The sequence below is a fragment of the Canis lupus genome, chromosome 15, assembly GCF_003254725.2.
Source record: "Canis lupus dingo isolate Sandy chromosome 15, ASM325472v2, whole genome shotgun sequence".
Lineage (NCBI taxonomy): Eukaryota > Metazoa > Chordata > Mammalia > Carnivora > Canidae > Canis > Canis lupus.
Genome location: NC_064257.1, coordinates 50,057,387 through 50,623,954, shown reverse-complemented (window position 1 = coordinate 50,623,954; position 566,568 = coordinate 50,057,387). Strand labels below are relative to the sequence as shown.

The following is a 566,568-nucleotide window of genomic DNA, read 5'->3' as shown; positions in this document are numbered from 1 at the left end:
TGGGAAGATACAGCTCAGTTGAGGCTCAAGGACCGGAAGGAGCCTCAGGAGCATCATTTGTGTCTGTTGGTTCAAGTGAGACTTAAAAGTAGAGGGCAGATGTGAAGAGGCCATTGAACTGTGCTCACTCCCAGGCAGCAAGTGAGAGCAAAGCCTTTGGGACATGATGAAAAGATGAAGGTTCAGGGGAAGAGCCAATGTTCCTAAGGGGGCTGTTAATGGTGCTCAGTGGTATATAAGGGATTTATGTATATTTTCACATGTGAAAGTTTACATAAACGAATTTTATATATTGTAATTACATAGTATGTAATCATATGTAATTAACATATATTACACACTTTCTATAAATTTCTTTATATGTGTAATTATATTGTGCATATATATAATTTCCTAAGGATATATATAAAGGAATTCATACATATGTCTAATTTCATAATTAGATTATGTCAAATATCATAATATCATAATTACATGTAATAGCTAAAGGAATTTGTATATAATACAATTACATGTAATATGTAATCATATGTATATTTTAAATATATAATTAATATCATATTATGTAATATACTAGCTATATTGTTACATATAATATACAAAACATAAAATTATATATAATACATTTTTTAGGAATTCATATATATAGATATTATCATTACATAAAATAAAGGAATTTATGTATAATTATTCTATACATAAATTCCTTTATATGTGTATGAGCTTATGTATTATATGTAATAATACGTTAATATAGATCCCTTTATACATTATTTATGTATTCTATATACATTTCCTTAAGTTACCTTCTTATAGCCTTCTTTGTTTCTTCTCTGCCCTCACCTTCTTAAGAAACATTACTACAAAGCATGGTCTATCTACCTAATCTCAGGTTATGATTGATAACCACTGATACAGACATTTAAGATTTATGATGGGAGGACCTTGGGAGGTGAAGGGAGCTGAAGGACACACTGGGGACATGAATCCGCAGGTCCTATTCACAGAGTGGGTAAGGGCAGGTAGGCAATAAGGCATGCAGAGGAGAAAGAATCTGTCTGTAGAGACATGTAAGTCAAGGAAATGGCTCAAGACCAGTGGCCTGGATTCTGGTCCTTTAATGTTCAGGACTCCAGAAACCTTTCTCCAAGCCAATGGGAAGTGACTTATAAGCCCTGTAGGCACTGGTGATTCAGTAAAGAGTCAGTGGAATGGGCCATGGGCCCCTGGAGTCCACTGCATTAGATTAAGAGATAAGTGATCATGCATGTCAGGGAGAGGATGAAAATGGGCCAGGAAGGAAAACTCGCTAAAACACATGACCAAGATTGAAAAAAAAAGGGTTGCCCATTCTTGGTGAGAAAGCAAAGTAGCAGATGAGCATAGGTAGGGTCACTTTTGAAGGGAGTGCTTGGCTGAGTTATTGACCACCATGGTTTGCTTTTAATGGCCATGCCCAGCCTCTGTGGGGCCCATGCTGTGGCATCCAAAGCAGCTGCCCTGCTCTGACAGCACGGGGAGGTTGCTGGCGAGCCAGGGAACCAGCCCTGGCTGGAAGTGAGGAAGGACCTTGTGTTCCCAGCGGGTGTTTAGAAAACACAAGACATCAGTCAAGGATTTCAGCCTTGGCCTATGCTTTCCCATGCTGGGTGGTTTTATTTGAGGGTTAGATGTATGTCAGTAGGGTAGGTATATGTAAACTTACTAGAGAAAAGAAATGAGCTGCTCACATGTTGGCTTCATTTTTTCCTATTCTCAGCCAGGCTGTGTGGGATATGAGCAGCAAATGTGAGGAGGTGAAGGGAGCCACAAAGTGTAAGTGGCCCCTCTGACCTTCAGCTCTTAACCCAGAGCCGCTAAACCAGTGGTTCAAAGCTGTGGTTGTACACAGTAGAATCACCTGCGGATTTCTTAAAAATACAAATGCCAGGCCCCCACCTTTAGGGATTCCGGCTTATTTGGTTTATTTAAGACAGCCACATTATTGAAATATTCTCCAGGTTATTCTGAAGTGTACCTGGGGTGACAACCACTGACTTTGCCTTTGGTGAGGCAACCAAATAGGTGGTCAGTCAGGAGAGGAAGAGGGACGGGGTGGGGAGTAAAGAGGCTCAGAGGACCTGTTTGCCCAGCACAAGGGTGGTAACCTTGGAATTGGTCCAGGCACTGGTTTCTGTTTTGCCCTTTTTGCCTATCGATTTTTAAAGTTTTGCAAGTCTTAATGGGTTAAGATATCTATTTTCCTTTTGGATCCTCAAATTTTTTTGTAAGATTTTATTTATTTGTTCACGCGACAGAGAGAGACAGAGAGAGAGAGAGAGAGAGAGAGAGAGAGAGGCAGAGGGAGAAGCAGGCTCCCTTCAGGGAGCCTGAAGTGGGACTCCATCCCGGGATCCCAGGATCACGCCCTGGGCTAAAGGCAGGCGCTAAACTGCTGAGCCACCCGGGCATCCCTGGATCCTCAAATTTTAGCCACATCAGAATCACCAGGAAAACTTGTTAAAACAGAATGCTGGGCCCCACTCCCAGAATTTGTGATTCAGGAGCTTGGAGGTGGGGCCCGATTTTTTGCGTCTCTGACAATTCCCCAGGGTTACACTGGTGCTGCCTCTCCAAGAACCACACTTGGAGAACTGCTGGTCTGATTTTGTCATTTCATCCTTTTTGTATTTTAGTTCTCTGGATTTAGTATTTCAGTTAGATCTTGATTTTCCTCAGCTGTTGTTTTCTTCTTCCCATTAAACTATGCTATATTTTTTCTTAATTTATAGGTATTTTTAAATGATTTTATTTATTCATTTGAGAGAGAGAGAGAGAGTGTGTGTGTGTGTGTGTGTGTGTGTACAAGTGAGGCAAGGGGCAGAGGGACAAGCAGACCAGGCTCCCCATTGAGCACAGAGCCCGGGTACTGGCCAGATACAGGATCTGAGCCAAAGTCATATCTTTGACTGGGCCCCTCAGGTGCCCCTTAGTTTATAGTTTATCTAGATTTTTCTTACTACCTTTGATGCTAATTTATACTCCATTTTATTTTATCAATATTTTAAAATTTTGTCCTCTTGGCCCATGTAACGGACTGTTAGTTGCCCATTCAAGGGTCATTTTATTTATTTTTATTTATTTTTTATTTTTTTATTTTCAAGGGTCATTTTATATCCCCCTTTCCTGTTAACCAGCATCCAATATTGTTTAAAAGTGAGTAGTCATGGGATCCCTGGGTGGCGCAGCGGTTTGGCGCCTGCCTTTGGCCCAGGGCGTGATCCCGGAGACCCGGGATCGAATCCCACATCGGGCTCCCGGTGCATGGAGCCTGCTTCTCCCTCTGCCTGTGTCTCTGCCTCCCTCTCTCTCTCTGTAACTATCATAAATAAAAAAAAAAAAAAAAAAAAAAGTGAGTAGTCATGTGCCTCATGAGAGCCTCTAAAGTCTCAGGGGTGATCTTTTTTTCAGCTTTATTGAGATGTATTTGGCAAACGATATTGTAAGATACTTGAGTGTGCATCATGATGCGTTGATGTACGTGTGCGCTGTGAAAGGGTTCCTCCCGTCAGGTTAATTAACACATCCATCAGCTCACAAGTTTATCTTTTGTGTGTGAGAACCTTTAAGTTCTACCCTCTTAGCGAATTTCAGTTATACCATACAGTGTCATCAGGGGTAACTTTTAATTAGACTAAACTAATAAAGATAATTCCACTTCCTTGTCGGCAACTAGCATAAAAACGGAAATGTGAAGGGAAGTCAGCTGGTGGTCCCTGGGAAAGTTTTTCTTAGAACAGGAATCAAGAACATTCTGCGTACCAGGCTTCAGACTGTTGCGTGCAGGTTTGATTCTGAGAGAAGAAATAGCCATCTGGCATCTATGAGGGATCAAGCCTCAGGAGCAAAGTCAATCCCCTGAAGATGGCAGAGCAGAAAGGTGGAAGGAAACCAGGTCCTTGATGATGTCCTTGAGCCACTGAGCTAACAAACCCTGGACCCACTTTATTTCCAGACTTTTGGTTATGTGAGATTCTCTTTTTTAAGGCATTTTAAGTTAAGTCTTCTGTTTCTTGGAGCCAAAAGCATCCTAAATGGTATGTTATTTTAGCCATCTGAAGATTATTATATTTTTCTTTGTCTGCAGATATTTGTGTATGGATCTTAAATTTCTTGAGATCAGGAATCACGATTTTTTTTTTGTATTTAAAAAATTGCTTCATTTTTTTTTTTAAGATTTCCTTTTTAAGTGATCCTTAACACCCAAGGTGGGGCTCAAACCCACAACCTCGAGATCAAGAGTTGCATGCTCCTCCTGACTGAACCAGCCATGTGCTCCAAAATGCATTTTTTTAAAGAGTAATTTTAGACTCACAGCAAAATTAAGACAATACAGAGATTAACCGTATAATCCTTGCCCCCACATATATATAGCCTTCCCCATTAAAACTTCTTCCACTCAAGTGGTGCATTTGTGGCAATTGAGGAATCTACACTGATATCTAAAAGACTGTAGTTTACATTAGGGTTCCCTTTTGGTGTTGTGTGGAGGGATGTATAATAACATAAATTCACCATGGCGGTATCGTACAAAGTAATTTCACTGCCCTAAAAAATCCTCTATGCACTGCCTATTCATCCCTCCACCACCCAACCCCTGGCAACTACTAATCTTTTTACTGTTTTGCCTTTTCCAGAATGGAAAATCTGTAGCCTTCTCAGATTGACTTCTTTCAGTTAGTAATATGCACTTAAGTTTCCTCCACGTCTTTTCATGGCTTAATAGCTCATTTCTTTTTAGCATTGAATACTATTCCATTGTCTGGGGGCACTATTGTTCATTTATTTATCTACTCATCTATATTGAAAGACATCTTGATTGCTTCCAAGTTTTGGCAATTATGAGCAAAGCTGCTATCAACATTTGTGTGCAGGAAGTTTCTGTGCGGACATTAATTTTCAATTTTGGAGGTTAAATACCAAGGATCATGTTTGCTAGATCATATGGTAAGATATTATTTCATTTTCTAAGAAATGGCCAAACTGTCTTCAAAAATGACTATCATTTTGCATTCCCATCAGCAATAAGTAAAAATTTCTATTGTTCCAAATCCTCACCAGTGTTTGGGGTTGTCAAATGGTCCAGATTTGTGCCATTCTAATAGGTATGTAGTAGTATCTCACTGTTGTTTTATTATTTTTTTTAAGATTTATTTATTTATTTATTCAGAGAGAGAGAGAGAGAGAGAGAGAGGCAGAGACACAGGCAGAGGGAGAAGCAGGCTCCATGCAGGCAGCCCGACGTGGGACTCGATCCTGGGTCTCCAGGATCACACCCCGGGCTGCAGGAGGCGCTAAACCGCTGCGTCACAGGGGCTGCCCCTCACTGTTGTTTTAACATGCATTTCCCTGATGACAAATGATGTGGAGCCTCTTTTCACATTCCTGTTCCATCTGGATATCTTCTTTGGTGAGGGTCTGTTAAGGTCTTTGGTCCATCGTTCGAACAGGTTGTTTTCTTGTTGTTGATTTTGTGAGTCCTTTATATATTTTGGATAATAGTCCTTTTTCAGATGTGTCTTTTGCAAATATTTTCTCCCGGTCTTCCAACTCTCTTAGTATTGTCTGTTGTATTCATGACATTTTATGCAGAACTTTTCCACAGTCTCAAATACAACATAGTTTGAGAGAACAAATTAATTATTTCATTGCCATAATTATTTCTTTTCCATAGATTTAAAGATTTACTTTGTCTCAAGCTTATGGTCATCACTTGGAACACTAAAATGAAAATATGCACATACAGCTTTTGGTTATTTAAAACAAACACGGGACATCTGACCACCTTTAGAGACAGAGGAGTTATTGTGAGGATGTGTGTGGATGGACCTCTCACATCTCAGAGTCCTGAGCCTGTCCTCTCCCTGCCTCTGGCTTATCAGACCCACATGGGCCTCTCCTTTTATTTTTGTGAGTTCTAGCCTTCTCTCTCCACCAACCGACTGGCCACAGGGGCAACAATTCTTTCAGGTTTCAGAGGGACAAGTTTATCTTATACTAGTATATTATCATCTTTACGGGAAAAAGCTCTCAGGCCCAGTACTTCATGATCACTGGACCGCTTTGGGTCAAGTACCATCTCTGGTCAGCCAATGACTACCTCAAGACAATAACATACTCTGATGTACCCGAACTCTAAGAGGAAGAGAGGAATGAAAAGTACCATTATTAGCATGTTTAAAGGGTTTAAAAGGCTTATTTAGAAAACAACTCCAGAACTAGTATCCTTAGTCGCTGCTGCAATGCCTTCACTGTGCTAGCTGTTTGCCATGTCGTGGAGTGCTTTTAATGATCTCTACCTCCTCAGATCGAAAGAATGGAGTAAAACAGAATCTATATCTCTTTTTTAAAATTAACAATGATTATTGGGATGCCTGTGTGGCTCAGTCAGTTAAGTGTCAGACTCTTGATTTGGGCTCAGGTCATGATCTCAGAGGCGTAGGATTGAGCGTCACACTGGACTTTGCACTCAGAGGGGAGTCTGCTTGGGATTCTCTTCCTCTGCCCCTCCTCCCCATTCATGTGTGGCTCTCTCTCTCTCTCAAATAAAGAAATCTTTTTTTAAAAGATTTTATTTATTTATTCATGAGAGATACACAGAGAGAGGCAGAGACATAGGCAGAGGGAGAAGCAGGCTCCCTGGGGGAAGCCTAATGCAGGACTTGATCCCAGGACCATGGGATCTTGACCTGAGCCAAAGGTCAGGTCAACCACCTGGACACTCAACCACTGAGCCACCAGGTGCCCCAAATAAAGAAATCTTAAAAAAAAATTAGTAACGATTTTTTTTTAAAGATTTTATTTATTTATTCATGAGAGACACACAGAGAGAGAGAGAGAGGCAGAGACATAGGCAGAGGGAGAAGCAGGCTCACCTCAGGGAGCCCGATGTGGGACTTGATCCCTGAACTCCAGGATCACGCCCTGATCATGAAAACAGAGCTTAACCGCTGAGCCATCCAGGCGTCACAGTAATGATTCTTAACTTGTTTTGGGGAAAGTATATGGAAACTAAGTTATCAGGGCTAAAAAAAAATGTGCTCTGTTGAAACAAACCATCAGTCCACAGTGTCATAATTTCTGAAAGACTAACAATATTTAGAAATATTAAAATAGCTTGTTAGGATAAAAGACAGTATATGAGGCACTGTTGGAGTTGCTTTTCCTGACAGCCAAATATTATTGTACATGTAATTATATTCCCAGAGCAAGAGGTTATCATACTGGCATCAACTTCACCAAGAATAAAAAAGAGTTACCTGGTGGATAGATAAGGTTCCTGGACTTAAATGGAAAAAACACATTTTTTTTTAATGATGTGTTTATTTTTATTTTAGTGAGACAGGGCTTGAGCAGGGGAAGGGACAGAGGGAGAGAGAGAATCCTCAAGCAGACTCCCTGCTGAGCATGGAGCCCCACTCAGAGCTTGATCCCAGGACCCTGAGATCATCGTCTGAGCTGAAATCAGAGTTGGCCACTTAACTGACTGAGCCACCCAGGCACTGATGAAATGGAAAATTTCTATTTTTACTTGTTTTCATTTTATTTAAATTACAGTTAACATGCAGTGTAATATTAGGTTCAGATGGTAGAATTTAGCAATTCATCACTTCCTTACAGCACCTTGTTTTCATTATAACAAGTGCCCTCCTTAGTCCCATCACCCATCCTGCCCATCCCACTGCCCACCTCCCCTCCAGCAACCCTGTTTGTTCTCTGTAGTTAATAAGCTGTTTTATGGTATGTTTCTCTCTTCTCTTCCCCCTCCTCCACCATGTTCATCCGTTTGTCTTAAATTTCACATGAGTGAAATCATATGGTATTTGTCTCTGACTGATATGTCACTTAATACACCCTATCTCCATAATACACCCTATCTCCATCCACATTGTTGCAAATAGCAAGATTTTATTCTTTTTGAGGCTGAGTGATATTCCATTATATTTATACTACATCTTCCTTATACACTCATTAGTTGATGGACATTTGAGCTCTTTCCATAATTTGGCTATTGTTGACAATGCTGGTATAAACATCAGGATGCATGTGTTCCTTCAAATTAGTATTTTTATATCCTTTGGGTAAATATCTAGTAGTGCAATTGCAGGATTGTAGGATAGTTCTATTTCTAGCTTTTTGAGGAACCTCCAGACTGTTTTCCAGGATATTTAAAAATTTGTAAATAGAAAAACACAAGTGTGATTTCAGAATTATTCTTTGAAAAAAAAGATAATTTTTCATTATTAATTTGAAAAAACTCTGGAAAGAAATAGTGGGTAATGCTTTTATTTTCTGCCATCTATTGATATGCATTTTCTAATGTTTCTACAGTGACCATATATCACTTCAAAAATATTAAAATGTTGGGGCTCTTGTGTGCTCAGCTGTTAAGCATCTGCCTTTGGCTCAGGTCATGATCCCAGGGTCCTGGGTTCGAGCCCCACATCGTGCTCCCTGCTCAGTGGGGAATCTCCTTCTTCCTCTCCCTCTGCTCTTCCTCTTGTTCGTGTTTTCTTTTTCTCTCTCAAATGAATAAGTAAAATCCTTAAAATATATATATTAAAATGTTACATTAATGTATAAACTGTAACTAAGTAAGAGGAAAATAAAGGAATTTATTTGGTATAGTGCCCAGTGTGGTGCCATGAGTAAATAAGTGCTTTCTTTTCTAATGCTTTTGAAGGTGATTAGCTCCATTCCAGAGTTAGCACATGTAAATGACACTAGATACCTTGGGAACACACTGTAGCCTATTTTGATTCATTTGGATTTAGAATTGTGGTAATAAACCATTTGGGTAAGCGTCAGATGATGGCTACTTCTGAGTATTTGTGCTATGACTTCACTTGCTGTGTATTTAGATTGCACCCAAAAGGACAGCTGTGCACGATGCTATTTTTATCTGCCTCCAATTCGTCCCTAACTTGTTTATCCAAATTGTAGCAAACCACCCAGTCTTCAGTGAAAACCCACCAAGATCAAATGCAATGCTTTTAAAAGCAACCTATTTTGGAACATGGGCAGGGGAATAAATGTTATTTAAAAGAAAATGTTCTTCATGGGGTGGGCACAACTAGAATGCCAGTCCAACCATATTGCTACTGCATTGGTGATGGAATCCAGTTCCATTCCTCTAGAACCTTGTCCTTGCCTTCCTTTCCAACCTTACACTCCACTTTCCAACCGCATGAGCAAGCCAGTCACCTTCAGATCAGCCCGAGCAAAGCTCCAGGAATCACCATGTGAACACTTTCAGATATTCGTATCCAAACCCCCAAAGAGTAAAATCTCCATTCTATTGTGCTTGATTTATTAAAAAAAAAAAAAAGAGGCAATGTGTTTTGCAAACAAAACAAAACAAAACAAAACCCTGAAGATGGAGGACAGACAGTTTAATGCAATGGGAAAAACAACTACACCAGACGAGGAAAATTTAGGCAGGGTATGCACTGGGGAGTATATGTTTTCCCTCGCAAAGGTTCTGTGAATCTAAACTCCTGTGGGGAACAGAATTATTTTGTTTCTGATTTGGTAACCTGTGACCATTTATAAAGGCAATAAAGAGATTTTTAAAAATCCCATTTAAATAAGGGCTGTTTTTAGAATCTTTAATTCCTTTGTTCATTCAACATGTATTAATTGGTTTTAGGCTCTCTTGTGGCACAGAGCTTTGAGTTAGAGGAAGTCTTAAAGTTAACTCAGACATGATTCCTGCTTTCCAGAAGCCCCCGGTCAATTAGGACAGAAAGAGATTGTCTAAATTATAAAATCTAAATCTGTTGTGATAAAGGTCATGAGTGAGCTAAAAGGCTGCAGGTGCTGTCACTATACTTCCTCTCCACTAATCACTGCCACGAACAGTGTTTCTAGCACAACTGTTCAGGAACTCAGAGATCCAGGCATATTAGGAATGGTAACATAGCATGATTCAGGCATATATGTTTGCTGGCTCTGGACTGAGCAGTGGCCCTTGCAGTGGGAGGGAAGAAGAGGACAGTGGCGAGTTAAGTGCGAACAGCCCTATCTTTACAAGCCTTATCTCATTACTGTCTACAGTCTGGTGTGACAGCCGCATTATGCAAAACCTCATAGCTTTGCCAAAAACAGCTCTATTTTCTTCTCTGATTTTCTCCATTCGGGTTTGCAACTTGTGAATGAAGAATCTTAAGGGATGCATGAGTCAGCTATAGCTGCGCTAACGCTATATAAAAAACAGTCCTAAATCTCTCCATACCTTATAATCATAAGCCTTCATGTTCATGCCCTTGGGTCTTTAAGTCAGCTGAGGTTTGGCTGAGCTGGGCTGGATTCCAGGCTTCTGACCTTCTTGAGGCCTGCTTCACATTATGGGGCTCATGATCTCAGATCACAGAAATGCAAGATCACAGAAATGCAGGAAGGCAAGCTAGATTATGCGATGGCTCTTAAAGAATTTGCTTGTACCTGGCATCCTACCTCTTCCCTCTCAATATCTCCTTGGTCAGAGCAAGGGATACGTGGCCTGGCCCAACATCACTAAGGCAGGGAAATAATCTCTGCCTATTTCAGCAGACAGAACTGCCAAGAAGGGCATGGATATAATTTTTTTAAAGATTTTATTTATTTCTTCATGAGAGACACACAGAGAGAGGCAGAGACAGGCAGAGGGAGAAGCAGGCTCCCTGCAGGGAACCCAATGCAGGACTCGATCCCAGGACCCAGGGATCACGCCCTGAGCCGAAGGCAGACGCTCAACCACAGAGCCACCCAGGCATCCCGGGCATGATGTAATTGATGTAATTCAGAGAAAGCATAGAGCTCTGGGAACCGCGATCCAAACTGTTATAAGGCATTGCTGTTTTTCACAAAGAGAGACCCTAACAATGAGTTACACAAGCAAGTGACCTCTTCCTGGCAGTGGAGCTGTCGCTGACCTTTGGGTACTGGCACGTGGTATTGACACCCGTGCCCTGTGCTCCTGTGTGGTTGGAGCTGAAATCATCATAGCCGCAGGCTTTGAGGGCTTTTGTCCCCAGCCTCGAATAAGCTTTGAGCCTGCTGCTTCACGCCCGGTGAAGGAGACCCATCCTGTCTTAGCGCCCTCACTGGCTTGTTCCTGTCCCCCCGCCCCCTGGCACAACTGTCATGCCTCTCCAAGCCACCCTGTTTCTAGCTGCCCTGTCGCCCTCAGTGACACTCAGTTGTTGGGATTCCTGCCGGTCCCCTGCCCTCCATCCAGCCCAGCCCTGCTACGTGGCTGTACCTCGGTGGTGAAGGAAGGTCTCGAGAACTGGGCTGGGCTGTTGGTCAGCAGGTGCTGTCTCTGGAATCAGAGGTCCAGCTCTCCTCTGAAAATACTTCTGTGAGCCTGCCTGCCTCCAAAGGAATCCGTAGCCTCCTAGACTATGAGAGCTGGGACTTGAGAGGGCATCTAGTCAACTCTACTGTTTTAGAGATGAAGCAAATGAGGCCCAGAGAGTCCATTTAGCGAAGGAACTAAGACTGGCGTCTCAGACCTTTTATTCTCAATCCAGGGGCCCCACAGTGTTTCACCACTTCCATCTTTCCCTGTGGGACTTAGTTGCATTCTTAAGAAAATTATCACAAGCATGTGTGGCAGGTAGTAGATGAAACTCTATAAATACAAGGATCTGGGGGTCCTGGTATATGCTCATCTACAGCTCCCCAAACTAACAAATTAGACTATTTGGTCTAGGAAAGGGAAGTCTCAGCTAAAATGCAAAGATAACTATGAAGAGATAATTCTTCGCTTCTGATCTTCTAAAGGCCCGAGGACCAGAACTGCATTTTAGAGACAACCCTCCCTACCAACTCTGGCATTCCCAGGGCAATCTCAGAGAAAACTAAGGATATGGAAGGACCCTAAAATAACCGGTTTATCCCAAATAAATGGGAAATAAACTAAACTGACTGGCTGTATTTGCAAGTGACTATATTCCTCTTACCACCACCAGAATTGAAATTCAGAACTGATATTATAATGGAAAAATAGAGTAACTTACTGTTTTTCCAGACCTGAGTTTGTGACTGTGCATTTGAACCTACAGTCTGTTGGCAGGATAGTAGTACCAGCTGCTGGTACTGGCAATGAAAGTAGGAGTAACCCTGTTAGCTAATATGTATGGAAAAAGATCTGCAACAATTTAAACATGGAATGATTTTGTTTTGCTTATATGCATTTAAACTTTTCCACAATAAACATTGTACTACTTTTGTAATAAGAAAAATATTTTATTTTATTTGAAAAACAAACACCTCCTGTCCTCCACTACTCATTCCTACCTGATACAAATCCTCTCCATTTTTACTTATTTTTGGCACTACCCACATACTTCGGCATGGGAGTTGCTTCTCTTTACATCTTTCATATTCTAATTTGCAATTTCCCCTGAAAGCTTTGCGCCTTTGTATTTTCTAGTTTCATTGGTGTTGAGGATTTAGTTGGCCAGGCCATCAGCTGAATCTCAGAAGTCAAATTAAATAGAAAAATCAATAAAAGAAAAAGCATTGAGAGCACTAATCTGCATTTATCATTCTGAAGTGGATTTTGGAACAGATACTATGGATTTAATAATGTTGTATATCCTGCTTAAAAACTACTTGAAGACTTAGGGGAAAAAAAAGTTATCAAGATAAGATTTGATCAAAAACGAAACAGCAGTGGAAGGAAATTGAGTTTCTTTTAACATGCGTGGGAAGCCCCGATGAGTAAGAGGGGCAGTCAGATGGGGAAGACTTGCCGGTTCTCCTCTGCCCAGCTATGCGGGGGCTGAGATGTGGAAGGGCAAGAGGCAAGGGAGGTGGGAGGCTTCTGGGAGGGCTTCATGGTGGAGGTGTGTCTCGAACTAGGTCCTGAAAGATAAGTTGAATTAGGTGAGGAAAGAAATGTTCCTAGAAGTGGTAAGGGAACTGGGGCTAAGGAGAGGTATACAACCAAGCTTTACCCTTGGTCCCAGGCTTCCTGGCAAATAAGGCAAAAAGGGGAAATATAATGTACTCCTTATCTTTTACTATTTGAGAGAACAGTACGAGAAATAGTAAGGGAAATAGTAAGAATAGTAAGGGAAATACCTTTCTAGGGGCTAAAAATGAAACTCCAGACCAGTGATTCTCAAGTATTAGCACGTATAAAAATCCCCTGGAACATCATGAAACATGCAGATTTCTGGACCCCAGCTCCAGAGATTTTGACTCAGTAGTTCTGGGGTTGGGTTCAGAACTCTGAGATAAACAAGCTCACCCAAATTATTCCAACGTAGGTTCCTCTTTCCACCCACTTAAAAAAACACCACTGTAAAGGCATTTTTAAAAAAAATCCACTTTGCATTCATTTGTTCATTCAAAAAAATATATATTAAGTGCTATCCTCAGTGCTGGGGATACAGCAGCAGAGAACAAGACAGAGTGGCCCTCTGCCCTCAGGGAGACTGGGGGGCAGAGGAGGGCCACAGGGTCTCTCGGCCAGCCAGCCTCTTCCCCTCACGCTCACCACAGGCCCCTCCAGCCAGACACTTGCACCTTATCCCATGTGCTAATTGCAACTTCTGCCCCGACCACAATCTTTCTCACTTTCAGTTTTGGTGATGAGGCCGTCCACCAGGGCCCTGGAGACTCTGTCATGGAGGAGGTGCTCATGGAAGCCCCCTGGATCCTCCAAATGCTGCAGCAGCTTCTTTGAGTGATCAGTTGAAGAGCGTGGCCCCGGAGTTGGCAGGTGATGCAGAGGCAGAGACCACTGAGGGTCCGAACAAGTGCAGAGGGGCCCGTCAGGACGGGCCTAGATGCATGGCTGCAGCTTCAGAGACGGTGTGCCGTAGACTGAACATTTGTGTCCCATTCCCCAGTTCAGATGTTAGGGCCCTAACCCTCAGTATGAAGGTATTTGGAGATGGGGACCTTGGAAGGTGTTAGGGTTTGATGGGCTTTTTAGGGCAAGGCCCTCGCAGTGAAAATCATGCTCTTCTAAGATGAGACACCAAAGAGCTTGCTCTGTTCAGGCCCGGTGAGGACACAGCGGGAAGGCAGTGATCCATAAACCAGGAAGCTGCTCTCCTGAGAACATGAGCACGTGGACTTCCTGATCTTAGAATTCTAGTTACCAGAACTGTAAAAAAATACAGTCGACGGTTTGACAACATGGGTTTGAATTGAGGAGTCCACATAGACGTAGATTTTCTTTGATACAGTACAGTACAGTCAATGTATTCTCTCTTCCTTAGGATTTTTTTCTTGATTGATTTAAAAAAATTTTTATTTAAATTCAATTTAGTTAACATAAAATGTATTATTAGTTTCAGGGGTAGAATTTAGTGATTCTTCAGTTGCACACAACACCCAGTGCTCATTCCAGCAAGTACCCTCCTTAATGCCCACACCCAGTTGCCCCATCCCCCCAACCCCACCCCTCCAGCAACCCTCAGTTTGTTTCCTATAGTTAAGAGTTTCTATGGTTTGCCTTCCTCCCTGTTTTTATCTTATTTTCTTTTTCCTTCCCTTCCCCTATGTTCCTGTTTTGTTTCTTAGATTCTACATATGTGTGAAACCATATGATGACTGTCTTTCTCTGACTGACTTATTTTGCTTAGCATAACACCCTCTAGTTCCATCCATGTTGTTGCAAATGGCAAGATTTCATTTTTTTTGTGGCTGAGTAATATTCCATTATCTATCTATCTATCTATCTATCTATCTATCTATCTATCTATCTATCTCACATATTTTATCCATTCATCTGTTGACGGATATTTGGGCTTCTTAATAGTTTGGCTATTGGGGACATTGCTGCTATAAACTTTGGGGTGCATGTGCCTCTTGGAATCACTATGTTTGTATCCTTTGGATAAATACCTAGAAGTGCCATTGCTGGGCCATAGGGTAGTTTTTTGAGAAACTTTTGAGGAACCTCCATGCTGTTTCCCAGAGTGGCTGTACCAGCTTGCATTCTTGCCACCAGTTTAAGGGGGTTCCCCTTTCTCCACATCCTTGCCAACATCCATTATTTCCTGACTTGTTAATTTTAGCCATTCTGACTGATGTGAGGTGATATCTCAATATGGTTTCGAACTGTATCTCCCTGATGCCAAATGATGTTGAGCATTTTTTCATGTGTCAGCCATTTATATGTCTCCTTTGGAGAAATGCCTGTTGATGTCTTCTGCCCATTTCTTGACTGGATTTTTTGTTTTCTGGCTATTGGCTTTGGTTAAGTTCTTTTATCTGATATGTCATTTGAAAATATCTACTCCCATTCTGTAGGTTGCCTTTTAGTTTTATTGACTGTTTCTTTCCTGTGCAGAAGCTTTTTATCCAGATGAAGTCTCAATAATTCATTTTTACCTTTGTTTCCCTTGCCTTTGGAGATGTGTCTAGGAAGAAGTTGCTGCCTGTTTTCTCCTCTAGGATTTTGATGGATTCCTCTTTCACATTTAGGTCTTTCATCCATTTTGAGTTTATTTTTGCGTATGGTGTAAGGAAGCGGTTCCGTTTTATTCTGCATGTGGCTGTCCAATTTTCCTAACACAATTTGTTGAAGAGACTGTCTTTTTTCCAGTGGATAGTCTTTTCTGCTTCGTCGAAGATTAGTTGACCATAGAGTTGAGGGTCCATTTCTGGGTTCTCTATTCTGTTCCATTGATCTCTGTGTCTGTTCTTGTGCCAGGACCACACTGTCTTGATGAGCACAGCTTTGTAATATAGTGTGAAGTCTGGAATTATGATGCCTCCCGCTTTGGTTTTCTTTTTCAGTATTACTTTGGCTATTCAGGGTCTTTTCTGGTTTCATACTTCCTCATGATTTTCTTAATAATATTTTTCTTTTCTCCAGCTTACTTTAATGTAAGAATATGGTATATAGTATACATACAAAATTTATCTTAATGGATTATTTGTGTTATCCATAAGGCAGGCTATTAGTAGTCACTTTTGGGGGGAGCCAAAAATTATATATGGATTTTTGATTGGGGGGTCGATGCCCCTAAGCCCTGCATTGCACAAAGGTCAACTGTAAAAGTCTGTTGTTTCAGCCACACAATCTAAGGCATTTTGTATGGCAGCCCGAGCTAACCAAGACACAGCAGGATTCCTGTTAGTCCCTCACCTGGTTGTAGTCTCTCTGCACATTCTGGGGTTCAGTTTAATCCTTTTGTCCCAGCCTTGCCATGCCCACTTATCTATATGGGCACTCGCACTCCTTTCAGAGCTTGGGACCTTAACCCGCTCCCTACACCCTCTCAATTAGCTTCAGAATGATTTACAGACCGCCCCCCCCCCCCTGCTCTTGCTACTACCATGTCTGCGGGTTGGCCTTCTTATTAAGCAAGCACTGCAGACCATCAGCTACCACCACCTAGCATGTGGACAAAGAAAGAAGCCCCAGAAAGTATGTGCATGTGTCTCAGTGTGGGTGGAGTTTTTGTGTGAGCATGCATGTGGGTGTGTGTTGAGAGACGATATATAAACAAAGGCCAGACCATAGAGGTAATAATAAAACTGTAACCCATGGTCTGTAGCAGACAACTCAGGAACTACGAGCCCTATTTCTCATAACTGGTCCAGGAAGCCAAATAATCCCTGTGACAATGGCCCCTACTTTTATTCCTTTTTTTACAAATTGAGAGAAGCCAAATACACACCCTCAACCAGTCACTAGAAGCAATAATTAGAACTTGCTTCTAGTTCCTCATGCCAACAGCCTCCTATCAGAGCATACTTGAAACCTTCTCTTTTTTTCCACTATAAAGTTTTTCGCACTCCTCTGCTTGCCTTTGGGTCTCTGCCAAAATGCAAGTGATGGTGGCTGACTCCTTTGCTATAGAAAGCTTGGAACCGACAGTCTTTGCTTGTTCTCATTTGGATGATCTTCATGTATTTCCACAGTGTGCAGGAGTGACGAAGCATGTGTACCGGAGTATGTGCATGTGTGAGGGAGCTGTGTGTGTGTGTGTGTGTGTGTGTGTGTGTGTGTCTTGCATGTGTTGGGAATGAAAGGTTGTGGGGTAAGGGAAAGCCTGCACTCACTGTGAGATCTCATCACTTTTGGGTTGGTTCCCCTGATATCTCTCTTTCTTTAGGGCTGATACGAAGGAGGGTTGGGCAGGGAGGAAGCAGGAGGGGAGGGAGGAGGATTTGGATGAGAGTCACTTCTGTGATACAGATAGCTGATTATAAATGCCAGACTTTTGTGTGAAGTAACAGAGTCCCTGGAACCTGTAACCAGAGCGTCTCCCAGCCACCATACTTCATTACCTCCCTTTTTCCTTTCATTGTTGAAAGCCAATGGCAGGCACCAGGACCAGGTTACACCTCCCCACCCCCCTGGCCTTTGTGCCTGCCTTTCCCTCCAGAGCCTCCCCTCCCTCCCCCGGTGTCTCACGGTCTGTGACTGGCCGGTACAGGTGTATCAGGATTTAATCCGAGGCCAGGCAGCCACTTGCCAAAATTAACGGTTGGTAAAAGGAGAACAAACAGAGGTAAACAGCCCTTACCTAGCACAGAGTCTCCCTGTGATTTTTCACTGCAGCAAAGAGACCAGTGAGGTGCTACACTTTTCTGATTAGGGACGGTAATTTTCACCCCCTTAAGATAAATTTCATCACACTAAGGGTCTTAGGGAACGCAGGACTCAAAAGAAAATTGCGTGGTCGTGCAGGATTTCTCCAAGACCTCCTTTTAGGATGCACACCGTGCTAGCTGCTGTGGTGCTGTGCTGCTTGGGCCAAGGCGTGCACACCCGGGGAACCTGGGAGCCGTGGGGCTCCGCGGAGGCCTGCAGAAGAGTGTGCGGTGGGCCACAGGTACCAGGTCCCCGACTCTGCAAAGCCCCCCCCAGCTAGAGTTTTAAGATTGAAGAAACTGAGGCCTAGTACCCCGCCCTCGCGAAACGGGCCCCTGGAGCCTGGCATCAGCCATAGTCCTATCGGGGTGTGAGTGGCAGCATGACAGCACCCCAGGCTGGGCCTGGTCTCCCACATGTGGGGGTCCCAGCTGGGGTGCCCGCTAGGCGGGGAGGCCGGGGTCCCACCAGGCCATCCCCCCCGCTTCTCCTCGGGGACAGTTCTTTCCCTGTTGTTTTCAAATCCAGCAGCCAGTTTTGAGCTCGTCTAGTTTCTTCAGCTGTTTGCTCTGTATTGTCACCTAAGCTGCAAAGCGTGTTTTATCAGTTGACTTAAGCCGGTTTAAAACATTAAAATGGATATTGCAGATCCATTATCAAACTGAACATTTCATGAATCACCAACCCATTTCTTGTGCATAAGAACAGAGATAAACAATGACTAATGGGGGCGCCTGGATGGCTCAGTGGTTGAGCGTCTGTCTTTGGCTCAGGTTGTGATCCCAGGGTCCTGGGATTGAGTCCCGCATGGGGCTCCCTGCTCAGTGGGGAGCCTGTTTCTCCCTCTGCCTATGTCTCTGCCTCTCTCTGTGTGTCTCTCATGAATGAATAAATAAAATCTTTAAAAAAAAAAGCAAAATTCAAAACATAAGAGACACCTAACGCTGGGAAACAAACAAGGGGTAGTGGAAAGGGAGGTGGGCGGGGGGTTGGGGTGACTGGGTGATGGGCACTGAGGGGGGCACTTGACGGGATGAGCACTGGGTGTTATGCTATATGTTGGCAAATTGAACTCCAATAAAAAAAATTAAAAAAAAAGCAAAAAACAAAACAGTGACTAATGTCACTGAAAAGCAACAATGCACTAACTTCAAAACTGATGGCCGTGTCAGGGCTGAGGAATTCCAGTTGCCTCCAGTGTTCACACCAACGAGAGCACCAGAGATGAACTGACTGGAGGGGGTGACTCATTGTCCCTGCAGGCAGGGAGCTGGAGACAGGGTGGGTGTCTGATGCGCCTCTCTCTCTCTCTGCCTTTCTTGGCACTACCACAAACATGATTATGAAATGTTATCCTGTGGTGCTTAGGCCCTAAACCTGAACCAGAGGAAGGACTTTGACTAGAACACAAAACCTAACACACTTTACTCTCCCCTGCTTGCTGGTCTAAACAGACACCTCTTTCCTGCATTGTTTCCACTGGGCAGGACTTCCACCCCCATTCTAAACCAAGTCAGTCCTATTTTGTTTGTTAACAACCTCTGAGAAATGTATTCCTCTGTAAGAAGGAAGGAAAGTGAAATGCAGATTCCCCACCCACCCCCCCCCTCCCCCGAACATATTCTACTTCAGAAATGGGCCCTTTAAAAGATCACCTCTTTCTTTACCATAGATCCAGCAATCAAGCCCTTTGGTATTTTCCCAAAGGAGTTGAACACTTATGTCTGCACAAATGCTTGCACGCAGATGTTTCTGGCAGCTTTATTTATAATTGCCAAAACTTGGAAGCAACCAAGACGTCTTTGAATTAATAACTGAGATACACTCAGACAATGGAATGTTATTTCGCACCAAAAAGAAATGAGCTATCGTGCCATGAAAAGACACTGAGGAATCTTAAATGCGCATTACTAAGTGAAGGAAGCCTACACAGTAATCTGAAAGACTCCACGCTGCATAATTCTAACTATATGCCATTTGGGGAAAGGTAAAACTAGGGAGGCAGTAAAAAGATCAGTGAGTGCCTGGAGTTAGGGTGGAAGGAGGGATGAATGGGTGGAGCATGCTGTATTTTTAGGGCCCAGATATTATTCAGGAGGATACCATCACGGTGGATTTATGTCATTATACATTTTCCAACTCGTAGAATGTGCAACACATGAGAGAATCCTAATGTAAACTATGGACTTGGGTGATTACGATGTATCCGCGTGCATTCCTCCATTGTAACAGGTTGTACCACTTTTGGAGGATGCTGATAATGGGAGGCTGTGCATGTGTGGGGAGGGGGAGTATATGGGAACTCTGTGGACCTTCCTCTTATACTGTGAGCCTAAAACTGCTCTAAAAAAAAAAAAAAAAAAACAAAACAAAACAAACCAGGCTTTATAAAGAAAAAATAAAAGTAAAAATAATAGAAATCATTTCTCTGTGGGGAAGCAAAGCACATTCGGGCATGTGTATGGCATGTCTCATACCTTCCCACGAGGGAGGTGGCATTTAGGGCCTGGGGACAGTGATGAGCCTGGCCGGGGAGAACTGGCCTGGCATTTTCTGGTGGTACAGGTGCCCCTGCTCTCTAGGCCTCAGCTGTCCAACACAGCAGCTGCGAGCCACACGGGGTTATTTTAATTTACGTTAATAAAAATACAACTACAAATTCATTTTGAACTGGTCTCACTTCGAGGGCCCAGTGTCCTACGCAGCTAAGGGTATTGTACTGGACAGATTCCGGACATTTCCATCATCTCAGAAAGTTCTAGTGGAGAGCGCCGCTCTGGTCTCTGGGCAGCCCCAGAGACTCACCTGGGGTGGAGCAACATCACGAATGGAGAATGCCTGCGGTCCAGGATCCTCAGTGCCCCGGATCCCGGATTCCGAAGCACAAGGGGGCCCTGGGCGCCGTTTCCAGGAGACAGTTTCCGCAGCAAAGGGCTGGAGAGACCTTGCTCCCTGCATCCGCGCTTGCAGAGCCACTTCTCTTTTGCAATCCTTGCTGGTCTGACAGGCTCCTGCAGAATTACATCACTTCCTAAAAAACAGGCAAACACTTCTCCTTCAAGTTAGCACCGACCCAAACAAGCAGGAAACAGGAAATGTTGGGGTTTCAGGGAGGCTGAAGCCCGGCGCCGCACGATGCCGGGCGCGCGGAGCGGAGGGCTCGGGGGGCTGCCCTCGTGTGCGCGCTGCTGACCGCGCTGCTGCCCCGCAGCCCCGCCCAGGGTAAGCCGCGGCCCGGGGGGCGGGGGGCGGGGGTGGGGGCGGGGGTACCGGGGCCGGGGAGGGGGGGCTGCGCAGCTCGGCCGGGAGGGACACAGCCCGCGCCCGCACCCCCGGCCCTTCCGCGAAAGGAGGGGAGGACATCGGAATTGCGGTGGGGGGTGCGGTGGGGGGTGCGGGGGCGGGGGCGGGGGCTCCCCCCAGCAGCTGTCACTCCCCGTAACTCCCCGCAGCATTGCTCTCCTAGCAAGTTGGGGTCCCTGTAGCTGACCGGCTTTAGCAGGCGCGTTTGGAGAACCACAAACTTGTTGGCAGTCGGTGTAAAAAGAACATTTCAATCAGAAGTGAGGAGGAGTTTGCGTTTAAGAATGCGGGGCTGGGACATCAGCAGTTCCAAAGCCTCCTGGAAAAACTGGGGTATGGAAATGTACACCTGGAAAGTGTACTAAATACTGTAAAAAAAAAAAAAAAAAAAAAAAAAAAAAAAAAACCAAAACAGTAAACAGGAAATTATCGGAGGAGTTACCCGGCATCCATTCTAACTTAATCAAGAGGCGTCTTTCATCTGTTTTTCTTTGATCTTGTTACTTCGGGGCATATGTTCTTTGCATGGATTGTTGTTACTAACGAACCTTTATTTCAGAAAGTGATGCGATTGTGGCAAATCAAAGGTATTGGAGAAGACAAAATATTAAATATCATGGTTTTGAGCTAAGAGCAGCAATTGATTTATACCCCGGGCAGTTGCTACAAGCGGCACAATCACCCTGGATGGCCTGATTGCCTCCTGTAGCGTTGTTGACATGCCCTTGGGTAAATAAACTCCGGCAACAGTTTCTACCTGCCTCTAGCTTAGGTCAGTATTTCAAGCAAAAGGAAAGTTCTCAAGCTACAGTTCTTTAAGGAGGACCGGGGAGGGGGGCTTGCGGGCACCCGCACTGACCCAGCCACAGTGTGGCAATTTCCTGGAGATTCACCGTGAGTGCCCAACCCACATTGCCCCACCGATCTCTTGCCCTGGGTGCTCTCCACGTGGCCTTGCCAGGCATCGGAGGTGGAAAATGAAAAGTGAAAGGCGAACCATTCCATCTGGAAAGATGTCTGATTGAAATGGGAGGTGGTGATGAAGACGAGCAGGGGGGTGGGGTGGGGGGCAATGTGTAGTCTTAGGCACAGTTTTGGGGCTGGGAGCCGAGCATGAAGACGACACAGCTCAAGCTGCCCTGTGGCACAGGTGCAGAAGCTGGGGCAGGGGGAGATCAGATGTCCAAGCCCCAGGACCGGTCAGCTGGCCGGCCTGGGACCCCGGGGTTCCCTCCTCTGCCCCAGTGAGAGTCCTCTGGGCCACACTCCTTTCCCTGCAGGGTGTCCTTGGCATCTCAGGAAGCAGAGCCCAGCCATCCCACTTCCACCTCTTATGAGTCTCAAGGCTAGCACAGGTGCCTCAAACAGGTCCTGAAAGTAATGTGTAAGCTTGCCTGAGTATTTTCTTGAGCTTCTCACTATTTTCTTGACGTTTCTGAGTCAAAGTGTCTGCCATCTGGGAGATGCAAAAGGATCATCTGAAGACTCAGTAAAAATTTTCTTTATAATACCGATATCTGATCAGTGGCTCTTCCCCAGTAAGACCTTTGGCTCCGCCTCATTTATGCCCCTTAGACTCTGGTCAACCTCCTTCCCATGACATCTCCTCCATGTGCCCTCCCGCTCCCAGCCAGTCATACCGAATGGAGCGTGTGCTCCAGGCCTCTGTGGTTCTTGTCAAAAGTGAACAAGTTCTCTTTTTTAGAACCCTGAAGCCCCAGACCCCAACTCCTCCTTGACGTCTCTTCTCATCTCTCCTCGGATGGTCACTTTACCTGTGTCATATCCACATCAAACTAGGCTTCTGTAAACACAGCCCATCATGTTGAATCCTAATTGTGCGTGTCTCCCTGTCTCCCACCAGGCTGTAAGCGCTGCCAGGAAGGTTCCTCGGTAGCTCATCCTTGACTTCCCAAAACCCAGTTGGGATCAGCATAAATAAAGACCTCCATAATTCCTGATAAATGCTAAAATCATTCTAGAATGGATTTGAGGCTGATCGCTAAAAATCAATGAGCTCCTGAAAGCAGATAGTGCTAGAATGGCAGAGAAGTCAGAGATGAGAAGCTGGGTTTATCTAGACAATCCAGCATACTTATTGGGCCCTGTCTGGATTTCTAATGTCAGAAAGTGCTCCCCAAATGCCCATTCATAAAAAGCTATATAATCAAAGCTAAGGGGTGATCTCTTATAAATGAAAGATTATGTATTTTTATTTAAAAATAATTTTATTTATTTCTTCATGAGAGACACAGAGAGAGAGGCAGAGACACAGGCAGAGGGAGAAGCAGGCTCCCTGCGGGGAGCCCGATGTGGGAATCGATCCTGGGACTCCAGGATCATACTCTGAGCGGATGGCAGACGCTCAACCACTGAGCCACCCAGGCGTCCCTGATTATATATTTTTAAATTAATTTAAAATTTAATTAAAATTCAAATTAATTTAAAATGAGCTAATGATGTCTAAGACTTCAGGGTATGAGTTAGTTGATAGTTGTCAAACCCCTATTTCCGGGATCCCTGGGTGGCGCAGCAGTTTAGCGCCTGCCTTTGGCCCAGGGCGTGATCCTGGAGACCCGGGATCGAATCCCACGTCGGGCTCCCGGTGCATGGGGCCTGCTTCTCCCTCTGCCTGTGTCTCTGCCTCTCTCTCTCTCTGTCTGTGACTATCATAAATAAATAATTAAAAAAAAAAAACTCCTATTTCCTTGAATTTTTCAAAAAATATCTTGGAGATGTTTGGTAGTAGAATCCATCCTACTGACTGTATGAAAAAATGGAGGCACAGACTTACTCAGGTCACAGTGCTAACTAGTAGATCTAAGCAAGATTCAGCCACAGGAATCCATGCTCCAACATATACTATAATGCCTCTGGGTTTCTGGGCTCTGCTGAAGTATGTGTCTAGTTTCAGGTTTAGAAAAATATGTCTCGGGCAGCCCCGGTGGCTCAGCGGTTTAGCGCTGCCTTCGGCTCAGGACCTGATCCTGGAGTCCTGGGATCGTGTCCCACGTCAGGCTCCTGCATGGAGCCTGCTCCTCCCTCTGCCTGTGTCTCTGCCTCTCTCTCTCTCTCTCTCTCTCTCTCTATCTGTATCTCTCATGAAGAAATAAATAAAATCTTAAAAAAAAAAAAAAAGAAAAGAAAAATATGTCTCTGGTACCCTTCCAACTATAGATGTATCCCATGCATTCTTAGTTGGGGTCTAAGGTCTAAGGTTATTGCATATTAATAAAGGAGCTGTATCTGGTCGGGTCAGAGACTGGCCTACAGGAAAAGGGTTGGAGAGAGCTGGGGTTAACTCTGGCCTTTAGGGGGAAAGGGAAAGGCTGCAAGGTGCAGAGTGAGCAACAGGGCATCTGGGGATTAGCACAGTTAAGACCAGAAGCAGGAAAAGCGGAATGATGAAGTCATAGGTAAGAGACTTCAGGGTGTGGGAACCAGGGAGAGAAAGCACAGCCTTGTGTCATTCTTTATGGGAGAGTCCTGCGGAGAACTGACCCCAAGGACCAAATAGCCTTCAGAAACCAAACAACAACAACAACAAAAACAGGCAGAAAGGGATTTATTGGGGTTTAAAGTCCCTCCGCGTCTGAAAGCCTGATCCAAGAAACCAGAAGACAGCTGGGTCTTGGCTGGGATGGGCCCAACCGGGCAAGGAAACAATACGACATGCAATTTGCCTACCTGTGTATAGTTTGCACCGCCCTCTGATGTTGGCAAAGATGAGGAGAAATAGGAACTCTGCACCACTGGTGGGAGGGTTGGTGCAGTCCCTAGACCATCCTGCTGCTTAACCCATTCATTGGGCTTTTAACTTCAGTCATATTTTTCACTCTAGAAAAATTTTTTCATTTCCAGAATAAAAAATGTAGTGTCTTGCTTTTATTTTTTCTTGTTAGTTATTCCTTCTTTTATGTTTTTCTTTTACACATAGTATTTTCTGATAACTTTGATCTGCCATGTATGTAGATCTAATCTTGTTGCTCATTGTATCTATTGATTCCCATTTGTGAAAGAAATCTTGGGGGCTCTGAGGACCCAATCTGGCACCCAGAAGGTGACTTCACTCCATTTGACCGAAACCCAGATTCTCTGATTCCAGCACCAGGTTACTGTAAACACTTTCCAAATACCATCTAGTCCTGTCACCGCAGAATAGTATTTGGAAGATATGGAGGCAGGGATGGGCCAGGCTCGAGGAAAGCCAGTGCTTGGACCTCAGGCTTACAGCCCTGCCTTGGGATGGAGAGGGGACAGGCTGAGCAGGCCTCAGGGGTCAGACTGCAAGAGTTGTATGAGCAGGTGCCAAAACCTCATGAAAGGTACAAGCCAACAAAGCAGAGTCTGCTGTGGGGGCATCAACCAGCAGCAGGTCAACAAGAAAGCCAAAGTTATTGCCAAGGAGAAAGAAGTAGAGAAAATCAAGTTGAAAATCAGAAGGGGGGCCAGGGTCCATGGCATCAGGATGATGGTGAGATCAGCCTGGGGGGGGGGGGCACACCTGACTCTGACTAGAACTTTGTCAAAATCATTGCTCCCTCCTTTCCTTCCTCTCTTCCTTCCTTCTTTTCTTTTCTTTCCTTCCTCTCTTTTCTTTTTTATTTTCTTCTCTCTCTCTTCTTTTTTATTTTCTTCTCTCTCTCTTCTTTCCTTCCTTCCTTCCTTCCTTCCTTCCTTCCTTCCTTCCTTCCTTCCTTCCTTCCTTCCTTCCTTCCTTCTCTTTCTCCCATGGCCTAGTGGTTTTTTTTTTATTGGTGTTCAATTTGCCAACATATAGAATAACACCCAGTGCTCATCCCATCAAGTGCCCCCCTCAGAGCCTATCACCCAGTCACCCCCACCCCCCGCCCACCTCCCTTTCCACCACCCCTAGTTCGTTTCCCAGAGTTAAGAGTTTCTCATGTTCTGTCTCCCTTTCTGATATTTCCCACTCATTTTTTTCCTTTCCCCTTTATTCCCTTTCACTATTTTTTATATTCCCCAAAAGAATGAGACCATATAATGTTTGTCCTTCTCCGATTGACTTATTTCACTCGGCATAATACCCTCCAGTTCCATCCACGTCGAAGCAAATGGTGGGTATTTGTCATTTCTAATGGCTGAGTAATATCCCACTGTATACATAGACCACATCTTCTTTATCCACTCATGTTTCAATGGACACCGAGGCTCCTACCACAGTCTGGCTATTGTGGCCATTGCTGCTATAAACATTGGGGTGCAGGTGTCCCGGCGTTTCACTGCATCTTTGTCTTTGGGGTAAATCCCCAGCAGTGCAATTGCTGGGTCGTAGGGCAGGTCTATGTTTATCTCTTTGAGGAACCTCCACGCAGTTTTCCAGAGTGGCTGCACCAGTTCACATTCCCACCAATAGTGTAAGAGGGTTCTCCTTTCTCCGCATCCTCTCCAACATTTGTTGTTTCCTGCCTTGTTAATGTTCCCCATTCTCACTGGGGTGAGGTGGTATCTCACTGTGGTTTTGACTTGTATTTCCCTGATGGCAAGTGATGCGGAGCATGTTCTCATGTGCTTGTTGGCCATTTGTATGTTTTCTTTGGAGAAATGTCTGTTCATGTCTTTTGCCCATTTCATGATTGGATTGTTTGTTTCTTTGCTGTTGAGTTTAATAAGTTCTTTGTAGATCTTGGATACTAGTCCTTTATCTGATACGTCATTTGCAAATATCTTCTCCCATCCTGTAGGTTGTCTTTTAGTTTTGTTGACTGTTTCTTTTGCTGTGCAGAAGCTTCTTATCTTGATGAAGTCCCAATAGTTCATTTTTGCTTTTGTTTCTCTTGCCTTCCCATGGCCTAGTGTTTTAGCTTTGACATTTAGCCTAAGAGATGGACAGGAGCCCCCTGAGAGCATTATATAGCCTCCTATGTCCCTACAGGCCCAAACCTCTGTTCTAGGAAATCCTCATAGGTATATTTGTCTCTGAGTTTAAATTTCTTGTACTATCTTTTGCTTTCCTTCCTTTTTTTTTTTTTAAATAAACATTTTATGTCCTTGGGATTTCCTTGCTTTTTTGAGATTTCTTTATCAATGTAAAAAGTTGCCTCTTACACTTCATTCAGTAGCTCTAGGTATTGTATATTGGGAGAATTTTTCAGGTTACCAACTATACCAGATTACTCGAAAAGGAAATTTTTCTATATAATCAGTCTGGAGAACAATTTGGAAATACTTAGTCAGCTGGATATGTTTATACCCTACAATCCCAATAATTTAATCCTAGGTATATACCCCAGATCAAAAACAAGTGTGCAGCAGAGTCATGGCCAAGAATGTTAATTTTAGCAGTGTTTGTAAAGATGGAAAAAATAGACGCAACTTAAATGAGCAGAAGAAAAATACATGAATTTTAATATACTCCCAAGATGAGATATCATACAACAGGTAAAATTAAGGAACTAGATAGACCCAAATGTATGAAGATGATTCAATCTCAAATGTAGTTGGCCAAGAGAGCCAATTGAAGATTATCCACGGAATGATTACATTTATTTGAAGTTTTTAGAAACATTCCAAATTATGCTAATATTGCTTAGGGATATAGGCATATTTGAAAATTTGCGACTGATACAAGTTAACTTTAGGATACCAGTTACCTTTAGAGAGGGAGGGAGGGGAATGAGACTGGGAGGAGTACAAGGAGGGCTTTAATTTCATCTGTGATGTGTTTCTTTCAGGAGAAAACATGCTGGTCCTGGAATCAACAAATGAAGACCTACTGGCCCAATTTTGTGAGTGTCTTTTTTTTTTTCTGATCTATGAGCTTGGAATGGTTTTTATATATTTCAGTGGTTAAATAAACGCTTGTATAATAGCCTGTGTTTTGCCTTTTGGATCTAAAATATTTATTCTCTGCTCTTTAAGAAAAGGTTTACCAACCCATCTTCTGGCCAATATGGAAAAGTGTAAGATAATTGGTAGATATTCAGTTATCTGCTACGTTACTCTATTCTTTTAGGTAGGTAGACATTCATGATGAAAAATTATGAGAGTGCCTCTGAGTTCTCAAGCTTTCCTCCACATTTCCCTTCTATAATTCCCAATCTCTTTGAAAGACAGTCAAGATGCCTTCATCTCAACCCACTGCGGTCCGGCTACTGTATCAAGCACAGGACTCAAATGACTCCATCCGGGCCACCAGTGCCTTCTAATTGCTAAGCCCAAGGGACCCATTTCTGTCCATATGACATGTTTTCCTCTGCATCGCTTAATATAATTAATCAATTATAGAAACGCTTTTCTTCCTCGGGTCTTTTAGTGCCATTTCCTCCTTGATCTCCTACGACACTGATTGTTCCCTTCCCGTCTTTGATGAGGAGTCTTTCTCTTCCACCTGCTCATTTCACAGTAACATCCATCTGTTATTTCTTATTCCTTACACCATTCCTGGGCCACGGCATCCATGCCGATTCCCAAAAAACCACCTCCCTCCAGGCCCAGCTGCCCAGCTCTAGACCTGTATTCTCACCGCCAGCTCTCCTTGGCCATGCAGGAGGGGGCCTTAAGCTCAGCATGTCCAGGAGGGAGCTCCTCAGCCCCCGCGAGTGTAGGCCCTTGTTAGCTCTCACCTAGTTACTTCATTGACTTCTTGACCCATCTCCCTGCCTTTAGTCTCCTCTCCAACCCAATTTCATGTAACATCCAGAGCACTAGCCCTATAACCAAAAGTAATCATTTCCCCCTGCAGTGGAAATCCCCCTTCAGTGGGATTTTGTTTCCTTGAGGTAGATGGACAAACCCCTTGACATCATTACAAGGCCCCTTGTGAGAAGTCCTGAGGTCCTTTCCTGCTTCACCCTTCCCGCCACATGCCCAATGGTACAACTGCCTGAATGTGCCAAGCTCTGAGGCTTTCTATGTGCTTCGACTATAATGTCTTTCCCTGATACCTTTGCTTGATGAACTCCTGAGATTCAATTTAAAAATCTCCTCCTCTGTGAAAATTTCCTGAATCTTCCACCCCCAGGTAAATGAATGCCTTCCTCTCCCATGTCATGTCCTTGTACACAAACAAATGGCTCCTAGTAAACTCTATTATAGTTTCTGATTTATGTGCCATTGTCCCTACTTGCCAGTGTCTTCCCAGGGAGACATACACCTGGTCTCGTTCACCTGTATATCCCAGGACCTAGAATAGTGCCTGGTACATAATAGGCACACGACTCAATGACTGAAGAATGACATGAAATTTATCCAAGATTTACATGTATTTGTGACAAAATCATAATCATTCAAATAATAAAATGAAACTGTGGTAATACTTGGATAATATGATTTTTTTTAGTTAACGCTGTTTTATCTTATTCCAAAATGTTAACTATCTTGAATCTTTTTATGTATAAATAGTTTATTTCTGTCTTCTGGAACTGAAACAGACAACAGTTATTGCTTCCCTTCCTGTGGAGAATACTATGTAGCCACATCTATGAGTAGTCTTGAGAAAGAATTCTTTTTTTTTTTTTAGGCTTTTCTTTATTTATTCATGAGACACTCAGAGAGAGACAGAGATATAGGCAGAGGGAGAAGCAGGCTCCCTGAGGGGAGCCTGATGTGCACATGATCCCAGGATCCCAGATCACGACCTGGGCCAAAGGCAGACACTCAACCATTGAGCCACCCAGGTGCCCCACTGAGAAAGTTTTCTTATCTATCTTCCTCTCAAACTAGGGATGGAGTTCAGACTCAGAAAATATGCATTGAGCAGCATGACAATTTGCAGAAAGTCCAGGTAGTCACAAACATTTTAGGGAGACTTTTGAAAGGAAGACAAAAGGAATACAAATTCCATAGAAGATAAATTTCAAGCCAGTAAGAGCGGATTTGAAAACTCAAAAAAGAGATAAAATTTCTGTAACGTGAAGTGAATAGAAAAATCTGCCTGGGGGGTGGGAGTGGGGGAGGACAACACAGAAGCCTTTCCTGATTAATTAAAGAAGATGGTTTGAAAGGAGAGTTATCTACTGGAGCAGGGTCCAGTTGGTGGTGGTGTTTTTGGTTTCTTTTTCTTGAACAAAACCATCCAATCTAGTTTGTTTTTGAAATTTGAATTTTTCTTCTATGTGTTTTTGTTGTATATGAATAAAACCACCTTTATTATTTCCTGCCTCCCTACTCCATTGTAGTTTTCAGAAATAGGAGCCCCAGTGGTTACTCGGGTTTCCTGACATGTGTTTTTGTCTTCCAGTGACAAAAATATTAATTTAAAAATTCATGTATTTTTTTAAGCATTATGTTTATTTCTGGTTAAGATGACTAGATTTAGCAGATAAAAATATCCAGTTAAATGTAAGTTTCAAACAAACACTTTTTTTTTTTTTAGTGAAAGTACCTCTCATACAATTCAATGTAAATAGAGGCCACACAAATATTGCATGGGACACATTTATACTAAAAATTATTTGTTGTTTATCTGGTATTCAAATTTAACTGGGCATCCTGGACTTTAGTAACTGTGTGAATACGATTATCTCTTATCAAGCAAAGATCATCCCTATGTTGGTGTATCACTAAGACCACAGGCATATTGGCTATGTAGTCAGTTAACAGATATTAGAAGAAAATTTAGGCTGAGTCCTAGATCAAACATTCAAATAACAAGGAAATAAAATTTTTAAAAATTTTTAAAAATTTTTATTTATTTATGATAGTCACACACACAGAGAGAGAGAGGCAGAGACACAGGCAGAGGGAGAAGCAGGCTCCATGCACCGGGAGCCTGACGTGGGATTCGATCCAGGGTCTCCCGGATCGCGCCCTGGGCCAAAGGCAGGCACCAAACCACTGCACCACCCAGGGATCCCAACAAGGAAATAAATTGTGCTGGAAAAAAAAAAAAAAAAAAACCACGAGATAGACAAAACAAAACCAAAAACACCCCAATGCTTACATAGATTGAAACCAGGAATCCAAGAGTGGATCAACTTTAGAGAATCTACTAATGTAATCCACCACGTTAAAAACTAGATAAGAAAAAAAGTGCAGGATTATATTAATAAGGGCAGAAGGGAGGTTGGCAAGAGGTTGGGACTGCCCAGCACCAGCAGCTCAAGCAGCGACAATTCTCAGTGCTTGAACCCTGTTAGATTGTCCAGGATGGAGGGGGCAGGATTGAGTCTCTTTCAAGGTAAAATAAGATCAGGAGCAAGCAGGGCTTAGGAGACCTAGTAAGGGACTTTGCTGACCCCAGAAAATCCAACCCACAATTTGTTCCCTTCAGACACCACTTCAGAGACCTCAGGAGATTACCTCCTTCCTTGGCCTCCTGTCATAAGAACAGTTCCCCAAAATAAAACAAACTCTTGCTCTCTGCTCCCCCATAGGCTGGTGATGGTAACTTCTGATTATACTCCCTCCCCCTTCCTCCTGCTGCTCACAGTGAAGGTACATTAGCCCCTGGGATACCAGCCCACATCTCTTTCCCCTGCTCTCTGCCCTCTAATTTATCACAAACATACATCTCCACTCATGTTTTGGCTTGTCCCTGTCTTTTCAGGGGCCTTCTCTGGCAGCTCTGAGCCTGTGCTGACCTGAGGGCACACAAGAGCCCACCTTGTCTCCCTTCCCTACTCAGAGTGGGGCTGATAGCGGGCCAGGGAGAGGGCAAGGGCGTGGCCAAGAACTTTTGTTTTCAACTTACCTTCTGAAGTTGAATTTTTGAAACTGGCTATTCAAAAGCGAGATAGAAGTATAATAAAAACGGAAAAGGATTCAGATTAGTAATGACAATAACTATCATTTTAATAAAATCCTTTTTTTCCCCATTTGCGAGCACTCGTGTGTCTATTATCCCACTAATGGTAGAGAGAGTTGTGGTTTTTAAAATCTGATTCATTTACTTGAGAGAGTGTGTGTGTGCAAGTGGGGTGAGGGGCAGAGGGAGAAGCAGACTCCCCGCTGAGCAGGGAGCCCTACGTGGCGCTTGATCCCCAGACATTTAGAACCCTCGGGATCCCTGGGATCCCCAGACCCTGGGATCATGACCTGAGCTGAAGGCAGATGCTTAACTGACTGAGCCTCCTAGGCGCCCAGTAGAGAGAGTTTTTTTTTTTTAATATTTTATTTATTTATTCATGAGAGACAGAGGCAGAGACACAGGCAGAGGGAGCAGCAGGCTCCATGCAGGGAGCCCGACGTGGGACTCGATCCCGGGACTCCAGGATCATGCCCTGGGCCCAGGGCAGGCGCTAAACCGCTGAGCCACCCAGGGATCCCGAGGGTTCTAAATGTCAAAAGTGTATATATATTGCGTCCCATAAAATACACACATTCTTCTCATGCGTCCCATAAAAATACACACATTCTTCTCAAGCCGCCAGGTGCCCGCAGGCCAGAATAGGTCTGCAGTGTGCAAAACGGTAGTCAGATGGTCAGAACCGCAGCTCCCCCAGGTGAGCAACTTTAAATCGAGACGGCCTCAGGGTCTGGGCAAATCTGAATAAACAGGAGTAAACCTTCTTTTTAAAAGGCATTAAAAAAAAAAAAAGACATCAAAATAAAACGTTTAAAACGCAACAGACATCAGAGCGTCGCGGGCCCCCTTGGTGGGCCACGTTTTCATCTGACAGTAAATTGCAATCGCAGGTGTGCTTCCCAAGGCAACGGGGTAGAAATGCGAGCAAGCCTCACAAGCGAATGTCTTACCCCATGACCCGCCTCAAAACAAGCACAAGACACTTTGTCAACCTTCTTTCAACGTGAGGCATTGTCACCTCCAGGCATCGGCTGGCTGCGGAGAAAGGTACAGGGGCACAGGCAGCTCTAGCCCAAGGCCCCTAGAGACTCAGGCCCTGCCCTTGCCCCTCGGGCCTTTGCCCCCCGCCGATGAGCCCACTTCTTCCCACCCCATCCTCTTCAGCTAAGCCAGCCCGGAAAATACACCACACAGTCCAGCCGACATCGTAGACTACGTAGGGCAGCAGAGCTCACGATGGAAACGCCAACCGGGGGACCCAGGGGGGCTCGGCTGCCTTCAGCTCAGGTGTGACCCCAGGGTCCTGGGCTCCCTTCTCCCCGGGGAGCCTGCTTCCCCCTCTTCCCCTGCCTCTCCCTGGGCTTCTGCTCGCTCTTTCCTTCTCTTTCTCTCTGGCAAATAAATAAAATCTTTAAAAAACAACTATCCGTCCAGTTCCCTAATCCTGCCTCCAGAGAATCAGGTCACTTGTGGGAAACTATGGGGAACCCCGGATTCCCCCCTCCCCCACCGCTACCCAAACAAACCAGAAACAGAACCAGAAACATGAAATTTCATCACTCAGGATTCTTAACTCGGCATTAAGCAGTTCCTCTCTTTCTCCAGTGTTTTCTTTACAACTCAGAGAACTGAGGAAACCACCTTAGGTCCCTATTTCTTTGTGACCAAGAATGGACTGTGTGTTTCCTTGGAGGGTGGACAGAGGGAGGAGGACAGGATGTGTATATATATATATATATTTTTTTTTGAGATTGTATTTATTTATTTTTAAAGATTTTATTTTACTTATTCATGAGAGATGAGAGACAGAGACACAGGCAGAGAGAGAAGCAGGCTCCATGCAGGGACCCCGACATGGGACTCGATCCCGGGACTCCAGGATCACACCCTGGGCTGAAGGCAGGCGCTAAACTGCTGAGCCATCCAGGGATCCCCAAGATTGTATTTATTTATTAGAGAGAGAGAGAGCAAGCATGGAGGGGTGGAGGTGGGGGGAGAGAGAGAGAGACAGAGAGCAAGGATGAGCCAGAGGGAGAGGGAGAAGCAGGCTCTTTGCTCAGTGGGAAGCCCGACATGAGAATCGATCCCAGGACCCCAGGATCATGTCCTGGGCCGAAAGCAGACGCTTCACTGTCTGAGCCACCCAGTCCTTCCTCCCCCAGCGATGTTCTTGATAAAAAGGTGAGAGATGCCCTAACATCGTCTCTCAGACAAGCCTGGCCCACTTCTATTTCCTGAACAACGCATACCCAGTGGCTACTGAGCAGCAGACAGGGTTCCAGGTGTTAGGGGTAGATACAGAGCCAAACGGTGGAGGCATCGGGTGACAAACAGGTACCTGAATGAAATGCTCTCAGAACCAAGCAAACCAGAGAAAGGGCGGGACACTTCAGAAGCCCATGCGTGGTCCATGCAGGTCGGTGTCCCAACCCCAAGGAGCCCGTGTCCATTTACTTGGTGTTGGCATCTCCCTGCATCAAACACAATTATACTCCCACAGACAGGCTGGGGCCTCATGAGTCTGCTAAGTCAGTGGTTCCCATTTTCCCCAGGCCCATCACAGCCAGATTTCACAGATGCTGAACAACTGCTCTTCAAAAGATACCAGAACCGAAGAGATAGACCATTTATCTGACGGATGCATACACCTGTTAATTTTGCTTTCAGAGGCTTCTTTCTGTGTAGGGTTCTCCAATCATCTTTAAAGCTAGTCAGGACTATCTTCATGAATAGCAACAAATTAAAATAAAGCCAACTGAATTACAGTCTAACTCAGTAACTCTCGGGACGCCTGGGTGGCTCAGTAGTTGAGTATATGCCTTTGGCTCAGGGTGTGATCTGGGGGTCCTGGGATTGAGTCCCACGTCGGGTTCCCTGCATGGAGCCTGCTTCTCCCTCTGCCTGTGTCTCTGCCTCTGTCTCTTTGTCTCTCATGAATAAATAAAATTCTTAAACAAAACAAAACAAACAAAACAAAAAGTTTAACTCAGTAACTCTCAACCCAGCATACTTACTTACTAAGCTCACTGGGGGAGCTTTTAAAACATATTGTTGCCCACGTGCAGCCACAGATACCCTCACATAACTGCTTTGGGTGGAGCTTAAAACCCACTAGGTGATGTGGGTGCACAGTAAGTGTTGAGAACAAGAGGTGTTATTAATAATTAAACACAACTAAATGAGGTTGTTTGTGCAACTTAAACCAATGGCTGTCAAAGTATGGCCTCCAGAGCAGCAGCAGCAGCAGCAGCAGCCTTTTTTTTTTTTTTTTTTTTTTTTTTTTTAGAAATGAAGATTCTTAAAAAAAAAAAAAAAAAGAAAGAAAGAAACAAATGAAGATTCTTGGAGCACCTGGCTGGCTCAGTCAGTAGAGCGTGTGGTTCTTGATTTTGGGGTTGTGGGTTTCAGCCCCATGTTGAGTGGAGAGAATACTTAAAAATAAAATTTATTTTTAAAAGCCTTAGGGACACCTGGGTGGCTCAGTGGTTGAGCGTCTGCCTTTGGCTCGGGGTGTGATCCCGGGGTCCTGGGATTGCGTCCCACATCAGGCTCTCCTTGGGGAGCCTGCTTCTCCCTCTGCCTATGTCTCTGCCTCTCTCTGTGTGTCTCTCATGAATAAATAAATAAAATATATTTTTTAAAAAGCCTTACAATTCTTGGCCTCATCCCAGACTTACTAAAGCAGTAACTCTGGGAGCAGGGGCCAGCACTCTGTTTGGGAAGCCCTCCAGGTGACTCCGATGCTAAAGTCTGAGGACCCGTGGTGTAACGCTCCCAGCTGTTCTATCAGCAGTGACCTTTGCTGGAGAAGAGGGTTTTACACTCCAGCACACCCTCTCATAGTCAGACTTCCCCTGGACGACATGCCTGTCACAGTTCTCTCTCAGCCTCGCCTGGCCAGTCTCCCAGGGGCTCCAGGCTTCAGTGATGATTTTTAAGCGGTTGCATTCTGGTGATCGAGTTGGCAGCTGCCGGGCAAGCCTTTGGCATCCAACTCCCTGACCTCTGATTCTTCTCCAGTTCACCAAGGAGAAGCAGTGAGAACAGGAGGGCAGAGTGCTGGGGTGGCCCAGGGCAAGACAGGAAGTGGGTAGGGTGGGGGCCTCGGATTCACCCTGAGAACTGCAAAAAATACTGAGGCCTCCGTTCACTGCAGATATTATGAGGTGAAGCTTTAGGCCTCAGGTGTACGAGAAGGTGCCCAGGTGATTCCTCTGTGCGGCCAAGGCCGAGAACCACCGGAGAGCTTCTTGGCTTGGTTTTGTCTCACCCTTCGAACACTGGCTGGCTCTCTGCCGTGTGCGGACGTGCAGGGGGATGGGACGTAGGCAGACTTTGGTGCCTTGAATATCTTGAGATCCATATCCTCCAGGTACTCCTCAGAGCAGGGCTGAGTTTGAAGGCCTGACACCAGACTTGCGTCTTCTTTCGTTTCATTATCTGAATTATAAAATTGTTTAAAAAATCAGAAAATAAGCGGAAATAAAATAGTTGACACAATTTGTGCCCGGAGTCGACGTAACAGGTGAAAGAACGGGTCCTCCGACTGAGGCCCGACACACCTGATGCGATCCTGAGCTTAGTGCCCTTCTCTCAGCCTTGCTCCCTTTTACGTTATAACAGCAGCGTGGCGTTCTTGCAGTTGGAGGTGATCCTTGTTGTTCTCTTTTTAACTTAAAAAACTGGAGCTTGCTTGCCTCTTTGTCCCATTCTCGAAAAAGAAGTTGGCTGGTTTGCTTTACCGGGAAGCAGAGTCATTTCCACTTAGTGACGGGCTTTGGAGCAGTGATGGGGCCACGTGTCCGCTCACCTGCTGGGGCTGCCAGGCTCACCTCAAGCATTGCCCCCAGTTTTCCACAGATGAGGATGTGCCCCCCAGAGTCCCTGCCACACGTGTGGAATGTGCATCCCAGATGTGTTTGCATGGCTGTCGTCAATAATCATTTGTAAGTGACTCCGGGACTGTGCAGTTGATTATTTGGCAATTTGAGGACTTGAGGGTTAAAAGCCAAGTGAAGTAGTGCAGCTTGGGGTCATCCTTCACGCGACCCCTCCCATTATCTGTTGGTAAGGCAGAGGGAGAGGGATGGTGGGAGCGAGAATGCGGCGGGAGGGGGCTGGCCTGCGCTGGGGCCACTTGGGAGGGAGACCGAGCTTTTGCCAGAGCAGCCACCTGCAGCCCTTGCTGCCGTGGTTCCTCGGGCAGGTCACTGCGGGCTCCAGGGCCACGCACCCGGTGGCCCTCACACGGCCTGTCTGCTTACCACGTGTTGTCCCTGCTCTTTCTTCTTTTCTGTACTTTTGCTGGCCAATGCGGCTCCCTTTTCGCTCTTCTGCTTGATCCTCTTGGTTTCTGCAGCTTTTTCAGTTTTACCGACCCCCCCCCCCCCCGGGGCCATACATCTTTTACCCTGAAATATGTCCAAATTTGGGCAAGAAGACACAACAAGAAAAATGAAGACATTATACAGGCAGTTAGTCCCCTGGGAGCAGCAGAGACCCTGGTGAGCCTAGGGGTGGGGGAGGGGGGCACAAAGAGGTGGCGAGTCTCCCAACGCCTGGCATGAGTGGGTGCTCCACAGGCCACCCGGCAGCTCAGGCTCGCCACTCCCTTTGCTCTTCATACGAACACGGTGGGGTGGGCAGGACAAGGGCCTCCTTCTCTGGCCTCTAGGAAAGAGAGGGGTGAACCCCTGGGGGGCTTTCTTGGGCCCTGCTGGTGGGAGCCCCCATCCTGCCCTCCACGATGCCGTGGAGATACCCGCAAATTCCATGAGCCGCACAGGACGTGCCCTGCACATTCTGTTCCACACACGGCTCCAGGCCCACTCCCTGAGAGAGAGTTCTGGGTTCTCCCATAGTAATGCTGACCCAAGAAGGGTCTGTAGGATGTCGCTTTTACCCAAGAGTCCAAGATGGTTCCTGTGGGAAATTGCCATTGGCTCTTATGGGCATGAGCGAGTGTTGCTTGGAAAGGCTGGGGTCGGGCACCATGATGGCTCAGTGGTTGAGCGTCTGCCTTCGGCTCAGGTCATGGCCCCGGGGTCCTGGGGTCCTGGGATCAAGTCCTGCGTCAGGCCCCCCGCAGGGAGCCTGCTTTTCCCTCTGCCTCTGCCTCTCGCTCTCTGTCTCTTAAGAGTAAATAATAAAATCTTAAAAAAAAAAAAAAAAGAAAGAAATGGCTAGTATCTAAAGATGTGTCTGAGCTTGAGTGGTTTCAGGGGGCCCTGTGTCCATTGGGGTAAGAGTTGTTGTTGCCCCCAGGCCACAGGAGGAACCTCCCCAGTGCTCTGGGGAAAAGTCCCTTGAGTTGCCCTCTGCACCCCCCCTGTCTGCTCTTGTGACCCCCTGGCTCCCCTGCGGGGCCCACCTTGGGTTCATCCACCTCTGGTTTCCTTACCTGACTCTTACTCTGTCCCCATGCTTGGTTACTGATTCGATTCAATGGCCCACCCTGGTTTTCCAGCTTTCCTTTTGGTGATGTGTAATGCTCCTGGCACAAATTCTTGGGGCTGATCCCCACAATTTGTCAACTTCCCCCCTTCCCGTCCAGCACCCCCTACACACCCAGCACTTTCCTGACTTCGTTTCTGCCGGTTCTCGTTGTGTGAGGCCTGGACTGGAGCGATCTTGGACAAGTCGTGAGGACAGACCACCCAGAGAAGTTTGGTGCTGTCCCCTCTCCTCCTGCACCCAACACCCTCACTCCTGCTCTCCCACACTCGAGACGAAATACAGACAGGACGTGCACGTGTGCCAGCTGAAGGACGCGCAGGGGTGCTTATTGTAGCATCGTTCAATGCACAAGAAACAACCTAAATCTCTATCAATAGGAAGAGGTTATGATACATCCTGGTAATAGGGGAAAAAACAACTCTCTGTGTATAGATATAAAGTAATCTTGAAGACCAATTTTGAAGTGCAAAAAGCAAGAGACAGAACGTATATAAATTTTGTTATCTTTTGTGTTAAAAAAAAGCAAACAGGAAACGATATTTATATATGCATGGAGTTTTTCTGGAAGGCAACAGAAACAGTGGCTGCCTCTGGGGAGGGAACGTGAGTGACTGGAGGAAGTGGTGATAGTGACATTTCCTTTCTGAGAGCTTAGTACCACGTGTCTAGTGCCAACTCAAAAATTCTAATTAGAAGCAAGATGAGCACCCGAATGTGTGGAAATGTGGAAATAGATGGGGTGCTGGGGATCACCGCTTAGTTGTGCAGATTAGGACATTAAGCCACAAGGGTAAATAATTTGTTCAAATTCCCAGAACGACGAAGCGACAGGAGCTGTGACTAGAACCTTTACTGTTATTTGGCATTTATGCTCTAGGAAGCACAGCTTCCAGACCCTATGTAGCAGAACTTAGAAATGACAGGCCTGTACCCCAGGCCAAGACGTTCGAGAATCAGCTTCCTCATCTGTAAAATGTGTACAGTACAGTTGTTGTGAAGATGAAATTAAGTAGTGCCTGTGTCCTAGTTCCTAGCACATACCAAGCATCTGATAAATGCCAGTTACTGTTATTTATTATTTTTGGCTACGATAATGTTGGTTGGGGCAGAGAGGACTGGGAGGAAGGTTATCAGAGAAGTATCTGGAGATGAAGGTGTGTAGGGTGAAAAGAAAAATAAAACAGAGAAGGAAAGAGAGAGAGAGAGGCCACCCCCTTGGCTCTTATTTATGTAGATAGTCACTGGAGATTCTGAGGGAGTCAATGATGCAAAACGTATGTTAGGATGTATGTGAGAGGGATATTGGGGAGAGAAATCCCAGCCCATTTTACTGCAGATTGTCACTAAAGGCCACCTGTGATCAGCACTGCTCCTTATGCTAAAAATAAAAGTATAACCCAGGACCATCTGGTGTGCTTTCTTTCCGTTTCTCTTTTGTTCCTGATTACCCAAATGCCCTTGTTATTCCTGCCACCTTATTCCTTTTTCTATTTTCTCTCCTGGGGCCCTGGGTCAAGTGTTGATTCAAAGCCTCTCTTGGAGGGGCACCTGGTTGAGCATCCAACTCCTGGTTTTGGCTCAGGTCGTGATCGCAGGGTTGTGGGATCGAGCTCTGCTCTGGGCTCTGTGCTCAGGGCATGTCTGGTTGTGATTCTCTCTCCCCTTCTCTCTGCTCCTTCTCCCACGAGCTCTCTCTCTCAAATAAATAAATTAAAAACATAAAATAAATAAATCTTAAAAAAGAAAAGCCTTCCTTGGAGAGGTGCTGAACACACCCTGCTGTTCTGGGCAGCTTTGCTTACAGCACATGTGGGCTGAGTCGCTTAGCAGGAGCCCTACAAAGCCAAGGTTTCTGGGACTCAACCCCCGTCCTTCCCCTTTGTGCCAGGAAGCCACCTCCTTATAGGCAGAGGGGCAAGGACATGGGGTTCCATCTCTTGTTCACCCCGTGATGACTAGTAACCATTCTATTCCTGTCTTATTAGGAAGATACCATGTGAGTGAGGTTTAAAGCTCAGGTTCAGTGACTAGCCTTCGTGGGTTCAAATCCTCCTCCATGATTGCTCTGTGACCACAGGCCAGTTGTGTAACCCCTTTCCCCAGTTTCCATCTGGAAAAATGGTGAAGACAAAATGAGATAATCTGGGTAAAAGGCAGAGCACAAGACTTGGCTTAGTAAATTCTCTATAAAGGTTAGCCTGATACAGTGGCAGCAGCCTCAGCTCTGCACAGCCTCAGCTGTAGTAGAAATAAGCAAAAGAAATAAAAGGCAAGTCTGGGTATTTGAAGAAGGTCCATAAGCACTGACCTCAGGGAAAGGGGTCAGGATCACCAAGTGCACCTGAACCTGTGCCACTCCCCTGCCACCACCACCCCCATATATGTCCAGTTGTCACTGGCTGGATTATCAGTGAAGAATACTATTTGATCCCAGTAGTTCTGCAAGAAGGGTGATGCTAAGGAGGAGATTTCTCTAGTGGACAAATATCTTTTCCTGGTTCAGGGTGATATATGATGCATCGAAGCCTTTGACGTATGTGTCATTATTATTAATTTATTACCTTATTTCAAAGACATAAATATAAAATAAAGCCACTTAACCCAGACAGAGGTCAATAAATAGTAGATATTTTTTTAAAAAATCCTGCTTTTGGCAAAAACAGATGAAGAACACCAGTTCGTTAGACTCTGCAGTTTGTAATTGATTCTGGTGGTTTGGGGTGGCATTTACCAATGGGATTATCAAATGGATTCCCTGGTCTTGGAGGAAATGGAAATGTTCATATGTATAACCAAAAAAAAAAATTAGACAGTGATCAAACAAGCATTTTTATAAATTAAATCAGAGGAATCCATTGTCCTTTGGTCATGCAGGTTGATAAGGTGGGGAATTGGCTCTGCAGGGGCCAGTCTGTCATTGTGTGCAGGGTAGCCTAACCTCTGCTTGAAGCAGCTGACTTTTCTGTTTACATAGCAACTCACACTTTAGAGAGAACTTTCACATAAGTTATTTGATAAGTCTTCTGTGGCCTAAACTCATAGGCCCTTTGCCTCGGTGGGCCCCCTTTGAACCACAGGCAATGTTGTACCCCGGTAGGACAGTAACCCCCCGCTTACTAACTGTGCTCACTACCTAGCCCAGACAAGGAAAGATTTCTCAGGTAATCATCAGGCTAATGGTCCTTCCCTGCCCTGTGATGGTTTTCCAACACAATCTGACATTCAAACAGAATGAACTCGCTTAGGCTTCTATATAGGGAAAGTTCTAAAGATGCTTTTTTCTTAAAAACATTTAAATATTGGTGCAGTTTCCTTAGTCTCTAAGAGAATCTCCTTCTTGAGAATTTTGCCTCACAAATGAGATCTGCACTGTGTTTTTATTTAGAATCCAGGAGGATTTCTGTCAGATTTTCTCAGAGAGACTCAGTTCTCCGCAGAATGTGCGACCTGACACTGAGACCCCAGATCAGTCACCCCAGTTTCCAAGAAAGAATTCTTGGAAATAGGTAAACTTTTATTAAAAATTAGGACAGTGTGGGACACCTGGGTGGCTCAGTTAGTTAAGCTTCCGACTCTTGGACTCTTAGTTTCAGCTCAGGTCGTGATTGTAGGGTTGTGGGATCGAGCTTACTGTCAGGCTCTGCACTCAGCCAGAGTCTGCTCCAGATTCTCTCCCTCTCCTTCTGCCCCTCTCCCTCTGCTCCTGCCCTTGCTCACACGAGCATACGTGCGCTCTCTCTAAAGCAAGTAAATAAATAAATAAAATTCTAGAAAAATTCAGGACAGTGTGCCTTCCCTTCTACCCAAGTGTTATGTGGCAAGTAGTTAACTGTTAGTAAATATGGATTTAGATTTATCCAGAAATGTTATTGAAATAGCCTGATACCCTATAAGAGATGTTCTGGAATATCACCCTTGACATAGTAAAGCTTCTCAATGCCAGATACATTTATCTGGTCAAGACTAAACTGCCTGCATTTGTGGAAGTTTATCTCTAGGCTCTGATTCCATGTTCAATATACTCTCAGCTTGAGCTCTATTTACGTTAAATCAATACTCTGTCACACAGAACGAGAAGACCAAATGCAGTGGATCAAGTTTACCACTTGATGCATGTAGGATATATTTAAAAATCATTGAAAACATAACATAGTAGCTTTGTCTCCATGGCAATCTCAATTTTGTGTGTGTCCCTACAGATTTATCTGAGGAACCAGAACAGTCAGCGGATATGCCCTTGGAAGTGTATGGAAGAGAAGATTTTAATACTAATGCTACGTTTCCCACGGTGACCACAGAAACATTACCTGCAAATACAAGTTTTATCGACTTTGACGATGATGCAGATCAGTTAGAATTTATATTAATGGTGTTGATCCCACTGATTTTATTTGCCCTCCTATTTTTATCAGTGATAATCCTTGTAACACGCTATAGGAGAAAAAGAGCCAAACAAGGTAACCATTTCGTATGTTCCCATTTCCAGACAATTGCTTCGTGTGTTAATGAACAGTCAGTTAACAAAATACTTCTTGCTTCTACACAGAGCCGTATAGCCCAGGATCTCAGAGTGCCTTACAGACATGTGAGTATGATCCTGACGCCTGTCTGGAGTTGGGGATGGGGAAGGAAAGAACCAAGGGTTTTTTAAGTTGAGCAACAAAGACTACATAATGTAGTAAGTGATGAATATTCCCTTATATTTCAAAAAGAGAATAGCTTCAGCCTCAATTGAGATTTAAAACACACAGCTGCTGTCTCTGTACCTTATCCAGACGAGGGCCCTGTCTAATACCAGCCAAGAGGTCCATGCAACATTCCATAAGGTGTAGGAAACCAGGAAGATGGCAAAGCGGTGGGTCAGATTGGGGCTGGGGATGAGACCTGGGCTCGTCTCCACCAGAAGAGCATTCTTCTGTGTATATTTCTGTCAAAGATACGGTTTTCTCCTCCATGCCACATCCCAATTTGATTGTGCAAAGGCTGGAGTAAAGCATTGTTCTTATTCTGATTAAAGCCATGATAACTTTTGTATGAAATTCCCAATTGGCTGCAGATTACCATCAACAATCTGAAACCAATCCAATAGGGAGTTCCCTAGCTCAGAGATACCCCCGCGAGTATTCAGTTCCAAATCTAGAAGCAATGAACACTGGGTGTCAGGGTGCTTCTAAGTCCACAGTAGACGTGAGTATTTTTGGCTTGTTCTGCTAAAAGTGACTCCAATTAGATTTTTTAAAAATATATTTTATTTATTTATTTGAGAGAGAGAGAGAGTGAGTGCACATGAACCAGGGGTAGATGCAGAGAGAGAAGCAGGTTCCCCACTGAGCAGGGAGCTCGTGGGACTTGATCCCAGGACCATGAGATCATGACCTGAGCCAAGGGCAGATGCTCAACCAACTGAGCCACTCAGGTGTCCCTCCAATTATATTTTTATAAGTTGAAGCCTTTGGTTATTCCAAAAAATCACTCGAGGGCTGAGACCATCTCTAGTAAGCTACGTATTGATACGTGCATACAAAACTCACTCAACATCCCTCCCACTCACTACTAAGGACCCCCTGGCTTCGAGATCATGCCCTTGGCCTGCAGGCCCGGCTCACTATCCTTGCACCAGGAGAGCCTTTAAGTTCTCAGCAGGAGCTATCAATGATCATTTTCCATTAGGCCAGCAGGTATGGTAAGTAGGAGCTAGGGAAGAAGCACTAATGTGCATTACCTTTCTTGGCAGGAACCAATATAATAGATTCCAAGGGAGTACAAAATGCACATGCCTCTCCACTGCTTGAAATTTCAGGGTCACATGGGCGCTCCTTTGTAAGCTAAAGAAAAACATAAAGCAAACAGGGCTATCTGTACCCCTATTTTTTTAACCTCAGGGAAAGTAAGAATTTCCTGCTTAAGCCATAACCTGAGCCAGTTTTACCTAATGATGTCACCGGACTTGGGGGGGAGGATGGGGGTGCCCATTCAAATGTGTGTGCTTTTAAACTCTAAATCCAGGAAAGGATTTTTCACTGACCTTCATTGTGAGAATCTCAAAGTTCAAAAGCCATTCATAATCAAGAACTGGCCTCATTCTCAGATGGCTCGTGCATCCTACACTGGAGCCACACTCGAAGTATTTGCTGTTCCCAGAGCCAGGCTTACACATTCATGATGCTTTCAGGCCTGGTTGACACTATTCTTCTGTTTGGGGTTTCCTTCTTGTCTGCTTGGCAAACTGCCACCCTGTTCCTCAATGCCCAGTTCTGAAGTTTTTATGAAGCCTTGAGTAATCACTCCCCGGGCAAAATTAATCACCGCCTCTTGCTTTTACAGATGATGTTGACACTTACCTGCACTGTATTTATGTATTTATGTTGGGATAAATTGGTGACTTTTCTTTCTTTTTTTTTTTTTTTTTTTTGGTCTCTCTTACTACATTATGTTCTCTCTATGGTCCAAGAGAACCAAGAGCTTGTCTTATTTATCTCGTTTAACAGTGTGGTGTGGAGGTTAGAGTACAGGTTCTGGAACCACACTGCCTGGTTGACTTTTTCCCAGCTATGAATTCTCAGACTCCGTTTCTTTATTCTGTGAAATGGGTAAATCCAACACTTGGCTTACAGAGCTGTTGTAACAATTAAGTAGATTCATCTAAGTACGCCACTGAGGAAAAAGAGTAGCTGACATATTGTTAGCTGCTGCTTCTTATTATTACTGACCCTTGGCCTAACGTCGTGTCTAGCCCTACACATATATTAGCTGCTCAGTAAATGCCGTTGAATGAATGAGTTAATCAAACAGTGTTAGAACTTTTTTTTTAAGAACACCTCCCTATTCTCAGAGGAAAAAACAAATTTGCAACTCATTCTTAACACAAATTTGCACATTCTCTTTGGTTTGAATATGCCTCACTTTGAGAGAACACAACACAGAAATCTTAAAATTTCAAAACAATTCCTTATCGCAAGTTTGGAGAGAGAGAGCTTTATCTGAATATTTTCTTTAAGATATACACAGCTGGTTAATTGCTTAACACACAGATATCTCTTCAGACTAAATGCTGAAAAGTTAACAACTACTGTCTGCTAAAGTCCACCCGTTTATATTTTACATTATAACACAAGTCAGTAAAAGGAGAGGAACACCTGGGTGGCTCAGTCTGTTAAGCATCTGACTCTTGATTTCGGCTCAGATCATGATCTCAGGGTTGTGAGATGGAGCCCCAGGGCCAGGCTCCATGCTCAGCAGGGAGTCTGCTTAGGATTCTCTCTCTCCTTCTCCCTCTGCCTCTACCTCCACCTTGCCCACTCACTCTCTAAAAAAAAAAAACAAAAACCAAACAAACAAAAACAAATAAATAAATCTTCAAAAATAAATAAAAGGAGAACATTACAATTAACAAAATTTGATTTAAATATTCTTTCCAGGAAAAAATAAAACTGTCACACTGGGTCAGACCAGCAATTTTCTTGGAAAGACTCCAAAACAATGTTTTGTGGGAGGGCATGGATGATGTCCGCCCAGAGAGTTAGAATTAGACATATTGGTTCCCTCCACATGAGCAGAGCCTGGTGTGCTCTTCTGCCCCAGGAGGTGAGCCTGTACCTTTGATGACTAGGGAGGGCCTGGCCCACACATTCAGAAAGAACCCTTCTTCCGACTGGCAATCATGTTTTTCCTTTGGGCCTGTTTCAAGTCCAGGAAAAAGGGAGGTGCTGGGCAGTAATGCCAAGTTCCATCGCCCCTCTTCCTAGGCCTCCAGGCGGTAGAGCATTTGCGGTTGTTATTATTTACCATTTATTAAGGGTCTTGGTGTGCCCAGTCCTTCTGAGAGAGCTGCAGGGAGAAGAGCTGGCAATAAGCCATTGCTCTAAATAGGCTGTGGCTACATGACACCTGGCTCAGCTCAGGACATCTCCAGAAAGAGACTCTCTCTCTCTTGCTCAGTGTTCCGCCTGGAAAGAGAGAAGCGAGCCCATCCCCTGCGGGGCTCCTGCTCCCATTGCCTGCCCAGCAAGCGCCCCACCGCCCCACCGCCCCACCGCCCCACCGGAGGGGCACAGGGGAGAGTAGCTGACGGTGGGGGCGGCGGCAGGCTCAGGGGGTGTAACTGGGAACTGCAGGCAGAGGACGAAGTGGGTCGAATAGTAGGAAATGGAGGGACTGTGGGAGGGGAGGTGGAATCAAGCGCAGGTGGGGGGCTGCGGAGGCTACATTTGCCCTCTGGTTGCAGAGGGAGTAGATGGCTTTTAATAAAGAGATCCAGGCCAGGTGGAGTGGAGAGGGCAGGGCCTGATTGCTGGGGACGCGTAATTGGTCTCCCTCCTGGTTTAATGCTCTGCTCTAGTGAGCTCTCCCAGATGTTTTCCTGTTGCCATGGTGGCTGGGGCAGGGCTAATGGTCTCGGAGCGGGGGAGACAGGCCACAGAAGGCTTTTTGCTCTGTTTTTTTTTTTTTTTTTTTTTTTTTTTTTTTTTTTTTTTGCTCTGTTTGAATACTGATTACAGGAGCTTCGCATTTGGTGCATCTGGAGCACTTTTGTAATGGGTTTTTAAACTTTTCCATCATCTGCATGCAGGGTTAGGTTTTGCTCACCACAAAGCCTGCAGGCACTCAAATAATACAGATAAATCCATACCCTCGTCAGTGGGGCTGTGGGGCCACTTGTTCTCTGAGAAATTAGAGTGTGTGTGTGTGTGTGTGTGTGTGTGTGTGTGTGTGTGTGTGTTGGGAGGAGGTTACTAAGCAGGAAAAGAGGGGAAGGGAAAGGCAAAACAGGGGGATCTTTAGGGGTCACATCTAGGGGAGGTTCAATTGTGCAGGGACTTTATTTATAGTAAAATCCCTTAAGGAAATAGCATATCAATTTTAGATTAAAAGTATTAATATAGAAATATAAGATGAACGTACACCCGTTTCCCCAGTCCAAGTGTCTGAGGATCAGGTGCCTGCAGGGAGCTTCAGGTTCCTACCAGGGGCAGAAAGACATAGCCCAGAGCCCTTGGAAGGTGAGTGGTGATGGCACAAGGCTTCCCTCTGTGCCCAGCTGTCCTGGATCAGCGATGCCGTGAGAGCTTGCCAACCCACAGGAAATTACGGCGGCTCTCGGCTGCCAGGAGCTCAGTTCCAGGTGCCTGCTGGTTCTGTTTCCTCGATGGGGACCTGCATTTCTGCAGGCCCGGCGAAAAGAGACCTCTGATTGCCAAGGATCAGGAACATCTGGCTCTTCGGCCGACCTCTATGAAGTGGTTCGCTTCTCAATGCCTCTCCCGTCACAAGAGGTGCCGTGGGCCTATGCTATGCACTCACTTGACATCGCTGCCTCATTTCTCTGGAGGCAAAACAAAACAGAGCTTGAGCTGGGGCACTGGGCTCTTGACTCCTGCCACACATTCATCTGAAGTCTGATGGGCATTTGACAAACAGTTAGCTGGTTCTCACCTCAACTGCAGCAACAAACAGCGGGTTTGCTCAAAGCTTCACTTTTATGATATGACTAAGTCCAAAACATTGGGCATGAATTTAACCCGTGTTGGACCATCCAGATCAAGACCTGCTCATTTATTCAATACATGTTTACTGGATGTTTGCCAGGTACTGTGACAGCTAGACGGGAGGTGAGGGGACATCAGGACGGACAGGACAGGCATGATCTCTGTCCTTTTGGAACTATGTTTTAGTGGGCGGGACAGACAAAATTAAGCAGGTGGATTGACCAATGGCAAATTGTGCCAAGGGCTGTAAAGGAGTAAGCAAGGTGCTGAGCTGGGAAACAACTGGAAGGGTGAGCCCTGCTTCAGCAAGAGGGTGCTCCTTGAGTATAAACTGAGACCAGAAGGGCATGAGAGCAGAGTTCCAAGGAGAGACCTTGATGGAATACACCACAGCCTGTCCCGGGACAAAGAGACAGTCACAGTGTTGGGCTTGTTGGGTCACAAGGAGATACAACAGTGATATTTTGAACTGGGACGTTTTGGGGTAGGGGACCAAGGAACAGTCCTTCTTGTCTGACTCTTCCTTGCTTTCTCTCACCATGAAGGTTTTCTCCTTCATATGGATTAAAAATAAATAAATAAAAAGGAATAAACATGTGATTTGAGGTAATAAACACTCTCAGAGGGCCATCATATCTTGAAAAAAACAAACAAGCAGATTCCATATGGATTAGGACCTCATTTCAATACGGCACATGTTTGACTCAGAGGCTAATTGTTGCTCCCTTAAAAATGCTATTGACTTAAAGTCCCCTCTTGTCTCTGTGGAGATTTCAGCTGTTGGTGAAATAAAAAGTTGTTATAAGACAATGAAAGCTAACATAACTTTTATATATTTTTTTTCTCTTTAGATGAACTGGGAAGTGAAAACATCAAAGTGTAAGTCTCCGCTGCCTCCAACCCAGCTCAGTGTAGACAAGGGTATCAGAGAGAAGGGCAGAGTAGAGAGCCACCTGCTTTTTTAAGAATCGTTGTTCTGATACCCTTGGGGGGCCTCTTGCTTCCTGGGCCCCAGGAGAGGGCCCTTAGCAGGCTGCAGGGGGAGGGGGGGTGCACTCTAGTCCCCCAACCTCCATTCAGTAGAGGGTCTGGGTGTTGAACAGGGTCCTCTTCCAAAAACCATCTTGTCTGACTGCTATCAGTTCCAGATGCATTGTAGTTAAATATTCCGACCCTGGGTGTATTTGACAGACATCGGTTTGTTTATTCTGATTAAAAATGTTATCACCAGGAAAGCTAATGTTCACTGGTATTAAAGCAGGAGAGCCTTGGTAGAAGCATAAAGTTCATGCAGCAGAGCCACATTAGGGTGGGAGAGAGAAGAGGAATGGAGGGGGAGAGGAAGGAAAGAAGGAGAGAGATTGAGAGAGAGAGAGAGAGAGAGAGAGAGAGAGAGAGACTGGAAAAGAGGGAAAGAGAAAACAAGATTCCACCAGAAGAGTGCTCTGGGGCAATGTCACCACCTCCTCCCCCACTCTCTCCCCAGCAACTTTGCCTGTTTAGACACTTTGCTCACTTCCTCTGCACAGGGTCACGCCCATGCTGTGGTTCAGAGTGGGTGGTCCTCCACCCCAGCCCCATTTACATTAACCAGGGGCTTCTTTCCCATGACCGTGTGCTCTGAGCCCCAGTAAGGGAAGGCAGTGGGTTTCTGAAAGCAATGGTTCCATGTCTCCACCATGGAAAAGCCTGGGAGTTGACAGGAGAGGTGATCAAAGTAGCCTGTTCTCAGTGGCCACTTGACCTGGGGCACAGGTCAGAAACCTCAAGAAAAGGGAAGTGAAATTAAGCAAGGCCCCAATGCTATACAGGGCAGCTCCCCTGAGGATGGTCGTGGTGGAAGCCTGGCAGCTCAACTTTGTACCTTCTGGGGAGCAGAGTCTCCTGGGCTCCCTTTCAGCCTGAGAGCTAGACTGTGTGGCCTCCGTCTTTGGATCAGTGATGGATGAAGGCCTATCTGAGTTCTAGCCTTTCCTTCTTTGAGAATTTGGGACATGCGAATGGGGCAAACCCCCAGTCTGCCCTGGAGTGTCACATGAGAAACCAGGTTCATCTTTCTCCCATTCAACAGCCCAGGCTCTTCCCAAATGAACTGGGCACACCAGTGGATTTTTGTTTCAACACTGTTTTTGCTCTTCCTCTAGGCCCATTTTTGAGGAAGACACACCCTCTGTTATGGAAATCGAAATGGAAGAGCTTGACAAATGGATGAACAGCATGAATAGAAATGGTACAGTAACTTAGAGTCGCTTTTTCTGTCTTCTGTCGTATGAGAAGGTGCAAGAGTTTTAGAAACACCCAGTGAATGCTGGAGTGGATGGCGTGAGCCCAATCCACATGAGATCTGCGCATGTAGATAATAAACCTGGGTCAGACCATCCTTAAAGACTCGGTTTGATTAGGGCACCACTTAGTGCCATTTGTTTTTATTTTTGTACAAGCTTTTGACGTGGCCTCTTTGAAGAAGCAAATGGTCTTTTTTCAAACAAGGAACTCTCTAGGTCCAAATTATCTGGAAGAAATTAGCATCTGGCATTACCTTATATGCTGTAGTATTTAGAGATCTACAATTTTAATCTGTATGTGGTTATAAAACTTCACCACATGTAGTTTACATAGTTCAGTGCTGTCCAGTGCAATAGACACTAGCTATATTTAAATTTATTTAAATTAAAATTTTAAAAATGAAATAAAGTAAAAAATTTTGTTCTTCAGTCACTCTGGCCACATTTTGAGTGCTCAGCAGACTATATTAAACAGTGCAAATCTAGAACATTTCTGTTGCTATAGGAAGTTCTATTAGATAACACTAATATATGTAGTATAATAAAAATTCTCATGAACTTATTTTCCATTTGATATCTGGCAGTAGTTCTGTATGTTCCCTGCTTTTTTAAGTCAGTATTTGAATTTAAAAATGATGGCAACTTGGGGCACCTGGGTGGCTCGGTTGGTTAAGCATCTGCCTTCGGCTCAGGTCAAGATCCTGGGGTCCTGGGATCAAGCCATAGAGGCGCTCTGCTTCTCCTTCTCCCTCTGCTGCTCCTCCCACTTGTGCTCTCTCTATCTCTCTTTGTCAAATAAATACATTTTTAAAAATCCTTAAAAAAATGATGTTACCTATTTTTTCTCCTTTTAAAATTCCTTTAAAAGGTCAATAAATTATTTTTCATGCTCAAATTAACAAACTCCACCATTTTTATTGTCATATAATTTGTATTTTTTAACATTCATCTTTTAAAAATACCCTGGGGGTTGGTCAGATTCAACAATAACGAAGTCCAAATCCAGAGACCTGTTATCAGAATTATTGCGCCAGACTGCTTATCAACATAAGCTTTCCAGAAGATTAAAACCATTCAATGAACTTGTACAATTTTGAACAGAACAGTTTTTTTAAAAGATTTTATTTACTTATTCATGAGAGACACAGAGAGAGGCAGAGACATAGGCAGAGGGAGAAGCGGGCTCCTTGCAGGGAGCCCGATGTGGGACTCGATTCCAGGACCTTGGGATCACAACCCGAGCAGATGCTCAACCACTGAGCCACCCAGGCATCCCAACAGAACAGTTTTTCATAGCCCATTACTGAGGAAAGAATGGCTCCATAAAGCATTGAAGGTTAGGGGCAGGCCACTGAGATAATGCTTAAGGTAGTTTCATTTTGTTGTTTTTAGTTTATAAAATATACATTTCATAATTTGGAAAATGCAAAAAAAAAAAAAGTAGAAAGAAGAAAAACATCACACCACCCAGAGATAACCTCTTTGAATAACTTGACATATTTCCTTTTGTGCCTAAGATAATGTAATACAAAATCAGGACCCTGTTACACTCATTAAATCAGAAACTCGGAACAAGGCCTTTCTATTTAACGACTACAGCAGAGAGTTATTTTGACACATTAGTGATGGAGCCGATGGATTTTGTTTTTCCTTAAAAAATCACTGGCCCTAATAGGAGAGAACTCTGACAGCTTTAAGAAGGTTAGTTATTCCTCACTTTCCCTGCTGCTTTTGGAGTATGCGTCCTGCCTGAAGTCATGCTGCAGGCATGTCAGGACCTCCGGTAAAGCTATTTTATTCCAGTGTTTAACCTGAAACATGCAGATTCTAGCTTTTGGAGCAACAGTGGGGTTCTTCAGGGACTGAATAACCAAGCAGTGATGAATTGTGCCCTTTCCAACAGGGGCAGAGGCATGTTGAAGTCTTGTATCTGTGCTTCTAATGCTTTTTCCATTTCAAGAGCCTTGCCATCATTAATCTTTTAACCTCTGGAACTCCCTAGTGAGGCCATTTCTGCACAAGTAACTGGACAGATCAGGGACATGCAATGCTCAAATATAGGGGTTTTGTGGATAGAAAAATAAAATTTTGGTGACTAACCATGAGTTTGCTTTTTTTCCATCCTAGCAGACGGCGAATGTTTACCTACTTTAAAGGAAGAGAAGGAATCAAACCACAACCCAAGGTACTTCTAATTTCTACCATTGATTATATGTATGTGGGGGAGGGAATTGGAGACCAGGGTAGAGCACTTTTGCTTACCGTCTCTGTGCCTGTACATTTTATGTGACAATTCACATATGTGCGTAGTGTGGGGAAAAGAAAGCATGGCAAATAGAAAAATATAAAGTAAATATCCTTGTTATATATAGATACAGTCTTTAGAAGTAAATTAGGACTGGCATTTTCTTGCCCTTCTAAAGAGACACCGTTGAAGCGGCTTCTGTTTTAGTCATAAAACTTGACGATTATATCAAACTATAGTTTTGTTTCGCTTGGGTGAATAGATGTTTGGTAAGGAAAACAGATGGGAAGTGGCAGTCTTAAGGGGGATAATTGTGAATAAGAGCGGACAAAATGAACATCTAAAAACCAAAACAAAAGAACACCCCACCAGGCTTGGATTGTTAGGAGAGAAATTAAATGAGAATTTACTAAGCACATTCCATTCTACCACTAGGTGGCTCTGCCTGATAGAAAATTTTAGTGTCTAGGGCTTGGGTGTTTTTCCGCACACCATGATCTTGTTTAAATTTTGTTATCTTTTATGAGGATAAAAATGTGCATGTTTGGGGTGGTTTTGATCGGAGAATTATTTGGTCAGGACATGGGAAGTGTCATAGGAGAAAGGATTGGTGATTCAGCATTCCAGGGACCTGTTCCACACAATAGCACTGTGATTTGGGGGGCACCAAGTTGTTGGTAGGGGTGACTCAGAGGTGATCAGTGAGCAGAGAACTTGACAGAGTCTGTGACTGACACTTTATAATAAACTGGGCGCCTGGGTGGCTCAGTCAGTTGAGCATCTGCCTTCGGCTCAGGTCACGATCTCAGGGTCCTGGGATCGAGGCCCACATTGGAGTCCCTGCTCGGTGGTGGCGGAGCCTGCTTCTCCTCTCCCTTTGCCCCACCCCTGCCCCTGCTCTCTCTCAAATAAACAAATAAAAATTTAAAAAAATTAGAATAAACTTTCAGAGCAGGATTCTATCTTCTCTCCCTCCATGTTAACCAAAGGCTGTGCCAGTCATCTTAAATGCTTCCAGAGTGCAGTCACTGGTCACTGGGCAGTCCAAACGCTGGAGCGTCCCAGGGGAAGATTGAGAGTAGAATGTGGTTGGGGCAGTCAGACGTTTGTCTTCTGGACTCTTCTTCTGCACCTTCCCCAAAACCTTATCGGAGAGGTGGTCACCCCACATCTCACACATCAGGCCCTCACAGTCCTTTTTTTTTTTTTTAAGATTTTATTTATTTATTCATGAGAGACACAGAGAGAGAGGGAGGCAGAGACACAGGCAGAGGGAGAAGCAGGCTCCATGCAGGAAGCCTGATGTGGGACTTGATCGTGGGACTCCAGGGCCGAAGGCAGGCGCTAAACCACTGAGCCACCCAGGGATCCCAGGCCCTCACAGTCCTAATGAGCCAAGCCTAGGCTCTGACGTGGAAGTCCACTTTGTATTGAAGATATCAGGCATTATTTCTCTTAAAGTTGCATCACTGGCTCAGGAAAGATTCTATCCTATTTAAGTGAGATACCAGATATTAACAAGCAGATGAAAGAGAAAAATTCTAGGGGGAGTATCACAAAGGAAATCACAGAGCAGTATTTTCTCTGCAGTTTAGTCTTAACCTAAAGATGAGTCACTGTGTATTTCTGTGTAGGGTTCACTCACATCACCACCAAAACCCTATAAATATCTTATTACCATAACTCTGACGAATACCCTCCAATGATGCGAAACATAGGGGGTTTTATAGACCTGCCTCCTGATCTCTGAAATTATTGGCAACATGGAAGAGACCTAATGTTAGAGAATTACATGGTTATGACAGCATCTTAGAAATCACGTTTCTGAAATACTGAAAGGTTGGTCTTTAAAATAAGCTGTAGCTCATTTCTGCCTATAAGACAAAAAGCCTTAACTGATTTGGGGGGCTGCTTTATGCTAAACTATTATTTTTTCAGGTGAATGTCCACATTCTTCTGTTGGTCCAGAACTATCTGGCTTTGATTCAGAGGACACTGGTCAGGCCTTACCCGCTCAGCGATGTCAGAACCAGGGCTATTCTACCAGCAATGGCAAATCCCAGGGCCTTGGTGCTATAAGGACGTTCTGATTACTCAAAGAGCAGTACAATACTATAAAGCAAATCTAATTTTTAGTCACCAAAAACTCCGAAAGATACAAAGCACTTAGAACAAAGCCTGCCACAAAGCAAACTCTCAATAAATATTGATATTATTATTAAAATTCATAGACATAAATTCACTGCACTTTGGGCTAATAAGCCTGTGTCCAAAGGCCCAGGCACATCCACGTTAGTGGTTGGGGCATTTTTTTTTTTAAAGCTTTCTATTTTAGTTTTAGGTGTATAGCAAAATGAGCAGGAAATGACAGGTCCCATCTGCTCCCTACCCCTATACACACACAGCCTCCCTGACTATTGGTGTTCCACGCCAGAGTGGTACATTTGTCGCAATAAGTTAACCTACTTTGACACATCAGTACTCCCAAAGTTCCCCATTGGCTTTAATGTCTGAGACTCATCCTTCCTCTGCCATTTAAGCAGTGAACAGGTGACTGTACTGCTTCAGAAAGTATGTAACAGTCACTGTAGATTGAACTTAGTAGAAAACATACTTCTCCATCCTCTTGCTAAATTAAGACTTCCAGAATGCATTTAAAGAATTCAATTCATCTTGATGCTAGAAAGACACCCTGACACAGAACCTCTGTTATATGTAAAGTCTTTGTACTTCTGGAAAAAGGGGTCAATCTGGTCACCACCCTACACTTAATGCACTATGTGGGGTGTAAAGACTTTTCTCATCAGGATCCATAGTCTCGAGTCTTTTAGAACTCTTCCCACATATCCCATTGACCAGCCATTGTTCATTACTTTGCCCTGTCCTCATTGAATGGACATTTTCTTTTATGTTGTGGAATCTAAAGTTTAGCACAGGATTTTATTAAGGGCCAGAGAACACAAAGCAGTATGGGAAGTTTATACTATGGTTTTCATGTCTTTTGAAAATCAATAAGAAGAGACAACAAAGGAATTGTGTACAAGGGGGAGTTTTATATTCATATTTCCTACCTTAGCATTTCTCCCATAATTCATATCTGTTATGTGTGAGACATTGTAAGTGGAATGCTGTTTAAGGGTTGCGGCAGGGCAGAGGGAGAGGTCTGCCCTAGAGTCGAAGAGAATTTCATCACTGGCATTGTTAAGCTTTGCCAGCACTCAGTGATAACAGAGAGCAGATCTATTGAGTTGGTTATATTATTGTTTAAATTCTCTGTAAAGAATGCACTGCCTTATTGTCTGCCCCTCCCAGCACCTTCCTGAATGCTGCTAGATAGTAGTAACCACAAAGATAGACTCCCTTTCATCATAGTGCTTACGGTCTAGCCAGCCTGTCCCTTCTTCCCGAGGCCTTTATAGTTAGACAATTTCCTGCAAGCGTAGTGTTTCTGTCTCTGCAAGCTTAGGTGACGAACCACAGAAAAGGAATGGCAAATATTAGCCGAGTGTCCATCTTCTTTCCCTTATGCCAATTGGCCACAGTGATGAGTTTATATTGAGTAATAGCATTGGGAAAGACTAGGGAAAAAATTGATTTGGTTCCATCCAAGTGGATTTATAATTTTGAAAGCACATTAATAACAAAAAATAATAAGACATTTATATAGCATTTTATACATACTGGATGCCTGGGTACTATCACGTAGGAAGTTGAGCAGTCAGAGAGGGTAAATAACAGCATACCTGTTCTGGTTTTGTGATAATTCTATTGTTTATTTTATGATTCACGTCTGAGCTCAATGACATAAAAATGGATCACTTCAGTATTTCTCGGGAAAATCTAGGTTAGTTTAATAAAGAATTTCATGAATTTCTTCCTGTCTCTGCTCTTTGTCTTTTTTTTTTTTAGAAAATTATGATGATGTAATTTTACAAAATATATTTACTGAACAACCCAATATGTGCCTGGCATTGTCTACATCACATCAGTTCAACCAGCTAAAAATGAAATAAACTGTATGAGTAAACCTGGAGCTTGGAGCGGTTCAATGATTTGTCTAATTTACACAGCAGGTTTATGATAAAACTCAATGTTTCTTTTAAAACTACATTTTCGAGACGCCTGGGTGGCTCTGCGGTTGAGCGTCTACCTTTGGCCCAAGGCGTGATCCTGGAGTCTCGGGATCCCCCTGCAGGGAGCCTACTTCTCCTTCTGCCTGTGTTTCTGCCTCTCTCTCTGTCTCTCATGAATAAATAAACAAAATCTTTATAAAAAAAACCCCAAAATTACATTTTCATTTTCTTTTATTAATTAGTTAAGAGATATTCCACAAATTAGAGATCAAAAAAATAGAAGGAACACTCAGCAGCAAAAAAGGCAGCCACCATGAGGCTAATGCATGAAAGTATTTGGTGAATGATGTATCCATCACCTCATGTATTCATGGATGAGACTGAACCATTAATTGCAAGAAAACAGCAGTTTTGGTGAACTGTGTTGGCCTCTCGGCTCAAGTAAATCTCTGTGGCCCCTTCCAGTTATTTTCTCTATGAGTTTCTTTCCTCTTTTCCTTTCTAGTCTCTCAAAAGTCCTTTTAAAACTCAGTAAGTATTAAATAAGAAGTATATTGAGTGCCAACTGGTTTCCCTCAAATCTGAGCTCTGTATTTTGAGGGATACAAAATAACTGCTTATTAAAAAAAAAAAAAAAAAAAAGGAACCGCTTATAATCCTGCAGGATGATACCTTCAAATAACATTGTTAAAATGCAAGTGTGTATGTGTATGTGCACGTGCGTGTGCATGTGGTGGGTGAGGCAAGATGTATTAAATTTAATAAACCACAGCATTGCTTGAATAGTGGCCCAGATTATGTCTGCTGTGGGCATGATCTATGTGTGTTGGATGAATGTTAGGCCTGGGTGTGATGTTAGCCAGATGTGTGACCTCTATAATTCTCTCCCTACCCATCCCACCTCCCTCCCACCCCTTCCCTGCCCCAGGGCCAGGGCCAGGGCTACTTCGGGAAGGAGAAGGGATGTTGTATTGCTGAAGAGAAAGGGAGCATGATCTAACTGTGAGGTGACTTTGTGCTGTGCTGAGCTCTGTACTCCCCCCACACCAAGTTAGGAAGCATCATCACACAAGAAAGGTTTAGTGCAGGTTTATTGCCATCTTTGGAGCGAGGAAACATTAGCTGTGGTCACGAAGAGGAAGCGTGAGAAGATAAACTGGTCAGGAGAACAAAGATGGCTGCGCCCCGGGGGCACTCGGGAAGGAGGCCTTCAGAGCTGTCCTCATTTCACTGTTAGCTTCCCAATTTAATGCTTTCTTAAAAATCATAAGATGACGCTTTGTCATCAGTTCAATTTGTTTTTACAGTTTGTGGGCCTGTTACTATAAAGGCTTTTGTGAAAGCTGTCCCACATTCTTAAAATATCTGCATAACACTCAGAAAACGTACTCTCTGATGCCGCTAACACTGCGGAATTAACACTGAGGCAAGCAATAGAAGTTTGAGGCAGGATCACTTATTGTATCTGGTGCAATTGTGTGGCAGTGGGCCAAGATATTTTTAACAGGGAACTCTAGGATCTGCCAGAGTTGGAAACGCCTGGGCTTATTTGATCATTTCACAGAGATGATAAGTAGCCACAGGGACAGCAGGGAACACGTCTAACTCGACAGAGGAATGAGCGGGCGAGCGAGAATGCCTCCGGGCGCAGGTCGTGGGCCGGAGCCCAGGTTGCTGACTCTCACACAGGCCTGACGGCCACTGCGCCACCGCCAGTGAACATTTGCGTGTGAGAGTTGCAACACTAGGAATGACCTGATGTCCCACGGCTGAGGCAATTGGTATCCACTTTGGGACAGTCTTGTGTGGCAGGCCCTGTCACACTGCTCGCAGGCCACAGAGCCGAGCAGAGAGTGCCAGGTGTGAGCTCTGGGCTCCTTGGTGCTTGAAGTAAACAAGTTCTGGTTGGTGACGGTGCCACCAGCTAAGCCCTCAAATGCTTGTAGAGCGTTTTAAACAAACCACATTTAAGTACATTCTCCTCAGAAATGGAAAGTTTGGAGGCGCCAAACTTTGGCTCGGTCTGTTAAGCATCTGCTTTCAGCCCAGGTCATGATCCCAGGGTCCTGGGATTGAGCCCCACATCGGGCTCCCTGCTCAGTGGGGAGCCTGCTTCTCCCTCTGTCTCTGCTGTTCCCCACCCCCCATGTATTCTCTCTCTCTCTCTTTCAAATAAATAAATAAAATCTTAAAAAAAAAAGAGAAAGAAATGGAAAGTTTGTTTTGGAAGATTCTTTCTTAAAGACTTTGCATTTTGAAGCAGTCAGTGTTCAAGCTTGTGTTTAACCAAAAAACATTTGCTAGCATAGAATCTGCAAAATAAGAATAACATACATTTGTGTGTTTGTGTCAGGCCGCTAGTATAGTGCCTTACGGAGATTTGCTCACCTATCCTTTACAACAACCCTGTAAGATACATGGTATTATTATGTGTGTTTTGCAGATGAGATAAACACAGAAAACTGAGCCTAAAACAAGGTCAATTTGCCCAAGATCACACAGCCAGGAAGTGGCTGAGCCTTGATTCAAGCTCTGGCTGTCTGACCCTGTGCTCTTATCTACTACGCTGAAAGAGCCACTGTTAGCACATACTAACCTTAGTACTGCCATAAAAACAACACGAGGTGTGAAATACCTAGGCATAAACTTAACCAAAAAATGCATGGCATAATATAAAAAGAAATGGTTCAATTTTATTGAGGGACATAAAAAATTTTTTTAAATAGAGAGACACATACTGTGCTCCTGAAAGACTCCACAATGCAATAAAAATTAAAATTTAGAGCTCTGTCTCATGCCATAGATTAAAATAGACGCCAAATAAGATTAAATGCTAAGAAAAGAAAAAAGTACAGAAAAAATATAAATATTATTATAACTTTGAGGTAGGGACTAGTTGAAAGCATGACACACGAATCAAAAACCATATCAAAAAAGCATAGATTTAGAGGTGCCTGGGTGGCACAGTCCGTTGAGCATCCAACTCTTGGTTTTGGCTCAGGTTATGATCTCAGGGTTCTGTGATCCAGGCTCACATGGGACTATATGCTCAGCAGGGAGTCTGCTTGGGATTCTCTCCCTCTCCGTCTTCCCTCCCCCCTGCTCTCTCTCTCAAATAAATAGATAAATATTTTTAAAAAGAAAGAAAAGCATAGTTTTAAACTACATTAAAAGCTCTAAATTTCTTTACTTCAAAAAACACAATAAATAGAATGAGGAGGAAAAGGAAAACTGGGGAAAAGTATTGGCAATATATGTATAATGAACAAAAATGATTAATACACAAACCAATAAAAAGATAGTCCCATTCTATTTATTTATTTATTTTTAAAGATTTTATTTATTTATTCATGACAGACACAGAGAGAGAGAGGCAGAGACACAGGCAGAGAGAGAAGCAGGCTCCATGCAGGGAGCCCGACGCGGGACTCGATCCTGGTCTCCAGGATCATACCCCGGGCTGAAGGCGGTGTTAAACCGCTGGGCCACTGGGCCTGTCCAGTAGTCCCATTTTAAATGAGTAAAAATTATCAATATTAGCAATTTAGCAAAAGAAAAAAATCAAAATTACCAATAGACCTTTAAAAAATGTTTCTTTTTCTTAGAAATCATAAAAAGTAAAGGTAAATATGACGATATTTTCACCTATTGGATCAATAAAAAATGAGAATAATAATATCCAGGATTGAAAAGGAAATCTCCCTAAAGAGAATGTGGGGAGGAAAAAAATCTAGGGAAGGGGTAATTTGACAAAGGGCTATTTAAGCTTTAATATGAGATACATTTTAGCCTGGCAATTTCTCTTCTAGGTATGTTTATGCAAAGGTAACAACTGGGAGTGTGCAAAGATTTTTTTTATACTAAATAAAAACTGAAAATCAGAAGTAGTCTACAGGTTTAACAATAAGGACGTAGTTTAAAAAATGGTTTTTGGTCTGATGAGACACTAGAATGCTCTGTAGCCACTAAAAAGATACTGTATTTTTATTAGCAAGGAATGATGTCTGTATGTGAATGACAGTGAGAAAAGCAGATCACAGCGTGATATGCATAATATGATTCCATTTTTGTACCAAAGAATGTATATCATGATCAGAGGAAGGAAGTTTGGAAGAGTACAGACCAAAATGTTAACTGTGGTAAGATTGTTAGTATTTTTCGTTTTGCTTATTTGTTTTTGTTTTTGTTTTTGTTTTTTCGTTTTGCTTATTTGTATTCATTTTTTCAACAAAGAGTATGGATTGGTGTTTGTTTGGTTTTTGTTTTTTAGATTTTGTTTTATTTATTTGTTCATGAGAGACACACAGAGAGAGGCAGAGACACAGGCAGAGAGGGAGAAGCAGGCTCCCTGCAGGGAGCCTGATGCAGGACACGATCCCAGGACCCCAAGATCATGACCTGAGCCAAAGGCAGATGCTCAACCACTGAGCCACCCAGGCATCCCAGTTAAAAAGTTTCTTAATCTTCCATCAGCTTTCCATTTCAAATAAGTTTTGCTGTAGAAGTTGTCTTTTGCTCACAACTGCCCGCCTCCTCCTTTCCCATCGATGGTCCGACCTTATCACAGCTTCTTCACAGCACAAACACCAACACATAACCATACACACATTATCTCCCCTCTCCTTCCATGGATAGATCTATTTATCTATCAAATTGCTTCAGTCTTTTTAGAAACACATGCTGGTTCCCTGAGCAGGAGAGCTCTGAAGCAGGCGTCAGGAGAACCTAGCTGTTGCAGACTGTACACACCTGTGAGCTAAGGAGTTGTGAGGTTCTGTTGATTATTATCATCCAGGCACTTTCTTGGAGACAAAGGTCACTTCAAGTAGGGATGTTCTGGAATTGGAGCGAAGGGACACAAAACTGAAGAAAGAAGTGGGAGGAGAGGTAGAGTGGCCTGCTTTCCAGGAGATGTGGGTGGAGGCATGGTCTCAGTGGGAAAAGCTGCAGAGCCAGATATGTGGCCAAGATAGCCAAGTCAGAAACAAAAGCACAAATGAGCCAGCACAGTCATGTCCGAATACCACGTCCCTAATTTATGTCGACTCACACCCCAAGATGCATTAGGCATCATTAGGATTGAATTCTAAATGACACCGAGAAGGCATCTCTAGATCCTTTGTGGATGTGAACAAAATGGGCTTTTGAAAACACGCCAGGACCACGAACTCCTGAGAAAAAAACAATGCATGGAAATTTTTTAAAAAAGGAAGGGGGGAAAAAAAGCAATTTGGCATGTATTCATAGGAGAATGGGATTAGATCTATTTAAAGGGGGGGGACCCCCAACTCCATCTGGTTCTCTCCACATCAGCACAAGGGAGGGATCTTAGAGCAAGAGCTAGGGATTATTTCTTGGCCTTCATGGATTTCCTCCTCAGGGATCAAATATAAAATCCAAACCAACCTTTGTTTCAGAAATTGTAAGCTGGACCCTGTTGGCTTCCTGATCGTGTACGCTCTCTGGAGTCCCCTCCGTAGTGCAGTGACCAGCTCTCGGTAGCTTCTTGGAAACATACCATGGTTCTGTTTTTTTACAGTGACAGTGAATCCTGAGACTGAATGGTGCTAAGGTTTTCCAAGAGAAGCAGCCCCGGAGGGAGCCTGCCGAGCCTGCCAACAGAGGATGAAGAGGATGCGAATTTAATTAATTTCAAATCAACATAGACACAAGAACCTTTTGCTGTTTCTCCCAACGCCCACTCTTCCTAATGATGGCATCACCTGTACTTGGAAGAATGCACGATTGAGAAGCGCGAGGGAAGAGGCTTGGCTGCCGTCCTGGGCCTCTGAGGGAGGAGGACCCAAGCGGGCTCTCGCCCCCGGGAGCACCTCTTCTCTCCTCCAGGCCTACCCCTGGCTGCCCGGTCCTCTGGGCCATGCTCTCTAGGTCTTTGTTACCTTTCTGCTTCGTTCCTCAAAGTTTAAATCAGGAAGCTGTTTTATATATGGCTTCCTTCTGGGTCACCTTATTACCTAATTAGCGCTGGATAATTTCCTCTGATTAGTCAAGTCCTCTGATAGGTCATGTGCATTCGGCAGCAGCTTTCCTCAAGGCGAGTTACATCATGGAAAAGACAGAAAACAAAGCGAGCGTTTCACTGTGTGCATCATCCCAGGGGCTTGGTAAGCTCATCTGCCTGCCAAGAAGACAGAGTGGGAGAGGCCGCCGTCCGGAGGAGACGCTCTTTGGGGCCTTGGGGACTCGAGTTGGCCAGAGCCCTTGGGACCTTCTTGGAGGAAAAGGGATCTTCAGTGACAGAGCAAAGTGATTTCCTTCTCAGCTACAATCACCGGCTTGTTCACATTTCCCCAAAGCTCATTCTTACTCTCGCCACACCTCCCCCGCCTGTGGTCTGGGACTAGGACATGGGCACAGGGTGGGTCATCTGTCAGCCTTCTATGTTTTCAAGATCTTTAAGGTCATTTGAGACAGACAGAATAGGAATAGGAAATACCTGTGCCTGTGGCACATATCACTCGTCGCACTCTCCTGTCAGGCTGGGGCAAGCCTGGTGTCCTCCTCGACACGGCTCTCCGGGAGGCCACTATCAGCCCATCAGAGATGACATTCAACACGGTCTCTGTTGACACCCTCGCACGAGTAGCAGCAGTGCACCGTGCAGGAGGGCCTGCTTATCATTCCCACTCACGTAAAATCAATCCTCCTTTAATCCTTAATTTTCTAATTCTGACCTTTAAAGCAATCTAGCAAATCGGAGTCCTCAGGTCTTCTACGACACTTGGTATTTTATTCCAGGGAAGAAGAATGAAAACTTTATTTATTTTACTGTCCTCATATCAACTGCAGGGAGATGAGGCTCACCAAACTCTTGCTGTTGAATGGGGGGGCTTGTGTCTGGAAGGCCGCCTTGAGGCGTAGCAGAAACGGGCCTTCTCCACCCTCTAGCTGGCATCCGCCTTCTGACCTGGGCTCCTCGTTTTGAAGGCAGGGTTCCAAGCCAGGGAAATCTTTCCACACAATAAAAGAAAACTATCTGCTTGTGTTTAACCACTGCTATTATGCTAGCTTGAGACTTCACAGGGCCTTGGCGAAGGACAGTCTTCACGGTATAGAATTTCAACAGATTGATCTGTCATATTCTCGTTAGCACATCCTAATAGGGCATTTTTGTTTTCACCCCTGTTCTGCATATTCATACTCAACCTGCAGTCCACGGTGACTCTCAGATATTTCTGCCAAAATTGCCATTTTCTGAATCACCGAATCTATTTTGTTACTTTGTTTCTTCTCAACATTTTGACTCTCAGAAGAGTCTCAGATCGCTTCCTTCTCTCTCTAGGTATCCAAGATTTTTGATGAACTCTGAGGCCTGTACATTTTATCCAAGTCTATCAAATAATGGAGACTTGAGAAGTTCAGAGAACTATAAGGGGTCTTGGAATCTCGTTTTGATGAAGCAATATTTTATGATACGATAAAGATATTCTCGTTCAGTATTTAAAATCACTTCAAATTCCAGCAAGAGAAACTTCAGCAACACGCCATTCAATTTATGTCTGAAAAATGTACCGGTGTCTATAAGTGCACAGTACACAAGGCATTTGTTTTAAAGGTAGTTTATTCTTGGCCAGGTGTATTAACCAAAGCTGTGAAGGGTCAATCCTAGCGCCCTCTTTTTATTACTGTTCAATTAATAGGTATCATATATTGAGGATAATTTCAAGAATTGCTTTTAAACCCAAAGTTAATTTTATGTTTCAGATTATTGTTAGTAAAAATTTAACTAATTGGCCTTAATTACATAGCCGATCAGAACAAAATCTGGCTTCAGAATATTTTAAAGATATGTAAGTTTCACTGCATTTTTGTACATTTTAAGCAGACTAAGTTAACAATATTGTCAAGTCGAACTCCTCAGGAAACTTATTTAAATGAATGTGTAAGAATATCAATCTGTTACTCTTAACTCAGTGATGTGACTCCTCTTTCTGAGGAGCTCGTTGTTACCCAAACACATACAGCACGGATCCAACTTCTTATCCATTGGGGGAACAAATGCTTCTATCAGTGTAAATGGATGCTTTAAAAAATGCTTTTGTCTATTTTTAAATTTTATCAATTTGTACCATCTCTGGAAGAAGGCTCCTATGATGAGTAAACATAAAATATAGACTTTAGTTCCAATATCTGTCAGAATTAACACAAATTCGGAATGTAGTGGAGTGATAAGACACCGTTTTATACTAAGAAGACACTGCTGAAATTCTCACTGTGGGGAAAACATTGAAATTTTATACTGAATTAAATTTACACATGTTATGTTTTCACTCTCAGGAGATACTCAAGGTAAATCTTGGGGTTCCATTTAATATGTACAACAGGCAGACCAGGGTAGCTTCACTCATAGATTACATTTCCTCGATCTTAAAGTAACCAGAAGAGTCACTGTATAACAGTGTGGAGTGAAATTATTCAAATTGGTTATTAATAATTGCATAATCCAAACAATGAATTGCCTAGATTTGTTTATTTGTTTGAGCAGCTCTGTGACATTACCTTGGTACTGTCCCATCTGGTACTAAAATTTTATTTTCCTCCTAGTCCTTTTGGGGGTGGCTATTTGTAGATACTTGGTGGGGTTTTTTTGGTTTGTTTTTTGCCCTATTACCTTTTCTAAATAACATGTTATATTCATGAGATACCAATCCATGCAAATATATATGAAACTAAAACTTTTTAAAATCAATTCTATAGATACTCTAAGCTCTTCTTGAAATACTTTAAAAAGTTAAATTTATAAACCAAAGTACATCCAATAATGTGAAGACTTTAATTCCAGTGCCATACAAGTTTAGAAATACAACACTGAAGCATTTAAGACAACCAAAGGTGAATGGATTCGCTTCCATTAGACTTCAGGTGTAGAGGGCTCAGGTAATTATACTCCTCATTTCCCATCACAGTATCATCACTGGCCTTTGGTGCTTTATAAATAAGGAATTGGACCTTTTACAGAAAGCATATTCTTCATATTTTTCACCTCTTTGGTCTGCATGTCAAGAATTCAATGAAAGATATGTAGAAACTACAAATAGTAAGCAACATTTTTTCTAGTGTGAAGATCAGTGGAGAGTGATCACTAGATTACTCTGACTTAGGTGAAACCCCTGAAATTATAAATAACATCAAGAACATGGGAAAACTCTGCATGTTTAATAAATGTCAGACTTCAGAAAGGGCGGAGATTGTAGTTTTCCAACAAGTTAAAAAATAATCTGCTAGATCATTAGTAACTTAGCATGTATACATCTTGTTTTTAAAAGTAAGTGAAAATAGTGTAAAAAATGTATTAGACTCTCTCATTTTTCAAGCAGTAAAGTACTTCCTCAGAAGGTCACTGAGATCATCAGACGTTGTATTTACCACTTGGCTTCAATGTATAAATCCTACCTTGTAAGCCCCTTGTAAGAAATGGTCCCATCACTATTGGTTAGAACTGATTTGCAAAACTACTAAAGTTGTTTGTTTGTTTCAGAGAGGGAGGAGGTTAGGGACAGAGGGACTGGGAGAGATGGAATCCCAGTGTGGAGCCCAGCATGGGGTTTGATCTCACAACCCTGAGATCATGACCTGAACTGAAATCAAGAGTCAGACGCTTAACCAACTGAGCCACCCAAGTGCCCCCAAACTATTCTAGTTTTAAGACTGATGAAAGGCTTTAGGGTTTTTTTTCTCCTGCCTTGTATGCTGAGAATAATATATGTAATAATATTTTTCCTTTACAGCTTATGGCTTTAGATTTGTCAGATATACATGTATATATGTGTAAACTGCTCTCTTCTCAGCTGCATGATTTTTTTTTAGAAAAAATGAATAAATCCGTACATGCTTGTATGCTAACTTATTTACTCCACAGTGATAGACTTAAAAGCATTTCTAAATTTAACTGAAAAATAAAGCACTCTAAGATAGGAGTAAAGAATATTTTTGACATTAGTTTCTATGTAATTAACGTATACCAAGATTTAAAGTAAATGTTTATTTGAAGGTGAGGTATTTGTTTACTAAAATGTTGCTGACTAAGGGTAGAGGAGTGACTTAAATATCTTTTTAAAGGAAATTCCTTTAACTTAACTTCTGTGACTTTGAAAAAGAAGGATTGTTACCTTTGATGATTATGCTCTCTTGATCTGTATACCTCTTTAAATAAATGAAACAATACCAATTTTAAAAGTTCTTGTAGAATTGAACCTGCCTTATACAAAATTATCTACCCTAAAAATTAATTAGATTTTCTACATATCTAAAAGATATTATAACACATTCTTGTCTTTTCTCTTTGCAAAATATTTTTAAATTGAGAAATGCGATTTTAATTGTCAATGGAATGTAATTTTTAAAATTATTTTTAATAAAAATAGAAACAGCTCAGAGCTAAAGCCTTCTCTTTTGCCTGATTTCTCACTTTCCTTCATGTCTTTGAGTCTAATTTCATTTTCTACACGTTGGCATTATGATAGCTAGAGCAGGACTGACGAGCAAGTTCATAACACATAGGCCATACGAAGACGTCTTTGAATGAGGATGCATTCTTGCAGGGCAAAAAAACTAGTCAGCACATTGACAGAGAGCAGAAGGATAAAAGGCCCCAGCAAAAATAAAACCTGGTCAGTGATGGCAGCATTGTACCCCTAGAATCTGTGGCAGGGTGTGCTTCCATCCTCTCCTAACCAGAACAACTAAGGGACCGAATGTGGGACAGACCCGCCTGGAGATGGCTTGGACCCAAAGAGCGACAGTCCTCTGGCATTAGAGAAATGAGACTAAGAGAAAACAATAATGTTAACTGTAACTAGCATTTATTGTGTGTATCAGTTCAGGAATTAAGTTTAGCTTCTAAGAGTAGACACACAGAACACAATTGTTTTAAGCAAGATCTTTTCTTCTCACGCATCAGAGTACAGAGGTAAGCTGTGGTGGTAACTGCATGGTCACCTGGGTTCCTTCTAATTCTCCCCCCTCCATCAGTGCGGAGCTCCCATCCTCAGGGTGGCTGTATGATGCATATGCTCTAGCATATGGTGGACGAGGGGATCCATTTATTTCCCACCTCCATGAATCTGTACAGAAATTCCTCCATCTTGTCCCATGTGGTGACTCCTGACTTTCACCTCATGTGAATGTGCCTCTCTGTTTATAACCTGTCCCTGTCCCATTCTGGGTGGACCTCCATTTTTCCTCTTTGCTTATACTGCCCAACACTCTGCCTTCAGAGACCTGGAATAGATATATCTGGAGAAGGAGCCCAGTGAATTCATGTCAGGAGTTGTGTTCTGAGTGGGGCTGGAGAAGGGAGTGAGGAGTATGTGAGGAAAAGCTCTTGGGGGGGTTCTCTGGTTCAACAGATGAAACCAAGATTGGTTGTGAAGACCAAAGGGGCAGGATAGAAATCAAAACCTGGGACACAAGTCTGAGCAGGAGGTAGACAGAAGCAGACCACAAAGTGTTGGCAGTGAGGAGGGTGTGGAGGTGATTTCCACAATGGAGCTGAGTTGTCCAGTCTGTTTTCATTGGCCACTGGATGCACAGGGAATGGTGGTCAGCCTGCCTTACTGGTGGAAGGGCAGAAAGGACACTAGGTAATAATACCTTCTCTATGGCAGAGCTGCCCCTCCTCCCTGTTAATTTGAGAAACTCAGTTCTAGAGAAACAGCATGAATATTAAACTCTGGGCTAGGATTTGTGCTCCCACAGCACTGGGACCCGTACCCTGACTCCTATCAGAGCTGTGAGAGTGGTGGGAGCCAACTGGATTGTCTGAGAAGGGCAGACCACCTACATCTCTGGTCCAGGCAGGCAACACAAGGTGAATAAATTTCTTTTGAATAAATACTTTCTTTTGAATAGATTTTTAAAATTTATCCTAAATAAATATACTTTTCCTAATTTTCTGCCCTTATGTGTAATGTTGGTGTGTTTGTTTAAACAAGACTCTTAATTCCATGAGAAAATTTCCAATTCAAACTACCTCAGACCAAAAGAAACTTAATGGGGGGCACCTGGGTGGCTCAGTGGTTGAGCATGTGGCTTCAGCTCAGGTCATGATCCCTGGTCCTGGGATTGAGTCCCGGATCTGGCTTTCTGCAGGGAGCTTGCTTTTCTCTCTGCCTGTGCCTCTCTGTGTGTCTCTCATGAATAAAATCTTAAAAAAAAAAAGAAAGAAAGAGGAAAGAAAGAAAGAAACAAACAAACAAACTTAGGGGCTCAGGTAACCAAGTTGGGCAAAGGCAAGAAGTTGCTGCTTTCAGAAACAAACAGAAGCAGATTAGGCTACAAGAAAGGGCAGCCGGACTAGGTACTCAAACACAAGGCTCCTTCGTATTTTTATCTTTCCTTCATTGTCTGAAAACTTTTTCCAAGGGGCCATAACTATTGCAGGTAGTAGCTTCAGGGAGCTTATCTTTCTGTCCTTACCACCAAGGTAGAAGGGAATCTCTTTCCTTTACCCAATGAAGAAAAGTCCCCGAAGGACTTCCATGCCTAACCGGGTGAAATGGTATTGGGACTGACTGGGGTTGACATTTCCCTGTACAACCACAGGTTGAAGTGTGTGTGCGTGTGTGGGTGTGGGTGTATCTGGTACACACATTGGTTGGTTGATGGGGTGGGTGGGTGATTAGTTCATCGGTTGGTTGGTTGAAGAGGATTCATGAGGAAGCAGTTTTTTTTTTTTTTTAAGATTTTATTTATTTAGTCATAGGCACACAGAGAGAGAGGCAGAGACACAGGCAGAGGGAGAAGCAGGCTCCATGCAGGGAGCTGGACATGGGACTCGATCCCAGGTCTCCAGGATCACACCCCAGGCTGCAGGCGGCGCCAAACCGCTGCGCCACCGGGGCTGCCGGAGGAAGCAGTTTTTAAAGGGAATCAGAGTGCTATGACCAGCAAGGCAATCTGTATTCTTAGGAGTGATATGGAGTCTCCACCAACTGTAAGAAAGGGAATGTGAGAAGAAGGCTGGGAGTGAACCGTGATGAGGGTGACATGGGGCCACTTCCTCAAGCAGCCTGGAGGGAGCAGCTTTCCTGAGAAGAGTGGGAGCACTTCCCAGCTGCTGTTCTGGGTTTCCAGGGGTCCATAGGAAAGGGAGCCAGTCAGAAACCCCAAAGAGAGAAAATACTAGAAGGCTTCCCTGAAGATGTCACCGGGATCCATTCATTTTGCAAACATTTATTACAAGCCTACTCTGTGCTGGGCCAAAGGGTACAGAGGGGAGGTGGGATGGCGTGGGAAAGGCCGTAGGCTCTGGAGCCTGACTGGCTGGGGTTAAATGCTGGCCCCATGCTTCTGGCCAGGTTACCCAACCCCTCTGTGCCCTACTTGCCTCATATGACTTTTGGAAAAAACCACGTGAGTCAATCCATGCGAGCGCTGTGAACAGGGAGTGTGTGGTAAGGATTGTATAGTGCTGGCTGTTGCTGTTGTCATCTCTGCCCTTAAGGAGATCACAGTCCAGAGGCTGCCATGACACAAACTGGAAGTCTATGGAACAAGATGAAAGACCTACCAGACTCCTTTGGTAAGATGCAGAGTTGCTGGGAGGCTCCCTGGCTGAACGGCTTGTAGGAAATCACGCTGCCCAGGACTCTGTCCCCAGGCACCATTTTGTAGGTAATTGGGTCACAGAAGGCACTGTCACCCAGTGAGCGCCATTCCAACTGGGAATGACAGTATGATGATGAAGACTTTTCTGGAGCACACACTCTGTGACAGACACTCTTCTGTGTGTTCATGTGAACTAAGTCGCTAAGGACTCTGGCCTGCCATCCTAGTGCTTGTGACTCCCTCTATTCCACCCCTGTGGAGGGAAGGGAGTGCCGGTTGTCGCTGTGTTTTTTGTTTTGTCTCAGTTGGGCAGGCATGGGATAGAGGGGGAGGGGCTCATCCACTCTCTCCAATACTCTCTTCCCCCAACTCCTCAAACTGTCTACCTAGTCCTCCCCTGTCCTCCACAGAGGGGAAGGAGCCACTGAGGATGTCCCAGCTCTAAGCCCACCTGGGAGCAATAGACCTCTGTTCCCCAGCTGACGTAAAAGGTCTTCATCTCCAATATCCCTTCTATCCCCTTCCTTATAGAAGGGAGGGGGGAAGCAGCCAGGATCCTCAGCTCTCTTTCACAGTTGGACACATGGAGGCTTTGGACCCGGGTGAGGCCAGGAGTAGGGTCCCATGGATCTGGGCCCAGCTCTGTGGCTTTGCTGCCTTTTTCTGTGGCCAGTTCCAGAAGTGTTAGCACCACCTTTCTCCCCATTCTTCCTTCTGGATTCTTAGTCCCCAGGTAAGTATATCATAATTACCCTCATTTTATTTATTTATTTATTTATTTATTTATTTATTTATTTATTTATTTATTTATAGAGAGGGCTGGGGGAAGGGCAGAGGGAAAGGGAGAGAGAATCTCAAATAGACTCTGTACTGAGCATGGAGCCAGATGTGGGGCAGCTCATGACCCTGAGATCGTAACGTGAGCCAGAACCAAGAGTTGGACGCTTAACCAGCTGAGCCATCCAGGTGCCCCCATGACACCCGTTAATAGGGAGGTGAGGCTGCTGGCTTATGGCCCACAGGTAGCGTGTGGTAGAGCTGGGGTTTGAACCCAACTAGTCTGTTTCCAAAAGCGGTCTGCTTGTTACCAGGCTCTCCATGCAGGTATACCACGTTCATCAACTGGGAAGGACTTGTGTGAAGGGTGACCCTGGATGGCATTCTGTCCGCTTATTTGAGTTTCATTCATTTGTTCCTTCAGTTAACATCTTTTGAGCCCCTTGCTCTAAGTAGAGCACAGTGGGTGCAGAAAAGAAGCCAGGATCCTCCCATCAAGCTGTTTCAAGAGATAAGGCCTCTGCCCCAATGCAGAGTGACAAGTTCATGGGGAGGAGCAGATGTAGGGCTCAGAGACACAGAGGAGGAAGGGTGATGGGCTGGGGACAGCAGGCAGGACCTGACAGAGAAAGTTGAATTGGAACAAGGTCTTGAGGGACAGAGGGTTGTGACAAATGGTCGTTTAAGAGAATGGCATTCTGGTTGCTAGGGGAGAGTATGAGGAAAGGCACGGAACCGGGAGCGCCGTACAGCACGGTTTGGCTAGAGCACGCCAGGCATGTGAGAGAGAGTGGCAGGTGAGGAGGGAGGGAAGCCAGGGCCTTGACCTCTGGCTTGGAGGTTGCATGTCGCTTAGCAGGAATGAGGAGCTCTTGAAGACCTTTGGGACTGAGCACAAATGCTCGGCACTGGGGTTTGGAAGAGTGATCCTCACAGGTGGAGGGTGAGTTTCAGGGAGAGATGCGAGTAACAGGAAGTGGGTGCAGCAGCGGAGAGAATTCGGAAAGAAGGAGAAAAGAAAGAGGAAGGACGCAGCAGATATGATCAGGTCACTGCCCCCACTCCTTTAGCTGCTTAAAAACCTTGAGGTGGCTTCCCACTGATGTTTAAATGGGCTCAAAGTCCTTAATACGGCCTGAACACCACCTTTGCCTCTTGCATACCTCATGTCTCCTAGTGTGTTAGCCAACAGCCTTCTCTTAACTCATGGACTATACCCTGCTCCTTCCTTCCTGGGACTTTCTCACGTGCTCTTTCCTCTGCCTGAAATGCACCCCACCACCTCGTACCCCACCCCATCCTTTGCCACAGTAGCTCCACCCAACCTTCGGATTTTAGCTTAGTCAAAGCCTTCCCTGGCCCCCACTGTGTGTTCTCAGTACCTTTCCTTTGTGGCACATGTGCCACCGTTGCAATTTTACATTTGTTTGCATGATTAGTCAACTAATGGCTGTCTTGGTCATAAGCTTTGCGAGAACAGATAAATCCCTGCCCTTGACTGCAAGCATCATGAGAAGCAATAAATATCTATTGACTTATTCTCATACCCCCGGCACCAATCATCTTTTGAGCTAGTATACACTCGAAATGTTAGATCAATGAATGGAGAATCTACAGGATTTGGTAACTGACTATTCAGAGGAATACAAACTAACACCAGGCTTTGAACACCAGTGGCAAGAAACGTGGTGTTGCCATTTGCTGCAACAGGGAACACACGAGGAACCATTTTACAGGTTATGTTTTCCAGATTATGAATCCAGCATCGAACAAATTGATTTGGAGGTGCCATCAGGTCGTCAATTTGTCTGGTAGGCCACAGCAAATTTAACACTACAATTTAAGGGAAATATCACAGCTAGAGAAAGAAAGAGGGACAAGTTTGGGGGATATATTAGTAAGAATTAGTTGCCTACATGTAGCAGAAAATCCAAAAGAAAAGAGGTGTTAAATTTGTAAGGATTTATTGTTGCCTCACCGAAAAGAAGCTTGGAGGTAGGAAGCCCAGGACTGGTATGGTAGGTCTGTGGTGGTCTGAGACCACGCTCTAGCTTTCTATGCCACTGTTCATGGTACGTGGCTGCTATCTCAAAGCTGCCTTTGGCCCCAGATAGCTGCTGGAGCTCTGGTCATCCAGCCTGTCTCGCTGGCAGGAGGGAAAAAGAGCGAGGTGACACGTGCTCCCCTAAAAGGCTGATGCGCTTACATCTCATTGGGCCAAACCACTAGAAAAGCAGGGCATCTAGCTTTAAGTAAAGCTGAGAATGTAGCCCTTTAGGTGGGTGCGTTGCTATCTTGAAGAAACTCAGGGGTTTTACTAAGAATAATGTATATTCGATGGGCAATGGCTTCCCACAGGAGCCACAGCCTCGATGAGATGTTCGAGGTCATGCGAGAAGTGCGCAGTTTCATAAATGTTCATCCAGCTGAGCGGAATGAGTGCCCCGTGACAGGTCCGTGGGATTTTAGAGGAGCAAGGAATTTCCATAATCACTTAGTGCAATCCCTGCATTTTGCGGACAAAGACCTGACCCATAGAGACAGAGAGCTTTGGCCAATGTCACAGCACATTGGGGCCAGAACCAGGTTCCCCACATCTAAGACTGTGCGGAGAGTTTGTAGCAGCCCCAGCTCATGCGCGAGTAAGGGCTCCCTTCATGGAGCATTGGAGCGACTCGAAGGAGGGGCGGGCATGGAACAGTCTTGGGTTTAAATCCCAGCTGTGTGAGCCTGGGCAAGTTACCCAGCTTCTCGGAGCCTCAGCTCCTCTTCGATGTAATGGGGCGATGGCACGGAATAGGCACTTTATCACTGGTAGTCATTATTATCATTATTATTAAAAAGAAATGTTTTAGAATAACTCAGTGAATCAGTGAACAAACCAAATGTGACAACAGACAGCTATCGGTCATCGCCACTGTCGTTGTTTGTTGGCTGAGAGCTTTAGAGCTGGATAGCTCGTGTCTTCTATGCCCTTGTATGGAATTCTATTGCTCTAGCTTTCTGCGTGTGCCCTACTAGCATCTGTGCTTCCTTGGACTCACGCTGGCCTGCCTGCCAGCCCATGCCATTCCCCACCCCACCCCCGCCCGTGACACCTGTGCCACTTCTAAACACACCGACTCTATGGAAGACGAACTAGACACAGACTTCCTCCACTCCTTGATTTCAGTTTCCTTTTCCCACCTTCACATATCCCCTCTCACAATTTCACCTGCCCCCCAACTCCCCTCCCATCCAACAGGCAGCACATTTTGAGTGTTGACACAAGACTGAGCTTAGTGCTTCAGGAGAGTAAAAAGAAGACAATAGTCGTAGACTCTGGCCTTGAATTGTTTTCAGTATGATGACAAATGTGTGAGCCATAATGACATTTTCTAAGGCATCATTACTTTGAGGTATGATGCAGACAGCTGTGCCGGAGCCGTGTTTTCCCCACCTTCCCCCTTTATTGCTGACATTTCCCCAATGCTGTCATTATCGACTCTTTGATACTTTACATAGTTTTGGGTTATTAATTTGTGTGGAATTTTAAAGGCTGGGAAATAGTTATATTAATGATCTCTTCTTTCCTATCTTAAAAAAAAACACTTCATCAATTCAGTATCAACGCTCAAGGTAAAATAGCATTAAGTTACCAAATGAAACATGCGAAATCTATAAACACTATGTGAGATCCTCGTTAAAATTAATTTATTCTCTTTGGGCAGATACCGGGTTCTAGTTTGATTTGGAAATGCAGAATTTATGTCTGTTGTAAAATATGGCAATAAGTCCCATATTGCTGTGGCCAGGACGAGATGCCAGCTGGAGAGGAAACAGTTCAGAATTTGCCTGTCTGGGAGGGTTTCACATCCAGAGAGCCTGAATCCCTCTCTGCAGTCAGAACACTCCTGAATTTCCTCTCCTACCATGAACTAGCTGGGTGACTTGGGAAAGCTGCTTCGCTTCCCTGGGACTCAGTTTCCCCATCTGCAAAACAAAGCAGCTAGATTAAATCATTTCAAGTCAACAGTTCTCACACCAAAGTGTGCACAAAAAGCATCTCTCTGAGCAGCTTCTTAAAAAATTGAAGTCCTGGGTCACCAGGCCAAAGGGGGTTTGACCCATGAGCCAGCAGTTTTAAAGAGCATGTCAGATCATTCAGAAGCAGGGAACCTGTGGACCTCACAGAAATCTGCCACAAGCCCTTATTCAGCCCCCATATGCTGTATCTTCCTCTGAAATATATTGCAAGTAAATTCTCAAAGAAGAAGGGGCACCTGGGTGGCTCAGCGGTTGAGCATCTGCCTTTGGCTCAGGTCATGATCCTGGGGTCTCAGGATCAAGTCCCACGTCGGGCTGCCTGCATGGGGCCTGCTTCTCCCTCTGCCTGTGTCTCTGCCACTCTTTCTGTGTCTTTTGTGAATAAATAACTAAAATCTTATAAAGAATTCTCAAAGAAGTAGAAGATGGAGAAGAAGAAAGAAAAAGAATAATCAAGAACCCTATTATTATTCCTGGGGGCAGAGGTTTGAAGGCCAAGCCCCGTGGTCCTCAGGGCCGAGCTGCTGGCCCTGGCCCCTCTCTGCCCTGAGCTCCCGAGCCCTCGCAGCTCCCCGTGCACGGGAAGGCCCAGCAGCGGCTGCCTTTCCCACTAGCTTACTGCTCCCTGGGAATGAATGTCTCATCTGTTTCCAAGTTCAAGACCTCTGGCAGCAGGGTCTGCTTTGACTTACTGGGCATTTTTAGCAGCCCCTCCTCAGTGTCAGGTGAGAGCCCCCCAAGACTCAATGAGATAGCAACACAAAGGAGGCCTACCTAGCTTTGAGCGCTGTAAGAGCAGGTCTGTCGTGGTTTTCCACCCGTGGGGAAGTTCGAGCATGGCCCTCTCAGAACCCGGGTGCAGTACTTCCAAAGACCAGCTGCCTGACATATGGCTCTGAGAGGGAGAGGAGGAGGGGCTTCATTTTCCCTGACGAGGTCTTCCTATTGCTAGTGTAGGGTGATGGGCAGAACTGAGCACTTTTTGACATTTATTTTTATTTTTTTAAAGATTTTATTTATTTATTTATTCATGAGAGACACACAGAGAGAGGCAGAGACACAGGCAGAGGGAGAAGCAGGCTCCCTTCGGGGGAGCCCGATGTGGGACTCGATCCCAGGACCCCGGGATCATTCCTTGAGCCAAAGGCAGACACTCAACTACTGAGCCACCCAGGTGCCCCACTTTTTGGCATTTAGATTAGGGACTCCTTAGGACAGGAAGTTGAAACACTGACGACAGTGGCTAAAACTTACTCTGTGCTAGGCAACATCCTAAGTAAGCACCTGTACTAACTCAGTTAAGCCCCTCCACAAACCTGTGAGAGGGGTGTCGTGCATGTATTCAATTTCCAGAAACCGAGGCGTGAAGAGGTTGGATAACTTGCTGAGGGCCACCATCTAGGAAGCAGGAGACCCAGGATTCCGAGCAGGGCAGCCTGACTCCGCAGCTCAACTGCCTCCCTTATGTTCTGGGGAGTCTCAGCTCTCCCTCAGCTGTGGCCTGAGACCACAAAGAGCTCCTTACCCATTCCTTTCTTATTTTTTTCCGTTTACATCATCGGTGTGCAGGCGGGCTGTGTGGAGAGGGGGCCGGGCAGAGAGGGATAATGCTCTTGGGATAATGGAAGGCAGCCTCGATGCCTTCCTTCACAGTAAACACCCAGAAATCTGGGAAAAGCTGATAGCTTTGGTAAGCAGAGAACATACTGGAACTGCTCAGCAGCGATGATCGGACCCTTTGGGACCCTGCTGCAAACAGACCTGCAAATGCAAGTGAGAAGCTGGAGCAGCTGTAAGCCCCTCTCCACCCGCTCCAATAACTTTCAAGGCAAAGGTCCAGTGCATCTTCCTTTGAGGGTTGTCCTTTTTTTCTTTATGCCCGAGTAAGCATGCTCCTCTTAGTCTTCAGGTGATTAGATAGAAAGATAAAATGCCTTGCACATATACAGCTTCCTCCTGCAGGAAGTGAGCGGATGGGAGAGAGTCACTGTAATGATGAGTCACCACCTGGATTTGAAACAAACACACCTACCAAGAGACGCAGGGTGTAGACTCAGTAAATAACCAGCCGACTGGCACTTCTGAAACCCATTGCTGCCACGGATTCGTTTTCCTAATTTTTTTTTCTCTCTTCATTATTCACTGCTTGGGGGCTGTCCTAGGCAGCAGCCTGTTCATTGTCTCCATTAAAATGCAGAGCTATCCTTCGCCCTCTACCTTCAGAGTCCTGGGAGCCAGGTTCAGTAGGAGGGGAGAAATGAGGGCAGGGCTAAAGAGGGACATATAAAAAATTAATGAGCCATTCATAAAAATGAATATTATTACCAAAAGGAGCCGTCTGCCAACATCTCCATATATATTTTCTCTCAGCTGCTGGGCTCTGGAACAGCGCGGAATGAAGCCAATGCATCATCTTTTTAGTGGTTGCTCAGTTGATCTACTATTAACTTTAAACAACCAATTGTGAAATGAGCACTTCGCTATGCCGTGATGATGATGGGCCTTGCCCGGCACTATTTTTTTTTTATCATGTAAGCTTGAAAATTGGTAAAATAAATTCAGCTGTGCTTAGCACAGTCCCGGAGCCCTACAGAACCAGATTTTCAGGTGTGTGTGTGGGGGGGGGGGGGGAACGGCTCCACTCCTCCGGCTTCGTGAAGTCATTTTTTTTTTTTGAAGATTTTATTTATTTATTCATGGGAGACACATAGAGAGAGAGAGAGAGGCAGAGACACAGGCAGAGGGAGAAGCAGGCTCCACGCAGGGAGCCCGACGTGGGACTCGATCCCGGGTCTCCAGGGTCAGGCTCTGGGCCAAAGGCAGCGCTGAACCGCTGAGCCACCCAGGGATTCCCCCTCCGTGCATAAATTCTAGAAACTGCCTTTATTTTTCTCCGCCTTAGCATCTCTTTCCCTGAAAATCCCAAATGCCAAGATGTTGGGCTTTTTGCTGTCTCCACGAGCGATTGCAGACGGCTTCCCTTTCTTCCCACGGACACACTTGCACGTGGGATGCCTGTCCTTCCCCCGAGGCCCGGTTGGTCCGGTGACCTTTGGACCCCCCCCCCCCCCCCCCCCCCCCGCCGGACCGACCAGCACCTGCTGCTCCAGGAGCACCTGCTGCTCCGCCCGCTGGCGCTCCGCTGGGTGGCCCGAGGCTTTCTGTCCTTTGCTTCTGGGGGTTGTCGTGCCGGCCGGCTGTGGGCTGTGACCCTGCAGAACAGCCCCGGTGCCCCCCGGGCTGTGGCCCAGCATCGCTACTGGCGGCCGCAGCACCCCCGCAGGCCCCAGGCTGCAGGCGCGGCCGCGCTCCAGGACAGTCCCCGCGAGCACCACGCGCCCCGCAGGGCCGAGGATGGCCACCCCCGACCGCCCTCCGCGGGGGACCCAGGCGCCGCCCCGCCTCCCGCGGGAGGGCAGCGCAAACAGACGGGTATGGTTGGTTGGGTTTTTTCTTTTTTTCTTTTTCTTTTTTTTTTTTTTAAGATTTTATCTATTTATTCACGAGAGACACAGAGAGAGGCAGAGACACGGGCAGAGGGAGAAGCAGGCTCCCTGCAGGGAGCCCCAGGCGGGACTCGATCCCGGGACCTGGCATCACGCCCTGGGCCAAAGGCAGACGCTCAACCACAAGCCACCGGCGCCCCGCGGATATGGGTCTTCTGCAGCCCCCTCCCTCCAGCGGTTGCCCCAGGGCTAGTCCATGCAAAGCCTAATCCTGCCATAGACTTAGCACCCTGCGTCAGGGTGCAGGGGTGGGGTGAGGGCGGCTCTGCAGGTCCCCATCCGCAGCTGGACACTCTGCGGGGGTCATCGAGCTCATCTTGAACCTTGACTGTTGCCTTCACATGGAATCAACCCTGACCACCCCTCAATTTGGGACGTCAGGCCTCCTGTGAGGAGATGCGTTTCTTTTCTTTCATGCCACTCCATGCGGTGATGTGTTAGGGCGGCTCTAGGGAACGAATTCATTGGGGGTACCAGCGCACCCCAGGCGGCTGAGAAGACACCAGGTGAAGGCCAAACAGTCTCCCCTTAGAACTAAGAGCTCATTAGCTCGTTTGTGTGAAGTTTTGACACCAAATATCCTTAGAGTTCGTGCTTCAGGTCGCTGTATTGTAAAATACAGAAAGTTTTTATTTCATGGGGTGGGGGGTGTTGAATCCACTCTTGTTGTTACCATCAAAGGAGTCCTGAGTCCAAGCTGGAAGCTCACCTCTGTCCTTTCCCCACAGGGCGGAAACAAGGACGCTGTGACAGCTTCCCCTGGAGGTGACAGTTCAGGGTGTCCTTTGTAACTATTTCACAGTCATCTCCATGTGGTAGCCACGTCATCCTTCTCTCTGATCTTCTTCCCATCCTTCCTTTTACCTTGGCCTTGCCTCATGCAGCTGCATACCCATTTTGTGGGTATGATCCTAAGAATTCTGATGGAAGGAAATCCAACAGTATCCTTTTTTTTTTTAGATTTCATTTATTTATTCATGAGACACAGAGAGAGAGAGAGAGAGGCAGAGACACAGGCAGGGGGAGAAGCAGGCTCCATGCAGGGAGCCCGACATGGGACTCGATCCCGGGACCCCAGATCACGCCCTTGGCTGAAGGCAGACGCTTGACCACTGCACCACCCAGGCGTCCCTCCAACTGTATCTTTAACCTAAAAATGAAAGGGGACACTTAGGTAGCATTTACGCATTTAAGAACTTATTTAATTCTCACAACCAGCTTGCTACTATCCTTTTACAGACAATAAAATTGAGGCCCAGAGAGGCAAACTTGCCAAAAGTCAACAACCACTAAGTAACAGGACTGAGACAGGAACCCACAAAGTCTGGCTCAAGAGCCCTAACATGTAACTGCAGTGCAAACTGCTTCCAAGGTTAGCTACAGACAAAAAGGCCCTACTGGGGCTGGCAGCCACATGCCATCTTCTGCTTCCCAGCGTTCGCCTTCCGTTTGGGACTAACCCACTTGTGACTGAAGCTCCCCCAGAGAACACACCGATCCAGGCAAAGACTCACAGCTCCACCTGTAATTCCTCAGCATCCCCACCACTGAGCTGAAATGGTCAAAGCAAGCCTCAATCGTAACACAGAGGGCAGCATGCCCCAGCTCCTGGCCCTCAGGATGCGCCTTGCCACCTTGCTCCCAGGCTTGCTCTACCATGGAGGCCCTCTTATTCTCTTCCCCAGAGGTGAGGTTGGAAAATTATGTCTACATTCAGGCCCAAAGGCAGGGGGAGGCTGTCAGGAGAAGGGGTTGCTCTTCCGGCCTCCTGCTCCTGGCTCCCTGCTAAGGTCCAGCTCCTTCCCTGGGAATGACCACACACATATCCTACTGGAAAAATCCCCCCCTTTACCCGAGTGGTTGTGGTCCTCTCCCCTCATCTCAACAGGACCTCTACATCCTAATACAACACAATAAATCTGGGATCGCACCCTGAGGCCTGCAGTTCCAGGAGCAAGGGGAGGGAACACCCATTATATCCTCTGCGCTGGAGAGGACAGTCTCTGGTCAGAATAGTCATCCCATCCCCCTATAACTTGTCGACAGACTCATTCTTAGCTCTCTTAGCCATTTCCTCACCGCTCTAATCAAAAAGACATTCCATTAAAGAAGTGAATAAGAAAAAAGGAACTGAATTTAGTGAGTGTGAGAAACATTTGTTTCTTTTGTTTCACACAGTCATTGCAATGTGAAGGCGATGTGACCACAGCTGACTCACAGTGTTAATCAATTAGCCCACAACACGTAGAAGACAAATGTGACAATGACACAGCAGTAGAAGTTCGCACCTGGCTTCCAGGAAGCTGTCCTGAGCCTACAAGCTTTGTTTTATCTGCTCCCCGCTGCCCCAAACATTAGGGCTTTGCAGGCACTGACTTCTGATTCTGTCCCTACAGAGGCTCCAACAGTTAGCTCAAAGCTAGGGCGTGGTGAGTTAGAAAACCATCTCAAATTTATGGACATTTCAGGCCTGAGCAAAGGCCGCATACAGCGTGGAAGCAGAAGGATGGTTTTTGCTTTTGGGACAATCTGCAGCAGGCTTTCTTAAACCGCTGCCTGATGAGAAGGAGATGGAACCCCCACCCCCAGGAGAACCCCATTTCTGATTTTGAATTAAACAAAAGTTGTACATTATGTGCCGACAATGAAGTCATCTATGCAAAAAAGAAAACATTTCTGATTCAAAACAGCAACTTACTATAGTGATTATGACAGCGGTTTAGGGTAAAGTTCTTCAAAAGATAAATAAGATCATCTCAAATGTAATTACGTCGAAATATTAAACATTCAAAGCTCAACTTACCAACAGTTCATAGTCTGGACTATTATGAAAGCACTTGAGTCAACCATAGAGTAGCTTCCAGCAGAATCTAGAAAGATGCTTAGAAAATAAAGATTATTGATTTTTTTTCTTTAGTTAAGCAGCAGAAAGAAACCAGTGATTTAGCTTCTTATCTTAAAGATGAGAGGGAAAAGGACATTTGTAACTAAGTTTGAACGAATTTATCAGCCCCAGAAGGGAGGCTTTTTAGGGCTCACATCTGGCATCTGAGTGGCCTGTGCTGTGCACAGAGCTGCGGGGTATTTCTAGTGGCTGACCTGAGCTGAAAGCCACCATGAACCAGACAAGGGCCTTGTCGTCATTTTTAACACCTCCCTTGTGCTTAGCTCCTGGCCGGCTCACTGAAGGTTGGGATATTTCACTTTTTTTTTTTTTTTTGCAAAATTTTTTCTTTTTTTTTTTAACATCAGAGCTGACTGGTTGCATTAACCATGGTGACCACATTCCTTGTTTTGTTTTGTTTTAAAGATTTTATTTATTTGTTCATGAGAGATACACAGAGAGGCAGAAGGAGAAGCAGGCTCCCTCAGGGATCCCAATGTGGGACTCGATCCCAGGACCCTGGGATCATGACCTGAGCTGAAGGCAGACTCTCAACCACTGAGCCTCCCAGGTGCCCCAGTGAACACACTCCTGCTCAGTCTCCCCAGTGGTGGGGAAAGTCTGGTGTTTGTAGCAGCAGCTCTTATTTGTGTGCTTTCTCTCTCTTTTTGGTTTTTGTTTATTTTATTGCTAACGAAATTCCTCCTAATGTTCTGACTGGCTGTGTTTTGGCTAATCTACCAAGCTAAAACCCAGGAGGCCTGGGGTGAAACTTAATCCCCCTCTTATATAGTCTGCTGGATTTAGGCCCGTCCTTTAATGTCCTCTGTACCTCACTTCCTCATTTGTAATGTAGAATTGATGAACCAAACAATCTTGAATTTGATGAGATCTTAGATGCCTTTTAGTATAGCAAAAATAGGGACACCTGGGTGGCTCAGTGGTTGAGCGTTTGCCTTGGGCTCAGGGTGTGATCCTGGAGTCCAGGATCAAGTCCTGCATCGGGTTCCCTGCATGGAGCCTACTTCTCCCTCTGCCTATGTGTCTGCCTCTCTCTCTCTCTGTCTCTCATGAATGAATAAATAAATAAATCTTTAAAAAAATTTTTTTAAAGTATAGCAAAAATATTTCCTTTCTCTTTTTTTCAGATGAAGACATGGAAGATTAGGGAAGCTTAATGAATTGCCTAGAACTACTACTCCATAGGATTGAGAATAAAAATAAGGTAATAAGCAAAGGATATAGTAACTTACTGAATACTCCAAATTCACAGTTGTCTTTGGCAAAATACTGAGGTAGATAAAGACTGTTTTCTTGCCTTTCAGCTCCCTACATCTCTCTGGGTACCAATCTTTGGAGCCATTGTCTGCCAAGAGGGACTGGTAATGCAATCATAGCCCGTCTACTGTAGGTTTTGCTATTACGCTTAAGGACAGTGTTTGTATACCTCAGAAAATAGACTACAGAAAGTACTGGTAATTAAGTAAGCTTTAGAAATATGAAGGTAGCACGCTAGTAGCTTCTCAGTGTTAGCCTTTTGCTACTACTACAGAATCTTGAACATAAAAAATTAGTGCACAATGGAGGAAGATGGACAAGATGTTGGCAGTTTATTTTTTTATTTTATTTTATTTTTTTTGTTGTTGGCAGTTTAGAAGACAATCTCTGAGGTAAACATCATTCTCTGTTCTTCCTTCCTAAACTTGATCATTTGGAAGGTCACCCAATAGGAAACAAAGTTAACTTAGTGAATAAAATGTGATTACTTTTCAGATACCTTCATTTCAATATATTTTGGCTATTTTAATGCAAAAATGTTGACCTAAATTCTTTTTTTGTTGTTGTTTTTCTTTTTTGTTTTAATAGATAATGCCTCTGCTTATCTATTTATTTATTTTAAGTAATCTCTATGCCCAATGTGGGGCTCGAACTCACAACCCAAAGATCAAACATCGTGCACTCCACTCTGAGCCAGCCAGACACCCCAAAAAATGTTCAACTAAATTCTTCTTCTTCTTCTTCTTTTTTTTAAGATTTTATTTTTTTATTATTATTATTATTTTTTTAGATTTTATTTGTTTATTCATGAGCGACACACACAGAGAGAGGCAGAGACACAGGCAGAGGGAGAAGCAGGCTCCATGTAGGGAGCCCGATGTGGGACTTGATCCGGGTACTCCAGGATCATGCCCTGAACCAAAGAGAGACACTCAACCGCTGAGCCACCCAGGCATCCCTCAACTATACTTAAAGCAGATCTAGAACTACATCTTGGTTCAGAGCTATAAACAAGAGCCCAGCGTCAGGGGTTCATGCTTGACTTGGACCAACAGCATTAGAGTCATGGGGAAACTTTTTTAAGATGAAGATTTTCTAGGTGAATATTTTGAATCAATTGAAGTAGAGTGGGGCCTGGGCATGCGTATTATTTTACATTTCCAGATGTTTGTTAGTATCTATCGGTGGGATGCGTCAGCCATATGCCCAGGTACTCTCTGAGAGGTACTCTGTTGTTTCAGATCTGTAGAGGGGACAGTTCAGTACAGTTCAGTGCAAGTCAGAATCCTGGCAGGGAATAGATGGCACACTCAAACTGGGTAATTTGAAGAAAGTTCAACAAAGAGGAGAATTACAAAGGCATGGGTAGGGTGTAGGGAAATCCACAAGGGATGGTATAGCACCCTGAGACTAGCAACATAGGGATCACTACCACTCTAGGCCTAAAAAGCCAAAGATCAAACATCGTGCACTCCGCTCTGAGCCAGCCAGACACCCCAAAAAATGTTCAACTAAATTCTTCTTCTTTTTTTTTTTTTAAGATTTTATTTGTTTATTCATGAGAGACACACACAGAGAGAGGCAGAGACACAGGCAGAGGGAGAAGCAGGCTCCATGTAGGGAGCCCGATGTGGGACTCGATCCAGGTACTCCAGGATCAAGCCCTGAACCAAAGGCGTGGTTATTGAAACAGACGGTAGCCATATGGAGAGGACCACCAGACAGACAGAATTTGTGGTCCTGTAAAAGGATGCAGCCATTGTATGTCATTGTTCATAGCAGCGTTATTTACAATAGCCAAAAAGTGGAAACAATCCAAATGTCCATCAACAGAAGAATGGATAAACAAAATATGGTATGCTGTGAAATACTGTTCAGCCTTCAAAAAATAAAATAAAATTCTGACACAGCTACAACGTGGATCATGCTTGAACACATTTTGCTAAGTGACACAAGCCACACACAAAAGGACAAATATTGTATGATTTCCCCCTATACGAGGTTCCTAGAATAGGCAAATTCATGGACACAGAAAGTAGAATAGAGGTTTCAAAGAGCTAAGGGGAAGGAGTAATAGTTGTTAAATGGGTATGGAATTTCTGTTTGGGATGATGAAACAATTCTTGAAATGGATTAGTAGTGATGACTGCACTTAACACCACTGAATTGTACACCTAAGAATGGTTAAATTGGTAAATGCTATGTTATGTGTATTTTACAACAATTTTTTAAAGTGCAGATAGGAAAAAAGAAAAAAAAAAAACAGGATGCAGCCAACCCACAGCTATTCCTCAGGGATCAGGTCCAGTTTCTTTGTTCTTCCAACCCCCCAATCCTTACTGGTTGGACCCAACCGGAATGCACAGAGCAAGGGGACCCACTGATGTAGTTCGTGAAGATCAGCCATGCAGGGCACAAAACAGGATGGAGAAGAGAAGATCTGAAGAGACAAAAGACAGCTGGATAGCGTGGGTCCCATCCCTCAGTCATCTGCTCTCTAGGGGAAGCATCAAACCTACCACCAGAACAACATCAAAAAAAAAGCCTTGGAATGAGAAAAGCTAGTGGCAGGTGTTTTCCCCTTGCCCAGAAACAACCATACACAACCAGTAAACACAGCGGTATGTTTTCAAATTAACCCAGATAATTTTTGTTTAAATGCCGTGCTATTCACATCCTCTGATCTAGAAATCCCACTTCCAGGAAACTACCTTATGGAAATAATCAGGAACACAGAGTAAATTACACACGAGGAAAAAAAAAAATTACAAACGAGGAGATTTACTGAAACAGTATTTATAATCACAAAAGAGAAACAACGAAACATCTCGCATGCACAATATATTAAGTGGGAAAGCAGGCAGCAGCCTGAGTATACGTGTGATGCCGATTGTGGAAGAGGCTGTAAACTATGTTAACACGTTAGAGAGGTTACCTTTGAATGATTGGATTAAGAATGATTTTTTCCCCCTTTTCAAGCTTTTCTATTTTTCAGCATTTCTGTGTTGTTGAATGTGATTTACTTTGATAACCAAGAAAAAACAACACATGTTATTTTTTTAAAGCCTCATGTCTGCCTCACAGATAAATATTCCCAATACGGTGACCTACAGAGTCTTCTCTGCCATCCTCTGTAAAAGGCATTGATTACCTGCTGGCTGCCTATTAATTTGAAGGGAAGCAGCCAGGGGAGGGCAGCCACCTCCTCCAAAATAGACAGCGTGTGTGGCTGAGGGTGCAGCTTCCTTTGATGAAATATTGCTAAATGATGAAAAAAAAAAAAAAAAAAAAAAAAAAAAAAAAAAAAAAAAAAAAGAAATATTGCTAAATGATGAAATTCTATCTCCTGCAAGAAATTATTTCTGCTGGCTGTGCAAACGTCAGGCTGGAGCCTGCCCTTGGAGAGGCGGCTGTATTACTATGTATTTGTAAAATCAGCAGAGCCTATGCATGAACGGTCACAGTGGTTGATTTTACAAGCTACTCACGATGGGCATCTGCACAGAGAAAGCCATAGCTCAGAGAAGATTTAACCTATTGCGATTCCTTCTGATTTCCTGCTTTGCCATTTTCAAAGGGTGTCGTTTTACCCAAGAGAAAATGCTCTTCGGTAAAATGACTATAGAGGCGCATGAGACTACAATATATTAACCTAAACTTGGTACAATCTGGCCTTTTCTACGTTCTTTAACCACTTCTCTGCCTTGTACCACCCACACTCTGGGGTAATGACTGGCTCATCAGCAATGCCAGCTGTGTGCAGGAATGTGTGTTTCCAGATAGAATTGAGTGCTGCTTAGGATTCAGCTTTGGAAGGCCTGCTCCATGGATGCTCAGCACAGTTTTCTGCAAGACTTCAAGGGTCCTTCCCAGGAAAAGGGGACACTGACACAGGCCAGGGACCCTGCTGGGTCTGCTCGGTGCTGGGCCTCTGCACTTCAGATGACCTATTGGCCATAATGGCCAGGTCAGTATTGGTGGCAGTGGAGCAACTCTGTGCTGCTGGCTTGATACCAAGTCATTCATCAAGTCAGCTCATGGTAAGAGTTTTTAACCCACACAGACTGTGCTTTATTCAGACTGCGACTTGGTGAAGTCCCCCAAATTTTTATCCTATCTGCCCTCCCCCAAGTATCATTTGCTGTTAACTTTACCTTTCAAATCACCCTCTGGGGTTGTGATGTTTTAACTGGGGAAATTAACTTTGCCATCAGTGAAACCAATAAAACAATATAAAAAATTATAGAAGTGCTTCCATGTTTAAAAAATTAGAATGCAAGGGCAGCCCTGGTGGCTTAGCAGTTTAGCATCACCTTCAGCCCAGGGCGTGATCCTAGAGACCTGGGATTGAGTCCCACGTCAGTCTCCCTGCATTGAGCCTGCTTCTCCCTCTCTCTCTCTCGCTCTCTCTCTCTCTCTGTGTCTAATAAATAATCTTTAAAAAATTAGAATGCAAGAACAAATCATTCTTAATTGAATGGTTTGAGAGAAATCATTCTTAATTAGGGTAGACACGACAAAAACTTATGAAGCCTTTTCAAATGTTGATTGGATCATATCCCCAGAGACTAACCTGGTAGGTCCTGGGTGGAGAAGGCACACAGGCATACTGAAAATGCTTCACTTAAGAGAGACTGCATTAGAAGAATTACTGGAAGAAATGAGGCAGTTCTAACAGCATTTATTGTCAGTAGAGTATTTTCTGAACGACGGTATATTATTTTCTTTTATATTTGGTTACATCTAGACAAGAAGATGTTTACCCCCTGCTTATTCTTGCCCCAGACTCCTGATTTAAGATTTGCATGAGATCTGAGGAGACATCTTACCTGGAAGTGGAAGGAGTCTCTTCTGTTAATAATGTCTTTCCTAACTGAGCAGTTCATTTTCCCTACAATTCTCCAAGTTAGGCTGAGTTCCTGATCTCAAGCCAGAGCAAGAGGGAATTCATATTTGTTAATGACTATTATGGCATTATTTCTAGAAAAAAATTAAGTGTGAGCATAAATAACTTGGCCAAGGGTACAAAGGATGTAGGCAGACAATCTGCCCAGAGATGCAGAACATAATAGTGTGGATGCATCTGACTCTAACTACTCATCTGTTCACAGAGAGGAAGATAGAATGTTGTTGTTGTTTTTTTATCAGCATTGGGTGAGAACATAATTCTTTCTCCCCTCCCCCCTCCATCTAACATAAATGCAACACAGAATTGAGGTTACCAAAACAGTATCAGACAAGGCTAGAAAGGGAGGCAAGGCTGCCTGGGTTTTTTTGACATATGACCAGAGTTCTGAAAAAGTTGTCAAACTACCATGTCAGGTAGTAAACGTTCAGTTAACACAAGGGAAAGTGTTGCAATCAAAGGATCATTTCTTTATTAGCTTAGACATACAGAGTGGTAATTGTATGTTACTATTACTTCATGGCCAATGATTCCATCTCTCTGGGTTGAGCCCTCAGAGAAGGTCTTGATAGCACCTGCTGGGAAGGAAAGGACTCAGATTCATTTTCAAGGAAAGGACACAGATTCATTTTCAAGCGGCAGTGCTTTCAAAACAATGATGCTTTGTGGGCTCTCTGCAGATACAAAGTGATTCATACAGACAAAGTTGGTGACTTCCACCCCCAGAAAGAGATATTACCAACTTGAATGAACCCTTCAAAACTTCCCAGGTGGTTTAGGATTTCTGTCCCCTATCTTATTAGGGATAGGTTAGAAGGCCAGACTTCCAAACAATGTCTGGGATGAAATAATCGTAACGGCTGGACAAGAAACTCCCTTGAAGACGAGATCAACGGAGACTGATTTTGCAAATGAAGCTACCCCGTGGCTCTGATTCTCAGGACTTCCCTCTAAACTTGCCCCTGTTATCTGGGAGTTTATGTCCAGAGCTTTGCAGCATCTGTCCTAGATCTTTCCAGAAAAAGGATTGCTAGGCAGGAGCAGAATGATCACATCATTCACACTTGAGCTCCATGCGATGAGCACATTTGTTTGTCCTCATTAAGTGCAGAGTAGCAGGCGCTCCCCGACAAGCAGAGGCACAGAGGCAGCGAGCTGGGGCAGGGCCAGGGAGCCAGGCGCTGGGCGCTGCCTGCAGCCTGGGGAGGTTACCGCTTCTCTGAGCGCTCGGGGAACTTGTCAAGAAGAAGAGGCATTCAGGCAGGTGTTTTCCAGAAGCTCCCGAGGTCCCAAGGAAATGCCCAAGACCACCCCAGGGGTCTGGAGGAAAGCCAAACAGCGTCTATACTCACAGGTCTTTGGTCCCATTTCAAACTTGGAGCCTTCATGCATATATATATCGAGGTGTAAGCAAGATTGATTTTAAAGGTGTAAAAACCACGAGACTATCTAGCCTTCACGTTCTTTGCTTACAAAAAGGCAAAGCGAGGAGCCTGTTCGTCTCTTTTCATGGTCAAACACGATGGGGGCTGGAGCAGGGATTCTGGAGCCAGCTCGCCTGGGTTCGACCCTCTCTGCTTCGGTCCAGAGCTGCGTGACCTTCGGCAAGTTTCTCACCTTCCCTTTGACTCAGTTTCCTCCTCTGTAGCATGAGTGCAATGGCAGGCCTTGCTGCGTAGGATTCTGGCGAGGACTGGATGCGGCAATAATCGATAGGAAAGCCTCGGCAGCGCGCCGGGCACACAAACCAGTGTTTCCCACTATGATCGCCCATAAAGCCACGAAGGGAAATGCAGCGGAGCTCACTCACTCCACGTGAAGGCGCTCGGGGGCATAATTGGATTTGCTGAAAGTGGCTGTTTATTATTATTTTTTAAATATTTTATTTATTAATGAGAGATACAGAGAGAGGGGCAGAGACACAGGCGGAGGGAGAAGCAGGCTCCTTGCCAGGAGCCCGACGCGGGACTCGATCCCGGGACCCCAGGATCACGCCCTGGGCCGCAGGCAGCGCTAACCGCTGAGCCACCCGGGATCCCCTGAAAGTGCCTGTTTAAACGGTACTGTTCGTTTCTGATTCACATTTGGGAAGAAGAGCAGAACAGAAGGTGATAGACGCCTTTACGGGGGAGCCTGGCAGGCCAGGCATGCGCCGGGGAGTTACCCACCGGGAAGGGGGCGGCCCCGCCCCGCCCCCCCCCCACTGCCTCCCTGGGGTTCCGCGAGGCCCTCCCCCCCTCCTCCTCCCCCCTCGGGGCTGCAGCCGCTGCCTGAGCCCAGGCAGCCAGGACTCAGCGCAGAGCTCCCAGCTCCTGCGGTCCCCGGGGGGCCCCCAGGCCGCCCGCCCCCCGCCCCCCCAACTCCTGCGGTCCCCGGGGGGGCCCCCAGGCCGCCAGCCCCCCGACCCCCCCCCACGGGGTCGCGCGTGAATCCGGGGCATCGCCGCCTGCTGTGCCCACCGTGGCCTCCGTTGCTGCTGTCCCCTGTACAAGGGCTGGAGCAGAAGTGACCCCAGAAGTTCCTTACATAAGGCTCATTTTTCTAGCCCTGCTGGCTCGCATCTCTCTGGGGAGTGGGCTCCCGTGGTCAGCCCTGCCTCTAATCCAGGGAGCTCGGGGTGACAGACCCCCAGGGATCACCACATTTAAGATGCAGAATTTAAGATCGCAGAATGTATCATTAAGAAAGGAATACCTACTAATTAAAGTCTAACACAAGCTTTTAAAAAAAAATGTTTGAAAATACTCCTTCGGACTTACTAAACCGATTTTTTAAAATCACACCTCACTATTACAGAAATATGTATATACATAAGAAGGAAAATATCAGGGTAGGGTATTCCTAAAACTTTGACATGCCTAGTCTGAGCCTTCCGAATCACTTTTTTTTTAAGACCTTCGGTCAAAATATCCGTGTCCCTTCGGGTGGTGTCATTCCCTGTGTTGTCAGAGGCAATGGGTATGTAGAATGTCAATGTCAAATCATAGTGTAAATTTCTGAAGACATTGGAGATGGCCTGGGGACTCAGCACAGGTGGTGACAACCATGCCACATCTCAACTGAAATGCTCTACATACAGCTAGGACAGGTTTGTGCCTGAACCAGAAATGACAACTCTTTCATGACTGCCACCAGACCAGCAGCAACTGTGAGATGCGTCCCAAATGAAAGAGCATTCACATGTGGAAAAAAAAAAAATGTGTATCTTAGAATCCATGAATTGGTAATAAAGGTTTACACTTGTTTTTTAAGAGGATGGGTTTAATCCTCAGATGACTTTTTAAAGATTGTTGAAAAATGGTACCTCATCCTGTTAGTCAGAAGATAAGCAGCAAAGGTGTGGCCTTTTCCAAGAACTTGACAATTCCTCCCATCAGGGTATGCTGGAGGATCGGAAGTTTCCAGAGACAAGAGCCAGACTCCGGAGAGGACAGCTGCTCCTGCGGTGTGTTTTACATTCTCCCAAAGTGTTGTCCCCTTGAATGAGTCATTTATTTGTGTGATGGCATTGTTATTCTCTGTTAAAATACAAATGCCCTTAAAAAGGTCATTCAGTGTCACTGGCTGATTAATGATTTCTCCCTTTCAGATTGGATTTTGCCAGAGGTTTATTTAAAGGAGCCAAACTTTTAAACTACAACATATTTTAAAGTAATCTTTATGCCCAAAATGGGTCTCAAACTCATGACCCCAAGATCAAGAGTCGTATGCTATACCAGCTGAACCAGCCAGGTGCCCCTCTAAAGGAGCCAACCTTTTAAAAAGAAGAATCTCTGAATGTTTCAATAGCATAAAGCTTAGATCAGAAAGGACCACATATTGTATGATTCCATTTACATAAAAATGTCCAAAATGGGCAAATATCTAGAGAAAAGAAAGTAGATTAGTAGTTGCCAGGGGCTGAGGGGAGGAGGATGGGAGTGACTGGTATTGGGTCCAGGGTTTCTTTTTGGAGAAGCAAAACTGTTCTAAAATTAGATTGTGGTGACAGTTGCACAAGCCTGTGCATATACTAAAAACATTGAGTTGTGTACTCTAAGTGGGTGAATTGTATGATATGTGAATTATATCTCAACAAGGGGAGTTTTTTTTTTAAATAAAACACTTGTCAGAGTGTGTTGTGTGTGTATGAAATAGCCCAACCAGAAATTCTTTTACACTTATCCCCATGATATTTATTTAATAAAAATTTTGCATTATTTTGTTCAAAGCAACCCAACAGACTCAACAAAGCAGAATGCTAGGGGCTGTAGCAAAGAAGAGCTGATCTCTTCTCAGAGGAACCCATAGTCAAGGAGGGGTAGGAGGGAGATAGATGCATAAATAACTCTGGGGGGCAGGGGAAATATTCTGAGAGGACTTGAGGATATTCCTTGGTGAATTCAGGATCTCGCCTGGCCTCAAAGGGATTGGACTTTGATAGATAGGTATGGGGGGATGGGATGGGGGCACAGGTGGAGAAGTGTCTTAGATCCTCTGCAAGCTGAGAGAGGATCTACCTCTCTCAAGAAGCCCAAGTGCAGGTGAGTTTATTGGTCCAAACCATTGAGAGCTTCTCCAGGAAGAGCTGAGGAATCGATGAGCCATGGAGTGAGGGTAGATGGAGTCGAGGAAGAGAAGGTTCTGGGACTGAGGGGGAGAATGTTGTCAACAATGAGAAAGGAGCAGGAGCATTGAGCAGGGTCACTCAGCCCGCTGCTGGTACAGGTTCTGTTCTTGAATTCAGTTTTCCTAGCTTTCAGCCCTGTCATCCCTCCCCTGGAATGACTGTCATAACACGTTCTGTGCTACTCCTGGCACTGGCCACCAGTGGTCTTGGAAGACTGTAGCCTAGTGAACAAACACCAGCTTTGTTCAACCTCTCATCACAGGATCCGAAGCACTCATATTCCAGTAACATCCGTTCCTGCCCCTCATACCCCTGTTCCCTAAGGGGCATGGTGCTGACCCCTGTCTGCCCGTTCTGGAACCTTAACAGCAACCAGCAGGTGGATTTATGAAGGACAGCTTTCTTCCTTTAACCAAACCCCTAGATTGTCTTTTAATTTGGGAACTTATAAAAAAAATAAATAAATTGAGATTGATTGAATCCCTACTCTATAGAGTTAACCAAATAGTTGACCCAATCAAAATTTATATATATAGGGACGCGTGGGTGGCTCAGCGGTTGAGAGTCTGTCCTCGGCTCAGGGCGTGATCCTGGAGACTCGGGATCGAGTCCGGTATCGGGCTCCCTGGATGGAGCCTGCTTCTCCCTCTGCCTGTGTCTCTGCCTCTCTCTCTCTTTCTCTGTGTCTCTCATGAATAAATAAATAAAATCTTTAAAAAGTTATATATATAAAAATACATGGAACAGTTCTGGTGTTAACTTTTATTCCTTCCTCACTGAGCATTTAATGTGATTCTTAACCAGATTTCACTGAGGTCACCATATCTGTGTTGGCCGGTCAGGAGCTTTTCCTTTTCTGTCCCTGGATATTTTTATTAAGTAATTCCCTACTTGGCTTCGTGCTTTTCCTCATCCATGCTTGTCATCATCATAATGGTTATTTCCTTGCATGAAGGCTTTTCGGTTTCTTTCTCCAGCTGCAGTGGCCCAAAGTGCTCCTTTTAAGAAGAGAATCTTCGTCCCCTGTGTTTCTGTCAGAGGCCAGCTATGAACGCATGCAGAGCAGAAGGCAAGTGTTTGCTCCACCAGGGCCTGCGGTGGCCACCTGTTATCCGGGAAATTCTCCCCCGCCCCTCCTCTCAATTGATTCTTTGCTCTGTGTCGAGCTGTTCCTGTGAGCTCTCAGAGAAGTAAAGAGGATGTTTATAGCTTCTTGTTTTAGTATTAACTCAAAAAAAAATCTCTATCCGGCTCAGAAGTCATTGGCTGATACAAACACCCTGGTTTTGCTGTTCACCCTTCTCTGTGTAGTCGCTGCTGGGCCTCTGCTATGGCTGTAAGCTTGCATGCACGTACAGACACAGGCACACATGCCACTTGGGCTGAGGGGGTCACAGCATTTAAAGGAAAGGCTGGGAGGTCTTGGGAAGCCTCACCTGGCCTCTCATCTGCATTCTCCTTAGTCCTGACTTTGCATCTGAATGGTTCCTTCCTTGATCAATAGATGCATGCTAATAGAATACTAAAGCCATAGTTGTCTAATTAATTCAAGCAATAAATATTTCTTTCCATCTGTAAGGCCGTGGTGTGGATAACCAAAAATTGGCATATTTACTTTTATTAAAGAAAAGTATAAAAATATCTTGCTTTTTAAGTCCATAATATCACTCACTGCAGATTCCTTTCGTTCAAAATATTTGAATAGATTGGCCAATTCTCACTATGTGATATTTTAAACTGTTTACCAAATTGGAAGAAGTCCAAACCAGAAGCTTTTAAAAAATACATTCTTTGTAAACCAGGAAAAGATCCTAAACTCTGAGAGAATCCCAGATGTTTGACCATTTGATCTGAACTGTGATGATAAAACCCTCTTGCTACTCATTTGTCAGATCAAATGACTTCTTTATTGCGACTGTTAATTGCACAAGAGCAGCCTTGGCTAATTCCATAATTAACATTAATTTTCCCATAAACACCAGTAGAGGAAAAATCTGAATTACTAAGAATGGGCATGCTCTTTGCTCTCGCATGCTTATTTCTACCAACCTCTTCAGTCTTCAGCTCTATATTCCCAACAAATATACAAATACTGCCCCCCCCTTTTTTTTTGCTTCTAGGCCAGTTTACGAAGAGCATTGTTACTTAAAATTATTTTATTGGCAGTTATATCTCAAATGATTATAAACCTGAAGTCTTCCAAGCAAAGGAAATATTTTAAAAAAATTTTTTTTTAGGTTTAAATAGTTTCCTCGCGCAGCCCAGGTGGCTTAGCAGTTTAGTGCCTGCCTTCGGCCCAGGGCGTGATCCTGGAGATCCAGGATCGAGTCCCACGTCGGGCTCCCTGCATGGAGCCTGCTTCTCCCTCTGCCTGTGTCTCTGCCTCTCTCTCTCTCTCTCTCTCTCAAGAATAAATAAATAAAATCTTTAAAAAAAAAAAGTTTTCTCCCCTTTTTAAAGGCCAACTATTTTGTGTTCACATTTGGTAAATTATTCATTCAACAAATATTCATATGCTATTAACTACTGAAAAGATAAGTGGCAGAAGCAGTTAATGGTGAATAAGCAAAAGGAAAATGCATAATTAAATTTGTGATAAATGTTATAAATGAAAAGATGCAGTGGGATATTACCGGTGTGTGCATGGAGGTGCGTGTTTGTGTGTGTGTAGTTAGGTAGAGAGAGGCCTCTTGGGAGAGGTCACACTTAAGCCAAGGCCTAAAAACAGGCAGTAGACAAGCAAAGAGAAGGGGAGCAGGGCCCCAACTAGGAGGAACAGTAAGTACAAGGCCTCAAGGGAGAAAAGATGTTGGTATATTCAGTTGGAGAAAGGATTTCAGTGTGGCCAAGATGTGCAGAGCAAGGGTACAGGTGGGACAAAATAGGAAAAGGGGAAGAGGCCAGAGCATGTAGGCCAGGAAAGAAGTTTAGATTTTATGGGGAAGCACAATCTGTTTGAGGTTGTCAAACAGTGGTGGATCAGGATGCAACTCATATTTAAAAATAACCCTGGCTATCTTTTGCTGGGAACAGGGAAGTCAGACCGCTACTGCAATGATCTGGGGAAGAGTAGAGAATGGCTTACAGCTGGACAGAAACTGTTGGAAGATGAAAAATATTCAAGGAAATAGAAAAGGCAAGATTTATGGAAAGTAAGAGAAAAGAAAGAGGGAGGAACCCAGTATGACAGGGCCTTTTGGATTTAGCAGCTGGATAGAAGACGGTACCATTCAATAAGATGGAAGACAACTCATGATGGGAATGATCTGGGGTAGGGATTGGGTTGGATCAAGAGTTTTGCTAAGGGGACATTGACTTTGAGGTACCTGTTAGGAAAGTTCTGCATTCTTAAGGACGGTCATGCTTTAAGATGCTCCGGTGATTATTTCCATCACCGTCTTCAAACCTCAGTTAAGCTGGGGAAATGGCAGAGGCAGTTTGATAAGTCAACTGAATATATGGTGTATAGGAGCTTAAAGGAGAGGCTTGGGGAGGTATTTAAAAGCATGGGTGTATAATGAACTGCCCTGGGAAGAGGATATTTGAGAGAAGAAATTAGGCCTCAAGATTGAACCTCGACAACTCCAACATTTAAAGATGGTGTCGAGGAAGACAAGTCAGCAAAGAAGCCCAAGGCGTGGTTGAAGAAGTAGGAGGGGTGCTAGAAGCGTGTAGAGTCAGGCGGGCAGGAGAGTGATTTCCATAGATGGAAGTGATCCCTCATGTCAGGAGGACAAATTTCAATAGCACAGCAGAAGCTAAAGCCATATGGAAGCTCGGAAGGACCCAAAGGTCGTGGTGGTTTTAAATGCCTGTTTAGTCCAACTGTATAAAGTTTTTGTTTACAAACTAAAATCCCACTGATGGTGCACATCCAAAAGTCAAGCAAAATGTCAAATGTCCTGCAGGATCCTTCGTTCCTGGAAAGAAAGGGAAATAACAAAGCTTATGCAGAACTTGTCACATAAAAGATTTGGCAATGTGTATAGTAAATTTCAGTAAACAAATCAAAGGACAGGGTTTTGTTGTTGTTGTTGTTATTCAAGTGAGTGGATTTATTTACTATTAAATAGTCCTCCATAAAATGTATGTACACTACGAGTGCAACTATATTTGAACCGTGCATGTGAGAGGTAACAGGCAAAAATGAAGTTTTGTTAGTTATGATGTTGACATGATTTCAGAAAATAATATTTATATTGCTACTATATCATCTTTTTCTAAAAGAAGGAAGACAATTTTTCTCCCATGACACGAAAAGTAAGGAACTGAGGTTTCTACAGTTTCTGCTCAACAGGTGTACATTTTTTGGCTGGCAGACACTTTCCAGACCAGGCAGGTAAGAAACGACCCCAGACCACGCAGTGAGGCGGTGTGGGAGGAACTCTAACAGGTCTCCCTCATCGGTGTGCATATTGCTTTTTCCACTGTTCCTTTGGTATTACAAAACGACCAACCCCTAAAACTCTAAAATCTACTTTTCATCTTATTCCCTAACTTCTTATTTGTGACAAGACTGCAGTTGGCTCTCAAAGCACCATTGTTTATCTGCGTAATTTCCCATTTTGATTTGTACACCTAAACATGATTCTGGGGGTTTGTTTCTCCGGATGGTCGGAGGGGCTGGACCACCATGGCTTCCCTGGCTGCCGTCCAGGCCCCAGCTGTACTGACTGCAGGCAGAAATCAAGGATGGGGACAGGGTAGGGGCCGGGGAAGCAGTTGCCTTAATGTTATTAGCTAATACTTTGCTACTTAATTATTGGCATCTTCCCACCATGAACCACTAGAAAGAATCTTGACTTAGTTCCTGAGGTCAAAGGTGGGGCTGGGCAAGAGAAGCAAGAAGCAAAAGCAATATGGATTGATCTTCACCAGCCTCTCAGCCCGGTGCTTGCTGAGGTCAATCTTAGCATCAGTCTTTACTTACTAAGCGTTTATGGAGTGCTTTGGCTGGTCACCGTGTTTGCTGCTGCCCAGATTCTTTAAAGCACCTCACCGTGATGATCAATTATGAGAGGCAAAACAATATCGGGATGTGTGTCCTTTTGAAATGCAAATAGCTCTGAGAAAAGTAATAAAAATTGCCACTGCTTTTGTAAAAATCAGAGAACTCAGACCCTGCTCCTCTGAGCCCCATTTAACACCTTTTGCACACTCTACCCACTCAATTAGAGGAAACTGGTGAGATGAAAGGCATAGAGCTTGCAGATTAAAATATATCTCAAGAACCCTTTCCATGTTCCAAGGTAGAAATTATTCATAGAATTATAGATGAACAAATCTCTCTCTTTCAAATTAAAAAAAAAACTGTCTAGAATACTTTAAAAAAAAAACAAACTACGAATTATTATTTCTTCTTCCTCAGTTTAAATGTTTTATTTTAGGATCAGCTCCTTCTTGTCTCAGTTACTGTGACATCTGTATATATTTGAAAGAATATAACCAAATATCAGGCAGTGGTGATGTTATTTGAAAGATTGATCATTTACTCGCATGGAGAAAAGACAAATTTTTTAAATGGCCCATTCAAAACGTATATAAACATCTTTAAGGAGCTGCTCCAAGATGACATTACACATTTTCTTTTGGAATAATCTGATTTGGAAGCTCACTCCTCTTCCGTGACTGTTATGTTTATTTTTTGTTTTTTAAAGAGGGAGAGAAGGTGGGTGGAGGGGCAGAGGGAGACAGAGAGAGAGAAACTTAGGCAGGCTCCATACCCAAAGGAGCCCAACTTGGGGCTCAATGCAGGGTTCCACTGGGGGTTTGATCTCACCACCCTGAGATCATGACCTGAGCCAAAATCAAGAGTCAGACATGCAGCTGACTGAGCCACCTACGCACCCCTTTCCATGACATTCTTAATGTTCTCTTTGCACAAAAGATTCTCAGAGGGAGAGTCCACTTTTTAAAAAGGATAACAAGATGCTTCATAAGAGGATAGAATAAAGGCAAAATGGCATGGAATTCAGAGACCTAGATTAAGGCTTTCTGAGCCTCAGTTTCCTCTTCTGTATAATGGGGAATAATAATAGCACCCACCTCCTGGAGTTACTGTGAGCTGTGCAAGGATGGCAGCTGTTATTATAAGGAAGTACATTTGGGATTGGATGCTTATGTGTTTATTTTGCAGGGGGAATATAAACCAAGGGGAGCCCAAAATGATTCAAACCTATAAGGCTGTACATGTATTTTTTGAGTCAGTGACAAATTTATACTCAGTATTCTAGTTTATAAGACACGAGAGAAAGTTTAAAGCGTTTGTGGAAAAAGAAATCTTGCTGATGTCTTTGTAAAGGAAACATTCATTTATTCACTCAACAAATAGTTACTGAAACCTCCTATATCCCGAGCATTGTGCTAGGTGCTAGGGGGTGAGCTAAGTAGTTTCTTACCTCACTGAACTTGGATCTAATGGAGAGGAGATTGTGATTGACCAAATAACCACAAATAATTAGTGCAGTCTATAAGAAAAGCTATGAAGAAAAATTCTGACTTTTTTTAAATCTTGGAAAATAGAACAAACATTCGAAAAAATACTTGAGAAGTAGAGTTTTGCCATTTCTCAATCTCATAATGGATAGTTATGATGTTAGTGCTTGGGTTCACTTGTTTGTGTGTGGCGCTCTTTGTTAGGATAAACTGTACCAAATTTGTTTCTCAAATTTTCAAGATTGGATTAAAGCATGGACTCACTAAAACAGAAAACTGATGAATCTCTGAAGCTACAACTTTGTATCATGAACATGATACATTTTGAAGGTGCAAGAAACTCTGGACAAGAAGCCTGGGGAGTGGAGGACTAAGGACTAGTCATGGAGCCCAGAAAGCAAGTCTCTGAGGTGGCCCACTTGTTTGTTTTATTCAAAGAATGTATTCAGGGGCTCCAGGGTGGCTCAGTCAGTTAAGCATCTGTCTTTGGCTCAAGTCATAATCCTGGGGTCCTGGGATGGAGCCCTGCATGGGGCTTCTGGCTGGGCATGGAGCCTGCTTCTCCCTCTCCACCTACCCGCACCCCCCAGCCCCCCACTTATGTGTGCTCTCTCTCTGCTTTCTCTCTTTCTCTAGAAAGAAAGAAAATTATCCAGAAGGTCTCTGAGAAGTATTTTTCAAACAGTAAGTTATGACCCATTCTTGGGTCACAAAATAAATTTGGTGAGTACTCACTGACATTTTTTATTGAAATAGAAAAAATTAAAATAGAAAATGTCAATGTGCACTGTCTGCAGCAGGGCTGAGGTTGTGTTTGGGGATGTATGTGTGCACTAAGTGGCCTCTGGGGCCCAGAGCCTGTTCAGCGGTGGGAATTCCTGAGGAATACCTTTTCTCAGGATATGGTCTTTTAAAGTTAAAACTGTCTCCCAAGCAAATTGGGTAGGGGCACGAGTTGCAGAGCAGAGCTCCTACCCAAGCCAAAGCCCAAGGATCCATCTTAACTAAAGATGGTGTCTGGATGTGGGGGTTGGCCTGCAAAGGTACAATCTAGAAGGGTCATCCCTTGAAAATGAACGAAACAAAGATCAAGTACTGGACAAGAGCATTACCTTCCTTCTACGGGAAGGAAATATATAGGTCAAAATCTCTGATATTTGGCCATTTTTTTAACCTGCAAAACGCCAACCTCCTCTATTGAAACTAAGAGGTGGGTTGGCTTGGCGTTGGAGAGGTCCCACCTCTCTACTGCCAAGTTGGAGACTCGTTTAGGACTTGACCTGTTAGTGGGAAAGTTGCTGATAACAGAAGAAATGGTGGTGGGATTAAACCAAGGGTTTACATCCATATTTTCTTTGCTAGGTTCTTTGCCCTTGAGCAAACTGCTCTGGGCACCCATCAGCTGTCTGTAATAACTGAGGCCATTGTGTTTTAAACAAGGTATGCTTGGAGGGAGCTTCCGTCTCTTCTTAGCACCTTTATGACTAAGACTGCTTTCCAAATACTGTCAATGTTTTGAGTTATATTTCCCCCATCTGATAAGATACTTCTTTTACTGTGGTTAAAAAATTAATTTATATATAAAAACTCTTTTTTTGGAAGGCTCAAGAGATTGATCATTTTATTTGCAGATTTCATTTCTAACCTCAGATCTTCCCACATTGATTTTGGATGACAGAGAGAATTCTAAAGGAAAGAGGAATGGATAGCTAGTCTTCCATGGAGTCCTTAGGGCATTCCAGAAAGGACTCCTTCAGGATCAACAGGGAGAAGGGCTGAGGGGAGGGGAGTACTTTGTACAGGTTTGGCAAACCGCGGAGTCCTTTTTTGCTGAGAGTTAAGTTGGTAGAGAGGGAGTAAGAGGATAGGCTCTGAGCTGGGGATCCAAATAGATAAATTGTGGGGGAAGAAAGACTAGTTAGCAGTGATGGGAGACACCAACTTTCACCCTGGTGAGGGGCGGGGCTTCTCTGCAAAGGCGGAGAAAGAGTCGAAGTCCAGGGGACCCAGAATGAGGCATAAACTGTCAAGAAAGATGCCAGATCTCCAGGGTAACCATTGATTTCTTCCAAATGACCCACCCTGTAGTTGCAACTTCAGCCTAGGTGTCTGATCTAGAGACTTCGAGTTCTTCCAAAAGCTTTTCTTAGGGCCAAAGGGCTCTTTATTTCATAGGTGGAGAGAAATCTTTCTTTAAAATTCTTACCTAAAACTTCCATGTTGTGGAAAAAGCATGTGCTTAAGAAAAGGCACAGACCTGAGTAGCATTTTTTTAAATGCTCACCACAGACTAGCTGTGAGCCCTTGGGTAAGACAGTTAACGAGTTAAGAATCTCAAAGAACGGCAGTCTCTTAACCTGAAAATTGGGAAAATAATACCTCTTTCATAGGGTTGTTGTGAGAATTACATAAGACAAAGTTTATAAAAGTGCAAGGCCATTGCTGGGAAGGCAATAAATGAAGTTAGTATGTATGTTATGATCTTTCTGGTCCAACAAGCAGTTAAAGGACAACCAAAACAGAATTTGCAACTTTTTTAGAACAGCAGTGTTGAATGTAACATGAACATTTGGAGCAGATTTACAGAATTTATAATTCAAGATAGGGGTCTTTTTAAAAGCTTTTTTTTAAAGGTTTTATTTATTTTGGGGATCCCTGGGTGGCTTAGCAGTTTAGCTCCTGCCTTTGACTTGGCCTTATCCCAGATTCTGGGATCGAGTCCCACATTGGGCTCCCTGAATGGAGCCTGCTTCTCCTCCCTCTGCCTGTGTCTCTGCTTCTCTCTCCCTCTTCCTGTGTGTCTCCCATGAATAAATAAATAAAATCTTTTAAAAATTATTTATTTATTTATTTATTTATTTATTTATTTATTTATTTGAGACACAGAGAGGCAGACACACAGGCAGAGGGAGGAGACGCAGGCTCTATGCAAAGAGCCCCACGTGGGACTCGATCCCGGGATCCGGGATCAGGCCCTGAGCCGAAGGCAGACACTCAAACACTGAGCCACCCAGGTGTCCCTAAAAGCTTTTATGAAAGTGTTTCATGAAGCTGCTCAGACAGTTAAGTGAAAATTCTGTGTCAAGATCAAAGGAAATGTATCTAGTTTTAATTCTTGAGGGAGGATCAAGTCTAAAAATCATTCAAGCACTTTGGTTTTCTTTCTTTCTACTTTTGCTGTTTAACCTCCTCTGTTTTACTTAATTTTGTCTATTATGGTTAATGTGAGTAAGATTTGGAACAAAGGCTTAAAAATCATAGACAGTTTAGACTTAGAGCTAAAACATACCTTAGGGATTATCCAGTCTAGCATATTCTAGATGTGACCCATGCAAAAATAACATGTCACTATTTTGTCATAATCCTATATCATTTACTTAATTTTTCTTTAGGTCAATTGTGTTAAAAAAGAGAATTATTCCGAGCAGTAATATTCATCAATGTCACAGGTTTGATAGGCTAGTAAAATAAGTACATAATTTAAAGCAATTGTCCACATCCCAACTAAAATCATCTCATGTACTTCATACGAGTGGTATCAGGAGGATCGCACACTTGGGTAAACACTGATCAAATATGCCCCTCTATTTTATGAGGACACTGAGACTCAAGGAATTGACGTGATTTGCCCATAGCCTGTGATTACAACTCTAATAAAAGTCTTAATATGAGAATTTGGTAATTAACCATCTAAGGGGGTGCCTGGGTACTCAGTTGGTTAAGCATCCGACTCTTGATTTTGGCTCAGGTCATGATCTCAAGGTTGTGAGATGGAACCCTGCATGCAGCTTCAAACTCTCTCTCTCAAATAAATGTATAAATCAAAAAAACAAAAAAACAAAAACCAAACCATCTAGGTATTTCAATAGTACCAATTCTTCCTTTTCATGTTTCCCATATACTCCATAGAATCCAAGAGAATAGACAAAATAAGGATTGGCCTTAGTGAATGAGAGAACACTATATACCATATATAGCCCCTTCAAAAAAATATGGAGATGCATCAAAGGACAGAAGACTAGATTTTGTAATTTTTTTCTCCCTTAGAACAATTTTAATAATCATCTGAACACAGCCCAAAGCTGAATCATTTACCTCTGCTCATACCCGTTTATGGAGTTTATTTTTACTGACCAGATTAAGGTCAGCAATATTGGCCTTCTGACCCTGAATGCCTTATCCGTTGAAATTCGAGTGTTAGTTCCTGTTTGCACCATTGTACCTTGTTAGAGAAGGTATTTCTATTCTCCAAAGAGTGAACAATAAGCCACTGTATGTTTGGTCTCTTGAGTTCATTTCTTCATGTTTTCATTAGTTTTATTCATAAGATTCTATTAGAGTCAATTGTTAAATTGCTGGAAACATCCCCAACAAAGGACAAAAAGGTTCTTCTATAAAACAAGAACAGCCCATCCCCTGCCCAGACTTGAAGGACCATAAATTGGTGTAATAAATTGCAGAATATAAGCAAGTAACTTTTCTTCCTACTCTCCTAAGGGGCCTGTGATTTGTGAGTCCACATCTGAAAGTAGGTCAGCAGCATAGTAAAAAAAAAATTCTACTAAATAAAAGTTGGAGTTCACCACTTTGAAAAACTGTGGTCCCATCTAGTTAAATCCGAGTCCATTATGTTCATTTTGATGGACTCAGTTATCATACATAAACTGGAGTAATTGAAATAATTGTTATAATTAATAATACCTTATTTGAGATATTTATTTTTTTTAAAAATTCTCTTTTTACTTCCAAAATTAATAGTTAGAAAAGCATTCCTCAGTTTATCCTAGAGGTTTCATTTGACTCAATTCCATTGTGGAGCCACATCTCCCTAGTGTCTTAAAGATCCTAGAAAGAGAAAGATCCCTTTATCTCTATTTTGAACTCAGGGAAACAGTTTAATACAAATCTGTTTTGATCCATTAGTACAAAAGCACATTACCCAAAAAGGTGCACAGTTTGAGACTATGCATAGTCATGTAATTTCTAGCCAAGAACATAAAAGCACATACATCACTTAATATTTATTAAGAATTAAGTACCCAAAGGGGGCTAGTTACTAACAAAGACAAAAGCACATGCAATTTTATGTCAAATGAGAAATTTGGGCATATTCTTTGGAACAAGCATTAATCTTTTATGAATTGTACAATTTTAAATAAGGGAACATGGAGGAAATTACAATAGAGTGAAGAAATGAGGCAATTTGGGGGAATTATAATGCATTGAAAACACATGCCAAACACTTCCTTCAATACTGATGAATGGGATCGAGCTATATTCCGAGCTTCCCATTGTTTTCCCATCCTACATTCTAGCAAAATCTGAAAACAGCAGCGCAAGGAGTCAGGGATGGAAATGTTGCAAAAATATTTGTTTTACAGTACAATGGATGCTTATCTTATTTTAAATTAAATGTTCCCTAACAGACAGCTGCTTAATGGTGCTCATGAGCTCCCCTTCCCCCTCTCTTGTATAATTTGCCCACAGCATTCCCTCAAAAACTACTAGAGAGAGGCTTTTGATATTCTTTAATTTAATAACAAAACAAAACAAAACAATAGCCAACCATCTCTCTAACACACTGGTAGAATGTTCCCAGAACAGTTAAAAGCTCCTTTATTACATATTAGTGCCTTGTTCACTCCATGAACTCCAAGACAATTTCCCAACTATTTATTTCCTTTTAGCACTTTTCCCTGCAAACTCAGAAACCAGCTGCCATTCCCTTTATACCCTTAAAATTAGGTGGGAATGTGTCAAACAATGGGAATATGGGAAAGAGCTCCTAACTTTCCCATTGTACCTATGGGAGAGCTCCTTCAGGACAGATGGATCCTCCAGGGGACCCTGCCCCCCTGCCTGGGCTGCCCTCCAGCCAGTGGCACCTGCAGAATGCCATCTCACTGTGGACGAGAACACACCTGCCAGGTAATGCCAACCCTTGTCACTTGCATTTAAAAATAAAATAGAGGATGAGACTTCTGATTTCTAATCAAGAATCATGTTTTGACATGACCTTTGTAAATGGTACCATTTTAAACAAGCAGGATGGGAACATTGCAAGAGAATGAAGAATAAAAGGCAATTTGGGGGAATTAGAATCTATTGAAAACACATGGCAAATGCTGCTCTCCATGTATGGAGCCAAGCCTCTCTGGTTATCCTTCTGGCACCTTATGCTGAACATATTTTTCATCCACTTTCAGACCCTCTATCTGGACACTTGGGCTCCAGGCTTATCTTGCCTTCTTGCCCACTCAGGACCCTTGGTTTCCACAGCTAGTCTGCCTTGCTCAGAGGCCATACTTTGTCATTCGCCCTGGGTCAGTGAGCTGCCTCCCATCTCATGCTGGCTGACACCTCACTCCCTTCCCTCCTGTGTGTGGCTTTTGCCCATCAGCCAGGACAATGCTGACCTGGGACATCCTGGGTCCTGGTTCCCTCTAGCCTATCCACCTCCCCACCCCCAGTTTCCTGCAGTCTTGTACTGACTCCTATCCAGTTCCCAAATTCATGAATTAAGGAATCCGAAGATACATTGAAATTCTGACCTCAGCCAAATAAGAACAATGTAGGGATCCCTGGGTGGCGCAGCGGTTTGGCGCCTGCCTTTGGCCCAGGGCGCGATCCTGGAGACCCGGGATCGAATCCCACATCGGGCTCCCGGTGCATGGAGCCTGCTTCTCCCTCTGCCTGTGTCTCTGCCTCTCTCTCTCTCTCTGTAACTATCATAAATAAATAAAAAAAAAAAATTAAAAAAAAAAAGAACAATGTAATGGTGACAAATGGGGCTCCTGAGTGGCTCAGTGGTTGAGCGTCTCTCTCTCTCTCTCATCTTCTCTCTCTCTCTGTGTCTCTCATGCTTAAAGAAAATCTTTTTTTTTTAAAAGGGTGACAAATGCAAAGTATTCATGTAATCAATATTATTGAAAGTTATCATTTACTCCGAGGAATTAATAGCCTAAGTGGTGGGTATTTTTCAGCACTGTATGCTGGAAGGACATCGTTTGGATCTTCAGTCTAAGGGGAGAAAGGAGACAGAGGGTGGCAAGGGCCAGAAAAATGTGAAAAGTTTTGGAAAATGGAACTGACAGGAAAGATGAAAGGATGTGGGGCATTTTGTGTGTGTGTGTGTGTGTGTGTGTGTGTGTGTGTGTGTGTGTGTGAAGGAATTAATTTGCAAGTTAATAACTCCCTTTAAGAATGTGATGTTGGGGGATCCCTGGGTGGCGCAGCGGTTTGGCGCCTGCCTTTGGCCCAGGGCGCGATCCTGGAGACCCGGGATCGAATCCCACGTTGGGCTCTCGGTGCATGGGGCCTGCTTCTCTCTGCCTGTGTCTCTGCCTCTCTCTCTCCCTCTGTTACTATCATAAATAAATAAATTAAAAAAAAAAAAAAGAATGTGATGTTGGGACGCCTGGGTGGCTCAGTGGTTGAGCATCTGCCTTTGGCTCAGGGCGTGATGCCGGGATCTGGGATCAAGTCCCACATCAGGCTCCCTGCATGGAGCCTGCTCTCTGCCTCTCTCTCTGTGTCTCTCATGAATAAATAAATAAAATCTTTAAAAAAAAAAAAAGAATATGATGCTATGAAGCACCTGGGTGGCTCAGTGGTTGAGCGTCTGCCTTTGACTCAGGTTGTGATCCCAGGTCCCAGGATCGAGTCCCACGGTGGGCTCCCTGCATGGAGCCTGCTTCTCCCTCTGCCTGTGTCTCTGCCTCTCTCTGTCTCTCATGAATAAATTAAAAAAAAATGTGATATTACTTCATGAGCATTGGATTTTCTTGCCCTTTCATAGCTTCTGTTCAAAATATACTACCAAAGGGACAAAAGATAAAAAGCAGAAGGAGTGTGAAGAGAGTGTGTTCATTTTGGTGCTTTCTGAAGGTGGAACAGGCAATGACTTAAACGGCATATCATGGAGATAAGGAAGAGTCTCTTGAGAGTTGCCAGACCAGTATTTCCCAACACCCTTATTTCCTCTCCTGTCGTCAGCCTGGCCCAGTTCACATTGTCTTAGGATAAGTCATGAACTGTTCCTACTCTGAGACCCACTAATTCCCCTTTGAAACATACTCTAAGGACAAAGAAGAAACATAACTTCCACAAACTTGTTCATTGTGGCATCATTCAAATTGTAGTGACGTCTTTTAGGGGTCACCCCAGCCTGTGAGCTGGCCCCACTTTTGTAGGAACTCCTCCCTTCCACCCCCTGGAGATGGCATCCATGTCTGTAGTGGGTAATCCCCCTCATGATCTACAACTCAACCAGGGCTGGATCTAATATAATAATGCAAGCCAGGATGTGGAACTGGGAGGGAAAATTGCAGGTTAATCTCTGCATGTGGTCAGAGTGATACAATAAACTATGAGGTAACTCTATTCCCCTGAAAGGAGAGACAATCAGGGTAAAGGAAAGAAGAATGAAGCAGATTCACCAAGAAAAACAGAGATAAACAAAGAATGGACTGTCAATTTTCTGGCTCCTTCCAGATGCCCAAACTGCATTTCTACCCTTTGATTCTGTGACACACCTCTCTATCTTTGTAATAAATTACTCTTTCAACTTAAAGTAACTTGAATCACTTTTTGTTGTTTATAACCAAAGGCTTAACTAACACACAGTAACAAAAAGTCAGAAGCAACGTGACCCAAAATAAGAAAATAAGTAAATTATGGTATGTTAGCATGATTAAATATCTTTTAAAGTGATTATCTGCATGGAAAGATGCAGGCCAGAGAGCAGAATGAACATATTGCTTCTAACTTTTAAATTGTAGACTTAGTCAACAAGGACTAGAAGGGTATTCAAAGTAATGTAAACAGTTACAAAGGGCACGGGAGTTTTGGGAACATTGTTTATACATTATCTTTGAAATTTAGGCCTCTGGCATTTTGAAGCAGTGATTTAATATCCCACTTCAAATCTTTCTCAGAATGTTCATTATTCTGATTTTGATAACCGCCATCAGTCTTCACCCAAAACTTGGAAGTTGTTCTCGAGTCTGTCTTTTCTCTTATTGGGACGTGGTATTTAGGAGTTACAATTCTGGGTGCAATTTTAAAGTCATCCTTACTTTTAAATGGAGAACGGAATATAAGCAAGCTGAGTGTAATTTGAGAAATGGACTGGAAGATGGTGAGATGGTCAATCGGGACTACCAATAAGAGGAGTCAGGGCTCCTTGAAGAGTAAATCGGTTACAGGTCTGGGGCAAGAAATGTGAAAGACTAGCCTGGCATATCTTGCCATACCAGAGAGAAGTGAAGCAATCCAAGACATGTCAGAAGGACTCAGGGATCAACCTGCAGAGACTTCCACTGGCCCCATATGAGATGATTATGTATTGATAAAAATAATCACAAGAGATTGACACAGATTAAGGCATTTAGATCCATAAATTCATGATATCATGAATTCATAGCATTATACGCACACACATATGTAAAACCTTTGAAGGATACTAAGTCATTATCTACTTCAAAAATCCCGAAGAATCATTTAAAAAAGAATCCTAGAACTAATCAGTGACTGTAGCAAGATTGCAGGACAAAAAGTTAATATACAAAAGCCAATTGCTTTCTTATATAGCAGCAATGAATTTGAAATCAAAACACAATGCCATTTACATTAACACCAAGAGAAACACTTAGGTGTAAGTCTAACAAAATATGTTCAGGTTCTACATAGGTAAAACTATAAAAATCTGCTGAAAAAATGAAAAATCTAAATAAATGGAGAGCTATTTCATGATCATGGACAGGTAGCCTCAATATTGTCAAGGCGTCAGTTCTTAATCTGATCTATAGATTCAACACAATCCAAATCAAAATCTCAGCCAGTTATTTTATGAATATCAATGTCAATTGTAAAGTTTCTATCTGTTCAATACTGAGGAACTCACTTATTATTTTGAAAACCAGTAAATAAAGGGGAAGAATAAGCCAAGAATAAAAGTAAATTGAATGTCACTTTTCAGATTAAAACCTTTCAATTGTTTTAAATCTCATTTTAAATAAAAGCCAATCTGGAAGGCCATGCTTGATCTGGCATCTTCTGAACACATTCATCTTATTTCATGGCACTTAACCCCTTGCTTATGATGTTTCAGCCATTTTAACCTTTAAGTAAACTTGCTTTTCTCTTCCCCAGGAGGACTCCTCTTCATGCTTCAGATCTCAATCTACCTTTCCAGGGGGACCTTTCCTAACCATTTTAGGAATAAATCCTATTTATTTCCTCCCTAGAACCTAACCAATTTCGTAATTTTTTTTTGTTTGTTTGTTTACTTGTTTTTCCCAATACACTGTAAAAGGGGAAGAATGCCTTATTTCCACCCAGGAGCTACCACCTAAAGGCACTTTGTAACTATTCATGGGAACAGTCGAAGTTATCCATCATGTTGTGACTAAACAGTTGAAAAGCAGGTGAGACTCAAATAAACTGGTGAGGGTGATTGTGGGATCTCTAGAAGGGCAGACACACTAAGATCTATGTGTACCAAAGAGCCAGGAAAAGCTGGGAATAAAAAGAAATGTGATTTCGAGGAGAAGATCATTGTGAAGATTGAGAAACAGATGTGATCACCTTAGGCTTTGGGAATACTTTTATGGAGGGCTACATTTTAAAAAATTGTAAATACCACTTTAAAAATAAAAATTGTAGGGGATCCCTGGGTGGCGCAGCGGTTTGGTGCCTGCCTTTGGCCCAGGGCGCGATCCTGGAGACCCGGGATCGAGTCCCACGTCGGGCTCCCGGTGCATGGAGCCTGCTTCTCCCTCTGCCTGTGTCTCTGCCTCTCTCTCTCTCTGTGTGACTATCATAAATAAATAAACATTTAAAAAAATTAAAAAAATAAAAATAAAAATAAAAATTGTAGCGTTCCTGGACCTTAGCCTATTTATTCTCAATTAACTACTCCCATGTTACAGATAATAAATAAAGGACCCTTTTCATTATGTACTTGGCTATGGCATGGGGACAAATAATTTTAACAACCTTTAGTATTATATTTGATCTTTGATATGTCTTGAATGTGAGCTTATGTGGATGTGTAGAAAACCCATCATGGTTATATTTTGTGCTTGGCATCTTTCACAATGACTCAATGCAAATGTATCTCTTATAATTAGGAGCACTGTCATGCCCAACACTCCTTTTTTTTTTTAAAGATTTTTAAAAAAATTTATTCATAGAGGCAGAGACACAGGCAGAGGGAGAAGCAGGCATCATACCATCATACAGAGAGCCTGATGTGGGACTCGATCCCGGGTCTCCAGGATCACGCCCTGGGCTGCAGGCGGCGCTAAACCACTGCGCCACTGGGGCTGCCCCCCAACACTCCTTTTAATTTCATTCTCTTTTCACCAAGAGATTTTCTGAGGCTAGCTGTTAGCAGAACCTATCATTATAGTTCCTGAAAATTAAGATTAGGGTAACTGAAATTCTTCATAAAAAGTCTAGGCGAGCACCTGGGTGGCTCAGTTGGTTACGCTCAGGTCATGATCTCAGGGTCCTGGGATCGGGCCCTATGTTGGGCTCCCTGCTCAGTGGGGAGTTTGCTTCTCCTTCTCTTTCTCCCACTCCCCCTGCTCACTCTCACTCTCTCTCTCAAATAAATAAAATCTTTAAACAAAACAAAACAAAACAAAATCATTAAAAAAAAAAAAATGCTAGGAAGCCTGTGGGTCCTGAAGAGCACATGACTTTTTTCTAGCTGTGTCTTAATTAATCCAACAACATAACTACATTACAGAAAATTTGGGAGATAAGAAAAAAGATGAAAGAAATCAAACATAATCAATCTCCATGACCCTCATGTTACAAATCATGTATATTTTCTCATCTGCTTATTGTTTTCTAGTTGCAATTTCAGTGTGTATGTTTTTTATCCTAAATCTTTCATTCTAAAACAGAAGGCAAAAAAATTAGATAATTTAAAATGGATGTAGTTAAGGGAAAGTAAATGAAGGAGACAGATGTAGAAGGAGTGGTCAGGAAAGGTCTCACAAAAGTGTCATTCGAGATAGAACCTGATGGACAAGAAAGAATCAGCCTTGTGAACTGTCTGAGCCAGATCCTTCTCACACGTGAGGGAGCAAAGACAGGGAAACAGAACAGGAATGAACTCTGAGGAATAGCAAAGTGGCCAATGTGGACAGAGGAGATGAGCAAGAGGAGCATGCATGGACAATGATGGGTTGGGGGAAGGAAAGGAAGGTGTGTGTGTGTGTGTGTGTGTGTGTGTGTGTGTGTGTGTGTAAGAGAGAGGAAGAGAGGATCCTGTGGGACCTCAGAAAGCATGGTAGAGATTATTTCCTCATCTAAGAGTGATGTGAAGCTATTGTAAGATTTTACACAGAGCAGCAACATGTCTGACCTACATTTTTAAGAGTACTCTAGTCATCAAAGATACTATATGGAAATTATTTCTGTATGAGTAAGGACACAAATGCTAAGAACCAAATCCCAACTCAAATCACCTTAACCATTTCAAACTGCTTGTCAGGAATGCTCATGTATAGTGGGAAGTACAGGAAGTTTAGGTAGGGCTATTCCCAGGGGTCCAGGGGATGTCCTCAGATCTTTCTTTTCTGTCTCATTAATTTTTCTTCCCACCCTCTCCTTTGCAACTCTTGAACCCAGCCAACAAGGAGTATAGCTACCAGTAACCTGAGGTCCTCCAAATGGAAGATAGCTTCTATCTACTATTTGGAAAAATCTGGGAGAAGACTCAAATTAGTCAGGCAAGCAGAGTATGTCTTTTCTTTGACCAATTACCATATACAGGGGGATGTTACATTGTCACTGGTCCAGCCTGCATCATATACTCACTTACCACTTGACAGAGATGAGGTTGGGCTACCATGACATACATCCCCACAAGGATCACACAAAATTGGGAAGGAGTCTCCAAAGGAAAGAGATATTGCTACCAGGATATTCATAACCATGCTGGGCAGAGTAGGGAGGAAAAAAAGAAACAATCAATAGGTGTACTGCATGGTCATTCAATTTACATAATGATCTTTCTTTCTTTCTTTCTTTCTTTCTTTCTTTCTTTCTTTCTTTCCTTCTTTCTTTTTGCTAAGTAATATTTCACTATTTGTATATTTTATTCATTTAATGTTTTTGTTCAAATGACCATTGCCAAGTTCTATACCTTACTGAAACAATTCCTGGTTGTTCCATAATTTGGTTGTTTCCAATCTTTTATAATCATAAACAATATTCTATGTCCTAGTGCATGTGACTTTTTCTATACCTTTTGTTTTCTTCATCTCCAGAAAAGGGACCCTGGATAAAAAGGCATGAGATCTTCTTTTCTTGTTCATACATTTTGTCAAATATATTACTTTCTATTTTTTTAAAAATATATTACTTTCTAAAAAGATTTGTCCATGAGAAATGTCAGTAGGAGTTTGTAAAGCATATACATTTTTCTGTCCCCTCTACATTAGTGAGTACGATCCCTTTTTCATTTTACCAGTTTAAAAGGTGAAAATGACATACATTTGTTTCGTTCATTGCTTTGTAAAATCACAACTGCTGGTGAAATTTTTTATTTAAGTTGTAATAGCTCTTCTGTAAATGTTCTGTACATGCTCTTTGCTGATTTATTTATTAGAATCTCAATAATCTTTGTATCTCTTTATCTGAACTCTAAAGTTATTAGTCCCTTCCCATCAGTTGATTATGTTTTCCAGTTTGCAGTTTACTTTTTTTTTTTTTTTTTAAAGATTTTATGTATTTACTCATGAGAAGCACAGAGAGAGAGTCAGAGACATAGGCAGAAAGAGAAGCAGGCTTCCCGCCAGGAGCCGGATACGGGCCTTGATCCCGGGACTCTGGGATCATGCCCCGAGCTGAAGGTAGACGTTAAACCGCTGAGGCACCCAGGCATCCCTGCAGTTTACTTTTTTATCTTAAATTTCAGAATTCTATTTGTTTTTATGTTGTCAATTTTTTATTTCATCTATTGTTTTCAGGCTTAGAAATTCATATTTTTCCAGAGGATTCAAAAATATTTACTACTATTGTATTTTAGCTCATCTAAAGTTTGATTTTTCTTTTTCATTTTTCTACATATCCCCAATTTTTTATTTATAGCATGAGATGAAGATATGAGCTGATTTTTCTCTCAAATGCTAGCTATTCAACCCATTACAATTTATGAACTGATCTTTCCTTCCCAGTTGATTTGTGATACAACATTTAATGTATTTTATGCATGCTAGAACCCATTTATATCCTACTATGTTCCATTGAGAGATTTGTCAATTCAATCCTTATCCCAGCACCACAAAGTTTTAGTTCTAATTGCTTTATGTTTTAGTATTTGGTAGGGCTAGCTCTCCACTTCATTTCTCTTTAGAATATCCATGATATCCATGTTACTTTTTTTTTTTTTTTCCATGTTATTTTCATTTGGTCATTCTTCCGGATGAAAGTTAGGATAACTTCCAAAGTAAAAATAAATAAATAAATAAATAAATAAATAAATAAATAAATAAATAAATAAATAAATAAAAAATAAAAAAATAAAAGACTCTGTTTAGCTATTCATTGGAACTGCATAAAATTAGAGAGAAAACTTCTGGATAGTATCCATGCTAGGATCAGAGTTTCCTCTCATCAAGTAGATCAGGGTTCTGATATGTTGTTCTCCTCTGTCCAGTTGCTCTTTTTTGTGGGGAGCAAAATTCATCTACATACAGAAGAAATTTCTGATTTTTGTGGAATTTTTATTTAAAATTTGTATTTTAGAAAATACTTCTTTTGTAGTTGACCTCAGAACTGAAGGTGGGACTTAAATTCTATCAGTAGGTTTTGGACTAAAATTCCTATATGTTTTCTCTCTTTAATTTCAGTATTTGAATAGGTCTTTTAGCACCTAACAAAAAGACTTAGAGTTTCAGGGTGATCATCCCATTCATTCGTTAAATTTATTGTACTTTTCAAAGTTAGTTGAAAATATGAAGGTCATGTGCCACTTGTTTGGAGACCTGGTTTCTGGTTTGCTTAATTATTTATGAGTATATTACAGAGAGTGAGATCTGCAATCTTCCCCCAGTAATCCTTAATTTATAGCTTCAAATCCTGTATGGCCATATGCTACAGCCTTGGTGATAACAGTCTGTTGAATTTGAAAGCAGTCTATTTATTTCCTTCCAAAATCCCACCAAGGGTTGAATTATACCCTAAAGTCATTAGGTACTTTCCTGAGTACCTCTTGGACAATCTCTTTTTCCAGGAGGGAAGGAATAATGATGACAATGATGATGGTAGTGTACCAATAACTTTTCTCTCATTATCTCATGTTACCTTCATTGTAACTGTCTGTTGTGAAAGACAAGGGCTTTTAAACCTCTGTATTAGAGATGTGGAAAATGAGGTTCAGACTATATGACCTTCCAGGCTAGTAGGTAGTAGGACTGAGCCTTCTGACCACAAAAGCCAACCTCCAGGTCACCTACTCCTTTAGGAATATTGAAAGAATGCTTCCAATTAGATGTGATCTGAATCTTTATAACTTTTTTCAAATATTTTATTTATTTATTTATTTATTTATTTATTTATTTATTTATTTATTTATTATTTGAGTGAGTCAGCAGGGGGAAAGGGCAGAGGGAGAGGGAGAGAGAATCCCAAGGAGACGCTGTGCTGGGCATGGAGCCCAGCGTGGGACTTGATCCCAGGACCCTGAGATCTGAGCTGAAACCAAGAGTCGGCTGCCCAACTGACTGAGCCACCCAGGCAGCCCTGTGGTCCAACCGTTTAAGATGCTTGTCCAGTGTCTGGAATCTTGGGCAATTGCATGTGTGTGTATGTGTGTGTGTTTACATCTATCTTGAGAAGGCTGTAGTTCCCAAAAGCTATGTTCAAGCTGGAGCTCTCCTGTGTGGAGTAGGATTTAGGGAAAACCCTATTGCTTTCCTTTTATCACTTTTCTTTACCACTTGATATATTGTGACTGGTGTACAGGCAAAACCATCTTAAAATATACACCCATACCAGATTTGAAGAATGAAGGAAGTCATAAAAGCTCAGCCAGAGGGTTGGGTATGGAATCAAGAAGGGGCAGTACTACTTCTCTATCTTTGGTGATGAGAAAGATGTCCTAATTGTACGAGCCTCTGTTTTGCATTGTTTTGTGGAAGCATCAGACTAGATAACTCCTTCTCCTCTACCTTCCATAGCTGCATTCAACTGGCTATGATTTGGAGATCCTTAGAAAGAGTATAGCTTGTGTGTGTGTATGTGTGTGTGTGTGCGTATGTGTGTCTATGTGATTATAGCATATCTGCAATGACTTACAAAACTATATACAAGCTTTCTGTTTCCGGAGATCATAATTCTTATATCCATTTATATGCAACATGGATTGTTTCAACTTCAGTTTTACTGGGTTCTTTTTCCTGTCTTTACACATTTACCTAGTCTTTGAATCTTTTTGTTCCAACTTCATTTCAATTTCATTGAAATTCCCATTTAACGGTCACATTCCCTAAAGTTTTTATTTTTTCTCCTTTCTCTCCTGCAGAATCTTGTGGCCAAGAGAACAAAAAGCTCTTCTTTGTAGTTTGCAAAATAAGGAGCAGTTTCTTTTCTTTCTATACTGTACACTGCCTAGTGCTGGTTTGGTTGGCACTCAGTAGGTATTTATTTACTTAAAATGGATTCTAAAGACTATTAAACACATTCATTCATTCATCTAGTTTTTTTTTTTTTAGGATTTACTTATTTATTCATGAGACACACACACAGAGAGAGAGAGAGAGAGACAGAGAGAGAGAGAGAGAGACAAAGACAGAGGCAGAGACATAGGCAGAGAGAGAAGCAGGTTCCCTGCAGGAAGCCTGATGTGAGACTTGATCCCAGGACACTGGGATCACGTCCTGAACCAAAGGCAGACGCTCAATCACTGAGCCACCCAGGCGTCCTCATTCATCTAGTTTCTGGTAGCTTCTTTTATATTGTCCTGGAGTGGAAGTAAAAAGCATGATAAAGTTTTAAAGATTCTTTTTTTTAATTAATAGATTTTATTTTTTAGGGCAGTTTTAGATTTACAGAAAATGAGCAGAAAGTAAAAAGAGTTCCCAATTTACTTCCTTCCCTTTTCCCCAGTTTCCCTTATTATTAACACCTTGTGTCACTGTGATGCATTTGATATAATTGATGAGCCAATATCAATACATTGTTATTACCTAAGGTCCATTACATTATACTACATTAGGGTCAATCTTTGTATTGTACATTCCATGGGTTTTGGCAAATATATAATGACATGTATCCACTATTAGGGTACCCCACAGAATAGTTTCACTGCCCTAATAATTCTGTGTGTCCTACCTATTCATCTCTCCCTCCTTGCAGAACCCCTGGCAACAATTGATCTTTTACTGTCTCTGTGGTTTCCCTTTGCCAGAATGTCATATAGTTGGAATTATGGCCTCTTTCACTTAGAAATATGCATTTAAGTGTCCCTTGTGCATTTTCAAGCCTATAGACTTTTAAAAATTCATCAACAGGGGTGTCTGGGTGGTTCAGTCTGTTAAGCACCTGCCATTGGCTGAGGTCATGATCCCAGGGTCCTGGGATCGAGCCCCACATTGGGCTCCCTGCTCTGTGGGGAGTCTGCTTCACCCTTTCCCTCTGCCTGCTGCTACCTCTGCTTGTGCTCTCTCGCACTCTTGCTTTGATAAATAAATAAATAAATAAATAAATAAATAAATAAATAAATAAATAAAATGTAAGAATCTTTAAAAAAATTAAAAATAAGAAAACCAAAAATTCATCAACAATATGTATTAAATACCTTCTATGTGCTAGCACAGTGATAGGTGCTGAATATATTGCAGCAGACAAGACAGGCAAGGTTGCTGCCCCTGATTTAATCTTAGTCAGATAGTCTGCCCTCAACACAGCAACAAGTACTCTACCTGTTGTTTTGAAGGTCTTCTTGTTCTTCCCTGAGGAAATCAATTTGCTTACATCATCAACTTGAGGAGATCAATGGTATCCACAAGTGATTTACCATGTTCCTAACTCACCAATTCCCTCCTTAGTGTGACAGGAGTCCTTTGGATAGATAGTCCCTCAGATAGATCCCTATCTAATTCTTGACTATGAAATTCAATGAAGCAAGAGGAAACCAACTGTCCCAAAAGGTGGTTTCTGCCTGTTTTCTCAGCTTGGAGCATATCTAGATCTTCCTCCCTACCTAACGACTAACATACAGAAATTTATTTCTGCCTATAATCAGTAATGAAATCTAAATTTGTACCTGAAATCTAAAATTGTACCTGTAATTTCAAAAGATAACTTAGGAGTCACCAATAATGTAGTTGCACATGAAAATATAAGGCATCCTACAACTTTCATTGATTTCTTTCCCCTAAATTAGCAAGATTCACCTTATATATACTATATTTGATTAGATGAACAAAATGAGGAATATAGTCCTAATCTTAAATCAGGTCTATTTCATTTAAAAATATTTCACATTTTCAGGGACTTTTTTTGGCTTATTATTGTTCACTCTTAATGTGGAACTAAAGTGATGGACTTTCATGATAGTTAATAGTAGTTTTAAGTTTTCCATGAATGTAGGGTATAATCTACTCTAATTTAAGGTATTTATATTCTGATAAGACCAATGTTTGAAATAGGATATATTGCCAAACAAAGCAGTATTACATATATAATTAGAAACAATACTGCTAAAAACATGAAATTGTACAGCAGATCGGTAAAGTACATTAGGGTTCCCCCCCCTTTATGCCTTGAGGTTTTCTGTCCTATATGGTGTATTTACAGTCATGAGAACCAAACTAGTTTTAACCAGATTAGGAAAGGGACTACATATGATGATATCATGATGCCTGAAGAAATGAATAATTAAATCTGTGATTAATATACGAACACAATGGGAATACTGAGATACTCTACTTGTCAGCAAATACTTTCACAGATTTTATTTTGCAGTCTTAGCCCCACAAAAGAGGACTGTCAAAATGGTTATTAAATCACAAATATTGTTGACACCCATGAACAGACGATTCTTTTCAACCCTACTGCAAGAAAGACATCTACAACTGAAAGATAAAAACTGGAAAGAGACTTAATTTTTTTTTACTTTATTAGTTTTGTATTAAGAATATGCATCTGTTTATGACAAAAAGTTCTATATTGAGGATAAGAAGGGGGCATGGTGATTTGAATTATTCAGGATGGTTATGGTTGGTATAAAAAAAGAGCATTTTAAAATGAGAAATATTTAAGGTAATAGCTTGTTTTCCCCTTGTGGTCTATATTCAAGACACGCAGGGTGCAGCTGAAGTTCTTTGTCTTGGAGACAATCTGTATTGTCTTAGAGTACAAACCTGTTAGCATTTCTTTTTCCTTCATTAGTTTTCTACCCTTAGACATGTCATTGCAGCTGCTGTTTTCTTTCCTTCCTCGATGAGGTAAGTTTTATATGCGAGAAGCAGAAAATTGTGGTCCGGTGAATGGGTGTGCAGGACCTGCCAGGCCTTGGCATGGGAGCTGCAGGGGATACAGGATGAGTCAGTCCTTTCATGCAGGCAGTGTGGGATTGAGCCAGGGCCCCTTGGAGCCATATTAGAGCCTGAGGCTCTGGAAAAATCAGTCATCCTGATCCTGTCTTTATCTAAAATTTCTATATCATCAACTATCATCTATATTTTGCATTACTTTAAAAAATGTTATATATACTATAAATATTATAAAAATGTTTTAGTATCACATGAATATATAATACAAATATTACAAAATGTACTAGATATGTACAGGTATATCCCATAAGATACATTTTTTAGAAGGTGGTGAAAATATTCTAGATTAAAAAATACTGAATAAATAACAACCAAATGCAAAGAGTAAAACTTGATTAGGTGCTGACTGGAAAGTACTTGCTTGCTGAGTTTTTTGCTGCTCCCTTAAAATTTGTATCTTGGATGGGTGTCTCGCTGGCCTCATTCTGGCCCCAGGGCTGGCAAGGACACATGGGGAAGTGTAAACTGCTGTGGTCCAAGGTGGAGGAAGGCACGTTGGGTTAGAGTGAGAATCAGCCATTTCCTTAAGAAGCCTTAAAGAATAAGGAGTATTTCTGCTTGTCAGAGACAGTTGAAGGAAGAGGAGGAGAGCACCCGGGAAATGCAGAAAGAACAATGTGGCCAAGGGCATGAGCAGTGCAGGCATGAGGTCTGCAAGTAGCACACAAGCCTATCAATCTGGGGATGGAATACATATAGGTAGTAATGGAAGCAGAAGCTGAAGTGAGAGATTTAGATCCTTCTGTGAACTGCCTCTGTTTAATTCAGGAGGCAATGGGGGGCTACTGAAAATTTTTTGTTTTTTAAATTAAAATGCATTTTCGATGTTTTCTTTATTTATTTTCAAGCACTTACATAGAGGTAGTTTAAAACTTAAACCGTATTTTTGCTATATATTATTCTTCTAAATCCACTGTAAAGTGATATGAGTAAAAATAGGATATTGGAGAGAAATTCAAGAGCAAGTTAGATGAAGACTTGGTGACTGATAATAAGCACAATTCCTATAGAGTCTAGATTTTCCAGGACAGTCTCAATTTAAAATTTTCTGTCCTATTATTTTCATTTGTACATTTAGCCCCTCCCCAACTTTTTGCAGCTTTGTTAAGTTGTAACTGATGAATAAATGGTACATTTAAAATGTACACTTTATCAGTTTTGACATATGTTGTCAACTGTGAAACCATCACTGCAATCAAATAATGCACATATCATCACCCCAAGAGTTTGCTCAGGTCCTTTGCAATTTACTTTCTCACCTTCTGTCCCCATCCCCAGGTGAACATCAACTGCTTTCTGTCACCATAGATTAGTTTTCATTTTTCAGAATTTTATATAATTGGAATTACACAATACGTCCTGAATATAGTACATTCTACAAGACACGGTTTTTAAAAAAATATTTTATTTATTTATTCATAAGAGACAAGACTGAGAGAGTGAGAGAGAGAGAGAGAGGCAGAGGGAGAGGCATGCCCAGGGATCATGACCTTAGCCAAAGATAAACGCTTAACTGATTGAACCACCCAGGTGTCCCTCAAGACATGTTTTAAAAGAGTAGAGGAATTCTAGATTTAGAAAGATGAAAGAGCCATAACAATCAAATGCAATAGGTGAAACTTGGTTGGATGCTGGTTTGAAAACACTAGAGAGCACACTGGGTATAATCTGAATAGGATTGGATACCACATGACAATAGGGAATAATTATTAATTCTCTTGGATGTGAACATGCTAATCATATTTTATGTAAAAGAATATCCTAAGTATGTTGAAGTGTTAGGTCTAAGTGTCTTGGTTTCAGCAATTTACATTCAAATGGCTCAGAAATATAATTAAATAAAGCAATGGAAACACTTTAACAACTACTGAATCTACATGCTGGGTATAAGGGTATTTATAAAAGTTGTTCTCAACTTCTCTGTATGTTTGAACTTTTTTAATAATAAAAGCTAGGGGAAGGGGAAAGGACAGAAAATGAAAAATCAAGACTCTCCTGAAAAATCTAGGCTATAGTCAGTCATCATCTTTTATCTACTTCTAAATCTCTCGTTGAATCCTCTCTATATACAATTTTATCACCCCACATCTGATTTAGAATAAGCACATATTTTAACCAAGAGCAACAATGAATATCAAACTTCACTTCAGATCATATATAAAAACTAACTTAAATTTGATCATAGACCTAATTGTAAGAGCTAAAACTATAAAATTTATATAAGAAAACAGAGAAGAAAATTGTAGGAACCTTGGGTTTGGCACAGATCTCTCAAACACATGCAAAAATGCATAAATATAAAAAAATAAATCGAATTTCACAAAAATTAAAGTTTAAATTAAAATCACAATGAGATACCATTATACAGCTGCTAGAATGGGTAAAATTAAAAAGATTAATGATAACAAGTGTTTGGGAGAATGCGGAGTACTAGAACTCTCATGTACTATTAGTGGGAATGCTAAATGATATAACCACTTTGGACAACAGCTGAATCAGTTCTTTAAAGTTCAATGTATACCAACAAAAATGACCCATCATTCAACCCTTAGATATTGACCTAAGAGAAATGAAACAGCTCAAGTATCCAGCAACAGGTAAATACATAAATTGCAATATGCCCACACAATAGAACTCAGCAATGAAAAAGAATAAAGTATTGATATAGGGGGGAAAAAGTTCTCAGAATAATAATAGTGGAGAAAACCCGCATAACCTTGCCTATGGTGACGACTTTTTAGATATAACACCAAAGGCACAATCGATGAAAAAAATAATTCAGAAGCTGGACTTCATCAAAATGAAAAACTGCTTTGTGAAAGACAATGTCAAAAGAATGAGAAGACAAGCCATGAGTTGGGAGAAAATATTTGCGAAAGAGCTTATCCTTCATGGCTCTGTTCAATAAGCCCCTCTTCTAAGACTCTGACCTCCTTTTTGCTGTTTTTAAGCTATATTGAAAATATTACTTCTTTTCATTCATTCACTCAAAAATATTTACTGTGAGCATGCCATGTTTTAGGCATTGTTCTAAGCACAGAGCGCATATCAGTGAATAAATCAGATGAAGTCTTTGGCTTATACTCTAGTAAATGTTTATGTGGTGGGGGGATACTATAAATAAATATAAGGGAATTCCAGGTAGAAATATTACTGTGAATAATTAAAAAAAATAGAAGAGTAAAGGGTGATGATGTGGTGTGTATTATTTTATTTTATTTATTTACTTATTTTGAAGGGTAGTTGACATATAATGTATTAGTTTCAGGTATCAAAATAGTGCTTTGACATTTATATACATTACGAAAGAATAAATCTGGGTATCATCTGTCACCAAAGTTGTTACAATATTATTAACTACATTCTCTATGCTGTACATTTTATCCCCATGACTTTATTTTAAAACTGGAAGTTTGTACCTTTTAATCCCCTGCCCCTGTATTGCTCATTCTCCCATCTCCTTGTGGCAACCTCCAGATTGTTCTCTGTATCTATGAATCTGTTTCTGTTTTGTTTTGTTTGCTCATTCGTTTTGTTTTTTCAGATTCCACATATAAGTGAAATCATATGGTATTTGTCTTTCCCTGTCTGACTAATCTCACTCAGGATAATACCCTCTAGGTCCGAACATGTCACAAATGGTAAGATTTCATTCTTTTTTTTTTTTTTTTAGAGATTTTATCTATTCATAAGAGACACAGAGAGAGACAGAAATATAGGCAGAGGAAGAAGCAGGTTCCTTACAGGGAGGCGGATGTGGGGCTCCACCCTAGGATCCCAGGATCATGATCTGAGCCAAAGAGATGCTCAACCATTGAGCCACCCAGGTGCCCCAGTTTCATTCTTTTTTATGGCTGAGTAATATTCTATCGTTGGGGTGTGTGTTATTTTAGAAAGGAAGTTGGAGAAGGTGTAGCTGACAGCCACTGGTGCCTCACCCAATTCTCCAAGGTACTCTGGAATGATCTAGTACAAGCCAACCTCACTGGAAGCAGTTGTGATTCTCTGCCTATGGCTTTTCTTTATCTGAATGTGGGGGCAGGCCTATGCTCAGGGAAGAGACCTCAGCCAATGGCAATGGGAGATGAAGGACAAATATCCTAGCTTCCCTGCCTCCTTGGGTGGGACCACTCTGATATGTATTCCACATGTTTCCTAGGGATGCCCTACGGTATTGATCCCCAGTTGCCCTCAGCAGTATCCTGCTCATTAAAGTGTTCTGTACTGTTTCTTTCCCTTTCAGTATTACTTCATTCCTCTGCCAATACTTCCTGATGTCACATTTTCCCTTTCAAACATGCTACTTGTACTCAGATCCTTAGTTTTGGAGAAACCCAGCCTAAGTCAGTGGGTCTGAGAAGTGATGCAAAGAAGGAGACAATCAGAATAAGGTTTTAGAACTGGATCACTTGGTGGTCAGATGGCAATGAAGACTCAATTGCTGTTGATAATCTCTGGCATACTCTTGCATCATTATTACTAAAAGTCTCACCTGTGATGAATTGGGATCATGTACAAGCATGAGTTAGAAAAATGCACTGGCCTATAGAATAGTTCTTGAACTGCAATATATGAGAATTTTGCATTATTAGAATTTTGAAGTTGGTTTATTGTTAGCTTTTGGAGGAGCCACGAAGGAAGAAAATAACAGGCTCTGATCAGATAACCATTAATTTAGAACATAGTTTGAAAGAAGGCCAGAGATCTTCCCTGGCATCTTTTAAAGGGAGTCTCATCTCCTGTAGACAGAGAACACTAAGTTGAAAAACAAGACCCCAAATTTGATCTTCAGTACGGCAGAAGGAAGTTGAATTCACTGTCCAGAAGATTTCTTATGCTAAAGTCAGGGACTTGAAAGGAAAGAACAGGAGCCCTGAGACTCCTGATGGGAATGGTTGGGTGAATGGGATTAAAGACTTAACTCCCCAGATTCCTCTGGATACTCTGGGCCAGAATTCTCTGGAGCCCTTCCTCTTGCTAGAGGAAACCAGTCTCCGATTGGGTGGAGATTGTGCAAAGACTTTACCTAGGGCAGATACCTTGCAAGATGATGCCTGTCTGTAAGATCTTTCCTTGTCTCTCTTTATTGCTTCTAGACCAGTAATTAGAAGTCTTATTATGAGCCAAGCAGAGAAAGACTGCTATATGAAGAAAGGGATTATTCACCAAAAGCACTGCAGAACCTGGCAAATATGTACCAGCAGGAACTAGGAGAATTTGCCTGGAAATGGAATTTAAAGGTGCTGGATCAGGGAGGACAGACTATAAGGCTAGATAGGAGAGAGTTTATTAATAAGGGAGCACTATCCAGTGACTCAAGACGTTATGTTCTGGAAGAATGCCTATAACTGTACCTAGTATGTTGCAAAAGTGGCTCCTTGAAACTTGAAAACTATGATGAGATAGAGGTACTGGAATTTCTTAGAAGAAAGATGAGGTAGGGGTAAAAAAAATTCAAATAGATTAGAATTAGGATAACATTTATTATTTAATACTAGCGAACCCGCCAGCTAGCAACATTCCCTGGGAAGGCTCAAAAGACACTCCCTTCACTAAAGTGATAAGTATTGTACAAGTACATTTTGAGAAGCTCAGAATTGCTTGTCCTCTAGATCAAGATTGATAAGAGATGCTTCAGAGTCAATGGACATAACAGGATTCTAGAGGCCAGGTTGGCAGCACTAAGCCATTAGAGGCAACAGGGATGTAATTATGGTCATGTACATCAACATGAATTCATTTTAGGGACTTAATGTTGACAGGGGGTGGGTTCCAGAAGAACACATGAATTGTTTGGATTTTAAAAACATGCAAAATGAAAATGTAAATGTATGTGTGTGTGACAGATTAGTAAACACAAAACTAGAATAGGGGCGACTGAGTGGCTCAATCAGTTAAGTGTCTGACTCTTGATTTCAGTTCAGGTCATGATCTCTGGGTTGCGAAATCTGCCCTGAGTTGGGCTCTATGCTCAGTGGGGAGTCTGCTCAAGATTCTCTCTTTCTGGGCAGCCCTGGTGGCTTAGCGGTTTAGCGCTGCCTTCAGTGATCCTGGAGACCCAGGATTGAGTCCCACGTCAGGCTCCCTACATGGAGCATGCTTCTCCCTCTGCCTTTCTCTGCCTCTCTCTCTATGTCTCTCATGAATAAATAAATAAAATCTTAAAAAAAAAAAGATTCTTTCCTTCTACCTCTCTTCCTCCCATGCCACCTAAAATAATAGAGGAAAAAAAACTTAAAAAGAAACTAGAATAATGGTTCTGGAAGGAAGAGAGAAAAGAATAGGGATGAAGGGAGATGTATAACAGTACTTCTAAGGAATTGGTAATATTTCCTATCTCAAGTCAGGTTGTAAGTACACAGGTATTCTTTTTATCATTATTCTCTATACACATAAATGATACTTTTTGAATATATTCAATATTTAACAAAAAATGTTTAAAGAAATAAAGCCTAACCGTGATTCCTTTCAGTTGTGACTCACAGTAGAGAGTAGAGGCATTGGATAGATCCAAATTCAAGTTAGGTTGGCTGTACAACCTTAGGGAAGTTACTAATAGGTTTCTCACCAGGAAAATGATTTTTAAAAAACATTTTATTTCTTTATTCATGAGACACACACACACACACACACACACACACACACACACACACAGAGGCAGAGACATAGGTAGAGGGAGAAGCAGGCTCCTCAAAGGGAGCCTGATGTGGGACTTGATCCCTGGACCTGGGATCATAACCTGAGCCAAAGGCAGACGCTCAACTGCTAAGCCACCCAGGCGTCTGGAAAATGATTTTGATAATGTCTTTCCAGCAGGGTAGAAGTAAGGATTAAATGAGACAATTTATATAAATCTTATAATCAGTGCCTGGCACATATCAGGGCTATTCAATAAATTTGTCCACACTTGCCTTTTCTTCCTTTTTAGAAAATTTCCATCTTCTTCACTTAATTCCACTTTAATTATTTCCTGTAAGCAAAGAATTATGCCGGATGGGGTCTGCCTTCATTTAAAAAAATAATTTAGTTTCAAAAGGGCATCTATCTCATTTGATCCTCTCATTCAGTCCTCATTGCCTAGCACAGGATGGAACATGAAGGAACCCCAATAGATCTCAGCAAATGAGTGAATGTAGAAAGTAGGTATAATGGACTGAATTGTGTTTCCTCAAAGTTTACATGTGGAAATCCCAATCTCCAGAACCACAGATGTAACTATTTTTGGGGATAGGGTCTTTAAAGAGGTGATTAAATTAAAATGAGACCATTGGGGTAGGGCCCCAATCCCTAGTATCCTCATAAGAAGAGGAAGAGCCCCTAAAGATGAACTCCCTGAGAGGAAAGGCCATTTGAGGTTACAGCAAGGAGGGGTTATTTACAAGACAAGGAGAGAGGCTTCAAGAAAAACCAACCCAGCCAAGCCCTTGATCATGGACTTTCAGCCTCCAGAACTGCGGGAGGGGGGGTTGGGGTGGGTGCGGGTGGGTGGGGGTGGGGGGGATGGGGGAATGGGTGGAGGAAAACTTGTTTAAGCTACTTGGTCTGCAGTATTTTGTTATGGCAAGCTTTATAAACTAAGACAGTAGGGCAAGTATTATTTTCCCCAAGTCATAAATGTATAACTGAGTCTCAAGGCTTAAGACTTTCACAGATTTGCATAAGCAATAAAAGGGCAGAATTATCCATGAACCTAGATATCAAATTCTGGTCCTTTCCACTATAGCCTGCTTCTTTTCAAATTGTGCTACATTAAGATATTTTAATCTGTACAAAATTTTTAAATTAAATTTTAATTTTTATCAAAGTAATTTAAGGGCTCATAAAGAACAGTCACAGAAATAAACAGTGGGGCACCTGGGTGGCTCAGTTGGTTAAGTGTCTGCCTTTGGCTCAGGTCAGGATCTCAGGGTCTTGGGATCCAGCCCTGCATCAGGCTCCCTGCTCAGCAGGGAGTCTACTTCTCCCTCTCTCTCTCTGAAACTCTTCCCTGCTTGTGCTCTCTCTCCCAAATAAATAAATAATATTAAAAAAAAATCAAGGGCACCTGCATTTCCTCTCAACTAATATGAATTCTTTAGAGGCAACTACTTTCAACTCTTCCAGTGCTGCTTTTTCCTTTCAGTATTTGTGTCTAAATCATATGCTGATACAGGTAGGTCATGATTTTTCAAGCCAAGATGTCACCTATTAAGTTCCTATTATTAAAGATGAGTCTTTCATTATCTCAACATACACAGACACACAGTTATCCCATTCCCATTAGTCTTTAAAAAGTTTTATCACTGTCTTTGATACTTTTCCTCTTCTGTATTATCTCAGTTTCCTCCAAGTTAATTTTACTTTTGTATTAGACTTCCCTCATGTTTGGTGGTCGTTGGCTTTCCATTATATTTAAGAAAAAGCCTGTTTTCTGCTTTACCCTGCATTTATGCCTTCAGAGGCAACTAGTGATTTTAATTTTGCCATTTTCTTGGGTTCCATATCAGGAATTGGCTGGTTATTGCAGGACACTCTGCTGCAGAGACTTAGATTCTAGCTTCCTTTTCTTGAAGTTAGTTGCTCCTGTCCACCTACTATCTTCTAGAATTTCCTGACATCTCTTTTCTCCTATTATCTTATTTCCTGTTCTCTATGTACTTTTTATAGCTTTTTATTCCTTTACTATTATTTTAGGGGGTTTTGAGAGGAAATAGAGAACAGACATATGTTTTTAAACAGTCTACATTTCTAATTTTGACTTTTCTCAGAATTTTACTATTAGTTAATAAATAATGGTTAGTATCAGCTCAATGCAAATGAATACAAATATCTATGAGTAACTATTTTTCCAGGTGCCTCTGTCAAAGTCTCTTTTATACTGAAAACTTCAGCTTGTGTTATGAGTGATGAATAATATGATATTTCATACTTATGGATCGCTTACTGTTTTTATTAAAGATTTTTATTTATTCATGAGAGATAGAGAGGGAGGCAGAGACAAAGGCAGAGGGAGAAGCAAGCTCCATGCAAAGAGCCCAATATGGGACTTGATCCTGGTACTCCTGGTACTCCTTTGCCCTGAGGTGAAGGCAGACACCCAACCGTTGAGCCACCCAGGCATCCCAAAGATCACTTATTTTAAAGACTTTTATGCTTAGAGCCAGGTGAGGAGGGTGAGCACACAGGGAGGACCAGTGTGGAGCTGGATTCTGAGCAGGCCGAGGCATGGGGTAGCAAAGACTGAACAGGGGGAGGAGAAGATCCAGGCAGAGGGGTGGCATGTCGTCAGAAGCAGCAGTGGGGGGTGGGGCAGATCCCGAGCAAGGTGAAGAGGGCATCCATACTGTGGGGTGGCCAGTGGTGAGGTCAGAGCCCAGGTCTGTTGAAGAGGGTGTTTGTGGGGATAGCCTGGCACAGGGGTCCTAGCACAATCAGTTGAGGAGGGCAAGGGAGCAGTGGTAATGGTGTGAGTTTGGTTATATACCAAGGGACTGATCAAATAAGTATGTGTATGAAGGATAATACAAGCGAGGGTTTTTTCTCTAGGAGACTGAAGTCATAAATATGGAAAAGGAAAAAGCCAGAATAACTCCCAGGTGTGGGATTGGAATCAGACACCATCAATGTGAATTTATGGATTACACTGTATACATATTTATATGTCATCAATATAGATATATAAATACAGATGTAAATGTATATGTGTGTGTGTGTGTTCCTTAGCTCAAGAGAGTCTGAGAGCTGTGAACTCAAATTGCAACCAGCAGACCCACCCAGATTGTGGCTTCTAAATACCATTCACCTTTTAAAGGAACCAAGGTACGGTGCCACATTTATCATATAAAAATATAGCACATATTTAGTAAATAAGAAATTATTGAATGGGACATACCTATGCCAAAATAAACTGAAGTTCAGTTTAACTGATTAACTTTTATTTTATTTGGTAACTCCTATTCCTTGGAGAAAGGGACACTTTCAACACTGGGTCTGGAACATTTTGTTGGGCTAGAAAAAAAAAGTACTAAAAGAATGATGGGACAAAATGACACAGAAGCCAATCTGGAGGAGTTCCCACTAGTCAAATATAGGACAATTTAAGCATCAAAATAAATAACAATAGTAACAGATTTTAACTCATTAAACAAGAGAGAAAACCATGAGCCCATGCTGATATAAATGAAAAAGTGAAAATTTGATAAGGAACGAGATATTTATTTAGATCTAAAGTATCTCCTCACAAAATTAAAACTTATTAATTCCAAGTGGAAAAAACAGTAATTTATTTTGGAGTTACCTAGTTGTGGAGAAGCCTGGCAGACATCATTTTAATTGGGTGATTAAACTGGACATCATCAGTAGTAGGACAAATTGAGCGGCACCTAATGAGATATAATAAGAATAGCACTACTTTGGTAATATTCATGCTAAATACAAACACACTCAAGTTGAGGGATAGTCTCCACAAGAACTAACCATAATCTTCAGAAGTATCAAAGTTGTGGAAGCCAAAGAAAGACTAAGGAAACATTTCAGATTTAAGGAGATTAAAGAGATGTGATAATTGAACTCAACACACATTCCAAAGTGTACCCTTTATTTTGCTATCAAGGTTATTACTGGGACAAGGGATGAAATTTAATGGAAGCCTCAGGATTAGATGGTAGAAATCATCAACTTGATATGCTGATTTTGATGGTTACACTGTGATTATATAGGAGAATGTCCTGTATATATCGGCTTAAGTATTTGGGGGTGATAGGACATCAGGTTGGCAATGAACTCCCAAATGGCTCAAGACAAAAAAGTTCTTTAAACTGTACTTTCCACTTTTCTGTGAGTTTGATTGTTTGAAAATAAGTAGAATGGTTATTTTTGGTTTTAATAGGGAAATGAAAATTTAATCATTCTTAGACACAGGTCTAAAAAAAGAGCTTAAAAATGCCACTGATATGTCTTTTGCAATGATGATGTAAGAGACTAAAAGCCAACCATCTGGAGATCACAAATTCATTTATTTAAAAGTGCTCTTGAAATCGAATTGCTAGAATTTTTAAGCTACAAGAAGCAAAAAAGATTCAACAGGAAGGAAAATTGCTATTTAAAATAAAAACATTTAGGGACGCCTGGGTGGCTCAGTGGTCGAGGGTCTGCCTTTGGCTCAGGGCGTGATCCTGGAGTACTGGGACAGAGTTCCACATTGGGCTTCCTGCATGGAGCCTGCTTCTCCCTCTGCCTGTGTCTCTGCCTCTTCTCTCTCCGTGTCTCTCATGAATAAATAAATAAAATGTTAAAAATAAATATATAATATAAAAACATTTAAATACCATTTAAAATAAAAATGGTAGCTATTTCTGGGATTAGAAAGTGGTATTTCATCTCTGGGGTACATGGTTCTTCTAAGAAAAACATCTCTAAGGGTGTTATGGACTGAATGTTCACAGGTTGGTATCTTATTACTGCCCCCTGCCCCATTCCTACACAACCGTGGGATAGTACTATCAGGCGGGGCCTTTGGGAGTAATTAGGAGTAGACGAGGTCATGAGGATGTAGGCCTCATGAATGGGATTCATACCCTTATAAAAGTTAGGAGAGTGGTTGATGTTCTCTGTTCTCCATCATGTGAGGCTGCAAAAAAGTTGACTTGTAAGAGGGTCTCTCACCTGACCATGATCGCACCCTGATCACAAACTTCCAGCTTCTAGAACTGTACATTTCTGTTGTTTATGAGCCACCCAACCGCTGGTTCCTTCTTATAGCAGTCAGGACTAAGACAAGTGTGTCATCAAACACTGCTAATTTCCTACTCCTTATCTGTTTTTCCCACTTTTCTTATTAATGGAATTCCGACCTCACTTTGGGCCATAATGCCCAGTAAAAAGACTTCTCAGCCTTCTTTAGATCTAGGCATGGACCCAAGATACATTCTATCAGCCAGACCTAAACAGGAGTGTGCTGGAAACATCAAGGAAAGAATCAGCATTTCCTCCTACAGGCACCACCCTTTCCTCTTCCTTCTAGTCTGCAATTTAAATGTGACTCCTGAGGAATGGCTGCTGATGTGTGACTCATGATGATAAAAGTCCGTGTGGTGTGGATGGCAATAGGATGGCAAAGAAAGAAAAGTAGCCCGGGTAACTGATTGTATTCTGAGCTACTATGCCAATCTTGAATTCCAGACTAGAGGATTTTACACTGAGAGAAACAATGAATCCTCTAAATCTTTATGCCAGTTGGGTTTTCTGTTATTTACATCTGTGAATGTTATTGATAACGAGCTTGATGGGCTTTTTAAAAAAGATTTTTATTTAGTTGAGATAGAGAGCTATCATGTACGTGAGAGCACAAGCAGGGGGGAGGGGCAGAAGGAGAGGCTCTCTGCTGAACAGGGAGCCCAAAGCTGGGCTCAACCCCAGAACCCCCTGATCATGACCTGAGCTGAAGGCAGATGAGCCCTAATGGGGCACCCTAATGGGCTTTTCCATGAGAGGTTGAAACCCAAGAGAGTTGAATGGCTTGCTCAATAAAATAAAAGGAATCTTGTACTTAAAGAGATTGCTTTGGAGGGATGTGAGGAGAATGTGGGGGTTAGAGTAGCAAATATAGGGTGATGGGAAGAGACTTAAGGAAAGATACAATCAGTAAAAGAAATCCTTCAGGTTGTAATTGGCCAATAGTTTTAGGGAAAGTTTTATTTGACATTGATTTTTGGAAGTTGTATCCTGTACTCTAAGTTGGCTCTTATACTATAATAACCAGTTGTTACTCCTCAATCTAAAAGTCCACTACATAGAACACTCTCATGTTGATGAATTAAATAGTAGTGTTCCATGCAGGGCACAGCATTGAAATAATTTGAGTAAGCCAGCTATAGTGGAGAGAACTGGCTCTGAACTTTTCATAGCATGTAAGATGGTAGGTCATAACATTCTTTTTGGTTATTAAAAGAAATGTCAACCTTGAAATAAAAGGCTGGAAAACCTGAGGATTTCTTCATCTTTGAAATGGCAGCATATTTGTTGAAAAGGCAGCCTTAAACAAATACCTCAAGAGTACTGGTGTTCTAATGTGTGGTACTTCTTTCACAGAAAAATCAATCCCTAGAGTTTTTGTTTCCTTTTCTCTGAAAGTTCTTTTATAGTTTGGACTGGAACTCAGAACTCACGTTTCTATAAAAACAGTTTAACAAGGGGGATCGCATTTTGACGTCAGGTCACAAAAGCTTATGTAACCTAACTTCACTAGACTACAAACACAATGACTTGCTATTCTTTATGTGTCTAAATGCAAACTTGGTAATAAACTCAGAAACTTAATACAACTTTACATTCTGCTCAGTTCACTGTCTGTTGCTTCAGCAACTAAAGAATCTGAACTCTTGTGATACACATAATCCAGTATCTTAACATCCTTTGCTTTTAAGCATTGTCGACAACGGAGAAGTCACAAGCTGATTGTTTCACAGGAGACTTTAGAGTCAAGCTTGGGAACCAGGCCCATTACTTTTGCCCATAGCTCCTGGCCAGACCAATTACATTGCCCCAGACTAATAGCAAGGGAAACTGGGAAACAGTCTTCTCATGTGCTCAAGGAGAGGAAAAAGGAATGTGGGTATCTTGCACCTAGTTTGCAGGGTTTCGTGAAGATTGAATAACTGCGCATTCTAGGTTCTTGAAGATGTCATGCCTTTTCTTTCCTTCAGGGTGGTGGATTCTGATGCAAAGGACTTCTAGTGAAAGGGTTTTGGTAAAGGAAATCAGTGCAGATGCCCATAGAGCTAAGAAGAGGTTGTGGTAGCCTGAAAGGTGTGTAGAGAATAAGAGATTTAAGAACTGTGTAGTTAGATGCTATTGGAAAGGGTTTCTAGGAAGTTAAGACAAATTCAGGGAGTGGGAAAAGAGCTAATAAGGGTTTTAGGTGGGAGAAAAATCAGAGCTTTCTAGGAAAAGCACAGTGGGGTGAAAGGAGAAGAAAGCAGCGTCTAAGAAAATGTATAGGTAATTTTCAGAAAATAGGGGAATGCTCAATATCTCAGAGAATGAGTTCCCCACTTATTAAAGCTTCACTGTGATGTTGAAGGTGAGTGAAAAGCTACTTACTAACGGGAGACCATCCTCTATTAAAAATACATAATACTCTTAGACTTAAAATGTAACATTGTTAAAGAGAAAAAGGATATATTGTAAAAACAATTATTTCCAAATATTATCAGAGTCCAGTTTTTAGTTTCTCTAAAAATATTTACATTTAAATACGATTGAAGAGGGATCCCTGGGTGGCGCAGTGGTTTGGCGCCTGCCTTTGGCCCAGGGCGTGATCCTGGAGACCCTGGATCGAATCCCACGTCGGGCTCCCGGTGCATGGAGCCTGCTTCTCCCTCTGCCTATGTCTCTGCCTCTCTCTCTCTCTCTCACTGTGTGCCTATCATAAATAAATTAAAAAAAAAATAAATACGATTGAAGAATGCAATGTGTGAAACATGATTGGATCCAGGTTGGGGGATAGCACAGCTATCAAAAATTTATACCCGACATTGGCTAAGAGAGATCTGAAATATTTAATGTCATACACACAAAAAGGTAACTATGTTAGGTGATGGATGTGTTAACTAACCTTATTGTGGTAATCACTGTATGTATATCAAATCATCACGTTGTATACCTTAACCTTTTACAGTGTTGTCATTTATATCCCAATAAAACTGGAAAAACTCCTTGGGACAACTAGGGAAATCTAAATATGAACTATATATTTAGATATAGATTTTTGTTAACGTTTTAGATCAGGTTAAAGATTGAAGTTAGGTATATCCTTTTGCTTAGGTTGGAGTGAAGCCACACGAGGCCTGCAACTTAGTTTCAAATGGTTCAGGAAAAAGTGCTTAAAGCAAATACAGCAAAATGAATTGAGGGGACTTTTCAGTGTTTCTGTATTTTAAAAACAAAGTCATAATGAGATTCTGAAAAATGACAATAGGATTGAAGGTTTCTAGCATGTGATCATTTATTTGCTTACTAAGAGAATAAAAGCAGTCACTCATTTACTTATAGATCATTGGATGGTATATAGATCAAATCGTTTTAGATGGTAGTGACTGGAGTCAAATGTCAAACCCGGCACATACTAAGGAGTAGACTGTAAGCTCCATGAAGCTAGGGATTAGGCTTGTTTCATCATTAGATGTTCAGCACTCAGTTAAGTGCTGGGAAATATTAGGTGATAAATTTTTGTTCAGTGAATTGTGAATTAAATGTGAAAAGTCTACACTTATGATAGATATTCTAACACCTTTATATTTTCTGTATACCACTGCATTTTGGAAGTTATGGTAAAAATAGTTAATATTTTTGTATCTGGTACCTTTGGCAACTCCCTACTGTTAATTCAGTAATTCAACTTTTAATTTCAAGCCAGTACATTTTAAAGCCTTTGGTCTTCAGGGTTAAATTACAACCAATCCTACCTTGGAAGGATTTTATTAGATAAAAATACTTTGTGACTATTAAGGACAAAACCAAAGGAAGGATTTTTCTGAAACTCTGAGGTTAAATTATCAGATTACAAGAGATTTATTTATTTTCTATTAATACTAGTTTAGTGTTCATTAATAATTCATTTTTATAGTCAGTCTTTTTTGAAATCCAGTTGATGGTAAAGGCAACAGAGGGGCAATATCATCAAGCAGTTGCTAGGTTTTCTAGGTTGATTTGTTCTCAGACTTACAAAATGTCATTAAGTTCTGATATTCATTTTTTTTTTCTTTTTAAAGGTTTTGTTTATTCGTTTGAGAGAGAGAGAGAGAGAGAGAGAGCGCACAAGCAGAGGGAGTGGCAGGCAGGAGGAGAGGGAGCAGGGAGCCCAATGAGGGACTAGATTCCAGGACCCTGGGATCATGACCTGAGCTGAAAGTAGACGCTTAAACAGATGCTCAACTGACTGAGCCACTCAGGCACCCTGTGACATTCAACATTTTTAACAGCCATTACAAAAGTATTAGGGAACTGATCACCAAATCCAAGGGCCTTTCCTGAATTATCTGACACTACTAACCATTGCTTTCCTTTGTGCAATTATTTTCTCAGATATTAAGGAAACATGGTGGTTCTCTGAAGATGTAATGGGTTTATTTGAGGAAAGAGTGGAGAAACCTTATTTTTTTAAAACAAGCTTCCATGTGGAACACCTGGGTGGCTCAGTGGTTGGGCGCCTGCCTTCAGCTCAGGTCATGATCCTGGGATCCAGGATCGAGTCTTGCATTGGCCCCCTGAGGGGAGCCTGCTTCTCCCTCTGCCTGTGTCTCTGCCTCTCTCTCTCCCTCTCTATCTGTGTCTCTCATGAATAAATAAATAAATCTTAAAAAAAAAAAGTTTTCATGTAATCCCCTTTTAAAAGTTATTTATAATAATCATTAAAATTGTATTTATTTATTTTTATTTATATAGGCCTTAATCTGATCCTAGAGCTATTGGAGCAAAATGAAACAATCTTATTTAATGATAGAATACAAGGTTTGCCATCTGGAAGTAAACAATCTTCTATAGACCACTGGAATTAATTTATCTTACTGGTCCAGAAGACTGAGTCAGTGTGATATAATGGCAAACAAACTTATTGGAAGACTTGGGGTGGAATCCAGGCATTCTATTTACTTGCTTTTTTGACCCTAGGTAAAATAATTTCCCTGGGTCTCATCTTCTTCCAGCTTTAAAATGTCACTGATTCTACACAAAGAACTGACAGATATGAAAATGATAAAGACGACCAAAGAGAAATTTGCCAGGTACAGGACATGTATGGTATAGTATTTGATATTACTGAGTGAAATTAAACAAACAAACAAACCCCAACAAACCATGTATTTTAGCTGGGACTTCAGAAGAAAGAAAAAGGGGGTGCCTGGGTGGCTCAGTTGGTTAAGCGTCTGCCTTTGGCTCAGGTCATGATCCTGGCTGGAGTCCCTTGGATGGAGTCCCGCATCAGGCTCCTTGCTCAGTGGAAGTCTTGCTTCTCTCTCTGCCCTTCACCCTTGCTCATGATCTCTCTCTCTCTCTCAAGTAAATAAAATCTTAAAAAAAAAAAAAAAAAAGAAATGAAAAAAGTCACTGTGACTTTTATAAAATGAATGAAACTGGGAAATGAAAAAAACCCCTGTGCTGGGAAAATAATTTGTTACAGAGTTGCCTATAACATACAAAGTAACGGAACAGAATTCAGTTACATAGATTGGAGAGAATAAAAATCACCTTTTATATACTTGAGGGAAACTAAATTACAACAAAACCCCAAACCACCAGGAGAAATTCCAGCAATGGAAGATGAAAGCATGGGATTATTCTGGAAGGTAAAAATCAAAATATAAAATAATCTTTTCCTATTTTTAAGATGCTTGTAATCAAATTCATAGAAGATAATTAGGTAAGCTATAATTGTATTTTGGAAAGATCTTGTCCCAAATCTGGTAACTCATCTGGTAGCATTACCTTACCTGAAATACATTGTTCAAATGTGGACTATAGAAGGATATTGGAAAATCAGGCATCTCAAATACTGGGAATGAAAAAAGTAACAACATTTCATAAGAGGAAATCTGAATGGCTAGTCAATATATGAAAAGGAACTCAATAACATCACCAATAAGAGAAATTCAAAAAACCATAATGACATACTAATACACATCCACCAGACTGGCAAAAAGATTGACAACACTCAGTGGGTTGAGGGGGTGGAGGAATGGGACTCACCTAAAATGGCTCTTATAACACTCTAGAAGCAGCTCCCAGGTATATGCCATACGGAAACTGATATAAATGTGATGGACTACACATACGAAGAATGTTCACAGCAGCGTTTTTAACAGTTCCACACTGGAAACAATCCAGATGTCCATCAACAATAGAATGGCTAGATAAATTATGGCATATTGCTACAATGGAACACTGCAATTAACTGAACAAATTACAATTATATGAACAACCTGAACAACATATGGATTAAAAATGATGTGTGAAAGCAACAAGCAAACAAATTACATCCTATGTTGTCCCGTTTAATAAAGTTCAACAGAAAGGGCAAAACTAAACATATTGTTTAGGGATGCTTGCTTGTGAAAAAACAATAGAGAAAAACAAGGAGATGATTATCAGAAAAGTTCGAATAATGGCTACCTCTAAAAGAGAGGGAGAGTTGTGCTCAGGAAGGTCACCAGGGGGGCTTCTAGGATGCTGGCAATGTTCCATTTCTTGACCTGGCTGGTCACAGGGAGGTTTCTTTTATAACTACTTATTATAACAAATAACTGCTTTATGCGTTTTAATGTGTATTCACAATAAAAATGCTCAAAGTAATTGAAGACTCTGGATGGCATTTCTACAAATTTTACCAGATAATTTAGCTTTATGAAATCTCTGACAGTAAAAACCACTGATGTGGGATAATAAAACGCTGATTAAAATAGTTTCTCATAAGAGCTCACTTTCAAGTGCAGGAGAAAAGAACCCTATACAAACATTCCTTTGTTATATTTTAACATTGTACGCAGATCTTTATCACAAACTGATGAAGCAGGAAAAGAACTGTTACCTGAAATTTCAGATTTTTTGGAATTTTGGAACAAACTAGCTGTTTCCTCCTCTGGATTAATAAGTAAAAGAACTAAAGAGATGCAGACCAAGTTGGAAATTCATGAACTTCCTCCTCTCCACTTGCCAGTTCCATCTGTTTCCTCCAGTTACTGTACTGGGTGGTGAGGAGTGTGGATTTTGCCCAGTAAGTTTAGTGCTTCTATTTCTTCATAAGTAGCTGGATGAGGGCTGTCCTGAGTGCTTTTCTGTCTCTCAGTACTAAGGTTCTAAGGTGGAGCCACTTACAATGAAAACACATCAGGCTGCTGAAAAACCCCATGTGGTACAGTACACACTTTTCTGGAGGTGTCCCCTGCTGGGTTGCAGAGCTCTCATGTTTTCCCTTTTTATCCAGTGTCCAAAGGGCTTAAAATCTGAGGTGCTCAGCTTCACAAAAATCTCTTAAATTTGTGCATTTAACTCATTCAATTTCTGCCAGGAAATTAGGGAGAGGCAAAACCATGTGGGGCTATCACTTGGGGATCAGATTCTCTGTGAGTCTTAACTTGGAAGGACATGGTAAAGCAGCGATCATGACAACGCAGTAAAATCCACAGTAGCTTAAACAGGATAGTTAGCCTGGCTCTTGGAACTTCGCATCAAGGACACCTGGGCAAGTTCTGCTTTGTGAGTCTCTTCTTGCTTCTGCAACACCCACTTCCCCACTCCTATCACTCTTTCTGCATCATTTTAATAAAAATGAGCCCTTGGGTTCGCCCAGTTAGAACCTTCTTTGGTCTACTGTTTGCATATGATGCTGGTAGAAACCCTGAGCTTCCAAAATCTGCCTATAAAAACTCGCTCCTTAGTTCCCAAAGCGGAAAGACTTGTAACATCCATTCATGCTGCTTCGGGAGCAGGTGGGGTGTGCCAGGGTCCGGCGGCGGAACTCTGGAATCTGCGTCCTTCCATCCTTGCTGCTGCTTTCTCATCTCAGTCTCCACGCTATTCACCCGGACAGGTTCCAGGCAGATTCCGAGGATTCTGACACTTTCATCTCAAAATTTCCTTTCCTGGAGAACTAACTACACTTTACAACTTGGTGAGTTTTACTTGAATTTACTTTCCAGGGTAACATCTGTAGGAGAAGCTGCGTAAGAGTAACAATATTTATTTGAGAAAGGAAATAGCCTTTGGATTAGACCTGAAACGCAGGCCAACGTTTTCTCGATGACGGTTGTGGACACTTACCTAACGACCAGAATCAGCTCTCCAAAAGCTTCACAACAAGCAAGAATGATTCCTAAAATGGAGACACTACTAACATCTCCTCCTGAAAAAAGTCAAAAATCTCTCCACAGTCTCCGGGAGGATGGTCCCCTTCCCTCGTCCCGGCCAGTCGCCCCCGCCCCCCCCCCCCCCCCCCTTTTGGAGCATAAGGCTCAGATGGTGACTCGGGACTCAAACCACAGCCCTACGTCCCCCCGCGGGGTGGGGGTGGGGGTGGGGGCGGAGAAGGGCTGTCTGGCCGCTCTGGTCTCTCCGACGCTACGCAGCTTCCGGAGCGCTCGCGCCCCATCGAGTACTCTGCGCTCCGCGGGTGCCCGGGGGGAGGCGTCCATTCATCCCCGAGCATGTGCTCGGCCCGACCGCACGCTGCCGGGTGTCGGGGGCCGGGCCTCGCCCCGCGCCCGCGCCCCGCGCAGGGGGAGGGGGCGCTCGCTCCCCGGAGCAGGTGCAGCGGGTCAGGCGGCGGGGCAGCCCGCGCTCAGTCCGGCTTCCCGAGGCCCGTCGGGGCTGGATGCCTCACCTTCGGGTGGTGCGCGCCCGAGCATGGCCGCGCGGGCCGGGCCTTCCTCCTCGCTCCCAAAGGAGCAGCCACCGCCTGCCCCGAAGGAGACCGCTGCGGAGCGAGCTCTCCCCGCCGCCGCCGCCGGGTCAGGGGTAAGATCAGGCGGCAGCTTAGGCTCCCCTCGGCTCCTCCCCTTCCTCTCCTCGGTTCTGACGCGGCCGCAGAGGCGGCGGCGGCGGCGGCGGCAGGTCCCGCGGCCCGAGGCGCACCCACCCGCTCGCGGAGCCCCGACTTCCTCTTCCCTTCCCGCGTCATCAGAGCGCGCCGCAGTCACCCAGGGCGGGGTGCCTAGAACCGGGGGAAAAAAAAAAAGGCCCGCGGAGGAAACGTCCCGGCGGAAAGAAAAGGGCGGGGGTGAGGGGAGCGGTTGCTAGGTGACTTGCGTCATCCGGCCGCGCCGCTTTCCTCCCGCCCCTCTCTGGAGTGAGGCGAGAGCCCCGCACAGAGCGAGCGAGACAGCGAGCGGAGCTCCGGGCGCCGCCGCCGCCGCCGCGGAGAGCGTGAGAGCGAGCGAGCGTCCGCGGGACCCGGCCCCCGGGCACCGGCCGCCGCCGAGACCTCCGTCCTGACCCGGACCGGCGGGAGCCGCGGCCGCCCCTCTTCTCCCCCCCTCGCCTTCCCGGCCGGCAGCCGCGGCTGCACACGCCGGAGCCCGAGCCCGAGCCCGAGCCCGAGCCCGAGCCGGAGCCGGAGCCGGCGGCTGGGGGGCAGGGAGGCGGCTACCTCGGGCCGGGACTCGTCAGCCGCTCCGCGCTGCGAAGACGCCGAGGACGGGCCGGAGCTTCCGTCTCGTCCCGGGCCGCGGGGCGAGGGACCCCCGACGTGTAGGGAGGGGGTCCCGGCCGCAGCGACACATGCGGGAGCCGGGAGCGGGGGCGGCGCCGAGCGGAGCCGGCCGGGTCCCCCCCCTCGCCGCCGCCTCGGCCGCCCGCCCGGGGCCGTAGCATCTGGCCCCGGAGTGTATGAGCCGGGGGCCCGAGCTCAGCAGCCACCCCCCGGCCGGGGGGGCGGGGACCCCGATGTGAGGCGGCGGCCCGGGCGCGGCGGGGAGAGCGGGAGCGGCGCCGCCGTCCTTCCCTCGCCTTCCCCCCGTCCTCAGCCCCCTCGCGGGGGGGTCCTCTCCCTCGGCCAGCCGCCGGCCCCCCGGCTCCTCGGCAGGACTCCGGGAGGAGTTCCCAGAGCCCCCTCCCCCGCCCCAGCCCCGAGGGCGGCGGGGCCGGGGGGGACCCGGGGGGCCGGCCGCAGCCTCAGCGCAACAGGAAAACTTGGGAAGAGCAGAATCTGGAGCCTCGCCGACGGGACTGTCCCGGGAGACGCGGCCCGGGGCGGGCAGGAGACGCAGCCTGAAGACACCCAGGAAGAGGGCGGCAGGAGGGAAGCGGGGCGGCCGCCGCCTCCCGGGCCCCGGCAGCGCGGAAGAGCCCGGCTGGCCGCCCGGCTTGGCGCGAGCACCGCTCCGCCCTCACAGCGCCGGAGCCTTCCGCGGCCGCCGCCTCCCCGACGGAGGACGGGCGCCGGCCCGGTTCGCAGCGCCGCGGCTCTCCCGCGAAGTGTGAGTGGCCCGGGGAGAGGGCGCCGGGGCGGGGGCGGGGGGCGGGGGGGGGCGGGTTGGCGCTGCCGGAGTGGGGCGCGCGTTCGCGGGGTGCGGGTGCGGGTGCGGGTGCGGGTGCGCGTGTGGATGAGGCGCGGTGCATCTGTATCTTTACCGCGGGGGAGAAGGTTTGGGCCGTCCTGGGTCTCGGGACGCTTCACCTCTTTGTACGGGTAACGCGCAAGCTTACAGGTCCCTGTCTCAGGGGAGTTCTGTCTTTGTCCAGAGCGGACACTTGCACCTTTCTGGCCAGAAATCGGCGAAAGGAAATTGAGGAAGCCAAAGCATATGTGCACACAAAGGACATCTCTGTAATACACCTTTTCCTGGTGCACCGGGTGTGAAACAGCGCTGTGGTTTTTGTTTCGGGCAACTCTTAGGGTTCTTGGGAGGGAACCTTTTACCCTGTGAACCCCTGAATTTTACTTTCGGTAAAATTCCTTTCTTGTTTTTGCAGTCTTCCTTGAGAGATTTTCATTTCAGTACCTATTGGTACAGGAGTTGTTTTTTTTTTTTTTTCTTCTTCTTCTTCTTCTTCTTTTTTTTTTCTTTCTTTCTTTATTTCTTTTTTAACCTTCTCATTTCCTGGGTCCAACTCCTGCGTGTCAGGATACTGTAAGAGATTTCAGGTACTCAGGAAGTTGACTCTTACCAATCATGACTTACTTGGGGGAAGAGCATCTAGTACTTCAAGCAGTTTATAAAAGTTGTTACCTTTTTCCCCCTACCCAAATGCCTTTTCTTTTCTTTTCTTTCCTTTTTTTAATTTTTGAGTAGCCTATCTTAATTGCCAGCACTTTTTTTTTTTTTTTAATTTGGCAGGATGACTTGAAACTTTGCTTGTTTGAGTTATCCTTACTTTGCTACCAAACAGGGAGAAACTTTTTGATATTTGATTATTTGAAGAGTGATTCTTTTCTCTTCCCTTCCATTATTAGAAGGTGAGGTTTAGGTATCCCGTCAAAGTGCCCAGGCGAGGTGCAGGAAAGTAAGGACCATTCCATGTATTTAAATAGACCTTAAGTGTTAAGCATAGGGTGGAATTTTATTTAACAGAACATAGGCAGTACCATACTGAGAATTGTGACTCCTCCAGACAACAGTGTAGGCTCACTACCTGTGAAGCTGCTGCTGAGAGAAGCTTTGTGGGAATGAATGAAAGGCTGGGATTGTCTGTGCTAACTTCTCCATTCAGGATCTTGATTTTACATATATTTAAAACTTTCTCAAATAGGGTTTTCTTTTGTACTTTTTCGAGGTAGTGGGTTATACAAGTGTACTAGCCCCTGAAATATTTGACATTTCATTTATTTATCCCAAACCTGTCTCTCTAAAGTCCCAAGGCACCTCCAGCGTTTTTGTTTTGAGAATGCTAGGACAGGCTAGAGTTCATCTTTTCCTGGTTTTTTAGATTTCGATTGTTCCTCTTTATTTACCATCATCATGCCTAGTTTTCTGTGTCAGTCTTAGAATGATTTCTTTGATCCCTTGATCGTTTTGCCTCTCCTGGAACTTTTCCAGCTGTTTTGTTTCTCTTTATATATTTGTGCTTGGGATGCTTTTGTAAGGAACCTTAAGTTCTATCTATTTTAAATGGGTAATGACATGAAAATTCTGATGAGTAGATGTAACGTTAGATGTTGAATCAAAAGCAAATGTCTCTGGATCTGTTATCTTATTTTGAGACCTTGAGGAAGTCCTGTATCCCATGTTTCACAAAAGATGGGAGGAAGAGAAATCTAGTCTGGGCATAGGCTGTTTTTTGGGGAGGAAGGGAAGCCATACCTAGCAAACTATAACTTGAGTGTAGATTTGTACTCTGTCGAAGTTGCTTACTAACTTTAAGACTTCTTTTTTATTGCTTTGACTGGAGATTGGTTAAAAAGCACGGTAATGTTTTATTGTATGTTTGGGTAGCAAAGAAACAGCAAAGTATTTGGGGTCCCTGCCTTTGAGATGCTTTTACTTATGGCATAGGCTATGAAACATAAATTCTACAAAATTGTAGGAAAAGGGGGGAATGAGCCAATATTTATTTACAATCATTATATGTCATACTACTCTGGTGCCTTATAGGTATAAATGTATTTGTATATTTTCCATTAGCAAAATGTTGGTGTTGGACTATACAAACCCAATTGGAACGTCTGAACCAAATCTGGGAAAGAAGGTCTCTCTTAGGAAGAAAGATACAGGTGGAGGTAGTGTTTAAGACTTTTGGAATTGGGGGGTGTGAGGGACAAATGTAATCAGGAAGTTAGCTTGATGGGAATATGGATGGAGGTTGTTAAGTGGGCTTAGAGTCAGTTTGTGTTTGTGCAGTTACATGTATACAGCCCAAAGGAGCAATTGAGAACAATGTTCCGAGAGGGTAGTTTTAGGTGATTGAGGAGAAATTGTATTTTTAGTTCAAGAGGCATTATACCTGGAGTAGTTTTGTTTTTCTAGTGAACCAACATTTTAAACCATGGTCATCAAAGAGCTCTACAACTGGAGGAGTGAAAAAGGAGATGTTCTAGTTTGGTGCTAGTGGTTTCTTATAGAAAATAATTCAGAAATAGGGCAATGGACTTTGTTTTTGACATTACATTTTAGGGCAAAAAGTTGGTGCTGATGCAATCTGAAGACAGAAAAATAGTTAAACTAATGAGTGATATGCTGAAAATGTAAAGTTAGGAGTCATTTTCACAGTATTAAGGTTTCTCAGGAGAGCTGAGAAGAGAATAGAGAGCCAAAAAACCCGTGTATTTTTACTTTGGCGGGGAAGGGAATCTGTTTAAAGTTAGCAAAGATATAGTAAGAACAGAGAATGGATGAGACTCTCCCGAAACACATATTTTAGAAGTGTGTAAGATTTGAAGTTCAAAAGGGAGGAACAGGCTTTAAACATGGCTACCACTTCAGTGTTTGGACATGTGAGTCTATATTTGTGAAGTAGCTAACAAGCTTTCTGTAGAGTATATAGGTCCCTTGAGATTAAGTTCAGAAGAGTATATAGGATTTCACAGTTAAGGAACTTCTATATAAAAGGACAGGTTTGTTTTCATAAAATTCATGCTTTTAAAGTTTGCCCAGCATTATTATCCTAAGTTTGGTCTTTAACATGACGAGTGAAGTAGGGCTAAAAATAGCTGGCAGAGAAGGCTGCTTCCCCTGCTTGCAGTTGATGTGTCTTTGTGTCCCATACAATGGAGGGGATATCCCTGTGTTGGCACAGCAGTGCTGAAAATGCCTTTTTTTTTTTTTAAACCTTTTTATTAAAAAACAAACAGAAACAACTTGGCATCGACAAAATTCATCTGTCTTTGAAGCATGAGACACTGGAAGATTTTTTGTGTGTGTGTGGTGAAACCTGCAGCTAATGGGCCTTGTTTTTAGTGTTGACTCTAACAAAGAGTAAGGATTGTAAGGTCAGTAATATATACGCATCCACACTTTTTGTATTCTTTAATTCATTCAGTTTGTCACCTTCCTACTAGCTTCTTTGGTCTCTTCTTAAGAGTTTAATTCAAATGGCAGAACCCTCTGGGGAAGAGATGTATTTAGGTAGGGAGCCAGATCTCAATTGATCCTAAGATGAAGGTACAGGACTGAAATATGTGCCATATGGGTGCCTTCTCCACCCCTCTATTTTCCGCAACATATTTTATGCAGGTGAAACCATGTTTAGATTAACTTTAAGGACAGCATTTTCAGGTTGACATGATTTACTAGTAAAGATAGTGGGAAAGGTGTGACTCTGGTAGGAGGGAGTGGTAACCTCATTGTGCTTTGCCTTGGCCCCTTTGGGGTTGATACTGGATGATTAAAGAGGCTTGGGTCTACATTTGTGTTTTAGCATCAGATGATCTAAAAACCTACACCGAGGCTGAGAGCAGCTCAATTCACTTACTTTAGAGATGGTGCTTGGAGACATTATGTGTTGCCTCTAACATCTCATTGTGTGGAGAAGACGTTTTAGGGGTTGGTAAGCTTTTTTTTTTTTTTTTTTTGCAAAGGGCCAGTCAGTAAATATTTTAGATTTTGTGGACCACATCTGGTGCAACAAATGAGTTCTGCTCTTGTGGTGTGAAAGTAGCCATAGATAGTATATAAGCAAATGAGTGTGATTGTGTGTTCCAGTAAACAGCGGACCCTCAAACAATGCAAGGGTTTGGGGTACCAGCCTCCTGGGCAGCTGAAAATTTGTGTAGGCCTTTGACTCACTCCAGATGTAACTATTGATAGCCTACTGTTGCCTTGAAGCTTTACTGATAACATAGTCTAATACATATTTTGTAGGTTATATGTATCATACACCACATTCTTACAATAAATTAAGCTAGAGAAAAAATGTTATTAAGAACATTACAAAGAAGAGGAAATATATTGACAATTCTGTACTGTATTTATTGAAAAAAATTCATGTGTAAGTGGATCAGTGCAGTTCAAACTCTTGTTCTTCAAGGGTCAACTATACATAAAAACAGGAGGTAGGTTGGGTTTGACCTGTAGTTTATGGAACGCTAGAGTAGACAACTGCCAAATCTGCCAACAATACAGTATGAGCTTCATTCCATTACAACACTTGGATTGGCTGTTTTAGGTGTTGTCTGCTTTTCTTTTCTTTTCTTTTCTTTTCTTTTCTTTTCTTTTCTTTTCTTTTCTTTTCTTTTCTTTTCTTCTTTCTTTCTTTCTTTCTCTCTCTCTCTCTTTCTCTCCTCTCTTTCTTTCTTTTTTTAAAGATTTTATTTATTTATTCATGAGAGACAGAGAGAGGCAAAGACATAGGCAGAGGGGAGAAGCAGGCTCCTCACAGGGAGCCTGATACAGGACTTCATCCCAGGACCCTGGGATCACGACCTGAGTCAAAGGCAGACACTCAACCACTGAGCCACCCAGGTGTCTCTCTGTTTTCTAAATGAGATATATTCCTTGGGTGCTGTCTTAAAATGATTGTGTGTAAAGTTGGCTGTTCAAACTACTTTTGCCTCCAGAGTGATGAAAACTATGAGTTGAAGAACAGGGACAGTGCTGCTTATAGCAGCTAAAAAGTAGGGACTACTTGCATTTTTTGATCAAAGATAAATAATTTGCATATAGTGATCTACTGGCTAGGTGTCATAGCCAAAAGTATCTTTGAAGAAACTTAAGGGTGTAATTTTGAGTGGTACTGAAAATAAATTATAAAGCATTTACCTTAGGTGTACAATTATAAGTATTTATGGTTGTTTTGAATCAGGTGAAGATATTAGCCAAATTATAAGAATATTAAGACTTGGTACTTCTGTTTCTTTAAAGTCTTAATGTCTTACAATGACCAGTTCAGTGTGTAGAATTATTGGGTGCACAATTTTTGTTAAGTATTTTTTGTAACAAATCCTCTAGATTATTTATTAATTTTTTAAAAGATTTTATTTATTTATTCATGAGAGACACACATGGGGGGAGAGAGAGAGAGAGGTAGAGACAAAAGCAGAGGGAGAAGCAGGCTCCACGCAGAGAGCCTGATGCGGGACTCGATTCTGGGTCTCCAGGATCATGCCCTGGGCTGAAGGTGGTGCTAAACCACTGGGCCACCCAGGCTGCACCCTCTAGATAATTTAAATGTGTACTTAAAAAAAAAAAAATCATTGCTGTATTCTTAAGGGTAAATGTAGCATGGATTAATTTATTTATTAGGTGAATTTATCTCAAATATATTGTTTAGAAAGAATAATTCACTTTGTGAATTTTACATTATAGCTAATATCAAAACATTTGTAGGTCAACAGATACCTACATGTATTGGGTGGTGGTGTATTCCTTTCCTTTCCCTTTCCCTTCCCTTTCCCTTCCCTTTCCCTTCCCTTTCCCTTTCCTTTCCCTTTCCTTTCCCTTTCCTTTCCCTTCCTTTCCCTTTCCTTTCCCTTTCCTTTCCCTTTCCTTTCCCTTTCCCTTCCCTTCCCTTTCCTTTCCCTTTCCCTTTCCCTTTCCCTTTCCCTTTCCCTTTCCCTTTCCTTTCCTTTCCTTTCCTTTCCTTTCCTTTCCTTTCCGATTGTAAATACTTTAGGTTGTGTGGACCACATCTATTTATTTGAGAGAGAGCAGGGGAAGGGGCAGAGGGAGAGAAGCAGACTCCCTGCTGAGTGTGGAGCCTGACCCTGGGCTTGATCTCAGGTCCTGAGATCATGACTGAGCCAAAATCAAGAGTTGGATACTTAACTGACCGGGCCCCTCGGGGACCCCTATAAGAGCAGGTTTTGATCACCCGTCTGTCTTATGTCTTCATGTACTTTTAGATTTTTGATACTTTCTCTTTAGACCTCATTGTTACTTTCTCATGATAACCTTGTATAATATATTTAGAGTGTATTTTTCTAAATGTATATGACATTTCCTGAACACTATGGGATATAAATTTTCTAATAATTCTATTACTACACATAAGTATATTTAAAATTTCTCTCATTCCACCTTCAGAATTGTGAATTATTTGAGGGAATGTATGTACTTGATCAGGATTTGAATGACTAATATGTAACAATTTCTCTAAAATATTCCTTTAAAATTTTTGAGTAACATTGGATTTCTCGGAAACAGTAAGCTAGTACGAGAAAAGATGAGAGCCAGTATATGTTGTATTATCCTGAAAGGCAGGTAGTTGAAAAATAATAATCAAAAATGCACAAGAGTATCTTTTGCCCTTTCTCCATCACCTAAGGGATAACTAGTGGATTGGATATTGTGCAGTTTCTGTTGATGTGCTGCATTGCGTCTGCCCTTTCTTTACAGCTGGAGGATAGCTACTAGAAATCTGGGTGGCTTTAGGAAGGAGGTAGCATGTATTGTGTGTGTGTGTGTCTCGGTGTGCATGTACCTTAGTGTATTGTGTTAGGTGCACCTTTCTGCATGACTGCTCTTGGATTTAGGAAATATGAAAGAGATAGTGCAAAATATTTTTTTTAAAAAAGATTTTATTAGTCTATTCATGAGAGACACACAGAGAGAGGCAGAGACATAGGCAGAGAGAGAAGCAGGCCCGCTGCGGGAGCTGGATGCGGAACTCGATCCTGGAATCCCGGGATCATGACCTGAGCTGAAGGCAAACACTCAACCGCTGAGCCACCCAGGTTCCCAGTACAAAATATTTTAATGTCATTTAGCCTTTCCTCTGAGAGGATCAGATCATTGGATAAGATACTATGTTTCCTTCTGGCTTTTTCATCCTACAGCATCTTGAGTGAACCCATTAAAGTATGTTAGTGCCAATTGTGAAGTCTTAAGGCAAATTGCTGGTTTGTTTTGGGAAGAATGTTTGTATCAGACTTTTTAGGGTGGCTGACATATAGGAACGTGATCCATCCCTTTTTTGCTTATTGAGTTAAAGATCTTTTAAAGTGTCATGTAGACAGAGGGCTAAAGTTAGGTTAGGCCTTATGTTGTCCAGCATTTAAATTCAGCCCTTGAGTTTGACAAATAATCCTGAAGTAATTCTGCAGTGTTTTCAAAAGTATCTGAACTAGTGTATGATTCATGAACATTTTATTTAAAAAATCTTAAAAACTAGAGAAATGATGGACTGCTGTGCTTATTATTTATAGGAAAGAAGGACCGATTTGAACATAACTAGAATTTGAAATCATCTCCAAAGACCTCAGAAGTACTTGGATCAGAAAGGACTCTTTGAATAATTCATTGATTATCTATGAAAGTGAATGTGGTTTAAATTGTTTACTTAGAAATATCAGGATGTAATTCAGTTACCAAGTCTCTTAATTGTCCATCTCTTTAGTGCTTAGGAACAAAATGCTTTAAAAAATTATGATGTTTAACAAGTTTTATCTGTATCATTTAATACACCTCAAATTGATTGAAGGGATTTTATTTATATGATTCAATTTTAACTAAATTTTAGTTTTCTCCCTTTCTTAAAATGATTGGTATGTATGTTTGATATTCTGTTTTCATGCTTTTGTTTATTAAGTACAAACCAATTTTCAGAAATAACTTTTCCTTCAAGTTTGGCATAATCAGTGTTCTATTGGCCAGTATAAAACAAATGCTTCTTGATTGTTTTTATATTTGGAAAGTATTTCTATTTTGAGAACAATTTGGCTATGCCTTCATAATCTGTTTATTTAATAGAATTGTATATTTAAGATAAGTATATGAAAAAAAATCCAAAGGCACAAAGAACATATTGAGATATGTTTCTTAGTAATGATTGTCTTGCCAACTCTTGTCCTCGTTCTCTTCTTTTAAGGCAAGTTTGCTTTAGATTTTACTTGTAAATGCAGAAGTTAGATTGGCTTATAAATTAATGGATCTGTTATGTGGTTAATTTAATGACTATTCTAGTTTAAAAAAAATCAGGTATTTTAAATATTTTCCTGTGTTGGTAGCAGTTATGCTTCTTTCCATTTCAGAGATATTTCAAAGAAGGATTTTATGATTATGACTAGGCTACTGGGTAGATGGGAGAACATAGTCTCTCTGGTGACTTTAACTTATTCCTGTCCATTTATTGTGCATGTAATACCAGAAGGTAAATGAATGTATGGATTATCGGTGTTCTTTTGCATGATTGGTGGTCTCTCTCTTTTTTTTTTTTTTGAAGATTTCATTTATTTATTCATGAGAGACACACAGAGAGAGAGGCAGAGACACAGGCAGAGGCAGAAGCAGGCTCCACTCAGGGAGCCCGACGTGGGACTCTATCCTGGATCTTCAGGATCACACCCTGGGCTGAAGGCGGCGCTATACCGCTGAGCCACCCGGGCTACCCCGATTGGTGGTCTCTTAATTGACTACCATGTGAATTTGAGACTGCCAACTGTGGAATGCTGCTATGAGTGTTAGGGAGCCTTTTTCTACGGAATATTACATAGGCAGATTTCTTTTCATAAAAGAAATATAAAAATTTTAATTTATTAGATTAGAAATTTATTTATTTATTTATTTTTTAATTTTTTTTAAATTTATTTATGATAGGCACACAGTGAGAGAGAGAGAGGCAGAGACACAGGCAGAGGGAGAAGCAGGCTCCATGCACTGGGAGCCCGACGTGGGATTCGATCCCGGGTCTCCAGGATCGTGCCCTGGGCCAAAGGCAGGCGCTAAACCGCTGCGCCACCCAGGGATCCCAGATTAGAAATTTAGAGCAGGAAACAAAACTTCAAATTTTTTGTAAAGGCCAGGCATTTAGTAGAAGAGGTGGGATGTACAAAGTGGGAGAGACATAGAGCAAAGGAGGGAGGGAAGGGCAGATACCAGGGAGAATGGCACTGGAATTTTTTTTTTTTTTTTTTTAAAGATTTTATTTACTTATTTACGAGAGACACAGAGAGCAAGAGAGGCAGAGACACAGGCAGAGGGAGAAGCAGGCTCCATGCAGGGAGCCTGACGTGGGACTCGATCCCAGGACTCCAGGATCATGCTCTGGGCCAAAAGCAGGTGCTAAACCCGCTGAGCCACTCACCGATCCCAGCACTGGAAGTTTTGAGGTCAGTCTTAGTCAGAGGTCACACCCTGTTATTTCTTTGGGTTGTGGACATGGGGTGTTACCACATGTTATCTACCATCCTTTGAAATGTTGATTAGATTAGTCCCTAGCTTTTCAACATCTGGATTCTTTAAGCCATTGAAGTTTTAATCTGTCTGGGATAATCAATGTATCGTAGGGTGGGAAAATTACTGTAGTACTTGCTTGGAGAAGGGACAAAGGGTCTTCACCTGCACTGGAATTTCTTTTTTTGTTTTTCCCCACCTGCTCTTTGGCCACATTTCCATAGCTTTGCCTAACAGGGATGCTTGTATTTCTGTATATGTGACATAGTAGTTGAAAGGCAAGCTTTGGAGATGAGAGCCCCAGGTTCCAGCTGTATTGCTTTGTGACCTTGGGCAAGTTATCTATTCCCTGTGTGTTCTTTGTAAAACTGGGAATATGAATATTCCCAGGTAGTACCTACCTCTCTCATAGGGTAGTCAAGAGGATTATATAAATTAATGTTTCACGAGGTCTGGCTCAGAGTTAGTGACCAGTAAATGTTAGTTGTTGCATTAATAGTATTGATATTATGTTAAGTTTTTGTTGTTTCTGTGAGGTTGCTGGTTTTTGGAATGCTAAAGGTATTTGTGATCTTCTGAATAGGTCAGGATTTTGAATACTGCCTTTTTTTAGTGGCAGGTATTTACTGAACACCTGTTGTGTCAGGCATTGATCTAAGTGAGCAAGACATGAAAATCCCTGCCTTCTTGAAACTTCTGTTTAAGGAAACAAACTGCACAAAGCAAAATAGATGACCCATCACTCATCTTATTGAAATTTGGTATTCGACTTTGTATATTGAAGCCCGTGTTAAGCAGTCCTATCAGTCTTCACCATTAGATCTTTTTTTGTTTCTCTTGCTGTGCTTCAGAATGTTTGGTGCCAGGAGCACCTTAAAAGCATGGAACTAGTTTCTTTGTTTCCATCTATGGCTCAGTCTTATTATAAGGCAGTCTTACACTCCTCTTATTTCCTTGACTTACTACTTAAATTGGCTGTTACAAACTTCCCTTTTGATCCTCAAATTTCATTTCATTTCATTTCTTTTTTTCTTTTTTTTAAAGATTTTATTTATTTATTCATGAGAGACATAGGCAGGGAGAAGCAGGCTCCCTGTGAGAAGCCTGATGGAGTACTAGATCCCAGGCTCCCATCCCAGGGCTTCGGGATCATGACCTGAGCCAAAGGCAGATGCCTAACCATTGAGCCACCCAGGTGCCCACCGTCCCTAAGTTTCTGCTCTGCATTGTTTACAGAAGGGATGCTCCTCTCCAGTTCATTACTTGTTGCTCAACCATATCACCTCTTAAGAGAAGGGATGTTAGAAACCTTTTAAAAGAAATAGTCCCTGACTAATCTAACTATACTTTTCCTTCATCTCTTCTGTATTTTCCACCTTCTATGTATTGTTACCTGAGACATTTAACTAGTTTATTTTCTGCCTTTAAAAACAATATATTTTTCTTGGGCAGCCCCCGTGGCTTAGGTTTAGTGTTGCCTTCAGCCCAGGGCGTGATCCTGGAGACCTGGGATAGAATTCCATGTAAGCTCCCTGCATGGAGCCTGCTTCTCCCTCTGCCTGTGTCTCTGCCTCTCTCTCTCTCTGTGTCTCTCATGAATAAATAAATAAAATCTTAAAACACAAAAGACAAAACACAAAAAAATAAAAAAAAAGATTTTTCTTGTCTCTTGAGTTAAATTGTAAGCTTTTCCAGCTTAGGGACTACTTTTCTATTCTGAGACTTAGCTTCCTCACTTGAAAAAGAGATATCTATCTCACAGGGAAGTTATGAGATTTTAGAGAGCTAATGTGTGAAAAAGGTCCTGAGCTAAATCCTTAATAAAGGGTAGTTTCTTTTTCTTCGAACCACTCTAGTTCTTCAAGTTGATATTGTGCATTTAGTCAGTGTTTAAAAAATACTTAAGTTATTCTGAATTGAGGTTGGGAGTCTTTTGATTTAACTTCCACTTGTGTGGATAATTTTAGTTTTTACTCCAGATGAGATTCAAAATATCACTTTTCAAGTATCAGATAATAAAGGCTGAGACATTAATATGAGATGGCAAAACAATGACTAGGAGCAGGGCCTCAAGCCATCAGCATGCGGATTCAAATCAGACTACCACACTTATTGGTTGTGTGAATTTTGGCAAGTTGCTTAATTCTGTTGGCTTCAGTTTCTTTATTTGGAAGATGGGGAAAATAATAACCAACTTGTGGTTACTGTGTTGTTAGATTAAATGAGATAATAAATGGAAGCACAGAACAGTGGGCCCCAGGGAACATTTGGCAATATCTGGAGGTGTTTTTAATGGTTGCAGCTAGGGAAGATAGGTATGTGTATCTAGTGGGTAGAGGCTAGGTATAAACAATGTACAGCCTAGCACTCCACAACAGAGGATTATTTGGTCCAAAATATCAGTTATGCCGAAGTTGGATAATCCTACTTTATAAAAAGTCCTGTTTCTCATTTGGATGTTTTCTTTTTAGGGTACTCTGCTAGTTAGATTCCGTATAAATACAGATTATTGATAAAGATAAGTCACAGAAAACACAGATATAAAGGAAAATTAATAGATTTAAGTTTTTTTTAAGATTATAGGGCACTTACTCCAAAAGTAATCTAAATGTGCTTCCATTTATTATTCAGACACTAGGAAAGATTTTCAGGTGGATTTTACTGATTTGTGTTTTTTTTTTTTTTTTTTTTAAATGGCAAACTATTCATGTAAAACTGAATATCAAGAGTATGAAGAGTAGAGGGGCCTATGGGCTCCCTGGATGGCTCAGTCCCTTAAGCTCCTGCTCTTGGTTTCAGTTTAGGTTGTAATCCTAGGGTCCTGAGATCAAGCCCCATGTGGGGCTCCGTGCTCAGTGGGAAGTCTACTTGAGATCATTTTCTTTTTCTTTTTCTCCCACCTCCTGCTCGGGTGCTCACATGTGTTCTTTCTCTAAAATAAATGGATAGATTTCTTAAAAAAAAAAAAAAAAGTGTAGGAGGCTTATGAGATATGAGATATGAATGCCATATGTGTAAAATAGTCATAGAATCAAATATATACTAATGGAAAAAGCAAGTATCAAAGTTCATCATTGGGAGAACCTTGGATCACATCTAAATTTCTTCTTTCTTTTATTACTTACTAAGTTGAGGGCTCTCTAACTTAGGACTACTCTCTCTCTCTCTCTCTCTTTTTCCTATCTAAAATTGCACGCTTACCATTCCCTATTTCAGGAGCTTCTAAATTGATTTCTTTGCCACTGTCCTTTAGATTCCTGACCGAATTGACCCTGATTAAGGGAGAGCCTTTCTAGTCTGGATTCAGTCTACCATTCACATGTCCCAGCACCATCCCTTTATTTCTAGGAGAGAATTAAGTGCTAATGCCCTATGGCTGGAACTGGAATGAACTAACTTTTCTTCTTCTTCTTCTTCTTTTTTTTTTTTTTTTTTTGAAAGACTTTTATTTATTTATTCATAAGAGACATAGAGAGAAAGAGAAGCAGAGACATAGGCTGAGGGAGAAGCAGGCTCCCTGGAAGGAGCCTGATGTGGGCCAAAGGCAGATGCTCAACCGCTGAGCCACCCAGGTGTCCGTAACTTTTCTTCTATATAGTTGTGTATCATCTTTGGGAGTCACATCAGTTTCTGTATTTTTTAGTTCTGTGACTTCCCTCACTTGTATCTAAACACTGATTATATATCTATATACACACATACAGTACTGTTTAATGCATATTTGTGTGTATGTGTATACTTTCGTGTATATTTGTCTCTGTGCCTTGCTATTTCCTCAGCCTGTACAATATTTATCTCTTCAGACTCTACTGAAATATCATCTTTTCTAGAAAAACCTGTCCTCATTAATGTAAGTGGAGATTGTTGATTTTTCTCCTTGTTATCCACAGTTTCTGTGTGGCTTTTATAGCACTTAAAAAGTTGTATTTTTTTCTTCTACTGGTCTGTCAATTCTTTGAGGGCAAGTGTCATGTGTTATTCATCTTTCCGTTAATCTCTCTTACCCCCAAGTGCCTAATATTTCCTGCTTACTTAGTAGGCATGTAATTTGCTAATGAATGAAAGAGGAAAAAAAGATTAGAAAGATTTTTTAATAGGCTCTGTAAGAGGAGGACATTATCATGTCATCTTTGGTGTTCAACAAATATTTATTTTAAAGATCTTATTTTATTCATGAGAGACAGAGACAGAGAGAGAGAGGGAGAGACAGAGACAGAGCGAGAGAGGCAGAGACGCAGGCAGAGGGAGAAGCAGGTTGCATGTAGGGAGCCCAACGTGGGACTCGATGCCAGTCTTTAGGATCACACCTTGGGCTGAATGTGGCGCTAAACCGCTGAGCCACCAGGGTCTGCCCTCAACAAATATTTATTGAATGGCTTAGAAAGCCAGGTGCAATAGTTGATGGAGATTTTGTGTCAACTTTTTTGTTCTGCAATTCTGGAAGCACATCCTAAAAGTGAAATGGCCTACGTATTTGATACATATGATGCATTAAGTTGACCTTTCTTTTCCTGACTCAGTAATGAAACTTTTGATCCAACAAATACTTTTAGTTGATTTCTATTTCACCTGTGGGGTCATTCTAGTGCTGAGCTTGTTGAAAAGGTAAATGTGTGCTATTAGTGCTACATCATGGATGAGGTATCTTTAAGTAAAAGGCCTCTGTTCTCCTCTGTACATTTAGGCCCAGACAGAGTGATTATGTATTTTCTGTTGAGTATGGATAATGACTCAGGCATGAAAGAGAAAAAAGGTGATTGGATGTGTGGAAGTTGCCTACTAGGTCTCTTTTTCTTTTGATGATGATTGATTTTAGCCTCAGAGCTGCTTCCATTTATTTATAAAGAATTAGCTAGAAGGGAGATGGGTGTGAATCTAGAGGATAAGATACAGATTTGATAATTTGATAAATAAGTAATTTGATAATTATTATATTGATAACCCTTATTACCACTTACTGAATGTTTACTATACGTCAGACATTATGCTAAGGATTTTTGTGTTAACTAGTTAACTCACACCAGTCCCTATGAAATAGGTATTAATAAGCCTATCTTATGACAGAAGAAATAGATTCAGAGGGTTTTCTAAGAACATATAGATAGGAACTTGAACTCACAACTGGGATTCAAATCAAGATCCATATTATCTATGGTCTGTTTTAATCACCATGCATGCTGCCTCTTAAATTTCAGTGGAAGAGTTTTCTATTGAAAATGGAAGTCATCAGCTGTACTGATAGGGGGGAAAGTAATAGGATTTCATTCTGTGTGTGTTTGTCAGAAGGAAGACGATTAACAGACTCCTGGAGAAGCAATTCCCAGGTTTATGGCCTTATACAATATAATTGTGAAATTTAAGCCTGTAATTTGAATTGACTTGCACTAAACCTGCATTTGTCATTAAATTTAGTCTTGTTCTTGCTATGGCTATCAGGACCCAGATGCGTCTTCAGCAGTAGAAGAAATTGGTCTAGGCCAAATCTGTCTGAAAGATTATGGAGCACAGTGATTTTTATAATTTTTTTCTGTGTACAAAATGTGTTTTGCAGTTACAGTGAACTCTTTTTGGAAGAGATTCTTTGGAGGATGAGCCACAAAAATCTATTATTTAGGATTTGAAAATGTGTAATATGGCATGCTTGGAAGGAATAGCAAAAAATTTAAGAATCAGCACTTGGTAGTCTCTAAGGTGTAAATTGTTCAAGTCAATGAGTATCTGTTGCATGTTTCCATTATGTGATTTCTTAAGCTATTTTTATTTGTCATTTAAAAAAATTCTTTTGGGTACTGGGGTGGCTCAGTGGTTGAGTGTCTGCCTTTGGCTCAGGTCCAGAGGGATCCTGGAATCGAGTCCGGTATCTCCCTCTGCTTAGTCTCTGCCTCTCTCCGTGTCTGTCATGAATAAATAAATAAATAAAATCTTAAATTCTTTTTCCTGCTTTTTCATACTTTGTACAGGAGTATTCCTTACCGAGTTATTCATAGGTGTTATATATATATGTGTAATACATGCATAAATATATGTGTATATAGAGATATATATTAAAGATTTTATTTTAAAATAAAATAAGCCAAAGGCAGACGTTCAACTACTGAGCCACCGAGGTGCCCAGGTGTTTTATATTTAATAAATATAGTGAGAGCATATTATTTTTATTGTTCATAGGAGATTTAAATAGTTTTCACAATTTTATTTTGTTACCTAAATCTAAAATGCTCCTTAAAGGATTTCCTCTTTCCTCTTGATCTTATTTTATTTTTAAAAATATTTTATTTATTTGTGAGAGACACAGAGAGTGGGCAGGGAGAGAGAGAGAGAGAGAGATAGTCAGAGAGAAGCAGGCTCCATGCAGAAGCCCGATGTGGGACTTGATCCTGGGACTCCAGGATCATGCCCTGGACCGAAGGCAGGGGCTAAACCGCTGAGCCACCCAGGGATCTCCCCCTTGATTGCATTTTAAATACTGTATTGTAACTTTAGTTATATACATTTGAATTTTGCCCTTTTCAGAATTTAAATTCTGTGGTTTTAAAAAATTTTCTTCTTTAAAGATTTTTATTTATTCATGAGAGACACACAGAGAGAAAGGCAGAGACACAGGCAGAGAGAGAAGCAGACTCCATGTAGGGAGCTTGATGTGGGACCCGATCTTGGTACTCCACTCCGGGATCACACCCTGAGCCAAAGGCAGACGCTCAACCGCTGAGCCACCCAGGTGTCCCTAATTCTATGTTTTTGTAAAATTTTATAAAAGTTACTTGCAAACATTAAGAGCAGTGGACTGAATGGTGTTCTAGTAAAGATTAAAATTTCTAAATAAAATTGAATTTTGGTAGATAAAGAATTTAGGAGTTGGGTCACAGGGAATTAGATAATCTTATTAATATTTTAGGGTTCTAAAACTTGGCTTATTAGTGTTCTTTTATGTTATCTACCATAGATTGCCTTTCTTTGAAATGAATATTAATATGACACTTATAAAAATAATATTGATATCAACATTTGAGTGCTTAATGTGTGCCAGGCACTCTTCTGTATCCTTTGTATTAACTTTTTAAAATTTTCACCATAGCTCTCTGAGGTAAGTATTGTTAATGTCCCTATTTTGTAGTTGAAAATTTGGTACAGAGAAGTTAAACATGCTCAGGACCTCACCTTTAGTTAGTGGTGGAACTGGAATTGTATTCAGGTAGTCTGGTTCTAGACCCTGGGACCTTGATCACTGTTCTATGTACTATACTTATCATCTATAAATTTATTTCTTACCTCGTAGTTACTGAACAGTGCCTGACACATAGTAAGGTCTGTAGATGTACAAGCTATTTTCAATGGCATTTAATTAAGTACTCTATAAGGCTGGCAAAGTGTACATTATTATCCATTTATTTTTATTTTTTAAAAGATTTATTTATTTATTCATGGGAAACACACACACACACAGAGAGAGAGAGAGAGAGAGAGGCAGAGACACAGGCAGAGGGAGAAGCAGGCTCCATGCAGGGAGCCCGATGGGGGACTTGATCCTGGGTCCCCAGGACCATGTCCTGGGCCAAAGGCAGGCACCAAACCGCCAAGCCACCCAGGGATCCCCTATTATCCATTTATATATGTATGTATTTTTTCTTTTTCTTTCTTTCTTCTTTCTTTCTTTCTTTCTTTCTTTCTTTCTTTCTTTCTTTCTTTCTTTTTTTAAGATTTATAAGAAAGAGAGAGAGAGAGTGAGAGATGGAGAGAGAGAAAGCGAGCATGAGCAGGGGTAGAGGGAGAAGCCCCAATGTGGGGTTTGATCCCAGGACCCCGGGATCATGACCTGAGCTGAAGGCAGATGCTTAACCGATGAGGCACCCAGCTGCCCCTGTATTTTTTCTTCTATTAATTAGACTCCAGATTTAATTCAGTTTTTTTATTTCCTTTTTTAAAGATAGCTGAGTTCCCTGAGGTTCTTAGAAACTAGATTGTCAAAAGTATATGGCCATGTTAGATCTCAAAATTAGCTTTTCTCACCACACATTCAATTTTACTTTCATTCCATTAGAAATGGATAAGGACTGAGGTTGATGTATTTATTTTTGTATGTCGTTGATTTTGAAAGGTGGAAGCGAATATACTAATTTTATAGCAGTGTATTCATGCTCAGTTGATGGAAGAAATAAACTTTCAGGCATTATAAAGCTTTTTTTACCTGTAAAGTTTTGAGAGTAGTAATATCTTATCCTGCTGACTTGTGAAATTGAATCTTCTCACTCATAATAATGTGAAGTATTAGATATTGTTTTGACGAGAGCATAAACATTAACAGGCTTTGAGAGAAATAATATAAGCCATATTTCCTCAAATCAAAGGAGGCATCTATATTAGCTTTCCATTGCTGCATTGCAGATTACCACAATTTTAGCAGCCAATCTCAGTTTCCGTAGGTCAGGAATCTGGGCATGGTTTAGCTGGGTCCTGTCCTCAGAGTCTTAGAGGCTGAAATCAAGGTGGCAGCCAGGGCTGCAGTTTCATCTGAGGTTCAGAATCCTCTTCCAGGCACACTGTTGGTTGGCACAATTTAATTCCTTGTGTTTGTAGGAATGGCTTTCCTTTTTCTTGTTTGCCATCAGTCAGGGACCACTCCTTGAGTCTTCTACCAAGGAGTGGTTGATTAGGTGGTTCTCTCTTTGGGCAGTTCACAGCACAGTTATTGAAAAAGATGCTGGGAGAATTTCTCTCCCTTGGAATCTCTGCCTTTTAAGAACTGATCTCTTAAAAAAAAAAAAAAAAAGAAAAAAAAGAAAAAAAAAAAAAGAACTGATCTCTTTAGGTCAGGCCTCACCAAGAATAACTCTAATTTAAGTCAACTGATTAGGGATTTTAATTATGGATGTATTATTTCTTCATAGAGCACTTAGATTAATATTTGATTATATAACTTTGAGAAGATGTGTATACTAAGGTGTGGAATCTTGGGGCCATCTTAGAATTCTGCTTACCACATGATCAATTATAAGATAAGTTATTTTGTGTATCATTGAGGAAGAAAAATGGTATATTAAAGTATGATACAATGCATTATTGGTACTGGTATGTTGCCTTCTGAAAAAAAAAAATGGAATTGTAGTCATTCTTCCAAGCACAGATATTTGCTTCATGAGTATCAGATTTATTCCCCACTACTGTGTTGATCTAGTTTTTTGCAAGCATAATTTTTTGTTTCAATAATGAATCATAGTGTAATCTTTTCTTTTTTAAGTTAATTTATTTAAGTAATCTCTGCTGTGTGGGCTCAAACCTGTGACCCTGAGATCAGGAACCATGTTCTTCTGAGTCAGCCAGGTGCCCCCATGGTGTAATCTTTTAGAGGATATCTAAAATTGAGAAGTAAACATGACGTGTGTGCCAGAAGTACATATAATTCAGTAAAAGTTATGGTGATATAAACGATCATGACTAAATTCACAGACACACGGGGAATGGCAGCTATATTTTGACTGCCACAGGACAAATGGATTGCTTTTTTGCTTTTTTTGTTTCCTCTTTATTTTTAATTAGCTTTATTGAGATACAGTATATACAGTAAACTACATCCATTTAAAGTATATGATTTGATGAGCTTTGATAAGTGTTTATACTTATGAAACCGCTACCACAATCAGGACATTACCCCTCACTCTCAGAAGATTCCTTGTGATCTTGGCAGTCAGTCCTTTAGCCCCAGGCAGTCACTGATATAATTTTTGTTAATGTAGATTAACTACCATTTTCTGGTATTTTTAAACAGTGAGGAAAAAAAGGATATGGAGACAGGATATTCTTAATTTTTGTGTTTTCTTCAGATCTTATTCTTGGAGAAATACCACTTTCTCTATTAGGTCTCAGGTTTATTCTTTCACTGTGGGGGTGAAATGATCCTCCTTGAGGTTTTCTGAACACAATTTTGGGAACACAAACCTCTACTTTGCCTAGATATTTTTTCTCACCCTACTCAGATTTGATTGTCCTAAATCGTGTATATGCTTGCATTTTTTCCCCATCCACTTTTCCACTTATTGTCTTTGTTGGGCCAAAAACAGAAGTAATTTTCAACTAGGAATTCCAAGCTCCTAAAAAATTTTACATTGTTATTATCTGAGGTTTTTCACTTGTTAAAATAGTCATAACACCCCAGGAGAATCTCAAAGTGTACTCATTTCAATTCTTTTTTGTTAAAATTTGTAGTACAGTTTGAATTTTAGGAAACAAAGGATTTCTCTCATAGTAGTTCTAATGGTTATTGCGTGTTTCATGTTGCTTAGTGTGTGCAGCGTTTTCCAGTGCAGGAAACACTCTGGATAAAAGTCTTACTTCCTGGAGCATAAGGAAAAAGGAACTGAGGGAGAACTCAAGTGAAGCTCTCAAAAGGTCATTTAGCTGCCATCTAACACAACATTGTCCAATAGAAATGTAGTGCAAGCTAGATATCCAAATTTATTTTTTTCTATATTTAAATTATCTAGTAGCTATATTAAAAAAGCTAAAAAGAAACAGGTGACAATTTTAATAGTTTTATTTAGCATAATATATCCAACTACTATTATTTCTATATGTAATCAATATGAAAACTATGAGAACTTATTAATGGTATATTTTGGATTCCTATTTTAGTACTAACTCTTTGAGATCTGGTGTATGTTTTATACTTACAGCACATGTTAATGAGGATTTAGCCACATTTCAAGAGCTCACTAGGTAATGGCTACCATATGGGACAATGCAGATGTAGATTATGAAGGTTTTTGTTTTTTCTATTTGAAGCAAAAGCATGTGGATTCCACAAGAAATTGGCTTTAGTAATGTTTAGTAAGTTAGGGGTTTCATGTTTCAGGATGGCTTCTATGGTTGAGATACAGAAGGTTTTGTTTATAAAGATAAAAATGTTTTTTATACATTTTCCTCATTATACAAGTAATGTCATTGTTGAAAATTTGGAGAAGTCTGGATAGGAGACTACAAATTGCCCTTTGTTCTTCAATTTAAAAATTACAAATGTTAAAACTTTTAAAATTTCCTCTTTGTGAATGTCTCATTTTAAATCAAAGAGAAAATATATTCCTTTTATGTCTTAATTCTTTTCTCTTATTAAGTATTATTGACAGTCCTTTTGCCTCAAATTTATTCATTCTATTTCTCAGGCAATATCCTATTAAGGGTTCTCTGTGAGTTAGTGTTCTCTGAAACACAGTAATGTGAAGTGTTCTCTGGATTGGAGTTAACAATAGAAATCCTGATGGTTTTTCTGTACTCATTTCTAAACCAGTGTAGTTGCTTTCTGTTTTTCCTGACTGCAGTCTTTTATATATACCCTCAACTTTTTTGTTGAAATATAATTCACATACCAAAAAATTTACCCTTTTTTTAAAAAAAAATATTTATTCATGAGAGACAGAGAGAGAGAGAGCGAGGCAGAGACACAGGCAAAGGGAGAAGCAGGCTCCATGCAGGGAGCCTGACGTGGGACTCGATCCCGGGATTCCAGGATCAAGCCCTGGCGCTAAACCGCTGAGCCACCTGGGCTGCCCCCAAATTTACCCTTTTTAAGAAAGCATGCAATTTAGTGGGCTTTAGTGTATTTACAAAGCTTTGGATCCATCTCTCTTGTCTAATTCTGTTGCATTTTCATCATCCCAAAAGAAACCCCATGCCTATTACAGTTAACTTTACATTTCCCCTTCCCTCAGCTCCCTGGCAACCAGGAATCTACTTTCTGTCTCTATGGATTTGCCTGTCTTGGACATATCATAAATAGAATCATATGATTTACAGCCTTCTTTATATTTAGCATCATGTTTTCAAGGTTCTTCCATGTTGTAGCATGTATCAGTACTTTATTCTTTTTTATGGCTGAATAGTATTCCATTGCATGGAGCTATATAACATGTATTTTTGTTTATCATTCATCAGTTGATGGACATTTGCATTTCTAGTTTTGGCTATTTTAAGTAAATCACCCTAGCTTTTGAGATCACGTTTGTTCTCCAAGAACATTACTTTCTTCACTTGATCCCTCATTCTTCACTTGACTTTCAGTGGCTTCCTATTGCTTATGTAATACAACATAAAATATTTGAAAGTCTTACGTAGTGTGACCTTAAGTTGTGTTCCTTTACATTCTTCTTTTCCATTGTGGTGGTATTCTTTACTATTTCTAAATATTGTATTATGTATGAATGATAGATTATGTAGACACTATTGATTTACCTGTCAATTGAATTCATTAAAAAATTACTTAAATTTTTTAAGAATGAAAATTTACATTAAAAAACCAAGCACCACACATATATATATGTATGCACATATATATATGTGTATATATATGTATGTACATATATATATGTGTATATATGTATATGGTTGAGAATTTTAGAAAGGCAAATGCTAGAATAGAATAAAAAGAAAAAAGAAAAATAATAGTAAAGAAATATTTTTTCCTGTATTTGTCCATAATGTCAAACAGAGACATATTCATCTTCTATTATATGAAAAAACACCTCATTTGAATCAGCCTTTCATACATGGAACTCATTCAAATTAGTTGTTTACTGGTTAACACTATTAGCAGCTTGTTTTTTCTGGGGCCCCAGTTTTTCTTTTTTGTTTTTTCCCTTATTCAGATAGAGTCCATTTTTTTTTCTCCCTTTGACATTTCTGAAATAGTAAAAATGAAATATTTTTACATAAACTTAAAAATATTTCTGTGATGTCTTTACACATACATACACACAATGACCACACAAATACACATAGTGGTTTTCTCTCCCATTTTACTGAAAGAGAACATAGTGTGGGATGCCCTTCCACCTGGACATCAGGAGTGGGGAGGAAGCATTCTTCTCCTCTCTCCTCTCCTCTCCTCTCCTCTCCCCTCCCCTCCCCTCCTCTCCTCTCCTCTCCTCTCCTCTCCTCTCCTCTCCTCTCCTCTCCTCTCCTCTCCTCTCTCGCCCTCCCCTCCCCTCCCCTCCCCTCCCCTCCCCTCCCCTCCCCTCCCTCTCCTCTCCTCTCCTCTCCTCCCCTCCCCCCTCCTCCCCTCCCCCCTCCTCCCCTCTCCCCTCCCCTCCCTCCCCTCCCCTCCCCTCCCCTCCCCTCCTCTCCTCTCCTCTCCTCTCCTCTCCTCTCCTCTCCTCTCCTCTCCTCTCCCCTCCCCTCCCCTCCCCTCCCCTCCCCTCCCCTCCCCTCCCCTCCCCTCCCCTCCCCTCCCCTCCCCTCCCCTCCCCTCCCCTCCCCTCCCCCCTCCCCCTCCCCTCCCCTCCCCTCCCCTCCCCTCCCCTCCCCTCCCCTCCCCTCCCCTCCCCTCCCCTCCCCTCCCCTCCCCTCCCCTCCCCTCCCCTCCCCTCCCCTCCCCTCCCCTCCCCTCCTCTCCTCTCCTCTCCTCTCCTCTTTCTTCCTTTAAGAGGAGGTTGGGTGGGGCAGAGCGAGAGAGACAGTCTTAAGCACTCTCCACACCTAGCACGCAGCCAACTCCATCTCAGGACTCTGAGATCATGACCTGAGCTGAAATCAAGAATCTGATACTTAACTAACTGAGCCACCCAGGTGTCCCTCCCACTTTCTTTTTTTTTATTTCACAGTATATCTTAGAGATCTTTTCATAATAGAACATTGAGAACTTCATCATTTTTTTTCCTGCAGAATAATTCCTCCGAAGTGAAATTACTGAGTCAGAAGGTATATATCCACATGAAATTATGTTACCTGTACTTTTAAGCATAGAAAAAAGGTAAGGAAATACAAATAGGAAAATGGAAACTGTCGATTTTTTTTTTTGGACTTTGTTTATAGATGAAAAAATGTAGGATCAAAATTTTAAGTAATTGGTGTCATGGTCATGCAACCAGTGTAGGGATCAGGATGCTAATCCAGGTGTTTCAGATTTTAAATAAGCTCCTGTTCTTTGTGTTATATCCATGTTGCATTCAATGAGCAAAAGGAGAAAGAAGTCAAGCTAGCATCTTTTTGGGGAGATAAAATAGAATTCTAGACTTTATTTTCTGGGTCAGCACTTTAAGAAGCTTTGCATTCTGAAGCCTCTGTGTGCCTTGCAATTTTCAAAAGAGCCATTTCTGATATTAAAAAAATATAACAAAATGACAGTAAATAAAAACTCCAGGATGAATTTGAATAAAGTGCTTAGAAAGAGATCTCAATTATATAACTGTTTATCTCTCATCACATTGGTGGGAGAAAAATGGGTGATTTGCATTATGTTGCAACAACTTTCTAATCATTTGGAAAATAAATGAGCTGTTCATCGCTTTATTTTTTTATGCAAAAGATGATTTAAAGAGTAAAATAAAAGATACTATAAAAGAACTTTGTAAGGTTAGCTTTTTTATTAAATGGACTGAACTCTGAGTACAGTCATGAAAGTTCTATTTTATTTTTTTCCCCAGCCATTGTATTTTGAAGTTTCCTAATTGTCCCTTAACATCATCTTGGGTCAGTCTCCTAGTGTTCCCAATATTTCTTTAGTTGCAGAAAGTCTAGTTCTGCCCTTAATAAGGGCTTGACTTGTGGCTGGAGGGATCTATAGTACTCTTTCACAGTCTTTACTCCTTGTTGTTAGGAATATAAATTTATGCGGCCTTTTTGGAGAGCATTTTGACACTATCTATGAAAATAAAGTGCATATGCCTTTTGAATCAGCAGTTTTACTTACAGGGGTTTAGTATTGCAGATACACAATTTTACATGAAAGGTGAGTCCTTTAGAGATGAAAGTTCTTTGTTCTGATAGAAATTCAGTAAAGCTTGTACTCTTTATTTGTACTTTTTAAAGATTTATTTATTTATTTTAGGGAGTGAGTGTGGGTGCACGGGGAGGGGCAGAGGGAAAGAATCTCAAGCAGACTACCCACTGAGCTTAGGGCCCCATGCTTGATTCCTTTTCCTGTGACCAGAGCTGAAACCAAGAGTTGACTTTCAACCAAGTGAGCCACCCAAGTGCTCCAGTTTAAGCTCTTTTTATAATTTAGTGTTTATTAACAGGAGAGCTGTAAAACTTATTACAAGTCTTCCAGCAAAATGGTGAGATATGTTATAATTTAACTACTAGGTGTTTAAGTTGTTCTCAGTTGTTTTGTAAGTATTCAAAAAAATGCTGCCATGAGCATCTTCGTGTATATGCTACCCATTTCATGAGTGTTGAGAATGTTTCTGTGGCTCTGTTTTGGACAGTCCTCTGCTTTACTTTTTTTTTCTCCTCTCATACTTCAAGGAGTGCAGGAGACCTTAGTTGAAATCACAGCTAATTGCCTGAATGGCTTAAAACAGACCTTTTAACCTTCCTGAACTGGAGGTTCTATAGATCAGGGCCTCACAGACTGACATTTTATAGTAGTAACAAATGTTGACCACTGTCACTTTCTTCAGCATTTTGGAAGGAGTGTTTGTCAGTAAGGGTGCTCTTGGTATTTTGGATAAGGTAACCCATTGGTTAAATGGTCTTATGCTCTCCTGGTCCCCTCCTCCATTGTGATGTCATTGTGTTACAATTGTGTATAACTACGAATTCAGAAAGCAACTTCCAACACTTTTTAAGGGTTATAGTATGCTCCCAATTGAAAACTGCTGTTGTAAAAAATATTGGCAAATTATTTGTGATTTTTGTTGGCTTCTCCTTATATCTTAATTCTTTATCAGCAGGGAACAATGGTATGTTAAGTTACTTAACCTAAATATCTACTCTAGGACACGTCATTTTATTATCCCTGTGAAAGTTTGGGTAAAGCAGTAATTTCTTCAAAGATACATTAATAATTTGATATGATACAAAAACAAGACTGTATTTGGACCTACCAGCTTTGTTTAATTGGCAGTTTTACTGGTTTCTTTTTTTTTTTTCAAACTCAGGAAAAAGTTGTACAAATATTACAAAGAATTCCCATATGTTCTTCATCCAGGTTCCCCAAATGTTAGCCTCTTAAAAACAGTGACCATGCAGTTATCTAAATCAGGAAATTAACATTGATACAATACTGTTATCTGATCTCCAGGTTTTATTCTGATTTCACCAGTTGTCTCACTAGTGTTCTTACTCTGGTCTAGGAGTCAGTGCAGGATCACATGTTGCATTTTAGTTATCATGGACTCTTTAGTTTTCTTTAATTTGAAACAATTCTGTGATCTTTCTTTGTCTTTTATGACTATTATGGTTTGAAGAGTACTAGTCATTAATTTTGTAGAATGTCCCAAATTTGGCTTTGTGTGGTTTCCTCATGATTCAATTAATGTTAGGAATTTTTAGTTAATTTAGTTAGGAATTTTCTGTCCTGGAAACAGAATTTTTAGTCATGGAAGTGATACCATGAATCTTATTAAGAGACACATGATACTGATTTGTATGAACTCTTACCAGTGATAAAAATACATACTTTCTTTACTTGGTTAGGGTGATATTAGTTGGGCATATCTGCTATCGTTGTGCTTTTTCTTTGTAATTAGTAAGTATCCTGTAGGGAGATACTTTGTGTCCAGGTGATTACTTTCATTGATGATTGTTACCTGAAATTATTATCATTAGGGTGTCTGCCAAATGGTGATTCTCTGTCTTTGTCATTCTTTTTTTTTTTTTTTTTTTAAGATTTTATTTATTTATTCATAGAGACAGAGAGAGAGGCAGAGACACAGGCAGAGGGAGAAGCAGGCATCATACAGAGAGCCTGACATGGGACTCGATCCAGGGTCTCCAGGATCACGCCCTGGGCTGCAGGCGGCGCTAAACCACTGCACCACCGGGGCTGCCCCTGTCTTTGTCATTCTTTCTGCATTTATTGCTTGGAGTTTTCCTATAGGGAAAAGGTTTCTCCCCTTATGTATGTATTTACTTTTTTATTTATATTAGAATAGATTTGCGGATTTTAATTTTACTTACATAAAATGGATTCATTGATTCTTATTCTATGGATTTAATCTATCACTATCATTACTCATCTTGCGTTCTGATTATCTCAAATTTGGCCCTTGGGAGGCTCCTGGTGCATCATTTTTGATGACTGACTGATTTTCTAGCAGCATATTTCATGCTCATCTTGTACTTTTCTTGCCCTAGCCCTGGAATCAGCAATTTCACCAAGAAATATTCTTTTATTTGAGATTGGGATTCTTCCATGCTTTTCCCCCAATAGTTGTATCTCAGCATCTTTTAAAAATCTTTCTGGCTTAAAATTATCACTTTGGATGATCTGGATATATAACCCCACTGTACAGAAATTAGTTTACGTTCAGTAATTCTCTTTGTAGCAGACTGTTTAGTTCCCAGGAGACTCATTTTGTACTAATTAAAACCAGAGGATTTCTTCATACATTGTACCAAATTCATGGAAACAGGATTGAAAAATTTCTTTGGTTTTGCTAGGTATCTGATAGTAACAATAAACTTTTCTTCTTTACAATACTTATGGTACAGAAGTGTTTATGTCACTCACTCACTCATTCATTCATTCATTCATTCATTTTTTTTTAATTTTTTTTTTTAAATTTTATTTATTTATGATAGTCACAGAGAGAGAGAGAGAGGCAGAGACACAGGCAGAGGGAGAAGCAGGCTCCATGCACCGGGAGCCTGATGTGGGATTCGATCCCGGGTCTCCAGATCGCGCCCTGGGCCAAAGGCAGGCGCCAAACCACTGCGCCACCCAGGGATCCCCCATTCATTCATTCATTTTATTTATTGTAGTGGTTTCAGAATTTTTTCTTAAGAAAAATCCTGACTTTGCCTGAAGTACTCTGTTGGCTCACTTCCAAATGGGAGATGGGTTGGCCATCTATCCAGAGTACATTTTTGATTAGGCTTTATAGAGTCTACAAAAGATTTCAGTCTTCTCTGCCCATTTAATTTCTAAAACATGTATTTGCTCTTAGTGAATATAATATACAGCACATTCCCGTCGCAGATTTTAACTTCAAATTTGTAGTCTCTGGAAGGTTAGAAAAGGGAAAAATTGTGAAGCATTATTTACAGGCCGTGAGTTCCTACATATTTGAGCTTTTACACTGTGACATGATGACCCCATGTTCTTAGACTATGCTGTTTTATCACCACATAATTCATCCTACTGACCGATACTTATCTTGATATTATCTTGAATTGGTAAATTACGTTTACCGGCAGTTCTCAAAGTGTGGTTCCCTACCAGCAGTAGTTATCAGTCTTACCTTGAAACTGGTTAGAAATATAAACTTCTCAGGACCCACCCAGAGGAAGCTGACCCTTTTAATAAGCCCTCCAGGTGATTCTGATGTACTTATTTGAGAAACATTGCTGTATACATTTCCTGTAAATTGTTTGTTTGTTGGTGGAGGTAGGGAATAAGAGTGCCACTTTATCTGCTGTGTTATATTACCTCTTTAACCTAGTCTTAGGGATATTGAGATATTTTGAAGAAATGTGTTTGTAAATTAAGCTCTGTAAATAATTTGCTGTCATATAAAGTATTTTATACCATCTTACTGGACATAATACTTTAATGTTAGTTGATTTTGAATTTGAAAAAAAGTTGACATATTAGGCTGTTTGTCAAAATAACTTTTGGTAGCCATATATTAAATATACAAAATTCGCTGCATTAATAATATTCACAATATTGTGTGACCATCACCACTATTTATTTCCAAAATTTTTCCATTCCCAAGGCGAACTCTGTACCATTATGCAATGACTCTATTCTCTTCTCCCCTAGCTGCTGATACCTCTTACTTTCTGTCTCTATGAATTTGTTCATTCTACATATTTCCTGTAGGTGAAACCATATAATATTTGTCCTTTTGTTTCTGACTTATTTCACTTAACATGTTTTCAGGGTCCATCCATGTTGTAGCATGTGTCAGAACTTCATTCCTTTTTATGGCTGAATAATAGTCCATTGTTTGTGTATACCATAGTTTATTTGTTCATTTGCTGATGACTACCTGAATTACTTTCATCTTTTAACTATTGTGAATAAGGCTGCAGTGAACATTGGTGTATCAGTCTGTTTGAGTCTCTTTTTTCTTTTCTTATTTTTTTTTTTTTTTGAGTCTCTTTTTTCAACTCTTTTGTGTTCATACTTAGGGATGGGATTATTGCAGGGTCATATGGTAATTTTATGTTTAGCTCTTTGAGCATCTGTCAAAATATTTTCTACAGTGGCTGCATTATTATACATTCCCACCAACAATGTATGAAGGTTACAGTTTCTGTACATCCTTGCCAGTACTTATTATTTTTATTTAAAAAATCTTTTACTTAAATATTAAAAAATTATAGCCATTCCAGTAATTGTGAAGTGGTATCTTGTTATGGTTTTGATTTTCATTTGCCTAATGACTAAATGTAGAGTACTTTTTTATATACTTATTGGCTGGCCTTTGTATATATTCTCTGGAGGAATGTCCATTCAAGTCCTTTGCCCATTTTTATTTTTTTTATTTATTTATTTATTTATTTTTAATTTTTATTTATTTATGATAGGCACACAGTGAGAGAGAGAGAGAGAGAGGCAGAGAGACACAGGCAGAGGGAGAAGCAGGCTCCATGCACCGGGAGCCCGACGTGGGATTCGATCCCGGGTCTCCAGGATTGCGCCCTGGGCCAAAGGCAGGCGCCAAACCGCTGCGCCACCCAGGGATCCCCTTTGCCCATTTTTAAATTAGGTTATTTCTCTTTTTGTCATTATGTTTTAGATATTAAACCCTTACCAGATATGTGTTTTACAGATATTTTCACTTGTATAGTGGATTGCCTTTTAAATTTGTTGATAGTATATTTTGAAACACAAGTTTTTTTTTTAAATTGGAGTTCAATTTGCCAACATATAGCATAACACCCAGTGCTCATCCCATCAAGTGCCTCCTTCAGTGCCCGTCACCCAGTCACCACCACCCCCCACCCACCTCCCTTTCTGCCACCACTGAAACACAAAAGTTTTAAATTTTGAAATCCAATTTGTTTTTTCTTGTGTTGCTCATACCTTGATGTCATATCTAAGACTCCATTACCATGACCATGGCAATCTAAGATCATGAACTTTTATCTCAGTATTTTTGTGTGTTTTGTGATTTTTAACTCTTAGGTTTAGGTAGTTGATCTATTTTTAGTTAACTTTTGGTATGAGCCAGGGATCAACTTCATTCTTCTGCTTGTGGAAATCCAGTTGTCCCAGCACTATTTGTTGAGGAGACCAACCATTGTTTTTCTATTGAATGGGTTTGGTACTCTTTTTGAAAATCAATTGGCCATAGATGTATGGTTTGATGTCTGGGCTCTCAATTATGTTCTATTGATGTATATGTTCTATTGGTGTATATATATTTGTTCTAATATACTATGGTGTTTAATATTAATTTCTCATGCTGATTTTTTTCAAAAATAAAATTTCTTTAGGCAGTGTAAGTGCATTTCTTTTCCTTCTTAAGAAACTAAAATTATGAGTGACTTTGAACTTTTAAAATACTTGGAAAATTCTAAAGGGAGAAATTTAGTATCATGTGATGGATATTCTTATAGGCCTCTGTGGAAAACATGAGAAGGCATGACTTGTTCTTTACCAGCTTAAAATTAAATTTGCTAACTTAAAAAGTACTATACTTTTGCTTTGCCGTTCTGTTTTTGTGTGAGCCTATTATGATGTCCTCAGGAAGTATATATAGAATATGAGATGCCTATCCATGTTAGCAATAAAATTGGAATGTTTAGGTATGATAGTATTCCCTTTTTTGCTTTTGTATTGTTCATGTCCTTACTTTTAATAAGCATCCAATTTTAATATTCTCCTTATCTTTGTATAATTTGCTGTTATATTCTGTAACTAGTTTCCTAGAGAATGAGTCTCTCCTGTCTTAGTTTTTATCAAACACTTTTTAAGCTATTGTAACTCTGAAGCTTACCTCTTTTATATTATCTCCTGTTTATTACCCATCCATCTGTAAATGCTTAAAAACATAGTGTATCACTAAATTTTCCTTGGGTAAATTTATATTCTGATGCTGAGACTTGTTTACTCTGTGTTCTGCATATAGTGTGATGGGCTATTGTAACATGAACTTTCAGGATGATGTTTCAGGTGATTGAGAGTGATGTTCTAAACATTCTCTTTGGGGCACCTGGGGTGGCTCAGTTGGTTAAGCATCTGACTCTTGAATTCAGCTCAAGTTGTGATTTTGGGGGTTGTGAGATCCAACCTGCTTGGGCTCTGTGGCTTGGGGGGTGGTGGTTGAAGCCTGCTTAAGGTTCTCTCTCTCTCTCTCTCTCTCTCTCTCTCTCTCCCCCTCCCCCCCCTCTGCCCTGCCCCCCAAAAAAGAAAAGAAAAAAAAATATTCTTTTCTTGCAAGAACTTAATTATGTTTATATTTAGTTAATTTTATATTTAGTTAATTTTGTCCAGAGTGGCTCAGTGTGATAGAATTATAGTTTGAATCACATATAATTTGAAAATTTCTGGGGATCCCTGGGTGGCTCAGCTGTTTAGTGCCTGCCTTCAGCCCGGGGCGTGATCCTGGAGTGCCGGGATTGAGTCCCACATCAGGCTCCCTGCATGGAGCCTGCTTCTCCCTCTCCCTGTGTCTCTGCCTCTCTCTCTCTGTGTCTCTCATGAATAAATAAATAAAATCTTAAAAAAAAAAAGTTTTTGAAAATTTCTGGTAGCCTCATTAAGAAAACTGTACAAAAAAAGAGCCTAAATTAGTTTTACTTAATCTGATATATCTAATGTATCATCTTAGCATATAGTCAATTAAAAAATATTGAGATATTTTACATTTCTTTTTTGTACAAATTATTCAAAACCTGGTCAGGTACTTTACACCTCAATTTAGTCACTAAAATTTCTTCAGAAATATTTAATCTTCATTTAGATTTCATAAAATTTATGGGTGAAGAAGTAGATTCAGACACCTAAGTTGTTCCAAATATACTTAATGTTTTTCAATGTCTGAGTTAAGTACCAAAAAATAATTTTCTTTTAATATCTGCATCCAAATTGATAAATTGGTTCATATACTTTATCTGCTTCAAAACTACTACTCAAATTAAGCAAATTCACCTACTCTTGAGTTAAACCCAGTACTATTAACATAAAATTCCAAAGGGTATTGTATAAGTTGAAAAGCAGCTCTAAATTTAATCAGCATCAACAAAGTATTCAACTATTTCTTGTCATTTTTGCAGCCAGTTTTCATAACATTGTACACTGTAATTAAAATCTTCTGTATATTGATTCATATTAGGGAAGAGTAGAAAATCTTTATTATTGATTTGTATTATGAAAACTTGCAGTTTTAACATAAATTTCCACATCTGTATAGCTAGGTCATAAATGTTTCCCTTCTTTGATTCTTCAGATTAGGCTTGTGTATATGTAGCTGGGTACTGGTGTATTTTCGTAAAGTATATTGCCATTTTTGTCTTTGATTATTGAATATTGAAAAGCAATCCTTCCTTGAATGAGAGTTAACAGTACAGTAAATCTTCGTGAAATTCTTCCTCTACTCACCAATGAGCAAAGAACACAAGATTATTAAATATATTGTCTTTTGCTTTTTTCCAATCATTTCATAAACTGGCTAGTATACATACCATTTGCATGTACATACTTACTGATTTTAACAATTTAATCCCTGGCACCTTTCAAGTCTGCTCTAGAAAACTGAGCACAGATATTTTCAATGTGTATCATACAGTGGAATAAAACAATAAAGAGAAACATCAGTTTCTTGTTTTAAAGAGAGTAAGTATGGGTTACTTACTTATGGCCAAACATAGTTGGAGTTGCCTATTGTGATAGAAACTACTTTTAAATATATAGGTGAAATTCTTTGAAAGATGTAAAAATTGAAAAATATGCCACAGTTTTGATTTTTTTTAAAGCCACATATTGACTTTTTTTTTTTCTTAAATTTGGAAGTTTTTTCAAACAAAATGTGCCTAAGGTTTTAATTTGTCAGTGTGTTTATTTCTCAAATTTTGAATCTATTGATTTTTTTTTTTAAGATTTTTTTTATGTGTGTGTGTGTGAGAGAGAGAGGGAGAGAGAGGCAAAGACAGGCAGAGGGAGAAGCAGTCTCCCTGGGGGGAGCATGATGCAGGACTGAATCCCAGGACTCAGGATCACGACCTGAGCAGACATTCAACCATTGAACCACCTAGGCACCACGAATTTATTGATTTCTGGTATTTAGAAAGGTCTTCCATATGATGGGCAATTGTTTGATGGTTCATTTTAAGAACTTCATTTCTTACAAAATATCCTCCTTACTATTCCTCATAATTTTCTAGCAATTTCTATAATTGAAATTTCTTTATCATCTCTCCATCTAAATATGGTTCCTTTTTTTTTTTTTCTTTGATGCAGGAATTTAAGGCTTTTTATACCTGGCCAGAGTGATCTCTTAAAAATCATTTATTTATATTTTATTTTATTTTATTTTAAAATATTTTATTTATTCATGACAGAGAGAGGCAGAGACACAGTCAGAGGGAGAAGCAAGCCCCATGCAAAAAGCCTGATGTGGGACTTGATCCCAGTACTTTGGGGCCGTGCGCTGAGCCGAAGGCAGATGCTCAACTGCTGAGCCAACCAGGTGTCCCTTCAAAAGCATTTAAAAACGTTTGTTAGACATTTAATTGTTATCAGGTGACTAATTTTGTAGCTTCTCTTTTGATTATAGAGAGGAAACTTTTTATAAAATTCATAATATATCTTAATGTCCACTTTTTTATTTGAAGGTAATTTTTTTTTTTAACATAAGGAACAGGTTTTTTATTTTGCTCTGCCACAGCTGATTTTAATTGTTATTCATAGTAAACTTTGTGGAGTACCTTCTAGTCTCACTGTTTTGGTGGTAGTACTAGCTTCTGTGTCATCACTTAATTTTGCATTCCTTTTTTTTTTTAACTTAAAAATTTTGTTCATACCTTGCTCTCCCCTTTTTGTTCATTTGTTTTTAAAGAAAGTAACTATATTCAAAATATGTTAAATAATAAAATTACGGTAAAAATGAAAACATATCTCCATTTAGTTACCATTATGATTTAAATAGGCATCACTGCAATTTGTGTTATTTCCAAAAATATTTAAGTAAATGCATTACACTGTTATTACATGATATGTGTAAAAAATCATTCCAGCTTTTTGAAATCATTACAGCTTAATAGTTAATTGTTGCTGTCTAGATCAATTTTATATGTAACTAGAAATGACTTATTATAGTGCTCAGTATAATACACAGTGCAGCGGTTACAATGCAATGTAGTACTATCAAGACAATAACATTCTCTTTAGTAGAAAGACATTTTACACTGCTTTTAAATTTAGATAAAATTAATTATAATTAATAAGAATTTAATTCCTTGGTAATACTAGTCACATTTTAATATATTTAATATATATTTTATTATTATTTTAATACTGGTCACATGCCACTAATGGCCAATATATTGGAAATTAAGCCTTTGATAGTTTTATATTCTAGTTTCAGGTCTGGAAATTAAAACTTTGAGAGTTGGTCATATGCTTGCTTCAAGTATTTTGGCAGTTTGAGACTAGGGGTTAAAGATATTTTTTTTCATAATGCTAATATCTGAATCAAGAATCTTGGAAACAACTGCTTAGAAGGACATGCATTTTCTTTGTGGCATGCATCATAGTTCATGATGGATTAAAAAAACATTTCAAACATTGTTATAGATAAAAGATTATTTAATATTCAAAAAAGTATTTGGAAGGTGGGTGAAATAGATCAAAGGTATTATAGAGTAGGTTACCTTGATGAACACTCAGTGGTGTATAGGGTTGTTGAATCATTACATTGTACACTTGTACCAAATGTAACACTGTGTTAACTAGACTGGACTTAAAGTTAAAAATTATTTGGCTACACATATTTTATTTGAAACCTGGCTCACTCCCCTATCGATAGAGTACTTGAAGAGTGGAACAATATCTGTTTTCTAAAAATGATTTCATCATTTTGGTGAAAGGCCAAAATTAAACAAATAATTTTGTTTGAATATTCTTTTGCAAAGAAAAAGATAAGAATATTTCATCTATAGAGATTTATAGAGGGTCTCATCAGGTTTATAGCACATCTTCAGGTTAGGAAACTCCATTTCTGTTGATATGGATTATGGGAAGATTATTAATGGAGCTCAAATATTTAATATTCTGAGTTTGGATAAATATGAAAATTTTTCATTAAGTATATTTCAACTCATTTTGTGGTTTTTAAAGCTAGAAGGGGACATAGCTCAAGTAGTTATAGCACCAGTCTTTTATTTTATTTTATTTTATTTTATTTTATTATTTTATTATTTTTTATTTATTTTATTTTATTTATTTTAAATTAAATTAAATTAAATTAAATTAAATTTTTTTAGCACCAGTCTTAAATTTTTTTCCCCCATTGTCCTTTGAGCAAGCCCAGCACTAAGCTATTCTTTTTGATTTCCACAAAAATGCTGTTGCCAGTCTTTATTCCATTCTCAGTCATGATTTGTGAAAATAGGGAGACATCTAGAAACTTATTTTAAAAGTCAGAAGAGTTAGTTTATGCATAAAGAAGGAAGTGAAACTTGTCTTGAGCGAATTTGTCTACAAGATTGTTTCCAAAGTGCTTTCTGTAGAAGTAGTCACTAGAGGTGGCTATTGAATAAAGATTTCTGCAATTAATAAGTTCAGAGAAACACCATATACCATAATGATGACTTTTTGAAGATTTATGTTAATATATTAGAGACTTTGAGACAACTTACAAGAAAGAAACTTGATAAATTTTGTTTATCCTGCATTTCTTAAATTCTTTGGACAATTAAATTCCTTTTTAAAGTCAAACTTATGTATCCTATGAGAAATGCTGCCCTCTAGAGGCATAAATTCTATTGCTCTTGAATTTGAGTACATAATGCTCCTTTATTAGTATGTAGAAGTTGTAACAATTAATACTAAATACATAATAGAATAGCCAATTAGAATAATCTTATATTATTTCAAGAAGATTTTGGATATGAAATAGCAATGTAGTAAATATCTTCCCCCCCTTTATTTGGAGATATGACAGATTTATGGCTGCTAATAATCTTTCAAATAAATTTTCCTTATATGAGGAATTATGGACACATAGTACGTTAAGTCTCCAAATGTCATTAAGTCTCTCATGCTGGCAGAAGCTGTCTTTCTGTGTGTTATTTGAGGACCTTTAACAATCTAGTTTATGATGGTTATCATTTAAGGGGAAGCCAGTTTTGTTATACCCCTTCCACAATCCTCATTGTTTTCAGATCCGTAACTGGAGTAGATTATAGCATGCTATACCTTTGCATAGTCAAAATGGGAAGAAAAGGATTATATATTAACATTCTGATAAAAAGATTTTTGCTAACATACCACAAAGCTTCAGTAATATGTTTAGAAATGGATGCTGATGATGAGAGAAACATGCTTTTGCATTTGGCTCAGTGTATTGGCATGTTGTTGCAATTACTAGAGATTCTATAGTCAGGATTCTAGCTCAAGCAACTAGAAGATGTTGTAATTACTCCTTTCATTGATCTCAGCATTGGCCTATACTAAATGAAGTTGAATGCCTACAAATTTGTGGTGTAATATAGAGGAAGAAGTTGGAAGATTAAGGGACATAATAGGACTGATGGAGTGGATGTTTCATTGCAACCATTCAACCATCTCATTTCATCTTCACCATTATCCATTAAGAGGCCTAGAAGATACTTCATTCCCCAGGTAATGAGAAATACTTTGAGGACCGTGCCAGCATCTGTGATTATTTTGCATTATAATTGCTATTGTCTGTAGGTAGGAGTAGATAGTACCATTGAAATGTTTTTCTGATTTCAGGTGGTAAGATTCTTGTGTGGCTCTAACTTTCATAGGTGGGCATTATTTGCATAAGTTAGCATGACAGGCATGATGATCAGAGATGCACTGACCTGATTGCTTCTTTGTGGCTGTAGCTAAATGATAATGGGATCCCGAGGTCTAAAATAGATGGGTAGCCCATTAAGGTCTTACTTGATCTATATGACAAAAATTTTAGGACTCACAAGTGAAGGTCTGACTTGATCTATTATAAGAGTGAGTTGTAGTTCTTCACATGGTTCCTAGAATTGACTTAGGTCTGTAAAACCTAAGTTTTCCTTCTTTGTTTATATATTTAAAAAAATATTTTCACTTGATTTTCCATTTCTATTCCCCTTTTTAGTTTAGTCCATGGGTTGTAGAAGAAACCAGAAGGGAAGGAGCATCAGCCAGAGATTCTGATGTTTGGAGCTGTGTGCAACAACTAATAAGAGTCTGGTTTTTATCTCCCTTTGAGGAACAGAAAGAGTTTTATTCGTGCAATGTTTAGTTATAATCTATCCGGCTTGAGAACCTTGTTTGGAGCTTGAAGTTTGGAATCAATGTGTATGTTGTTTGATAGCCAAGGCTTGGTCTGTATTTGGTCTCATTTCAAATAACTTCTTAGTGTTGGAGAAATTTTTATGTTAGGAGCCCTATAGAAGGCAAAACTAAAATTTTCTAGCATCCCTTACAGCTAGGACACAGGCATGTGACCTAGCTTCTTTTCATCGGAAGCAACTGTGTAAGACATGAATTCAGAAGAGAGAATTGCAAGGTAACAGCTCTTACTTGGAATTGCTTGCTAATGTGGATGTTAGAAGGTAGGAGATTAAGCTTTTAGAGGCAGCAGTGGGAGACATCCTAGTGAGCCCTTTGTTTGAGGCTCCACTTTCATGGTAGGAGGGCTCAAAGGTGGGAATAGTTTGGTGGGGAGACTTAGGTATTTTTCCTGGCTGTATACCTCCAACCTGATTCTTGGGCTTTTTGGGGGGAGTTCTTTGAATCACCTAATATATTTTAATAAATGCCTTTTTTGTTGAAATTTCCTGAAATAGGTTCTGTTGTTTGCAACCAAGAACCTTGATTAATCTAATTTACAGATTGCTTATTGTTAGAGTGTTTTATTTTTCTTAAGATTTATATACTTATTTTAGAGAGCGAGAGAGTGCATGTGTGCACAAGTAGGGGAGGGATAGAGGAAGAGGGAGAGAAGCAGACTTTCCTCTGAGCATGGAGCCTCCTATGGGGCCTAATCCCATGACCCTGAGATCACCTGAGCTGAAATCATGATTTGGATGCTCAGCCAACTGAGCCACCCAGGAGGCCCAGAGTATTTTACTTTTCTAATTAAGATCCAAAAGTTTCCAAGCATTTACACTTTATATTTTTGTCCTCAGAATCTACATTTCTTTGCCACTTTTTTTTTTCTACCTAGAATGCTAATTTTTATACCATTTGAATTGCTTCCTGTTCTTCAGTACTCAGCTTTAGTTTCACTGCTGTAGGTGAAGCCTTTCGTGTACATCCCAGCAACCTGATGGATTCTTTTCTTCCTTTGAGTTCTAGTAGCACTTGTTCAAGTGTTAAGTGCTAGGGCTTTTTTTTTCTTTTCTTTATGTACAGATAGATCTTAGCTCGCACACTAAATGATAAGTTTCCCGAGAACTGGTAATATATCTCTTTCAGTTCCTTGTATTATTTAAAAAAAAATTTTTTATTTATTCATGAGCGACGTAGAGAGAGGGAGAAACATAGGTAGAGGGAGAAGCAGGCTCCCCACAGGGAGCCCAATGTGGGACTTAATCCGGGATCCTGGGATCATGCCCTGAGCTAAAGGCAGATGCTTGATTCCTGAGCCACCCAGGCGTCCCATCAGTTGCTTGTATTATGTAGCAGAATGCCTTGCACCTATTAGACTCAGTTTAGTACATTTTCATAATGCATAGTGATCAGAATTGATGAGAATCACAATGATGCCAGGCCAAGTGAGCTGAGATAATAAACTAATTGGATTTACTTTATTTTGGTGCTGTTGAGACAAAATCGTCTGGCCAGGAGGCCCAATTTCTGTTTTCCTCAAGAAGTCTGAGACTTGTTTCTCATCCCGTTTTTCGTCAGCAGGTGCACTATCTTCTGAATCATCTTCATAACATTTTCTAATTTTTTACCTTAACGAAAGTCTTTTTTTCCCCTTTCTAGTTATTTCAGTTGTACTCTAGAATTGCTGTTCATAATCAGCAAGCTTACTATTTTCAATTTCTTTTAAAAATTTGTGTAAATTATGAAATAGTTTGAAAAAAAACCCAAAAACTTACTGAAAGCAATGCAATAAACACCTTTGTACCCAGACTGAAGGTCAAATAGATGTTAACTTTTTGCCTCCTTTGCTTTTTCTCTACTTTTAAAATTCTACCCCCCCCCCCCCCGCCGCCCGCAACCTTTCCTCCCTCCTTCAGAGGTACTCATTATCCTGAAGTTCTTGTGCATCATGTCTCTGTTCTTTTGTACATATAAAACATTTACATAAAAGATGACTTGAAAAATTGTCATACATTGTTTTCTAGATGTATTCTTATTGACACATGTAGGTTTAGTTCATTCTTTTTAACTGCTGTTTGGTATTCTGTGTTGAATAAAACTCAGTTTTATACTAAGGTAAGGCCTACCTTTGGCAAATAATACTGTAATGAATAGCTTTGTAAGTAAGTGCCTAGTCAACGTGTAACTTTATCTAGGACAGACACACAAGAGTAGAATTGCTGGATCACAAGGTGTAGGTGCTACTTCATTTTACTGAATATGCCAAGTTCAGTCCAAAGTAGAAGTAGTACTCTACCTCTGGTGGGCATGTTGTGCCCACCAGCATGTTTCCCCATTCATTAATGAAGATTTTGTTTTATCCAGCCACTGATTTTTACCTCTCTGAGAGATAAACTCTTTTCATTACTTTGATTACTGGTGAAGTTGAACATCTTTGTGTGGGTCTTGTTCATTCTCGTCTCCTATTTTGTGAATCTTTTCTCTGTGTCCTTTGCTAATTTTTTTCCTGCCAGGTATTGGCTTTTATATTGATTTATGGCAATTCTTTTTATAATCTGGATATTAATGTTTTTGGTATTAGCATTATAGGTATTTTTTCTATTTGTGGGTTTTTAAAATTTATTTTTTAAATTTTAATTTCAGTATAGTTACCATACAGTGTTTATTAGTTTCAAGTGTATAAAATAGCAGTTCAGCAATTCTGTACATTACCCACTGCTCATCATGACAAGTGAACTCTTTAATTTTCATCTCCCATTTCACTCATCCCCTCACATACTTCCCGTTTCTTGGCATGTCTTTTTTTCTCCCCCTTTGTTTGCTTGTTCTGTTTTTTAAATTCCTATTGTGAGTGAAATCATAAGATATTTGTCTTTCTCTGATTTATTTCACTTAGCATTGTACCCTCTAGCTCCATCCATGTCATTGGAAATGGCAAGATTTCAGTCTTTTTTATGGACCCTTGGCGGCTTCCATAATTTGGTTGTTGTAAATAATGCTGCTGTAAACATAGGGAGAGATATATATATATCTTTTTGGATTAGTGTTTTTGTATTTTTGGGGGGTAAATACCCAGTAGCGTGATTACGGGGTCATAGGGCAATTCTATTTTTAACTTTTTTAGGAACCTCCATACTGTCTTCCATAGTGGCCGCACCAGTTTGCATTCCCACCAACAGTGCATGAAAATTCCTTTTCCTCCAGAAACTCATCAGCACTTGTTGTTTCTTCTGTGGGTTATTTTAAATTTTGTTAAAAAGTTTTATATTTACTACATGAGTTCATTTCTAGAGTCTATTCTATACCATAGTCTTACTTGATTTGCCTGCTTTCATGTCGTTATCGTATTGTATTAATTATAACAGTTTTGATGTATCTTAAAGTTTGATAATGTAAATCTTCGCTCTTAATGAATTTTAAGCCAGCTTGTCAAATTCTATCCCCATCTCAAAGAAAATCCAGTAAACCATGTTGGGATTGGAATTGAAATTTCATTGAGTTTATAAGCTACGGTGGGGATAATTGTCTTATTGGAGTCCTATGATATATATTTCTGGTTAAGTATTCTTTAATGTTCTGCAAGGCAGTTATATTGTTCTCACAAATCTTTTGTTAGATTTATTCTTAGGTTCTTTATGATTTTTGTTTTTGTGAATGAAAAATTTTTATACAAATACATTTTGTAGCCACCAGTAACCAATTAGTATGGGAAACAAATTGCTGTTTGTATATTGTACTTGTATATTGTTCAGCAACTTTACTGAACTCGCATTTTAACGATAGATTGTTTTGGATGCCCTATGTAGTTCATCATATAATCAGGGAGTAATAATTGTTTTGTTACTTTCTAAGCCTAAGTCTCTTTACTTTTCTTGTTTTACTGAGCTGTCTAGGTCCCTTTTGCTAAAATTATAGCCCTTCCTGGGTTTTGGCTTTATTTGTATATTACAATGTGATGGAGAAAGAGGGATCTCAGTTCTAAAGTCTCACCAAAGGGGACTCCTGGGTAGCTCATCACTGGTTGAATATCTGCCTTTGGCTTAGGTTGTGATCCTGGGGTCCTGGGATCCAGTCCTGCACTGGGCTCCCTATAGGGAACCTCCCTCTCCCTCTCCTTCTGTCTCTGCCTTTCTCTGGGCCTCTCATGAATAATCTTAAAAAAAAAAAAAAAAAAAGAAAAGTCTTTTTAACAATCTTAAAAAAATAGAAAAAGTCTCACCAAGGTCCAAAAGGCTCATATGAGTTAAAGGCAAAGGTATAGCTTAAGACTAGTAACCCATTTTAGGGCAGAAGCAGTGTCAACTTTCAATCCTAATTATTTTTTTCTGTGTTACTGGCACTTGAAGATTTTTTTTTCAGGTAGTTAAAAAGTTCATTTTAAAAATGATTTTGATTTATCTTTTCTGGATGAAATTTCTTTGGGAAGGCTTTTCAGGTGATCTGATCTATTATTGGGACTGGAAGTATAGCCTATACTGTATAATTTTCCTTAATTGGAATTTCACTCTATTTAGGGATTCTTGCGCCCCAGTCATGCTAGTTTTTGATGTCTTATAGCATCGTCTAGCATAGTTGTTTAAGAGAGTAAACTTGATTAAATCTCTTAAAACTTCTCTTAGTTTGCTTCTATATTAGTAGTAGTAGTATCATTTCTTACCTCAGATTATTTGTGAGCATTAAATTCATACATATAAATCTACAACAGTGTCAGTTATTCTTCTAGATTCATTTTAGCTGTTATCTACTGCATTCCTGATAGATTCTCCTTATTCTTGCAAGATAATGACACATTGCTTATAATCCTCTTGTATGTTTCAGGTCTTACAATGATCTTCGATGATTTCAATATCTATAAGGATGATGCACCAACATCTTGATTCTCATTTCACTGACCTCTCCAAATCCTGTCACTTTGTCCTCCAGTCTACCCTATTACTCATCCCCATGGGAATTATTAGTAATTAATTATTCTACCTAATAAATTATTAATAAGTACCTTGTGTCCTTCATGGTTGTTTGAGTAGTTATATAATTGTTGATTAACCATCATAACTTTACTACCAACTCATTTATACTCCAGTCTTTTGGTTTTTCATTCTTCCAGTCATCAGCCTTCATTTTTCACATCTCTTTTTAACTGAGGGTCTGTTGTGTACTTCTTGTCCATACCGTAAATTCCTCTTGTATGGATTTGTCCTGTTTGATGAAATCCCAATTCTGAATTAACCCAGTGATGTACTTCCTCTATTTCTATACCACATGAATGCTACGGTAGACAATCACCTAGAAGGACATATTTTTCTTTCATTATAAATTCATGATCAAGTGGACCCTGCTACTACTAAGAAATCTATTGCTTTCCTCTTGTCACCTGGTTTCCTCATCTCTACCATCACTGTTTCAGTTAACCACTCTCCTCAGACCTCCAATATGACCCTTCTCTTTCTAGAGAAGGCTTTTCCTATCAATTTCTAGTGAAATAGGAGTACCAGATGGTAACCCTTAGTTGCCCATTATCTTTACTATTTTTTCTTCCTCCTTAATGTGAAAAGCAGTAAATAGTGCTCTTTATCTAAGGCTCTCTTGCCTTCTCTCCCTCTTGGGTACACTATTGATTATCACTTCTTTGTCTTGTATTTTCAGTTTCTTTCTTTACACTGGGTTCTTCTCATCAGTATTTAAACATACCAATTGTCACTATTTAAAAAAACAGTAAGGCATTATGAGCACAACATTACTGATCTTTTGTTCTCTTTTTTAGAGAAATGCTTGAGATCATTATTTTATGTTTGTTTCCATTTCTCACCTTTGTCTCATCTCTCAATTTATTCACTCCACCAAACAGTATTTGCTAATGATACCAGTGACCTCTGTTTTCAATAAATTAAGTGGATATTTTTAGACTTGCTTTTATTTGACCTCTGTATTAGTTTGCTAGGGCTGTCGTAATGAAATACCACAAACTGGATGGCTTAAGCAACAAAAGTGTATTTTCTCACAATTCTACAGTCTAGAAGTCATGGTTTCTGCAGATTTGGTTTCTTTTGGGACATCTCTTGTTGGCTTGCAGATAACCATCTTCTTGCTTGTGTCCACAGTCTTTGTGGGTGTACATCCCTGGTGTCTTTGTGTTCACATTTCCTCTTATAAGGACACCAGGCAGATTGGTTTAGGACCTTGATGGTAACATAATCACCCCTTTAAAGGCTATATTCCCAATTACAGTCATGTTCTGAGGTGTGCTGGAGGTTAGAACTTCAACACTGGAACTGTAAGGGAACACAGTTTAACATAGAACAACCTCTTAGCTTTTAGCATTGTTGAAAACTCCTTCATCCTTCAAACCCTTTGGTATATTATTCTTCAGCCTCTTTCATAGGCTTCTTTTCTTTTTGGTCATTTAAATTGTAATTTCTTGAGTCTTGGTCCTAGGATGCTTTCTCTTGCCTCCTTTTTTTTTTTTTTTTTTTTTCACCATTCAGTCTCAGCACTTTGAATTCCACTTATGGAGGGAATTACATATCTGTTACTCTAGCCCTTACTTATCTGAGTTCCAATCTTATTTCATAATTCTACTTAGCAATCTCAGAGGAGTCTAAATCTGAATTTAGGATAATCTCCATCCATGTGATTTGACTATGTATATGGCCTTATCTCATGCAATTTCCTTTTTATTCCTTGCTCTAGCCACACTGGCCTCTTGGTCTAAATATGCTATATCGATTCCTTCAGAGCATTTGCTCTTGTTATTTCCTATGTCAGTATGCTCCTCTCCTTAAAAAAAAGCAAAACAAAAAACAATTTTTAATATGTATCAAAGTCATAAACATTAGTTATTGGGTAAATGCAAATTGAAACCATGAGATAACTATACAGACCAACTATATGGACTAAAATTAAAAATACTGCAACTATACGGACTAAAATAAAAAAGACTGCAATAGCAAATTGCAGTAAGACTGCTAGAACTCCCATAAATTGCTGGTATATGTATAAACTGGTAAAACCACTTTGGAAAACCATTTGGGATTTTTATATAAGTTCAAGCATACACCTACCTTTGGATCCAGCAGTTCTCCTGAGTATTTTCCCAAGAGAGATGAAAACATGTTTACAAAAAGCCTTTTTCAAGAATTTTTATAGTAGATTTATTTATAATAGCTAACCACTGGGAACATCCTGTCAGTTCCTAGGATGGATAATTGATTGAAATGTTCTGGTATATTCTACTCAGTAATAAAAAAGAAAGAGCATATGTAAAATGACCTGGAGGAATCTCACAAAACACTTGAGAAAGATGCTGGACACCCTGCAGTATGATTTCATTTATTAAGTTCTAGTAGAACAGGCAAACCTAGTCTTTGGTGAAAGAATTCAAAATATTGAACAGTGGTCCTAGTCTTTGGGTTGTGGGAAGTACCAGTGCTCAGCTGGGAAGGGGCGTAAGTGTTTCCTGAAGTGATGCAAATGTTCATTAGAGCTGTGGGTCATACAAGCTTATCTATTTGTCAGAGTTGGATAGATGAGTATATATTTCAGCCTATGTAAATTTTACCTAAAAAATATAAAAGTAACAATTGAGTTGAGTGGCAGGAAGTGGAGGGTATAGATGAAACGAGTGGCAGGATTATGATGGATGTTGAAGTTGGGTAATAGATACATAGGAATCTATTAGAGTATTTTGTGTATGTTTAAAATTTTCCACATGAAAAGATTTTTTTGTTTTGTTTTGGAAATCTGGAAGTTATGAATACATGCAAGCATCTATAGTCTCACTACTGATTTACTAAATAAAGATCTTACCAATGTAATTCTTTTCCCTTGTGAACCACACCCTGATTCCACGTCCGCTTCCGCCACCAACCACTATCCTGAATCCCTCTTCGTTTTTAAACATTCTGCAAATATCAATCTAAAAGTCACTTCTTTAGGGGAAAAGTCTTCCTGACTGAAATACTCACTAGGTTAAGTGCCCCTGCTATGTGCTTTCATGGCTTATACCATAATTGTGATTTGTTTGATTACTTCATATGAACCTCTCCAGTAGACTGTTTCCAGAGGGCAGGATATATCTATTCTTGTCCTCGTCCCTTGCATAATGAACTTATCTAATGATTGTGTTGGTGTAGTTTTTTTCTTTTTTTAAATTAAAGATATAAAAATTGAAGAGCTGTTCTGTTATTCCATACTGTGATTGTTATATCGTATGTTAAAAAAAGGTTATGGATATGAACAAATGCTTGATAGGTGGTAATTCTTTCTTATTTTATTGGCATCTGATTAAAAAAAAAAAAGGAGCAATAATAATACTATGTTTTTACATTTGGAACCATGTCCAAAAGGCCTGCCACTTGGTTCCCAAAATACTCTTTCTTGAGCTTTATTATGTTGGATTTTCTAATTTGGAAGCATGTGGCTAAAAAGACTCCTTTCCTGTTTACAACGATTATTCTAAATACCTCTTCTTTTCTCTGATGTGCTTTCTCCTTTGCCTATCAGGGAGGATGATCTTTAAGGGCTTGGTTTTAAATTTTTTATGCTGTAGGTATATATTTTAAACCTTGATATGGTTCAACAAATGAAGGTATAAACTAAAAATAAATAATAAAGATTATTGATAAAAATGTTATGGGAATAGTTATACCATTAAACGTTATTTTTTTTAAAAACATGTTATCTTTAATGCAAATATATGATAAAAGTTTTGAAGGGGAGGGATTGTATTTTTATTTTTGCTATTTTGTATTTCCATGGAATACTTAATGAAATAGCTAAATTTCTGCTCTGATTGTTTTTTTTAACTTTTGCTGTTTGGGAGGCAGCATATTATATGGTTAAGAGTGTGAACTCTGAAGAATCGGATTACCAGGGTATGAGTCCTGGTTTCACTATTTCCTACCTGTGTGACTTTAAGCAAGTGACTTAACTTCTGTGCCTCGGTTTCAATATCATTAAAACAGAGGTAATAGTAGTACATGAGAGTGTTGTGGAGATTGAATGAGTAGTGTGTACAGTGTCTGATACATAGTAAATGTTAGATATTTATTACTATTTGGATTCTCCAGAGTCTAATGACCTTCTTTTTCTCTAAGGGTTTTTTTTTTAATTGTCATAGAATGCACATAATATAAAATTTAGCAGAGTATACAATTCAGTGGAATTAAGTACTTTCATAGTGTTGTGTAGGTGGTCATCACTATCCATTTCCAGAAGTCTTTCATCATCCCAAACAGAACCTATGCCCATTAAACAGTAACTCGTCATCTTCCTCTCCCCACGGCCCCTGGTAGCCTCTCTGTTTCTGTGAATGTGACTATTCAGGGTACCACATATAAGAGGATTCATATAGTATTTGTCCTTTTATGACTGGCTTATTTCAGATGGCATAATTGGTTTCAAGGTTCATTTGTGTTGTAGCATGCATTGTACAACTTTCGATTTTTATCTTCATTCTCTTGTAATTGGAGGAGATACTTTGTAAGATATTAGTCTCTGAATTTTTTGAGTTGTTTGTGGCCTAACATCAGGTCTTTCTGGGAGAATGTTTCAGCAGGATTTGAGAAGAACATGTATGCTGTTGCTTTTGGATGGAGCGTTTTATAGCTGTTACATCACTTCAGGTTGATGTGAAGAGACACGGGTGTCCTAGAGCTGTTCTCCAAGACTATTCATTTTCACTTTTTTCTTTCTATTTGTCAGACTGGTTAATTATGGATGAGGTGTTTTCAAATTTGCTGATTATTTCTTCTCCGTACTCAGTTCTGCTATGGAACCCCTCTAGTGAGTTTTTCATTTCAGCTACTGTGTTTTTCAATATTATAATTTTTTTTTTTTAATTTTCTCCTTATTGATCTTCTCTATTTGGTGAGACACCATTATCTTCCCTTTAGTTCTTTGTTATGGTTTCTTTTTGTTTTTTGAACGTAATGAAAATAGCTCATTTAATGTCTGTCTAGTAAGTCCATTGTCTGGGCTTCCTCAAAGATGTTTTTTATTGATTGCTTTTTTCCCCTGTATGTGACCTATACTTTCATATTTCTTTGTAAGTCTTCTAATTTATTTGTTGGAAACTAGACATTTTAAATTACACAGTATGGACAGTTTAAATTTCATAATACAGATCCCCCCCCCATTTGTTTTTATTGTTACTATTTAGTTTTTAAGTGATTTTTCTCAATTAATTTTGTAAAATCTGACAAATTCTTTAATTTTGTCTAAACTCTTTATCATATAAGTCCATTAAAGTCTCTGCTCAGCTTTGTTATCAGCTGATGATTGAATAGGGATTTCCTTGAATTCATGAAAGCTGGTAGTTTACTGGAGACATTGATATAAAGTAATCAAACGAATAAATCGCAATTATGATAAAAGCCATGAAAGCACATAGCAGGGCCATTTAACCTAGTGAGTGTTTGAGTTGGGAAAGACTTTTCTCCCAAGGAAGTGACCTTTAGATTGATATTTGGAGAATGTTTAAAAGTGGAAAGGGATTCAGGGTAGTGGTTGTTGGGGGCATTGGTGTGTGGAATTAGGATATGGTTCACAAAGGTAAGGAATTATATTGGTAAGATTTTATTTATTAAGCCAATGGTGAGAACATTGGTACTTTTTATATGTCTTCATAACTTTCTGATTTAAAAAGCCTTTTCATGTCAAAAATTTTAAACATATATAAAATAGAATCATATAATAAGGTTTTTTTTCTTCATGTTTTTCAGTGCAGACTGGCTCTTTTCATATGATATAAAACTTGTGTAAAGAGTCAGTCACAATTTCTTTTTTTAAAAATTAGTTTTTATTTATTTATTTACTTTTTAAAGTAATTTCTCTGCCCAATGTAGGGCTTAACTCACAACTCCGAGATTAAGAGTTGCATGCTCTGCCGACTGAGCCAGCCAGTCACCCTAGAATTTATCAGCCTCTGGAGAGATTCTGGTTAATTTTTGAGTCCTAAGTTAAAGCATTAATAAGACTCTCTAGTGTGGCTGGATCTAATTGGATTGGTTCACTCTAGCCCAGGGTCACATGGGCATTGAGTTCCCAAGGTAGCTCCTGAGAGGAGGGTAGGGTAGTAGGCATAAGAGATAGTACTTGGAAGAAAGCAAAGGTTCAAGGGAGAGAGTACTGTGGATGTTTATAGTAAGGATTATAGTGAGATAAGTCTTATAATTTATTCTCTAAATTCTAACTGCAGTCTCTTTATCTGAAACTCTTAAAATTGATCAGTAATATGACTTAACAGTTCATGAAACCTAATGTTTTTCTAGTATTTTGAAGGGGTTTAAAATGCCAATTACTGGAATCAATATTTTGCTTATTGACTGATACTTCTCTTTCATTAGCAATTACTTAGACAATGCTAAAAGTTAATTGGGAGCACATAATAAATAGATACATAACTATCAGGCATGAATCACATATGAAAATATAGTATTGTGTACTCCTGAGGCGTCCAGTGCCCAAAAGCTTCTGTTTTCAATAATTTCATAATATATAAAGCTTTTAGGCATTCAGGGTACCTCAGGAATGACCTTTCTTTAAAAAAAAAAAATCTGAATACCATCTAGCTTTTCTTATAATCCTTTAATGTCTGCCCATTGCATGGAAAAAAGTCCAAATCCAAAAGTACTTCAAGAACATGTCCTACTAATTCTTCAGATTCATGATACATTCTAGCCTTACTAAGTTGATTAAAAATTTCCACATTTACCATGTTTTATGTGCCTCATTTTGCATATAAGCTATTTAAGCCTAAAATATATATTTTTTATTTCGCCTCAAAAGTCTCCTCATTGAAGACTTTTTATCTCGTCTCATCTCAATTAATTATATCCTTCATGGCGTTACATTTAGTAGTTAATATTATTGTAAGCTACCTTATAGTAATTTTTCTAGATGCTTGTTTTATTTCTTAAATTCAGTTGCTTGAGGACAGGGATTGTATATTAATCTTTGTAGTATCTTTCATGTGTTGCTTACTGTAGTTGACTGATTAATACTTATTGTGTAAAGGAACATTTTTGTTTTTCATTTTTGAGAAAATTACAGGGGTTGTTCCTTAAGGTATTTATTAGAAGATGGCACAGATTTCTACAAAGATCGGCTCTATGGGAAAATAGAAGAGAATAATTAAATATAAGTAGTTTCATTTAGGAACAGTTTTCTGAAGCTCGAACTAATATGTTATTAAATTACCTAGAGTGGAAAGTCAGATTTCTAGATGATTATGTCTTAGTTGTTAAAATAAATGGCTTATAAGAGAACTTTTAAGTTCATATGGTAAAGAGGGAAAAATTGCAAAGTTAGAATCTCTGAGGTTTCTGATGTTTCATAGACTAACAAAAGGTTGCTTTATTAGCAGCATTAATGAACGAATCGCTTTATTGGCTTAGGCATACTGGTAGCTTTGTCGGTCCAAAGAGCTAAGAGTTCTTATTTCAATTCATGATTATGTTAGAGTAGTGAAGTGAAAGCCATTGACCTTCTCTTAAACAGAAAATAGAAAGTTTTTACGAATGGATTAAAGCATTATAAGGAATGTGATGAAGAACTCACTTATCAAGTCACTTAAAATTTTTGAGTTAATTTTTTTTCTGCACCAATTTTACAACAGTAGATTTTTAAAAAATAGACTTAATCGATTGGTATTTAACATAATTTTAATAGGATGGTTTTGTAGAGGTAGGCCAAATGATTGAAAAAAAATGTGAATTATTAGAATGGATAGACTTTTCAGTTCTCCAAATGTTGATATATATTGAGAGCCATATGAGTTAGGTGGTATTAAACTTCATACCACTTAGATGGCATACCTTCCAAGTTTTCTTTTATTTAAGTAAATGAAATGCATTTTGCTTATTAGGACCGCTTGCGAGTGCTGATTTGCTCCTATTAGTTTACATCAGAGATTAAAGTAGAAAGAGTTTGAGGTGGGGAGGCTGCTTCTAAGTCGAAGTTGTTCGAAACAATAGTTTTAAACACCAGGAATCACAGAACTAAGCATTGTATAGCTATATAGAACTAAGATTTGTATAACAGCAATTCGCTTGCAGTTTGAAATTTCTAAATTATGAGATAACTTAAAAATATAAAAAATATAGGGAGGAATTTAAAATGCTCATGTATCCAAACTGTCAAAATTGACAAATATTAACATTTTGCTATAATTGCTTTAGAACTTCTTAAATAAAAATACAATTGAAGATTACTGATCTTATTCTTTTGTCTTTCTTGTAAGAGGTAATTACTACTCTGAAGTTACCTATTGTTAATGTACACATTTGCATAAAAATACTAATATTGATTTAGTTTTAAAATGTAATTATTTAATACTTTGCTTTTTCACTTTGCTTGTATCAAGATTATCTATTGTTGATATATGTATGTACTTAAAGTTTGCTTATTTTAACTTCTGCATTACTAGTTCCATTATTTGTGACCTTAAACTGGATTATTTGGGTTAGCTAAAGCTGCCAGATTTCTCCCTTGTAAAGGTATCTTTTTCTTTTTGGTAATTAGTCCGTGCCTGGAGGCTGAATAAATATTGTTTCTTGAGAACCTTTTACTCAATGATTTTAACATTCATTGTTGATTTTTGCTTGAATCATTGATTACATTGATGCTTGCAAAATGATTTTTTAATTCTATTCTTCCCACATTTATTAGCTGCCATTCTTCTGTAAAGAAGTTTCTACTCTCCTTTTTACATTATTGTGGTGGGGTCATGAATTCTATTCAGTGAATTAAAATCATTATTGTTATATTTCTTTTGAAGATTCAAATTATTAAAATTTAGCCAATGGGACTGATTCAGTCTAGTTTTTGTGTCTCTGTGATATGTCCCATTACTTTTAGAGCACTTATTTGCTTTCTGGCACAACAAAATGTTCCATTCTTAACCTTTATGTGTTTCTTACCATAAACCTGGAAATAGATGGCTGTTTCTCTGTGGACCTCGTTCCTCTTAGTGGCTATTTACAAGTTACATTGTGGGCACTGGATATGTTCTGTATTACTGTGTATCATTGTTTTAAGGAACTCTTAATTTGACAGAGCAGATGGGGTTTAAAAGGACAGTAATATTTGGGGACACCTGGGTGGCTGTCTGCCTTTGCCTCAGGATGTGATCCCAGTACCGGGATCGAGTCCCATTTCGGACTCTCTGTGTGGAGCCTGCTTCTCCCCTCTGCCCTTGTCTCTGCCTCTCTCTCTGTGTCTCTCATGAATAAATAAATAAAATCTTAAAAAAAAAAAAAAGACACTAATATTTGTAACTCCAATCTAGTACTGTCAGATTTTTCTCCTGTTCTATGTTTGGATGTCTCTTCTCCCGCTGTGAGGATCCTGGGTAACAATAGCATCAATATACGTTTGTTCACTTTTCTGTCCTACAGTATATACATAATACAGTTTTTTGTTTGTATAATATGTCCCAGTGAGGGTGCTATGCTTATAAGTTATTTTAAATAATTATGTTTATGTCAGTTTGATAAACATTTCATCTGTTTTTGTTTGTATTCAGTTTTAGTCTCCATTAATGGTTTTTATTTATTGTTTTGAGTATAGTAAAAGATTAACATGGCTAAAAGTCCAAACTACATAAAGAAACATTCTCAAATGTCTTAACTTCCTTCTCAGTCACTTCCATTTTCACTCGTTTTGTAGCTAACCCATTTCATTAATTTCTGGTTTATCCTTGTTTCTTTTTATAAAAATAAGCCTGTTTTGAGTGTACATGTATTTAGGTTTGTACATACTATTCATATTCTTTTTTATACAAACAGAAAAATACTGTATGTACATATCCTTTATGAATGAATTTGCTGGTATTTTTATGAATAATGTTGTTACTCATTAACTTTGGGAAATCAACATTATTAAAAAAAGATTTATTTATTTATTTATGATAGAGAGAGAGAGAGAGGCAGAGACACAGGAGGAGGGAGAAGCAGAATCCATGCCTGACTTGGGGGACTCCAGGATGGTGCCCTGGGCCAAAGGCAGGCGCTAACCTGTTGAGCCACCCAGGGATTCCTGGAAATCAACATCTTTATAAGAAGTCACCTTTGCAAGAGAATAGGGGGTGTCTATTTGTTCAAGTTTACCTTTGTATGGTTCAGAAGTATTTTAAAGTTTTCCTTTTACACATTAAAGTTTGTTCCTGAATATTTTTATCTTTTATGTTGCTTTCATAAATACTGTTTTCTCTTCAGCCAAATAAGCAATTTGAATTTTTTTCCTTTCATTGGAGAGCTAAGCTAACCTTATTTACATATCTTGATATGATGAGTGTTTTTCTAATTTGTGTGTTGTATTTACTGCTGCTCTGTTATTCCTTTCATAGGGGCTGTTTCTCTAATTTTTGAGAAATATTTTCTTATTTAAGGAAGGTTGGTATTATTTTTTGAATTTTTTAAAAGATTTATTTATTTATGATAGAGAGAGAGAGAGAGAGAGAGAGAGAGAGGCAGAGACACAGGAGGAGGGAGAAGCAGGCTCCATGCCAGGAGCCTGACGTGGGACTCGATCCTGGGACTCCAGGATCGGGCCCTGGGCCAAAGGCAGGCGCTAAACCGCTGAGCCATCCAGGGATCCCGGTATTTTTTTTCTTAATGACTAACTTTAAGCAGTGGACTTAGACTGCTGATAATTGGTTTGTCTACATTACATGAATATCCTTTGACATTTATTTATTACCTATTTAATACCAATGAGCTGATTCTTTTTTTTTAATCTTTTATTTCATGTTAAAATTCCATTATAATTTGTACAAATATTTAAATATCATTCTTCTGTTCTTGCTCATGCCTTTGTTTTAGTAATACATCTAAGTTTTTTTTCTTCTGGGTTTTTATTTAAATTCTAGTTCGTTAACATATAGTGTAGTATTAGTTTCAGGAGTAGAATTTAATGATTCATCACTTACTTATAGCCCCCAGTGCTAATCACCCAAGTGACCTCCTTAATATCCATCACCTATTTAGCCCATCACCCTAACTACTTCCCCTCGAGCAATCCTTAGTTTGTTCGCTCTAGTTAAGAGTCTCTTATGGTTTGCTTCCTTCTCTGTTTTTATTGTGATATATCTGAAATTAAATGTATTCACTATTTATCCCATTTTTAGTAAAGTTTTTGTCTAGGTTTCATCTTTTGTAGATTATTTATTTATTTATTTATGATTTCATTTATTTACTCATAAGAGAGAGAGGCAGAGACACAGGCAGAGGGAGAAGCAGGCTCCACGCAGGGAGCCCGATATGGGACTTGATCCCGGGTCTCCAGGATCAGGCCCTGGGCCGAAGGTGGCGCCAAATCGCTGAGCCACCGGGCTGCCCTGTAGATTGCTTATAATGGGCTATGCATAATATATTCCTGAGTTCTTGCATGTTTAAATCTGTATTTCTGTAATAGCCTTGATAAGAAAAGGATACCTGACTGGATGTGATATCCTTGGATTACGTTTTGCTTCCCTTTTTCCTTTTCCTTTTCCTTTTCCTTTTCCTTTTCTCCTTTTCCTTTTCCTTAGCATGTGCGCTTGGGGAGGAGGGGAGGAGTAGAGGGAAAGGGAGAGAATCCCAGGCAGACTCCCTGCTGAATTCAGAGCCCCATGCTGGGCTGGATCTCATCACTCTGAGTTCATGACCTGAATGGAAATCAAGAGTCAGAAGCTCAACCTACTGAACCACAGGCACCCCTGCTTCCTTGGATTTCCTGAAAAAAGGTGCTATAGTGTTGACTCACTTTGAATGTTGCTATTTAGAAATGCCAGCCTTACTTTCTGTCTTTTAAGAGACATATTACTATTTTTATCTGAAGGTCCAAAAGATTTTTTTCCCCCCTATTTACCAGTTAGTTTAGGAGGCTATGTTTTAGAATCTATTATTCTGGAATAGTTTCTCTAAGTATATGGTAGATTTTTTTTTTGTCAAAATTCATGTATCTTATATTTCTTCCTGTTTATATATATATTTGTTTTTGGAAATACTTTTTAAATTATAGTTTTAAATTTTCCTTTATTTTGCTTTTGTTCCTCAAAGTTATCTTTTTTTAAAAAAAATTTTATTTATTCATGAGAGACACAGAGAGAGAGAGAGAGAGGCACAGACACAGGCAGAGGGAGAAGCAGGCTCCATTCCATGCAGGGAGCCTGACGTGGGACTCGATCCCTAGTCTCCAGGACCACAGCCTGGACCCAAGGTGGCGCTAAGCCACTGAGCCACCCAGGTTGCCCTCCTCAAAGTTATCAGTTATGCATGTTATAGCTTTACAGATCTGTGTTTTTTTCTTTGATAATTTTTTTCCTTTATTTTTATTGACTGCTTCCTCCTTATTTTCCCTTTTGTTTTTATTTGAATCTAATCTTTTTATTACTTAAGAAAAAATGATTTGACTTTTTCTTCTTTTTTTTTAATCCCCTGGAGTGGGATCAATTCTTATTTCATATCTTTTGTGTTTTGTGCACTACTATTCTGGGTTTTTGAGTTTTGTTTATATACACACATTATATACACACATATACACATACGGATAATGTATCTTGGAGTATTTATAGTTTTGTGAATTTTTTGTGGTGAGAATTTTCATTAGACATTTTGGACTTGGAATTTCTGTGTTCTTATAGTAGCTTTGTTATGTTTGTCTACTAGTTTTGTTCATTTTTTGGCTCAGCATTACCAGTTGAATGTAGACAGGGATGAGGGATTTGCTTAGTTTATAATGTTTCTTGTTTGAGAACTCTCCCTTTTGTTGGTATAATGAAGTGTAATTAATTTATAGGTTGGTTTGTTTTGTTCTCAAAGGGGGAGGGGTTGGTATATTGTATACCTTTTGAGATTCTTTTTTGTAGAACAGCCCTTCCTTTCTATTCTTCGGTAGGCAGTGCTCTGATGTACCCTGAGACACCTTTTCTGAGTATTTTCCTGTGTTAGCCTTTCACTTTCTGGAGATTATTTTATGAATTCTACCTACTCTAGGCTCTAGTTTCCTTCTGTTTTCCATGCAGTCTGCTTGATTCTTCAGCATTTGCTTTGCTAAAATTTACTCCCTTCCACAATTTATATCTAATTTGGACTCTGTATTAGTCTGCTACTTAAGCTGATGATATGGTTTGTGGGTGGTTTTTTTTGCTTTCTGGGTTGATGTCTTTTTTTTTTTTTTGAGGGGTATATGGAAAGATTGGATTTACATGGGGCTGCTGTTGTCCTATGAGAACCTGGAATTAATATGGTCATTTGACTTTTAACTTTGTTGTACCCCTTTTAATACAGAAATTTAAATTTAAAGTTTTGATGACAAATATTTCAATATTTTTTGTTTCTTTTTGTCTGTTTAAAATAACAAGTTCTGTCTTCAAATCTTGTGTAGTAATCCTGTTGTAATCCTGTTGTAATTTAATCTTTTTTCCCCACTTACTGTAATACTACCTTTGTTATGTATCAGATTTCTGTATATACACAGATTTTAATTTGGGCTCTGTGTTCTGTTTCATTGGCTTCTTCGAACTGATAACTGGTTTTTACCAATATAGATATATAGTAAATCTTCAGATCCGGTTGGTAAGATTCTTGTTATCCTAAAATTTTTGTGCTAATCTTAGTCCCATATAAACTTTGAGAGAATTATTTGGTCTTGTTTTTGGCTGTGAACTACAGTAATAGCAACAATTATTTGGATTTACTGAAACAAGGGATAAACTTAGATTTTATCATCTACTATGTGCATATATTATCTTATTTAATCTTAAGCAATTGTAACATGTAGGTATTACTCTGTCTTACTTTGAAGAAACTGAAGCTTAGAAAAGTTAAATAATTTTATTAAATAAATATTAGTGCCTACTGTATGTACTACTCCCATGTGCTAGAGCTGGAGTGGTAAATAAAACTGGTACTAATATGAAAAATTTTAAAAAGACATGTAATGATCCTTGATAGCTATCAAATGTAGAATTGCTTGGTTGTTTTGTTTGTTACATGTATTTTAAATGGTAAAGAAACATTAACTAGAATTGTAAGGTAGACAAAAGGTTAGAAGTCACCTGCATAATTGATTCTCCCTTCTATAAAATATTTTAAATTCGTATCTATGCTCTTCATAGTTTTATGGCATATAATATTTATTACTATATGTTTATTTAATATTTCAATCACGTGTGTATGACACATGATAGTTCCTTTTATATACCTAACAAAATCATATTTAGTTGGGTGTGCCATATTTTTAAGCAGATCTTTTTAAGATATCACTTGACTGTGTTTTAGTAAATAGTTTATTAAAAGTGAACCTTTTTGGATAAGTCTTAGTGATATTGCATGTATATCAAAATAATATTTGTAGTCTTGATTAGAGAAAAATGATCTTCTAACTTTGCTCTGAAATGATATGTGATGGCCTACTGTGGGCCTGGTTTCCACTAACATAATATATCCTAGTTTAGGTATCTACTCTAAGGAAAAGACTTATGATGCTGTTGCTGCTGCTGCTGCTGCTAAGCTTGGAGTGCATATGCAGATTTCTTTTTTGTAAAATAATTCACTTATACTTGGAAGCTTGATTATGTAATTTGGGTTATTTGCTGTGTTAAATGCTTATTTGCAGTGCCTTTTTGAAAGAGATAGGCGAGACCTGAATGTTAATTGAGTATTTTCCACATGGAAGTAATTGAAGATAGGAGATTTGGGAATGGAGACTCAGAACTCTTTCAGTACATAGATGACCAGCCAAATTTTGTTTTTTCTGGCCATATTTTCAAGTATTTACATTTGGAGAACTTTCCAGTCACCTAGTAGAGTTATTTAATTAGAAAGCTTGGAATATGCTATATATTTTCTTAAATACATAAACTTATGCCAAGGTTATGTATATTAGTGTATATTATTTCTTCTCATTGCTAGATAGTTTGTTAGAATCAAGTTTTGGCACTAGAGAAAATACATGTTTCCAGATTTTACTCGTTTATAAAGATTATTCTTAGAATAGAAGACCGGGATCTTGATATTCAAAACTTTTGTAAAATGGCCATAAAGATGAATTAAGGGCAGCCTGGGTGGCTCAGTGGTTTAGTACCGCCTTCAGCCCAGGGCCTGATCCTGGAGACCCGGGATCGAGTTCCCATGTCAGGCTCCCTGCATGGAGCTTGCTTCTCCCTCTGCCTTTGTCTTTGCCTCTCTCTCTCTCTCTCTCTCGCTCTCGCTCTCGCTCTCTCTATGTCTCTCATGAGTAAATAAATAAGATCTTTAAAAAAGATAAAGATGAATTAAATGATAGGTTTAAAAGATCATTGTTACAGTTTATTCAGTTATGAATGAAAACTATGTAATTAATAGTTATCACAAATATCCATTGTGGTCATATTTAATATTTATATTTAAAGAAAGACTGAACACTAGTTTTAGTTAGTTCCTAGATTAAAAGCTATTATTTTGACAAATTTTGTCAAAAGTGTTAGAAATACATGTTTGTATACATTTATTTCATGTCATTATTAACATCTGTTTTCTGTCATTATGATCTTTTTTGAAAAGAAACACCTTACTGTTGTTTCTTCAATTTTAAAAGAAATTTCTGTGTCCTACTTTTATACTTGATTAAAATAGGAAATTTATATATTTGGCTTTTCAAAGTGTTTGTGCATCAGGGTATATGTTACTGTCTATTTTGTTTGTATTCCCTTGTTCTTGATTTTGTAAGGTCTTGATTTTTATGTATACTTCCCTAGTGTTTTTTGGTGTGGTCCAGTATGGTCTGGCCTATGTATAGGGAGAGTGGTGCACTCATAGGATGAACACTTATATGTCAGAGCATCAATTTTACGTAAAGATTTGGAGAAGAGAAAAATTGAGCTAACTGTACTTATTAAGGTGAGCACTGCATAACATGTAGAATTGTTGGATCACTATGTTGTACAGCAAAAGCTAATATAACATTGTCTATCAGCTATACTTTAATAATAATAATAATAACCGAATCCTGAAAAAATGTTAAGCAATTTAACTGTTTGATAACTGGAAGATTATTTATATAATGAATTCACAAATAATACAAAGTTGAATACAGAATATGTGTTAATTTTTAATATAAGACAAGCATTCCAAATATTTTGGCCTTCAGTAGATTATTTTAGTCTGTACTCTGCATTGTCATAGGTTCGATGGAGCTAAGGATAGGATGAGATGAGAGAGTTCTATGTTGATTACTTTCACCTTTGGTGGTATTTTGCTAGGGACACTAAACTGGAACATTGTGAGAAGTATTATTTTAAGATATTTATCCTTGACTCTTCAGGTGACTTTGGATACCTTCTTGGTGGCTAGGGATACCTTCCTAGGAAATTATTTTGACAGAATCTGCTTATCATGTACAAGGTTTCTTTATGGGTTGGTAGTTTAATACCTAACGGCTTCCTGTCATGAGGTATATCATCAGGACAACTTTGTCTTCTTTTCTCTAGATCTTTAGAATTTTGATCTTAGGTCTTGATTTTAGTCTTTTTGGTGTTTTGTTATTATTGTTTAATTTTATTAACTGTATTCACATTTTCTTTTCTTCCATTTAGTTGGGCTTTATATATTTCTTTGCATAAATCTTGTGTCCTGAGGAAATTTGCATCTGAGCATTTAATAATTAAATTAATTATTGTGAGTGGATTTATTTTATATGAATAGTGTGTCACAAGTAAATTGTATTATGGTTGACTTCCTTTTGTGGTGCTTTTACAGTGTTGCCAGTATTTTTATTTGCCTTCCCCATATGTATAGGCAAGTAATTATAAAAAAAGTGGCTCTTTGCCAAAGGAGGGCATCCTTGTTTTAGCTCTCTTTTAAAGGCAGAGATTGATGGTTATTTTTTCTTTAGTGGGAATCTTGATTTTTTTTTTGTTTTATGTTTTTAACATTTATCATTTTAAGAATGATAAATACTCCATCCAAATTTATTTTTATTTTTATTTTTTTAAAAATATTTTATTTATTTATTATAGTCACAGACAGAGAGAGAGGCAGAGACACAGGCAGAGAGAGAAGCAGGCTCCATGCACCGGGAGCCCGATGTGGGATTCGATCCCGGGTCTCCAGGATTGCGCCCTGGGCCAAAGGCAGGCGCCAAACCGCTGCGCCACCCAGGGATCCCTCCATCCAAATTTATTTCAGAAATTTATGCAGAATACATGTTAGAACCCATTCACAAAATCATAACACCATATGTGGGAATAAATTTAATAAGAATGAACAGGATTTGTATGAAGGAAATAACATTTTATTCTAGGGCCAAATAGACGTACTGTTTTTCAGAATGAAAAACCCCATACTGTAAAATGTAGACTTTTTCAAAGTTTTATCCATAAAACTAATGCAATTCCAATCAAAGCCACAACTTATTTTTTCTTTTTGAAAAGTGGGCTACACTTGATAACTTGACTCTCAAATATATAGAGTATATGAATGGTAATATCCAATAGAAATTTTAAAAATAAAAATTTGACAGCTCTTTTATGATATTGCTTGCTCTGCTATAGAGCTGTAGTAATTAGAACATTGATAGTGATGCATGAAGAGCCAGAAAGAGTCCAAACAAGTGAAAAAATAAGGAAATTGTACACACACACATACATAAAGCACAAAGTTTTTTTAAAAAATATCAAAATGTGATGAACCAAAAATTTGAAAACAGATTTGGTTCCATTAAGATGGAACAGACTTCTCTAAGAAAAGATATTATAACAAGATCAGACCAGTCTAGTAGAAAATATTTGCAACCTGTAGTAAAGTTTTAACAAACATAACAAAGAGCTTCTAAGATTAACAAAATTTAGAAAAATGGGTTATGAGTAAGGGGAAATAATTCAAAGAATATACATGAATTGTTTTGAAAGTATGCATAAAGATATATATACAAATGTGTTAATTATAGCATTATTTGTAGTAGCAAAATGTTGGAAACAATCTTAATGTCTACCAGTAAGGAAATGGCCACATAAATTGTGGTACATCCATATTTTGAATATTAATAGATAGACTAAACAGATTAAAATCTATGTCATGATATAGCAAAATCTCTAAGACATTACTAATATATAAAATGATTTATATAGTATGGTCTCATTTACTTGGTAGAACAATATTGTTTATGATAATCTTGAAACCACAAATATCTTTTTCTTTTTCTTTTTTTTTTTAAGATTTATTTGTTCATGAGAGAGAGAGAGAGAGAGAGAGAGAGGCAGAGATGTAGGCAGAGGAAGAAGCAGGCTCCACGCAGGGAGCCCGATATGGGATTTGATCCAGGGACTCCAGGATCACGCCCTGGGCAGATGGGAGTTGCCCAACCACTGAGCCACCCAGGTGTCCCCAGTCACAAATATCTTATAGGCAGTCATTTAAGTTGATCTATTAACATTATTAGGAACCATAAGTTTAACTTTAAGGGAGTATAGAAAATCTCTCATTATCAATTAAACAGAAATATCGATATGGATCTATGATTATACACATATATTGCTCCTTCCTATCAGAAGAGCTTAGAAGCATCAGCAATTGCAGTCGCAGTAATTACTCTTAGCATTGATAACATGGTCTCTAAATATTTTCCTACTGAAAAGAATCCAGGGCTTCTGTGAAAAATTGCAGATCCTAGTTTTGGGCAGAGAAAACACACAGCCAGAAAACAAAAAAGTACTCAAAAGCTGTTGGATCATATCAGCAGAACCCCAACACAAAGGAATTTCTGCGGGCTAAATCTGGAACTATATGAGCATTAGTGAAAGAATGCTTGTAAATAATTATAAAATCTTAAAGTGAAAAATAATTTATGAATCTAGAGTGATAAGGAGAGACAAGGGATAAGTGATAAGGGAAAAGGGAAGCCTTATTTAGAGAAGAGAGAAGTTAACAAACACATTTGAAACAGTGTTAGAACTAGAAAATTGTCATAATTAAAACTCCAGTGAAAACAGTTTAGTCCAGACATATCATTAAGTGCCAAAACCTTTGGGGAAGGACTGCTGGGAACAGGATATATGTATGATACCAAGTTATTATCCCATACATCACTTATTATTACAAAAGGGAAAATGTGTCTTTACAAATAGGAAGATCTGTAAGTCGCCATTTGAATAAAGCTGTTCAAACAAAGGATATATTTCTTGCTGTGATCTATAATACAGAATACTTAAACCTTCTGAGTCTAACTGCCTAGTAGGTTTATTCTGTATCCAATCAGGTCCCCATATCCCATGAATTGTTAAAATCTTTTGTTAGTTGTAGGAGCTTTTCTTTGTAGATCGTCATACATACAAACAAAGACCATTTTACATTTCTTCATTTCCAGTCTGTATGCCTTTATTCTTATTTTTTCCTAACTGCACTTGCTAGGACTTCATTAACGATGCTGAATAGAACTAATGTCTTTGCCTTGTTCCTGGTCCTTGATTAATTGTTTTTAGATTCAGAAGTGGCTGTAGGTTTATTTAGAAGGCCTTTCTTTAGTAGTTGAAGGAAATTCTTTTATTCCTACTTCACTCTATTTTATTTTTTTCTTTTTAATGAGAAAAGGATGCTGGATTTTCTCTAACTCCTCTTCTTTAGCTATTGAAATGATCATGTGGTTTTTCTTGCCTACTTCATCAATATAATCTGTTTCTGGGACGCCTAAATGGCTCAGCTGTTGAGTGTCTGCCTTTGGCTCAGGTCCTGATCCCGAGATCAGGGACTGAGTCCCAGCATTGCGCTCCCCATGAGGAGCCTGCTTTTCCCTCTGCCTGTGTGTCTGCCTCTCTTCTCTCTCTCTCTCTCATGAATAAATAAAATCTTAAAAAGATGTGTATATATAATATTTCCTTGTTTGATTTTCAGATATTGAGTCAGCTTTGTATTCTTGTTGTAAACCCTACTTACTTATGAGCTATTGTAAGCTATTATTTTATTTTATTATTGCTGTTATTCATTTTATATTGCCTGGTGAAGGATGTTGTTTCTGCTGTTTTCTTACAATATCTTTGTCTTGATTTTGTATTTTGAGTTGGGAAGTATTGCCGCCACTTCTATTTTCTGGATTAAATTGTGTTTAATTGACATTGTTTTTCCTCTATGTTTTGTATATTTGTTATGAAACCATCAGAGCATGTGTTTTATTTTTTGGAAGAATTTTAACTACAAATTTGTTTTCTTTAGTACATGTCATAAAATTCAGGTTACCTGCTTTTTCTTGAATGAGCTTTGGCAGTTTTCCTCTTTCAGGATGAAACGATCTATTTTAACATGGTTGCTGAATTTGTAGACATCAATTTGTATTCCCTAATTATAAGTATTCTGTAATTATTCCTTTAATGTGTAAAGTCTTTAGTGAGAATCCCTGCTTTCAGTCCTTGTGATGGTAATTTGTATTATAGTTCTCTTTTTTCCTTTGGTTAGTCTAGGTAGAGGTTTATTAATTTTATTGAACTTGTTAAAGAACTAGCTTTTTTGTACCCATTTCTTTTTCTCTGTTTTTCTGTTTTCAATTCCATTGAAATCCATTGATTTCTGCTATTTTTACCTTCCTACTACTTGCTTTGAGTTTATCTTGCTCTTTTTTGTCCATTTTCTTAAGGTGGAATCTTACCAATTTAATACTTTTCTTCTTTTTCATTTCTAGTGTAGGCATTTAATGCCACACATTTCCTTTTAAGAACTATGTTGATTGTGTCATACTAATTTTGATATGCTGTATTTTTATTTTCTTTTAGTTCAAAATATTTTCTAATTTCTTTTGAGCTTTCTTTAATCCATTGGTTATTTAGATGTGTTGTTGAATTTTTAGGGATTTTAAAAAATATTTTTCTGTTACTTATTTCTAGCTTAGTTCCATTTAGGTGATACATTTTGTATTTTATCTCTTTTAATTCTTTTAATTTTGTTAAGGCTTGTTTTATTTTGGTGAATATTTCATTGTACACTTGAAAAGACTGTATATTCCCCTTTAGGTGATTGGAATAATTTATTTTGAATGGAAAGGGAAAATGTTTTAACTTTTAAAATAAGATTAGACCTTAAATCCTAATTACTTTGAAGCCAGTGGGGTAAGAGAGAAGGATATTGATCCTTTTGCTTTTGTTTTCTGTTTGTTAAATAGTATTGATATATTTGATTTTGTGAAATTATTTTCTTTAAAATAGTATGCATTAAGTATAGTGTCTTAAGGGTTAATATGTTTATTCTCTCTTCAGTTATTGTATCATTTTTTCCCTCATTTTTGGAAACTTAATTTAAATAGTGTAGCTTTAGGGATTATGTGAGATGTTAGGGCTCTGTAAAGTTTCAGTTTATTGTAGAATATGCAGATAGCAAGGGGGTTAGTATTTGTTTCTAGATGAAGTTCATTTTTTTGGAAGGGGTTTAGAATTTTCACAGTGTTTATATGTCACTACAATAAAATGATCAGTTGGGACTTGTGTTGATTTAAGGAGTATGAAGATGGTGGTGAAAGATATATCAAGCACAGGCTTCATTAGAAGAGCATTGTAAAAATTGGCAATTTACAAGGAATTGTGAGGATTTTATTTTATTTATTTTTTTTGGAATTGTGAGGATTTTAGAAATACTTTTAAAGTTTGTGAGAATGTTGAAGAAAATGTTGGGGGCTTAACTTTATAAAGGTGTATTTGTGTAGTGAAAAGGATTGTAAAAAAAATACAGATAAGTTGTATTGAAACATTTTATAGTGTTGTAACAGGTGGGGCTAATCAGATATTTCAAAGGTACCATGATATACGTTTTAGATTTGTTGGTAGCATCTATGATAATGTCATCAGACTATTGAGGGATTCCTTTCAAATTCTTTGTGGTATCGTATAAGCCTCTCTTTGCAGTTTTGAAGCAATCAGGCAAGATGCTTGAGAGGATAAATACTGAGTGTTATGCCTTCTTTGTTCAGGAAATAGAAATGCAACATGAGATTTTTAAAGTACAAATTTGCATATTGTGTAGAAAATGTGATGGTGTAAAGTTTTTTGAAGACGTTTAAAGGCTATACTAGGATTCACTTCTTATAAGGTGGAGATATACTTGATTTGTGTTGGGTTGATTTGTGAAATATTGTAATTAGACTAAATTGAATGGGTGATGGGAATTTGAGAAATGATTTCTAGTGCTTTGTTCCAGGTAATTCAAATCTGATATCTTTGTGACTACTTACAACTCTTGACTAGCTGAGGCCCTGCTTTTTGTCACTAATCTAGCTCTAGCTTTTCCACCTACAAAATTAAAATAGAAAACAATAAAAAAATAACAGTATCCTAGGGAAATATATCCCTGCTATTTAAAGGTGCTAGATTTTCTTTCTTTTTTTTATTAAAGATTTTATTTATTTATAAGACACAGACACAGGCAGCAGAAGCAGACCCCCTGCGAGGAGCCTGATGCGGGACTCCATCCTGTATCCTGGGATCATGCCCTGAGCCAAAGGCAGACGCTCAACTGCTGAGCCACCCAGGTGTCCCAAGATGCTAGATTTTCAAATATGAATATTATATGGTTATAGTTCATGAGCAGTCTTCATTTAATTTATTACTGAATGAACAGTGTGAGGTCACTGAATTCATTCTGCATCTTTTATTTTAGGGAAAGACTGTTCTGCTTATGTCCTATGGGATTTTTAGTATTAGAAATCATAAAGTTAAACAATTTTTCTAATAAACCCATCTGTGTCTAGTTCTGCAGGTTCTTTAGATGTCGGATGGGATCTTTGGTTCTCAGCTTCAAAGTAAAGCTTATCTGTAGTTCTTGTCCCCCTAGTACTCTTATTTTGCTGAGATGTGTGATCTCTAGAGAGATTCACTAAGTTGATCTTTCTTTTTTTAGGAAGATAAGGCAAACTTCTCTTGAGGGAAGGTTTTTCCCCCCTCTTTTAGTTCTTCTTTTTTTTTTAATTTTAAAGATTTTATTTATTTATTATGAGAGACACACACACAGAGAGGCAGAGACACAGGCAGAGGGAGAAGCAGGCTTCATGCAGGGAGCCCGATGTGGGACTCAATCCCAGACTCCAGGATCACGCCCTGAGCTGGAAGGCAAATGCTTAACCACTGAGCCACCCAGTTGTCCCTCCATCCCTTTTAGTTCTAAAGTCCTTCTTAAACTAATAGTTTTGTTCATATCAAAAGTTTCCCAAAATGCAAATGGTTAGTCTTATATTATTCTTAGTGAGTAACTTGGTAAATACTATTTAGAAAGATAAGTACTTGAATTAGAAGAAGTGGGTGTCTGGATTGGGGGCAGGGTTAATGGTTAGACTAATTAAAAAAAATCTGTTTTGTGAAACAGTTGCTTGTACATCTTATGTCTCAGAACTGCACCTGAGTAGTCAGCTACTTTCTAGTAGAAACCTGATGACAATTTCTAGCCAATCGGAAGCTTGGAAGAGTCTACAATGCCGGGTTTTTAGGGATAGAAGAACCCAAGACTGAGGAAAGTTATTGTAAGATTTTGATGAGTCGTCTGAAGTTAAGTTTGTCCAGAGGAAGAAGCTCTGCCTTTGGAAATCGTTCAGGGCACTGAACTTTTGGGAGCCTGTACCATTCTGTTCCTCTGAATGATGTCTTAGAGACTCATACAACAAAAAAGTCCAGCAGCTCGAGACAAATAGGTTGTTGTTGTAATAAGGTGGGTTTCCCTCAAGATAAAAGTTTTCAAGTATGAGTAATAATGATATTTAATTCAAAGAGAGGAATAGAAGTTGGTTAGAGTAAGTCATCGTTATTAGGTAAGTACAATGGAAAATAGGTAAGAGGAAAGACTGTACTTTGAATATGGAAGATATTATTGTAAATATCAACCTAAAATTTTTTAGTTATGTAGAAATATTTATTTGCAAGTCTTTTCTTCGAAATATTATTGACTCTAGAAAATAGTAAAGTTATTTCTTTATTCAAAAAAGTTTTAAGGGATCCCTGGGCCTTAGCGCCTGCCTTCGGCCCAGGGTGGGATCCTGGAGTCCTGGGATTGAGTCCCACATCAGGCTCCCTGCATGGAGCCTGCTTCTCCCTCTGTCTATGTCTCTGCCTCTCTCTCTCTCTCTCTCTCTGTGTCTCTCATGAATAAATAAATAAAATGTTAAAAAAAAGTTTTAAATAACCCTACATTTTATTTTTAAATTTTATTTTAAGTAAGCTCCTTGCCCTACATGGGGCTTGAACTTAACAACTCCCAAGATCAAGAGTTGCATGCTCTACCAACTGAGCCAGCTGATGCCCCCCCCAATTTTTTTATTTTTAATTGAAGTTAGCTGAGATATTATATTAGTTTCAGATGTACAAGACCATGATTTGACAATTATATACAATATGAAGTGTTCACCATGATAAGTGTTGTTATCCATCTTTCACTATAGAAAGTCATTATGGGGATCCCTGGGTGGCGCAGCGGTTTGGCGCCTGCCTTTGGCCCAGGGCGCGATCCTGGAGACCCAGGATCGAATCCCACATCAGGCTCCCGGTGCATGGAGCCTGCTTCTCCCTCTGCCTATGTCTCTGCCTCTCTCTCTCTCTCTGTGACTATCATAAAATAAATAAAAAATTAAAAAAAAAAAAAAAAAAGAAAGTCATTATGGTCTTATTGACTGACTTTATTCCCTCTGCTGTAGTTTTCATCTCTTTGACTTACTTTGTATAACTGGAAGTTTTTACCTCTTAATCCACTTTATCTATTTTAATAGTTCCCCTCCCCCATTGCTCGGCAACCACAAGTTTGTTCTCAGTACTTATGAGTGTTTCTGTTTTGTTGGTTTATCTGTTTTGTTTTTTAGATTCCACATAAAAGTGAAATCATATGGTATATGTCTTTCTCTGACTTATTTCAGAGAGCATAATATACTTTAGGTCCATTCATGTTGCAAAGAGCAAAATTTTATTCTTTTTTTATGGATGAGTAATATTCTAGTGTGTTTGTGTGTGTGTGTGTGTGTGTATAACTCTATCTATCTATCTATCTATCTATCCATCCACATCTTCTTTATCCAGTTCATCTTTCCATGGATACTTAGGTTGCTTCCATATCTACACTATCGTAAATAATGCTTCAATAAACAAAGGGATGTATGTATCTTTTTGAATTACTGTTTTGGGTGTTTTTTTGAGTATATACCCAGAGGTGGAATTGCTGGATCATATGATAGTTCTATTTTTAATTTTTTGAGAAACCTTCATACTGTTTCCATAGTGGTTGCATCAGTTTACATTTCCCCCAATAGTGTACCAGGGTTCCCTTTTCTCCACATCCTTGTGAACACTTGTTTTTTTCTTGTCCTTTTGATACTTGCTATTCTCACTGGTGTGAGGTGGTATCTCATTGTCATTTTGATTTGCATTTCCTTGAGGAAATGAGCCTCTTCGTGTGTTTGTTGGCCATCTGTATGTCGTCTTTGGAAAAATGTCTATTTGTGTTTTCTGCCCATTTATTATTATTTATTTATTATTATTATTTTATGGGGGGAGGGACATAAGGAGAAGAGTGAGAAACTTAAGCAGACTTCATGCCCAGGACCTGAGCTTGATGTGGATAGAGGGCTTGATCTCACAACCCTGAGACCGTGACCTGTGCTGAAATCACGAATCAGATGCTTCATTGACTGAGCACCCAGGCACCTCCTCTCCCCACTTTATAATTTGGATTATTTATTGTTTGATGTTAAATTATATGAGTTCTTTATATGTTTTGGATATTAACTCTGTATTTGATATGTCGTTTGCAAATTTTGTCTCCCAATCAGTAGGTTGTCTTTCCATTTTATTTATAGTTTCTTTCACTGTGCCAAAGCTTCTTAGTTTGATACAGTTCTAATTGTTTATTTTTGCTTTTGTTTTCCTTTCCTGGGGAGACTTATCCAGAAAAATATTGCTTAAGCCAGTGTCTGAGAGTTTACTGCCTATGTTTTCTTTTAGGAGTTTTATGGTTTCAGATCTTACTTTTAGGTCTTTAATACATTTGAATTTATTTTTGTGGTCCAGTTTTATTCTTTTGCATGTAGCTGCCCAGTTTTCTCAACAGCATTTAATGAAGAGTCTTTTCCAACCACTGTATATTTTTGCCTTCCTTGTCAAAAGTTATTGATTTTTTTTAATAGTTATTGATTTTAAAAGTCTTTTAAGATTGTTTAAGCAACAAGGCCAAGTAGTTTGCCTTAAAGTTTTTTTTTTAATAGTTTCAGTGTTTTTTTTTTTAATTTTTTTTTTTTTAAGATTTTATTTATTTATTCATGAGACACAGGCAGAGGGAAAAGCGGGCTCCATGCAGGGAGCCTGACGTGGGATTCAATCCCGGGACTCCAGGATCAGGCCCTGGGCCGCTGAGCCACCTGGGCTGCCCGCCTTAAAGTTATCATTAATGCTTGTCTTGGTCATCGGATTACTATTGAAATAAATTTCTAAGTTAGCTATTAATACTTGTAATATGCATACAAAATTACATATTTGTAAACCTAACTTGAGGCTGTGTAGAACAGCATTAGCAAGATTTTATGTAAAATTTTCTTTAGTATTAATAGAGAATCATAAGGAATCCTTTCCTGGCAAAATTTATATTTACATTGGAACTACTCTTTTTTTTTTTATAAGATTTTATTTATTTATTCATGAGAGATAGAGAGAGGCAGAGGGACACAGGCAGAGGGAGAAGCAGGCGCCATGCAGGGAGCCTGACATGGGACTCGAACCTGGGTCTCCAGGATCAGGCCCTGGGCTGAAGGTGGCGCTAAACCGCTGAGCCACTGGGGCTGCCCTGGAACTACTCTTAATACAAAATGACCAGACATATTTATCTTTATACAGTGAGTAGAAATAAATTGAAATACATTGTTAGATAATTCAGATTTTCAAATTAGTAAGTACCTATCATTAGTTATTTTACTGAAGTTCTAGAGAAGTAATTTTTGATCTATTTTTTAAAAATAAACTTTTAAGGGATGCCTGAATGGCTCAGTTGATTATGTGTCTGACTCTTGATTTCAGCTCAGATCATGATCTCAGGGTTGTGATATTGAGCCCTGCATCGGGCTCCATGCTGGGTGTGGAACCTGCTTAAGGTTCTTCTTCTCTCCTGCTCATATGTGCATGCTCTCTCTTTTCTCAAATAAATAAATAAATCTTAAAGAAATAAACTTTTAAAATAATTGAAGTACAATTTATATACAGAAAAGTATAGATTAACTTTTTTATATTGATAAACTTACAAAGTGGACACGTCTTTGTAGTTATAATAACCTAGATCAAGATACTAACTTCTCTGAAGCCTCTCTGTGTCCTGTCCTGATCAAATAACCCCTTCACTGCAAAGTTAACTACTCTTTTGACTTTGTGATCAGAGATTAGTTTGGCTTTTTTCTTTTAGTTTATTAAATTAAAAAAATATATATATACACACAAACCTTCACCCCCTGGCTTGTTTCACTCAGCATTATCTTTGTGAGATATATCTTGTTTTGTATATGACATTAGTTTTCTTGTTTTCGCTAAGGTTTAGGATTTCATGAATATGTATATACTACAGTTTATTTCCCCCCCCTTTGCCAATGGACAGTTTGGGTTATGAAGAGTTTGGGGCTCTTTCGTTAAAGCTGCTGTGATAAACTTTGTATGTAGCTTTTTGTGTGCATATGTACACATTCTATTGATTGTGTATCCAGGTATGGTATTACTTAGTCATTGGCTAAAGGTATTTTCACCTTTGGTAAATACTTCCAAATAGTTTTCCAAACTGGTTATAATAATTTACATTTCTCCCTGCAGTGTATGCGAATGCTAGTAGCTGTGCTTTCTCACTCACACTTGTTATTGTCTGGTTTTTAAATAAATATTACTCATTTTGTTTGGTAATAGTTTCTTATTGTGTTATCTGTATTTTCCTGATAGCAATATTGAGTACCTTTTCAGTATGCTTATTGGGCTTTAAAATTATTTTTTGATGTGAAGTTTTGTTTGGTTTTTACCCTATTTTAAAAATTAGGTTGTTTTGTTCTTGGTGACTTAAAATTATTTTTCTAAATAATATTTTGTTTATTAGTCCTTTGTTAGATGTGTGCATTACAAATATTTTCTCCTACTCTGAAGCTTGCATTTTCACTTTTTAAAGAATACAACTTTTAAATTTTAATGAAGTTCCATTTGTTATGTAGATCTTCGTGTCTTGTTTAAGAAATCTTTGCCTATTTCGAAGTCATGAAGAAGCTTTATTGTTTTGAACTTCATTGTTTCAGTCTCCAATACGCTTCTTTTTCTTCCTTTTTCCATGGCATATGGGTGGATGAATTTGATGGATTTTTTTATTTTAACAATAGTAGTGATAGATAATCTGTTGATGTGGCTTACTCAGGTGAAAACATTTTAATTTTTCTATGTGGTATTGTAAATTCTAGTATGATACCATTTTCTGCTAGTAAGGTACAGGATTTGTATTCTGGTCATTCTCTAAAAGGAATTTAAAAACATTTTTTCCTGACTCTAAAAAAGGCAGTCTAGTTTTACACATTTATATTTTATTTTTACATATATATGTGTATATATACATATATATGTGTATATATATGTTTATATATGCATATACGTGTGTATATTTATGTTTATATAAATATGTATATAAAAGATTTTATTTATTTGAGAGAGAGAGAGAACAAGCATGAGCTGGGTGGGGGATGGTACCAGAGGGAGAGGTACAAGCAGATCACTCCTGAAGTGGGAGCTGACTCAGGGCTCTGTCCTAGGACTCTGGGATCATGACCTGAGCCAAAGGCAGATGCTTAACCAACTGAGCCACCCGGGTACTCCTAGTTTTATGTAATATTATGTCTTGTTCTTTTTTTTTTTTTTAAATGCAGATTCCATACCCAATGCAGGGCTTGAACTCACAACCCAGAGATCAGGAGTTTATGCTCTACCAAATGAGCCAGTCAGGTCCCTCTTCTGTTTTGTTTTTGAAGAGTCATAATATGGTGCCTCAAAGACATTGGATTGTGTAGTCAAAGGCAGATGCTATATCTAAGTAGATGACTTATTTCTATAAGGCTTGTTGTTGTTGTTTTAATCATGGAGAGTAAATGAGGTAATTGAAGAAAAATGTGTGTAAGTTTTTTCAAGTCCTGAGCAATGTACCTGGCAAATAATACAAGCTCTATAATATTTAGTGCTTTTTTTCTTGCATTTTGGAACTTTGTTTTGTAGGCTAATTTGACTTGATACTTGACTGAAAGTAATAATATGTTTATTATAAAATTATTTACAACCAACTTTTGTAAATAGTGAAATTAGTTTATACATTTCCTTGTATTGTGGGTAAAATATTTTAATTTTTCTCTGTCAAAAGATTTTAAATGCTTCCTTATGTTAATTAAAAAAATAGAAGAATACTTTGTAAAGAATTTTTCCACCTCATTGACTGTACTTTAACTCTATAGTTAGATATTTAGATTGTCTAGGTGCTGCTTATAAGGTGGTAACTACAGATACCAGAATGTAGTGTGTGACATTGTATGTTGGTAGGTAGAAAGAATTTAACATGAGTGCTTCTCTGAGATACTGTTAGCTTGCTGATGTCTTGGCCTATAAATTTTAAAATCTGATTTGTTATAGAGCTTATTCTTTGTAGTCTTGTAAACTCTGTCAATCTAGTAAACTCTGCCAATATCTTGATAATTCTTAAGCTTTTCCATATACTATATATAAAATTTAAGTTATTTATAAGATTAAGAAAAAATTTCTTATATATTTATCATGTGCCAAAGTTTCAGCATTTGATTTGTATTTAAGTGTTGTAAAAACCCCAAATTATTCTTATATAAATGGGATTCTTGGGTAGATTTTACAGAGTAGGGGTAACTTCTAAAGTTGAAAAACTATTTCTTCTTCTTCTTTTTTTAAAAAAATTATTTAGGGAGTCTCAACCAGCAGGGGGATTTTTAAAAGACTAAATATTTGGTAAGTACATCCTCTCAGTGTTAAGTATTTTGCATGTTATTTAAGTTTGCATGTATGTTACCTTAACGACATTTATAATAGCCTGTGTAAATTACAAATAGAATTCATATTTCTTTTAATTTTTACCTGGTACTAGAATTTCTTTATACTTATTCAGATCCCCTTCTGATTCTTTGTACACATTAGTATCTGTAAAATTCCTTTAGTGTGCAGTCTAAGTCTAATCTAAAGATTTCAAAGAAAGTAGTAATCTTAGTGGACAGAAATGCTAATACTTTGGTGAATGAAACAGGATTGTCCTCATGTAAGATTTTTGTAACCGTTTTCTATTAGCTATTGATAGTAGTACAAATTTCATCTTTAGCCTTTCATTGCTTGACTCCTCCTTACATTAGGTCCTGTTTACCACAGTAAGTCAACATGAAGACCAGTATTCTGGTAAGGCCCTAAGCTGTTTCCTATTTGGGCTCCTCCAGTTCTTTGTAATAATATAATATGAAGAATTTCATACACTATGCTTTCATTAGATAAAGCTTTTACTTTTTATTTTGACTGAAAGTGGACAGTTAATCCTAGAATGTGTTTTACTTTAACTACATAGTATTTTAGACTCTGTGGTGACTGTATAGATTAATAGTTAATAGTGATAGATTTTAAAAATATTAAATATACTTCACCAGTGTGAGGCATTGGTTTGTCAAGTGTCATAATATTGTTTTTTAATTGCTTTAATGTAGTTAGTGAAATATTAAGGATAAATACATTTATTTGATTAGGTAATTGGATTTTTTAGGTACCTGAAGACATATTTAGTAATAAACATTGATTTCTTTTATTCTTTTTAATGTGTTTGAAACAATATTTAACCAAGTGATATTTTTGAAATTCTTTGATAATCACAGTTGATACTTAAATATTGAACAATTAAAACTTCTCAGCTTACTGTGTATTTATAGTAAATGTAACATTTTAAGGAGCAGATGATGTTATAAAAAATCTGAAATTTTGCTATTTTAAAATGTGGTAACTGAATTCTAGAGATATATTGAGTAGAAAAAATTAACAATGTTTTTTTCTCCATTGATGCATATATATGAGTTAATTTGAGGGAAGCCATGATCTTTGCGTTGTATATGCTTGTGTTATATATTTCACCTTTGCAAATTATTTTTAGTAACTGCTTTATTGGAATGCATTTTATACATAGAAATTGCATTCCTAAGTGTACAATTTAGTGGTTTTTAGTATATTCAGACGTGTGCAACAGTCACTACCTTCTAATTTGAGGATACTTCCATCCCCCCATTTACTCATAAGCAGTCATTCCCTTATTCCCTTTAAACACCCTGTCTGCTTCCCCTACCCCATACCCCTGCCTCCAAGCAACCACCAATATATTTTCAGTTTCTATGATTTGCCTAATTCTGGACATTTCATATAAATGGAAGCATATATTGTCTTTTTGTGTCTGGCAGTTTTCATTTTCAAGGTTCACCCATGTTGTAGTGTGTATCATTCATTTTTATGGAAAAATATCCCATTATTACCACGCCTTGTATATCCATTCATCAGTTGATGAGTTGCATGAACTTTCTGGCTAGTAGGAATGCTTCTGCAAATGAACATTTTTGTATAAGTTTTTGTGTGGGCGTCTTTTTTATTTCTTTAACCTAGATATAGGTTTATCAAGGTAGAATTGCAGGGTAATATGATACTTCTCTGTTTAACTCTGAGGAACTGATAAAATGCGCTATTTTATAATTCTACCAACAGGATATGAGGGTTCCAGCTTCTCTACATATTCACAGACACTTGTTATTATTAGTCTTTTTGTTTGTTTTAGCTATCCTAATGAGTGTAAAGTGCTGTTTCACTGGTTTTGATTTTCATTTCTATAATGACTGATGATGAGCATATTTTCATGTGCATATTGACCATTTACATATGTTCTTTGGAGAATTGTTCAAATCTTTTGCCCATTTCTTAATTGGGTTGTCTTTATTGTTGAATTGTAAGCATCCTTTATTATATTCTGAAAACTATTCCCTTATGAGATACGTGATTTGTAAATACTTTCTCCCATTCTGTGGATTGTCTTTTCTATTTATTTCTGGTGTCTTTTGAAGCACAAGAGATCTTAATTTTGATGATGTTCATCTATTTTTGTTGTTGTTGCTTGTGCTTTTGGTGTCATATTGCAAATGTATTTTAAAGTTTTAATAGTTGCAGGACTGTGAAGTATTGACATTTCTTGTATTTGACAGCCAAAGCCCAAAGGAAGCAATTATCTTTGTATTTGTGCTTCAGTTCCTTAGCTAATTGTTTTAAGCAAAATGTTATGTTTTGATCCCATGGGTTACCATGAAAATGTTAGCTGTGTGTGATATATTCATTGATACTAGTCTTGTGAATTCACGTTTAGTTTTTTGGATTGGATAATACTTTAGTTTATAATGGCCTTAATGTGTGTTTAATGTTGTACCTTAATAAACCATTGCCTGTTAGGCTAACATTATCATCAGAGTTTTTTTAATCTTTCCTGGGAAGAGAGAATAGACTTTGAGAATCCTACTGTTAGTATTACGCAGGATATTTGTAGGCAGTAATATTTTGATGTATTTGTAAACTTGCATGTGGAATATGTATATTTTCTCTCTGCTTTAGTTAGATACGTATCTTCTTGACTTTTATGGGGCAGTTTTAGTTATCTTTTATCATTGTGTGGCTTCTATCGATTGAAGGCGTATTTCAGAATGAATTGTTCTGTAATGTCTGATGTAGGTTTTTAGAGAAACAGCATGTAACAATGGAATATCATCATTCTTAATAGTGTTGGCATTCTGCATAAGGACAAGGGATTTGCAATATACTATAATAAATGTATTTTTCTTAGGGAAATTTACTTTTGCTTGTATCATTTGTATTACCTAACACTATTCAGTGTTAACTTCAAAAAAGTCTAACGTCTACTTTAATGAAATTTTACATAGCTAATATTATTGATACTAACTTTTTAGTTGATTTTAAATCATGGTATCCATTGATTAACAATCACTTAAGTGTCCATTGGGTAATATTGTTTTTCACTTTGATATTTATGTAGTGTTATCTATGGACATTTTGCAACAGAAAAGGAAATAAAAACTGACATCTTATTCATGATGGTGTTAAAATATCTGTTATAATAAAAAATGAAAAGATTTAGTTGAGAGTTACTTCCTTCTGTGGTATATGTTGAATGTGGTAATTAAGAGGATTTTGATAACCTATTTACGGCTGAATTAAGGCAGGATGGTTTTTTGTTTGTTTTTTTAGTAGATGACTTGCTTTCTGGTGTTTTTTTCCTTTATTTTTTTGTTATGGATGATTTTTATACATTATATTTTCCTTCTCTTATTCTGTATGCTTATAAACATAATAATTGAGGGTACATTAATTTTCTGAGTATTTATATTTGAAATGGGAGTTTAATGTTAATAGACACCCTTTTTAAAAATAACAGTAAGAAGTATTGCCCTTTAGTTAAACTACTAATTTGTCATGAAAGTCAGTACGGCCTGCTTTATACTATAGGTAGCAGATTCTCAGCCCACGTCCTGGATTTTGCTGTTTTACTGATGTGATTCATAATATACCTTGTCCAGGGTTGTATGGATAGGACAATTAAACTATTCTTTATCAGAAGAGTCTTTCACTACTTAGTAATTTTACTGAGGAGAGTTAAATGGACTTAGATTATTCCAAACGTCACAATACTTTTGTACAAATGTCTGAAAACCTTTACACAGTGGTATTTGACTTCCTTTTCTCTTAGTACAATTTCTGTAGTAACATCTTGGAAGGCAATTTTTCCAAAAGTTTTTTTCCTTCGAGAACTTACCTTTTTTTTTTTTTTTTTTTTTTTTTTTGTGAAAAACTTAACCCAGAGTTAATTTGTCATCTCAATTTTATTCTTATTAATACTCATGGTTTGTATTCCCCTGATCTTTCTTCACAAATTTCCCAGCCTATTAATTGAAATAATTACAGCTGTTCATTTGTTTTGTTCCCTGTTCACGGACTTCCTAGATTTGCTAGTATTCTACCTTATTGCTGTCTTTAGAACTTTCTAGTATAAATCAACACTTTTCCTCTAGGTTTAGCCTCAGTGCTTCCTGGTAATCTTATTTTGTTTTTATCTTCTTTTTCATTCTACATATTAGTTAATTGGAACCTTTCGGTTTCAATTCCAAAATATTTCTATTTTTCTCATTCTTTTTCATTTCATATTTTATATTTTCTTTTCCTCAATGTGTCTTTACTCAAAGAACATGATTTTTTTTTAAAAGAACATGATATTTTTATTTATTTCAAAGGCTAACATCTATATTCTTAATCTTTATTCCTTCTTCCTTTTACTTGAGCCTTGGTGTTTTCTGTTATTCTCTTTATGCTCCATGCTGGGTTTTCTGTCTTATCACACTTAACTTTTACTCTTTCACTGTCCTTCCCATTATCACTGAGCCTGTTTGATTTATATTGATTCTAGGTGTCCAGTTTATCAATTCTTATTCAACTGCCTTCTGCAGTTTGACTATTGTTTCTACTTGCATTCTGTCCTCAAGTGAAAGTAAACTTCCTTTCTTATCTAACCAGGTAGATAGACATTAGTTAGGCTTTATATTATCCCCAAGGTAAGACTGAGTTCCAGTTGCTAAATCTGTAGGTTTTCATTTCTCCTCCTGTCATGCCCATTTTCAGCATTTGGTATTTTGCTTCTTCTTAACATTCACTTCTCCCTTGTCTTCTGAATACTGTACTTTATGATTTTTCTGTGATGTCTTTGACTGCATTTTTGTTGTTGTTGTTGTTATTCCTTTTTTCTTTTACATACCTCTTAGGTATAAACTGAGTTGGGGCTTTGCTCCTTATTCCTCTTCATTACATATCCTTTCTAGATCTCTGTTTTTATTATATAAATAATCACAGATTTGGGAAGACTCATAAATGCCACATATTCCTTCATTACCTATTTTACCTCAGTTATTATCTCCTCAGCACCCCAAAATTATTATTTCTTAAGCTGAAAAATTTGCCTTGAAAATGGTTGCTATATGGTTGAAACTTAGTAAATGCTTTTTGAATTAGTGAAAGAACTCATTATCCTAGTGCCCCAATCTGTTGTTTGTTCTCTTTTTTACATAATGATTTTAACCATTCACCTCTTCTCATGTCACAAACTGTGTAACATATTTGACCAGTTTTTGTCTATGCGTGTTAACATTAATTATTATATTTTAGTCTTAAGTGTAACTAATGGGGCAGATGATATTCTTCTTTGCAGATGGTAGAAGTAGAAATTACAGATTGTGATTTGCTTATAGTTTCACAGATAGTGATGGAGTTGAAAATTAAAATTAGGTTTCTGATTACACGTTTCCTGGTTTTCACACAAAACATTGTTTCTTTTTTAAAGTTTTATTTAAATTTAATTTGCCAACATACAGTATAACACCCAGTGCTCATCCCATCATGTGCCCTATCAACCAGTTACCCCATCCCCTAACCCACCTCCCCTTCTGCAACTCTTTGTTTCCCAGAGTTAAGAGTCTCTCATGGTTTGTCTTTCTCTTTAAAACATTGTTTCTAATGATAAAAGCAGTATGATTGACAAGAAATTACTATTAGTGTACTATGTGAGTTAAGGGAGAAAAGACTGGAAGAAGGTGGGAGTACTTTAAATTCTTATGTGATGAGATGAAAGTCCTAATTTGGAGAGAGGAAAGAAAAAGATATGAGAAGTTTTTCACTCAACACTAATAGAATTTTGAGATTCTGACATCTGATAATGATGCAGTAATGCCTGTGAATTAGTTGAGTGAATCTTCCTTCAGATAACTATGATAAAATCTGGATAAAATATTGTAAGAAAAATTTCAACTGTTTGAAAGCAGCAGAAAATGAGCAAAATGAGGCAGAAGCAAGATAAGAGATTATTCTTTAAAGCCTCCAACTGCAGTGTGTAAGAACTGTATGTTTGTAGCTTTCTTGGCTTTGGTTGCATACCAACCTCCTGTAGTTCTGGTGGCATAGGACAGAAATTAAGGCTAGCCAAGCTATCTACTGGGAGTCTAGAAGCAAGAGAACCATTGAAGAGGTAAACAAAAACTGATGGAATTTTTCACTAGTCCACTGGCATTGCAAGCAATTCTAAAGGAAGCTCATTAGTCTGAAGGGAAAAGGCACCAGATTACAAAAGCCATTCATCTACTAAGGAATCACATAAAAAAAAGTGAATATATGAGTAATTATAAAAACTATACACACTTTTATTAATTAAAAAACTACCTATGATTAAGGCAAAATGTAAGTTTAAAATGTATATGAAAATAATAGCACAAAATTGGGGTATTTCTGGCTTAATTTGTATTTTTCTGATGTTAGTATTGAGCATCTTTTTGTGTGTTGTTGGCAATTTGAGTATCTTTTTTTTTTTTTTTAAAGATTTTATTTTTATTTATTCATAGAGACAGACAGAGAGAGAGAGAGAGGGGCCGAGGGAGAAGCAGGCATCATACAGAGAGCCTGACGTGGGACTCCATCCAGGGTCTCCAGGGTCTCCAGGATCACGCCCTGGGCTGCAGGTGGCGCTAAACCGCTGTGCCACGGGGGCTGCCCTGAGTATCTTCTTTAGTGAAGTATCTGATCTCAAGATTTTGAGAATTGACCTATTATACATTATTTAGTATAACATCATAATAAGGAATTATGACAAATTGACATATTAATATTTAATATTCGGACTTATGAACATGGTGTATCTTTTATTTAGGTTATCTTATAATTTCTCTCGGTAATATATGGTAGTTTTCTTTTTTCCTTAAGGTGATAAGAAATACTGAACTCTCTATACTTATTAAGCAATAAGTCCTCATTTCCCCTTCTCCCAGGCTCTGGTAATATCTATTTTGCTTTCTGCCTATTCTAGACATTTCATATATGTGGAATCATCTAATATTTGTCTTTTTCACTTGGCATGTTTTCAGAGTTCATCTGTGTCATAGCATACATCAGAATTTCATTTCTTTTTATGGCTGGATAGTATTCCACATTTTGTTTATTCATTCATCTGCTTGTGGTTACTTGGGTTGTATCCCCCCTTTGGCTATTGTGAATAACACTAGTGAACATTGATTGACTGATTGATTGATTGATTGATGTATCTGAGTCCTCTTCTCTGTTCTCAGTATATAGCTAGAATGGAATTGCTGGGTCATGTGGTAGATTCTATATTAAGCTTTTTGAGACATTGCCAGACTGTTTTTCACAGTGGCTTCACCGTTGTATATTACTATCGCCAATTTACAGGGGTTTCAGTTTCCCTATATCCTCACCAATGCTTGTTATTTCTTGTTAAAAGTACATTTTTTGGTTAGATTTCTTAGGATTTTTTTACATAAACAGTCATATGTGAACAGAGACAGTTTTACCTACTTTTGATCTGTTTTTTTTCTCTCACCTTTTTATACTAGATTTCTACATTATAAGTATAAATAATGAGAGCAGGCATTCTTACTGTGTTCCCAAACCTAGGGAGAAGGTATTTGTTACTTCACTCTTAAATCTGTTGTTAGCTATAGGACTTTGATAGATACCCATATCTGGTTGAGGAAGTTACTTTACTGAGTGGCTTTATTATCTGTTTTTAATCATTAATAGTATTTGATTTTGTCACTGACTGTTCTGCATTATTGCTATGATCATTTAATTTTTTCCCTTTTAAGCTATTACTGTGAATTACATTAAATATTTTTCATGTTAACTCAATCCTACATTTTTAGGTAAACTCCACTTTGTTAGGATGTATTACTGTTTTTATATATCACTGGATTTGATTTAGTAAAGTTTTGTCAAAGCTGAAAGTGTCCTCTTTTCCTGTTTTGTATAACACTGGCCTGTCTTTGTATACCAGACTTACAGTTTATATAAGGCTTGACATATGGTTTTCTTAAATATTTGATGGAGTTCACTAGTGAAAATTTTCTTGAAGGAAGGTTTTGGGTTTGTGAATTCAATTTTTTCCCTTGGCAGTATTGTCATTTTTCATTTTTCACAGTACTTTTCTGTTTCATTTATTTTGTTGAATACCTTAGCACAAAGTTGTTCATAAGATGTTCCTACTGTTTTTTAATGCCTGTAGGATCAGTGGTGATATTAACTCTTTGAATGTTAAGATGCTACATTTTCATATCATTTAGTTTAAAAATATAATCTTATTTTCTTATTTTTCATGGATTTCTTCTTTGACCAGTGGGTTATTTATAAGTGTGTTGCTTAATGTCCAGATATTTTGGATTTTCTTGATATCTTTGTATTAATAATTTCTAACTTAAATTTGTAGTCATAGGATAAACTATCATATCAGTTCTTCAAAACTTACAAAGACATGCTTATGGGCAGTGTTTATTCTGCAGTTTTAGGTTATGGGATTTTGTAAATGCCGCCCATTAAGTCATGTTAGATAATAATGTTTGAATCTTTTTTATTCTTCTTGAGATTTTTTTGTTTTCGTTTCATGTAGTAATTGCTACTTACATGGTTAATCCATATTTCTCTTATGTATCTGGTTATTGGATTTGATATTTTTCTCTCAAAATAATAGTTTTATTCTTCATTTCGTTTTCTTGGGTTATACTAATGAGAGATACTTGTTATTTTACAGTGATTAAAAAATATATATAAATTAATGTAATAATCTGCACACCCATATGTCACCTCGGTTTTTTACTTCTTTTTCTTCCCTGTTGTATTTTTTGTTTGGATACTAAAGAAGACTGTAGTTTACTAAAGAAGACTGTAGTTTATTGTATACTGTGGGATTCTTATAATAGCATGTGTGTATATAGCCCTGTGTTGGATAGCATTGCCAGGGAAAACTTGGTTTTGTTTGGTTGAAGTCTGGTGTAATAAAAACAAATTTCTGTCATTAACTGTAGTATGAAATTTTGATCTATAATAGTTTTAATCTAAATCATCTATACAGTAGACAAGTTTGAAAAATATTCAGAAGGTTTGAAAAATGGTTATTTAATATATGGTCTCAACAGTAAAATAAGTTAAAAAAATCCTGTTGTTGTCTACTATGAAATTGGATAGGCAATTTGGCTTTTGAAAAGTTTTAAATCTTTAAATATATTGCTTATTTAAGTCTTCTCTGCATTGGGACCTTTAGTAATAGGAAAATCAATGTAGGTCTCCACTCCGTTTTTGAGACAGCTGGTAAGAGTAGAACTTAAATTTTGATGTCGAGCGCGTTAAAATCCTACTTCTTATTATAAACTCTTCCCATTGTGAATTTAGTAATATTCTGATTATATTCTCTGTATTTTCTTAGACATCCATTTCTAATGTTCTTTTAAAAGGCTTCCTGAAATTTATTGGTGTAATGGTCCTTTCTCTCTCTCTTAATTTTAGATTTTATTTATTTACTTGACAGAGAGAGAGAGAGTGCGTGTGCAAGAGAGCACTAGCAGGGGGAGCGGGAGAGGGAGAAGCAGGCCCCCCCCCTCCCCCGCTGAGCAGGGAGCCTGAGGCAGGGCTGGATCCCAGGATCCTGGGATTATGACCTGAGTCAGAGGCAGACACTTAACCAACTGAGCTACCAAGACGCCCCTCCTCTTTCTTTCTCTGTCTCTTTCTCAATATTATGTAAGATTTGCATTCCTAGAACACAATTCTATTTGATGATGGGTAATTCTTTTCATTTTGCCACTTTTCCTCTTACTCATTTATGTAATTATTGCTAGGCAAATATCTGAAAAGATGTCTTAACACAGATTTGAAAGTTTTGTTAACTGGGACATCTGGGTGGTTTAGCAGTTGAACCTTTGGCTCAGGATGTGATCCCGGGATTCAGGATTGAATCCCGCATCAGGCTCCTTGCAGGGAGCCTGCTTCTCCCTCTGCCTATGTCTCTGCCTCTCTCTGTCTCTCATGAATAAATAAATAAAATTTTTTTAAAAAAGTTTTGTTAACTTAAGTATAATTAACAGGTAGTTTGTTTGGTTCTTGCTAAAATAAGCTGAAGTGGGAATATATCTCAGTTTGGGTATAGTGGTATATATTTAGATGGAGATCAATCATTACCATGTATAGTTAAATCATTGCTAGCCATCCCACTGTAGGAATCTGTTCTAGTAATGTCTGGTGTCTCACTCATCATGACCGGAATGTGTAAAACTAAAGGGAGTATTACACTGTGAATGTGTAATACTAAGTATGAGGCCACTGCTAGTAGAGGAGGAGAAACTAGGTTTGAAATGTTAAAGTCAGAACCAAGTGTGTGGAAACATTTTTAGATTATTTAAAACCATAAGATTCAGTTTTCATCCCATTCATTCAAAATGTTAGTGCTCTTATATAGAAAATAATTGACAGTTTAACGTATATAATTGTACATGTACCAATTTTTTTCTATTTTAGTGGAAATAATATATTTGATAAAATTAAAATATGTAATTTCATTTGCTTATTGGAACACTTTAGTAAAGCAAGTAAATGATAGACTTCTGATTTGGATGTATGTTAAGGACGTATTGTATTATACTTATCTAACAAGAGAAAATTCAGATAAAAACTAGTAGAATAGGAAACAAAAATGACTAAAGAATTGCCATCAATAATTAGCAATTATTTTGATGTTGTGATGTGAATTGTGACATAAAAATGTTCTGATCACACAAAAGCAATTATTCATTTTAGGGGAAAAATAAATTTTAAACAAATAATGAGTAGGCTCTTGGTTTTTTGATAAACTAATTAATGAAAAAGAGTGAATCATGTAAAAATACTGGAAAGATACCTGAATGACTGACTGACTTGAAACCAGATTCTCTAACCAGTGAAACATAACAATTTCACAACACAACAACAGTGGCATTGATGATTGGTTAATAAATGGTTTAAATTTAGGATAAATAAGGGTAGTTACTGCACAAGAAAACTTGTATTGGAATCTCAAGTTTTTATTTGAGAGAAGCTTGGTCACATTTATCAACTCTTTAGAAAATTTGCATCATATTTCTGATAATAGGTTGTAAAGTTCACAGTTGCCACAAATTTTGAACAATTGTGCTAGAGTAAAGGACTAAATTATCCTCCTTGTCTCTGTATAGGGAACCTTATAAAATCTTGTCATATGAAAAGTCAAGCAAAGAGTACTTAACAGTAAATATAGGAAATAAGGTATAACAGAAGTGTTTCAGACAGTTAATTAAAATAAATGGTTTTTTTCCCTAGGTCACGTGATATTTATATTTGTTAGTATTCTGTTGATTTTTTTTTTCATTTCAAATATGTATTCACTTTCATTTCTAATTTTTATTCTTTCTTTTAAATCCTCCAATTTTTAGAAGCTTTAGGCCCCTCAAAACCTAGATTTGCCCTTGTTAAGGGACTAGAGCATGGATGAAGGTGGGATCTAATGGGTTTGTTGGGGGATGGTTTAGAGGGACTGTGTCTTTCTGAAGAGGTGGCACTTGAACAAAGATCTGATTAAAGGCACAGAGAGTGTTTGATGGAACGAGCAGTTCAAGTAGGATTCCTGTAAACTTAAAGGCCCTCTGTAGGAGAAGTCTGGTATATTAATTAAAAGGAGGCAATGAGGCTGGGGGCCTGGGCTTGGAGATGAGTTTGATAAGGAAAGCAAGGACCAAATTACATATGACCTAGATAGGAATTTAAGGAATTTAGATTTTGGTTCTAGTTGTAATGGGGTTACTGTTGGAGAATTTATCATATTTTCATACTGTCAGTGAAACTCTTTGATGTGCTTATTTGGAGACGGAGGCCTCTTTCATCTTTTAGGTTTATCATCCTGTTATGCTTTATTTTCAAGTTCCAGCTATAGCAAGGAGAAGTAACCTGCATACCTGCTGTCTTAAAATACCAAATGCAGAAGGGCACATACGTTACTTATAAAATTCATTTTCCTTTGATGAGAATTTAGTTACATGTAATTGCAAGGAAGCCACATACCAAGCTATAATGCTGTTACTGTGGATGCTGAGAATGAATTTTGGTTAGGAAATTTGGTATCACTGCCACGTTAATACTTAATGTCTTAGGGCTTCAGATCTGATTTATTCTAACTTATACTTAGTATTCCATTTTAAGGTTGTACTAAGGTTTAATATTTAACCATCCTCTTATTGCTAGATTAATTTTGAAGTCCTTGGTGTCAAAAGCAAGGCTGTGACAAGCAACCTTGTTACATTTCCTTGAACATTGTTAGTTGAACAAAAAAGTATAATTGCTACCTAATAGGGTATAAGCATTAAAAAAAACTGAACTAAGTACTGTGAAATTGTTCTTCAAGCATTACTCTCAGAGAGTATATATTTATCAGTGAATATGTTTATTTCACTACCCCCCTCATTAATACTTGATTTTGTTTTTGATAATCTTTTAACTGAAAAATGCTTTCTCATTGTTTTGATTTGCATTTTCATTATTGGTGAGGCTGAACATCTTTTTGTAAGTTTCTGGCAATTATTTCTATGAATTGTTTATATATTACCATTTTTTTCTCTTGAAATTGTTTTTTTAAGAAATCTGGTTATTTTAATCCTTTGGATCTTATATCTGTTTCAAGAATATTTTCCTAGTTTGTTGCCAGTTAAACTTTTTAAATGGTGTTTTTATATTGTATGTTTCTGTATTGTTTCATATAGAAGTGAGAAATTTTGATATCCTGAAATTTATATTACTAGTTTCCAAACTATTCTGTAGAAGCAAATATCACACAAACTTTATAAACTACTTTTAAAAAAATATATTTATTTTTTATTTTCTCCTTTTTGTTTAAAAATTTTCAGATCCACAGTTGAGAAAATAGTACAGTGAACACTCACCAGTTGTTGACATTTTGTTACTATTTTGCCACTACTTTCACTTTATATATTTCTATTTCTATTTATATCCATATCTACATTGACAGATACAACATAAACTTCTTTTGGTTACACATTGAAAAACACACATTTATGTTTCCTGATACTTTAAATACTAAGCATGAATAATGTAAAAAATATTTTTTTTCATTTATGAGCACAATACCATTATTATACCTATGAAAAAAGGTTGGGTTTCATTTCTCCCTTGATACATTACTCTCATTTTTATATTATGTAAATCTTAGCTCTCATAATGGTCTGTGCAGGGTGCATAGTTTTGAACCCACATTTCCCAAAGAACTTTGGGACATCTGTCAGTGGATACATGACATTGTTCCAAGAACAAACACTAGAAGGCTTTCACAATGCAATACAAAGCTCAGTTACAGAAATGCATCCTAATATTTGGAAACTGATACCTCTTTTACTAAAGGAGGAAACTTTAGGGGAAAAAACAAGTGTGATGCTGAATGAGGAAGGAGATAAATCAACAAGCAAAAAAAAAAAGTTTAATACTTTTATGTATGAAAGACTTTGAAGATTAGATAGTGATTAGATATGGTCAATAAAATAAAATCAGTTATTTGTGCAATATTGCCATGAATCAACAGTGTCAGTTCTAGGTAGTTTTTGCCATAAGCATCTTTGAGAAATGTAAAAATGCTCACCGCGTTGTCAATAATGTTAATAGTCATTTGTGTAGTTAATGAATCAGTAAATGTGTCTCATCTTGAGCATTTTGTATTACAGATGATACTAGTACTCATTTTAAGTTTGGGGCGTTCTTTTTAGTTTTATACATTTATGATAAGTTAACACTTGTTGGAAATTGTTAGTGATTTAGCTTTGGATCGAAAAGTTCCAATAGATCTTTTAGAAATTTCTCATTCAACTACTAATCTTTATGCTTCAAGATTTTCTTGATATAGTATAACCAAAACAATATAGAAGTAAGTTACTGAAACTGATAAAAACTCAGTGATTCCATATTTTTATATTTATTAGTCTTAACTTGGTTTATTAATTTTATTTATGAAAATATAACATGAAATCTGTACTCAAAAATTTTATGCTAAAAACATTGTTCCTATGTTTTAAATATTGGAGTTCCATATAAAATTTCATTTGGAAAGGGTTCAATTAGGGGAAAATTGTTGAAGATCTCTCTTACATTGTTAATAGGGTAAAGTAAACATTTTCTATTTATTTAGTATTATATTTTCTGTTTTTTTTTTTGTCATGGATGGCTGGTTACTTTTTTAACTTCAGAGTAAGTGTAGTACTAATTTATTTATATAGTAATATATATTTATATGTAGTACATCCTCAGACATTGCTCCTGAGGGTTTCTGACTTCTCAGAACCCATTTATTATAGAAAATAGCAATTCTAGCTCCAAAGTGATTAAAAACCTTATAATAAAATAAAAGCTCCAAAGAATATGATCTGGATAGTAAAACAATTTAAAATATTTTTTGATATAACTATTTTAATAATATATACTTAACTTTTTAAGAGGTGGTATGTTATGACCATAGTTTTATTTTGGATAATTTCGTGTTTCCAGTTTGAATCTCAGTTACTATAATAAAGTCATGCCATTAGAAGAGAGAGTTTATAGTTTAACTCATCTCTGACTTTTATAGATAGGTCAGCTAGATTCCCTCCTTTCTCACACCCTCTAATACCTATTAAAACCATTATTATCCTCCATTTTATAAATAGGGAAGAAAGTTTCCTTTCCCTTACCCATACTTATTATCATCTACAAACAAAAGGCTTTATTAGGGATATTTTAAGGCATTATTTCTGTAGTTTGTAATACAGGGAAAATTGGTGTATTTATTGTAGTATTGACTGTGCTTTTTAAAACTATAGTCCTGCCCTGCCCCTCCACTTGATTTGGAATTACTGCTTTATGACTGTAAGGGCAGTCTGTCTTTGATATAACTCCCAATTGATCACCAGGGTTGACTGACTAAACTGCTATCTCTAAAAACAATCTTGGGAATGACTATTGGGTTTTCTCTTTGCATGTTTTGGCTACTCATAGTTAATTTGCTAGGATACCACAGTACTCTACTTGGTCTAAAAAGATGGAGTAATAACACCATCTTGCTTATTGGGCAGAAACGTGTAAAAATGGGCTCTGTTTTACTATAGAATCAGCTTAATTGGAAAAAAGTAGACATGCTAATGGTTTTGAAAATATGATTCTGAAGTTATCTCTCTGGCTTGACTATTTTTCTTACAGCATTAGTGGCAGATTGAACGCTCTTGTATGAAGTGTAGATATGTTGTAATCTGAACTGGCTTTCCATTTTGTCTAGTAATTTAGAGAGAATACCACTCAGAATTCCTCACTTCTCTCTTGGGACCATTTCATTGCACCTTGAAGTAAATATGCAGAGAGGAAATAACTAGACTGATTTCTGTAAGTTAGATTACACTAGTTGGGGAATATTTTAATTGTGATTGTCTGGCTATGTTAAGGTTAAGGCTGTATTGGTTTTGCTTTCAGCTAAGCTACAAAATGGAAAGATTGAATTGCTTATCTATCTATCAACACATGCTGAAACTTTTTTGTGATAGACAGAAGTTAACATAGCAAATTGAACATAGCTGGGTGGTTCCCCAAATACACCCTTCTCCTTCCTCTCTTTCTTTTTTTTCCCTTTTTCTCCCCCCCCCCCTTTTTTTTACATGATAAGTGGTTTTCCTCAGATATAAGTAAGTTCATTCTTAATGGAGCTGGTTTGCAAAAAGAGAGGACTATGGAAGCAAGTCAGAATGAGATTATTCTGCTATTTTTAAATGAGCAAAAGGATGTTTATGAGATGATGGCTTAAGGTAGTATTGTGTACTGAGAATTGTCTTACCTAAAACCTAGATGTGTTGATTTCCCAATAGTGTCTCTGAGCTATGATGGATCATACATATCTGGATCATTCTTTTTAGTTGACTAAGTTGATACATTCAGTTAAAAATGTCAAAAGACAAGTCAATAATTCATTAGCTACTCTTTTAGAAGGTGAAAATATATGTGCCTTATCACTAGTAAAGTTTATTTTTTACCATTGTGTCAATCTTCTTAGAAAGTTTATTTTAAACATCAAATTATAAAAGTTTCCTGAGCTTTTTCTCTGTCTCTCTGTCTCTCTCTTTTTAATGGGGTTTGTGATGACTGTACTGGTAGAGAAATCCATTGGAAACTGAGTACCATTACCTTTTTCCTTTACCTTCTGACCAGGAAACATCATAGACTATATATATTTATTCTTAAGATATCACTATTACTAAAGTCTTTTTGCAGTTTCTCTTTGAATAAATGGATATGTAAAAGTAATTTGCTATAAAGTATTTCTGGATTTTCCTTTAAACAATTTTTAAAAACATACTTTGCACTTATAATTTTGAACTAAAATATTATTAAAAACACATAACATTGGTTTATTTAGATACATTTTTATTAAAGAAAATTATGTAAAAGGTGGAAGTGCATTGTTAGAATAATTGAATGTCTAGCTTTGGTTAAATGGCTGTTTATTAGTGTACTAAAACTTAAACATCTCTGCATTCAGTCTTTATTTTTCCACATCTTTTTCTTATGTTCTAGGGCTGTTTGTTGGAAGGGGATATATAAAAAGTTATCATTAATATATTTTTAACCATTGTCCACTTGAAAATCAGTGCTTAAATTTAAAGCAAAATTTAGTGCTATTTAAGTGTAGAATTCTTAATTGTATAGTTCCCTCTTCTGTCTTTTCAGAGCTATTGCACCATATTACAATTTTCAAATTGATGTCAACAAGTGTTCAAAAATTACCAGGAGACTTAAATTGCTTTTGATTCTCTGGTGTTTAAAGGACTCCTGTGTCTGCTACCTGTATATCTAGTGTTTCTTTTGGGGTTAGAATTTGGAATAGGCATTATGAGAAGTTATTTGTAGGAAATAGGAGAGATTGGGGTGCAAAATAAGTGATACAGTGAAGAAGCATACAGACAATTTTAGAATATAGGACAGCTAATGTGGGGAATGCCTGGGTGGCTCAGCGGTTGAGAACCTACCTTTGGCTCAGCGGTTGAGCACCTGCCTTTGATCCAGGATCAAGTCCCACATTGAGCTCCCTGTGAGGAGCCCGCTTCTCCCTCTGCCTATGTCTCTGCCTCTCTCTGTCTGTGTCTCTCATGAATAAATAAATAAATCTTAAAAAAAAAAAAAAAAGAATAGCTAATGCGGTTTCTCCAGGTCAGTGGCATGTAAAAGAGGGACATGGGGAGTTACTACTAAGTAAAAAAAGATGTAAGAAATATAACAGCCACATACAAAGTGGTTCATGTTTGTTTTCTTTTTATTTTATTTTATATATTTTTTATTTTTAAAAATCTTTTTAAGAGATTTTAATTTATTTTGAGAGAGAGTGCATGAGAGAGAGAGAGAATGAGCGGGAGTAGGGGCAGAGGGAGAGGGAGGAGCAGACTCCCCGCTGAGTAGGGAGCCTGATGTGGGGCTCAGTTCCAGGAAACTGAGATCAGGACCTAAGCCACAGGCAGATGTTTAACCAGCTTTGCCACCCAGGTGTCTCTGGATTCTTTTTAGATCAAATTATCTAGAAAAGACATTTTTGAGATGATACTAGAAATTTAAATTTGGTTGGTATTAGTTAATACAATGGAAACTTAAAAAAAAAAACGATTTATTTATTTATTTATGAGTGACACAGAGAGGCAGAGACACACAGGCAGAGAGAGAAGCAGGCTCCCCGTCTCGATCCTGGATTCTGGGATCACACCCTGAGCCAAAGGCAGACACTGAACCACTGAGCCACCTAGGTATCCCAGTACCATGGAAACTTAATTTGATGAGTGTGATGTAGTGATTTTGTGATTATATAAAGCAGTAGGTTAATTATTTAAATATACATGATATGGTAGGTGGGTAGGAGGGGGAGTGACATTATGTCTAGCATTTACTTTAAAATACCTCAAAAAAGAAAAAAAGACAAAGTAATATTGGTAATATCTAGAATAATTGTTGAATAGGAGTGATGAGTAGATATACAGGAATTCATTATGCTTTTCTCTCTACTTTTATATATAATTAAAAATTTTCAGGTATGCCTGGGTGGCTCAAGCAGTTGAGCATCTGCCTTCTGCTCTGGGCATGATCTCGGGATCCGGAATCGAGTCCCATATTGGGCTCCTTGCAGGAAGCGGGCTTCTCCCTCTGCCTATGTCTCTGCCTCCCTCTCTCTCTCTCTCTCTCTCATTAGTAAATAAATAAAATCTTTAAAAAATTTTTTCCATTAAAACAATTGAGCTTTTGTGTTCACTGACCATATTTTTTTGCCACTACTTCTCTCCCAACATTTAGAAAATATTCTTAAATCTTTGAAAAATTTGTTTTTCTAATAAAATGAGTCATTCCTTGAATATTTAATCGTTCCTTCTTCTTCTTTTTTTTTTTTTCTTTTTTACCACCCTTGCAGTTATTACTATCTGCTGTGGCATTTGTTTTGTTTCATGTCTTCTCCCCGTGGACCAAAAGTTCAAAAAAGGTGGTAGGAAGGATTTTTATGTTTCATGCTTTGCTTCATTTTCATTAATCTATACCTGCCTAGCAGTAGGTGCTTAGTAAATAGTTGAATGATTGAATGAGTAGGAACCAGAGCTCTTGAAGGCTAAGGACATTGGGTTTGGCAAAGGACAAAACCAAGGAGAACCTCTTCGACAGTAACCATGTGGGATTTAGACAGGGAAATGTGGGGCTAGCACATAAAAACTTGAGAGCAGGGGTAAGAGGCTTTCTCTTTCCTGTTTGACTGTAAAGCCTTATTTAACATGCAGCTATTCTCAGCAATAGGAATGAATTACTCCAAAGCTATTAAGTTATTGTACTGTGAGTTCTTTAATTGTCTTTCATACAGTCTTGAGAGGTTCCCCCCATAATCATCTTTTTATTACTGAATGGCATCCCTTTCTTGAAATATATTTTATTAAAGTTTAGATATTTCTTCTCAGGGAAAAAATTATTTAAAACCAGTGATTTTGTACAGGCATGTTGAATTTTAGCAACTCCTTATGGTTTCTTTTTATATTCAAAAATACATAATCTTATATTTTCATTTTCCTAGCAACTGTTTTTTGTCTCTTTTTCAGTGTATATGTTTACCAGCTAGATTTTAGTATCTTTTTGCATAGACATCATCATTATCGGTTATCTACTAATTAAAGAAGTAGTTTTTAGCAGTGCTGTAAAACACAGCCAATAATAACTGTACCTGATAATTAAGGTGACTGAAAGTGAAGTATTAAAAATGACATCAGTGAAAATTCAAAACATTTTATATTTGCTTTTGTAAAATGAATGTTTTTAGAATCATTGTTTTGAAAATTACTGGTCATTTTTATAGCCAAAACTGTAAGCCTTGATTTAAGGGAAAAAGATAAGCAAAAATTCTAGTGATTCTCATTTTTTTTTTCTGGTCTTGGTACCCAGTTACACTCTTAAAAATTATTGAAGATCTCAAAGAGCCTTGATTTATTTGGACTATATCTCTCAGCATTTACCATGTTAGAAAACAAAACAGAAGTTTTGAAACCACTTATTAAGTTCATTTAAAAATAACAGCTAAATTGCATGTCACATTGTTAACATATTTTGGGGGAAAATAGCTGTATTTATTGAAACAAAAAAATTAATGAGAGGGATGATATTGTTTACATTTCCTTAAATAAAGTCTAGCTTAATGGAAGACAGTTGGAATCTCATATCTACTTGTGCATTCAGTCTATTCCTGTACTACATGCCTTACGGTCTGAGGAAAACTTCATTGTCTGCTCATGAGAGATGGGGAGGGTTGGAATACAAATATCGTCCTGGTATTATGAAAATAATTTTGATTCCACAGACTCCATGTGAAGGTCTCAGAAACCCCCAAGGTCCATATCCTGAGAACTGCTGGAATTACTTCTCATTGGCATGTTATATGTGGCAGTGCAGTGTGTTAAATGAACTGGGTAGTTTTAAATAGTGTAATAGTGTCAGTTTGATAAGTTTCTGTTTGATATATTTTACTTTAAGGGAACTATTGAAGTTAACTTGTGTGTGTGTGTGTGTGTGTATATATATATATAAATTTGAGTGTTAAGGAATGATGCCTTGACCTACAGGTTTATATTTGTGGATTTCATATCTTTTGGACTATCATGTAATTAGAATGGGCACCTTATTTCTTAGAGAAGTAGAAATTCAATAGAAAGGTTAAAATCTTTATTTTTTTTTTTTAAAGATTTTATTTATTTATTCTTGAGAGACACACAGAGAGTCATAGAACATAGGCAGAGGGGGAAGCAGGCTCCTGTGGAGATATGGGATTCCATTCCAGTACTGCAGGATCATGCCTCAGAGAAGGCACATGTTCAACCACTGAGCCACCCAAGCGTCCCAAAAGGTTAAAATCTCTAAAACAAGTTTTTGATATTCAGAGTTACTTGCAATTAAGGGGCGGGGGGATGGAGAACACACTTTAAAATGCAGTTAGTTTGTTAAAAACAATCATGTTGCTTAGTTGTCATTAGTGAGCAAATATTAATGTCTCTATCTCATTTTACACATTAATAGCTAGACAAAGATACTATTTTTCTTACTTTTTTTTATTTTATTATTATTTTTTTAATTTATGATAGTCACACAGAGAGAGATGAGAGAGGCAGAAACATAGGCAGAGGGAGAAGCAGGCTCCATGCACCAGGAGCCGGACGTGGGATTCAACCCCGGGTCTCCGGGATCGCGCCCTGGGCCAAAGGCAGGCGCTAAACCGCTGCGCCACCCAGGGATCCCACTATTTTTGTCTATACTGTATTTATCTAATACTCTTTTTCTCTTACTTTTTTTTTTTAAGATTTTATTTATTTATCGAGACAGAGAGAGTGAGAGGCAGACACACAGGCAGAGGGAGAAGCAGGCTCCACACTGGGAGCCAGACATGGGACTTGATACCGGGTCTCCAGGATCACACCCCTGGCTGCAGGTGGCGCTAAACCACTGCACCACCGGGCTGCCCTCTCCTGCAGTTTTTAAAGCTATAGTTTTTAAAGCTTTATTCATCTTTTTTGATTTGCTTTCTTCCTCCATCTGTATGCAAACTAGGAATCAATAGTGCATTAGATCAGCTGACGTGGAAGGAAAAATAATAGATAATGAAAACAGTCTTTATTGCTTACATCCTATTTTAGTTATAACTAATATAAGATCCAGAGGTTATTGGTAGGGGAATGAAACATTATACCTCAAGTTATTTCATGAATAAGCTTTACTTTCAGATTTATTTATTTCATAAAGCTTTTAAGAAAAATAACATTAATGCTGAGTAACTAGTAAAATAATTTACTCTCAGTAGCAGTATGCATTTGGTGGGGATTTTTATTGATGCTTGTCTGTAATCTTAGACATAATGATTTACTTATAGGCTTTTGTTAATTATAAAGCTAATAAAAATCTCAAATTATTTTGGGCATGTTATACATTTGTTGACTATGTAAATTGTATGTGGTTTTAATGCTTGGCACATTGTTCTTATGTTAGGATGATGTTTTAGTTTTTTCATACCTGTCTTAGCTTCCCAATCTCACACATTTGCTAGGAGGAGTACATCAGCAGTAATAAGACCTTTTTCCCCAAAGTGTCTGACATGCATCTGAAAATATGACAGAGCAGAGCTTTAGCTAGATTTTAGAAGTTCTTTTGTTAAATCATATAAGAAACTTAAACTGATAGTACTTCACATTTTTCACATAGTGTGTTCTATTGATGAATAGCTGTATAGCAGCAACACAGGAAAGCAGAGTTCTTGGCAATACCAGCTCAATTGCATCTGCAGATGAGGATTTAAAATTCTGTGCAGCAGACAGTACCTCCAGCAGGCGAGTAAAAGGTTACTGCATTATTTTGCTTGTTTGTTTTCATAGCCTTTATCTACAAAAGATTTTTTTTAAAAAATTCAGTGTGAAATGCATGCCTGTTTTTAGACATTTTGGAAATTGATTTAGGTATAACATGAATATCAAAAGGGCAGTACAAGGTGAAGAAGAGGCAATGCAATACTGGCACTTTTTAGCTTTAAATCAAGGAAGAAATTGAGCATGAGGCATACACAAATAAGGAAACTTTCAATGCCACAGAAAACAGGAAGTTTTAAAAATATACATTTTCATTCAAAGGGTTTCTTACTACATTTAGTTTTTAGACTGTCATCCTCAAAAAAGGTGCTAAAAGAGATTAATAATCATTGGTCTATGAATGTTCATTAAGTTGCAGTTATTTGAAGTATGATTATTTGGGAAGACTATAAAGTGTTTGTATTAATGTGACCCTTTCTTGTCCTGGAAATTATAATGTGGATTATTATTACATGGTATAAATAAATACCTTTATACATTATTGGCAAAAGAGGATTCTTAAGTATAAAAGATACTATAGAATGGCTGATATACATAATTCAATTGCTTATGTTATCAGGGTGGTTTGTGGTTTTTGCATCTATTTAACAAGATGCAAATAACCAAGTGAGAGAAGATTGAGTATCAAAACAACCAGGTTTTAGATGGCTTTTCCCCATATTGTCCATACCTATCTATAGCCACATAACCTTTTCTTCTTATTAGAACTCTTCTAACATTTATGATAGCAGGGATCTCCTTGGATTACATTGCTTATTTGTTCCATCATTACCTACACCCCTAGTTTTCCTATAGAATTCTTCCACTCTGTATTTCTCAAGTTTAAATACAGATTCAGAGGGAGTTTTTTACTTCTCATATCAACCACTGCCCTGTCCTCTTCCAGCAATACTCAAAGATTTTTATCAGCTACTGTCTAAATTTTGTTTTAGAAAACACATACACCTATCTATGTTTTTGTATTTTAGATTAAATAATAAGGTAGAAAACAGTTCTGTAAATCCATAGCATAGAAGTAAAATCAGTAGATTATTCTTACTGTGAGTGTTTGGCAGGCTTCTTGAATCGTGGAGTCATAAAAGGTCAGGAGTTCTGATTGGTAAGTTAAAGAATCCGTCCAGTAATTTGCTCCCTGTTGTTTCTCAAAGCAATGCAGCAGCCGTTCTTTTCCAGATATTGAGCGGTTCTTGAACAGTGTGTGTGGAGACAGGGAGGGGTGGGGCTCATTCCAGTTGGTTGTTGAAATAGTGTGCATTTACAGAGGGAACAGGTTGGATAGGCTGAGCTGAAGGAGTAGGCAAACAGATCTAAACTGATGGAGGACAGAAAGAGTGGTTAGTATAATTTTGGGGTATAATATCTCGAGTTTGCTCCTTTGTTAAGTACTTGGGCTTTAATAGAAAACAGTATGAAATATTAAAGCACCTTACCTTATTTCTAAAGAGTAGCTGGGAGACTTCTGTTTTTGATATCGACTTTTTCTTGGCGATGAGTTTGTGTCTGGTATCTTCTTTAGAGAAGCTGATGTTTTATTCTTTTTTAGCAGTGTTTCTTTCAGCCAGAGAGCTGCAGAATGAGGCAGTTAGCCAATTTTGAGTATATATGGGACATTACCAGTTCTGATTTTTAAAGTTAAGTTCTCATCTAATGAACAAGTCAATGTGTGGCTGTGGCTGCAGCATTATTTCTTCTTTAATGAAGAGGTTGAGCCGTTCGACCTGCTGCTCCGATCTGTTCTCTTGTAGCCATACCTCAGACCAGTTGCAGAGATTATCCATCGAATGTCCCAGGCAACCAAAGGTAACTACATAGATTTATTTCAAATAAAAATATACAATTAAAATGGATGCCTTATAACTAGGACCAAATGATTAAAAATAAAAGACCAATTAAAGATGTTCTTAGCAGTTTTCTTGACCTTGCAGTAGCTATCCAATATCATTTTGTCATCATCAGATTGTGTAGCAATGGAAATGCACTGCAGTAATTGATTTTGTAATAGGATCAGGTGATTTACTAGCTGCACTGACAACCACTTGCTTGCTTGCTCTGAGCTGTGGAGCACTCTAATGGATGTTGTGATTGCAGCCTGGAGTTGATGTGAGGCTGCTGGTCACTTAAAGCAGCAGTGCTTATTTTTAAAATTAGAATAATAAATTTTCAAAAATTTTCCTTTGCTTTAAGTTTTGGGTAGCCTCAGTAATTTTATAGTTAATTTGAGTGCCCCCCTCCATGAAATTGTAGAGATTATGTTATTTCATTCATCAATTCATAAAAAGTTCATTGGTGCTAGTAGTCTTGAGTAGAAGGAAATGTAAACTCTTTGCTCCCTATGCCTAGCTCAGCATCAGCAAGTATCAACATAATCTGGTATTGATCATGAGAGCATCTCTCTAAAATACAGGATTTATGTTAACTATCCTGTGTCATCCAAATGAAATAATATTCTTAATGCTTGTAAATTTTCTCGGTTTCAGACTCTAGCTGTAATTACAATAGTGGAATTATGGTAAATTCTTGTGCTAGTGAGTTGTATTAGAGTCGTTTTGTATTGTTTTTGTTCTGCTTTTTTTAGTGGTTTCATAGATCAGCAACACTTAGGAAGTCTGAGTTGAACCAATTTTAAAGGATATTGATGAAAACATAGTTAGCTATTTTTAAAATAATATTTAAGAATACAGGAACTGAAAAACATCAATTTTCAGTGATTACATTTTAGTAATTATTTTCATTTTTCTCTATACCTTTTAAACAAATACAGAGATACAGGACTAAAGCTTAAAGCAGAATAGAACTGCTATTGCAGAAAAAACGGTGAGACTCAGTACCCAAGACTTTGCCTACTTTAGAGTTTTGCTTGGGGCTTTGCATAGGAAAGAAAATGATCTCGCCTCTACTCACCAACTCTACCTCTCTATCTAGTACTTAAAATGTTTTGTACAGAACATGACATAAAAACACTGAGTTCTCTATTCCCTAATTTATGTTCTTTAATCATGTTTATGTTGTTGCCACAATAGGGATACTTTTTCTTTCAGTCACACCCAAAAACATTTGTTAATTAAATAATGTTAATAGTTTGCTATAGAAGGAATTGAACATAAAGTTGCCATTATATATGATATTCAAACCACTATATGAAGAGAGCTTTTCCTTCTCATGTACTTAAATATTTGCCATTAGTGTTTCTTGAAAGATGTGAATATTACCAATATCATTCTGTACTTTATTTTGAATTCAGATACTTAAAACGTTAACTATGGAGACTGTAATATAAATTAAAAACTAGTGTTTGTTATCTTTTAGTCAATAGATAACAAGTAAAAAGTTTACTGTGCTCTCCCCAACCCCCCCAAGAAAAGAAAAACAACCTTCTGTGAACACTGGTAGTATGAACATAAAGGATGTTCATATCATTTGAGATTTGGTAAAGGATATATCTAAATTTCATTTACATTGAAATGTTAAGTGGTGAATTAACAACAAATTAATCATTAATAGAAGTTTTACTGGAGCCATGTACATGAAAGCTTTTTCAATGTGTTGAGGGAATAGGAGGAAAGGAGATATCAGAAGAGTTGACCACTTGTTAGAAAACATTAGTTATAAAAGAAGATACTGTGATTATTCTACATTAGACATTGTGAAGTCCAAGCCCTAATAGAACTTACCTCTTTTTTAAGGGCCCTGGGTCAAACATTAATAAGACCTGGATTTAATTAGACTGACACAAATCTACTTGATGACCTTGATCAATTTAGATGTGAACATTTTTACTTAAGTTCCTTAAACATACTCCTAAAATGTCCATTAAAAAGAAATTAATTTATTCATACTAATGTGAGGTATTCTGATACTTGACCTGGAAGCTAGAGAAGTTGGAGTTAAGAAGAAGGATGAAATTTCTTAAAAGAATCAGGTTCTAGATGACATTGAAATATTTCCATTCACCTTTCATGTCCTTTTTGGGCAGGGGAAGGGAATGCATATTTTTGCTAAGAATATGATTTTATCTTTTTCATATTCAGTATTCTCTACATGTTTAAAAGGATAAGTTTGGGATTAAATTCTAGCACTGCCAGTTTTTCCTGTGCTCTCTAACAATGTTGTTAAAGGGTTTAATTCAGTTTCTAGCTTTTTTTTTTTATTAATTTTTTTTTTCTTAAAGGTAGGCTTTATGTTAGTAGTGCTCTTTCTGTATATGGCCTATCAGATAAGCTGTATACAGGCAGTCCTCTTTGTTGCCTAGGCAAAGTGGTTGGGAGATTGATTGAATTAGGTGCTTTCAAAGTGATGAGCATATAATAATAATTCTAACAAACATTTATTGAACTCTTAATTTGGACCAGATGTACTTTTGTGTTAATTATGTCACTACTGAGATAGGTATTATCTTTTCTTTTTAAAAGAGATTTTGTTTATTTATTTATTTATTTATTTGATAGAGCAAGAGAGCGCAAACGGAGGAAGTGGCAGAGGAAGAGGGAGAGCTGAGCAGGGAGCTCGACACACAGCTCAATCCCAGAACCCCAGGATTATGACCTGAGCTGAAGGTAGACATTTAACTGACTCAGCCACCCCAGCACCCCTCTTACTATCGTTTTTAAAGGTGAGGAAACTGAGGCCCAGTGAGTTTATATAACATACCTTAAATCACACAGCTGGGAAATAACAGATCCAGTGTTAAAACTTTACATAGAAAAATATATAGGGGTGCCTGGGTGGCTCGGTTATTTAAGTGTCTGACTCTTGATTTCAGCTCAGGTCATGATCTCAGGATCCTGGGAGATCAGGAGGAAGTCTGCTAGTCTTCCTTTCCCTCTGCTCATTCTTTCTGCCTCTCTTTCAAATAAATAAATAAAATTAAATACATACATGTACCTATATGTATTATATGTTTTGCTATAGAAGAAATTAAGCATAAGATATATATTATTTGAGGTAAAATACTGTGCTTTAATGTATTTTTAAAATATTTGCACTTTTAATTAAGCAATAACTGCAGAAGCCAAGCTTTGGTCTGAAGTCATTATGTGATCGCCTAATATTTGTATCTTGAATAAGGAGTAACTGGTATATTTACCTCTTACCTAGCTATTTGGAGTATACTTTTCAGTATATGGAAATTATTCATATAAAGCATTTGTACTTTGCAGTAATGCTTCTTGAAGTATAGTTCAGAGATCAGTTTGCATCTGTGTCATTTGTGGTAGTTTAAAGTACAAATCTACATCAGAACCTCTTGACAGAATCACTGGAATAGGATCCAGGGATTTTCATTTTTAAACAGGCCTCTTGGATGATTCTTATGCATACCAAATTTTGAGAACTGCTGATATTGAAATGTGCTCCTGTTTTTACCTTTTCTGTATATGTTGTCCGTCACCTTTCCTTCCTCTAGGAATTCGTTTACAAACCATAGAGGATTTGTAAAATCATCTCTTACACTGTTAAAAAAAAAAAAAAAGCTTTGAAATGGAATTAACAATCTCCTTAATGATAAAATGTAAATTGGTAATGCTAATTCTTTCTTGGTAGGCATTTTAGAAACATGTTTAAGTAGTAGTTAAAATGTTTCTAATTGTTGACTCAGTAAGCCAGCCTCTAGGAATTTATCCTAAGGATATAAATCATAGATTTATAGAAAAATTTAGGCATAAGAATGTTCATATCAGCATCATTTGTTAAAGTGAAATCAGTTTCAAATATCAGGGAAATGGGTAAATATATCCATTTGTTTGAGCCACCCTTCAGCCTTAAAATATCATTCATATTGGGAAGAATATTGAAGATTTAGAAAAATACTCATGATAATATAACGTTTGAAAAGAATATAAAATTGTATTTATATATCCATACACATAGTGCATATGGTATGAGATTAAATTATATGAAATTACCGTTTTTTAAGGTCAGTGAGTAGTTAGGTCTCAACATTTTCATTTAGTTTATTAGTTTTGAAAATATGTGTTATACATTTTTGAGAGAGAGACTAGAAGAAAATACAAGAGATTTATAAAGTGGTTATCTCTAGATGAGATTATAGATAACTTAAAGTATTTCTTCTTTATTTTTTATTTTTTTTTGTATTTCTTCTTTATATGTCTATATTTTTCAAATTTATTAACAAAGTCCTAGTTATGACCTTTATAATAGAGCAAAATAAGTTGCTAACAAAACCAACTATTGGAAACCATTGCTAAGCTTCTGTGGAAAGCACCAAGTAATATTTCTATAAACTTCTTTTAAGCAAGCCTAAGGGCTCCATCTATGCTGATTCTCTTACCTGTTTTATTTGCTGTTGAGTGTTTTAATGAAAACATGCATATACACTTGTATCTATGTACCAAATTTTGATTGGATTTAAATCTGTAATGGAAGAGTATACTTTAAAAGGAAGAAAAACATCAATTTTACAAGGTTTTTTGTTTGTTTGTTTTTTTGTTAATGAGCTTAAAGACCACTATACATATGCCAGGAGTAGGTTGAATAGCTCTTTAAGGCCCCCCCCCTCCCCCGCACTCCTCCCAAAAAGCTGTTTTAGGCTTTGGCTTAAAATTTTATAATTAAGCTGATTAGAAATTAATGTGATTTTAATGAATTGATAGAACTGAGTAGATTTTTTAAAGTTAGTAATCTACATACTATTTTTAGTTTTATAAAGTTACTATATTTATCTGAAAGATATTCCTCTCCACCCTCATTTGCTTTATTTTTTTTTAAGATTGATTGATTTATTTGACAAAGAGGGAGCCAGAGGGGGAGGGAGAGTCCCAAGGGGACTCCACACTGAACATGGATGGAGCCCAATGTGGGGCTCAGTCTCAAGACACTGAGATCATAACTTGAGCAGAAACCAAGAGTCAGATGCTTAACTGACTCTGACACCCAGGCACCCCAGTGGTGTGCTTTTAAGCTTATGGCTTAATAAGAATAATATCTACCATGTTTTGATTATCACCAAATGACAAATATTAGATGGTTTTAATTCTTACCGAAAACCTATTCCTTAAGTATAAGCTTCATTTTAGAATTGAGACCATTAAATGCTTACCTGAGATCATATTAAGTAGCAAATCTGGGTTTTTATTTAAGTAATTCTTACATCAAGACCTTTGTTTTTATCCTTGATGTTATCCAGGTCCACTGAAAGGTATATATGTGTTTATAAATGGGAAACAAGGAAAACTGTAGTATAAGCCTTCTCCTAAATCAGACTGTTACAAAATAGATAATGAATAATTATTTATTGTTTTTATTTAAACACTTCTTATCCTCTGATCTGGATAGTACATGTGGGATTTCTGGCATTTACTGATAGCCTGCTAATAATTAGTTTCTTGTGCAAATCATTGGACATTGTAAAAAAGAAAAGCCCAAAGTTGTCTTCTGGGAGTTTTACAGTCCTAATGGGAAAGGCAGACAATGAAAGAGTTAATAAGGTATTTCAGAACATAGGTATGGAATAGAAGCTGTTGGAGCATAAAGATGTTAATTAATTTACTCTCTGAGAGTAGCGGTAAGAGGTACTTGGAAACCTACCTTAGAAAAAGTGGGTTTAGAAGGAGCCATAGATTTTATTCTTGTCATGGGTCCTGGGAATCTTGTATTAATATTAATAAACACTTTTGCCCCTTAAGTGTTCTTTAAGCCCATTTAAGTTGAGAACCATCATTATAGGTGGCAGTTGAAGCAATGAGAGTGTATATAGTAGTTTGAGGAGACTATGTAGAGTGAGAAAGAAGAAGTCAGAAACCTAAAAAGCGGTAGTGTTTTAGCAAAGAGAGGGTAAGGCCTGAGAGGAGAGTTTCATTGTTACTATACAGGATATATGAATTAGGCAGTGGAAGGTCCCAGAAAAGAAAAGTAGGAATTGGAAAGAAAAATGCATCAAAGGAGGGATAGGTTGTGATAGTGAATTGGGTCAAAAAGGCCATAGATTTTATTCCTGGATTTCCTAGAAATTATCCCCATGTTCTTTGCCAGATAAAAATCATTACTTTGGGCTTTACAGTAAATTGTGTCTTGTCTCTTTAAATCAGGATTACATGTGTATCATGTACAAATTGACATGAGTATTTTGGATATGGCCGCCAAAGTGGTTTATAGAAAGTAGTCTGTAATGCAGCATTGTCATTGGATCAAGATGCTGTTAGATTAATGTAACAGTTATGATTTATATATAATAAATGATTTCTTTTAGTGTCTAGGGATAGGATTGGAGGGACATGACTTAGACTTTGTGTGAATAATCAAGAAAGTAACAAGTTATTTTAAGCTGGAAGAAGAGGGTGATAGAAAAGGAGTTACAAGTATATCCTTACTGTTTTGCTCATGCTTCCACATTTTTAAAAATAAATTTATCTGACAGCACAAATAGGGGGAGTGGGAGAAGGAGAAAGAGGCTCCCCACTGAACAGGGAGCCCAATGTAGGCCTTGATTCCAGGACCCTAGAATCATGACCTGAGTTGAAGGTATATATTAGCCGACTGAACCACCCAGGAGCCCCTCATGCTTCCACATTTATAAATTTCTTAAATATATATATATATATATAATTTTAAAAGATTTTATTTATTTATTCATGGGAGACAGAGAGAGAGAAGAGAGGCAGAGACACAGGCAGAGGGAGATGCAGGCTCCATGCAGGAGCCCGATGTGGGACTTGATCCCGGAAGCCAGGGATCATGCCCTGAGCTGAAGGCAGATGCTCAACCACTGAGCCACCCAGACGTCATTTAATTTTATAATTTTTTAAAAAACCAGTATGTTTAAGTTATAAATACATACAATCACAAACTTTGAATGAAAAGTCTCAGAATTCTGATCAAGATTACAGTATATAGGAAGAAAGTGTTATTCTTTACCCTGAGATTAACAGTAAATAAAAATCACAGCATTAACCTTTTAAAGATAATGTTTAGGCAACAGTAGTTTCAGGGTGCCTGGATGGCTTAGTTGATTAAGTGTTGGACTCTTGATTTCGGGCCCATGTTATGATCTCAGGGTTGTAAAATGGGTTCCCATATTGGGCTCCGCCCTGGAGGCTGCTTAAGATTCTCTATCCCTCTCCCTTTGCCCCTCCCCCCACCATGTGTACATACACTCAATCTTTAAAAACAAAACAGATTAATTTCTAAAAGAAAAATTAAACATAGGTAAGCACAGGAGCAAAAGACTTACAACATATTCTATATCTCTATATAGGAAGGAAGTTAATTCCTAAATTTTGGAGTTGACTGGTTGTTGAAAGTCATAGCAGTCCACCTTCTAAAGAGCTTCTTTTAAAAAAAGGTTTATTTATTTATTTGAGAGAGAGAGAGTGTGTGCTTGGGGTAGGGGCTGGAGGGGCAGAGGAAGAAAATCTCAAGCACACTCCCGGCTGAGTGTGGAGCCCTGTATGGGTCTCAACTTCACAACCCAGAGACCTGACCTCAGCCGAAATCAAGGGTGTGACACTCAACTGACTGAGCCATCCAGGCCCCCCAAGAGTGCCTTTTAAAATTCATTTCTTAGAATCTTATCTGGGATAATTTTTAGATACAATTTGGCATAACCAAGAAGTCCTTGATTATTGAGAAATTAAGGTGAAAAATCATTGCCATTCACCATTGCTCATTACATATTTTATGATACTGACTTTTGCTCCTTTATTTTCATTCTATGACTGGAGCTTTATTGAAGAGTTCAACTTATTGAACAAATAAGTTGAAAAGAAAACTTCATTTTATTATTTTTCAAATCTATATAGTTGGAGTGATTCCCTTTCTATTTATAAGGCTTCAATTATATACATTGTTTTGTATCCAAAAACTAACATATACTTGTGATTGTTCATGGAAAGGTAAGGAGGAGATTAAAGAAATTGAACTTTTTAGCTGGAAGGTAATGATAAATAGAGCAAGTTTCTGGAGGAAGTGTAGGGGTAGACAAAGAAAGACTGGTGGTATTAATCTTTAAAATAATAGGGATTACTTTTTTGCTTCAGAGATGAAAGGGGGAAAAGGAACAAAACCTTTGGGTTTGAGATGTTGAAAATTGACAAGACCCCGGCTCTGAAAGCTTCAGTTCTCTCAATAAGGAGAACTATTCATTTAACAGTATAAATTTTAGTTGTTTACTAAACATTTTATGTAGGACAATTTAGTTTTGATACCTCTTTTCTTTTGGGTCACAGTGGAAAATGTTCTTGATCGATATATTTTTTTTTTCAGCAGGAAAGATAATTTTGCTACTTGTATCTTAAAAATTTTGCATTGAGGAACATGTTCCATAGTGAAAGTCATTGAAAGCAAAGTATGTAAACTCAGAGCAGTTACTGACCTTTTGATAATCCCTAAGCCAGAATTTGATTCAGAGTGTTACAGCAATAAACATTGAAATGGCAGAAAGACTAGAAGGTAGTATGAGTGGTCAAGGTCCAACTGACATTTAATATAAAGTAGATAGGATGTAATTTAGGGTGGTGGTGGGAGATGCTTAGATTGCATTGGTTTACCAGATTGGCATACTTGTTCTGTTCAAGATACCATTTTCTTCCCTTTTCCACCAACTCTTATACTTTTTCCTTCCTTCTATTTTTAAAGTGGTAGGCATGCTCTCTAATTTCTGACTTTTCGTGATTTGATTCTTCAGGATACATTTGTTTCAGAGCATCATAAAAAGTATGTTGAAATTCCTAATGGACTAAGTGTCTACTGATAGATGAATGGGTAAAGAAGATAGGGTATTTTTTACAACAGAATATTAGCTCTAGATAAGAATGCAGTCTTTCCATTTGCAACAACATGGCTGGATCTAGAGGGTATAATGCTAAGTGAAATAAGTTAGAGAAAGACAAATACTGTATGATTTCATTCATATATAGAATTTAAGAAACAAAACAAAACAAAACAAAAAAGACAAACAAAAAGCCATACTCTTAACTAGAGAGAACAAGCTGGTAGTTACCAGAAGGGAGGTGGATAGGGGGATGGGGAAATAGGTGAAGGGGATTAAGAAATGCTTATCTTGGTGAGCACTGAGAAATGTATGGAATTGTTGATCACTGTATTGTATGATTGATGTTTGATGCTACTAACATATGTTTACTACACTGGAATTAAAATAAATTAAGATAAAAATTTCAAAATATTCTTAATGTAAAACAAAATTTTAGGTAAAAAAAATATGAAAGCTTTTAGTAACTTTTAATAACCTTTATTACCAGAATTAAATTTTGGTAAGGATTTGGCATTTTTAAATTATTAGAAGTCTTTTAGATATATGTTGCAGACAGATATTAAATGCTAAAGTCAATTTTTGTTGTTCAACTTAGTAAAGAAATATATTCTCTTTGACCGACAAGGTGGGCAAATAATGTTTTCTCCTTAATACTTTGACAGTTTCATAAAGAAAATAATTCAGATTGGCTGTACTGAAAACTAAAAAGATCATTCCTAAGGGAAAAACCTGTATTACTATTGTAATGAATTTTACCCTCCTTGTGACATTATTATAAAATTGAAAAAACTGACTCAAAATGTTATTTTTTAATACATAGTATATACTATAATTTTAATTTAGCAGTTTTGAGGTTTTCTATCTTTGTTATTATAATCTGTATTTTTAAATGTTATTTCCAATTTGTATTCATTTCGGATATTTGCAACTCTTTATTAGTGATACTTAAAGCAGAAATAAAAATGGGCAGTATTTTGACCTGACAACATAATTCTTAAATTGTTTAGTAGCAATAAAGTTTAACCTATCATTACAGATTGGTTTTATCCCATAACAGCAAATGCTGGAGAAGTTAGGCTTGGCCTAAATAAAGCAAGTGGTGACACTGGTTTTCTTTAAATACAATAATAGAGGCAGTTCTGTTACAAAGCAATATATATATCTCGGGGGGAAAAAAACAACCCCTAGATTTCTGCAAAATTAGACCCTAAAAATAGGGACAAGCCTCTCAGAAACGTATGCAACTTTGTAATTTGTGTACTCACAAAACTGGTAACAATTCTGATAAAAATAATAATACAGCTGAAGATTTACCTGAGATCAGTTATTTAATTGAGTCCCTAGAATTTATGCCTTCTCCTTTGATGACATTCAGTTCCACTTAAGATAAATGGTCAAAATAAAAAATTCTGACCAGGATATAGACTTCTTTATCAGTCCTCCTCACCACCCCCCTCCTTTTTTTTTTTTAAGGAAAAAAATGGGAAATATTTTCATGGCTTCTGTATCTCTACTTGTAGCTTGATCAGATAGCTGTGCATTATGGAAAGCCTTGCATTTCTAGAAGCCATTAACCAGCCCTCTTCTACAGGAGTTTTAGAGTTTTTCTGTCCTCCCTTAAGGTTATTGTATATTGCTAAAGCTCTCCGTGTAAGAAATCATCCCTAATGACTCTTTAGCATTACTGTGTTGGAGAAAATTCTTTGTGGGCCTTTGTGACTTTCACATTGTACTGACCTCATCCCTTAATGATGAACAAATGAATGAATTTCTGCTACAGAAACATGTTTTGTAGAAAAGTAGACTATAGGGATCCCTGGGTGGCGCAGCGGTTTAGTGCCTGCCTTTGGCCCAGGGCGCGATCCTGGAGACTCGGGATCGAATCCCACGTCAGGCTCCTGGTGCATGGAGCCTGCTTCTCCCTCTGCCTATGTCTCTGCCTCTCTCTCTCTCTCTCTCTCTCTCTCTCTCTGACTATCATAAATAAATAAAAATTTAAAAAAAAGTAGACTATAGTCTCTACTTCCATTTGTTTTGTCATTAATGCTTCATGTATTGAATTTGTACTTGTGTGCATTCATGTTTATATTTTTCCCCTGTGCTATTAGTAAGTACCAGGCATCTCTCCCATTTAGGGAGGGGAGTAATGTGATGGAATAGCTTTATCAATAGAGTATATTTATCCCTTACTCTTGTATAGCTTTTTGTTTTAAAACAGTCCATGTGTACATTATGTCATCTTTTTTGTTAGAATTATTCTATATTCTGAATAGTTAAGGTATTAATTTAGGCATTATCATTATCATGTAGTAAAGGAAAGGAGCTTTGCAGTGAAGCAGACATGTGGTTGAATCAAATTTAAGGGACTGAGTTTTGGTTATGTGAGAATAATACTAATTACCTGGTAAGATTCTTTGAAGATTCAGAGATTATATATATAAAACATGTAGTACAGTGATTGCCACTTAGCTGATAAATACTACTTCCTTTATTAGTGATGAATCTTGAGACTGCAAGATTAAGTGACCTTGCCCAAGGTTACTTCTGTATGTAGCAAAAGTCAGATTCACTGAATACCATAATTCAGATCTTTAGTTTTATATGGAGAAAAGCAAAACAAAACTCATTTATAAGTTCAGAAATGAGCCATAAAGGGACGTCTGGGTGGCTCAGTGGTTGAGTGTTTGCCTTTGGCTCAGGGAGTGATCCCTGAGTCTGAGGCTCGAATCCCCCACTGGGCTCCCTGGGAGGAGCCCGCTTCTCCCTCTACTTACGTCTCTGCCTCTCTGTGTGTCTCTCATGAATAAAGAAGTAAAAAAGAAAATTAAAAAAAAATGAACCATAAAGATACATACACATACTCATGGGTACACACAGACATGCAGATTTTCCTGATTTAAGGTTCATTCTTCCCTTCATTGATTAATATGTTTCACTTGTTCATAGTCTTTTCTATTCCCATATTGACATATTGATGATAAAGCATTGGTAGGGAAGCTCTTTACTCTATGTAAATTTTTGCCCTAATTGGAGGCACTTTCAAGCAAAGGGTACTGTGCTTAAGGTTGTGTCAGCAGTTTAATTCATACCGCTTTGCACTTTTCTAGCAGATGATAAAGCATTTCCCCAGCTAAGCAGTAGTACTTGGGCATTGTCAAATTCATTGTTTATTTTATTTTTTAAAAAAGGGGCTTCTCTTCCAGTCAAAATAAAATATACCATGTTGCTTGTTTTCTGCTACTGCTTTATGTTGACTGTATTACTTTTACTTCTGTGTAATTTAGAAATGAATATGAAATTAACCCCTTTCTGTTTTTTGGGTAAAATTTCTACTTTTTGAGGTAGTTATTATATTATCCTTCTACTTACAGATAAAAATACAGCAACAGATTATTTTCTTTTTTTTCACCTTACTACCTCTTTGGGCAAGAAAGGACTATCTTCAATATTTCTGTAATTGAGGTTTATTTATATTACCAGCTGTTTTTTACCTCACAATAAGCTTTGCAGTAATGTTAGAGACTGTGCATGGGATTTTATGGAAGATGTGTTGTATGAGTTTATAGTGGTTGTTAATTATGTTCTTTTATGTTTTGAAATTAAGAATCAAAACTCAGGATTTGGCATTGCAAGTTATCTGGTTTCCATTATTTTTGAACTGTTACTTATAAAAATTGAGATTAGATATCCAAATGTGCATGTAGTGCATGTAGTAAGTGATTACTTTTGGAATCATTTTACATATTAAAGATATATTTCTTTTTAGACTTAATAGATAATGTTTGATCAAATCTGAGAAACTTGGGGTACATAATTATTTTAACTACTAGAATAGAAAAAATGCTGCTGTTTAAATGATGGTATGCCATCAATTTCTGAGAAGCTAAATTATGAAGAAAATGTGTGCCTGTTGTATATTCAGATTTTAGGACTCTTTTTTGGGCAGGGAGTAAATTTTGTGTTGCTAGTTGTTGAGGGACCCTACTTAAATTCTGTATATATGTGTAACTGCACCAGTTCTTTTTGTTCTTTCCTTTGTTCCTTCCAGTAGGATTTATTAAGTTTCGTCATGTGCAGAGCTGTGTTCGGTTTCTGGTCACATAAGATTTCTTCCTTCTTGGAACTTTTATCATGTATCTAGAGCATAATATAAGATCAGGTAATTGTTTGATAATACAAAGTACTAACATATCTCCAACTAGATTTCAGGCTCTCTTAAGGATATGATAGTTGTCTTTGTACATGTCACATTATCTGTTTCATTGCCTAGTACATAGTTGGTAGTTTATTGTAATTTCGTGGTCAAACTTTGGAGTGGTAGGAAAAAGAAACAGAGCATATATCTCAAAAGAGTGTCTGTATAACTTTTAATGTAATCAGGGGTTTAGAATATTGGAAAAATATGATTGGACTTTCTAACTCTAAAATGAGACACCAAAAATTTCTTCGGATTGCCAATTGAAATTGAGATGAATTTTTACAGAAATAAGGTGATTATGGCTTAGTATTTATTCACACACATACTTAATTTTTAAAGAGAAATTGAAGTCTTATGTTTATACAGTGAGGGCGATATCCCTTGCACCTTTTGGTTGAATTCTTATGGCTTCTTTGACTTTGGAAGAAATCTAGAAAAGCCAAGTGATCTGGCAGGTGTGACATGTTCCTCAACTGCACAAGTGAATTATGTTTTGCACAATGCTTGTGGAATAGTGGCGTGAGGAGATGTCTAAAAGTAGATTAATTGGCTTTGAGCTATGTGTTGCATTCCCAAATTTGTTGAATTTGTGAAATTTGGCAGCTGTTACATTGCAGCAGGAACAGTGAGTTTGAATATTGTCCTGAATAGTTTCTATTAGAATCATCAAGATGGGCATTAGGCATGTAAAGATACTTTGTCAGATTCTGTATCTCCTTTTGCTTTATTTTGAGATCCTACTTACTGTGACAGTTTGGAATGAAAGCCGTTGTTGGAAATAATCCAGGTGACACTGGCCCATTGCTGATGAATCTGTAGGGGAGTTCTTATATTAGCAGATCTTTTCTATAATCTCAACTTTTTAAGATTGTAAAATATAGATATAGAAAATATAGATATAGAAAACTATAACATAAACCTTTTTGTGTTAAGATAATACATCTTTGTAACTACCACACAGCTCTCAATGCAAAGAAGTTTGCCAGCTATGCCAGATGCTTCTCTGTGTGCCCTGAAACAATCATATTCCCTTCCTTTAAGGAACTCCCTCTAAATTACTCTTAACACTAATCATTTCCTTGTGTTTGTAATTCTCTCACCCAAGTGTGTCTTCCTAGATACTATTGTTTAGTCTTGACCATTTTAAAAATCGTTGCTATTTCTTTGTCTTTTTAAATCTACAGATATTTTCCATATCTTTCTCCTCAAATTTATTTTTGACCTGTATTTTCATAGTCTAGATTTGACCAATTGTATACATTTAGTACAGTTCAGCACATTCATCTGTCCTTTTATTTCCTCAGGCTGGCAGCAGGATCTAGAGGCTTTATTAGATGTGGTTTGACCCCTCTGTCTAGTGGGTAGTGTTATTTCATTAGAACTCACCCAGTGTCTGGCATCCCTCCTTTTGTGATGTTAGCAGCTGCTGATATTTGGTGCTTCCGTCCATTCATTTATTGATGGTTACAAAATGATGGTGTTCTGATTTTCTCATTTCTTTTTCATTTACTAATGAGTAATTTTATAAAGAAATGCTTCCCCTTGTTATTTAATTTCTTAGTGCTATAGTTCATTTAGGAGAGGGAGTAATGCTGTATTGCTGCAGCATATACTAGTAGAACTTTTAGAACTGTATTTGAAAGCTGAAACCCTATATGTTGTCAGAGGGAATTAAGCAATGGTAATTTTTAAAATTTTAGATTGGAAAAACAAAAACTTGCCAAAGGTACAAGAGTACATATTTTTCTAAATAATGTATAATAGCATTATGGTTTGCATACAAATGTGGTGGTATACAAATACCCATCAGAGGTAGAACATATAAATAGTATTTTTACTCTTGGTATTTTTATACAATAGAAATTACACAGGAATGAGAATGAAAATGGATCAATTACAGATAAGCAATGTAAACAAATTTTAAAGACACAATGCTGAGCAAATAAACCTCCAAACAGATATAAACTCATTATTTCATTTAAATGGAGTTCAAAAGCAGGCAAAATTGATCTATGATGTTAAAAGATATTATGGTGGTTACCTTTGTGGATCTTGAGTTAGTTTCTAGAAGTAGTCACTAGAGGGGGTTCTGGAGTATTAGAATGTTCCTTTTTTTTTTAATTTCAGCTTCAACAGGGTATAATCAACATATAAAATGTAGGATATTTAAAGTACATCATGGTGATTTTTATATGTGTATACGTTGTGAAAAGATTCCCCACATCTAGTTCATTAACACATCCATAACCCTTCATGCTTTTCTTTTGTATGTGTTGAGAGAGAACATTTAATTTCCACTCTTTTAGCAAATTTCAATTATATAGTTGTGTTATCAGCTATAGACACCATGTTTTACATTGAATCCTCAGACAATATTAATCTTATAGCTGAAGATTAATAACTTCTCCCTATTTCTCCCACCCTTAGCCTCTGGCAACTACTTTTCTGCTCTATTTCTATGAATATGACTAAAAACATTTCTTGACATATGAGAGATACCATGCAGTATTTGTCTTTGGTTAATTTCACTTAGCATTCCCCAAGATCCATTCATGGTCTTGCAAATGTCAGGATTTCCTTTTTTTCTCCGGTATGAATAATATTCCATTGTGTGTTTATATATATGTGCTGCTTTTCTGTATGTGTTTATCCACTGATGGACACTAAGTTGTTTATGTATCTTGGCTATTGTGAATAATGCTGCAGTAAGTGGGAGCGTACATATCTTTTCAATATCCTGCTTTCATTTCCTTTGGTTATCGACCCACAAGTGGGATTGCTGAGTCGTATAGTAATTCTATTTTAATATTTTGAGGAACCTCCATGCTGTTTTCCATAGTGGCTCTGCCAGTTTGCATTTCTACCAACAGTGCACAATGGTTCCCTTTTTCCATATCCTCCCCAACACTTGTTATCACTTGTCTTTTGATGAAAGTCATTCTAACAGGTGTGAAGTGATAGCTCATTGTGGTTGTGATTTGCATTCCCCTGGTGATTATGATGTGGAACACCTTTTCATGTATCTGTTGGCCATTTGTCTTTTGAAGTTCCTCTTCCCACAGATTTTTTTTTTTTTTTGCTATTCTGTTGTATGACTTTTTAAATTTTTTAAAGATTTTATTTGTGTATTTGAGAGACACAGAGTACATGAGTGGTGAGAAAGGTTAGAGGGAGAGGGAGAAGCAGACTCTTTGCTGAGCAGAGAACCAGCTGCAGGACTTGATTCCCACGACCCCAGGATCATGACTTGAGCCAAAGGCAGATGCTTAGCTGACTGAGCCAACCAGGCGCATGCATTGATTGTATGACTTCTTTATGTATTTTAGATACTAGATATTTAGATATTTTAGATACTTGGAAATATTTTTCTCATAAATTGCCTTTTCATTTGTTGATGATTTTCTTTGCTGTGCAGAAGCTTTTCAGTTTGATGCTGTCCCACTTGTTTATTTTATTGCTTTTGCTGTTGGTGTCAAATCCAACATTGTCAAGACCTGTGCCAGAGAACTCACCCCCTATGTTTTCTTCTAGGAGTTTTATTGTTTCAGATTTTACATTTAAGTCTTTAATCTATTTTGAATTGATTTTTGTTTATGGTGTAAAATAGGGTTCCAGTTTCATTCTTTTGCATGTGGCTGTTCAGTGTTCCCAGCACCATTTAGTGAAGAGACTGTCCTTTCCCTATTGTATATCCTAATTTCTAGAATAAAGGGCTAATTTCTAGTCAGTAGAGGGGTTCTAGACTATCAGAATGTTCTATTTTTTTTTATCTGGTGCTGGCACATTTTGATGTCTCTCTCTCTCTTTTTTTTTTTTTTAAGATTTTATTTATTTATTCATGAGAGATACTCAGAGAGGAAGCAGAGACATGGGCAGAGGGAGAAGCAGGCTCCTTGCAGGGAGCCTGATGTGGGACTTGATACCGGGACCTCGGGATCGCACCCTGTGCCAAAGACAGATGCCCAATCACTGAGCCACCCAAGTGTCCCTGATGTATGTCTTATATTCAAATAAAAAGTCAATAAATGAACAATTAAAATATCCAGATTTGGGGAAAAAAACAACTTGTATGTTCACAGAATTACTTGGAAACTGCTTATTAAAAATGCAGATTTGGATTCAGTGGATCTAGGCTAGGACTCAGGTTTCTGCATTTAAGGCCCCCATCTCCCAGTGATTTTGATGCAGCTTACTTTGAGAATAAGACTTTTTTTAAAAAGCACTTTTCTAAAATTTGAATTCTGATGATAATATTTATTCAATTTGATGAAGTGGTTCAAATATATTACGCACTTGACTTTAAGTAGGAATGTAGCTAGAGACTTTAAATGAAACACCGAAAATGCAGAATAGCTTTATAGCTTAGAACTCTCTCCATTTCTTACAATAATTTTTAATTAAAAGCATCAAATACTTAGACCTTTTTACTTCTATCACTAAACAGAAGGGTTCTTCCCACTCCCTCTACTATTTTTTTTTAAATCCTTGAGAGTTACCACATGTGTAACAATGAGTGGAAAAATAAAAAGCTACTTTGAATAGTCTACTGTTCACTAAATGTTTTGTTCTTAGCAGCATGTTAATGGGCTCAAATTTATGTCACAACTAAATAACTAATCACTACATAGCATACGTCTATAGTGTCAAAACCTCAAATTTAAACCTAACAATTTAAGCCTATTAAGGATCTATGATATTAATAGCTTGTTATTAGACAAATAAAGCAACACTGAACATCAAATGAATGTCATGTACTCCGAATAATTAAGATTTTTTTCCTTGAAATTTAAAATAAAGCTGTGTTCACTGGCTTTGCAGATCATTGTTTTGACATCAGTTGACTTTACAGATGTATCACTGGGGTTCTGGTTACAAATGAGGTTTTAATTAGGTAGATCTGGAGTAGGGCATGAAATTTTACATTTCTAACAAGCTCCAGGTGATGACAGTCCACTGCTGGTGGAAGACCTGATTTTGAATAGAAAGGCTCTACTTTCTTGTCTCTTCCATTTGTTTTCTTTCATTTCTGTTAGAATAATCTTTTTAATGAATGTATATGACAGTGTCAACTCCCTGCTTATAGCCCTTTGGTGATTGCCAGTCTCAAGTTCATCTTCCTTATCATGGCATACAGAGATTCTCAAGGGTTGGATCCTCTCTGTCTTGAGCCTCATCTCCTAGTCTATCAGTTTCATTTCTAGTAATTCTGTACCCTACAATTTAGTTTTAAGCCCAGCAAAACCAAACATCTCACACATCTTTATTTCTTTAATTAGCTACTTTTATACTATGTTTTTCCTTCTCCACCCCAGAGTACCACCTAACAAGTACTTTAGTATGCATTTTAAATATTATATTCGTTGTAAAATCATCCAGGGTCTCCCTGCAAGGAATTATGACTTCTGTTCTTGGCAGTAATGTGGAATACCAAATAGGTACTCTGAAAACTGTCTCAAATGTAACAACCAAAGTGCCAGATAAAGTAAAGAGATAGGTAGATAAATGTATTGATTTAACTGCAGTGCTGACATGACAACAAAGAAATCCATTGTGGGCTAAAATAAGAGACGCTGGGAGCTAAGAGTGGGCAAAAGCCAGTTTTTGCCCTGGGAGTTTTTCACAAGGTGGAGACCTTGGCCTTCTAATTTAAGGGCAACCTTAAGTGCTGGAGACAAGGTGGTAAATCAGAAGGCCCCCAAAAGATGAGTGTCTAATATGAGGCCCACATATAAAGTGAGAGCCCAAAAGGTTCTATAAGGATGAACAAAAAATAAACCTACCACATGAAAATGGACAGTGAGGGACTTTCAGTCTTAGTTTTAGTTTTGGGTATAGGATCCTTCCCCTACCTTCTGAATTTGTAACCACAAGTAGCTTCTCACATAGAACTGTATGTATTTCTGAAATCCTCAAGCAGTGAACTTAAAGTGGTAATCAGAAGTGGTAGTGTTTTTGAGCAACTAGCTGAAAAAACCCGAGTTTTCTCTGGAGCAATTGTTAATTTACCCCAGGGCTCAGAGAATTCTACAAAGTTCCAAAGAAGAATGCATCTTAAGAGACAAGTAGATGGGGCAGCCCAGGTGGCTCAGCGGTTTAGCACCGCCTTCAGCCTAGGGTGTGATCCTGGAGACCAGGGATCTAGTCCCATGTCAGGGTCCCTGCATTGGAGCCTACTTCTCCCTCTGCTTGTGTCTTTGCCTCTCTCTTTCTCTCTGTGCCTCTCATGAATAAGTAAATAAAATCTTAAAAAAAAAAAAAAAGAGACAAGTAGATGAATAAAAAAAAAAAAGGTTGAAATGTGGAAAACAGAATGTAACAGTCTAACACCTCTAACTGGAGTTTCAAAAAGAAATGATAAAAAGAAGGGAGAATAAATTCTCAAAGAGAGAATGGCTGTGAATTTCCTAGAATTATGGAAGCTCATTCAGGAAGTTTTGTGAATCTCAAACAGGATAAATAAAAATGAATTCGCATCTAGATACATGATAGTGTAGAACACATAGAACAGTCAGGATAAAGAAAGTATTTAAAAAACAACTACAGAGGAAAGACAGTTTCCTTATAAAGGAGCTACAGTTTGGCATTTGGCTGAATTTTAATAGCAATAGTGGAGGCTAAAAGATAGTGGAATAATATCTTCAATTTGCTGAAAGAAAACTGTCAGTCATATATCCATACCCAGTGAAGCAGTCATTCAAGAAAGAGGGCAAAGCAGAAACCGTTTCAGGAAAAAAAAATTGTGATAGTAATATGTTATTCCCAGGATGATCTATGAGATCATCCTTTTGAGATAGCTCCTTAAAAAATTAGCTTAAAACTTTTAAGTTAACTTAAAGCAAAAATCTGGAAAGAAGACAGCCATCTAGTTTTGTGTCTTTCTGAATTTATGTATAAGCAGATAAACAAGGTACCAAAACAAAGAACTTGTGGGCCATATTTATCCCTGACAGTGTATATTCCCTGAACCCTAAAATACCACTAGGTAAAGGGCAAAACACCAATAGCTGCAAGACTTGACTATATCATGTATTAGTAGGAAAAAAGCGAAAGGGAAATAATGGGGATCAGACTTGGCAACAAGAGAATTCCTCAAATAGTTAACTGGAAAAGCCAGCTGGCCAACTAGCAGATGAAACTGGTAGGTCTTTTGCCTACTCCAACAATGAATGAGTGCAGTGGGCCCTCAGTAAGGACTATGAGGGCATGGGTAGTTTAACCCCTGCAAACTCTCAAAACTGACCTACCAGGGGTGTCTTTCAAAATAGGGCCTCGTCACCCTAAAGGAGAAAATGCAGAAATGGAATCAAAATGGCAAGGAATCGGGGACAAAGGAAAGAGAAGTGCCAAGTGAAAGTTGGGAAGAATAGGGCCAAGACATCTCAGAAAGCAAGCTGCATGTTTGTTTGTTTGTTTGTTTTTAACACTGTATATAACAGAAGAGGGAGCTCTGTAAAATTAGAAAGACCAACTACATTAATAGATCAACAGTATCCAGAGGAAGGAAAACCAGGGACCTAAGTATGTGGAGACCACATGTGGAAGACTGTTTAGTTTTGAGTATTACACTTTGAGAGGAGTAATCATTTGGAGCTCTTAGGATGGTGAGAGAGTCCAAGTCATGCCATTTCAGTAATGATTTAACGAAATTGGGGTGGTTATGCTTGAAAAATAAGGTAGGTAGCATTGGATTAGATTTCATTTATGTAACAACCATAAAGTCCATACTGGGTAGAAATTCAAGGAGGGAGATTTCAAATTTAGTAAAGGAGGAAGTAAATATAAAATTCATCAAAAAGTGCAACATGTCCAGGTTGTAGAGGTTGCTGATCTCTAAAGGTATTTGAGCAGAGGTTTGGTCCTCTGTCATCTGTACTACTACTATTTATTGAACAGCTGCTGTGTGTGAGGTGCTAATATAAGCACTTGACCAGTATTCATGAATATTTACAATACCCTTTAAGGCACATTTTTCATATGCCGTGCTTATGACCAATTAAAGAGAATCTGGGAGTCTAAAGACCTCACTTCCAATTGAGCTCCTCCCTTCCTCAGCTGTTTTGATTTTGGCAGGGTACTTAAATTTCTAGAGTCAGATTCTGAAGCTCTAAAATAAGGTAATGAGAAAAGAATACCTCTAAAGCTTTCTGGTTGAATCTCTTTGCCTTTGCGTGGCTGATAACTTCTGACCACCTAGAGCAGCAGTTTTCAGATTTTGGTCTTAGAACCCCTTTACATTCTTGAAAATTACCGAGGACCCCAAATAGTTTTTGTTATGAAAATTCTATTTATTGATATTTGTTGTATTAAAAATTAAAACTGAGAGGTGCTTGGGTGGCTTGAGGTTAAGTATCTGACTTCAGCTCAGGTCATGATCTCAGGGTCCTGGAATTGAGCCCCATGTAGGGCTCCCTGCTTAATGGAGTGTTTGCCTCTCCCTCTGCCCCCCCACCCTAGTGCTCTCGCTCTTTCTCTCTCAAATAAATAAAATCCTAAAAAACACCCAGCACTTAAAAAAAAAAATTAAAACCAAGAAATTTTAAAAGCACAAACATAGTTGAATCAGCCATTAGAGTAATGGCATCATCACAAGTTAAGCAGTCAGAGATTATATACATTCGGAAGAGAATAAGTGCAAAAACCAATAACTTCTTTTATTTTTTATTTTATTTTTTAAAAAGATTTATTTATTTATTTATGATAGACATAGAGAGAGAGGCAGAGACACAGGAGGAGGGAGAAGCAGGCTCTACGCCGGGAGCCTGACGTGGGACTTGATCCCGGGACTCCAGGATCGCGCCCTGGGCCAAAGGCAGGCACCAAACCACTGAGCCACCCAGGGATCCCCAACTTCTTCTTCTTTTTTTTTTTTTTTAAAAAAAATAACTTCTGGGAATTATGAAAGTAGATATGACCCCAAAGATCTGGAAAGTCTCAGCATGTTAGGGGCCTGCCCACCACACTTTAAATACCACTGACCCTATTCCTGTCCTTTGAGAGATTAGAGAATGGTTTTCCTGCTATTGAAAAAGAGTTGGAAATGCATCTTTCCCTATGTAACCAACCTTTGGTATATTTTAGTTTGGAAGATAGTTTAACCTTGTGAGTACTCTATCTCAAATTGAGTAAAGATTTGAATTTGAGGGATCCCTGGGTGGCGCAGCGGTTTAGCGCCTGCCTTTGGCCCAGGGCGCGATCCTGGAGACCCGGGATCGAATCCCACGTCGGGCTCCCAGTGCATGGAGCTTGCTTCTCCCTCTGCCTATGTCTCTGCCTCTCTCTCTCTCTCTGTGTGAATATCATAAATAAATAAATAAAATTAAAAAAAAAAATTTTTTAAAAATAAAAAAAAAGATTTGAATTTGAGTATCTTTCATGATTGCTGAGCTGATCTCCTTTCTTCTGTTATACTTAATTCATGATGAAGTTAGCCTATTTAAGCCTTCTTAAAATTGAAACAGAAAGTTGTTTAATAGCTAATAAAAATAATGTATTAAGTACTCACTTAAAGCTGTCAGACACATCTTTAAACATTTTGCGTATGTTGTCTCTCTAATCCTTACATAATCCTGTAAAATAGAGGTACCATTTAAATAGAGGTACCATCTTTTGCAGATGAGGTAACAGATTTAAAGACATTAAGTCTTTAGAATTTGTATAGTCTAACTACTGAACCTGGGCTGTTAACCCAATGGATTTTTTTTTCAAATTTATGCAGCTGTTTCACTGTCAACTTGGTTTTGACATTGTGCTGAAAGGATACCCTTCTTAATGTTCTTCATTGGTATTGATATTATTCCTTATTCTTACCTCAAATGAAAAACTCTTCTGGAGCCAGGAATGGTTTATCTTTAATCACAGGACTGTGTGATTTCCACTGCCCTGGAGTGTGATTCAGAAAGATAGAGGTTCTGAGAAACTGTGTATCAGATGGACAGTGCTTAAGAGGCAGCATAGCATGCTTTCTGAACCTCATCATCTTTAAAATAGAATCTACATCATAAGTTTGTTTTGACAATGAAATCTGATTTCATATGTAAAACATTTAGCAAGGCCTGGCATAAAGTAATATTCAGTAATAGGTAATACTTATTTTGCAGTTGTGTTGAGAATTTTTTTTTTAAAGGTTTTATTTATTTAATCGAGAGAGAGAGAGAGAGAGAGAGACAGAAGCAGAGACACAGGTAGAGGGAGAAGTAGGCTCCATGCAGGAAGCCTGATGTGGGACTAGATCCGGGCCTCCAGGATCACGCCTTGGGCTGTAGGCGGTGCTAAACCACTGAGCCACCCATGCTGCCCTGTGTTGAGAATTTGATGAAGAAATGAGACTACAAAGTTGGATAACTACTTTGAATTCTAGTCTATACAATTTGATTTCATTGTTTTACCTAAAATCTTACCAATTTAAACTGTCAGAATACTTGTAATCATATGTAACTCTAGAGCTATATTTACAGATTCAAATATAGCTTTAAGAGCACTTTGTAACTAGTGGGCAAAAGCAATTAGAGTGTTTTTGGGTTTTTGGGTGAAACGGAGATAAAGGGTGTCCCCTTTTTCCTGAAAGGAGCCTAGGGAAAATCTCATATGATTTCTTTTACTTTGCTAGGGGCAGCCTAAAAGTCTTTTTTTTTTTTTTGGATTGGGTCTAGACCCACTGTCCAAGGCCCTGATTGGAAGAAAGATGGTGTTTAGGGGTCTGACAAAGAAGAGTGGTCTTTATCTTAAGAAGGTGCTTTTATATCAAAGAGATCCTTGTGATGGTGTCCTGTTATTGTCACTTGTGCCTTTTGTTTCTCTTGCTGCTGTAAGATCCTTGATTATGCCTTGTTGGAAGACAGGCTGGTCTAGTGGAATGAATATGAACCTTGGTTCAGGCATTGGTTCATTGTTTTAACATGTTGGTAAATCTTGGTAACTATAGATCGTAGGGCAAGTGACCTTAATCTGAGTCTGTTTCCTATTTGGTAAAATGAGAATAATGATCTCAAGGTTCTCGATTCGATGAATAAGCTGTTAGTTCCTAGTGGGCTCTCTGTAAATGTTTGCTGATTATGGGAATGCAGTAGAAGCATCTTTACTAATCTGAATATAAAACAGGCTTCTTAACTTACAGGATTTCTTCTTAACAATTTTTGTTTCTTTATCTGGAGTAGGTGAATTGCTGCAGTAGAAAAAGGCATATTTTTATGAGTTCCAGTAATTATTCTTTGAGTTAGTGATCTAAATTTGTCTGGGTGGGAAGAATAACTTCAGAGTGAAGGAATCCTATTAGAAACTTGAAGTTCTAAGAAATATTCTTCCTAACAGATCTGAAAGTCACTAGTTTTGAAGAGCAGTGACCACTGTTACTGTCTTCCCAGTTATTTGAATGGCTAAGTTTAGTGGTAAAATCCTTAGGCAGTCCTCATTGTGATAAGGAATTTGAGTTGTGACCATCCCACAATGCTTCCTCTTAGTTTTAGATTGAGTGTACAACACAGCATTGTACTAAGATTGAGGGTGTTTGGAAGTTTGAGAGTGTTTTACAACCACTGCCTTGTTAGGTTTGTCCAGAAATACTGTTTTATAACCTGAAAAATTTTAAAAATTTCTTGTCTGAAAATTACAGATCATTATGTAAGGGATCTAGTTTACTAATTTAATCATCATGACAGTATTGCTTTATTTCTACATAAATAGAGGAGATCTTTGTAAGAAAATCATGATACTTCTTATCATTTAGAAAATAAAAGCTCTCAGTCTGAACTAAAAAGGAAGAAAAAAGGAATGGTTTTAAGTGGATTATAAATATTTCTTGTTAGAATTAATGTTTTAGATTTTTTATTTTCTTGGTGGTGGTAATGGTTTTTGTTTTCTTTGCTTTTTCAGTCACCGTAGTATTGACAGATAAGGACATTGCTGGGCAGTGGTGAAGCTGGCTGGAATGAAGTTTATTTTATTTGGTTTCACTATAATTATACAGTTTTAGAAAATTTTCTCATTTGTATGTCTTACAAAGATCCAACTAGGGTAGATTTTATTTTTCATAATTTTTCAAAAACAGCATATTTTAGCACTGCACTCTCTCTTTTTTTTTTTTATTCAGACCTTATGACTTTGGTCAGCATTGTATCACCAGTACCAAGCTCATGTTAGAGTTAAAATATTTCTTTTTAAAAAATATTTATTCATGAGAGACCCAGAGACAGAGAGAGAGAGGCAGAGACATAGGCAGAGGGAGAAGCAGGCTCCATATAGGGAGCCGGACATAGGACTCCATCCCAGGTTTCCAGGATCAGGCCCTGGGCTGAAGGTGGCGCTAAACTGCTGAGCCACCCGAGCTGCCGGAGAGTTAAAATATTTCTGTTTTTCAATTCAAATACACATTTCTGAAACTATACTGTGTGCAGTGTGGTCAGGCAGTGTTTTCCCCCAATATGCCTGCTCAACCTTCCAGCCAAGAATTTGAAGAGGAAGATGGAATGATTGTTTCTTAGAGTCTTCTATGAATAGTGATTTTCTGATATATTCATCTAAATTGAGGTCATTGCTTTTTCTCAGTGAGCAAGAAAAGAAATGCAGGCAGCAGGTACCTGAGTTCTAACATACTGACTGAAACCCTCTAAAAACTCAGGCAAGGGGGCATCAAGCAGTAGCAAATGAGAATAGAATTCCTAAATTTAAAAAACAGATAACGAGAAGACATTTTTTTCCCTTTGTGGTCCACATTAACTACCGTGCTAAAACTATGCTAAGATGGGAACTCTATTAAAGAAACAGACTCATTAGTTTTCTATAGACAATATGTTTTCTGTATATAGTGGTGTTTTTCTGAACTTCAAAACTTTATTGTAAAATGATAGAATAGAGGCCAGAGCTACAAGGAGTTGAGTCAGTGCTTGCTGATAGTGGTGCTGTTGTTTTCCTTAAAGATGCTGAGTTATTTCTGAAATTTAGCAGATTCTTGTTTTCTTTGGTCCTGTGGTCATTGGCTCTTTAGGGTAGTGGCTTCAAGATTGGTTTTCCTTCTGATACAATTGCTGTTTTAGCTCTTTCTCATTCTTCATTCATTTAAAGTTCTCTCTACCTGCTATAGAATGTTTCACAGTGAATGATGTGCTGATTCCCCAGTGCGAGGAGTTGTGGACTCTGCAAAAACTGCCACCTTGCCTCTTGAAGTGGAAAAATCAGTATTCTGGGCTTTTATCCTGCCTCTATAATGTGACTGTATCTGCTATTAGTGTAGAGAAGATCCAGTGAATGGGCCCAGAGCTAAGAAGTCCAAAGCCTCTTTCAGCATTTAACAGGCTCACAATGGGAGAGTCAAAGAAGGCAGAGAAATTTTTCCCTTGTCCTCAATTAATACATATATTTTTAATCGAAGTGCTTTTTATGTAAAGTACAATCCATAGATGAGTTTTGACAATACATATGCCTATGTAACCAATGCCTTAGTCAGGATGTAGAATAATTTGTCACTCCCTGAATTACTCTCCATTCCATTCAATCCTCACGTAGGCAACAACTGTTCTGATTACTATTCTGATTACTATTACTGTAGATTAGTTTCTTGTATTCTTAAACATCATATAAATGGTATCTTATAATTTTTTTTTCTGGCTGCTTTCACTCAGCACACTGTTTTTGATACTCATTTTGTTTCATGTATCAAAAGTGCACTCTCATTTCTGTGTACCATTCCATTATATGAATATGTCTCTATCCATTCTTCTGTTGATGAACACTTGAGTTGGGTTCAGTTTTGGCTATTCTGCGTAAAACTGTTACAAGCATTCTTGTACCAGACTACTTTGGACTTTTCTGTTGGGTAAGTACATAGGAGCATACGTGCTAGCTCACAGGCTGCCTGTTTTTATAAGAAACTGCCAAATGGTTTTCTACAGTGGTAGTAACATTTTACAATCCCACTAGCCATGTATGAGTTTTAATTATTTCCTATTTTTATCAACGTTTCCTGGCAGTTGGTCCCTTTTAATTTAGCAATTTTTGTGGATGGAAAGTTGTATTGTGGTTTTAATTTGCATTTCCTTGATGGCTAATTTCACCGAGTACCTTTTCATATGTTTATTCTTTTATATCTTTTCTAGTCAGCTGTTTGTGTCTCACCCATTTTTCCATTCTGTATTGAATGGTGAATGACTAGTTAGTACTTGAATGACTTCTCTGATTGTTGACTTTTGTCACACAGATTTTAGCATTTATATGCAAACTGACACTCCTCCTGCTGCAAGCTATAGTGTCAGCACCTTTCTACCTAAAAGAGGTGGGATCTATTTGTTCAGTGACAGGGTGTGTTTTCCAGAAGTAGACTTCAGTCTTGAACTATTACAAATAGAAATATCTGGTAACAATGTAAGATGAACACTTACATTTCATACTTAAAAACTGTATTCTTTCTGCTTTTTATTTTACAATGTGCAAGAAAAGTTACTGAATCTGTTCTAGGAAATGGAAAAATTATCCTATGAATTTTGTATGTATTTGTTGGTTAACAGTTTAAGAAATTATATGAAGTAATAGATTATATGGACTGTAATAAAGCTATATGTTCAGTTGAGTATCACCTCCTAAATGTGAAGAAAGCCTATATATATTGTCCGTGTATAATTGTTGGTATATCTCTGCGTTTTAAAGCGTAGCATTATAATATATACTTGGTATGTATTTTCGGAACATCCAAAGAGAAAAAAAGCAAAAGTAGTTCCTGTCTTCTTCATGGAATTGGAAGGTGAGACAATTGAAATAGCAAACATGTTCACTTTTCTAGCCTACTTTTTATAATATACATTTACAAAGAAACTCACATGTCAGCCCTCTGTGCTCAAGCTTACTACCCCTTACTATGAACCTGATAGTTACGGCATTTCTTTTCTTTCTTTTTTTTTTAATTAATTAATTTATTTATGATAGACATGGGGGGGGGGCAGAGACACAGGAGGAGGGAGAAGCAGGCTCCATGCTGGAGCCCAACGTGGGACTCGATCCTAGGACTCCAGGATTGCGCCCTGGGCCAAAGTCAGGCGCTAAACCGCTGAGCCACCCAGGGATCCCCATGGCATTTCTTTTATTAGAAGTCCACGGTCCCAACTTTTTCCTAAATGTTTTACCACTATCTTTTTTTTTAAAACAAGTAGAAGAGGGGAGGTCCTTATATTTAAGACCTGTGCTTGCCAATTTCAGCAAGTTCTGTGACAGAGAATAGAAGAATGAAGGAAGGTGACTTACATTGCCAGATAGGGTTCGTAAAGGGTGGGCAAAGAAATGTGTCAGAGAGAGGAAGACATCTTTTACAAAGATATAGACACATAAGAACATATAGTGTATTAATACAAGTAGATCAATATTGTTGGGTAATATCCAGTTTAAGACAAACAAGTTTGCATTAGGATGGTTAGAGGTGGGACCAGATTAGGAACATCTTGTGTACTGTGCATAGGAGTTCAGATTTTATTCTATAGAATAGTACTTTAAAAAGTTTTGCAGAATCACTTGGTTGCCCATTCTTTCTGTATACACTATTCTCTCCCTTTCTCCAGTTGTCTCTCACAAGCTCTTTCTTTACTTAATATCTTGCCTTCATTTGAGCAAGGGCTTCAGCATGTAAAATGTTTGGAAACTGCCACTTAGGTGTTGACATTTCATGTTCTGGCAGCAGTATAGAGGGTAGGTGAGAGGCATGACATACAGAAGATGTGAAGATCGCTAGGGATGTGATTCAAATAGTTTGGAGGAAGAGGCACATAGTATCTGCTTATTAAACAGCACTAGAGAAGGGGAATGGATTGTAGATCTATTGAAGAGATACACTTGGGACTTAGTGATGATGTGAGTGGGAGACAAAATTATCAGGACAAAGCAAAGGTAATTTGTAGCAGAAGTGGGAACCAGAATGTTGTCCAGATTTTTCCCTCTTTACCACCTTTTTTTAAACTTTCAAAAAAGTCCCAAGTACACTATTAAGAACTTACTTAGCCCCAGAACCATTTGATAACTTGTCAACAGGATGCACCATCACCCCTAAACTCTTGAGCATGCATTTCTTTTTCTTTTTCTTTTTTTTCTTTTCCTTTTCCTTTTCCTTTTTCTTTTTTTAACCTTTCAGTTTATTGTGGTACTTTTTAGAAAAGACAACATGTTGACAAAGCCATAACCAAAAGCTTTAACCATTGGAGCAAAAAACTAATCCTGCCAACTGGTTAATTGGGTAAGACATGGAAGCCCACAATTTTTGATAAGCTGACTTGAAAATGCCATTTAAATAAGGTATGACTGGAGTAAATACAAACACCCGTATTTTGATGGAGAAATAAAATACACAAACCAGGAGAAGTACATTTATTATGAAATGTTAAAATGACTTGCAAAAGATCTCACCAGGTATTTTACAAAATAAAAGAAAAATTAATTGAGCAGCAATTTTCCTGGTTGATGTGCTTCCTCAGGCTACTTACTGATTTACTGTTTTCCCCATTGAATCTCCAGTCCTACCTGCTAGGTGGCCTGCAAGCTTCCTATCAATGCACTGACCTATGTTACTACCATCTGGGGAAAAGACTCATGCCAGCAGACTGCCTATTAAATAGTAGGTTCAACATGTAACTTGAGGAGGGAAATAATAACATTAGGCACTTTTTTACTGAGCACTTGCAATGTCCTAGAACATTGGGAGTGTTTTCCATATACAGGTGATTTTAGAATGATACAGGATTGAAATGCATGGGTCCACTTATAGGTGGATTTTCATTGATAAATACAGGACAGTACTGTAAATGTGTTTTCTCTTCATTTTGATTTTCTTTTTAAAAAATTTTATTTAAATTCAATTAACATATATTATTAGTTTCAGAGGTTAGAGGTCAGTGATTCATCAGTCTTATGTAATACCAAGTTCTCATTGCATCACATGCCCTCCTTAATGCCCATCCCCCAGTTACTCCGTCCTCCTACCCCCTCCCCTCCAGCAACCCTCAGTTTGTTTTTTACGATTAAGAGTCTTTTAAGGTTTGTCTCACTATCTGATTTCGTCTTGTTTTATTTTTTTCTCTTTCCTCATGATCCTCCATTTTGTTTCTTAAATTTAACATGAGTGAGATAATATGATAATTGTCTTCCTCTGATTGACTCATTTTACTTACTAGTTCCATCCACTTTGTTGCAAATGGCAAGATTTCATTTTTAATGACTACATAGTATTCCATTTGTGTGTGTGCGTGTGTGCATGCGCGCGTGCGCATTCACACATACATTACATACACACTACATTTTCCTTACCCATACATCTGTCAGTGGACATCTGGGTTCTTTCCATAGTTTGGTTATTGTGGACATTACTGCTATAAATATTGGGGTTCAGGTGCCTGTTCAGATCACTACATTTGTATCTTTGGGGTAAATACCTAGTAGTGCAATTGCTGGGTCATAGAGTAGCTCTATTTTCAACTCTTTGAGGAACCTCCATACTGTTTTTCAGAGTGGCTGCACCATATTGCATTTCCACCAAGACTGCATGGGGGTGTTCCCCTTTCTCCACAACCTCACCGCATCTGTTGTTTCCCGATTTGTTAATTGTAGTTATTCTGACTGGTGTGAGTTGGTATGTCATTGTGGTTTTGATTTGTATTTCCTTGATACCGAGTGATGTTGAACAGTTTTTCATGTGTTGGCCATTTATATGTCTTCTTTGGAGAAATGTCTGTTTATTTCTTCTCATTTCTTTTTTTTTTTTTATTTTTTATTTTATTTATGATAGTCACACAGAGAGAGAGAGGCAGAAACACAGGCAGAGGGAGAAGCAGGCTCCATGCACCGGGAGCCCAACGTGGGATTCGATCCTGGGTCTCCAGGATCACGCCCTGGGCCAAAGGCAGGCGCTAAACCACTGCGCCACCCAGGGATCCCTTTCTTCTCATTTCTTGACTGGATTATTTCTTCTTTGGGTGTTGGGTTTGATAAAGTTCTTTATAGATGTTGGATACTAGCCCATTATCTGATATGTCATTTGCAAGTATCTTCTCCCATTCTGTAGGTTGTCTTTTGGTTTTGTTGACTGTTTCCTTTGCTGTGCAAAAGCTTTTCATCTTCATGAAGTCTCAATAGTTCATTTTTGCCTTTGTTTTTCTTGCCTTTAGAGGTGTGTCTAGTAAAAAGTTGCTGTGGCCAAGGTCCCAAAAGTTGCTGCCTGTATTCTCCTCTAGGATTTTGATGGATTCCTATTTCACATTTAGGTCTTTCATCCATTTTTTTTTTTTTCTGAAACAGCTTTTTATTAAACAGCAAAGCAAAATTGCAACACAATTTTAAATGTTTGTAAATTAGGTCACAAAAGGGATGCAAAATATTTGCAGTATAACTATTATATTCCTACAGCTAAAGTCATTCATTGAATCTTACACCAATACAAACATATTATTCCATGATTAAAAGTAGCCCAAATCTAACAACCAAAACTATATTAGTGGACGTCTTTACCTAGTTAATATTTTAACATTACTTCCGATACTAATTTCTTACCAAATGGAATCTACAAACTAAATTCTTACAAACTGTCAAAGGGTGCTAAAACTCTGCAAACCAAGCAGTTAGGTTTACAGAAAATTCTGGGATAAGTAGTGAGATTAAAATACTGAGAAAATATCAATTAGTATACATGTAAAACTCCCATTTATTATTCATGATTCTGATACCAAAACACTCTTCTAAAGGGATTTTGCAAAAGTTGATCTGCTGGGTGCTACAAATAAATGTTAAGACTAAACTCTGTAACTGTTCTCTTCTATATGTGGTTGACATAAGGTTATTTACATTTAATCTACCTTCGTGTGTGTGTGTGTGTGTGTGTGTGTGTGTGTGTGTGTGTGTACCACCCAAAATACCTAGTCTGTGCTAGAGATCACACAAATCTGGAGTAAAAACATGTGGAGTTGGTTACTACTGTTTGCCAAGTATCTTCCCATCCTATTAATGTTTTTCTCAAAATACTCTATTCCAAACGTATAACCAGAGCTCATTTTTTCAGATACCAAGTGGGGTTATTTTGTGCAAAAATTAAGTTTTTAACCAAACCTTCCCAATTTGATAATTCAGTTACAAAGAAAAGTCTTCATACTTATAGCCTCTGTTTTCAACTGATGAAAGAAAAATCAACAATCCTAGCTTATTACTATGACAAACCCTAACTGAGAAAGTATCTTATTTTAGATAAGTTTCAACAATTCAAGCTCAGGTTACTCTCACAGATGATTAACTATTACCTTTACAAATGTGAAACCAATTTTTTCCTTAGAGGAAGGGAAACGAGAAGGAAGAAGCAAATGGAGAAGAGGCACAACATGGTGGGCAGGGTACATAAAGCTTTGCGTTCAGTACCTGATTTTGGTCACTTTTCACAACACGGTGGTTCTTCTATCTCTTACTATGCTTATAATAAAAGATAGTGCTAAACCTATAAATCAAATTTGATAAAACATTCATTTTCAAGTTTCATAAATATATGCATTTCTAATTATAAAGTCTACAATACATTTGCACATTTTTATAGACTAACATATTATACACAAACTCATGGAAGTCTTCCGTTATGCTCTTAATTTTGCCTATATCTGACGTTATCTTCATAAATATTCAATTAAGCCACAAACAAAAGTACTATAACTTTTTAAATCTATCCAAGTTTTAAAGAAAAAAAGATCAGCAGCAATTCCATGAAATAGAAGGGATGTCAATCCCTTACTTTCTTTTGCTTTTTGTGTCAGTTGTTTGAAAAACACTAGAAGCAGACATGAGGTTTTCTATATATTGTCCAAGAACTTGGTTTTCTGATTTTAGCTTCAGATTTTCTTCCTTAACCGCATCTACTCTTGCGGAGAGGTCTTCAAGTGTGTGTTGCAGTTCCAACACTTGGTTAATGAGTCGTGTTTTTTCCTCCAGTTCCACCTGATTTTCAGCATCAACTGCATCCATGTCGGCATTCATCATCTCGGGTAACAAGCTTTTGGGCCTTGGATACAAAATCCTTGATGAATGGTCTGCCGTCGGAGGCGCCGGGAGCGGGAGGGAACCGGGAGGACCGCTCAGGCCCCGAAGCCTGGACCAACTGGCCCTTTCATCCATTTTGAGTCTAGTTTTGTGTATGGTATGAGGAAATGGTCCAGTTCCATTCTTCTGCATGTGGTTGTCCAATTCTCCTAACACCATTTGTTTTTGTTTTTGGTTTTGTTTTTGTTTTTGTTTTTTGTAACACGATTTGTTGATGAGACTTTTTTATTACATTGGATATTCTTTCCTGTTTTTGTGAAGATTAGTTGACAATAGTTGGGTATGCATTTCTTATAAATGAGGATATTCTCCAGCATAATCACAATAAAACCATGAAAATCAGGATATTGGCATTAATAAATTAGGTTTTCTATTCCTCAGACCCCATTTGAGTTTCACTAGTTGTTCAAATAATACCTAACATAATAAAAAGATTCCATTCAAAATCATGGACTGCATTTGTTATCCTTTACCTAGAACAGTGCCTTGATCTTTACTTTCATTCATGTGAAACTTTTGAAGATTATACTGCAGGCATTTTGAACAAGGACCCTTAATTTGGGTTTTTCTAGTGCATCCTCATTAGTGGATTCAGGTTATGCGTCATTGGCAAGAATTTCAAAGAAATGATACTGTGTTACTCTCATTACTTCTTATTAGGTAAACATAATATCAATTCATCTCATTATTCACTTCAGCCTTTCTCAATCTTTTTACATTGAGGAAACACTTAAAATCATCTTATCTTGGGATTCACATAAAAATTGTATTTCCTGCACACAGTACCTCAGCTTGATCAGTAAGTTGTAGATATATTACTTTTATTGGTGATTGTAGTATTCTTTTGAGCAGAGAATGTTCTTTTTCTGTGGATCTGTTTATATTGGCTAATCCATTAGTCCTCTTTTTTTTGTGGGTTCCTTTTTCCACAAACTGTATCTGTCCTAATATAAGTTAGTAGAACAGGTAGAGGAGATTCTATTTTTTTTTTTTCCTTTACTGCTCTGTTTTTTTTTTTTTAACCTTATTCAAATAGGCAGGCCTTATCCGAACTTCTGTATGAGATCCATGAGATATGGTATGTGCAAAAGTAGTTTTCTCTTCATATTTGCAGCTAAAAAATGATATTTTAGCTAACTTTTCTTGGGGGAAAATACAACCCCCTGGTAATTAAGCTTAGCTTACTTTCCTTGGGATAAATCGCTTTTATCTTTGCATAAATTTTGCAAACTCCTATAAAATGTGATAAATTTCACATAACTACCTTAAACCAAAAATGGGACTTAATTATTCTTAATGTAGGCTCAGCAGATTTAATTTAAATAAGGGTTGTAAATTGATTTTAATATTATTTACAACATGAAATTTTTTGACAGTGTTGAATAGTAAAGCTTCTAAAACCATAAACTAAAGCAATATGAATAAAAATATTGCCTAGACAATCTTTTACACAAGACTTAGAAAAAATAATTTCTTAGTGATATCACATTTGAATGTAGTCCTACCAGTTAGAAAAGTACTTCTTGGGCAGCCCGGGTTGCTCAGCAGTTCAGCGCCGCCTTCAGCCCAGGGCGTGATCCTAGAGACCTGGGATCGAGTCCCACGTTGGGCTCCCTGCATGAAGCCTGCTTCTCCCTCTGCCTGTGTCTGTACCTCTCTCTCTCTCTCTCTCTCATGAATAAATAAAATCTTAAAAAAAAATAGTACTTCTTTCATTAGGCTCATGTATACATAAAATGTGGTTTTTTGAAAGCCAAAAATTATTACTTCATTAATATAAAAATTGTATTTACCTCATGTACTTGTTTTATGTATCACAAATGTCAATTGAGGGTCAAACACGAGATAAGCAGACACAAATTTCCTTTTCAGCTGAAATGAGACTGTTTCTTAGCTTACTCTTGATGTTCATTAATAAGAAAAACGTTTTTTGAATGTGTGAGAAGTTGAGAACTGCAGCATAACGTTCATTGGTTTCTGATGAATAGCAGGATATTCTTTTCTTCGTAGAAACCCAGTACTGGTCTGGGCAGATCAGTAAAATCATGCTGTATATGACTGCAGCTCTTTCTTTTTCTCAAGGCAAATTCTCACAATCAAAAGATTCAGAAAAAGAGTTCTGCCCAGTGATCATTTATTTTGAACAGGAAGAAAATCAGTTCACTTTTGTTCTGTAGCTTCTCCAGGTGGTTTCCAATAGGACTTGAGACTTGATGATATCCTTCTTTAGTTAAGCCTAAGCAGCAGTGGAAGTGTTTCACAATCTCTTTTTGTAATATGGTGTTTTCCAAAGGTGCATTTTCCGTTTAAATTCAAGAAACTTGTCCCTTAAAGTCAAAGTATTTTCTTCATATCTTACAGAGATTGAAGAGGAAGTGCTACATTGGCTAGTTTCTGCAGCTATTCTTCATCTTCAAAGTATTCAACAAAATCTAGCCTTCTGTTGTCTTAAAAGGACTCGTGTTGAGAACTTTTCTTCTGCTGAGCCACTGGATTTCTTTGTGTAGTAGAAAACATTCTTCAACATTCTGGAGTGAAATAACCTTTGTTTAATGAAGTTAGCCATTTTTTAGTATCTTCCACACTTTTTAATTTTTTCCCAGGAGTTTTTTTATACCAGTACATCTATGTCAATGCAGGTCTCCAGAGAAACAGATAGCAAGCCAAGATATGAGGGGCAGGTAGTCCCCATCAGAATTGGTTGTTGGAGCATTCCCACCATGCTCAGTCATTTGCTGGGAGAAGCATAGAGGTATTATGGCCAGGTGTGAGTGTTGCAATGGATTCCAAGATGAGGTAGCAGGATCTATTGAAGGGATATCTGAGCAGGGCACCATTGTGGCCACTGGACCCTCCTTAACCCATTTGGACTTTGGTACCATCCTGCCCTGTGGACACCTTTCTTGCCCTGTTCACATTTGATACCCTCACCTAAACAGATGTTCTCATTCTGCTCTACCTTTGACCCGCTGGGCTTTTCCAATCTTGGATCACTCTTCATCCTTTTATTCAGCCTTTGACACCAGTACTGGTCCACTTTCTTTTCTCTGCCATTCTCCACATACAAGTAGGCTCTCCTCACTCTGCTTAAATTGATCCCCCTGTGCTGGACTGCCACCCTGCCCACTACATATGTACCTTACTTGCTTGGCTCCACCAAATGGCTTTAGGACTGAATTGGTTTGTTGTTGTTGTTTTAAAGATTTTATTTATTTATGCATGAGAGACATACACACAGAGAGAGAGAGAGAGAGAGAGAGGCAGAGACACAGGCAGAGGGAGAAGCAGGCTCTCTGTGGGGAACCCCATGTGGGACTCCATCCCGGGACTCTAGAATCACACCCTGAGCCAAAAGCAGACCCTCAACTGCTGAGGCACCCAGGCGTCCCTAGGACTGAATTGTTGAGGGAAGGGATAGTAGGAGGAAGAGGAAGAGCCACCAGGTTTCTTAACTGTGCAATTGGCTAGAATATGATTCCATTCACTGAGAATAAAGAAAATAGTAGGAGAATCTAAGAACGTGTGTGTGTGTGTGTGTGTGTGTGTGTGTGTGTGTGTGTAAACGAGTTTGGATTTTAGGATAATGGATTTTGGGTGATTGTGAGACAATTTGGTAAAATTAGTAGGCTGAATAGAGGAGTTTGGAGATCATAGAATTGGTTGTCATTAGTTTCTATGATAGTTAAACCCTAGGTTTCAAAGAAGCTGCAGAGAAGGAAGGAGCTAGCAACAGAGAACAACAGTACTGCTTGAGGAATGATAACAAGAAAAAGATGCTAACAAGGGAAACTGAGGGACAAGAGAGTTGTAAAGAAGAGGGAGTGCTTGTTAAATAATGTAAAAAGCTACAGAAATGGTAAAAGATCCAATGGAAATTAGCAACCAGTTTTTTTTTTTAAAGATTATTTATTTATTTGAGAGAGAGGGAATGAGTGAGAGAGAGAGAAAGAAAAATCACCGCTTGCAGAAGGTGATTCTAAGCTTTGAGTTATCCTTCAATACAATTTGATTTTCCTGCCGTCTATGTCTTACAGCTTCTTAAATGACTTTGTAGCTCATATCTAATGGATCATATCCTGCCATGTAATTCTAAAAATTCTAAAAATTTCACAGTCATTTGGAGGCTTTGGCCATTTGCTTAAGTCACCTCTTGTTTTATTAGTGTAACTAGTGTTTCCCAGTTACTTAGATTTCAGGTAATTTCGAGGTCGGTGTTTGCTATGGAAACAGCTCTAATTCACTCTGAAACAGGCTTTTAGAGCTCAATTTGTTTAATATGTGTACTTGTCCACATTGATTCCTTTAAGCATCCTAAAATAAGTTCAAATGGTTTTGAATAATCAAAGATCTTTTGAAAAGCAGGGTTCATGAGAAACTAGTTAAAAGATTTCTGAGAAGCTAGCTTGGAAAAAAGCATTGAAGTTAGGTCTGAAGTGCCACTAAATCAACAAGGTATAATAACTAATAAAAGTTACCCAATATTTTCTAGGACTTGAGTAAAGTTCTAGAGTGATTCTCTTCCATCACAGTAACCTTATTTCTGAATTTTTTGAAGAGCAAAATTATCATAATACTTCTTCATCCTGTATGGCGCTGACTATAGAACTCTCTTCTTTTGCATCCTGAGATTCAGAACTGTCACTATAATGAAAGACACGGCAAGAAGAATCCTGTTCTCATTTACAAAGGGAAAAGTGATGCCTTTCTCTTCTCTTTTCTTTCTAGTGGTTACTTTATTTAAAGTATAACTTTAAAAAAAAAAAATAAAGTATAACTTTATTTAATGTGTGAGCTATCTAAACTTCTGATTTTTTTTGAAACATTTAGTGATGAATATCTATTAGAGCTTTCAATTTCTTTGATCACATATCCTTTGTTATATTTCCAGAAGCAGCCAATAGGTAGTGGTGTGGATTCTTTGTTGATACCTCACAATACTGTGTGAATCTTGCATTACAAGTAGTGCTCTGTCTAGAGGATTTAGATAAAATAAACAGTCCACTCTCATTATTTGTAGATTTTGTGTTTGTGAATTTGCCTCCTCACTACAGTTTATTTGTGACCCCAAAAATCAATATTCATGATGCTTTCACAGTCATTTGTGAATGAGCATGCACATTGCCATCTGAGGTCAAACAAAGTGATGCTGTGCCTTTTTGTTTCAGCTCTCATATCCTTTTTATGGTCTATGTAGTGAAATATTTTTCACTAAAAGCTTTCCATTGGTGATTTATTTGGCTATTTAAAATGGCTTCTAAGTATAGTGGTAAGGTGCTGTCTAGTGTTGTGATGTGCTCTTATGGAGAGCATATAGGTGTTATAACCCTTGTTCAGGGATGGGTTTATATAGTGCTGTTGACTGTGAGTTCTATGTTAGTAATAAATTAACAATATATATTAAGTATATGTCTTTAAGTAGAAATAGACACATGAAGAGATTTTGATCGGTTGACCAAAATGTTGTGACCAAAGCTTGCAGGAAGTTAACCCTGTGTTTCCCCTAAGGACAGTTGTTCAGTATTTGTGATAACTTTATGGAACTCAGTTACTACGAATAGTGAGAATGGACTGTAGTTAAGGGTGGTGATTTACAGAGATTTTTTAGGTACCTGAAATATTTCATAATTCCCTCTCTCTAAACCATTGTTTTAGGTTTGTTTATATACATACACACAAAGTTATTTATAATTAAAATCTGATTTTACAGTGGGTTCTGGTCAGGTTAAAAGTCGTTAATTAAAACTTGTAAAGAAACATTTCTAAACATTAGCTTCTAGAAAATTAAAATGTGCCTGAAACATATTGCGTATTCAATAAATATTGTTTTATAGTAACAATCTTTGAGCATTGTAGTGATTCTGATTTTGGAAAAGGCAGTATCTGCCTCTCACCCTGCTTACCCACACTCACGCATGCGTTCTCAAATTAATAAATAAAATCTTAAAAAGGAAAATCCAGTATTTTGGGTTAACATTTTATTAACTTTTCCTATATGACAGTTTCAAGTTTTAGGTCCTTTTGTTTAATGTGGGGCTTCATAAACTATTTTAAAAAGGTTCCTCCCCTTATAGATTATTTAGTTGATTCTGATTTCCTATTATTTATAGGATAAATGTTTATCATTTTAATTAGGTCATTAGCTTACTTAATAGATCGTTATTAGAACTAATTTCATAAAAATACTGGGTTCTTTAGTTTAAATTTGAGTTTATGAATACCAAGAGAAAATGAAATTTTCGTTCACTTTCCATTCCCAAAGTAGGTCAAAGAAATCAATCCAATATATATACTACTTCGACAAATTTTTATGTAAGTCTGTCAGATATTTTCAGCCTCTTCAAATATTCTCAGATTCTTAGAATCTGACTTTTTGCTTTGTCATTGTATATTTTATATTGACTGTGTTTTAAATCTGATTCTTCTACTTGGATTTACCATTTTTGACCAACTCTATCTGTAAGAATCTATATTATTTTGAAAGCTATTTATATGCCATGCTTGTAAATATGAGTCAATTAACTTTATCGGCTTAAAATAAAGATACTTCTCTGTTCCTCCCAATAACTAAAGTTACACAATATAGTGATATGAATTTTTATTATTTATAATTAGTAACAGAAATGTTCACTGATGACCAGTACTAGTACTATTTTAGAAATGCCAGTCATAAACTTTCTATTTGTTGGTAGGCTACTTATCAATAGTCTCCTCCTTACTTTACACATATTCCTTATGATTAGTTTTATGACACACAGGGTTAACTTCCTGCAATTAGTTTTATGACCTTTGCTCTTTCAATTTACAATCTTGTAAATTGCTCTTACTGTGTCGTTTAACCTGTTTAAATCTCTTAAAATATGCCTGTTAAATTGGTATGCAAAGGGCAATTTGCTTGGGGTCTGCATTATTCCAGGCAGTGACCCAGATTTCATGCTGTTCAATCTATAAACATCCAAGTGAAAAAAGAATGTTGTTAATGTTAGGAGAGCTAGACTTTAAAATATGATTACTAAAGTAAAATTTTGATTCTTTGAAGGAAACTTATGAATGGTTGATTTACCTTTACATACATTGGGATATTATATATGTTCTTTTGCATAGGTCAGTGTTTTTCAACGTTATTTTTAACCTGCTTTTTTGTGATGTTTTCATAGTTTTTCTTTTATATATATGAGCCAGTAAGATTTAGATCTTAATTTCTGTAGTTTATTCTATTTTTTTTGTAGAGAACAACAGACATATTTAATGTGCTTTTAAAATGTGCTTTCTACCTCAGAAATTTTGTTATTGTGCTTATCTGAGTTGTAAGGAAGAACTACTTGACTTTTAAAAGTCACATTTAATATATATTATATCATGATTTATCGAATATATTTGATCATCAAAATCTCATGCACCTAAGAAAGTTTCCTTTCTCTCACCCTAGAGGACTATTTCAAATCCCTTTCTTCAAATTTCTAACACCTCTTTCTTCCAAGATCACTCTGATGATGCAACATTGCTTCCTATTTTAAAAAGAAAAGGAAAATAATTGAAGGAATGAGTAGGGAATTTCCAAAGACTCCACTTATAAAAATCCATCTATTTCCAACTGTTTCCACCTTGGGAACTATGATAAAAAGAAACAAATTTAAAGTACCTATAATACCACTCTTCTTTCCCATCATTGAAGTATCCATTTTTTAAACTAAAATTAGTCCTTCCAATTTTGAACTCATTCTCATCATTCCCTTTTAATTTCACTATTTCTTCTCTTTCATGATTACATTATCAATTTTTTGTTTTGTAGTGGGTCATTCTTGTCAGCATACAGCATACAGATATACTGCTAGTCTCCAATCTTACAGAATCTTAAAGAATAAAAAATTTCTTCTTTTGACTGTTTTCCCTGACTCCCTTTCATTTTTTTTTTTTTTGCAGCATACTCCTAACTTGTTCATACCCATCATATCTATTCTGTTTTCCTAGTCTCTTAGATCTACTTTAATCAGATTTCAATTAATAAAACTCTTGTTACTAGTGACTTCCACATTACTAAATCCAGTGGTCAGTTCTTTCTCTTCATACTATTTGATCTATCATCAACAGATGTCATTTTATATTTTCTCCTCCTGGGTATGCTTTCTTTACTTCAACACTTCGGGGATACCACTTATTTCCAGTTCTCCTTGTTTTAGTCATCTTTGTTGGTTACTCTTTCACTCAGAATGTTGGAATGTCTTATAGGTCAGTTGTTGGAACTTTTCTTTTTCTATACTTCTAGTGGTAATTAGAATTAAAGAATTTCCCCACACACACTACACCTTTTTTTCCTGGAAAGTGGAGATTATAGAAAAGAAAATGAAATACTGCTATTTTAAAACTACTTTTCAGACTTTCAGACCCCATTTCAAAACTTACAATGAGAACTATGGACCTTTGGGGAATTTACCTCTTGTGGCAAGGGTTTGAAAAGTAGATAAGGCTGTTTTATCTGAAGACTATTGTGATATAATGTCCTTATTCTTAGGACATGATAGAAAGATGGATATTATATTTCTTAGATCTCATAAACCTTAAAGATATTTTTAAAAATTTTATATGAATGTGGGTGGTGTGTTGGCATTATTTTATGTAACCTCAAACATGTCCATATAGATAATCTGCAAAGGATGAAATTTAAGACTGAGCATTATAAAAAGATTCTATCAGATCAAATTTTAGAGTCTATAAAACATGAAAGCAGATGTGTTTGATAGAAAGCATTTGAAAAATATGATTAAAAAGTAAGTTTAAGGCACTTATGATACCGCTGCCTAAATGCAGTTTATATTTTGAAATATTATCTTCTAGTCTTTATGCAGTTTAAAAATCATGCTATGATCATATAATTACTTGTGCTTTGCCCTTAGCATAATATAAACATCCATGTTCTCACATTTTTAAAAAAAAATGCACATTGGTTTAGGGATTGCACTATAAATATCCTATCTCATGGATTCCTTTGTCTTGAACATTTGGGTTTTGGTTATTTTTATTTACGTTTATTTTCATTTTTTGCTTTTGTGGATAAAGCTGCAGTGAGCATCCTTTGCATAATTTTTTTTTCTGTTTTAGGATTACTTCCTTAGGATAGATTGCCAGAAGTGGAGTTACTGGGTCAGAGGGTATGAACTTATGAACTTTTTTTCCTTTTTTAAAAAAAATAAAAATAAGATTTTTTTTTGTTTATTCGTGCTCCTGTTGTTTATATTCGTTGTGAAAAATGAAAACCATAATGATTATACTTGGTACCTGTCAGAAAACCATGTCTTAAGGCAAGGTTCTATGATTAGAGAAGTTTGGGAAATTCCTAAAGTAAAAAAAGCCTTTTTATCTTGGTTTACCTGAGCATTTCCTAAACTTAACTGATCACTGGATAGTTTTTTATGATATACTTCATAACATTTTCTGGAAGTTTTATAAAAGATAGTTTATGGATTGATAATTGAAAATCATTTTATTGGTTAAATTATGTTTTATTGGTGAAAGCAATTAAATTATGAAGCTTCAATTTAAAATTATTTTTTAAAATATTAAAATAATGTTTACCATGTGATTTTTGTGTATATCTATAAAGTCTCATAATTTCTACATTTTAAACTTCCTGTTTATTCCTAAAGAACACCTAATGTCTCAGTAGCATCAAATACTTTTTATAGTCTTTAATAAAATGTGGAATATAGACCTAGAACATAAAAATGAAAGATAATGTAAATTGTACAAACCTTTTTTCCCCCCCTCATTTTTCCCTACAGAATGTGAAATCCTTTGCATCTTCTGATAGTCTAGCCAAGGTCCAAGAAGTAGCAAGCTGGCTTTTGGAAATGAATCAGGAACTGCTCTCTGTGGGCAGCAAACGACGACGAACTGGAGGCTCTCTGAGAGGTAACCCTTCCTCAAGCCAGGCAGATGAGGAACAGATGAATCGTGTGGTAGAGGAGGAACAGCAGCAGCAGCAACAGCAGCAACAGCTCAGACAACAAGAGGAGGAGCACACTGCAAGGAATGGTGAAGTCGTCGGAGCAGAACCTAGACCTGGAGACCAAAATGATTCCCAGCAAGGACATTTGGAAGAAAACAATAATCGATTCATTTCGGTAGATGAGGACTCCTCAGGAAACCAAGAAGAGCAAGAAGAAGATGAAGAACATGCTGGTGAACAAGATGAGGAGGATGAAGAAGAAGAGGAAATGGACCAGGAGAGTGATGATTTTGATCAATCTGATGACAGTAGCAGGGAAGATGACCATACACATAGTAACAGTGTCACAAACTCCACTAGTATCGTGGACCTGCCTATTCACCAACTCTCCTCCCCATTCTATACAAAGACAACAAAAGTGAGTATATTTAGTCTGCTGTTCCCCTGAGACATTTACCTATTCATATGAATTGTGATGAAACTTTCCTCACAGTCTTTGTTACTGCTGCAAAATTAACTTCAGATGTGTAATAATAAAATGAACTAAGTTTTGTTTTATGGAAGGTATTAGAAATAGAAATACTGATAATAGGACAATCTTATTACAAATCGAAGGTAATTAATCCTATTACTATGAAAAATTATTGATAACAAATTTTATCCCTACGACAGAGGTTAGTAGTTTGTGTGCAGTGGAGAGGATTGGAGTGAAACATGTTTTATGTAAATCAAGTAGCAAAGAATCTTTTCTTATTTAAAAAACGCAGGTGGTTGGGGTAGGCTGTTTATTTACAGGTGTTACTCCAAGGCACAAATTATTGTTAAGTTTCTGTCACTACTTCCCTTATTTGCAGTTTTCATTTTCTTTCCCATTCCTAAGAGACAGCTCTGTCTGTCTGTTGTATGTGCCTCCTTATTCATTTGGCCAGTAGTAGCCCATGGAGTTAGCCATAGGCATGGTTTTTGTTTTCATTTTTAGAGAGAGAGTGTGTGCATACATGAGCAGCAGGGTGTTGGGGGAAGGGACAGAGGGAGAAAGAGAATCTTAAGCAGGTTCCACGCCCAGCATGGAGCCTGACACTGGGGCTTGACCTCATGACCTGAGCTGAAATCAAGAGTTGGTTGCTTAACTGACTGAGCTACCCAGACATCCCTTAGCCTTAGACCTATTTTAAAAGGTAGACAATTAGACTTTTGTCTAAATCAGAGAAATCTTATCAACTCTGGGACTTGGTGATAATCTAGTGCTGAGAAAAACAGTTCCACTGGACATTGTCCTTTGAGGCTCTATCAGAGAATAAGGACTGGAATATCACTGCTCCCTAGGATCATCTTTGCTACTAGATAGGCAGGAAGGTCCTGAACATTGAAGTGTGTCTGAAATAGAAGGAGGAAGTGATTGGGCAGCTGCAGTAAATTTGGAATTGCCAGTGCTTGTTCTTTGGGATGGCATGTGGGCTTCTTTCCTCAAAATATTCTTGGATATTATTATATCCTTTAAAATTATGGTTATGACAAGAGGTGGGCATTATAGAGAAAAAACAGCAGTGTTACTTCTCTCCCTAATTTTCCTGTATATTCCTCGCCCCCAGCCCTCCTTCAAATGATAGTCAAAATGAAATGATACAGTGTCTGGGCTTTGCTTCAAAATAATCCTGAAGGAGAAAAGGAAAGAGGATATAGATTGGCCATGAGTTGCTGAATATTGAAATTGGGTTCCAGAGATGGGGATGGTTTGTAGGTGTTTTTCTGTGTGGTTTTTAAAGTATGTTTAAAATATTACATAATTGAAACATTTTTAAGTTGTGAAGAATATGAGCACACACACAGACCTCAGAAAATGATAATCAAAGTTGGAAATAGGAGTTTTCTTTACATATCTTGGTCTTGTTGACTAGCTCCTAAGTCAAGTAAGTGCTGACTTCTCTATGTTGAATTTTATTTTCTTTGTATTTTGGTGCTATTGAAATTACAGGAAATTCAGTAAGACATCATGTACTTTTTGCTGGAGTTAGAATTTATTTTAATCAATATTTTAGGCAGTGTTGCTATATACTAGTCTATTTAAAGAGGAAAGAAAGTAAAAAGAATTATACTCAGAATGAATGAGGTATGTAGCACAACTTCTATCCTTTTCTTCCCCCTCAGCCTTCTACATTCATAAATCTTTATGTTTGCATGCTTTTTGGTTCTTTATCATTTGAAAATTAGATAAAAATCATGAATATCCATGTAGAGTAGACTTATAAGTCAAACATTTCTTTGGAATGGAACATTTTAATTCAGTTATTCAAAATTAAAATAATGTTCATGTGGTTTATCCACTTACTCTTATTTGCTTATTTTTAAATTGAAAAGTGAATCATCTGTTTAGCCCATAATATACAAACACATGTAACATCATCTTCTTTAATGTAACTTGACCTAGAATGAATAATTTTGATGCTAGGTTTAATACTTGAATTGCTGTATCATTTTTGCTTCAGGTTGTAAAACTTTAAACTCTTCTAAAACATGTTTATCCCTGATTTCCCTAGCCTGTCTGCAAGTTTAGATTTTATTTAGTTGGTTTGATCTAAGAAGAAGCTCTACCTCTAATAGCTACAGCCCTGCTTTTTGGTAAGGCTAAGGACTTTTATAATGCAATCCTGCCAGCTTCTATCTCCCTGATCTCTTGATCTCTCTCCCTCAAGGTTACTACATCTAAAGAGGGGGTTTATGTCTCTCTTTTGTCTGAAGGTTCAGGTTGGGGAATGGGGCTTAGTATTTGGTTGTATTAGCTTATTTAAGAAAGAAGTTTAATCAAAACTAAGCCTTGTTGAAAAATGCAAAGCTATCAGCAAGTTGTGCTATATTTTAAATTAAAAACAAGAAAGCCAGCTAGACAAAACATAGCTTTTTCCAGAAGGAAAAGTCATCAGATTATTCTGCAGGAAAACTACTAGTACACAGATTTGACAGATGCTTTATCATTCTTCCCCCCCACCCTTTAAGATGAAACTGTAAATAGAACTTTTAGATATGTCTTCTTATACAGTTATTTAGTTACATCCGTAAAAGCAAAGTAACAGGGATCCCTGGGTGGCGCAGCGGTTTAGCGCTTGCCTTTGGCCCAGGGTGCAATCCTGGAGACCCGGGATCGAATCCCACGTCGGGCTCCCGGTGCATGGAGCCTGCTTCTCCCTCTGCCTATGTCTCTGCCTCTCTCTCTCTCTCTCACTGTGTGCCTATCATAAATAAATAAAATAAAATAAAATAAATTAAAAAAAAAAGCAAAGTATCGATTTTAGGTCAGTTTTTTTCTAGTGTCTCTTGAGTGATGAATGCATATTATTGTGCTGTACATACAAGGCCATAGGAGTAGACTGAGTACTAGTGACAGCAGGAATTAGATGTATATATGTGCATAGGTGTTTGTGTGTGTGTGTGTGTGTGTGTGTGTGTATCCTGGTGTACACACTTTGGATGTATTTATTGTTTATTTTGAGGTCATTTTCCTGCACAGATATGGCAAGAAGAATATAAACTATTTGACTGCCAAGGCAACGATGCCCCTCTGCAGAGTAGTATTTCAGGTTAAAATTGGCCCATTTTCCTTTTTCTCTTTTCCTGGATCTCTTCTTTACAATTGTTCCCAGAGTACTTTATTTTTTCACCAACACTTTAAAGATGTCACATATTACTTCATTGCTTATAAAGAAAATGTCAGTCACCCATGTATATAAATCTTTTTAATACAGTAAATGAGGAAAAGGTCTCATTATTTTATAGATTTTATTTTAGAGCAGCTTTAAATTCTTGATTATTATAAACATAAAACACTTCTATAGACATTACTCTGGGCCACAGTTTTAAGACTTCTTAAATCGTGACTTTTGAAGAGAGTAAAGGTATAAGAATCATTTAAAAAATCCCTTTCTTTTCACCTTAATATGGGATTAGCAGGATGCCTGAGTGCCTCAGTGGTTGAGCTTCTGCCTTCCGCTCAGGGCATTATTCCAGAGATCAAGTCCCACATCAGGCTCCCTGAGGGGAGCCTGCTTCTCCCTCTGCCTGTCTCTGCCTCTTTCTGTGCGTCTCTCATGAATAAATAAATAAAATCTTTAAAAAAACATACGGAATTAGCCTGTAGTTTTACCCAAAATAGCTTTCAAGTGTGGTGTTTTTCTTTTGGTTGTGTTTTTGGTTTTGTTTTGTGTGTGTGTGTGTGTGTGTGGCAGTTTCTTAAACATTCCCTGTGGACAGCTATGCTTATTTGTTGGTCATTTCTGAACATGTTGTTTTTCAAATATGGTAATGAGAAAAACCATTTTTGTCCTTCCTGGCATTGGTCTTTTCTTTGAAAACATACTAAAAGTATCAGTCTTTTTTTCTCCTCTAGTCACCAAAGATTTGTTTGTATCGGAGGCTATGCAATAATATACATTAAAATTTCAGACCATTTTAATGTTAAAATTCAAGGGTACTGGCAGTCAAGAATTGGTATTTATTAAGTCCATACTGTTTGCAAGTCCCTACGATAGATAAGTAAATAAAAGTAAGAAAGCCCAAATGATTCACCCAAAAATCAAACTCAAAGTGACCAGAGATTTGATTTGATTTGATTTGATTTTTTTTGAGGGCAGTTTTGTTTTATTAGGCTTAGAGTAGCATTCACCATTTACATAGCCCTTTAGAGTTTACAATTTACTTCCACATCCTTAATCATATGACAAGACTATGACCAGCGATTTTAATCCAGATCTGCCTAATTTCAGAAATCCCCCTTTCTCTCCATGTGCTATGCTGCCCCCTGTGGTAGAATTTTGCCAACATTACTACATGAGATTTTCAGCATAACTGCCGGTGTGTTTAGGTTCTAGACTCTGGAGTGTGATGTCTTTCTAATACCATGTCATATTTGAAATCATCAGAGCTACCCTTTAGTGAAGGTTCAGAGGGTTCAATTAACTGCTTTACTTTGTGGTATCTAACAAAGATTTTTGAAGATATGAAGGCTTGAGGCTAAATTGTAACAAGAAGAAATGATGGTGAAATTTGAGATTGGAGAACAGGTATCACTTTTTCCAGAGTACATCAAACTTATTTCTTTTTTTAAAATTTTATTTATTTATTTATTTATTTATTTATTTATTTATTTATCTATCTATCTATCTATCTATCTATCTATCTATGTATCTATCTATCTATTTTTTTATTGGTGTTCGATTTGCCAACATATAGCATAACACCTAGTGCTCATCGCATCAAGTGCCCCCCTCAGTGCCCGTCACCCAGTCACCCTCAGCCCCTCACCCACCTCCCTTTCTACCACCCCTTGTTCGTTTCCCAGAGTTAGGAGTCTCTCATGTTCTGTCTCCCTTTCTGATATTTCCCACTCCTTTTTTCTCCTTTCCCCTTTATTCCCTTTCACTATTTTTTATATTCCCCAAATGAATGAGACCATATAATGTTTGTCCTTCTCCGAGTATTTCACTCAGCATAATACCCTCCAGTTCCATCCACGTCAAAGCAAATGGTGGGTATTTGTCATTTCTAATGGCTAAGTAATATTCCATTGTATACATAGACCACATCTTCTTTATCCATTCACCTTCGGTGGACACTGAGGCTCCTTCCACAGTTTGGCTATTGTGGACATTGCTGCTATAAACATCGGGGTGCAGGTGTCCCAGCTTTCACTGCATCTGTATCTTTGGGGTAAATCCCCAGCAGTGCAATTGCTGGGTCGTAGGGCAGATCTATTTTTAACTCTTTGAGGAACCTCCACGCAGTTTTCCAGAGTGGCTGCACCAGTTCACATTCCCACCAACAGTGTAAAAGGGTTCCCTTTTCTCCACATCCTCTCCAACATTTGTCGTTTCCTGCCTTGTTAATTTTCCCCATTCTCACTGGTGTGAGGTGATATCTCATTGTGGTTTTGATTTGTATTTCCCTGATGGCAAGTGATGCAGAGCATTTTCTCATATGCATGTTGGCCATGTCTAGGTCTTCCTCTGTGAGATTTCTCTTCATGTCTTTTGCCCATTTCATGATTGGATTGTTTGTTTTTTTTGCTGTTGAGTTTAATAAGTTCTTTATAGATCTTGGATACTAGTCCTTTATCTGATACGTCATTTGCAAATATCTTCTCCCATTCTGTAGGTTGTCTTTTAGTTTTGTTGACTGTTTCTTTTGCTGTGCAGAAGCTTCTTATCTTGATGAAGTCCCAATAGTTCATTTTTGCTTTTGTTTCTCTTGCCTTCATGGATGTATCTTGCAAGAAGTTACTGTGGCCGAGTTCAAAAAGCGTGTTGCCTGTGTTCTCCTCTAGGATTTTGATGGAATCTTGTCTCACATTTAGATCTTTCATCCATTTTGAGTTTATCTTTGTGTATGGTGTAAGAGAGTGGTCTAGTTTCATTCTTCTGCATGTGGATGTCCAATTTTCCCAGCACCATTTATTGAAGAGACTGTCTTTTTTCCGGTGGATAGTCTTTCCTCCTTTGTCGATTATTAGTTGACCATAAAGTTGAGGGATCAAACTTGCTTCTTAACCAGGGGTTGTGTGGTGGCTAATTCTGTAAAGTTGACTATTCTGCCTACAAATTCTAAAGTCAGCTTGCTTTCTCAGATAGGAATGTCCATCTTTTCAGTTTTAACTCCCTCCCTTGGCCTTATTGTATTAAAAAAGGTCTTGTTTTCTAAAGAGATACATAAGAGTCCTTCTGTGTTTAATGTGGAGTAGCAACTCATTTCCTACTAAAATGAGCAGTGGATGAAATTACTCTTGGGCCAAGGCTTGTATCCTCCTGGTCTTTTCATGAGGAGAACCATGTTTGACCACCAATTTCTGCTTTTTCCATGTCTGTCGTTGCCCTCTAGCTTTCTCACAGTTCTGTTCCTTACTTCATTCCAAATCAGTTTTTTTTTCCATCCTAATTGTTAGATTTCTCCTGGCAACTAAACAGCTTTTTTTATCCTTTTTGTATCAAATAAGAAATAAATGTCTATTAAAATAGACAAAAGTCTGAGGCTTTTTCTTGTTTTTAGGTTCTAAACAATAGAGAAATTAGACACAAGGGTCACAGTGCTAATCAGGAGATCAGAATAATAGTTGTGTTTCTAGTTCACCATTCTCTAACCACTCCCTTGGACTAGAGCTCCTGGGAAACTTTGTAGGACACTATGGCTAACATCTGAAATCTACCAGGCTCTAAATTCTACTCTGTTGTAGGTAGAGTTCTAGAGAGTGCTGGGTAGTTCAGGAGTCCCTTGCCTTGTCTTGTGTTTTTTTTTTTTTTTTAAGATTTTATTTCTTTATTCATGAGAGACACACAGAGAGAGGCAGAGACACAGACAGAGAGAGAAGTAGGCTCCATGCAGGGAGCCCGACATGGGGCTCGATCCCAGGACCCTGGGATCACACCCTGAGCTGCTCAATCGCTGAGCCACCCAGGTATCCCCCTTGTCTTATTCTTGCTAAGACAAAGAACTTAAATTCAAAATCTGTTAGGTGTAAATACATCCAGAGAGCAACAAGTGCTATGTAAGGCAGTTATCTTGAATCCACTAGAAAACTCCGTGAATAGAGTCATGCTTCCCACTTTTGTGAAGGATGACATGCTAGAAATACTCATTCCAGTTTAACCTAATTTGAAACATGTGGAATCTAAGAAATAAATGAGCAAAGGGGAAAAGAGAGAAAGAGTCAAACCAAGAAACAGACCCTTAACTATAGAGGACAAACTGATGGTTACCAGAGGGGATTGGTTAAAAAGCTGATAGGGATTAAGGGGTGCACTTGTGATGAGCTCCGGAAATGTATGGAAGTGTTGAATCACTATATTGTATGCCTGAAACTAATTTAACACTATATGTTAACTAACTAGAGTTTAAGTAAAAACAAAACAAAAACAAAAACGTGGAGAGGATAGTAGAAATGGAGGGAAGGAAGCATACTGGCAAGATGAGTTTTCCCCAAACATGATAGAGTGATAAGAGCTTTTCACATTTGAACTTGAATTCTGATTTTGTCACTTATTATATGACAGTAAGTATGTAATATCATTGAACTGTTTTCTTTTCTGTAAAATAAGACTATAATACCTCTCAGGGCTTTTGTAAGGATTAAGTAAAATAATATATGTAAAGCAGGTAAAATAGTGCCTGGGACACTCAGGTAGTTTATGGATGTAAACCAAGTGAGGATGTGACCTTATTTTGTTTATCCATCTTCTATTCCACACCCCTAATTTCATAGAATACACTTCATTCCCCACAGCAGATACCAAACTTTGTATTTTTAAATGACCGTTAGAGTTCAGTCATCATATCACCCTCTAGTGGAAAAAAATATAAATAGAAAAATGGTAAGTACTTTGAAGAGTACACTTGAGGATTGGGAACATACTGTTATAAGCTGAGCCCATCTCTAATAAAAATAAAAATATGACATAAACTCCCAAGGGGTTATATTCACAGATCTTCACAGTTGATGGTATGTACCATTTCCTTTAATTAGAATTTGTCAAGTTTCTCTAAACTTTCTTTTAAAACATCTGTATATTTAAATGCTTTGTGAATCAATCTTAGAGTTGGATGCCAAAATGCATTTTAGTTTATTATCAATATCTAATTAATTCCTGTTAGTGCAGTTTTTAAAATATTTGTTGACATTATTTTAAACTGTAGGAGGTCTAAATGTTAGACATGTTTAACTCTGTATCTATGTTACAAGTAATTAAAAATTATTTTAATTATGGATTTTCATTCTACACCAAAAAATAGTCTTTCCATAGAATGGACAATTAAAATAATTTTTAATAGTGTTCCATTGGTTTTTGCCTTATGCATATGATAAACTCTGAAGTATCCACAAATGGTTATCCTCAAAATGTTCCTGTTTCATTTGTGTATAATTACGATGACCTGATCTATGTTAATAGGGTTTTTGTTGGTGAAGGGCAAGATAGTATGAAGAGGATAAACGAGTGTAGTAAGTTCTGCTTTCGCTTTGGTAGATAACTCCAAATTTCTGTCTCAAGCTCTTATGCATCACCCAAACCTGAGTCTTGCATTACCAGCTGTCTCTTGGGCATTGTCATCTCAGTGATCCACTGAAAACTAAAATTACTCTTTCTTTCTTCATACTAATATTTTATTTTCCTCTCTGGATTGTCTAGTCTCTGTTAGTATCCTGATCTTCTGGTCATTTGGTGGAAAAGGGCTTGATTTTTTTCGTATCCTCTAAGCCTGTGGGTCGGCTGAAGAGTTTTAACAGATTTGAATACTTGGTCTTCTTTTTACTTACCCCCAGGTGCTTGTAAGATCCAAATTGGAGAGTCAGCGTTTAAAATGTTAACAGTATCTGCTTAGGTTTCTGTTTGTACCAGGCTATTATAATGCCATGTGCTTGACAATGAGTAAAGCATTATAAATGATTGAATGAATTTTTTAAAAATGGATTTTTTAGCTCCATAGAGATAAGTAACCTCAATATAAATATCTAATGGCCTATTTCCCACTAATGAAGTCAAATCCATAAGTAGACGACACTTGAAGTCTTTCATAGTCTTATCATGGGTCTTTCTACCTGATTTCATTTCTATGCCTCCCCTTGATTTTAATGATCTCTGCTTTTCTCCCACTAGCCAAATCTTTCAAAACCCAGGTCAGATTCCACCTCTATTTTTATACCTTCTTAAAATTGGAAAAGTCCTTAAACCAGTTTTTGGCTCTTTACATTGCACAGTTCAGTTGCTTTTGCCTTGTGACTTTCGGGGTAAGTTTTGTCTTGAGTTGATATTTATTTCTTTTATTTTTTTTGAGCAGTAGAAATTTGATGTGTTTGTCTCTAGTGCTGATTTGGGTTGAGAGTTACAATTCACCAATTGTAATGTGAACAATTCTCATTTCACCTCTTAAGATGTACCCAGGCTAGACTATAAATTATAAATAGGCATGCCATTTAGGTTTAGATTAAAATTCAAATATTCATTATAAGGATAGTTACACTGAGAAATGTTAATAATACAAGTAGCCATTCTAGGGTAACATTCTAATGAGAAGTTAGAATCCCAGTTTAAGAACCATGTTGCTAAGATGCAGAAATTAATTTATAACCATTAACAGTCATCTTTTTGAAGAATATTTAACAGCAGGAAAATGCTTAAAAATCTAATGTTTACAAAAAATGTAGAACTCGAATTGTATATACAATATGATCTTGATTATAGAAGAAACATACATTAACCTGTATATGCATGGAAGAAGATTAGAAAGAAACCAAATGCTAGAAATTCTCTCTGAATATGGCTCAGTTATTTCTATTATATATTATATACTTTTCAGAATTTCCTAAGCTTGCTACAATAAGTATTACTATGATTTAAGAAAAAACCTGCATCACTTGGAAATCCATTCTTCTTTAGTCTTTTTGGAAAGTTTCCATAATGGTAATCCTCCAGTGGAGGATTGGACAGAAATAATTCTCATAAGGAAGAGCATTATTAATGATTGCTTCATGAAAATACAACTGAATATAATGGAAATGGCAATGAATTCTTTAAGACTAGTTCTTTGTGTAACCAATTCTTCATATCGCTAGTACTCAGGTGCCACCCTGATAATTTTCTAAGGTCAACTTCCCACATTATTATAAGAGTAACAATTAGTATGATGGTATCTTTATTTTTAAGGTATTTATTAAGTCTCCTGAGACAGAATTTGAATTGGAGGGAACCTTTGAGATCACCACGTCCAAACCTGTGCCATTGGTTTTAGTAGTAGTCTTGGGCTTAAAAATGAAGTCCTCATGAAGAGAAACTACAGTGTGAAGTAATGTATTTTTATACAGTTCTTTATGTTGACATCTGTTACTCTGCTCTGGTCCTTGTTCTTCCATCTAGAGCAGTAACACCCTTTATTATAAAAGAAGACTGCTGTCATATTTATCCATAATTTTTTCTCCAGATTGAATCCCTTCAGTGAGTTTTCTAGGGTCACCATCCTGTTGCTTTTCTCTGGACAAGTTATTCTTGAAGTGCCCTGTCCTGTAGTCAGTGTGGTGCTGCTGGCCTGCAGTAGAGCCAGACTCAGCTGTTCTTATTCTGAACCTCATCAATATAATTGAAAATAGTATTGATAATGATATTAATAATGATGATTTAAAAAAACATATATTGAACCCTACTTACTATATGCTAGAACACTATGCTAAAATCTTTCCACACAGAATCTCATTTAATCTTAACAGTCTTGATGTATAAATTCTAATTTTTATCTGTGTATCAGAGATGAGAAACAAGTGAATAAAGGTAAAGTTATTTGTCAGTTGCCAGTCAGCTGATTAGTAGTAGTGGAGCTAGGATTTGAACCCAGATCTCATTCTGGGTACAGGTTGCACTTTTGTTAAAATTTGGAAAACAAATTTTAGTGAAAAACAGTAATTTTGAGAGGAGTTGGGCTATTGAATAATCCATAAAGCTATGACTATACCATCTGTTTTCATGACCAAAAGTTACCCCAACTTAATCTCTGCTCCCATGGTATATTTATTATGAGTCATATCAGATTGTATTAAAATTTTTTGCTGCCTTCCTCCTATGCAAGTCCTTTGATTTCTTATTTATCTTACCTAATAATATGTATCATGTATAAGAAGCCCCAATACCTAGTAATTTGTTAGTAAATAATTAGTGAATAAATTTTTACGTATTACTTACCTTGACCACATGGATACATATTTTGCATAAGGATGGTCACTGTATACACTGTTTTGCTGTTTTCCATCCCTGCTTCTTGCAACATTTATGTGCAGGTTTTCGTTTAGGCACAAGTTTTCAACTCCTTTAAATAAATACTAACAAGCATGATTGCTGGATCATAGAGTAAGAGTATGTTTAAGTTTGTTAGAAACTGCCAAACTGTCAGAATGTCTATACCATCTTGCACTTCCAACTAGCAATGAGTGAGAATTCCTGTTGCCATCTTTTGTTGTCAATGTTTTGGATTGTGGTTATTCTGATAGGTGTGTAGTGATATCTCATTGTAGTTTTAATTTGAAATTTTATAATGACATATGATGTTCAGTATCTTTTTTGTGTGCTTATTTGCCATCTTCTTTGAGATGTCTGTCTAGATTTTTGTCACCCATCTTTTAATTGGGTTGTTCATTTTCTTATTGTTGAGTTTTAAGAGTTCTTCATATGTTTTGGTTAACAGACTTCTATCATATTGTCTCTTGCAAATATTTTCTCCCAGGCAGTGGCTTGTGTTCTTATTCTCTTGACATTATCTTTCACAGAGCAGAAGTTTTTAACTTTAGTAAAATCCAGTAAAATCAATGATTTCTTCCATAGGTTGTGCATTTATTTGATACTGTATCTGAAAAGTTCTTACCATACCACCAATGCCATCTACGTTTTCTTCTTTGTTATCTTCTAGGAGTTTTCTAGTTTGTGTTTTACATTTAGGTCTGTGATCCATTTTCAGTTATGTGTGTGTGTGTCTGTCCAGTTGTTACGGCACCACTTGTTGAACAGACAATCTTTGTCCCATTGGATTGCCTTTGCTTCTGTGTCAAAGATTTGTTGAGTATAGTTCTGTAGGTCTTGTTTCTGGGCTTTCTCTTATGTTCCTTGTTTGTTTGTTCGTTTCTTCTGTCCACAACATTTTTCCTGGGTGACTTGTGGAAATCGACTTTGAATAACTCTTCTCTGTTGAATCACAACTCTAGTGTATAGTTCAGGTAGGTAATATTAGGCAGAATTATGTGCTGAAAAGAACAGAAGGTAAGAAGAGCTATCTGTCTGCTCTCTCTCTCTCATTTATTAGACATAGTCCTTGGGCTCATCTACTAACCTCCTTGAGCCTCAGTTTCTTCACTATTAAACAGGAATAGGGATCCCTGGGTGGCGCAGCGGGGGATCCCTGGGTGGCGCAGCGATTTGGCACCTGCCTTTGACCCAGGGCACGATCCTGGAGACCCGGGATCAAATCCTATGTCGGGCTCCCAGTGCATGGAGCCTGCTTCTCCCTCTGCCTGTGTCTCTGCCTCTCTCTCTCTCTGTGTGTGACTATCATAAATAAATAAAAATTTATTAAAAAAAAAAACAGGAATAGAGTAGCTACCTTTACTGCAAAGTGTTGTATGGAAGTTTAAATGAGGTGATAAACGTGAAATACTGCACAGATTTTAAAAAGCTATGCAAACATTTATGATCATTTATATTGTCCTTATTATCTCCATGTTAGGTGACATGCCCATAATCAAGGCATGGGTTTATCCAGTGTTGCTCTTTATATATTTTTTCTTAATCATTTACTGATAGGGTTTCTTTTTTTCCAGTCAAGACAAGCATCTTTGTCTTTGTGATCAGTGAGAGATTCTTTCCAACATGAAAAGAGGTAAACCTAAATGCGGATAAACTTGTTACTGCAAATTTCAAGACTTGCTTATCATGGAGCAATGCTTGTGCATTATCAAGTAAGCAAGTTTGGAAAGGAAAGTGAGGATATTTTGTTCCTTTGATCTGTGTGTTCTCTTATCACTACCATACTGTCTTGATTACATAGCTTTTTAGTAAGTTCTTGAATTGGGTGGTATCAGTCTTCTTATTTTATTCTTCTCCTTCAATATTGAATTGGCCATTCTGGGTCTTTTGCCTCTCCATACAATTTTTAGAATCAACTTGTCAATATCCATAAAATAACTTGCTGGGGGGATCCCTGGGTGGCGCAGTGGTTTAGCGCCTGCCTTTAGCTCAGGGTGCGATCCTGGAGACCCGGGATCGAATCCCATGTCGGGCTCCCGGTGCATGGAGCCTGCTTCTCCCTCTGCCTGTGCCTCTGCCCCCCTCTCTCTCTCTCTCTCTCTGTGACTATCATAAATAAATAAAAATTTAAAAAAAAATAACTTGCTGGGATTTTGACTGGGATTGTATTGAATCTACAGATAAGGTTGGGAAGCACTGACATCTTGACAGTATTAAGTGTTCCTATGAAAGAACATAGACTGTCTCTTTATGTAGTTAACTATTCTTTGATATCTTTTATTAGAATTTTGTAGTTTCCCTCATACAGGTCTTGTACATATTTCATTTAGAAATCTTTCATTAATGAGGGGTTCTAATGTAAAAGGTAATGTATTTTTATTTTCAAATTTGCTTGTTCATTGTTGATATATAGGAAAGTGATTGACTTTTGTATGTTAACTTTGTACCCTGCATGCTTGCTGTAGTTGCTTATTAGTTCCAAGAGTTTCTTGCTTGATTCTTTCTTTCAACATAGACGTTCATGTCATATATGATTAAAGGCAGTTTTATTTTTTTCTTCCTGATCTGCATACCCTTTATCTCCTTTTCTTGTCTTAACTGCATTAATGAGGACTTCCAGTACGATGTTGGAAAGTAGTAGTGACAAAGAACAACCTTGCCTTGTTCCTGATCTTAGTGGGAAAATATCCTACCAGTAAGCATGGTATTAGCTGTATGGTTTTTGTAGATGTTTGTCAACTTGGGGAATTTTCCCTCAATTCCTAGTTTGATGAGAGCCCTTCTTTTATTCTTTTAAAGATAATTATTGTATGTATAATATATATAGAATTAAAAAGCTTTCTTATTTCCTTCATCTTGTTTCTACCCTTTCTACTCAGCAACAGAGATTTATTTGATATTTCTGAATGTAGAGAAATTTAGGTTACTTTGGTATCTTTGCTGAAACTTTTTCCTTATCTTTTAAATGTTTTTCCACTCTATAGTCTCTTACAAATTTCAGTCCTCTTTAAGATCCATTTTAAAGCTCAACTGCTTTAAGAATATTTCACAGAACTTTGAGCAAATCTGTATCTCCATTAGTTCTTTGTTTTTAACTTATGTTGTGGTAATTATAGTCAGCTTTTTTTCCTAAAATTTATATGTATTTAGATTGTCGATAGACCTGATTCTCTAAGAGTCTAAGAGTCTCTTGTATCTTATAGGACCTTGTATTTTGTGTATAGAGAATGCTTTAAAAATTTAAATGGAACTTTCAGAAAACAAAATATGTTTTGTTTTTACAAACACTGTCTGATTTAATCCTGTTCCACTTAATGTGAACATTTACAGGGTTTTGAACCTAAGTATAAAACTTTAAATTTGTCCCTTTTAGATTTTCTAATTCATTATTTCCACTGCCGCATCACTAATTTCCATGCTCCTTTATGAGGTTCCTCCTTACCAAGATTATTTTATATTAAGACTGTCTTCTAGTATTTTCATTGTCCCTCCCAGCTGTGTAGTTCTCAGTGCATATGTATATACATCTAGATAATTAAATCAATGATATCGTCAGTGAGGAAATGAAGGTAAGGTTGAGGCCTAAGGGATAGGTAGGAAGTAGACAGTGTTGTGGGAGGCCATAAAGAAATAAAAATAAGGAGTCATAACTTTGAATAGTGGCAGAATTTTTTTCTTTCAAAATTTTATTTAAATTCAGGTTGGTTCACATATAGTGTAGTAATAGTTTCAGAGGTAGAAATTTAGTTATTTATCAGTTGTATATAACACCCAGTGCTCATTAATAGTGGCAGAATTTTTAGAAATAAGCATAGAGCTAAACTAGATGACTACTTGAATATATTATAGGTATTTATATGGGTTTATATTGAGCAAATTTATTTAGATTTCTTTGTTTATATTGTTTCTTTAAAAAAAAAAAAAAGATCTTATGTATTTATTCATGAGAGACACACACAGGCTACCCCTGCAGGGAGCCTGGTATGGGACTGGATCCTGGGACTACCAATCACACCCTGATCCAAAGGCAAAGGCTCAACCACTGAGCAACCCAGGCATCCCTGTATTTGGTTTCTTACTGGTTTATGATAGCTGATTGATTCTTTAAAGGGTTATACAGAGTTTCCATGCCATAGTCAACTTCCCTTTCCTTGACAGCTAGAGGATTGATCTTGATGCCAAGTACAGGAACTTCACAATATCTTCCTATAGTTTGTAAAGTTTTATTTTTTATTTTTTTATTTTTTTTTTAATTTTTATTTATTTATGATAGTCACAGAGAGAGAGAGAGAGAGGCGCAGAGACACAGGCAGAGGGAGAAGCAGGCTCCATGCACCAGGAGCCCGACATGGGATTCGATCCCGGGTCTCCAGGATCGCGCCCTGGGCCAAAGGCAGGCGCCAAACCGCTGCGCCACCCAGGGATCCCTAGTTTATAAAGTTTTAAATTGGAAATATTATTTGCTTAATGTTATATGAAGTGAGTGACAGAGCATGGAGTTTAATTTAGATTTTGCTCATACACCAGTCATCTGTTCCCCTCTTTACCTCCCCCAAACTCCAATATATAAGAAAATAATACATTTAAAAAATATTTTAAAAATCTATAATAAACGTGGGTTTATTATTTGAAATTAGCGTTTGACCAAATTTAATTTAGACATTAGTATCAATTTGAAAGCCTTTTCACAAAAAAAAAAAAAAAAGAAAGCCTTTTCACCAGTGATCACAATCTTAAAAACCTTATTAACAAGATTCTTTTCTGCTTAAAAGTCTGCTTTTGACTTTGACTCCTATCTTAAAATGTCATACCTATCTTTGACTTCTCCTTTAGGCAACACAGTTTTTACATTACTTCCTTGTATGGTTGCTGTAATGACTCTATAAATTATGATAAAGAGAAAAGCCAAGTTGGATGACTTATAGACGTAGAACATAGGGAAAAGAAAATATGGTTAGAGAATATAAATTAGGTGTGTTTTAAATACCTAATTTGTAGTCATGACACTATTTTTGTTTCTTCTTTGGAAATTACCTTAAATTCAATACTGAGTAGGTTTATTGAGAAATGCTGGGGTTTTTATTTTGTTTTGTTTTTAATTGGTGTTGGAATTTTTTTATGGGTAAACATTTAAAAGCACTCCAGAATTCTTTCAGTGAGTACTGTAAATGTGAATAGTAGAGTAGTTCAAAAGAAGGCACAGAGAAGTCAAGTCACAAGAGATACAACTTATTTAGGTTTTTATAGAAGTCATATATAAGTATGTTTAGCATATTTAGTAAATAAGAGAAAGTATTTTTTACTATTAAATGTCATGAAAGAATTAAGAATTCATCTGTTTCTTCATTGAACACTAGAGGGCCATATAGTACCTTATTGATAACTCTTCTAATGTGTTTAAATATATTTAGTAATTGCTTGTCTCTCTTCTAATTTGTTTTCTGGTACACTGTTTCTTGCTCAGAATTTGGAACTAATATTTGGAGTGGTTATGTGCATTGATATGTGAGTTGTCTTTTTCTTTTTTAAACCAGCAACAAGTATAAGATATACTTATCTTCATTTTGCTATTTTAAAATAACAATAACAACAAAAAGTGAAGAAAGAGTGAACCTGTGCACAAACTTACTCTGCTTTGAGAATATAAGGATGTTTTTAAGAAATTTCTCAAGTATCTGCACATGAATACAGTAAAAACAAAAAGTCTTGTCATTGTTAACTGCTTTGGGCTTCCTCAGCATATATGTGAGAAAAGAATGTTTCCTCTAAGCTGTCTTGTCCAAATTTCCTCTTGTGTGAGCATTGAAGGTAATTTTGCCTGGTGTAACCACCTCAGCATCCTAAACTAAATGAATATTTGAACAGATGATTGTTCTTCCTCAATTTCTTTTAGTTGCTTAGAGTGAGGAAATGAAAAATATGATCTACAGGGTCCAAGTAGATAGGGTGAATGAGTGTGAAGAAAGTCAAAATTGAGCCAGTAAGATTGCTTAGGGTCTTATAAACTGCAGGGTGTATGTATGTGCGTGCATGTGTGCCCATGTGTGTTTTCCCCAAAAAGTACTAATATTCAGTGAAAAAAGAAAAAACATTGTGCAGGCCTTGAAAAAAATGGTTTTGAGCTACATTTAACTTATAGACTACTACTGATCTTTTTTTGTCTTTTTTTATTCAAATATAATTGACATAATTGATCTTTGATACCTTATAAAGAAGTTCAACATCTTAAGCATAGCCTTGGTTAAATTTTTATTTCTCCCCTAGATACACTTTAGAGAGTACTTGTCATTATTAATTTTTATATTCTGTTTCAGGGGGAAAATTAAGGACATTTTCTCTTTAACTACTTTTTTTTTTTTACTTTTTTGTGTGTGAAGAAAGATTAGGTTGAAGTTGGGAAACACATTGTTTACATTTAGTAGAGAGCATGTAAGAGGATCATGTGACAGATGGGGCAATAATACATTTAAATACTTAAAAGAACCTTATCTTTTGAGTCTCTCCTCCTTAGATTTGCAAATTTTAATACCTTAAATCATTACCTCAAATTAGTACTCTAATGAAGTGATAGAACTGTGATCTTTAGTTCTTTTACTGAGGAGGTAGTCCTATCAAATATTGATGACCTTTTCAGTTTAAAATCATTGCTATATAAATAGTATTTTTTAACTGTGATAAAATTGTATTTTCTTTGTGATGGCTGTTTTTTGTATCAGTCTAGTTTTCTGAAAACGTTATTGCTGTATTTTGACAGATTGACGTGAGTTCAAGTGATTAAATACTAAGCTTGAATTCTGATCTTTTTGTTTAGGTGATAAAATTAGTTCTTCATAACATAATCTGCTTGGCGAATGTTATCTGGTCAAGAGTGTAAAACAAGTAAGAAAGAAATCAGAATCTGGTTATGGTGAGAGATACCTGAACTGCTTCTTCCTTAAGAAGGAGAAATATTAGATACTATTGATGAAGACGTTATTGTGTTTTTAACAGGTATCTGGAAGAAAACATTGTCTTACTAGTTAAAATTTGGTTCAGTTTAGCAATTATGATTACACCAAAAGAAAGTACTGGCAGAGACTATGAAAACAAAGCCAAGAGAAAAGATAAGGAATGAATTATGATGAGAGGGAATACGCTATTAAGAGGATACAGGTTGCCCACTCATAAGGGCCTATACCAGTATTCTTCAAAGTGTGACCCTAGACTAGATGTGTCAGAAGCATCTGGAGTTATTAACAATGCAAGTTGCTGGGTTACATTTCAGAGCTACTTAACCAAATCACTAGGGTTGGGATGTGCATTTTTAATAAACTAACATGATTCTAATGTAAAGTTTGCAAAACATTGGCTATTACTTTACCTCTCTGTTTCCTTGTGATAAAATTAAGAGGAAGATATGCTGAGTCCTCTCTCAGAAAACATGTCAGTCACATGTGCACACACACACATAACCCCTTTTCTTAAAATTATATAAAAGGAATTTCTCACTTGGGGGCTTCATGAGTGATCGAGTAGACTATGCCCTTAATAGTGTATCTATAACAAATGCAAATGCTTATTAATAGCAGTAAATAGAGACTGTGATTTCTGAAGTTTTCAAATGTTAGCTCTGTTACTTCAGGTCAATTTGACCTCTTGATTTTAAGGATGGTATTAGTATCATCAATAATATAGTATTATTGAGAATATTCAGTGAGATAATATCTGTACAGTACTTGGAAAAGTGACATATAGCAAGTCCTTAGTATTAGTTATATTTTATAAGGTTTATTATTTTCATGTTAAAAGATTATATTAAAACTAGCTTAACTAACTATACCAGGCTATATAATACGCTCTGCAAAATATTTTTAGTTCTAAAGCTACCTGCTCTCTTAGGTTGAAACCGTTCCATTGATTTTTGCCTAAATTACTGTGACTTTTAGCGTAGAGTCCAGCTGTTTGATATTGTAAATTCTGCCACTGCTAACCATGAAGGACTTTTGCATTCTGACAGGGTTTTTTCCCCCTTCTAACTGGTTGTTAATGTTATACCTAGAAGAAGTTTGAAAGAGAGCCTAAAGTAATCTTAGTAGCATTGGGACCTTGAGTCCTCACGTGAAAATGTTCGGAAGAGATGGAAATGCTAGTTCTATAATGATTACGTGGGTGCTCTTGAACTGAATAGCTGGAACTAGAATAAATACAAGGGAAGATCCTCTTTAGTGCTTCTGTAGAAATCCTAGAATTAATGCTTAATACTACAGCAATACCTAAATTTCTCATAGTTAAGAGATTATAATGAAAGCAGTCGTTTGTTTGTTTTTTTTTTTAAGATTTTATTTATTTATTCATTAGAGACATAGAGAGAGAGGCTTAAGGAGGGAGAAGCAGGCTTCATGCAGGGAGCCAGATGCGGGATGATCCAGGGACTCCGGGATCACACCCTGAGCGGAAGGCAGAGGCTCAACTGCTGAGCCACCCAGGTGTCCCGAAAGTAGTCGTTTTGAATGGAAGAAGAATCAGGCTGCAATTATCTCTATTTAGGACGCATTTTAGAGAACACATCTTATGAAATGTTGATATTGCTACTAGCTGTATCTGATACGGAATGCTAACTTGATTCCTTCTAGTAGTAAGAATCGTTGTCAGGGTAGCATCTTGCATGTAAACTTTAACTTCAAATTATGTAAAATGTAAGTAGAAGAATGATAATTATTTTCATAGATCACCAGGGCTAAAAGTAATATATAAGATTTTTTCTTGTATTTTTTTCATAAAAGGATTTATTTTGTTCTGTTCATTTGGTCTTAGCTAATGCTCTTATTGAAAGTAACTTCCCTGCTTTAGAAATAACTATTGTGATTGGAGGCTGCTTTACTTTCAAAGAGAAAATGCTTAAATTTTCTGTTTTTGGTTGGTCTTAAGTGGAAATTTGTGGTTATTGAAATCAGATGCAAATGAGGAATGAAGTATGAAGAAAGTACTTGGGAATTTGGGAAGTAAGTGCCAAGAGTTATTCATTTGCTTAACTGCAGATGTTGGTTTTATAGGTCTATATTATAAATTTAGTTTTTAAGAATGAATTGTTTGTACTTTACCAATATGCTGCCATCTGTCTTAGGGTCTAATGAGTGAAAATTTTAAATATGGTGAGGTACATCTGTAATGTTTATCACTTACAGTTTTAGTTTTCAGGTTTGCTTTTTTATTCTTTCACTGTGTTAACTGGTATAGGAAAGAACATTAAAATTTTAAGAGTCATTGTATATCATTTAGATATCAGTAATCTTATATTTAATTTTTATGCTGCTTTACCGCATAACAGAGCAGAGATTGCAAACTGGTATCTAATACAGTATTTTTTAACACATTTAAATTTTTAAAATTTTAAAAATATTTAAAAATCTGGAGAGTTCATGTAAAAATATTGACTTTTTTCTTTTGCAAATGTGTAGTATCTGTCTTGTCTCATGTGCTTACAAAACAATAATCATTTGTGCCTTTTAAACAGGCTTTCCAGGTCTTAAACCTGATCTGTAACCTTCCTTTGCCCTGTCTGCTCCTCTAGTCATTTGAGTTTGCTTAGAATAAAGACAAGTATGATTGTAGGAAATTCAAATATAAGTGGAGCTTTCCTCTGTCACATATCAAACTAGTTTGGATATAAATTCACATTAGTGTAATATGTAACAGTTTGTCAAGTTTATTATTAAAACAGCCAGAGACTTGTTTAACACCTCATTTCAAATAGGTATTATCAAGATGAAAATTTGTCACCAAAACTTTTGCCACCCCCAGATACCCAGATTTTCATCTTGGATCTCCTGTTATCTTTTCCATTCTTGTTGAGGTTTGAAGTTAACACTCCACTTAGAATGACCATTTATCCTATCACAAAAGTAAACCAGTGTTCTTGGAGCTCCTTGTCTTGTAAGATGTTTCAGTTATCTGTTGCCACCTAACCAGTCACTCCAAAACTTTATAGATTATAACAGATAACTATTTTATTATTTATCATTGTTATTGTATGTATGTATGTATTATATTGTATGTATGTAATACATATCAATGTATTATTTATCATTGTTATGAATTTGGGAGGGACTCACTCAGGCATTGCTAATTCAGGCTTTCAGTCAGATGGTGGCTAGAGCTGAAATACCAGGGCTTTAGAATAGCTGGGTGCTGGCAAAGAATCTTTTTCTCTTCATATAGTCTTAAGATATATCTGCATATATGGTCTTTTTACCTGGGCTAGTTTGAGGTTCTTCACAGCATAGTGACCTCAAGGCAATTAGACTACTTAAAACAGGGCTACCATAGGAGTATTTCAGTAAGGTGATAGTTGAATCTTTTGTATGACCTATCCTAGGAAGTCACATAATGTAACTTACAGTTTCTTTCTTGTTTGAAACAGACTCCATTGCCATTGAAAGGAGTATCAGAGTACATTATAAGAAGAGCATATAAGATGGGGGATATTGCTATGACCATTTTTGGAAAACACAGGAGGTCATAATATCTTTGCTCTTATAACTGTTTCTTTTTTTATTTGGACTTTATAAAATTCAGGCTCATTAAAACCAATTCCATATATAATATATGTGTCTTACAGAATACTGTATTTCTATTATCTAGAATTCAGTTATCTGGCAAACTTACGTACCTGAAACATGTATAATAAAAAGTAAATCTCCAAACAACTAAATTAGAAAGTAACACAAGTTAGGCTTAACATTCTATAGAATAGAATATATATTCTAGTACAAAGCATGAGTTTAGGAATTAGACACCCGAGGGTAAAAATCTCAACTCCACTGCCTCACAGCCCTGTTGCCTTGAGTAGTTTTTTAAACCCTTTGGAACCTCAGTTTCCTTGTCTATAAAATATAGGATAATGATACCTCCCAGTCTTTTCATGATATTTAGGTAAAATAAAGCATGATCTACTAGGAACCCTGTCAATGTTTAATCCTCCTCCACATTACTATGCCAGTCTGAAGTAATACATCATTTTTCCTAAGTCTTAGAGCTGCACACTTTCTTTATTTCTCCTCTTTGTGTCTGAGAGTCCATCTCCTAGCATCCTGGAACTTCCTGCTTTCATACTGAGATCTTTCCATTTCAGGCATTATCAAGAATTACAGAGATTGAGTTGTATTTTAATCTTCCTTAATAACAAGTTAGTTTCTTGTTTACTGGGAAGGATGAAAACTAGAACTATCTGCTTCATTTAAATTTCAGCCATAAAATTAATGTTGATATTTACTAGTATATTTTGTTGAGTGTGAATTTTAACAGTGTAAAAGCCCAGGGGTATCATTTGTCAGCCCATACAAGAATGAAATCTCTTTTCTGTAGTTTACTTCTAAAAGTATTTTCTATGCTTTTTTTTTTTTAATTTATTTATTAGAGACAGAGACAGAGAGAGAGAGAGAGAGAGAGAGAGAGGCAGAGACACAGGCAGAGGGAGAAGCAGGTTCCATGCAGGGAGCCCGATGTGGGACTCGATCCCGGTTCTCCGGGTTCATGCCTTGGTCTGAAGGCGGCGCTGAACCGCTGAGCCACCCGAGCTGCCCAGTATTTTCTATGCTTAATGAGTAATTCTGTTCTTAAATTTGATGCTGAAGTGAGTATTGATAAATGAGTATCAATGAATAATTTATCAATCGCTAAATACCGAGATTTATTGGTATTCAGCGAATATTGATAAATCACACACTCTCATATAGCATGTTACTGAGAACTATATAAATGAAGTTTGTGGAACTATGTTCATTTCACTTAAGTAATGGTTTTTTATTTATAACTGTGTCAAAACTCAACAGTGTAGTAAACATAATTATCTTCCCTCCCTCATTTTACTTTTTAAATTGTCAACATTGTCAAATACCTTATTTTTCCATAGGTTCAGCTTTTTAGTTTTCACTGGATAAGTTCCTATAATGTGTTAAACCATCACTTTGGTGAAATTCCTGCATTGTAGCTTAGTTTAATTTTTTTAAAGCTGCATTGAAAAACCACCTGCATGCCACGTTATTATCATTATTATTAAAAGACATTTTAGTATTATGTCCCTGTTTATGACTTCCTAGCCCATAAACTCTTCAGGATTTTTTAAAAGATTTAATTTATTCATGAGAGACACACACAGAGACATAAGCAGAGGGAGAAGCAGGGTCCTTGCAGGGAGCCTAATGCAGGACTTGATCCCAGGACCCTGGGATCACAACCTGAGCCAAAGGCAGACACTCAACCACTGAGCCACCCAGGTGCCCCCAGAATTTTTATAGGAGAAATAAATGATTGATGAGTAACATTGACCTTAACTGAGAGGTTAATGAACCTTTAATGCTTAAGCTTGTTCATAAAAGTAACTTAAATGATGGACCTTAAAAAACTGATATTGAGGGAATTTGTCTTCTTTCTTACACCTAATTTTAATTTTTGAGGATTGTGGAAAATTAAGTTGTTTTAAATCCTTACTCTGTCATCACATGAGGCTTTTGCATGACTGAAATACCTGTAATGACTGGGTCATTTTTGTCATAGTTGACTTAAAGGTATAACTATAGTAATCATCAACTAAATTCTTGGTGAGCAGCTGTGTAAGACCAGTTTAACAGCTGGGGTTAACTCAACATAGACTGTAAGAGTTAAACTTAATCATGAGGCAAGGTATGTTAAAGTCATTAAGGACTTCATACTGAGCATTTCTGAAATACTTTAAAAATTCAATAGTTGGATTTTTTGTTTTATCTCAAATATTTTTTTTAAATGTTTAATAAAAGAATGAGGAGAAGTATCATTTTAACACAATAAAAGTTTTAAGACACAAATATGGGAGTAGAATCCAAACTTCATTCCTTTAAAAAAATCATATATATTCTGATGTCACTGTTTAGGCCACTATGGTAAGTAGGAAAGAAAAATATACACAAATTATTATGGTATAATATGGAATCAGAAAACTTCAAGATTATTTTTCTTGAATTTCCTCTTGAATCATATTTTAAAAAATAATTTATGCCTGAAACTTTTTTCCAATGAAAATATTTTATTATACAACACTAACATATATTCACAACAAATGGATAAATGTCTATATTTAGAAGGTGTACACAAATGATTTGAAGCAGTGAATTTTTTTTAGATACATTTTTAAAACTTTAACTACTATTCACCAAACTATAATAAAGAAAGGCTCACCAAACTGACAGTCTAACCCTATTGCAAGAAGGCTCTATACTTGGTACTATTGGAACTGGAATATCCTTTTAAAGCTGCAAGGGACTTCATTCTCAGTCATCTAGTCTAGCCTCCTTGTTCTAGAAATCTGAAATAGTGGTGAAGCTGAAACTAGAACTTAAAATTCACCCAGTATTTTTCATATGCTGATAAATTTACCTGGAGTATGAACTTAAGGTAATTTGCTTGAGAGTTGACTGAGGCAACATTTAGTCAAGAAAAATTTAGTTGTAAATAAGTTAAATAGTTGGGTTTTTGGATCATGAAATTTCTGGTGTACCATAGGGTAGTGTAGTGATCATTTTGAAGGACTTGTTTGGTTGGTTTTTCTATATCTTACTTTTTATAACTTTATTTTTAACCAATTATTCAGAAATAACTAGAAAATTCCAGCAGAATTCAGAAACAACCTAAGTGTCCAGCTGTCAGACCTTGGGTATGTATATCAAAGCAGTTACAGCACTTTAACCTGCTATTGTAGCATTTTTACTTTGACAATGTAAAAGTATATACAATGATTATTTATACATAATGCTTTTATTTTGCAAATGACAGATCACCAGATCACATTTTTTATAACATTTGTATAAACTGTTTGTGCTATTTCGGAACCCAAGCTAATTTCTCTTAAGTACTCAGGGGCTCCCTCGGTGCCCAGATAAAGAAAATTAGCAGGGGCTTCCTCGGTGCCCAGAAAATAGAGCAATCTCCCTTTTTCCATGAAGGAGACATATGTTCCAGGAGTCCCCCAGTGGATGCCTGAAACCCTGGATAGTACTGAACTCTATAAATATATATAGAGTTTTGTCCTCTATATACGATAAAGTTTATAAATTAGGCACAGTAAGAGATTACCAATAATAACTAATAATAGAACAATTATAACAGTATACTGTAATCAGAGTTATGTGGATATGGTTTCTCTCTGAAAGAATCTTACTGTACTGTACTCACCCTTCTTGTGATGATGTGAGATGATTAAAAATGTCTATATGATGAGATGAAGTGAGGTGAATGATGTAGGCATTGTGATGGAGTTTTAGGTACTATTGACCTTTTGGCGATAGGTCAGGAAGAGGATCATCTGCTTCCACAGTTGACTGTGGTTAACTGAAATGGTGGATAAGGAAGGGACTACTTACTATACAATAATAGGTTATAACTTATTAAATGTATAGATGAATATAATACCTCAAATACATTATAATTAGAAGTTGTAATCTTTTTTAGAGAACACTAAATATTTAAATGTCTTTTATAGGAGTGTCAGGGTGTCTCAGTTGGTTAAGTGGCCAACTCTTGATTTTGGCTCAGGTCATGATCTCACGGTTGTAAGAATAGCCCACCATGGACCCTGCTTAAGATTCTTTCTCCCTCTCCTTGTGCCCCAACCCCCTCTCCCTCTCAAATAAATAAATAAATAAATAAATAAATAAATAAATAAATGTCTTTTAGAATTTTTTAAGGAATCACTTCGAATGTTTTTAATTTTTATAAAATGTCTCTATTCATTTCACCTATGCCTTTTGTGAATAATAAAAATTTTAAAGCAATACCATATATTTATCTTTTTTTTTTCCTTACTAAATCTGATGGCATTTTTGTTTCTACAATTGAAGTAACAATCTTGTTTGGAATTTTTAAATTTTTTTGCAGTTTTTTACTATTATAAACTTGACCATTTATCATTAAACAAAGAAACTTAATCGCTTGATTTATCATTGTTTTCCTCTGTTTAAATTGCTCTATCTTTGTATAGGGATTGCTTGGACTAGGAAGATCTTTAACACTCTGGTATCTAAGGTGTTAGGAAAGATGGAAAAGAATGAGTGAGATAAAGAAGATAATCTGTCTCACTCTGTATCCTAAATAAATGAGTATACTTGATAATACCATATTCTTATCTCAAAGGGATATTGATTCTGATTTATTTCACCTTAGTAGTGGTATAATTTTAAGCATCTGGAATTTTTTCTGTTTCTACCAAAGAATAAGCCAAGTCACTTGTTGGTTAAATTCATGGTAGTGAATAATACTGGGTTTAAAATGACAGGCTGATATTCTCCCTGTCAGAAGTGTTTGGTATGGGGCTTTGAAGAATCTTGATATACAACCATTATTACTTGTAGGTAAACTTACCTTCTAAGTGAGTTTCAGCTGAATCAAGAATAGTTTATGAAAATGGAAATCTTTATGCTACTTATATGCTATGGCCTTTAGTCAGGAGCAGTTAAATCCTAGCCTTCTGTATAATAAAGAATGAAAGAAAAGGTAGAAATCCAGAATAAACAGTTGTAAATCTTTTTGTCATCATAAGAGAATTAGAATGTATGGGACTATAATACATTTTAGAAATACCCATATTAGGGATATTTGGTGCATGAGCTTTTATCTAAAATCCTCTTTGACCAGTACACATTTTTAGAAGAAAATCAGAAAATGGTAAGTGGGCAAAATACCTTACAGAGAGATCTTCTCTTTATCACAAGTTCACTAATGTTGACTTGTTGGATGAATAATTAGTGACATCTGAAATTTTAAAAGACACCACAGTTAAGATATTGCAGATTAATTTTTAGGTAAAAATTTTGACAATTACGGAAACCTTTATAAAACATATAGATGATGTTTTAAAATATTCTACTTTGAAGTTGAATATTACAGATGGATTTTAGAATCTCTGCTTGCTTTCCCCGCAACTTTTAAAATTGATATATATTACAAAACTCTATGTGGATTTTGGTCCTATTGTAGCAGCAACAGTAGTAGTAGTAGTAGTAGTAGTAGTAGTAGTAGTAGTATCTAATGTAGCAATAATAGTGGTAGTAATGACAGTTAACAGTATTGAACACTTACTAGATGTGAAGCATTATTATATGTGCTTCACTTACATTAACTAATTTAATACCTATAAAAACCCTGTGAGGAGGTTTTGTATAGATGAAGTTGAGGCATAGAGGCATTAATTTAAAGTCATACTACAAATAAGTAGTAGGCTTTGGACTAAGGCAGTTTGGATCCAGCATTGATGCTCCTACCTATTATATTACACTTCATTAGTATTTGTTGGTATCATTTTAAAAAGAGTTTGTCTGTTTTGCAGAGTTGCAGCTTGAGAGAGGAGGTTAATAATTAAGAGTACCTTAAATGTTTTTAAAAATATGATTGAGACTAAGACTCTATTTATTTTTTTGAGCAAATGTAACTAGGTACATTTAAAGTTAACAATTAGGATTCTTCTATGCTTTGTCTATGATTTCCCTCATTGACTGGGTTTTTCTTGTGTATTTGAAGTTTTGGTATTTTCAGTGTTTTCCTGCTGTGTGAGAATATTGCTTTAGAAGTAGTGTTAACTTGAATCCTCCAAAATGATGAAACTTGGTAGTATATACTTTTGAAAATTAGTACTCAATCGCTAGGAATGTCTCTCTTTTACAGAAATACATTGTAGACACGTAATCAGATTTAGTATTTGGTTTGCTAAAGTTGCAGTGCTCTGTACTATCCAGTTGAGGGCAGCTATTTACTGATTAAAAAAATGAGTTGGATTAGAGTGTTACTATGTGTTCACCAAAACTTGGTTATCTAATGTAAAACATATTTAATATACAAATAGCCCTAGTTTTTATTCTTATTATCATCACAAATAGTTTCTTGAAAGTGAAAAACTAATTCTACTTCCATAATATTTTTTGCTCTCTTATAAGCAGGAGAAAGAACACTGTTCATTTTAGTTTTAATTTTCTCAGTCCAAATATTTTTTAGTTCCAAATCTTTTTTCCTCTTTAGGATCAGACTCCAAGTTGATTAAAGAGTTTCCTGTCTTCCTTGTCTTTAAACTATCTGCATGTAAATACATGTAACTCTAAAATTCCTTAAGGGTTTAAAAAAAGTGAGAAATTATAAGTTTCAGTATGTTACCTCTATTTCTGGATTAAGTGAAAGTTAAGTTTGGAGTTGATCTGTTTCATTTATTTTCTGTGCAGAATGAATATGTTAAACTTGTGGAATGTAGTGTGTTCTTTTAATTTTTCTGTAACATAGTTTAAGTTACATCTTTGTGGTTCAGAGAAGGAATTTTGAAGATTTAATAACTGGGGCAGCCCCAGTGGCGCAGCAGTTTAGCGCCACCTGCGGCCCAGGGTGTGATCCTGGAGACCCTGGATCGAGTCCCACGTCGGGCTCCCTGCATGGAACCTGCTTCTCCTTCTGCCTGTGTCTCTGCCCCATTCTCTCTTTCTCTCTCTCTCTCTCTGCGTCTCTATGAATAAATAAATAAATAAAATCTTTAAAAAAAAGATTTAATAATTGATTTCAAAGATATCACAGAATTTTTTTGAGAATAAAGAGTATCAGTCTACAGAAAACTATATATAATATTAACAAAGATACTAATAGTTATTTGGAGAGGGGGCATTCCATGGAACTGCAGCGAAGGGATTTTTCTAATAAAGAGTAAATATAGCATATGATTTGAGAATATATTATACTGAAAAAAAGTGTTAAGAAATAAAGGGAGCATCAGAAGAGATGCTGAGACTAGAATGATGCTACAGATGTTCATCTCCCCCCACCCCTCTAGTGGGGCTGTATACATTGTGATCTTAGATAATAGTCTCACTTTTTTTTTCCCTTTTCATATCAAATTAAAGATTTCCAGCATACTCTTTCTATCCCTATATCTCTGTTGTGTGTGTGTTTGTTTTGTATTTTGGTGTTTATGGTTCTAAATTGTTTACTTTTTTTATTAAAGTGATTTTTTTTTATTGTGGTTAAATATCCATAGCATGAAATTTATCATTTTAACAGTGTTTAAGTGTGTAATTCAGTGGCTTTAAATACATTCACAGTGTTGTGCAACCATTACCACTATCCATCTCTAGAACATTTTCATATTTTTCTAACTGAGACTCTTACATCATCCATTAAACACTAACTTTCCAGTCCTTTCTCTGACTTGCTGCTGGCAACCATCATTATACTTTCTGTCTCCATGAATTTAGCTATGCTAGTACCTCATGTAAGTGGGATTGTACAACATATTTCCTTTTTTTTTTATTTACATATTTCCTTTTTGACAGACTTATTTCATTTATCCATTATGTCTTCAGGGTTCATCCATATTGTAGCATGTGTCAGAATTTCCTTCGTTTTTAAGACTGAATAATATTCTATTGTATGTATGTACCACATTTTGTTTGCCCATTCATCTGTCAGTGGTTACTTGGGTTGCTTCCATCTCTTGGCTGTTGTGGATATGTTGCTATGAACATGGATGTATAAATATCTGTTTGAGTCCCTTCTTTCAGTTCTTTTTTGGGGAGTGTATACCCCAAAGTGGAATTGCTGGATCACTTAATTTTTTGAGGAACCTCCATACTATTTTCCCACAATGAGCTACCTATATTTTATGTTCCCAACCAGCGATACACAAGTATTTCAATTTCTCCACATCCTTGCTAACACTTATTATTGTCTGTGGTATTTGTGCATGATTGATTGATTGTTTTTATATAATAGCCATCCTAATGGGTGTGCATCGGTGGTGGTTCATTTCTGGTTTTGATTTGAAGTTACACAATGATTAGTGATATTGATCATCTTTACATGTACTTATTGATCATTTGTATATTTTCTTTGGAGAAATTTGGTTGTTTACTTTTGTATAGTTAAAAATGTCATCCCTGGTATTGATTCTGCTTTTTTTTTTTTTTTTAAGTGGCTTGAGCTCATGGGTCTTGAACTCATGACCCTGAGCTGAGATCAAGACCTGAGCTGAGATCAAGAGTCAAATGCTTAACCAACTGAGCCGCCTTCGCCCCAATGATTTTGCATTTTTAACTACATTTTAGATTATGGTGTAAAAGGAAAATGTACCTTAATAAAAAATAATAATAATAATAAGCATCTTGGTGGAACTGGGAGTATGGCCTGGCTTCCCAGTTAGCCCACTTTACATTTAATAGGACATCTCTCCAAAGTTTTAAAAAAAAATTACTCATTTCTGACATTCTCCTTTCTCTCCATATCACATTCTAAGTTCCCTTACAGAGATCAGTAAAAGCAATTGGAAGAAGAAATAAGTCAGATGACTGGCATTTGGAAGGGGACAATAGAATGGAAGGAGAGAACAAACTAACCAAGGATTGTGAACAGACAGTTCATATCCATTACTTACCATATATCAAGACTACTCTCTATACTTAAACTGAGCTTTTTTTCTTATCATCTTCATAATAGTGTAGTTCATGGGTTTGAATATGAAGTGTCGTATTAATTAACATTGATATAAGAGCTTAATTTAGGGAAATATTTGAGGTAATGCTGAAAAGATTAGGGCCATTTTGAGGAAAGCCTTCATCTCCATATTTTATCCTAGGAGTTGGGGACCCATTGAAAGTTCTTGAGGAGTGGATTGTGCACTATATTCTCTCTGTGTTTTAGGAAGATATTTCTGACCATGATATGTTGGAGGAATTCGGCACTAACGATTTGTGATGAATAGTTATTATTTTACTATAATTAATACCCATCACAGGCTGCATTTATAAATGCTTGGGTTTTAAAAAAATAATGTATCTTTAATCACATGACTTATACTTTGAAGTGGAATCACTGAGTTTTTGAGAATTAAAGATTGAATTGACATTTGCAAACAACTAAAATGTCTACTGATAAGATTAATGTGAAGTGCATATTAATAGCTTTGGAGAGAGAGTCGATTTAATGTCTTAGTACGAGGTAAAGAATGGTATGTATGGAAAAGGAAAAGAGCATGCTTAAGACAAACACTTGAAAACATAATGCTCATTCTGAATATATCTAAGAACAGATGTGTGTTTATATTTTTTGAGTATGAATGAATATTGTCCTTAAATTTGAAGCACATTTCAAAACATTCCTAAAATATTAATTCTGATATTTGGGTAAGGAAGACTCAAGATATTTAAGAGAAAATACCATGTTTATTTTTTTGGATTTTTGTAAAGAAAACTTTACTTTCACTTTCTAGGGAATACCTGAGTTAGTAGTTAGAGAAGTTTAAAAGGGACCTACAGCATTGCCCTGCTTTGGTTGTATTCACATTACTGACTTTGTATGGGAGGTTCACCAGCTGTTTGACTGGCAGGAGCAGCAGCTTTCACTTCAGTAGTTTATAATTCCTGGCTATTCTAGGATAGTTTGCACTTCACCAAGCCTCAGACAGGTCAGGACATTTGGTAGGAGAAGGTTGAAAGACAAAGCAGCAGGCCTTGGGTTCTCGACCTTTTTTTTGTTTTTTAATTAGAAAATTATATTTTAATTTGTGCTTAGAGTTTTTAGTAATGTGCTTGTATTACATGTAGAAAGCATTCATCAACCTAGAGGAGTTTTAAAATGTCAAAACCAGGAAAAGCTACTTTAAACCATGGCTTGGTTCCTGTTGATCTTAAAAGTGCAAAAGAGCCTCTGCCTCATCAAACTGTGATGAAGATCTTTAGCATTAGCATCATTGCCCAAGGCCTCCCCTTTTGTCGAAGACGGGTAAGTCTTGCATCTGAAAAACAGGAATGTTTATTTAAATCAAGTACTTCTGCTTCCTTTAGTGAAGAAATGCTTCAAATTTCTATTGATATTTATAAATAAAATTATCAGTGCATTCTGTAGCCAAATAAAACTTATATATAAGCGGTAGTTATAATAGTATGATAGAGGCCTGGAAGGCAGGGTTACTCAATCCACTTTTTTTCTCACTTATTTTTCTTGATATTAGAATCATTTAAATTTATTTAAAATTGGTAAATGTAAAAAGGATGTTTTAAAATACGTTAGCAAATACTAAAACCCCCAATTTGTAGTTTTTATTCTGTGGGAAAAGCAAGAAACTGGTGATATTCTTCTTATATATATATGGGAACTACAGCGTTTAGCTCTTTTAAAGAGTATTCCAAGTTCCCTAGATTTATCTGGCCCTTAGAGCTGTGTTATTTTAAATTGCTATTTTTTTTTAATTCAAGCTTAATGTAATAGGTACTTTACTTTTAGCTGTTATATAAAATAAAAATAGCATGCTATTGTGTGGCAGTTACGATAGAGTTTATATATAGACAATCCTGAACTAACAAACATTTTGTAGAACTTGTGCTAACGTATAATCGTTATGATCTATTAGATATTTTTCAGGATGACATTCTCTTCTCCATTACCAAGTTCTGATCCCATTAATATTAGCAGTTTTATTGTATTTTTTTGTGTTAACTTGGTATTGCTAGTTTGAATTATTAACCAGAGTGATACATTTTTAGATCTAAAATATGTTTATGATCCTGAACTCATTAAACCAAGAAAACACCATAAAAATCTGAGATCAAATGGGTGTTTGCATCTAACAGTGCTATTAATGTTTTAGTTCCCTTTTTACCTTTTTTTTCAAAAAAAAAAAAAAAAACTAAAAGGGAAATATTCTACTAAACAAGTATATTAACACACAACGCCTAAAAAATTTTTTCTCCTTAGTGAAAAGAATCTTTTATTTGCTGGGACTTATTAACCTTTGTAAAAATATGTTTTCAAATTATCTTAGTTCCTTTTGAGTAGTTTCCACTTCTACTCCAGACAAGTGGTAGCCATGTTGAAAAACATTTTGAATGAGGTTTAAATGTAATACAGTTTCAGCATTGAAAATGGAATACAAATATCTCCATCACTCTTTAATTTTCTTCTTTAGTATGTTGTTAGAAAGGGTTTATTTTGTCTTCTTTCACTTTGTCACTTTTGTAACTTCTGAATGAGGTCACTATTCTGATTTAAGCATTTACACAGGGACCTCTAATAGCTTTAAAGTCACTAATAAACTAATTTATTATTTTAACACTTCCATAAAGGAAAATACCAACACAAGTAAATTTTTAGATTGAGGAAAAGAAATGTGAGTTTTTTAAATGAAAGGATTAAGATACTTAAAAACAAGATAATCTGGTTCTTTGTTGTTATTTCTAATAAATTCTTAGGTACAATATATGGTAGATTACTTCATTATGTCATAGTTAATGTTTTCTACCTTTATTTTCTAATATACGTGAAATTTAAAAGGCTCAGAAGCAGCTTCTATAAGAAAAATTAATAGAAAACTTCAAGGCTTTCCCTGAGGGCTTCATAGGGTCACTATGCAGCTTGACTTTTCTAGGTTACTATGTTATGTTAATTTATAGCCTTGCATTTGTAATAACTGAAGAGAACTAAATTTGAAAAATAAAAATCATGAGAACATTTTCTTTGGAAGATAGTTAAAAAACACATTTAGTCTTAGACTGCCTGCCTGCCAGGAACTTGCTATTGCATAACTCATTGACTCTGAGTACTAGAAATATTAGAGAGATAGGGTAATTATATATACCCCCCCCCCCCCATTTCAGGGCTGGTTAATTTAGATAGTTTTTAATTGATTTACATGTTCTTTGTTATTTAATTTATTCACTTTCCTTTGGTAAGTTGATAATTAACATTTTTAAAATTTTATTTTTCTTTATCAAAGATTTAAGAAAACTTTTGGTATGATATGTAATTAATCCTTTTTTTTTTTTTTAAGTAACATCCAGTATATTGCTTACACTGGGTATATTTTGCTTTCAAGCCACTTTTTCTACACTGACAACAAAGTACACAAAGCAGAATGATTTCTGTATTTTGTAGGCAATTTTTTTTTCCTTTTCAATAGTGAGCTACTGTGCACTACAGTGACCTCTTACCAAAATGTAGCAATCTTATTAAAATTTGAAGAACATGATACATTCCTCCAGCCCTCATAGAGGTTCATCCACTTAATGTTTGCACAATAAAAAAAAAACTTCAAAATTTGTGAAAAATCCTTTAGTTGCTATAACTTCAATGTACATCTCTCGAAATGTTTTCATAAAATTTATTTACCTCACTATTAAGTATAATATTGGTATTGGTAGTCGAATTTATTTTTATATAAATTATTCTAGTCTTTCATCAGAGGTATTTTGGAATTATACTAACAATTGTAAAGAAATAGCAATCTAGCTGTTAACTGGTTACTGTAAATCAAAATATTTTTAGTATTAAGGTCCTCATTATTTATTTACATTTGCTTAGACATTCTTGGTAATAAGTTTCACTTGGAATACTTTTTAAAAATGTAGAATCCTGGGGCATCTGGGTGGCTCAGTCGGTGAAACGTCCAACTCTTCATTACATCCAGCTCTTGATTTTGACTCAGGTCATGATCTCAGGGTTGTGGAATTGAGCCCTTGTTGGGCTTAACACTTTGCATAATCTGCTTGGGATATTCTCTCTCTCTCTCTCTCCCTCAGCCCGTCCCCCTGGTTGTGCGCTCTCTATAAATAAATGAAATAAATAAATAAAATCTTTAAAAAAATGTAGAATCCTAGGTTCCCCTCTTTTTGGATAGTTTTATGTAAGCGATCTGGATTAAGGTTCAGGGATCTATGTGTATTTTTAAAGCCCTGTAGGTAATTGAATCAGATAATTTGAGAGTACTAGTTGAGTACATAACTTTTTATTCTAAAAGAACTGATTCTCCTTGAGAGTAAGAGAAATTTTACAGGAAAAACTTATTTATTCTATAAAATCACTGGATATTTTCAATTTTCTTTGAAATTGGAATGCCCAATTATGGTAATACTGTCTTTCTTAAATCCTAAGGTATGTTATTTTTTCTCATTATAAACATAAATAGGAATGTTTAAAATGTGAAAAAATAATGTACCTTAGATAGAGTTTGATGTTATTTTATAGCTTATTTGGTAGCATTTTTTTTTTTTTTTGTAAGAGAAACAACATCTTAACAATAATAGTAAGAAAATGTATTTCAGTGCTTGAATCACATTTCTTAACACCTTTTGTTTGGGAGATTTTAAAACATTTACAGTATTTTCAGAAGATTACTCTTCATTGTTATTTCTTGGTAGAAATTTCCAAATGACATGAAAACGACAATGGATATTGGGCTTTTAAAGATACCTGACTGTGCTGGCATATAGACAAAATATCATTTTTAGAGTGCCATATATATGCTAGGTTTAAACCAAGCATTGGCAACAGAGCTAGTCAAAATACCACATTTAAAATAATTTTCTTTAAAGTGAAAACAGAAATAAAATTAGAATATTTGTGTCATTTGAGAAAATGTTAATAGCACTCTGTGTATTGTTATTATTGCAGGTTAGCTTAAGTGAAACTATTTCTGCAAAGGGCCAGTAAATATTTTAGGCCTTGTGGACTTTAAAGTCGCTGTTAGAACTACTCATCCCTGCCACTGGAGCATGAAAGCAGCTGTAGACAATACTTAAATGAATGGCTGAATGGACACAACTGTGTTTTAATAAACATTTACCTGCAAAAGAGTGAAATCTGGATTTGTATGCTTATAATGATACTATAATAAATCTCCTGCGTATGTCTTTTTTGCTTGTATATAAGTTTCAGCTCATGGTAAATTTTTAGAATGAGGTTGTTAAGGCTGTAAGTCTTACATTTTCTTTAAAACTATCATCCTCTCTTCTAATTCTTTGTGGTTATGTAGAAAAAAACTTTGTGTAGCTACCTGCTAGAATTTTAGCTACTACTTAGTATTTCTCTTCATAATATACAGTATTAGTATAATAAAGCTATTAATAATTGCCATCTTTTTAAAAAAACTCACTATGTATTCTAGGCACTGTTTTAACTCTTTTGTATATCTTAACCAACTTAATGCTTAAATGACTTAAATGTTTAAGTACTTTAAATCAGGTATTCTCTACATTCAGTAGACTAGAAAACGGAGGCTCAAATCAGTTATCTTTCCCAGTTTTCTTGGTGAATAATAAAGCTGATATTTAGTAGAGCTCACTAATGCTGCACCTAGTAGCAGTAGCCATTCTCTTTATACATTTGTTTTCATGTGAACTTAACACTTTGCAACTATTAGTATTTTGGAGGGTAAGCCTGGGACCCTATCATTGTTGACATTGTTTCTGTGAGAAAATAGATTCAAAGATTAAAACAAGTAACTTACAAATAACTTTTGATAGCAGAGAACTTTTATAAATACAGGGTTTTTGTTGTAATCTCTTTTAAGAGGTTTTATTTATAAAGTTATCCTATAGATTATGCAATAATTATAGTAATAAAAAACTGGAAATATTTGAACAGTATGCATGTTTGTCTATTGTCTTTGTAAGCTGAGGGATGATCCCTTTTAAAAAATTATTCATGACACTTGTTAAAATGGCAAGATAGACTTTATTCAGGGGCACTCTAGTGATATATAGGTATAGGTAACTACTACAAAGTGAGTAGGGGAGTGAGATTGGGCTCAACCCAAATACAACAAAGAAAAGTGAGAATTTATAGCCAAGGAACAGTTTGGTGAGCAGTGGTAGAAAATTACTAAGAGGAAACATCGGTAGGGGGATTCTGGCTAAACCAGTTTAACAACACCTGGAGGATGATAGAGGATGAGGAACCCAGCAGTCATGAAAGGTGATCATATACCAAGATTGGGAGGATTCTGGTTAAACTGAGTAGGATTCTTGCTGAAATCCCAAAGACAGGGCCTAGTTGAAAAAGAGCTCAGTGAGCCTATCTAGATTTGGTCAAGAAGAGAATCTTTGGCAGGCAACAACTGGACAGATCAACCATCCTCAAACTACAGTGCAGTATCATTCTCATCAGCTTCTTCAACTAGCACTTTTGACAACGAGGACAAAAATTTAAAACAACATTGTACCTCTCTGAGCTTCAATTATGTTTTAAGTTTTTCCTTCATTGTTATCGATGATGATACTAGACACCTATATTCAAAATTCTAACCTCATAAATAAGGTTAATTTAATTAGCTGTTTTTGTATGTGTACTATTCAGTTAGTTTAAGCTGTCTATAATTTTAATCTATGCCCCTCTCATGACTGTTGACTAGTCTATTAGTACCTTTTCAGCAAAGATCTGCCAGGTTTATCAAATAGTTATATTACCTTTGTTTTTAAAAACATCTATAATTGTTTACAATAAGTTTCATTTGTGGGAAGATTTTGTATATATCCGTAAAGTTAGACCATCATAAACTCTGTTGCTAAATCAACCTGTGAGTTATTATCCTTCTGAATTTACTAATCCTGCAAATTCTCCAGATTGAATGGTGATACAGGGAATTTGAATTTTCTTCCAATAATTAATATCTTTTACTTTTCTTTATAAAAATAAGATGTACTTAGTATATACAATTTAGAAAAAATACAATTTCCTAAAGTATTAGTAATACCACTGCTCAAAAGAACCACAGTAACAATTTTAAGTAAATAATTTTTTAGCAATATTAACTTTAATTCATTTTTAGTATATTGCTGGTGGTTTCCCATAATTGTAGTTATTCAAAAATATATAATCTAAATGAATGTTCCATAATTTTCCCACTATTATTGATTTAGACAGTACCTGCTTTGAGCCTTTTTATATATATAAATCTTTACATCTCTTTACACTGATTTCTGGAAGTAGAAGTATTGGGTCAAGGAGTATGAACTTTTTTAGATTCTTGACAAATACTGCTAAATTGTTTTCCAGAAAGTTTGTACCAATTAAAAACTGGTATGAGGGATTTCTAGTGTTATTTTAAAGAGAAAGAAGTCATATTCTAAGCAAATTTATTCCTATGTGGTAAAGTTTTGTGGATTTTAGTAAATTCTCTGTTATTGTATTTCTAATTGTATTATTCTAGGTTTTTATCACAGGGAATTTTTTTTCTTTTTGAGAAAGTAATGAGATAGGTTTATGCTTAACAGCTTCAGGAGGAAAATATGTAAATAGATTAAGAAATTATTAGTTCATGTGATTTTATTTTTTATTCTTTCTGAAAAATATTTGTCATGGACCCATCACCCACATAATTTTCAACTATAATTTTCTTCTCCTCCCAGTTCTAAAACTCAAATCTGTGTTTCTATCTAAACAGATGAGCTGTATGTATAACTTTATGATTTATTACATTATTTTCACTGCAAGTCTTAGGATCATTTCAGTTTTTGTGTCACCTTAATTTATCCTTTTATATTTCTGAATTTTAGTGTGATATTTGCACTGTATAAATGACAGCCTCTCCCAAAGTATATTGCTATTAATAATATCTACGACAAGAGTACTTCTCATACTAACAAGAGCAGCTGCCAGAAATACTTGCCTATTTCTTATAACACTACTACTTAGTTTTACATTTCTGACATAGCTTTGCTGTTAGCCCCAGTCCAGGTTTACCTTTTTTTTTTTTTTTTTTAATCTAGTCCAGCCATGATTAATTCTTATTGGAAGTAGTTGTAGCAAGTCTGCTCTTTTAAAATGTCTTGATGCCTGAAAGGCATTTCATGAAACTCAATATCCATTTCATGGAACTCTTAGCCAATTAGAAATAGATGGATGTTTCCCTAACATACAGAAATATGAAACTTTAAAAAGCCAGCATCCTCCATCTCTTCCCTAGACTGGTCTATTCAGGTGTCCACCAGTTACATTTGTGCCTCTTTCTTTCTAGATCCTTTCCATGACATCACAGTCTAGCTTCTCTCTCTGGTTGGAATGTTTCTCCTGGCACTGATTGCATCCACCGTAGTCCTCATCCATCAGTGGAATATACTGTAATTGTTGCGTTACATTTGGCCCTTAGGCAAATTGTGTACTGCCTAGTGATGTTATTTGATAGCTTTATATAGTTATCTTGTCTCCTCAATTAGGCTATAAACTCTTTGAGTTCAGAAATTATCTTGAATGTCTTTTTATGCTCCTAGTGATATGCAGGAGAAGGTTAATATAAATATTCTTATGACTAATGTGTTGAAGTATGTGTTAAACTTGGAAGATTCTGAAGGAGTTTTTGTACTGTTAAGAATATGGCATGTTTTTGTTTACTAAATGTTTTAAATGACTGTGCAGCTGTGATTTTGAATATTTCATTTTCTAAATTTAAATAAACTCAGATACAGTTTGACACTTAATTTTAAAAGTAATTACTACTTACCAATTTTGAAAACGAAGGAGAAACAAACATAGGGTAAAGTCATTTCAGTGGTACTTTTGAGATTCTACAGTAGCCCAAAAATGTCAGAAAGTGCTGAAATAAATAAAAAATATTACAATATGTTGGAGAGAAGGAAGAACAGGGTGGTGATTTGAACAAGGCTGGAGAGAGATTTTAATAGAGTACCTGAGTTTTTGTTTTGTTTTGTTTTGAGTAAACTAAAATGTGACTTCCTAAGGCTCTTTTCCTTACATACACATTCCATTGGAACTGGGGGAAAATTGTCATTTTCAACTGATCTGATATGCTTTATTGTCACTACTTATTTTACCAATAAAGGAATTAGTTACCACATATCAGACCATTCTATTTTAAATCCTATCAGTCTTTGTCTTCTTAAGAATGTTTCATGTGTCATGCATAAACATGAGTAAACAATGTAAATTATAAATTTTCTTGAGGTCTTACTCTCTGTACTATGCAAGGTACTAGCAATAAGTAAAAAGGTGATGACTCTTCATCACCTGTACCTGAAGATATACAAAAGTGAAAAATCACAATCCTTTATGCATTAGGTAGTCTAGTGGTAAAAACCAAAAACAGATCTTCACAGTACAAAAGGATAATTGCTTAAATGTGCCCATGTACAAAGTACTGTGGGAGCGTGAGAGGGTCACCCAAGTCTCAAAGTAAATGACTCAGGAAAGGCTTCACAGTAACTTTGAAGTAAAACATGAAGGATATTTGCTAAGCAGATGATCAGAGAAGTGATGGACAGAAGGAACTTGTATTATTGGTTGGGTTCACTCACATCTTGGCTTATCACATTATTTATATTGCTGCAAATTATTTGCTTATATCTTGACATGACATTTTTCAGTTATTAATAACAGCCAAAAAATATGTATTGAACACTTAGAGTCAAAATTTTCTAGAACCTGTGGATATTAACAGTGAACTAGATAGATAGCATGCCATCATGGAGCTTAGGTTCTACCTTATAGAAACAGAAAGGTAGTTATGCGAATGTTTTGATGACAATAAAATAATAATAGTAGTCTAACTTGAGATGCAGAGGAAGCACCATACCTGCCACATATGAACTCATATAATCTTTAAGATAACCTTGTGAAGTAGGTATTGTATCATATTATCTCTATTTTACAAATGAGGAATCTGAGGCATAGCAAAGTTAACTTGTCTTAGAGCTAATAAGTGATGGAACTGAGACTCTACCTCAGACATCTGGATCTAACATCACAAACACTGTGATACACTGACCTTGGTAAGGTTTGTTGAGTGAACAGATCCTTAGTTTCCAAATGTTGTAAGGGTTAGCTTTTGTTGTGTAGTCCTGGGTTTTTAAATGTGTAATTCTTATTTGTTCTCACAATTTATGATGGCCTCAGTATTTAGTTACTGATAACATTACTTTCTAAATATTTTCGTCAAGTGAGGTCTTTATTAGGTTGTGCCTATTAGTTGTCAGATACGACTGTAAAACAAGTTATGATGTGATTTATAAGGCTACAACTACATTGTAGAAATAACTGCCATCAATTGTCATCTCTTTCGTTGATAAACAACGATCTGTTCAAATAACTTAGTACCTTTAACATTACAGGGCCAGGCTATTAAGATGTAGTATGGGAGATAGATGAAAAATATGCTAAAAAAATAATAAACTTGGTACTAAGTCCTGGCAAGGCAAACAAGTATGAAATAAACCAACTGTGCCTTGTCTGCAGACCAGATATCCAGCAAGTCCTGAGAACTAAGAATTTTTTTAAAGTTAGCCAAACCTAACTCTAAGTAACCTAAGATATAGTCAGTTTTATTATTAATCTGAATAGTCCTAACTTTGCTGCAAAAAATACTAATGTATAATATACTGGAAGTGTTCAGTAATATATATGCACCATATTGCTTTTCTAAACTCCAAAAAGTTCTGAAGTCAGCAACACAGCTTTCTCCAAAATTGTGGAACTAACTCCACAGACCTTTGAGTTTTACAGCTATCTCCCACATACAAAAAATGAAATACACTTTGAAATGTCAAAGTAGTCAAAGCCTTAGTCTCTGAGTACATGCATATTTAAATGCTTTAAAACATACATTATATAAATGAATACCTAAATTTTACTAACCTTATTGTAGGCAACTCCATTTAATATGATAGTTCAGAGTTTATTTTTCTTCAGTGATTAAATGTAACTCTTGTTAGCAGACTTTATACATTAAATGAGGAATGAGAATCTCTACCACTTATTTTACTTCTTCCAGTTTTTTCACAGAAAATTAATACCACTAAATTAATTTATATTCTGCTAATATGTATTCTCCATAACTCCCTGTATGTGTTGCTAGTGTAACAAAGATGAGTAAGGCAGAAACCTGCCTTTCCTTAAGGAGGCTACGGACACTTGGCTGTCTCTGGGAGACTTACTCATTGTCCCCATTTTACAATCACACATCAAAATCAGAGGAACATGGATTAATTAACTTATTCAACAAATAAGCATCCATTAATTGCCAGGCACAGTTCTGGGCACTTCAGATACACTAGTGAACAAAGCAGAAACAGTCCTACTTTTTTTTTTTTTTTTTTATAATTTAACACTTTAGTGACCCTGAGAATTCTACCTAGAAGCGGATGGCATATTTGATCTGTTCAGTATGGGGTGTCTCACCCGACTCTCTTATTTACTGGTACACTTTACTAAGTCATCTGGTGGTAGTTTGTCTTACAGCTTCTCCATATGTATGTAAGGCTGCCTACATACATGTGCATGCAGGTACAGACACACTTTGACTTGACAGGACTATGTTGGTGACTTTATATGTATAATCTATTGGTTTTCAAATACTATTAGATAGTATTTAGTACAGAATAGTATTTTGAGGTTCTGAAAGATCAAGTATGATTCTTTTTATTCTTTTTATGTTATTGAAAGGAAACTTTATATCCTAATGGGCACATCTAGTGATTTCTTTCTGGGCTGTTCCTGGGTCAGAATTAGAGCTCTTGACTCTATCTCTGACTTGTGGAAAGTTGCATAAATTAATGTGTGTCTCATGTATAAACCAGTTAAATAATGGTTGATATAGTTAATAGTAAATATGTTTATGGTAGGTGTAAATAATGATAGATAGAATTTAAGGTTTTTTTAATTTATTAGAAATTTCACCATAGATGTAATAGCAGAAAGAACTACCATTTGCGGTAAAGCCAATGACATTCTAAATGTTAGGAGTTACAGTTCAATTATTTCCATTTATAAGTACCTATTGATGCAGTGCATGTACTTATTTGCATGTACAATGTTTTGTTTCTAAGTTGTGAGAAGTAAAATAGATTTTTTTTCAAAAGTAAATCTAAGATTAATAAAGTTTTCTCTTGTGACTTTGGTAAATCCCTAAATGTTTATGTTTATATTTATAAATTTTATTGACATTTATTTGGGTCTAGAGGAAAAGCAATTAGGAGTATTTCTCAAACATTAATACATTAATACTGATTCCAAAATCACATGGCTAGTTATTTATCATTATTATATGATATTTCATAAAATAATAGAGAAATCTATTTTGAGAGAAAAAATGTAATGTTGGATGCAATTTTCTTAAATTTTTTCTCCTTGCTAGTGGTGAAAATGAAAATTGAAACTTGTGGGTTATTCCTATATTTAATTACATTTTTGTGTGTGAGTGATTTCATAGAGTTCACTTGGGAGCAATTTAAGCTTAAACAGCTTTTCTAATAATCTACAGAAATCTCTGCATTATCACCTTAGATTTTCAAATGTCATTGTTACTACTAGTTTGAACATGTAGGGGCAGTATAGTACTGTTTTTGTAAACCTTGTCTGAATTTGTGGGATTTTGAATCTGTAAGTAGTGTTAAAAGTTCGTTCTTCTTTGCAAAAAGGCAGCTATATGCCTTACTTTTTAAAGGATGAATGGGACTATTTCATTAAGTTGAAACTATTCTTTCAATTCAGGTTCTTATGTATATTATCCAAAAGCTTTTATATGATGTAGGCTCATGGCCTTAATCTATATTTGAAGTCAAGAAATATGTTAAGCTACTTAACAAGAAAAAAGTGCACTTTTATCATTAGACAATAAAAATGATAGGTAAGTGGCTTTGCAAAAATAGCAAAATAATTAAAATCAGTGCAGTTTTCCTCCTTTTTAAAAAAACATAGAGAATGCTTCATGAATTTGCATGTCATCCTTATGCAGTGGCTATGCTAGTCTTCTCTGTATCGTTCCAGTTTTAGTATATGTGCTGCCAAAGTGACCACTAATATTTGTGCAATTTTACTCTTAGTCATTCTGTATCAATCTTTTCAAACACAGAGGTTTAACTATGAGAATTTTTTAAGTAAAGTCGTAATTTTTCAATCTGACAACTGAACAAAACTTAGATTACTAAATAGTCTTTTTTTAAGATTCAGGTATTTTTTTCAGTATCAAAATGATTAGGGTTATTACAAAGTTGATAGTTGATAGGTTTTTTTCCATTTAAATTGATTTACGCTTAAAAACAACTGAGTAGTTTTCTTTTCCATTTATTCATTCAGTAACTTCTGTGAGTCAAGAACTGCTTTAGGCATTTGGAGTTACCACCACAGTGAATGAAAACAGACTCCAGTCCTCACCCTTATGGAGTTTATATCAGAATAGTGGAGTGCTTAACAGCATAGATGATAGTCATTTAAATTTGGTATTATATTCTTAGCTTCACCACTTAATAAGCCTCGTTAAATGAGATAATATAAGTACCTACTTCATAGGGTTGTTGTAAGAATAAAATGAAATAACTTATACAAAGTATGATTATATAATAAAAACTTTAATAACTGTTATGAGGTCCACAAAATAGTTTTTTAGATATGTTGGTAAAAATTATAATTAATTCTCCTGACATGATAGTACTTATTTCTTTTAAAGTTAGTGTTTTGAATATTTTTTTCACATTTAGTTTCTTCAAATTGTGAAAGAAAATGCATAGCACCAATTTTGAATAGTCATTTTTCTTAAACAGTTTCCTGAGTGACTGTTAATCTCTAAATGGAAAGCTACTGCACGTAAAAAATTAATGTGATTTGGTTCTACTTTCGTTATGTAGATTCATTCAGTGTGACTATCATATGTTTAAAAATTAACCCCATTATGTCTTACTAAATTAAGGTAACATGTCTATCTTAGTATTTTGTTTGGAGTTTCTCAGATGTTTAGAATAAATATGTTGGCTTCAAATACCATTAAATTAAAACAAAAGGCTGTATATGAATTAAAAACAGTTTATCGATTTACATGTAAGCTGCTAAAATGTCTAGCAAATAGTTTTCATTATGATTTTAAGCTCTGACTCCACTTCTTTCCCTAGAGGCCCCAAAATAAGTTAATTAGGAAGTGGAACATACTTGTTAACATCTTTGAAAACTAGCTTGTCAAAATGGCCCCTGGAATATCATTACTATATAAGAATTGAGACCGTTAAAGAATTGATTCACAAGTCTTAACAAAAATGCTTAGAATTGAGATCTTTCTTTGGTGTGCTAGTTCTCTTTATTTTTTAATTATGTGGAAACCCCATATAGTACCCCCCCCATACACATTAATGAAATTCTCACCCACCCCACCTCTGTATAGTAGCTTATCTGCTGTGTTCATGCTGCAACTGCTGCATTGAGGGGAAGTAGTGTTCTGCCGTTTTCATATTAGCTTTGTTATCATGCAGTATTTTCAGCTGCTCATACTCATTACCATACAGCTGGTATGTAGAGAAGAGAAGGAAGCAAGCAGAAGTTGTACTGTCTACAAGAATAAGAAGCTCTCTTGCAGATGGGGTGCTGGCAGATGGGGCATGTGTTTGAACAGGTTTTACTAATAACAGAGTGCATTAAAAATCATTCTGAAAAAGTCCTAAGGTCAGTGCCATGAATTCAGAGCTTGAGAGGTTGTTCAGCTTTTTGTAGACCTTATTAGAATATTAATTAACTCTAATACAAAAAAGTAATAAATGGCCAACCACAACCTCTTCCAGAATATTTTTATCAGTTTTTTCTTTTTTCATTTTAGAATATTTTCTCTTCAGTGTAATTTAAAAATCATTGATACTGTTCACTACTGTCTGTCATTGTCTTGCACTGTATTTTGTACTTTTCAATATAATTACTTAAAATTCCCAGACTATGGTTATATACAGAAGTATATATACTTTGAGCAATGTAATAACATTCTTCAGCTTTAATATATAAATGTTAAAATATTTCTTAGAAGATGAAAACCAAAGAGGATTTAGAAATGCCTATTTATATTGTTGACTACATTGAAGTTTAAGATGAATTATGTTCTATCTCCATTCAAAGTTAGAAGTGAATGTTATATCCCAAAATGAATCTTTTGTTAAAATTATTACTTACAGTAAACTTTTCATATTCACAAAACCAAACGAAATAGTAATGAAATAACAGTAGCTTTAAAAAAAAAAGTATTTCAGTAGGATCTTATTCCTTTTGATCTTTTTCATTAATTGTAGTGTTTCTTGGTAGATCCTGTCTCAGTGGGAGATCATGATAAAAAGCAAAATAAAGATAGCCAATTATATGTAAAATATGCAGTATTCAGTTTAATTTTAATGGAAATGGCACTTAGCCTGTTATTTTGTTCATAGAGATTAAAATATATATTGCCAAAGTTTTTTTTTTAGGTGATATTTTAATGCTTTTGGTTAACTCTGAAAAACTTTCATGCTTAAGATTTCTTTGTCAGTAAAATGGAGATACAAAAATGCTATCTGTTGTGTTAATACCAATGAATAAATAAAATACTTTGAGATCTGTGGGAAATAATGTACATTAAGTGTTGTTAAAAGTGTGTATATCCCTTTTAATAGTAAAAGTTTATATTCTGTTGGGCATTTTTAAAGGTACAGGAAATCCTAAGCCAGGTTGGCTTTTAATAGCAAAGATAATTGCATTTTGTTGCATATCAAACTATGTATTTTCTTCCAGTTTAGTTTATGCTTTAATTGTGTAACTGATAAATATCCAGAAAATTTTAATACTCTTCCCTGAAGGGGAAATATATGTATATAAATATATAAGATACTATAAATAATACTATTTATAACACAGTACTAAATAAATAATAAATATATAAAATGTGTTGTTCACCTATATTACCTTTCCTTATACTGAAAATTATGAGTTTTTCAAATTATGCTGAAAATTAATAATTTCCAGTTATTTCTGTAATTCTGTCATTATTGATTAAAGTGAGTGCTATGTTGTTCATTATCTCATGTAAATATTATTTATTGATACCCTGATAAGCATAAGGACTATGTGAGGAGATGAGGTAAAAGAATCAAAATAGAAGTGGTCACTGCTTTCATGGAATTTGCAGTTAAATGGGGGAAAGATGGACAAATAATTAATGTGTCTACACTGTGACAAGGCATTGGTTCAAGCACTGTGATTAACAGCTTTAGAATGGGGAGAAGGTGGCCCTGAGAAGGGAATTTGAAATGACCTATACATGGATGGTTCCCATATTTTCGTCTCCAATCTAGACCTTTGTTCTGAGCTCTGGAGCTAGTTGGAGCATATCCTCACCTGGATATCTCAAACCACATAGGATCAAACATGTAGTTTGTCACCCTCCCTCCCCCAGGAAAGAAAAACAAGCAAACACCGACTCTTGTCCAGTATCCTCTCTCATGTCCCATCCAGTTGCATAAGAAACCTAGGTGTCATCCTTGATAATTCCTCCTCCTTTACTCTTTATGACTAATTGATCTGTCACCAAATCCTATCAGTTTTGTATCCTAAACATCTCTTAAATGTTCACTTCCATCTGTCTTTGTTGCACCTAGCTAGTCTAAGCGACTATTATCTCTTGCCTGGCCTGGTGAAGTAACTTCCTGACAGTCTCTCCACATCCACTCTCACTTCCATTCTGGTTTTAACATTACATTTAGAATGATTTTTCAAGAGACATATCTGATTATTCCCTTCCTGTGACCATGTCCAGCATTAGCTTTTCATTACTCCTACAGCAAAGACCAAAATCCTGTATGAGATCTTGCATAACCTAGGTCTTGTGTACTTCTCTAGCCTCATTTTGCACTATCTGTAGAACTGGTATTCTGGGCACTGCAGCCATAGGGATGCCCTTCCCCCACCACAACACACTTTAGTCATTCCTTCAGAGGAGTCTTCTCCGAACCCCCGGACTAGCCCCAAAACTTAACATGATGGATGCGTTGTCCTAACACTGCAGTGTTTACCACAGTCTTGCTTTTGCCTTGTTTTGTTTCATTTGTCTTCCTCTCCTACCATATTGTGAAAGCTCCTAAATAACCATTTAAATCTACATTGGTTGTAATTATGTATCCCAGATAGAATAGAAATAATTAGTTGAAACAATGTAGGATAGAATCATGGAGGTATGTATCAACACTAATATTTACTCCTAGGGAGTGATAACTACACATGGCTGAAATTGACATTTTTTAAAAGATAGATTGGCCCTTACAAAAAGATCTGTGTGGGGCAGCCTGGGTGGCTCAGTGGTTTAGCGCCGCCTTCAGCCTGGGGCCTAATCCTGGAGACACAGGATCGAGTCCCACGTCGGGCTCCCTGCATGGAGCCTGCTTCTCCCTCTGCCTGTGTCTCTGCCTCTCGCTTTCTCTGTGCCTCTCATGAATAAATAAATAAAATCTTAAAAAACAAACAAACAAACAAACCAAAAAGATCTATGTGATGAAATTAAGAAACAGGACCAAAGTGATAACCACATATTGAAGTATATGTTGTATACATACTCTGAACCCCCCCCCCCAACTATTACTTAGTTAATAAATATTTTAGGCTGTCTTATTAAACTAAAAAATTTAAAGTCAAGTAGAAGTCATAATTCCCCATTAAGTGTTTTGAGGTCGTAATAACAGCATTTAAAACAGTTTCTTTAGTGTTGGGATACATAACTTTTGCCAGTTTTCTGTAGTTTTCAGATCATTTGGGTAAGGGAGAAAGACCTAGTACCTTTTCACAAGGTCTTTCCAGTGAGTTACTTGGTGTGTTCTGTTCTAAGCTTTTTTTTTTTTTTCATTATTTCATGTTTTAGAGATATAAAGTATACGGCATGAAGGAGAGGATAGGATATAGTTCGGGGCGGGGGGAGTTAGAAAAGGAAGCAAAACCCATATATTATTGTAAGCACCTTTCATCAGATTTTCTTTCACTATGCCTACTGATGCCTGCTTTACTCTCAATATAATGTCAAAGATAACAGGAACAAGGCTTCACCAAGGAGGCATTGCAGTAGTGAATTAATTCTTTGTCAGGCTGCTCTTGGTAAATTCCCAGAAGTAAAGTGTATCAGAGTATACAATTAGCTACCTACTTTGTCTCTTCTTTCTCGTGTCTTCTGTGACTTAACACAGATTTCATCTACACATCGCACATTTGCATACTGAAATAGCTCAGGAAACATCCTAGAGATTTCTTAACTACCAATACTACTTGCTATGTATGTAGAAACCTTATTTTCATTTTCTATAAACTGGAGACCAAGATTTGTCTGTGTTCAAATCCTAGCCATCCTATTTAGTAGTTATATGCCCTTGGGGAGGTTATCAAAACTCTCTGCGCCTCATCTGTAAAATGGAATAATAGCATGTACTTCATAGGGTCATTAGACAGCTTCAGTGAATTTATATAAGTACCTTGAAGAGTGCTTGTAAGTTCTCTGTATACTTAATTTTCTTAAGAGAACTTCTTTAAAAAAAAAAAGTTGCTTATTCTTTTTAAAGATTTTTTTTTTTAATTAGGGACAGAGAGAGAGAGAGAAGGGGGGGGTAAGGGGGGAAGCAGGCTTCGTGTAGGGAGCCTGACATGGGACTCGATCCTGGGTCTCCAGGATCATGCCCTGGGCTGAAGGCAGCACTAAACCGCTAAGCCACCGGGGCTGCCCACAGTTGATTATTCAAGCTTGAATTAGTTCACGGTATTTTTGATGGTGGGCAGTAAACGAACACTCAAATCAGATTAAGTATAGTGTTTATTTTCCCTTTTCTTTCTTTAGGCTTAAAATATTGCCTTGTGTTTCTTGAAAGTATCTCTTCCTCTTTCTAGCTCTATGCATTGTCATATGAATTGAGCAATTCCATTTATCAATTATATTGATCTGTAATTTTTTATTGACTGTCCTTCCCCCCTGAATTGGGAGTTCTTCCAGGATAGAGATTATATCTTGCTCAATTTTGCCTACTTTTTGCTTTGTGTCTGGCTTTCAAGAACCCTGGCTAAATATTTCTTGAATGTAGCAGATGTAGATCTATCAAAATAAAATGTTTGAGTCACTGTTTAGTTTTTTCTTCCCATCTTGTTTCATCGTTTAGAAAACAGGGAACCCTTATATGAAGCAGGATTCATTTGGGTGAGACTAATAATATTACAGTGGAATTTGGGGTTAGAGTCTCACCAGAAGTTTTTCTCACAGTAATTTCCTTTTTCTATGCTACCTATATAGAAAAACAAATATAGTACGTTTCACAAAGTTAAAGTCTTTGAAAGAAATGAATTGGAGAGTAACTTACATCTTGGTCTAACAGAATCCGTTTTTTGCAATTGTCTAATAAAAGCTAGTTGAATAAAGATATCTTTAAAATACCAGTTAATGTTAATATACTCCCTACATTGTGATCATGATGATTAACGTCTCCATTTAACATCTCTTGAAAAATATGTTCTTAATATGCTGTTTTATCTCTTGATAGAATAACTTTAAAGGAAGGGCTGAAAATGAAGAAGGGTTTGTGTGTGTGTATGTGTCTTTATCCCAAGGGCTAACAAAATATTACAACTTTAAGAATATTCCATAGTTCAACATCTTTTTGCTAGCTTTGACTTTATGTGTATTAGATTTAAGTTGTTCCTCATAGGATTTTTTTTTCATGTTGTAAAAGTTTGAACATGTATTGACTCAAAAAGAATTTAAGATTCAGTTTTCCAAGAGTGTTCTCAAATCACCATGTAACAGTTTTCAACAGACCAGCTGTGTGCACAGAGCAGATCTTAAATTGTAATGCACATTTGTTTATTAGTCATTGTGCCATCATTACATACCATGAGTTCACACAGCTGGAAGGAAACTCATGATATCCGTCCTGCAGAAAGAACTCTTTAGAATCATGTATCAAGTGTGGCATACTTTCAAAGTTAGTTTTTAAACATTTAGAGGCTTTGAGTATTTATAGACAAATATGTTCTTAGATATGAAGGAGCTTTTTAATAAAGAAAATGAATAAAATATTTCTATTATAGTAGTTTTGCCAAGATGCCAAAGTGCTTCTGACCATTGTTCTTATAGTTCACTGCAAATAAAAAAACTACTATAGTTTGTTACCTTTTCAGATTAATAATTATTTTGAAAATACTTCCACGACAGGCAAAATTATGTCAAACCCTACTCATGACCCATCTATTTATAGCATTTTTTTTTGTACTCTACTTTTATTTACTGAATCTTCATAGTCTGTTGGAATTTCCTGAAAAGCCAGGGGATCATGTAGGCATTATGCTAGTCAGATAATTCTTGATTCTTTCAAAGCAAAGAATGTGGTTTGTTAAATTATATATACAGTAATTGCTTTAAAATGTAAATTGATGTTTCGAAAATGCATCTTTAGAATCCTCCTTTTTAAATGTAGTGGGGGCATGATTACTAGGTTCTTTCCTACTTGACAGCTACATCAAACACAAATACTTAAAGAGTAGGCAAGCTACTTTAAGTAAAAAAAATTTATTAAAGATCACCATGATGCACACTTTCTAGAGTAAGAACCTGGGGTGATATATATTTCTTACTGCCCTAGCACCCAACACTTATTAATTTTAAGTGTTTTTGAATAAGTGAAATAAGTTCAAGTCCACTGGCTTTGATTCATAACTAGAGTTTGTTTTATTATTTATTTATTTATTTGTTTGTTTGTTTATTCATAACTAGAGTTTTAAAAGATCAGTTAAAGTTATCTCTTCTCATTTTGAATTCTTCTGGAAAATTCATAAGATGACTGAGATGAGATGTTATATTTTAAAAACTACAATAAGTGAGAATCTGGACTTTATCTGCTAGTCAAATTTTATAATTGGACATAATTATCAGAATTGGGAAACGAACCAGTAGAAGATTACAGAGTTGAGAATAATACATATTTTAGATTAAGCAGATCTTAGATGACTACATGCTAATGAGGGTATACCTGAGTAGGATTGTGTGTAAGGCTATACTAAGCTTTAGTTGAAGGCTTTTTTCCAACTTTGAGATTCTGTGATTATGTTCCAGAATTTTTTATGATCACAGAGATGTAAAAAGTGTACCTTGGGTAAAATCCCTTTGTCTCGAATAACTAAAGGTAACCATATCTTTTTACCATTTGCTAAAATAAGGCTGACAGAGGCCTTGTCCATCTACAGAGATCTGAGACCAACATCTTTTTCTCAAAAAGAATAAATTATCAAATGTAAAGATAAAATTGGAACATAGAAAGTGGAAGAGCAAGGAAATAGAGATATGACACAATAGATACTCCTCCATTCTATAGAATTGAGTTACTAGATATAAAGATTTAGAATAGTGCTTGGCACATGGTACAGATTAATTATTACCTGCTATTCCAATTCTCTTTCCTAAGTTTAGGAATCTTTTTGAATAGGTGCTGAGTTTGAGAGTAAGTATGATGGAAATGGAAGAGTAATTGCTGCATGAAAGAGTTGAAAAGAGTTCAAATACAGTTATATATTCTTTTCTCTGTATCTCTAATTTCAGCAAGTGAGAATTACTTTGTTGTGAGCAATCTTTAATTTTATATACATTTTTGTAAATATAAAGATTATAGGCAAATCTATATACAAAAGTTGTGTCATGTTTACTCTCATTCTAGACATCCTCTAATGACTTCATGTTGCACTTTGAATTAAATCTGAACTCTTGACCATGACTTACAAGATCCTACATAATCTGGCCCTTGGTTACCTGTCTGACATCGTCTTGTACCAGTCACTTCATCCTAGCCAGACTGGTCTTATTCTTGCTGATCCTAGGCTCTACTCTCTCAGTTTGACTTAAAAGTTGTTTCCTGGAATATGCCATTCAAAATTAGCCACACTTCTCTACTACCCTTAGTACCTACTTCTTTCATAGCACCTTGTTTTATTTCTCTCTTAGAACTAAGCATTATATGAAATTGTCTTATTCATGTGTTAGTTTACTTATTATGGGTCTTCCCTCTCCCCCCAAATGTAAACTATATGAAATTAGAAAGCTCATCTGCATTGCTTGCTACCTTATACGTAGAGCCTAGAACAGATATTAGCACATAGTAAGTGCTCAAAAGGTTATGCAAGTGAATTTGTTTATTGACAAGTAAGATGAAAGAGGGAAAAGCTCTTATTAAGCCACTTAGATGACCATTGTGAACATTTTTATGTATTTACATAGGCTTTTCTCTATGCATGCACACAGACACTTAAATATTTGCATGTATATTCTTTATATCATGTGTTTGAATCATAGGTACCTTCTACTTTACAGTAGCCCTTCCCCTAGTTCTGGACATGATGAACAGTTTCTCTGACTTTAACATTTTCTACAATGAAGAATTTTCCTTAAAAGGAGGCTTGAGTCTGGGGGTTGGAAGGGGAGGGAATCAGGAGAAAGAGGTGGGAGTAGAACAAGACAAACCTTAATTTTCCAAGCAAGTCATTCGTTTTTGAATACCAGAGGCCCTTTTCCCACATATTGATGAAAGTCAATGAATCATATAGCCTACTGCCCTGAGTTATGTTTTTTATTGTCTTTTCATCAAGTTTTTGGGAGATTATAAGGTGTGAATGAATATTTATCAGATCTCTTCTTTGTGCATCATTCCCCCCTGTATTCAAGAGAACAAGCTGCTTGTCTGTATGATCTGGTGTAAGTGCCTGCTGAAACAGAAGGACCCCTTTATTAGTCAGTGTTTATAACTAAATAAAAAGTCAACAGTCCTTACACCCACACAATAAAGTTCTCCTTGTACAGAAAGACACATATTATCCCTAAAATGGGAGAATGAGTCATGGCAGAAAGTACTTTTGAAGAAACCATCACTAGTAAGTTAAAGAATATTTTAACAGTATTATTAAATGTTTGCATTAGGAGATATATTACTAAATAGGTTACACCCTAACGAACCTTATAAGACCAATGACTACTAGAAGTCTTACAGATGTTGTTAATTCTTCAAGCTGAGGGCCGTGGTAGTTCCACGAATATCTTTGGTCCACAGACAGTAATTTCCTTTTTACTCAACATCTACCAAAATTCTGTCTTTTAAGCTTAGAAACAAGACTGTTTTATATGACATCTTCTCAGACTATTTGAATGATTTCTTCATTTTCTGACCCCCTATCCTACCCAATTTGGCACTATAGATACTCTACTAGTTTCTTGCCAGCTGGATTTTAAGTATCTTGGGGGTGGGGGTGAAAGGCTATTATTGTAATGTTCTAATTTGTCTTTAGTAGCATTTTGCAAATATTGGGAAATAGGTGATTATTTCTTAATGGTTTTCTTTTAACCGAAATCTTTCAGTTTCTTTCACTTTTTCCCCAATCACTACCATGTCTTTGCCTCAAATTTCCCACATGTAGCAGAAGCATAGTCATATGGACCCAGATAATTATTCTGCAAACTGAATAATCACGATTTAGAGTTTGCATGTATAATTGCTATTTGCAAAATAGGACACTTTTTTTTTCTTTAGTAATGTCTGACTATTTTTTTTTATAGCTTATTTTGAGCTATCACTTATCTAATAGAAATCAGTTAAAAGTAGTAAACTTGGGACCAGGGTATTAAGGTTCTAATATAGCTGTATAACCCTGAGCAAAACATTTAATTCTCTCTCTCTCTCTCTCTTTTTTTTTAACATTTAATTCTCTACATCACCTTTCTCTCCTGTTGGTAACAGTTATTATTTTATAGGACATCTTTTATACCCTGGGCATCTACTAGATCCTCGTGATGACTCTGTGGTTTAGGTTGGTAAAGTAAAAGATAATTACCATTACAAAAAACAGAACTCATAAAGTCAAATAACCCCTACCAAGGCTGCACTCTAATAATGGCAAAGCTGGTGTTGAAACTCAAGTTTCTCCAATTCCAAAGCTCATGTTCGTTTCACAAATGAAGGGGAATTAGATTACATGACTTCCAAGTTCCCTTCTAGTTCTAAACATATGGCTTCCTGCTATTAATGTTTTTTGTTGTTGTTGTTGATTCACTTTTTTACTTCTTAGCCTTTAGCCTTTTTGGTCATGACTAAACTTAAGTCATGAACAATGTAAGAAATTAATTCTAGAATTTTAAACAAACCTTGAAAGGTTATTTTAGTACTAAAATATAAGATTGATATACCGCACCTATAGAAAATTTTTCTCAAATCAGGTAAATATATTTGAACATCACAACCAGCAGCAGTAAATATAGAACTAGATAAAGTAGAAGAGTGAAGGAGTCCAGGCCTTAAACTAAGGGAAAATTGATTTCATTCTTTTTCCATGTTAAATTCTTTCCTGGGTCATAGTTGCTGCTTCATTTTTCTTGAGGTCAACATTATTTTTTATATTTTCCTTACCTTATTGGAGGGATTGCTATAAAAAATTTATAACAGAATTTTGAAAGGAAACTTCTGCGTATGAATTCAAGATGCTTACTGATAGTTTATTTTGGATTTGAAGCATGAAGTGTAAAGATTAGTGGATTTCTGAATAAATCAGAATGAACTCCAGAGTGACTTACCAACTTTGTCAAATTGTTACAGGTATTGCTTGTCTGTATAGAGGTATTATAAAGAGTGTTTTGGTATATCTATTAAGTTTGATAGCTCTATAGCAATATGAACTTCAGAAGAGCAAACAAGCACAATTCCCATCTTCATTGTTCTGTGGCTAGGATAAATAAAACTCAGCTTGTGTTATTTTGTCAAACTCTTTATGTTTGTATATTTATTATATACTGGTAGATATGTACATATGCACTTATATTTATCCGATAACTAATTTGGCCCAATTAGTAGGGATGAAAAAAACTTTTACTGCTTGAATTAATGTTGCAATTTATTTGTGTCAAATCCTCATGGGCTGCATTTTTGTAAATAGAGTTATAAATACTTTAAACTTGAAAAAAAAGAAAAATTTATGAAAGTTCCACTCCTACAATTAGAGTTATCTTAAAAATTGTTTAAACCAGTCTTAGCTATAGCTTGATTTGTATTTTGATTTATTGAGGTCAGGATTTTATATATTATTATTATAAGCACTACCTCCATCCCCAAACAATTTTATTTTAAAGTTACATATATTATAGTGTTTGTGATTTTTCTAATCAGTAATATTTCAGTATTTGTTTACTTGGATGGTAATTTCAAACTAAATCTGGCTCACCTTGTTTTATTTTACATATTCTCAAAAAACAACTATTTTCAGTGTGAGTTCTAAAAGTCATATACACATATGACTTTTGTTCTGTGTCATAATTTCAATAGAGGAAGAAAAAGTTTTCTTAATGACATACTATCCTGTACCTGAAAAATACTAGATAGTAAATAAATGCTTAATTAATGAATAGAGTGGGAAGTAGCTATTGATCAATACTGCCACCCACTTGCATTAGGGAAAATGTAGATTCTGGGCATATATACTATTTTAATTTGTATTACCTGTGATAGGACAAGCTATAACTAGCCAATTTCAGTTGTGAACCTTTTAATAAGAACTCACATCCCAGAAAGTTAATGACAGTGGGTTAGCATGAGTTCAAAGTTTGTTTCAGCCTCAGCTTGCTTGACATTCCTTTCTTTGATGTTGAAGATTTGAGCTGTCTCTAATCTAAATTCTATGCTGGGGCAAGACAGCTAATTGTGTAGGTAGCTTTTCTAGTATAATATCAGAGTAATGAATGTTGTCATAATAATAAATAAAATCACTGACGTAAGAATATAAACATATTCTTCTATTATAAAATGGAAGTAAATTTTTAAATGTTATCTAGATGGGGTGCCCAAGTGGCTCAGTCACTTAAGCATTCGGTTCTTGATCTCAGCTCAGGTCTTGATCTCAGGGTTGTGAGTTCAAGCTCTATGTTGGGATCCATGCTGGGCACGGAACCTCCTTAAAAGAAAATGTTAGCAAGATAATGAAAAGAACCAATAATAATATCAATTAATTCTAATACAATAGACTTTTTAGAACTAAGTATAACATAATTATGCTTTAGAAAAATGATGCCATGGTTGCTCTTTTTGCTTATATGGCCAGTTACTCAAAAGCATTAATTATTTGTTATGTATCATTTTTCTACTGTGTCTTAGAGTAAGATGGAAACCTTCAAGGAGTAAATAGTAGTGGAGAAAGATGTATAAAAATAATGACAATGAGGTATGATAAGTGTAATAATATAAGAATATATTTAAAATAGAAATAATGAACTCTGAGAGTCAAGGTGGAGAAAAGTTACTTTATCACTCCTTCCCCTGTTGACACTATGTATAAAGATACATACTTCTCTGAAGATACATGATTCAGTGAAGACTACTGTTTGTATTGTTCTCAGTATTTACATGTAGATTAGTTTTGGTTTCTGCCCATAAGTACAACTTGCCCTTCTAAAAACTTAGTCAGTCCAACTAATGTGTCAGAAGGAGCCACTTCTCTTGTGCTAGTTCACAGGTTAATCATTCTTTTGCCTTATTTCCCAGAGGCTTAGACTCTGGGACAGTACATCTTCATATCTTTGTGCTGATTGATTGATCAATTGATTGATAGACTTTGTTAAGTTGCTCCTCTCATCCATTCTTCTTATATATCTAGCTCAATAGGAGATAGTGATGAGATGAACATTGGGTCTGAATTAGCAGTCACTTCCCTTGCTAATAGATTTCCAGTAAGGTTTATAGGTTTATAATCAGCACAAGAAATACTTTTTTTATAGAATGGAAAATTTATTACTTAGCTTAAATTACATGAAGATTTACTTTATCATAGTGAAAATATACTTAAGACATTGAGGTAGTGATTCTAAAAATTTAGATGACAAACACAAGTATTGTCTAACAGTAATAGTTGACTAGCCTTTTTTTTCAGTGGACTTACTAGTTAACATTCTAGCATAGAGCATAAAATACTTTTTTTTCCTGAACTTATTTAACATAGACTATGGACTGATCTCAGTTTTGAAATGTTTCTGCCTACCACAAAGATAAAAATAAATAACACACATAAGGCTTTTTCAGTCATACTACTAAAAAACCTAAATCTCTGAATAAAGTTTGAACATCTGTATTTTAGCCAAGATGCTCATAAATAGGAATGGAGAATGGTTTTATTTGCTTTGTTCATCTGTAGATCATGATGAAATTAATAGATCACAACTTTCATTAATAGTACTTCAGAATATTGACAATTATTTGTATTCATTTTCTTGAAATCTGGGTAGAGATTTGGTTGACTAGTTTTGCTTGCCAATTTCTTTCTTCACAATTCAAATTAACATTGTAAACAAGATAGTAGGGAGAATTGTTGAAATGTTGGGAAAATAAAGTCGTGAGCACTTATAAACATACACTTTCTCACTTAAAGGACAAAAACTAATAAAAATAATTATCAAATGGGACCCATGGAAGATAGGGATGTGGGGTGGTGGAAGGTATTTTCAATATATATATATTTTTATTATTATTTTGATTTTTGAATCATGCAAATATTTTGCCTATTCAAAAAATGAAGCATGCATATATATATATATACCTACGTATAAGTTATGCATTTGTGAGGGTCAGATTTTCTCATAACTTCATACCATATAAAGGAGCTATGTAACCATAAGATCATTTCTTTGAATATACACTTATAGGTCATTTTCTTCTTTAAATATCCTAAGTTTTGAGACAGTGTCCTTGGTTTATTAAAGTTGGTCTATGTCCACAACTAAGTAGACTTAATTTGAAAAATTTACTTTGTTTAGAGAGAGGATATGATTGCAGCTGAAGTCAAGGTATGTACTGTTAGATGACTGATGTGTAGTCCATTTGTACTCTAATAATCTAGTTACCAGTGACAAGTTTTAGGGAAAATTTCAGGTGTTCATTTTATAAAAAGTTTCTTCAGATAGCCCAGAATCGAGGTGGATAATAAAGAGGAAATTATTTTTCTTTACTTTGTTTTTTGTTTTTTGTTGTTTTTTTTTTTAAATCTTGAATTCTCTGAATCTTCTAACCAAAGGGTTTATGGGTCCAATCCTAACAGTTGAATTTTTTTTTATTTGCTAAGAGAGATTTCTTTTTAAAAAGAACTTTTCTTTGAAGTAAGCTAATTGTTTATTTAGAAAACTAACTTTTTGCTGTGTACATATATATACTCTTTCTGAGAGTAAGAATTAAGAGTCAGATTTTTTAAAAAGATAATATAATATAGAGAATGTAATTTCCAGAAGATCCAAGATGTACATCTTCATAAAATTTTAGATCGTCTTATTTCATTTATGTTTTAAAGTAAAAGACATTATACTGACTTAATGTCTTAGTTATAAAGGTAAACATTTATTTTTTAAATTATGATACTACTTTATGTAGCATTTCGAATCATTTACCTAATGAAAGTCATTTGTTAACTATAGCAGAGAGTAAGTCCAAATAGTATTTCTTTTTTTCTCAAGAAACTTAAGTACTTAAATCACCATAGGCACGCAGTTTACTTGTAATAAAGAATGTTAATGGGGAGGGTAGGAGTTAATTAACTAGACCCTTAATAATGGGCCTTTCTAGTCCAAGGAATCTTATAATTGCTTCTGAAGCTAGTCATGTAGCAAGTTGCAAGATAAAATATCTAGATTTGTGAAGTAGTCATTCTGAGAAAAAGGTTGCCTTCAGGCAAGTTTTGGTATTTTGTTATTATGTAAAATGCCTTTTTAAAGATAAGCAATACACACTGTCAGAATAATTTTGGAGGTCCAATACTTCCTGTTTACTCAAGATTAAATTCACAAATGAGGGTAAGACTCTCCAATGAGCCCAGTTTTTGCTGTCTTTGGAGAAAGAGTCTTTTGGCCAAACTTTATATACTTAATACCAGTCTGATAGTCTTAAAAATATATTGTCATGATTACTAAGAATTGATGAAGTGTGTGGTAATTTTCATGATATGTTTTACATGAGTGAAATGGAAAAACATAGGGAATATTTTCATTAAATGTTAGTATAAGAAATATGCATTTAAAATGTAACTTATTACATAATTTCTGCAAATGTTGTTTGCTCCAAACTGGTTTACTTTAGCATAAATCCCCCCAAAGAATATTTAATTTCTCCCTTTGGGATGGCTCATTTTGTACCATCTAAGCTACTTGAAAAATGTGATCAGGCTGTGCCAGGACTGCAATAGGATAACAGTTAGTGGAAATAGCCTGCTTAGCTTCTGTTGGGAGGACTGTATGGAAAATATATTCCATTTTCAAAATGTTTCTGAAAGCACTTATTTGTGGAAAGGATGCTTGCCATTTAAAACTCTTCGGAAATGCAGGTTTTACAAAATACAAAATAATCTCCTGAAAGTTTGAAAGGGGAAGGGGGCTGTCGTGCGGGGGCGGTCTCATTTGCTGCCCACATCCTCCCTCTGCTCGGTGCGTTGTGTGCTTACGGGTTCCCTGGAGCGGATCACCATATAATTGATGTGCAGTCTGCATTGCTGAATCCTGGACTGCACCATTCTGTGTTCAAGGGAAGATGTAATCTGATCCCTCTGCTGCTGAGGGAGGAATCTGTTCAGTCAAGGCTTTGACAGGGCATAGTCTCCTCCAATAATCTTCTCGGTTCTCTCTCATTATTCCCTCGAGTTCTCCTCAGTCAAGCTGCATGTATGTATGTGTGTCCCGAGAAGCGGTTTGATACTGAGCTGCATTTGCCTTTACTGTGGAGTTTTGTTGCCGGTTCTGCTCCCTGATCTTCCCTTTCTGACGTGCCTGAGCATGTCCACATTAGAATCTGTGACATACCTACCTGAAAAAGGTTTATATTGTCAGAGACTGCCAAGCAGCCGGACACACGGGGGCACAGAATCACTGAAGGGGAAAAATACAGAAAATATGGGTTTCTACGGCACACTAAAAATGATTTTTTACAAAGTAAGTAATCTGTTTTCTTCCTGTGTTGTATGATTGTGTGTGTGTGTGCCTGCCTGAGAAGGAAAATCTGTATCATCAGAGATGGCTGCAGTATCCTCTAATTTTGGTGGGTGGCTGGATGGCTGGTATTCTGTTTTATAACGTGAATGTAAGCAAATAATGCAAAGACAACGTAAGCTGTAAGCAGCTTTAAATTGAAAATAAAATGTATATTTTCATCTGGGAATTTTTCACTAAAAATATATTTAGACTTCGGAGATGTGGCTCCGTTAAATGCTGACCTGGAAATACTCTACCCTTAGTTGCCTTTTAGTGAAATCTTTTGCCTTTAATTTTTCTATACCTTATTTATATTTCTTTTCTTTCTTCTTTTAGTTGACTCTTTTAAAGTCTGGAATCACTAGGATATTTAGGACTTATAATTTAAAAGATCGTATTTACTTTCTGTGCCCTTAGAAAATTGCAGAATTAATATTTGGTTCTAAAGTCAAGATTTTCAGTAAACAATATAATATTTAAAAGACTTCTATAGTCCTACAGAAAGTGCTTTATTTGGTAAAATATTCTGAAAATAAAAAATCCTTTTTAAATGGTTCCCTCGATATGTCTTTTTTGGGCATTTTTATTCATTGAAGGATTTCTAAGATGGAAATAAAGTTTGCTTTTGGTGGCAAATGGCATTTGCACCAATGTGTATTTACAAGATACCCAGGGAAGTTCTGAAAGCCAGTATCACAACTTAATTAGAATGAATATCAAAGTTTCTCATGTTAATTTTGAAAATAAGAATCTGTAGAAGTTATGAAAAAACTAGATTTTTAAGGTAATCTGTACTGACCGACCTTCTTGATAGATATATTTGCGTGTATACATGTATACATGTCTATAATTTATATACGTGCAAGTACGTGGCTGTCTATATATTAAAGCTTATATATTTATTTTTGCTTTTTATTAAAATTACTTGGAGAAAGAAAATAAGGGTTTTTGAGAGGAATCACTCTAAAACGATGTAATGAGTACAGAAACTTCTGAAGGGTTGAAATGAGACCAGTTCCATTTCTTTCCAGTAGGTATTTCTTGAACTAAGGTATAAATTATGGATTAGCTTGTTATACCCTCTTTCTAGCCCTTAATGTCATAAGATCATCTCTGTATTTTGGAAGACTTTTTCCTGATGATAAAAACGTAGTCTTTATTATCCATACTGTGGCTCAAAAATTTTTAGAGTCTTGTTGGTTCTCTTTGGTATTTATAATGTAGCATGCTGTGTTATGATGTTCCCATGTGAGGCAGTAGGTAAGAAGTCTGCTGCAAAGCAAGGGTTTTCGCCTTGCTATAAAAATGACGATAGCTCTCTATCACTCTGGATACCCCCTCCCCATAATTTTCAGTAGTACAGTAATTAATTAGAAGATACAAATCTCAGGGGGTTGTTGAAATAGAAAAAGTTGAATCTTAACAGATCTTATTTTCTAGTTTTATAACAGATGTATAGTTAGGTAACCTCAGTTAACAGATGGTAAAATATAAAAAATAAATATTTCAATTTTGATGTTGACAAAATGCAACTCTAAATGTATTTACAGTATTACACATATATAGCATAAGGAGATTCTTGAAAACTATAGATATTGGATATACCTTACAAAGATGATTAACTCGTTCTTTTTAAATCTTTTTGTTGGTGTTGCTTTTCAACTTAGAGTATTTTGTCCTGAGTGAGCATCTGTGAGTGAAGTTATATTCTGTGTAAATATCAATTCATGGCTTTTTCCCCACCTTTATTATACCATCTTTAGACTTCTCTCCTCTTACATATATACTTTTTTTTACTCCCCTCATTGCCCATATTCATTGTTTATGCCTTATTATAATTGCTTTTCAAGATCATTTTATTTACATTGTTCTCTTTATACTTTTGTAATAATCTGTGTGTTTTAAATTCAATTATTGTTACTTCCATTCAGCTTTTGAAATTTTAAATTTTGCTATTTTATCTTGAGCTATGTTTCTAAAGGAAAATGATGATCACTAAGAGAGACGTGTTAAATATGGTTCTGTAATGTGTGTATTAACGTGTTTTTTTCCCCTGTGTTGGTTCTTAAACTGGAAAACGTGAAAGGTATATCACTCTCAAGGAATATGTATGATGAATATCAATTTTTAAGTCACCATATGCTATTCTTCTAGACAAAATATTGGATAGGAAGGAATTCACCTTCCTAGTCTTTAAAGAGTAAAACAAAGTACAAGAGGTAGAAAAAACCATGAAGCATTTATTTTCTATATACATTATCTATGCCTAATTAGTGAAAATTTAGGCATATGAAAATTAAGAATTTTTTTCAGTATTGCCAATGCATATGTTAAGATTTAGTAGTTGGGACAGGTGACTTTTTTTTTTAAACCTATCTTATTTGCTTTACCTTATAGATGAAAAGAAAATTGGACCATGGTTCTGAGGTCCGCTCTTTTTCTTTGGGAAAGAAACCATGCAAAGTCTCAGAATACACAAGGTAATACTGAGTATAATAATTAATTCTCTTATTATTCTTATGTTTCTTTAAAGAAGTGATGATTCCAAAAACATTTCTTCCAGTTTATTCTCATAGAATTATAAGGTAACGAGTACTGTTGACTCTATAGCATATTTTGAGATCACTAAAAATTGAGAAATACATAATTTTAAATAAAAGAATGACTACCACTATAGCTTATATTTTTCTTACTAATACTTTGAAATAAGACACAAGCAAAATTTCTCTTATGAACAAAATTTCTAAATCACAAATTTTAAGGAATTCTAAAAAGTAAATTCTAAAATGTGAATATGAGCAAATATATCTTGTAACTATAGCAACAGCTATTCTAGGGTAGATATTTATATATGCAGAATTGAAGATACATTTATTAGCAGTGAAATAAACCTCACAGTTACTAAATAAATCTTACTGTGTTAGAAATCCCCTTTTATTTGCTTGGTAGATCTTATGTTTTTAACACATACATTTCCACACTGGTAACATAGTTTCCATAACAACTAAATACAATTGTAGTCTTGTTTTGTGCACCATTCTATCATTTTTGGATTTTACATCAATATAAAACTTTTCCAACTCTCATGCTAATTAGGCTAACTTAAACACAATATCTGTTACCCAGCCAATTAAAAATGGCTTTGGATGTCATTCGGAATTTGGTATTTTAAAATTTAAATGACAAAAGTATCTTCAGAGCTTTTTTGGGTCTTTTTTGCATAATTGTCACTTTTTCAAATTACTGATTAAAAGTTAGCTTATAGAAGCCATAAGAACTTCATGATGGTGACATTTCATTTCCCCTAAATATTTTGACTTAAAGTTATGTTTATTATATAAGAGGCAACAAAATTAACATTGCTCAGACTGAAGTTTCTGTGATTGAGCATTGTTAGAGATTGCATCTCTTTTTTTTTTTTTCAAAGAAAGAGTTTATATTTTTATTTCATTCAGTTGTAGGAAAATTTTTTTTTCAATTGCTCTTCCCTGAAATTTAGAAATCATAATAATTCGTTTTATGTGCACAAAATACAGAGATGATATAGACGAGAAAAATAAAACTATCTCCTTTTTATTCAGGAAGTGCTTTCTGTGTGATTCCCCCTTAATGATTGTCCCGTCCCTTTCTCTCTTACCTACCCTTTGCTTTTTGACAGTTTCACTGTGTTTTGGGCACCTCCACCAGAGGGTGTGGAGTCATAGACAAGAGGAACTCTTCACTTCATTTTTACTTTTACCTTCTAGTCTTGATAAAGTATTTCTTGGTTGAGAAAGTTGAGTTTAATGTAAGAATGTGCTATTTTTAATATGTAGATTCCAGTCAACCATATCATTTTGGTTTAATATTAATATGGCTGATACCAAGACAAAGGCGTTAAATTATTCAGTTGTGTTTAAGGCAGCTTGTAAATAAATGCTGAATTTTTACTACAGAACACAGTTTAATAAAATTTGCCTTTAGTTGCTCACTTTTTATATTGAGAAAGCACTTGAAAAGGTACAAATTCTGTTTTCAGCCTTTTAACATATAATCTTACCAAAGCAAACCAAACAGTGTATTGATTTCCATGTCTTTTTGGAGAGTTTGTCAGGATATATTTGGTGTTTTTAAAAATTTTTTGACAGATTTTCTAATAAGAATGAAGCTATGATTTTCCATCTTCTTTATTAGAAAATTTCAGTTATGATCCCATTCTGTTTCAGTTTGGAGAAGAAAATAGAGCTTACCTTTGAAATTTGATAGACAGGAAGATAAAATTTAATTGTATGTTAGAGATTATCATAGATGTATAATGCTAAAAGATTTAAAGGTGGTAGATACATAGATTTTTCTGTAAAACCTGGTGATAAGACTTATTTTTTAACAAAATAATGAGATACACTGGATAGAGAAGGATTGGAGGAGTTGTTTCATTAGCAACTTATCAGAGCTAGGTATTGTGCTAGTAGTATACAATTTGTATGTTCTTCGGATCTAAAATACTTTATTATCATAGCTCAATAAATTGAAGATTATTTCACAAATGTAATTATGAATCTCCTTGTACTTTTTTTCCAAATGTCCCTAAAATAGAGATATTCAGTATTTACCTCAAGATTAAATAATTTAATTATGTGTTGAAATTAGAAAGTAAAGCTTAAAATATTAATAACTTGGTTATAACTATACTTTTTCTGCTATTCATCATTTTTAGGAGAGTTGGACAATTTTAGAAATAGATCTTCTAGTCTTGACTCTTTTATTTTGCTAGTGGCAGAACTAAATTTCAGGTTGGTTTGTTTTCTTTAATATCTCAGAGTTTAAATTATTGGATAGAAGTGTTAGATCATCTCATTTTATTTAATTTTACGTATAATATAGTAAGTTTTCAATATTTAACTGTTTTGAGTAAATCTATGTCTAATCAAGACTTGTTCCTGCTAAGCTTTATAAATGACAGTGAAAAGTTGGAGAGAAATAGATAAATATTGTAAATAATTTAGAATGCATCTTGTGAAAAGTCCAAGATATTTGAGCATCCTACTTCTACATATGAATCTTTTAAAGCATTAGTAGGTTTTACAGCTCTTTTTATTAAGGAAATTTAAACTTTTATTTAATTAAGTTACTGAAGACCTGTCACAAAGAGAGGTGGGACCTGTATCTTCTAAAGATATATTTTAGCATTATTTGTATGTATCAACAAGTTGCAGTTTTGCCATAGAGATTCTGTCATTTGGTTGCAATTAGCATTGCTGGGATAATAACAGGTGGCTACGTAGGAGGGAGGAAACCAACTCTAAGAATAGCAGAATAGATTTTGTATATCCTTGCTCTCTGAGAATAAGCAAATGAAAGTGATAATTCTATTGATATTTGAAACATGCCAGATCATTATTATTATTAAATTAGAGCCCATTACTCTTAATAAATGCCTATCTCTGTTTCCACTCTTGTGGGTTTGTTTTTTTGTTTTGTTTTTTTGTTTTTTTTTGTTTTTTTTGTAGTACCACTGGGCTTGTACCATGTTCAGCAACACCAACAACTTTTGGAGACCTGAGAGCAGCCAATGGCCAAGGGCAGCAACGACGCCGAATTACATCTGTCCAACCACCTACAGGCCTCCAGGAATGGCTGAAAATGTTTCAGGTGACATGTCTAAACACAGTACTTGAAATGCTTTACTTAATCACTGCAAAAAATAGGGGATTATTCAGCCATGAAAAGGAACTGTTATATGCTACATCATGGATGAACCTTGAAAATATTTTGTTCAGTGAAAGAAGCCAGACACAAAAAGCCACATTTTGCATGATTATTATTTACATGAAATATCCAGAACAGGCAAATTGATACAAGGGAATGTAGATTAGTGATTGCTATGCGATTGGTGAGGGGATATTGGGACTAACTGCTAATAGGTACAAGATCTCTTTCTGGGGTAATGGAAATATTCTGGAGTTGATAGTGATGATGGTTGCACAGCAAGATAGGTATGCTGGGAACCATTTAAGTGTACATTTTAAATGGTGAGTTTTGTGTTATGTGCAGTATATGTCAATAAAAAAATGCTATTGAAAATAAGGGAGCTCATTTTAATTTTTAAGTGTATTAATCGAGAGAATCCAGTGCTTATTTTGTGTTAGTGTGCGTTTGCATTTTTTATTGCTTTTTAGATAATAAGAACTTTCTTCCTTTTCTCCTTTATGTTTGGGTTTCTGGGGTTGCTGAATGTACTTTCTAAAATTCATTGCTTAAGAAGTACCTGGGTGGCTCAGTCAGTCAAGCAGCCAACTCTTGGTTTCTGCTCAGGTCATGATCTCAGGGTCCTGGGATTGAGCACCATGACCCTCGCACGGCAGGGAGCCTGCTTGAGGATCCCTCCACCTCCCTTTACCCTTCCCTCCACTTGCGTGTGCACTGTCTCTCTCTCTCTCTGAAATAAATAAATATTTAAAAAGATAAATAAAATATATTATCTGGAAGTTAAACATTTAGGAGTAATGTAGGAACTCTGCTAATTAGTCACTGGTGATGACTTACCCATCACTGTTACCCTAATAGTCTCCAGGAGTTGATACAGCTTCTTTTCATCTGTGCCATGCTTACGCATGGCTTATCATGTTCAAATTCTGGTTACTGTATTTTACCGGCATTTAAATTCTCTGAAAGTTTACTGGGAAGTTTGGCTATAACCAAGCCTCTTTTATGAATTTTATAACTCCTAATAGTGATAGTAAATTGATATATCTTTTTCCAGTGAGGTAATACATATAAATCAAGTATTTAGACAAATAGTTGACCTAGAGTAAACACTTGCTTAATTATTCTTTGTAAATACCAAATAAAATAAATTATGTAAAGTGAAGCTGTCTCTGATATTAGCCATGGCACTAATGTAAAATGAATATATTTCCTTACCTCTTCCTGCTTGATTGGTGGTATTTTATGAATGCATAAGGGAATAAAAATACATAAGGAAAAAAGATACTTTACTTGACTTTATTTGATATTTTAAGTTTTTAAGATGTCCATTATGTAAATCCTTATATATTAAATTCCTGGGCAAGAACTAAATAAATGTCCTAATCTTTTTCTTCCATAGTTGGAAAATTCACTTGAATCAGTGTTGCTTTTAAATGGATTTTAAAAATTGTCTTCTGCCCTTCAGGTGATTTCAGAGAAACTAGGGTAACCTTTTTTCTTCAGTTGGTAACTGAAAGGTTAGAGCAGTGGTTCTCAACAGGGGGCAGATTTTTCCTCTGTTGAAACATTTTTGGTTGTTGCAGCTGGTGAGGTGGAGGGCAGGACACTGCTGGCATCTAGTGGGTAGGGACCATGTAAAAGACAGCCTCCTATAGCAAAGTGTTATGGAGCCCAAAATCACCAGTTGCTGAGATTGAGAATCTGGATTAGAGGACTTAAAGTTAATATACTATTCATATTATAATGTTATGAACAACAATTACAAAGAATTTTTTTTCATTTTCATAGGCACATATTGATTAAACTTACCTTTCCCTGAGGATTATTCCCTCTCCTCCTCCCAGCTCTTTTACCTTAGGTTCTTGATTTTTTTTTTAATTTTAATTAATTCTTTCCTATGCATGCATTCAGAACTTTAATTTTTTTTATTATATCCTTTTGATAAGAAATTTACCCCATCAGTAAGAGGTGAAAGTAGGACTCAGACATTCATACTGCCAAAGAAATACTGTAAGATTTTTATTATCTCTGGTTAAGCCAAAGAGATGGAAATACAGGTATGTGTTGTCATGCTTGCATACGGAGGACTTGAGAGCAATGCAGAAGACATCATAGCATTTTTAAAAGATTTATTTATTTATTTATTTATTTATTTATTTATTTATTTAGCTAGCAAGCGTGAGTGGAATGGGGGTAGGGAATAGAGGAAGAGGGAGAAGCAGACTCCCCACTGAACAGGGAGCCCGATGTGAGGCTGGATCTCAGGACCCTCTGATCATGACCTGAGCCAAAGGCAGTTGCTTAACTGACTGAGGCACCCAGGTGCCCCTGATTTCATATCATTTTTACAAGAAAGTATCAACATGATTGAAAATTAGGCTCTCACTGATAGTTTTCTCATCATTGTGGACAGCCTGCAAAATTTTTATTTTATATGAAAAGCTTTATTTCTTATCAGAAGGTCATAAAGTGAGATTTATTTTGTATGTGATATGGGCCCATTTTTTCCAGTGTTATATTTATTTTGTTATTTTTTTAAAAGATTTTATCTGTTCATGAGAGACAGAGAGGCAGAGACAGGCAGAGGGAAAAGCAGACTTCTCTGAAGGTAGATGCTCAACCACTGAGCTACGCAGGCATCCCTTTCCAGTGTTTTAGAGTACCAAAATATTCTTTGCTAGTCATTTAGACTTTTCCCAATTTTAAGAGAACTCTCTCAAATATTGATGTATAGAAGGGAGCATTTGTGCTTTATTTTGTAGTGAGGATGTTTTAGGGAGTTCTTTGTATAATGCTTGCTTATTTAGCTAGCTCATACTTCTTTTTTTTTTTTTTTTTTTAAGATTTTATTTATTTCTTTGAGAAAGCACAAGCAGGGGCAGCAGCAGAGGCAGAGGGAGAAGCAGGCTCCTCACTGAGCAGGGAGCCTAACAACAGGGCTGGATCCCAGGACCCTGAGATCATGACTTGAGCTGAAGGCAGATGCTTAACCAACTGGGCCACTCAGGTGCCCCTAGCTCATACTTTTCTTAATGAAATGTCCACATGGTACCACATATTGTATGTCATCAAGTCTGAGATACCATGGGTTATTAGATGCATTTCCATCTTCAGAAATGTTACTTGTTTTTTAAAAAGTCGTATCCTAGGATTAAAGAGATTCAATAAGCTAAAGAAAATATTACATTAGCTTTTGTTCTGTAAAAACAAACAAACAAAAAACTCCATTTGATTACTTTTCATATGACAAGTAGATGCAGTGAAGAAAACTTGTTCTTAGCTAATAGGAATAACAGGTAGAGGGATCCCTGGGTGGCACAGCGGTTTGGCGCCTGCCTTTGACCCAGGGCGTGATCCTGGAGACCCGGGATCGAATCCCACATCAGGCTCCCAGTGCATGGAGCCTGCTTCTCTCTCTGCCTCTCTCTCTCTCTCTCTCTCTCTCTCTCTCTCTCTCTCTCTTTCTCTCTGTGACTATCATAAATAAATAAAAATTTAAAAAAAAAAGGAATAACAGTTAGAATTACCCCAAAGGTATATAGTACTATATGTATTTTTTCAGATAAATATTCTGCAGCAAAGAAATCTACTAGCAACAAAAGGCCAACTAGACAGGTATATCAGGACCTTAATCCTTTGAATACCATATCCATTTCTGACACACCCAAGGCCTCATTGTTGGACATTGCCCTTTCTTTTCAGGTCTGGCGCCAAAGGAACTAGAGATGAATCACTTGCCTAAAAGCTTACAATGCTTTCATGCCTAACATGTAGAGAGATATAATTTCATAGTAAAATGGGGGGGTCATGAGTTGACCTATGTGCTATATAGTTGAGGGATAATTAAGCTGGCATGATTTCTACAGATGTGCTGTGGGGGTATTTAATGAGGACTTTTCCGTTGCATAACAAGCAAAATGGGAGAGCTTTTCCCCTTACTGTTCTGCTATTGCTCCTAAGGCAGTGATACAGCATTGTTTTGGTCCAGCTCCATCTATTCTAACAAAGTACCCTGTACTCCATTTATAAATTGAATGAGAACAAATGATACACCATTTTGGATAGAGGGAAATTGAAACAAAACACCACCGCAAAATAGAAGTAGAAATTCAAAACATAACAAAAAAAAACAGAAATTTTGTACTGTTTAAATTTTTAGTAGTCATTGATTCTGCTCTTTTTGGCAACCAGATTGATGCTTCATCCTGTTTATTTGGGGGCAGAGATTGGTCATTTTGTATATTTGTGTATTTGGGTGTTAACACATAGGTTTTTTTACTTGAAAATTTTATAGCAAGAAAAGGCACCAATAACAATAACATCTTATGTTGAAATTTACATAAAGAAGTACCCTGATACAATGAGAAGCACATACAATTTAGAAGAAAAAGATCTTAGTATGTATTTTGGCTTTACCTCCTAATACTAGGGAATTTTGTTGTTATCATGTAACCGCTCTTGCCTTATTTTCATTCTTTATAAAACAGATTTAACACTAAAAAGTTGTCAGATAGAAGACAACATGTAAATGTGCTTATGTATTTGTATTTATGTATGTGTATTTGGAAATATAGTGGAGACTCAGTAAACGTTAGTTTCCTCTTTTGGTCAAGAGGTAACCTTTACGAGCCTTACTTTTCTCAGTTCTAAAAAAGGACTATTAAAAACAGCTTCATACAAATGTTACTAGACTAACTGTATTAGCATTATTTTAATCAAAACAAATTTGCATTGCACTAAAACCGTGAATGTACTTTGAAAATACCTTCAAAATATTTTTAAATAATGTAGAAAATACTTCTGCGTTTTGAAATTAAAAGTGGAATAAAACTCTTTTGAAGGATTTAATTAAGTTCCATGTTAACACTTAGAAATTGTACATGTTCTCTAACTTATTTTATATAGGTCTTTTTATTTGCTAGTCAACAAAATATTGATAATGCCAAAAGAAAATGAATTCAGAATTACTTTGCAATTGTATTTGAGGCAATATGATCAAGAAACCCTATGTGAGGAAGAGTTTAAAAAAGTTATAAGAAGTGAGTTCTTGACCACATGAAATTCAGGCACAGTACTGCCCAAAGTCATAAAATGTTTGTCTGAATGGGCTATATAGATGTCATCCAGACTAGTAACCACTACTGGTATGTGAGTCACTTGCATCAATACTGGATGAGTTGTTTGTTTGTTCATTCATTCATTCATTCATTCATTTTTGAGTTGTTTATTTAAAACATAAAGTGTCCTCAGCTCCACCTTGACCACTGCATCAGATTCTTTGATGGTGAGTTTTAGGACTGATTCTTATACTCCTCAACCAGCATTTGGATAAACACTGGTCTGGACCAAGCCCCTCATTATACAGATGGGGTCTCTGAGACAGATTAATTAGGGGACTTTCATAGTTCCATGGTGAATTTACTGGTGAAACCCAAGCTCCTGATTACAATTCAGTGTTCCTTATATTCTCTCCTACCTTCATTCTCTAATTATCTGAAATAAAATACCACTTCCATGGGGGAATTTTCAAGTTTGCATTTGCAATTATATCCACAAAGTAAGTTTTGTTTCTCATGATCCTCTTCAAATTTGGAATGTTTTTCCTGTCCCCTTAAATATGTTTTCACATAACTTTACCATAAAAGACCAAAGGAAGATGCTTTTATCTGGGACAAATATTTTTCAGGACAGAAATAAAATAATTATCAGAATTACCTATCACTTGTGCAGATACAGAAACGAAGGCCTGCAGAGGTTAAACTGTAATCTAATTAGTGGAAGTATCTTCTCCAAGGGTTGGGTTTTTTGATCTCCAATTCAGTGCTCTTTCCACTATTCCTCATTAAAGTTTGGTGTGGGTTGTTGTTATTTTGTTTTAATATACTCATTAACTGCTAGGTCTTCAAGTTAACACATACTTCCCATACTGGTAAATCATGTATCTATACAAAATTTGGAACCAATCTTGGAACCAGACTAAACAAGTTAAGTTCTAATAATAATGTCAAATATAAGTATCTACTAGAAATACTCTGGAGAGAATTTTGAGATGGTGGTGGTGTGGTACTTCCTGACTCTTTGGGGGTTCATTTATTTATTCAATAAATAGTTACTGAGCACCTGTCAGGTGCTAGGTTCTACTTTGGATTTGGGATACAGTAGTGAACAAAACAGACCAAAAACCCTTTCTCACAGAACTTAGACTATAGTCTAAGAGGGAGAGGGAAGGAATGGGGTTTAGGGGGTTTGGAAATGGTTTGCGATTTTAGACAGGTTGTCCAGAGTAGGTAGATCTCAGAAGGAAGCAAGCCATGTGGATATCAAGGCAAGACTGTTCCAGGAACAGCAAGCGGAAAGGCTCTGAAGCAGAGCATGCTTGGTGTGTTTATGGCTAAAGCGAGTAAACAAGAGGGAAAAGTAAACAAGAGTAAGAAATTAGAACCTTGTAGGCCAACCTAAAGACTTCAGTTTTTTGCTTTGAAGTAGGAAGCTACTAGAGAATTTTAAGCAGAAGAGTAGGTATCACTGACTGTTTTGTGGAGAATAGAACGAGGAGGGTAGAGATGGGAAGTTGAAAGACTGGGTAAGAGGTTATAGGAATAATAAGGTGAGAGATGATAGTAGCTAGACCAATGAATGTAGTTAATGGTCAGATTCTGGATATATTTTGAAGTTTAAGACCTTAAAATTTCTTGATGATTCAGAACCATCTGATGGTGGTGAGAATGGGAGAGTCAGGGATGACTCCAGAGTTTTTGGCCTGAGCAACTAATAGAATAGAATTACATTTTACTGAAATAGGGAAGATTGTGGATGTGCATATCAGAAGAGAAGGATCATGGACATGTTAAGTTTCTGTTACATATCTAAGAATACATACTGAGTAAGCAATTTTATATAGTGGTCTGGATTTCAGGGAAGAAATCCGGCTAGAGAGAGGAAAGTGTCTATATGGTTCATACCTTTGTTGGAACCATCTGGCAGATGTGACTTTAAGTAATTATTAGACTATTGGATATGTGTAGTTGTGGAAACAGCCTCATTTACTATCAGTTTATAGCCTATGTTGCTAATGCTTGTCAGTGGTGATACTTTTCAATAAAATGTCACAAAGTGCCATCTGCTGAATGTATGTATAATTTAAATCAAGGTATACTTTTTATCTGACTTGTTAAATCAAATAGTGTTTAATGCAAAAACATTGTTTAGAAATATTTTGCTATGCAGGCATAATTTTTGTCATGAACTTTGCCTTAAATATGTAGAAATTTTGACACAGTTTTTAATGTTTAAGATTTTAATGTTTAAGATCTGAATTAGTTTTTGTCTTCTGATCTGACTTGTTTCATTCTAAACCCCATCCCTAAAATCCTTGAAAATAGACATTTGCCATCCATTAGCAGTTCTGTATCATGTATTGATAATGTTTTTCTCTTCCTTTCTTTCTTAAGAAAACAGTGACAATACGTTAACTGAAAAAAAAAGAAAACGTCAAACATGTATATTACCTTAAAACAGAAATATTCATAGTAGCTATTGATGTTATTAACTTATGTAAAGTATATAGAGGAGTAATATGTTGAAAGGTATTTCACTCTTTTCACTGTAGAAGATTATATAGGATATCTTTATTTTTATATCAAAATTGAACCACAAGCACTTCCAAAAACTATTTCTAAGGCAGCCATTCACATATGCACAGGGGTTTAAGAAGTTTGCATTAAAATTATTATGCTATCAAGTTACTTAATTAAAGCTGCATTTTAATCTAGTCACTGTATGTTGTCCATCACCCAAATTGTCATGTCCTTAGAATAGTGTCCATGAATCCTTATGATGTAGATGCAGAAGAATAGCATGTTATGAATAGCATGTTACCTTCAGTCCTGTGAGGAATGTAAATCAATAAATCAGAGTTTATAGTGTTGATACTAAATGATCAGAGATGAGTGGAGATTGATCAGTGTAAGTTTTTTCAAAGAAGTAAGTTTTGAACCAGGATTTGAAGCTATATAAGGAAAACTGAACAAAACAATCTACCTTCAAATGAACTGCTTTTAATTGGTCATGTGTATGCAGATACATGTATATGCGTATTTTTTATTTTTATTTATCAGTCCTCTAACTAAAAAGGATACATGATGAGTATTCCAGAAGAATGTTCTGGGTATGCATATATATAGAAATAAAAGAAAAAAAAGGATTTGTTAGAGCCTGTGTTTCCTCATATTTGGTGATAAAATGGAAATGTTTCCCAGAGTTTTCATGGTTAAATAAAATGATGTTTGTGATAAGTACAATGGGAGGAGTACAACTGAAGTGTTTGATAGTATTAACATAATTTACACTTTATGATAGAAAAGAAGAAATGAAATTCAGTGTAGATTCTAAAGGGATACAGATTTTTTAAAGTACTTTTAAAAAGTATTCTAAATAAGGCTTCCTGGATCCTCGGTATCTCTCAGTTTGCAGTTATTATCTATTTCACATATTATAAAAATCCAGATTCCCAGTTTAAGCAAGAAATGAAAAGTCAAAATCCAGATCTTTCTAGCTCTAAACCCCACCTACTGTTCTCTCTTCACCCACTTCCAAAATGGACATAATAATTCACAGAGGTACTGAAATCAGCCTGCTCAAGGATGTTCTTTCTCTTAATTAAATATCACAAGGTTACTTAAATGTTTTACGTGATTATCATGAGGGGAAATTCTAACTTTTTTTTTTTTTTTAATTCTAACATTTTAAATTATTCACATGGTTTTTAAATTTTTCCTTTTAAGAGTCATGGCTCTTTTGTGCAGATGTTCCTCACCGGAATAAATAAATAAATAATCCCCTAGTCTAGTTTAAAGTAACTCATATTTTAAAAAATTATGATGTTTTTTTGTTTTTCCATAATGTAATACTTTGTTTCTGACCCTTTTGTTTATACTCTAATTTTATTACTAAGTCAGTTACTGTTTCATACTTTTGCTGGTTTTTACCTGAAATTATTTTCACATGGTAAGTCAAAGATCTTTTATTTTGTGGAAGACACTTGTCAGATGTGCAGTATATCCACTTATTAATTTTTCTCTAAATTATGCTGCCAGTATCCTAACCCTCAGATGAGTGCCTTATTGACACCATCATATTTTATGGTACCCACTAGAAAGAATATAGAGAAAGGAAAATCGTCTTTCAAAATATCCTATTTACTCCATAGCCCGAGCTGATATTTCCAAATAAAACTTTGTTTCTCAACCAGTGTCTTGATGGTAGATGAACATATAACATTTATAATAATGTAGTGCAAAAATATTTGTCAAAACCATGGCTTTAGTAATTTTACAAAATAAAGGTAGCTAGTAAATTTGATGAGACTAATTGATTATCACTTCAGTATTCTGGAGAAAACTTCACTATAATCAGCCACTTTTATATATAAATGTGGTTTTTCCTTTATGAGTTTGTAATTTGAGCATCTGTTAAAATACTAAAAATTTCTACTTCCTTTTTCATAGAGCTGGAGTGGACCAGAGAAATTGCTTGCTTTAGATGAGCTTATTGATAGTTGTGAACCAACCCAAGTAAAACATATGATGCAAGTGATAGAACCCCAGTTTCAACGAGACTTCATTTCCTTGCTCCCTAAAGAGGTAAGGATTATCAATTATATTTTTCATCCGGTGCTATATGAAAATATAACTCAACAGCAACCACCTTCAAACATGGTCATGCTAATTCAGTATTGTTACTTTAACACTCTTAATTAGTGTTAAAGAGAGCTGTAAATGATAAGCTGCCATGACTTAATATCATTTTTAGATTAAAGTATATTTATGGACTGATTAAATGACTTGTTTCCACCTCTGCAATAAGTCATATATGAGAGTAAGCTATTGAGTTCCATTAATTTGATTATTTCTTTATCGCAGTTTTTTCCCAGGTTATTTGAAGTCCAACCTTTAGTTGTGGTACATTTATTATATATAGTAGGAGATTTTTTAGAAATTCTAATTTTATTAAAACAGCAACTTTTTTCTTATTTTGTGTTTGTTTATCCAAAGTCCCTAAAAGTCCCTAATAGGTTTTGTGATTCTATGAATTGTAGTTCTCTGTTGACTTACATTGTGTGTTTTGAAATGTATGGAATTTCACATGTATATCTTTTTTTGCTAATCCTCCTTTTTGCCCCCATCGCTCGCTCGCTCTCTCTCTCTCTCTCTCTCACATACACACACACATACACACACACACACACACAATCACAGATTTCCTGCACTGATTACATCCTTATAGCATTTCTTTTGGAATTACTTATGCCCATTTGTTTTTATATCTTTCTGTGAACTGACATTATTTTTTATCATAGATTATGATCATATGGCCATTCTTGGCAGTATAAATGAGGCATAGCTTAGATGTAGTTCTTTTATTGATATTATAGGCTTCACAGTTTCATTTCTGTCAGCAAACAAGTAATAAATGATTAAATAATCAGCATCACCATGGTTTATATTTTCACAAATTATATATTTCCCACTAATTATATGTCACCTAAGAAGAAGATATATAAAACAATAATATGCCACTGCAAATGATCTTAAAACTTCAAATATGAAGAGAAAAGGAGTCGGGTTTTTTAGATACTTATTCTAAATATCCTAAGGGCATTTAAACATAGTCTCAATAATAATTTCACATTGGATATGAATAGAATAGTTTTATCATATTTAATGTATGAAAATAAGAAAAAGCAAATTGAAATGTTTGCTTTGGAATCATGTTTCATTACTTCAAGAAAAAGCAAACTGAAATGTTTCTGCTTTGGAATGATTTTTTTAAATGGTTTAAAAAAAAATTGCATTGTCCCAGAAAAAATTTTTTTATTCTTCCTGGCGCATGCTAAAACTGAACCCTTTGAATAGAATTGGCTTATGAAATGACATAAGCTCTCTTTACTTCCAGAAGGGCATTCATAATAGGTAGCACTTTTATAAGTACTTGACTGAAAGTAGTCACCTCTAATATATTCTTCATGGTTTCCTTGGATATCCTCCTTATTTTAGAAGGTAGTATTTTTATTAAAATGTAGACTTTTCTCTTAGTCTCATTTGTCCCCTCATCCCTAAGAATGGTGAATTTCTTGTTTTGTTTTACTTTATTTGTATTTCCATAGTAATCTTTGAACGTACAAAAATGTGATTTAAAGTCAGAAGAATATGAAATATTTTTAAGAGTCTAAGAATTAAGCACAAATTACCAACAGCTGGTATAAATGCAATAAAGATTTTCTTGGATTAACTGTTCTTTTAGAGATTCCCTGAGGGAAAAGAAGGGAGGCTAGACAAGAGATTGAGAGTGAACCCTACCTAGGTCAGTAGATCATCTGTGTATTCCCTTTTTTTCAACTACTAGGAAACATTTCCTATTTTGAAAAAATGCTTTATCTTATATGTGGAGAAATAATGGTATAGATCTAAATCCTTAAGGAAACTATTATCTTATCAGAGACTAAGTGCTATTATTTAAAACACCATTACCTTCATGTCAGGAAATGGACTTATAATAAATTTCTTATAATTTCTTTCAAGAGATCTCACATCTCTTTACCAACATGTATTAACCTCAAAACCTTGATAAAAATCTCACTAGTCTCACACAGGAGGCTTATGATAAACAGCATTATCCTTATTTTATAAGTAAATACCAAGAAAAGCATAGTGATAGAGTAAATGACCTAGAACAAAATCTAGAATTCTTAACATAGGATCAACCAACATTTTCTTTATTCTTTTTTTTTCCCTCCCTCTTTCACTAGTTTAATCCATGGAAATACAGCATAATTCTGGGAAAGCATTAGCTTCCTCTCAAGTATAACATGATGGTCTCTTATGTAGGTTATAGAGAAAAACAAAAAATAGCAACTGTCACTGAAATTTCAAGTTTGGTCAAGGAAAAGGTATGAAATAGAAATATGAAATAGATTTTCAATTTAAGACCTTCTGTTTAGTGGAAGTCTTTAGGAGGAATTACTAATCTAGATTTTACCTTTAAGACAAATGAACAGAAAATTGCATTAGCCAGATCATTTTACTCAGCTGCAAGAAACCTATAAGCCCCTGCTTTTGTGTTATAGAGATGTAGTCAGGATAGTGACCATTCTCTGTCCCCTATAAGGAACCCCACGAGACAAAACCTTGCTTCCTTTGAGGAACTGGTATACTTCCCCCATAATAAACACTAAGAATTGTGTGACTAATTGCCATTCCCTTTTTGCTTGACAGTTTAATTAAAAAACCATGTAAGATATACTGTTGCCAGTATATTTGTATTCTACTTTCCCCTGGTTTAAACCTTCTTTTGATTTATATTTTTACTGGTTCTGATTTTCTTATTTATATTTTTTATTTTGCTGTTGTATTTTCTGAAATACTTAAATGTTTTGAATAGAACTGATTGGATTTAAATAGAGTAAGTTGAAGTTCATGGTGGAGTTAGGGTCTTTGCTATTTTAAAGGAAAGTGTGCCAGTTACCTGTGGAGTTAGCACTTCAACGTTCTTTAGCACATAAGTGTTTCTTTACTCTTTATTTTTATTTTTTTCAAAGATTTTATTTATTCATGAGAAACAGAGAGAGAGAGAGGCAGAGACACAGGCAGAGGGAGAAGCAGGCTCCATGCAGGGAGCCCGACATGGGACTCGATCCCTGGTCTCAAGGATCAGGCCCTGGGCTGAAGGCAGCGCTAAACTGCTGAGCCACCCAGGCTGCCCTTCTTTACTCTTTAATGCACACAAACATTGGACTAGGTGATCTCAAAATCACCAGTAATGAAAGAAATTATAGTTGATGATTTGGGATATACCTTTGAAATCGAAGGTGCTCTGGATTTGTTTTCTAGCCTTTAAGATCCATTGACTTTTTTGTGAATTACTTGATTTCTAACTCAGCTGGATAACTCAAGCAGCTGGATAACTAAAGCAAAGAATAGAGTTTTTCATGCTACTATATTAAATATCTTGGGCATTAAATAGCATCTCTTTTCCACAAATATAACTTTGTGCCTGATAATTTCTGTGTGAAATATCAATTTCACATAGAAGAATATGGTGTTAACCCATCACTGTTTATACTGACACTTAACAAACTTGCCCAGGTTTTGATTGATTGATAATTTCAAAATTAAGTGACTTATAGAGTATCCATTAAAAAATGACAATGTTGAGATATATATGTGTTTATTTATATATGTATATGGATATACACATATATACCTAGCTTGTTGAATCTGGTTATGCCTTTTTATTTAAAACGATACAGTTTCTAAATATGATACTGAATGGGCTTCTCTGGTAGACCAAAATAATTATTCCACAAAACGGTTTTCACTGTCAATTAGTAGTAATAGTATTAAATTGAATACGGACTGGTTGGAGTACTTTCTATATAAAATGTACTCAATAAATATGTGATTAATGATGAACTCTCTATATACAAAGTTCTTGGGTAAACGTAACTTATGTCATGTAATTACTGTTTAGCATCAGAAAATAATTCAGATTGTGCTTTTACTCCCTGTATGGCCTTTGGTCCTTTGAATGTTAGTTTGTTTTAATTCTGTAATTTAATTTCTGTGGAGAATAAACTTTATTGCTGCATTTAGATCATTTTGATTCTAATATCATAATTTAAATTTTTATATGATTAGTGAGGCTTAACTAGATAAGCCTTTTCAGGAGCTACCATTCTCTTCTTTCTTCTTTCCTCTTCCTTTATTTACTTGAATTGATTATACATGCTAGAAAAAAAAAAACTGATGGTGTGTAAATCTTGGAAACAAAATTTTAAAAATCAGTGATATACCAAAGAGCTAGTTTAAACATACAAACCTATCTGGCCTGTTAAGAAAATCCTCATAAGCAATGTAAAGTAATTAGAACCTAATTACTTTTATATGTCTGTGGAGCAGTTTAGTAGTTGTCCCCTCTTGTCATTTACAGTAAAAGGTATAAATATTTGAGAACTTTATCATTGTGACAATAAACACTTTGATGTGATAACAATTATATCTATCAGAAGTGATCTAAAATCAAACTACACAAAATATCTAGAAATCTCAGTTCTTAATTTTAAGTCTTGTCTTCAGTGAATTTACATGGTAGTGGGGAGAGAAAAGTATAAAATCTAAACAACTAATAAAGTATACCTATATACATGAGCGATGGAGTTATTGAGGCTCACAGAGCAGAGGCAGAGAGGCTTAATTCCTTGAAGAGGTGAGGTTGGTAGAGTGAAGTTCATAAAAACCAATAGAGTAAGCTTTTTAAGTCTGGCATATATTTAAGATTGACTATTAGAAAGTACTGCCTTTTATAATTTTAAAAATTAGAATGTACAATTATGTTACATTTACCTAGAAGTACTTCATTCTATAGAAAATAATTATGTATAAGTTAAATATTTATATTCTTTATTATTTATATGTTAAATAAGTATATATTTAAAATATGAGTATACTATGCTTTTTTCCTTTTCATAGCTGGCACTTTATGTGCTTTCATTCCTGGAACCCAAAGACCTGCTACAAGCGGCTCAGACGTGTCGCTACTGGAGAATTTTGGCTGAAGACAACCTTCTCTGGAGAGAGAAATGCAAAGAAGAGGGTAAGGTTCAAAATCACAAAGAGAAAATTTTTATACTTTGAAAAAGCAAAATGATTCTGAAAACAAAAATAGAAAAAAGTAAAAATTAGAAGTTTTATATCCACATAGAACAAAGTAGTGAATAATTGAAAAAGGGGAACTTTGGCAGTCTATCAAAGAATCAAGAATGAGTCTTCATTTGCATTCACCTACTTATATAAAATCCACAGGTTATTCCACACATTCAAATGAGCCAGATCTTGGAGCTAACCCATTTAATGAGCCCTAATAACTAATGGCAAATATATCGGATTTGCTTCCCAGTCTCTAATACACTTAGTAAACAATGAAAATATCAAGATGAGGATGATTTTAAGGGAACCTAAAAAACAAAATAAACAAAACAAAACACAGACCTATAGCTACAGAGAGCAGATTGGTGATGGCCAGAGGGGAGGGGGCTTGGAGAGGCACAAAATGGGTAAAGGGGATTAAGAACTACAAACTTCGAATTATGAAATAAGGAGATAATGTAAGCATGGGGAATATAGTCAATAATATTTTAGTAACTTTGTAAACTGACAGAGGATAACTAGATTTATTGTGATGACCATTTTGCAATGTATATAAATATTGAATCACTATGCTGTACACCTGATATTAATATTGTATGTCAGTTATACACCAGTTAAAAAAAAAAGACAAACCAAAAACCTAAATATGAATTTTTACTTAAAATAAGATAAAGATGAATTTCTACCACCGATTTCATGGAAAAGAAACATGTCCTGCCTCTCTAATACAATTAGAGATAAGGTTATAATTTTCACTGTCCTTTAGAGAGAAACTCACTGGGCAGCCCAGGTGGCTCAGCAGTTTAGAGCCACCTTTGGCCCAGGGTGTGATCCTGGAGACCTGGGATCAAGTCCCACGTCAGGCTCCCTGCTTGGAGCCTGCTTCTCCCTCTGCCTGTGTCTCTGCCTCTCTCTCTCTCTCTCTCTCTCTTTCTCTGTGTGTGTGTGTGTTTCATGAATAAATAAATAAGATCTTTAAAAAAAATAAGAGTTTAAAAAAAAAAGAAACTCACTGGCTGGAATTCATTCATACTCAGTCACTCACTTATTAAATAAATTAGTTAAATAAAAGAAACCCAAAATTATATTAACAGTACTCAAATATTCCATATTCTATTCTTTTCTTCCACAAATATTTATTGAACACCTCCTATGGGCTAGACATTCTTAAATGCTGGGGATATAGTAGTGAACTCCCATTTTCTTCTCATCTTGGAACTTAGGTTCTTGAAAACTAAAAAAGAAAAAAAACTGCTTTCTTAGTAGAGGAGAAGGTATCATCCATAATAATTAAAGAAAATACTTAGTTTTCTAGCAGGCATATATAAAAATTATATTTTTGAAAAAATATAAAAATATGATTTGTCTCAGATAAGCAAAAATTTTAAGAAACAATCATAGAGCATGAGACAGATATTCTATACGTTATCTTACCCTTCAAGGGGGTTACAGTTGAGTGAGAAGTATAGATCCAAGGTACTTGGTTTCTAATCCTGCCTCTGCCTGTCTATTGCTCAGACTAATTAGTGAAACCCTCTCAAGTGTCTATATTATATAAAGTGGGATTAACAGTCCTTGCCTTACCTTCTCTTATAGAATCATTATTTTAATGACTTTTAAAAAAAATTGTGGTAACATATACTTGAGAATTTATCATTCTAACCATTTTTAAGTGTACAGTTCAGTGGCATTAAGTACAGGCATGTTATTATACAGTCCGTCTCCAGAACTTTTTTTATCTTTCTTGGCTGAAAGTCCATACCCATTTAACAGTAACTCCCTATTCCTCTTCCTGCAGCCCTTGGCAACCACCATTCTATTTCTGTTTGACTACTTTGGGTGCCTCATATAAGTGGAATCATATGGTATTTGTCTTTTTGTGACTGGCTTATTTCATTTTGCATACTGTCTTCAAGGTTTATCCATGTGGTGGCATGTGTCAGAATTCCCTTCCTTTTTCAGTCTGAATAAATATTCCATTGTATATATATACACACCACATTTTGTTTATTCATTCATCCATCGATGGACACTTGGGTTGCTTCCACCTTTCAGCTATTATGAATGATGCAGCTCTGAACATGAGTGTACAGATATCTGTTCAAGTTTCTGCTTTTAATTCTTTTGGATGTGTATCCAGAATTGGAATTGCTGGATCATATGGTAATTCTATATTTAATTTTTTTTGATGAACCACCATACTGCTTTCCATAGCAGCTATACCGTTTTATATTCCTACAAGCATTGCATAAGGGCTCAAATTTCTGCACATCCTCACCAACATTTCACAGAATTATTTAGAGAAAGAAATTAAAAAGTCAATATGAAAACATGCCATAGAAAATGCAGACTTTACATTATTGTTTTATAATAACTATTAGAAATTGGACAATGTCCTGTATTTCAGTGGTTTTGAGCATAGGGGAAAATGAGATATATTATAAAATGTGTAATTTTTACTATTGGTGACTCTTTAAAATTTCAGGTATTGATGAACCATTGCACATCAAGAGAAGAAAAGTAATAAAACCAGGTTTCATACACAGTCCATGGAAAAGTGCATACATCAGACAGCATAGAATTGATACTAACTGGAGGCGAGGAGAACTCAAATCTCCTAAGGTAACTGAACTCTTGCACAGTGTAACTGAAAGCATTAATCAGTGTTGCTACCTAGTATGTTCTTCTTGGCCAGAAGTATAACTTGACCCTATCTCCTGTAGAACGAAAACAGTATATTTTGAAATAACTGAAAATGTGTAACGGACAGTATTCCCCTATTGCTAATTTCTCCAGTCAGACAACTGATTGTACTTGAATAAAAGAGGAGTTGAATTGCATGTCATTCTATCTTAGGAAATGAAAATTTCTGAATATCTTGTTGAATTTTGTGTCATAGACATTTTACCTAAGAATTTGCTTGCTCTCTGACTAGGTAGTTAGAACATGATTTTTTGAGGAGTGCCCATGTTTTGTGTTTTGATGTCCCTTTTGAGGGACATTTATTTTTATAAATTTAATGATAATACCGATTTTTTTGTCTTACTGTAAGTATGTAAATAGTGGCAAAAATGCTTGAAATTCTTAGATATATTTATACAACTGGAAGAAAGCAATTAGGGGAGATACTGTTATATTAATAAGTAAACATTATAACAGGCTTTTTTTTTTTTTTTTTTGAGAGAGTGAGCGAGCACATATGAGTGGGAGTTGGGAAGAAGGGGTAGAGGGAGAGAGAATCTCAAGCACATTCCACACCCAGTGAGAAGCTCTGCTCAAAGCTCAGTCTCATGACCCTGAGATAATGACCTGAGTCAAGAGACACCTAACCGACTGAGCCATCCGGGTACTCCCAGGCTTTTTTTGTTTTACATTGAAGAAGTTGATAATTTTTATTACTCGTCTTTCTAGTTTGTAGGTGTTTTTGTCTTTGTGTGTAAAAATTGCAGAACATAGATGTATATTTTTTTGGTTTGAACAAATAGATAATTATAAAATACATTTGTGTTTGAACCATCTTTATGAGGTCTTGACTCATAAAAGTCTTGATTCACTCAATGTTAATAGTTGATATCTCACATAAAAGTCATAGAATATGGAAAAATAAAATCCTTAATAGTTGATTCAGCATTCAGGAAGGATGGTACTTTGTATTTTATATAATTGTAATTTTAAAAATAGACTTTAGATTGCTGCTCCTATTTGTGGCTTTACTTTTTTTTTTTTTTTACCAGTATTTTAAGAAATATAATTTAATAACATATTTCTAATCTGTACATTTATCTTGTAGGTTCTGAAAGGACATGATGATCATGTGATCACATGCTTACAGTTTTGTGGTAACCGAATAGTTAGTGGTTCTGATGACAACACTTTAAAAGTTTGGTCAGCAGTCACAGGCAAAGTAAGCATACTTCTTTCTATACTTCCCATTTTGTTTATGTTTTTGCATGGATCAATCAGGGAAACCATGGGTTCATTTTTGACTGCAGCGTATTTTGTTAACAAGTATCAGAGCTTCTAATTTAGTTTTTTCCTTGGCACAAAGATAATGTTTCTCAGGTTGGGGATGTCATTAATTTCTTCTTGTAAATAATTTGTCTATCTTTGTGATTTAGCTATTATATGATTTTAACAAAATGCTTCATCTTTTTCTTGGCTTACTTTTTTCCCACCTTTATTAACCATCACAGTTATATTGTCCTTTTTAATATTCTTCAAAACTGTGATTGAGGGATACTTACTTTTCTTTGTAAACTGCTCTGTTGATAACTTACCTATAGTTTAGAAGTTAAACAAATCATGTTAATTTAGACTTATTTCAAGCCCTGTGAGATGAAAGTAAAGCAGATACAGTATTTAAATAGGAGTTTGAAGTAAAAAGCAGTCCAAGCAATCAATTTCACTGCATACAGTATTTTGCTTTCATGTTCTATGGTGAATACTTATTTTTATCTGTCCACTGGAGAATGATTTCATAAACTAAGTAACTGATCAGCTAAAAAAACTAGAGGAAAATGTGAGGGGAAAAAACCCTGTCTTTTAAAATGTCTTACAGCATGTTGATTCTTGGCAAGAATCTTCTAAGTATTCCAAGTCAGATGTAAAAATTTTTTAAAGCAGCTTCATATTTCCATAGTGTAATTATTAGTTTTGGATTTATTTCAGAGTTTTAGTATCTGTCTTTACTTGTCTAGAAGTACCTTGCCTGGCTCCTAACTACTGCCTTGGGGCAGATTCAGATGAAATGTGGTATGTAGCCACACCTAACATGGTTGGCATTCTTTCATTGAATCCATTCCTATGGAAGAATCCAAGTTGCAATTTTAGCATTATTTTATCAAAGAGACCAGGCTGGAGCTGTCATATTTTAATAAGTGTTTTACTTTCTATCTACTTGATCCTCAGTAGTGTATGTATGTTTAATATGTAATGCTACTGAATAAAAAGAATAAATGGTGATGGTATCATGACATATTGGTATAAAAAGTTATTTTCTGATTTGCGAAACAATCCAATTTTATAAATAACTTTACCTCAGATTTTAATAAGCTACTGAAATGTCATGTAAATTGTTTTTCTTTCTACCAAAAGTAATCATCTTAAGTGTTTTTCCAGTGTCTGAGAACATTAGTGGGACACACAGGTGGAGTATGGTCATCACAGATGAGAGACAATATCATCATTAGTGGATCTACAGATCGGACTCTAAAAGTGTGGAATGCAGAGACTGGGGAATGTATACATACCTTATATGGGCATACTTCCACTGTCCGCTGTATGCATCTCCATGAAAAAAGGTAAGGGAAAATCCTGTAATGGTTGGGAATTCTTCCTCTGTTATTTGTGATTTGAGGGCTTTTGTGTAGAGTTCAGTTGTATAATTCTGTTTATTAGAGAGATAGTGGTAATGTGCTCTTAAATTAGGCTTTAATTATTAGACTTCAGATATTTCTATACTAGCAAAGCAGTACTATATTGGCTTAAAATTGGAGGATTGTCTTTAAATTTCCTTCTTCATTTAATGGTTTTGTTGGCTTCCTCCTTGAAATTCTATTCTCTAATCTTGGGTGGCACTTTATTATTCTGCATCTGATGACTCATCATCTTCAAAAAAACCTTTCTCTCTCTCTTGCTTTGCATTTACATCTCTACTAGTGGGACAAATTCAGTTACTTAGGCTTCAAACTTCTGGGCCTTTTTAATTACCCACATGCCCTACCCCCACTCCATCATATCCCCTTCTGTCTAGACAAAAGCTGAGGCCCATGGATTTCTGTTTAGTGTCTCATTACCGGTCCCCTGAACTAGTTACATAGCTTTCACACTTGGTTTTCTCACCTTTTACACAGCTGACAGAGAATCCTTTTCTAATTATGATAGTATCATTGCCCTTTTGAGAGCCTTCTGTTGTCTATCGAATCAAGGAAGAAATGCTCAATCCAGTTTTCAAAATAGTTCCAGCCAAACCAGACTGCTTGCCTTTTTGTCCTCTCGGTGCCTTTGCCGTTGCTTTGATCTCCTCCTACAAAGCCCTCCTGTTAAAGTCCTTTCGATCTTCTATCTGCATGTCTTCACAGTACCCTGGTAAACAGATGTGATTTTGACTTCATTTGTCAAAAAAGGCCTCTCTGGCAGACCTTACCATTAATCCATCCACTCCTTACCGTTAATTCTGTCCACAACATTGTCTTTGTGAAAACCATTACCTTAAGCAGATTTCATGCTCGATTTGTAATATGTGAAGAAAGCTACCTTTTCATTTGTAATTTGAATCTACTTTGAACAGTGTGTGCTATTAAAATTTGGGGTATTGATATTAAGAGACCCTGTATTTCAGTTTTCATTATATTCTGACTTAAATCTCTCAATGCTCTCCTCTACTCTTCCAAATGTGGCAACTGTGGCCTATCTTTATCTCTTAAGAATGACATGAAGATACCTGAATTTTCAGCTCTGCTTCGTAATCCAGAGGTGATTGCAATATTTGTATCACTCTGGTCTTCAGAAGAGCATAGCTTTATTAATGTTGGGCCAGATTTTTAAGGGATTTCTATTGCCTCCCCGGGTGTATCTTCTAAAATCTGTGTATCTTAATACCTCCATAGCCTGTTGACTATAACTATAAACATAAGCAGCCTTTGTTAGAGGATATGCTACAACAGGTTAATTTTACCAGAATTATAATGGTGTAACACACCCATCTCTAACTGTTTAAATTCCAAATTCAGATTTGCTTTGTTGAATAACATTTAACAAATTTTTTCCCTAGTCACAAAGAAAATATATGTTCATAATTAAAATTTTGGGAAATGGCAGAAAGAATAAAAAAGAAATATAAAATTTTTCAAAATACTACCACCGGAGTTCTGCCATTAACATTTTATACATGTTGCTCACGTTAGCATTTTATTTCTAAAATCAAGATCTTGTATTTATTGGAGCCGGCGGCAGCTGCTGCTGCTTCTGCTTCAAATACAATACAGCGGTTTTCAAACCGTCCCCCAGAACCCCAGACACTATGCAGCCGCTTATAAATGCGGGACACTAAGCAGGTGGAATTCTGGGCTTCCCAGCTTCCCATCCCAACCAAAGTAGCTTGACTTCTGTATGTTTGTGTATCAAGGTTTTACATAAGATTTCTTTGAAAACAGGTATTCCTGCTTAAGTAAGAAAGGAAAAAGTTCAGTAACCACTGACTTTATATATCATATTTTCTCATGTTATTAAACATTCTAATACTTCTTTTTTTCTGTCTTCCCCACTACAGAGTTGTTAGCGGTTCTCGAGATGCCACTCTTAGGGTTTGGGATATTGAGACAGGCCAGTGTTTACATGTTTTGATGGGTCATGTAGCAGCAGTCCGCTGTGTTCAGTATGATGGCAGGAGGGTTGTTAGTGGAGCATATGATTTTATGGTGAAGGTGTGGGATCCGGAGACCGAGACCTGTCTACACACGTTGCAGGGGCATACTAATAGAGTCTATTCATTACAGGTAAGGGATCCTATCTCTTGTATCCCTTAGACGCTTCACTGATGAATCATGAGATTGTTTTGACTAAAACGATAATCGCTGTCAAATTGCTGATTTAATACAATCCAAAAAAAGACAAATCAGATTATCCTGTTGTTTACATATACTTTAAAATTGGCATGAAGGAAGTGTAAATTTTGAACTTATTTAAATAACTTGTTTCAGCTTTTCTGTGATCTTTTTCCTCTAAAATATAAATATTTGTCTTAGAACCTGAAACTTTGTAGCCCTGCATTTCCCTCTATTAATTAATGGGTAGATAGTCTCAAAGGAAAATAACCTGGATTTTAATAAACTCCTTAGCAGAGGATTAATTTGGCCAAAAGCTGTCCCTTTGCCTTGATAGCTGAAAGTTGATGGACCATGTAATTGCGATCCCATTCCCACTCAAAGTGGAAGTGGAGCCTTTCTGCATCAGGCTCCTCTACCATCAAAGAGCTACTGATTTGTAGTCATAAGGAAGTAAATTTGACTAAACTGATTTTTTTTATTTACATTTGAACATGATATTCTTGAGTGGGTTGTCATATTTGAAATAGCTAAATTAATAGCAAATTTAGAAAATGGGTGTTTCATTTTCTGAAAGATAGCATTTTCAACTTGAAAATTTTTCTATTACTTATATAGTTTATTTGCCAGTTACTGCCCATTACCAATCAGCAGATTAGTATATAGTCCCAGTACTGACAGTTCTCTATTCTTGGAATATTTGTTTCTTAATTCATGGAATACGGCCTATGTCACAAAGTATTGATAGGTAATAAATATACGTGTTAACTTAGAAAAGGTTATACATTTGGAGGAGAGGGAATTTGGCTGAAGTTGTTTTTATATTTTGTGATATGTTCAGAACCTTAATGCATATAATATTCTCATTTAAGTAAACAATTAGATTGAGAAAAGAGGTAGCAATATTATTATAGATCTTCTAGGAATTGATATTTATTTACTTTTGGTATAGCTGGGAAGCTGGAGAAGAGGTGCTGTATCGCTTTTGTTATCAAAATTGTTTCTGCATCTAGTTTGAAGCTACTGGCCATAAAAAATTAGCAATTCTGGGAGCACATGGGTGGCTCCCAGAACTTATTTATAAGTAGGTTGGGTGTCCAACTCTTGATTTCTGCTCGGGTCATGATCTCATGGTCATGGAATTGAGCCTTGCTTTGGGCTCTGTGCTCTGCAAGGAGTCTGCTTGGGATTCTCTCTCTCTCCCTTTCCCTCTGCCGCCCCCCCCCCCCCAAATAAATAAATCTTTTTTAAAAAACTAAGCAATTCTAATAGAAGCTTCTAAGAATGTACACTGTAGATTTGCTTGATTACCTGCACTTTATCCTGTTACCTCATTTTGTTCCTGGCATTACCTGTTTCCCATGCTTTATTTTTCTCCCCCATAGGATTAAAGTCAATAGATATCAAGAATATCCATATTTGTAGTCTAATATGCTGTGTCTGTTGCAGTTTGATGGCATCCATGTGGTGAGTGGATCTCTTGATACATCAATCCGAGTGTGGGATGTGGAGACAGGGAATTGCATTCACACGTTAACAGGACACCAGTCGTTAACAAGTGGAATGGAACTCAAAGACAATATTCTTGTCTCTGGGAATGCAGATTCTACAGTTAAAATCTGGGATATCAAAACAGGACAGTGTTTACAAACATTGCAAGGTAAGTCTTGGCTACTCAGCATTAGTTGTGTTTGTTAAAAATGAGATTGTTAGTCAAAAGAGAAGCATGGAGCTTTTATGTCACAAAAAGAATTAACCTCCTACAATATGAAAATGCTTATTTTGGATAAGTTTCTGAGCAGTTTCACTCTGACTTGACAGAACTAGGCTACCCTTGAGAAATTGTTTCAAATTGTGTTTTTAATATAAAATTGTTTAATCACTTCCTGCATGTACAGTTAACTCGACCTAACCTTAAAGAACAATGTGAAGAAAGATCTTGGCTGTATCATAGAAGCAACAGACTCATTTTGGTTTTTGGGTGATTTTTTTTTTTTTAATTTTGAATTTGTAGCCCAATTTTAAATTAAAGAGCTACCTTACTGAGGGGGAAAAGAAAACATCTCTAATCTGATAGAAAATTGCTTTGGCCTCAACTTAGACCCTTTAACCATCTGCTTAACTAGGATGGAAGGAATAATAGCACCTAGTAAAATGAAGAAAGAAACATGTGAAAGCCACTAATATTAAATGAGGCACAACAGTGTTAACATTTTATGTCATGATTAACTTCTTTTTATTGGTCATAGCACTGAAAAGTGGTTTTTTTTTTTTTCAGTGAGGCCATCTGGTGGGCTCTACTGCAGCTTTTTACTCACTGGTTGTATCTGTTTCTCAGAATTTTGGAATTGTGGTCATTCAGCCTTTGCCTTTGAGTGGTCAGTTCAAAGTGGTAAGGGTAGTAGATGTGCCCGTTCATCTGTTGGCAGAATACATGGAGCTGGGCTATCTACATCACCACTAAGAAAGCTCTTATTTACTAAGAAAGCTCTTTTTTGCACAGCCAGAAAACAAAACGTGTGCCTGGTAGTTAACCAAGCTTCCTGGAAGACAGAAGTCTTGAAAGTTAAAGTTTCAGTTACAAGTAGCTACAAGATTTTCCTACAACCCTACTGATCCTAAAATACTCACAGTTTCTAAATATGCAGCATTTTAAATATTTCATTTATTGTACGTTCTAATGTAGAAGTCTACAGTTACCATGTAACTTGCCCATACCCATGATTTCTAACCAGTAATTGAATTCCTTTGGTTTTGCCTAGGTCCTAACAAGCATCAGAGTGCTGTGACCTGTTTACAGTTCAACAAGAACTTTGTAATTACCAGCTCAGATGATGGAACTGTAAAACTATGGGACTTGAAAACGGGTGAATTTATTCGAAACCTAGTCACATTGGAGAGTGGGGGGAGTGGGGGAGTCGTGTGGCGGATCAGAGCCTCAAACACAAAGCTGGTGTGTGCAGTTGGGAGTCGGAATGGGACTGAGGAAACCAAGCTGCTGGTGCTGGACTTTGATGTGGACATGAAGTGAAGAGCAGAAAAGACAAATTTGTCCAAATGTGTAGACGATATACTCCCTGCCCTTCCCCCTGAAAAACAAAAAAATAAAAAACAAACAAAAAAAAAACAGAAGAAAAAAGCAAAAAAACTCCAAAAAAACTCACAAAACACAAAAAGAAAAAAAAAGAAAGAAAAAAGAAAAGAAAAAGACAAAAAAAAATCCCTTGTTCTCAGTGGTGCAGGATGTTGGCTTGGGGCAACAAAGTGAAAAGATCTACAGAAGAAGAAGGAAAAGAGGAAGACAAGACAAACCGTAACTGACACGAGAGGCGTCTGCTGTCTCATCACATAAAAGGCTTCACTTTTGACTGAGGGCAGCTTTGCAAAATGAGACTTTCTAAATCAAACCAGGTGCAATTATTTCTTTATTTTCTTCTCCAGTGGTCACTGGGCAGCGTTAACGCTGAAGCTTCGTTACAGATTCTGCTAGCCTGTCCTTTTACCACTGAGACCTAGGAAGGGGCTGCAATAACACCCAACCAAGGACTGGCTGACTTTCTCGTTAGAGAGCATCTGCAACAAAAAGTCATTTTTCTGGAGTGGAAAAGCTAAAAAAAAAAAAAAATTACTGTGAATTGTTTTTGTACAGTTATCATGAAAAGCTTTTTTTTTTTTTTTTTTTTTTTTTTTTTTTTTGCCAACCATTGCCAATGTCAATCAATCACAGTATTAGCCTCTGTTAATCTATTTCCTGTCGCTTCCACATACACTCTTCAATGCATATGTTGCTCAAAGGTGGCAAGTTGTCCTGGGTTCTGTGAGTCCTGAGATGGATTTAATTCTTGATGCTGGTGCTAGAAGTAGGTCTTCAAATATGGGATTGTTGTCCCACCCCTGTACTGTACTCCCAGTGGCCAAACTTATTTATGCTGCTAAATGAAAGAAAGAAAAAAAAGCAAATTATTTTTTTTTATTTTTTTTCTGCTGTGACGTTTTAGTCCCAGACTGAATTCCAAATTTGCTCTAGTTTGGTTACAGAAAAAAGACTTTTTGCCACTGAAACTTGAACCATCTGTGCCTCTAAGAGGCTGAGAATGGGAGAGTTTCAGATAATAAAGAGTGAAGTTTGCCTGCAAGTAAAGAATTGAGAGTGTGTGCAAAGCTTATTTTCTTTTATCTGGGCAAAAATTAAAACACATTCCTTGGAACAGAGCTATTGCCGCCTGTTCTGTGGAGAAACTTTTCTTTTTGAGGGCTGTGGTGAATGGATGAACGTACATAATAAAACTGACAAAATATTTTAAAAATATATAAAACAAATAAAGTTGCTGGTCAGTCTTAGTGTTTTACAGTATTTGGGAAAACAACTGTTACAGTTTTATTGCTCTGAGAAACTGACAAAGCAGAAACTATTCAGTTTTTGTAGTAAAGGCGTCACATGCAAACAAATGAAATGAATGAAAAAGTCAAATGGTTTGCCTCATTCTCCAAGAGCCACAACTCAAGCTGAACTGTGAAAGTGGTTTAACACTGTATCCTAGGTGATCTTTTTTTCCTCCTCCTGTTTATTTTTTTTTGTTTTATTTATAGTCTGATTTAAAACAATCAGATTCAAGTTGGTTAATTTTAGTTATGTAACAACCTGACATGATGGAGGAAAACAACCTTTAAAGGGATTGTGTCTATGGTTTGATTCACTTAGAAATTTTATTTTCTTATAACTTAAGTGCAATAAAATGTGTTTTTTCATGTTAGTATGCCTGTTTCTTCCACTGAAGTAAATAATATTTCATTATAAACATTGAGGGTTTGTCTCTGCTATTTAAGATATCAAAGTCTTGGTTCCTTTGCATTCCCTCTAGTGTGACATAGAGATCAGTACTTCCAGGCCTGTTTCATACAGCTAAAGCAAGAAGAATGTGCCACAAATGTAAATTTTGTTTATCTCCTTGGACTATAAAGAAGGACATTCCACTGTGCCTATCTCTGTGCAACATTTGATATGTAAATGTGAAATATGGGTCCCTCAAAGAGTTACAATACTTTTGTGATGGGTACAACTGGAATTCTTTTTTTTTTTTTCTTCCTTTTTTTAAAAAAGTTCATTTTCAAATTTGACCACATATTGAGTACTTACCAGGAACGTTTTGTGGATTATCTCTGGAGCTCCCACCCTCCCTGAGAAGTAGGTACTGTTATCTCCATTTTAAAGATGAGGGTGGAACTGGCTCAGACTGGTTAGGTGATTTGTCAGAAGTCGGAGAACTAGCAGAGAGCAAGCATTCACACTCATGCTCTTTAAGAATAAAGAGATCAGGAATTTTGACAGTCTTTCCAGAAGCAGAGTTTTGGAAAAAATAAGTTACTCTTGTGATACTTTCAGGCTCTTCTGTTGCTGTTTCAGTCAATAAATCTAATATTTTAAAATATGAATGAAAAAACAAAGTTCAGTTATTCAAATTATGTAGCCTCTCAAATAGCAGGTTCCATCTCCCACTCACCTCTTCTATATATTTAAAATTTTATTTAATTCCCTATATTTAATCCCCAGGCCATAGCTGAAAATCTAAAACAATAAAAACAAGCTGCTTAGAGAATACGTTTCTCACAGTCATAAAGTGTGTGTTCTTTACTCACAGAGCAGCAATTCTTGGGCCTCAAGCTCCTAGAGCTACTAATGTTGAACAGCAGGGAATGGAGCCCAAGAATCTGCATTTAAACCAGCGTGCCAGGTGAGTCACATTTGCAACCTAGAACCACTGCCTTAGATCCCTGCCATTGCACATGCAGTTTATTAGTCCCCAGCACATTACAGGCACAGGACCGTCAGAAGTGACAGGGGTTAAAGGAGAAGACAGAAAACCACATGGCTAAACACAGGCAAACATCACATGAGGTCTTGAGTTCAGGGGCGAGCAGCCCTGCCTGCTTCAGGATGAACCAGGGCATCGCCAGTGCCATTACTACTGTTCATGGTCGACAATCCCAAATGATCAAGAAGTCGTAATTCTGTTTGGTAATCTGGAAACCAACCGCTTTGATTTTTAATAATACAAAAGTGGCTTAAGTATAATTAAAGAAAAACATCATCTTTAAAATGAATACATTATATAATAGAATTGAGCTCATAGGATTTGCAGGCAGATAGGTGGGAATTCAAGTCCCAGTGTTGTAATACTGTCTAGTTACAGGAATCTTATCCAATTTCTGAACCTCCTGTTTCCTCATCTTTTAGAATGTAGGCAGTACCAACCTACTAAGGTTATTGGAGGGATTAAGTGAAATGTTAAAAAGCATGTAACATACTGATGGTACTTAAAGCTCAATAAATAGTAGCTACTATTAAAACTTTAGGAAAATAGACCCAGATATTCCTATATTTGGGCATAATTGAAAGTGTTTTGTGACTCATTCAGGTATGTAACAAAAATAGCACTTTTCTATATATAACAATTTATATTATTTTAAATGGAGTCACATAGATTTCTCATTTGAGTCCTATGGAACCCTTGTGAGGTGGACTGGTATAGGGCACCTACCAGTGCTTTTGAACACACTTAAGTGTTCATTAAATATTATTTTATGAGTAAATGAATAATCTTTCTCTCAGTGGATCTGTTCCTGAAAGGGAATATGTTAACCTCCTTCTACAGGAATTAAATTATTGTCAGTGTAGTAAGAACGGTCACGGAGAGAACCTTGCTTTGTAGCCCCCTCAGTGAAGAAGTTCACCACCTTATATAACTGAATTTTTAAATCTTCCCACCAGAATACAGGCAGTCCCCACATTTATGTGTTACACGTCTCTAAAGATCAACCTTGCCTGAAACTAAAGCTAAAGTTGGGGCACAGAAGTAACCCACAAAGGCCCATAACAAGTGCTCCGTAAATACTTGTTGGATTGATCAAAGCTTACTGTCTTTCTTTTATCATTGGAATTGTTTATAATTTTGGTGCTTTGTAACTCCCTCACTGAGATTGAGTAACCACAGCTATTTCATTAATCGGCAACAGTCAATGCACACCAAATGGTTAAGTAAATGTTCTAGTCTATCTATTTGTTTAATTTCAAAAAGTAATTGACATTCAATTATATGTACTGTTTTTAAGCCACTTTCTCTATACTTTCTGAACTAGTCTATTTTAGTCTCCTTTGTTTATCTGAATTGATTAGAAGCTACAATCCAACAACAAAAATGACTGTTTTTCTCTTCCCTGAGTGAAACAGGAAATCAGGGCAGCCTCTCCAGACCAGGCAGTGTGCCTTGCTTTCTGTACACTTCTCCCCGACACACTCACTGCACTTTGCGAGTCCAGAGGTAGACGAGAGCAGACACCTAGGAGACTGCCTGACTCCATCCGGGCTCCTGTAACTCCTCCCACTCCAGACTGCAACCAGGTACCAGCAGGTCTGCGTGGCAGGAGTGGATTGACATTACATTTTTTTCCCGAATCCTTCTCTCAGACACCACTTTATTCATTTTCCTTCTGTTAGTTGTCTTCCACCCCCAATGAAAAGCAGTTGGATTATGACCCATACTCCATCAGATTCATCATCCAGTAAAGGATTCAGCCTTGTGCTTTACAGCAGCTCTAGGAGAACCTCCTGCTTGTAGAGCCATTCTACTGATAGTAAAAGGGGCTTAGTGTTGCTGATGAATTAATTTGAATAAATGCTTCTGACACAGGTTTTATGTTCCCTGCCTTACTGCATTTTAAAGATTACACACACACTGAATATATCGGAACCTCAGAATAAGCCTCATGTTCTCAGTCATAATAACATCATTTCCCATAAGCCTTTTCCCTCTTTATTAAAAAAAAAAAAAAAAGGAATGGGCCATATAAAAGGAAGGTCTTGGTAACCAAGAGGAGATTTCTTAAGTCTCTTCCAGGATTGATCAGTGGCCTCACCGGCTGAAGAGGATGTGTGTGTGTTCACACACTGTTTCTAAAGTCCTGCATTAAGCAACTGTAGGGCAATTTGAAAAGTTGATGCCTAATTTTTAATGTTGGCACTTTCTACTGCCTAGGAGATGAATTTTTATTTGTTTAGGAGATGGATTTTGAGTTAGATTCAAAGTGGCTGCACCCAGCTCCCTTTTATTGGGAGTGCCTAGTCATTGCTTTGAATTACAAACAAAAATAACATGACATCGTTCACTAGCTAATGTGTTTCCTTATCCATTCGGTTAATACTAGTGGTGCCCAAATAAGTGAGGGTCTCACCAGCTTCATTCTTCTGCCACCTTCTCTTTCTAGATGGAGGAGATCAAGAAATATTGAAAGGTAATTTCAAAGGTTCTTCAGTTTCAAAAACTGAAAGGATTCAGAATGCACCTTTCCCCAAAGTATAAAGTATAAATAAATTCTAGATTCAGTTCCTAGGAAGACTCATTGCAGAGACGAAAGCCTGGCAACGTCCCGATTTGCAATTGGGTATAAAAATAGCAGAGTTTCTATTTCAGATGATCTGATTCTCCCCAGGATTTTTAAGGACAAGGAACCACTGAGTGGACGTTTTGACGTTTCATTCCTTGCTTTGAAAAATCTATCATGGCAAAACCTATGAAAGCTGTTTATCTTTGGGTTTTGTTTTGCTTTAGCAGTCATGGTTTGCAGAAGAAAAATTATGTTGAAATCACCCTTGCAAATCAAAGATTAAAATGTAATAGACCACAAAAATATATTGGCAATTTACCCTTTTTCTAGGAGGTTCAGAGATTGTAAAAGAGACGTCAAGCCACTATTCACCAGAAAAAGAAGGTTACTTGCAAGACTTTTTATATTTATATTGATGAAGCCTATTAAGACTTTACCAAACACTTATGCCTTGCTAAATGCAATCAGCAAGACAGTATAGTCCCCCACTACCATGGGCCTTTCAACATGAGGATGCTCTCTACCTCTGTAAAGTGAGTTTGAGTAGCTTAAACAAATGCAGCAAGGACATGGTAAAGTATAGAGGTTAAAAGTAAAACTGCATGCACATCTGGTAAGAGACAGATCTGGGTTTGGGGGACCTGAAGCTTATAAACTTAAGGACCCTTATAAAGAAAATATCTACATAATTAGATTCAAAAGTGATTATTTAGAAAAATAAAGATTATAACAAATTACTGGAGCCTTAATGCCGCAGATTCCTCTTGTCTGAGATCTCTGTAGGCAATTGCCAGAATTACTTTAATAGAAGTGTTTCTAATTGCAGCCTGGCTTCTCCTTCCCACCTGGAATACTCTGACCCTCAGCAACCCGTCGCTCTTGCAAGGATCTGTTAAATGAGGGACCCTGAAGCTTGGCTTCATCAGTTCCAAAGAAAATCCACCTCTGCCTCTCTCAACCTCAATTCCCTCATCTGTCAATGGGGTAACATATTATGGGGATTATGTGAGATGTTATATGTCAAGCACTTATCAGAGTGCCTGGTGTATAGTAAGTATTCACTAAAGACTTGTAGTTATTACCAGTAATAAAGTGTGGTAACTAGCTGCCATTGTACACTTAGGTGCACTTTCTAAAACTTAGCATGGTTATAAGTTATTTTTATTTAACTAGGTTCCATGCTGGGCATGGAGCCCAAAGCAGGGCTTGAATTCATGGCCCCAAGATCAAGACCTGAGCCAAGATGAATAATTGGAGGCTCAACTGACTGAGCCACCCAGGCATCCCTAAGGTTACAAGTATTTTTAAATTCATTTATTATTCATTTAATCTCAACAGTCTCATGTATTATTATTAATCCCATTGTACAGATGAGAAAATAGATACAGAGATGTCAAGTAACTTACTCAAGGCCATATAGTTAAGAGGAAAAAAACCTTGGAGAAATGGAGATTCAGACCTAGGCATTGTAGCTCCAGAGCACAAGCTCTTAACTAGTATATTACATATATTGATTCACAACTGCCTTGCAAGTAAGTATGGGAACATGTAGGTTGTCTTGGGTCATAGCAGAAGGTGATGTAGCCCTCAGTCCCAACCTGTCCTCAACCTGGGAGCTAACATGATGCCATAGAAGTAGGTAAGGTCCTGGATTTCATGTAGGGATGCCTGAAAACTTGTGTAGTAATTCCTGGCATGGCTTGGCTGTAGTGAATCCTCTCACTTTTTCCAATTGCAGGATTAAAAGAGAGTGAGTTGCTTATATAGAAAGGACTTATTGTAAAAGGTTCACATAGCAATGAGAATACAGTCAAGGTGGGTAAAAAAAAAAAAAAGGGTTACTTATGTAAGAAAATGTTTTTCTTTTTTTAAAGATTTTATTTATCCATTTAGTGAGACAGCACATTCATGTAAGCAAGGGAAGGAGCAGAGAGAGAGGGAGAAAGAGAATCTCAAACAGACTCTGCACTGAACACAGAGCCCAACTTGATCTCACAACCCTGAGATCATGACCAGAGCCAAAATCAAGAGTTGGATGCTTAGCCAACTGAGCCACACAGGCATCACCCACCCCCCACCACCCCCACCCCAGTTTTTTTCTTTTAAAATCACCAGTGATGTACCATTGATGCAGCATTCATGCCTACCGTCTCAGACAACTAAGCAAATGAGGAGCAAGATTCACACTCAATTACAGTCACAAAGAGAGAAGTTAGACTGCTACTGCAAATCCATGGTAAGTGTTAGCAGCCAATAGTAGTAGCAGCAGCAGCAGCAGTAATGAGAGAGACAGTTGGGATCAAATTCTATCTCAGCCATTTGTGGAACGGGAGAGTTTAAAAATCTTTTCTCAACTGCTTTCATCATCTGTAAAAAAGAAAGTAACTTGTGAATGTCACAGGAAATAACACAATGCACCTGGTATGGTGCTGCACACCTACTCAATGAACGGTAGCCATCTGCAGTACTGTTGCTACTGCTCACAACAGTATTGGTGACTGTCTCAGGCCATCATTTAAAACCTAATCTGGAAGATCTACGAGACTCCCAGAACACAATGCCAAAACCACCTCCCAAAATGTGCCAGGGACCTGAGAGCAGTCTCACCTGTTAGAAAGTAATATGCAATCCAGCTTAAAATGACAAATTACTTCTTTCTCTCCAAAGACCTACTTATAAATAATAGTGGAGAAATTAAAAAGGCATAACCTCCAAAGAGGAGCAAGACAGGAGAATCAAGGAGACAAAAGATTTCAACAACTTTGGATGAAGGAAAGCAGATGAAGAAATTGTGTCTAGACAAGTATGAAATTTGACTCCCCACCCAATCAAAGGAAAAATGCCTCATTCAGTGAGCTCCAATCACAAACAAGAGCTTTCTATCCCCTTTACAGTGTCTGTTTCTTAAATAGTCAAGAATCACCAAGTATCTGAGAAAGACCTCCACTTTGAATGACTAAGCCAAAAAATCTATGATACAAACTTTGAAAAAGAACTATAATGACAACCTCAGACAGATATAATACTGCCTTTTATAATATAGGAATGGGATACAATTTTTAAAAGGCATCATAGAAACTAAAATGTGGTAGAAATTTTAAAAGAAAAAGAAAAACCTTCATTGGAAAATAAAAATTGAGGAAATCAAAAGTTAAAAGGGATGGAAATTTGTAGAGAAAAAAATAGAGGATCAGTCTGGGACATGTAACATCTACATCACAGCAGTTTCAAACAAGAAAATAAGCAGAGAATAAATTATTCAAAAGTAAATACAAGAAAAAGGAACAGAATTGAAAGATAAAAAGCCCCTAAATTGGAGTGTCCTTTGAATAAATGAATAGGAAAAAAATCATTCATCATTACAAAATTTTGGAACACTTGGGCTAAAAAGCCCCTCAAAACTTGTGGAAAGAAAAATCGGGGGAAAAAAAGAGAATTGCAATTTTAGACTTCTCAGTAGTAGCAACATCTGCTGCTAGAAGACTACGGTCTGCAAGACTCCACAGGCAAATAATGTTCAAGTTAGGATTACACACCCAGCCAAATTATCGATCAAGTGAGAGGGAGAATAAAGATATTTCCAGACATATGACAGCAAATACTACCTCTTCACAAACTCTATCTTAAGAAGCTTGTGGAAAATACAGTCCAACAAAACAATGGAATGAGCCATGAAAGAGGAAAACATGGCATACAGAAAATAGGGATTTCAGTACAGGTGAGGGGTTCTAGGACACTAATAATGCTTATTGGGACTGGGAAACCACCAGTGGAGGTGCAAGCAGGGAGGTCCCCCACAAATACAAAGGAGAATGATAAATATCATCTCATTATCATGATAGATCATGTAAAGAACAAAAACTCAGTATTCAGGACATCTGATGATAAAGTCAGAAAAGCTTTTTAAAGTTTCAATATATTAAGAGAAATGCAACAGATAAAAATGAAGCAATTATTAATTCAAAGTAGTATGTGAAAAAACGTAGGCATAGTGCACTATTTAGCCCTGCAGTAAACCATGATTATCTAGCCATAAACATGTAAATACTAATGGAGGATTTTGCTAAAATGTATGGCAGGGGGAGGGGAATGGAAGGAAAGAGAGTTAACTCCTCATCAACCAAAATTAGAAGTTGTCAGTGTCTAAAACAAACAAACAAAAAATTAGAAGAGAAGCACATTTTATAGAAAGATAGGAGATACACAGAAGAATTAGCTAGTTGCAAATGTTTGCCTCTGTGGCTGGGTGTAGGAGAGGATGCAGCATCTTGATATGCTTTCCTATTTGGTGTTCCTTTGCTAAATCTCAAAAAGGCCAGAGCGGGGCAAGTGGAAGAGGAGGAGCAATGAGTTGGAGGAACTTCCCTTGTGCCTATGTTAGGTTCTGCTCACTGGAATGCCCGGGGATGTGCACAATCTCCTCGATGCCAAAGGCCCTGTCACACCTGGGCAGCTTGCAGGTACTGGTACTCAGTGTGGCTGTGATGGGTGTGCTGTCACCGTGAGTCACTCCTGACCTTCCAAACCTACCTGGAGCCAACATCGGCATTGTCCCTGAGTTCTCCATGTCCCCTGGCTGCTCTCTCTAACGGCCCTAGAGCCAGGGTGAGCCTCAGAGGCCACAGGCGCGGGAGGACCGGGTGGGTGGAAGGGGCTTGCCGCTGCCGGCCCAGTAGGCCAGCCTGATTCCTAAGGCCTAAATGACAGGCCAGCTGCAACCACCTAATCCTTTCAAACACATCCTAAGTTGCCAGGAAGCCCCCAAACATCAGACATTCTGTGTCTGCACTTGGCGGTTTGTGGTGTTTGGGTGCGTAGGCTACTCATTAGTGTCTGTTTCACTGTGGCTTGGGTTGGCGATCTGGATTCTTACCCAGCAAGATTCTGGAAGGTTTCAAAGCAACTAGGGAGACTTAGCAAGTTTTTCTGTTTTGAGAGCTACTACTTAACCATCACCTTATCAAATAAAATGAGCTATTTGTTAAAATGGGCAGCTTCTTAATTTTCTGGCCCTCAGTGACTATTCATAAGATGTATCCTCAAGTTTTAAGTTAGTGTGTACAGATCAGGCCTAGTATCACCACCTTTGGTGCATTTGGTTTGTTTGTTTGTTTTTGGTTTTGTTTTTATATTAAAGCAGCCACCAGAGGCCCAGGATCTAATTTAAATAAACTATTCTGCTTCATAACCAGGGCTCCAAAGGAAGGATCCCTCTTTTTTTTTTTTTTTTTTTTTTTTAAGGAAAGATATCTTAAGTATTGATTTGCTGCTTCTGTAAATCGGGTTCCCACACAGGTGTGCCATGTTGGAAGAGAAATGCCATGACATTTCCTCTTCTCTCAGAATACAATGGCACCAGCTTCGGTGAGTAGAGTTTTTTAAGACTCCTCCTAGGAGAGGGCCTCCCATTCTTGCTCTCCAGGGCCTTCCCACCCCTGACCACACAGCCCCCTCCATCTGCAGGGCCTGAGCCTACACCCACCGAGTGTTTCTGTTCATTTCCCTCAGCCAAGAAGTCATTGCAATGGGTGAAATAAATTAGAGCTAAATTAGACTGAGATTCAGCGTCCTGGAAGCATGACTGCTGATAAGCGTTACTGGTTGTTTTACGGCTCCACTGCCTGGAGGAAGGGGGTGGCCTCCCACATCAGTAACCAGCAATCTGGCTAATCGGTGCACAGAACAGAAGTCTGGAGAGGGGCCCCACTCCACTGTGAGAGTTTCTTCCTTCACATTGTGTCCACCCCTAAGAGAAAAAAGTCTCCTACCTACAGCTCATTCTCAAATTGTTAAAAAGCTCTTACTTCACTCTTTTCCCTTGTTTACCCTGGAGAAATCCAAATTAGAAAACTTCCTATTTAAGATAATCAACAGAGGAGAACAACAGATCAACTTGGGCTAATATCAGTAGCAGGAAGACCAATTAACAAATTCATGAATTGTGCTGTTTACACTTCTATTCCTAAGGTTAATTATGTGATCAAGTAATAGCTTTTGCCTTGATTATGGGACCCTTAGGAAATAAAAGTGTGTTTCCACTTTACAAGTATGTTTGCATTTCGGTCCTACTTTGATACCGTAGGAACTGGATTCAGCAAATACCTCCCATACACACAGCTATAATCAAAGGACAGATTTAAATAGCCTCAAGACTCGAAGTATAAACAGAAGCATAATTCATAAAAGTGCTAACATCCACCTATACATTTTTTTCCCCTCTCTGCTTTGGACTATTTATAGTTCAATTCTTTCCAGATGTTGGGGACCAGAGGGTGTCGAGTGATGGATCTTTTCTCATTATTCTCTGTTGGGAAGAATCAGTAAAATTGGCTACTTGGCCTTAAATACAGAAAAAAAAGAAACGTCACCTACGTTTTTAGGGGACACTCGCAGCAAGGCCATTCCAGCTTCCTATTAAGAATTGTAGCTTCTCTCTTCTGAGGGATTATCCCATGCATCGAATCCGTTCATGTCATTTTCTCTCTAAGCCCATGAGGCAGATGCTTTCATGATCATCATCTGTCCTTTACAGGTGAGGGAACTGAGGCACAGAGAATTTATGCAAATTGCCCAAACCCGCAGCAACTAGGTAAGTCAGAGTTTGAATCCAGGCAGTTTGGCTCCAGAGCCTGCGCACTTAACTAGGTGGTATTGTTTCTCCCTTTAGGTCCCAACTTGGGTGCGCAGTGTTAGAGGGCAGTGAGTTATCCCACAAAGTGGAGAAGCAACATGGGAAGGTGTACTGCGCCACTAGCTATCTTCAAGTGAGGTCCCAGAGTTACCTCTTCCACCTGCCGTCCCTTCTGAGGAGCCTGACCCAGAGTAATGGGAAAGAACATTGGTTTCTTTGGAGGCTGCTGAAAGTGATGGGTGTGACCAGAGATCTCTGCCAGGCCGTTCTCCCCCTGCCTTGGCCGGAGCTCCCGGCTGGCCCTGGTCAGGCCCCCAACCAGTGCTTGCCGAGCACGGTCTCTCCTCAGGGCCACACAGCCGTGCCTGGATGGATGCAAACTTTGACAACGTGGAGAAATGAAGAGATGGCTTATTAGCTTCGTTAAGGACTAACGACAGAATGCTCTGCAATACATTGTATGAAATTCATTGTATCAAGTTTTGCATCTACCTTTTCATAAGAGCACCTGCTGGAAAAGAGGGGAGGTACTCTAGGAGTTGTGGGTTTAGGTTACAGAGTCAGACTCTGCCCTTTACAGCAGGTGACCTCAGGGGCATGATTTTTTAAAGATTATTTATTGATTTATTCGTGAGAGACACAGGGGGAGAGGCAGAGACACAGGCAGAGGGAGAAGCAGGCTCCATGTGGGGAGCCCAGTGAGGGACTCGATCCCAGGACCCCAGGATCACCATCTGAGCCCAAGGCAGACATTCAACCCCTGAGCCACCCAGGTGTCCTTGCGCCTCAACAACCTCATCTGGAAAAGATACCTACCTCATAGCTTGTAATGAAGACAAATCAGATAATCCAGGGAAAACAGCTCAAAGTGTGGTTCTCGGACCAGCAGCAGCCTTCTCAGAAATGCCGACTCCCAGGTCCCACCCCGGACTCGCTGGATGAGACTCTGTGTTTTGTCCTCGCAGGTCATTCACCTGCATGATCCTTCATCACAAATACTGAAGTTGGAGAAGCCATGGTAAAGCGAACACAGGATTGTTATGAGTTGTAATTTTATCAGTTGAGATCACCTACCATCAGAGTAAATTCAGCATCACTGTTCTGGGAGTGAGCTGTGAGGCCCGGGTTGGAAACCCCTCTCCTGTCTCCACTGTTGCTCATTTCCTAAATTCTCAGACACGAAGAGAAATCTCCTGAAGAAAGAAAGAAACAGAGACTTTCTGGAGAAACTGTTGGGGATCCCAAAGTCAGGGAAACAGCCATAAACCCCACAGCTGTTGCACCAGGCAGTGATGGAAGCTGGCACGTTGCACCCCGTACCGAAACCAGAAAAGCCTTTTTATAAAAATTGCTATTATTATTATTTTCAGCACAACCCAAGTCTCCTGCCAGATCATGGCTTTTTTTTTTTTTTTTTTGGCTTTTAATTTAAGTGCACAGTTACTGCTCAAAAGTGATTCACAAGCCTTTAAAGAGCCACTCTCCTTTGGAAGTCGGCGTAGAATGCGGAGGGTTTGAAGATTAGTGTTGGGAGTGAGAGCATTTGACTGCCTAAGGATTCAATCTCCTAGGTACTTAGATACTTCGCAGCGAGAACTGATGTTCATTAAACTGTAAGCAAATTAGAGTTCAAGCCAAAGATATAAAGGAAGACATAATTAGTGTACAGGAGCCATCCACCATCGTTAGACTTCTCTGAGGTGAGAAGTCCTATCCTGGAGAATTAGTTCCTTGCACAAAAGAAAATTATACAGCTGCTTTACGCAGCCTGCCGATGCTGTGTTTTATCGCACTCAATTTACAATGAAATGAAGCAGAAGTCTGCAAGACTGCATTAAAGCGTTAATTTTCCTTTTGGGCTTTACCTCCATTTTATCTTTAGAGGAACCCAGAATGGTTCAGTAAACAGAGCATTTTGCCAGTCAATAAATTAAAAAGCTATTTTTACCAAGTGGACACTGACTGGCTGCCACACGCAGCAGAGGCTTCCTGGGAGTTCAGAGGATGGGAGGGTCCACCATCCGTCAGCAAAAGTGACTTGGAGGAAAAAAACCCACCGCTCCCCATCCTCCAAATGGGACCGCCCCGAAGTAATGTGTTTCCATCAGCTTCTGAAATACTCTTGGGTCTGGGTTCCAGGCACAACTTTAGGGGCACAGACAAGGGACTCGAACTCCCAGAGGAAGACAGATCCATTAGATGTAGCGCCAATCCTGCAGCTCCAAGAGGAGCTTCGGAAGAAGTGAAATGCCAGTTGTCCCTCACCCACCCTGACAAACTTTATTTGTAGACCGTTGAACTAGAAATGCCGAGGAGGCCATGTTTACATTGGTAGAACTACCCCTTGCCCCTACCCTCACCCCCTCCAACATTCCCTCTGCACGCCTTGTGGTTTGGAAGGGGGGGCCAATTTGGAAAGAGCTTGGCAAAGGCCCTCCCTTGGATCTGGAGGGCAATGGTAGGCCTGCGGGGTCGGTGGACAGGCTGTGGACCAGGACCCCAGTTCTCTGGGTCTGCAGAGGCCCTGCTCCAGTCTGGACTGAAGGGAAAAGCAGTGGGCGTAACAAGCAGCCAAGCAGATCCTTGAGGAGGAGCAGCAGCATGGTGGCTTCTTGGAGGGGCCGAGGAGGAACCCGAAAGCTGCCCAGTTGGTTGGGGCTCGGCAGGTGCATCACATCTAGGCTGTCCTCCATCTGCAGCTTTGTAGGAAACGTACTGTTGTAGCTCAGTGGGCTGGGAACACTGCTTTGGAAGCCACCTAATAATGATAGCTACCTCTCAGAGAGCCCCCCCCACTTTTTTTTTACAGTGAGTCTGAGAAATAGAGGAGTTTTCTCTCTGTTTTACCAATGAGCAAGCAGAGCTAAGTGCATGTCTGCCATTTGCCTAAAGTCACCTAAACAGATGGTGGTGGAGATTGGAGATTAGCCTCCACGCAAGGATACTAAAGAACATTCTGGAAGCTGAAAATGCATATGACACAAGAAGAAACTCGAGATGTTATTTCTGAGGGAGGGAGTAGAATGTCCAGAATAACGGAGGAAGGAGGCATGGGAAAACAGGGAAGAAATGAAAAGAAAGAAGGAGACAGGTGTAAGCAATGGAAGGGAGTTTCACAGCCACAGGCTCTGGGCCGTGACCGGGAGGCTCTCCACTTCTGTCCCCATTGTTTGAGTCAAGAACCTAGGAAGCTTCCTGGAACCTTGAGGGTGGGAACCGTAAGCCAGGATGGAGCCTGGAGGCACACGGCACAAGCCACTCTGGACAGTCCTTCCCATCATGGAATATTGGGCCGTGGGGCCACTACCGGCCTAGTGACAGGACCCCAGTTAGAACCTGAGACCCCTCACCCCCAATTTCCTCTGCCCAGAGGATACTAGGGATACTCCTCGGGGACACTCCTCAAAGCAGTAGGGAGCAGCCGTGACACCCATTCGCTGTTTGCTTAAATCCACGTTCCAGAGGAGGCTGCTGCTGGTGCCTCACTGGCCGGTGGAAGATGGAGATGTTGGGGCCCCTCAAGGACAGGTGTGACCCCAGGGCCAGATCGCAGGAAGCTCTTCCTTCTGGAACTCAGTTAATGGCGACTTGGTTTCACACCTGTCTTGCACACCATGCCTTCTTCCTGAAAGCACCACTGTGCAGTGTGTGTGTTTGTTTGCTTAATAAGGTATACATTTTAAATTTAATTTTTTCAGTGGCTCTTAAGATATTTGCACCAAGCCTTTGGACTCACCTGCTGAAACGTTGATGGGAGAAGGGAGAGAAAAGTTAAAAAAAAAAAAAAAAAAAAAAAAGCGCTTTCTGCCAGCACTGTAAATGAATCATTAAAAAAACTCCCAAAGCAGCAACATATCTGCTGTTTTGCTTGGGAACAGCAGCACCTGGCACTCGCAAGCATTTCCCGGGCTTGGTCTGTCCGTGGCTGGCCCCCTCCTCATCCATTACCGGTTCCAAAAGGCCCCCCTAGTGTGGCAGGGGAGGGCACTCAGCTTGCTGTCTGGGGCATCAGGCCCTGATCCCTGGCATTTTGTAAAAGGAACAGTTTCTGCTGCCCCTATTGGAGATCCAGGACCCTTGGGAATCAAGAGTGGGACCCGCAGCAGAGGCAGGTCCTGCCAGGCACCAAAAAGGACTCAAGGTAAGCCTCCAGCCTGGAGCCCTCCTGGGGGGACAGCAGGGAAGCCACCAACCCTGGAAGCCCCTCAAGGGACTGTCAGGAGCTACAGAGAGAGAAACGGGGCCTCCGACCTACAGATGCCAAAGGTTCTGAGATTTCTGGGACTGCCCTGATTCCCTATCATTCTTTTCAGTTCACTTCTGCTCTAAAGTCACATACACATTGCTAAAAACCCCAAATTCTTACAAAATGGCATGCTAAAAAATAATAGGGCTTATGGGAAAAATAGAGCTGGGACAGTCCATAAAAATCTGTGGAACTTGGTAACCAGAGCACTAGCAAAAACAATCACAACCCTAAGAAAATATGAGCCTGGTTACGTGTCTCCTGGCATTTGCTCTCGGCATCACGGGCTGTGGATTCTTCTGAACGCGGGTCCCGGAGGGCATGAGTTTCCCCTGGAGACAAGTGGAAGTTCCATTCATGGTGTAGCCTGCCTTGTTAGGTGTTTTGAACTTTGGGGGCAATATAATCAAGCTCCTAGGTATAACTCTTCTTTATAAGAAATATTGAAGGTTGGGGAATATTTGGTAAGTACCACAAAGATAACAATTAGCCAAATCCAATATAAAAATGCTTTGAACAAACCAACTGCAAAAATGGCTTTTTTTTAAAGGGAAAATTGAGCCAAAGGGCTCACCTTGTAACAGGTGATAGTTAGGCATTAGTATTCATGTGGTTGGGTGTGATAGTGATATTGTGGCTAAGTTTATAAAATACCTGTTAGACATAAAAACAAAATCAAAACTAAAAAAATGAGATAGATACACCAAAAAATGCTGAAAGTTGTTAAATCCAAGAGATAGGTTTGTGAAGTTTCTTTCTACTATTCTCTTTACTTTTCTGTTTGAATGAGATATTTTTGTAATTAAAAAAAAATGGGATCTTGTACTTCAGAAAGTGAAGAAGAGTTCAAAATAAGAAAACAAGCCAAAAACCTCACAATTACAAGAGCAGGCCAACTGAAAGAGCTCCCGATGGCCAAAGTTGGATCTATTTGAACAACAATAACAACAAAAGTAGCATTACATATAACTGAAAGCATAAAATACATATCTGTAAGTCCATACTGATATATATATATTTTTTTAGTCTATACTGATATTAAAGAATGATTGTGTAAGTCAATATATTGGGGAGAAGAGAAATCTTCTGTGCAGAAGAATTCCAAATTTGTGTTTACGTATTCTCTGCACACAAGGAGGTGGAGCGTAACAGCAAGGGCTGCACGTAGAGTGAATTCTTCCAAAGAATTTGGGAAAGGAGAGGAAAGGAATAGTTTCACAAGTGGAGAAACCTGGCAAATATTACCTCCACCTGAAGGTGATGAAGGTCCGCATCAACAGTGGGAAGGTAGCATGATCCTTTGATTTATGAGAAATACCACTCGGCCTCTGTGATCTTCCCCCGAATTCCTATAACCACAGTCTAATTATGAGGAAAACATCAGACAAATCCCCATAGAGGGACATTCTCCAAAATACTTGACCAGTGCTCTTCAGGTTTTGAAGGTTTGTCAAGGTCATCAAAACCAAGGAAAGTCTGTGAAACTGTCACAGAGAGAAGAGCCTTACGAGACTTGATGACTAATCAAAATGTGGTACCCTGGATGGGATCCTGCAATAGAAAAATGACATTGGTAAGGAAGCTGGAATGGAGTGTGACAAATGTACTGTACTTTACTAACGTAAGATGTTACTGATGGAGGAAACTGGATGTGGGCTATGTGGGAACTATCTGTTCTATTCTCATGATTTTGCTCTAAAAAAATAAAGTGTATTTTTAAAAAATAGGAGGAAATACATAAGCAAGATACAATTGCCCCTTCAATTATATTTCAATTATATTTTGATTTTTAAAAATGTCCCGGAACATTGTGACAATTAAAGTTCAGATCAGTGCACGAGTGGAGCAGATGAGGCAGGATGGGGACCCCTACCCTCTTACCTGCACTCATCTTTATTCATTCCCAGCTCTTTCCACACTTCCAGCCTCAGCACCTCTGGAAATGCCCAGGGTTCATTCCCACAATCTTACTATTGACTTACTTGATTGTTATTGTTTTTAAGCAGGCTCCACGCCAAGCACAGAGCCCAACTCGGGGCTCGAACTCACAACCATGAGATCAAGACCTGAGCTGAGATCAAGACCTGAGCTGAGATCAAGAGTCAGACACTTAACCAGCTGAGCCACCCAGGAGCCTCAGGAGGTAGAGTGATTGTTGGTTTGTTTTTTAATAACAACTTTACTGTGATATGATTCACATACCAAAAAGCTCTCCCTTATAAAATGTACGAGTCAGTTGTACTTAATGTATTCCACTCTGTGGAATTTTTATGGCCAAGTAATTTCCCATTGTATGGATATACCACATTTTGTGTATCCATTCATCAGTTGATGAACATTTGGGTTGTTCCCATCTTGGGGTTATTATGAATGTTACTATGAGCATGCCATGTGCAAGTTTTGTGTGGGCATGTGTTTTTCCTTTGGGGTCAATACCTTGAAGTGGAATTACTGGATCATATGATAACTCTGTTTAATTTTTTGAGGAACTGCCAAACAATTTTCCAGAGTGATACATCATTTGATAATCTCACCAAGAACGTATATTAGAGTTCCAATTTTTCCTCACCAAAACGTGTTATTGTCTCTTTTTTTACTGTAGACCTCCTAGTAGGTATGAAGTCAGGTATCTCAATTGTGATTTTGATTTGCATTTCCATAATGACTAGTAATGTTGATCACCTTTTCTCTTATTTTTCCAGGTTTATTGTGGTATAATTAAAAAACAGAAATTTTGCATATTTAGGGTGTACAGCTTGATGTTTGGGTATGTGTATACATTATGAAATAATCACCACAATCAAGCAAATTAACATATCCATCATGCCAGATGTTAAGCTCCTTTTCATATGCTTATTGGCTATTTGTGTATCTTCTTTTTAGAAATGTCTATTAAAATCCTTTCCCAGTTTTAAAATTGGATTTTTTGCTTGTTTTTTTTTTTTATTGTTGAGTTATGAGAGTTCTTTATTTATTCTGGACACATGTACTTATCAGATATATAATTTGCAAATATTTTTCCAATTCCATGGTTTTTCCATGTTTTTTTTTTCCCCATTCTTTAAATGGTATACTTTGAAGCAAAAAAGTTTTTCATTTCAATGAAAGCCAATTGATTTTTTTTTTAATTTCTTGTGCTATTGGTGTTATATCTAAGAAACCACTGCTTAACTCAAGGTTGTAAGAATTTTCTTACGTGTTCTACTGAGTTTTATATCTTTAGATCCTGCAGTTAGGTCTATAATCCATTTTAAGGCAATATTTGTGTATGGTGTGAGGTAGGGGTTGAAATTCATCCTTTTGTATGTAGATATCTAGTTGTTCCAGCATTATTTGTTGAAAGTCCTGTTCTTTACTCTATTGAATTACCTCTCCAGGCTTGTTGATACCAATTGACCATAAATGTAAGGGTTTACTTCTACTTTCTTGTGTTTTAATAACTTATTTTCTTGTTGCAAAGAAATATTTGTTCACTGCAGAATTTTTAAAAAATATGGCAAAGAACAAAAAAAAACTACATTAAAACATGCTGTAGTCTCATCATCTAGAACAAATTAGGTTTTTGAAAACCAGTTTCAAAGTTCTTGAAATATTTTTTCATGTAAAACAAAAACCTGGGGCAGCAGGTATAGATAGGTGTTTTGACAGCCTTAGTATCCTAAAGGCTCCATGGTGATTCTTATGTGCAGCCATAGTAGAGAGCCACATGGAGAAAGACCATCTTAGGTTGTGCAGATGTGTTCAGATGAGCGGTGGGAATGAGGGTTGCACAAGCAACCTGGGAGCAAGCTGCCATAGGACAGCATCTCAGCAGCTGAGCTTGATGCTGAACAGTCAGGGAGCCAGGGTGTGTGGAGTCTCAGATCTCCCTCATGCATGCCCCCTCCCTTTCCACTCTTGCCATTCTTGGAGAAGCATTCCCATGTGCTCCTACTTTGGTGACCCACCAGACACAAGATTTAGCCTTTCTCTGTCAATGCTACTACTGTTTCTGCTGGCCTTTTTTGATTTCTTCCTAATGCCTCTGTTTCTCTAAGTCTTAAATTTACAATCTTCCAAGAGAAGATCTGACTAAGTCAGTGATTCACATCCAACCTGGAGCAGCATGAAATCCTCAGTCCATCACTGGAGATGACTATATAATTTGTCATTCCAGTTGACCTTTTTGAGAGTGACATGAAGGCTAATTGTAGTTAAGCTGGAGCACTCAAGGTATAAACCAAGACTGTTCCACGCAGACTAGGATGCACAGTCACTACTTATAGGGCCATCAATCTTCCTTAGATTTCCTCTAGCATTTTCCAAAGTGTGCTCTCTGTGAAACACTATATTACATCTTTCCTCTTCACACCTCTTTTTTGGTGGTTTCCAGTACACATTAGCATATTAGCATTAGCATATTAGAAGCTGAGAAAGATTTGAATAACTTTATTTAAGATTTCCTATACTTATTAACTGGGTTCTCTTTCCATCTGGATTCCCTCTTTCCCTTCTCATGACCTGGCTGGGGCATCTCATTCCATCCCCTTGAATTCACTGGGTCAGGGATGGTCACATGACAGAAATTGGGCAAAGGAGAGCACTGATCCTAGAGCTTGCATAAAAACTACCAAATATTTTCTCTCTTCTCCTCTGGAAGATGTGTGGTAAAGATGGAATTGCTGCTGCTATAAAGTGAAAATAAACCCAGGCGTGCCATCAGCTCCCTGGAGTGCAGAGAAAGCCTCTGTACCCTGCACCACTTGGGGGGATCACTAAAAGAAAGACTACTAGTGGAGGATAAAAAATGGCAATTATCTCTATCAATGACCAACTCAGTGGCCGTTCATAAGGAAGAATATGGGGAGAGACAAATGACTGCCCCAGGAAAAAACTGGGTCTTTGGTGCCATTGTCAAAGTACAGAACAGTTTCTCAACTGTGCCCAGCCTTGACTCTGGATTATTAGCTGATTACATACCTTTGCCTGTTTGGTGTGGGTTCTCTTTCACCTACAGCTAAATATATATATATATATATATATATAGTTTAGGGAAAGTTGATTTTCATCTTAATCTTCTAGACCACAGACCTCTGGACCAGGGTAGTGGGGGTAGCAGGAAGAGGTGTCACATGTCACACATGAAAGCAGCTGTTGACGAGTACTTGCTCAGGAGAGGGCGGTGGTAGTGGTTGGCTAAGTGGTACTTTTAGTATCTTATTTGATAATTAAGCACAATTTTCTATGGCATTAGATACACTTCTGTAACATGGCCTATAATCCATTGTATGCATTAATTATCCATTTACTAGCTCAACCCCCTAACTTATTCTTTTTAAAAATAATATAAATAATGCTTTGATGAACATCTTGTACGTCACTGTTCACGTTCATCTCTGATCATTTCCTTATGATTATGATTGTTACTAGAAGTGGAATTGCTAGGTCAAGTGGTATGGTGTGGTCTTACAGCTTTACACACCATTGCCAAATTGCTCTCTAGGACCGTTGCATCAATTCATACTCCCAACATGTGCCCATGAGGGGATGTATGCCTGCAACTCCACAGGTGGCCATTTAAAAATCTCTGCCAACTGATGGGTAGGAAATAAGATCTCCTTGTTCTGATGTGCCTTCATTTCATTGTTAAGTGGCCATCACTGACCTGTATAGGTTATTTCTAGGTCAAGAAGTAAGAAGGTTGGAGCACCTGGGTGACTCAGTAGTTGAGCTTCTGCCTTTGGCTCAGGTCATGGTCCTGGGGTCCTGCATTGGGCTCTCCACAGGGAGCCTGCTTCTCCCTCTGCCTACATCTCTGCCTCTTTCTCTGTGACTCTCATGAATAAATAAATAAAGAAGAAGCAGAAGAGAAAAAGAGGAAGAGAAAGAGGAAGAGAAGGAGGAGGAGGAGGAGAAGGAGAAGGAAGGTCCACAAAGAACACTGACCCCAAGCAACTGAGGAAGATGAGCCCGACCGTGAGGGCACAGGGCAGTATGGGGCACCCTGTGGGCTGAGAGGCTGAGTCAGGGAGTCAGGTAGGTGTGTGGCCTCCCACAGGTCTGGAGCGGGCTGGGGATGTGAAAGGAAACAGCTGAAGAGAAAAGATCAGAGCACAGAGGGAGGGGAGGCTTTAAAGATCCAGCAGCTTCAGGTAAAATTCTCTTTTCAGAGAGACACGGGAGAGGAAAGAGGAAAAGACGAAAGTCAGATCCTTTCTGGGGGAAAGGGTGCCAGCCAGGACTTGCTTTTAGTGAAGTCGTCGAGCCCTGCTGTCGAGGCTCTTCACCCCATCTCAAAGGTGCTCCAGGAGGAGGAGGAGGGCCTTGTGGCCCTGGAATGTGAGCCGCCCTGCCTGCCCAGGACAGGGGGCGCCTCTCTAGATGAAATGCTTGTTCTCATTTCGGAAATAAAATTATATGGGTTTTTACCCCCACACCGGAGACATCACCATGGATTTCACCCTGGCTGATGGGTGCTGACCCTCACTTGTTGAAAAATAAAGTGGCCCTAGGGCTCTGGGCTCTGAAAAAAAAAAAAAAATTATATGGGTTTTGGTTTGTTGGTTTGTTTACCTTTGGCCTGCAGAACAGATCCCAAAGGGACGAGCCCGCACCCATTTTTCCTGGACTTCTCTGGCTGCCCTGGGGACCCTTGTCTCCTATTCGAACTTTCTCTTTTGCCGGCATTTGCCTGTGGCTTTGGGGTCCTGCACACACACCACATCCCAAAGGCAGTGGGACCTAAGATTGATTTTAAAAACTCAGGTTTTTGTGTTTTTCCCAACCATAAAATCCTCACAAGAACAGAGAATACAAACTGCTTCTACCGCCAGAGAGAGGGACTACTAGCATGTTGTTCTTCCATTAGTTGTCCTTGGCATAGGTAAGTATCTAATCCCTGCAAAATGTGATTTCTAAAGGAATCATCTTCCCAAGTCCTCCCCACACCTCTCCTTTCCCCATTTGCTCCAAATAAATCGTGTGCCACAGACTCATGAGTTTATGGGAGAAAGGGAGAGAGGAGGTTACTGCTTTAGAAATTATCTGTGATGAGCATGAAGGAAATTACTACCTCACCACACATTTCAAAGATTTTCTTTTGTACAAATATGATCTGTCAGATGGCCCCAGCTTTCTAAGCTTCCAGGAGGTTAGTGTGAAAGAGATTCTTTCTTTCTTTTCTTTAACAATCATAAATGGAAAATAAGATCCAAGCTGGGTTAGTTCCGAATCTGAGCGGTTTCTGGGAGAATGGGAGGCGAGCCAGAGCAGACAGTCAGGTGGTGGAGGTGAGGGGTCTTCCCTCTGCGGGGAGCAAGCAGAGAGGTTTCCAGAGCAGGCCTCTCCGGAGAACCAAGCGTCCTAGGATCTGGGATCCCAGATGCAGCACTTATTCTGGTGGCCTCTTTGGTCTCATGTGCAAGCTTACCCATGATGCCCTCAGGACAGATGAGGGAGCCCCAGGGATGGTGGCTGCTGAAGAACTGCTAAGGACCAGGGCACCCACTGCCTGACCCCAGGTGGCCCAGACAGTCCTGCCAACAGGTATTTCCTACTTGGGAGGATGAGCTCTGGGTCTAACTCGCTCGTTTGAAGGCCCAGAAGATTTCTGGAGGGAGTTCTAGAACTGTAGTTGACTCATCTAATCTGATAAGATTTCTTGAAAATGAATAATAAAAGTGCTATCCTGATAAAAACCAAGGTGGTTTTTATTCAGATGCTTTATTGGTCCTGCAGTGCTCCTTAAGAATACTTTAGAGCAGCGGTTCTCAAAGCCTGGTCCCAGACGACAGCCTCAGCTGGACAGAAATGCAAGTTATGTCTCCCCCAGACCAACAGCACCACCACTTAGACCACCACGCAGTTGTGACTATGGGTGGCTGAACGCAAAGCCCTTTCTGGTGGAACTTCACTTGGGAAGACTTGGGACAAAGACTAGCTCACACGCCCGTCAGGGACCCAAGTGCACACTCAGAATACAGTAGAGAGAGGGTGGTGTGGCTCATCCTTCTAAAACAAACTCATCCTTCCCCTGGCCCTTGCTCCATTTCCCTTTCTCCTCATTCCCCATCCTCACGCCCATCCCTTTCTTCCCACCCTTAAATTTTCTTTCCTTGCCCCTGGATGTCCCCTCCTTACTAAAGAATGCCTCCTTTCAGGGACTAGCTACCATGAAGCCTACCCTTATTCTCCCCTGTGGGAAGCTTCATGCCCTTCACTGAACCCCCATGGCATTCTATCCAAATGATGTCCAAGCCCTTGGGGCTCCAGGACAGCAAGCTCTGGGTGCTAGTCACCTTCGTCACCCCCACAATCATGCCTGCTCCGGAAGGAAGGAGAACCCCATGAGCATACCATGAGCAGTGAGTGGGAAATCACAGTGAGGAGGGGTGGGGAGGACTCTGAGTGAAGGAGGATGAAAGCCACAGAGATAAATCAGCGACTAAATGGTGACGTGATCGACCAAGACAAATTGGCCCCCTTGTTTCCAGTTGAAAGATTGATTATCACATTAATGTTAAATTTTATTTAAATGAGCCTATTTCTCCACAGTGGGCATTCAATAAAATGTCCCTATGGAACAGAATACTAGGAGAAAAAGAATAAAGTCTCAATGAAAATGGGCACCACTAAAGGTAAAACTATATCCATAAAACTCTCTCTTCCAGACTTCCTTCCCTAGTCTCAAAGATACCCAGCCCTAGGTTTCTTTTTGCGACCAGCATGGATTGCTCCATGGATTGTGCTCAACAATGAGTTCTTTCATTTTCTGCCACGTGCCCATGCTCCGTTCAGCAAGGTTCCTCTTTATCTCCCCACCCTTCTCTGACATGGGCACCTCTCATTTCAGGAACCTAACTGCTGAAGGGCAGACTCTGGATCCCGGGAATCTAGAATGACCTCTGTTATTCCAGCCTCCGCCTCATTCCCTGTTGTGTGTAGGTCTGCTGAACTCAATCCAACACCAGAATGTCCATGACATCTTGCCCAGACTGTTGGTGGGGAGGTGAGACCTCAGGGAGTCTGTTCACGTCTTCTCCAGATGTGAGAACTGGCCCATCCTTCCCGTCCCGGCCCAGTTGCTGCTGCTGTTCATCTTAAACTGTGTGAAAAGAGCCATTCAAATTCTAGTCATTTCCACCAGAGCAAGTGGGTTCAGAATCAGTGTTTCTCGATGCCCGTGCTCCCAGATGTGACTAGAGCCCTGGGGGTCCGTGAGAAGGGCGGGTGGGAGCCATCCTGGGCTGGATTCCTGCCCTAGTGCTCACTAGCTGTGTGACAGGCACTTGGAGCTGAACTGCCCATGGCCCAGTGTAGCCTCCCCTGGAAAATCCCCACCTCCATGGCAGGTTGTGAGGATCGAAGAGGAGAAGCAGGGAGAGTGCTTGGCACAATGTCTAGCATGTAGTAAGCACCCAATAAAAGATACACTTGGCCAATAATTACAAGAGCAGACCTCCTAATTGGCGTTCTGCTGGGATCCCTGGTACCCGTGTTTTGCCGTGTTTGCCGTCCCCTCTCTAACAGGCTCCTACTGGATGGCACTGAAGCCCATACACGAACACAGCTCCTGGGGGAGTCATCTCAGATGGCTTCTCGAGGCTGGCTTCTCCCCCAAGCACCTGAGTATCACATCTAGATCACCCTGAGAGCCGGACCCCCTGGCTTCTCACACCTTGAGAACAGGGACTGTGTCTTTACTGTGTCTTCTAGGTCTGTATCTTAACTCTCAATAAATCTGTGCTGAATGAATGAGTGAACGAATGAATACTAAAGGACCCTGCTCCAGCTCCCGTCGGATTTGCACCTCCTCTCCAGCTCCTGCTGGGTTACCTACCTCTTGATGTGACTTCCCTGTCCCTGGGCCTGTCGATGCTCCCGGGAAAGGGGCTCTCTCCTCTCCTGGCTGCCCGTCCACACCCCAGCCTCCCCCCTGCAGCCGCTGGGCCCTCCCTTGGCGGGAACCGTGGCAGCCCAGGCAGAGGGGGGCTGGGGCTCCCTGATGGCAGGGGATCAATAGAACTGCCTCCGCCAGGGAAAAGTTCCAGCAACGAGATGCGGCCCCGCCCTGCTTAGGACGGTAACCTAGAGCCTTTCTTTCTCCAATCTAACTTCACACAGAAGCAAACACTTTTATTTGAATGTCCTTTGATTTTAAACATTATCAATCAATGTGCATTTAAGAGCACCAGATATGCGTTTAGCATCTCACTATGTGCCGGGGCTAAGAAAGAAGGACCGCGCTGCTTTGAATATCAAGTAGGTCTCCTTTACAATTATAAAATAAAACATGCAATCCTGGCCTTTGCTTTACTGGTGACCCAGGTCCCCTACGCTCTCCAACTTCATCTCCAGGAAGGGAGCAGGGGGTCAGAGGACGTTGACGTGGGAGGAGGTGATCACAGCACACGTTATCTTACTCACGGTTACTAACATTTTCATATATTTCATAGCAGCTCAAGTCAATAAACGGGATAGCATTTTAGTAGGAAGTAAGCATAGAGGTACGAACTAAATATAATCACATCGAAATTTAAATGGTCATCAATTAATGTTAGGCTCTGGGTTTCTTGTACATTTGAAGAAAAATATTTTGGTGTTTCCATGTTGATTGGGCGCAACTCCAGACCTTTCAGCTTGCGCGGGGGTGGCTGATGCATGGGGCAGACGTGCTGGGGCGCTCCCGGCGGGGTGGCCCGGGGGGCCGGCAAGGTTGCAGGTGGGAGTGAAAAGGACAAGGCCTCCTGGGGGCCTGGCCCGGGCACAGAGCAGAATGGAAGGATCTAGCACAGCTCTTGGGGCTGGGTCCCCTCATTGGCCTCCCTAGCTGGAGTCTCTTGATCTTAGGCCATTAGGCAGACTCAGGCCCGCTCTGCCTCGACTTCTCCTTCTTGCCTTGGCAAGGAGGGCCTAGCCCGTGGCCGGGGCCTCCCGCCCCTCCTGGAGCTGGGGTCCTCGGTCCCCACGCCACTTGGGTCGCCCCGTCCTGCCGCCCGGACACGTCCGTGCGGGACTTGGATGCGGATCTCGGTTTCGGGGGGACGCAGCAGGACACGGGCCGTAGGCCCCTGGGGGCGCCCCGTGCCCCCCAGGCCGCTCCCGCCCGCGGGTCCCGAGGCACAGCCTGCAGCGCGTTCCTCCCCAGTGGTTTTGCGGGAGGTTTATAAAGTCAGTTAAGGCCTTTCAGTGTACAGGGCTGGGGGGCGGGGGCGAGCCGGGGGCGGGGGGGGGGGGGACAGGGGCCACCTGGGGGCCCCCGAGGACCGTGCCGCTCTCTGCCTCCCAGCAGCCCCCGCCCCCCGCGCCGGGCCCCGCGCCCCACACCTGTGGGCAGTGCCTCCTAGCTGGCTAGTATTTTCGTCAAAGGCAAAACCATTCTTTTGAGACATCTTTGTTTTTTTAAGATTGATTTATTTATGGGCAGGCCGGGTGGTTCAACGGTTAGCGCCGCCTTCGGCCCGGGACCTGATCCTGGGGACCCGGGATCGAGTCCCGCGTCGGGCTCGCTGCGTGGGGCCTGCTTCTCCCTCGGCCTGGGTCTCTGCCTCTCTCTCATGAATAAATAAATAAATTTCTTTTTTTCTAAAGATTTTATTTATTTATTCGTGAGAGACACAGAGGACGACGCAGAGACACAGGCCGAGAGAGAAGCAGGCTCCCTGCGGGGACCCCAACGCGGGACTCGATCCCAGGACCCCGGGATCACGACCTGAGCCCAAGGCAGGTGCTCCTCGGCTGAGCCACCCAGGCCCCCCTCTTTTGAGACATCTTTCCTTTACCTACTTACCTACCTACTGACTGTTGTCCATTTCGGCCACCGCGCTGGGCGCTGCGCATGTGAGGTCGGATATCGTAGCGTCCTCGTTCCTCCTTCAAACCAATGAGGAGATCGGGATCCCTGGGTGGCGCAGCGGTTTGGCGCCTGCCTTTGGCCCAGGGCGCGATCCTGGAGACCCGGGATCGAATCCCACGTCGGGCTCCCGGTGCATGGAGCCTGCTTCTGTCTCTGCCTCTCTCTCTCTCTCTCTCTCTCTCTGTGTGTGTGTGACTATCATAAATAAATAAAAATTTAGAAAAAAGAAAACCAATGAGGAGATCCATCGTTTTCCCATGTAACTGATTTGTGACCCCTAGTTGGAGTGAGAGAGCAAGCAAGGGAGGTGTACTTGGGCCTCCCAAGGTGAGGTATGCCTGGATGCCAGAAATGCCGCTACGGTATTCCTAAAACATCACTCATTTAACCATTGTCCACTCGTGACTGTATTGATGGCAAGGAAAACAGCTTTGGCTGTCTTAAGGCAGCTGATAGGCCCGAATAACGTTTACATGGGGCTTCGGAGCTCTTTTTTTTTTTTGAATGCAGCAGAATCTCATGTTCTGGGAATTTATTTCAAACAACACGATGAAGCAGAACTGGAAAGACTTGACTCGGTTGGGTCTGGGAATCCATCCAGTTTCCCCCGCCTGCCCCTCTGTTCAAACCTTTCCTCTAACGTCTCGGTGCTGGGAATAGACTCTTCATGCATTGGATTAATGCAAAGCATCACCCAGAGCACGGCTGCCCTTACCGAAATCTTTCTGAGAGTTAGAAATATCATTAAGTGTTTCATTTCCACAGGGTTTCCCTGTTGGGATCCAGGGTTTTTAGAAAATCAGAGCAACATGCAGTTGAGGTGACAAAGAAAGAGAGAGAAAATAGTCAGTACCTTGAAAGTAGAAAAGATAGAGCCTAATCTGCTGACAAACCTTGAATCGTTTTTATGTCTCTATTTTCTCCCCTGCCTTGAAAGAAAAAATAAAAAAAAACTTTTCTTTAGCTCTTCTGAATCCCAAGTTTGCTCAAAGAATAGCCATTCTTGGCATTCACCTCTTGCTAGGCACCAGGCTACAGGCCTTCCCTGTGGTATCTCACTGGATCCTCACCTAGCGGTCTCTGGTTTGTCCTTGAATTCCGGTGTGACAGGCGAGAAGACGGCTCCGAGGCAGCAAGGGAGGAAATGTGCGTAAGGCCACATAGGCAATGAGTCAAACTGTGCTTGTTTTCACTCCAGAAATTGTGTGCTCCCTCTTATCCTATCCTTACGCAATACCAAAGGACAGGAGAGTAAGTTCCAGGAACTTTCTTGTCCTTTTCAGCATTTTGATGGCCTTATGATCTTTCGCATCCTTATACGACTTCAAAATTGGATCCCTTCTGATTGTTTTCAATGGCTAAGGCCCGAAGTGCTAAAGTCTACCCATGATATTTTCACTAAACGTATTCCATGGCAGAAAATCACAGTCTCCCTACATATGGCTGGTTTTATGTGGTGTGTGTGTGTGTGTGTGTGTGTGTGTGTGTGGCTTCTAAAACATGACCATAGGAGTCTGCAAAATAATATCCCATAGGTCTATGGTGGTTTTTTTTGTTGACAAAGGGATCATGAATCTATTACCTATTTTTAATCACAAAGCTACGAAATAGATATTAGTATTGAATTTTACACATAAGGAAATCAAGATTCAAAAAGGGTAACGCAGCAGGTCGTGATTATACCTGTGAATTTATATAAGCGGCAGAGCCGAGCTGAGTGCAGGTGTCCTCGGACCCTGGGCCCTCGCTGTGACTGAGATGGCCCGGCTGCCTTAGCCCCAACAGCTCACTTGGGGAAGAAGACCCACCAGAAGCAACAGACCATCAAAAACAGGGCTCAGAAAGCTCAACTGTAATTTCCCACAAAAGGACAAGTCTTCGAAACAGGCCACAATTAAGTTTCCAGTGGCATAAATGTTCCTTACAGCGAGTTTCGAAAACACAATAGCAGCCAAATGACTGCTTTTCAGAGCTAGTGGAAGAACAAAGTGCAATTTCACAATTTCGAACTCACTTTTTACATTTTTCAAATAGCTTTCTGGAAAGATCCGTGCATCTTGGGGGTGACTGGTGCCCACATGTTCTGGTACTTTATGGCCTCTCCGAGCTGTGCGGAGAGGTCTTCATGGGCTGGTAGATAGTGCTTTCCCCTCCTTGGCTGATTGCTGCACCACTTCCCACTCTCTGTAAATGGCAGCTGACACAACTGCCAAGGAAACTTCTCATGGCTGTATTTGTCCGTCTCAAGGGAAATGAAAATACCCACATTTATATGCTCTGATGTTGAGGATTCATTTGCATAGCTATTTGAACACACACGCACACACATACTCATACATGGTTTTCTTTCAAGAAGGAAAACGCATCAATCTGCTGGCACTTACCTGCATGACCACATGGACACTTAGAGGAGGTTGGAAACCCCCAGGAGGCAAAATAACATAGCAAACCCCTGAGAGCAGGTTCATTTCACAGCTTTCTCTACAGTTTGAGTTACTAGGCTCAAACTTTACCCAGTAAAACCAGTCTTACAATTGTAAGCCTTGAGCAATGAAGAGTCTCCACACCATTTTTTTTCCTTTGTTCTTTTTTAGATCTGGAAGTTCTCTCACAAGTACGGGAAAACCCCAAACAGAGGAGAGGGCAAGAAGAGAATTTATTACATTTTCTCGGGCTTATTGCCTGACATCTTTAGGTAGACGGTTTCTGAATAGGTAGATGGGGAAAAAATATGTGACACGTACACATATGTATATGCATGTGTCCCTCTCTGCATATTTGTTTTTATTTAAGACTTCAGGAAGAGGAGAACTACCATTACCCTCTTTTGGTTACCCTGTCTAGCATTGGGAATTGAGGTAAGTCAGGACTTGAAGACTTTGGAACAAGTGTCCGGAAACCCAACTCGTTAAGCAACGATAAAAAGAAAAAGATGTCTTCAGCTCATTAAGCTGGAAAGTCCAAAAGTAGTGAAGCTTCAGGAATGGCTAGATCCAGGGGATCACACAGTGCCATCAAAGCTTGGTCTCTTTTCTCCATCTCTTTGTGCTGATATGTGTCTCGGCCAGACTTTCTTTATCTCACTCCCAGAAGATCTGAGCTTATAACTTAACCAGCTTAGCCACTCCAGTGCAAAGAGAGTGTCTTTATCAATAGATTTATTAAAAAGTCCTGGGACCTGGGTTGGATGTAAGAATTTGCATTTGTTGTGCTGATGTGGCTCATCTGAAGTCCACACTGTGAGTTGTGCTGACTGGTCCATCTTGACTGATAAACCTTCTTTCCTTTTCCAGTGACCCTACCCTTGAACTTTCCCAACTTGTTCATGTCTCTTCTTGTGGAATCCAGAGCTGGGCCTGGAACCATGCCGGACAGATACAGGCGCTCAGTGAATCTGTTCAATATAGAGCCCAGTATTCTTGACAGAACCTAATCTACCAACTCAAATGAGAAAAATGATCTTTCTAGCCTTACAGTCCCAGGAAAATGATTGTGATCTTTAAAAATTGTGCTTATTTTTTTCCTGATTACAGAACAAGAAAATGTCTATTGTAGAAAATTTTACTTCAAACACAAAAATAAGAACCAACCCATGACCTAAACACCCAGAGGAAGCTGTGTTAAAATTGTGGTACACATCCTTCCTGTTTCATGGTGCCCACAGTTCTGATAGAGCTGCCTACAGCACATGTCCAGCTTGTGTTGTGTTGTCCAGACGTCTTGGCTTCCTTTTATTCATAACTGTTCTCATCCAGTCATTTCCCGTCTGTGTTTGCACAGTCTTCCCCAAGGCTTTCACCAGGCCCTGGTCCCTAATGTTCTTTGTTCTGATGTCTAAGATATCGGAAAATGACTGACGACCCTTGCCCTTGAGTTATAGAGTGCCTGAAGAGCTTCTCATGCTGGTGTTGCCCCACCTGCCCGGCCCCCCAGGGCCTGGGCGCTCTCCTACCTGGCATCTCTGGCACTGTGACTCACCAGAGAACCAGGCCAGGATACAAACCTCCGCAGGTCCTGATGGGGTCTGTGTGGGAGCCCTCAGAAGAGGAATGTCTGCCCTCTGTGCTCAGGAGGAGCAGGGAGATGCCAGACATGACCATAATCCAGAAGCCCAACAATGGAGACAGGCTATCACTGGAAGTCCAGCACAAGATGGAGAGAAGTAAGCTTTATTGAGTACCTACTGCATGCCATGTGATGGGCTTCTACGGAGGCCTTCCCATGTCTTCACAATCCTCATGTGAGGCAGCTTTTAGATTTTGCAATTTATTTATTTTAAAAGATTTTATTTATTTATTCATGAGACACACAGAGAGGCAGAGACACAGGCCGAGGGAGAAGCAGGGTCCCTGTGGGGAGCCCGATTCTGGGACCTGGGATCACGACCTGACCCAAAGGCAGACGCTCAACCACTGAGCCACCCAGGCACCCCAGATTTTACATTTTATAGAGAAGAAGCTGATGAGAGTTTACGAGGCTTAGATAGTATTTGTGTGACCAAAAGAAAGGAGAGAAAAATTCTGGTTTATTTCTAGGGTTTACTAGACCGGCAAATAAAGCAAGGAACTTTTACTTAAGGATAGACTGGCGTGCTCATACTTTACAGCCCAGAAAGTCTGAGGAAGGATACAATCAACGTGAAACAAAAGCTTGCGCTTGACCATGGACAGGTTCTTCCAATCCCAGATCCCTACAACAGAAGGAGACCCCATATATCCCAGCTGGCCAGGGTGGGGAAGCCGTTAGGCCCTCAACCTCCGGAGCCCAACTTCTCAGGTTCAAGTTCTTGTGAGCTCTGTACCCTTCAGCACTCCATCTGACCTCACCTCAGTTTCTCACCTGTGTAAGAAGGATGAGAGTAATCGTTGCCACATCATAGGGGTTCTTTAAGGATTAAAAGAAACACATATAAAGCACTTTGTAGAGCGCTTGGTACCATAGTAAAGATTCAATAAATATTAGCTATTATAATAATTAGGGAGCATGTTGTACAACCTAAAAGAAGTAACTATAGATCAAAGAAAAGCTTACTTCGGCAGGATGGGAAGTAAACTCTCTGCACTTAATTAGCCCCAAAGGTGGCACAAACTGAAACTATAAATAGAATAGAAAAAGGTTAGATCATGAGTGAGTAACCTTTCCTCTACCATAAGCCAATGACATACAAGGGGGAAAAAAATCCATCTCTGGCCCTATGTAAGTCATAGAAGCCATCATGGGCTCTGAAGGGAACTCAATTAGTCACTGGTTGCCATGCCAATGCAAGCATCACCCTTCCACCTACACCCCCATCAACACATTTGAATAAGTAACAATCATAATAGCATGCACTAAAAAATGCTATTTTTAAAAAAGTTAAGTGTATTTCCGTCAAAAGTCTGGTTTTCAGAAATAATTGCTGTGGGCCAGATCAAGATTTGCATAGAATCCCTAAAATGGGTTGAGTATAATAATCACAGAAGAGAAACCTTCTGTAGACCATTAAGGAACACAGGGGGTTTTGGATGGGACGAGGGGAATCCTAACATTCTGGGCTTGACCAAATGCCCCTTGTGCTGTAAGAAATTGAGCTGGGGTTAGACAGTCCTCAGCTGGCTCTGCCTTTTCCACAGCCCGAAGCCCGATGTGGGCCCTGGCCTTCATCATGTCTTCTTGAAGTATTACCTGAACAACTACAGTTTGGTAACGTGTATCTCAAACCTAAAAAAAAAAAAAAAAATTGCTCTAAGAATTTAGTTTCTCATAATGAACCCGAAGAAAAACCATAACTGACATGCAATAAGATTTATAATAGCAAAAAAATCCCCCCCCAAATCAAAAAGAAATAACCTAAATGTCCAAATTAAATTGCTGTGCATGCATATGCTAGAGTATGATGAGCTATTGAAAATGAGATGGTTGAGCAGCCCCAGTGGCCCAGCGGTTTGGCACCGCCTTCAGCCCAGGGCGTGATCCTGGAGACCCAGGATCGAGTCCCACGTCGGGCTCCCTGCATGGAGCCTGCTTCTCCCTCTACCTCTCTCTCTCTCTGTGCCTCTCTGAATAAATAAAATAATAATAAAAAAAAATCTAAAAAAAGAAAGAAAATGAGATGGTCAAAGTACATTTGATGATGTGGGAAATTATTATATATTGTTAAGTGAAGCAAGCAGGTTATACAGCAGGGGAGTTGGTAAAATCCAAATTTGATATATGCAATTTTATGCAAATATATGCATAGGGAAAACTAGTAGTGTGTTACTCTAAAATGTGAATGGTTATTTCTGGATGATAGGATTACAGGTAGCTGGTATTTTTCTTTTGTGCCTTTCTATATCTCCAGAAACACTTCTTATGATAATTGCATATTTCTCCTGTAATCAAAAAAAAAAAAACCAGTAAGTTTTATAGGCAGAGAACTGAGGGCCTGCTCTGAGTCTGGTGTGTGAGAAGGTGGGACCTCAGGGAGGGCTGCGCTTGGCTCCTCTTGCAGCCAGGCCCCGCCTCACCCAGGGCAGCAGAGGTCACATCTGAGGTGACAGCCAAGGTGACTAAGTTCATGTCTGGGATGACTTGGTTTCTCAAAGGATTTGTCAGCTCCTTGAAGAAGCATTTTGCGCTTCCTGTGTTTGGCCTCACTCGGCTCCCCAGTTGGTCTGCACATTCTGGTCCCAGGCGACCACAGATGCTACCCTGATGCTACCTTTTTCATGGAGATTTGAGGGCAGAGGTCATTATTGGGCAGGGGATGACCTGCATAAGTTTTTTTTTTTTTTTTAAGATTTTATTTATTTATTCACGAGAGACACAGAGAGAGAGGCAGAGACACAGGCAGAGGGAGAAGCAGGTTCCCTGCAGGGAGTCCGTTGCAGGCACTTGATTTTGGGACCCCGGGGTCACGACCTGAGCCAAAGGCAGACTCTCAACCACTGAGCCACTCAGGCCTCCTGACCTACATAAGTTTTTAAGACCAAATAAGCCCTTCTCATTGCTGTCTGCCCCCCCCCCAACTCTCATCTATCCCCCAGGCCCAGGAACGCCATGCGAAAAGTAGCCGAGGAAGCCGTAGCCCTGGGAGCACAGTGTTGTGGATCATCAGGTAGGACTATAAAGGGAATTTCTCAAAGATCAGCTCTTCAGCCACCTGCCCTGAATTTCTGGCATGAAAATACACATTCCTGGGGCCACCCAGGGCCTACCAAAATCATAAACTCTGGGAGGGGGAAGTTATTCTATGTACCCTAGAACTGGGGCCCACTTCCCCAACAGCCAGAAAAGGGGAAGTCAGGATGCCCAAGCAGCGGGACTAAGTGCCGTCGGGGACACCACATCCATCTAGGCTCCCACTTTGGGACACTCAACTCGAAAAAGGCTCCACCATTTACTCAGTACTCACTGTATGCCTCACACAGCCCTGGTCCTCCATGTTCTTTATCTCGAATGATCTTCTCTACCACCATCCTGGGGAGCTTTTATCCAGATGAGGAAATGGAGAGAAAAGGTTTATGAGAACTCACCTGAAGAGTCTTTATGTGTCAGCTGGACCCGTGCTTTTCTCTGAGAAGAGACTCCCAAGACTGGCCCACACCGCACCCCCTGGACGTCCTCCTTCCCGGCCCGTCCACGTCTGGCCCCGGGTCAGGGCTGGTGCGTCCCTGCCGGCGAGGCCTGCGCTGGAGGCCCGGGTGCGGAGTCCGCCCCGGGGGGACTCGAACCGGGCGAGGGCGGTCTCCGGCCTGGCTCCAGGGCTGCCGTGTTTCCCGGTGCGGCCCCCCAGCCCGTTCCCAGCCCCGCCGGCAACTGACTGGGTGTCAGGGACTTGGCTGCTCAGCACAGAGACACCCGCCAGGCGACCCTGAGCCGGGCTTGGTTATGGGGATAAATCCCGGCCTTGGGAGTGGAGGCGGGGCCGCCCTCCTCCGTCCGGGGTGTGGGGTCGGGGTGGGCCTCCCGGGTGGGCCGGGCGGGGTGGGCACGATGGCCGTGGAGGGGCCGCGAGCCTCCATCTCCTACGACTGTACGGAGAAGAGCAGCCACGAGCCCACGGCCTGGCACAAGAGAAACGCACACTTTGTTTTATTTGTTTTGTTTTGTTTTGTTTTTAAAGATTTTATTTATTTATTCATGAGACACACGTAGAGAGAGAGAGAGGCAGAGACGTAGGCAGAGGGAGGAGCGGGCTCCATGCAGGGAGCCCGACGTGGGACTCGATCCTGGGACTCTGGGATCACGCTCTGAGCCAAAGGCAGAAGCTTAACCCCTGAGCCACCCAGGCGTCCCGAAACGCACACTCTGGTTTAAGCCAACTGTCTTTTTGGGGTCTCCCTGCAGCACCACAGTCATATCCAAAAAATGGCACTGAGCTCACCAAGGTTCCCAGTGACAGTCCAGACGGTTCTGGAAGGGCCCGGGTGCGTATCTTGCTTTTGAATGTTCTAACGCTGCCCTGTGCTCCTTTTGTTCGAGCTTCCTGTGCTGTGGTAAATGTCTTATTTTTTCCCTCTCCGAGCTGTTGGTCAGTCAAGGCTCTGTCTCAGGCCCACCCTGAGGTGCCCTTGGTGTGGGGTGTGGAGCTCCTCGGAGAAGGGCTCGGTGCGGCCTGGCCGGGGCGGGGCGGGGCGCCCGGTGAAGAGCAGCGAACGGAGTGACCCAGGCGGCCACGGGGGGCTCTGAATCGGGGAATTACCGCGGGCGGAGGAGCCCCCCGGGACACTAGCTCCCGGATCCCAGCCCTCTCGGAGAAACCCCCCTCCGGTGCCTTAACACCACTCGGCCATCTCCGTCCCCCTCAGGAATGGCCAGTCATCGTGGGGCTCACCAGCTGGACTGTTAGTTCCTTTGGGGGCCACATCATAACTTTTCTTGTGGCCCAGAGGGCGCACGGGGCTGGGGGCTCGTTCCCCCATCGGCTGCCTCGTTTACGTGCTGCTCTGAACGTGGCGATGGCGGTGAAGCCGGCCCAGGGCGGCCTCGGCCTCCGCACGCAGCTCTCCAGGCTCTGGAACGCGGTGGGGGACAAGCTGGTTCACTGACAAGGGCAGGCACCGCCGATGGTGCTCCCGTAGCCGGCCCGTGGCCCCTCTTCCCACCCGCTGAGTCGGGTTTTACCAGGCCCCATGCCGGATGCTGGCGATATTGGGTCTGGACCAAGTCAGATCTGGTCCCTGCCCTCCTGGGACCTGAGGCGCCGGGGCGAGGGATGCCCCAGGGGTGAAATCCAGGCCTCCTCTGGAGGGTTCTGCTGCAGGGGCCGGGCTGGGACCTGCCCGCCCCCTTGTCCTTTGCCTGAGACACCCCCCCCCCCCCCCCCCGTTCCCATCGTGGCTGCAGTTTGAAGAGATGCCCGTTCAGAGCCAGGTGTCGGGGGACCCAGGCCTGGGGACCTGCTTCCTGCCCCAGAGCGTCGGTCTCAGCCCGTGGTCCCAGGCCCGGAAGGCCCAGGTCCCCTGATCCTGCAGGGAAACTCTACGCTCCCCGTGACCCTTCGTCTGAGGCTGACCCTGGGTGGCCTGGGGAGGGAGGGGAGACTGGACTGTCTCCCCGCCACGTGGAGAACGACGACAGCTCGGGCAGGGCCCTGCCGGGATCCTCAGGAGTGGGCCTTCCCCGGCCAGCCCGCGCCGAGGGGCCACTCGGGCTCCCCCTCCCCTGGACCTGATAGCACCAGGGCCGGGCAAGGGCGGCCGGAGACAAGGGCGGAGGACGGGGGTGAGCCGGGTCGCAGAGAGGCCAGTTCGGGCCTGGGCAGGGCGGAGGAGCAGAGGAGGCCTGGGCGGCCTTCGGGAAGGTGCTTGGGGGAGCGGTGAGAGGAGCCAGGGTGCCCGGCCAGGAACTCTCCGGAGGGAGCGGCAGGACCTCAGAGTTGGAAGGGCCTTGGCCCCGCGGAGCTCCTGGGCAAGCTGGTGGCCCAGGGGCAAGGGTGCCCGGGCGCCCCCAGCCTGGCCTGGGAGCCTGCAGCCTGAGGATGATGGGGGGGGGGGGGGCGCGCGCTGCGCCTGGAGCTGGCCAGGCAGGTGTACAGAATAATTATAGGGCCCCTGTAAAGGCTGTTTGCATATGATTTGCATGTGATTTGCACATGAATAACCTGCACTTTCAGTTCCCGGGCAATTTTCAAGTTAAATATTAATTGTTGTTGCCCTTGGGGTTTTAAGATCTTGCTCCCGGTTTTGAGGTTTCTTCCTGGCCCCCACGGCCGGAGTGACCCATGGGGAGGCATGGGCTGCGGGGCCTTCCGCCGGGGCTGGGTGGGGGGGCGGGAGCACCCCGGGGACCGCCCCACGGACCACCCCACCCCGCGCCCCCGGGCTGCCCTCGCCTAGTTGCCGAGGCTTGCGGCCCCCCGTGGGCCCGGCTCCCCCAAAATAGACCGGCCGAGGCTGGCCTAGGTTGGCCCAGAGCCTCAGTTTCCAAACTTTTAAAATCGTCCTCCTTTCTCTTAAGAAAACAACAACAACCCACAAAATCCTTTTGCGAAAGTCCAAAGGACAAGACAGAGGAAGGCAAGCTGCCTCGGGAGAATTCTCTGGGGATGGGTCCCTAGAGCCCCAGGACAGGTCAGTTTGGGGACCACCCCCTCCCTACTTCATCTCCAGATGTCCCAGGCCCGGGGGAGCCAAAGGAGGCTCTGGTTCTTGGAACCTGAGCTTAGCCCAGGGAACTTGGACATCCCCCTAGATAGGAGAGGGAGCCGGTGCTGATAGAATTTTTCCACGCGTGCTTGGTGGTCCCTCTCCTTGCTTCCTTCTCGCCTTTTCTCCCACCATCCCATGCTCCTTCTTTCCTTCTCCTCCTGGCATCTGGAGGCAGGGCTCAGCACCAGTTTGGCTTTCACTGTGCTGCTGCTGCTGCTGTGTCTTAATCTAGAAAGCTTTCCCAGGCCTACGGAGAGGACTACACAGCATTCCTCAGTGGCGTCCCCAGACAGGGGCCCACACTAACTGGACCGTGGGGTCCAGCATGCATGAGTCAGGAGGGGCTGCCAAAACAGGTCTTTATTTCCAGAATTTATTACCTCCTTTACCTGAGGTGCAGTGTCAATGTCGCTGGGAGAAATTTCTTTTAATGTCCTGGATCATTAAAACCCAATAATCTCTTTGAAATGGCCTAACTGCTTCCTGCCAGGAGATAAAGTAAATAAAACTGTCGTCTCTGGGTCTGCTGTCACTGTATTGATGCAGTGTTTCTTTTCTTTTTTTTTTTTTTTTTTTTTCATAACTGCATTCATTTTAGTTCAGGCCAATGCATTTATGCCATGCTGGTGGTGTATAAATTTGGTAATTAAATCCTGTTATCTTGACACCATGGGCAGAATAAGAAGCAGTGTGATGCTTCAGAAAGGAAAAACACTGTGAGGAGAGAGAAGGAGATGTGTTTGGTATTTTTTTTTAAATCATTTTCATGGAGAGCTTTTTTTTTAGTGCTAGATGGTTGACAGATGCCCGACTAACAGAGAGATCCTCGGGTGGGGAAGGACTAATGAATCCTGTGAAATTACTCTCCACCCCAGCAGAGTAAAGAGTGTGCTATTTGTAATCCCACATACCTGGAATTTGATCTGAGCTCTACGGCTTACTAGCTGCGGGACCTCAGGCAAGTTACTCACTTTCCGTATCTGGCAGGGTGCTTTTGGCTGCAAACAAGAAAAATCCCAACCCAGAATGATTCAATAATTACAGAAAATGTTTAATATCCTATAATAAGAAGTTCTGGTTTAAGGTAACTCCAGGGATGTCGAATTCAGCGGCTCATCAATGTAAATGAACAGGCCAGATTCTTTCCAGTATTTTCCTTTGCCATCCAGTGGATGGGCCAGGGCTCCTAACCTAGCCTCGGGCTTGTAAGATGGCAGCTTCAGTTCCAAGAATCACACACACACACACACACACACACACACACACACACACACACACACACAATCTCACACAGACCAGACAAGTACAGCAGCAGCAGCAGCAGGTCTGTCTCTTTTATCAGAAAGGAAGTAGTTTCTGGAAGCTGTCTAGGATACACAGCGTCACATCCTATTGGCTGGAAGTGTGTCACATGCCCACCTCTGAACCAATCACTGGCAAAGGGTGTGGAATAATTATGATTAGCTCAGAGAAATTGTAGTTACCTTCTTCTCCCTCCCAGGCTGGTGATGGGATCCCTGAATTACATGGCCATAGAGAAAGTCGGGATGCCTAAGCAAAACTAGGATCCTCTTAGAAAGGGGGATGATGGGTGAGTGGGTGTTGAGGTGGTGACCAAGGATATCTGCTATAATGTCTTTGGGCCTATTTCTTCATCTGTAAAACTGGATCATAAATACCTGCCTTAATAATTCTGTTGTGAGGATTCAAAGAGATGAATATTAAGTGTTAATTCCAAACATTTTTGTTGTGGGCAGAGTGTTAGCAGGATAGGGAGCTGACAACTTCTCCAGGGGAGGCTGGTTGATAGGCATGGATATGCTTCAGTCCCAGGAGGCCAGAGACTCAGACCTCCACTAATGATGGAACTTTGTGCTGGAATGCTCTCATCAGACATGGGGCTGGCCTAGGCCAGTCCTCCAGGTGGTCCACCTATAGTCTGGATTTACTTTTTCTAAGATGCTCATGACTTAAGTAACTGGAGTATGGGCAGGGTGACCTTGTTTTCCATTGTAAAGGGTGTCTCCAGCTAACAAATGGTGCCATCTGGGCTTATTTCTGATTCCGGTGTTGAATCTGCTTTACATCCCACAGGAGGAATGATGCAGGTGAAGGTCACACCATCTTCAAGCCACCGTGTCTCATTATTCCCCAAGACTAGAGAGGCAGAAATACCAAGGAGGTAAAAGAAGTTCTCTCCTGAATAGTCAGGATGTTCTCAGATTAGTGGAGTACGGCGGCCAGTAGTTAGAACCCTCATCAATTTGATCAACACCCTTGTCCAGACCTAGCTCTTGGGAAAGGGTGTCTACTGTGGATGTTCCTTCCAGACCAGCCTCTCTCTGGTAACCTCTTGCTCTTGAAGTCCCCTCTTCAAGTCCCTTGGTTGACTATCTTCACCTCCTTCTCTGGAAGACCCTGTAACTTCTTGTGGAGCAAGAAATTCCATTCTCACTCCTTCCTACGTCTTGTTGGCCATGGCAGGGGAGAGACTGGCTTTCAGCAGCACAGCTGTGGATGACAGAGGAGGTGTGTGGATGCTAATTCACTGCTTCCTCTCTAGGGCACCTGAGAGGTAAGCACAGCTCACCTAGGCCAAATTTAACTTGCTTGGAGACTACACAATCCTAATTTGTGTAAGGGACATAACATTGCTCCTATTAGGAAAGCTTTGTTCTTGGCCTTTCCATGACATTAGCCCCTGCCATTATTGTACTCAAAAGCATTTGGCTTTCTCTTGAATCTGCTATTGTATTACATTACAAGGGCCACACACTGACAATAAAATGGCTCTCTCTGTGGTACCCAGGAGGGACGGCACCCGCTTGGATTATATTCTTTTGGATTCCCTAGATGAAAGAGGGGGGAGGGTTTCACTGTGTGTGGTTGTGCTTTTGGTCTGTGAATGAACTGCTTATTCCACGAAAGGTAGAAGTAGGGCAAACATGAGCCTGTTCACCACATTATAGAATCTCAGAACTAGTGGGTAATAAGGGAGGTTTCTACACTTAGGACAAATAGAAGGAAATACCACATTATCCAGCAGAAAATGAACTTTTAAAATTCCTTATCCAAAGAGGTGGAAAAAATTAAAGTTACAAGTAGCCTTTAAAAGACTAGTTCTGCATATAGTACAATTGTTTGCCAGGAAAACCCAAAGGGATGAACTAAAAAGCAATTAAAATAATTTCATCTAAAGTTCGGTTAAAAGAAGAAATCAATAACATTCCTGTGTTACTTAGAATATTCGGTCAGAAAAATACAAGGGACAAATAAAGTGTTGGCTTGGAGCAAACTTCCTTCTTCATGGGATTTAATCAGGCTACCTCCTACCTATTGACTAGATGTAACTGTAGAAACTATGCCCTCAGGAAGGGCTTCCCAGGTCCCTTAGACTGGTGAGGTGCCCCCTGTAGTGCGTTTTGAGAGCATGCCCTACTTACTTTGGCCATTGGAATGACCAGTTATGGCAGAAGTGTCTATCTTTCCTACTAGACTGTATCCTGAAGGTAGCATAGCGGATGTCTCCCTCACTGCTAGTCTTAGTGCCTTGCATAATACTGTTGAGTGAATAAAAAATGAACAAAACAGAATATTTCTTAGAAAAATCTCTCCTTAGAGAAATGTGTGTGCCCTGTATGAAGCAACATGACATACTTTACAAAAGATCAAAGACAACTTGAGAAGGTGTGGCCAGATGCCCAGTTCCTAGGTGGGATGGCTGGGTATGGTACAGCTGCCCTTCTGCCCAAAATAATGTATAGACTTAACTGTAATATCAACTAACGTCCTCACAATATCATTGGGAGAAATGTTATGCAATGATTCTGGAAGGAAATGTCCATGGAAAAATAAGCTATGAGATTCCTGAAGGTAACATCCTGTCTCCTCCTCTTTCTCTCCAAGTAGTCTCCCCCACACAGCCTGGCTCCGCACCCCACCTGCCCTCCCTGCCTGCTGTGTTCTATCAGGGGGCAGGTGCTTAGAGATAGCAGGAAGTCCCAGGACTGATAAATCTCTGTCTGGTCTTGGATTCCAGAAAGCAAGAGTTCAGCATAGACAGGGACAAGGTGCTTCTGAGTGCTCCTTCAGAGTCTGGCACTAACTGGCTACTGTGATGGGATGGTCACCATCTGGGACCTGGACAGGACGCAGCTGGAGCTCGTAAGTTTCTGTGCAAGCAATTGGGTAACCTCCAATGTCCCTTCCCTGAAAGAGTCCCTTTCTGAGGGCTAGTCTGAGAGTATCCATCCCCCCATTGTCCTGCCTCTGCTTATTGTTTCCCTGGCCATTGCCTCCTTACGGAACATCCTAGAGCAGCATCTCCTGTGGAGGGGTGACTCTGTGCCTTGGTTCTCTGTGATGTCTTCAAGAGGGTTTGTTGACTTCTGCAGCTCTTCCAGGCTTCTTGCCAAGTAGTATCCGTAAGTCAAGACCATCACAGTCTTGGTGAGGATGTCCCCAGCTCCCTTGGATACATCTGCTCCATTGACTCAGTGCAGTCTCAACACCAGGAGTCAGAAAGAACAATGGAAAGCACTAGGCAGTCACACATTTAAATAACTCATTCTTGAACCAACTAATCAATCAATGCTTAACACCTTGCTCCCTCACCTCAAACTTCATTAAATCAAATTTGATTGAATGCCCTATAAAATATGTCACTTTACTTTGTCCCTGAAGTTGGAACATATATTGTAAGTCATAATACCTAACTCCATCCTCTCAAACATTTAAACCCATGAGAAGAACTCTCATAACTATTACCAAGTCCCAGCAGACAGTTCCAGTGAATTTCCCACTAGACACAGGACCACAGGTACTCCCACTGGATGCAGTTTTAGTGATATTTTTAGACCACGCCAAGGGAATAATTTTTCTCTTTCCCATTTTTGTTTCTAAATGGTCCCAGCTCGAAAATGGACAATTAGAATAGGAGACAGAGGTCAGGAGTTACAGCGCAGCAGGAAATCAGGTTGAGAAATTTAAGGTCTAAGAAGTAGTCTCCCCCTGCCTGTGTCTCTGCCTCTCTTTCTCTCTCTGTGTCTTTCATGAATAAAGAAATAAAATCTTAAAAAAAAAAAAAAAGTAGAGGAGGAGAGTCTGGTGGGTTCTGAGGTAAAGGGGTCCAACGAAGCCACTGGAGTGGGGAATTCAGGGGGAACTGCAGGGAGCAGTGAGGAGACGCTCCAGGGAGTCATCAGGAGCAGTTGCCTGGAGCTGGTCCTGCTGTGGGCTGCTCCGTCAGGTCACAGGGGAGTTTGGATACACCTGGGATGGGAACACATTCTCTCTCCCTCATTCCCTGTGAATAGTGAGCTATTTGCAAGCAGGAATTGGCTAAGACCCACAAAGTCAATCTCAAAGTGACTAGTTTGGGGCCATATATTCCGTGAGCACCAGTCACTTTTGCCTAAGTGAGAGCACACTCAAATTCAGACCCTGGGCTTAATTTGATGAAGACTTGTTCTTCCTTCACCTTCCCTGGGGGAATTGCACGGGTGTGCATCCTAGCCACAGACTAGGAAGCCCATCCCCTAAAATTGTTCTCGAGTACCCTTTCCCCAGAGCTTTCCTTGACTTCTGCTATCTTTTGTGTTTGGCTTGATTGACCTGCTGGAAGATGACCCAGAATCCTCTTGTTCATGGAGAACCCCCACTGTCTAGAAGTCCTCTCCTGGGGCTCTGTACCAGCTACCTTGCACATTATGGGGATCTGAACAGTACTCAGTGTAAGGGACCACTGGTTGCTTCCTAAGGAAAGGGGATTCACGGTCTGCTCGAGGTGGTTCCTCCAGCCAATGCCCCATGCTCTCCCCATGCTTGACCTTGGCTGGCTTCCTTCTCACCAACTGAAGCTCTGAACCACTGCATGGCTGGGGCTGTGCATTAGTTGATGACCAGAAGTGGTAAGAATGGGATTGGGAACTTTAGAATCCCAGATTTACACCCCAGCTATGCCGTATACTCTTTGGGTTACTTTGAGCAAGGCATGTAGCCTCCCTGAGGTTGAGTTCTCCCAACTACAAAGATGGGACTAGTAATACCTACTTCCTGAAGTTGCTGTGTGAGGAATAAGTGAGATACGATGTGTGAATACATCTGGCATTCAGTCAGTAAATCCTTAATCCCATTCCCGGATCTTGTAGGACATAGTACAATTTATCATTCCCTCCAGATCATCCTCATCTAACCCTGTGGATAGTACCTGTTTTCTCTTTCCTCATACTCTATGAGTAAGTGAGCTACTAGCAGGCAGGAATTGAGTGAACCCACAAAGTCGATCTCAGAGTGCCTGGTTTGGGGCCTCATATTCCATGAGGGCCCAGCCACTGTTGCCCTTGTGAATGTGCACTCAAATACCTGTGGAACAGGCCAAGGGACATAGCAGATTCCACATTTACATTGTGCAGAGTCAACCTGCCAGCAGGTTCATCTTTAAGTGAGAAAACGACTGCATAAATATGCTCTATACACACCCCCACACGGATTAAAAATATAGGCCAATATCTACTTGCCAAGGAAAGGACTAAGCTCTTTTCTTAAAAGGATATATTTAGACTTGACAGTGAATCGGAATATTTGCTGAGAGAAGGGGCCTGGATCTGACATCATAACTTCCCCACCTGTGAAGGGCTTGTCCTCCATTGTGCCTTCGGGCTCGTGCTCTGCACAGCTATAGGTTTGACAGGTGAGGGGAGGCAGCCTCCACAAAGCCTTGTTAATTTTGGAGGTGGACTAGCAGGATTGACACTTGTGGTGATTCCCCACAATAAGGCTATTGAAATAGTGTTCGTGAAGGGGGTGAATGGAAATGGGTTCTGACATCTTCTGTGCATGGTGAGGATGGATCACATTTAATAACCATTTTATGCCTGTCTCTCTGGGCTCGTCTAGTGTCTTACTCTTCTCTTGATATCAGGACATGGCTCCTATTAATCTTAGAGAAAGAAAGGGGGGAAGTCAAGAGTACTCAGCCTCCAAAGAGGAGCTTTTCCCTCTTTGGCTTGAGTTTTTCATGGATCTAGTGGTTGGCCAGAAAGTTTCCTAGAAATAAGAATTACGGGGTGAGTTTTAGGAATGAATTCAATTCTGCACCCCCTGACTCTTAATCCTACTACCTATGGCACAGAATATTCAGAGGTGGACTTCCTAAAAGGAGGATGGAGAAGCAGAAGTAGTAGCCTGAGAGCCCTCACCAGGACTTTTTACAAGAGGGCAAATTTAACTCTATGTTTTTTTGCAATAGGCTGTTTGTTTGTTTGGTCAAGTGGGAAGTCTTTCCACTTAATTTTATCCTTCTTGGCACTGATGGTTGGGTTAGATTGAGGACCACATTCAGACTTGAGTTTATTCTCAATTACTTGGCTTAATTGCTCATGAGTCAGGGCTTGCCCAGAAGCTCAGAGTTGCCAGGCCAAGCACATGGACTGTTGGGTCTGGCCTCATTTTCTTATCAGCTTACCTTTCTGGAGGCCATGTAGTAACTTCAGCCCCACCAGTAGCACCTCTCATGGCAGGACCCTTAGGGGATAATACCTTCAGACAGTGGATGAGGCCAGAGGCCCTTGTTTTCAAAGTAATCATTTTCTAAACCTGCTTTAAAGAACCGCAGGACCCAGACTCTGGAAGGATCCTGGAAACGCTCTCCCTCCAGGAACTGAGGAAACTTTGTCATAAGGCACATATCCTGAGATCTACCCAGGGCTTGGATTTGGGTGGAAATGGATGACCTGAAGTCATCCTGTTACTTTTTAGTACCTATGCCTCTAAGCCCTGTGCATGTGGGTGCGTGTCTTCATTTCCCTTTGCTGAAAGCATTCATACACTGTTCTCCTTTCTTTCTTCCCCTCTGGCTGCAAGCAGTAAAAGTGAGGAGTCCTTGCTTTTAAAAAAAACCTTTAAAACTCTGCCACTGTCTACTGGAAAGTGCTAATTCCTGAGTCTCCCAATGAATTTCACCTCTTTGTGGATCACTCAGAGCTTTGGTGCTTTGGGCTGTAATCAGTCTTACTTTTCATCTTTCATCTATTTCTTGCCTGCGACACATGGTGTTCCCTGCCAGTTTCCACTTCCTCTATCATCCATCTATCTCTATCTACCAGCCTATCTATATATATCTACCTGTCTGTCTCTCTATATATATCTCCATCTCTTTGCTCAGGGTTGACAGATGCTAGCGAGATCCATAAAGAGCCCCTCCAAGTTTAATGCACGGTAAATACGCTTCAGTATATACCTGAAATGACCCACATTAGATCCTCCACCACACCTCCTCAGGAGACTGTTACTACCGCTTCTAATCCTCTGAGAAGAGATCAGAGAGTGAAGGCAATGCCATTTCTGGAGGCCTTCTTCAGAGGTGGTGGGTCTCTGCTTTTGAAAGGCTATTTTTTTGAAAAGCTAAACATTTCTTAAGTTTATTATTTCTTGAGCATTTTTAAGGTGCTGGGCACTGTGCTGGGCCAGAGGTTCAAAGACAAACAGGTCATAGCCTCTGACCTCCAGGAGTGGCTAACAAGTCTAGCAGATGAGGGATCCATCTGAAGACATTGCAAATTGCTGAACTTTTACATGCTGTTGCAAAGTGGTCTAGAGGAAAAAACTCAGTGGAAAGCAGATACTCAGCTTGAGTAATCCAATTGGGAGAACAGAAGATAGCCAGGTGGAGAGAGAGAAAGAAAATCTGGCAAAATGGAGTTGGAAAATAAGAATTATAACCAGACCGTGAGCTCAAGGAACTTGTCTCTTTTCTTCATTATTTTGTTCGTAGGGTCTAGAACAATGCCTGAAACATTCTATGTTCACAGAATTATTTGTTGGATGAAAGGATGAATCTCAGTGGCTCATTTCTCTTTCCTTTTTGGCTGGGCCATTTGCTGGAAGGAATCCCCCCCTCCTCCCCAAGATAGGACAATGCCATTAGACAGGTATATCTTGGGAATTTGCACCATCTGTTTGGGGCCCCATGGAAAGGATGCACCAGATGGACCCGGGGTCTATTTTGGTCTTTACTTTGCATGTTTCTTGTTTTTCTGCATCCCATGCAGATGGATACTGTCAGGTTATTTATAGCAGGAGTTTGCATACAATAATAGAACAGTTGCTCTAATACCAATGCAAATTGAATTATTTTGGCTTTGCATTCTTCAGAGGACTTGTAGCAAACACAGTGTTAAATAGGTGTGGCACTAAGACTGGTTCCATATAGTATCAGCTGCCACCAGTTGACTCCCTTGTTCAAGACAATTCTCTCTGAAACATGGTACATGATTTTATTTGCATGCATTTGTCACAGGTTTTAGTAACAGCCCATGAATAGATACAAAACTTCTAAATAAAATACAGTGCTGGAAAATTTAATTTAATACCGTATTAAATAATTAATATACACAGCCAAGAGAGTAAATATTGTTCTTATATCTTGGGATGTTAATGATTTTGGGATTTATAATGATGAAAAATTGAAAACTGTTACATGTTCAACAATAGGGGGCTGATCTAAAAAATCATGGTACATTAAAATGTTGTAATACCATGGAGCTATCAAAAAGCATATTTCAGGATAATACTTAATAATCTGAGAAAATTATTATGATAGATTAAGTGAAAACTTGCAGGTCATATTATATATACGCATAAACATATATCATAGTCTAATCTTATAAAACTATGTATGCCTACAAGAAAGCCTAAAAAGGTACAGTAAGTAATTCTTCAGTGAGAAGAGCATGCGTGACTTTTATTTTTTCTTCCTGCTTTTCTGTTTTTAACAATATTTCTACAATGAACATTTATTACTTTTGTAATCTGGGAAAAAATGCAGTAAGTGCTATTTTGAAAAATTGTCCCTTTGGCTTCTTCCAGTCGAGACTTTGTATCTGGAATTTATATTAAAGCTTAGTTCAGGGCATCTGCTATTAGACACAACCAAAGGGAAAATATAAAGTGTGCAGTCATGGTTTTTAAAGTAGGCATTAAAAAAGTTGCTTTTAATTTAATCTCAAAAGAAGGTGGTGTCTTCTCTGCAGAGATTTATTAATGCTGGTTTGTACATCACCCAAGCATCTCACACATGCCCTAAAGCCCATCTATAAAAAGCTAGCATGTATAGGCAGCACATGCGTTGTCCAGATCCGTAAATTGTATGTTGCTCGAGGCCAGTTGTCTATCAGGTTCTCCCAGGGATGAAGACCAACCTGTGGAAGCTCAGGTTTAAATTAACAGCAGCAGAGCTTTGGGGGGGAGGAGGTTCTCAAGGAGCAGAGCTTATCGTCTCTGATTTTGTGGATAGCCTCTTGCTTTCCAACACGCTGTCTTGGACCTTGGTCCCAGATCGGGCATTTGGAGCAACCTCTCCATGCACAGCCTTATGTGTGAACCCCTCTTGGTTAAAGACACAAGTTTTCTAAAGCCCGAGGGGAGGAGCAGTCTGACTCATAGCCACTGTTTTAACTTGAACAGTCACACTATAATAGTTACACAGCGGGCTCCAGTGATTAGTGGCAGTATTTATCTTTCCTAGTTTGCATTTACAGTGACACACTCAGTGTGACCCGCCCAGATCCAGCATCTATAAAGTCAGCTGCCTCATGCGCACTATTTTTAACTATAAGAAGAGCCATATCTAATGCAATCTATGATAGCACTGTAATTAAAATGTCCTGTATAATGCGGAGATCTAATAAATAAAGTACAGCAAGTATTATGTTTCAGAACAAACAAATGCTAGGAGGTGGGTTGCCTTAAAATCCAGCTACTACTACCTAGCTTCAAAACTTGTCACTGCAATTGAGAAATGAGTAACAGCCTTTGATATCAGAGAAAACAAGATTAGGGACAATGTTCCCCACCTGGGACTGTGACGAGCGGTGGTGAGAAATACAGAGCACAATTTACTTGACAAGAACTGGTAACCTGGGACCACCTGGAAAGACAAAAAGAAAGGGGCTAGAGATTGAACCTACCCTGATTCCACTGTGGGATCTGATAACGGGTTTTAAAAAATAATGGTACATCAGTGATAAAAACATATACTCTGCTTAGTTCTTTAAGATCAACTTGGTCACAGCTCTAATTGTATCGTGTTACTGTGTCACTGCAAATGTGAGGAAACATTGGCTGGTGTCCTTCTATTTCCACTTGAAATTTGCTCCAGGGAAACCTATCAATGTTTTTGCTTTCCTCTTATGTCTCCTACACGATCTTTGAGATAGCTTCTAGACAACCAGAACGATCTACCCTTTAGTCCTATGATACTTTTCACTTTAGAGTGGAGAGGACATGGAGGAAAGCTTTCCTGCCAATGAGAGAATGGGAAATATGGTACACGAGGGCAGAAAGTCAAGAAGACAAAATATCCAGGGATGCTCTGTATCACCTTTTGGTTAGAACAATTCCAGTATCTGTTGTCCCTCTGAGCGTGAGACTCTTGTCAGTGCCTCTGACCACCAGCAGAATAGTCCTGGGAAATTTATAGCCTACGGTGTCCCCATCACAAGAGAATCTAAATTCCAGGCAGCTCTTACAGAGCAGCAACTGGAGAGCGGAGTAGACTAGATCAGGATTTCCATTTTGGAGCTTTTAGCGATTACAGCTGTTCACAGGAGCTAAGGCTCTGCAGCCTCCGTCTATATGATTTCACAATGCCAGATTAAGCATTTATCGAATGAGTATATAAATCAATGAGCTGCGTAATTGGAGAAATGAAGAAAAGCTTCAGCAAGCCCCGAGGGCTACAAAATTCTCTCTCAGTACCACTGTCCACATTCTGTAAGTTTTAACATGTAGTACGACCATTATAGTTCATAATGGTTTTATTATAGTTTCATGATTATTTCATTCTTGACGCAGGAGTAATCTGTAGATAAATTTTTAATTTTAAAGTGACTGTTTTAAAAAGTTTATCTTTTTATTATTTATTTTTAGGCTAATTGCATTTCATTATAAAATATCTGTAAATATACGGATTCTTTGAAATATGTCAAGACTTGTTTACTGACCCCTATTTTGAGGTTAATTTTACACACGTACCATTTCACAAATGGTCTGAAATAAATTTCAGACGTGTTGTCTGATTTTCGATCCAAGGCTCAATATATGTCCATAAAATCTGGTTAGTTGTGTTGTCAAATCTTCTATATCTTTATTAATTTTTTGTCAGCTTTATATATCAGTTTCTAAGGGAGATATGTCAAAATGTCCCACTAAATTTCTGGATTTATCAATTACTCCTTATAATTCTATCAAATTTAATTTTTAAAAACTATTTATTTCATTAATTTATTTTTATCGAGGTATAACCGACATATAACATTATGTTAGTTTCAAGTGCTCAATGTAACCATTCAATATTTGTATATATTGCAAAATCATTACTGTAGTAAGTCTAGTTAACATGCATCACTGTACATACATAGTGAACTTCCATCACTATATATAGTTACACAAAATTTCTTTTCTTGTGATGAGAACTTTTAAGATCTACTCTCTTACCAGTTTTCAATTATGCAATCCAGTATCAACTATAGTCACCATGATGTATATTGCATCACCATAACTTATTTTATAACTGAAATTTTGTACCTTTGACCCCCTTCACCCATTTTACTCACCTCCTATCAAATTTGATTTGTACATTTGATGCCATATCTGATGCTTGAATTAGTCATACAAGATTAAAATTATAATTTTTTTTCTGGTGAATTCAACATTTTATTATTATGAAATAGCCTTCTGATATTTAAAAGGCTTAAAGTCTATTTTATCCACATTAATATAACCATATATGATTTCTTTTGGTTAATATTTACATAATATTCCTTTTTGATAGGTTATTTTCAGTCTTTACATTTTTATGTTTTAGATATGTCTGTTGCATTCTTTTTTTTTTAAAGATATATGTATTTATTTTGAAAGGGAGAGAGTACATGTGAGTAGGAGGAGGGGGAGAGGGAAAGAATCTTAAGCATACTCTCTGCTGAGTGGGGAACCTGATGAAGGGCTTGATCCTATGACCCTGAGATCATGACTTGAGTGGAAATCAAGAGTTGGATACTTAACTAACTGAGCCACCCAGGCACCACTAGATATGTCTCTTATAAAACAGCATATAGAGGTGCCTAGGTGGCTTATTCAGTTAAGTGTCTGCCTTCCCCTCAAGTCATGATCCCTGGGTCCTGGGATCAAGGCCCACATCTGGCTCCCTCTTCACAGGTAGCCTACTTCTCCTTCTCCCTCTGCTGCTCCCCCTGCTTCTGCTCTCTCTTTTTCTCACTCTCTCTCAAATAATAAAACCTTAAAAAAAATGAAAATAAGACAAATATCCTGCTGGATACTTAAAATATAATTTGATGATCTCTGCCTTTTTAAAATTTTTATTTAAGAGATTTTATTTATTTATTCATGAGAGACACACAGAGGGAGGCAGAGGCATACACAGAGGGAGAAGCAGGCTCCCACAGGGAGACCAATGTGGGACTCGATCCCAGGACACCAGGATCACCCCCTGAGCCAAAGGCTGAGTCACCCAGGCATCCCTGATTGCTACCTTTAATTGGCAACTTTAGTCCATTTACATTTATTGTGATTGTTGTTATGTTTGAACTTATTTTTTATTTTTTCTATCTTGTGTTATTTATTTGATTTCTTTGAATACATTTTTCCTTTATTATTTATTGCTTTGAGTAAGGATTCTTTTTTTATAAAATGTTTTTTTCCTATTACTTTTTGGAAATTATAAACTCCATTTTCATTGTTTTAGTGGTGACTCTTAAAAGTTAATTATACTTAACAAAGGCTAAAGTTACTTAGTATTTCTCATTCTTTTCTTAAGCTTTTGGCACATTTAAATCTGACCACTCTCATTACTATTGACTGTTTTTTAAAAATCTCTAAATTATGCATTATTTTTTAGCCCTATACAGTAACTATTTCTTTAGATTTATTTGCATGTTTGCCTATTCTAAACTTACATTGCTTCTTGTATCTTAGATCTTCCCTCAAAGAGAATTTTCTTTCTTCCAAAAGTATATTTTTTAAAGTTCCTTTCATGATAGTTTGTTGGTGATAAACTCTCTCAGCTTTTATGTGTCTGATGGAATTTGATATATCTTGGAATGGAGTTGGCAGAGTTTGCTGATGACTGGAATAGAGGGTGATAATGAGGGAAAGAGGGTAGCCAAGAAAGTTTCTAGCAGAGTACTCCCCCATAACATGCACATAAAAGACACTTACAGATGGTGCAATGAAAAGCAATGAGGGGTAGTGTTGCTAATTATAATAAATTCTGCCAAACAGATATGTAGGTCCAAGGATTGGATTCTGGATCCCCAAGACCTTTGTAAACAATTTCAGGTATTCATTCACCAATTCATTCTTGAACTAACCAGATCTACTATTCATTTATCTGTTCCTTATTTAATGTGTCATTTAAGTGGACTTTTAAAACACCTACCCATGTGGTAGCTATAATGTTCGATGATGAAGATATGAAAATGAATAAATCCTTACATGGACTCTGCCCTGTGGATCATGCAGCCTTGTGGGAGAACAAATCGTAATAAGCTAATCAATCACTCAAATAACTAAATCTGTGATTGTGCTAAGTGCTATGGAGAAAGACACCTGGTGTTCTCAGACCCTATAATGGAAGATTTGACTGTCAGGAGGTCAGAAGAGATATCTCTGAGGAAGGAAAATTTGAGCTGAGAGTTAAAGAGAGACAAGGAGTAAACTAAGCCAAGAATGGGTAAAAGAGCCCTTCCAGCCAAGGAAATGGCAAGTGCAAAGGCTCAGTGGCCAGTCATGGCAGACACAAAGTCCTGTGGGAGGGAGACAGGCATAAATAGGGGAGCAAAGGGCAATAGTGTGGCTGGAATAGAGAGAAGAAAAATAAGGATTTAGATAGAGTCTGGAATGATGAGGAAGGGACAGAGTCAGGCCCTAATGGGCCACTTCAAGGAGGTGTCCTTATCCTGAAAACAATGAGGGCTGCTGACATAATTTAGGAAGAGGGAGCAAACGACTGAATTTATGTTTTGAAGAGAAACCACACAAGCTTCCTGGCTTTTTTTCTCCTGTGCTGGCTGACTCAGGGACCGCGGAGTGACTCCAGCTTCTTCCAAATAGCAACTCCTGCCTATGCAGGAGGGAAGTCCGAGCACTGGCCACCCAAGGGGCCTGCTAAAGATGCTCATAAAACTTTCAACACAGGTGAAAAAGGACAATGGGAGGCTTCCTGGGTCAGACACAGGTATTGTTGGTTTCCCCTTTTGTGCTCTAAGCCAACTCTCAGAAGTATGCACTAAGTGCCTCCAGGAAGCAAAGGTATAATTAATGAAGAACAGCCAAAAGGGCCCTCAGGAAACTTTGATCCTGGAGGGACGAGAGGCTGAAGCAGTTGAGGCTCAATCAGTCCAGGGCTGCTCAGTGCAGTTTCCTGTGACCTCCCTTCCTAGAAGGGTTTCTCTCCACTCTCCCCTCTGAGCCCTCTGGAGCCCCAATGGGGCTGGGAAGGGACAAGATGGGATAAAGGAGAAGTGGTCAGTGAAACAGGGGAAGAGGAAAAAAAGCATCAGGAAAGAAGAGAGCTCCCAGCGTCAAATGCAGGGCGTGTGTGGGGAAAGAGTCGAAGGAGAGCTTTGGTGCCGGGTCTAGGCTTCACTCGCTACCTAACCCACTGTGTGACCTCAGGCAGATGACATAATCTCTCTATTGGCCTCTGCATCCTCATCTATAAATAAGGGATTTCCCAAGGATTTCCACACACCTGGGGGTATAGGGAAGAGATCTGTGAGGAAAGATGACATGACTTCCTATGGCAGATCAAACTTACTAGAAGAATTTTGAGGAAAAAATGTGTTAGTTTTATATTAAAACAGATACAGACAACTTAGAATGCAAAATGTACATTTAAAAAAAGATAAAATAGGCAAAATCAAAAACTTGGTTCCTTTGTTTTCCTCTATTATTCAGGGTACTTGAGTGAAGAAGGTGGAGAAGCACAGGATTAGATGTGCTCTAAGATGCCCTCCAACTCTTTAACATTATGATTCTTTGGTTTTATGATGAAGATCAAGGAGAAGGAGGATTAAGCAATCTGTGAACTATAAAAGGATTTAGGCGACCCTTTTAGGTTTAGAAGGAGTGGGTATTAATGTAGGCGGTCAGCTGTGCCTCATGCTCTCTCACACTCTGGCTTTGAAACCTCCTGTTCCTCTCTCGGGAAAGCCCTCGTCTTTCCTGCCTGCCTGGCTTACTCCTCCTTGTTCTTTAAGAACTGTCTCAGTGTCCCCTCCCAGGGGATGCTTGGTCACTTCCTTCTTCCTTCCTGCCCCAATCTTCTAAACTGCTGCCTTGGACACTGGTCCCACTCCCTCTATGCCCATAGAAGTCAATGAGTAGTTCAAATTTTGTACTTATGGGGTTATAACATATTACTATTTTCTTCCTTCACCATGTTAACTTGCTGCTTCACTAACTTTCACACTATTTGGGGAATGAAGTTCCAATGCAGGAGCAGGCCCTTCATGATATATACCCTTGCTGACCTCCCTTACTCTGGGTCTTGTAACTCTACGATACTTGGTCTGGACTGTGGTCACATCCAACAACACTTTGTAGTTCCTCAAAGTGCCTCACTGTCTTCTGTTTTTTGTTTCTATTTCCCAGAATGCTGGTTTCTTGAATGCTTTTATCCTTGCCCATATAAAGCATTCCTTTTTATCTTTCAAGACTAGGTTCAGTCAATTCCCCTTGGAGAAGCCCTTCCTGACCTCCCATGACTTCCCTGTGTGGACTTCACCTCTCCTCAGACACAGCTCTACACCACTGTCTACCTCTTTTCTAAGGTTACATGCTTGCATGTCGTCTGGGTAAACACTAACTCGTGGAAGGCCATGAGTTTGTGCACCATTTCTAGCATGGCATAAGCTCATTAGTGAATGCCAGTTGAGTGAATACATGCACAGATGAGAAAAAAGGAAGAGAATGATCATACTCTATTTCTAAAAATGCTCCCTCTCCCCCAAGCAAAGAGGGCAAGTTTTGGGTCCCCAAGATTGTAAACACAACTCCAGCATGCATACACTAATTAATTTCATCATTCTCTCATCTTTTGACTCACCTTATGGAACACTTAGCATTCATTCAAAACTATTTTTATTGTCTTAGCTGTTGAAGATTCATTTTGAATGAAACAAAGGCCCTGCCTTCAAGACTCATATTCTAGTGGGAAGAAACAGACAATAAAAGAAATATTTACTATGTCAAATTTTGATACATTTTTTTTTTTTTTGGGAAAGGAAAAAACAGTAAGGCCAAAAGCCAGATCATGTAGGGCATCTTAGGTCACTGTAAGGTGTTACTGAGTGAGCAGAGGAGTCATCTGGTCTTACTTACATTTTAAAAGGCTCACTCTGGCTACTGTGTTGAGCACAGTTCATAAGGGATAAGGGTAGAAGCAAGACAGGAGGCTACTGCCTTTAGATAAGAGATAATGCCAACTTCCCCCAGGATATAGCAGTGGAAACAGTGGAAAATGGTAAGAATCTTGATATATCTGGAGGGATAGCCAACAGGTTAGGATGTAGGATCTGTGAGAGAAAGGAGTCAAAGATGACTCCAGGGATTTTGGTCTAAACAATTGGAAGGATGGAATTAACACTGATGAGGAAGGAAGACTCTGGAATGAGCAGATCGGCGGGGAGACCAGGAGTTCAGTTTGGACTATAGAACTTGAGGTGCAAATAGGCATATAAGTGTCACTGGTGAGTGCACAGAGGGAGAGACAAGGGTGGAGTTAAGGGGAAAGGGCAAGCTGTACATGAGAATTTAGTGTCACTTAGACACAGGTGTACTATAAGCTCTTGAGACTGAAACAGATCAGTTAGGTTGTGAATGTAGACATAGGAGAGAAGAGGCCTGTTCTGAGGCTAAGAGCCTTAGTGCACCCAGCAGTTGGCTGTTGGGGAAATAAGGAGGACTCAACCAGGACCTGAGAAGGAGCGACCAATAAGGACACAGGAGAACTGAATGAGGTAATAATCAAGGGTTCTTAGGTAGGGGAAAAGTGCCAAGATAAATGGGGGTAGTGGTGTTGGCAACTATCAATATTGGAAATGAAAGTTAAAATCATAGGGACTTAGGAATGTATGAGAACTTTTTAGGAAGTTAATGTGTTTGTTTTAGGCATACTTAATAAAGTATTATTAGCAAACATAGAGCTGAGATTTAAAACATTTTGTTTTCACTCCTATAGAAGAGAGGAAAATAAAATATATTTTGATTATCAGCAAATCAAAAAGATGTCCAATATTCAATATCGCCAAATATGGTCTCCAAGATAAAGCCTGCACACACAAAAGAAGAAAGCTCATTTCAAAAGTATCATTTCAGAAATGTCACGTTGTCCAGAAAACCTTCAGAACATGCATGCCAGCCAGAGACCAGAGATCTAACAAATACCTGGGGATGGTAGATGACAACAAAGATGAAAAAATGACTAAACACTACCCAAATGTGTTATAGAAAGTATCTGAGGTTGTGTTATGGCCCAATTCAGAGTTTACCTCCTTTCTCTGAATCTCCCTCCTACTCTGGGTGGGCAGAAGTTCTTGCTAGAAGTTGGCTGCCTTCTGGCTAAGGACCAAAGCCTTGAGCCAGGACAAACTCAAGTGCTACTTCCTGTCATTCTCCATTAATCCATCTCCCTTGCACAGAATATCAGTGCTGGATTAGAGATCATCTAGATCAGCACTGTCCAATATCGTGTCCTAAATCATGTCGAAATATCCAACAAGCCATACTTAGAAGTCACACACATGACTTAAATTTTGTAGTAGCCACATTAAAAAGGTAAAAGAAACAGGGAAAATTAATTTTCATTTACCTTAATTTTATTTGACCCAGTATATCCAAAATACTATCATTTCAACATGTAGTCCATATAAAAACATATGGGGACATCTTACATTCTTTATGTGACACGAAGCCTTTCAAACCCTGTGTGTATTTCACATTGCAGCAAATCTCAATTCAAAATAGCCACATTTCAAGTGCTCGATATTCTCATATGGCTAGTGACTGCTGTACTGGACCATGTAGATCTAGATCATGCCCTTCAGTTTATAGATGAAGGGGCTGAGTTCGCGAGTGAAAGAAATGCAATGAAGACTATTTAGCTTGTCAGTATTAGCAAAGTCTCTTGGCTTCCAGTCTAAAGAGTTTCTCATATGTTCTGCTGTTCAAAAGAAATCTCCGTTTAACTGTTCCTTGGCATCTTATTTTTATGCTTTGGTCATAAAAAGCCCATCCTAATCCCTATCTTTCCATCTTTTTCCTTATATTTTGTTTGGTGACCCTGTGTGCATCAGAATCACTATGGGTCATGTTCATAAAGCAGGTTCCTTGATCCTGTCTTCTGAAATTCTGATTTAGTTAGCCTGCTGTCAACCCCAGAACCCACTTTTTTAGCAAGTGCTCAGTGATTATAATGCCATTAGTCCATGGATCAACTTGACAAACATCCTTCTAGCTTCTTAGTTATGAGTCCTGTAGTTCTTGAGGGAAATCCTGAAAGGATTGCCACAAGGCAGTTCAAAAACTGCTTCATCTTTCTTTCCCATATTCCTTGGGTGTCTGGGGCCCTCCTGGCGCTTACTGTTCTTTCAAACTGGAAAATTACCTTTATTGTATCTTCTCTAGTCTAAGATCTTTGAAGGAAGGATGGAAAGCTTTGTTTCCCAGTTTTCCCCAGGGCTTAGCCCACAGTGCTGGGAGTAAATATTTGTTGAATAAATGAGGAATGAAGGAAAGAGTGTGTGGAAGCTTTCTTATCAAAGGTGCAAAGGAACAAAGGAGCAGATTCTTTGTCTCTGGTCTTGTTGATTCAAGAGCATTTGATGAACTGCATGAAGGAAACTAAGCAGATGACCTAGAGCCAGAAGGGGAACTAAGGAAGCTATCATGAACTTGTCCCCAGCCTCTGACCTGGCTCAGGTCCCTCTCTCATCCAATCGTGACCATGATGGCCTTTGTAAGAGATGGTGAGCCTCCACACAGGGATCACAGGAAAGGTCTCAGGGCAGAGGAAGGTGGTTGCTGTGTGAGCCCAAATCACAAAAGCACCCCAGAGATACCTACAGAGTCCTGGCCTCCACAGTTTGGTATCTTTGAGCATGGGGGGATAATCAGAGCAGGGTCTGGCACATTATAAGACTAAAAAATATTGCCGAATAAACAAATGGATCTGCCAAACCGACCACTTGCTTTTTTGCCTTTACATTTATGGGTTCTTTTGCATATGCAAATATAGACATACATTTATGTGTGGCTCCATATTTAAATTTAAGTGTTTTCTTTTATCTTCTCTTAGTTTTCTTTTTTCCTCCTGTTTCTTTATTCTCCTTGCCCTGAAAATCCAGCCTCCGTGATGCGAGTGTGCACAGCAAGCTCCCAGAAGCTTAAAGGTGAGAAGGAAATCCTCTCTTAGCAACTACCTTGGGAGCACAAACATGGAGCACCCTGGACACATTTGAAGAGTGACAGCCACTGAGACCTTCACTTTCACAAGGTCACGGAGAACAAGAGGCCTGTTAGATTGCTCTTCCTTATTCAGAAAGAAAGGGAGAAAATGATCTCAGGGGAACTGGGCTGGCAGCTGGGGCGGAGCCTGGGGGAGCTGGATTCTAGAGCAGTCAGTCAGCTGTGACCCCAGATAGAGTGTTCACTGCCTCTGCAGAGAGACTCTGGCTCTGGGATGCTCAGCCAGGCTGAGTAATTTCTACTCACAAGCTTGCCAGCTGGGGCCTGGGGCCACTGGGTCCTTGGTGGCAGACGAATGACTTGTTCCTCGGGTCTGAGCTGGGGACATGCTGCCTTTTGCTGAAGCCGGTATTTGGGAGCAGGGCTCCTTGATGAACTAAGGAAAAAGCAGTGAAGAGGACCCATCTGTGGCCCTTCCCTTGTGGCTCTGCTGTTCCCCTCCTGGAAGTTGGCCCAACTTCGCCGGTCACCTTGGCCCCAAGACCCAGGGCTCCAGGCTTTTTTTTTTTTTTTTTTTTTTTCCAGGCTTATTTAGGTGGCATGCACCATGTGGCCCGAGCCCTGTCCTATGTGGGGTGCAGGGGTCTGTCTGAGGGGGCCGTGAGTCTGTTAGCAAAGTCAGCGGGAATGCCTCAGACCCAGCGGAAGACAGGCTTCTTGAGGAGCAAGCGTGGTGTGGGACACTGAGGACGAGCTCAACAGCAGACGCACGCTCCCTAATTCTCATCTAATTTAAAGATCAGGGGTTGCTTGGCATGGTCTGCAGTGAGCCTTCCTGGGAACGAGGACAACACGAGGGGGAAACAGCAGAGTTTCTCTCCAACGCCGCTTTCTTCACGTTCTGGACCCAGCTGGGCCTTCCAGCCAGGATGCACCTCCCACCTGCTCAGAGTTCACGGAGCCTCTGCCAAGCCTCTGGCGAGCAGCCCTGAGCCAGCAGCGTAGCTGTTCCCGGCGAGGGTGACAGGCGCTTCCTGCTGGTGCCACCTCTGCTGTGTACCCTGTGTATGCAGCTACCTTGACCTTGCCCCCCAGAAAATTCAGAGAAAGCAAATGCACCTTGTACGTATGTCTCTCCTGGAGGATTTGGCCTTTTTCTGTAACTGCTCCCACAGTGAAAGGCCTTTGCTCCTTTCAGGCTTGTCAGGATGTTTTTCTCAGTCTCCATCCCGTTCTTGTCAGGGAAAATGATGTGAAGTTGTTTTAAACTGGGAAGCACCTAAATTATGAGGTTATTATATGGCACAGTCGTGGCATCCGCAGATTAGCCTTCTCACTTTTAGGGTGGGTTGGTTTCTTTAGTTTCCAGCCTCAAGGCCCCTTGTGCCAGGCTTGCCTCTTTGCTGAGGTATGAAGCTGAGTGTCACCAAGGTGTGGGGACCCGAGCCTGCCCTGCCTCCTGGCATCCACACAACAGGCCTGCTTTGATGTTGTCTCCTTACTGGGTTTCTGAGGAAGGTTTATGAATTTGAGGATTCTGGAGTCTCCTAACATACAGCTTTACTGTATTGTCTCTCGGTATGGAAGGATATGGAAGTTTGGAAGGGTAAGACAAGCAGCCAAACAGGCATACTTCTCCAACCATAATCCAAATCAAAAGGACTCTGAGGTTTCAAATAGAAGATACTGGAAGCCTCGGGGTATTTGTCATGTGCTTGTACCATGGGTGCCCATGTCCTAGTGGGATTGTTCTGGTCCTCCTGGTAATAATTTTGGAGGAGGTCCCAGATACGAATCCCATTAAATACACATTATGGTAAATTGGGTGGAGGGAGAATTCAGTGGATTGACTTAAATTAAAAAAAAAAATCAGTATAAAGTGATGGCCTGGTAGAGGAGAGGCCGAGGGAGAGGATTAAGTCCCAGGAGTGAGCCTTGAGATGATTGTACATTATTAGCTCAGACATTTGCTCCAGAAGGTATTTCTTTCTTCTTATCCCATGGTTCTGTTTCTGACATATAAACAAGACCTTGGGAAGTTTAAATAGACCAAATACCTTTGGGCAGAGTTTGCTTTCCTGGTATTATTTGGGTGCATTCTGTTCATAGTGAGCAGCTGGGTATTGATCTGATTAGCTTTGAGTTGGAAAAGTTAAGACTTACCCTTCTATCTCCTGAGTAACGGGGACCATTTGTGATTTCTACAAAGTAATTTAACCTTGCCTGGATGAGAGAGCTTTTCTTTTGGGTTTTGCCTTTGAGCAACTTCAAACTTAACCCAAGGACAATTTAAGGCATTCACCCACTCAAAATGAATTTATTGAGTAGGTTAGACACTACGGGAATGAAGAGATACCAAAGTATAAAACCATTAGAAAAGTCTCCCAGGGTCCTGGTGAAAATATCACATGTGTCCAAGGATCCATGATGGAAAACACAAATATTTGGATAGTCTGATGAAAAGCCATTCAAAAGGGACATTCGATAGTCTGTAGAAAAATTAGTTGTCACATTGAATTTTCTCCTTTTCTATCAGCTCCGTGGTCCTGCCCAGTAGGGCTTGAGGTGGGGTGAGGCAGGATTGAATTGCATTCCAGTGTCTCTGTGAGGGACTCATTTTAATTGAAGGATTTTCTTTTGGTTTTGGTTTTGCTCCTGATATAAATCATTCATGGATTCCATTTCAGCTCTTCTCTTTCTACTGACTTGTCCCTCACCATTTTCTGTATCTTTTGCATTGAGTGGGTGAAGGAGAAGGGGAGAAGTGGGGGGAGAGGCAGGGAGCTTTGAGTCATGGCTGAGGCTGGAGATCGGAAAGCCAGGGCCACAACCAGGACTGAGGTGGACGTGGAGACGGAGCATCAGGCCGGCTCCGGGGTGTCTGCAGCTGGAGCTGCTGGACGGGGGTCCCACCCTACTGTACACGGGGCTGGGTGGGGGGGCAAGCCACTGAAGGGGCCTTGGTTTGCTCTCTCTTGCTGCTGCTTTCTCTTCCTGGGTCACTTCCCTCTTTGTTTTGTGAAAGAAATACTGCACTCCTCCTGTGTCTCTCCTTTCCTCACGCGATTACCACACTCACCACATTCTTGATGCGAGATAATGGGGGGCTTTCCCCTGTCCGACGATCCCCTGAAACTACCAGCTCGGTCCTACAATGCAACCCAACTCTGACACTAACCGGAGTTAGTGAATTCCGCACAGGTTAAGGGCTCGATCCCACGAGACCCTCCTCCCCACTTCAGACACCAATCAGAGGTAGTGAGTCCCAGGGTTACCCACAAATTCTGCCTGACTTGGCTACAAATCAGAGGTTCCCATGACGCCTCACCTTCGATTTGGGTATTTGCTAGAACAACTTGTAGAACTCAGGGAAACACTTATATTTTCCCAGTTTATTGTGTAATAAAGTATATGATAAAGAGTACAGACGAACAGCCACATGGGGAGACACATATGACCCCAGAAAGTTTCCAAGCACAGGAGCTTCTGTCCCTGTGGAGCTGGAGTAGATCACCGTCCTGCATGTAGTCGTGAACGCTGACCCAGAAGCTCTTCCAATGTACTTTGGGATTAATGTGGAGGCTTCATCATATAGGCTTGATTGATCATTAACTCAATTTCCAGACCCTCTTTCCTTCCTGGAGGATGGAGGTGGGTTGAAAATTCCAAGCTTCTAAAATCATGACTTGGTCTTTCTGGTGACCAGCCCCCATCCAGGAGCCATCCAGGAGTCACCTCATTAGAATAAAAGATATTGTCACCCAGGAAATCCCAAAGGAGCTGGGAACCAGGGTCAATAGCCAAATATTTGAACAAAAGTTGTTTTCCTAGCACTCTTATCATGTAGGAAATCACAAAAATCTTGGGACCTCTGTGCCAGACACTGGGGGCAGAAACCAATATATATGTTTTCTATTACTTCACATTTTGCTAAAGCTGATTGCCTCCTCTTCCGAGAGGCACCTGTTCTGACCTCCAAGTGCCCCTCCTGTGTGTCGCCCCCATCCATGCTTCCCCTCATTCTGGTCCTCCCCGTACACTACACAGGTGCCTCTTTCCCACAAGCAACCTGCAAGCTTCCTGAGGGAAGGGGTCTCATCCCTCATGCTCGCCACGCTATTCCAAGTACAATGCTCAGCTCAGGGAATGTGTTCATGAATATCTGATGAGAGACTGTCAAATAAATGTCAGGCCCTGATGTATGTTGCCAGAAAGGGAAATGCATCAGCCCTTTCCCAGAGAAAATAAATTCCTATCATAAGACTTCTGCCCTGTAATCCTTCATCTATCACTGGGCGAGGCGAGCCAGCTATTTCCCATCCATTCCGATTTCTTCGCTGACCTGCCAGGGCCTGGTACTGCGCTGGGCAACGTGCACACGGCCCTTTGAAACACAGTTGGATTGCTCCTTCCCACTTTGCCATCTGGAGCCTTCATATTGTTAACAGAACATTCTTTAGACATTTGTCAAACTCCCAGCATCAAGCAGCCCAGTTCCAGCACATGACTTCCTGTAACCGCGTCCTGCCGACTTCTCACTAGTACATTAAAAATAAAAAGCACACACAGAGTGGCTCATACTTCCCCTTTCCAGTGACCTCAACCCCACAACTGGGGAAACTGTGATTCAAACTCAGGGAAAAAAAAAACAAAAAACAAAAAAAAAACCACTGTTGGTGTCACCAATAGCAATGAAGGATCCTCCTGGGCTGGTGCTTGGGATATTAATAAATCCATTAGATTGGATCATTTGCACCACCAGCTCTCTTTTCTTTAGGGAATTTGAATGTTTGAGTGCTTTAAAGTGGAGATAAAACGACCCATGATTCATGTCCCTGTCTTCTGAAGAGTTTCCTTGTATAAGCTCCAACAACCTCTGCAGTTACTTGAAGGTTAAAACTATTCTTTCCCAAAAAGGAGAAAACCATTTCACTTTTCTGTTCATTGCTTTTCTCCTTCAGCACCTGAAAAGGAGGTGAATCCCTTCCTCCCCCAAACATTCTTACTAAGGGAATCTTGTTCCTACTCCCACTTATCTGATGATTTGAATGTTGAAACAAGCAGAGTAGGGACGCTTGGGGGGCTCAGTGGTTGGGCATCCGCCTTCGGCTCAGGGCGTGATCCCAAGATCCGGGGATGAGTCCCCCCCTCGGACTCCCTGCGAGGAGTCTGCTTCTCCCTCTGCCTCTGTCTCTGTCTCTCTCTGTGTCTCTCCTGAATAAGTAAATAAAATCTTTTTTAAAAAGCAGAATATGATTCCTTAATCCTTCAAGAGACTTTGGTGGGGTTTTTCTCTCCCTCTTTTTGTTTATTTGTATTGGTTATTAGGCTAGCAAATTTGGATTTGAGTAGCTCAGATCCTAGGCTAGTAGCATGCTGAGCTCATTATGTAAAGCTCATTCACGAGAGAAAACGTATTGAACTGTCTGGGTCTCAGCACAAAGAGTTTTTTAGAGAAGCTTTGGTTCTGTTTTCTTAACTGGCCTCCTGCAGCTCCGAAATGGCATGTTTCAAGTCAGCATCTGGTCTCATTGGAATTGGGGTAAGAGCATCCAAAACCTTGCATGTGTCTAGAAGTTCTGACAGAGACCGCAATTCTGGTATCTAGGAATTAGACAAGGTCCAGGAGGTGGGATGTTCTGATTCTCAGCATACTTGCAGAGCACTGAAAGATTTCCAGGGGTGCCTGGAATGATTTATCTGTGACTTCCCAGTGGGACCAAGGACGAATGACTGTGCTCTCTAACCCACCACCTGGGCCCTGCTAGTGGAGGTTGGGGATTGAGGGCGTCAAATGCCTTATGTGACCCAAGGCAAGCTGAAGAGAAATTCCAGCTCCCAGAAGCACTCATAGGAAAAGGTCTTGAAGTTTCAATTAAGCGATTTTCTTTGAAGATTTTTGACTTGCATTAATTCCCTGAAGAAGTTCATTCACTTTCCAAAGCAATTTCCCTCCAAAGGGTGGTTTGCTCTCCGAAGGCGAATTTTAATACTGATGTATGTCATTTATCCCCCACATCCTTTCTGAGACGACATATTGTAGAAAAGCCATTAGGAAACACTTCATATAATAGTTCCTTCACCCTTGAAACATCTTCTGAGAGGTAGGAGGAGGAGCTGAAAGTATAGTCCTCCTCCACTACTTGCCCCATTTTAGAAGCAGAGAAATTGAAACTCATGTGTGTCCAGCGACGATTGGTGGTGTCCAGCTTCATAGCTGCCCCTCCATCTGACCTTGTCAGTCTTCTCAAGATGAGGACTCTGTGCTCCCAAGAAGAGATTGGGATTTTCCCTGGTTTCAGTCATTGTCACAGATGCCATTTCTATGCATATCACAAGGAGCTCCCTCCATAAATCTGGTTTTTTATTAAATCTGTAGCATAGGAATTCTGTTTAAAAAAATATATATATAGTATTAAGAACAAATTTACTGTAAAGGACACTCATTCTAAATCCTCCGACCCTTTTTTCCTTAAAGGCTGCGATACTTTCTTTAGTGTCCTTCCAGAAATAGTCTATTTACAAGCATATTAAGTATCTGTATACACATACACACAAACACACACACACACACACACAGCTTACATTTCAAAGATTACTTTTCCCACATGAAAAAAAAAGCCTTCAGAGTTCTATTGAATAAATTTTATAATTTTTAATGCTTGTTTGGCATGGACAATAATAAAATAACAAACTCAATTACTCATACTCTGTGGGAAAAGGGTATTTCTATTTTTATATATTCTTTAAATGAGTATTTTCTATATTCATATGCATACATATTTTTATTTTTTTATAAAAAAATGGGCAAAGTTCATGCAAATGCAGCAACAGAAAAATAAATACCAATTACTATGCATGTTAACATATAGTTTATTTCCCTTTTCAAAACTTTGTGATAGTTCTTGGATTTGAATCAATACCTAGAAGTTTATGTATCCATACACAAGAATAAACCTACCTCATTCTTCCTTAACTGTTACATGGTATTCTTTAATTAGTTCCTTTTTTTTTTTAAAGCAGTTCTTTTTTTTTTTAATTTTAATTTATTTATTTATGATAGTCACAGAGAGAGAGAGAGGCAGAGACACAGGCAGAGGGAGAAGCAGGCTCCATGCACCGGGAGCCCGATGTGGGATTCGATCCCGGGTCTCCAGGATCACGCCCCGGGCCAAAGGCAGGCGCCAAACTGCTGCGCCACCCAGAGATCCCTCTTTAATTAGTTCCTAATCGTTGGACAAGTTAGGGTTTCCAGGATAATGCTGTGATGCATAACCCTGTACAAATTGTTAAATACTTAAGCAGAGTTATAGAGTAAGTTTGTAGAAATGGAATTGCTTGGCCAAAGAGTGTGTGCACTTTAAAAGTTGAGATATATGAACAAATTTGCTTCCCAAAGAAGTTGTATCACATTATATTTCAATTACACGAGTGTATCTCGGCATCCTTCCCAACACGATGTATTACTACACTTTCTGATCTCTGTCATTCTGTTAGGTTACAAGTTGTATCTTGTTATTATTTTAATTTATAGTTATTCAATTTTAAATGAGTTTGGGCATCTTCCCCGTGTTGGAAAGCGATTGGTATTTATTTTTCTGTTGCTGCATTTGCATGAACTTTGCCCATTTTTCTACTGAACTGTTGATTATTTTCTTATTGATCCATAAAAGCCCTTTATACATTAAGGAAATGGACCAATGATGCATGCCCTGTAAAGTCTCCCCCTTTTTACTTCTAATGATCAATTATTGCTCTTATATATCGCTTTCCTCACTCTCTCTCCTACTTTCTCTCCTATTTACTTTCTTATTGAGTTACTTATATATCTTGTTTATTTGGACGGGAAAGAAGGATGAGGGTCAGGTTTGCAAGGAAGTCTACTTTTGAATATCTAGTGAGTAGATATTTTCCAGAATGTATAGAAAGAAAATGTGAAGCCAGAAAGGCCCTTTACCTGACATTTGTATCAAAAGTTTGTTCTTCCTCTTGATTCACTGATGGACACTTGGAAGACTCGCATCTTGCTCATTGACTATAAATTATTGCCTGCATTCAACAAACTTCTTAAGTTTATATTTACACCCTCTTATTTTTTGCTTTTCTTAGAACTCTCTCTTCCTTCTAATTTACTCTCAAAGAGTGATCATTATTTGGCTGGTACAGTTATCTCTAGACTCTTACCTCTTCATTAAGTACCTGGATCAGGACAATTTGTGTGGCAAGATTCTGATGGGAAGAGAGACGGTCTCAGGTTCTCGCTTCAGGATTTATCCCAGTCTCCTGTCTCAGAATCCTGGGGCCATGCTTTCCTCTGACAGATTCAAGGAGGTGAGGCCCCTCATGAGGCATACTCCTCTCTCTGTAGGTTTCTGTTGAGAACCCACTTTTCCAAATCCTGCTAAAACCAATTCAACTTTAGCTAACGTGGTAATGATTTGTGGGGAGCAGAAGAAATTCCTCTGTAATTATGCGTGAATTGATGTGTGATTTCCTAATGAGCTTAAGTGAAGAAATCATCATTTTGTGATAAATGCTTTATATCTTAAAATGCTGGAAACACATATCTAATAAATTCAATCAAACCACTCTCATTTATATAACATTTGCAATTATTATTTAACATGCTGGCTTTCTTTGCTGCTTTACTGCTTTGGGTAATTGCAGAATCTAAAAGTTCCCTATTCATAAACAAGGCCACAGAAAACTCATTACATAGGAGTTTTTCTTAATGCAATCATAAATGAGTTCATTTTGAAATGTATTTGCATGCTGTGTAGGCTAAGACCCCCTTACCAGAAAATGTTGTAGTCACTGAATGAGCTTGCTAAATCAGGGACATTTGCCCCTGGAACAAGCTAGGTTATTCTCTGATACTGCAGCTTGGGCATCTAACAATGTCCAGACAAGCTGGGAAGAGCATCCAATGATAAAAATATGGTTCCTCTTCATCGAAGAAATGAGGCCCAGTGAGTTAAGTGGTCACAGGGCCGCAATGGATTCAGCGACTGCAGCACAGAAGACAACACAATATATTGATTGAGGACTCAGTTCCAGATTCAGATTCTGGCTATGTCACTTAGTAGCTGTGTGACTTTAGACAAACTACTCAGTCTCTCTGGGCCTCAGTTTACTCATCTGTCAAAGGGAGACAATGCCTATTGTTGTTGGCAGGATTAAATGAGATGGCATATGTGGAAGTTCTGGGCACACTGGCACAGAACACATGACAGCAAATTGTTGCTAGTCAAATAATAATTAGTAGCCTTAAACACTGATAAATAACAGGAGCAAAACTGACCCCCCCCCCGCCCTTCCACACTCCAAGCATTTTCCTAGGTGGCCAAGGTGGTAGTTTGTTTCATTTTTATCTTCTAGGGAGCTGAGAGAATGACAGGAATTGATAATGGTTTACTCCCTGGGACCCAGGGCCATTTCCTGATGGGTTATACTGAGCAGGTTGTTCAACCCTAAAAGAATCCTTTTTCACTGAGATGTGTTAGAATTTGGGGTTTGGTAAATGGAGACCCAACATGGTAAATGGTTTTGAGACTCATATCGAAATTAGCAGCAGTTGACCAGGGGTTGACAGAATGTATTAGAAATCTGTACAGGAGAGTCTTCCCAGGGCTCCCTCTAAGGATCTCTGCCTTAACCACAGGCGCTGCTCAAGGCGCAGCCATGTTTTTTGCTCTGTAACTCAGCCCACTTCCCGTCAGGGCCACAGTTGACTGGACAAGGATAGGCCCCTGGCCAGGGCAGTCCCTGGGGTCCCCAATGGCCAGGGGAAGCAAGGCTTGGCCAGTCATATTTCTTCACTCGATGATAGGTGGGGAGAGAGCAAGGCCATGGGCCTGAAGAGGCCCTCATGGATCTTGTGTGAGCTGAAGTGAAGGCTGCACAGAAACTCAGGGAAAGGAGTGGAAATGTAGGGAGTGGAGAGGAGAACCTCTGCACAGAAGATGCAGGGTCAGTGGGAGAGAGAGCCAGGGAGTCTAATGGGTGCTGCTCTGGTTCCAGATGGGTTTTCTAATTCCAGATGTCTTTACCTATCTCCACAGACCTTTGCTCCCTGAGGCAGCTTGAGGAGAGACCCTTCACAGGCACTTGTAAGAGACCACCTTAAGCCCAGTCTGGGCTGCAGCGAGAAAGCAGAGGTTGGAATAAATAGGTAAAATAAAGGTCTGAATTGATAAGTAGTGGCAACAATATGGAGCATTGTTAATTATTCTACAAGGAATCTTGTTATCCATTTATTTTATAGATAACAGTGCAGACCTTGTAAATTGTAATAGAATGTTTGGTTTCTGAACATAAATGAATAAAAAGATGTAAATTCTCAAGGTATTTAATTCTAATGAAATTCAAAGAACTTAAACTTCCATTCAAATAGAGAAATCTATTATCTTTTTAGACAATTGGCTTGTTCATCGGTCCTTCCAAGGACATTAAATAAAACATGTATGAATGTTCCTTTGTTGGAGTCTGCATAGATTTCACAGTGCCTAACATTTTTCCTAATAAAGAAGCAACTTTCTGTCCTTTTCTTTTCTGTATTTCCACTGCTACCATCGTAATTCTACGTTGTTTTTCACCTGGACTTTTGCAGTTTCCGGCTAGGTGGTGTCACCACATTATGTATACAGTAAGTATCCATTAAATGCTTTCTGGAATGCTTCTGCTACACTTGAACTAACCAGAATTCCTCACACAAGGAAGCAAAACTTAAATAATTTTATTTATTGTGTAATAAAAACCCAAACGTATACAAAAGTAGAGAGTGATGAACTGTTATATAGCCATTCAAGGATGATCAGGAATGATCACTCAGGACCTATATTCTCTATATTCACATATTCCCCTGTTTCCTCTATTCTCATGCTAATTTTATCTTTTTTTTTTTTAAAGATTTTATTTATTTATTCATGAGAGATAGAGAGAGAGGCAGAGGGAGAAGCAGGCTCCATGCAGGGAGCCCGATGTGGGTCGATCCCGGGACCCCAGTATCATGCCCTGGGCCGAAGGCAGGCACTAAACCACTGAGCCCTCTGGGGACCCCCTCTCATGCTAATTTTGAAGCAAATCCAAGATATCATATTATTTCCTTCATAAGTATTGTTATGGTATCTCTAAAAGAAAAAAATTGTGATGTAACCAAAATACCATCATTACAGCTAAACTAAAATAATAATGATTTAATATGATAAATATCCATCTATGTTCAAATTTCCCTAATTGTCTTATTTTTTACAGTTTCTTTGTTTGAACCATTTTTGAAATGAGCGTAACACATTATAATGGTTGACTTATCTCTTAAATAAATCTCTCCCTCTTTCATTCCCTCCTTCTCTCTTTTCCTGAGATTTATGTGTCAAAAAAAAAGGGTCATTGTCCCATAGTTTTCCACAGTCTGGCTTTTGCTGACTCCATTTTTGTGTTATTTCAAATGTTCCTTTGTCCATTCTATTTTCCTTGAATTGGTTTTTAAATGTCGACTAGGCCCTCACTTGGATTCAGATTCAGGGTACTCCGTGAAAAGGCACGTGATGTCAGCTTGTTTCCCTTCGCCAGCAGTCATTGATGATTATCGCCTGGATCCATTAGATCATTAGGGGTTGCAAAATGGTGGTGTCCTAATTCTGTCATTCTTTCTCCATTTATTAACAAGTCTACTTTTAACTCCTCATCAACTGGTTACCCTAAGGTATAGTTCATATAGAAAGGGCAAGATAAATGTTTGATTTAAAATTGTTTGTTGGGACAAGTGGGTGACTCAGTGGTTGAGCATCTGCCTTTGGCTCATGTTGTGATCCTGGGGTCCCGGGATCGAGTCCTGCATCATGCTCCCTGTAGGGAGCTTGCTTCTCCCTCTGCCTGTGTCTCTGCCTTTGTCTCTGTGTCTCTCATGAATAAAATAAATAAACTCTTTAAAAAAAATAAAAAATACAATTGTCGATTCCCTTAGCATTTTAAATGTGCCCAGTGAGTTTCTTTGCAAATTATTATTATGGATTAAATGTATTTGAGATGTTTCAAATTCATTGCATTTATTACTCTTATGGATGATCATAATGTTCTACCTTTGGCTCCTAGGAGCTTCTTCAAGTTGGCTCCTAATTTTTTTCATCTGGATCCAGTGGTCTTTGATGTGTTCCTTGCTCTCTGTAAAACAAGAAGTTCCAGGCTCACCTTGTAGATTTCCTACTTTAGAACCAGAGTCAGCTTTTTCTCCAACAAAAATCAAATTTTTCTTCTGGTTCTTTTTAGCGGAAATGGCATCTAAAGACCACAATCTGGGCACTAGGGATGTTCATTGGTAGATGATTGGTTTTCATTTCTTGGTCTTTTCAAAATAAATTGGTCTTTTTTAAAGATAAAACATTTTTTTGAGTTCATATTGATACTTTCCATTCAAATGTAGAACTACAGAGTTTTTACTTAATCAATTTTATATATTTTGAATTCATTACAGTTTTTTCATCTTATATTTCTTTTCTTCTTCCTTTTCTATTTTGCTATGATGCTTTTGTGAAATACAAAAGGATTTTATTTTGAATTGTTAGTCAGATTTATCACCCTTTTCCTTATTGCACCCGAATTTTGAGTCATAGCTAAGAGAGTTTTCCCCACTCCTATGTTACAGGAGATTTCATCCATATTTTATTCTAATATATGAATGGTTTTATTTACGTTTAAATTTCTGACCTATTTGAAATTTATCTCCTTGTGTTTGAATGAAGAAGAGATCTAATTTTATCTTTTTCCACATGACTTTTCATTTAACCCAACATTACTTATTAAAAAGTCTATCTTTTTCTTCTTGATATAAGATGCCACCTTTATCCTGAATTAAATTTCCACTTGTGATTGGTCTTATTCCCATACAATCTTTCTGTCTATTTATATGCCAATACCACATTGTTTGAATTATGGAGGCTCTACAATCTGCTCACCCTTTTCAGGATTTTCCAGACAATTCTTGGTTAAGCAGAACTTTTGAGTGAGAACCTATCTTCATGTTTCCTATCAGGGTTCTATGCCTACTTTCTAAGATAGCACCTCACTGATTTGATAAATAAGATTGAGGGAAGGCATGAATGGGCCCCTTAAGACAGGAATTGGCAAACTGTGGCCCATGAGCCACATTTATCGGTAAATGAAATTTTGTTGAAATATAACTATATTGCCTAGGAGTGCTTTTGTGCTCCCATCTTCAATGGGAGATTGAACAGTTGTCGTGAAGACTGAATGGACTGCAAAGCCTAAAATATTAAGATACCATTTCTGGACCTTTACAGAAAAAATTTGCTGACTCTCTCTTAAAATAATAGATTGGTATACTAACAGGTCTTCTAGAGATAATGCTAAACCCCAAACAACCCACTACACAGTTTGTGAGGTTCCCTGCAAAATAAAAATTCAACTCCCCTCATTCAAAAAGCAGGAAAAAAGTGCTGTGAAGGTACTGGAATATAAAGTATTTTCCTCCAGCAGTTGATATTTCATGTTGTTTTATTTGTTCTTTAATGTCATTTTAAATAAAGACAAATTAAAATTATTAGCATGAATTTTACCTTTCATCTTTACATTGTACAATATCTATTTTAAATGTAAACAGAAGAGCACTTAACTTGTATGCAGAATCACTGAAATTACACAATTCCTGTTTCCTGACTTGTCCCTGAAGGATGCCTTCAGTTGACCAGGGGAGACAAACACAAGCCAGGAGGGTTGGAAGTGGAGAGAGAGAGCCTCCCAGGCATGGAATGGGCCCAGGAGAGCAAGTGCAGAGTCTCGAAGGAGACCTGGGGCACAATCAGGACACCAGGGGCTTGATGTCTGCCTCGTTCCCCCTCCCACAAGCTGCTGGACCAATACTCCATTTCTAGGCCTAGGGTGAGAAAGCCCCATAAGCCCACCACTACAGGAAGAAGGGACCCTTCAAGGGTACTGCAAACAATACTCCAGTACAGCTATGTGCCTGGATAGGGGTGGGCAAATCACCCCCTAATGTGGGGCAGAGCAGAGAGACGGTGGTGGTCATGGGGCAGGGCCAGGGGAGGGGGTACTGGGTGCTAAGGACCTGTCCTAGGGAGGTGTGGGGGCAGTAGGAAGTCAGACCTTGTGTCAGTCCGGCTTTAAGCCCCCAACACATGTTCCATTGTCTCATTGTATTTCACTTACAAAACATAAACTCAAAGATAAAATAATTGTGACTATCAAGACTACAGCCATAGAACGTCAAACCTCAAATTTGGAGCTCTGGATAACCACACTGCTGGCACACCCTTGATGCCTCCCCGATCTCAAGTAATTACCCTGTCCCCTGGGAATGTCTGTCAACACTATAGCTAGAAGGGAATGGGTGGGAGTATAGATATTGTGGGGAGCCCTGCAGATGGGTGGCACCCCTCAGTGATACCTTAGAAGGGTTGTCTGTCTGCTTAAGTCCTACTTTTTTTTTTTTTGGGCTTTTTTTAACATGCATTTTTTATTATGGTAAAATATGCACAAAAAGTTTACCCTTTTAGCCATTTTGAAGTGTACAAATCAGCGACGTTAAGTACATTCACATCATTGTGCTCCCATCACAGCCATGCATCCTCAGAATTTTTTCATCTTGAACTTTGAAACTCTGTCCCATTGAACAGGAACTCTTCATTTCCTCCTCCTCCCAGTTCCTGGCAGCTGCCATTCTACTTCCTGGCTTTATGAATTTGACTACTGTAGGTACCACATTTAAGAAGAATCATAGAGTATTTGGGTTTTTGTGACTGGCTTATTTCACCTGGCATAATGTCCTCAGGGTTCATCCATGTTGTTGCATGTGTTGGAATTTCCTTCTTTTTTAATGCGGGAAATTTAATGTGGAAAATATACCACATTTTGTCTGTCCATCCATCCGCTGATGGCCACTTGTGTTGCTTCCGTGTTTTAGCTATTGTGAATAGAGCTGCTGGGAGTGTGGGTGTGCTATTTATTGTCCTTTAACACTTGGTTCCTATATCACAGAACACACCTTTACTTAGGATTATACTGATGTTGTAGCTACTCTGTGGGGACCTGGAGCCTCAGGGACATTCCAGGGTCACACTTGATGCCCCGCTGAGGATTTGGTTTCTAGCCTGCATAGATTGGCAAGAACAAGAAAATGTTTCAAAAGGAGAAGCCACTGAAGCACTATTTTTCTTTGTTTCTGCAAAACAACTTTGGTTTATTTTCTCCCATTTGAGGCTTTGTTTTCACCTATGCAAATGTGATTCATCTTTCAGCGCTAGAGAAGGGCCTTAAATAACATAATTACTTCACCAATCATCTCCTTGGCTATTGGAAATCATCTTTTCAGTGAGGTTGACTGCATGCAGTTGCTTGAGCTCTATACAGACCCCAAATAATGAGCAAGCTTCTTTTCTTAACATGCTAATTATTCTCTGAAGCGAGTGTTGTTTTAAAAGGGGGACTTAATTGGATGTTAAATCTGCAATTGAAAGATTAAATTATGAAATAAACAAACATATCAGTCTAATAGGTCTTTGGAAAAAAATTAGTCATTCTACTCCAGTTTTTGTTAAAGTGCAAATGCATTCAGATATATATTTAATTCTCTGCCCATTCTGCTGCGCTTTGTAGCTCTCAGCCCGAGCTCTTTCCTGGGCTGATTCCAAAGGAAGTCATCTCAGGAGGCTGAGTAAGCTCAGGATTCTGTGAGCACTGGCCCCAAAATAACCTTTTGCTTAAAGACTTTACCTGTATAAATGAAATTCAAGAAATGTTGAGAAACCATTTTGAAATGAATAATACCAAAGCAATTCCAAGGGGTATAATTTGGGATGCATCAAAGGTGGTGGTTAGAGAATACATTTGCCTCACTGTAAGTTTAAAGGAAATCAAAGATCAAAACAGGTACATGTTCAAGAAGGAAATTAAGAAATGAGAAGTACATCATAGCTATATAAAAATCCCAAATGATTTTTTTCAGAAAATTATTTCAAGGCAAAGTAATACCCTTTCTAATGGAAAAGAATGTGAAACCCCCCAAGTTTATAAAGCAAGCTTCCCGAGGATAGGAAATAAAGATGAGTAGCTCTTCAGCTTTACATTTTAAAAAGGTACAAGAAAGCAAAGATTTTTTTTCTCCCCCTAAAATAAGTACCCATCTGGGAGAATGGTAATACAACCAGAATATGAAGTTTCTTTTAACACAGATGCCCAGGGCTGGGGGAAATGAGAGGAATATGCATTACCCTCCATCACATTTCAGTTACACTAGACTGAGTGCACAAGTAACCCCGGGGCAAGACGGCTTCATCCACCAAGCCTGGGGGGTTGGGTAATGAGGGGGGCTGGGCATATTGATAGAGTGTTCTTGAGGTTAGGAAATCCTTGCAAACATCCTATTAGGTAGGTACCTTCAGGGGAGAATTCTAATACATTGTTTGGAGAGAGATATTGTCTTTCATTGACAGTTTATCAAACAACTATCATTATCCCTAAATCAGATTAATTTTTAACACATTACTTTTTCCATGTTTTAAAACTTGGTAATGAGATTTTCTTAAGGCTTTATTCCAGGGGTAGTAAATTTATTTTTTGTGGCTGAATCCTTTAATTTTCATCTAATGAAATTCCTTGTCAGTCTTATTTACCGTCTGCTTGTTAGGTGATGGTAAAACATGTTGACAGCACACAGTGACCAGGTCTGGACACTGAAATGCAGAAAATTTGTCCTTATATTGTTAGTTTTTTGGTGTGGAATGGCAATATAGTTATGCTTAAAAATATGTTTTTGTCTTTTAGAGATGTATTGAAATACTTCCTGAAAAAAATGATGTAATGTTTTGGATTTGCTTTAAAAAGAATGTAGAACATAGGTAAGTGGGGCGTATCTATTTTACATATGTTTGAAATTTTCCATAACAAAAATTTTTCTTTAAAAAAAAAAAGCAGTTCTTTACTTAAGAATCTTCTACCCATTTCCCCAAGTAAAAGAGTGAGTGCAAAGGAGTGATTCTTCTTGCAAGAGGATCCCATGCTGGATCTATGTGGGAGCTGTGACTCTTCTGTGTTTTCTCTTCCAGCCACACCAGCACTAGTGGGGATTCATTGCCAATCCTTTTTTAAAAAGGATTTTATTTATTTATTTGAGAGAGAAGCATGAACAAGAAGGAGAGGAAGAGGGAAAAGCAGATTCTCCACTGAGCAGGAAGCCTGACTAGGACTCGATCCCAGGACCCCGGGATCATGACTTGAATCTAAGGCAGCTGAGCCACCCAGGCACCCCAGAAACTGCCAATCCTTTTAGGGGCAAATGGAATGGAAAAGAAAATCATCTACTAAGTGCTTATTTATTACATGTAAGGTATCATGCTAGACACTTTATATGTGGTATTTCATGTCATCCTGTGAGGTGTACATAATTTTAAAAAATCCCATGAGGCAAGGTTATTTAAAAAAAAATCCTATTTTGGGATGCTTGGGTGGCTCAGTGGTGGAGCGTCTGCCTTTGGCCCAGGGCATGATATCAGGGTCCTGGGATCGAGTCCCACGTCTGGCTCCCTGCATGGAGCCTGATTCTCCCTCTGCCTGTGTCTCTGCCTTGCTCTCTGTGTCTCTCATGAATAAATAAATAAAATCTTTAAAAAAAAGAAGAAATTGAAGGAGGGGAGGTTAATTAACGTGATGGTCTATATAGCTTGGAATACCTTTGGCTGCAATATAATAACAAACCAAGCTCAAACTGTTTTAAACAACAAAAAGTACTTATTGGCTAAGGTAACTCAGTAAATCCCAAGATGCTGCAGGTTTTAGGGACAGTTCTGTCAGGGTTTTGATTTCTCCATCTTTACAATTCTCCATGTTCTGCTTTCCTCCACACGCTGGCTTCCCTTATAGCGAAAAAAAGGCTGTGGCAGCCTCAGGTCTTGTATGTGCATAACACACCAATCGGGGCAAGATAGGCTCCCGTCTCCCCAACATAAAGTCAGTTCTGGAGTTCACTTGGATTGGACTAACCAATTACTATGGACAGAGAAGGCCATGGGACCAGTAGCCCAGGCCCATCCCTTAACCCTGGCCTCATGGATGAGATGATGCTGAGTGGTTTTGCCTGTTAAGGCCCACCTGTGGGCCTGGAGCTGCAGTTGATCTTACCCAAACCGCAAGACTACTACAGAGCGTTATGTTCATAAGATTTCCAGAGAAATAATTTGATAGAATTAGATTTCACAGGGGTCTCTGTGCCTGTCCATTCACAGGGAGGAAGGACCGGGAGAATTGAGATTGCCCTCTTTCCACTCATCTAAGCCGACCCAACTTGGTGGTTGAGCAGAAGGAAAATGTGGGTGGTCATTTCCAGTTTGGGGAAAAGCAAAAAGGAATATGAGAATAGAGAGCCAATGGAGAACTTTTGCCTTCCATCTGGGAGAAGTTGCGAGAGGCTGAGATAGAGAGGTAGGCTTTGTTTTGTTTTATTTTGTTTTCGGTGGTGCTGCTGTGCACCTATAATTCACTCTTTCCTTTAACATTTGCTAGAGAGGTAGAGCAAAGAATTGAAATAGTCGTAATTAAAGTTGTTGGGTTGTGTTTTTTCTGAACATGACCCTGAGCTGAGAATAGGCCATGTGAAGCTCTAGGTTTTATTTGGGTTACATAGTAAACTGAGGTAAGATAACAAGCAAGAACCAAAAAAGAATGATATGGGCAAAATGTGTCCAGTGATGTGTCCAAAATGTGTTTACACACCGAGGGCTGCTGGAAGTGAGAAGGGCTGATAGAGGAGGCAGGATTTGATATTGAGGAGGGCAGAAGGTTTGGTTGGTTAAGCCAGTCAAGTAAAAAGATTGGGAATATGCATAGAAAATCACCTGCACCTGGGGACAAAGCAGAGAGTTTGTGTTGGGATGCAGTAGGGTGAGTGGTAACACAGACAGCTAACGTTTATTGAGCGCTTACTATATGCCAGATGCTGATCTAAATGCTCATTTAGATCCTTGTTAAATGATCCTAAAAACTCATTTTAATCCTCGGTAAAACATGGAATGGCTAACCCGTTTGCCAGAGGTCACACAGGGAAAGGACAGGAAAAGACAGGGCCAAGGTATCTGAGTGACCAGGCAGCAAGAGATCATCGGGAGGAGAGCTGGGAGGACTCCCCCCAAATTCATTGTTTGCTAGCAGAGTAAAGCCTCACGTGGTCTGTGCAGCTAGGGCTTCATTGCAGCAGTTAGGAGCAATGGATTGGGTGTACTTATAGCTCCAGGGGTAGGGCTCAAAAATCCAGGGGTGAGTCACAACAAAAGAAGCAGAAAGAAGTCTGTAGCATAACACCATTGATGTCATTGGGAAGCCTCGGACACCCACAAAGCCAAACCACACATTTTACAAGGACACGGTCATTCAGGGATGTGTGTGTGTCAAATTCATTAGGGTGGGCACCCACAGGAAGGAAGGTGCTGGGAATGGGGGCCGGGATGAGGATACCTCCGCTCGGTCGGCGGGGGGGCCTACGTGGATGGATGACGATGGCGTTGCTTGAACTGGGGACAGGGCTACCTCAGCAGCCCGCAGCTTGCCCAACAGGGGCAGAAGGCGAGAGCTCACCCGGGCTGACAGCACGCTTTGCCGAGGGCCGGGCCGGGGGGACAGTCACTGTGGGCACAGGCCTGGCTCCTTCTGTCTCCCCTGCTGTTGGGGCTGTGGTGGGGGGTGGGGGGTCACAGATAATCCACAGCCCAGAGCTGCTGGGGCAGGCAGCTGAGGGGCAGCAAGGTGCTGGAGAGAAAGGAATGCAGGGGGGCCGGGCCCTGACCCCCCACCAGCCCCCCCTATGGGACCCAGCCAGCCCATGTCTTCATTCCGGGCCTGGTTTCCTCATCTCTGAAATGGAGGGTTTGCACTGCACATTCTCTAAAGCCCCTTCCAGACTGAAAGCTCCTATCCACCCCTCACCCTAGGAGAGAACTCCACACATCCCAGGGAAAGCCGGCATCCCCCTTCTCGCACCTCTGGGCCATCCCAGGCCTGGAATCAGGCCCCACAATTCACTTCCACGGTGAAAATAAGACAGATCTGTCAATGGCTCCTCAACCAGCTGGCATGGGAATTACAGCTAAATTTCTATAGATGTTATTCTGTGTTTATAATGTTGTTTGTGTGAATTTATAGAACTTGCGAAACCCAAAACATTTTTCTCTAAAGGAAGGAGAGGTTAGGTTTGGTAACCAAAATGAACCGTGTGTGTGTGTGTGTGTGTGTGTGTGAGTGTGTGAGTGTGTGTAGGGGAAATGCGTCTGATTGCTCTAATTTTCCTTTCAGTAATGGACTGATTTCCACATCTAGGCAGGAACACTCAATCGATAGAGTTGACCGCTGCCACAATTGCCACGTTTTAAGACATTACTCCTTTTATGTGGACTCCTGTGTACCTCTTCTGTGTTTGACAACCTCTTTCTCTGAGTAATAAAGGATCGCTTCTAGTTCCCTGAAATCACTTGTTTTGATCCTATTGTTCATTACAATGCAGGTGCGAACTGTTTATGAGTTTGCCTAAGTAACACATTTGGAGGCAGATTACTTGTAGAGCCAAGATCTGTTATTTGTGGAGCACGGAGGAAGCAGCTCAGACTTAAAGGGAGTACGAGACACGTGTCTGCTGGAGCCCGGGAGGTTCTGTCTGTGGATCGGGAAGCTGGTGACACAGGTACATTCAGTTTGGGAAAAATTCATCAAGCCGTACACCTCCGTGCACTCTCTATATGTGGATTATATTCTAATGAATGTTTCCCTTTTAAATAAAAGTACTTGAAGTCACCGATATCTCTCATCTTTGTGGGGATGTCTAGGGGTTCATTATCATTAGTGGATTTAAATTAATGCTGGTCAAATTGAATCTCAGATTCATAGAATTTTAAACTTGGATCTCAGAAATAATTTAGCTCAACTCTTATCTTTTTACAGCTGAGGGAATGCAGGCCCGGGGGGGCTGGGGGGGGGAGCAGGGGGGAAGCGGCTTGCCCAAACCCACGCAGAGGTGAAGCCTTGCCACTCCTCCTGGCCTGCTACAGGAGCAGTAATGGGACCGTCGAAAAGAGCTGTTGGAGACAAGTATTATACCAACTCACATAATTCTTTGGTGGTTTCAGGTCCCAAACGAGGAATTATTAGTCTTGCAAGTCATCTCCCAGACTTTAGCAATCTGTGGCGCTATTAAAGCTCATTTGTAGGTTCATACTTCTTAAGTCAAAAGACCATCTGAATTAAGGCCAGATGTACATCCGTGAAAGAGAAAGAAGATAATTTGCCAGTGATTGAAATGTGCGGCTGCTTACATAGAGGAGTAGTTTGATTTTAAAATTAAGATTAAGAACAAGGCAATGGCCATTCGGGTTTCCCTCCTCCTCCCCCAGGGCACGAGACCCTTGGAGGTGTGGGAAGCAGGTGGCAAAGGCCCCTAGGGGAGGAGGCCGACAAGAGGGGCATGGATGTCTGGCAAGTCCCCCCTCGTTTCCATGCTGCCAGCCAGCCTCCGCTCCTCCATGCTGCCAGCCAGCCTCGGCTCCAACCTCTAAACCAAGGGCAGACACCCCCCCCCCCCTCATTGGGGAAGATCTACATCCACTCAATTATGCAGAAGTATGAACTCACTGTGGCAAACTTGCATTTTACTCAGGACTTTTTGCGACCTGTGTTTGCCTGGAAGAGGCACATAGAATAAATACTGTGAGTCATTTGGGCAGTGGACTGGAAACTCGCGATCTATAACTCAGGTTGCCAGGGTCGGTGTGGGAAATGCCCTACTGGTCATTTCAAACGAATAAAATGGGTTTGGGGAAGAGGATAGTGTGGAGAGAAGGGAAGGGGAGAGAGAGGCCGCTGGAAAGAGAAACTGAGTGAGAAAGGAAGCCCCAGGTAGGGAGCACTGTCGCTGAGGTCTGTGCTTACAGCCGAGCAGAAGGCAGGCCTCTGTGTAGTAGGGCAGGTGCCGAATCCCACAGGCAAGGAAGGGAAAAAGCTTTAAGCAAGGATTCAAATAGGGAAACTCCTATCCCATATTTGTTGCACTAGAATGAAAAGCTCGCCCATAGAGCTGGGTACTTTCCACCATTGTAATTGTCTCTGGCAGCGCGTAGGGTAGGAAATACCAAAAGGGGTGGGAATGCCAGGGCCCTGAAGATTCTTCACCTGATAACTGCGGCCTGTCAGGCAGGCCTAGAGGAGGCCAACAATTCACCTTGTCAGGCAATCAGATAAGGTGACCCAGGGATCACCGCGAAAAGCCTCTGCCAAGTTTTTGTCACTGTTAAGACGCAAAACCCTTTTAGTGGTGGGGGCCCTGGCCAGGCCTCAGGAATCCACAATGGACATTGTTTTTGGAATCCCCATTCCTAGTCCCTCGCCCAGATGAAAAGGGATTTTGCTTTCTCAAACATCATCTCATCAAAGCCCTGGAGGAGTCCGGCCCTGCCTCCCCATCACAGGCTCCTCTGGCTGGTGCCTTCACAGCTGCCCCTGGCAGGACCCTCCCTGATTCAGCACCGCCTGCTACCTTTCTCCTCCTCTTGTTCTCCTCAAAAAAATTTTTTTTCTCTGCCTAGTGGGAGGAGCTGGAGGAGCTACTGGAAATTTCGGATTTGGACCCTAAGGCAAGGCCACTCTTCCAGGGGTGACAGAGAGTGCAGGTGGAGAACCAGGATTGCTCCAACATAACCCCCTGCGCAGGGTCACCATCCCTGCGGCCGGAGGGCCGGGTATGCTCCTCTGCTCAGCTCTGGCTCATTTCAGGTCCTTAGAGGACGGCTGTGGGGGCTGTGGGCCCTGCTTCCCCCACCCAGTCGGGGTCACAGCGGGGGACTACAACCAGAAACATGGTGCTCCATCCTCAGGACTCTGGCCACCCCTGCTTTCTAGAGCCACCCAAATCTAGCAAGGAGGAGGCCCGGAGGCTTAAGAAGCATGAGCAGTTGGGAGGCCTCTGTGTAAGTTTGCACTCTTACCTAGAATATCTTGCATGACTATGTATGGTCATTATCCATCTTTGGATTTTTTTCCTTTTCCAAAAAAACTGGGCTGTAGTGGAGTGTGTGTGTGCGTGTAGTGGGAGACGGGGGCAGTTGTGGCAAGTGTGAGGTCTGATGCATTCTAAAACCTAGCAAGGTTCCAGTCATCCTAAGACACAATAAATGTTTATTGAGCTCCTATCTTCTGCTGCGCATCTCTCTAAAGCTTATGGAGCAGAAATGAACACGATAGATCTTGGACTTCATGGAGACTATATTCTAGTTCAAGCGACAGAAAAAGTATTAAGTAACTTCAAAAAATTAAGGCACTTGCTCTCCTAAGGAAAATACAGCAGGGAGAGGGGTAGGGAGTGCTAGATTGGAGAGGTACAGTTTTCAATAGGGTGCACAGGAAAGGCCTCACTGATCACCCTATAGTTTGGGGATTGTTGCTGTTTTGAAATATTTCCATGTCTGCTTCTCCTTTGCCAAGTACCTGGATGATGGAGATAAAGTCAATAACCCAAAACCTGCCTCCATCAGTCTGGGTCTCCAAGATAAGACATCCAGTCCTCTCAAATCCCCAAATCACAAATGTCTGGGCCCCACCTGTCAAATCAGTAGAAAGCTCAGACTTTTCTTGGGTTTCCCTCCCAATCAGTCATTGGGATGGATTAGTTTTGTCTATTAATCAGTCCCTGTTTTGCCTGCCTGCTGCCACCTTCTAGGAGAGGGCATCTTGCAGGTCCCTGGGGGCTGAGGAGGCCCAGCCTGCTTGGCCTTCACCCTGGCCTAGCAGGTGGCCAGCTCTGTGGTTCAGTTGCTGATTAGTAAAAGTCCCGATGGACCCAGATTCATTTTCATGTCCATGTTGTTCCTCTACTACTCTTGCTGATCTCTGATCATTGACTTTGACATCACCTTTCTCAGCCTCTGGGCCAGCATATCTCTTTAACTCCCAAGTATGGATCATCTCCCTTAAGTTAACTTTCTCTTAGGACTGTATTTAAAAAATGTGCCATTTGTCCTTGTTTGGGAACTTAGTTTATCAAACATGGTCCCGTATCTTTGAACCTCTTTTCTCCTCCCTATGTAAATTGGGGGGGGGGGGTTCAGGTGAGCATGGGCACAGCCCAGCTCTATCTCAGCAGCTTCAGAGACCCAAATGCAGGTAAATTCAGAGGGTGGTGACATCTTACTCCTCCTACAACAGGACCAAACCAAACAATGGGCTATTCACTGGCAGAGTTATGTTTGAGTTGTGACTATAAAGGAAAGTAATGAAATTTATTTCTATAAGTTGTTGGTGAAAAAAACAGTTTTGTTAATATTTGAAATATTTAATAAACACAGAGGTGCCCAAACCAATAATAATGATATTCAGTATTCTAGGGGAGGATAAAACACCACCTCCCAATAGGAAAAGCATGTGCGTACAGGGACAGAACACATGAATGGTGACCATCTTTGGAGAAGGCTACCACACTGTGTCCCTTAACTCTTTTCTCATAGTCAGTATTTCTTTGTTTTGTTGTGTTATAGTCTGGGTGATCTCTTTAAGACCATTTTTCCACGCACTCATTTTTGACTATATCCAATCTAAATGTGATCATGTCGACTGATTCTTTATATTTTAATGACTTTTATTTCTGAGATTTCTAATTGGTTCTTTTCCCTACCCATCTATTCTTATAGTATTGCTTGTTTTTGTTTAATGATTTCTTATTCATTTTTATAGATTTTTAAAATTTTTCTTTTTTTACCTCCCTCCCCAAGCATAACTATTTTGGACTAAGAAAAAAATCAACCAGTTTGAGAGATATCTGTAGGCTCAAATTGATTGGATTTGCTGGTGGTTTTGGATGTGATGAGGAATTAGGAGTGTGAAGAATAATCATAGGTTTTATGGCTTATTTAGGTGGAGATAGGGAACGTGGAAGAAGTCCAAGCTTATAGGAGAAAGTTAAGAGTTCTCTTAGAAGCTTGAAGCCTTTTTAAGGCAGTTGAACACAACATAATCATTGATATTAATCCTAAATATGGAATAGGAGAAATAGAAATACTCTACAATGATATGTTTCAGTCATTGATCCAAATATTATTCAATAGCTATAATCTCAAATCTACTTTCATTTAACTATGAACTTAAACTTTTAATTCTATGTGCAAATGAATAGGTAATCTTAGCAACTTTTATACTTTCCTTAAAAATTTTCCATTATTTACTTCTGATCATTTTTATATTTCAATCACTATCATTGATTCAAACCCCCTACCCTAGAAGTATTCTCACATGATTAGGAATGGAAATGAGGGAAATGACCAAGAAAGCGAAGGTAGAGATGGATGTGAGATCCCAAAGACATCTGTGTCTTTTGCCCTTTCTATCAGGATGAGACAAATTCTGGTAACTTGTCACCCATGTCTTCCTTTCTCTGGATGTCTAAATGTATTTCCCATCTTTGAGATGCTCTTCTCTTCCTCTGTATCATTTATCTCACCTGCTTATTCTGGCCTAGACTGGGATTAGGAGAGTTGACAGGAGTATATGGTAGTCTGACCTCTGATAAGACAGTAGAGGAGGGGGATGCTGCACACTCACCATGCTCCCATGGATGACCAGCACATTCAGGAGGCAGTTCTCCCCAGATATCATGCCAGGAGGGCATGTTTGAGAACTACTGGAAGAGAGATTAGCTCACGTAATCCCAGTTCTATAGACTAATAGCATTATAATTGAGGCTCAGAAACTTCATCTGAAGTTAATGAAGTGATTTGAGGCTTCTTCAGAAGCATTGGCAAATATTCATTAAATCAATGGATGAAGAAATAGATTTGGAGAGATTGAATAACGGCAACACAACAGCAGCAGCAGACCCAAACATCAGTGACTGTGTGTTCTCAGTGCATGCTGTCCAAAGCGTTTTATGAATTTGGAATTTTCTGACCCTCACAACCACCTTATGAGGTGGGACTTTCTTATTTTCATTTTCAGATAGGATCTGAAACCATATACAAGTATTTTTGCAGCTGGCAAGTGGCAGAGCTGGGACTCAACCCCCTACAGTGTAGCTGTAGCTTTTAGCACCAGTATACTACCCTTTCTGTCTAAGTAACATGCTCAGGGTTGTGCATGGAAACCACTTGAAGCCAGATCTGTCTGATGTCACACCATGTGCTCTCAACCACTGCTATGTTTGTGCCCTCTATAAATTCATATGTTGAAACCTAACCCCCAATGTGATGGTACTAGGAGGTGGGGGTATTTGGGAGATAATTAGGTCATGAGGGTAGAGCCCTCTCAAATTGGAGGAGTGCCCTTATAAAAGAGGCCCTAGAGGGTTTCCTCACCCTCTTCTGCTACGTGAGGATGCTGCAAAAAGACAGCCATCTATGAATCTATGAACCAGGAATTGGATTCACCAGACACCAAATCTGCTGGTGTCTTAATCTTGGACTTCTAGCTTCTGGGACTGTAAGAAATAAATTTCTGTTGTTTTTAAGCCACCCAGTCAGTGGTATTTTGTTAGGGCAGCTCAAATGGACTAAGATAGCCACTATTCTATACTATTTCTCTAAAGGATCATTGCCTATCAAGAAAGTTTCTATATGGCAGGCCATTCTCCAATTTCAGGCTGCTTCATTTACCTGATCAATGAGTCTATTTCCCTCTCTCACAAGAGAAAAGGCAGAGACAGGAACTGTTAAAACTAATTGCTTGTTGTCATATAGAAAAAAAAAAGATACAGTTGTTTAACTAAAATTTCCACTCATTCATCATCCTGGGAAACAGAACCAAAAAGTTATTCTCCAAAACTCACAACAGAAATCTTTAGCAAAGTCAGGACTTGCAAAGGTGCAGACCTCAGTACTTATGGTTGAAACAGATGATGGAGGCCACCTACCCCAATCCTCTCATTTCACAGGTGAGAAAACTAGGTGCAGGGAGGTTAAGTGAGCCTTATCCCAAGTCATGTGCCTGGTTAGTGGCAGCGAGGAGGAAGCAGATCCCCTGACTCACCATTTAACAAACCCCCTGTTAGTCCCATTTGGTCTCAGATTTCTCTCTGTGGTCTGAAGTAATTAGCATTTAATCCACTCATCAATCAGTCAGATATTCATTCATTCATTCACCCCCAAATATGTATTGAGGGCTTTCACTGTGCTAGACATGGAATGAGAAAGAGGACAGATACAATTCCTGCTTTCATGGAGAGTACAATCTATTGAGTAGACAGGCCATGCATACATACATACATTCACACACTGAGAAATAAAAAAATAAAGAATCAGGGAGTGAAAATTGCCATGATGAAAGCAGAATGTGAAAAAAATCTTGGGGTCCAGGAAGGTTTGGGGGAAGTTCGTTTAAATGGATTCTCCAGTGGTGATGGGAAGGCAGCCATCTGGAGGGAGAGCGTCCTGGGGGCTGAGGCCCTGACAAAGCAGAGGTTAGGAGCTAAGGAGAGTCTGAAGAACATGACAAAGGCAACACAAGAGAGGGAGTGAGAGGGAACAATCTATGCTATTGAGTCGGACACTTGAATTAAAAAGTCTGTCAAACCATTAAGAAAATGGCTCTAATGCTATGCAGCAAGCTAGAAATTGATCATCGTATAATGTTGTGGGGGAAAAAAGCAGGGAAGAACAGTATGGATGCCATGACAACAACTGTAAAATTTTACACATGAAAATGCTTTGAAGGACATGATTAGAATGATCTTGTGAACTTGTGGGATTATGAGTAATATGATTTCTTTTTTTCCCATTTCTTTATTGTTTCCAATTTTTCTCTAATATGCTCATTACTTAAATGGTACAACAAGCTTTTAACTGATGCTTTCAAAATAAAAATGGGATTAAGGTTCTTGGGAGTTCTAGATTAGATTTGAGTTAGACTTTTTTCACTAAAATATTTTTGAAGTAATATATGCATATAGATATTTCAAAATCAAATAGTACTATAAGACATATTGAAAAAGAGCCATCATGCCCTACCCGTACCCACACTCAGGTTCTATTCTCCTGAGGAAATCGCTTTCAAATTTTTTGGATATTTTAATTTTAATTTTTTTTCTGGCATCCATCCGTGAATTTCTAAATAACATGCCTCCATTTTTATTGCTTGATTTTTTTTCCATCACCTTAGAAGTTCCTTTTATCTTTCTCCTATGTTAGATTCTATTTTTTCTTAGCTCACATATTGGTTTACTTCTTTATTTTACTGGAACACAACTTCTTATAGCTTCCAACAAAGAGTGCATGCAAAATAAATTTGCATGTTTGAATAAACTTTTATTCTGTGCTCACATTGGATTGATAATTTGACTGGGTATAAAACTCTAGGTAGGGATTCCCTCCACCTCTCCAGTTTTATGAAGGCATGTTCCACTGTCTATAAAGTTTCATTGCAGCCATTGAAAAGCCTGATAATATTCTCATTCTTGATTCTTTATATATGACCTCTTCCTTCTACTCCTTGCACCAAAGCTTTTAGCATCTTCTTTTTATCCTTATTTTATTGAAGTTCCACTCACTACTTCACTTGCGGGGCGGGGGGGGGGGGCTTTTTTTATTGAGGCCTTTTCAAACTAGATACTTGTGTCCTTCAATTTGGGAATTTAAAACATTTTTTAGTTATTTCTTTAATAATTTATCTTCTTTGTGTTCTTTTCTTCTCTCTTTTTGGAATTCCTATCTCTGTGTTGGACTGATACATTTTCTCATTTTTTCTCTGCAACTTTTCATCTCTTTTGTCTTACTTCCTGCAAGAGTTCCTTAAGTTTATCATCAGTACTTTCTATTGAATTCTGAAATGTCTCCTTTGATATTTTTAATTTTAAAGAACTTTTTCTTGTTTTATAGTTCCTTTTTGTTACATGTTGTCCTTCATATTTACAATATTGTCTTTCATATTATTTCAATCTTAATTATAGTTTGTTGTGATGGTTTCCTCTGGTCCTGTCTTGTTTTGTTCCCTTCAACTTACTTGTTTTTGTTTTTGTTCATTTTGGTGTATGACTTTCATAATGGGAGTTTTCCTCGAATGTCTGTTAATACACGATTACCAATTTACTTTTAGGACTGAGACACAAAGGAAATGACGGGAAGCTCTGGATGGGAGGGGTCAAGGCTTATGGATAGGTAGACTTCCTTCATAATAGGATGGTGTTATGAACTGAATTGTGAACACCCCCAAATTCATATGTTGAAGCCCAACCACCAAAGTAACTATACTGAGAGATAGGAACAAGGTCATAAGGATAAGCCTTATAAGACGAGGAAGAGACCCCAGAGGCTCTCTGAATATGCATAGAGGAAAGACTATGTGAAGATAGGGTGAGAAGGCAGCTTCTGCAAGCTGAGGAGAGAAGTCTCACCAAAAGCAAAACCTGCTGGCACCTTGATCCTGGACTTCCAGCCTCCAGAACTGAGAGAAAATAAATGTCTGCTATTTAGCCACCCAATCTGTGGTATTTTGTTATGGTGGCCTGAGGAGACTAATACAGATGGTTGGGTAGGGACTTATTCATTTCACTGCCCCTGCCAAAATCTATAGATGTTTTCTTTTGGGTCAGCCCATTTCTTTAGACACTTATCCTCCAACCTCTTGTCTTAAAGTTAGAGTAGGAGTGGTTATCACTGTGGAGGCTGGAATTATGGGAGCTAAACAAGGTGAGGGGTTATGGGGCGGTGGGGTGGAGGCTCTCTTAAAACAGCGGGCTTTCAGTACATTTATCAGCTAAGTCCAGTGTCCCCATGGCCAGACCCTTTAGATTCAACTTCTCCCTTTTGACCCTGCCATCTCCTGAGGTGAAGGAAGGACAATCTTCTGGCTGAGTCTGTTGGGGGAAGGACTCTGGGCTTAATTATTCATTATATAGACTTTTAACCACTCTTCTGGTTTTTAGCCTCACTCCTCACCATTCCTTTCACATGTATGTGGTGCCTCCAGCCTCTGAGACTCTCCAAGGGCCTGGTTCACAAAGACTTGCTTCCTGTTGGCTTCCCAACCCTTCCCAATCTTCGGCAGGAACTTCACAAAGTTCAGAAAGCTGAAGCCAAAGTGGTTTGCACTTATCCAAATACTTTAATTTATTAAATTATGTCATTTTGAATATATTTTGAAGACCACATTTAATACATAAGTACCTTAAAAACATAATAATGTAATGAACACCCACACATTTACCACCCTGCTAAAAAAGGAGGAGATTATCAATACCAGTGAATTTCTTCCAAGATGAATTGTTTCCTAGACCAGTATATTCATACTTTTCACTAGTTTGGTTACATTTGCATTTCTTCTGTCCTCTCTAGCCTCTCTTTACAGGACTATTAAGTCTTCTCAGTTTGTCTTCTACTTTTTTAAACCTCCCCTCATATTTTCCATGTCTTCGTCCCCTTATGTTTTTTTGTATGTCATTTATCTAAGATCTCAGTGTATTCTGGCAATGGAGTTTGTCAGAGTGTCTAGTCTGTCACACTGCTGGGAAGAGAAGTCCCCAAACCCATCCCTATTCTTTCTATCTTGTAATGGTTCACTGACATCATTGGTCTCCTGCCACGTTCTTTACTGTTTTTTTTGTTTTGTTTTGTTTGTTTCCTTTGGTTTTGTGATTTTAAACACTTTCAATTCTTTTTTTGTCATTTTAGAGGCATTCCAAGAGAAATTTGAGATAAACACGTTTCTTTAATCTGAAATGTTTAAATGGAAGTTGGTTAGGATTTTCTTTTAGAATTGTGTGGCACTGCACTAGGTCTAATATGACCAACAGAGGAAATTCATGCAGAAGTCCATTGAGACAATCATTTAACATAGTTTTTGCTCAGAGGAAATTATTGGGACAAATTCCTAAGCAGCATGACAAGTGTTCGCCTTTATGTTCCCTGTTGTGAACCATCCTGTAGATAGAAGGATGTACTCTAAGACTTGTTCAGATGGAAGACTACACTTTGAAAACACATACTTGCATTTTCCAACAAAACTTTTAGAAAAGATACATGTCATCTTGATTAAAGAACTGAACAACTTAAGCTGTTTAGAGACAAAAGACCAAAACGTTCAGATTAAACCTGTTGTTCTCCTGTCCGTGAAGAAAGAGTAGGCCTTGAAATGGCCACTTCTTAATTTGAGGTGACTGGAATATCATTCCACCAGGGCATAATTATTGCTGGGTAACTACTGGTTGATTTCCCAACTTCTTTGAACAGAATGTATTTTTGTAAGCCTAAATTCTGGGTATGTGACTATGAAAATATTTCATTGCAGGGCATTAGCGTGGGCCAGTTTTATATCCAGGCCCAAGCCCTGAGCTACACCCACACCCATTATTTCCTTTGTGAGCTAAGACTGCCCACGGAGGCCAGTCCAGGTCATGCCTTTGTTATGATCAGGTAGGGACTTCCTGGCAAGGCCCTGCCCCCTGCTGGCCCTGTGTAACTACGGGTAGTGTGGCCCCAGGGCTGGACATGTTCCCCTGTTCCACGAACAGTCATCTGTCTTAAAGCACAAGCTCTAATTACCCCTGCCATTAGCCTGCCTGGCAGGACTGCAGATGTTATTAATGGTCATGAAATTATCCAATGCCTTTCAAAACTCCAGAGCCGGTTGATGTTTGTCCCTATGACCTCTCACAGCACTTCATTTCTTTGTCCATTTTGCTGCTGTTCTGAACCTTAACCTTGAGCACAAAATAAAAAATTAGGAGAATGTCACCTTTCTCCATTTTCCTTTTCTTCCCTGATCAGCCCTCTAATCCCCTACTTATTTGGGGATATAACTCAAAATGTTGCTTCATTGCCAGATTGTTTATTTGCAGGGAGTTCTTGATTGTATGGATATGCCATTCTCCCCTAGTCCTATCCATCTCAGAGATCTTTTTTTCAGAAATTAAAAATAACTTGTTGCTCCTTATTAGAAAATCAGCATATTTTCATGGTTGGAAAAATTAGAAGAATGCAGATAGAAGAAGAAAAATCTGTAATCTTACCTTCCTGAGATATGTACTGTTACAGTTTTATGTTATATCTTTACAGACTTTTCTATACAGATATTAGAGAAACATGAGATAATACTGTTATAATAATAATGATGATAATAATAAAAATTAACATTCATTGACTACTTAATATGTAACAGATACTATCCAGATTGCCTTTCCATGTATGAATTCACTGAATCATCTCAAGAATCTTCCAGGGTAGGTTTAATTTCTATTTCCACTTTGCAGATGAGGAAACTAAAGCATGGAGAGATTAAAAATACTGCCTAAGGCCTCATAGCTATTTAAGTGGAAGAGGGGTGATTTAAACCCAAGCAGTTTGGTTGTAGGCTCTAAACCTTTAAACAATATGTTGTATTGTTAGCTAACTTTCCCTTCTCTTTCCTTTCCTCCTCTTTTTTTTTTTTTCCTGAGTTTGAATATTCGTCCTTTCCTTCATCTGGAAATTCCTCAACTGTGGAATCCAGTATCCAGAAACTCTATTGTAGCTTCTATCTAATTCCTGTTTCCAAAGGACATTCTTGGCATGCCATTTTGGCTTATCTGAGTTATAGGCTAGGTCTATATTTGGCCCGTAAATGCACCATGGGAGGATCTATTTAGAATTTGTAGCTGATTATCAGCTGGTCTGTGTAAAATGTATTTGAGTTGGTCTCTGGCTGATAGGACAGACTGAACTATCCAACTTCATAATAGACCTATCCTTCCATGAGTAGGGTGCAGATGCAGCTTCCAGGCAAGTAACCAACCGACTGATGGATGGGCTGAAACTGTGTCTGTTCTTTCCTTTTTCTGCTCCATGTGACAATGCCTACCACACAGAAGACAGTGGGTACCTAGTTGACAAGGAAGTCTCAGGAGATCCGGGTCCCAGCTTCAGGTCCACTACAGTTTGGCTGTTGGAGTGGAGCAAATTACTAATCACTTTGCCCTCAATGACTTCATACATATTATGCTCTTATTAAGTCTTGCAGACCCAAGGAATATCATCCCTGAAGATCTTGAATTCCTACAGAAGAGTCATCTTATAGGTTTTCAAGTTTAAGAGTAAAAATTATTGATTCCCTTTCTTTTTTTGAAAGACATGTGATTTAATTCCAAAAAATTGCTAGCGGGCAAACAGATGGACTCTCAGATGTTTTAGTCCCCCCCCCCCATTTTGGCATATATTACAGATGACATTTACGTGTAAGATACCCTCCCATGGGTGACCCAATGTGGGAATCATGGCTTAGCACAAGGATAAGACAGTCTGTGGGATTATGTATAATTCCCAGTCTACAAAATGTAACCCTACTTTCTCTCTCAAGAAAACACGTTGACTAAGACATATTTCAAAACTAGCACAATAAAATTGTGAGGTAGTTGTTCAGGAACAGGCAAACTGACCAGAATGAGAGAGAGAGAGAGAGAGAGAAAGAGCACAGAGCACAGAGACCAAACCATGTACCCATGGGAAACTGGTATATAAGAAAACTTCCTCCCAAATCAGTGGGAAGAAGATAGATCGTTGAGTAGATAGTGTTGGGAAACCTGACTCACTACAGGAAAAAATGTTGAATTTCTATCTTATAACATATACAAAAAAAAAAAAAAAAAAAAAGCTCCAAATGGGTGGAAAACCTAAGTATGAAGGGAAATATAGACACATCCCATAGAAAAGTATATATAAAAATACCTTTGTGGCTCTGGGGTATGGAGCAAATTTCTTAACCAAGATCCAAAACAACATAAAACTCAAAATTGATGGGCATAGCTATATCAAACATAAAAATTTCAGTTGAAAACAGTTAACCTACCTGACAGAAGGCATTGTGGAAAGATGTTTGCAGCATCCAAAATCAATAAGGAATTAATGCCCCAAGGAACTCGTACAGGTTGGCAAGAAAAATATAGGAAACCCACATAGGAAAAATATGGGCAAAGACATAGGCAGTTCATAGTAGGGGAAATCCAATTTTGAATAAGCACATGAAGAAGATGCTCACTTCACTAGTTATTGGTGACATGCAAATTTAAATCACAATGCAATCCACTTCAAAATCATCAGATTCTCAAAATTTGGAAATCTTATTAGTATCAATTGTTGAAAGGGTTTCGGGGCGATGGGAGGCCTCTGGCTCAGCTGGAGGGATTGTAATAGCCTGTGCTTCACCGATGCCACTCCTATGTAGACCCCAAAGATGGGCTTACCCAAATCTGTGAGAGGACAGCTCTGTGTGTGCTCCTGTGGCACCATTTGCTATAGTCAAGAATTAAGCCAACCAGGAGTTCATCCTTAGGACAATGCCAAGCATCTCTGGTTTTGTGTAAAGCGTTCAGCAGTAATAATTAGATTTACATAAAACAACAAGGATGGATTGCAAAGGCATCACGTTGAATGAGAAAAGTAGGAAATAAATGAGATTTATGGCACATTGCGTTTGGTAATGGAACATGCACACACGAAGCAATACTATATATTATTCCAGTACATACATATGTCTAAATAAAGGAGTGCGGGGTCTGGAGCAGGGGAAGACTGCAGGGAGGATCAGGAAGTAGGAGAGAAAAACCACAATAAAATAAAAAAAGAGGCCTTTTATGTATTGATGAGTGCACTATGAACTAAAGAGCAGAATTAATTCAACTCTGTGGCCCAAAAGAGAAGAAAAAGAAGTAAAATCACCCTGGAATTCAGTTAAGTAAGAGATATCCTTGAATATAATAACCTTGAAACATTCAGTTTATAATCTGTATAGTAAATCATTGATAAACTTTAGCTCTTCAATATTTGAAATGGATTACTTGCCATCCACCTCCCAGCTGTCAGGACCCCAGGGCTGAGAGCCATGGTGGGAGCTGTTTGTGTTCACAATCCTTTACCTCACATAATCCTACAGAGGTGAACATAGCCATAGAGAGAGGCGGCTTCAATATTTGAGACATGATTAAGAAAAAGTCTTAGAAAAGGTTTGCAATTATGAATCCATAAAGACCTAGTGTGAATGCCTCTTTATCCATATTTTATTTCCTCCATGTAATATTTAAAATCTTCCCCTTATATTTGTAGAATGAAGAGCAGAAACCTAAACAGCTCTCACATCGTTTCCCTAATTCCCATAGCCTGCATCGCTCGGATGTCAGTCTCTAAATTCTTAATACAAATGAACAGAAGACAAAATCACTTCCCGGGATTCTGAAGTGAAGTATTTCAGGGGAACACAGAGAAACGGTTAAATTTTGCAAAGCTGTGAAACTGGAGAGGGGGCTGTCCTCAAAATCCACCAACCAGAGACCTGGAAGGAATTACTTGCTGGAGGTTCATCTCTCTCTCATTTCTCCCCACCCATTGCACCAAACTCACCTGTCAATTTCATCAAAGAGACATTTGAATGAATTCTCTAATCTGCCCCCCCCCAAATCGATCAGTTAATTCCGGTGATCTCCATGAGCTTATTAAAGAACCATGTCTCATCCTTTCATGTTATGCGGTTCCCAGTGCACTCCCTTTACAGTGATGTGCTTATCAGAGGCATCCAAGAAGACAAGCATTCCTTACTAATATTTTATCCTGTGCACAAATGGATTTTTTTTCAATGTGAATTTGGATTTTTTTTTTTTTTTAAAGCACACTTAACTACAAATGCATTATGCAACCTCTTGCTTCTGGGTCAGAAGTGAGTGGGTTTCTGTTTCTTATTTATTTACTATTTGTCTTTTAACAATCTGAGATTCTTGGTCTCATACAGAATTGTCATAGATTTACTTGCTCCATTTGCTTTGAGGATCAGAGTGAAACTGGTAAATAACATGATCATTTCCTGCGATAATTGGAGGCAATGTGTGTGGCTTGTGGCCACACACGTGAGGTCACTCCTTGGATCCAAACCCGGGAGCATTGACGATAACCAGAATTACTTTAGGAGGAAGTGAGGCTAGTGTCCCGGGCACCATCTCCTTCGGAGGGCCCTCCAACCACTGGCCGTCCATTATCTCATTAGGCTCAAAATATCCCGGTGAGGAAGCAAGGAAGGAGGAGGCTAATGGAGTCATGAAATGGAATAAAGCACTTTGCTAATGAAATAATCACTTCCTGTTCCCCTGCTCCAACCCCTAAGCCCAGATGCAGAAACTGAGGCAGAGGAAGCCGAAGTTGCTGACCCAAGATCCCCAGAGAGAGTCCGCAGCAAAAGCCAGGCAGAGGGTGGAAGGCTGCCTCCCAGCAAGCTGATGTAACCTGTTTTTTAAGGAAATGCCTAATAAGGGCTAAATTGCTCACTGAAGATAACGGCCCCTTTTCTTCCGAAACCAGCCGGGGTGTGGGTAGCTGGGGAGGGCAGGAATGTGCGGGCGCGGGGCCCAGGGCAGGCCCCAGTCGGGCCCCAAGAGTGGGCCCAGGGCACAGCTGGGCTTCGCTGGGCAGCACAGTCCCATGTGGTTTGCGTCTTCACAGACACACACAGCACATAGTAAACTGACCTCATTTGGTCTAATTCCTCAGGTTTTTAGCAAGACCTTCCAGGCTGTTTGCTTAAAGAGCTGCTTTGATAAAGGCTTTCCTTTTTAAAGGAGCTGTGTTTTCATTTCTTTCCTGCTTTAAAATGGTGAGCCCACGACTTACTGAAAGTGTTTCGAGAGTCACTGGGACACTTCTCTGTCCTTCTTTAAAAAAAAAAAAAAAAGAAAGAAAGAAAAGAATTAGGGGCACCTGGGTGGCTCAGGGGTCGAAGGTCTGTCTTTGGCTCAGGGCATGATCCCAAGTCCTGGGATCCAGTCCTCCATCAGGGGCCCCGTGGTGAGCCTGCTTCACCCTCTGCCTGTGTCTCTGCCTCTCTCTGGGTCTCTCATGAATAAATAAGTAAAATCTTAAAAAAAAAATAAAAAAAAAGAATTATTCGAGGGCTCCTGCTGTGGAACCCGGGTTCTCTACAGGCAGCACCCTGGGCTATCTCTGTGCCCTCCTGGGAGGTCCCCTGGGTTTCTCTGCTCAGTGTCCATGGCCTTCAGGCTTACTCTCCTCAGCTCTAGAACGTCTTCCTTCCTGGAAGAAGGGTGGACTAAAGTCTAAATGGCTGTAAGACATAAGGCACATGGATAAATCTTTAATTGTGGAATTGTAGGCATGTGTGAGAATTTGTGAGCAGAGGGAGTCTTATGACATTCTTCCAATAGCCTCCTTGGAAAGGTCAACCCCACCAGGAAAATAAAGCATTGTTCTTGAAAGAACGCAGGTGCTGTTGCTTTCCCCTTCGAGTCAACCTAACCTACATTTTTCAAATTGGTAATATGAATGAACACATATAATTCATTCATTCATTTATTCGTTCAGTGACTCATTCATTGAACAGACACAAAAGTGAATAAGTAATGGCCCCTCACACCAGGGAGCTCACAGACACGTTAAAGAAATGATTGCCGCGCCAGGTGCTAATAAGAAGCATAAAGGAGGTAGTATCTCTAGATAGTAGAGAGCAGAGTTCCTGGCGTAAAAAGTGGAAGTATCCAGTGAATCTATATTTAATCAAAATTCAGAAAGACATTTCTATGTTCTTAGTCCTAGGTGGGACTGGCAGAAATAATATTTGATGGAGATAAATATGCAGCCCAGCATAGACTGAAAAACGTCAGTGGACTAATTACAAGGTCAGGGATACCTGTTGATACGATGTGGGGGGCAAGAACATAGACTATGGTGTTGGGGAGGCCTGTGCTTCAATCCTGGTTCTGTCACTGATGTCTGTGCTCACAGACAAATCTCTTCACCTCTCTGTGTTTTGGTGTTCCCAGCTGTAAAATGGATGTGATAATAGATCCTGCCAGAAGGGTTGTCGGGAAGATTAAATGAAATAATGCATTCAAGTGCTTAGAAAATAGCCCGGCCAAAAAAAAAAAAAAAAAATGCTCAGTAATATTTAACAATTACTATTGTTACCCATAACAAGTTCTTTTAGAAAAGAAGAAGGAAAAAAGATGCCAAACTCTCACTTTGCAGCCTGGCCAGTTGTAATCAGCAGTCTTTTCATAAGTTCATGGGGTTGTGTGCTGGTCTCCCAAAGGGCTGGGAGGCATCAAGGCAAATCATTACTTTAGATCTCATGTTCTGTCCCAAAGAAGAAAGGGGCTGTGTCATCCTAGGGTTCTTGATAGGCAAGAAGGGAACACCTGGGTATGACTGGACACAAACTCAAACCACAAGGAAAGCACACGACCAAGAGTGATCACAAGAAGAGTATTGGGAAAGTGCAAGTCTAAACAAGCTGAGGCATGCAGAAAACACTTGAGACAGCTAAAAGAGAGAGTTTAGGCAAGAAGATCAGAGTGGGGAGTGGGGAGAGCAGACCTAGCCCTTTTAGTTGATGGCCAAATTGTGACTGGCCTGGAGAAGGCAGGGTTCTGGAAGACATGCTTTTGCCTGTTTTCTCTGACCAGGAGAATGTGGAGGAAGGGAGAGCTCTGGCAGGTGACAGTACAAGCCAATAAGCTTTCAAGCAACATGTACCTGCTCTAAATGGAATAAGATCTCTGGAATAATGATGTATTGCCCAGTACTGAGGCCACATGCAGATGAGATTCTGCAAGTCATGATGGGTTGAAATTAGAAGAATCTTAGAGAAAATAATGTGTGTTGGAAAAATATGCTGGCGAGTCCATTTGCTCTTTTTCAGAAATGGAAAGGAAGTTGATTTTATAGACTACAGACAGGTAAGCATGTTGTCCGTCTTCGACGAAAATTGGTTCTAGAACGGTGACGTTGTGAGCACCTTGAAGAGAATGTGGTGATCACTAAGATACGCCCTGGGTGACAAAGATTGAGCCCCATCACCCTAACCCCACTTTCTCTGAGTCCTGTGGTATTCTTGGGCCAAGAATCCTGAGAAGTCCACTGAACTACGCATTTGGATTTCAGCAAAGCGTATGATCAACCTCTCATGATGTTGCTGAAGATAAGGAAAAGGGGGGGGGCGCTGGATTCACAGATACTTAAGAAACTTGGAAATTGCTGGAAGGCCTATAAAGGGCAGGGATAATGGGAAACCTTAGCCGGAGAGTATCTAGTGGTGTGAGATAAAGCTCTGCACCCCTACTTGTCCGGGGCAAATTATACGTTTGCTCATGACTACCATTTACTACATGCCCACTAATGTCATATAATATATATAAAATATCATTGATTATTATAAAACTCTGTGAGATATTATTTTGCAGAGAGATTAAGTAACTTTCCAAAGGGCACCTTGGCACTAAGCCAGAGGCTGGGGATTTGAGCTTCAGACTGATTCAGAACCATTGCTCTTTCACTCATGCTAACTGGCTCCAATAGCCAAAGTGGGAGGGAGAGATGCTGAACACATGGGATGGAATCATCAGGACCCAAGATGACACTGTCAGAGGTACAGACTGAGTCCAACAAGAAGTAATTTCACCAAGTAAGTTTAGGACTAGAGTAGTCTCTTCTCCTCCCACTAAGAGCCCTGCAGATATATGGAACAGCATAGACACGGCTTTGGAAGAGTTTGGGCGATCTGAGACATTAGTGTGATGTGGCAGGCCAAGGCCAAACAATACAGCCCCGCTAATTAGATTTTGGTCCATCTTGAGAGAATATCAAGCTAAAATGAGATTTGGAACAAGAAAACCAAAGAAGGGCTATGTCTGCTGATGGGAGCCACTCGTTTGATGCTGATGGAGTAAGGGGAAAAGACCAATCCCTGTAGCAGCAGAGTAGGCTGCTGTCATTTCCTGGAGCCACTCTTGAAGTGGGATGTAGGCAAAGTTCAAAGGGACAGCAGCTGACAATGGCATCACACGGGGACAAGGGAAGAAAGAAGCTAGAGATGCTTGGCTGGGAAGAGACAGCTTTGGAGGCCATCTTGACTGGTCTTGGCCCGCTACAAGGGCCATCGTGTGAGGACACATGTCTATTAATTCTCTGGGACAGTGGCTTGCAGACTTGCGTGGCTGTTACCTATGGGAAGAATTACATTTTATATCTAAACCCAGAGGACACATAAATACCCACATATTACTATGTTCAATTGACTTTGATATTTTCTATTGTATTCTTATTTTATTCCATTCTTTTTCATTTAAAAAAGTGTGTTGAGCCCATTAGGCTGACTTACTAGTGGGTTGAAATTCCTACTTTAAAGATCCTCGTTTGGGGATCCCTGGGTGGCTCAGTGGTTTAGTGCCTGCCTTCGGCCCAGGGCGTGATCCTGGAGTCCCGGGATCGAATCCCACATCAGGCTCCCTGCATGGAGCCTGCTTCTCCCTCTGCCTATGTCTATGCCTCCCTCCCTCCCCCGCCCCCGCCTCTGTGTATGTCTTTCATGAATAAATAAATAAAATCTTTTTTAAAAAAAGATCCTTGTCATAGAGACCAGAATGAGGGTCCCCAGATGGGAGCTATTAGGTGCCAGCTCTTGCTTCTGGATCACAAAGAATGTCCACCAGGCTGGAAGGATGGAAGATGGGATTGGTGTCCTCAGGAAGCACTGAGCTCTTGCTTCTTGCCGTATTTAAGCTTAGGCTGAATGAAGGTGTGATGTGAGAAGAATTCAAACATCAAATGGGACGAATTAAGTCGACCATAAGGTCCCCTCTGTTTCTCAGAGGCCACCATTGGATTAGTTCCTGCCCTTTTAGGCGATGCTCACAGAAGCATGGTGTACGTCTCTCTGGAGGTGAAGGAGGAGTTGCTCCTTGCTATTCAGACCACACATCAGAGGATCAGAACCAATCTGGGGATGCACTGGAGATCTATTTTTGAAGCTATTCACGTATTTTTTCATTTGTCCAGCAAGTATTTGCGGTGTGTCCAGTACAAGCCAAGCACAAGCTGGGCTCTGGGCATCAGAATGACATGGCCCAGGCTGGGTGGCACTCACTGTGGGAAAAGTGATAGGAAAAGATAATCACTCGACACATATTTTCTGAGTGCCTCTCTGGCAGTCACTGCTTTGGGTGCTGGTCATGCATCAATGCAAAAAACAGATTAAAAAAGAATCCCTGCCTTCCTGTGTGTATGTGGGGCGGGGGGGGGGGGATTTAAAAATTAAACACAACGAGTACACAAATAATTGATGGATTTTGCCTGGGGTAAGGGCAGAGTACCCAGAGAGGGTAGCGGCCAAGTGCAAGAGTCAGGGACATGTCCTTGAGGAGATGGCATCAAAACTGCTGCATGAAAGACGAGTACTGCGAGTCTCAGGGAGAGTGCAAGAGAGAGCAGGAAGGAATGTTCCAGAGGAAGCAGCAAGCATCTGGGGATACAAAAGGAAGCTTGTTGGGGTTTGGGGGCAAGAGAGGGCTGACCCCATAGGGTCTGGAAGGGAGATTTAGTGCTAGGAGCAAGGGTGGAACCCCTAGAGGGATATGGAGCTCTAAGGAGGGGCCGGGATGGAGAGATCTCAGAGGTGGAGGAGTAGAGACAATCGAGAGAAGATGGATTTGGAAGACACGTGGGAGGCAGACCCAGCCACATCTGGGGCGCCACTGGAGGGGGGAGCCAAGGAAGACCCCCAGATTCTGGCGATGGTGGGTGAGGGAGGGGAGGAGTCCTACAGGTGGAGGTGAGCAGCAGAAAGGACGGGGGCGGAGAAGGTGAGGGTGGTCTGGGACATCTTTCCGCCTGCAGTTTTCGCTCCTAAAATATCATCATCCCACTCGTCTGCTGGGGAAGCACCTGTTGGGCCTCCAGCACTGCAGCTCCCACGACGCCTTACTTAACCCTCGTCTTTGTCAGACACCAGCGATCCTCCCCACCTCGCATCCCGTTCTCCCTTAGAAACTCACCGCCGCCTCCGTAATGCTCCGGCGCATTTCTGTGTTCGGCTACAATAATACTAATCATGAGGCCCAGGAACACGGACTGCCAGCCTGGCACTGTTGTAGGCCTTTTGTACGGACGCCCCACTTAATCTTCACGGTACCCCTTCACGTCAGTACCATTCCTGTGCCCATTTCATGAGGAAACGGAGGCTGGGGCGGCCAGGTAACCCCCCCTGGCCACCTGCACTACTGGTCAGGGTGAGCTGGGGGGATCCGAGCCCAGGGGTCTGGCTCCAGGGTCTGTGCTCTTAATCACTATGCACATCTGTTTTCTTTTCTTTTTTTTTTTAATTATTATTTTTATTGGAGTTCAGTTTGCCAACACATAGCATAACACCTAGTGCTCATCCCATCAAGTGCCCCCCTCAGTGCCCATCACCCAGTCACCCCAACCCCCCACTCACCTCCCCTTCCACTACCTCTTGTTCGTTTCCCAGAGTTAGGAGTCTCATGTTTTGTCTCCCTCACTGATATCTCCCACTTATTTTTTCTCCTTTCCCCTTTATTCCTTTTCACTATTTTTTATATTCCCCAAATGAGTGAGACCATGTAATATTTGTCCTCTGATTGACTTACTTCACTCAGCATAATACCCTCCAGTTCCATCCACATCGAAGCAAATGGTGGGTATTTGTCATTTCTAATGGCTGAGGAATATTCCACTGTATACATAGACCACAGCTTCTTTATCCATCATCTTTCCACTGGATTATAGATCCTTGCATTAGGGACAATGTAGTAGTACGAAGAAGAAGAAGAAGAAGAAGAAGAAGAAGAAGAAGAAAAAAGCACACATTTTGAGAGTTTTAATTACCAAAATAAGAAAAAGAAACACAGTTGCCACTTGTAAACAAACCCAAAATGAACAGCCATCTAGATTCTTTCCCCCGCGAATCCCAGAAGGTTTGTTATTTGAAAACCAAGCTGTGACCACCATCATTGAGTTCTTGAGTTAGATCTGGTCCTACCTACTGATGTGAAAGATGAGAGACTGAGGCTCTGGGAGGCTGAACGTTCAAGAAGGGAGTTTGAAGCCATGACAGAAAGGTAGGGCCAGGTACCAGGTGTCGTTGGTTGTAATTCCATCACTGCTGAGCCTGCAGACAGGGGAGCTTCCTCAGGTCGCACTCTGTTACCTGCCTTCAACCTCGGGTCCCTTCTTGTCCTCTATGAACCTTTTACTCCAAGCTCATGGTCACCTGAATGCCATTTCCACCAGAGCGGGATCCTTGCCCACGGATGTATCTCAGGACCTAGAATCATGCCTGCCGCACTGCCAGCCCTCTTAACGTATCGGATGAGTTACTGGGTTCTCTGAACACATCACAAACTTTCCTGACTCCAAGGCTTTAATGGGATTTTTTTCTTGCTAAAAATGTCTTAGTTTTCTCCAGCTTTCCAAAACCTGTCCCATTCAAGCTCAAATTTCCTTTTGTGAAATCTTTCTGAAATGCTCCCTCTGAATCCCTATGGTATCTCTACATATTGGTTGTGTGTGTGTGTGTGTTTGTGGTCAGAACATTTACTATCTAGTCTCTTAATTTTTTTTGTTTTGATTTTTAAAGATTTTATTTATTTATTCATGAGAGACACACACACACAGAGGCAGAGACACAGGCAGAGGGAGAAGCAGGCTCCATGCAGAGAGCCCAACGCGGGACTCGATCCCGGGTCTCCAGGATCAGGCCGTGGGCCGCTGAGCCCCCCGGCTGCCCTCTTAATGTTTTTAAAACATTCCCAGTGCCCAGCACAGCACCTGGACCATAATAGGCCCTTAAAAGAGTTTGGTAGAATGAGTCAATGACAGGAAAATACTTACACATTTAAAGAGTGGTTACGATTGCCAATGTAAAGTTGGGGTTGGCAACATTTTTCTGCAAAGGAACTGATAGCAAATATCTTAGGCTTTGCAGGCCATAAATTCTCGGTTGCAACTACTCACCTCTGTTGCTGTGGTGTTTAAGCAGCCACAGACAATATGAAAGCAAATGTACTGTGTTTCAATAAAACTTTATGTATGGATACTGAAGTTGGAATTTTGCCTAATTTTCACGTGTCATGAAATACTATTAACATTTTTTTTCAACTGTTTAAAAATGTAAAAACCATTCTTAGCTCACAAACCATAAAAGCCAGGTCTGGTCTGGGGGAGGGGGTGTGGATTTGGCACGTAGGCCATAGTTTGCCAACCCCTGGTCTGGATGGCAGGCCTGGGGCTGGTGGGTGGAAGGGACTTCGACTCCCCGGAGTTCACTTCGGTCCCCTCCCTTCAGTGGGAGGGGCTGTTGCATGCCCTGGGGAGTGCTAGGGAGCTGTCCTCACCAGAGATGTCCAATCTGAGGGTCTGCAGATTATCTAGGGTGGGATGGGCGATGGGGAGGAGAGCCCCACCGAGGTGGGGCCAGGGTGGGGCACTAAGTGTCCTCTAAAGCCCTTTTCTTTACAAGATTCTCCGCAGCAGCTTCCTGGGCTGTGGAATAAAACCACAGGAGCCGAACTGATTGGAGAGAAGAAGGTCATTCTGAATTAGTGAAAAGGTCTGAGTTATAAAATGGTTTATAAGAAATTATGCTTCATTGTGTTCAAGGACATTCAGCAATCAAACGAACACTTAACAAAAGGCTGTCAATAATCCATTTGAATTGCACTTTGTATTTTTCAAAGTGCTTTCCAGTACATTATCTTCATTGATCTGAGCAGGAACCCTAGGAGACAGACAACCCCATTTTACAGGTGAGGTCACACCAGCTGACATGGTCAGAACCCAGTCTGTGCTGCCCGATGCAGCTTCCAGAGGCTGGCTGTTGAGTAGCTAAAAATGACAACTTTCTATTTTGTACCAAGGGTGTATTCTTGAGTTTCAATATGGAGTTTCATTTATATTTGTATGAAGCTTAAACATCCTTAACTCAAGCTAATTTAAAAAATCTTTTTAAGTAATCCTACACCCAATGTGGGCCTCGAACTCAAGACCCCAGGATTGAGAGTCCCACGCTCCGCCCACTGAGCCAGCCAGATGCCCCAACTCACACTGATTTTTAACCCTTGAGTGTGTACTAGAAATATGGCCACAAATCTAGATTAGCAGGCAGGCTTTGTCAAACTATATTTTAAAAATATAGCCAGGGGATCAGCGGTTTGGCGCTGCCTTTGGCCCAGGGCGTGATCCTGGAGTCCCAGGATAGAGTCCTGCGTCGGGCTCCCGGCATGGAGCCTGCTTCTTCCTCTGCCTGTGTCTCTGCCTCTCTCTCTCTCTCTCTCTCTGTCTCTCATGAATAAATAAATAAATCTTTAAAATAATTAAAAATAAAAAAATAAAAAAATAAAAATATAGCCAAAGTTCATTAAAAGCTGACAAGCAAGAACAGGAGACTATACTCTGGTCCCTCACGTCAGAATGACAAAGGGTTTCCACTGTGTTAGGCATAAAGGTAAACAGAAATATGCTTGGAACTGGAAAGGTATCTCGGGGTCTGAAATCCTTCCATCTGGTAAATTTGTAGTTTAGAGAAATTAGAAGGACTCTGACATGGGAGGAAATCTAATCCAATTGCCTCGTGGTGGTTTTTCCCTTCCTCCCTGTCTGGGGGAGAGTATGACCTGGGAGCAAACCCCAGAAGCAGCCAGCCAGCAAGCCCTGATGATTTAGGGGATAAATCTGCTTCTTCTCCCCCCCAAATCGGGGCTCTCATCAGCATTTCCTTGCCAAATTAGGCTTTGGCACAGCTAAGGATGCCTTGGCAAACTTTTTTAATTTCCCGAGAGCAACTTCCTGGTTCTTAATTAGGCCTTTTATGCCTAGATGTCTATATTTAACTATGCTCTGTTAGCGTTGACCCCTTTCGGATACTGCCAAGAACTTCAGGGAAGTGGCGGTTGGGTCTAGACAGGGCAATTACTCAGATAACTCAGTTCCCCAAACCTGTTCTTAAAGCAAGACGCCACGAGGAAATGTTCAGTTATCCAGTGACACCTGCCTGAACCCAGTAGGTGACTGCCCGGGCCTACCTCGCTTCGCCAGGGGGATAGGGACAGATACTTAGCCCAGGGAAGGAGGCGGGCCTGGTGCCCTCCAGGTTGTGCCTTTGAACTTGGCGGGGTGGTGGACAGAGAAAAAGTCCTAGAGAAAGGCTCTCGGCCCTACAAGCGGAAAGTGAGAGAATGTTCATTCTACCTGGTCGTAAAAAAGAAAAATTGAAAGTACCCTGCATGTCTATCGCCAGAGAACTGGGTGGATACACTGTGATGCACGCCTGCAACGGGATGCCAGGGAGCAGTGTGAGAAAGGCGGGCTGGGCACGCGACGTCGCGTGGATACCTGTCACAGGTGCGGCGCTGAGCCCGGACAGCAGGTTGCACGTGGCTACCACTATGTGAAAACAATCGCAAAAGTTTGAAACATCAATAATAGTTATACTGTATATTGTTTATGGACAGCATGTGTGGAGTGAGAGCATTTTAAAAATCTGTGATTTTAAAAAAAACTAATCAATCCTTTTTTTTAAAAGATTTTATTTATTTATTAATCACACACACACACAAACACACACACACACAGAGGCAGAGACATAGGTAGAGGGAGAAGCAGGCTCCTTGCGGGACTTGATCCCCGGACCCTGGGATCACGACCTGAGCCAAAGGCAGATGCTCAACCACTGAGCCACCCAGGAGCCCTTCCCTTTTTTTTTTTTTTTTTTTTTTTCTTTTTTTAGAGAAAAGAGAAAATGCCTTATGTTCAGGAAAGCAGTTCTCTCTGGGGAGCGAGGGACGGAGAAGTGAGTCTGGGCAGGGCTCAAAGTCTTCAGCTGAGTCTGTCCCGGTTACTTTTTTCTGCTGGGTGGGAAGTGACCCGTAATATTGTTAGCACCCTCTTTAGCTGGCCTGGGATCATTCATTAACAAATGAAGAGGGGCGAGGAGAGCCAGGGCTAATGTTTGTTGGGGGTGGGGTGGGGTGACAGGAAACGTCTCAGGACAGGAGAGCCCAGGCCTTCTCTCCTCCCTGAACTGTGATCAGAAACCCTTTCAGGAAAACAAGAGTGTTTGTGGGACCAGTTCCAGAGGGAAGTGCAGAGAACAAGATTCTACAAACAGCTCTGCCTCTTTTAGGAGCTGAGTGATCTGACCTGCAGTGAGCCGGGTCTTTCTCAGGTCCCTCCTCTGAGTGAAGGTTCTCCCCAATTTCCCCAGTAGCTGCCTTTGGTTGTGGAAGTCCCCAAAAGCCCTGTAGGGACAGTGCGGGACGAGGAGGGAGCGGGCTTATAAACCCTTGGATGGACAGAGCTGGGTTAAAAATCGGCTTTCATAGCTCTTGACACTTTACAAATGACCCTTGGCAACGATTTCATGGAAGGAGAGTGTTTTGCTGCTGTTGCTGTTGTCTTATGATGGAGAATTTTGAAGGTCCATACAATTAGATACTATTACTCCAATTAAAAAAAAATACCCATCTCGCAGCCCCCAAAACTGTTAACTTATGATCAATCTTTCCCTGTCTACCCACTGATCCACTCTCCATCATTTCTCATATCATTTTGAAGCAAATCTCAAACAAAAAAGCCACAAAAGACCACCTCAGCTGGGGTTCTCCGGAAAAACAAAACTGTAGGATTTTTCTATCTAGATTTATTTTAAGGAACTGGCTCATTCAGTTGTGGGGGCTGGAAATTCAGATAAGATTTAACATTGCAGACTTGTGTCTGAATTCTGCAGGCTGGAAACCCAGGCAGGGTTCCTTCTATACTGCCATCCTGAGGCACAGTTGCTTCTTATTTTAGAAGTTCAGTCTCTGGTTTTAATGCCTTCGACTGATTAGGTGAGGCCCACCCACATCACGGAGGATAATGAGCCTTACTAAAAATCTACCGACTTAAGTGTTCAATCACATCTGAAAAAATCTCTTCACAGCAACATCTAGACTGGTGTTTGACCAAACTGCTGGGCACCATGGCCTAGCCAAGCTGACACAAAATTAACCCTCACAGATTATTTTATTAGTAACTGCTTCAGTATGTATATAAAAAATAAGGACTCCCTGGGGCACCTGGGGCACCCAGTCGGTTAAGTGTCTGACTCTTGATTTCAGCTCAGGTCGTGATCTCGGGGTGGTGGGATGAAGCCCCATGTCAGGCTCTGCGGAGTTTACTGGAGATTCTCTCTCTCCCTCTCCTCCTGCCCCTCCCCCTGCTCTCTCTCTCTCTCTTTCTCTGAAATAAATACATCTTTAAAAAAAAATAGACTCCTGTTTTTAAACAACCACAATATTATCACAGTACATTAAGTTAATAATTATCTTAAAATCCTCAGACATCCAATTAAATTAACCTTTAACTTTCCAATTGTCTCATAAATGTCATAATTTTTATTTTTATAATTTGTTGATTTTAGTTAGGCTCCAACCAAGTCCACAACTTGTGATTGGTTTTAAAAATATGTTTAAAAAATTATGTTTTATGTCTCTTAATTTACAGGTTCCCTCAACATCTTTCTCTTTCTCTTCCTTGCAGTTAATTTCTAAAAAATATTCTTTTGTATTGTAGAGAATAGGAGGTTTCAGTTTGGATTCTGCTGGTTGCATTCTCTCAGTGACATTCGTCATGTTCCTCTATCCTCTGTGTTTCTGTAAACTGGAAGGTAAATCTAGAGGCTCACCCAGCCATTTAAAGAGACACCTATTTGCATAATTTTAAGGGCTCCCTGAAGAATTCCTTGTTACCCATTCTGCAAACAAATAAACAAACAAACCGGAGCAATATACCTCCCCTATCAGCTTGCTGAGACTAAAATTGCCCTGCTAAAAATAATTTTAATTCCCAATTAAAATGTAATACTCCTAGGGGTGCCTGGTGGCTCAGTCAGTTAAGCGTCTACCTTTGGCTCAGGTCATGATCTCAGGGTCCTGGGATCAAGCCCTGCATCAGGCTCCCTGCTCAGTGGGAGTCTGCTTCTCCCTTTCCCTCTGCCCCTTCCCCTGCTCACACTTTTTTTTCTCTCTCTCTCTCTCAAATGAATTAAAAAAAATTAAAAATGTGATACTCCTAGGAAAGGGAACACTTATTAGACATTTCACTCTTAAGAATGAATGCTTTAAAAAAAAAAAAAGAATGAATGCTTTTATGAAATCCTTTCCCAAGTCAGTTTCTGAAAGTGAGGGAAGTGAGTGGAAAGTCAGTGAGAAGAGCACATGGGCAGTAGGTGTGTGTTTCATAGGGAGGGGACAATGGGGACACTATGCAAGGGAGAGAATCAGTTACAATGGGACTCATCTTCAAAGTCCCCTCAGCTATGAGCATTTGCTGCTCTATGGGCGCTGTATTCAGTGCTTTCAAGCAACTATTTAGTTTCAATCTTATAACAACCTGGGGAAGTAAGTAGAGTTTACACCCATTTTAAGGTTAGAAACACTGAGGCTCAGCCAAGCTTAAGCAACTGGTTAAAGGTCATGTGGCTAATAAATGTACACAAAGATGAAGGATGTGGAATAAAGATTCCTCCCCATGTTCCTGGCCCCTGTGCTCTTTCCACCAACCCACAGCTTCACTCTGGCCCCCCTACTCTGTTACTTCCAGCTCTGGGCTCGCTTGACAGGAGAGGTGAGAGATGATCCCTCCACATGGGTGCCTTCCAACCTCCGGTGTAGCCTGTTCCTGGACACATTCTGGGGATCGTGCCCAGAATTGGGCCATCACAGGGGGCAGTCAAGGATCTTCCCAGTGGCTTCTGATTTAATAAGTCTTTCTTTCTTTCTTTCTTTCTTTCTTTCTTTCTTTCTTTCTTTCTTTCTTTCTTTTTTTTCTTTCTTTCTTTTTCTTTTGCCCTTTTCTGGGAAAAAAAAAAAGATGGAAACACTATCTCTGGAAACCCAGCCCACTGATTCGACAGGAATGATACTTAGGACTTCTGGGTGCTGCCATGAGTCAGCAGCACTTTGAAACAAATTTTATTTGCTTATTGTAGAAATGAAATTGTAAGAGTAACAGAAGTAATGATTGAAAAAAAAACCAAAAAAACAAAAGAGGCAGTCTCCAAGAATCACACCACCCCAACAACATCAACCGTTCCCATGTCATCGTGTTCCTTGTCAGCCTCTGGCTGGAGGCATGTACAATTTTTCCAGTTCTATTTGGTTCCTCTCTGAGCCTACAAAACAGGCAGAGGAAGTGGGGGAAGAGACGGATCTCCCCCTGTCCTCCTCTGAATCATGGCCATTTGAAATGACTCAATCGGAAGCATTAACCTGTATGACTCTGCATCCAGGGAGCCAAGGAGATGGGCCAACAGAGCCTTGTTAACTTAGAGCTTCCTCATTTTCTTCTGCCGGCCTAGCACACAGCCGTGCACCTTCGTAGGGCAGCTCTTTCTTTGAGAACCAGACGTGGAAGCTCAAAACTAGCCAAGGTAATTGAGAAAGGAGGAGAAAGAAACCAACTGTAACCTATAAGCAGTTCCGATCTTCCTTACTGCTGAGATCACACACAGCTGCAACCCTCTCTCATCTCTGGGTGACTAAAGCCTCATTATTTAGCAAAACGTATTTTGGAGGCAATTTCAACTTCCGAAGACAAAAGGAAGTACGTGGAACCAGTCGAACCTTGGAAAATTGTCAGCTGTTTATTCATGTTATATGTGCTCATTGCATGCTGGAGGTAGGCACTGCTAACGTCCATCAATTTTGTGCATTTTTAGACAGTTAAGTTATGCGGGGCACAATCTCTCGCCTTAGCCAGCTAAGAGGAAGGTGGAGTGCGTTTACCATCATTACCTATGTACGCTGAAACCTTTGAGACATCCTTTTTTTAAAAAATTAATTAATTTATTTATTCATGAAAGACAGAGAGAGGCAGAGACACAGGCAGAGGGAGAAGCAGGCTCCATACAGGGAGCCCGACATGGGACTCGATCCTGGGTCTCCAGGATCACGCCCTGGGCTGAAGGCAGGTGCTAAACCACTGAGCAACCCGGGCTGTCCCCTTTGAGATATCCTTAAAGAGAAATGCAACGGGGAGGGGGAAAAAAAAAAGTTAAGTTTTTAGAAGAAGTCATTTGTCTTTAGCCGAATTCATCTGGGTACGATCCGGGTTGCTGCAGACATAAAACTGTCTGGAGTCTGGCTTCAGGGTTTAGAATTATAAAATATTCATGGCGTATAATTTTGCATAATTTGTTTAGCTACCAAGACATAATTTAGTTATTTGGTGCATGAATCCTTCAGGAGGCCTAAAGAAGAGGAAAAACGGACTTTAGGAAGCTAAATCCAGCTTTGGTGCAAATGCAGATACACTTACCGTCTGTGTCGTCCATACACAGAAACACACGTAGGTAGACACACAAGCGCGTGTGTGCACGCGGGTAATTGATTCTTCCCTGTGATGCTTACAGGCTGCCCTGGGCGTCTTACATAAATCACTCCCCTAGTTTCGCTCTGCATGTGATCGCCTAGAAACCCGAAGGGAAGAGCTCCAGAACATTTTCGATTTCAGCAAGATGCGTGTGGATGATGAGACCCCTTCGTTGTAAACGATCGCAAACGTGGGCGTTGATTTATCCAGAGCCGAGAGCTGCCCTCCGTGACCGCTGTGTGCTGAGCGCCGCGGGGCGCACTGGCCGGCAGAGGCCCCGACCCGGGGCGGCTTGGGGTCTGGGGGAGGGAGGCCGCAGGAGGGCCCCGCTGTCCGGGGTCGCGTAAGCCGGCAGGTGCACCGAGCACCCAAGGGAGACGCAGAGCCATGCACATAAGGGAAGGCGAGCGTGCTCGCTGCCCCCACTGCCCCCACCAGGCTGGGCCCTGGGCCCTGTCCCCTGTCCGGGGCTGCGGACACGGGATCACTTGTCCTTGTGTCTGCGGTCTTGCCCCTGCCAACCCATTCTCGTCCTGAAGCAGTAGGGGGTCTCTCTCGGGGCAGATCTGACACTGGTGTTCCCCTTAAGCTCAAGAAAAAGCTCAGATGCTCCAGCCTGGTACACAAAGTCCCCTCAGGCCCCAGGCGAGCGGCTGGCAGGACGCAGGACGCCTCCTCGGGCCTCTGGGCTGAGTCTCTCTCCCCCTGCAGTGCTGTCGCTCTGTGCCCTGCTCACTCCACTTCTTCAGGTTCAGTTGAGGCTTCATCCCTTCCAGGAAGCCTCCTCTCACTCCCCGAGATGGGGCCAGTCCTCCCTCTGTGTCCCTCATGGCCCTGGAACTTTCCCTGGCCCATACAGAGCATTCTCAGTGTCAGTAACTGGAAACCAACGACGTTAGTAGAGCTCTGAAGTCAGAGCTTCTGGGTCTGAATCCAAGACCCATCATTAACTAGTTTTGTCATCTTTTTGAAAAAGATTTGTCTATTTTATTTTATTAAGATTTTATTTACTTATTTGATAGAAGAGTGAGAGAGAGAGAGCCTGAGCAGGAGGAGGGGTAGAGGGAGAGAGAAGCAGACTCCTCACTGAGCCCAATATGGGACTCGATCCCAGGACCCATCATGACTGAACCAAAAGCAGATGCCCAACCAACCGAGCCACCTAGGGCCCCATAGATTTATTTATTTGAGAGAGAGAGAGAGAGAGGTAGAGCGTGTGTGGGCAGGAGTGAAGGGAGTGCAGAGGGGGAGAGAGAGAGAGAGTCTTAAGCACACTCTATGCTGAGCACAGAGCCAGACGTGTGCTCAGCCTCACCACCCTGAGATCCTGACCTGAGCCCAAACCAAGAGTCGGACGCTTAACCAACTGCACCACTCTGGTGCTCCTACTAGTTTTGTAGTCTTAGGGTAAACTGTTTACCCTCCTCCTGACACTGGTTTTTAATCTGTAAAATGCGGATGATGATGGTACCTCCAACACAGGACCATTGTAGGAATAAATGAGATTATACACATGAAAGTACTTAGACTAGAGCCTGGCATGTACTCAATAATTGCAATAATTTGTGATCTATATGCACACATAATGCATCCATAATACATACATTATATATAATGGATAATGTTACGTCATGTAACAGTCTTGTCTGTTGCTATGATAATTATTGGCTGGTATCCCCCTCAACACTGTAAACCCTCTCCCCAGTGGAGCAAGCCACTGCACCCAATCCCCAGGGCTGATGGATTAACCCCCGGGGCTGCGTGTACCCCCCACAGCATGCTGTTTGGGAGCCTATTCTAAAAGAGAAGGGCCGGGACTGGGTGTTTTTGTGGCCGTGTCTCTCCTGCTCCTGAGCACAGCACCCGGTGTGTAGATCATGTTCAGTCATCATTTTCCGAATGAATGAATGAACTGAGTTGTGTAAGGTTTCTTCCAAGAACAGAATTTTTGGTGGAGAATGGGAGAAAATGCAGGATTGGGTTTGTCAGAGGTAAGTGGGGGAGCCAGGCCTGTCTGAGGGAACAAACAACATGATGAGGCCAAGGAGCAGAGTGCATGGGAGGTCAGGAAAGAGCACCTGTGCCTTTTGTGCTGTTGGAATTGCTTCCTGTGACACACATATCGCTTAAACCCCCATGCGCAGAGTGCCTGACTGGAGGGGGTGGCTGGCTTATTAGAGCATTGAAAACAGAACAGTAAAAACAGAGATGGGGAAAAGCATAAAGGTAGAACAGTGAAAACAAGAACTCTACATGTAAGCAAAATAGATTTGATTGCAAAATGACTACCATAAAATTGTAATTTCATATGAATTTTAAAACTAACCTTTTACAGATTATAACAGTAATACATATTCATTGCGGAGAATGTGAGATATGCAGAAAAGCAGACAAAAAATAAAAATCACCCATAATCCCGCTGTCAAAAATAACCACACTGATGTAGTAGTTATGCCTCTAATGCTTTTCCCCCCCATGCACGTGTACATTATTGAATATAAAGTTTTGCATCTTTATCCCTCCATTATCAGGAATATCCTGGCCCAGACCCTTCATCCTCTATTTAGCTCTGTTGCCGGGGATTCCAGACTATTACAACAGGGACCTGAGAGGGTTAGAAGATAAGTGTGCTCTCTACTGGGCCTTTGCTGGCTGGGGGACGTGCAGGTCCCTGCTGGGACTGTATGAGGGCCGACTGCAAGCCAGAGGCCACTGGTCACTGTCAGCCTCAGAACTATTTCCAGGCAGCCGCTGGCTGCCTTCCTGTTGTTGATCATGAGATGACACCACTTCTACAGCCTGGGCCTGCTGGGACTCAGCTTTGGCTGCCTCTCCCAGCACTGGCCTTCTGGCTGCGGGGCTCAACGGCCTGACTTTCCAATGTGTGCTAGCATGGTCTCGGTAGGTTCACGGAAACTCCTCAAAGTGTGGTGACCCGGGGCTTGGCCTTGGCAGTGGACTCTGTGTGTGAGTGTGTGTGTGTGTTTGTGTGTATACGTGGGCATGTGGACACAGTTTTGGTTCTTGACTGCCCCTGGCCTCTGGTGTAGGGGTAGCTTGAACGTACTTGTTCTCCCCTCTCTTGGCACAGGCTCCCCTCGTGGCCACCCTGGAGATCTGATAGAAATGAGGCCAAGATTCCGTGTCCAGGACCAGGGTACACAAAGGTGACTTGATCTCAGAAACGAAGGAGCATCCCAGATGTCACAAGTAGGCTGAAGTGTTAACCTGGCCCAGCAGCGTGGCTTCTTCACTCTGGGTTCCAGAGTGCTAGGTTCAAGCTCCCAAAATCCCACTGGGCTGAGCTCAAAGTTTGTCCTGGAGCCTGGGTCAGGACTGAACCCGGAGTGGGGTCCTCAGTGAGAGTCAAGGGATGACGGGACTGAGAGGAGGAGGGGTTCTGGGTCAGAGAGGCAGGCTGTTTTCAGCAAGAAGAGGTTTTAGAAATTACAATCCATTTCCCCCACAGAGTGTGAGAATCCCATCTGTAAATCTCCTGGCAAAAGATCATGTAGCATCTACTCAGACATGTCCAGTGACAAGGGCTCACTCATTCATTAATCATTTGGGCTCTCAGAATGATAATTAGGAAATTCTTCTACATTAAGCTGAGATGTGCTTCTTGGGCCCATCCATCCAGATGCCCCAGTTCTGCCCTGGGAGTAGCCCATGGCAGACCCAGGCTTGGCCCTCCCTATTGACAGTGGTCCCTATGCACTCCTTTTCTCCTTCGAGGCCAGGAGCAAGCCTTCTGCCTGTCTCTGAGTGCCAGCCCGGCAGAGAAGTGAGGCTGGGATAGATCGGATCCAGGGACAATGTAGTTGTTACCTATTCTGGTCACAGTGGAGTCTTGGGGTTTGTTCGATGGCAACAGAGGTAGATGTAGGATAAAGCCCTGAGCCAGGACCAGGGTAAGACCAGAGAGACAGATTATACTCACCCCTCTGGTCTGTGGCCCTGTGGGGTTAGACACTTGCTAAAATCAGGGATGAGTCTCTTCTCTGCATCAGGCCATTTTTGGTTCTTTCTGTAATAAACCATAATTAGGAAATTTCAGGATGGCAAGAGACCCATATAGAACAGGCTTTCTGCCCCATTATTCTCTATGCAAAACAAAATGATAAAATTATTTCAATATTACCTTCTTTGTTTCAGCCCTCTACTTATGGGTTAAATTTGTTTTCCTAGTCTCAGTGAATTTTAACCCCTTATCTCCTTTTTGGGAGGGAGACACACAAGTTTGGGTCACAGTAGGACATTGGGAGCAAGGTATTGGACCCTTTTTATAACCTTTAGGGCAGAAATCACCAGTGGGTGTGGCATTCAATTACAACCCATTAGTTCAATTAATGGGTTTCCCGGGCAGGTCACTCTGTTCTTTTGTAGCAACATTAAACAGTGAGCAGTTTTCTGACTTATTCACATCAAATTTATGCATACTATATATATCAATACTGCAGCAAAATAAAATTTAGCCTGTAGAGATAGGTGCATGCAGATTTTGGTGTGACTTCAAATAGTAAGCATTTTCAGTTGGTTATTTCCATCCCCTTACATCTTTTCCCGAGAGAGAATTAAAACATGTGGTATCAAGGGAGCTTCAAGGCCACACTTGACCAAAGACCTCCTGGAACTAACTCAAAATCAGACTGGATCAGATCAAGTTAGAAACCATCCCATCCAACATAAGAAATGACAATTCCAGCTAAGAGAAGAAAGGGACAATCCTGTTAAAAATCAGGTGGGTGGATTTTAATGAGAGTGGCAATGAGGTAGTCTCAGAGCTTTTGTGCGGGAATGCAAAATACCTAGCTTGGCTGTTAAGCAAGATCTTTTGAAGACATATTGGAGGACTGGAGGCAGAGACACCATTTATGAGGTGTGTTAACTAGGCTACTAGCTAACTAGGTTAGCTGTTGTAACAAAGAGACCCCAAACTATAGGGCTTAAGTAATATGGAAGCAGTATTCTATATCTTGTTTGGTGTGACGCTTACATGGGGACATACAACTGTCAAAACTCAGTGAAGGGGACCCCTGAGATCTGTGCATTTTAGGGGTGTTAATTATGCCTCAGTTAAGAACAAATAGACATTCATTTCTCTTTTACTTAATAGTCCGAATGTGGGTGCATCAATCATTGTTCTGTTTTGTGACCAGTCAGCTTGGTTGTTCTAAACATGTAACTCCATCTCTGCTGCCTAATAAGGGGGACAGGGAGGAGTGGCTTGTCTTCAGGTGGAGGCGAACTTGGAATTGGACATTCCCCTTCTGCTCATATGCCACAGGTGCAAACCCAGTCACGAAGCGACATAAAGGAAATACACACCCAAGCTGAAAAGCCATGTGACCAGCTGAAACTCCTGAAGGTGGGACTCTATCCTAGTACAGAAAGAACAATGGGAGAATGATGCTGGAAAAAGTTGGAAGCCTCCACCACTTGGGGAAACCCTGATCCGTGACAGCCATGGCGCAGAAGGGCAGACTCCGGAGTCATTCAGGGACAGAACTGACCCAGTTGGGTCTCACTGTTTGGACATAGGGACAGAGTTAAAGATAATTACAATTGGTCATTGGTTTCAATTGGTTGGATCGGTAGGTCAGCAAACAGTGGAGCCATGATGGCAATGGGGAAACCAGGAGACCAGCCGGTGTGCTGGGGTGGGGCAGACGGAGGAGATGGCCAACGGAGACTTAGAGTCTCCATCCTTACGGTTGCTTAATAATAGAAGAGGCACTTCTCACTGCAGTGCAGGGCGTGGCTCGGCCTGAAACCAGGGAGCTTAATGATATTGTTTTTTCTTAAACAGGAGGTTGAGCATTCTGAAGGTAAAACAAAGCAGGAGCGGGTGGCCGAGTGTGGCGAGAATCTCTAGCCATCAGTGGTCCCCCACCACAGTTCTCTGCACCAGCTGCAAACATCTGCAGAGCATCTACTATGGGTGCATCGCCCGCCACCTTCTCTTTAGCACAATCCATCACATGCCCTTTTTGGGATCTGTGCTGCTCAGACCTCTGGCCACAGCCCGCTGCATGACCATTACTGAGTTGGATGCTGCATTTTAAAACACAGTGGCAGTACAACAGTTCAGGGATGCGTGTTTGACTCTTAGGCACTGGGGGCATTTGATGGCGGGGAGTGGCCAAGGGGCCCCACTCTTGCTCGAAGTGACCAGACGAAAAACACATGTCAAAAGTGTGTTGCTGTTCAGCCCTGTGCTGTTTAAATTGAGAGCAATGAGCTTTCTCACGGAGAAGATTAGAAACGCCTTAAAAGTGGGGCCCGCACATCCTGCTTCTTTGCTTTCCTTGCTACTCCTGACAGTGCTTAGGAAGATAGCTCTTTGTTAAATTAATAAGCATGTGGACTTAATTCAGTGTCAACAGCTTCCATGCTGACTCTTTAAGCACAGGGTGAAAACTAACCTCCTCAAATTCCCCATATTTACTCCCCACCAGATGCAGGTTCTTTTGATAAGTCAAGAGTTCATAAGGTTTACGGCAATGAGAGGAAAGGTAAGTAGCGTTCATCAAGGTGTGGGACCTCAGATAAGCCTTTTCACTTTTCTGGGCCTCCCCATCTGAAAACAGAAATAGGAGCTGGATGAGGTGTTAGCTAAGAACACTTTATAACATGAATATTCCACGATTCTTCTTAGATCAAGCTGCTTGTCATCTAGGCATTTTTCCAGACATTTGAGTTTGCAACTCCTCCACCACCTTTTTGAGGTAACAGCATTCCCTGTGCATGCTTCTTGCCCTTAGGTGAAAGCGGTTCCTCTGTTTCTGGTTTGGGTAGGAACATGAGCACAGATATGAAAGCAAATGATCCGGCACAGACACCCTTGTATTCATTCTCTATTGCTGCCTAATGAATTGGCATTAACTTAGTGGTTTACAGCAATACAAATTTATTATCTTAAAGTTTTTTGTAGGCCAAGTCCAGGACAGGTTAGCTGGACTCTTTGCCCAGTCTTATTGGCTGAAGTCAAGGTTTGGCTGGGATGGCCATCTCAGCTGAGGCTCGGCACACTTCTAAACCCATTCTGGCACAAGCAGAATTTAGAACTATGTGGTTGTAGGACTATGATCCCGGTCTTCCTGCTGGCTACAAGCTGGGGGTCACTCCCCTGTAGGGTGACCTCAGGTACTAGCCATGTGGTCCTTTCCCATCAACACAGCAGCTTGATTCTCCAAGGCAGGCAGGTGGGCAGCTTTTGATACTTCTTGTCTATTTAAAGTCTCACCTGATTAGGTCAGGCTCACCCAGAATAATCTTTCTTTTGATTACCTCAAAGTCAGCGATTAGGGACCTTGATTACATCTGCCAAGTCTTTTGCCATAAATCAGAGAGTGGTGTGACCCATCCAGCAGAGAATCATATTCAGGGAGGGCTGTGTACACAAGGTGGTGGAAATTTTTTATGGGGAGTATCTTAGAATCTGCTTGTCACGGCTCTTCAGGCACGGTTGCAATCTCAAATGCCTACAACGACAGGAGTGGCGACCCAGTGAAACTGCCAGAGTCTGTATGTAGAGAGTGGTGGGGTCTGTGGCAAAGTGAGGACAACATGCCTTCCCCTAATGACAGCAACCTGGGCTCCTACCACACTGATTGCCACGATGAGCCAAAAATCCTGATATTCATGTGAAAACTCCTGAGTTGTAGATTTGAACAGGCATTAAAAACAATGGTTTTACAATTTCAAAATGAAAAAAAAAAAATTAAAACCCACAGCGTGGGTCAGAGGTGACCTGTTGCCCACCAGGTGGTGGGCTCTATGGTAGAGACAATCAAATCTGGTTGAAGGGAACAACAAACTTGACCTTACCTAGGAGAAATCCAACTCTAAGGGTGAAATAGCTTCAGGAAGGATGTGATTGTGGCAGCCAGCCAGGGCCCTGGACGTGGCAATGCATCTTGGGCACCAGAAGCTGAATTTGGAAGTCGGACCCCTGAGGTGGCGTGGGGCCAGCGGAGGCGAGCAAGGAGACAGGCGTAGGCCCCCCTGGGAGCGCTGCACTAAAACAGTGTTTACCCTGAAAAAAAAAAAAAGACTTTTTTGGCCTCGTAATGCAGTTCCATGAGCAGCCTGGCACGTCACGTCACATTTGTAATGCAACACCTTCCATGGTTTGCTAGAAAATTGCTCCCCAAATTATACTTCTGTGAAGAGTACACAGTAATAAGGCACCACAAGGGCAGGGAAAAATTTATTGCAATTGGATACATTGAATAATGTAATGTTTCAACAATACCAAAAAGAATGTTGTATTATTAAATTACCCCAGCAGTTTTAAAAAGCAGCATTAAAATCACCATGAGCAGGCATTAAGACTGAGAATAACAAATATTGAGTTTTCCTCAGGGTTATGGTGGGGCAAAAGTCCTTCAATCCACTTAGACCTTCAGAGAACAGACAGGCGCTTACAGGGAAGGAGGACTGGAGTGAAATGAGCAGTCACTTTGGCTCCCATTCGATGCAGGAGTGGCAAAATTATAAAAGTTTAAACATCTCTTTAAGCAATCTGACAGGTAGGGTGAGGCGGGGGTGGGGGCCAAGCAATTATACAGAGAATGTGATCAGCGCAGGGGGCCCTTCGGGGTAATTCAGGCCCCCAAATGCCTACTTTTTCTGGAACTGCCGGGCTTTGAGGGTAAAATAGTCAGGGCTTTCAGTCCCCTTAATGACCGTCATTTCCTGTAGAGCTTACCGGTATCCAGGTGCGTTATGAATTATGTAAAGCGTAACTCGGGTGCTGTTTCTGAGCCTCACGTCGTCTCTCCCCCTAAACTCCCTCACTCTCACCCCAGATCTGTTCTAGATGACTCCCAATTCCTACCTGGTCCAGAGATGACTTTGCTGTCTTATAACTCAATCCACCTGCATCTGAGGCTTATTTAATGTATCAATTCCCCAGATTTGATGCCTTCTTGGTCTACTCACAGTTGAGACCTGAAAGAATTATCCTGATCAAGGCCCTTTGAGTTCAGGAAAAAGAAATCCAGCAAAACTAGTTCAAGACAAGAGGGAAGCTCAGTGGACAGAGAGAGGGAATTTCTTAGTCTCCAAGGGCAGGTTGCACCGCGGGGCCTCACATGGCCATGCAACCAGAACCGGGATGTCTGCAAAAACAGTTAACACGCTCCTCCCCTCACTGAGGGTCTGCTGGGGGCGCTGCACGAGCGGAGGGGGCCCTTGGTCTGTAACGAATGCTCAGGGTTTCTTGCTTCATCTCTGCGCCTCAGCTTCATTCTCTTCTCTCCACCAAGGGGGAAAACAGCCACCTCACTTGTAGGTCTGGGGGACTCATCAGCAGTAAGACCCAACAAGGATTGATGAGAGACCCTGAGTCCCTGAGTCCCACGTCCAAACTGGAGTGAGAGGAAGTTGGATTGAACCCACTCTAAGCCCAAGGGGAATCACTCCAATTTTTGTTTTCTTTCCTGCCAATCTCTTACTCATTAAACTTTGCATTGTTTCAACACTGTGACTGACCCAGAGTGGGTGGAATGGGGACAAGGTTGGGATGTGCCACCATCTGAAATGGAAGCCCCAAAGGCCTGCCATCGCATGGTTGAGATTAGCCTCTGCTGAAGAGAGGACTTGGAAGTGTGCTGCGGGTAAGCTAGGGAGTCTCTTGGATGCATTGTGGGGTCACAGTCTGAATGCCATTGATCTTAGGTAAACAGTAAGCGTGGAAATGGTACCACACTAATGGTAGAAATGAGCAGTTGCTCTGCTTGGGATATTTAAAAAAAATGAAGATAAGGAATGGGTTGAAGAGTTACCATTTGTCTCTGGCTCTGTCCAGGGCAACTTGACTGGCTTTAGGGGTTTCCTGGCCCATTTGGTGTGTGCCATTGATTAGGGCAGATGCTCCTTAGAGCTTGATGATGCCAACCATTAAAAATCTTACCATGCCCTGCCCTGTGACCTCGCCTTCAGTTAGTAATTTCATTTTTCAAAAATATTTTCCACTTAAAAAAATATCTAGTCAGCAGCTGTCAGCCAGTCTTATGAGTTTGATTAGTCTGAACCAATCATCCAGAACTTCAATGAACTCACGAAATTGAGCTCCTGAACCCTAAGATCTGAAGACCCTGGTGAACTTGTCAAGGCACCAACCAATGAGCTCCTACCTTGCTTGGATGACGCCAAAGAAGTCCTTACAGCCGAAGAGAAGCACAGTGAGAGTCCCCGTGACAGCTTAGAGGATCAGTAGTTCAGGGACCTCCTTTTCTCCAAATGTCTATCAGCAAGTTTGGTGGGGAAAATTCTCGGCCAGGTCACGGCATGTGGTAGTTGAAACTCTCAGAATCCTTCAAGTCACCCCGAGAAGGTGGCTACTGCGTGTGCCTATAATGATGGCAGGGACGGCCTGTGGCAGTCTGCCTTGGAAGGGTGGGACAAGCAGAAATCTGCCTTCTCGTGAATAGGCTGAACAGTTTGATTAGGGCTGACCACTGGGTTTTCTCTTCTCCTACTGCTCCTATCTGTAGATCTGTCTACTAGGGCTGCCACAGTAAAAGAGCATAGACTGGCTTGACCAGCAGAAATGTGTTTATTTTCTCATGGTTCTGAAGGCTGGGGTGTCCAAACCTAAGGTACAGTGGTTAATTCAGTTTCTGTTGAGGATTCTCTTCCTGCCTTGCAAACGACTGCCTTCTGTCTCTGTCCTCACAGGGCAGAAAGGGAAGGGGCACTCTGTGTCTCTTCTTTTAAGGGCAGTTCTCCCATCAAACCAGGGCTCCACCATCATGACCTAGTTCCTACCAAAAGGCCCATCTTTGAATCCATCACATTGTGGGTTAAGGTCTCAACATATGAATTTTGGAGGGACAAAACATTCAGTTCATAGCCATTCTTTTCCTTCTTTTCCTTATTATTGACCTTTCCTCAGGGTCAAGAGCACATTGCTGGCTCCCAGGACCTGTGGTAAAGTGCAGGGCTGAATAGTGCGAAATGTTGGCTCCATGTCTGTTCTGAAAGGAGGTGCTGAGAGAGAAGGGCAGCTCATGAAGTTTCCCTGGATGGAGCTGCTCCCTTAGGAATATGCCTACACAAGGTGTTAAAGCTCAAAGACCAAACCTAAGGTGGTACAAAGGAGATGTGTTGAGAGGTGACCCAGACCAATTTGTTCATGCACAACTCTTGGGCTCCTTTTTGGTAGATAATAGGTGATTTGAGGTGCATAAGGTTCTTAACATCCCACAACCTCACTACATTTATTAGCAACCAGCATAAAACCAATCATACAACCTTTCCTGAAAGCTAAATGACATCCTAGAAATTATACCCTTAAATGCTTCAACTGTCACCTTGGTTGATAGTTCATTTGAGGCAGATGTGACAATAACTTAGAAGTAGGGTGCTATTGTCTTTCTGGTTGGCATCAGACAACCAGACCCTCCAACTCAATGGATAGTCCCATGCCATTTAGAGAACGTGCTCTGGGTTCCATCTATAAGAATATCACTACAGATTTCACTGGACTTTTGTTCTCTTTGCACATAAGGGTGGGGAATGTCTCTAAAATATGTTGGTCAGTCAGTGTGCTCCTCTGGCTTTGGCACTCAAGCCTCTTTCTCTGATTGGATTTAATAGTCACCCTTGGGTTGATATTGTAGTTACATTCCCACTGCCCAATACTATTCCCTAACACCCAAACTAACCCAGCCAACTGTGCCAGACCTCCCTGCCCTGAAGTGAGGTCAAGAGGTAGCATTGGACAAATATCAAACAGGTATGGGAAGCAGAGTGACATGAACAGTAATGTGGACCTTGAATCCAGTTAGACTTGGGCTAAATTCTAGCCCTTTGCTACTTTCTGTGTGACTTTGGGCAAGATGCTTAACTTCTCCAAGCCTGTTTCCTCAATTGTCCAATTGTGTGAACATTAACTTCTACAAAATTTCTGACACGTAAAAACAGCACAATAAATGCCAGATACTATTACTGGTAACATTAGTGTTGCTGTAATCAATAGTTAAGCAAAATGCAGTGGTAGGGACCTTTTTTTTAGGGATCCTGGTTATCCTGGTAGCTCTTGGACTAAGTTCGTGCTGGGTTGTTAGTCTCTGTAAAAGAGGGTAGCAATGCCAGAGCAGACAGGCCATATTTTGGGAAGAAAAATGACATACTGGGAAAGTAGTCAGAAGGAATCCAAGAAGAATTAGAGGCAGAAACCCCACCTGAGAACTGGAACCCCAGGGTTCTGGGTCTCAGCACAGTGGAAACCCAGTGCTTATAGGGAGGGGACAGCAAAACCAGGCTCCGGTGGCAGGAAAGGTGACTCTGAACTGTAACAGGATTAGACAGGACTGTTCACCCCAGTAAGGATTTATCCTGAGGAATAGGAGTACAGAGGAGCTGGGGATGAATTCCAACCAGACTTGCTCAATATGCAAAGCTTGGAGGGTGGGTCAGAGTTGGTGTCTGGGATAAGAGGAACACATGGGATGAATTTCCCCAGGCCAGATCCTCAGCAGAGATCCTCAGTTCTTGTCCCCAAGAGAAAATTCTAGCTAAAACCCAAATTGCTTGTTTATTAGCAAATATGAATAATGTACAAATTAAACCACCTGCTCCTGTTGAATTAATTTAGGCTATACTGGGGCTGGGATGGAGTGGCTGATGGTTAGTTAACACAATCATGCAAATTAACACACGCCTGACTTCCAGGCAGATCCCTACTGTCCACAGCGGGGGCCCTAAGGGAAATCAGGCAACAGACCTTCAAGAAAGCAATAATCTCTGCTTTATCTGTTCTGACAGTTTTCAGCTATTTTCCATGGGAGTCTTTTGGGGAGAATATTCAGTACCTTTTTTTCTTAGCCCAACGATGCAGGAAGCAGAAACTAAAACATGGGAAAGAATAATGTAATAATTATTGTCTTGGGCCAGTGTCCCTCTGGCGACCTGATGATGTTATTTTGTGTATCTCACATTTCCATCAGCCCTTGGGACCTACCTCTCAGAGACTGGAATCTTTCTCTACTAGGTGGGTTATTTAAGTTTCTCAAGAAGACACTTACCTGGACCTCATTGGGTGAATGGGGCTGTATTTCTAAGACACAAATAAAAGGAGTAGAATAGGACATCTCTTTCTCTCTGGCCACAGATATTTAGGGTCTCAGCTCAGTTAGGACTAGAAAGTGGAGAGCCTGAGTCACTTGGGATGCAGCTTGAACCCACACACTGCATTCATATTTGCCAAGAGAGGTGTCTTATTAGGTCACCTTATCACCATCCAATACAGTACCTCTCTACGGGATTGAGTTTGTGCAAAGGAACCTCAGTGATGGCTGGCCATCCATTGGCTGGGGCACCAATGCTGGGTATAATCAGTTGTGGCCCACATAGCATGGTTGGCCCACTAAAAAAAAGTACAAAGCTGAGGACACAAGCATTCTTCAGAAGAGGGCTGAGGGCATGGCAGGTCTTTACTACATTAGAAACCCAGCTCTAGAATACTGCTGTGATTTTAAGTTTAAATTTTGGCTTGGATCCCTATCGAACTAGTTGTGAAAGTTTTTGAAATCTAGTTAAGGTTTCTGGTGCTTAGTTTCCCTATCTATAAAATGGGAGTACCAACCTAACCTTAAAAAGTCTAATGCGCATCAAGTGAGAAATTTGGCTATAAAAGCATTTTGTAATTCTAAAACGCCATGCAAATGTTTTGTTTCAAACTGTTGCTTTTATGATACTGCTCTTGCTCGGTATGCCAGAAACTTATTTAAAAATGCGATATTACAATGTTGCCAGAAAAAATAGAAGAAAAAAGATTAAGGTTAAAATTTCTATTATAGATAAAAGCTAGGATATACAGACAGCTAATTGGATAATATCAAACCCTTTTTAAATTAGATATTCAAATCTCCATTCAGTAGTTGACTACGGAGAAATTCCCCCAGGAATCCTATCAAACAAAGTATTAGCCTCGCAACTTCATTTTGTTTTAAAGTTTGCATCACATTCCCCATGGGTTGTTGCATGTTACATTGAACATATGGTAGGTTGCATTAATTAATTTTTGTTAAACACCTTGAGGAAGAGCAACTATATGAACAGCTGCTAAATCCATGTATTGTGTATGTGGATGACTCTACTCAATGTGTATAAACAAATACACGCTCTAATTTAGAGTTGACGTTTAAAAATTGGTAATGGATGTCACAGCACAATATCAGTGGAGGCAAGAGGATTTTTTAAACACTCTTCTGGAATGTGTGCCCTTTCTCATGGGCAATTTGTCTGTCCCTTCCTTTTTTTTTTTTTTTTTTTTTGTCTGTCCCTTCCTGATGTTCCATTTGTCCCACTGGCTCTGGGAGCAGCATCAGGGCCTGAAGTTTCCTATAGGCAAAGGCACAGAGCAATGATCCTCTGTGCAAACAGCTGCTTGGCTATGCTTGAGGTAAACACAGTGATGATGGGCAGTGTATCCTGAAAAAGGCTCCAGCTTGATTTGAAGAAATCTTGACAGTCTCTGTTGCATAGGCCTCTGGCTTGCTCAATGAAAAATCTGCGTGGTGGGTATAATTTGGTAGGGCTGCCCCAATGAAGTACCACAGACTGAGTGGTTTGGACAGCAGACATTTATTATCTCACAGTTCTGGAGGCCAGAAGTCTGAGATCAAGGTGTTGGCAGAGTTGGTTTCTTCTGAGGCCTCTCTCACTGGCTTGCAGATGGCTGTCTTCTCTCTGTGTCCTCACATTATCCTCCCTCTGTGCATGCCTGTGTCCTAATTTTCTTTTCTTATTAGGATACCAGTTGTAGTGGATTAGGGTTTGCCCTAGTGGCCTCATTTTAATTTACCTCTGTAAAGAGCCTATCTCCAAAAAACAGTGACATTCTGAAGTACTAGGGATTAAAACTTCAACATGAGAATTTAGGGGTGACATTATTCTCGCAAGAGTGGGGAAATTTGTTTTTGATTTAAGGCATCAATTCAGCTAAACCCTTCCCCCCATTCCTCCGTCCTGATTTGCCAAGTAGCAGCCTTTTCCAAGAGCTTCCATTTTTCATCCTCATTTCTTAACTTCCAAAACCAGTTCTGAGTTTTTCCTGAGTTTTTCCTGGTCTGATGGAAGAGAGCTTCTGTGATCTACAGGCCATAGAGGAGTCATGTATGACCCCCATTTATGCTGGTGCAAGAAGATCTGGGAAATGAGGACAGTTGTAGTAGAAGAGCAATTACTCCAGCCTGAAGTAAGCTCTCAGGCCCATGTCCTGGCTCCCAGGTCCCCAGAACTGAGTGGTTGAAAGTTGAAATGCTACCCAGTGAGTCCAATAAAACTTCCTGTGATGGTTGGGATGTTCTAGATCTCCTGTGTCCAGTACAGTTGCCACTCATCACATGTGGCTCTTAAGCATTTGAAACATGTCTAGTGCAACTGACAACTGAATTTTTAATTCTACCTAATTTTAGGTAATCTAAATTTCAATAGCCACATGGGGATAATTGCTGCCATACTGGACAGCACTGTCCTAGACGGAAGATAACAAAGAGCAGCTCTGGTATTTGTGAAATCCAGTAAGAGTGGGGCACCACAAACCACCCCCTTCCACACACATACTCTCCATACCCTCTGCTGTCGATTTGAACGGCCTTTGAAGAAAAAGTTATTGCAAAAGTTGGCTGCGGTATTCACTCCCTGCCACTAGTTTCAAGTTGGGGGCCCCATAAAAAGCTAGCTTGGTTTATTGCTTTGCATCCAAAAGTCTCCAAGAGACCGGATGAGTACAGATAGGAATGTTCCTTAGCCACAGTGGAAAAGTTTCTTACTAAGAAATATACCTCTCTGGAAATATTAACTTGGCAGAGGGGTTGGAAGTAATTTTGAGCCCATTGTGGCTTTCTTTGCAAATACTGTTCTTAACTTGGAGGGCTCCATCGGAGCAGGGCTTTGGTAAAAATAGGCAGTATCCATAATGCCTGTTAGTTTTTAGCAGGGGCTAGTAATATCCCACAGTGTCAGTGGGATAACATCTTTGGAAAACCAAGTCACTGTTGCTCACTTCGATCATGCCTCTGGCTCCGCAGAGCTCAGGTAAGTGCCAATTTGGAGACCTACCATTTTTATTTGTTATTTCACAGAGGTAAGCAGGGTGGGAGCTGCCCAAGACAATGAAGGTAGCCATTACCCTTCGTCGGGCTAAGTATATAATTTCCCCAGTGATCCTCTGAGTAATAACAAAAACTTATGTGAGGTACATGTAGTGTTATATTCCCTGGGGCTTAATATGGCTCTCAGTAAAATTGATTTTCTGAAATCTTGCAATATGCCTCATCAAACTAAATGAAACCTGCACTGGTTTTATAAGATGTGATTGGATTCTGTGTGATAAATTAACCCTCACCGTCAGAGAGGCTCTGGGTAATAGGCTGGTTCATTTTAGCCCCCCACAGATGCCATCCAGGATTTTAATTTTTCCACAGGTCCTTATTTAATTCCCTCTGGAATTGGAAGGCGCTTCCACCCAACAGCCTCTGTGGGCTTAGCTGGCATGGCTGAAAATCATTTCTCCCAAGATGACGATTTATCTCTGCCTCCACATAAAGGGAGCTTGGCTGTGGTGGACAGAGGGCCTTGCAGGGCAGAGAACAGAGGTGAGGCAGATGCAGGAATTCTAGGGCTTTAGGGAAAAGGATTCTGTAGGTGGTCAGAATTGGACTTCGAGAAGAAGATCACTTTTGCTCCTCTGTGACCCTCCCCGCAGCAGTGTCATTGGGTTATGTTAGGAGGTGTTAAAGATCCTGTCCTGATCTGCTTTTTAAACTGTGTGCGTGTGCGTGTGCGTGTGTGTGTGTGTGTGTGTGTGAGAGTGTATTTACAACACCTCTAGAGTGGCTGAAAATAGCTTTGCATTTCTGAGGGAAAATGACTGCCCATCTGAAACTGAGCCTTTCCTCTGTCAAATAAACAGAGTCGTACCTCAGCAATCCAAGAGGGACATGGTCTTTCCTTTGGAAGAGAAAAGTAAGTATGGTTGCACATTGATTCAACCTATCCCTAGGAGATGGGCTCCTAAGGAAAGCGCTTGAGAAAAATTACTCAGAGCAAATCCTAGGGGAGGAAGACAGTCTCTTCTGTGGGAGTAACTGAGATCCATTAGGCAGGGATACCTACATAAGCATTTCCAGAAGACCACTGTTTTTCATGACAATATTGAAATCCAACTAACATTATGCACCAAGTACCTGGGGAAATTGACAGCAAGATTGCTTATCAAGCAGAAGGATACTCTTGATGCAAACACTATATTGCTAAAAATCCAACTCTGTTTAGACCGACACTCTGAGGGGTGGAAGTAGCAAGGGTTTAAGCAAACCAAGTGCCAGATTCCCTCTCTAGACCCACCACAGCTCAGAGCATATTTATTCCTGGCCCCACTCCCTTCTCCTTTTTCCTAAGGCCCTGCCCAAGCTAATAAGTCTCAGGAAAAGCAAAGAACTGACAGTGTTCCCCAAGCAGACTGTGTAGTGTCTTGTTTAGCTGAAGGGTAATCATTTCAGGGAGGAGGACCAATGTGGGAGAAGAGAGATTTGGGATTTGTGAAAGATTTGGGGGAAGGGGATAAGAAAAATGTGAGGGATGTTTTCTGTTTGGGAGAAAAATGGAAGTCAATATTTCTCAACCCAAGAGACCAAATTACTTAGCCAATAGAACAGACTCCAGGGGGTAGTGAATAAAGTTGCCTGGGAATACAGAGAAGTAAGTTTAAGAGCAATTAGGTGTCACCGAGGAGAATTTTGCAGTGGCACGAAATAATGGGCCAATTTTCATTGTCGAAGATTAAAACAGTCATGATATAGGCTTTGTTCGTAGAAGTGTTTTTAGCTTTGTTATTCCAATGAATGTTTTCTTTGTTAAAATAATAAATAAAAAGATCCTGGCATACAATTGTCCTTGTCTGGCTCCTTTTTTATTTTTCCCCATTCTTATTTATTGCTATAACCTGGGTGTCAAGGTACACAATAAATGCTCTGTTTTTCACTGGGAGGCTTTCTGAAGCAAAAGGTGACCCTGGACAGGTTCAGGTGGAAGGCTGCGCCCAGCCAGCTAGGGTAGTTCTTCGGGGCTCTCATGATGGTCTCTCCATTCCCTTAGCATCTCCAAGTGGGCCATTCTCCCCCACACGTTACTGAGCAGTGACTATTTGCTGTTGGCTTTCTCTGACCTTGTCAAGACCTGGAACATGATCCTTGGCCCCTGAATGCCTTGTTAGGTTTGATGTAGTTCTAGACTCACTGGAACTCCCTCACCTTTCATTTCACCCTTGAAATGGAGAAAATAGAGGTAGTAAGCTTGGGTTAGCTAGGATCTGCCACTTGTTTATCTTTCTCCTCTGACCTCAGTATTCTAAATATACTGAGGTATATGGTGTACACGTGTGTGTATGTGTGTGTGTGTGTGTGTTTGTGTGTGTGTGAGAGAGAGGGAGAGGGAGAGGGAGACTGTAACTAAAACAGAAATGCTGTAACCATGGTATAACCTCTTTCTGTTTGTGAAGGGCACCTTCAAAGGGAGTCCTAGCCCTTTGATAGCATACTAAAATGTTCATTTTTAATTAGTTTCTACTTTCTTCATATTGCTGCAATTAATCCTGCTTCCTAACTTTCATCTCTATAAATAAAGGTATTTAACAGAATTGTAGGGTATTTATATCCTCTGTACCTTCTGTTCTATCTTGCAAAAGCACATTATTCCAGGAGATGCATGTGCTCTGACCTTATTCCAGAAGGTGCAGAAAGAAGCAAGTTTCCTACCGCTTATAGCTTAAGAGTTGAATCTCTAACTCCAAGATATTGGTGGGCCCAGATTTGGCCAATGGGGTTGTTTATTGGTCCATATGCTTCAGCATGAGCTTTTCCTAAAGGCCATGATGATCTCAGAGACACACTGAAGCAGGCCCAGTGTGGCTGGCCCAGCACTGGGATGAGGACCAAGGTGAGCACTTCACAGGCATTGTAGCTATGAGGCTCAAACAAAGGTTCTCAGCCACCCCCGCCCCCAGATCTGCAACTTTAGAACTAAGTCATCTTCAGAACTAAGTCTTCAAGGGAGACTTGCCAAGGTATTAGTGAATAAACAATTTGAATTCTACAGGCCCTATCCCTAAAGTTGATGTGTTTGTTGATTCCTGAAAATAGGATTTATGATAGTTTGGTCTTATTTTGGTTTCTAATCTGAGTCATATGGCCTACATTCCTCTGCTCAGGAGTGGGTGTGACTAAAATCTTGGGGGCTTGGGGAGGACCAGGGCAAAGACCCTGGCAATGTCAGCTCGTGGGCCACTGTCCTTGGTCCTGAACACAGAAGTCAAGGCATGTTGGGGCATGGTCACATTTCACTACCTGGAGATGGTTAATATTTCCTGCTCAGCCTTTTCTAGAAATTCTGAGTGAGGTCAAGGAAGAGGCAGAGAATGAGAGAGGACATCAAAGAGATACAAAGGGCTTAGTTTATAATGATAAAAAGAGATTTTATTTGGCAATTTGTTCAGGTTTTTCTTTTTAGTATCATCTTCAAGGGGAAAGTCAGTTTCTTCCCTGCTATTGAAGAAACATGGCTGTAGCTTATGCTTTACATTGTGGTTTATGTTGTATAATATCTGGCTGACTTCATGTAAATGTGACAGTTACAAATAGTTTTTCCTCTGGGATGTGGATGAGGGTGTCACATGCTGCCTCTCCCTGGGTGTCAGCCTGACACAACTAGAGTCGAGTAACTCCCTTACTGATGATGCTCTTTGCCATGATCATGAGAATGTTTATTGACCCCCCATCAAGTCCTAGCTTATAGTAACGATTCTCCTAAAAATTCAGCTGTGCTGTCTACCTCCTCTCAGATATGCACTCTGCTCTCCCCCTGCGTCCCTGCAAGCTTTCCCCCAAGCGCTCAGAGCATCTTTCATCTAACCACAATTCAACCCACAATCTCATGGCCTTGGAATGGGTTCAGTACGGAGGAGAGAAACCAAGAATAGCATTTGAAAGTCTCATGCCAAGGCTGACAACGTGAGCAGGCTTCTAAGGACTGTGTCTTTTCAGATGGAAACCAAAACTCAAGATGTTTTTAATTCCTTGGCAGCCTGTTTCCACCTTGACTTTTCCATGCAAGGAGGTGTAAGAAGTCTATTTACAACTATTGTATAATGTAAAGGCAAATTATTTTGTTGCTATGTTTATTCCTGGTTAATTGAGAAAATTATTCCATTTAGCCAAGAGTAAAACCTCTGAGATTTTTCTTCTCGTTTCTCTGCATGTCTGGGGAAACAGGCAGCAGTAAACAATCATGCCCTATTTTATTCCTAGTTAAATGAATTATCATAATAATAATTACCAGTAAAAACATCTGGTTTTTGGCACAGCTCAACACAGGGACTTCTCAGGGCAAGATTTGATCTTTCCCCTCAATTTTTAACCTGGCTTCCCAGTTCCTTAGGCTGACCTCCACAAGATTTGAGTGTGGGACCTTTGAAAGCTAGAGCTACTTTCAAATTTAGATGAGCTATCCCTTAAGAGACTTTGCTGCTGTTGTTATACACAATACCTTTTTGAATGTCTTTATTTCTAATTTAATTTTCTATGGAAATCATTTGCATGAAAACAGAGTTTTGTTCTTTACATCTGTTCCTGTTGTCTCTTCTCAGTGTGACCACCTGAACTGCTTGTCCAGCTGCTGTGGAATTCACCAGGATGCCACTGTGAGAGCAAGATACCTCCTGGGGTCCGATGCTCTGAACCTGGGGAAGGTTGATAATGCTCCTGTCAGATTTGAAATTTGTTTAACAGTTTATGGTTCCTAAAATATAAACAAAGTTGAGTCATCTAGGAAAAGCTTTACAGACAAAGAACAATTAAAGGACTCGAAGCATGGTCTGGGGACTACTTCATCACAACTACCTAGGATTGTTGTTAAAATACAAATTCTGGGGTCATCTCCCAAACCTACTGAGTCAGAATTTCTGGCACCTGTTTTTGTTACCCATCCCAGGTAATTCTAAAGTCAGGCTACAGTTGGAGAACCACTGAGTTAGAGTACAGGAATATTTCCTCAGGCAAATAACCTTAACCTCCTGTTTTGGGATCTGACATCTGGAAATCTGCCTCCAAATTCTGGGCACTAAAGAGATTTGCTTAATGTAATTGCTGCTGACATATGTCTGGCCACACAGATGTGTTCCTGGTGGTGAAAATTACAACTGGCTAGAGCATTGAAGCTGTCCCAGGACCCAATGTGTCAAAGAGGAAAACAAAGTTAGTATGAGCAATACAATGTGATGCAAGCAAAGTTCATGGACCAGGAATCAGAACACTTGGGTTCTGGATCTGACCATGTCATCAAATGCTTAACTTTGGCCACAGCAATGTTGTTCATCTGGGCCTCAGTTTCCAAATCTGTAAAATGAAAGGGTTAGAATAGATCTGTGGTTTTCTTTTTTTTTTTAAGATTTTATTTATTTATTCATGAGACACACACACACACACACACACAGAGAGAGAGAGAGAGAGAGAGAGAGAGGCAGAGACATAGGCAGAGGGAGAAGCAGGCTCCGTGCAGGGAGCCCGATGTGGGACTCTATCCCAGGACTCCAGGATCACGCACTGGACCGAAGGCAGACGCTCAACTGCTGAGACACCCAGGCATCCCAGATCCATGGTTTTCATACTGTTTTCCTCAGATTCCTAGGTCCCAGAAAAATCAAGAGGCAGGAAGGAGGCTGAGTGGATGAGGTTCAAGATTTGGCATGCCCACTTCAGCCAGAGAATCCCAGCTTTTATCTCTTTTATGTATCACGCTTTTGCAAAAAGGTTGTTTTTGAAAAGAGACTTCTGCTGCTTAAAAAGAAAAAAAAAAGGTAAAAGCAAACTATTCAACTAGATGATGTGTAAGATCCCTTCGAGCACTATGATTTTAAGATAATGTTTTAGTGGGTTCTAGTTGGTTTACCTAGGAAAATACATCTTCTTCTCTTTGAAACAGAGGATTATGAAAGACTACACCAACCACTTTGCATGTCAGATCCATCTTACAAAATGTTAATTTAACATTTGCAATTTAAAAATAAGTCAAGGATATAGAAGTTCTATTTCTCCCACAAGAATAGATATAAACTTTAGAATGTTTCTATCAAAGAGAAGTTTGGGCTTTTCCAACCCCAAGATATTTTATGAATAGTTAAAGATAATAGATGAATTCATAACACTACTAAGGTTTTCCTCAAAGGAAAACAGTAGGGGTTGATGAAGTCTGGAGTGTTTGAGCAGGTTGACAGTAATGGCTAATATTGGGTTTTGAAATATATGTGTATTTTAATTTTCTGTGTAGGCTGTATTCACATTAATAATGGACAATCCGGAGTTGATTATTCTTTGCAAATATCTGGTTCATACTGAGTTTCCCACCGAATCACTCAGACTGGAGAACAGAGCTGCAGCCAGCAGACAAGCAAGAGGGTTGTAATCAACCCCATCCATCCTCGGGTCAACTGAGAGACCCAGGCCACTAGTCTTTTCTTGCCCCACTTGTACCAATTGAAAAACAGGAGATTTGTAGCTGAGTAAACCCTCCTTCATGTTAGGGAGTTTTTTTTTTTTTTAAAGTTCATGGGTGTGTTAGTCTGCTAGGGCTGCCACAGGAAACTACCACAGACTGAGTGGCTTAAAGAAGAGAAATTTTCTTATAGTTCTGGAGACAAGAAGGCAGAGATCAAGGCATAGACAAGGTTGGTTTGTCCTTGGCTTGCAGATGGCTGTCCTGTCTCTGTGTGTGTGGATATGGTCATCTCTCTGTGTGCGTGTGGGTCTGATGTCTCTTTCTTTCTGTGTCCTAATCTCTTCTTCACATTGGATTAGGGCCCACTCTAATGACCTCATTTTAATTTAATTACTCTTTAAAGAACTTGTCTCCAAATACAGTTACATTCTGAGGTTCTGGGTGGTAGGAACCTTCAATATAGGAACTTTAGGAGAATACAATTCACACAATTCAGCCCATACCAGTGGATTAGTATGAGTAGAGAACTTTGCGTTGTACTGAGGAATTATGAATATTTTTATTACTGGTTTTTAAGATTTTTATTATTAGCTTGCTACTACTGAGGACCCATTTTGCCTTAGATGATCAATTTCCAATCAGGCCATCTGGAGTGCTGGTCTCCAGGTTTCTTGCACAGAACTGGCCGGTTCTGGCCCAAGCCTGGCATGAAGAGTGTGTCTGGATGTCCCTTCTGAAAGGAGTCGAGGCCATGAGAGTAGAGCAGACTTGACTTTCCAAGTTGCTGGTTTTATAAATTCTCCACGCAACTGAGCTCTTTTACTTCTGTCCATTCAGCATAAGGTGTTTAGTGATGAGATCATTTAGATTTTATCCTGAGGTGGGAGAACAAGCCATAACAATTTTTTTTGAAGATATCAAGTAAATAATAATGGCTTTGCCAGAATAAGGATCTTAACAGTGGGACAGTACATCTCATTTCGATTCATACGGGAAGGATAAAAATAGCCCAGCAACAATGGGAAATTACAAAAAGTACCTCTTGAGCCGTCACTAAAAGCCTAGTAGGGCTGGGAAGGGAAATAAATGCATATCGAGAGGCTATCTTCCGTTCTTATTTGCGATTGAATATCTTTTTCGGGTGGGCATCTACTGGAGCTTGATAAATACTTGGTGATTGATTAATAGAGAAAGATTAGCTGAATACAAGGCTGCAATCCCAGACTTTTTGCTTTTAATATTTAAAGAAGTCTGAGCTTAAACCTTCCTGTGTCATAATAGCTTAACTTTGGAGCAGGAAAGAGAAGATACCCCCTGCCATTCAGGAATGTCTATGGACTCGGAGTTAATGACAGTCATGGTGTGTCCATGTGTTCAGTCCTAGGAGGACTCAGACATGTGTCTGGAACAGTTTCAATGCTTACAAGCACCCTTTTCAATTCCAATTTTGGAATTATTTCCAAAATAATGTATGTATAAACTCTGACTATATTGTTAATTGGCCATTTTTCCTGAGCTGGGTCTGGGGGTTGGGAGGCAATGTTTCCAAAACCTTTTCATCCTCAAATGATATTTGTAGGGCACACTGGGATAACCAGGCATTTATATCAGGGTCTGTTCAGAAAATCAGAAACTTGGGACACCTGGGTGGCTCAGTGGTTGAGCGTCTGCCTTCGACTGAGGGCGTAATCCTGGGATCTGGGATCCAGTCCCACATCAAGCTCCCTGTATGGAGCCTGCTTTTTCCTCTGCCTATGTCTCTGTCTCTCATGAATAAATAAATACATCTTAAACAAAGAAAGAGAATCAGAAACTGCTCTAGTTATTGTAATAGAGAGAGTTGAATACAGGGAATTAGTTAAATAGGCACCAGAACTGAAAGGTGACCCATATAAGGCATTACCGTTGACCCCTCTAGGATGGGCACCAGAAGAGAGAAGCTGGGTACTCTCAGACCTGGAGCTTGGAAGAGGGTCCCAGACAGCAGGGACCAGTCCTCCGAGGCCTCCTGGTCATTGGCCTCTGGTAGCAGAGGAAGGGAGAAGAGAGCCCAGCATGCTGGAGATTTGCTTCCAGTAGGAGCAGTGCCTGGGTGCTGCTGGTCCTTCTCAGGGGGGCAGTAAAATACATTCTGGGATGGTGGATGGAAGCTGAAAACAAACTCACTGCTGCTGCAGAGTTGAGGAGCCAATGCGAGGTCACTGATGGCTGAACAGCCAGCAAACAGTCAGGAGCAGGTCCTCTTCCTCCTCTTGCTTTCCAGTCTCCTTCTCCTGCGCCTTGTAGTTAGAATCCTCCAGGGAGTCATCTGTAAAAGGAGAAACATATTTGCAGCTTCCCAGCCTCAACATCACAGAGCAGAGTACTGAGGGTAACTTTGGAGTCTGGAAGCAATAGCTTCATAGTTGGCACCCAGGACCATCCATCAGTGCAAGGGGTCTGACCCCATTGTCCCATGGAGGACGGGGAATCAAATCTCAGCCTACTTGTAACCTGATAGGTGTTAGACCAGTCAGGAAGTGCTGCTTTAGGGGCATAGGCATCAGCAAAAAGAGATGCACTAGTGTTGTGGGGAGAGGGTGCTGCATGGGGACAGAGGCAGGACCTAGTGAATGAGATAAGAGGAAGGTCAGCGGGCTGATGCGAGTATGGAAAGAAGCCAGTGTTCTAACTAACGTGGGCTCTGCAGATTGACTGCCAGAACTAAAGGCAGGTTTCAGCCCTCAGAGCTACTCTGACCCGGGGCAAGCTACTTAACCTTCCTGAGCTTCATGGTGCTGCTGTGAGGATTAAATGAGATAATCCGGGTAAAGTGCTTAGCCCAGAGTTTGTCACAGGGTGAGCATTCAATAAGTGTTAGTCCCTATTATCAGAAAATTTGTGGAACTCATTCATCCGCTTTCTCTGTGATGGTGATTACTGTGCATGCACATGATGACTCACTTTCTCATCCTGACAGGTCTGTGCTACCTAAATTCCACGTTGGATAAAACTTGATCTTTACTGGTTAGGTAGATGATTCATCCACCCTTGCAAATCTGGTAGGGAGAATGGGTCCACACAGGGTTGTTTCATCCGGGAGGACTGTCTCTTAATCTAACTGACAGTGTGGTTCTAGCACGTGGGATCAAGTTAGCTCCCCTGTTATCTGGGAGCTTAATTTTATGTATGATTGGAATTAGTCCCTTATTTATAAATAGCGATGTTAGGGCAGACATTACTCAATTCCTTGTTACTGTTCTTGGTGACTGTGGGCATCTAACCAATACCTGATTATATAAGGGCTGGCTCTATGGTTTGTCTTGGGAGGCACCAGTTCCCAAGGCCATGTGGTGTTATTAAGGCACTGCAAGGCTGGGCATCTGCCCATGGGACTGGCATGGCAAACCATCAGATGGCAAGCAAATCATCAAAATGAATCTCATGATCTTGGCCCTATGTCTTGTTCCGTTGTTCCATATCCAGCTGCCATCCTTGGACTTTGAACCCTTGGTCTGAACTGTTGGTCCCTCCTTAATGTTACATGCTTCCTTGAACCAAATTTGACTCTCTTATCCCTGACCTGGGCTGTTCTGGATTTTGGAACTGTGCAGTAGCTCTGCCTGGCTCAATTAAAATGTGTGTTGGCAGGGGAGGTACCTAGAAGGAGATAGAAGATCTTTGTCAATTTGACGATACCTAACATCTCACCATCAAAGACACATTGCTTTAGTCCAATACAGAGCTTGAGATGGTAATGGTTTTCACATGAAGGTAGGGTTTCATAATAAAATCTTTGGGGAAACAGCTAAACAGGTTTCCTTACCCCACATCATCTCTGAGCTGCTGAGGTACTGGTGTTAGTTGGTGAATCTCCAAGGTATAAGTATTAGGGGTTCCCTACTACTATGTAATCATCAACTCATTTTTGAAGGAGTAGCATTTGGGACTGGAAGATGTGGTTAGACACTGACCTTTCCTTATGATCTTTCTCTTCTTGGTGTCTTCTTTCTCGATAAAAGTACTTCTGGAAGGAAATATATATCAGGTCTCTGTCACCTTAGTGAGACTTAGTTCTGTGAGTTTCCAAGCACTTTGGATTTTCCTTGCACAAAGACTCTCACAGCTGTCTCTTCCCAACTGTCACGATCCCAAAAATGCCGAGGTGTAAGGAAACCAGAGATAAGGGAACAAGCCAGACCACTTGGAAGTGGTGTGGTTTGGTGTGGCATGTGTGTAAAGGAGGTGGGTTGGGAGGGACTGATGTGGGAGATGGAGTTCCTGAAACACATCTTCTCACCAACTTTCCTCTTTATTCCTTACTTTATTTCCTTAATGACCTAAATTTTAACTTTTGTGTCCCTCTCGTTGCATCCTTTGGCTCATCCACTGTGATGCAGATGGCTTTCTCTGCCTTTCTACCTGGTCTTCCTTTCCTCATCTCTCCCTTTCTCAGGTCAGTCTGGATAGTCATTGATCTGGTTCAGATTAAATCATGGAATATTTGTGATGCAGGGGGTCCTTGTGCTGACTCACAGCTGCTTCATTACTCTGGAGAAAGAGCGAGAGGTTAAATGCCATGTTCATGGCTCCTGATTCCAAGGTCAGTGCTCCTTCCTGCACTATGCTGCCCTCAAGATTGTAGTAATCATGACTTTTTATTCCATATTTTTGATGCTTTGACATCTTGGGGAGCTTGCAGATGCAGAAAGACTGCCCCTCTCAGAGCTAGCTAATACCTAGAGAGAGTAAACAACTCATCTAGCCTCCAGTTGTGATTTTCACATGCAAACCAACCAATCTGGGGCCCACATCCCCATACACCTCCTATATCAGGTTCTCACACTCCATGTCACTATCTGCATGTTCTCGTACCCCAGAGCCAGGTACTGATATCGGAGAGCTTGGTTCTTTGTCACAGAGTCGAAGAGTGTATCTCACAGACAAAGGAGAGTGAGTAAAGGGATAGAAGTTTATTAAGTGAGGATACAGAGAAAGCCCTCAGAAGTGAGAGGGGTCTTGACAGGGTTGCCACAGAGGGCTTGTAGGGTTGGTCCTTTATTGAAAATCAACCAGGGAACCTAAATCCTTTTAACATATCTACTGATATCACCACTGAGGAAGGACTAGTGATGACATCTTTAGTGGCTTACTTCTTTGCGGTCTGGTTATTCTTTGTTGGTCACAGATGATTGTCGTAAAAAAAGACACCTTCTCCGCCCACACCTAGGGCAGAGTGGTCTGGCTTGTTCCCTTATCTCTGGTTTCCTTACACCTCGGCATTTTTGGGATCGTGAGCCTGATTCCGTGGCCCCCTACCTATCTCTCCCTAGCTACCCCTGTTTGTCCCTAATTTAGTCCCAGGTAACTAGGGACAGCCTCTATGCCCCAGAGCCTACTGAAATTATCCAAACTTGCCAATCTTAAACCTGTTTACCCTGCCTTGCCCATTCTTCACCATGGAAACCATAATAAAGGCTCTTGCCAGCCTTTCCCACCCTCTTCCCTGTGACCCTGGTGCGTCCTCATCTGATGCCCCTCCCTGGATGGCACAGCATTTGCCCTCCTCCTGGGGTCTGTGAGTATAACAAACTATCTTTTCAATGACAGTTGTTTATTGATCTGTACTATACCTGAATAATAATAAAACCTATATTTTTAAATAGGGCTCGGTCCTAGGAAACTGCCTAGATTTTTGGAAGGACACAGAGCCCTCCAGGGTTTGGGCAGATGGAGGTCATGAAGAAGGATCTCCTGGTGGCAGAAAGTTGTGTGGGGGGAGCCTGCACTTTTCTATTCTTGGAGACTGACTCCCCAAGGAAGGCCCTGTCATCATCGCTCCCAGCCCCGAAGGATTTCTCTTTCTTGGGTCCAACACTGACAAAGCCACAATCCTTTTCCCTTGTTCCCTTTCACACAAGCCAGACAAGCCAGATTTTCAAAGGGAAATTGACTTCAAAAATAAGGGAAATCAAAAGGAAGATACACCAAGAAACAAACAAACGCCACCAATGCTCACATATGCATGAACAAAAACCAAGAAATCAGGCAAAATAAAGTAAAATGAAGGGAAGAAAAAGCAGAAAACCTAAGAACGGGCAGCTTCAAAGCTCTGGGCTGCAGCCACCCTGGCTATGATCCAGTCGGATCCTCTTAGTCTGTGGTGCGATGAGCTGTTTCTTGGTGACAGTGAGCCTCCCCTTCCACAAATGCCCCATGCTCCAGCCCTCCCCCCACAACCCTGTTACATTATTGATCTAAAAAACAGCCTCATTATGGGGTCCATTTGGCAGTAACTTCTCCCTCTTTGGATACCGTCCAAGACAAACCATTGCTACACTCAAATATTTCTCTGGAATATAACTATTCCATCCAGTTTGCACCCTGCCTTAGCTCTCAGGCCATACCCCTCCCTCCGGTGCCCAGAACCCCAGTACCCACCAAACTCCATCTGCCTCCTGCTGCCCCTCCCCACCCACCAGCTCACTCTGGCAATTTAGCTTTGCTGCTTTGTGGGTCTTCTCTTCCTGTTCACTTGGCCATGACAACCCAGTTCTTGCTTGTCTGAATCTGTCCTGTGATCTTAATACTCCAGAAGACCTTGCCATAAAAAAATTGTCCCCAAACTGCAGTCTAGGCTTTTGGAACACTGTTGAATAGAGCCCTGAACTCCTGATTATCGAAGGGACATTGTACAGAAACCATGTTATTGGGGCACCTGGGTGGTTCAGTGGTTGAGCATCTGCCTTTGGCTCAGGTCATGATCCTGCGGTCCTGGGATCGAGTTCTGCGTCGAGCTCCCTGCGTGGAGCCTACTTCTCCCTCTGCCTATGTCTCTGCCTCTCTCTGTGTCTTTCATGAATAAATAAATAAAATCTAAAAAAAAAAAAAAGAAAAAGAAACCATGTTATTAGAAGCTGTTTGCTAAGTCCCTTGTATATAGTAAACAAACACTATCACTCCCACTACAAACAAAACAAAACAAAACAAAACAAAACGACAACAACAAAAAAAACCTTGCTAAATTAGCAAGGTAGGAAGGGTAGACGCAAAGGCAACCAAGAAGGCTCATTCCTTCTACTGAAAAAATATTTATGAAATGCCAATAATGTGTTGGGCACCATGAGTTCTAGGCACTGGGGATATATTGGTAGATAAAATAGACAGAAATCTTGGTCCTCATGGGTCTTATATTCTAATGGAGGGGAGAGAGAGACACTAAACTTAATAAAGAGGCAAATTAATTAGAAGGTTGTAAGTGCTAATGAAAATCAGGGAAGCGGGAGCACACCAAAGGAGAAGGGCTGGCTAGAATCCTAAAAAGGCTGGTCAGTTAAAGGCCTTACTGAGAAGGTGTCATCTGAACAAAGGATATTGGGGAAAGTGTTTTAGGAAGACAGCACTAGAGCAGCCAGTGCAAAGACCCTGAGGCATTCCAGCAATTAAAATTAATTCATTGAAGCCAGTGTGGTTGCAGCAGAGTGCAGGAAGGGAGAGCACTCAGGAAGAGAAGGGTGGGGGATCCGGGGTCATGGATGTGTTATCCAGTAAGACCTTTGGCTTTCGCTGAGCAAGAGAGGGCACCAAAGCCAAGTTTGGAGCAGAATACTCTGACTTACAGTGCAAAAGAAATACACTTAAAAAAAAGATTTTATTTTTTAAAGATTTTATTTGACAGAGAGAGAGAGAGAGAGAGAGAGCGAGCACGGGAGGCAGGGTGGCAGGGAGATGGAGAGGTTTCAAAAAAGCAGGTTCCTCACCTAGTGAAAGCCTGACCCAGGTGATGCCAGGTCTCTGGGATCATGACCTGAGCCGAAGGCAGATGCTTAACTCACTGAGCCACCATGGAGCCCCTAAAAAGATTTTACTTTTTAAAGCAATCTCTACACCCAGTGTGGAGCTCAAATTCACAACCCCAAGATCAAGAGGCACGTGCTCCACTGACTGAGCCAGGCAGGGGCCCCGAAAGAAGTACATTTGTAATTTTTTGAACACTTAGGCGGTGCCAGGAATTGTGCTAAACACCGTACATGCACTATATCTTCAAATCTTTGCAGCAGCTTTTGGGGAAAGCTTCTGTTATTATAATCTAAACTTCAGGAAGTGGGGAAACTGACTCAGAGATCTAGGACACATGTCCTATAGCAGCTGATAAATCAAGGCGGCTGGAGTTGAACCCCAGTCTTTCTGGTTCTGAAGCTAGAACTTGAACCACTTGCTTGTGCCTTGGGACTTGTCACTAATGGAACCCTTTTCGCAAGCTTTTGCCTGCGCAGCCTGGGCCTGAAGTGACAATGGGTCCCAACCTCAGTTTTCTTATTGCATGAAGGACATTTTGCCTCCCAAGCCCATGACCACCCCGTGCCCCCTGGCTGAATTTAGGTCCTTCTCCTTCACACATGAAGCACTGTAGTTCAAAGTTCATACTCAAAGCTCCAATGGGTGCACCGTGAAGGTGCCGAGGCCAAGCATATGAACACGGCTTAGTAACTTAGTAATTACCTCCTCAAACCTATGGCCCCTGGGGCATACATATGACTCCCCTCCCCTACTACTATTCCCGCCTGACCCTCGTGAGGCCTGGGTATCATGCAGCTCACAGGGAACCTTCCTTGGCATCCAAGAGAGAACAACCGATCCATCATTCTCTGGGTGCCCCTCAGTTTCCAATAGCATCCAGCGTCCATGTCCAAGTGGCTTAACCTGGTCAGAATCTAAAACACGGTCTACTGAGCAACATCTGGCCCATATAAGCCATTTGAGTGTGCATGTGAGGTGTGTACGCAAGGGATAGAGTTCCTAAGAAGGAATGGCAGTTCTGCTGGGGAAGGTGTGGTGAGGGACTGTCGAAAGAGCTGGGACGAGGGGCACCTGGGTGGCTCAGTTGGTTAAGCATCTGTCTTCTGCTCAGGTCATGATCCCAGGATCCCTTGAGGTCCTGGAATGGAGTTTGGCATCTGCATTGGGCTCCCTGCTCAGCAGTGGGGGCTGCTTCTCCCTCTGCCACACCCCCCCCCCGCCCCTTGCTCCCGCTCCTTCTCTCTCTCACGCGCTCTCTCTCTGAAATAAATAAATAAAATCTTAAAAAAAAATAAAATAAAAGAGCTGAGATGAGAACCCAAAGGGCTTCATTTCTCAGCCTCCTCTGGTGAGGTGCCCTACGACCCAAGACTTTTAAACAGCCAGAAGAGCAAAAAACTCTAAAACATAGTTAGTATTTTAAGTGCATATGCACCTGTGATGTTGTGATTTTGAAATAAGAAATTTTTCTTTGGTTTTGTCCCTGTTCCTGGCACTGAGTTCTTAAAACCATTGGAATTTCTTAAGTGGTGACAGTGATCTTTTGTTCTGTGAATGAGGTGACTTTTGGCAACCTAAGATAACCTAAGAGGGAGGTGGCGGTTGCCAGGGGAACCAACCATGTGATTACTGGTTTGGAGCTTTCAGTTCTACCCCAGATCTCTGGAGTGGGACGAGGGGCTGGAAGTTGAATCAATTGCCAATGGCCAATGAGTTATGAGTCAGTCTTGTCTATGTAATGAAGCCTCCACAAAACCCCTGAAGGATATTTAATTATACTTCAATAATAATAATATAAAAAAGCTCCAAGGACAGACTCAGAGAGCTTCTGGGTTGATGTGGGGAGAGTGGTGTGCTTGGAGGAGGAAAGCCCCGCCCTTTCCCCCTCATACGTCTCCCTCTGCATCTCTTTATCTGGCTGTTCCTGAGTTATTTCCTATAATAAACCAGCAATCTAGTAAGTAAAATATTTTTCTGGGTTCTGTAAGTCACTCTAGCAAGTTAATTGAACCCAAGGAAGAGGTCGTTGGAATCTCCAATCTGTATAGCAGATTGGTCAGAAGCACAGGTGACAACTGGGATGTGTGATCGTGTCTGATATGGTGGGGAAGCAGTCTGAGCTCTTGACCTGTGAGATCTGATGCTATCTATGGGTAGATAGTGTCAGGATTGAATTGAATTGTAGGACATCCAGGTGGTGTTGGAGAATTGCTTCTTGTGTTACACACACACACACACACACACACACACAGGAATCGAATGCAGAATTATAGCACTTCATTGGGGTGGGAGATAGTGGGAATGGGGAAAGGGCAGGAGAAATGCTGATTTGAGCTCTATCAGGCTCACGTAAGACTCTTCCCTAGGCCATTCAAACAAGAGGAAGTGGGCTTCTCTGGGGAGAGACAAACAAGATTCTCTTCTAGAAAAGTGAGTCTGAAGGAGAGGGCAGCCATTTACCCAGGCCACTGCAGGAAAGCCCACTCTTGCACTGCAGAGGAGCAGCAGGATGCATCTGCAGAAGTTCTGTGCAACATGTGACCTTGACTTTCACCCAGACTTCATTCCAAGTGCACTCTCTCACCTTGAGAGGCGGGGAAAATGCCTCAGGCTTCAGTGACAAAGCATCTGGTAACAGAACAAATACCCAGCTTGTGTGGGGTGCTGCCCCTGTGGAGCCACTGGCTCTTAACAGGCCAAGCTGGAATGTTGTCATGTCTGGCCAGGGCGTGGGCACCTTCTGTCTACACTGACACAATTCTTGTGTCTACCCTACCCTGAGGAATGGAGCAAACACCGACCCAGTGATGATTGCATATGCAGCTCTGTCTTTCAGAGGCAGACAATCATGAAGGCTTCAGAGTTTTCAGTGAGGCTGGGAAAAGGTGGGTTCCTGGAGCCAAAGGAAGGAAAGGAACAGCAGCTGATGTCTGGGGAGGAGTAAGTGGTATGGTGACAGTGACCGCAGACATTGCCACCTGCATGAACCCACAAATCACTGGGCTGAAAATGAGTCAGAACCCCATTGGAGCAGTTCCTTCAGAATAGATGATTCTTAAGCCATTCATTTCTTTATTCAGCAATTTCATTAATTTACTTAATTTTGCATGATGATTGTCTTGGTACTAGGAACAGAGACAAATACGGTACCTGGTTTGTCTTCAAGGGGTTTGCAGTTTACAGCAGCACTGTTCAGTGCACCTTTCTGAGGTGCTGGAGATGTTCTATAATCCTGCACTACTTACATGTGGCTATGGAACGCTTGATATGTGGCTAGTGCAACTGAGGCACTGAATTTTACAACTTATTTAATTTTAATTCATTCAAATTTAAATTTCACTGAGCCTAGAAGAATAAGATGAAATAACCAAGTCAAGTGAGCCTTGAAGAATAAGATTAAATATAATCACTTTACAGGAGCATGGTTTAGCCAAGTTCTGCCGGGAGGTGAGGGGGTTTCCACACTTCTCTGGTACAAGTGAAGTTTTTCATGTTACCAGGACTTAGAGAAATGACTGCTGTTCCCAAGCCATTCTTCCTCTTGCTCTCATTTTTCCCCCTCTAAAGATATAGAGGGAGGTCTGTGGAACCAGCAACGAAACACCTCCTTCGTTTCTTGCTCTGTGTAGTCTCCATCCACCCACCCATTCAACCACCTGTCCACCTATTCAACCCTCTTCTTTTTTTTTTTTAAAGATTTTATTTATTTATTCATGATAGAGAGAGAGACAGAGGCAGAGACATAGGCAGAGGGAGAAGCAGGCTCCATGCAAGGAGCCCGACACGGGACTCGATCCGGGACCCCAGGATCATGCCCTGGGCCAAAGGCAGGCGCGCCAAACCGCTGGGCCACCCAGGGATCCCTCAACCCTCTTCCGATTCAGCTTCCTTCTCTTGGGAGAGCCGAGATGGAGGAACGTGCACACGCGAGAGGCAGTGTACAGAATAAGCACGAGATGTGAGACCCATGTACACATACCGTTTCAGAGACAATATCTTCAGGAGGTCCCTAGGAAGTGACATCTCTGCTCCCAAAAGGCAACAGTCGCTGCTAATGGTTCTGATGAGGCCATCTAGATGCATCTCAGTTACAATGATTACTGGACATATTTTTCAAGAGTCAAGCAGGTTGGAGTCAAGGTAAACCATTTGCAATGACAATGACAGTAACAGTAACAACACCAGAGGTGGATGTCTGCCGCAAGAACACTCTTATCATTTTTGTCCTGAACACCCCCAGTTCCTACCTTGAAGATGACTCTGCTCCCTCACCAGCCAGGGGCTGAGCTGTCTCTGTTGGCCAGGCCTGGGGCTCATCAGCATCCTCTCTGGGGAAACCAGCCAAAGAAATGGTCCTGTTCTTGCTTCAACTGGAGCATCCCATGAGCCCCATCATGCCTTGAGTTGGCAGTTGAGGGACTTCCCATCCATTTAGTGAGACATCTGAGAGAGAAAAGGAGTCTAGAAAGGTCAGCTACATAACGTAAGACGTGTGCACCCATTTACCTGTGCTCGCGCACACAGGGCTACCTACTGTGAGCTTCTCTCTACTGTTGCTTTTTCTCTCCATTCACTAAATTTTGCTGAGAAAATGTGGATGACTGAGAAAGAAGAGTTAAGTGGTCTGATGTTGGGGATAGAGTGTGAGGGATGCTATTATGCCAACAAAATGTTGAGAGTCTTCTAATTTTTAGCCAATTGTTTAAAAGCCGACAGACGGTAATGCTTATGAGATGTATAATTCAAGGCAAATCTGTCCAGATAGAGAGGATAAAGCATCTTTAACTTGGCTAACAAATGGTGAGCGGCATTCAGATAAATAAAACCGACAAAACCCAAGACACATAATTGCAACATTGGAGAGATGAAAAACAATCGTGTTTTTTTTTTTTTTTTAAGAAGTATATGTACCTGATTAAGGAGTTGGGATCTTCCTATCCTTCACTGCTGCTGAGTTATGTTATCAGTCACGTGAAGGCACGATGTATCCCTAAATCTTAAATATTTGACATTTGTCTTCTCTCCCCAAGGTCATGCTGCGTCGCCAGGTTTTCAGTGCTCCCAACTTTTTGTTTTGTGCCAAATAACATGATCTTTGTTTCATTAATATTTAAGAGTAATTTAGATTGTGCCAGATGATCTTAAAGCTCATTTAAATCAGCTTGAAGATAATATTAAGCTTTCTCCCAGCATAATCTACTACCATAAATGATAGTGTCATCTGCATATAAATGACGGGCTAAATATGATAATGAATAGCAAAGATTACCAATATAGAATGACAACTGCTTTTGATTTCAGATAAATCTTTCAAGGATCCATTATTCTGTTTTCAGAGTTAAAGATGCATTGTTTTGTCCAAATCGTCTAAGGAAAACATAAAAGGTTTTCGTGAAATGAATCTTTTATTGTGTTAGAAAGGGAGGGGGGGGGAAATGTCCACAAATTACACACATATTGTTTTGCAAATACAATAATTAGAGTTTGCACAGATCATTACTTTATTGGATTGAGGAACTGTCTCTTGGCAATTGTTGCATTTTCTCCATTTTTTTTTTCCTCTTCCTTCTCCTTCTTTGGATAATGATGAACACTTTTAAATACTGTTTTACTTGAGACTGGCTTGAACCCTTAAATTACCATAAACCTAGGGGATTTTTGCCATGCTGCCTTCTAGGGGACATCTTTGCACACTCTAAAAACATTTGATTTTAATAAATCACATCTTCCTTTTTTAAATTATCCTAGAACTTAACTGCTATCAGTTATTTGAATAAGATACAAGTTTTGGATAACTGTGCATCAAATATGATTTGTAAGAACTGAAGTAAGGATGTATATTTCTGTCCTAAGAGATTATTTTTGAAGTCAAAGGGAAAAACATAATGAGGAGAAATGAAGAAATAGACAACAGGAACAGCCAATGCCTGTAAACACGTATTGCCCTTTGTGTTGGTGAAGACGGAGGCCACTGGCGGACGGTGCAGTCATAGTTCACTTTCTTCATGGGTGCTGGGCAGTGTTAGGCAAAATAATGGTTCTTTCTTTCCTCCCCACTCTCTTGTCTTCCTTTTATCCAAGTATCCTCATTTGGCTTCCCTGAAACACAGAGGTCTCTCTAACCCCATACAGGAGTTTTACAGGGTGCTCTTGGAGTTTCAAAGCTCTGATAAAGAAGGTGGAGTTTGGTTTTGGGCTGGGAAGGAATGGTTTTCCCACTTTTCAGATTCAGTAGAGCTGGTCACTGTTGTGGGTCCAGGGAACATGTCAAAAAGCTTCTGGTGAGTAACTGCACGTGTGTCTGGAATCTCCTCCCACGGCCTCTGGGACTCAAAGATCCTCTGTGTTTGTCAATTGAATGAGTGATTGGGAATATCATAGTTAGAGGAAGTCTGCTACGGTCGGTAAGGGCTGCTCATCCACACTGCTGGATATGTTCAGGCAAGCAAACAGCCCTCTTTTTAGGCCCTCCAGCTTTGCCTGCACTTGATGAACTGCTTCCTTGACTTATCAGTCCCGGAGAAGAAGGAGCTTAAGATGAAGGAAAACCCGGGAGGCAGAGGTGCCTGAGAGGTTGGGAGGCAACAGGTTATAAGAAGACTCTAGGTGTGATGGGGAGATCCGGGGTGGAAGTCAAGCCAAACTATTGTATATGAGTCACCCTGTCCTGTGTCTTCATACGTTGATCTGGACTGTGCTTTATATCTGGAATGTTCTTTAACCAATTTTTACTTTTCTTCCTTCAAGATTCCCAAATGTAACCTCCTCTTTGAAGTTTTCTCATTTTTTGGACAATGTTAAAGTTTCTTTTTTTGCTTCCATAGTATTTTGTATATAACTTCATTGTATATTTGTATATTTTGTATATAACTTCATCAGTCCTGGATATTTATCTCAGCTTCTGTCTTCTCCATTAGACTATGCACTCTAAAGGGTGAGTTTTATTTGTCTAATGCCTAGTGCAGTGCCTGGCACATAGTAGACATTTTACAGGGGTCTGCTGCTGAATGAGGATGATGGCACAGAGCATTGAGAAGGAGCAATGGAAAGAGTTTTGGGAAGGCCACTCTGTACAATTGTGTAGGTTGTGTACTGTACATCTGTATGCATGACTCATATTTCTGGATCCCTGACAGCTGGGTGGAGAGGTGGGGAACTTAGAGCTTAGGAAATAGATTATCTTAGAGCCTTTTATGTCCCTTTTCACCTGGTCCACAGGGCTTTAAAATGATGTAAGTTCTTAAGTATAACATGTTTTCCAGACCAGAGGACTTCCCTATTTCCCCTCGAATCTTCCCATCTGTGAGTAATGTCTCAGTTTCCATCAATAGATACTGCACTCTTTTATTTCTCCAATAAGTAAACAGTAGTGTTTTGGTGTCTTTTAATTTGAGAGTCATATTGAGACCAGATCGTCTCCTGTTGGGATCATTTGGAGAAACTGAAATATAGGAAATCATATGCCCAGTGGAGTGGGATGGAGGTAGAAAAATTGCAGAGAGGAGCTGCCACACAGCTAAAAGCTGTGTTTGGGTAGAAAGTAACATACACAGGAGAACCAAAGGGATGGCCAAGTTTTAACCACAAAGGGAGGGAGGCTGAAGTTACAGGTGGGGACGGGAGGGCCGGGCTTTGGGATGGTGATGTAATTGACAGAACAGTGGCTCTGCCCTTTGAGAACCTTTTTTATTTGTTCCATGGTCAGGCCGCTAAGCTAATTTTCTCATAGTTCACACTGCTCTCTCTGAGATTGGCTTATCCTATTAACAATGATCAGAGCAACACGTCACCTTAAGACCTTTTGCCATCTTTAATGAAGGCTGTTGGAAAAGCTCCCATTTTGGAGAAGGTGGTCAGAGGGACAACAGTGACACCAGCTCTGGTCTTCCCATGTGGCACTTTCAGAGTGACACTTGCTGATCTTCTCTGGGCATCCAATGTCCCCCAAGTGTGACTGCTCTCCTAGAACCCAGGAGTCCTTTGACAGTGAAGCAGGTGCAGGGAGATCAAATTTCTTCCATGCAGGGAGGATGCATTCTTGGTGGCTCTGCCCAAAGCCAGAGCTTCCCCACCTGAACATAGGGACTCCTAGAGATGGATTAAAAACTCCATCTCACCAGGCAGAGAGTCAGTGGTAAAAAATTCTCCTTCTGAAAGGATCTGGACAGAGGGTGGGACCTGGGCATGTGGACAATGGCAAGAGCTGGTGAGGAGGCTCAGTGAGAGAAGAGGAGCTCAGAGGTAAGGACGGGTGGGAAGCACACTCCCCAGTATGCTCTGTGCCTGCCATCCTTACTGATGAAAAGCCAAGGAAAGACTGACCAGTTTTAGTGAGCAGATACAGCTAATTTACCTTATAATGATCAGTGCATTAGGCAAGTGTGAGTCTACTTATTCACTTATGGAAGCTTCTCTCCGTAAGTGCTAGCCACAGTTCTCCAAGGATACAGCCAGGCAGGGCCTTGCCACCACCTGTACCTCACATTGTCATTGGAAGCTACCTGTGGGGAAAATGATCTCCTTTAATCCTGTAATAGAACCAGCCTGTGGGCTAGATGCCATTATTACCCTCATTGCACAGATGAAGAGACTGATACAGAATCAAGGTCACAAAGGTCATAAGCAATGGAACAGGAGTCTGAATCCAGGGAGCCTGACTTCAGAGTCTGAGATCTCATTGATAGCCCTAGCCCATCTCACCATTTTCAAGTAAACCTGCCCCCCCCCATTATTATTGAGATATAATTGATATGTGATATTCTATTAGTTTGGGCACACAAGATATGTATATAATATATATATATATATATCCCACCAAAAAGGAGAATTACAGACCAATATATATATATTTCTAGTGGTCACCACAAATCTAAGTCTAGTTAACATCCATTGTTTGACTAGTTATAATTTCTTTTTTCTTTTGATGACAACTTTTAAGATCTCCTCTCTTAGCAACTTTTCAACTACACAGTATTAACTATAGTCATCAGGCTGTACATTCTCAGGATTTATTCACCTTGCATCTGGCAGTTTGTGCCTTTTGAATACCTTGGCCCAACCTAATCCTAAACCTGTTAGATGAGAGACCATCTGGATCCTGGGTCTCCTCACTGGCCCTCAGGTATGGGCACCTGTGTCCCTACTTACTGAGGAGGTAGAGGGGGCTTTGGCCTTCACATCTGTCTGGGTGGGTAGCACTGAAGGTAGGAAACCAGGTGTGCAAACCCCTAAGCAGGAGTTATTCGTCTGCTGCTAAGAAGCATGATTCCTCCTTGCCTTGTCCATTATCTGCACAGGGTCTCTCTCCCAGGTGCCTACTTCTCATTTTGCATACTGACCATCTGCTGACTATTGATTTGTCTGACAACCTTAATAATGCCCAGTGCAAAAAGGAATGCTGGGCTCTTTCCTTCCCTGTATTCTTTATTGTCTTCTGTTTGGACTTTGTTGAGAAAAAAAAATTCCATTAAAAAATATTATTGATGGTTAGTTCTTTTAATTTCCTGGGCACCTACCAATGAAGAATGCATCAAACTCTCCAAGCCCTGTCAGCTCGACCATGATCATGCCAGAGACCAAATGCCTGATGCAGATGAGAGAGGGAGCAGTGGTGGCACAGGTCATGCCACACCTGAGGTTCTTACCTTTGGCAGCATGACACACACCTGAGAGATTTTACGGCTCCCAGAGCCCAGGATACTCTCAGGCCTATTACGGCAGAATCTGGGTGAGGGATCCAGACACTATGCCTTTTAAAGTTTTCCATATGATTCCATTTTAGGCTTTTGGTGGCTGTATCGTATTATTTATGCAAAAAGACTTGTGCAACCCCAGCCCAGCACTTATTGTGGAAGTGAGGGGTGGCCTTGTATAGGAAAATGGTCTTGCCAGCCAGCTCACATGAACTCCACAAGAAGGTTCCTTGAACCCTTTATTCAGATTCCAGTGACATCTGATATCCATGGGTGGTCATTGTCTATCCCTGCATAACCAATTATCCCATACTTACTGACTTAAAACAGCCAGCATTTATTATCTCAGAGTTTCTGTGGGTCAGCAATGTGGAAGCAGCTTAGCTGGGTGATTCTTGCAAGCTGACTCCCTCACATGGCTGTTAGCAGGAGGCCTCAGTTCTTACTAGGTGGCCCTCCCAGAAGGCTACTCGAGTGTCCTCATGACATCACACATGGTAATTTAGGAGAGAGAACAAGGAGGAGGCCACAGTGCTAATCTCAAATGTCTTATACCCTTGCCTCCACCACATTCTATGTGTTAGAAGTCACGACATACAGCCCACAGGTAAGGAGAGGGGAATTAGATTCCACCTGCTAAAACAAGAGATGACAAAGAATTCACGGACATATTTTAAAACCATCACAATGAGTAAGGGAAATTAGTGTCTTTTCTCATTTTATTTATCTTTTTCTCAGGCAGAGGCCTTAGTTCTGCATTCCAGAGATGCATCAGGAAGCCAAATGCACAGCTGGCACAGACAGTGTCTCCTGGGCCAACTCCTTAACTGTCTTCTCTTTCATTGTGGTCCTTGACTCATCTCTTCCAGGAAACCCACAGGTACCTGTCCAGCTCTTGCTCTCTCTTGTCTGGCCTCAGTGTGGTTCTGCTGCTGGGGGTGGACATGGTGGGTAAGGAATGATTTGGACTGGGAAGGAGGCGATGGTGAAGGAAAAGATGCCCTCTGTGTGGTCTGGTCCCACAGTCAGCACTTTCCTTCGGTGAGTCATAATCTCCCAGGAGCACATCTCCTATTATGCTAACGGAGTGTTTGCCTTATTGCCAGACTTGAATGATATTATGCAAGGTCTGGCTTTGAGCTCTTAGAAATTGGAGTCAGAGCGGGAGGGGAGGATCTTGTCTACCACACTGGAAACCTGGATTTTAAATTAATTATACATAATTAGCATAACTTAATTACACTTAGGACAGAGGTTTTCAAAGTGTGTTCTGAGGAACCCAAGATTCTGTGGAGATCTTTTGGACTTCTGCAAATATCCTATTTGTAATCCATTTAAAAATTTAAAATACCATATGTTTTTAATTGTAAACAAGTAATATACACCAATTCTTAACAATCAGCACATTAGCTTGTGCCTGCCAGGCAAACTTGGTGTGGATGAGCCCAGATATTGGAATCAAGCTTTTCCTGTTATCACTATTAACAGAGAAGCATCTTGAGTTTGCAAAGCCAGTGATTGTTTTTTTCAAAACTGCTACCATTTGCAGCTACTCATTTGGGGGAATCAGACTTTCCTCACTATTAAACAATCAAAACAAAATCCTAAAATAAATTGGATGCTTAGATTGATATGACATCACTTTACATCCATAACTCGCCATTTTAAATTGCATGCTGCAAAAATTCATGTCACCATTATCTTCTTGATTGACTTCTAATACATAAAAATTATGAGTTAAAACCTATAAAATATATGTTTCATAATTATTTGTCAATTTTAATCTGTTTTGTACATCCGTGCATCCAAATGCTTGACATCCATGTCAAAATGATTTAAGCATTAAGAGGATTCATCATCTTACAAAGAAAGAAATTTCAGGGTTGGCCAAGTTGATGGCTCAACGCCGTCATTGAGGACGCAGGTTCCCTCTCCTTTTCTGTTTAGCCTTCCTCAGGGTGTTGTCTTTGGACTAACTCCCCTCAAGATAGCAAGATGGTTGCCATAGTTCCAAGTATCCATGCACACACAGGAAGTATCCAGTGAGGAGAAAACATCTCTCCCTAGGAGCAAGTAATTTTTTCCAGAAGCCACTAAACAGGCCTCCCCTGGCATTTCATTGTGCAGAACTTGTTTACACCAGTTGTTGCAAAGAGAAGGCCCAGCATAATTGGCCTTTCCCGAATTGTGGAAGGGAGATGTGGACTCTGAACAAAATGTGGGCTGAGCCAGCACGAACATAGGAGAGAATAGCTCTTGGGACTCTACTAACAGTATCTGCTAGGATTTGGATTCCTTATATGAGTCATTTAATAAAACTATTTTGCTACTAAAAAATAAAAATGTTCAGAAGAAAACTTCTGGGTGTTTGAGAACTCTTCTAGGGCCAGGCCTTGGGGACTGTTTTTGCTGCCAGCCAGTTTTGCAGGGAGGGAGGCGAGAGCCCACGCCTACGCTAAACCCAGAGCTAAGCCTGCCCTTCAGCACACTTCCTCCCCTCTGCGACACTGGCTGACCTCTGCATGAAGATCGACCACTTAGAAGGTGCTTTCCCGTGTTGACCTTGTTCATCCTCAAGCTGTGATGCTGGCTAGGGACTCCAAAATCTAGTCGGCCTTCTGACCATCCTCCAACATCTGGGGGTGTCTTGAACAGAAGAGTCATTGGATCCACTGAATCAGAACCTCAGGAGGTATTTTTTTCCCCAAAGCTCTCTGGGTATTTCTGCAATTGTGGGAAACAGTGCAAGGTTTGACATGGCTGGAGAGTTGGTGTAGCTGGACAAGAGACCGCAGGTGTGGGCAGGGGGCAGGTGAAGCCAGGGCCGGGAGTCAGGGCTGGGACTTTGTCCCATGGGACACAATCAGATGAGCACCTTGCTATCGCCATCCAGGTGATGGACATTAAGCCAACACCATGGGGACAGAAAAAAGGAAAGAGCACTCAAGGGAGGCTAAGGAAACACAGTCAACGGGACTTTGTGTCTAATTAAATTGAGAGAAAGAGAGACCCGAAGTGGCTCCCAGGCATCTAGCTTGAGGGATTTTCTCTCTTAGCAGGTCCCTTTTCTCCATCGCTGGTTTTCTGGCCTAGGGAGACAGCTCTGACCAAAAGAATCCTCAACTCTTTCACCTCAGTGGAAATTTTCTTCCCTTCCTCTGCTTCCACCCCCACTTGTTCCTCTGACAGCTGAACTGCCAGCACTGCCTGTGCCCGGGGCTTCTGAATCCTCCCACACAACCCAACAACCTGCCCATTCATCCTGCAACCCGCAAGAACAGCCGGAAACCACCAGGCTTCCACCAAACTGATACGTGATAGATTTTGTCCACAGGAACAAAATGAGTAAGTCCAGCCCATCTCAGCTGGAAAGGAAATACCCATTTACACTCTCAGCAACGAGAGGGGCAGTGTGGGACTAATCTCGAAGTCAATAAAACGTTAATGTGTAAATGAAGAAAACAGTGAAAGTGTATGATGAGTATCCAGTCTAGGCCGGATCAGAAGATAATTGAAATCTCGAGCTGTGTTCTTGAATACTTGTATTTATTCTACTACACTGTATTCTAAATAAAGTAAATTCTACTGTTTTGCTGAAACACTAATGGAAACTGTGAGAGAAGAGTAGGAGGGTAAAAATGAAAATCCTTGAATTTCCTGAATGCTAGCACTTTAAGAATTTTTTAAAAACCACTCATGAAAAGCTCTGGCAAGTTTACTTTTTTGTTTTGTTTGTTTTGTTTTCAGGCAATGTTTTATGAGCACTATCTCCATCTGACCACTTCTGTTCTTCTGAGACCTCTAGGCTAACGCACCTTCTCTTCCTCGGGTCTGCATACAAAAATCCCTACACATCTCCACTCATTGCTCCATTCCTTAAAAACCTGACGTGTGGTTCAGTTGCTGACAAATCCTGGATGAACACAGGGTACCCACTTCTTTGCCACTTCAGCAAAACACATTAAAGGGAGTCATTTCGTCTATAAAAGGGTGAAGGACTCTCATGATTGCAAATCTACCATTCATTCACTGAAGAGCAGGTGGGAACAGCGTTTAAAAAGAAACAGAGGTTTGGAATAGTGAATAAAAAAAAAAAATTATGGTTTATCTGTCCAGTGGCATTTTCTTCAATGACAGCAAAAATAAACTATTATCTTGATGTATGCAAATATATGGATGAATTTTGAAATTTTTTTTTAGGTAAAAGAAACAAGACCAAGATGGATGTATTACAGCAGATGATTCCATTTTTATAACATTTTATAAAATGCGGTGCACCTGGGTGGCTCAACGGTTGAGCGTCTGCTTTCAGGTCAGGGTGTGATCCCAGGGTCCCAGGATCGAGTCCCACATCCGGCTCCTTGCCGGGAGCCTGCTTCTCTCTCTGCCTGTGTCTCTGCCTCTCTCTCTCTGTGTTTCTCATGAATCAGTAAATAAAATCTTAAAAAAATTTTTTTATAAAATGCAAACTAATCTGTAACGACAAAAAAGACCCTGCATTGTGGTTGTCTAGGGCCGATGGATGGTAAGGACAAAGTACAAAGGAGTACAGGGAAACCTTTGGACGTGATACATTGATGATCTCGATGGTGGTGAGCATCTCACGAGCATATGCATATGTCAAATATCATCAAATATACACATTAAATATATGTAATTTATTATGCCTCAATTCTATGTAAATAGAGCTGTAAAAAAAAAAAGAAAAGCCAGGGAGAAAAATGATTGAACCTTCCCAACTGAAATTTTTTCAATATGGGAATGCTAATCATCTTCCTCTAAGGTAATTTTTCTTTATAATTTTACAGTTATTTTTGCAGATTTATGTTTCCACGCTAACCCCGCAAGTCATGTCAGGAGGTCCTTTCTATTTACCAGACACTTGGGCCTAATGAGGCTTCTAGAGGCACAGGCTGGCGGAGATGCAAAATTCGCCTTTTCTGTTTTGCTCGGTGCCATTCTCAGCTTGTGGTGGTTTCAAGGAGCCCCACTCCCAGCTAGCTGCTCAGGCAGGCCCCGGGTTCCCCACTCGCTGCCCTTTCTCCCCGCTCCTCGTGGGCTGGAAGCTCCATCGAAGTGAGTGGCAGCTGTGTATGTGGAGAAGGTGAGCAAGAGTTCAGGTGGCGGGGAGGGGACTGGCTCCCTTGGGGAGAAGCTGCACACAGAGACCAAATGCCTTTGCTGAAGAGAAGCATGAAAGAGAAGTCTGCGCAAGGAGAGGGTGAAACTGAGGGCGCCCTGCAGAGAGAAGAGGCTGTTGCAGGCAGGTTTGGGTCCCTGAAAGGGAGGGCTTGTCGGAGGTGAGGTCCCAAAGGCCCCCTTTCCTCCACATCTTTGTCTGTCTGCCTTTTCCATTAACGGATGTCGCTGCGGCACTCGTGATAATGATGTCTCAGATCTCCAGGAGCAATCCTGCTCACTGCAGACCCAGAACTCATGCCCTCAGAGTGTGGGCTAAGGCTCATCAGCTGATCCCTAAAGTGCACTGACATCAGTGCTCAAGGAGATGAAAAATTGTAGCCAGAATTATTTTTCCCAATAGCCATGACTCCAGGGTCATTGTATGTATTGAGAATATTTGCAATAATTCATGGAGTGGCTATTCAATAGCACTGCACCAAGCACTTGTACATAATATCTATTCAAATCAGTCAATAAGCCTGCAAGGGAGTTATTGTGATCCACATTCTAGAGATGAGAACACTGGAGCTCAAAGTCACAGTGACTTCCCGAAGACCATGTGCTTATGAAGTAGAGCTGCTAGGACTTGAGTCAAGGTGTGCCTAGCTCTAAAGCCAGCTCCTTTGCTTCCCTACCCACCCATTCCCCAAACCATGTTTTGTTGGACACAATCTGCTCCCTCACACCTCTTCTTTCTGTGTCCTACTCTGAGTTTTGTATGCTCTTATAGTCCAGCCTCCAAACAGGTTGTAAAAAGAGTTCAGTTTAGGCATAGCACCTCATTTTCAAAACAGAAGTGCAGAGATAAAAAAAAGCAGTCGGGGCATCAATGAATGCATCAGGAAAACTCTAGAGTTTTCGGTACATTTCTGTGCACATTCGAAATCTCTTTTTCTGGTCCTTGGAGACACTGCTGGCCTCTGAGCTTTTTCTCAAGGCAGTCCCAAGCAATCTCAAGGTTGGGCAGACAAGTTTGGAGGTGGGAGGGGCATGAGAGAGGTCCTAGGTAGGACACCCCAGGGTTACATAGGTGGATGCTGATGCCAGGCCTTCCCTCTGTTCATGCAGCTAGACACATCTGCCCCACGGGGCTTGGGACATTAGTTTATTTCCCTTCCCTAGTCTGCCAGGGAGGGTCTCAATGTCCTCTCATAAAAAGCAAGGGCCAAGGGAGTGCAGAACACGGAAACAAGAGGAAATGAAAGCTCTTTGGGAAAAGGCAACTGTGACAAATTGAAAGAGTGGAGAAAATACCAGGACAAACAAAAGAAGGGAGAATAGTCTGCGGGAGAGTAAGCAAAAGAGGTCTGTGTGTATAGCCCTGGGACCAGCAGAGTGCTGATTTGTTTTCTATAAAAAGAGATGTGTTATTTTCCCCCCTCTCTTGGCAAATAATGACAAAGAAGAATGGTTGCGGAGTTTACTGAAATGGAATAGTCTGCGGGGTATTCTGAGTGAATGAAATGTGCTCTCAGATATCTTATCATGTTCCCTACCAACTTGTTTTTATTTCAAATTGCCTGCAACAGGTGCCAGAGTCTGGGCAAAGTATAATACCGTACCTTGCAACAGCTGTGTGTAGAACGCACATAGAAATAGTAAAGAAAGGTTACACAATGTGACCAGTCTCATATGGCCCGGAGCAGCTCTAGAATTTAAAACATTTCCTCATCCTCGAGTTAAATTGGGCCCCCATGATATATGTTCTGTAACTCAATATGAAAGGCTGCTGATGGATGGGTCGATAGCATGGCCACCAAAGCCGGTAGAAGGCACCTGCAAGGAGCACGTGTGCTCTTGAGTGCTCTTGTATTCCGCAAGTCCAGGCTCTCTGAAATGCTGTTTGCTCAGTGTGTGCAAGTGGGTACTCCCCCAGCACATGGGAAAGAGGCTACAGAGTTTAACGCAGATAAACCTGCACCAGAGACACTTTTTCGGCTGCAGCCAAAACAGAAGCAGCTGTAGTTTATAAAAAAAAAAAAAAAAAATTCAGCACCTGAGTTCCACTCTTTTCCTTCACCCAGAAAGCACTTATGAGGTGAGTGGTAGGGGTGCCATTAAACTTGTTCTAATTGAAGAGGAAAACAAAATTCCTAAACTTCAGTTCGTATCAAGACATGATCTATAGTTGCTACTGTATGAACTAGTACTGCAGCTGAGAACCACTGGTGGAGAGGACCTTCTTAATTTGATAAAATATGTAAGAGCCATAGAGAACATAATCCTCTTTTTCCCTAGGTATTTTTCTGTGATTCGAAATGGAACAGGATGCTCCCAGGGGGCAGAAGTCTAATCATATGTATTGGTCAGGATTCTAAGTTGCAAGCAACAGAAACAGATTCTGGACACTTTAAGCAGAGAGGAATGTACTGATGCTATAACATTTAGCTCAGAGCTGCTAAAGCTCCATAGAGGATGCACATTCAGAACAACGTCCCCAATCACACTGCAAAGCTGTAGCCAGTCCCATCCACACCGCCAGTACCGGCACTGCCAACACAGCAGCTCCATCTTTTTGCAAACCCTGCCACTACCAGAGGGCATGCCTCATGGTCCCTGAGCTATGAGGGAAACTCCAGATGATTGGCCAAGTGGAAGGCACAGGTTGGAGTCCCAGAAAGGGTTTTGGAGTTGATGTATTATGAAGGAAATCAGTGGATAATCTTCATTTCTGATGTTTTGCTAGACTGCGGGCAGGGCCATTATGTGTCTTGTTTACATATCTATTCCCAGGTCCTAGCATATTACCTGGCATGCAAAAAGGGCTCAATATGCCTTTGTTGAAATGAATTAAAATTGAATTTTAAATTTAGAAGAACCCTTTCCAAGGGCTGACTGCCAGTCACTATTGCAAATTAGTTCTAGTAAATCAAAGTAAATTAGAAAGGCAATCAAAAATAGATTCTCCAAGCCCAGCAGTTGCGTATACTTAAGTACCACAGAATTTCCCTTAAACCTGTTGGTTAGTGGTTTGTTTGTTTATTTGTTTTTTTCATCAGTGACAGCTTTATTTTTTCTAATAATAACTGTGTTTGCCTGTGTCTGTCCATCCACATTGGCATATTGACTAAATGTTGTTTCGCTATTGAGAAATGAAACTACCATCAACCCTTATCTGGAGGCCAGAGTATTTGCTCTTGTTTTGTGAGACTCCTCTCTTTGATGGGGGAGGAAAGAAGGAAGGATCTTTTCCTATAGGCAAAAAAATATTTTCAAAGGTTTATTTGCAACGCCTGGACCATTACATGGTTCACACATTATGTTCTTATTGAATTACCTTAGATGTTTTGCCCTGTTCATTTCTTCCTGGTCCTTTGCAGAATTCCTAAGACTGCAGAGTAGAAAGCACTGTAGATCATTCTTCAGGCCGATTCAAGGAGATAGTCACTGCTAACACACAATGATGCAATTAGTGTTAGAGCTGTGCTTAAAGATACAAATATGGATTACTTCTCATAGTATACATGCCAGAAAAAGTTTTAATTGATTCTGGATGAATCATAAATTTTTATGCCCTTGATTCAGGAATATGTCTTTAAAGTTTAAAGGTCTAAAATCTCATTGGGTTTGAAAAATTGAGAACTGCTTAAAAATCATCATGAACTAGATTCCGTCTGTTTTTACTTCAGTTGGATTAAAATATTAACGTGCTTATTCTCTGCCATAAAGAGATATTTTCTTGGGGCAGAGGGGTTATTTTTTTGGTATGTGTGTAAGTTTTTCTATGTGTATTCTCTCCCTCACTGGTACAGAAATTATTTTTTCAAAATGATTTGCATTGTTCAGTTTTGAAAAATGTAGCATCAAGATTCCAATTATACTTAAAATATGTATATGTTGAAATAAGTATATGTTGAATTGAAAATTACCTCTGAATGAGATAGTTATTATTGAATTTTTTCCCTTTTTTCTGGTTTGCAACTTTTCAATAATGAGCATGTATTGCTTTCATGATTGGAAAAAAAAACCCCAACATATAACAGGCATTTTTTTTTGCTATATTACCATACTTGAATTCTTAAAAATTCCTCTTTTGCAAAATCATGTACCAAAAATAACAGAGCTTATGGGGAAAATAGAATTGGAATAGATCACTCAAACCTACAGAAGTTGAAAACCAGAATATTAATAAAAATCAGTGGTAATTCTAATAAAAATACTGGCATAAGTAAATAAACAAACATATGAAACCTGTAGCTCATACTTCCTCTTCTGAAATATATGTCTTGGAGGGCATTCATTTCTGATAGAGAACATTTTGCCAATATTAAAACTTGGATTTGGGGTATATAGCCTTTTTCATTAATTCATTGTCTTAAGATAGAGCATAATATCTTTGTAGTTTCTTTGTTTTCACTCTCAGTTTGCCCAGAATAACTGAAGGAGTGGAAACGTAGGGTCTTGGAAGCCACTGAACCATACAATATATGCACTAAAAAAAAAAAAAAGACTATAAAGTTTCAGTTTTTTTTTCTGAAGTTTGGCAAACATTTGTAAGCCTTTAATTTGTTTTTAAATGTTATTTATTTATTTATTTATTTATTTATTTATTTATTTATGAGAGAGAGAGAGAGCCTGAGCAGGAGGAGGGGGAGAGATGGAGAGGGGGAGGGAGAGGGAGAGGGAGGATGTCAAGCAGACTCTGCACTGAGTGCAGAGCCCAACTTCGGGCTCAATCTCATGACCCTTGAGATCATGACCCAACTGAAACCAAGAGTCAGACACTTAACCAACTGAGGTACCCAGTGTCCCTATAAGCCTTTAATTTTAACTTTGAGAAAGTGTATCTTAGATTGCTTCAAAGTTTTAACATGCTAGTGGAAATTACTTAAGAACTAACATGACTTCTGAATTATACTGACCTCGTCCCTTACTTGCTGATCACTTGTGAGCTAATATATATTAGAGAGCTATGTCACAGAATAGACTATACCAAAAATTTTAGGTCCATTAGATATGGTACCTAGACTGTAGATAACTGGAAAGAGAAACAAGAAGAAAAATCTGGATAAACTACAAAATTAAAGCTTTTCTTGAACCATGGATAGCTAAGGTTGCAGAGTAACCAAGAAGTCTAAAATCTATGGAAAGATGGGCTTCTTCTAAAAAAGAGGGGGATGAATACTAAATCACCTATGGCAGAGCATGGGAGAAAGAGATGTTATGTGCTGTACTCAAGGGTAGAAGAGGAGCTGAAATTTTTTATGTAAGAGCATAGAATTCAGGGAGCCATAAACATGAGACATTGCATTCACTTCCAGGCTCTACTTCTTGAAACTTTTCAGGGTGCTCAGAAGATTGTGGGTGGGATGGGAGACCTGAGAAAGCAGCCTGGAGGAAGGAGCAACTGCCCTTGCAGGGATGGTACAAAGCCTTCTCTCCTATGGAGCAAGAGCCTTGAGCACCTAAAAGTGGTGAACCAACCCTGATACCCACAGGGCATGAGGGAAAGGTAAGGAAAAAATTCTTCTACTTCTGGAAAAGGGGAAGGAGACATTCTGGGCTAGGATCCTACACCAATACCACAAGAGGTCTCTTATTGCTGACAGAGGGCAGGAAACTCTCTTCCTGCAAGACCCATCAAAGATACAAGGCAGAGTTTGGCTGCCATAGGGAGGAGGGCCAGGATCACTGAGAAAGCCCCAAACTGAGACTCAGAACATAGAGCCTAGCTAAGATTGAGGGGAAACCAGAACAACAAAGACACCATCCCCCTCCCACCATCCACCACCATTCAAGTAACAAGCAACAGCTGTCTCCTCTTGGATGAGAAGGAAGAACGATGAAATAGAATCTCTTTGAGGCCCAAGCACATAAGGAAGGCTGAAACTTGAGGGTAGAGTACACAACACTACAAGCATAAGACAAAGTTCTCAACCTTGTCATTATCGACATTTTGGGCCATGTAATTCTTTGCATTGTTGTTCTATGCATTGCAGGATGTTCAGAAGCATCCCTGGTTTCTACCCACTAAATTCCAGTATGATCCTCCTCCCCAAGTTGTGACAATCAGAAACATCTCCAGAGATTAGCATATGTTCTCTGGTGGCAAAGTCACCTCTGGTTGAAAACCACTGCATTAGAGAAATTTGAAGATAAGTAGTACATTACAGGTGACCATAAGAATAAAACTCAAATCCACCTCACCTTCTGATTAGACTGATTCAATTTCAACACTAAAGACCTAGCCGAAGGGGCACCTGGGTGGCTTAGTCTGTTAACCATCTGCCTTAGGCTCAGGTCATGATCCTGGGATCTTGAGATGGAGCCCTGCATTGGATTCCTTGCTCAGCAGGGAGCCCACTTCCTCTCCCTCTGCCCTTTTCCCTTGCTCATGCTTGCTCTCTCTCATGCTCTCTGTCTCTCTCTCAAATGATTATCTAAAAAATAAAAAAATAAAGATCTACTAGAAGAAAAGTTACGCCCATTTCCAGACATAAATAATATTTACCTCAGTCATTACTAATCTACATCTGAAGTCTAGCATTCAACAAAAAATTGTGAGATAGAGAAAGAAACAAAGAAAAATAGCTTTAATTTTAAGAGAGAAAATTATTACCAGAGTCCTACAGAGACAACCTACATATTGTTACTATCAGACAGAAAATAACTATGATTAATATTTAAAAGCCCTGGTGAGGGGTGCCTGGGTGGCTCAGTCAGTTAAGCGTCTGACTTTTGATTTTGGTTTAGGTCACGATCTCAGAGTCATGAGATTGAGCCCAATGTCCTAAGTGTAGGGCCTGCTTAAGATTCTTTCTCTCCCTTTCCTTTTGCCCCTCCCACCCCACTTGCACTCATTCTATCTCTCTCCCAAAATAAATAAATAAGTAAAAGCTCTGGTGAGCTAATGGACAACACGCATGAACTTGGATGGAGAACTTGAGCGGTGGGATGGAAACTATATGAAAGAGTCAAATGAAAATGCCAAAAGTAAAAAACAAGGTAACCGAGATAAAGAATTCCTTTGAATTCACAAATAAAATTGACACAGCTGAGGATCAGTGAACTTGAAAACAGGTCAATAGAAATCTCCCAAACTGAACCATCAAAAAGAAAAAAAGAAAGAGAAACAGAATAGAACTGTGGGGCAATACAAAATGGTCTGATGTAACTGTAATTGAAATTCCAAAGGGTAAGAAAGAGAATAGGGCAGAAAAAAACAAAACAAAAACAAAACAAAAAAAAAAACAACCCTGAAGAGATAATGGCAGAGTTTTCCAAAAGCAAACAAGAAAAGAAAAAACAAAAAGCAAATCCCCAACATCAATTGACAGATCTAAGCAGCTCAGAGTAACCTAAGCAGGAGGAATAAAAAGAAACAAGGGAAGAGGAAGAGGAGTAGAAAGTAAAGGAGGAAGAAGGGGAGAAGGAAATAATACACCTGACATATGATATGCAAACTCCTGAAAGCCAAAGATAAGGAAAAAAGTTAAGAATTACAACTGATTTCTATTCCAAAGCTACACAATCTAGAAGACAATAGAATTAAAATTTTTAATTAAAAATTAAAATAGTAGAATTAAAAATTTTAAGAAAATCTCTGTCAACTCAGAATTCTCTACCTAATAAGACCATCTTTCAAAATGAAGATGAAACAAGTACTTATTTAGAAAAGCAAAAGCTGAGACAATTTATCACCAGCAACTTTCACTTCAAGAAATATTAAAGACACCTCATCCAGGAGAATAAATATGGTATCTAGCAAAAACTTAGATCAACTTCCTCCAAAATTAGAGCTACCTGGAAATGGTTAAAATGTAAGTAAAATGTTTTTTTCTTATTTTTAATCATTCTCTAAAACAAAAGATAATGACTTTCTAAAACAAAACTGTTAGGAAGATATTGTGGGTTTATTGCATCTGTCAAAGTAAAATATATGACAATAATAGAACAAAAGACAGGAAGGAGGATTTGGAAGCTTACTGTTATAAGACCCTTACACTATATATGAAGCCTTATAATATTACTTGAAGGTAGAATATAATTAATTAAGGTGTAATTATAAACCCTAGGGCATCCATAATTTTTTTAAAAATATAAATTATAAGCTGATACTGGAGATAAAATGGGATAAAATGTATTCAGTCTAAAAGCAAGCAGAAAAACAGGAGCCAAGAGAAAAATTATAGATGGAAAGAATTTTTAAAAAGTAGCAAAATGACAGATTTAAGCTCAACAATATCAATGATTACACTAAGTGAAGTGACTAGACAGAAATTGTTGGATGGGACAAAAAAGCAAGATCTAACTAGTAGACTTTACAAGAAACCTGTTTTAAATCTGAAAATACAGTCAGGTTAGGGCAGCCCAGGTGGCTCAGTGGTTTAGCGCCGCCTTCAGCCCAGGGCATGATCCTGGAGACCCGGGATCGAGTTCCACGTGGGGCTCCCTGCATGGAGCCTGTGTCTCTGCCTCTTTCTCTCTGTGTCTCTCATGAATAAATAAATAAAATCTTTTTAAAAATATATTTTAATATTTAATATTTAAAATATATATTTAATTATGATATTTATAATTATATTATAATTATATTAAATATAGTTTATTTAATATTTAATATTTTATAATATATATAAAGTGTATATGTATATGTATATATATATATAATCAGGTTAAAAGTAAAAGGATGGGAAAAAGATATACCATATCAATGCTAATCAAAAGAAAGCTAAAGTGACTATATTAATATCAGACAAAATAGACTTTAGAACAAGGAATATTACCAGAATTACAAAATGAAGTAACATAAGAATTAAGTGGTCAACTCATCAAGAAAATGTAATAATCCTAAAGAGATTTTTACTTAATAATAGCACTCCAAAATACATGAAACAAAAACTGATGGAAGTAAAAAGAGACATAGAAAAATCCAAATAATAATTGAAGATTTCAATTCTTATCTCAGGAATAGAATAAGTAGGTAAAAATTAGTAAGGCGTTAGAAAATTGAACACTCCATGAACCAACTTTACCTAGTCATCATTCATAGAACACTCCACTAACAATAGCAAATATATTCTCTTTTCACGTATATATCAAACATTCACAAGATAGATAATATTCTGGGCCATAAAATAAACCTTACCAATTTTGATAAATTGAAATAATACAAAGTATATTCTTTGGCCAGATTTCTAGTTCAATAGAATTAAACTAGAAATCAACAATAGAAATCTATCTGGAAAGTCAAAAATATTTAGAATTTAAATAACACAGTTCTACAAAACCTATGGTCAAAGCAGAAGTCATAAGGAAAAAAGTAAGTCGTAAAGAAAGAAGTTTGAATGGAATGAAAACAAAGCACATAAAAACTTTTGAGATGCAGCTGAAATAGTGTTTAGAGGGAAACATATAGCTATAAACACTTAATTAGAAAACAAAGATCTCAAATAAATAATCTAATAAGCCTTTACCCTAAGAAACTATAAAAAGATTAAACCTAAAATTAGCCAAAAAAAGGAAATAATAAAGATAGGAGCAGAAAACAATAACATTGAAAACAGAAAAATGAGCAATGGAACAAAAAGTTGGTGAAGATCAATAAAGCTGATAAGCCTCTATTCATATTGAACAACAAAAAAAGTCTCAAATGCCAATATAAAGAATGAAAAAGGGTACGCCCGGATGGCTCAGCAGTTGAGCATCTGCCTTTGGCTCAGGGCGTGATCCCTGGGTCCAGGATCAAGTCCCGCATTGGGCTCCCTGCGAGGAGCCTGCTTCTCCCTCTGCCTGTGTCTCTGCCCCTCTCTCTGTGTCTTTCATGAATAAAAAAATAAAATCTTTAAAAAAAAAAAGAATGAAAAAGGAAACATTATTACAAATCAGACAGACATTAAAGGGCTAATAATGGAATATTATGAACAGCTTTATGTCTATAAATTCAACTTGGGTGAAAGGGCAAATTTCTTCCAAGGAATATTCATTCAAGAAACCATAGATTACCTGAATCATTCTATATCTTATTAAGGAAATTTAATTTATAGTAAAAGCCTTCCTATAAAAAACAAAACAAAACAAAACTTTAGCCTAAAATATTTTACTGCAAAATTGTACCAGATGATTTTGGAAAAAAATAATATCAATATTCCACAATATTTTTTTCAGAAAATAGAAAAGGAGCAATCATTTCCTAATTTACGATGCCAACATTACTGTGATATCAAAAACAAAGATCTCACATGAAAAGAAAAATCACACACATACCCCTCATGGAAAAAAATGCAAAATTCATCAATTTAATATTAGAAAATTGAACTAACAACATATGAAAGGGATAATACATCACAATCAAGTTGGGTTTGTTCCAGGACTGCAAGATTAATTTAGCATTTTAAAAATTGGTCAATTTATTTCATCATATAACAGATTAAAGAAGAAAAACTATAGGATCTTCTTAATACATACACAAAAGGCATTTGATGGTATTTGAATCTATTCGTGATTTTTTTTTTATTCGTGATTTTAAAAAGTCTCAGAAAGTGAGGAATAGAAGTGAACATCCTCAATCTGGTAAATGGCAACTACAAAAAAACCTATAGCTAACATTATACTTAATAAGCCAAAAAAAAAAATAAGCCAAAATATTTTTTACTTTTCCGGTCAAATACTTAATGAAGAATAATATTCCCCTAAGACTGGGAACAAGGTAAGTATGTCCATTCTCACTACTTGTATTTAAAACTATTCTGGAAGTCCTAGGTAGTGCAATAAGACAAGAAAAAGAAATTAAAGACATATAGGTTAGAAAGGAAGAAATATATTTGTAAATATCAAAATAGACTATATTGAAAGTCCTAAGAATCTATGAAGAAAAGCTACTAGAATTAGTGAAGTTAGCAAGGATGAATGATACAAGGTCCATACACCAAAAGCAACTGTATTTCTTTACAATAGCAATAAAAATGTGTGAATTGAAATTAAATAAACACCACTGAAAATAAAGTCTCATTACTTAGGTTAAAATCTAACAAAATTTATGCAGGGTCTGTATTCTGAAAATTACAAAACTTTCATGAAGAAAATTGAATAACCCCTAAATAAATACTATGAGGCATACTATGCTTATGAATTGGAAGTTTCAATATTGTTAGGAACATAATTCTGCCTAAACTGATCTACAGATTTAATGAAATCTCAAGTAACATCTCAGGTAAAAATTTAGCAAGATTTTTTAATAAAAATCAACAAGTGGACTCTAAAATGTAAATGGAAACCAGAATAGCCAAGCCAATTAAAAAAACAAAAAGTTTGGGAATCCAATGCTACCTTCAAAGCTCATTATAAAGCTCTAATAATCAAGATGCAACAGTGATAACATTCACTCATACATCTATGACACTTCAAAGAAAACATAGAGAAAAACCTGTGATCTTGAGTTAAGCAATGAGTTTTTTCTTAATGCCAAAACAAAAAACACAATCCAATTGATAAGTTGGACTCTATCAAAATCAAGAAATTTTACCCTTTGGAAGACCATGTTATCAAACTAAAAAAAGAAACCATAGATTGGGAGAAAATATTTGCAAGGCATTTATTTGATAAATGGCTTATATGCAGAATATATAGAAATCTTACAATTCAATTATAAGAAAACAACCTCATAAAATATGGGTAGAAAATTTTAAGAAACCTGTCACTGAAGAAGCTCCATCAATGGTCAATAAGCACATGAAAAGACTTTCAGTATCATTAGTCATTATGGAAATGCAAACTAAAACCATCATGAGATACAACCATGTATTAGGATGGCTAAAATAAAATAAGATAAAACCTGACAACAAGAAGAACTGATGTAAATGTGAACAACTGGAAGTCTCAACATTGTTGGGGAGTGAAATGGTACAGCCGTTTTGGAAAGACAGTTTGGCAGTTTCTTATAAAGTTAAACATCCACTTACCAGAGACCTAACAATCTCACTCTTAGGTACTTACCAGAGAGAAATGAAAACTCCATGGTCACACATAAAATTGCACTTGAATGTTTTTAGCGACTTTATCATTAATCACACACAAAAAATGGAAATAAGCCAAATGCCCATCAACTGGTTAATGGTTAAATGGACTGTTGGTACATCCATTCTTGGAACAGTTCTCAGCAATACAAAGGAACAGGCTGCAGACACGCAGCGGCGCATATATATCTGAAGTGGATCGTGCTAAGTGAAAGAAGTCAGATTATAAGGCTACATACTGTATGATTCCAACTCTAGAACATTCTGGAAAAAGTCAAAACTATCGGGACAGAAACTAGATCAGCAGTTGCCAAGGAGCCAGGGCTGAGCTATCAGGATTGATGGCAATGGGGTCCGAGGGAACTTTTGGGGATGATGAAAATGCTTTAATATCTTGATTGGGATGAGAGTTACGTGGTGGTAAGTGGTGGTTAAAACTGATAGAACTGTTACATTAAAAAGAGTAACTTTACTGTCTATAAATTATATCCTAATAAAATGTAAATCTGAAAAAAAAATGTCTATAACAGCGAAAAGCCACACGAGTCCCCTCGTCCCCCAGTGATCTGACATCTCCATCTGATGAGGGGTGAGCGCTACTTTCTGAGTGGGAGAAGATTGGGGATCCACAGGGCTCAGGGTCAGTCTCTCTGCAAACAGACACAGGACAGGCATCTGGGGGGCAGGCGGTTTTCCGGTCTCGGACTCTGCTCCCCTCACCGATGTCTTCAGACCGATGCCCAGCGGGAGCTGAGTGCCCACCACACTTATTTCTGTAGGTATCCTTGTGATGGAGGATTCCGAGCCGCCTTCTGATGCACACGTGAGGTGTCAGTGGTGACCCCCACACTGGTCTCCAAACCTGGGGGTACAGCTCAGGTCGACTGCTCATCATTCCTCGAAGCACAGGCTCTGGGCACGTGCAGGGGCCTTGCAGCAGCCAGGGGCCTGTTTGGGTGACAGCTTAAGCTCATTTTGCAGCCTGTGGAAGGGCCCCGGGCCAGGAGCTAAGACTCCTGCTGTTAACTGTCCCTGTATCCTCTCCGCCCACTCGGCCGAGCCTGGCAGGAAGGCGGTGGGGGCAGCGGGTCCACAGCTGTACTCTGGCTGCCGAGTGGAGGCCCGGAGGCCCGGCAGGGAGGCTTCGGGCAGTGGATGAGGCCACTCTGCCTGGAGCTCCGAATTTCTAAGCTTCCTGGGGGTTAAGCCTAACCCTGCTTGCTTGGGGAGCCCTTCTTCCTCTGCATTTAGAATCCTTTACTCCTGCATTGACTCCCCCTAACTGCCAGGTAACTAGCTAGACGCGAAAATGTAACCTTTAATTTGAAGGCCTATTCTTGAAGAAATTGCCTGTCTGCATTGCTGAGGTTCTGGGAAGCTAGCAATGAGGAGGGGGAGGAGGAGGAGGAGAGAAAGGAAGGAGGGAGCAGTCCCAGATGGAACGACGGGGTTCACAGCTGAACACTGAATCCAGTACTTCCCCGTCCATAACCTATGACCTTGGCTTTCCAGCTGCCCCAGGACCTTGACTCGGCCAAAATTATTGGGCCCTTCCCAGGCACTTTTAAGAAATGTTTGGCCGGGGACACCTGGATTAGACTGAGGGGACTGGGTCATTTAAGAGACCCCCACACACACCCCCTTCAGGAATAAGATGTGTGTTTAAGGCTGGTGGGTTCCTCCATTGGCACCCATCCGATGGCAGAGGGGGAGCTTCGCAAGCTTTCCCACAGGAGAAACCTATGGGGAGGCAAGGCCACCTGGCCCCCAGCCCAGTGCGGGGAGACGCTGCTCGGGAGAGACAAGGCCACCTGAGCACTTGCACGGGCTCTGGCACCTGGAACAGAAACACGCCGAGCAGCAGAGTATGGCTTTCAGACGTGGCCACCGCCACCTGGCAGGCGGGCAGCTGTCGACGCCTTCCTCGCTGCCGTGTGCGAGGCAGGTTATGTCACGTGGCTCACTGTACACCCTAGCAGCAGTGTCCCCAGGGGGTGACAGGCCGGTTGCCGAGACCCAAGGGGGAGAGCGCGGCACCTCCCGGTTGCATCGGGCCGCGTGTGCCCGCGTGCGGGTGTGCCCAGCCCTGCTGCAGGCCCCAGCTCCTAACAGCTGAGGGCTTCGGCCTCCCGGTGACAGGAACTTGTCGCCCGTGTGGTTTTCTCATCTCGCCTGGCTTCCGTAGGCCCCTCTGCTGGCCCACCTGCCGGATCCTTCCTCTCCCCCTCCCCTGCTCCTCTTTGAGGTGGTAACTAGACCAACTCGGCAATGCCCTAGTGGCTCCCCTTTCAGGCTCTCAGCCTCTCTCAGATTAATGGAACAGGAACATGTGCTTGCATCTGATGCCAGTAATCATATCCTGAGTGACCACAGGGAGGGGGATTAAGCCGAGGTACTGGCCTGGCCCCAGGGATACGGTTACAGGAAGAAAGCGTTTCTTGACAGCAGCAGCCCTGGCTCCCTCACACTTGCCCCCTCCTCCTCGCCAGGCTCATTAAGTCCCTTGAATATTTTCCATAAGAGTAATTAAGGTCTATGCAGCAGTGGTGGGAGACTGTCAAGAACTGGATTTTGATCTGCTTTCTGGATTTGCGCTCGTGGCTGCAAACAGAACACATTTCCATATTCCTGACCTTGATGTGATCCTGTGATGCTGTACTTGGAGCGTGCATTTTCAAGCAGCGAAAAGGAAGCAAACATATCCTTAGCTAGCCTGAGGACCTAACTCAACAAACACCAACCCTGAGCAAATTACTCGGCCAGTAGGACAAAAATCCCTCCGCGAGGTGGCCCTGGGTGGAGGCAATAATGCACATACTCAAATGCTGTGACACGAGGTCATATATGATGAGTGTGACGAGAGAAACACAAGTCAACTCAGGGAGCGTGAGGAAGGGAAAGCGTTCCTGGCTGGGGAAATCCAAGGAGGCTTCAGGGAGGAAGTGGCATTTGGGATGAGCCTTGAAGGGAAGGTAGGATTTTGATAGAAACAAGTAAAAAGTACAGGCATTCCATGAGAAATGATCCAGTTTGAGCAGAAGCCTCGAGATGGGAAGGCACAGAGTATTCAGAGAAATGAGTGAGAACCTGAGCTGAAAGGCAGAAATTTGCACCTAAAGAAGAGACAAAACATAGATCCGCAGAACCTTGACTTATGAAGAGTTTAATATCAGGCCTAGGAGTTGGGAGATTATCCTCCCAGCAATGGGAGCCGTTGGAGGTTTCAGAGCAGGGGAATGACAAGATAACACCTTCTGGACTGAACTTTAAGAAGTGTACTTTTGAAGACGCTCAGAATCCAGATTATGGGGAGAGGCGTGTGGGAGGGGTGGTGGGGGGTGAATCGGTTAGGAGATCAGTGCAGTGATCTGGGGAAGACTAGAAAACGAGCATGTGACGGGACTGGAAGGATGGTGACGGAGGTGGGGCGAAGAGAGACTTGGCAAATGGTTGGGTGTGGGAGGCGAGACGGGTGGGCAGGCCAGACATAGTACTCAGGGCTGAGAATGGATCCCCGGACCCTGGTGGCGCCCTGAAGAGAGGTGGCACCAGCAGGGGATGAATGGGTTCGGAGCAGTGAATGCCCCTTTGGGTCTGGGACAGTCAGATGCCCAGGAGAGACCCGGCTCGGCCTGCAGGTGGGTGGGAGGCCATGGGCTGGGAGGCACCAGGGGAGGCCCCAGGGCGGGGCAGGAGGCAGGAGTTAGGGCAGCTCCGTGGGGAGGTGGCACATGAAGGAGGTAGGAAACGAGGAGCACTTCCTGTCCCAGGAACCAGGGGGGGAAGGATCTCCTGTCATACGCTGAGGCTGAGGCTGAGGCTGAGGCGAGGCTGCTGCTCTGTGGCTGAGGAGGAGGCCCGTGGGGTCCTTCCTGAGGCTCCAGGAGGAGCGAGGTGGGGCGGAAGCCAGATCAGAAGCCAGTGAAGAGCGAGGGGGTGGGAGGAAGTGTAGGCAGCAAGTGTATTTCCTGGAGGGCTTTTAAAAATAGGACTGAGGCCCATCATCCGGGGATGGTTTAGGGGCCTCCTGCCTCGTATCTAGGAGACAGACACAGAGGCTGCAAGGAGCCAAGAGCTGAGATCTCTGGGAGTGCTCGTCTCTCTCCCTCTGAAGCCTGAAACCTGGTATGTGTCCTCCTGGTTGCCGGCGAGGAAGAGTCAGGTGCTCGTCAGAAACCAGGCCCCCAGCACAGGCCGGCGCAGGTTACCCCAAGGCGCTGAGACCTGACTTGGTGGCTTCTATGCCGCAAGTGTTAAGTCTTCTTGAGTCTGGTGTCAGGGACCAGCCTGGGCTGACTGTTGGCCAGCATCGCTTCTCCAGGACCCTGAGAGAGGGGAGTGGAGAATCAACAAAAGGATGTGTCAGCTTCCAGGGTCTCTTTTCTAGTCCTCAGAAGAAAAAAGAGTCTTTCCTTTTGAAGACAGGCTTGAGGTTAATTGATCTTTCCTCAGGAGAGGCCACCAAAGAGAGAAAAAAAAAAATCCCATATGTGGTGTGACAGTGCCCTAGGGAGGCAGCCAATTATCTTGGTTTAGGAGGAGCCTGCCATTGCCTCCATTGCCTGCCATAGACATGTGTCCCCTGGCTCCTCACAGGTGACCCTGGCTAGCACAGCTTCACCATCCCAGACCACTCTCCTCCCTCCCTTATGAGAGCAAAGCCTCCAAGATGCTGCTAGATCCACCCATGTATGGTCTTAAAACAGATGCCCTGGCTTTGGCCAGCAGCTGGCCAAAGAAGAAGCTTCCAGAGTCCAGACTTTGGGTGTATGGGCTAGTTACCTGTTACTGAGGGGAGTTAGTGAATCTCTGTCACTATTTTGGGAATGAGGCTGCTTCACAATGACACGTGTTGTAGCTATCTATAGAGGGTTTCTGCCTTCAATCAGGAATAATCTTTCAGTGTGTACTACCCTGGAGGGTCTCGAAGTACTGCCTTCCCCTCTGGAAGCCAAAGCTGAGGTGAGGGAAGCGGGGTGGGCCTGTGACTCAGGCTGAGTTGATCCACAGGGCTCTGAAGACAGAAAGAAAGAGGTATGGTTTACAAATTGTTGCCATTTACTGGAGGTCTAGAGGCAGCCGCACTGAGTGTCACTGTAGGGACCTCCTACTGGTGTCCAACCACCCCTTCCCATGGTGACCTGGGCTCTGGTTCCAGCTCCCTGGCCTCCTCAGCTTTCTATATGTCTCTTGGGCCCAGCCTGGCCCTCCAGGCTTTGTGTCTCCCAATGAACTGGCCTTTCACCCACGTTGGTCTGACTGGGTTTCTGTTGCTGGCAACCAAGAACCTCCACACAATGGAAAACAGCTAAGCCCTCAGGACCTTGGAAATGGGCTCAGCCGGACCTGAGGGGCAAACTCTGTGTGCAAGTCACTTTCCAGCAAGAACTCAGAATGCCACTCTTGGAGTGGGAGACACAGAATAAGCAAACAAATAAATATTTAAACACACACACACACACACACACACGTATCAGATGGTGATAAGAGAAACATCAAGTGCTATAAGGGAGTAGAGAGCTGAATGGGCTCTATGTTACATAGGGTGGTCGGGGAAGACTGCTTGGAGGAGGCAGCATTGAGCACTGAATGTAGTGAGGGAGCAGCTTGGGAAAGACACTTGGGAGAAAAGCCTTCTGGGTCATTTGGGGGCACGTGAATGTTTGTAAGGAAATGGAGGATGAATGAATGCCCAAGTGGCAAACAGGGCTCCCATATTGACAACATGCCTTGCAGCCCTTCCCTGTGTGCCTTCAGTGGGGGGTAGGGGTGGAAGGCACTCGTCAGGAGCAGGTTTAGGATGTGGGGCCTGGGCAGGGCCGGATAGGTTACCTGACTCGTCTCCTGATGTCAGGGGATTAAATTGCATCAAGAGCACAAAATACACTCTCAAAGTTGACTATTATTAATATTTATACTCTCCTCGAGCAATAATAGACTATACATCTATATATATCTATGCCTCCTTGGACTTGGCCTGTTATTTCTTTGTGATGAATTTAAATTACCAAAGATTCATGTGATTTATTTGCCAAGGCACAAATATAGGCAGCCCTGTTCATGATACTCTTATTCTTTATTTGATGGGACCCCAGACTCTTGAAAAAGTCTTTTCTTGATGCACAAAGGAGATGGACGTCTCTGGCCCCTGGGGCACTTGTTTATTTCCTTGAAGGAAGGAAAATAGAATCCAGCGTGTGCTTCCTCAGTAAGGGATCCCTGCTCCCTTCCAGAATGTCCTTTCTCCTTGACCCTGTCCATTCAAGTTAGGGTCATAGACTGGGGGCTCTTCACAGGAGAGGAGTTTCACAGGCCCCCAGCCACAGCTCTGGCTTCACCCTCTGCTCCCTCTTCCTCCTCTGCCCTCCCTCCCCTTTCTTATCTAACCCTCTGTCCTAACTTGCCCTGGCTTCTCATTTGCACCCCAGTCCTGCTCTGATCCTTTCTTGGCTGGGTGGAACTATTCTCGAAGGAAATGACCTCACGAAGAGCCTTATATGACCATCCACTGTTGTTTACTGTACGTTTGGCCTTGGGTAAATGAGGTCAAATGAAACAAAATTCCAACCTGGTGGCCATCACCTCATGTCCCATTGTCAGACACTCCTGGTGACCCCCCAGTGAACTGACTCTGAAGCTTTCTTCTGTCTTGAAAACAGGTCAGTTTTCAGGGCTCAAGAGGTGTGACCTTTCATGCACCTGGGGCTCCAGGGCAGCCCTGGAGAGGCTGATTCTTCCTTCCAGAATCTTCTCCAACCCAGGGATCTCTCACTAGATCTCCAGAAGGCAGTGCTTTTAGTAACCTGCATCATAGATTAATTAACAGGTTCTCCCCAGATTAGAAACTCGATATGCGTTGCTCGTAGACATTTAAATTGGTATAATAGCCTCTTGGAGGGCTATTTGGCAATATATATCAAAAGCCTTGAAAATGTAGATTCCCCTGACTCAGTAATTCCACCTCTGGGAATTTATCCAGAGAAAATAATCAGAGATGTAGCCAAAAACTGTATGTATAAGAATATTTACTGCAGTGCTAGTTATACGGTTAAAAAAAAATCAAAAGAATCCACAGGGATTTGGTTAAATAATTTAAGGCACTTTCCTCTAAAGGAATACCAGGGAATACTAGGCAGTCCTGTTTTTCAAAGTGTATTTAAAGCATCTATGAAAAAAAAAATAAAGCATCTATGATGATATGCCTCAGAGATGCTCTCCTTTTGCTTTCCGGGTCCACTCTGCACCATCTGGGCTCCCTGCCCTGGACCGCTCTCTGGATCTGTGGGGTGGAAGGCACAGCAGGAGGAGCGTGGAGGTGGGGTTCTTGATTCCTGGGCTGTTTCTCTCCTGGGGGGCCATTGACTGTGTCAGCCAGCACCTCCCCTGGCCCTCCCACCCTCACCCTTCCGGTTCCAGTGGGGAGGCCCCCCCCCAGACCCTGCAGGCTAAGCAGGGGGAGCTCTTCACTGGGCTCTCCAGCACCCCTCCAGGTCCCTTCACCTGTCCTCAGGAGGTTGGAGGGAAACTGTTTCCCGGAGGCCCCTAACTGATGTGAGGCAGGAAATAAAATGCTTACGATCTAAAGTTAAGTGGCTGAATCAGACCAGGACACAGCATAATCTCGACTCTGTACTTAAATGAATGTATTTAGAAAAGGAAAACATATCTACACATGAGAGTGGGGAGAGACTGGGAGGAAATACGCGGGATGATTAACTGCTCTTGCCTCCGGGTGGTGAGATTGTAAGCACATTTTCTGGTCGTCTTGATGCGATTCTGTATTTTGCACATTCTCAAAAGTAATCACGTATCATCTTTACAGTGAAAAAATACTTAGGTTAATTTACATTTTAAGACACAACTGGTAAAACAGCAAAATTACTCAATAACAGGATAACAGCGGGCCAGCCGCTCACAAATACAGTGTAGGTAATAGATTTTAGGTAAATATACGATGATGTAATTTGAAAGGAGATTGAGCTTCTCGGGGTGAAGTGTAACGGGCCTTGACTGTTCCCCATCAACACCTCGTCTAATGCTGAGCGATCTTCTAAGACTTGGTCCCGCTTTAGAGACTTCCTTGCCAGGCCTGGAATCTCTCACAGGTGCACTTGTTCTGGGCTCTGGCTTCCGCCCTGCCTCCAGCTACGCTCAGGTGAAGGGTAGGAAGGGGCAGGGGGTCTGAGGATCAAACTGACAGATGAGGCCTGAGCAAGCCAATACTTTGGCACCTTCCCAAGTGTATCCTTAAATATTGTTCCGCATCCACTTAGTGGGGGGTAGGGAAATTCTGTGAGTAAACCTCCTATGCTCAAATTAAGAGTCTTACAAATACCAAACACAGCATGGCATTTTGACTTAACTTAAAATGATCTTTCACAGATTCTCCAGCACTCGTACCTGGAGAGAACTCAGCTACTTGCCCACTTAGCATGGAAGTAATACATACAGGGCTACGATGACAAAGACCTGCTCGACATTTCCAAAAGTTACTTGGCTTTTTTTGGGGTGAGGGGAGTGGAGTGGGATTCCATGTGGGTGACACTTTTCTGTGATACTGGACCTTGCTCAGATTTATTCTATATTTTCTAAATCAGGTGGTTTCTTTAAAAACCTACCAAGGGATTTACATTTCTAAGAGAGTAAAATTAATTACTCCTACGTAATAAATGCTTCTTATGCAGGACTTCCAGAGTTTCAGGAAAGGGAGCCTGCAGCTTCGGAACATGCAACTGGCTGGCCTCAGATAAATGTGCAGACTCAAAAAGCACCAGGCAAGTTGCTTGAGCTGGTCACAAAAATAGTAAGGAAGAACTAACCCTTAAATAGTGACGGCTGCACGCCGGGCTGTGTTCTAAGCGCTCCATGGGTGCCTGTTTCATCCCCCAACCAGAACTGCTGTCACCCTCATGTTCTAGCTGAGAAAGTAGGAATGTAAGCGGGGCAAATATCTTGCCCAAGGTCACACACGAATAAGCAATGGAGCCTGGATTTGAACCCGGACCGGTCGGTACTAGGCTTGAAAGCCACCAAAGCTTCTGCACCCACCAGGAGCGTATTTTAGGTTTTACTCAAGGATGGGGTGTACTTTGGCTGAAGTTTATGTTTTGCCAATTATATCAGGAGTCATGCATGGAAACCTGAGTTAACTGGCTCTGTGTTTCTGATTTTTTTTCCCCGTGATCTTTTAGCGCCTTTCATAGATTGGTAACTGGGACAGCTGCCCAGTTCTGCCTCTAAATCTGACTCTGCTGGGCATCCAAGTGTCCCTGATCACCGTGTGTCAGGGAGGAAACATCAGACATGATCTCCCAGGATCAGAGCCAAGAAAGGCTGCATCCCGTGGTCCCATGAGCCTTCGGTTACCACACACTCTCTGCCTCCTGATTCGCTGTAAGAGAAAATAGCGTCTGAATCTATAGGCATCCTTTGTGAAGCCCAGTGGCCTCCCGATCTGGACGAGGTTACTCCAGCAACCCAGCGCCCTCACACTCCCTCCAACTCCAGAGGCAAAGGTGTTCACTAATTAGCTTCGTCTGTAAAGACCGCATCTCTCTGAGCGGCGTGCCCTCAGCAGGACTTTTTAAAAACCTGCTGCAGGTTAAAAAGCAGACCTGCTTTTAATTTATTAAAAGACTTGGCTTTTTTTTTTTTCTCCCACTGAGCATTTTAAAATGCAATTAGACAAAATGGAATAATAATCAGGCAAAAGTACTGAGGAGTTTTCGCAGAGGGGGTCATCCTTTCTCATGCTCCTTTCCCCTTCTGGGCCCTTCTGCGGGGACAACATGCCTGTGGAGCTGACACAGATGACCCCCTCACTCCAATCCCACATTCCCGCAGACCTGAGTTCTCAAGAATCAGCCACTGGATCTTCACACAACCTTTGCTAGAAGACAGAGGGCGCATGACCCTAGCAGCCTCACCCCAATGCCCTGGTTTGTCTCCTTGTTTGGGACATTTTTTAATCTAATTATTCTTAAGATCAGGCTGAGGATTTGCATCTTTTTTTTTAGTATATGTGCTGTCGAAGCGAGCGCTGATTTGCATCTTTAAATAAGTTCCCTAGGCCAAGTTTGAGAGCCTCAGTAAACTCTGAGAAGTAGGCCCTTTCCCGTCATCCTCTCTCTTGCACCAACAGTGCTTAGAAAATATGCAAGCATCAGGTGAGTATTTGTTGAATGAATGAACAAAATTTCATGAGGCATGTCAGAAGGTTTTAGAGAAACAAAAAGGTAAGAACAGTCTCACCTCCTCACCAATGACTGGAACAAAGGAAATGGATTGTGAGATATCAGGACTCCTATCATGAGTTTCATTCCTACAATCAGGTGTGTATAGTGCACAGGATTTTGTACTGTATGAAACATGCCGTGGAAAGGGAAACCCATGAAATAGTCACTGTTGGCCTCTTACTACTGGCATCACCAGACTAGAAGGACAAATGGCTGCCTTGGCTGGAAAGCCCAGGATTCTCCTCTGGCACCAGCATCTTTACGGTAGGTCTCTAAAGAGGTGAAGGTACGTGCATTCTTTGATAGGCCAAAGACTTTGGATAGCATCACAGCCTCCCTCCCCCGCCCATCATCCCCAGGCTGGTGGTCGCCCCTCCAGGTACCCATGGAGCAGTCCCTGTGCGCAGCTGAACATGCTGATTTATTCAATGTGCCAGTGAGCCTCACTGGGCCGAGAGGGCCTTGACGACAGCATCTCTACAGCATTTGCCCCTGGGCAGCCTGGTGCCAGCTCACACCTAATAGGCATTCTGTAAATGTTTGTTGAACCCCTTTGTTCATCAGTCAACGTGGATTTCAGTAATTAAAACTGTTTTTGATGCACTGGGATTTGTTAACAGGAAAACAATGAGTTCAAAGCACGTTGTGGGACTTGGAAGGGAAGCTAGTCCCCGTTTTGCCAGCTTCTGACTGTCCTCTCTTCCTTACCCCTGCCCTTTCCTTATGATTTCATGGGCAACTAATCAAATGCACCTTTATCCTCTAAAAGGAAGCAGGCCTGTGTGAAGAGGCTCGCACCGAATTCCTTATCCCATCAGGGCACTTCATACCGAGAGGAAGAAACTGGATTTGGAAATAGGTCAGATTAAATATCTATTCAAATTCTTTCTCTTCCCTTTCCTCCTTCCTTTTCCCCCCTGTCCTTCCTTTCTCCCTTCCTTCCTTCCTTCCTTCCTTCCTTCCTTCCTTCCTTCCTTCCTTCCTTCCAAACTCTTGCCTTCCACATGTGCACTACATCTGAAGCAGGGTGACATTCTCTGTTGTGGACAGCAGACACCAGATCAATTGCTCTAAGTTCAACTTTTAAAATATTAAAAGAGAAATTATCACCTGGGCAGTTTGTTTAGATTGCAAACCTCTGGAGCTTGGCTGGCGCTGTGCCGTTTTCCACTGGAGACCCACCGGTTCACTCTCTCTGGCCTATGACAAAAGTCTTGGACATTGGGCTTGCCAGCCAGACCCTCCTCCAGCTACACGGACACCGGTATGTTCCTGCAGACCTTATTTACCCATGGACGGGCCAGCTTCCCATACTGAGCCTTGCTCACACTCCAGCTCATGGCCCTATAGGGAGTGAGTCCTCCACTTCTCCCAGCCAGGCTCATGGCACTCGGCCGGCAGACAATTCTTATAATCCCTAGATAGGAAGGACCCTCTGGAGTTGACCTCTTGGCTTTTTATTTCCTAGGTGTAGAGAGTGGTTAGACTTTCTTTTCTGGTCACCATTGTTCCTTCATTGTGGGACAAAGGTTCACTGACCATTCACATGACCGCCTGTGCCAGGCAGGGTCCAGGGTGCCCAGCTTCATGCCCAGGAGCAAGCAAAGCCCAGGCAAGTTTGGGCATCCCATGCAATGCACCCATGCAGTTCTTACCAGAAAGATCAAAAACTGAAGAATAATACATAATCATGTGAACATTTGAATCCAGAGGATGGTTCAAAACTGGGCCTTAAGGTGACCCTGTAGCTTCATGGAGTCAGCTATGGACAAGCTGCCCAGGAGTCCCCTTCCTTCTGGCTGTGGTCTCTTTTTCCTTTCCTGGTCCTTTGCTCATCCCCAGGCGGGAGCTCCATATCATCACAGCTGATAAGGGTGCCTTGTCAGCCTGGTCAGTGGATCCTTACAAGATACAGCCTTAACCTTCTCCACGGTCGGAGGTGGAGGCCGTTCCTCCAGAGGGGGGCATCCATGAGACAACCCGGCTTGTCTCTTGCTGTTATTTCATGTTGCACACCTCAACCTTCATACGTTGTTATGCCAAGGGATCACCCCCATTCCACTAGGGATAAAAGAGAGAATGGACAGGGAGGATGAATGAGGGACACAGGGTAGGGTTGCCATAAAAAAAAAAATAGGCATCTTTTAGCCCAATATTTGGAAAATACACTAGAAACTTATTCATCATTCACCTGAAATTCAAATTGGATCACGCATCCTAAATCTGGCAAGGAAGTCCAGATTGGACTTCCAGTCCAGGAAGTCCATTGCCACTTCAGGAAAAAGCCTCCTTACTTTGCTGCCATCACCTACAATCCCAGTGCAGCTGGTCTGGGAGTGGGGCTGGGAGGGCACTCTTCAAAAAAGGAAGTGCCCCTTTGAAAAATGACTTTTTTTTGGGACCTCCACTAGGTTGAGTAAATGTTCTCCAGGCAAACTCATGACACAAGGAGTGACTCGGACTCCTTCTTCTCCATCCGTTGCTGTGGAGTATTTTATGATGAGGTGGGATCACTTTACCTTCCCTCAGTAAATGAGAGTTTTCGCTAGAGCCGTGAGTGAGTTGAGTGGCTTAAACACCAGAAATTTATTGTCTCTCAGTTCTGGAAGCTGCAAGTGTGAGATCAAAATGTCAGCAGAGTTGGTTCCTTCTCTGGGCTGTGAGGGAGAACCTGCCCAGGCCTTTTCCCCAACTTCTGGCATTTGCTGGCAATCTTTGGCATTCCTTAGTTTGTGAAAGTATGACTCCCATCTCCGCCTTCATCATCACATGGTGTTCCTGTGTGTGTCGCTGTGTGCAAATTTCCCCATTTTATGAGGAAACCAATCATATTAGATTAGGGTCCCCCCTGAGGACCTCATTTTAATTTGATTACCTCTTTAAAGACCTGCTTTCCAAACAAGGTCATATTCTGAAATATCTAGAGTTAAGGACTTTTTTAGGGAGAGATACAATTCAACCCATAAAAATGCACCTTAGTCTTGTGTATATGTGCGTTCGCTAGGAAGATAAGGGATTCAGTGATTCGGAGTCCTATTCGGAGTCAGTGATTCGATTCCTTTGCTGGCTTTGGTTGATAGTGATTTAAGGACTTGGAGTAATGGAAGATAAACTGCTTGTCACTGCCCACTCTGTGCTCCAGGAGATTGCGTTTCTGAGTGAGGCCAACCCCCGCATTGCCCTGCAAAGGGCTCTTCCATTATGTTAAGAGCTGGTGATGATAGTTGCCATTAATATTCAGCCCTTTGGCCTCCACCCTCTCCCATTCCCTCAGTCCTACACACTTCCTTCTGACCCTCCGGGAGGTAACATCAGGACTCTTTTCTCCCAAGAGACCTCTGTGATTGTTTGCCTACAGCAGGGAGCCTGGCGATGCTTTGGGAAGCATGTGTTCACGGAGGGGTAGGAGAGGGAGAAAGGGAGTCTTTTTCGCAGGTCTTCACCCTCCCCCTTCCAATCCAATATTAGAATAAAGTCTCTGCTTCCTTCTTATCCTCCATGCAGATGCTGGGAGAACAATATAAAATTCCTTCTCAGTTGGGGCCCTAACTTCTCATTTATTTATTAAGAAATGATGCTATTTTCTCCAAGGAGCCATCTATCCTGTTTTCCTGGGCACTGTCCATTACTACAGAAACGAAGGGAGGGAAAGATCCACTTTCAGCCGTGGGGGTTGTAGTGGCTCTCAATGTCTCTTTCAGCAGAGAGAATGTTTTTTGAAGCCTGTCCAGGAAATTTGGTTCTAAGAACAGCCTGCTAATTTGAGCTTCTTCAGAGCTGACTCGTGTGACGAAGCTGGCATGATGTCCAAACCAGGCCGGTGCCATGGCAGTGGAAAGTGCCTGCGTTAGGCTGCTCAGGTGCCGTGACGAAGTGCCACAGGCTCGGGGAATTCAACAACAGACATTTCTTGTCTCACAGATCCAGAGCCTAGAAGTCTAAGATCAAGGTGTTGGCAGGGTTGGCTCCTTCTGAGGCCCCTCTCCTTCGTGTGTGGCTGTCCTCTCCCTGGTCCTCACACGGTCTTCCCCTGTGCATGACTGTGTCCTGATTGCCTCCTCATGTTGGATTAAGACCCCCCCCCCCAGTGACCTCATTTAACCTTAATCACCTCTGTGGAGACCCTATCTCCAGAGTCACATTCTGAGATATTAAGGGTTTTCTTTAACATGTGGGAGGGGGGAGGCGGGGAGCACAGTTAAGTTCATAATGTTGCCCTTATATGAAATTCAGGGGCACTTGGGTCTCAGGCTTAGCTCTGCCTCTGGGTAAGTGACTTTGAGGAGTGTGTCAGCTGGAGGTTTTGGTTGTCAACAGCAGAAACAATCCAGGCTCATTTGAGCAACAGGGCAATTGAATTAGGACGCTATTGGGTGCACACTGACACAGCGGGAAGGCTGGGAACCAGACAGAGACCCTGGCACCCTGGGGGATGGGAAGCAGAAGCCCCAGGAAATGCCCTGTCGTGCAAATGCTTGGATCAGGGTGTGGTAGCTGACATGAGTGAGCTCAAGAGTGCCAAAGGGCAGCTCCTTGTTGGGTTCACCACTGTGCTGGGGGAGGAGGAGGAAGGACCCTGAGCCTTGGCCTCAGTAGTGGAAACCAGGCACCAGGGTCCATAGCTGTGCAAGACCTCCCCTCTTCGGAGGGAGTGATTCCTCAAGAGAAAATCAGCAACTGTCCAAAGAGGAAGTGGATGTTGGGACAAACAACTGTCACATGACTAATCCCTTGCTTGAGAAAAGGGGGCTGGACCAGGCAACCGCTATGTCTCTCTTCATTAAACATTTACGAAAGCTCCCTACCACTTCTTTCTTGAGATCTTCCCCTTTCTTTGTCAGGTGGGTGTTGAGACTTCCACTCCTGGATTCTTTATTGCCTGTGGTGCCTCCCTGGCCTTTGACTTCTCCCCGATGTCTCCCCAGTGGAGGCGTTGGCCTCTGTTTGTTCAGGAAGGTCACCAAGGCTTATACGGCTATAAAAAAGCAGAGTGAGCAGCTTTCTGGTATGGATCAGTTTATTAATGTCTTCTTTGTGATTTGTACTGGTAGTAAATATTATATTCATTATAAACAATAATTCAACCTGCCATTCTTTCTCTGGTCCTCAGTTACCTTGTCCATAAAACAAGGAGGTTGAATTAAATGATTATTAAGGTCTCTTTCAGCTGTAGCTCTGTTGGATTCCATGAAAATTAAACTCCTTAGGGTAGGTAGTCTGTGGGGGTTGACTGTGAGGCATCCCCCTAGAACTTGGAAATGGAAAATGTAATTTCCCTCTCAGGGAAAAATTATAAAACCAGCTGGCACCAGATCAAAGAAGATATATTCAAAGTCTCCTTAAATGGACAGGATGGATCGCAGACCAGAGAAGTCTGGATTGACAACGCAAACATCCCCAGGGACAGAATGGCCTGTCAGAATGGGATGGAGCATCAAGACATGGAGGAAAGGGAGGCTGGAGAGCTCCTCGGGATTGATTCAAAATCTGGCCAAGGTGAGGCTGGGGCAAGGCAGTGGGCAGGGTACCCACATGTTAGAAGACTCTGGACTGCTGTTGGCTGCCTCATTGTAGTAGAGATGGGGAGGAGATTCAAGCTGCTAGCACTGGATGAGAGTCCACATAGCTAACAATCCACTTGGCACAGGTGCCAATCAAACAGGAAGGTCTTTAGCTACAGCTGGAACAGGGCTCTAGGGTCCTACATATCCTGCATTTACACATTTATTTTCTAATGTCTGGGACGTCTATGGGGAACTTAGTATGGGAAGAGCAGTGAGTAGGAGCATATAGAAGGCTCAGGGCAGAAGCTATTTATCAATCAGCCCAGAATTATTTTGTTATTTTAATAACTTACATGTTCGAATCATTCATTCTCTTTATCTGATTCCAACTCATCAAGCAATCCTTTGATTTGAATGTGGTTACCCATGTTTCTACCTATAGGGAAAGAATGGGCATGACAGGCTTACACGATTATAAGATGACTGTATTCTTCAAAGTAAACGAACAGATTTTCTGTTTTATCAGTCTCTTGGGAGCCTGATCACATAGATCAAGTGACATCCCCCTGTGAGAGAAAGCCTTTCTTGGCTTGCAAACAAAGTCAATTGCCCCAATTAAAAAAAAAAAAAAAAAAAAGAAAGAAAACAGAAAGACCCAAACTTGCTGCATAGAAATGCTTCTTAGAAGTAGCCAGCCAGCTCCTCTTTCAAAACTAAAATCAGTGGTCCAAGGGTTTCTTCAGTATTTTTCCACAGGATTTCTGGCTGAAATTCCAAGGCATGTAAAAATTCAACTATAGACAGGTTAGATATAGTGGTTCTCTCTCTCTCTCTCTCTCTCTCTCTCTCTGTCTCTCTGGTGTGTGTGTTTAACAAATTTTTAGTAACACATTTATTTTCAAACAGAATCTTACAAAGGACCTGAAGCTCCAGATAAACATACCCATATGCCAGGCATCTCTTCTTGGGTGTGTAATAGGCACCTCAAATAAGAGGGATCCAAATAGCATTTTTTTTAAAGATTTTATTCACTCATTTGAGAGAGAGAGAAAGAGAGCAAGAGGGAGAGAGAGAGAAAGAGAGAGAGAGAGTGAGCATGAGCAGGGAGCAGAAGCAGAGGTAGAGGGAGAAGAAGACTACCTGCTGAGCAGACTCCCCAATGTGGGGCTCCATCCCAGGACCCTGGGATCATGATCCGAGCTGAAAGCAGATGCTTAACTGACTGGGCCACCCAGACACACCCGAAATAGCTTTCTTAATGACCTGCCCTTCTCCATGCCTGCTCTTCTTCATCAGGCCAAAAACCTAAAATCATTCTCAGGTCCCCTCTTCCCAAACTCAGGCTTCTCCACACATCATATATTTAGAATCCCACCCCTTCCAGGCCAGGGCCCCTAGTCATGAAACATCGTTGCCGGCCAACATCCCCTCTTACCTGGGTCACTGCACTAGCCTTATAATAGGTCTTCCTGCTTCCACTTCTGCATCTGTGTGTTCGTTGTCTACGTAGTGAAGTACTATCTTCAAAGCTGTGGATTAGATCATATTCCCCTGTTCAAAGTGCTCCAATGTTTCCCAACATACTTAGCATCAAAATGAAACTCTTTCCCGTGGTCTGCAAGGCCCTCCACCATCTGGTTTCCTGGTGTGTCAGTGATTAAACCGCTCTCCCCCTCATTCTCTTGGCTCCAGACACACTGGACTTATTGTTGTCCCTCAACTGTGCCAAGTTTGTTCTCTGCTTTGCATTCCCTGTTGTGCCCGCTTAGAACCACTGGTACCCTTGATTTTGAATGGCTCACTTCCTCACACCAGTCAAGTCTTTGCCCAAATGATACCTCAGAGAGGCCTTCCCTCACTACCTTGTCAAAATAACTGCCCTGATTCATTCCTACCCACTAGCTCCTTGATTAATTCCCACCACCACCCCAGCATTCTGTAGAGGACCCTGTGGTGTGCTACCCAGCTCCCCCTTGGGGACTGAGTGAAACTCACTGCTTTCACTGCTCGGAGTGTTGGCTGCCATCAGTTTACACCTGAGACACTTTCCAGGCATTGGTCTTTGCCCGAAGAAGCTGCTTCACCTGCATTTATGTCCATTCCCTGGAGGCAGCCTGTCTCCAACAGCTCGTCATACAGGCGTACAAATTCTCAATCCCCTGCTCTCAATGGAGACAACTCTCCTAACCAATGCTCCAGAGCTACCGTTAGCACTGGATGAAGCTTCTGCTCCCAGTGCTTCACAGCTCAACTTTTCCCCTCTGCCCAGCCTGTAGAACCCTGCCCAACCCCTCACCCCTCACATGTGCTGTTCCTGACAGGATTTCTATAAATCTCTGTCTCACAGTCTACTTCCTGTGGAAGCTAACCTATGGGCCACTACCTAAAATTATGTGTTTGTTTACTTATTTCCTGTCTCCCCAACTAAGACTGAAGTTCAGTGAGAGCCGTGATATTGTCCATCTTCTTTGCCTCTGTATCCCACCTCAGATGCCTTGCATGGTGCTTAGCATACTATAGGAATTCAAGAAATAATTACTGAATGAATGAATGAGTGTGTCCCCAGTATATATCATAGATGAAAGTGAAACTGCTGGGCACGGGGACAGTCAAAATAGGTGAAGGCGATTAAGAGGTACAAACTTCCAGTTATAAAATTAGTAAGTCACAGGGATGTAATAATGTACAGTGCAGGGAATCCAGTCAATAATACCGTAATAACTTTGTGTCCTGACAGATGGCAACTAGACTTACCTTGGTGATCATTTCTTTCATAACGTATATAAAAGTCGAATCACTATTTTGAACGCTAACATAAATGTCAATTACACTTCAGTTTTAAAAATTCTAATATTGGACTGATAAAAAGAAAAAACAACCCTGATACATTGGATTTCATCAAAATTACAAATTTATGTATATGATAAAGAACTTGTATCCATAATGTATAAAAACCCAACAAATCAATAGTAAAAAATAACTCGGTTAGAAATGGGCAAAAGACTTGATACGCAGTTAACAAAGAAGAGATATGAAAAGCCAATAAGCACATGAAAAGAGGCTCATCATGATTAATCATCAAAGAAAATTGAATCAAAAGCACAATAAGTTAACATTTTATACCCACTAAAATGCTAAAATCAAAGGCCAACAATACAAATGTTGGCTAAAATATGAAGCAACTGGAATTCTAACATACTGGTGGTGAGAGTACAAAAAACAGTGTAAGTATTTTGGAAGCTGTTTGGCAGTTTCTTATAAAGTCAAGCATACATTTACCATATGACCTGGAAATTTCATTCTGAGACATTTATCCAATATAAATAAAAATCTACAAAAAAGAGTTGTAGAAGAATGCTCTCGCCAAGATTATTCATACTACTGCAGGTTCGAAACACCCTGAATGCCCATCAACCAGAAAGTGCAAAAGTGAATTGGAGTATCTTGATACACTGAAACAGCACTCATCATGGCAAGGAATGAGCTACCCATACACAAGACAGCTTGCTGAGTGAAAGCAGCCAAATTAAAAGTACATATTGTGGGAGTTCATGATGATGAAAGAAAATTCATGTATGGCGATACATGTCAGAGTGGTCTCCCAGAGGGAAGGGTACCTTCTGGGAGAGAGTCATGGTAAAGATGGACTTAGGGGGCAATTCTCAACTGGTCTGAGAGCTCCTGCTCCACCTCCTTTTTACCCACATTTTTAATAACTCTTGGGTGAAGGTTACCCAATGTACTACTGGAATACTGCCTATGCAGGGGAATTGCTTTGAGAAGGAGCATGTAAGTGTGTAGACATGTATAAAATGTTATCTGTGCTGTGGAAACAAATGAAGATCAACCAACAACAACAACAAAAATTGAAACTACCTTTTTGAAATTAGGGGGGAAGAAGGGAGATGGGAGGCGCTCCTCCCTCAATCACTCCCACTCCCACACCATTTGAGAAGTGCCTGAGGGACCTTGCAGGACCTTAGGGCAGAGCTGCTTCTTTTTTTTTATTATTATTTTTTAATTTTTATTTATTTATGATAGTCACACACACAGAGAGAGAGGCAGAGACACAGGCAGAGGGAGAAGCCGGCTCCATGCACCGGGACCCCGACGTGGGACTCGATCCCGGGTCTCCAGGATCGCGCCCTGGGCCAAAGGCAGGCGCCGAACCACTGCACCACCCAGGGATCCCCAGAGCTGCTTCTGAATCAGGAAATTGAGATTCATGGCCAGGCCGCATCACTAAGAAGGCATTCACAAGGCCTCCTCAAGTCAAGATGTGGCCTTACAGGTGCATGAGCCCATTTGGCAGGGGCAAGGAGCCCCACACTCTGCTCTGGGAAAAGAAGAGACATGGGAAAAGAAGAGGCCTATCTCTCTGAAGTCAGTCATAAATCCCAGGGATCTGGAGACGATCCTAGGGGATTTAGTATGCCCAGTGAGATTTGGGGTTGGAGGGATGACCCGAGACTCTGGAACCCCAAGTCAGGAGAGGTCCCTTTTTGTGACAGCTCCTGGAAGGAAGACTGCTTGGGCCCGGCCCTGGGGCGAGTCCTTTATTCCAGTAGAACGCCCAGGAAGCCATGGACCCTGGTGACAACTCATTTCCTCCTGAGCTTTTATAGTAACTCTCCTCTATTTCCAGTATTAGAATTCCCTGGAATGTTCAAGGCTCCGGCACCACAAGGTCGTAAAGGCCATTTCTGGGTCCAAGAAGGTGACATTGCCTATTTGTTCTGTTCCCATTTCTTCTGCAATTGCTCCCACATCTGACTGATCTTTTTCATTCTACTCTGCATTTTTGACAGAGACAGGAAAACAAGGCTGTCTGCCAGTTTCAGATGTCCTGACTTCTTGCCTGGGTGGAAACACACTGGGTTGGAATGAGATCATGCCGGGGAATCTTTCCCCTGAAACCAGGAGGGAGACGTGGCCAGGTGTGCTCGCAGACTACTGCCCGGTGAAGGCCCCGGAGTCGCACAGAGGCTCAGCCCATCTCTGCTCGACCCATGGCCCAGGGGGAGAGGAAGTTCCCAGGTGGCTGGCCCCAGACTGGCTGTGAGAGTAGCTGCAGCCCGGGTTTCAGCTCCTTCAGAAGGCCGCTGGAGCAAAGTCCACTGCTTGGTCCCTAGGAAGAGGTTCCGGGGATTATCTGGCAATCTTTTTCCTCCCCTGAAGCCCTTTCACAAAACAAAAAAGGAAAGTAGTCCACCCAGCAGATGTCCAACAGCCTGCCAGACAGTCCGGACATACCCATCGCAGCCTGGCCTGGCTCATGACACACCCTGAGGAGACCTGTCCCAGGTCCCTAAGCAGGTTGATGCTGGCTCATAGACAGGAATGTTCAAGAAGGATACAGAGCAAGAGGAGCTGAGCTGGACGGAGTGCATCATTGTCCTGGAGCCTGCCAGGAAAGACAAATCCCTTCCTCAGCACTACTGAGGCCACGCACCCAGGGAAATGCCTCTGAGGACCTCAGGCATGCACGTCACTGGCCTAAGTACAAGCAGTGCTGGACACCACTAATAGCCATTGATGAGCAAACATCCTCACAGAAAAGCAGATAATGCCTCATCCCTGCCATGGCTAAATTGTTTTATAACATTCTCATCACTATTCTAAAAGAATAAAAACATTACTAGCATGTAATGTCCTCATCAGGGTTCAGGACAGGCCCAGGCTTTATTCTTGGCCCTGGCACTCATTTACTGGAGAATTTAGTAATCTTGGGCAAGTCCTCCCACCTTTTTCTTTTTAATTAAAAAAAAAAATTAACTTCTAGGCTTTGAAGTCTGTTTGTTAGTAATAATATAACAATTACTACCATTACTCTCGAATGCCCACTGTGGGTTAGGCACTATTCGAGGAGCTAGAAAAAGCAAGTGGCAAGTAAGTAAGCAGACAAAATGTGCCCCCTTCAAGGAGACAGGAACCACACAGTTATGTTGACCAGGATGCTTTTATACAAAGAATTGTTAACTATAAGGGAGAGTTGGAATTAGCAACACATGGAAGCCTGGAGGAAGGGCACCGCCATTGATCTTCAGACCTTCCTGTTTTCCCCATTCTGTGCTGCAGCGAGTAGGAGTTACAGAATTTAGGTTGTGACATGTAAAGTACTTGCCACAATGTGTCTGTTGTTAAGTCCTTGCCTGTTAGGTCAAGATCCCCCTTCAGTTCCACGCTCTGTGATGCTGGAGCGGCTCGAGGCCCCCATGTTAATTTTGCCTTTGCCACCTGCCGTCTGGTAAATTCTCACCATGGGGGCACTGGAGGGAGGCTCGGAGAGAGAGGGACTGCGCCCTCCGGGGTGCTCTCTGAGGGCTTCCTGGCTGCTTCTGTCCGTCAGTTGCCACTGTTTGTCCTCCCTCATCCAGGGGTGGATGAGTCCATTTTGTGGTTCTACCAGCAGTTGCAGAACCAGCCACTGTGCACTCCTTCTGAGATTCCAGCACCCGCCGAGCAACAAGCACCCACTTGTCAGAGGTTTGCACACCACCAGTACCTCTTCTGCTCCTACAAGCTTTTGTGTGTTCCTAATTCCAACTCTTCCCTATAGTTAACAATTATTTTTATAAAATCATCCCATTCAACATAACTGGTGTGGTTCCTGTCTCCTTACTGGACCCTGCTTTACGACTGTGGGTGCTCAGATGCTGGCCTCGCCTCGCTGGATCTAGGCCTTTGTCCTATCCACTGTCTCCCCCATGACGTGTGTCCATCTGCAGGTCTGTGGGAGAGAAGGGTTAGCTCTGACCACTGAACACCCCCCCACACACACACACACACCACCACCACCAAGAAGACCTGGCTCACATTTTGTGATAAAGAAGGAAGACAGCACTTGGGTGGTCACTCTCCAGGGAGCAGACACTTGTTGCTAAAAAAAACGAGGTCAGTCAGCAACAGCGCATTTGCCCGCCCCCATCCCTTCTGAGGGCAGCTGATGGCACTCTAGCACTCTAGTCAGTGCTTGCCCTACAGCCATCGTCTCCCTTCATTCCTGCTGATGGGACCTGGGATTTGGGTCAGACCAGAGGTCTCTTGGTCTTGGGCAAAGTAGACCCTTTCTCCAAGCCCAGGAATGGGTCATAATTGGTCTAAGCCAGCCAACTTATCTCCCTCCCTTCTGCCAATGATCGGGCATGTCACTTGGTCATGGCCAATGACACAGAGAGAAATGAGGCAGAAATCCATGGGGGCTTCCCAGTGGCTGGACTTCAGCAGCCAACTTGGGGCCATGAGATGGCACTATTGAGGATGAGAAGCGAACCCCTAAGAGCAACAAAGCAAAGAATTAGAAAGAGCCAGGATTCTGCATGGCACGCCACAGTCCCAACTCCTATCTCCACGCTTCTCGTATGGTAATCCATGAACTGCTTACGCCACAAGCAGTGGTTGGCTATTCTGCTGTTTGTGACCAAAGCATTCCCATCTGATAGAAAATAGCCATCCAGATCAACCCGGCGCCACTGTCTCCTCCACCGGCGTCTGCTCAATCGTCACCCTGGCTGCTGCAGGCTGCGCCCCAGAAGGCAGTTCCCACCTGACCTCTGCGGGTCAGCGGTCTGCTCTGCAGCGGTGCCCCCAGCACACCACACGTGCCATGTTGTCCTTTGCTAGGCTCCAGGGCGACCTTCAGAGCAAGAGGGCATGTAAATAAAAGGTCTTATGTTTTATATGCTGGTCAATATTTATTCAACCCCCAGAGCAGTGGCCTGGAAGGAACAGAGAGACTATAAAATGTCTTCTGTACTGAAGCTTGAAACTGTGCAGGAGCAAAGGGGCCTCTCCGTGCTCTCACTGCCAAGCAGCCTTCAGCTCAGCAGAGCTTGGGAGCCCTTGGGGAGCAGAGTGGCTGGGGCAATCTGGTGCATGGGGACAGAGACAGCCCAGGGCTGTGGACACATGGCAACAGCCACGCTCTCGATGCAGCTCTAATCTGCGCCTTGAATGGCTTATCAAATGCAGATGGTCCCGCGTCCCCAGGGACCACTCTCCTCCCCTCCCTTAGAGGAGCCATCTCATGGGGAAGCCCACACTTTTAAGGGCTGCAGCTGTGGGGTCTTTGGAGGGGGGTGTGTGCGTTTGATGGAAGGCTCCCCTCCCCATATCTTGAGCCCCTGCTTGGCCTTGCTCTTCCCTGACCTCTCCTATTGCCTGTGTTGTGTTGATTTTGCCATTCTCGTGCTCTCTTACCTGTTTGTCGTCGTCCCCCACCTGGCCTTGTTTACACGGCCTCTGTTACTTGCTTCGGACAGGGTGGACGATTCTCTCTCTATGGAGAATTTTTAAACCTCCCCCTGGACGACTCTCTCAGGTCCCAAATCTGTTGCCTGATATTTTAGAGCCTTCCCCGCTCTGCCCTCTGGTTTCAGCTTTATCTCCATCTCTCCCTTCCACATACATTGTGTGGCCACTGGAAATGATGCTCCAAACCTGCTCCATGACCCCTTTCTCCTGTGCCTTTGCTGAGGCCGCTCTTGTTCCAGGGTAGCTTTCCTCTTCAACCACCAGGAGCAATCTAATCAAATCCACCAAGGCTTAGCTTAAATGCCTCCTCAGTGTCCTTCGATCTTTGCTTTTCCTCACTGGGAGAGAGTTTTTCTGCATCTGGATCACTAACAATTCATACTCCTTGCACTAGAATCAGAAGAATTTTCTGTGTCATGTATGATTGTTTCCCCTTCTCTTACATAATAAATCAGTGGTCTCAACCAGGTAGCGACTTCCCATCCCTACTCCGGGGCACATGTGGCAATGTCTGGAGATGCTTGGTTGTCACACTGTGGGGGAGCTCCTGGCATTTGGCAGGTAGGGGCCAGGGATGCTGCTATAAACAGCCCCCCACAGCAAAAAATAATCCAGCCCAAAATGTCAACACTATCAAAACTGAGACACCCTGAGTTAGCTTATAAGCTTCCTGAAAGCAGAAACCACACTTCCTCTTCCTTTTATTCTCCACAGTACACAGTTTTGAAATGCAATTTTGTTCAATTATTTTAAATGAGCAACTATAAATGTTTAATATACATTTACTCACTCTGTGTCGAACCCGTATATAGATGCCAACCACCCAAAGAGCGATCTGTCCTCTGCATCACGCCCATAATAGTCCCATTAGCCACCGCGTGCAATACATAAAGGGTGTAGCTCTTCATCATTGACATTCTCCGAGTCTCTCCCTGCATTGCTGGGTCCCATAAAGCAAAATCCCAGCTCATATTCACTTAGCTCCTTATAGAAATTCCTTCACTAAGCTATGCTTTAGTGTACTATGTCTTCTGTCTTTATGGAGGGTCAATAAAAGTGGCACTCTGTTAACAGTGTCCCTGTGCCGTGGAACTCCAGTTATCAGGATTTTGTACACTCCCCATCCTCGAAGGTGACTGTAAAGCAGCTCCTTTATTTTACAAATGAGGAGAGTTGGTTTCTCTGTTATTCAATATCCTTTATCCAAGGGCCTATGTGATACATTTTTACCTAACTTTAATTTCAGGAAAACATGTTGTAGATGTCATATATTGTCGAGAAGACAGAAATCTAGGCACCTTAATACGCTTCTCTTTTTGGCTTAGCGAAAAAGCTGTCAGAAAAGTTAGAACCAAATTAAAAGTCCAAGTGTTAGAATCTGCTCCACTCAGGTGTCTGAAAGCATCTATTTATTTCTTCTGCTTTCTTCAGCAGGAGTGCTATCCTTAAATACCTGCTCTTGTGCTGCGTTTTAATCTTTAAGCTGCCTCAAGTCTTTCGGAAGTGAGTACAAATCTTAAGTGAAACAAATAAAGACTAACTTAGAGCTATTGTGAGCCACCTTCTATTATCGAGTGCCAAGCGCCAGGGTGCTGGGGCGGACGCAGCCTGGTTAGAATTTCAGCTCTACCACTTGTCACCTATGTAACCTTGGGCTTGCTACCTAACCAATCTCAAAGTTGCTACCTCATAGGGTTGGTGAAAGGATCAGAAGAGAGATGACGCATGCATGAGAGCGTCTTTCTGTGTCTGCCCATAATAGATGAGTCATGCCCATAGTTCCTGCTTCAATGTCCAGCCTTGTTTGTGAAGTTCACCGTTCGGAATTTGTTCCACTGAGTATCTGGCTCAGCCACTTTTCAGTAATAGTAACAAATTTGCACCTTAACATAGATTCTTCTTCTTCTTCTTTTTTTTTTTAAGGGAGGAGGAGCAGAACGAGAGAGAGAGAGAGAGAGAGAGAGAGAGAGAGAGAGAGAGAGACTGAGAATCTTAAGCAGGCTCCATGCCCAGTGTAGAGCCCAAGGTAAGGATCAATGGCCCAACCTGGAAATCATGACCTGAGCTGAAGAGTCGGACACTTAACAGCCTAGGTACCCCTAACATAGATTCTTAGAGTTATCATTTATCTTCCCTTTAAAGATAAAGTAACTTATACAAAGTTATCACTCTCTGTCCCTGTGATTTTCTTTGGGAGGATAAATCATGTAAACAACAGCACAACACTATACTTTGGGTCCTTTGATTAGCTGTTCTGGTAGCTATTTTCAGAGTTTGGCACTGTCTGCACTTCTGTCACTTAGGCTTACACTGGCCTTGAGGTTTCACGCTGTAAATGTAGGGAATAAAGCCAAAAAAGGCTACTTGTTTTTCTTCTTTCCTTCGATGGGATGAATTTAGAAACTAATGAAGAATACCAACTATTCTACGTGTCTTTATCATCAAACGGTTTCCCATTTATTGGGAAGCCCAGAGTCCCTTGAAAAAGTTAAAGAAACGTACAATTTCTTCAAAAAAACACTTCCTTTTTTAGAGTAGTTCGATTCTCATAGGTCCTTGTGAGGAAGTCAAGAACGAAGGCTCAGAGAGACATCAGGGCCTGGCCTCGTCCTATAACTGGAATGGCTGCTCTTATTCCTCTAGGACTGTTGCCATTCTCATGGAGCCAAGTGGCTCACTGGTCCCCTGCCCCTAGACTCCTAAAACTGAGACCCCAAGCTCAGGGACACTTATATTCCTTACTGAGTTGAGAGGAGGAGATTTGGGATTAAAGTTTGTGAACCTTCCAAAGCTGTGTTATCCCGATAGGGTGATCGCTAGGCCCATGTGCCCCCTTTGAATCAACATTCCAGCTAATTAAAAGGAAATAAAGTTAAAAACCCCGTTCCTAAGTTTCAATGGCCACATTTTAAAAGCTCAATAGCCACCTGTGGCTGGTGCTACCCATCCCGGGCAGCCAGAGGTAGCACACATGCATTGTCACAGAAAGAGCTGCTCAACAGTGCTGTTTGAGACCCTTTCCTACCCACAGGGGGATTGGTGCAGAAGGGAGGCATTGTTGTACATCCACCACTTCTTACAGTTCCAAGACAGTGTTCTTTGTGGAGGAGGGGCTCTCAGTGGTGATGCACCCCTGGGTCTCCCTTTTTTGGTGCTTGCTTGTTTCGCACCCCAAGCCTCTCTTGCAATTACAAAGAGCTACAGACAACAATGAATCCAGGGAGCAATAGGCGACTGTCTTTTGCTCCAAATACGTGTGTGCATTGAGGGGTGTGATGCAATCAGTGACCAATGGGCAATCTCAAATACCTCAAAGAAATGTTGCTCTGGAAACATTCACTGTCTCGGGGGGGCTCCCTTTCTAGCATGGCCCATGGCAAGAAGTCCTAGTGTCTACTCCAAACAGAAAGGGTGAAAGATTCTTTGGCTTCTGCAAGGCCAAACTTGCTTTATGTTTGCTCCTTTTATATTGATTTAGAGAAATAAAGTGTTCAAGTTTTGCCTGAGATGCTTATGTAGTTCCCAACTTCCCAGGGAGGTTTCTATTTTATATATTTCAGTACATAAAAAATATACAAACTAAATGCTGTCGCTATTGTCTCGCTGTGTCCCTGAAACCAGCTGACCTTGACTTTTCTTAATTCTCTGCTTCTCTGGAGGCTTTGGCATGGGGACAGATCCCTCGCCGTAGTACCCGCATGGTGCCTTTGAAGCTTAGAACAATCTTTTTCCCTGGTCCCAAAATAGTGCCTCTATGATTACCCTGATGCCCCGGCTGTCATCATCCCAGGTTTCTGGCTCTGCCTTCTCCTGATCCAGATAATGTCTGGCACATGGAACGTTGTGTCTTTTTTGCCCTCAATTTCACACTTTTCCTCACATACTTTGTTAATATTAATAAACACGTGGCTATCCACTGAGCTCTTCCCATATGCCAGAAACGGTGGTGAGTACTTTACCAGGATTGCCTAAGTTTCATTTCACCCTCCCCTCTACCCCTGGCAGCTACCACCTTGTTCCAAGCCACTGCTACCTCTCACCTGGACCATTGCAAATGCTCCCAACATGTGTCTTTTCCCCTGTCCTTATCCCCTTTGGTCTACACTCAGCCGAGTAGTCAGAAAGAGCCTCCTAAAATATGAGTTAGATCATGTCATTCCTCACGGCTCCAGCATCCTCTCTTCTGACTCAGAGCCAAAGTCAAATGGCCTATAATACCCTAAGTGATCTGTGGCCCGCGCCCTGTCACTGCCTTGAGTGTGTCTCCTATCCTCATCCCTTATTCTAATCCAGCCACACTGGCCTCAGGGCCTTTGCACTGGTTTTCTGTCTGCCAGATGTCCACGTGGCCTGCTCCTTTGCCTCATTCAAGTCTCTCTTTATTCAAGTACTACTTTCCCACTGGGGGCTTCCCTGGCCACCCTATCTAAAACCATATATGCACATATATACACATACTCACACACACGTCTTCTCCACAGCACTTGGCACCATTAACAGGTCATACACTGAACTTATTTGTTTCTTGTCAGTCTTCCCAAATGATGGATCTAGCTAAGCTCCATGAGAATAGGGACTTTGGTCTTTTTTGTTT

General features: G+C 39.9%; 3 protein-coding genes, 5 long non-coding RNA genes and 1 other non-coding gene across 20 annotated transcripts; 5 read left to right on the top strand and 4 right to left on the bottom strand.

Moving 5' to 3' along the window:
* Window positions 1-20,629: 20,629 nt before the first annotated feature.
* On the top strand, window positions 20,630-66,548 carry TMEM154 (transmembrane protein 154). 7 transcript variants are annotated; one of them, XM_035698873.2, is made up of 8 exons: window positions 20,630-20,812; window positions 27,589-27,642; window positions 42,257-42,514; window positions 42,604-42,642; window positions 48,394-48,421; window positions 49,687-49,772; window positions 51,955-52,012; window positions 55,982-56,103. In XM_035698873.2, the coding sequence occupies exons 2-8, from the start codon at window positions 27,597-27,599 to the stop codon at window positions 55,989-55,991; spliced, it is 525 nt and encodes a 174-aa protein (XP_035554766.2). In that variant the 5' UTR covers window positions 20,630-20,812; window positions 27,589-27,596; the 3' UTR covers window positions 55,992-56,103. The 7 variants fall into 7 exon arrangements, with proteins under 7 accessions (XP_035554766.2, XP_025294739.3, XP_035554767.2 ...); XM_025438954.3 differs by lacking the exon at window positions 55,982-56,103 and adding an exon at window positions 54,011-55,946 and having other exon boundaries at window positions 20,632-20,812; XM_035698874.2 differs by having other exon boundaries at window positions 20,633-20,812; window positions 51,958-52,012.
* Window positions 66,549-82,028: 15,480 nt separating this feature from the next.
* Window positions 82,029-82,681, top strand: LOC118350713 (uncharacterized). Its single transcript, XR_004805008.1, has 2 exons — window positions 82,029-82,132; window positions 82,233-82,681. It is a non-coding gene; the product is annotated as an uncharacterized LOC118350713 (long non-coding RNA).
* A 56,046-nt stretch (window positions 82,682-138,727) lies between these two features.
* On the top strand, window positions 138,728-372,286 carry FBXW7 (F-box and WD repeat domain containing 7). Of its 6 annotated transcripts, XM_035698870.2 has the most exons (13): window positions 139,568-139,656; window positions 277,480-277,529; window positions 278,160-278,744; window positions 341,996-342,078; window positions 345,088-345,229; window positions 354,793-354,927; window positions 359,812-359,935; window positions 362,474-362,610; window positions 363,779-363,892; window positions 365,107-365,288; window positions 367,259-367,484; window positions 368,982-369,192; window positions 370,295-372,286. In XM_035698870.2, exons 3-13 carry the CDS (start codon window positions 278,229-278,231, stop codon window positions 370,561-370,563), a joined length of 2,139 nt encoding a protein of 712 aa, XP_035554763.1. In that variant the 5' UTR covers window positions 139,568-139,656; window positions 277,480-277,529; window positions 278,160-278,228; the 3' UTR covers window positions 370,564-372,286. The 6 variants fall into 6 exon arrangements, with proteins under 6 accessions (XP_048950189.1, XP_025294824.1, XP_048950190.1 ...); XM_049094232.1 differs by lacking the exon at window positions 277,480-277,529 and having other exon boundaries at window positions 138,728-139,656; XM_025439038.3 differs by lacking the exons at window positions 139,568-139,656; window positions 277,480-277,529; window positions 278,160-278,744 and adding an exon at window positions 310,417-310,836.
* On the bottom strand, window positions 266,586-268,443 carry LOC112654477 (short coiled-coil protein). Its single transcript, XM_049094234.1, has one exon. It carries the CDS (start codon window positions 268,321-268,323, stop codon window positions 268,075-268,077), a length of 249 nt encoding a protein of 82 aa, XP_048950191.1. The 5' UTR covers window positions 268,324-268,443; the 3' UTR covers window positions 266,586-268,074.
* LOC112654903 (U6 spliceosomal RNA) lies at window positions 322,526-322,632 on the bottom strand. The gene has a single exon (XR_003133455.1). It is a non-coding gene; the product is annotated as a U6 spliceosomal RNA (small nuclear RNA).
* Window positions 372,287-403,142: 30,856 nt separating the features above from the next.
* LOC118350711 (uncharacterized) lies at window positions 403,143-404,329 on the bottom strand. Its single transcript, XR_004805006.1, has 3 exons — window positions 404,289-404,329; window positions 403,656-403,718; window positions 403,143-403,463 (listed from the first exon to the last, which is right to left on the bottom strand). It is a non-coding gene; the product is annotated as an uncharacterized LOC118350711 (long non-coding RNA).
* A 35,886-nt stretch (window positions 404,330-440,215) lies between these two features.
* Window positions 440,216-450,529, top strand: LOC112654751 (uncharacterized). The gene is made up of 3 exons (XR_004805005.2): window positions 440,216-440,366; window positions 446,519-446,592; window positions 450,243-450,529. It is a non-coding gene; the product is annotated as an uncharacterized LOC112654751 (long non-coding RNA).
* A 72,283-nt stretch (window positions 450,530-522,812) lies between these two features.
* Window positions 522,813-525,241, top strand: LOC112654836 (uncharacterized). The gene is made up of 3 exons (XR_003133414.3): window positions 522,813-523,539; window positions 524,037-524,192; window positions 524,595-525,241. It is a non-coding gene; the product is annotated as an uncharacterized LOC112654836 (long non-coding RNA).
* A 27,773-nt stretch (window positions 525,242-553,014) lies between these two features.
* On the bottom strand, window positions 553,015-555,648 carry LOC112654616 (uncharacterized). Its single transcript, XR_004805004.2, has 3 exons — window positions 555,157-555,648; window positions 554,075-554,157; window positions 553,015-553,192 (listed from the first exon to the last, which is right to left on the bottom strand). It is a non-coding gene; the product is annotated as an uncharacterized LOC112654616 (long non-coding RNA).
* Window positions 555,649-566,568: the final 10,920 nt, after the last annotated feature.

What these genes read in the sequence shown, in the direction of transcription:
- TMEM154 (XM_025438952.3), top strand. Translation starts at nt 27,597, where the DNA reads ATGCTGGTCCTGGAATCAACAAATGAAGACCTACTGGCCCAATTTT. An exon ending in AGACCTACTGGCCCAATTTT is followed by an intron (nt 27,643 to 42,256) that starts GTGAGTGTCTTT and finishes GTGTCCCTACAG; the next exon opens with ATTTATCTGAGGAACCAGAA. An exon ending in GGAAGTGAAAACATCAAAGT is followed by an intron (nt 48,422 to 49,686) that starts GTAAGTCTCCGC and finishes CTCTTCCTCTAG; the next exon opens with GCCCATTTTTGAGGAAGACA.
- LOC112654477 (XM_049094234.1), bottom strand. Translation starts at nt 268,323, where the DNA reads ATGATGAATGCCGACATGGATGCAGTTGATGCTGAAAATCAGGTGGAA.
- FBXW7 (XM_049094232.1), top strand. Translation starts at nt 278,229, where the DNA reads ATGAATCAGGAACTGCTCTCTGTGGGCAGCAAACGACGACGAACTGGA. An exon ending in TCTATACAAAGACAACAAAA is followed by an intron (nt 278,745 to 341,995) that starts GTGAGTATATTT and finishes TTTACCTTATAG; the next exon opens with ATGAAAAGAAAATTGGACCA. An exon ending in TTTCCTTGCTCCCTAAAGAG is followed by an intron (nt 354,928 to 359,811) that starts GTAAGGATTATC and finishes TCCTTTTCATAG; the next exon opens with CTGGCACTTTATGTGCTTTC.